The sequence below is a fragment of the Perca fluviatilis genome, chromosome 14 (assembly GCF_010015445.1).
Source record: "Perca fluviatilis chromosome 14, GENO_Pfluv_1.0, whole genome shotgun sequence".
Lineage (NCBI taxonomy): Eukaryota > Metazoa > Chordata > Actinopteri > Perciformes > Percidae > Perca > Perca fluviatilis.
Window position 1 is genome coordinate 5,244,114 of NC_053125.1, and position 525,000 is coordinate 5,769,113.

Sequence of the window (525,000 nt, forward strand, 5' to 3'; positions counted from 1 at the left end):
GATAAGGAAAGGGTCAAGAGGAAATGAGAATTGAGTCAAGGTTGGTTTACAGATAAATCTTCAACAAGGAAAACAGTGAAACAATTTGAAACAAATGTATGATACCAATGAAAACAGATGAGAGAGGCTTTGTTCAGAGTTTTTACCGAATGGAATGTGACAGATTCACAACAGCCTGTGTTGTTTGACATTCAATGTGGAAGTCAGTCTCTCCATTACATTTCTTAATTCCATAAACATCTCTTCTTTTCTCAAGATATTTTTTTATTCCTTTTTGAAAAACAATCAAAACATCTTCATAGTTGGGATAGTTAAATTAGTTAATTAACTCAAAACTTTTTTTTTTAAATCAATGCTTCCGCCAATTTTACTGTCCTCACCTTGGCCAAAGCTGTAACTGAGGCCTGTGTTAGAGGTACCATAGTCTGGATCAACAGAGGTACATTTCCAGGATAATTGACTGGAATCTCCCTTTATTGCATTTTCAAAAAAATAGAATAAATCTTTCAAAAATCTGAAAGTGTGTTTTAAAGAATCTTTAGGCTCTCTGGGATAATGCAGTCCTGATTTGATCAGTCCAAGTTTTGATCTGGACCTGTCCCTATGTGGTCTTGATGTGAAAATGATTGAAAGAATCAGTGAAATGTCCCTTTATTGCATTTTCACAAATAGAATAATGCTTTCACGAATCTCAAAGTGGCTTTCAGACAGCTTTAATGCTTAACCTTAAATGTCTAACGCTATTATTGTGTAGTTGTGTCTTACCTTATATGTGAGCTTCCCCTGTTGATATCGCTGTGTCTCTTCTTCTGTGGTCAAAAATGACCTGAGTACAGATGCTGCTTCTCCTTGAAGGAGAGAGAGAGAGAGAGAGAGAGAGAGAGTAACAGGGAAAGTTAATATCTTACTACTTGTCTACATTGTGAGCAGCTATCTAAACAGAGGTATCAGGATGTGAAGAACATCTTGGTCCAAACGGGGACCAACGACCTGACAGTAAGCTTCAGAGACTTACCAACAGCACTGTGACTCTGTCATCTCTTCTACCAAGCAGTGGTGGAATGTAAATAGGTATATTAACTCCAGTACTGTACTTATGTACAAATTTTGAGGTACTTGTACTTTACTTGAGTCTTTTCTTTTCATGCCACTTTCTACTTCTACTCCGCTACATTTCAGAGAGAAATATTGTACTTTTTACTCAACTTCATTCATCTGACAGCTTTAGTTACTAGTTACTTTACAAATTAAGATTTTTGCACACAAAACACATGTAGTTTATAAAATACGATGTTTTATTATAAATTAAACTACCCAACAATATAATAATAATAATAATAATAATAATAATAATAATAATAATGCATTTTATTTATAGGCGCCTTTCTAAACACTCAAGATCACCTTAAAAAATCTGCAATAACACACTCAATACATTAAACAAGCAATCAGAGAAACAAGCAATAAAAATAACATAATACTATTAATAAAAGAATTAAAGAGAGATAGCCTGTCTGAAAAGATGAGTTTTTAGGTGAGATTTGAAAGTGGTTATGGACATGGAGTGTTGAATGTAGTGGGGCAGAGAATTCCAGAGGTGACTGAAAGCTCTAAACCCCATGGTAACCAAACGAGCAGGTGGGAGGATGAGCTGGATGGAGGAAGATGACCTGAGAGAACGGGTAGGTGTCTTAATATGGAGAAGCTCGGTGAGATACTGAGGGGCAAGATTGTTGATAGCTTTAAATGTAAGGAGGAGGATCTTGTAAATGATGCGGTATTTCATGGGGAGCCAATGAAGTTGCTGCAGGACAGGTGTTATGTGACTGATGGAGGGGGTTCTGGTAATGATGCGGGCAGCAGAGTTTTGGACTAGTTGTAGTTTATGGATGGATTTGTCAGGTAAACCATAGAGGAGAGAGTTGCAATAATCTAGTCGGGAGGTGACCAGGGTGTGAACCAGAATTTCAGCACTGTTGGGGGAGAGAGATGGGCGCAGGCGAGAGATGTTACGTAAATGGAAATATGCTGACCGAGTGATGTTATTGATGTGGGACTGGAATGACAGAGTGCTATCTAGGATGACACCCAGACTCTTAACCAGGGGGGAGGGGGACACAGATGAATTGTCGATGGAGATAGAGAAGTCATTTATTTTTGAGAGGATTGATTTGGTGCCAATAAGGAGGAGTTCAGTTTTGTCACTGTTGAGCTTGAGAAAGTTTAGGGAGAACCAGGATCTGATTTCCTGAAGACAATTTGATAGAGAGGTGGGAGGGAGGGATGTGGTAGGTTTAGTGGATAGGTAGAGCTGGGTGTCATCTGCATAGCAATGGAACTGAATGTTATGTTTACGGAAAATATGACCAAGAGGGAGAAGGTAGATAATGAACAGAAGGGGTCCAAGGATAGAACCTTGGGGAATACCAGAGGAGAGGGGGGAAGAGTGGGATCTGAAAGTTTTGAGTTGGACAAACTGAGTACGGCCAGAAAGATATGATTTAAACCAGTGCAGGGGTGTATCAGATAATCCAATGGAGGCTAGTCGGTCAATGAGGATGGTGTGGGAAATTGTGTCAAAAGCCGCACTTAGGTCCAGAAGGATGAGGATTGTTAGGAATCCAGAGTCCGCAGCCGTGAGGAGGTCATTGGTTATTTTAACAAGAGCTGTTTCGGTGCTATGTAGGGGACGGAAACCTGATTGGAACTGTTCATAGAGATTATTTTGGGAGATGTGTTCATGAATCCGAGAGGCAACTGTTTTTTCAAGGATTTTTGAAAGGAAGGGGAGGTTGGAAATTGGGCGGAGATTGTTGAAGTTTCTTGAGAATGGGGGTTATTGCAGCTGATTTGAGGGATGACGGAACAATACCAGTGATAAGAGAGGAATGGATAATTGCAGTTATAAAAGGGGTCAGGGAGTGAATGCAAGCTTTAACCAGTGTAGTCGGGAGAGGATCAAGTTGGCAGGTTGATGGTTTAGATTTGTAAATAAGGTTGGTTATTTCAGCAACAGAGGGAAGGGTAAAGTCAGAAAAAGGATAACAAGAAGATATTTGAAAATCAGAGGACTTTTTGAGGGTTGAGATCTCGGGGGCTAACTGTTCATGAATATGGTCAATTTTAGTATTAAAAAATGTCATAATGGAATTACAGGAGTCAGTGGAGTAAAAATGAGGTGGAAGAGAATCAGGTGGGCATAGTGTTTTATGTACCAATGAGAAAAGTGCTTGTGAGTTGCCAGAACCTGATCTGATTAAATCTGTATAATAGTTGGACTTTGCAGTGGAAAGAGAATCTTTATAGGAAAGTAAATGGGTATAAAACATTTGTTTGTGGATGGTGAGACCAGTCTTTCTATAGAGGCGTTCCAGTTGGCGACCTCTGGCTTTCAGTTGCCGATGTTCAGAAGTAAACCAGGGTGCTGACTGGGAGAAGGAAACGGTCCGTGTTTTTAATGAGGCCAGGGTATCGAGGAGATGGTGTAGGCCACAATCGTAATGACTGAGCAGTTCATCAGGGGTGGATGTGAAGTCGATGTTGGGAAGATTGGCAATACCAGAGTCCAGAGCTGCTGGGTCAATAGACTTAATGTTGCGGAAAGAGATTGTACGTGACAGTTTTGTTTTGAACAGTGTCACCTTAGCATTAAATGAGATAAGTTTATGGTCAGAGATGTGAAGGTTAAATGCAGTACAGCTAAAAGGAGTGACACCAGAGCAGCAAAGTAGATCCAGGGTATGAATGGGTAGGGAAATTAATAAACTGCTGCAAATCAAAACTATCAAGGCATGATATAAAGTAAGTGACCAGTGACTGCTGTGAAAGGGCAGCTGACAACAAGGGAAAGTCTTTGTGACAGCATGGAAAGACAGCTGGCATGAGGGAATAGACCTCAACGGGGCTGCCATGGGCTAGCTAACCCGTGGCGGCGGGATCCAGCACGGAGGTGTATGGGTCCCACCCACAAATTGCTACGAAAAGTCATAAGAAGAAAATACCCCTTGAGCCAGCGAGATGGCTCGTCGGCAGACAACCCGGTAACGAACACAGGAATGGAACAGACTACGAGATTGATGATCAGCCTACCTGAGGCTCCGACCAGCTACAGCAGGACGTAAGCTCCAGAACTGCATGTGTGGCTGGACAAAGGTTACTTCTACCCTAGGCCTGAAAATACATCAGGGCAAGAAAGGATGCCTAAAGAAGGGGCAACAGGGAAGTCGCATCGACAGCTACTTTCTGAGAAGCAGGTCGAAGTCAGTTGACAGAAGTTCAGCAGCAGGACACACACCACAGTCTGCAGGACATCGACACCCCTGCCCCAGAGGAGGAAGAACAAGGCACAGGGAAGCAACCCGAATCCGCAAACCACGAAAGCAGAGAAGAAGATCCAGGGGCGGAAGCGCCCTGGTGTCAGGCGGCCAAAGGCCTGCGACAAAACGCTGTGGAAGGAGGTCAACACTGATCTCTGCAACATACTCGGAAGGGATCAGAGGCACAACCATGAAGAAGTTGGAAAGAATGGGCGATCTTATCTATGCCTATGGGTGTCGGACAGTCTGAGTGGTCGAAAAAAGCTACTCCGTCAATCCCCAAAAAATCGAGAAGGCAGACAGAAATAGATCGCCTAGTCAAGGAGAGGAGACAGCTGAAGAAGCAATGGAGGAAGGCCTCAGAGGAAGAGAAGGGTGGCATAAACCTGCTGCAGGAAGAGATTCAGAGCAGGCTTGTAACACTGAGGAGAGCTGAAAACCTTCTGAGGAAGCACAGAAGGAAGGAGCAAACAAGATCACGCTTTTATAAAGATCCTTTTATGTGAAGAGTCTCTTCGCAAAGGAGAAGAGTGGAAGTCTATTGGTATCTAAGGCTGACCTGGAAGAACATCTAAAAAATTCCTGCACAGATGATAGACACCAGGAAGAAGTTACGCTCCCCTCCTGACATGCCACCAGCCAATCCACCAGAGCACAAACTGGATATCAGTCTACCCAGATGGAGTGAGTTAGAACAAATCTTGCGTAGAGCAAGGGCCGCATCATCTCCAGGTCCTAACGGAGTTCCATACAGGCTCTACAAAAACGCACCTGATGTCCTGCGATTCCTCTGGAGACTGATGAGAGTCGTGTGGCAAAAGAAGGAAATACCAACGTCCTGGCGGAGAGCCGGAGGGATTCTTATCCCGCGGAAAAGGGCTCATCAGTGATTGGGCAGTTCCGCCAGATCAGCCTTCTAAACGTCGAGGGGAAAAATCTTCTTCAGTGGTGGTCGCTCACAGATTGGCAGAATACCTGCGAAAGAAACAACCTGATTGACACGTCAATTCAGAAAGCAGGCGTCTCAGGCTTTTCTGGTTGTGTAGAACACGCTAGTGTCATCTGGCATCAGATCCAGGTCGCCAAAAAGGAGGGAACAGATCTTCACGTGGTATTCCTGGATCTCGCGCAACGCGCTTTTGGTTCAGTACCTCACACCCTCCTGTGGACAGCCTTTGACTACTTCAGAGTTCCAGCAGCTCTCACAACCCTTGTTAAAGCCTATTTTGAGGATGTCCAACTCTGCGTGACAACAGCAGAGTACACGACAGCATGGCAACACCTGGAGGTGGGAATCATGGCCGCGGCTGTACCATCTCTCCGTTGGCCTTTACCATGGCCATGGAGGTCATTATCCGGCCTCGCGATGGACGGGTTGCGGACAGCAAATAAGACCTGGGCTGAGGCTGCCACCGCTCAGAGCCTACATGGACGACCTCACAACTTTAACCACGACCAAGGTTTGCACTGTACGGCTACTAAGAAAGCTACAGGAAAACATTGAACGGGCCCGCATGAAGATCAAGCCGAGCAAGTCCAGAAGCATCTCCATTGTCAAGGGTAAACTGTCAGAGCACCGCTTCCATATTGGCGAGGAAACCCATTCCAACGGTCTCCCGAGAAGCCTGTGAAGAGCCTAGGTTGGTGGTATGATGCCTCCCTTAAAGACAAAGAGCAAGTAGAGCAGCTCAGGAGGGAAGTAACCAGCGGCCTGGAGAACATCGACAGAACCCTGCTTCCTGGCAAGCTGAAGCTCTGGTGCATGCAGTATGGACTACTCCCACGTCTCCTGTGGCGCGCTAACCCTCTGCGAAGTCCCGCTCTCAAAGGTGGAAAAGCTGGAGAGACTGGTTAGTTCATATGTAAGGAAGTGGCTTGGCCTTCCCAGGTGCCTCAGCAGCATTGGGCTCTATGGCAAAGGGATGTTACATCTCCCCATTTCCAGCCTGGCAGCAGGAGTTACAAGTGCGCCCAAAGTCAGACTGGAGATGATGCTACTGGATTCGAGTGATCCATTTGTAGCCCAAGCTGCTCCCATCCTGGCTACTGGGAGGAAATGGACTCCATTGGCTGCAACTGAGCAGGCAAAAGCAGCACTCAGACACAAGGACATCGTGGGCGAGTGCAGGGGGGAGGAGTGGTTTTGGCCTGGGTGCCAGTACACCAGTGTGGCATAAGGGCTTCTTCCATTTCAAAGACGCAAGCTTGTGGTCCAGGAGGTACGTCGGGAGGAGGAAGCAAGAAGGTGTGCTCAAGCTGTGCGCACAGGTAAAGCAAAGGGCAGTGGATGGCATGGAAAGGAGTGGAAAAGAGGAAGATCTCCTGGAGTGAATTGTGGGAGATGGAGGCATTCAGGGCAAGCTTTACCATCAGGGCTGTCTACAATGTCCTGCCTTCTCCTGCAAACCTAAGCCAGTGGTATGCCGAAGACCCCACATGCCCTTTATGTCCAAGTCTAGCAACACTGAAGCACATCTTAGTGGGATGTAAGACCAGTCTCACCCAAGGTCGTTACACCTGGCGGCACAACCAGGTGTTAAAGTGTCTTGCAGCAGTGCTGGAAAGCCGACGGACAGGTGTGAATGCCCTTCCTCCCCGTCATCTCAGTGGCAGCCAACACCATTTGTCCGGGAGGGTGAGAGTAAAGGCAGCCTCACTAACGTAAGACCAGACACTGGGAGGCTGAGCAGAGCACGCGACTGGAAGCTGCTGGCAGACCTGGATAAGAAACTCTGCTTCCCAGCTGAGATTGCAGTATACGCAACCTGCGAAGAACTTGTTCTGTGGTCAGCCTCGTTGAAGCTTGTCTACATCATCGAGCTCACCGTGCCCTGGGAGGGTGCAATGGAGGAGGCCTATGAACGGAAAAGGCTGAGGGTAGCAGAACTTGCAGCCGGTGCGCAACAACAGGGCTGGAATGCGAAGGTACACCCAGTGGAAGTAGGTTGCAGAGGGTCGTAGCCACCTCGACATCTAGGCTGCTCAGGGAGATGGGAGTGCGAGGGAAGGCCCATCGACAGGCAATCAAAGACCTCTCCAAGGCTGCTGAAAAGGGGAGCCAGTGGCTGTGGATGAAAAGAAAGGACTCCGCCTGGGCTTTCAAGTGAGTTGATGGCATCTAGGGAGTGAACCTGGGACGCTGGGACTCACTGCTGAACCCTCTGGAGGTGTCGTGGGCCTATCAGCAAAACACCTAAAAGGAGGAGGGCGCCCACTTGACAACCCAAAGGGTGCCATCACTCAATTGAGCATCCCACGGAGTCTCATCGGTGCCTGGCAATTAATAATTTAGGGATATTAACATCTAGTCCTACACAACAGACCTTTTGTAAGGTAGTTATTGCCTTTATGAATATTAATGTTAAAGTCACCAAGGAGAATAACATTAGGGGAGAGGGGAGAAATAAGTGTAAGAAAAGCAGAAAATTCATTGATTCATTGGGCTTTGGTGGACGGTACATGGTGGCTACAATGATAGGGGATGGACCATTTAGTTTAATGACAAGGCACTCAAATGACTGGTAGAGTGGCACAGAGACAGGCGAGACTTTCCAGCTCTCGCGATAGATTATCGCGAGACCTCCTCCGCGACCTGTAGCGCGGGGTTGACAGCTGTAAACAAACCCTGGGGGAGTTGCTTCGTTCAACTGAGAAAAGTCATTTGGTTGCTGCCAAGTCTCTGTCAGACTAAAGAAGTCATACTTGCGGTCATTTATGAGGTCCTGGAGGATAAGTCCTTTGCCTGAAAGTGAGCGGATGTTGTATAATCCAAAGTGGAGATCACTAAGGTTGTTCTTGTGGGAGACAGAGCTAGCGTTAGCCGACCTGGGTAGACTGGTTGTTTGCGTTGACGTAGCAACCAATCAAACGGACGTGCCGACGTGTAAGGTGAGCGTATTGTGTCACTTCCGGTGTTCCCGTGTTACAAACGCTAGTGTGCTGCTCCGGCAAAAACTTACTGAACTCTGCTTCACTGTTTAAATTAGCGGCTATTTGCCTGGATTGCATTTGAATTACAATTGTTTTACTCAAGCACTTATACTTAGCCTCACTTACAGTGACTGACTCGCTGAATTTACAATTGTTAAAACACTGTTAGCTACTTTAGCTTAGCCATTAGCAATGGCTAATTCCTCTCCCTCTCCTGCTCTTTCTTGCTCTGTGTGTCAAATGTTTAGCTATTCCTCAGCCTCCTTTAGTGATAACGATACATGTAATAAATGTAGTATATTCGCTGTTTTGGAGGCAAGGCTTAGTGAATTTGAGTCACGGCTCCGCACCATGGAATCAGAATCGCATGCTTCCGTAGCTAGCCAGCACCATGTAGTTAATGCGGGCCAACATACTGTAGCTTCTGTAGCTTCTGCTAGCTGTCCCCCGGCAGACCACGAGCAGCCGGGCGAAGTGGGTGACTGTCCGAGGGAAGCGTAAGCGCGATCTAGACCAGGGAGTGCACATGATGACGGTCGCTCTAAACCGGAGCGTCTTCGCCTCTCTAACAGTTTCTCCCTACTCAGTGATACACCCGCTGAGAAGCCAGTTCTGGTTATTGGGAGCTCTATACTGCGATATGTGAAGCCAGCGGCCCCGGCGGCTACAGTAGGCCTACCTACGGTAATATGTGTCCCCCGGGCTGGAGCGGGCGATATAGAAACCCATCTAAAGCTGCTGGCTAAAAAGAACCGTAAATACAGTAAGATCATACTTCACGTAGGTGGTAATGGTCGTAAATCGGAGATCACTAAAATGAACGTTGAGTCACTTTGTGCATACGCAAAGACAATGTCGGACTCAGTAGTTTCTCTGGACCCCTGCCAGACCTGACCAATGATGAAATGTACAGCCGTACGTCATCCTTCCACCGCTGGTTGTCGGGTGGTGCCCAGCTACTGATGTGGGCTATGTGAATAACTGGAGGCGTGCTCTGGGGAAAGCCTGGTCTGATTGAGAGAGAGCGGCATTCATCCCACCTGGTACGGTGCCGCTCTCATATCAAAAAATCTGAACGAGTTTATCAGACATAAACCATGACAACCCAAGTTTGATATTAGTAATCGGAGGTGCAGTGCAATGCCCCTCTGTGCTTCCGTTGGAGCAGTCGCCCACTCATAGTCTAATAAACACGGTGTCTGTCCCCGGCTCAGATCGGTTAAATCAAAGGGGTAAACAAAAGATGCGCTATACTTAACAACCTAATTGGAATTAAAACGACTGCAATAGAACAAAATAGGAAAATTAGATGTGGATTATTAAATATTAGATCTCTGTCTTCTAAAGCAGTATTAGTAACGAGTTGATATCAGATAATAACATTGATTTATTTTGTCTTACTGAAACCTGGCTGGGCCATGAAGACTATGTTAGTCTAAATAAAGCCACTCCTCCCAGCCATATTAATACTCAAATTCCTAGAGGCTCAGGCCGAGGAGGGGGAGCGGGCCATCTTTGATGCAAGCCTGTTAATTACTCCTAAACCTAAATTACATTATAATTCCTTTGAAAGTCTTGTTCTTAATCTTCAACATCCAAAATGGAAAACATTACAGCCAATTATATTTGTTGTTATTTACAGGGCTCCAGGTCCGTATTCTGAATTTTTATCTGAATTCTCAGAGTTTTTATCATGTTTAGTCCTTAAATCAGACCAAGTACTTCTTGTAGGTGATTTTAATATCCATGTGGACGTTGACAATGACTGCCTTAGTACTGCTTTCAACTCATTACTGGATTCAATCGGTTTCAGTCAGAGTGTGCACAAGGCGACGCACTGTTTTAACCACACCCTCGACCTTGTGCTGGCATATGGTATTGAAATTGAGGATTTAATAATATTTTCGCAGATTTCGGTATTATCAGATCATTCTTTAATCACTTTCGAATTCTTACTACCTGATTATATTAAATTAGATAAAAGCTCCTACTAGGCCTGTCACGATAACAAATTTTGCTTGACGATAAATTGTCCCAGAAATTATTGTGCGATAAACGATAATATTGTCATCGAGAGACCATTTGCATCTAATATAATGATAATGGCATAATAATACAGGTACACCTTTTCAAAGATCAATACACTTTTATTTCTAAATAATATTTAACACTGGAACTGGAAGACATTTTAAATATCCAGAACATGTCTTTGATCTCCTTTAGTATGTCGTCTTTCACGCTGATGTACAGTTGTGGAATTGCCGTTTGTGACACAAGTTCTCAGACTACAGACTCTGTACTACATTTTACAATTATTTAACTCTAAATATTAAATTTAAATAATATATAATTAATAAATTAAATCTATCGGTATGGCTATCTGCCACATGGCGGTAAATGTACCAAAATAGTTCTGTTTTTCAGTCTTCATTTTGGGGGTAAGCGCACGGCTTCTGCTCCTCTTCAGGTCGGAGCTTCGTGGGGGGGCGGGACACACACACACACACACACACACACACACACACACACACACACACAGGTGCAACTCTGACATACTTTCCACACCTGTGTCCGCGGACAGCTGTAGGCTTGTACCGTTAATGTTCTGTGCATTGTCGGAAACATGCAGCCACTTTCCTGAAACCGCTATGACTGACCAGCGGCGTGTATGTCCGAGGCCCGTCTCCACAGTCTCCACCTGCAGGTTGTCAGCTGTGTGGTTTGGATTGAAAGGGAGAAACGACGCCAAATAACACGGTGGATATCGCTCATATAGGCCTACTTCTTTTGACGGGCGCCTTTAACTGCAAAGTGCTGCGGAAACCCTGCTCCAACTCTCAACTAGCGTTTGTCTGTCTCTGTCTCTCTGTCCGCAGTCCCGCCACAAAGACCATGCGACTGACAAGAGGGTTCACTCCTCGTTACGCTTAAGGAACCGAGTGGTCCTCCAGTCTCTTTGGTAGAGAGAGACGAGGAAAACAAACAAGCATGCAAATGGAAATTATCGCGCCGGAAAAATTATCGAGCTCATTTTTTTTATCGTACGATAACTCGATTTATTGACTATCGCGACAGGCCTAGCTCCTACACCAGATGCCTATCTGACAGTGCTATAGCTAAATTTAAAGAAGATATTCCAACAGCATTCGACTCTATGTCATGCCTTAACATAACAGAGGACCTGCATGTTAACCTCAGTCCCTCTCAAATTGATGCATTTGTAGACGGTAGCCTCACATGCCTACGGACGACCTTTAGACTCTGTTGCTCCCCTGAAAAGAAGATTTTGAAGCAAAGGAAACTAGCACCTTGGTATAACTCCCAAACTCGCAAAATAAAAAAATTGCGCCAAAACTTGAACGTAAATGGCGTTCCACCAAACTGGAAGAATCTCGTTTGGATTGGCAAGACAGTCTGAAAACCTATAGGAAGGCCCTCAGAAATACTAGATCAGACTATTACTCATCATTAATAGAAGAAAACAAGAACAACCCAAGGTTTCTTTTCAGCACTGTAGCCAGGCTGACAGAGAGTCACAGCTCTACTGAGCCATCTATTCCTCTAGCTCTGAGTAGTGATGACTTCATGAGCTTCTTTAACGATAAAATTATAACAATTAGAGATAAAATCCATCACCTTTTGTGCTCAACGGTTCACCTTTCAATGCAGGACTCCTAGAAAGAACGACTAGTCTCGACATATACTTAGACTGCTTTTATCCTATAGACCTTCAACAATTAATGTTAAAGATATCCTCAGCTAAGCCATCTATCTGTCTCTTAGACCCCATCCCAACGAGACTACTAAAAGAAGCATTAACTGTGGTTAACACCTCATTACTAGATATGATCAATATGTCTCTATTAACAGGTTATGTACCACAGTCATTTAAAGTAGCTGTGATAAAACCTCTTCTGAAAAAAACCACCCTCGATCCTGAGGTCTTAGCAAACTATAGACCTATATCTAACCTTCCCTTTCTATCCAAGATCCTTGAGAAGGTGGTTGCTAATCAGTTATGTGATTTTCTACATAGCAATAGTTTATTTGATGACTTTCAATCAGGATTTAGAAAGCATCATAGCACAGAGACGGCACTGGTAAAAATTACTAACGACCTTTTAACTGCTGCAGACAAAGGTCTTGTCTCCATTCTTGTTTTACTAGATCTTAGTGCTGCATTTTGACACTATTGACCATTCAATCGTGTTACAGAGATTGGAAAACGTGGTTGGCATTAAAGGAATTGCTCTGAGTTGGTTTTAGGTCCTATTTCTCTGATCGATCTCAATTTGTGAATGTTAATGATAAATCCTCCAAGTACGCGCTAAAGTTAGCCATGGGGTTCCTCAAGGCTCAGTGCTTGGACCAATTCTATTCTCCTTTATATATGCTTCCTCTAGGCAATATTATTAGAAAACACTCAATTAACTTTCACTGTTATGCGGATGACACCCAATTATACTTGTCAATCAAACCAGACGAAACCAGTCAGCTAGCTAAATTTCAAGCGTGCATTAAGGATATAAAATCCTTGATGACCTATAATTTTCTGATGTTAAACCCTAACAAAACTGAAGTTATTGTACTGGGACCTGAACACCTCAGAACTTCATTATCTAAAGATATAGCTACTCTGGATGGTATTGCCCTGGCCTCCAGCACCACTGTTAGAAATTTAGGAGTTATCTTTGATCGGGATATATCCTTTAATGCCAATCTAAAACAAACCTCAAGAACAGCCTTTTTTCATCTTCGTAACATTGCCAAAATTAGGAATATCCTGTCTCAAAACGACGCCGAAAAACTAGTCCATGCATTTGTTACTTCCAGGCTGGACTATTGTAATTCCCTACTGTCAGGTTGCTCAAATAAGTCTCTTAAGACTCTCCAGCTGATCCAGAATGCTGCACGCGTGTTCTCACAAGAACTAAGAAAAGAGATCATATTTCTCCTGTATTACCTTCTCTGCATTGCCTTCCTGTTGAATCCAGGATTGAGTTTAAAGTCCTTCTCTTGACCTACAAAGCTCTAAATGGTCTAGCACCATCATATCTAGAAGAGCTCCTAATACCCTATTGTCCTACTAGAGCACTGCGCTCCCAGAATGCAGAGTTACTGGTGGTACCTAGAGTCTCTAAAAGTAGAATGGGAGCTAGAGCCTTCAGTTATCAGGCTCCTGTCCTATGGAACCAGCTCCCGATCTGGGTTCGGGGGCAGAAACTGTCACCTCATTCAAGAATTTTACATTGTATACATTTGATCCGGTAAGTTTTGGTTTCACACTGCAGTTTTGCAAGTGCACTAAAGATCTATACGTGACAAAACTACGCCCTGCCCGTCATCACATAGCGGAGCTCGTCTCCAGATAATTATAATTGATTGGTTTGTTGACGGGCTTCCCCGTCCTCGTCGTATCCTCTCTCTGGGTCCGAGTTTAGGCTATTCAACTGACCGCTGCTCTCCCCTACTGCCGCGGCTCTTTTTGTTTTGTTGTGATGTAGAGAAGCAAGACACGGGAACTTTCTTTCTGGAGCATTTATTCAGGGGAGGTTTCACACCGTTAATTTTGGTTCGGATCAAAACAAAAAGTCACAGCAGTCCACACGAGCATCGCCGACCTGCTGATCCACATTCTGGCTCACACAGCGAGGCCAGGTAGAAAGGCAGAAAAACCAAGTGTAGCTGGTATGAACGCAGCAATCGGTGACGGCCAGGGCGTCAGACAGGTGAGCAGCTATAAGCAGGTGAGCAGCTACAAGCAGAGCTTAACTGATAGTATAACGTGATATCAGTACCAGTATATCAGCAGGGCAATAAACAGTTAAAAGTTCAGTAAAAGACGAAGATAAAAAGCCCAATAAAAATCGGAGAGCTGCTGGAGAGCAGCCGGAGAGCAGCGGCAGCAAGTCGCGCCAGCGTTCACTTCCAGCGTTCCAGCTGCTATCAAATATAACAGCCTACAAGTTCAACTGAAATAAGAAACTGTTTGATTCCAGCTGCTATCGAATATAACAGCCTACAAGTTCAACTGAAATAAGAAACTGTTTGAATCATTTCCAGTTTCTAAAATGTGAGGATTTTTCTGCATTGAGTATTTTTACTTTTAATATTTTATGTACATGTTCCTGATGATACTTACATACTTTAACTCAGGTAACATTTTCAATGCAGGACTTTTACTTAAGTAAAGGATCTGAATACTTCTTCCACCAGTGCTACCAAGCACTGACCCATGTCAGCACCCAATCAATGCTGAGATTACAAAGAAATAAACATAACTGCAGAAAGTCCAGTTGTCCACAGAGACATCCTTCAGCAGCACCACATCCATCTCAGTGAGAGAGCCGTGGAGCCTCAGGGACACAGCCCTAGGCTGAGGTACATCCACACCTGAGCACAGAAACAACTCCCCCCAACCAGGAAGCTCTCTCCACCCACGCGGACGTCACCCTGCCCAGCAGCCAAAACAACCACAACACCAGCACCACCAAATGAACCAAGCTATCCAGCTGCCACAGCCCCAGTGTTGGAAGAAGTATTCAGATTATTTACTTAAGTAAAAGTAAAATTGATTACCACATTTTATTTAAAGGTCCTATGACATGCTGCTTTTTAGATGCTTCTATATAGGCCTTAGTGGTCCCATAATACTGTATCTGAAGTCTCTTTTATATAGGCCTTAGTGGTCCCATAATACTGTATCTGAAGTCTCTTTACCAAAATTCAGCCTTGGTGCAGAATTACAGCCACTAGCCAGTCCCACAATGAGCTTTCCTTAGGATGTGCCATTTCTGTGGCTGTAGCTATTGAGGAGGAGAGGGGGGCAAGGTGGAGGGTGGGGGTGTGGCCTTGACCAACTTTTGGATATCATAATATCGTAATATGGCATAACTGTTGTCTTTTCCTGGTTTTAAAGGCTGCATTACAGTAAAGTGATGTAATTTTCTGAACTTACCAGACTGTTGTAACTGTTCTATTATTTGCCTTTACCCACTTAGTCATCATATTCACATTACCAATGACTATTTATCAAAAATCGCATTGTGTAAATATTTTGTGAAAGCACCAATAGTCAATTCAATTCAATTTATTTATAGTATGAAATCACAACAACAGTTATCTCGAGACACTTTACAGATAGAGTAGGTCTAGACCACACTCTATAATTTCCAAAGCCCCAACAATTACAGTAATTCCCTCAAGAGCAAGCATTAGCAGTGGCTGTGGCGAGGAAAAACTCCCTTTTAGGAAGAAACCTCGGCAGACCCAGACTCTTGGTAGGCGGTGTCTGACGGGGCCGGTTGGGGGTGTGATGAACAGTGGCAAATAATAGTCACATTAAAGATAATGGAACAGTGACTTCGAAGGTAGTCGTTGTAGTTCACGTCATAGCAGGGCACATCGTGGCATACTGAGTAGTGCAGTCTCCTATACCGGATCCTGACTTCTCTGTGTGTATGAACATCGCAGCAGGGCGTTGCGGGATGTAACGTGGCGCTGCAGAGCACGGGTGGATGCAGTGGACGCAGCAGGACGTGGCTGGGCATTGTAGGGAATCGCAGAGCATAGCTCTGCAAAGAAGACACTCCGGGGAGTAAACTCCCCACAGCTAGGTTAGTAACAAGCAGTTCTGGGACAGGATGCATACAAAAGGAAACAAGTGAAAACAGAGATGAGAGAGCAGCTCAGTGTGTCATAGGAAGGAAGGAACTTCCCCGGTAGTCTAGAATTATAATAGCATAACTAAAAGAGGCAGGTTAGCTTAGAGAGAGGTGCCGGATCGGGCTTGAACTCTCCCCTGCCGGATCGGGCTGTACTGGCCTGCCTCCCTCTACTCTCACTATATTATTGATTATATGATAAATAAATCTGATGACTACGAAGAGAAGCAGGTGGGCCGGGTTAGGCGGACGCTGCAACTCCTCACTCCCTAACTATAAGCTTTATCAAAGAGGAGGGTTTTCAGTTTACTCTTAAATGTGTTGACGGTGTCTGCCCCTCGAACCCAGACTGGGAGCTGGTTCCATAGGAAAGGAGCCTGGTAGCTGAAGGCTCTGGCCCCCAGTCTACTTTTAGTTTTAGACTCTAGGAACCACAAGTAACTCTGCATTCTGGGAGCGCAGTGCTCTAGTGGGACAATAAGGTACTAGGAGCTGTTTTAGATAGGATGGTGCTTGACCATTTAGGGCTTTGTAGGTCAGGAGAAGGACTTTAAAGTCAATCCTGAATTTTACAAGAAGCCAATGCAGAGAAGCTAATACGGAGGAAATAATTATCTCTTTTCTTAGTTCTTGTCAGAACACGTGCTGCAGCATTCTGGATCAGCTGAAGAGTCTTAAGTGACTTATTTGAGCAACCTGACAGTAGGGAATTACAATAGTCCAGCCTGGAAGTAACGAATGCATGGACTAGTTTTTCAGCATCGTTTTGAGACAGGATATTCCAAATTTTGGCAATGTTACGAAGATGAAAAAAGGCTGTTCTTGAGCTTTGTTTTAGATGGGAGTTAAAGGATATATCCTGATCAAAAATAACTCCTAGATTTCTGACAGTAGTGCTGGAGGCCAGGACAATACCATCCAGAGTAGCTATATCTTTAGATAATGAAGTTCGGAGGTGTTAGGGCCCAGCACAATAACTTCAGTTTTGTTAGAGTTTAACATCAGAAAATTGTAGGTCATCCAGGATTTTATATCTTTAATGCATGCTTGAAGTTTAGCTAACTGACTGGTTTCGTCTGGTTTGATTGACAAGTATAACTGGGTGTCATCCGCATAACAGTGATAGTTAATTGAATGTTTCCTAATAATATTACCAAGAGGAAGCATATATAACGAGAATAGAATTGGTCCAAGCACTGAGCCTTGTGGAACGCCATGGCTAACTTTAGCGTACTTGGAGGATTTATCATTAACATTAACAAATTGACATCGATCAGAGAAATAGGACTTAAACCAGCTTAGTGCAATTCCTTTAATGCCGACTAAGTGTTCCAATCTCTGTAACAGGATTGTATGGTCAATAGTGTCAAATGCAGCACTAAGATCTAGTAAAAGGAGTATGGAGACAAGTCCTCTGTCTGCAGCAGTTAGAACGTCGTTAGTAATTTTCACCAGTGCCGTCTCTGTGCTATGATGCTTTCTAAATCCTGATTGAAAGTCTTCAAATAAACTGTTGCTATGGAGAAAATCACATAACTGATTAGCAACTACCTTTTCAAGGATCTTGGAGAGAAAGGGAAGGTTAGATATAGGTCTATAGTTTGCTAGGACCTCAGGATCGAGGGTGGGTTTTTTCAGAAGAGGTTTTATCACAGCTACTTTAAATGACTGCGGTACATAACTTGTTAATAGAGACATATTGATCATATCTAGTAGTGAAGTGTTAACCACGGGTAACGCTTCTTTGAGTAGCCTCGTTGGGATGGGGTCTAAGAGACAGGTAGATGGCTTAGCTGAAGATACCTTTAACATTAATTGTTGAAGGTCTATAGGATAAAAGCAATCTAAGTATATGTCAGGTCTAGTCGTTCTTTCTAGGAGTCCTGCATTGAAAGGTGAACCGTTGAGCACAAAAGGTGATGGATTTTATCTCTAATTGTTATAATTTTATCGTTAAAGAAGCTCATGAAGTCATCACTACTCAGAGCTAGAGGAATAGATGGCTCAGTAGAGCTGTGACTCTCTGTCAGCCTGGCTACAGTGCTGAAAAGAAACCTTGGGTTGTTCTTGTTTTCTTCTATTAATGATGAGTAATAGTCTGATCTAGTATTTCTGAGGGCCTTCCTATAGGTTTTCAGACTGTCTTGCCAATCCAAACGAGATTCTTCCAGTTTGGTGGAACGCCATTTAAGTTCAAGTTTTCGCGAGATTTGCTTTAATTTACGAGTTTGGGAGTTATAGCAAGTTTCCTTTGCTTCATCGTCTTCTTTTTGATGGGAGCAACAGAGTCTAAAGTAGTCCGTAGGCAGGCCGTAGCACCAGCTACACAATTGTCAATTTGAGAGGGACTAAAGTTTACATAAAGGTCCTCTGTTGTATTAAAGCACGGTAATGAGTTTAGTCCTGTTGGAATATCTTCCTTAAATTTAGCTATAGCACTGTCAGATAGGCATCTAGTGTAGAAGCTTTTATCTAATTTCGTATAATCAGGTATTAAGAATTCAAAAGTTATTAAGAAGTGGTCTGATAATAAAGGATTTTGCGGGAATACTAATACATCTTCAATTTTGATGCCATATGCCAGCACAAGGTCGAGGGTGTGGTTAAAACAGTGCATGGCATCATGAACACTCTGACTGAAACCAATTGAATCTAGTAGTGAGTTGAAAGCAGTACTAATGCTATCATTGTCAACGTCCACATGGATCATCTACAATAAGTACTTTGTCTGATTTTAGGACTACATATGATAAAAACTCTGAGAATTCCGATAAAAATTCAGAATATGGACCTGGTGCTCAGTAGACAACAACAAATATAATTGGCTGTACTGATTTCCATGTTAGATGTTGAAGATTAAGAACAAGGCTTTCAAAAGAGTTATTTAGTTTAGGTTTAGGATTAATTAACAGGATGGAATCAAATATGGCTGCAACTCCCCCTCCTCGGCCTGAGCCTCTAGGAATTTGGGTATTAATATGACTGGGAGGAGTGGCTTCATTTAGACTAACCTATTCTTCATGGCACAGCCAGGTTTCAGTAAGACAGAATAGATCAATTCGTTTACTAGTACTGCTTTAGAAGATAGAGATCTGATATTTAATAGTCCACATCTAATTTTCCTATCCTGTTCTATCATTGCAGTGGTAGTTTTAATTCCAATTAGGTTGTTAAGTATTGCCCCTCTCTTGGATACCTTTGATCTAACTGATCTGAGTCGAGGAACAGACACCGTCTCATTTTTTGGGACAGGCTGTGGCTGACGTGAACTGGATGCTAAATTGACTATGTTTGCAGTCAACTTCTTATTACTTATGGGATTCGCCACTTTGTATGGTCTATTGTTGATTATAACTGGAATAGTACTAGTCGTACATGTTAACCTGCAGAAAACATTTTCAGATTCATCCACTTGTATAGTGCTATCAGGATCAATACCTGGGGGGCATGAATCTGTGATATTTTCAACAGAATGTCAATACTTGCCTTTCAGTATGGTCGTTATGTTGTCAGATAGCAGCCTGGCTCTGTGTCGGTTTGGGTGGAGACCATCATGCCTCAGCAGGCTGTGCATTTCCCAGAACAAGTTGAAGTTGTCGACATAGGGAATGCTCAGGGAAGTGCAGAGTGGTTCCAGCCAGGTGTGGAGCCAGAACAGTCTGGACCATCTCTCAGCACCCTTCCTGTAGGTAGGTAGGTAGAGGCCCAGAGATGACGATCCGTTTTCCTGTGCCCATCATGGTGGTGATGAGAGTGGTGAAGTCTCTCCGGAGTGCTGTTGATCGTCCCTCTCTGATGTCGTTTGTGCCCACATGCACGATGATGTTGTCGACCTTAGCGTGGCGGGCGAGGATGCTTGGAAGTTTGTGCACGAGGGAAGCACTAGACCTTGGAGGGACCGCTAGGTGAAGGGGGACCATGGAGCTTCCGATGACCAGCGTGGAAGTTGATGAGTCCGAGGGGGGAGAGGATTGAGGGCGCGTCGACTGTGTGGATGGACCAGGATGAGCTGCATGGGGACGTGGCAGAGAAGGGAAGTTCTCATCGTTCATCAGAATGGTGTAGCGATTCTCTAGTCGTAGGGGTTGGGCTGGGCCTGAGCGTTGTCCTGACCGCCTGCTCTGGTGCTTGCTTATACGCCATGGCTCAGGCTGGTGTGGAGTGGAGCTGGTCAGGAGAGCTGGCTGGGTTCTCGGCAGAAGCCGAGGAGAGACAACAGGAACAGAGATTGTATTAGTGCATGGTGGGGTGAGAGTAGTGCAGGGCACAGTGGAATCAAGACATCCGACATTAGTGTGTGAGGGGAACTTCCAATGATAATGGTGTCGAAGAACTGTTAACTTGCCTTGATCTGGTGGAGAGTCGATATTCTGGCTTCAAGTTCCACTGTCTTCTGGCTGAACAGGAGGCACGAGTCACAGCCAGGTGAACAGCTGAGGGGGGGCATCGTGTGGCTCGCTAGTTTAGCTAGTAGCAACGTTGACGGAGGCCCTCTCCTAAAACCGATCCCTCTTCACAAGTCGAAATACAATGCAGGTACTCCTGCTTGTGTTAGCAAGCTGTGGATAGTCCGTTACTGCTGCCAAAATATAGAATATAATTCCAAGGAGGCAAAAATCCTGAGGGATCCGCTTTACTTCCCGCTAGCAGGCAGGCTAACTAGCCGTTAGCACAACAAATAGCTAGACGTTAGCTAACGGAGCGGAGGAAAGTTTTACAAACAACGGAGAAAGTGAGGCCAGACAGGTCCGGTTAAAATACAGCTATTACAGATATTGTAGTCAACACTACAATATCGTTGCGGTATCGATATCGAGGTATTTGGTCAAAAATATTGTGATATTTGATTTTCTCCATATTGCCCAGCCCTATTTTGGTCAAATTACCTCATTCATTTCACAAACTGTATATTTTTTCATTTTTCAGCTATGCAATTCTTCTATTTCCATTCATAGTATCTTGAATAAAATTTAATGGAATTGTGATTTGACAAAAAATCTACGTATTCATGTTCAGTGAGCGCAGCCACATTGTGTCCTTCACTCTGGGTCTTGCCGTTGAGAAAGGCAGATTCAAACATGTAGTGTGAGTTAACACAGTGTAAAACGTTAAAAGAAAAAGCAGTGTCTACCCAGTTTATGACTTTAAAATCGGGCATGGTTTCAAGGTGGTCCATCAGGGTGAATGATGATGTCTTGTATTTATTTCCTTCCTGATAAGTTTTGCAAAGCTGATTTTTCTGAATATTTTAAATCCTGTAAAGTGAAACCATTGAGCCTACATATTGAGGTAAAAAAAAAAACTAGAAAGAATATGTCGTATACTCTTGGAAAGTTGATTGTTTTTCATGTTGGCATGAACAACACGTCCATCTCTTATTATTGGCAGGTCTATGCTGCACTCTGCTGGACAACACTTAAACATAATAATAATGTGGCATGTTACAATGCCAACACATTCATTCGGTTATTAAAGACAGAAAGTTAAACAATTATATATATATGTCAGAGGTCGCACACCTCTAGAGCAACTAGGGGTTAAGTGCCTTGCTCATGAACACCTTGGTTGAAATATCACAGTGAGACTCGAACCTGGGTCTCCCACACCAAAGGCATGTGTCATATCCACCACGCCATCACCAGCCCTTTTAATGTTTGTTTTTCATTTAATATGACAGTACATGCATAGCTGAAAAGAAAAAAATATGTAACAATGTATTTGTATTTCACTTTGATTTGGTTTGATTTGGCATTTTAAATCTTCTGTGGAGTTATTTCACTTTAATGTTCCATATGTAACAGACCTACGGGATATTAAGAGTCCCCAGTCCACCAAACCTGTATGCAGTGGAAAAAGTACTTACAACTTCGACTTAAGTCAAAAATTTGAAAAATTGAGTAAATAAAGTTTCCTGTTTATTTTGTGTATTCACTCCCTGTTGGTTCCCATGTTATCTGTTTCATGATTATGTGCTACCCGTGTTCTTTCTGTGTTCTGTTTGGGTTTTTCTAGTTCCATCTTTGTGTATGGTTTAATGCTTCAGTTTCCTGTTTTACTTTGTAGTGCCTGTTGTTTTCCTGTGTCATGTCTTGTTTTACTTCCTGCCTTGTGTGTTTTCCTGCCTCTGTGATTGTCTGCCCCGCCCTGATGTGTTCCACCTGTTCCTCAGCCCTCATGCCACCTGTCTCTCTTTACTCCCTCGTTACCTTGTGTATTTAGTCTGTGTGCTTCCTTGGCCAAATGGCCATTCTCTGTCTTACATTTCCAACAATTTGGATCTTCATCCAAGTCTAAACAATTAACACAATCGACCCATTGTGTCACGCAGATAGAATTATTTTTTAAGAGGGAATGACATGGACTCGCCTTATACGCAGACACTGAGCGTTTGTTGAATATTTTTAAATTTGTCTGTAAAGGAGGCATAGGTGTGACATGATGGGGGAGTGTCAGCGAGTAAACTGTTGCAAATAAGTCACAGATTTCTATTTTTGGTAATGACATCAAAGAAAAACAGATTGTTCTGCTTTTCGACAATCTGTTGTATGGAAAATTTATTTATTTGTATTGTGTTTACAAGAACTGTAATCATTCTTTACAGGGTCATATGAAACTTAACATCCACACAATTTTCATTTTTGGGATTTCATCCCATAAGATACATTTCACATCATTCAACTATGAAATGAAATGTATATGTTATATACAACCACAGGCTTATTTCTAATCATTACAACAGCTAAAAATCACATTGACCCTTCATTTACCACATATAATATAGATAATTATGTTCACACTTTAAAAGTTACATTGTGTTAACTAGAAGCCCTTGCTTGGTATTTACTTTTAATGATCCTTGGTATGGCCATAACGATGATTTTAAAATATAACTGAAACATAACTGCACAGGAATCATGCTATTTTAAAATTACATTATTGCATTGTTCACATGTATAATTCACATAATCAGAGTTTCCATGTTATAGAACAGATGATAGTGATGGTTAGTCATTGAATTCATGTGACAATCAAAGGTTTTCATTAAACCTGATCTCCAGAAAATTATTATAAATATATAATTTTAACTAAATTATTGTAATGGTTATTATTAAATTTATCATACCAATGAAGTGTGGTGAAATACAAAAAAAAATATTATTCAAAAAGTCATCCTTTCTATTAGTTACATAAAATATGCCAAATGATTTTAAAATGTATTATTTATATTATGTAATTACTGAAAGGATGAAGAAAAAAAACACGGAAGCCTGAGGACATCTGGAAGACTTTCGGGCTTTCTTTTTAGCTTAGAAGCTCAGGCCAGACAGTGTTGAAGAATAAGGAGCACATAATTTAGCCTCTAATGGTACGTTGACATTTGCAAGTAGGCTTTTGAAAGGTGCCATATTATGCTCATTTTCAGGTTCATACTTGTAAATGCTTTAATGTTCAAACAACACATTATTTTTCTCATACTGTCCGTCTGTATACTTGTGTGTATATACAGTTTCTGAATACAGGCTGTATGCATTTCTCTGTGGATTGAGTGTTTTGATACTTCATTTTTTAAAAAGACACTGAAATTCCACCTTTAACAATCTGGGACCTTTTAGGCTGCTCTAGCAGCCTAAAAGTCAGCTTGGCAGCTTCAGCTGTAAACTGTTAGCTGTGCAATTTTCTCCGCTTCATGTCTGTTGAGTAGCTCATTTAAGAGAAATTAGTAAGAGTTGTGTATTTGTGAATTCTTGTGTAGGGTCACATCTGCTCTGTGCTGGTAAGCGCCACCGTCAGCCAATGATAGGACAGTCACATTTCTTCTTTTTGTTGATACAGTTTAAAGTGGAATGATTTGATTGGCACAGAATGTTTTTGGAGACAGAGGAACTACACCATTCTGACGACTTGAAATGTAATTCACAAAAAAAATCTGTATGCTGTAGCAGAAAAACCTGCAATTTAATTTCAGTTGGGCAGCGTTGGCAGGTCCTGTTTACAATCCTATCTGATGTGGTGGTCACGACATTTAAATGCAGGGTTTTAGAGAATGTGCTGGTGAGCAGGTCCAAGGCTTCTATGTGTGTTTATGAAGAAATTGTGATAATTGTGTCTATCAGTGTAACTGTTTGAGTTCTTCTTGATTTTGAATCCAGAGTTCTTAAGAGTGCACAGGATTCCAGCGTTTCATAATAAACACTTATAAGATTTTGGACACTTTTTTGGCAATAGGTTGTGAGTATGGACATTATATTTTAAAGTGCACTTAGTTAGAATGTGGTAAAGTGAGGTTGTTGAGTGGGTTCTAGAGTTTTGGACGGAGGGATCCGACCACCGGCTTGTCTGAGCACAACTCTTTCCACCAGGAAGGCCGTTCCAGCACCTGGCTGCCCTGCATCACTGTCGACCACAGGTTCTTGTAAAGCTACATGAGGGAGAAACAAGGAGAAGATGTGCTCATTGTTAAAGAAAGTGTTTGTTTACCTTTTTTGGTACCTATTTTTATTAAGGGAAGAAAGTGGAACTACAATTTCAGGAGGGCAACCCCAGACCCATGTAGCAAGGTTTAAGAACTATGACAGATTACAAACCCACTTCCTCCTTCTTGTCAAGTGCTGATGCTATAGAAAGTGAGCTAAACACATTGTATGCTGATCGGCAGCCAACAAGCAAAAACGGCTGAAGCAGAGGTTGATGGATGGGTGGGTGCACCTCAAACACCCATATCCTTTTCTAAGCATGACATCAGGAGGGCATTCAAGCATGTGAACACCAAGAAAGCAGCAGGACCTGACAATAACAGTTGGCAAGTCTTCAGACTGCGTGCTGACCAACTAGCACTAGTGTTCACAATTCTATTCAACCTGGCTTAGTCTGTCATGCCCACGTGCTTTAATAAGTCCACCATCATTCCTGTGCCCAAGAAAACAAGACCAGACTGCCTGAATGACGACCGCCCAGTGACGATCACCGTTAGTCATTGAATGCTTTGAACAACTGGTCAATGATCACATCTGCTCCTTACAACCCAGCACAGTGGAACCATTACAGTGTGCCTACCATCACGTTTGATCAACGGAAGACAGCATAACACACATCCTCCCCAGACTGAACAATATGTATTGTACCATTTTCCTAAAAAAATAATCAAAAAGTTACCATCACAAATGATCTAATCTTATAAAAAGAGGTACCTCCTCACCTGTCAACAGCGCCCTAAATGTGTTGGTACCATAAATATAGAACAATTCAATTTTTCTATATCTATGGTTGGTACGACATGACAATTCTTTCATTATTTATGGCCATACATCAAAATACTGAGGTATAAATAAGCTTTAAGTGCGTGTATGTCTTTACCTGTCCATCAGCATTGCCAATAGGTGAGTTGAGAATGAAATCAGTAGGTGCCAAAACATCCACCAATGCTACTGCATCATCCTTCAGCTGGAGGAGACACACAGACAGAGCAAGTCAGGTTGAGCTTAATGTCAGTTGGGGGGGCAGCATCATGACTTCATCATTCAGCTTATATACCATGGCTGCAGGGTGTCCATTAAGTAAGGGTTAATGCCTGACGTGATGTTAATTATCAAGAATTATTGGACAATGGCGAGGTCAGAACTGGCCGACGTGCCGCGAAGTCCATTAAGGGACACCTCCAAGGGCATTAACCCGCTTATACCATCACTTGTCAAATTACATTTTTGTAAACCATTAATTTATATTTTAATACATCTAATATTAATTTACTATACAGTCCTATTTACTGGAGCAGTAAACATTTTCATTGCATTAAAAACCTTAAAGGATAGGAGTGATTTTTCATACCCTTAGGTGTTACCAGGGAAACAGAGTTATTGTTTGAAAAAACTTAGATTTGGATTGCAAAATGCGTGAAAATATAAGTTTATGGTCTTAAAAATCGAGGTGTCCATCATCAGGTAATAAGGTACTTAACCCTTACGTATGGAATAGATGGAATGTTTCTGTACCTGGGAGCAGAGAGTGAGAATGGCCATCTGGACCAAGTCTGTGGGCTTCCTTCCACTCAAGTAATTACCTGTGCAGTAACAAAACTGTGTTACAAATATCTATACAATGGAATGCGTTATCTAGATTGATACATGTAGTATATAGAGTACAGTACACACCCTGGTAGAGTGTGGCCATGTGGTTGCTGAGGCTCCACAGCCCATACAGGGCACACAGCTTGCTTAGTACAGGTCTGAGACCAGCTGGTGTGTCCGTATCAGTAGTCAGCTCATGAAACCTCTGGAGGCAGTTGTGTTCTATGTAGGCCATGGCCAGGGAGCGACAGTAGTAGACCTAAACACACACGCAAGAACATTAATAGTATAGTTTATAGTTTATTTCTACTATAAACTCAGATGAACAACTATTATCACAGTTCAATGCTAACCATGTGTATTTAATGAGTAAGTGGCAAAAAATTACCAAAAGGAGGAACGAATGTGTAAAAATATGCTTAGTGAAATTCTCAGCAGCTTCCGACCACTCAACGTAAAAAAAGGCAGTCCGACAATTAAAATAATTAATTAAATCCATGAAGTCACACAATCTCTATATCTCCTGACAATTTTGTTTTAATAACTGAGAACAAGAGTTTTATTTATTTAACTTGAGCTATGGTATCCATAAAGGCTTGGTGCAGTGGTGTGTGTGTGTGTGTGTGTGTGTGTGTGTGTGTGTGTGTGTGTGTGTATGTGTGTGTGTGTGTGTCTTACCTGGCTGTTGTTACGGGCCTCAAACTCCTCCTTTCCCGAGGCCATCTCCTGCTCCAGCCTCTTCTGGCTCTCTTCCAGCAGGAAACACACCAGCCACTTATAGGCTGCCAGTGGCACTGATATGATGAACAAGGAGTACACTCACTATGTTAAACTGAGAAACAACTCTAGAATTGCAATCAGTAGAATTATTGTATCTGTGATATTTAGATATCTGGTTAAATGTATATTTAGACACCATGTTGCATTCAGGAAATAATCCCTTCTTTAGTTCTAGGAGTACCTGCAGAGTCCATACACTCCTCCATTGTTCTTGCTGTGAACCTGCTTTCCAGGATCTTGTGGGAATCATCCAGGAAATCCACAGTGTGAAGAGGAGACTCAATGCGCACACCATCTGAAACCGCACAACACAGCAGCTGAAACTTTAGAGATCAATCCTGCATTCAAAATTTGCGTCGCCATCTTTGTTTTTGAAACCTGACGTGACGATTATTGGGCAAGAGGGGTAGCGCTAGCTTGGTTTACAGAACATTTTTAGGCGACCTAAATGTTCCAAATAACTTTATTTAAGATGTTTTTTAGGGCTTTTTCCTTTCTTTAGAACAGCTGAAGAGAGACAGGAAATTGGGGAGAGAGGGGGGATGACACGCAGTAAAGGGCCCTGGGTCAGCGGCAGTAGTGGAATGTAACAAAGTACAAATACTTCTACTGTACTTAAGTACATTTTTCACGTATCTGTACTTTACTTAAGTACAGTCAATAGTGCATACTTTTGACTTTTACTTTGTTACATTTTGCAGCAATTATCTATACTTTCTACTCCACTACATTTCTACAATGTTCCGTTTCATTTTCTGATCAGTTTTTCCCCCTGCCAAAACGTCTTCCTGACCGTCACATGGTTTCAGTCCGCGGGGAAGCCTTCAGCAGCAGCCGTCCAGTTCCCGGTACCGCTCGCGATATTACGAATCCCACTATGGCCACGCCAAGACCCGCCCTTCAACAGTATTTATTGGCCAGGCGCGTACCGCTCCCGGTACTACCGCTGCTCCTGTTACTACTGCTGCTGCTCCCGATACTCTGCTTAGTCATATGTGAAGCATCCGTTCACATAGGGTTAATATACAACCCATATATTTACCTTTTTCATTACTTTTACAGTCAATCGTTAAAGATAACTATCAACTTATGTGAAAAAAATATCACGACTGGCTAATTGGTGATGAATGCAGGTGGATATGCCTTAACTGTTGTGGTACACGGCCCAAAAAAGGCCTTAACATTGGCAGGCGCATCAGCACTAGCAACTGCAGAACATCATGTTAATCATCGATGAGTGATATGATTGCCAATCGGCACAACTCTAACTTTTAAGTTAGCCTTTTGAAGGAATATTGGTAGCAGCTACAGCATTACATCTTGCCAGTGCATGCTGTATCTGACATTAAAGTCTTGTAATAATCCCTCAGTGCATAGAGGACTGACCTCGGTGTTTAGCATGGAGACAGCTGAGCAGATAGTTGCTGGTCTGTTGCAGCAAGACGTTGTTGTCTCCTTCATATGTGCAGTTTGGGTCATTGTCATTACGCAGATCACCCAGCCGGTTCACTGAGAAAGAGGGAGAAGGTAGTTAGGTGTGTGTATGTGTGTGTGTGTGGCTCGAAGGTGTTTTTTGCCCCCAACTGCTCCTTCCAGGCAGCGCTGTGACCGCTGCCTTCAAGGCACCTAACCTTAACCTTAACCTTACAGCCTCCTCCCCCCTTTTTTTTATATGACCGAACCCGTTTTTTTAAGGAGTTATTTAAAGTGTTTTATTCACACTCATCCTGGGCGCTGCGTTTTAACCCAAACCTAACCATAACCAGTGCCTCCCAACGGCTGCCTGGAAAGCACCGTTGGGTGCAAAAAACACCAATAAGTGTGTGTGTGTGTGTGTGTGTGTGTGTGTGTGTGTGTGTGTGTGTGGGAGAGAGACTTACTGGCCAGGTATCCATGTCCACCGCAGGCCTCCCTACACTCCTGAATCCCTCTCTGAGCAATCCATGAGCCCAGTGGTTTACTGGAGCAGCCTATAGCATGGATCTCCCTGCCCATCTCTGCCTGCAATACACACATGGCAGACATGTTAGACTAAAGTTTATACAGAGTTATGCTAACTCTGGATATAGACACACTCGTGCACCTCATCTTAACTCACTTGTCTGTCACGCTGCTGCCAGGGTACGGGATCAGACGCCATTGCTGAAACAATATAAAAAATATCCAAAGAATTTACGGAAAACATTTAAACTCCCATTAATAAGGATATGTACATAAATAACATAACATAAAGCAATAAGTGTTGTCATAGCGTTAGATACTGATTACTCTGTAATTTGATTAGGTACGTCTGCTTTTAAATCCACTCCCTCCCTCCATCCTGACCTGTAACTGGTACTCCAACACAGGAATCTCCTCTGTGTTTTTGGGTCCAAACTGTCTCCTGGTGGCTGAGAAGCGGATGGCAATAGTCAGAGCAAGCTTCAGGTTTATCGTAGCCATCCTTGTGAAGGACACTCTGCCCACTGACAGGGCACCCAGAGACTCCCCGAAACGCTTGTTGGGGTCCTGAAGGAGAGAACATCACAATACAGAGACATGAGAAACAACAGAATGACAAAGAGAAAAATAATATATATACAGTATTTCTTTTTTTTCATATTTTCTCAACCCGAGCTCATGGAACATGAAGCAAAAGCCAGTCAGCAGAGCGAGTCTGATCAGGTCTCTCTTAGTAACAGAGAAGTGCTGTAAAGTAATATGGTAGTTTTCCAATAAGAGCCTTATAGATAAAGATATATCAGTGAGTCTCTCTTGGAGAGAAGACCACCCAACACTTTTATATAAAATACAATGATGTGTACCAAAGACATGACTGGTTATGAATCTCAAGGCAGAGATTTAAAAGTTGAAGAGGATGCATGTCTATTAATCACATCATCCTAGTCCAAAACTGATATGAAAACTGCTTTAACGACCCTTTTCCTACAAAACATTAGACAGATGCTTTTATTTCTGTAGAAATAGCCAACTTTTTGCCTGTATCGGCACACAAGATCATCAATGTGAAATTTGAATGAGCTTTTCATCAATCCAGATGCCGAGATATTTATATTTTGTGACTCTCTCAATCGTATATCCGTTCACAGTGGAAATATTAAGGTTAGTATAATCTTCACTTTTGGCTCTGGTAAATAGCATAAACTTTGTTTTATGCTATTTAGTCTTAAGTCTTAGGTCTTTAGAATATTAAAGGAATGCTTTTTTTTGCAATTGCAGAATCAGCAACATTATATAGTGCTGTGTTATCTGCGTACAGATGGGCATGCCAGTTTAACAAAGATGAAATTATACAGGGTGCGAACTACGGGGGAGCTAGGGGGAGCTCGGCTCCCCTTAATAAGACATGGGCTCCCCTGAAAACGTGATTTGTGAAATTTTGGGGGGTCTCTAAAAATATTGACAATGTGTCATTTTGACGTGCAATTTCAATTTTGTGTAATGTGATCATCGTGAATTATAATGTGTAAAACTGCAAAAATATAATTCATGCGTGATGGTGATTTAAACCCAATTCACTTCAATAAAGAAAACTATACATGTTATTCTTGTTATGAGCATCAATAACAGTACACACAAAAAAGTGGGCTCCCCCGAAGGCCACGGTATAGTTCGAACACTGAAATTATATCCTTGATATAGATGGTGAAAAGAACTCGACCTAAGATTGAACCCTGTGCAAAAACCTTTTGTTAAAAACTCAGAATTATAGCTACCCAATTTAACAGATTGTTGCCTCTTTCATAGGTAGTTCTTCAGCTAATTACAAGCATTATTATCAAAGCCAATATTAGGTAACCTCTGTAAGAGCAGGTCTGTGTCAAGAGCTTTGGAAAGATCAACAAATAGTGGGGCACAGGGCATTTTTTAAATCTAAAGCTGATACAATGTTATTCACGACCGAAGTAACAGGAGTTGTAGTACTGTGCCCGGCTCTATAGCCGAACTGAAATGGACTTAAAATGGAAGCTCTAGACAGAAACACCTTCAATTGATCATTTACCAGACATTCCAGGACCTTTGACAGACAAGGCAGTTTGGATATTGGTCTATTTGTTAAAATTGTTTTTATCAGCTCCCTTATGTAAGGGTACAACATGAGCCATTTTCCAAATACTGGGAACTACACCAGAGGAAATTGAAATGATTGAAAATATGAGTTATTTGCTCTGAGATAATATGGGCTGTGGACCTATGAAAAAAGGGATCCAAATTGTCCTCTCCAGTACATTTTCTGGGATCGATGGTTAGGACAGCCTTTTTAACGATATTTGAGGAAACCGAATCAAGGGTTAATGTTTGCTTGCGAGGAACAGTGAATACATTGTCATCCGTTAGAAAGCGATCTAATCCCCCATTCTAAAAAAGTTGAGTAGCAGCTACAAAATGTTTACTGAAGGCTAAAGTAATCTCTTTAAGGTCAGACAATAGACAGTCATTGACCTTGATCTGGGCAGGAATTGAGAAGTTGTTATTTTTATTAGAATTTAGAGCCCTCCAAAAATATGCAGGGTTTGAATATGAGCTAGAGACTAATGGTGTTTTTCCTTTACATGGTACGACCTCATTACGAGCAAGATTCCAGAACAGCTCATCTGAGCTTTCATTTTCTCAAAGGCAAAGCAGGATACCCAGTGCTCGGTTTACACCTATCACCATTTCAAGCTAAATGGGGACCATAGGCAGGCTGGAGGACCTCATATTAATGTTAAAAAACCTCATAAAGTGAAATTTTCATGCCATGGGACCTTTAAGGAATGCAGAAATCCTCCAGAACAGCTAAGGAATTCAACAATGAGTCCTAATGTTTGACCTATACGGCAACAAAGTTTCTATGGGGCAAGTTCAACTTAAGTCCATGCACATTTCATTTCCTATACATTAACAATAAAGGTCCCAGTTATTTTGTTATCTAAAAGCTTTTATTATGAAACAGAAAAATCAAGAGGTTAGGGTCTTCATCAGCAGTAACTTAACACAACTTTCAGCTGAAAATAATCATGGGAGTAAAATAAAGGAGATATCTGAAAGTACAAAGAGGGATCAGGCCAGAAACTAAACTTCACACCACAAAGATTCAGTTAGAAGCTCCAATAGTCCTAAGAGCTGAAGAGAACACACAGAGACCTTTAAAAACATCCTTTTCTCTGGTCTCCTGCACAGACATGCTTGTTTGAGTGGGAGCAAAGGGCGTTGATAAAATTTAAAATACCTTTTGTTGGTTTTGTGTCTTCTCTGCAAGGCAGAGCTGGCTGCTTTGCTCGACCAAAGACCATTTATTCAGTAAGAAACACCACTTTGTAACGCTGCTGTTGCTTTTGCATTGAATTGAAACCTTTAACAATGAATTTCAAACATTTGTAACACCTCTCTTTCCAGAAACACTGTCCCTGGAACTGAATAATACAAAGTCTTCATTCTAAAAAGAAAGTATTTTTGGAAGATACTCAATTGATTTTACTAATTGTAGGTCTTACTGCTGAAACCTCATATCAGAATACAGGCACTGAAAAAAGCTGGCCTACCTGCTGTGGGAAACCACCTTGATAAAAGTGCTGAGACTAAGCCAAAACAGTAAAGCCATGGCCGTAAAACCAAAACAATGAGCTGAGAGAGGCTAAAAAGCTGAGTTGGTAATAATTAGCTGTAGGTTTATCACAATGAGCGACACCTTACACATTACTCATGATAATTTCATCAATCGTTAAGAAAAATATGAAGTAGTGCAGTTTTAATTTAACTTGAATTGGTGCTTGGGATGCTTATTGAGCGCTTTCCACAAGTGGAAACTTACTAACCTTGAATGGTGTAACATAGCGGCCATCAGGAGTAACATCTCCCGTCTTATTCAGTAGATTCTCCCGAGGGATCCTCACATTATGAAACAAAGCAAACCTGAAGAGAGAGAGACAGAAAAATTATCTTTGGTTACACAGATGCTGGCAACGTGCGTAAGAAATAGAGCAGGACAAACATTAAAATTATAGTGGTGTGGTGTGGCTGTTTCAACTTTTAGCAGCAAAATAATAAATAATTAAATCAAAGATTAAGAATGATTTATCAACTGCTCAATTGCCTGACAAAACCCAAATTCCACACACATTCCAGTAGGAATCACATTTTTGTTGGGATTTTTAGCATATTAAATAATGAATTATTTCATTCAAGTAGCTTGAAGCAACAAATATTTTAATTGGATACATTAATTACCCACCATGCATGGGACAGCCCAGTTCTTTTGCTTTGTGTTCGTAAATGTGTCCAATTGACACCGCCCAGAATGCTGTATGAAAAGGACGGTCGTTTGAAGCTTATATTCAGTTGTCTATTTGATGGACTATTGCCTCTGGTCAGTCTAGGTACCTGGGGCAGCTCGGTTTACTTGTTAACATGTAACTGTTGCAAATAAATCTGCATGGAGTGAACTTCAGCAATCTCTAGTGTTTTCATGGAGTCCTCGTCTGACAATTTCTTCTGTACTGTGGGGCTCACACAGTCAGCAAGTAAAGAACTTTACTTCAAATTACATATTTAGGCCCTAGTAGTTTAATTAACTAAGTAAAGAGTGAAATGGCAACCAACAAAAGCAAGCCTCTTATCACCTTATCGTAGTTGAGAGTTTTTTGTGTCCCTATGAACCTGAGGGCTGTGATGGCTGGGTCTCCCATGGCAAAGCGGTCTCAGGCGAGGGGCCAGACTAAGAGTGGTTCAAAAAGCCTCATGAGTCATTGAGTAAGAGGAGGAGTTACGCTGCCCGGAGGAAGCCCGGGGCCCCCCGTCTGGAGCCAGGCCCAGATGGAGGGCTCATCAGCATGCGCCTGGTGGTCGGAATTGCCATGGAGGACGGAAGAAGCACAGCCCGAAGAAGCTAAGTGGCAACTCCCTCTCCATCACAAGGGCCCACCACCTGTGCAGGCTACCAATGGGTTCAAAGGGTAAGAGGCAAAGCAGTGGGTGTGGGAGAAGTTCGGAGAAGACATGGAGAAGGACTTTGGCTCTGCACCAAGGTGCTTCTGGAAAACCTTTCGCCACCTCAGGATGGGAAAATGGGGAAATATCCAAGCTGTGTACAGTAAAGATGGGACGCTGTTGACCTCAACTGAGGAGGTAACTGGGCGGTGGAATGAGAACTTTGAGGAACTCCTGAATCCAAATAACTCACCCTCTATGATAGAGGCAGAGCTGGAGGATGATGGGGGATCATCAATTTCCCTGATGGAAGTCACTGAGGTATTCAAACAACTCCACAGTGGCAGAGCCCTGGGGATTGATGAGATCTGTCCAGAAATGCTGAAAGCTCTGGGTGTGGAGGAGCTGTTCAAAAAGGGGGACCAGAGAGTGTGTGCCAATTACAGGGGTATCACACTTCTCAGCGTCCTTGGTATAGTCTACTCTAAGGTGCTGGAAAGGAGGGTTTGGCGGATAGTCAAACGAGGATCAGCACCACCTTACATTCCACCACAATATTCTAGGTCTCGAGCATGTTACACAATTTCTGTATTGGCTTATATTTTCTATATTAGTGGTTTATTTTTAAATGTTTTATCCACTTACAGAGCCTTGGGCTTTTCACTGCCACTGTAACAAGCCGGAAAACAATGTCTCCCTCTGCTGTCACCTACCCGTTATCCAGTCCGTTGAGCCCCAGCTTCTTGCCAATGTCTCCAACCAGCACACCAGGCAACGCTAGCAGCGTCTTAGGGTCTCTCAACTGCGGTACAATGGTTACAGAGTATTTTTTGACAAATTTAAAAGCATCCTTATTAAAATGTGTATTTGAGGATAAATAGTTTGACTCTAGTCTACACCGTATAACTTTATAGCTTTTCCATTTTCATGCTCTTTTCAGGCATTTTCAGATTTTTACCTTGATGAGTATTGTTCTTTGTTCTTTGGGGTTAAACTCTTAACCTTTACTCAAGGAAAACGGTTTAAACTCTTCTCATGCCGACCATTTCCACACTTCATGCATCTTTTAAAAAAACCTTTCACACAATGTCACATTTTAGACAATTGGAATTACTGGTTTTGAAGAGCTTTTCAACCATTTCAACTCCATTGCTTCCACTTCAAATTAAATTTCAACTACTTTACCCACTTACACATCAGCTTACATTTCAACTGCATTCATTTCTTACTCTTCATCTAACATTCAAACTGCTTTCATCCTGACTTCCGGTTGGCGACATGATGGAGAAGTCACACTTTTCCACGCTTCTAATGTGTTCACTTTAACATTTTCAATAGTTCAGCCAAAGTTCTATAACCAGCCATAAGCATTTTTCCAATGCCGAAAAGATGTCCAGCCAAGCGAAGAAAGAGGAGCACAGTCGTGGCCATGCTAACGGCTATACTAACAGAGCACAAGACATCACTCAAAATTAAACACAGCGCTGAGGGACAAGCTGAAGTACAGGGATATTCCGATCCACATTTTTTGACTATAGTCCTGAGATAGTTGAGCAACGCTCTGCGTACAGAGACCTCATGAAGGAGCTCTAAAACCTGGGCTGCAAAGCCTACCTCCACTATCCGGCCAAGCTGTTCATCATGACCAAGGAAGGAAAAAGGCAACGGCTCATATCTTCCAAGGAAGCTTAGGATTTCATCACATCTTACCGTCGACACATTGACATTACTCTCCAAAATTAAAGGGAAACTTCACCGATTTAGCATTAAGCTTTGTATCAGTAGAAACCTGGTAGTATTTTTGAATGACCGTGCTTCCCTCCCTCATGTCCCCCTGAGAGGGGAGATCTCTGTATTGTGGGTCTGGAAAAAAAGCCTCAGATGAAGCAAAATGACGATTTTTGCGTCATCTGAGGCTTTTTTGCCCAGATGCAAAAGACTACAGCCTGTATTAGGAGCCACTTCCGCATAGCCCATAGGGGGTTGGACTGTCGTTTTTTTCCGGAGATTGCCGAGGAAAAAACGAGTGTCAGCCATCTTGAATCCTTGCTTAGCTTCTCAGCAGGAGCAGAAACTGTTCATCCCGACGGAAATTTTAGAACAACAATTATGTGCATTCAAACTACCACACACGTGTACCACCGGGATACACTGGTACAGATCGGAGAATATGCAGGACACTTTATTACAGAGGCAATACTCGACACACTACGCAAGCTTTGCCTGCATGGAGACCAGCGGTGGTGCTCGATTCCTCTGGCCGGTAAACGGACCTCATCAGCGGGGAGCGTTGAACGAGTGTGCCGGTGGAAAGCTAACGCTAGCCGACCACCTGTTCACCAATCCTGATTGCAATTGTCCGCTCATTATTATTATTATTAAACAAACTGGACTACATCCAACTTCAACGAAACTCCCAACGTGAGTTCAGAGACTGCTGTGCTGTGTTTTTGTTGTTGTGGAAATATTGCTGTGGACAATCCAGCCTGCTGCTCTGTCACCGGGTAAGACTACTAGTGGAGGTGGGCTGTGTTACCCCGGACTGCCTGTTGCAGAAATGGGGTGATTTGTATCCAACTAACTGCTAACTGCTGGTGGAGTTTATGACTGTAAAATGCCGACAATTCTAGCTACATCCCACGCAAATGTACGGCTGTGTTTATACTCGATGTTTATACCACAGCCCACCAAGAGCTAATGCTAGTAGCTATGTGTTAGCCTTCTTTTATGACTTGGTTGAATTCTAATGTAGAATGCGGTCTGTTATTTCTTGTTATACCATGGTCTGGGTGAATACTCTATTCTGATTGGCTGCAGGGTGTCCATTAAAAAGTGATGTAGGACACCTACTAAAGGAGTTCGGTGAAACTGACTGTTTACTGTTCTATATGAATGCGCTACATTAAATCAAAAAGGAAATGTGGATTTATTATTTCCAACTCGTCCTCTGAACACCACAGGATGGCGCTAAAACACACAGGCTGCAAGAAGTAAGTTCTACTGGCCCTCTGGACTGACTCAGTTTCACAGCGAATAACGTTATCTCACATCCCGTTCACTGTTCAGCTCGCTGCTTCAGGCTGCGCCGCTGCAGCCGACGGTAACGTTACACATCGCGGATCAAATTCTTCGTAAAAGTCGGTATATTGTTATTGTTATGGCTGGATAGCTAGCTTGTCTTGTTGTTCAACATACTGTCAAATTATTTTTTTTTGTTGCCCCCTTTACAAAATTTTTATTGACTTAGGATCTTGCTAGCATAGCGTCAGCTTTCTGGCTAGCAGCTAAACTGAAGGGTTCTATCAGCTGAGCGGACTATATAAATATTTCCGGTTGCTAAGGGAGGCAAGTCGTATCTAAGGTTCTTCCTAATTCCTGGTGGAGAGAACAACGTTTGCATTGCATAAGAACCTGATGGATGGGAATGATTGTTCCAGGTATTAGTCAAACCGTCAGGCGTAACCAGGGAAACAGAGTTATTGTTTGGATAAACTTTAGATTTCGATTGTAAAACTAATTAAAATATGAACTAATGTTTTAAAAATGTGTTTTTTGGCAAGTGACCATGGTATAAGCGGGTTAATGCCCTTCGAGGTGTCCATTGTCAGGTATTAATGGACTTCGGCGGAGGCTGCGTGTCGGACGGTTCACGCCTCGCCGTCGTCCATTATTACCTGACAATGGACACCTCGTCGGGCATTAACCCTTACATAACAGACCGCTGCTAAGGATAACACACCGTTGCCATGCATAGCAGAGCGTTGCCATGGACACAGTTCTGTTCACTCTGGAGCTATCAATCAATCCGCTGAAAGAAGTCCGGATAATGCATCAGCTGTGGCAAAAAAGTATATGTTTTAAATGTGTAACACCACTTGAGCCACAGTGAAACGTTTTTTCGTGTATATTGTTGAAATGACAGTAAAACACACTTGTTGAGTTGATCGCCTCACTGTCTGTCTGTAAAGGGTAGGCGTGGCTTGGGAGTAGACGCTAAAGCAGCGAAGCAAGTGCATTCTGGGATTTGGTGTCTTTCATCCACATGAGCCAAAAACATATTTTCTGGCTTTTCTCGGCCTAGAAGCCACCAATTTCTAAAAAAATTTCACATTTCTACTACATAAGTGACCCAAATTAAATATATATATTCATCTTTCCAACGGTGAAATATTCCTTTAAATTCAGCGACTATCACAGTTTTGTAATATCAGATAATGCCGCGGCCTCCCTCAACCTCTACTTACAAACAAACTAATCCCCTTAAACAGTGGAGGTTCAACTCCACATTACAAGCAGAGGATTACTACAAGCAGAACCATCGCAACCCTGACCGACACCCTCCAAGCTTTAGTCCTCAAACAAAAGAAATGTATCTTCATATTATATAACTTTCTTTATGGTCAGCCACTGTGAAAACCTCTCACTACCGTGAAACCTCTCACCTTAATAAAAACTGCATTAGAGGGCCATCTGAACATGAAATTAACAGACCAATAATGAGACTAACATTTACAGTATACTGTATGTTCTGGTCTTGTCCTAAATTAGTGGCCTTTGAAAGAGTGCTTTTGACACAATAAGCAGAGCCTACGGCCTGACTATTCCTCCCAGTTCATTATCAGTCATTTTTGCCCTAAGTGTGTGTGTGTGTGTGTGTGTGTGTGTGTGTGTGTGTGTGTGTGTGTGTGTGTGTGTGTGTGTGTGTGTGTGTGTGTGTTATTACTGACATTATGGTTTGTGGTTGGAGAGACATGAGGGGCACTGACAATGATGTCTTATATGTCACTGCCAGTTACCACTGTAACCTATTTCATAATACTGTATTGTGAACCTGCTTTCATCCTTATTTTTACTACTTTAATTTCTTTCAGTGATTACACTTCAACAACATACAGTTTTACAGTTTTACGAACTTTAAGTTAAACTTTTGCTAAGCTTTTCTTTTCCTTTTTATGTTTTTTGGTTAAATTATTATGTATGTCTGAAAAAGCTTATGGGGGGTTGTTTGGCTTGAGGTCAAGGTGCAAATCAGCCTAGGGCGAACTTACTCAGAACCATCACTTCAAGGCTGTTTGACTCCCTGTGGTCTGTCCATGGAGAATAACACAGATGTTCGTAGAGGCGAATCTGTTCTTCCCAGCCGACCGTGTTGAACTGAAAGCGCAGTGGGCGCATAGTTACAAAAATTCAGAGGTGCACGACCATGCGCCGCGATCGCTTGCGGGGCTTTCGCGCTGGAAATGACATCCGTGGGGACGTCATTACCTACCATACACCTAGCTTTACACTCCCTTAGTTTCATTGCTTTGAGTCATTCACTTTAACAGCTCAACTGCTTTAATAACACTCCAAACTAAATCAAAAAAATTTAGTTTTTTTATATTTACAGGTAATACTGTGTTTTCTGAGATGCAGCTGTGTGAGATCACATCAGATAACATTTCCTAATAATGGGTTGAAAGTCAGAGTCTTACCGCCACAACGAAGGAGTGCAGGCCGTGGCACACCTGGTCAGGCGTGTAGAGCTGAGCGAACACCACAGCGTGGGTCGCAGTCTTACCCATGTTCCCCACCCAGAACTTGGCGGCCTCAATGTCCGGAGAGTTGATCACAAACTCCTACAGAGTAGAAAGGTAAACGTAGAAATTAGTCCAAATTCCCCTAACATATTCCTGTGAAATCCTGTGTGTGTGGAGCCTTCAGCCCACCGCTGTGGTCCTGCTCGTAACCCACTGCTACTTCTATTATTGATTGTTCTACTATCTTTAATGTTACTATAATGCCACTGGTCATCGTCCCATGCTATTATACCCACACAAAAAAAATTGAAATGACCAGTAAACAGCAACATTTTCCAGGAAATATTTTATCAGATAAGTTGAAGACCAAAATGTTAATAAAGTAAGCACAAGTGAACCAGTGTGTGCAGGATTTTTCGATTCTTTCCTGTCAATAACACTGTCTAATGCTGTGTGTGCAAACTTTGTGTTCTGACCTGGGTGGAGGGGTCATATGTTGCTGTGGTCCTCAGGGCTCTGGTGTTGCTGCCGTGGCTCAGCTCAGTCAGTCCAAAGCATCCAAAGGTCTACAAACAGATGAATGCAAATGCAAATTCAGGGTTCATGGCGATGGAGATGTACATGCATATCACAATTGAGTAAGAAATATACAAATATTTGTCATATATATACAAACAAATATATGACCAACTGTGTATGCCTCATATTTTGGAATTTGGGGGAAAATAACTAAATATTGTGAATATAAGAATCCAAAGAGAGCTGTTTGGCTCACTGTGAACATCAGTCAGCACCTGTATCTTATAAATCTATAGGTGCAACATGGTGGACATCATTGTTGAACCTCCCCGCAATGCATTGTCCTGTTAGACGGCCACAAATAAAGCAATGACACAACTTTAAGGTGAAGTTATTGGCAGCCTAAAGTGTTGAACTCTTACTGTCATGTCTTCAGTGTTTTCAACATGTTTGCTGTGTCTCCCTGATCCTGAGTTGGCAATAGCCTCTCCAAATGTCTGAAAAACAAGATGTTTTTAGCATCTGTTACTGGGATGAGACAATGAATGAAAGGGAAAAAAGTCAAGCAATGCTAGCGGCCATTTGGGGCTGTAATACTGATGACACAACAATAAATAAAAGTATTAGACGGATAAAGAAATGGAGAGACAACTATCCATAAAGTTAAGAGTCTCCAGTTGCTAGCAGCTCTGTGACGCTGTACTTTAAGTGGTGCTTTGAGCTAAATGCTAACATGGTGATGTTTAGTAAGCAATTTCTCCATGTTCAGAATCGTAGTATTCAGTTTGGTGTGTTGCTAGACTTGCAAATTTGCTGAATGTCATTAGTTTTGAACAGATTTACATTTTTAGAATGATAGTGGCACTAGATGAAAAGATATAAATCACATCATGTGGGAACCATGAATGTCTGTAGCAAATGTAATAGCAATATTTCAATCATGTCGTTGCAATATTTCCATCTTGAAACAAAGTGATCTACACTGCCATCCGTAGAGCTACGCTGCTAGCATAGCTAAAAGCTACTGTAACAGTGACATGGGTTATTTTAAAAATGACCAGTTTCGTTATTTAGGTTGGAGGGTTAGTTGCATGTTGAAGAATAGTATTAGGTCAAGTACAGGCACTGGAAAGTTACATAGTCAATGTGGAAGGTCAACACTGTGAGATTATCAATGAAGGAAGTAAATATAATGCATGTCATTGCTGCCTCTAAGTACATCACATTATAGTATGTATTTCCTTCAACCTTTTTGAAATTTGATACTCATATTCAATTATGTTTAATTTTGCACACCTCTTACACCAATTCACACTTACCTGTTTGTTAAGAATGTACTTGCCCACCAAGGCACAGTCATACATCATCAGGCAACCATTGAGAGTCACAGCCTTCCAGGGGTTAGCCATTACCTCTTCTTTTGTCAGGAAGTTGTAGCGGATGAGCTGCTTTAACCTGTGATTTTTTTTATCTGAAGTTTTATTTTCTTTATGTACTGTACATATATAGATAAGGATATGAAACAGAATATTACTGGTGGAAAATAACTTTCTGTTATGTTGATACCTGAAGAAGGTCAGCTCTCTCATTTTCTCGAGAGGGACGTCTTCACCGGGCCGACGTGCAAACAGAGGGTCATTCTCAAGTGCCTTGAACACTTGTAGCTGTAGCACAGAGAAGAACACAAAATGTTCAAGATATGAAGAGAAACATGCTTTGTCCAAGGTCAAGAATGAATTCTGAACCCCAGATTTTAAGGCCGACATGGACGAAATCTTGAATATATGGAATTAAAGTCTGAATATATGGAATAAAAGTCTGAATATATGGAATGAAATAAATGTTTTGTTGAAAGTATAGTTTTGCCATGGCTAACAGCAATACTATTCAGCTGCCTAAATATACAATGTTTGCAATTGGACAATATTACATAGTGCGTAACTATCACACTTTCAGAGTACACAGTCATTTGACAAGATTTTGTGTGCAATCTTTGTTTAAAACATTAAACAACTTTTACTGATAAATACATAGAGTGCAGGCATTCTATGATCTATATATTATATTAATGTCAATTAAGTACCCATACATGCTACAACTGTATGTAGTATTGCAATTGAATTAAAATATATAATGTGTATGAATGTGAAATTTTGCACAAATGACACATGTGTTTGAGAGACACTCCCATTGATAAATGGTTGTCAATTGTCCCACACCTGGGGACACAGAATGGGAGGAGCAGTTGTGTTTATTGTTGAAAATACTCTTTATGAAGGTCCAGAGGGACCGAAACATTAGTTTTCTAATAGACCCAAAGTATACTATACTTAAACACTAATTATCAATGATAAAGAATTCCCAACTTTATGTTCGGAGACTTTTATTTTGAAATACAGCGGGATTATTTCCGCCTCATTCGCTCACTGTGCAGGGCCAGCTATGGGGCGTGCATAGTTTTGATGCAGTTTTCTGGTTGAACAACATGTTTCCTCGCAACGGTGTGAAACATTGTGAAACAGTGCGCAACGTGCTTTGAGTTATGTTTTCTATCATTTGGTGGGTGTGTCTCTCATTTATTGGCTATGTCACAGGTGATACCCAATTAGCAGAGACGTGTCTGTAAACCCGTGGTAATAAACAGGCAGAGCGCTTGCACACTTGTTCAACACACTCGTTTGTTTTAAAAATGTGTTGCTACGTTTTGTCAGGGCTGAAAGTGGCCCCCAGTTTCCACTCATTCTGTTTTTCTGTGCAGAAATTCCTGATGGTAAGTAATAATTCTATGTAGCACAATAACGAGATTCTCTGTATTTCATGATGTTACCCTCACAAAGTAGATTTTCTTCTGACTGCAGACACATTTGTTGTTGGCCACAGCACTGGAGATGGCCTCAGCCACGGACTTCAGCACCTGGTTGTGTCGCCAGCGGTAATGGCCCTCTCCCAGGGCTGTTGGGCAGCTGCTAAGAATGTGCTCCAGTGTACCCCTTCTGGGGCAAAGAGGACGCGTTGGAAACTCACTTTGGGTAGCACGTCGTAGACAGCTTGGACCATGAACTTGAAGCGCTATGGTTCTGCCTGCCAGATGTCATTCCAGGTCAGCTTCCTCTCCAGCACTCCTTTCCAACTTGTCCACGCTCCTGCTGCCACAGGCTTACCATCGTGCTGGTCCTCACCTCCTCAATACCTGCCTGCACCTCCTCCAGGACTAGATGATGTTTGTCTTTTCCATGGGCCTTGTCATATCGTAGCTGTGAGATGGCTCCCAACCCAGCACGCACGGTTGCCACTGTTCCAATCAGAGCTTTGTGTCTCAGCCAAGATCCAGCTCCAGACCATCTTGAGCTTTCCACTTCTTGTCTGTCCGCACCATGATGCCCGCTGATGCCACTCTGGAGTCACTGGAGTCGCGATAGACTAGTGCCTCTCTTGTGCGTGACACCCTGAACTCCTCCACCAGGCCGCTAATGGGGAGCTGGAGTTTGTTGCTCCTGCCATACAGCGCTGCGCTGATGAGACTAAATGGCAGACCCAGCCATCTCCGGAGGTAGCAGCTGATCGTCCTTGCCTGGGTCTCTACTGTATACATAGTCACCTCATACACCACAAGAGGCCAGAGGATACAGGGCAGGATGCCATGCTGTTACAGCCAAGCCTTGAACCTGCCAGACAGGCCAGACTTGTCTACTGTGGACAACCACGCTTCAAGCTTCTGAGCTTCTGAGCTTCGAGATTTCAGTTTGGATTGACACTGCGTCCCTGAGGCTACAGTCCAAGACATTGCCTAGTCTGGTGACTGGTTTCTCAGCAATAAATGGTATTGCAGTGCCATCCACAAAGAAGAGGAACTTGTCCACCACCTTCCATCTCTTCATGACCATGGACCTCGATTTAGTCGGTTTGCAAATCATTCTAGCCCAGGAGATTAGCTTCACCAGGCCCTGAAGGATCCATCTACCGCCAGGCACTGATGTAGTGGTGACTAGGCCGGTTACCGGTTTTAAGGTATACCACGGTATGAAAAAGTCACGGTTTCAAAACCACTGAAATATTTCATAATACCGTTCCTGCGGCATGAGCTGTTATTTATGAGTCATTGCGGACAGAAAGTGCCGGTCAGAAATCCCTCTGCATGCCAGTGTGCAGCATAGAGATCCCCCTCCTGTTGTTGGTGAGCGTGTCACAGTTGTCAGGTTGCATCTCAGCATGGTAAGAAAATATTGTATAGGGACAGTAGAAGTGGATAGGTTATTCAGATTGATTAAGGTAGCGGTCTCAGTGTGCAAGGTGGTTTTGTGCATTCTCTTAACAGTGTGGAAGGCAGGCAAGGCAAGGCAGCTTTATTTGTATAGCACATTTCAGCAACAGGGCAATTCAAAGTGCTTTACATAAAACATTAAAGAGCAGTTAGAAAACAACTAAAAACAATTAAAAGACAAGAATAAGATTGATAGTGCAGTATAAGAATACAAGTTACAGTGCAGTATAAGAAATTAAAGTTAATAAAATAGGTTATTTAAAGAAAAGCAACATCAAAAAGATAGGTCTTTAGCTTAGACTTAAAAGAACTGAGGGTTGCAGCGGACCTGCAGTTTTCTGGGAGTTTGTTCCAGATATGTGGAGCATAAAAACTGAACGCTGCTTGCTCCTGTTTAGTTCTGACTCTGGGGATAACAAGTAGACCTGTCCCAGACGACCTGAGAGGTCTGGGTGGCTCATAGTGTAGTAACAGATCAGAAATGTATTTTGGCCCTAAACCGTTTAGTGATTTGTAAACCATTAAAAGGATTTTGAAATCATTTCTTTGAGGCACTGGAAGCCATTGTAGAGACTTCAGAACTGGAGTGATGTGATCCACTCTCCTGGTTTTAGTGAGGACTCGGGCAGCAGCGTTCTGAATAAGCTGCAGCTGTCTGATTGGTTTTTTAGGGAGACCTGTAAAGACACCGTTACAGTAGTCAATTCATTGGAAGTGGAAGTCTCATTGCTTTTACGTAAATAAAGTTCTGAAAAAATCTACTATGTACTCCTAGCTCTCGATGTAGACATACCTGTCAAGTATCCCGTTTTGGCCGGGAAAGTCTTGTATTTTACCCTTCTTTCCCGCCGTCCTCCTGTATTAGTATTTTCCCGTAAATCTATTTTAACCTGCGTTATTAAAAAATATTAATACCCCGGGCCCGTGCGGAGAAAAAAAAAAAAAAAAAACATTCCCAATCTGAGCTCTGTCACTAGCCTCGCGATAACTGCCACGTGCAGTAGCCTACTACAGATACTGTAGATGGCAGTTGTTGCGAGGTTAGTGTGTGAGGTCAGATGATGAGTGACAACGCGGGGGAAAAAAGAAGAAAAAAAACAGAGACGGATGATGGACGCTACGACAGAGACGGTGCGCTGCCAAAACGTATGAAGGCTTTACTATGCATAGCAATGCAAGTTGAGAAAGGGTGTTTAGCATGGTACGAAAGATTGTTACAGAGAATAGGATGACGTTAGACAACAGAACTGTTTGCGCTCTACTCTCATGTAAAATCAACCACTCTGGCCCAGCCCACTAATACACTCCTTCCAAAACAGTCTTAAAGAATGCAAAGTCTGCAACAAATTTGTACAATAACTCACTAAAGAAAAGTTATGTGAAATTAAAAGAAAAACTGTAAAAGAAAAGCAATATGAAATGAAAAGAATGTGTGGAATGAAAATAAAATGTAAATGTAAAGACAAGCAATGTTATAAATTGTAAATGTTTTCAGCATTCTGCATCAAGTGGTGATTTTAGCTTTCTTTTACACCTGTCTTAAAATGTAAGGGATACTGGAGCTTGGTTGGGGTGGTGGGACTGCTCGAGGTGGGCACCGGAAAATTTCCCTTATTTTCAAATCCAAAACTTGACAGGTATGGATGTAGATGCTGTGATGGTTGACAGTGTTTCCTCTAGAATTGTTTTCAGCAGCGGGGGTGGGGGTGTTGAACGTCAAAAAGTAACGTTACCTGAAACCAGCGTGTAGATTCTTTTCAGCATCTCACATCACACTTTCAGTCACTATGACCACTACTACTACGGTCAGAAACATTGATTGTGCCAAAATATGAACAATAACGTTGCTGTCAATGGGCTTAGCTGCTAATATTAGCTACCGACAGTTACCTTAAAATTAATTTAATTTAATTTACCTCCAGGATTTCTGTATATACCCTGTGTACAGAGAGAGCATGTGTATGTGTATACACAAAGTAAACCCACACACACACTCTCTCTCTCTCTCTCTACATATGTGTATGTGTGCATATACATTGAGAAAAATGTAATCGTAGAATTATTTATATTATTCATAGGTCATCCATGAAGGCTTTGATGGGGGGGGCTGTTGTTTAAATTTGATACAAAGTAAAGCTCATTACGTCCTAATAATAAACTAATTACAACATAATTTAGGTGTATGGTGTCTAATTAGGGTATAACTGTTTATTTCCTCACTGGTTTAGACCACATTATTTCCAAATTGGTCTAATTTGATACAAAGTATGTCTTATTAGGGCCCGAGCGCCGACAGCGGCGAAGGCCCTATTGAAACTGAAGGAATTATTAGGGCCCGAGCGCCGACAGTGGCGAAGGCCCTATTGAAACTGAAGGAATTATTATTATTCTTTCTTTCTTTCTTTCTTTCTTTCTTTCTTTCTTTCTTTCTTTCTTTCTTTCTTCTATTATTTTCCCGTCAAATGAATTGGCTTTTTGAGGGGCTTAATATATTCAAAAACTCACCAAATTTGGCAGTCGCATCAAGTCTGGTGAAAATTTACGTATTTTAAGGGTTTCGGGAATGGGCGCGCAAAATGGCTTCCGCTACAGAAAGTTAAGAAAATTGAGCCCCTGCAGTGCGTTTAACGTAGACTCACAAAACTTGGTACACATATGTAACATGTCAAGATGTACAAAAAACGTCATTACAGCCATACCCTAAACCCAACAGGAAGTCCGCCATTTTGATCTCAAAGTTCGAAATTGCGATTTTGGCCCAAACTTTTCGTCATAGGGCGTGGCCGTGGCGGGGCGGCCATTTTGTGCGTTTCGCCGCCGAAACAGGAAGTGGGTGTAACTCGAGTGTACGTTGTCCGATTACCTCAAAACTTTTCAGGATTCATAAGAGTCCAACCCTGAGGACAAATAACGGCCGATATTTACTTAAAGTCATAGCGCCCCCTAGTGGCAACAGGAAGTAGGCCTAAAAGTCAAGGTGCTATACTTTAACGAACTCCTCCTAGAGATTTCATCCGATGGACTTCAAACTTGGTCTGGACCATCCCAACACCTTAACGATGAAAAGTTATTAAAAGAAAAACTTTTCGTCAGACGGTGTGGGCGTGGCGTGGCGGCCATTTTGAGTGTTTAGCGATGAAGAAAGAAGTTGTTGTAACTTGAGTGTACGTTGTCGTATCTGCCCAAAATTTCTCAAGATTGACAAGGGTCCAGGCCTGAGGACACCTACAGGCCAAAATTGACTTTTGGTCATAGCGTCCCCCGCTGGCAACATGAAATGCGCCTTATATGACAAACATCATCCGATTTGCATGAAACTTAGAATGTGTGGTCTACGTGTGATACTGAACCGGCCCCTATAATATGGCCACGCCCACTTACTCAGGCCACGCCCCCTTTCATAACATTTGAACCGTTTAAGGTAGAGTCTTGTGTGAGGTGTCATTGAACTCAGCAGAGAGTTCCTTCTTTATTGGTGATGGTTTGGCCCGCCCCCTATGCATAAGCCACGCCCCCTTTCATAACATTTGAACCGTTTAAGGTATACCCTTGTGTGAGGTATCATTGAACTCAGCAGAGACTTCCTTCTTCATTGGTGATGGTTTGATCCGCCCCCTATGCATTAGCCACGCCCCTTTTCACAGCTAATGAACCGTATGACGTAAAGTCTTGTGTGAGGTATCGTTGAACTCGGCGGGGAGTTCCCTTTTCATTGGTGACAATTTGCGGCGTCTGAATGCCGCGCAAATGCACGGTCGCAAGGAGCGGAGTCCGCCGGTAACCCCGACGCGCACCGAGGCGCGAGGGCCCGTCCATCGCTGTCCATTACATCTGTAATTAATGTACTGTAAAATAAAGTGAGACCAAATAAACTACGATGTTCAACTGTAACTGGAAAATGAGTGATTCTTTTTTTTTTTTTTTTTTTAAATCAAACTATTTGTTTTTAAGGATGGCAGGAGCACCTTGATTACAGCGCATATCACATCCAGCCTTGGGATCTTTGCTGCATGTCATAACCCCCTCTCTCTCTCCCCCCATTTTCAGTCTGCCTCTGGAAAAATGCCACAAAAACAAAAAACAAGTGACACTTTGAAAAGAAATATCTAAATACAGAGAGCATTTGATGCTGGCAGCTACCTTAAATGCAATGATTTCCTCTCCGTCTAAGAAGCAGAGCATGTCCTTCCAGTTGAAAGAGGCTTTGTTCCTGTAGATATCCAGCGGGCCACTGGGAAAGTCAGCCACTTTATCAGCCATCTTGTGTTCAGACTGAAGGAGTTCACCGAGCAGGGAAATAAGGCACTTTGCTCTTTCTGAGTAAAGAAGAAACAAGGGAGGAACATAAATGAAACCAGTGGTGAAAGAAGTATTGAGATAATTTAGTTAAATGTTCCATATCATCCTTATTTTCAGGTTCATACTTGTATTTTAGGTTTCTACTAGAACATTTATACATGCTTTAATGTTCAAAAAACACATTATTTTTCTCATACGGTCTGTCTGAATTTTCCTGTTGTGACATCACAACCGTACAGAAGTCCTTAAAGGAATACGCCACCGTTTGTTGAAATAGGGCTTATCACGGTCTACCCTGGCTGTAGATAGGTGGGCCAACGCATTTTTTGTCTCAGTGCAAGTAATTACGTAGTTTTTTTTACTTTTGTTGGCTCACTTTTACTCACAACATGCTAACCAGCAACATAGGATTCCATTCACTATGCTAAGCTAACTAGCGGTGGCGCTGCCGGTGTTGCACCAGACCAAAACCATGCATGCACAAAAAATGCGTTGGCCCACCTATCTACAGCTAGGGGAGACCGTGATAAGCCCTATTTCAACAAACAGTGGCGTATCCCTTTAAGGCTCGTTTAAAGGCAACTTTTCTGAATACAGGCTGTTATATTTCTTTGGGGATTTTGATACTTTCACAGAATTTTTATAGCACCATTATCTACTTTTTAACCGAAAAAGACATGGAAATCTCACTTTGTAGAATACGGGACCTTTAAGTAAAAGGAAAAGTACTATACTGAAAAGTATAGAATGTGGTCTAGACCTACTCTATCTGTAAAGTGTGCTGAGAAAACTTTTGATTCTATAAAAAATTAAATTGAATTGAATGTGCCCATGTTTTGATTATTATAGCAGAGATGATAAAACTATCCAGCAGAGTTAACTGAAGATCTAGTTATCTATCTAAACAATAGTGTGTAAAAATAACATTCTCATCTGACACAGCCTTTTTTTTCAATCGCAGCAAACAGAGCAGAGTTCAAGGTTCCATCCGGACCTCTGTGTACCTGCAGGTACAGAGCGGTCTCTTATACTGGAAGATGGCCATGAAGATTTTACATTTTTGGTAAATCATTAAAGCTGTTTGAAACCCACTTTGATTTGATTTGATTTATTGGGATCTCCATTAGCTGGGGCCATAGCCACAGCTATTCTTCCTTGAGTCCACCCAAAATGTGTGCAGCTATACATTGCTGTGCATAATTACATAAAAAAAAAACACCAAACAAAACAACATTCTATACATCATGGAAAGAAAAACAACCAAAATAATGACAAGACATTACACCATTCAACACAACACAGGACCTAGTTTAAATTATTCACAGAATGTAGATATGAGAATATGACATTAATCACTGATAGTCAGACCAAACAAAAGCACACATAAAACCCTTAATGAGACTGGCAAATTTAACAATTTGCAGAGAACTGCTCTGCTAGGATATGTTCTTCAAGTAATATTACTTTAAGATTTGTGAAAGTTGATTCTCTTTAAACACAGTTTCATATTGGTGACATTGTGAAAATGCAAAACAGCAGTGCTGCAGATTTACTGTGTTATATGGTCCATATCCTATCTTCTACTGGCTTGACCTCTGTGATTTGATTCTGAAAGCAGTTACAAGATCTCGGAGAACAAAGCGACCCAAAACACGGTTCAGTTCACAATGTTCTAAAGGTTCAGAGAGACTCAAGAATCTATACATTTTCTAACAATTCACTCCATTTACTTACCACTAGATAAGAAAAGGGTCAAGAGGAAATGAGAATTGAGTCAAGGTTGGTTTACAGATAAATCTTCAACAAGGAAAACAGTGAAACAATTTGATACAAATGTTTGATACCAATGAAAACGATGAGAGAGGCTTTGTTCAGAGTTTTTACCGAATGGAATGTGACCGACAAACACAGTTTTACATTCAATGTGGAAGTCAGTCTCTCCTTTACATTTCTTAATTCCATGAACATCTCTTCTTTCTCACAAAAAAATTAGAAAAGATATTTTTGTATTCCTTTTTGAAAAATATCTTCATAGTTGGGTTAGTTGATTGGTTAATTAACTCAAACAAAAATTGTTTAAAAAAAATAAAATCAATGCTTCTGCCAATTTTACTGTCCTCACCTTGGCCAACGCCGTAACTGAGGCCTGTGTTAGAGGTACCATAGTCTGGATCAACAGAGGTACATTTCCAGGATAACTGACTGGAATCTCCCTTTATTGCATTTAAAAATAAGAGAATAAAGTTTTCACAAATCTCAAAGTGGCTTTTAGAACGCTTTAATGCTTAACCTAAAATGTCGCTATTATTGTGTAGTTGTGTCTTACCTTATATGTGAGCTTCCCCTGTTGATATCGCTGTCTCTCTTCTTCTGTGGTCAAAAATGACCTGAGTACAGATGCTGCTTCTCCTTTAAGGAGAGAGAGAGAGAGAAAGAGAGAGAGAGAGAGAGAGAGAGAGAGTGTGTAACAGGAAAAGTTAATATCTTACAACTTGTCTACATTGAGCAGCTACAACAACATCTTGGTCAGAGACTTACCAACAGCACTGGGGTGTGACTCTGTCATCTCTTTTCTTCTACAAGGATTCTCTTCTCTTTTAAAAAACGTGTTAAATTAAAATTTTTTTTTTTTCCCAAGTACTATACTTAAGTACAAATGTTGAGGTACTTGTACTTTACTTGGACTTTCACCCAGGAGACCGGGGTTCGCGTCCCGTGTTTGGCGATTTTCAGCATGTGTTTTTTTTTGTTAGGACGTTTGCGTTATTATGTTTATTGGTGGCGTTTTTGCGACTTTGTAGTGTTTTTTTGTTAAGCCTTCCCCAATGTTTCTTCCCTAAACCCAACCGTTTATTAGTGTGTTTTTGTGACTTTCTTGTGTTACTAAAGCCTTTCCCTGCATTATTTTTCTAAACCCAACCATATCTATGTTTTTGTGTGTGATGCTGTTCTCGCGATAACACACAACGTGGTGACGCGAGCTGCGTGCATATAAAACGCACCGGTCCCCATTACTTCAATTGGAGCGCTCCGCGTATGTTATGCACGTAGAATTTCACTTTCGCGTACACATTGCACGTATTTCACAGGTAGAAACCCGTGTTATTTGTACGCCTTCGAGTGAGACCGGGTTGGGATTTCTCTACATTTATGTACATTTTCCTGATGATACTTACATACTTTAACTCTTTTCAATGCAGGACTTTTACTTAAGTAATGCATCTGAATATAGGCTTTATTGTGTGTATTACAAAGAAATATACACAATTGCAGAAAGTCCATGTCCACAGAGACATCTGTCAACAGCACCACATCCACCTCAGTGAGAGAGCCGTGGAGCCTCAGGGACAAAGCCCTAGGCTGAGGTACATCCACACCTGCAGAGCCGGTCCGAGGCATAAGCGAACTAAGCGGCTGCTTGGGGCCCCCTGGGGGCCAACCGAGTGTTGTTTTTCTCTCTTAACATTCGCCGACGGTCCCATCTGGGCTCCCTTAGTTCCGAAAGGGGCCCAGCCCTCCCCCCGCGCGTTTGCCATAGTGATACACAAACAACATGGCAGCGACAGCGGCTAACATTAGTTATTTTCTTAACTACTCGTTTCATTACTTACTTAACCGTAATATCCGCCAAAATGACTCAACACATCTACTAGCTAAAAGCCACTGATACGACCGAGCTGTGACAGAGGTCTGTAGCGGCTTACAACAACTAGCAATCGCCACTCTGTAGCACGGAGCTCCTCTTCGACGTTTGTTTTTACCGCTAGTTACTACAAAGGAGCTTGCTACAGGTATGCTACACTCATGAGACCATGGCATGTTAATGTACATTACTCAGCAACAGGTGAAAATAGGGGCAAGGTTGCGCGACTAAAGTTAAAATGAATTGAACTTTTACTGAGGAACAGAAGTGAATTACTTGTATGTGTGAAAACAGCTTTATCTCACGCATCCGTTTAGTGGTTGTTGAATATATAACTATTACTATAATAATAATACTATAATTATTATATAATTTGTTTTCACACATTTTTTCACTCTTTCACAGAGGGCGCCCCTCCAATACAATGATAGGGAAAACACACAATATTTACATAAAATTGGCATGAATAATCATAATGGTATGTGTGTGTGTGTGTGAGATCTTGTCATTTGTCATCTGCAGATTAATTTTAAGTGTGTGTGTGTGGGAGGGGGGATCGATTTAAATCATGAATCAGATTCTTTGTGAAAAAATCAGGGATTTTTTTGAGGCCATATCGCCCAGCCCTACTTCCTACTAAGTATGTCAGTATTGTTTGGCCCTGAAGCCCAAGTAGTTGCATGAAGTCACTACCTTAATAAATCAAAAAGCAAAAGACTATGAATCTGAACAAATTTAGGTATTGCCCTTCTCCAGCTGACCATCCCCAAAATGCACCAGAATACAGGAAATCACATCTATCACATTCTAAATTTTCTGGGGGAGCACCCCTAGACCCCCCCTCGCCGTTTGCATCCACTTTTGTACAAATAGAATAGTGGGGGAGGGTCCTTATGCATCTGTGCCCCGGGGGGACAGTAGTTAATAAACCGTCACTGTATTAATACATAACCTCACTGTATTCATTTATAATGTAACATTATAGCGTGACATTTGTGTCAATAATCGTCAAGCACAGGTGACTCCGCGTGGTGGGAGGGGGGGCCCCCAAATCAAATTCTGCTTAGGGCCCCCAAAAGGCTCGGGCCGGCGCTGCACACCTGAGTGCAGAAACAACTCCCCCCCCAACCAGGAAGCTCTCTCCACCCACGCAGACGTCACCCTGCCCAGCAGCTTTACCATCAGCAGCCAAAACAACCACAACACCAGAACCACCAAACAAACCAAGCTATCCACCTGCCACAGCCCCCAGTGGTTGAAGTATTTAGATTGGTTGGACAGGCTCAGCTCTGTCCAAACTAAACTGCAACAACTCTGCCTACACGTCCTACATTTATCCTGATGTCAGCAGTGTCCCTGCAAAGCTCTCTGAGGCCATAATTCCCTCGTAATTTATGCCAACATTCATGAACGGGTTTGTATGACTGCCGGATGGTCACGTGACAGTTAAGTTTAGCAGTCTTTACAGTTCCATTCAGCCCAGAAAAGGTTACTGTGGGCTGGGTACAGAGCACCGTAAAGTGCTGGGGTCTCATTTATAAACGTGGGATTAATTGCGTGGGAAGTGGCATACGCACATTTTCAGCCCCGTTTTGTGTGTACGCCACTTCCCACGCAAAGGTTGTGATTTATAAAAAACAAACTTGACGGGAGAATGCGCGGTCCTCCATGCAAACTCTGACCCATGCGTATGCACATTTTGGAGACAATGAGAATTGGCGACGCAGATAGACGTGCTGACGTTTACGGTAAGCGTATTGTCTCACTTCTGGTGTTCCCGTGTTACGGATGCTAGTTAGTGGTGGGCAGATCGAGGCTTCGTGAAACAATGAAACAGTTGAAGCAAATGTGCCATATTGTGTCGAGGCTTCGAAACAATCCGACACCCGTCTCAACGATGACACCTAGTGGTCACTTGCAGGTGTTGATCTGAAACAACCTTGACAACGAGCCATTCAAAAAAATATGTGAAGCTTGTAGGCTCCTCACTGTGCATAGTTATTTTGTTCATGAAAAATGAATGAATAAAAGAAATCAAGCCACAATGTCTCACTTTTTTATAGATTTTTATTCCAAAATATAAATTTCTCTGCTGTGGAAGGACTTAGCCTACTTTTTTTTTTTTTTTACAGATAATGTCTCCAGCCTTTGAAAAAAATCCTCACACAAGGGATACTTGTTGCTGGAATGCAAAGATATTTTTTAGCAAGGACATACAAATGAGGAAAGATTACTGCTCTGTCTTTCCAGTAAGTAAGGGGATCATGAGTTCTGGGCAAAAACGCATAGTTGAGGTATTTTTTCTCTTCCACTGTGGCATCAGCTGTAGCATTGTTTATCATCTTGGTTTCACGGATACAATCATCAAAACGTTCCCATAAACTGTCCTGTGTTTCTATTGGTGTTGATGTTGATTATGATGGGCCTGATGTTGACATTTGTGGCTCTGAATTAAAATTAAAATGGAGCTTCCATTTTTATCTATCTATCTATCTATCTATCTATCTATGTAGCTATATATGTAGGCCCTATCTATCTATTAATGTGTCACTGTATGTAGGTTATACTCTGTCTGTCAGTCAATGTGTAAATTTAAATGTAAGCCTAAATATAACTAAACAAATCGCACTATAAATGTCACTATATGACCAAAAATCCGCTATCTCAAAATCAAACTCCTCTCACAAAAACCCAAGAGATTGTGTGGTCTGTTCCAGACCCTGTCAATCAAACTCTGATTCGGCGGACCATGCCACCTGTCGAAATACTTGTGAAACACTCCGAAGCTTCATTTAGCCGTAGTCACGTGACATGGGTGTTTTGAATCATGCTTCGGATCGTGTTTCGAAACATTTGCGCTTCGGGATCTCAACAAAGCTTCGGAACGTCAGTTTCGCGTCAGCCATCCCTAATGCTAGTTTTCTGCTTCAGCAAAAACGTACTCAACTCTGCTTTATTGTTTAATTTAGCGGCTATTTGCCTGGTTTGCATTTAAACTACACCAGTTATACTCAAGCACTTATAGTTCTCTTCTCTTACAGCGACTTCCTCGCTGATCTCACAATTGTTAAAACGCTGTTAGCTACTTTAGCTTAGCCATTCCTAAGGCTAGGCTAATTCCTCCCCCTCTCCTGCTCTCTCTTGCTCTGTGTGTCAAATGTTTAGCTATTCCTCTACCTCCTTTAGTGATAATGATATATGTAATAAATGTAGTTTATTCGCCGCTTTGGAGGCGAGGCTTAGTGAGTTTGAGGCACAGCTCCGCACCAAGGAATCAAAATCGTATGCTTTCGTAGCTAACCAGCGCCCTGTAGCCGGTGCGGGCCAACGTAGTGTAGCTTCTGTTAGCAGTCCCCCGGCAGACCCCGAGCAGCCGGGTGACTGTCCGAAAGAAGCATAGCGCTAGCTCTAAACCAGGGAGTGCACATGACGGCGGTCGCTCTAAACCACAGCATCTTTGCCTTTCTTTTTGTTTCTCCTTACTCAGCGATACACCTGCTGAGAATCCAGCTCTGGTTATTGGGAGCTTTATATTGCGAAACGTGAGGTTGGCGGCTCCAAGAAAAGTGGCTGCGGTCTGGGGCCAGAGCGGGTGATATAGAATCCCATCTAAAGCTGCTGGCTAAAAATAAAAATAACCGTAAATACAGTAAGATCATACTTCATGTAGGTGGTAATGATACCCGATTATGCAAATCGGAGATCACTAAAATGAATGTTAAGTCACTTTGTTCATATGCAAAGACAATGTCGGACTCAGTAGTTTTCTCTGGACCCCTGCCAAACCTGATCAGCGATTACACGTACAGCCGCATGTCATCATCCACTGCTGGTTGTCGGGGTGGTGCCCAACTAATAATGTGTGCTACATAGATAACGGGGGGTGTTCTGGGGAAAGCCTGGTCTGATTAGGAGAGACGGTATTCATCCGACTTTGGACGGAGCCGCTCTCATATAAAAAAATCTGACCGAGTCTATTTTCGGTTATAAACCATGACAACCCAAGTTTGATATTAGTAATCAGAGGTGCAGTGCTTCCGTTGGAGCAGTCGCCCACTCACAGTCTAATAAACACGGTGTCTGTCCCCCGACTCAGATCGGTTAAATCAAAGGTAAACAAAAGATGCGCTATACTTAACAACCTAATTGGAATTAAAACGACTGCAACGATAGAACAGAATAGGAAAATAGATGTGGACTATTAAATACTAGATCTCTGTCTTCTAAAGCAGTATTGGTAAACGACTTGATATCAGATAGTAAAATGTATTTATTTTGTCTTACTGAAACCTGGCTGGGCCATGAAGAATATGTTAGTCTAAATGAAGCCACACCTTCCAGTCATATTAATACTCAAATTCCTAGAGGCTTAGGCCGAGGAGGGGGAGTTGCAGCCATCTTTGATTCAAGCCTGTTAATTAATCCTAAACCTAAACTAAATTATAACTCCTTTGAAAGCCTTGTTCTTAATCTTCAACATCCAAAATGGAAAACATTACAGCCAATTATATTCGTTGTTATTTACAGGGCTCCAGGTCCGTATTCTGAATTTCTATCTGAATTCTCTGAGTTTTTATCATGTGTAGTCCTAAAATCAGACAAAGTACTTATTATAGGTGATTTTAATATCCATGTGGACGTTGACAACGACAGCCTTAGTACTGCTTTCGACTCACTACTAGATTCAATTGGTTTCAGTCAGAGTGTGCATAAGGCCACTGTTTTAACCACACCCACGAGCTTGTGCTGGCATATGGCATCGAAATTGAAGATTTAAGATTTTTCCGCAGAATCCTTTATTGTCAGACCATTTCTTAATAACTTTAGAATTTTTACTACCCAACTAACGAAATTACATTACATGCTGTCACATCTGACAGTGCTATAGCAAAATTTAAAGAAGATATTACAACAGCATTTGACTCTATGTCCTGCCTTAATATAACAGAGGACCTTTATGTTAACTTTAGTCCCTCCCAAATTGATAATTTTGTAGACGGTGCTACGACCTGCCTACGGACGACTTTAGACTCTGTTGCTCCCCTCAAAAAGAAGACGATTAAAGCAAAGGAAATTAGCACCTTGGTATAACTCCCAAACTCGCAAATTAAAACAAATCTCGCGAAAACTTGAAAGTAAATGGCATTCCACCAAAGTGGAAGAATCTCGTTTGGATTGGCAAGAAAGTCTCCAAACCTATAGGAAGGCCCTAAGAAAGGCCAGATCAGACTATTACTCATCATTAATAGAATAAAATAAGAACAACCCAAGGTTTCTTTTCAGCACTGTAGCCAGGCTGACAGAGAGTCACAGCTCTACTGAGCCATCTATTCCTCTAGCTCTGAGTAGTGATGACATATACTTAGAGTGCTTTTACCCTATAAACCTTCAACAGCTACTGTTAAAGGTCTCTTCAGTTAAGCCATCTACCTGTCTTTTGACCCCATCCCAACAATGCTACTTAAAGAAGCGCTACCCGTGGTTAACACTTCATTATTAGATATGATCAATATGTCTTTATTAACAGGTTATGTACCGCAGTCATTTAAAAGACGGAAGATGGCGGCTGGGGGCATGCACAGTTTGGCAGGAGCTGTGCGCTCTCTTCTAAAACCTCCAGACTATCTAATGCAGCCATCCGAACGCCTTTTACAAAGTTGGATAATAATTTTGTATATTGTGACACTATTAATTGTGTCTGTCAAGCCTTGTTGTCTGCATGAGAACCAAAACTGTGTGTACACACAAACCGACAAGAGCTATCACCTTTTATACTCCAAATTCCTCAATAATGTTCCTCCTAAAACTTCATCTAAGGCGTGTGCGAGATCTCAATCAAACAATATTAATGTGATTTCTACTCAATTGGTGATTGTACTACTTCTAGCTGGAGACATCAAAGTTAATCCGGTGTTTCGGTTTAACGAGAGGCCATGTTAACTGGCGACCATCAGCCAAATGCGTCTGTTGTTGTCGTAGTGACCATATGTCAATGGTAGTGACGACAGCTGTTGAAAACGGGAAGATAATACGTAGCTGTCCGCGTGAATGCCTTTTAATTAAGTTGTCATTAAAATGTTAAAACAACGACGTTTACGTTACCTCTCTGACTTGTCTTTGGAGTGTGTCTGAGGAAACTTGTCAGTCACGGTTTGAATGTGGCTTGCTGTTAAGGAAAACAGCGTTGCTCTTCCTGTTAATGTCTATGATACGTTTTATTGAATAAACAAGATCTGAAGACTAATAGGTCTAAGTAACACATGTCACGCATGGATGTATTAAGAGAACGATGTCACGTAGAAAACTATGTAGCCCTTTTAAAAGTAGAAAATAAATTAATAAACAACTTGGATTCGAACTCGTAGCCTACCATTGTGGGGGAAAAAAAGAAACAACTCAGCAGTCTAACACACTACGCCACCACAACGCATCATTAACTGATGGACAATGGCATGATATGAACTCACACGTCACACAGCGTCACTTAAAATTAGGAGGTAGCCAGATCAAGTTGTGACCATAACCACACTGCATGCAAATAACTAAGCTGCTCTTACTCAGAATTGTCTTTGTTTTGTTTGATTCCCACGAAATGCACGTCTTGTATATTTGTCCACGGTAAACACATTGAAATAAACTTGAAACTCATTGTTGAGTGATTCTCTGAGATGGGTGCCTTTTGGGTGATACCTTTTTTTTTTTTATACCTTAAATAGTTATATTTCTGATCATTTCATGTGATAGTGGATTAGTCAAACCTTTAAGAAAATACATTTTCCCACCTCAGGCATGAAATTCTAATCGATATTGAGTGTTTTTTCTTACTGAAAGTTGTTTTGGAGTTCAACCCCGTCACAGACCACTTGGACGCTGTTTAAATATGATTTAAAAAGATTTTCAAGTAAATTCTTGTAGAAGCTTTTCAATGAGATGTCCCTTGTTTGATATTATTTATTACATGTAGAATTTTATTTTTAAATACTCACCATTTGAATACCAAATCAGGTCATGAAAACTGTATCTAACATTGGTCTTCATATCTTATCACAAAATATGCATTAACATTAGGATTTAATCAGGCTTTCATATTTTTTCCGACTGTCCTGTAAATTCTGCACACAGCAAAACAAACATTGACCTAATTTGTCTTCTTATCACGCAAATATTAATAAAAACTATCAAATAACAGGGTTGAACTCAGCATAACAGGGTTGAAAATGATAACAGGGTTGAAGTGATGATCATTATTTCAATATAGTATGGATTTCTTACCTGTAAAATTAATGATATCACATTCAATAAAACTTTATTTTATTAAAGTTGGCAAAAACAAACAAACATTTTAGTAAGTATTTAACATTAAATCAAAAGCATTATGCATTAATTCATCACAAACATCAATCGATCTTTCCATTTGGTCCAAAAAATCCCTTATAAAAACAACATAGGCTATGGAAAACTATCTTGCTGGGATCTTATTTTGATTAAAACTTGTTTTTAGTGCTTAACATTGAACTTTGAAAACAGGACTGTAAGATGTCCATTAATTCATTCTTTATTCAGAAAGCCTGGCCCAAACATCTTTTTGAATTTGTGCCGTGTTGTCACTGGCTTAGGAGGTGGGATGAGTTCAAGCACATCATCAAAAACATACCAAAGCACATCCTCACGAGCAGGCCAAAAGAACCTGTTTGGCCCGACACGGTGCATGCATTTTACTTGCACATGCGTTTCATCCATCGCAAGTATTATTCCTGGGAACAAATCTTTATCATACGTGAGCACACACCACTGCCCTAGCACCACTGGGTCTTCCCAATGGATTCGTGTCTGCCTCTGTGACATAGCATCTGGCACCTTCTTAACAAAGGCAAGGCAAGGCAAGGCAGCTTTATTTGTATAGCACATTTCAGCAACAGGGCAATTCAAAGTGCTTTACATAAAACATTAAAGAGCAGTTAGAAAACAATTTAAAACAATTTTAAAACATTAATAAACAAATTAAAACAAGAATAAAATTGATAGTGCAGTATAAGAATAAAAGTTACAGTGCAGTATAAGAAATTAAAGTTAATAAAATAGATTATTTAAAGAAAAGCAACATCAAAAAGATAGTTCTTTAGCTTAGATTTAAAAGAACTGAGAGTTTCAGCGGACCTGCAGGTTTCTGGGAGTTTGTTCCAGATATGTGGAGCATAAAAACTGAACGCTGCTTCCCCCTGTTTAGTTCTGACTCTGGGGACAACAAGTACACCTGTCCCAGACGACCTGAGAGGTCTGGGTGGGTCATAGTGTAGTAGCAGATCAGAAATGTATTTTGGCCCTAAACCGTTTAGTGATTTATAAACCAGTAAAAGTATTTTGAAATCAATTCTTTGAGGCACTGGAAGCCAGTGTAAAGACTTCAGTACTGGAGTGATGTGATCCACTTTCCTGGTTTTAGTGAGGACTCGAGCAGCAGCGTTCTGAATCAGCTGCAGCTGTCTGATTGATTTTTTAGGGAGACCTGTAAAAACACCGTTACAGTAGTCAAGTCTACTGAAGATAAAAGCATGGACAAGTTTTTCCAGATCTTGCTGAGACATAAGTCCTCTAACCCTTGATATATTTTTAAGGTGATAATATGCTGATTTTTTAATTATGTTAATGTGGCTGTTAAAATTTAGGTCTGAGTCCATGACTACACCAAGATTTCTGGCTTTGTCTGTTGTTTTTAACATTGTCCGTTTGAAGCTGAGCGCTGACTTTTATTCGTTCCTCTTTTGCTCCCAAAAACAACCACCTCGGTTTTTCTTCATTTAATTTAAGAAAGTTCTGGCACATCCAATCATTAATTTGTTCAATGCACATATTTAATTGTTGTATTGGGCTATAGTTCCCTGGGATAAGGTTATGTAAATTTGTGTGTCATCTGCATAACTATGGTAAGTTATTTTGTTGTTTTCCATAATCTGAGCCAGTGGAAGCATGTAGATGTTGAACAGAAGAGGCCCCAGAACTGAGCCTTGGGGAACTCCCGCGACGTCATGTTTGTATGCTCAGATGTATAATTACCTATAGACACAAAGTAGTCCCTATTCTTTAAATAGGATTCAAACCACTTTAGTACTGAGCCAGAAAGACCAACCCAGTTTTCCAATCCGGTCAAGCAATATCTCATGGTCTACTGTATCAAATGCAGCACTAAGATCAAGTAATACTAAGACTGAAATTTTGCCACTATCTGTGTTTAAGTGGATGTCATTAAAGACTTTAACAAGAGCCGTCCCAGTGCTGTGGTGTGGTCGAAAACCTGACTGGAAGGCATCAAAACTGTTGTTTAGCAATAAGAAAAGATTGAGTTGTTGAAAAAACACTTTTTCTAGGATTTTACTTAAAAATGGAAGGTTTGATATTGGCCTATAGTTGCTCATTAGTGTCGTGTCTATATTGTTCTTTTTAGTAGTGGCTTGATGACTGCAGTTTTCAGGGCGCTATGGAAAGATACCTGAGAGCAGAGATGTGTTTACAATCTGTAGAAGATCAGAAGCCAAACAATTCAAAACATTTTTGAAAACACCCGTTGGTAGAATATCAAGGCAACAGGAGGAGGTTTTCAGATGTTGTATAATGTCCTCCAGGTTTTTAAGGTTGATCGTATGAAATTGTGTCATGTTGGAATTTGTTTTGCGTGCATACTGTGACAACACATATCCTGTACTTGATATGGAGGCACTGACTGTTTGTCTAATTTTCTGAATTTTGTCTGTGAAGAAGGAGGCAAAGTCGTTGCAAGCCTTGGTAGACAACAGTTCAGATGCTACCGGTACTGGAGGGTTTGTTAATCTATCAACAGTAGCAAACAAAGCACGTGAATTACAAAGCTGAAATGATTTGTGTTCCAACACTCGCATTGTAACTGCTTCTGGGTCGAGCACATACAGCTGACATCACAAGACAGTATCTCTCCTGGAGCAAGAGTTACCACCTGATGTATCCGCATGGTTGATGGGACTGCTGGTAGGTTTGATGGCATCCTCTCAAGTGCCTGCTCAACAGTATCACCATTGACAAAGAACTACTTGATCGATGTTTTGGTCTTCAAAAGGGCCTCGAAGAGCTCATGTGCATCTTGGATGTCCCGGCCATGGCTTATTAGCATGTCAGCAATCCTCTTCAAGGCTGCTCCAACACCATCTGGTGCTCCTTTGCCATGGCTGGCCTAAAAAAAATTCCATGTCCCTGCCTTAATGCCTCTTTTCTCCAGCTCAGTGCTAAAAAGGAAAAAATTGCCCTTCTGCTTGTACTGGGTACAAGGCCCATCACTAAAAAAGTGTATCACAGAAACCTCTGGGTGTGTTGCCTGCACATAATCCAATACAGGGTTAAGATGCTCCCAAATAGCTGCTGGGCTTTTGTGCTTTGATGGAGATATTGTGCTGAAGCAGGTCGGTTCTTGGCTACCGCCTACACAAAGAATCCCTGTATGTAGTGTCGCCTGTTGATGAGATGATCCAAAGTGCACTGCTTGGATTTCAGAACTGTACTTGCAGGTGAAGTTCTCCGAAAAATCTATGTGAATTAGACATTCATCAGCGGCCATGCTGTTTCTCACGGTAGTAGGCACACTGTTGCCTAATATTGAATGAATGCTTCTTGAACTTGCTCAGGTGTGTGTGGAACTGCTCAGCAAGTTGCTCTTGGGTTCCCTCAACAATTTGTTTGACAGATATCTTTACTTTTGGCCCCTCCTGATCATCCATTTTTGCCTTCTCTTCTGTCCCCCACTGAGTATAACACTGACACTTTTTTACACTGTCGTACATACTGGAGAGGGGAACTGTTTTATCTTTACAGTTCTCACACTCCCCATACACGCACTCCTTGCGAGTGGTATCACAGGACACAGTTTTAGTAAGTCTCTCAAGATCTGAGGTCTCGATCAACTTCAGCTGATTAAGCTTTTCTGCTAGAAAGCTTAAATTTTCATGCGGTTTGCACCGACATGTCTCACGATCAGACAAAGAGGGGTGCACAACCCAAAAGGGACGTAGGCGGCAAAATGAAGAGTATGAGATCCTCACATTATTCTCTGCTAGAAATTTTCTGTGGAGGTTTCTCATTGTGTCTACAAGAAACCTTTTTGCATCTTTACTTTGTTTCTAGTAATGGTTTGTTTTCTTCCTGTAGTTATCCTACTGACATCATCTCTGTTAAAGAAGCTCTTTATGTTCTTCTGAATAGATGTATCTGCAAACCTGTTGACAGTCTTTCTGGTAAAACTGGTCAGGCTTTTGCTCTTTAAAAGGTTTCTGTGTTTCTTTGAAAACCCCAACGCCTGTTCTGACCATCTCTGCAGCCTATACTTTTTGACAATCTTTCCCACAGTAACCTTGGCTAAGATTTGCTTATCTCTTTCATTTCTGGCATTCTGGTAATTTCTCTTGATGTCAGAAATGAGTGCTTCATGAAGTAGTAATGTTTTTCTGATTCTGCTGTTCACAGGACAGTTCTTCACCAGTTCACGGACTTTGGATCTTGGAGATTCATTTTGTTTTGTTGATCGCTGGAGCCTCTTTTTGTACTTTTCTTTAAGTTTCCTCTCCTTTGTGAGTGCATGTTGGAGTTGTGCTATCTCTTTGTGCAGTTTGTATCTTGCTCTTCGGGATTGTTTCTTTCCCTCCAAATGTTGCCTGAAACAAAAAAATATATTTATTATAAATAAATAATAAATAAATAAATAATAATAATAATAATAATAATAATAATTATTATTATTATTATTATTATTATTATTATTATTATTATTATTATTATTATTAAATTAAATTATTAAAATAAATAATTACCAAAACTGCAGACAAACCACTATATACACTTACAGATACAGTATACACTTACTCTCTCTAACACACACTAACTTACACTTAACTTCATCTAATCTAAATTAACTCCTTACAACTGACCTCGAGGACCCAGATCTAGGTTGCTCTGCATTTTGATTATCCGGATTTTGTGGAGGGGTGTCGTGTTGCTATTCCTCAAAGCTTCCCTCTTCTTCTGTCTTTTTTTTAGCATCCCTCCACATCTTTCGCTTATGTCGTTTAGCTCTGTCACCTAGAGTGCTTATTTTTTTCTTTTTCCCTGCCTCTGTGTCCCTTTTCCACCTTTCACGCTCACTCCTGAGATATGTTTCCCTTCTCTCTGCGTCTGCATCCCTTCTTGCTCTGTACTGTCTTTGCCTCTCTGCGGCTGTTTTTGCCATTGGGATGTCTGAAAATATTGAACATAAAATACCATAATCGATTATTTCTGACAGTTCACATCACAATACAACAAGTCTACAATTGAGTAATCTACTAAGAAGTGTCAAACATTCAACCCTGTCACAACGTTTCAACCCTGTTATAATAAAAAATGTGACGGGGTTGAAGTTTTTGGCTAAAAGTAGCTAAAACAGTTAGCTTAGCTAAGACAGTAGCTCCACATGGCATTTAGGACATCATAAAATTTTTATGTTTTGCAAAACTATTATTTAATTCTTCTTAAACCGTTGTTTACTATTATTTAGTACGGAGCCCCCCTGGTCCCACTTTGTCAAAAAAATTAATTATAACTATCTTGTGGCCACGAGATAGTATATTGAGGCCTCAAGATACTATCTTGTGTGTTTTATTTTGTATTATGAATGGCTGAGACACAAGGAGGAAAGAGGAGCGGATAGAGAGCGAAAAAGAAACGTATATAGATAGGATTGGAGATGAAAAGTTTAACTGACACGTAACCGCGATCAGCTTCGTGGGAAATTAAGAATCAATCCACTACCAACTGCAAAGTTTAATTTTAAATGAATGTAGCCTACTGGCAGCCTGGCACACGTGGGTGCTCAGTATTTTCCGTGGGTGCTCGAGCTCCAGAGCACCCATGGTATCGGCGCCTATGCTCCTGATGAGATCTGCCTCAGGTGCACTAGGAGGAGTCTTCCGTTCTGTGCCAGGCAAACCAAAACACCACACTATATACAAAATAAAACACCCGAAACACCACACTATATAAAACATAAGAAAACTGTGGCTGCCTGGCTCCACTTTGTGACATATATACATGTAAAAAGTATAAATATAGGCTATAAAATATGAAGAAGAATTATCTTGAGGCAGCTGTCCTCCGGCTCCGGCTCCGCTGTCCTGCCCGTCTATCTGTGCTCTGTCCTCCTCTTTCCTCCTTGTGTCTCAGCCATTCATTATCAAAATGCGCTCCCGGTATATTCCGGTGTGTTGGAGCGCGTTCCGTGTTCCTCCAGCATCTCTCCTGATCATAGGCGCCGATTTATGTTTTCCTCCGTGGGTGCGCACAGGCGCACGCCCTTCAAAAAAACAAATTTGTCAAAAATCGTTTGCATTTCAGAACCGTAGAAAATGGACAGTGGCTGACACGAACACACACGCCTATTAACTCGGTAATAAAGCCGTAAAGTAGGATTTCAACTCAGGACAGTGCCACTTCTCACAAATATAGATAGGATTGGAGATGAAAAGTTTAACTGACACGTAATCGCGATCAGCTTCGTGGGAAATTAAGAATCAATCCACTAAGCACCAACTGCAAAGTTTAATTTTAAATGAATGTAGCCTACTGGCAGTCTGGCACACGTGGGTGCTCAGTATTTTCCGTGGGTGCTCGAGCTCCTATGCTCCTGATGAGATCTGCCTCAGGTGCACTAGGAGGAGTCTTCCGTTCTGTGCCAGGCAAACCAAAACACCACACTATATACAAAATAAAACACCCGAAACACCACACTATATAAAACATAAGAAAACTGTGGCTGCCTGGCTCCACTTTGTGACATATATACATGTAAAAAGTATAAATATAGGCTATAAATATAGGCTATATAGGCCACAAGAATTATCTTGTGGCCACAAGATAGTTATCTTGAGGCCTCAAGATAGTTATCTTGAGGCCTCAAGATAACTATCTTGTAAGTATCTTGAGGCCTCAAGATAGTATCCTGAGGCCTCAAGATAACTATCTCGTGGCCTCAAGATAGTTATAATTAATTTTTTTGACAAAGTGGGACCAGGGGGGCTCCGTAATTTAGTCATACAACAGAGTTGAAATATTGAGCCTGACAATCTTAATCTGACAGTGAAAAACATGAAATATAGGTAAGAAAAGATACTGACACTTGCCTTTCTTTGCAGCATGTTCTTCAAGAGACTTGTGTGATGTCACTTCCTGGATGTGATGCCACAGGAATTGATCCATTATTTTTATAGAGGGGTAAATAGTATGGCGTGACGGGGTTGAAAACAAACTGGAGGACGTGTATAAATATTGCAATTTCATATATAATTAATGCATTTTTATATATATATGTATATTTTAGTTAAAGTAGACCAACATATGATTGTATTAGCAGCAACATTTTGGTATTAATTGCACTTTTTATCTGTTTGATATTCAATGAAAATGTAATGATGGTTAGTGAGGACATGCAAACATGCTTGTTGTCTACTACTTAGGCAACCCATTATCTTTAAATTAAAATTTAAAAAAAGCAATTGTGTTGCATTATAATGCAAAGGCACCTGGTTCTATTAATTGACAGCATTAAAATGCATTTTGTGATTTCCTTCAATGGAAAATCTTTGAAGTAAGTTTGGGGGACTTGAAGGGCACCCAATTCAGAGAATCACCCGGTTAATCACCAGACTCTTCGAATAAAACATAGGAATCCAGTCTTTAAACGGCACAGAACTAACAAAATATTTCGCACATTAAATCAGGCAAGGGTAGTTTGGGATCCGTTGTCAAAAGTAAACGGATTATTTGGCGGACACTTAAATAGACGTAGTATGAAACCAAAACATGAACAATTGGAACATTTGCTGTGCAGTTCCAATATTGACTTTCTAGGACTTTCAGAGACGTGGTTAACCCATTCCTCCCCTGAGGCTGTTGTAAATATGCCTGGGTATAATGTATTTAGAAGGGACAGAGATAATGTGAGGGGTGGGGGAGTGATAATGTATGTTAGAAACACTCTAAAGTGCACAATGATTAAATGGCCAAGTGAAATTGTGTTGGAATGTGTAGGTGTTGACATATCACTTTCTGCAACAATGTCTTTTGTTATAGTGTGTATATATAGAAAGCCCACTGCAAAAAAATGATTTTTATGAACAACTTAAACTTCTTCTTAATCATTGGGATAAAACCAAGGAAATTATTTTAATGGGTGATTTTAATATTAACTGGAATGTAAAGAGGGAACAAACAACTCTTAAACAAATTACTGACTATTTTAATTTAACACAAATGATAAAAACACCAACCAGAATAACAAACCGCTCCCAAACTTTAATAGATTTGTTATTTACAAACCATGCTGAAAGGATTGGTAGAACATACAATCTTATTACAGGGCTTTCTGATCATAATATTGTATTTGTTTCCCGAAAATTAAGTAAAAAGCGATTTAATTCATCTACATTTAATAACCATTACAATTTTATTCCAAAACATCTACATCAAAATCTTGATATTAATGAAGTAAATTGGTCTGAATTGATATTGAAACCAATTCTCAGATACTTCACGCTAAAATTATAGATGTTATGGAACCTTTTATAAAAAGAGGAAAAGGTAAAAAAAGGGGAAATCATTTAACCTGGCTGAATAATCACTGCAAAATACTTATGAAAGAAAGAGACATCTTACTCAAAGTGTTTTTAAAATCTGGTTTTACCATTGATAGGCAAAGATTCACTTCCATGAGAAATAAAACAACTCAAACCTTACGTAAAGCCAAGGGAAATCTTTTCTTGGATGTTATTACAAGTGCAAATGGAAATGGCAAACTAATATGGCAAAATATTATTAAACTAATTGGAAAGCAAAATAAAATGGATAATGATAGATTGGAAATAAAAGTTAACAACAAGCTGATAAATAATCCAAAAGAATTAGCAACTGAATTTAATAATTTCTTTATTAATTCTGTCAATGAAATAACACAAATGTTTAGTCCCTCAGAGATAGCCTGTAAGCCTATTAATCATAGACAGCCAGTTTTCAGGTTAGAGCAAATAACTGATCTGGAAGTGGCTAACATTATCAAGTCTATAAAACCCTCAAAGGCCAAAGATGCGTATGGCCTTGATACACATTTTTTTAAATTACACAAAGATGTGCTGGTATGCCCGATAACACATCTGATAAATTTATCAATTAAAATGGCAGTTGTTCCATCAGGATGGAAGGTGGCTATAGTCTCACCAATTTTTCGGGATACAAAACAAACATCTCAAATTATCGCCCCATCAGCATCCTCCCTGTTGTATCTAAGGTTGCAGAAAAGTGGATCACCAAGCTGCTGAATAAACACCTCAACAATGGCCATCCTCCTCTGCATCCCATGCAATTTGGATTTCGCCAGTACCACTCCACAGAGACGGCAAACTGTGTCTTCATAGAAACAGTGAAATCCTTGCTTGATAAAACCACCTGTTTTGGTGCAGTATTTTTGGAATTAAAGAAGGCGTTTGATACAGTAGATCATCGAGCCCTTCTGTCTAAACTGACTCACTTCAACTTTGCAGAAAATGCACTAGTTTGGTTTCAATCTTACTTGTCCAACAGAAGACAATCTGTGAGTGTTGGTGGCACTAACTCGTCTTACCTTGAATGTTCAGCAGGGGTCCCACAAGGCTCTATTTTGGGACCCGTATTGTTCTCTGTGTATATAAATGATTTGCCAAATATTTGTCAAACAGTCCACTTCCAAATGTATGCCGATGATGCGGTTATTTTTACACCGGCTAAAAGCACACAGGAAGCATCATCCATCCTTACATCAGCACTGGAGAATATACAGCATTGGCTGCTTGAATCCTGCCTGTTATTGAACAAAAAGAAAACTGTTGCTATGATTTTCAAAAAAAAACAACATAAAACTGGAGCGGTCCAATGTGTTCCTGGGGGGAATGGAACTTGACATTGTTGAGGAGTTCAAGTACCTCGGCGTCACACTGGACCCAACACTTTCATTTAAAAAACACATTGAATTTACAGTGAATAGAATTAAATTCAATTTACAAAACTTTAAACAAATCAGATCATCAATGACAATTACTTCTGCTAAAATGTTCATACATTCAATGATATTTTCACATATAGATTACTGCATCACAACCTGGTCACTCGCTGGAAATACAATTTTAAAACCCATAGAAATGTTATTCAAACAATCTATAAAAATACTTGATCAAAAACCTCTGTCATACCTTCAGTGTAATATTTTGGGAAAATACAATATGCTAAATTTTGAAAATTGTATTCATTTTAAAAACAGTTGTTTAATTTATAAAATTTTTCATGGACTTTCTCCACCTTCGCTTTCTACATACATTAAACCAAGGTCTGACAGAGGTTATTGTACCAGAGCATCATTTAGAGGAGATATAGAGATCCCGCACAGAAAAACTACCTTTGGAAAAACTGTTCTGTCTATTAGAGGAGGTCATTTCTGGAACAGCATCCCAACGAACATTAGAGAATGTCCAACTTATTGTATATTTAAAAAGCACTTTAAACTATTTCTTAAAAGTTCCCAGTTATGTCATCATTTTTACTAATTTTAGTGATGTAATGTAATCTGAATGTCTGAATGTGTGCTAATGTTTGATATTGTCAGAATCAGAATCAGAATCAGAAAAGCTTTATTGCCAAGTATGTTTACACACACGAGGGATGTGTCTTGGTATCGTAAGTGCAAATCACATTAAAAACATTAAAGCAACATGCACAAACACACCGAGTCGCCATATGCGGCGCCATCTTAACTCTCCTAACTCTCGCAACAGATACAGCATGACATTGGGGGAGGAAAAAAAAAAAAAAAGAAAAAAAAAAAAAAAAAAAGAACTCTCAGACTATCCTCATAAAGATAAGAACAGTGTGGGAACAGGAAAAAACACCTCAGCACATAAGCACACAAGCAATACATTTGCACTGCTGCACACCACATAACAGTACATTTGCACTGCTGCACATAACACAACATAACAATATAACATGACCGCACGTAGGGGTGGGATGATGGGTGCATCGGGATAGGGGTCATGGAGTAGAGGTAGTCCAGGACAGGCAAACAGACATCTGGTCCTGCAGCCAAACAAAGCGCTGGCCCCAGACCTGCCCGCCTGACTGGGGGAAGAAGCGGTGAAGGCCCTGGATAGGGGGCTGGGGTGTGGTTGCAAATCTGTATGTATGTCAAAGTTCGTGTATGTGTAGGCCTGTTAAATCTATATATATATATATATATATATATATATATATATATATATATATATATATATATATATATTTGTATATTGTCATATTCTTTTGTTTTGCATTATCTTGTATGTTGTTGATTTCCTGCCTCGGGACTACAGGTGAAAATTAGCATTTATGCTATAACCTGGCTCATTTACAGTCTGTACAGAAATGTTACATTGTTCATTAATGTGCACTGTCCCGAATAAATAAATAAATAAATAAATAAGTAGCTGTGATAACTTTCACCTTGTATATGCTTCCCCTAGGCAATATTATTAGGAAACTTTCATTGTTATGCGGATGACACCCAACTATACCTATCAATTAAGCCAGACGAAACCAGTCCGTTAACTAAAGTCAAAGCATGCATCAAAGATATAAAAGCATCGATGACCTACAATTTTCTGATGTTAAACTCAGACAAAACTAAGTGATTGTGCTGGGCCCTAAACCCCTCCAAAACTCCTTATCCAAAGCTATAGTTACTCTGGATGGTATTGCCCTGACCTCCAGCACTACTGTCAGAAATCTTCGAGTTATTTTTGATCAGGATATATCCTTTAACGCCCACTTAAAACAAACTTCAAGAACAGCCTTTTTTCACCTTCGTAACATTGCCAAAATTAGGAACATCCTATCTCAAAACGATGCTGAAAAACTAGTCCATGCAGTGTGTCAAAGGAAACAGTTCCAGACTGGACTATTGTAATTCCTTACTATCAGGATGCACAAATAAAACCCTTAAGACTCTCCAGCTGATCCAGAATGCTGCAGTGCATGTTCTGACAAGAACAAAGAAAAGAGATCATATTTCCTGGTATTAGCTTCTCTGCATTGGTTTCCTGTAAAATCCAGGATTGAATTTAAAATCCTTCTCCTGACCTACAAAGCTCTAAATGGTCAAGCACCATCATATCTAGAAGAGCTCTTAGTACCTTATTGCCCTACTAGAGCACTGTGCTCCCAGAATGCAGAGGTACTTGTGGTTCCTAGAATCTCTAAAAGTAGAATGGGAGCCAGAGCCTTTAACTATCAGGCTCCTCTCCTGTGGAACCAGCTCCCAGTCTGGGTACGGGGGGCAGACACCGTCACCACATTTAAGAGTAAACTAAAACTCTCCTCTTCGATAAAGCTTATAGTTAGGGAGTGAGGAGTTGCAGCGTTCGCCTAGACTGGCGGGGGAGGATGTATAGTTGCAGAAACAGCACCCCTTCTCTTCTCTGCTTCTCTTCATAGTCGTTAGACTCATCTACCATATAATCAATGATATAATCAAAGTAGAGGGAGACAGGCCAGTACAGCCCGATCCGGTTGGGCAGAGTTCTAGCCCGACCAGGCTCCTCTCTTTAACCTGTCTCTCTTAATTATGCTGTTATAGTTTTAGACTGCCGGGGGACTTCCTTTGACACACTGAGCTTCTCTCTCCTCTCTCTTTCCATCTGTGTGTTTCCATGTTCCAGAAATGCTCGTTACTAACCTAGCTCTGGGGATCTTATTCCCCGGAGTCCATATGTATTCTTTTCCCAGCATGTTTCCTTGGATTAGGGTGGCCCCTTAATCATGGTTGCAGCCTGTTGCCATGGTCCTGCTGCACGCTCTGCTATGCCGTTACACCTGCTATGCTCTGCAGTGCCCTGTTACATCCTGCTGCGTCCAACTACACCCTGCTACATCCTGCTACGCCCTGTAGTGCTCTGCTACGTCTAGTGGTGCCCTGCTATACCCTGCTACGTCCTGTGACACCCTGCTATACCCTGCTACGTCCTGTGACACCCTGCTATACCCTGCTACGCCCTGTGACACATATAAATACTGCAGTGACCCCCGTGCGTAATGCTGCATGATGGCACTGCTGGCACTGCAGGAGGACTATGGCAATGGAAGAATCAGGAGAGAAAGAGACTTCAGGGACCATGACGATGACTGGCTAATATGCCAATTTAGATTCCCTAAAGCTGAGCTCTTGGATCTATGTACTGAATTGGGGTCCAGTAGAGAGGGCAACGCGCCGGAACTGTGCCATCCCTGTGCCATCCCTGGTGAAATACAGGTCCTGGCACTCTGGAGGCAACCGGCTGTTTCCAGAGGGAAATGGCAGACAGACAAAGTGTTTTTTTATTTATAAATATTATTTTTATTTATAAATATTATATGTAATCTTCAACATCTTGAATAAACTTGATTGGAATTGTGATTTGACAAAAAACAACAGTTTCAAGCTGGTCCGTCAGGGTGAATGATGAGGTCTTGTATTTATTTCCTTCCTGATAAATGTTTTGCAAAGTTGATTTTTCTGAATATTTTAAATCCTGTATTGTTAACATCATGTTTACAATATGGATCCGGGGTCTAGAGTGAAACCATTGAGCCTACATATTGAGGTAAAAAAACTAAAAACCTAGAAAGAATATGCCGTATACTCTTGGACAGTTGATTGTGTTTCATTTTGGCATGAACATTTGGCATGTCCATCTCAAAAATCAGACTTTCACCTCTTCATGAAAAGTGCATGCCTTGCATTTATTATTGGCAGGTCTATGCTGCGCTCTGCTGGACAACACTTAAACATAATAATAATGTGGCATGTTACAATGCCAACACATTCATTCAGTTATTAAAGACAGAAAGTTAAACAATTGCCTTTTAACATATGTTTATCATTTAATATGACAGTACATGCATAGCTGAAAAGAATACAAATATGTAACTATGTATTTGTATTGCACTTTGATTTGGTTTAATTTGGCATTTGAAATCTTAGGTGGAGTTATTTCACTTTAATGTTCCATATGTAACAGACCTACGGGATATTAAGGGTCCGAACCTGTATGCAGTGGAAAAAGTACTTACAACTTTTACTTAAAGTCAAAAATGTGAAAAATTGAGTAAATAAAGTTTCCTGTTTATTTTGTGTATTCATTCCCTGTTGGTTCCCATGTCATCTGTTTCATGATTATGTGCTACCCGTGTTCTTTCTGTGTTCTGTTTGGGTTTTTCTAGTTCCATCTTTGTGTATGGTTTAATGCTTCAGTTTCCTGTTTTACTTTGTAGTGCCTGTTGTTTTCCTGTGTCATGTCTTGTTTTACTTCCTGCCTTGTGTGTTTTCCTGCCTCTGTGATTGTCTGCCCCGCCCTGATGTGTTCCACCTGTTCCTCAGCCCTCATGTCACCTGTCCCTCTTTACTCCCTCGTTACCTTGTGTATTTAGTCTGTGTGCTTCCTTGGCCAAATGGCCATTCTCTGTCTTACATTTCCAACAATTTGGATCTTCATCCAAGTCTAAACAATTAACACAATCGACCCATGCAGATAGAATTTTTTTAAGAGGGAATGACATGGACCCCTCACCTTATACGCAGATACTGAGCGTGTGTTGAATGTTTTTGAATTTGTCTGTAAAGGAGGCATAGGTGTGACATGATGGGGGAGTTTCAGCCAGTAAACTGTTGCAAATAAGTCACAGATTTCTATTTTTGGTAATGATATCCAAGAAAAAAAGATTGTTTCCGCTTTTCAACAATCTGTATGGAAAGTTTATTTATTTGTATTGTGTTTACAGGGTCATATGAAACTTGTCATCCACACAATTTTCACATTCATTAGAATATTACATCCCATAAGATACATTTCACATCATTCAACTATGAAATACAATAAATCTAGTTGTCTACTCTAATTATGAGGTTGCTTGTTGAGACAATCATGTGTGATTTTGCCTAAAAAAGGGTTAAGTGAGATTTGAGTTTCGTAAATGTTTTTCCACAACTTCAAATCTTACACCTTCTCTAAAACTTGAATATTATATATAAAAATATATGTTATATACAACTACAGGCTTATTTCTAATAATTACAATAGCTAAAAATCATATTGACCCTTCATTTACCACATATAATAAAGATAATTATGTTAAAACTTTAAAGTTACATTGTGTTACCTAGAAGCCCTTTGTTGGTATTTACTTTTAATGATCCTTGGTATGGCCATAACGATTTTAAAATATAACTGAAACATAACTGCACTGGAATCATGCTATCTTAAAATTACATTATTGCATTGTTCACATGTATAATTCACATAATCAGAGTTTCCATGTTATAGAACAGATGACAGTGATGGTCTGTCATTGAATTCATGTGACACTCAAAGGTTTTCATTAAACCTGATCTTCAGCAAATTATTATACATATATAATTTTAACTAAAATTTTAATGGTTATTATTACATTTGTCATACCAATGAAGTGTGGTGAAATACAAAAAAACTATTATTTAAAGGCAAACTGAAATTCAAAAAGTCATTCTTTCTATTAGTGACATAAAATATGCCAAATGATTTTAAAATGTAATTATTAATATTATATATATATTAATAAAATAACACGGAAGCCTGAGGACATCTGGAAGACTTTCGGTCTTTCTTTTTAGCTTACAAGCTCAGGCCAGACAGTGTTGAAGAATAAGGAGCACATCATTTAGCCTCTAATGGTACAATGTTGACATTTGCAAGTAGGTTTTTGAAAGGTCCCATATTATGCTCATTTTCAGGTTCATACTTGTAAAATGCTTTAATGTTCAAACAACACATTATTTTTCTCATACGGTCCGTCTGTATACTTGTATATACAGTTTCTGAATTGTGCATTTCTCTGTGGATTGAGTGTTTTGATACTTCAACAGTATTTATATAGCACCTTCAACTGCTTTATAATTTAAAAAAAGACACTGAAATTCCACCTATTACAATCTGAGACCTTTTAGGCTGCTCTACCAGCTTCAGCTGTAAACTGTTAGCTGTGCAATTTTCTCCGCTTCATGTCTGTTGAGTAGCTCATTTAAAGATGCAGTAGGTAAGTCTTATAAAACTAACTTTCTGTCACATTTGCTGAAACTGACCCTATGTTCCAATAGAACTACATGAATTATGTAATATAAAAAAAATCCAGCTCCTCTGGCACCACCTATAGCCTGTACTGCGATTGGCAAAATTCCACCGCTCCCGGTTGATTTTCTCCAATCAGGGCCACAGGGGGTGTCTATCTGCCTGTCAAACACTGCTCAGGCACGTACACGCATATATAGCGTTCTCCCCTCCCCCGCACACAAGCTGCAGAAAAGTTTCCCAAAACTCCGGTGGTGAAGTGGCTTTTCAGAGGTGGCGTGAGCTCCGGGATTTTAAAGATCTGAAGAACGATGCAGATGTAGCCACATTTCTTCTCGACAGGTAACATAATTACCATGAATGATTTATTTTTCACTTGGTTATTAGTAGTCAAAAGTCCACAAAGCTACGTTGGTGAGGATGATAGTAACGTTAGCACAGTGGTCGGTCTGATATGATGCTAAAATGGCTAACGCTAGCCTGCTAGTTAGCATCGTTTTACTGTTTGTGAGTAAAGTTAACGTTGTGTTAGTGTTATTGAAAATGTTGTCTGTCTGACATGCCGGCATTTCTGTCAAACTCCTTTGTGTGGGAGGGGCTTAGGAGACGGTTTGGGCTGCAGCAGAAAGGGGGGAGGGACTGAGAAGTTGTCGATGTTCAAATTTGTTAGCAAAGTCCTGGCTCTTCACAATCTTACCTACAGCAGCTTTAAGAGAAATTAGTAAGAGTTGTGTATTAGTGAGTTCCTGTGTTGGGTCACATCTGCTCTGTGCCGGTAAGCACCACTGTCAGCCAATGACAGGACAGTCTCATTTCTTCTTTTTGTTGATACAGTTTAAAGTGGAATGATTTGATTGGCCCAGAATGTCTTTGTTTTTGGAGACAGAAGATTTACACCATTCTGAGGACTTGACACGTAATTCACAAAAAAGATCAGTATGCTGTAGCAGAAAAATCTGCAATTTCATTTCAGCTGGGCAGCGTTGGCAGGTCCTGTTTACAATCCTATCTGATGTGGTGGCCACGACATTTAAATGCAGGGTTTTAGAGAATGTGCTGGTGAGCAGGTCCAAGGCTTCTATGTGTGTTTATGAAGGGATTGTGATAATTGTATCTATCAGTGTAACTGTTTTGAGGTCTTTTTGATTTTGAATCAAGAGTTCTTTAGCTCATCCAGAGTTCTTAAGAGTGCACAGGACTCCAGCGTTTCATAATAAACACTTATAAGATTTTGGACACTTTTTTGGCAATAGGTTGTGTGTATGGACATTATATTCTAAATTGCACTTAGTTAGAATGTGGTAAAGTGAGGTTGTTGAGTGGGTTCTAGAGTTTTGGACGGAGGGATCCGACCACCGGCTTGTCTGAGCAGAACTCTTTCCACCAGGAAGGCCGTTCCAGCACCTGGCTGCCCTGCATCACTGTCGACCACAGGTTCTTGTAAAGCTACATGAGGGAGAAACAAGGAGAAGATGTGCTCATTGTTAAAGAAAGTTTTTCCTTTTTTTTGTACCTATTTCAGGAGGGCAACCCCAGACCCATGTGGTAAGTCTGATGCTATAATTCAATTCAATTCAATTTTATTTATAGTATCAAATCATAACATAAGTTATCTCGAGACACTTTACAGATAGAGTAGGTCTAGACCACACTCTATAATTTACAAAGCCCCTATAGCAAGTGAGCTAAACACATTGTATGCTGATCGGCAGCCAACGAGCAATAACAGCTGAAGCAGAGGTTGATGGATGGGTGGGTGCACCTCAAACACCCATATCCTTTTCTAAGCATGAGGTCAGGTGGGCATTCAAGCATGTGAACACCAAGAAAGCAGCAGGACCTGACAATAACAGTTGGTGAGTCTTCAGATTGCCTGCTGACCAACTAGCACCGGTGTTCACAATAATATTCAACCTGTCACTGGCTGAATCTGTCATACCCACGTGCTTTAATAAGTCCACCATCATTCCTGTGCCCAAGAAAACAAGACCAGACTGCCTGAATGACAACCGCCCAGTGATGATCACCTGTAGTCATTGAATGCTTTGAACAGTTGGTAAATGATCACATCTGCTCCTTACTACTCAGCACAGTGGACCCATTACAGTTTGCCTACCGTCACATTTGATCAACGGAAGACAGCATAGCACACATCCTCCCCACTACCCTATCTCAATTCGAAAAGACAGAACAGCGTATAACACAATTTTCCCTGCAGGACCGTCACAAAGCTCAAGGACTTGGGATTAAACACCTCACTATGCATTTGGATCCTTGACATCCTGACAGGCAGACCCCAGGTGGTGATGGTGGGCGGACGCACCTCTTCCACCCTTAATTCTTAACACCGGAACACCCCTGGGCTGTGTTTTTGGTCCCCTATTGTACTCCCAGTACACACACAACTGTGTAGTCCCTTTCAACTCGAACACCATATCATCAAGTTTGCTGACGACACAGCTGTGGTGGGCCCGATCATAAACAACAATGAAAAGGCCTACTTGAAAGAAATAGAGGACCTGACCCGCTGGTGTCAGGGAAACAACCGACCAACCAATCAACCTACAACCTACGGAAACAGCACCGAACAGACCGGCCCTGCAGAGAGTGGTTTGATCGGCTAAACTCACAATAGGGGTTGCCCTACACTGCCTGAAGGATATTTACACCAGGCTAGACAAATCCTTAACAAAACCCCACTTTTTCCTTTCTGTTGAGGTTGTATATAAGGTTACATCAGGCCAGCACTGAGAGGCTCAGGAGGAAGAAAAAATATGTTCTCAGAAAGTGCAGAGAGGGTCATTGTCAACTACTGTTGTTGTTAATTTATGCCCCCCCGCCCTTCCTTTCTTGACTACCTGTCAGGGGACCTGTGACAAAAAAGGCCATGATTAAAACTTAAGCTTCCAGCTCAAGTCAGATTTAGACTGAACAATATGTATTGTACCTTTTTCCTCAAAAAAGAAAATCAGAAGTTACCCTCACATACTATCTAATCTTATAAAAAGAGGCAACCCCTCACCTGTCAATTTATGGCCATACATCAAAATACTGAGGTATAAATAGGTTTTATGTGTATGTATGTCTTTACCTGTCCATCAGCATTGCCAATAGGTGAGTTGAGAATGAAATCAGTAGGTGCCAAAACATCCACCAATGCTACTGCATCATCCTTCAGCTGGAGGAGACACACAGACAGAGCAGGTCAGGTTGAGCTTAATGTCAGTTGGGGGGGCAGCATCATGACTTCATCATTCAGCTTAATGAAGACAGTCACGAGGTAAGGGACAAGGAAGGGACCTCATAACAATAAACACTATCCAACATTATACCATGGCTGCAGGGTGTCCATTAAGTAAGGGTTAATGCCTGACGAGATGTTCATTATCAGGAATTATTCGATGATGGCGAGGTCAGAACCGGCCGACGCGCCGTGGAGTCCATTAAGGGACACCTCCAAGAGCATTAACCCGCTTATATCATGGTCACTTGCCAAATTAAATTTATAAACCATTTATATTTTAATACATTTAATATTAATTTATGATATAGGACACCTACAATTCAGTCCCATTTACTGGAGCAGTGAATGTTTTCATTGCATAAAAAACCTTAAGGGATAGGAATGATTTTTCAAACCCTTAGGTGTTACCAGGGAAACAGAGTTATTGTTTGAAAAAACTTGGTCTTAAAAATCAAGGTGTCCATTAACAGGTAATAAGGTAATTAACCCTTACGTATGGAATGTTTCTGTACCTGGGAGCAGAGAGTGAGAATGGCCATCTGGACCAAGTCTGTGGGCTTCCTTCCACTCAAGTAATTACCTGTGCAGTAATAAAACTGTGTTACAAATATCTATACAATGGAATGCGTTATCTAGATTGATGCATGTAGTATATAGAGTACAGTACACACCCTGGTAGAGTGTGGCCATGTGGTTGCTGAGGCTCCACAGCCCATACAGGGCACACAGCTTGCTGAGTACAGGTCTGAGACCAGCTGGTGTGTCCGTATCAGTAGTCAGCTCATGAAACCTCTGGAGACAGTTGTGTTCTATGTAGGCCATGGCCAGGGAGCGACAGTAGTAGACCTAAACACACACACACACACACACACACACACACACACACACACACACACACACACATTAATAGTATAGTTTTTATTTCTGCTATAAACTAAGATGAACAACTATTATCACAGTTCAATTCTAACCTTGTGAATATCATAGGAAAAAATGTACCAAAAATATGCTTAGTAAAATTCTCAGCAGCTTCAGACACCTAAATATTGATGTCAAGGGGAAAGGATTGAGTGGTGCCCGGAAACAGGCAGTCAGTTTTATTTTTAGCTTGAGGTATGGGCATAGCTGAGCGTATCCATAAAGGCTCTGTGCAGTGGTGTGTCTGTGTGTCTCTGTTTGTGTGTATGTCTTACCTGGCTGTTGTTACGGGCCTCGAACTCCTCCTTTCCCGAGGCCATCTCCTGCTCCAGCCTCTTCTGGCTCTCTTCCAGCAGGAAACACACCAGCCACTTATAGGCTGCCAGTGGCACTGATATGATGAACAAGGAGTACACTCACTATGTTAAACTGAGAAACAACTCTAGAAATGCAATCAGTAGAATTTTTGTATGTGTGATATTTAGATAACTGGTTAAATGTATATTTAGACACCATGTTGAGTTCAGGGAATAATCCCTTCTGAGTTCTAGGAGTACCTGCAGAGTCCATACACTCCTCCATCATTCTTGCTGTGAACCTGCTTTCTAGGATCTTGTGGGAATCATCCAGGAAATCCACAGTGTGAAGAGGAGACTCAATGCGCACACCATCTGAAACCGCACAACACAGCAGCTGAAACTTTAGAGATCAGAGTTCCTGCGCTCTGTCGTACATGATCTAATACATACTGACTTATACACAATATTGACAGAGAATTAAAGAAGGTGAGGTAATACATCAAGTGAGAAGTAGGGTCATTTTCCCATAGCCTTCTATAGAAATGGACTTTTTTATGCAACCATTTGAGTTGCCCCCTGCTGGAAATTAGATATAATGCAGGTTTGAGGCACTTTGCTTCACTATTCAGACCCTTCTGAGTCATTCTTTTTACAGTCTATGGCCAAAGTTCACCCCAATTATGTAAAGGATTATCACGATTGGCTAGATGGTGATTGGTGAAGAATGCTAGTGACTGCGCCTTAACTGTTGGTTTACATGGTCCGAAAATTGCCTTAACATTGGCAGGCGATCAGCACTAGCAACTGCAGAAGAACATCATGTCAGTCACCGATAAGCGATACAATTGACAATCGGCACAACCCTTGTGGAGAACTCAACTTTCAAGTTAGCCTTTTGAAGGAATATTGGTAGCAGCTACAGCGTTACATCTCGCCACTGCATGCTGTATCTGACATTAAAGGCTTGTAATAATCCCTCAGTGCATAGAGGACTGACCTCGGTGTTTAGCATGGAGCCAGCTGAGCAGGTAGTTGCCGGTCTGTTGCAGCAAGACGTTGTTGTCTCCTTCATATGTGCAGTTTGGGTCATTGTCATTACGCAGATCACCCAGCCGGTTCACTGAGAAAGAGAAAAGGTAGTTAGGTGTGTGTGTGTGTGTGTGTGTGTGTGTGTGTGTGTGTGTGTGTGTGTGTGTGTGTGTGTGTGTGTGTGTGTGTGTGTGTGTGTGTGTGTGTGGGAGAGAGACTTACTGGCCAGGTATCCATGTCCACCGCAGGCCTCCCTACACTCCTGAATCCCTCTCTGAGCAATCCATGAGCCCAGTGGTTTACTGGAGCAGCCTATAGCATGGATCTCCCTGCCCATCTCTGCCTGCAATACACACAGGCATATTAGACTATAGTTTATACAGCATACTCACTCTGGATATAGCCACACACATGCACATCATCTTAACTCACTTGTCTGTCACTCTTCTCCCTCATCATCTGTCCAATCTGGAACTCAACAAAGTTCATGAAGATGGATTTGGAGAAGTGTTCAAGAGCATACGCTGCTGCCAGGTACGGAATCAGACGCCATTGCTGAAACAAACAAACAAATTTCCAAGGAATTTGTGTAAAAATGTGCACCCCCATTATTAAAGGATATGTACGCAAATAGCATAAAGCATTACGTGTTGTTGTGGCTTTAGATACCTCCTTTTACTTTGATAAGTTACTTTATACTATGCTTAGGTAAATCTGCTTTCAAATCCACTCCCTCCCTCCATCCTGACCTGTAACTGGTACTCCAAAACAGGAATCTCCTCTGTGTTTTTGGGTCCAAACTGTCTCCTGGTGGCTGAGAAGCGGATGGTGATAGTCAGAGCAAGCTTCAGGTTGACCAAAGCCATCCTGGTGATGGACACCCTGCCACCTGACAGGGCACCCAGAGACTCCCCGAAACGCTTGTTGGGGTCCTGAAGGAGAGGAACGTAACAATGGAGAAACATAAGAAACATTACAATTCATGAGCAAAAGAAAAAAAAAATTATTCCCCACTCGCCCCATACTAGGGCGGTCTGGTTCCTTTCTTCAAGCTTGGGTCCTCTACCAGAGGACTGGGAGCCTGGGGGTTCTACACCATATCTTAGCCGTTGCTAGGACTGTGCTCTTATGAACAGAGAACCCAGATGTTGTTCCTGGAATTTGCCGGAGCCACTGTCCCAGTTCAGGGGTTACAGCCCGAGTTCTCCCATTACCACTGGAGCCACTGTTCTCCAGCTCCTCTCTAAGCCCTTGGTATATTTTCAAAGCTTCTCGTGTTCCTTCTTCTTAATTATTGTGTCGTCGCTTGGGATTGCTACATCTATCACAACCCACTCAACTGCCTTGTTCTGCTGTTCGTCCACCACAACAATGCCATCATATCCATCACCATTTTATCAGTCTGGATCTGGACGTCCCACAGGATCTTAGCTCTTTCACTCTCTGCCACCTTTGGATTGGACCATGATTGTCCTTCCAGACTGTTCGGGCGGACAGGGACTGCACCACGAGTGGTAAGCGTCAAGGGAGGGGGGCCTTGTTATTTTTGTTAACAACAGATGGTGTAATCCTGGTCACATCACAATCAAGGAACGTGTGTGCTGCCCAGACATTGAACTGAGCTGAGCTGTAGGACTCAGGCCATATTATTTGCCCAGGGAGATTGCTCATGTAATTGTTGCGGCAGTTTACATCCCACCCTCGGCAAACCCGATGTTGGCATGTGACGTCACTCATAGTGACATCGGAAAACTGCAAACGAAACACCCCAGTGTTGAGTGACTGCTCCACTGACCAGTAGCTGGTGTTCAGCTCATCAATTCTTTTCTGGGCCTCCTTCATGTATTGAGCCATGTGCCTACTCATCTACTCATCAGGAGCTTCCGTGTTGTGAAGTGCACAAAAATATTGAGTAGTGCAGCTGTAATTTAACTTCCATTGGTTGCTTGCCTATTGAGCGCTTTCCACCAGTGGAAATCTAACTAACCTTAAATGGTGTAACGTAGCGGCCATCAGGAGTAACATCTCCCGTCTTATTCAGCAGATTCTCCCGAGGGATCCTCACATTATGAAACAAAGCAAACCTGAAGGGAGAGAGACAGAGAAATGATCTTTGGTTACACAGAACACTGGCAACGTGTGCCTGACGCAAAAACAAGACGTACATTGAAATTATAGTAATGCCGTGTGTCTGTTTCAACTTTACTAATTTATTAAGTCGTATCGGTCACCTACCCGTTATCCAGTCCATTCTGCCCCAGCTTCTTGCCCATGTCTCCAACCAGCACACCAGGCAGAGCTAGCAGGGTCTTGGGATCTCTCAACTGCAGTACAATGGTTAGTTATTTAATTTTGACAAATTTTAAAACCATCCCTGTTAAAATGTGTATTTGTGGATGATCAGTTTGACTTTACACAGTATAACTTTAAAGCTTTTCTATTTTCATGATGTTTTAATGAATTTTCAGATTGTTGTACCTTGTCGTTTACTCAAAGAAAACTCTTAAAAATCTTCCCACTCCCACCATTTCCACACTTCATGCATAAATAAAAATTAATAAGCGTCCTCTCTCACACAATGTCACACTTTAGACAATTGGAACTACTGGTAAATGCTTTACTTTTCCTCATTTGTATTTTTCACATTTTGAACGGAGGGCATATATTCACATACATTTTAGTTTTTTGGTTGGATTATGTGCTCTGTGATGTGATTGTTAAACATCAATTACATTTCAGTTCATACTTTACTAAACAAGACTTCAACCGCTTTCAGTCATTCACTTCACTTTACAGCTCAACTTCTTTCATAATGTACACTCCAGACAATGTAATCCTTTTTGGTTTTGGATATTTTTTCAGTACCGAATTACTGTACATTGCATGTTTCAGTGTCACACTGCACTTCCAGAGATGGAACAAGTTGAAAACTTGGGTAATAATGAGTTTTCTGAGATGCAGCTGTGTGACATAACAGATCAGATAGCGTTTCCTGATAATGTAACCAGCTGTAACTGGGTCAGGGGTTAAAGGTCAGAGTCTTACCGCCACAACGAAGGAGTGCAGGCCGTGGCACACCTGGTCAGGCGTGTAGAGCTGAGCGAACACCACAGCGTGGGTCGCAGTCTTACCCATGTTCCCCACCCAGAACTTGGCGGCCTCAAAGTCCGGAGAGTTGATCACAAACTCCTACAGAGTAGAAAGGTAAACATAGTAATGGTTACAAATTCCCACAACATTACCCTGTAAAATCTTAGAAGGTAGACGGACCAGTAAACCAGCAACATTTTACCAGGAAATATTTTACCAGATGAAGGTTTGAGATCAGAAACCTTAATAAAGTGACCAGTGTCTGGTGTGCAAGAACCTTCTAGTAATTTATATAACAAAAAAAATTAAGAATGCCATTTCACTAAGTGATGGTCTAAAGCAGTGGTTCCTAACCTGGGGACCAGGCCCCTGCACAGGGTCAAAGGATAATATGTTATGGCCCTGGGCCATATGACTACCGGTTTTGGCTTGTGTCTGTCTCTTTCAGTTGGTGCCTGATTGACTGGCTCCTCCCACGTCGTGGGGGGGATTGGCCTCACCTGCTGGGAGTCTATAAAGCTGGGTGATTCCATAAGGTCTGGTCTAGTGATGGGCATTCCGGCTCTTTTTCGTGAGCCGGCTCGTTTGACTCAGCTCACTGAAAAGAGCCGGCTCTTTTGGCTCACAAACGGCTCTTTAAAAAAATGAATGTTTTGACTATGATAGGTGTGAAAAACAATTCTATTTAAATTATTAAATGAAATCATACTATAAATCATACATAAACATTTGCATTTAAATTACAACTTTTTAATGTATAGAAACAACATTCAAAACAAAAGAACCCATATTAAAGAAAAATAAATAACTGAAAGGATTAAACTGGTCCCTCTTTTTCTCTCTGTTTTGTTTTCAGAGCTGTTTTTCCTCTCCTCTGTCTTCTCCTCAGAGTTTGACAGTGTGTGTGTGTGTGTGTGTGTGTGTGTGTGTGTGTGTGTGTGTGTGTGTGTGTGTGTGTGTGTGTGTGTGTGTGTGTGATGGCTCCGGCCCCTCCCTCATGCCCTTGCCGCGTATAATTGGTTGACACCTTGTGTATGATTGACAGGAACAGAATGTGAGGCTGATCAGACAGTCGAAACTAATGTGTGCCTATATAATTATTTTTTTGTTCTTTGAATTAGTCAATTATTTTAAATAAAATAAAATTCACTCATTATTTCATTATTACATAATGATTTAATTTCTATAGGCTATATTTTTAAAAATAGAGTCGGCTCTTTGGATATGCGAGCCAGCTCCCGTCGTTCACCTACAAGAGCCGGCTCTTAGAGCCGCCTCATTCGCGAACGACCCATCACTAGTCTGGTCTCACTCTCCCTCCAGGCAGACCGGTGCCATGCTGGCACCCAACTTGGGTTGTTTTTAGGGATGCACCTAATATTCGGCCACCGAAAATTTTCGGCCGAAAATGGCCCAAAAGGGCATTTTCGGTTTTCGGCCGAAATTCTTTTATCACCGAAACAATACGGCCGAAATGTTGTGATGACGTAAACAGAAAACGCGACCTGCACGTGTGTCAGTACCCGATCCGTTCCACCTGCAAAGCATCTCCTAAGCAAAGAGGTTGAGACGGACCACGGAGTGAAAACAATGAAAAGTGCTCTTAGAGTCTGTCAGCACACGTTTCAGTGAGATCTGTTCGGATCCTCTGCACTTCATCGCGACTGTACTTGATCCGCGTTATAAAGACCATTACTTGGATGCGGAAATAAAGCAGGGCGCACGAGAAATGATCCAGGCCGCGATGGATGCGGAGAACCTGCGTGGAGACGGAGACGGAGCAGCGCCCAGCGCAGGAGATCAGAGCGCAGAAAAAGACTTGTCTCGCTGCACCAGATGAGGGGCATGCACCCTCGTTGTCTGATATGTTCAGTGAAATCCTGCAAGAAAGTGCCTCAATTAATAATAATAATAATAATAATAATAATAATAATACTGTAGGCTACTGTATACTGTGACTATCAGATTGTAGCCATATTTCTGCTAGATATTTTTTTAATTAAACTTTAATATTAATTTATACAATTGCAAAGCCTTGATTTTAGTAAAGTTAGTACACAGTCATAGCCATAAATGCAATGGTACTAATAATTGGCTTAATTTCTTTCGGTGTTTCGGTTTCGGTTTTCGGTCTTGGTTTCCTCTTTTTTCGGCTTTCGGTTTCGGCCAAGAATTTTCATTTCGGTGCATCACTAGTTGTTTTGTTTGGTTTTATTGTGTTTAACTGAGCCCTTGTTTGCGTTTAAGGTTAGGTGAGCGGTTACCCTTCCATAGCATCCAACACCCACATTACACTACTGATTACTTTAGTTTAGTTGTCTTTAATAAACTTACAGTGCTAAACATAAGTGAATACACCCATGCTAAAGTTGACTAAAAAGAGGAATAAAAATATAATCTTTTGGAAATTGATCTTAATGCCTTAATTTAAAAAAATGAGGAAAAATCCAATCTTTAAGGACACCAATTTTCTTTGTGAATGAATGTATCGTAAATAAATAAATGTTCTTCCTTAAAATACAGGGGGCATAAGTAAGTACGTATGTTAAATTCCCATAGAGGCAGGCAGACTTTTATTGTTAAAGGCCAGTTATTTCATGGATCCAGGATACTATGCATCCTGATACAGTTCCCTTGGCCTTTGGAATTAAAATAGCCCACATCATCACATACCCTTCACCATACCTAGAGATTGGCATGGTTTTATTTCAGTTAGCCTAATAGCTGGTTTGATTTGCATTGAGAGATGATCTTATGGAAAGTACCCCATTAATAACTTAGCTTCTTCCCCGGAGTCCTTGTGTATTCTCGCCTTGCAGATTTACCTGGATTGTGGTGGCACCTGGATTGTGGCTGCACCTGCTGCTGTGGTCCCGCTCGACGCCCTGCTACTTTTATTATTATTTTTGCTTTTATCACAGTTCTATCTTTTCTCTCTCCCTTGCTGCCCACATAGAGCCAGTTTCTGTTAGAAGTTTCTGTCCATTAAAATGATTTTCCTCCCCGCAGCCAGACTGGAGAAATCGCTCTAAGGGGAATTCTCATATTTTATCTGTACACTGAGATAACTTCATGATGATTTGCCCCCATAAATAAAATTGACTTGAAAACTGAATGGAGTGTTGTGTGGTGCATGTTCTGACCTGGGTGGAGGGGTCATATGTTGCTGTGGTCCTCAGGGCTCTGGTGTTGCTGCCGTGGCTCAGCTCAGTCAGTCCAAAGCATCCAAACGTCTACAAACAGACACAAATTCAGAGTGATGGAGATTAATATGAATTTCACACCTGAATAACATTAGATGTGGAAGCAAAAATCTAAATTTACAAATATATGACCAACTGTGTCCTTAAAATGTTAGGTGATTGAGGGTGGGGGGTGGGAGAGGGTTGTTGTTCTTGTTCAGTTGTAGTTGTCTGTTCTGTATGTTTAAGAAAATAATAAAAGGTTGATCTTAAAAATTTTAGATTGGAGTTTTGGGGAAAATAACAATATAAGAATCCAAAGAAAACTGTATGGCTCACTGTGAACATCATTCAGCTCCTGCAGTTTATAAATCCATAGGGGCAGGATGGTGTAAAACGTTGTAGACGGCCATTAATAAAGCACCGATGCACCTAAAAGGTGGAGTTATTGGCAGTGTAAAGCAGTTTTTAACACTTACCGTCATGTCTTCAGTGTTTTCAACGTATTTGCTGTGTCTCGCTGATCCGGAGTTGGCAATTGTTGGTCCAAACAGCTAAAACACAAGATGTTTTTAGCATCTTTTACTGAAATGAGACAATTACTAAAAGGGAAAAAGTTAAGCAATGCTAGCGGCTATGTGGACATGACATGATATACCAATAAAGTGTGGGACAGATAAAAAATGGAGAGACAACTTAACTATCCATAGACTTCAGAGTCTGCAGTTGATAGCAGCTCTTTGACGCTGTACTTTAAGTGGTGCTTTGAGCTAAATGCTAACATGCTGATGTTTAGTAAGCAATTTCACCATGTTATTCCAAATGACAAGTTTCGTTATTTAGGTTGGAGGGCTAGTTGCATATTGGAGAATAGTAATGGGTCAAGTACAGGCCCTGGAAAGTCAACACTGTGAGATTATCAATGAAGTAAATATAATGCATGCCATTGCTGCCTCTAAGTACATCACATTATAGTTTGTATTTCTTTCATCCAATGCAAACTCACCCCTTTGTTGAGAAAGTACTTGGCCCCCAAGGCCCAGTCGTACATGCCCAGGCAATCACTGAGCGTTATAGACTTCCAGGGGTTAGCCATCACCTCTTCTTTTGTCAGGAAGTCATAGCAGAAGAGCTGCTTTGCCCTGAGAATTTTATCTGAAGCTTTATTCTCTATGTACATTATATAGATAAGGATATGATATATGACAGAGGACATTATTGTTGTGTTGATACCTGAGGAAGGTCAACTCTCTCATTTTCTCGAGAGGGACGTCTTCGCCGGGCCGACGTGCAAACAGAGGGTCATTCTCAAGTGCCTTGAACACTTGTTGCTGTAGCACAGTGATAAGAGAAAATGAAGAGGATACGTACAGTAGAGGAACATTTAGATGACATGGGGTACCAAACATGTTCTCTTATTACTAAAAAATAACGTAAAGGTGCTTGTAGGAAACAGCAGTTGAGAAAACAATCCCAAATAGTCGTTTCTCAGCTGCTGAGTCCAAGGTCAAGAATGAACACTGAACCCCAGATTTAAAGCCGACATGAAGAGAGTTGAAGTGCTCAGAAAAAACTACATTCACTGATAATTTGAAGCAGATGATTTGATAGGATGAAAAGTTCAGAAATGCCTACTAGATGGACCTTGATGTAAGATTGTTTTCTCAACTTGTCAGTGAGTACTAGGTGTTAGGGCTATCGGGGTATATAGGGTATCGTTCAAACATTTGTAATACCGATACTGATTCCAAAATAATACTTTTTTCGATACCAATTTTATAAAACAAAAAGACATTTTTACACATTACGGCACACACTCGTGTAACGTGTAACAAGTTTTTCCTTCGTCTCTACGACGTGTAACTTTATACAGACAATCAGCAGCATTATTACATCTCGGTAGAAACGTGCTGCATGCTTACTGGCTCACTGACGCTGATGAGATTTATTTATTTATTTTATATACTTGATACTTTTAGAGCCAATTCAGTCAGTGCCTAAAAAGTAGTGAATACAGTAACCAGCCCTATTAGGTGACCTCTTCCTTCATAACCATGAACACATGCTGCAGTTTATTAATCCCACATACACTGTCCTGTTGACACAAATACGGACTCAAGCAACAAATGTGGATTTATCGGCCGCTAAAAATAGTCCCGAAGAAATTGACTTTTTTTATCCTGTTGAGTAGTGTATGTTTAAAAAACACTACGGTGTCCTACTGTTGTAGGAATATTAGTGAAGAAAAAAAAAAAGAACCTTCTGTTTTTAAAAAAGGCAAGAGCACTTGGTTACAACGCATGCCACATAACTGCTAAGTCACAGGTCGATTCCAGCCTTGGGGATCTTTTTTGCATGTCATACCCCTCCTTTCTCCCCGTTCCCAATCTGGCAAATAACCACACAAAACAGTGACACTCATGTTTAACTATTTAACTTGAAAAATTGCAGATTTTGTACCTACAGAGAGCATTTGATGCTGACAGCTACCTTGAATGCAATGATTTCCTCTCCGTCTAAGAAGCAGAGCATGTCCTTCCAGTTGAAAGAGGCTTTGTTCCTGTAGATATCCAGCGGGCCACTGGGAAAGTCAGCCACTTTATCAGCCATCGTCTTGTGTTCAGATTAAAGGGGTTCACCGAGCAGGGAAATAAGGCACTTTGCTCTTTCTGAGTAAAGAACAAACAAGGCAGGAACATAAATGAAAGCATTGGGTTTGGGCCAATCACCGACAAGATGGTTGGGGGAGGGGGTGGGGGTTAATGCGTCTTTTTCACTGAAATTAAGGCTGCTGCTCTAAAAGCATCCCCTCCCCCAACCATCTTGTCTGTGATTGGCTGGTTTGTTGTATTTTGGTGCACAGCCTGTGCCTCTAGTGTTTGTTTGACGTTTACCTGTGTTGTCTCCTGAGACCGGGCTTCTTCACAGTGGATTCAGGGGGCAGGAAGCTAGCGGATCGAGGAGAGATGCCTACGATTTGAGACATAAATGAAATTGCGCTGAAACCATGCAGGAACTCATAGTGCACCTTTAAGTCAGACTCAGTGGTGAGTGAAACCAAAGCAGAGGGACAGAGACAGAGCTGTAGCCGAGCCAAAGTAGACCACTTTTTAATTAATTAACTTTATCGGTTATCAGGCAAATAAAACACGAGAGATAAACTGTCTGTAAACTGCCAAAAAAATTGCTCCTACTTCGTGTACCAGTACAGCACAAGTTTACTGCGCAGCAATTTGTTTCTGATAATTGTATTTACTGTAATTTTGTTTGACAATGTGTGGTTATTGCACTACAAATTTGTAGATGTTGACATAACTACACAATTGTCTCTGTGGGAGGTCTCTCTGTCAACATCAAGTTTTAAGACCTTCATTAATTTAGTTGATACTGAGTCAAATTATTACACAGGAATTATGGGGCATGTTATGTTCTAGTAAAGGCAATGGAGATAACTTCAGTTTTATGTGTCGCCACGTTTAGAGATATTGGACCAGATTTGATACAACTCTGCAGCAGTTAACTAGTTATGCATCTAAACTAGAGATGCACCGATAGACCGGCCGGTGACTGGAATTGGCCGGTTTTCACGTGCTCGGCCATGACCGGCGACCGGCAGGTCAGTCTGACATATGCCGATTTCATGCCGGTCAACGCTACAATTAACTTACAACATAAGTTGTACGAGTTACAGTTCTGAAAGACGCATGCACACACGGACGTGACAGCACGGTCTCTTTTTCCTCAACTTTTCCACCGCGCGAACCCGCTCGCTCCGCGCTATTCTCGCACGTGTAGGAAACCTCGTGAATTAACCTGCAACATGTCAGCTGTTTGGAAATTCTTCGGCGTGTGTGCAGAAGATAACAAGTTTGCAATATGCAACACCTGCAAGGAGAAAGTGGAATGACAACACCAAAATCAATTTTTTTTTAGTGTGATATTGGATGTGAAAAGAAGGAAATGGTTCTAACATTGCACTTTAGATGTGTGTGAATTATCCACACCAGGAGTAATTTATATAGTTTTATTTTATAGTGATCCATTATCTGTTCAAAACATTTTCTATGTACTGTGCAAAACGTTCTATTAAAGAAAAGATAGAAAATAAATATATGTGTGTTCTGTAAAGTGGTTAGCAAAAATGAACTCGGTATCTCTAAAATCGGTATCGGCTGGCCTAACTCAAAGAAAATCGGAAATCTGAATCGGCCTAGAAAGTTGTTATCGGTGCATCTCTAATCTAAACTGATAGTGTGCACACTTTATTATAATCAAAGCAACCCTTGCAGTTCAGCTGCTATCAATACAGAGCAGAGTTCAAGGTTTCACCTCTGTTTACCTGCAGCACGTACAGTAAGTTAACGTTACACAGCAGACTGTTCCAATGGAAGACAGTGATGAAGGGACTGCTAAAGCCTGCCGTGTCCACTGTCACACACCGTGTTGTTTAAGGCTTAAATATGAAAAAGAAGAAGTTAGTGTTCAACCTCTCCAGTCCCAAGTCTTGTCTTTCCTCTGTTTACTTTACCGTTACACAACGTGTTGATAACGTGTTTTAAATGCAGTACACGCCCTAAGGTTAGCATAAAAAAGAACTTAACGTCTTATTAACAGAACGTCATTTACCCTGAGTTGTGTAGTTATGTGTCTTACCTTATGGCTCTGTGTCTACTACCCTGTAATATCGCTGTATCTATTTAGCTTCTCAATGACCTGTGTACAGCTGGCTGTGGCTCGAGCACTGTTTAGTTCCGACTAGCAACAAAACCATTTCCTGTCGGTAGCCTTCAAAGTAAGAGCACCATCTCCAAACGATTGAATGCAAAACTTCTGAATTAAACTCTAGTCTAGAGCAGTGGTTCACAAACATTTTGCAATAGTGTACCCCATTTGAATTGTGTGTTTAAGCCAAGTACCCCCTGACCAGCGATAGATTTACCAAACAACAGCCATGTAACTGAAAAACATTTACATGCTAATGAAAAAAGGCAACAAAAACTTTAAAAAAGTCAGTAAGGAAGTAGGGCAAGAATAGGTGGAAAATAGTATCCAAAACTTAGAAAACGTCGTAAAAAGCGACAGACTTGTAAAAAAAAAAAAACACAGTAGAAAGAAGGAAGACAAACTTGTGTGCGATTGATGTGGGGTGTGTTTGTGTATTTGATAAGTGTTGTATTTTGCAGTTTTTGGGCTTTTTTTTTTTGCACTTTTCAAATGGAAATCAGAAAAACGCACAAACATATCTGTAGAAAAAAATTCATATAAAATCCATTTTTGAGTCTTTTGGATTTTTTCTGTAGTAAGCTGAGACATATGGCTATGACCTTATGTTGTCTGTATATATAGATGTGTTTACAGCAGTTTATTTTAATAATTTTACAGATGTATGACTTGGATGGAAATAAAAAAAACTCCATTCTAGCCTCTGTAACTCAGTATGTCAGTAAGGCCTAGAATCACCCTGACACTTACAACAAAAATTTAAGAGTGTTTCCTTTCCAATGCTATGAGGCACACTCCAGAGTGTCAAAGTATATGGGAGCTCTACCACTTTTAATTTGGGTATGACGTTTAGACCAAAAAGCATGGAATTTCAAGCGTTTCTAAAGAGGTTTTAATTGTCAGAACATCGTACATAAACTGTTAAAAAAGGTGCCTGCTTTTATTCTGAAGGTCGGAAGTGAATAAGTTGCTTCTCCGCCAGCAGCATCCACGACTATCACATTTCCGGTCCAGTTTCTTCATATCAAAGAATTTCTAATAAGGGAAGAAGTTCCACTCCCTCGTTACTTCCGGGTTCTGAACTGGTTGCAGTTCCACCGGAGTTATAAGAGATTGACAGATTGTGTTTTCCAGTTTAATCTTTCTTCTCTAATCAAATCAGAACCACCAACTGATTTCAAAAGCAGTTATCAGTTCCTATAGCCTTTATCCAATTACATAAAATATATTTTATAAAAAAATATGAGATGTTAACTGACCCATTCTCAGTTTTTTGTAACAAAGTTGTGAAAAAGTGTTACACATTGTAGAAAAAAAGCCTTAACACTGTTTAAACAGACTTTCAAAAATCCTTTGTGACAACTGAGAAAGTGTATTGTGTTTTTTCATTTGGACATGAACACATCTCCATCTCAGAAGACAAAAATAATCTCCCTTTTACATCTTTATGAAAACTAATAGCATTGCTTTGCATTTTCTATTGGCAGTTATATGTTGCCCTCTGCTGGACAATAGACTTAATCTTATAAAAATAATAATAACGTAGCATTGAAAATTCATGTCACAATGACAAACAATTCATTAGTTCGATAATTGAAGACAAAAGTTGACACAAAAACAATTGTATTTAACATATGTTTTTTTTATGACAGTAAAAGCAAGACAATTTATATAACAATGTATTTTTATTTCACATTAAGACTTTGTTTGATATTACTCTCAAATAGTGTGTTTACATGGTCAATATGCATGGGTAAGAAGTCACGTGATTGGTATAAACCGGTAAAGTCACACGACAGAGCATGTTAAGCCGAGGAAATCTGACATTAACAGTCAAACACAAAATAAGGACAGCGTAGAAATAAACAAATCAGAAAAATATCTACAAATAATCTTTCAACATCTTAATCTTTAGGCCAAGCAGCCTCTCCCATCATTCATCAGGGTAAATACAAACTCCCCCAAACTGAAGACCACCGGCAGCACTCTCTACACACCTGAGCACAAACCACCAGACTGTATTGTGACTTAGGTTATGAATCATTTGAACTCTGCCAGCAGTTGAAAATAACTGTTGTGGACACCATTTTAGGCAGCAGTAGCGGTAGACCAGCAAACTCCTGTGTTCTGTGAAATGACTGTTTTTGTCAAAGGAGTCTGGTGGCTTTGAAGAGAGTGATAGAACAAACTGCTTCCGTTCCCTGTCAGAAAGGGCTGTCGACAGCACGGTTAAGCTGTGAAAAATGTAAACCGCTGTTGATTTTTATGGTCCATTTCTTTAGGTTGCTAACATACTTTTTGATGGTCCACAGCAGAACATGTCTTTTGTTCTTTTCAAAGTCACCAAACTCCTTTGACAAAAACGTAATTTGACTTTGCAGAACACGGGAGTTGGTATCGCTGCCTCGATCGACTTGGTTAGTTTGTGTTATAGTACGTTTTTATGATCCTAATGTGGCCCATTGCTTAGAATGTGGTACATTGCTTAGAATCAATCTGCTTCTCTAAAATTGGCCAGTGCTGTGAGCCATCTAAGTTACTGTACTGTATTATACTGTACTGTACTCTACTGTACTGTATTATACTGTACTCTACTGTACTGTACTCAAGTAACGTCATCATACAAGAACCTACGTCAGGTCAAGTGGGTAAAAGTTTTTAGAAGGCCTAGGTAAAACAGCATTTTGACGCTAAAACATACTTTTTTCGACCCAAATGTTTGGATTTGAATACATAACAAACACCACTGGGAAGATACAGAACAATATAAAAACCTGAAGAAAAAACTATATTATTATTTCAGATAACGTACATTAAATATTTGGATTATGATTATATTATATATTATAGGTGCATTGATGTGCAAGCAATAATTGTTCTGTAATGCTGCAACTGGGTCATTCTAACTACTCCATGAAAATACATCATCATTTATTATATTTTCTACACATGTTTTATGTTGGATTGGGTATTATGTACAAATTATTTTCAGTTATTTTCAATGTTTACTTTGGAAAGAATTTACAAACCTATCATTGCTCCATGGCCCTGCTATAAAAACATGACAGTGTACTTTTTACTGGCTTGTTTCTTGAAGGCACTAGATCCGTGACATTGTTTGATAGGTTATGGCAATATAATATAGTTGTTGCTCATCAGAATCAATCTCCCTTCATGAATTGTCCTGCTCAAACCCCTCATCCAACAGGTAGAAAGAGGAGAGTGAAATTGTCTGCCAGGTATCAAAAATGTATCATTCTTAGGAATGAGAGGAGTATTGGGATGTTCAGTGACAATTTCACCATGGTTGTCTTTGGGATGGTCATCTTCATTTTTATTGGGATTGCCACTGCCATTAGGATTACCACCATCTGCATTTGTGTTGGGAATATTGGCGTTGGTGACAGTCCTGCCATCTGGGTTTTGTCCCTGCATCTCGTGTCTATGAATAGTCGTAAGATGTCTTCTACAGAGTTGTTCTGCTCTTTCTTTTGCTATTCTTCTTAGACCTCATCTTATAACCCATCTGTAGTAGGGAGGGTAACACAGGTTGTATTGAGACACAGAGCTCCTTTTCCACATACTCATTCTAATACCCCAGGCTTTTAAAACATCAATAATGATCCAAAGCAAAAGAATTCCAGAGATTACACCGAAACCAATGACCTAGAAAAGAAACAAAGGAGAATAGGTCTCTGTGAGATTGTTTTGTAAAAGCATATTGTATAACAAAATGGAAATCATAAAGTAAAGTACCTTATAGTGCTTTAACATCATCTTCTCAAGTACATTATTGTAAATGTTAATTTTCCACTTATGCTTCTAAAGACATAATATGCATTTATAAGACTGTAGAATTGGGCCCTTTAAGACATGCTTCACCTTTTCATAATGTTAATGATGGAACCGGTCTTGCTTTCAGGGAATATCAAATAGTTTTGATATTATTTAAATGATAATGTTTTAGACTATTTATTTAGTCTAAAACATTGTACTGCTCTGGCTGAAGCTGGCCGAAAAACAGTGTTTTATCATGTTTTAACCCCCACGGATTCCATTTGATGAAGTCCCGATAACAACATTGTACTCTCAAAACTAAAAGGATTTTGTGGCATTTTTTTTGCCAGATCTCTTGCTTCAGTTGAAATCCTCTGTATGTACCGGTTCTCTTCTCTTTTTGCTAACGCTATTATTGTGTAGTTGTGTCTTACCTTATATGTGAGCTTCCCCTGTTGATCTCGCTGTCTCTCTCAGATTTTTGCACACAAAGCATGTAGTTTATAAAATACAATGTTTTATTATGAATTAAACTACCCAACAATATAACAGCCTACAAGTTCAGCATAGTAGTTTCTGTCACCCCCATGAGGAATTCTAAGTAATGACAAAAACACTGTCGGAGCATCCACATGATACAAGCCTTCTGTGACCGTGCACCACTCCCCTATACTGTATATTGTTGGCTAGTTTAATTTATAATAAAACATTGTATTTTATAAACTACATGTGTTTTGTGTGCAAAACTCTTAATTTGTAAAGTAACTAGTAACTAAAGCAGTCAGATGAATGTAGTGGAGTAAAAAGTACAATATTTCTCTCTGAAATGTAGCGGAGTAGAAGTAGAAAGTGGCATGAAAAGAAAAGTACCGGTAGAAGTACCTCAAATTTGTACTTAAGTACAAGACTTGAGTAAATGTACCTAGTTACATTTCACCACTGACAGCCCCCCCACCCACAGAGAGAGCTATCTACCCAATGCATTCTCATGAATGGGTTCATATAATATAGTACAAAAACTTATGCACAACAATTTGCATGATATCTTACGAAATTACGTCAACCGCCGTCTATAGAATAAAAGATAGGTTATCGGCCCATTTGAGTCCTCTCCATTCCCAGTTCCCCCGTAGAAGACCAATAGGCATAGCTATGAGAATATATTCAGAGATGAAAAGATGAATCTTCCCATGCATATTTAAAGTGATGGTTCGGAGTAATTCACCCTAGGGTCCTTTGCACCATGACCTCGAGCCAAACACCCCCCAGAAGCTTTTTCACCTGGGTTTAACATTGGGCGAGTTAGCGTAGAGTAGCGTTAGCCGCTGAATAGCTTAGCGCGGGGCTAATGGACCCACGTTTGTATCTCTTAAATGACCCCACTAATAATGCCCGAAATGATACCAAAGGTCTACACTAGTGTATATATAGGTTATGCACTCATAAAACGATGGATTGGAAAGTTTGTAAGTACACCAGAAGTTTATGTAAATAACACTTGCCTGCTGGCTTCTGCTCTCTGCTGTTGTTGTTGCTGCTGTGAGACGAGTGCTTAGGGACATCTACAAATTACAACATCGAAAGAGATGCAACAAAAATATTTTTTAATTTAACTTATTTTTTAAAGTAAGTGCTGTAATATAACTAGCAGGAGACAAGTAATAATTGAGGTAAGTTTGGAGACATTACCTTATTTAATCATTAAATTAATAAATATTTTTGTTGTATCTCTTTTCAGTGTAGTAATTTATAGACGGCCCTAAGCACTCATCTAACTGCAGGTAGCAGCAGCAGCAACAGCAACAACAGCAACAGAGAGCAGAAGAGAGCAGGCAAGTGTTCATAAACTTCTGGTGTACTTACAAACTTTCCAATCCATCGTTTTATGAGTGCATAACCTATTTGTACAAGTGTAGACCTTTGGTATCATTTCGGGCATTATTAGTGGGGTCATTTAAGAGATACAAACGTGGGTCCATTAGCCCCGCGCTAAGCTACTCAGCGGCTAACGCTACTCTACGCTAACTCGCCCAGTGTTAGACCCAGGTGAAAAAAGCTTCTGTATACTACTGTATAAAGCTCTGTATACTCTGTATACAGCTACTCTGTATACGGTGCTTACAGTAATAAATACGTGGAATACATACAAATAACAGTGCATTACTTTTCACAGCCTGCTCATGCATATAACTGTTGGTGGTGGTGTTGTTTTCATCGTCGTCGGTGAGCGATCACAGAAGGCTTGTATCATGTGGATGCGCCGACAGTGTTGATGTCATTACTTTGAATTCCTCATGGGGGAGAATAGAAACTACACACTATAGCTTTAAATGTAAAATGTATTCAGATCATTTAGGTTACCTCATTTATGTTGTTCCTTGCTGGACACATTCTGTACATGTTGGTCACACTACCTCATTCATTTTAAAAAACTGTATATTTTTTCATTTTTCAGCTGTGCAATCCTTCTATTTCCGTTCATAGTATAACTGCACATCTTGAATAAACTTTAATGGAATTGTGATTTGACAAAAATCAAAAATCAAAGTATTCATGTTCAGTGTGCACAGCCACATGGTGTCCTTCACTGTGGGTCTTGCCGTTCAGAAATGCAGATTCAAACATGTAGTGTGAGTTAACACAGTGTAAAACATTAAAAGAAAACGTGCAGTGTCTACCCAGTTTATGACTTTAGAATCGGGCATGGTTTCAAGGTGGTCTGTCAGGGTGAATGATGATGTCTTGTATTTATTTCCTTCCTGATAAGTTTTGCAAAGCTGATTTTTCTGAATATTTTAAATCCTGTATTGTTAACATCATGTTTACAATATGGATCCGGGGTCTAGAGTGAAACCATTGAGCCTACATATTGAGGTAAAAAAAAAAAAACTAGAAAGAATATGCCGTATACTCTTGGACAGTTGATTGTTTTTCATGTTGGCATGAAGAACACATGTCCATCTCAAAAGACAAAAATCACCCTTTCACCTCTTCATGAAAAGTGCATGCCTTGCATTTATTATTGGCAGGTCTATGCTGCACTCTGCTGGACAACACTTAAACATAATAATAATGTGGCATGTCACAACTACCAATGACCACAATTCAATCAGTTATTAAAGAAAGTTAAACCATTACATGTCATTTAGCTGACGCTTTTATCCAAAGCGACTTACAATTCCTATATATGTCAGAGGTTGCACACCTCTAGAGTAACTAGGGGTTAAGTGTCTTGTTCAGGGACACCTTGGTTGATGTATCGCAGTTGGACTTAAACCTGGGTCTCTCACACCAAAGATGTGTCATATCCACTGGGCCATCACCACCCCTTTCAACATATGTTTTTCATTTAATATGACAGTACATGCATAGCTAAAAGAAAAAAAATATGTAACAATGTATTTGTATTTCACTTTGATTTGGTTTGATTTGGCATTTGAAACCTTCTGTGGAGTTATTTCACTTTAAAGTTCCATATGTAACAGACCTACGGGATATTAAGAGTCTCCAGTCCACCAAACCTGTATGCAGTGGAAAAAGTACATACAACTTTTATTTAAGTCAAAAATTTGAAACATTTAGTAAATAAAGTTTCCTGTTTATTTTGTGTATTAATTCCCTGTTTGCTCCCATGTTATCTGTGTTACCCGTGTTCTTTCTGTGTTCTGTTTGGGGTTTTCTAGTTCCATCTTTGTGTATGGTTTAATGCTTCAGTTTCCTGTTTTACTTTGTAGTGCCTGTTTTCCTGTGTCATGTCTTGTTTTACTTCCTGCCTTGTGTGTTTTCCTGCCTCTGTGATTGTCTGCCCCACCCTGATGTGTTCCACCTGTTCCTCAGCCCTCATGTCACTTGTCCCTCTTTACTCCCTCGTTACCTTGTGTGTTTAGTCTGTGTGCTTCCTTGGCCAAATGGCCATTCTCTGTCTTACATTTCCAACAGTTTGGATCTTCATCCAAGTCTAAACAATTAACACAATCGACCCATTGTGTCATGCAGATAGAATTTTTTTTTAAGAGGGAATGACATCGACATTATACGCCTTATACGCAGACACTGACCGTTTGTTGAATATTTTTTAATTTGTCTGTAAAGGAGGCATAGGTGTGACATGATGGGGGAGTGTCAGCCAGTAAACTGTTGCAAATAAGTCACAGATTTCTATTTTTGGTAAAGATATCAAAGAACAACAGATTGTTCTGCTTTTCGACAATCTGTTGTATGGAAAATTTATTTAATTTGTATTGTGTTTACAAGGACTGTAATCATGCTTTACAAGGTCATATGAAACTTTACATCCACACAATTTTCATTTTAGGGATTTCATCCCATAAGATACATTTCACATCATTCAACTATGAAATACAATAAATCTAAACAATCAGATCTAGATGTCTACTCTAATTATGAGGTTGTTTGTTGAGACAATTATATAGGCTCCAGTAAGTGTCAGTAAGATTGTTGCATGTCAAATGTGTTCAGAAAATAAACACAGAAAGCCTGTGGTTGTATACAACTATTTGTAAACCTGTAAAAAAAGGCTGTATGGAAACAAAATTAAGAATGTGTAAATAACGTGTGCACAAACTACATGAACGGTGAAATATTGCAGCCAATACAACAGAGAAATGCTTTTGAATACGCAATCATAGCAGCCATCAGTCTGAAACTCTGAACCGTAAGTGTAACACTTAAGTCGCATATAACCACACTCACAGGTACTGTATCATGTGTGATTTTGCCTAATAAAGGGTTAAGTGAGATTTGAGTTTTGTAAATATTTTTCTACAACTTCAAATCTTACACCTTCTCTAAAACTTGAATATTATATATAAAAAGTGTATATGTTATACACAACCACAGGCTTATTTCTAATCATTACAACAGCTAAAAATCATATTGACCCTTCATTTACCACATATAATAAAGATAATTATGTTCACACTTTAAAAGTTACATTGTGTTAACTAGAAGCCCTTGCTTGGTATTTACTTTTAATGATCCTTGGTATGGCCATAACGATGATTTTAAAATATAACTGAAACATAACTGCACTGGAATCATGCTATTTTAAAATTACATTATTGCATTGTTCACATGTATAATTCACATAATCAGAGTTTCCATGTTATAGAACAGATGACAGTGATGGTCTGTCATTGAATTCATGTGAGACTCAAAGGTTTTCATTAAACCTGCTCTCCAGCAAATTATTATAAATATATAATTTTAACAAAATTATTGTAATGGTTATTATTAAATTTATCATACCAATGAAATACATTTGTGGTGAAATACAAAAAAAAATATTATTTAAAGGCAAACTGAAATTCAAAAAGTCATCCTTTCTATTAGTGACATAAAATATGCCAAATGATTTTAAAATGTATTATTAATATTATGTAATTACTGAAAGGACGAAGAAAATAACACGGAAGCCTGAGGACATCTGGAAGACTTTCGGTCTTTCTTTTTAGCTTAGAAGCTCAGGCCAGACAGTGTTGAAGAATAAGGAGCACATAATTTAGCCTCTAATGGTACAATGTTGACATTTGCAAGTAGGTTTTTGAAAGGTCCCATATTATGCTAACTTTCAGGTTCAAACTTGTAAATGCTTTAATGTTCAAACAACACATTATTTTTCTCATACTGTCCGTCTGTATACTTGTGTGTATATACAGTTTCTGAATACAGGCTGTATGCATTTCTCTGTGGATTGAGTGTTTTGATACTTCATTTTAAAAAAAGACACTGAAATTCCACCTATTACAATCTGGGACCTTTTAGGCTGCTCTACCAGCTTCAGCTGTAAACTGTTAGCTGTGCAATTTTCTCCGCTTCATGTCTGTTGAGTAGCTCATTTAAGTAATTAGTAATTAGTAAGAGTTGTGTATTAGTGAATTCTTGTGTTGTGTCACATCTGCTCTGTGCCGGTAAGCGCCCCCGTCAGCCAATGATAGGTCACATTTCTTCTTTTTGTTGATACAGTTTAAAGTTGAATGATTTGATTGGCACAGAATGTTTTTGGAGACAGAGGAACTACACCATTCTGATGACTTGAAATGTAATTCACAAAAAAATCTGTATGCTGTAGCAGAAAAACCTGCAATTTAATTTCAGTTGGGCAGCGTTGGCAGGTCCTGTTTACAATCCTATCTGATGTGGTGGTCACGACATTTAAATTTTTAGAGAATGGTTTTAGAGAATGTGCTGGTGAGCAGGTCCAAGGCTTCTATGTGTGTTTATGAAGGGATTGTGATAATTGTGTCTATCAGTGTAACTGTTTTGAGGTCTTTTTGATTTTGAATCAAGAGTTCTTCAGTTCATCCAGAGTTCTTAAGAGTGCACAGGACTCCAGCGTTTCATAATAAACACTTATAAGATTTTGGACACTTTTTTTGGCAATAGGTTGTGAGTATGGACATTACATTTTAAATTGCACTTAGTTAGAATGTGGTAAAGTGAGGTTGTTGAGTGGGTTCTAGAGTTTTGGACGGAGGGATCCGACCACCGGCTTGTCTGAGCAGAACTCTTTCCACCAGGAAGGCCGTTCCAGCACCTGGCTGCCCTGCATCACTGTCGACCACAGGTTCTTGTAAAGCTACATGAGGGAGAAACAAGGAGAAGATGTGCTCATTGTTAAAGAAAGTTTTTCCTATTTTTGTTACCTATTTTTATTAAGGGAAGAAAGTGGATACAATTTCAGGAGGGCAACCCCAGACCCATGTGGCAAGGTCTAAGAACTATGACAGATTACAAACCCACCTCCTCCTTCTTGTCAAGTGCTGATGCTACAGAAAGTGAGCTAAACCCATTGTATGCTGATTGGCAGCCAACAAGCAAAAACGGCTGAAGCAGAGGTTGATGGATGGGTTGGAGCACCTCAAACACCCATATCCTTTTCTAAGCATGAGGTCAGGTGGGCATTCAAGCATGTGAACACCAAGAAAGCAGCAGGACCTGACAATAACAGTTGGTGAGTCTTCAGACTGCGTGCTGACCAACTAGCACTGGTGTTCACAATTCTATTCAACTTGGCTTAGTCTGTCATGCCCACGTGCTTTAATAAGTCCACCATCATTCCTGTGTCCAAGAAAACAAGACCAGACTGCCTGAATGACAACCGCCCAGTGACGATCACCGTTAGTCACTGAATGCTTTGAACAACTGGTCAATGATCACATCTGCTCCTTACTACTCAGCACAGTGGACCCATTACAGTTTGCCTACCATCACGTTTGATCAACGGAAGACAGCATAACACACATCCTTCCCACTACCCTATCTCAATTTGAAAAGAAATGAAGCTATGTGATTGATGTTCATTGACTACAGATCAGCGTATAACAATTTTTCCGTCACAAAGCTCAAGGACCTGGGATTAAACACCTCACTATGCATTTGGATCCTAGACTTCCAGACAGGCAGACCCCAGGTGGTGAGGGTGGGTCGGACGCACCTCTTCCACCCTTAATTCTTAACACCGCAGCACCCCAGGGCTGTGTTTTTGGTCCTCTGCTGTACTCCCAGTACACAACTGTGTAGTCCCTTCAACTCCAACACCATATCATCAAGTTAGCTGACGACACAGCTGTGGTGGGCCTGATCATAAACAACAATGAAAAGGCCTACTTGAAAGAAGTAGAGGACCTGACCCGCTGGTGTCAGGGCAACAACCAACCAACCAACCAACCTACAACCTAGTTGTAGGTTGGTTGCCCTACACTGCCTAAAGGATATTTTCACCAGGCTAGACAAATCATTAACAAAACCCCACTTTTTCTTTCTGTTGAGGGTGTAGACTGAACAATGTGTATTATACCATTTTCCTAAAAAAATAATCAAAACGTTACCCTCACAAATGATCTAATCTTATAAAAAGAGGTATCCCCTCACCTGTCAACAGCGCCCTAAATGTGTTGGTACCATAAATATAGAACAATTCAATTGTTCTATATCAATGGTTGGTACGACATGACAATTCTTTCATTATTTATGGCCATACATCAAAATACTGAGGTATAAATAAGCTTTAAGTGCGTGTATGTCTTTACCTGTCCATCAGCGTTGCCAATAGGTGAGTTGAGAATGAAATCAGTAGGTGCCAAAACATCCACCAATGCTACTGCATCATCCTTCAGCTGGAGGAGACACACAGACAGAGCAAGTCAGGTTGAGCTTAATGTCAGTTGGGGGGGCAGCATCATGACTTCATCATTCAGCTTATATACCATGGCTGCAGGGTGTCCATTAAGTAAGGGTTAATGCCTGACGTGATGTTAATTATCAAGAATTATTGGACGATGGCGAGGTCAGAACTGGCCGACGGGCCGCGAAGTCCATTAAGGGACACCTCCAAGGGCATTAACCCGCTTATACCATCACTTGCCAAATTACATTTTTGTAAACCATTAATTTATATTTTAATACATCTAATATTAATTTATGATATAGGACACCTATTATTCAGTCCTATTTACTGGAGCAGTGAACATTTTCATTGCATAACAACCTTAAGGGATAGGAATGATTTTTCAAACCCTTAGGTGTTACCAGGGAAACAGAGTTATTGCTTGAAAAAAACTTAGATTTGGATTGCAAAATGCGTGAAAATATAAATTTATGGTCTTAAAAATCGAGGTGTCCATCATCAGGTAATAAGGTAATTAACCCTTACGTATGGAATAGATGGAATGTTTCTGTACCTGGGAGCAGAGAGTGAGAATGGCCATCTGGACCAAGTCTGTGGGCTTCCTTCCACTCAAGTAATTACCTGTGCAGTAATAAAACTGTGTTACAAATATCTATACAATGGAATGCGTTATCTAGATTGATGCATGTAGTATATAGAGTACAGTACACACCCTGGTAGAGTGTGGCCATGTGGTTGCTGAGGCTCCACAGCCCATACAGGGCACACAGATTGCTGAGTACAGGTCTGAGACCAGCTGGTGTGTCCGTATCAGTAGTCAGCTCATGAAACCTCTGGAGGCAGTTGTGTTCTATGTAGGCCATGGCCAGGGAGCGACAGTAGTAGACCTAAACACACACGCAAGAACATTAATAGTATAGTGTTTATTTCTACTATAAACTCAGATGAACAACTATTATCACAGTTCAATGCTAACCATGTGTATTTAATGTGTAAGTGGCAAAAATTTACCAAAAGGAGGGACGAATGTGTAAAAATATGCTTAGTGAAATTCTCAGCAGCTTCCGACACCTCAACGTAAAAAAAGGCAGTCCGACAATTAAAATAATTAATTACATCCATTAAGTCACACAATGTTTGAATTGTAAATCACTATTGTTATTGTACTAGTTCTCCTGACAATTTTGTTTTAATAACTGAGAACAAAAGTTTTATTTTTTAACTTGACCATAAAGGCTTGGTGCAGTGGTGTGTGTGTGTGTGTGTGTGTGTGTCTTACCTGGCTGTTGTTACGGGCCTCAAACTCCTCCTTTCCCGAGGCCATCTCCTGCTCCAGCCTCTTCTGGCTCTCTTCCAGCAGGAAACACACCAGCCACTTATAGGCTGCCAGTGGCACTGATATGATGAACAAGGAGTACACTCACTATGTTAAACTGAGAAACAACTCTAGAAATGCAATCAGTAGAATTTTTGTATCTGTGATATTTAGATAACTGGTTAAATGTATATTTAGACACCATGTTGAGTTCAGGGAATAATCCCTTCTTTAGTTCTAGGAGTACCTGCAGAGTCCATACACTCCTCCATTGTTCTTGCTGTGAACCTGCTTTCCAGGATCTTGTGGGAATCATCCAGGAAATCCACAGTGTGAAGAGGAGACTCAATGCGCACACCATCTGAAACCGCACAACACAGCAGCTGAAACTTTAGAGATCAATCCTGCATTCAAAATTTGCGTCGCCATCTTTGTTTTTGAAACCTGACGTGACTATTATTGGGCAAGAGGGGTAGCGCTAGCTTGGTTTACAGAACATTTTTAGGCGACCTAAATGTTCCAAATAACTTTATTTAAGATGTTTTTTAGGGCTTTTTCCTTTATTTAGAAAAGCTGAAGAGAGACAGGAATAGGAGATAGAGGGGGATGACACGCAGTAAAGGGCCCTGGGTCAGCGGCAGTAGTGGAATGTAACAAAGTACAAATACTTCTACTGTACTTAAGTACATTTTTCACGTATCTGTACTTTACTTAAGTAAAATCAATAGTGCATACTTTTGACTTTTATTTTGTTACATTTTGCAGCAATTATCTATACTTTCTACTCCACTACATTTCTACAACATTCCGTTACATTTTCTGATCAGTTTTTCCCCCTGCCAAAATGTCTTCCTGACCGTCACACGTTTGCAGTCCGCGGGGAAGCCTTCAGCAGCAGCCGTCCAGTTCCCGGTACCGCTCGCGATATTACGAATCCCACTATGGCCACGCCAAGACCCGCCCTTCAACAGTATTTATCCCGATACTCTTCTTGGTCATATATGAAGCATCCGTTCACATAGGGTTAATATACAACCCGTATATTTACCTTTTTCATTACTTTTACAGTCAATCGTTAAAGATAACTATCAATTTATGTGAAAAATTATCACGATTGGCTAATTGGTGATGAATGCAGGTGGATATGCCTTAACTGTTGTGGTATACGGCCCAAAAAAGGCCTTAACATTGGCAGGCGCGTTGCCAATTGGCACAACCCTTGTGCAGAACTCTAACTTTTAAGTTAGCCCTTTTGAAGGAATATTGGTAGCAGCTACAGCACTACCTCTCGCCACTGCATTCTGTATCTGACATTAAAGTCTTGTAATAATCCCTCAGTGCATAGAGGACTGACCGCGGTGTTTAGCATGGAGCCAGCTGAGCAGGTAGTTGCTGGTCTGTTGCAGCAAGACGTTGTTGTCTCCTTCATATGTGCAGTTTGGGTCATTGTCATTACGCAGATCACCCAGCCGGTTCACTGAGAAAGAGGGAGAAGGTAGTTAGGTGTGTGTGTGTGTGTGTGTGTGTGTGTGTGTGTGTGTGTGTGTGTGTGCGCGTGTGTCTCGAAGGTGTTTTTTGCCCCCAACTGCTCCTTCCAGGCAGCGCTGTGACCGCTGCCTTCAAGGCACCTAACCTTAACCTTAACCTTAACCCTAACCCTAACCCTAACCATAACCAGTGCCTCCGTTGGGGTCAAAAAAACACTGATAAACGTGTGTGTGTGGGAGAGAGACTTACTGGCCAGGTATCCATGTCCACCGCAGGCCTCCCTACACTCCTGAATCCCTCTGAGCAATCCATGAGCCCAGTGGTTTACTGGAGCAGCCTATAGCATGGATCTCCCTGCCCATCTCTGCCTGCAATACACACATGGCAGACATGTTAGACTAAAGTTTATACAGAGTTATGCTAACTCTGGATATAGACACACTCGTGCACCTCATCTTAACTCACTTGTCTGTCACTCTTCTCCTTCATCATCTGTCCAATCTGGAACTCAAAAAGGTTCATGAAGATGGATTTGGAGAAGTGTTCAAGAGCATACGCTGCTGCCAGGTACGGGATCAGACGCCATTGCTGAAACAATATAAAAAATATCCAAGGAATTTGCGGAAAACATTTAAACTCCCATTAATAAGGATATGTACATAAATAACATAACATAAAGCAATAAGTGTTGTCATGGCGTTAGATACAGATTACTCTGTAATTTGATTAGGTACGTCTGCTTTTAAATCCACTCCCTCCATCCTGACCTGTAACTGGTACTCCAACACAGGAATCTCCTCTGTGTTTTTGGGTCCAAACTGTCTTCTGGTGGCTGAGAAGCGGATAGCGATAGTCAGAGCAAGCTTCAGGTTTATCGTAGCCATCCTTGTGAAGGACAATCTGCCCCCTGACAGGGCACCCAGAGACTCCCCGAAACGCTTGTTGGGGTCCTGAAGGAGAGAACATCACAATACAGAGACATGAGAAACAACAGAATGACAAAGAGAAAAATACTATATACAGTGGGTACGGAAAGTATTCAGACCCCTTTAAATTTTTCACTCTTTGTTTCATTGCAGCCATTTGCTAAAATCAAAAATTTGTTTTATTTTATTTCTCCAATGAAGGAGTAGAACCATCTCAAGGAGGATCAGAAGAAATGGACAGCATGTGAGTTAAATATGAGTGTCACAGCAAAGGGTCTGAATACTTATGACCATGTGATATTTCAGTTTTTCTTTTTTAACAAATTTGCAAAAAATTCTACATTTCTGTTTTTTTCTGTCAAGATGGGGTGCTGAGTGTACATCATGAGAAATAAAATGAACTTTTTTGATTTTAGCAAATGGCTGCAATGAAACAGAGTGAAAATTTTAAAGGGGTCTGAATACACACATATATATATATATATATATATATATATATATATATATATATATATAATATTTTCAAACCAAGCTCATGGAACATGAAGCAAAAGCCAGTCAGCAGAGCGAGTCTGAACAGGTCCCTCTTAGTAACAGAGGTGCTGTAAGGTAATATGGTATTTTTAATAAGAGCCTTATAGATAAAGATATATCAGTGAGTCTCTCTTGGAGAGAAGACCACCCAACACTTTTATATAAAATACAGTGATGTGTACCATAGACATGACTGGTTATGAATCTCAAGGCAGAGATTTAAAAGTTGAAGAGGATGCATGTCTATTAATCACATCATCCTAGTCCAAAACTGATATGAAAACTGCTTTAACGACCCTTTTCCTACAAAACATTAGACAGATGCTTTTATTTCTGTAGAAGATCATCAATGTGAAATTTGAATGAGCTTTTCATCAGTCCAGATGCCGAGATATTTATATTCTGTGACTCTCTCAATCATAAATCCGTTCACAGTGGAAAGGTTAGTATAATCTTTAGTTTTGGCTCTCGTAAATAGCATACACTTTGTTTTATGCTATTTAGTCTTAAGTCTTAGGTCTTTAGAATATTAAAGGAACACTTTTTTTTTTCGGTTGCAGAATCAGCAACATTATATAGCGCTGTGTTATCTGCGTACAGATGGGCATGCCAGTTTACCAAAGATGAAATAATATCCTTGATATAGATGGTGAAAAGAACTGGACCTAAGATTGAACCCTGTGGAAAACCTTTTGTTAAAACCTCAGAATTATAGCTACCCAATTTAACAGATTGTTGCCTCTTTGATAGGTAGTTCTTCAGCTAATTACAAGCATTATTATCAAAGCCAATATTAGGTAACCTCTGTATGAGCAGGCAATGATCTGTGTCAAGAGCTTTGGAAAGATCAACAAATAGTGGGGCACAGGGCATTTTTTAAATCTAAAGCTGATACAATGTTATTCACGACCGAAGTAACAGGAGTTGTAGTACTGTGCCCGGCTCTATAGCCGAACTGAAATGAACTTAAAATGGAAGCTCTAGACAGAAACACCTTCAATTGATCATTTACCAGACATTCCAGGACCTTTGACAGACAAGGCAGTTTGGATATTGGTCTATATTTGTTAAAATTGTTTTTATCAGCTCCCTTATGTAGGGGTACAACATGAGCCATTTTCCAAATACTGGGAACTACACCAGAGGAAATTGAAATGACTGAAAATATGAGTTATTTGCTCTGAGATAATATGGGCTGTGGACCTATGAAAAAAGGGATCCAAACTGTCCTCTCCAGTACATTTTCTGGGATCGATGGTTAGGACAGCCTTTTTAACTATACTTGAGGAAACCGAATCAAGGGTTAATGTTTGCTTGCGAGGAACAGTGAATACATTGTCATCCGTTAGAAAGCGATCTAATCCCCCATTCTAAAAAAGTTGAGTAGCAACTACAAAATGTTTACTGAAGGCTAAAGTAATCTCTTTAAGGTCAGACAATAGACAGTCATTGACCTTGATCTCAGAAATTGTTATTTTTATTAGAATTTAGAGCCCTCCAAAAATATGCAGGGTTTGAATATGAGCTAGAGACTAATGGTGTTTTTGCCTTTTTTTGGTACCCGCCAACGGGTACTTTTTTTAGTATCACCTCCGTTGAGGTTCCTAGCGAGCTGAGGCGATACCAAAAGGTGATGTGAAAACCTGCAGACTACTGATTGGTCGGAGAGAATCGTCACTAATCACTGCGTTATGATTGCTAGATACAGACGGGGGTGTAGTGAACAAACCCGCCGTTTTTAAATAGTTTAGCCAGAGGCGTTTTGTTTTTTTTTGCTGCCTCCAGCCTCTTTTGAAACAAAATTTGTCTTCTGGCTGTGGCAACAACAACACACCTTCGACGTTCTATGTGTTTGTCGCGTTAGGTCACAGTTCTGTTGCTTGAGATGTTCAGTTAGCCCGTCATCACTTGGAGCTATCTTCCTGATGTACTCCTGGTTCTTTGTTTGTTCATCCTGGATAGTGGCTTTGATGCTTACTAGTCCTCAGCCACCCTTATAATGGGAATCAGTGAGTCATGTTATGCTTACTCCCGGTATATTTGATGCCATCCATATATATAGTAGGTGGCTGAAGGTTACTCAACTTCAGAACCTGTATCCAAAGTCGCTGTTAGTGAGATCTGACTGACCTATGCACGACAGCAGTGGGGATAGAGCATCTCCTAGTTATATGCTGCACTTGATGTCAACTTGTGTGAATGGCTTCACGTTGGCCTCTAGAGTTGTCAGCCCATTGAGTTCTTGATGAAAGTTCTTAGTGTATGGTTGATGTTATCCAGTTCCAAGCATTCCAGTATGAGTGTGACATCAAGTCGTAGGCTTTCTTGTAGTCGATCCAGGCAGTGCACAGGTTAGTGTGTCTGTTGTTACAGTCTCGAATGACTGCTCAGTCAACCAGTAGCTGGTGTTTGGCTCCCCAATTCCTTTCTGGGCCTTGCTCATGTATTGAGCCATGTGCCTACTCATCTTAGTTGCATGATGCCTGGAAGGAGCTTCCAATTTGTGCAGAGGCAGGTTATTGGCCGGTAGTTGGAAGGAATTGCCCCCTTCTGGGCCTGCCTTGGATTAACCACTCTGGGTGGGTCTCATCTCTCAGCAGAGAGCCTTCCAGCTCTTCATGTGAGACTCACTCTTAAATGTCTGCCAATGTGATGGTTACTGGGTGTGGTTCTTGAAGGTTGCTGTGGTCTGCTCTTAGCTCCTCCTACTCCCTCCCCTCTTTTCCCAGTATTGTTTATTGATTTTATTTGTACTGTATTTCTTCAGGTGGGTAGCCATAGCTATGAGTCTTTGTATAGCAGTATCCAGTGCCACTGGTCTGAACAATTTGATGTAATTATGGCCTATGACTATGGAGTTGAAAGCTGTTCACATCTTGTAGCCAAGCATCTCTAGGATCACTGTTGCTGAAGTGTACATATATCAGCTTGTTGGTCTCAGTGATGGTCGCAGTAGGGAACTCTTAGTAGTAACATCTTCTAGTAGACTTTCAGGGGGTATTTTGTCACTTAGCTGTGGTAAACGACCATAGGGGCTCCAGCTTACGATTATGTACCAGTTTATGATTATCGCTTGTTTTAAGCCTATTGTTGGGATTTGGTACCCAATCTGGGATTATAGGGTTAGGGTTGTCATTATCCGACCTGTCGTTCTGGCTCCAACTTGCTGTGCATCTTTGTTGTTCCATTGGTCCCACATCCTCTTTATGAAACCTCTTTTCATAAAGTCACTTGTGTTGTAGGATTCCAGTAGTTCCATATTCTCTGCTGAAGTCCATTAATGTCTTGTGTCAGTGAACCATTTCTCATCAGGTTGTCAGGTTGAGAGTTTCCTTAACACCTGACGCGGACCTTGTTGACCTATGATCGCTAGTAACTTCGCGGGGAGTGAAAATAACAGTGTTTAACTGCAGCACAAGAGCAAGAAGGAAACAAGATGAATGACGTTAGTTTATTTACCGGAAGCAATACAATCATTTTTAAATCAATACTTTGTGACAAATTATTGATTAATCTAGTAAGTAGGTGTGTATTATGCCATGGTCCTTATAGCAAATACAACAGTGACAGACTGATGCAGGACCCCTCTGCGATGCCCTACATTAGCATGTCGGGATTGTATTCGCTATATTGATCGGCTTGCCTAACATTATCACTTACATAATATTACTGTACACACACTGCAGAGCAAGGGGTTCACAATGGAACACACAAATCCTATAAGATTTTGGTCTTATAGGACCTGTGAAAATAGAAAACACGTCCAGAAAGTCTAATTTATCCATTATTTTCTTAAGGAATGCCGAAATCCTCCAGAACAGCTAAGGAATTCAACAATGAGTCCTAATGTTTGACCTATACGGCAACAAAGTTTCTATGGGGCAAGTTCAACTTAAGTCCATGCACATTTCATTTCCTATACATTAACAATAAAGGTCCCAGTTATTTTGTTATCTAAAAGCTTTTATTGTGAAACAGAAAAATCAAGAGGTTAGGGTCTTCATCAGCAGTAACTTAACACAACTTTCAGCTGAAAATAATCATGGGAGTAAAATAAAGGAGATATCTGAAAGTACAAAGAGGGATCAGGCCAGAAACTAAACTTCACACCACAAAGATTCAGTTAGAAGCTCCAATAGTCTTAACAGCTGAAGAGAACACACAGAGACCTTTAAAAACATCCTTTTCTCTGGTCTCCTGCACAGACATGCTTGTTTGAGTGGGAGCAAAGGGCGTTGATAAAATTTAAAATACCTTTTGTTGGTTTTGTGTCTTCTCTGCAAGGCAGAGCTAGTTGCTTTGCTCGACCAAAGACCATTTAAAACCAAAACAATGAGCTGAAAGAGGCTAAAAAGCTGAGTTGGTAATAATTTGCTGTAGGTTTATCACTATGAGTGACACCTTACTCATACTCATGATAATTTCATCAATCGTCAAGAAAAATATGAAGTAGTGCAGCTTTAATTTAACTTGAATTGGTGCTTGGGATGCTTATTGAGCGCTTTCCACAAGTGGAAACTTACTAACCTTGAATGGTGTAACATAGCGGCCATCAGGAGTAACATCTCCCGTCTTATTCAGTAGATTCTCCCGAGGGATCCTCACATTATGAAACAAAGCAAACCTGAAGAGAGAGAGACAGAAAAATGATCTTTGGTTACACAGATGCTGGCAACGTGCGTAAGAAATAGAGCATGACAAACATTAAAATTATAGTGGTGTGGTGTGGCTGTTTCAACTTTTAGCAGCAAAATAATAAATAATTAAATCGAAGATTAAAGGTCCAATATGTAATATTTGTACTGTAATAAATCCAAAAATGACACCAATGCCTCATCAGATATTAAGGAAACATGTTAAGCTGAAATACTATCTTTTCTGACAACAATGCTAATGTCAGTATTTTTTCTTTTTGAAATTTACATTCCGTGACGGAATTTCTGTTTATGTTTTGATCTGTGTGTTGTTATCAACGGCCCAGTTTGACAGGCAGGCCGGGTTGCCAGATATACCTGTAAAAACGTAAACCCAGCGTGCTACAGCTATAACGGTAGTACAGCCATGAAAGCAGCAAACAAACGAACAGGATAAATGGAGATAGATTCTACCCGACCTAAAAAACAGTTGGCGTGACCAGAGACGTAACAACCCCCTGGTAAATATTGGAGATGTATTTGAAGACGGAGACAGCTTAGATCCCAAAAGGATGCGGAATTGGCTTATTTCCTCCTGAACAGGTAAGCATAGCTTCAGGCTAATTTATCACAGCCACTAAGGACGGGCATTTTAGGTCATTTCAACATTTGTGTACTCACATTGAATTATATAGCTAGCGATAGTACCCGAGTTGGTTACTCGCAAAAACAATTGAGACATAGCCAGTAAAGTGATCCCGCTGGTCCTGGCTACGCCGCCATGCTAACCCTGCTAACGTTACCGGAGGACCAGGCAAGCGGACCATGGCTGTTTACAACGTGTAGTTCCAACCCGGTCTCACGGCAGTTCGTGTAAATATCAACGTTATTCGTAATCTATTGATATGTGTTCACGGAGACGTTTTTCTCGTTTTTTACGTGTAAATATCACGTTATTTTCTCGGGGAAAGGACGCCGGGAGGCGGCCGAAAAGGAAGCTCCGTAAGCCGGGAGGCGCCCGCGAGGCGGCCCACTGGGGACGCACTGGATGAGGCAGCCGGGAGGCAGCCGATTCGTGTTGTCCGCCATGTAAAAAGCGACAAAAACGTCTCCGTGAACACGTATCAATAGATTAAAATAACGTCACATTTACACGAACTGCCATGAGACCGGGCTGTTCAGTCGGCATGGTGGTGGTATTTTTAGCAGTTCCTATTGTAATTCTAAGCCGAGGAAGTGTGCCTGACTGGCGTGTGTGTGGTAAGGGCGGTGAGGCTGTTGTGTTTTTAGCGGTTCATACTCGTAATTTTAAGCCGAAAAGTGTGTCTGTCAGTTGGTTACAGAGCTCCGCGCGACAGGCTGCTTTTATGACTGTCAATATAGCCAGCATCTAACGTTAGCTACTCCGCTGTGCTGTGAGTAATGTTTGGCGTACGGACTGACGCATCTACCGTTAGCTACTCCGCTGTGCTGTGGAGTAATGTCTGGCTATAATGAAAAGCGTCTGCCTTGTAGTAAATGTATGCACGGTCTCAGCCTGGCAACCCCGTGAACTTCGAGTCTGGGCAGGAGGGTGCGGGGGAAACGACTCTCCAGTATTTTCAATTGGTAGTAACTATTTTAACCGCTAGCTGCCAGTATTACATACAATATTACATATTGCACCTTTAAGAATGATTTATAAGGCCTGACAAAACCCAAATTCCACACACATTCCGGTAGGAATCACATTTTTGTTGGGATTTTTAGCATAATAAATAATGAATTATTCCATTCAAGTACCTTGAAGCAACACATTTTTTAATTGGATACATTAATTGCCCACCATGCATGGGACAGCCCAGTTCTTTTGCTTTGTGTTCGTAAATGTGTACAATTGACACCGCCCAAAATGCTGTAGGTAACTGGGCGGTGGAATGAGAACTTTGAGGAACTCCTGAATCCAGCTAACTCACCCTCTATGATAGAGGCAGAGCTGGAGGATGATGGGGGATCGTCAATTCCCCTGAAGTCATTGAGGTATTCAAACAACTCCACAGTGGCAGAGCCCTGGGGATTTATGAGATCTGTCCAGAAATGTTGAAAGCTCTGGGTGTGGAAGAGCTGTTCAAAAAGGGGGACCAGAGATTGTGTGCCAATTACAGGGGTATCACACTTCTCAGCGTCCTTGGTATAGTCTACTCTAAGGTGCTGGAAAGGAGGGTTTGGCGGATAGTCAAACGAGGATCAGCACCACCTTACATTCCACCACAATATTCTAGGTCTCGAGCATGTTACACAATTTCTGTATTGGCTTATATTTTCTATATTAGTGGTACATTTTTAAATGTTTTATCCACTTACAGAGCCTTGGGCTTTTCACTGCCACTGTAACAAGCCAGAAAACAATGTTTCCCTCTGCTGTCACCTACCCGTTATCCAGTCCGTTGAGCCCCAGCTTCTTGCCAATGTCTCCAACCAGCACACCAGGCAACGCTAGCAGCGTCTTAGGGTCTCTCAACTGCGGTACAATGGTTACAGAGTATTGTTTGACAAATTTAAAAGCCTCTTTATTAAAAGGTGTATTTGTGGATAAAAAGTTTGACTCTAGTCTACACCGTATAACTTTATAGCTTTTCCATTTTCATGCTCTTTTCAGGCATTTTCAGATTTTTACCTTGATGAGTATTGTTCTTTGTTCTTTGGGGTTCAACTCTTAACCTTTACTCAAGGAAAACGGTTTAAACTCTTCTCATGCCAACCATTTCCACACTTCATGCATCTTTTAAAAAAAACTCCTTTCACACAATGTCACATTTTAGACAATTGGAATTACTGGTTTTGAATTTCCCCTTTTAAAAAAAGAGAAGCGCTTTTCAACCATTTCAACTCCATTGCTTCCACTTCAAATGAAATTTCAACTACTTTACCCACTTACACATCAGCTTACATTTCAACTGCATTCATTTCTTACTCTTCATCTAACATTCAAACTGCTTTCATCCTGACTTCCGGTTGGCGACATGATGGAGAAGTCACACTTTTCCACGCTTCTAATGTTCACTTTAACATTTTCAATAGTTCAGCCAAAGTTCTATAACCAGCCATAAGCATTTTTCCAATGCCGAAAAGATTTCCAGCAAAGCGAAGAAAGAGGAGCACAGTCGTGGCCATGCTAACGGCTATACTAACAGAGCACAAGACATCACTCAAAATTAAACCGCGCTGAGGGAAGCGAAGCGGTACAGGGATATTCCGATCCACATTTTTTGACTATAGTCCTGAGATAGTTGAGCAACGCTCTGCGTACCGAGACCTCATGAAGGAGCTCTAAAACCTGGGCTGCAAAGCCTACCTCCACTATCCGGCCAAGCTGTTCATCATGACCAAGGAAGGAAAAAGGCGACGGCTCATATCTTCCAAGGAAGCTTAGGATTTCATCACATCTTACCGTCGACACATTGACATATTACTCTCCGAAATTAAATTCAGCGACTATCACAGTTTCGTAATATCAGATAATGCCGCGGCCTCCCTCAACCTCTACTTACAAACAAACTAACCCCCTTAAACAGTGGAGGTTCAACTCCACATTACAAGCAGAGGATTACTACAAGCAGAACCATCGCAACCCTGACCGACACCCTCCAAGCTTTAGTCCTCAAACAAAAGAAATGTTGTGGTGGCAAATTTTATTTTAACCATTTGTTTAATGATATTAACCATTGGTTTGATTGTTTTATAACGCCACAAGATTTAGCTTCTTCATGTGTAGATTCAAAAGGCTCCAAGTGAAATAGTTGGCAACCGTGAACTATAGCCCAGTAGAGTTATTTAGTTCTACTAGCCTGAACCTTCTCACATTGTTGTCTTTTGCTTAGATAGAAGTGGAGAAGGCCGATGACTGTTTACAACAGTGAGAACTACGTAGCTTTCTGTCTCCTGAGATAAACAGTTGTTTAGGCTAATGTTAGGAACAGAGAGCAAAGGGAAGGTGAGACAATGGGGTGACTGTAATGATGTCCTCTTCTTGATTATGGCCATGCTAAAAGATAAACTTAGAGGGGTGGCTTAATGGACTTTCTTCACTATATGATGTTTTGATGTCTAGACTTTAGGTTAGAAAGACATTTTCAGTTGTGCTGCGTGTACCTTTGAAACTGTGTTTTCTCCATTTGCAAATGTAAATAAATACTCAAAGACCAAACTTTGGTTTAATTCTCAAACAGTCGTTATTCGTTTTGATTTTATCATGAATATCACTAACTTTGCTGCTTCAAGGAAAACTTCCACCACAATGTATCTTCATATTATATAACTTTCTTTATGGTCAGCCACTGTGAAAACCTCTCACTACCGTGAAACCTCTCACCTTAATAAAAACTGCATTAGAGGGCCATCTGAACATGAAATTAACAGACCAATAATGAGACTAACATTTACAGTATACTGTATGTTCTGGTCTTGTCCTAAATTAGTGGCCTTTGAAAGAGTGCTTTTGACACAATAAGCAGAGCCTATGGCCTGACTATTCCTCCCAGTTCATTATCAGTCATTTTTGCGTGTGTGTGTGTGTGTGTGTGTGTGTGTGTGTGTGTGTGTGTGTGTGTGTGTGTGTGTGTTATTACCGACATTATGGTTTGTGGTTGGAGAGAGCAGGGGCACTGACAATTATGTCTTATTTATCACTGCCAGTTACCACGTAACCTATGTCATAATACTGTATTGTGAACATTCTTTCATCCTGTTATTTTTACTACTTTAATTTCTTTCAGTGATTACACTTCAACAACATACAGTTCTACAGTTTTCCGAACTTTAAGTTAAACTTTTGCTAAGCTTTTCTTTTCCTTTTTATGTTTTTTGGTTAAATTATTATAATGTATGTCTGAAAAAAGCTTATGGGGGGTTGTTTGGCTCGAGGTCAAGTTGCAAAGCAGCCTAGGGCGAACTTACTCAGAACCATCACTTCAAGGCTGTTTGACTCCCTGTGGTCTGTCCATGTTGAATAACACAGAAGTTCGTAGAAGCGAATCTGTTCTTCCCAGCCGACCGTGTTGAACTGAAAGCGCAGCGCGCGCAGTGGGCGCATAGTTACAAAAATTCAGAGGTGCACGACCATGCGCCGCGACGGCTTGCGGGGCCTTCGCGCTGGAAATGACATCCGTGGGGACGTCATTACCTACCATACACCTAGCTTTACACTCCCTTAGTTTCTCCCGCAGTTCGTGCCTGTTACATCAAAATTACATTTTATTTCATACTTTAATAAATAACTTTACATGCTTTGAGTCATTCACTTTAACAGCTCAACTGCTTTAATAACACTCCAAACTAAATAAAAAAATAAATAAAAACTAAACTAAACTATTTTATATATACAGGTAATACTGTATTTTCTGAGATGCAGCTGTGTGACATCACATCAGATAACATTTCCTAATAATGGGTTGAAAGTCAGAGTCTTACCGCCACAACGAAGGAGTGCAGGCCGTGGCACACCTGGTCAGGCGTGTAGAGCTGAGCGAACACCACAGCGTGGGTCGCAGTCTTACCCATGTTCCCCACCCAGAACTTGGCGGCCTCAATGTCCGGAGAGTTGATCACAAACTCCTACAGAGTAGAAAGGTAAACATAGAAATTAGTCCAAATTCCCCTAACATATTCCTGTGAAATCCTGTGTGTGTGGAGCTTTCAGCCTGCCGCTGTGGTCCTGCTTGTAACCCACTGCTACTTCTATTATTGATTGCAAAAATGACTTAATTTAAATGACCAGTAAACGGCAACATTTTTCCATGAAATATTTTATCAGATGAGTTGAAGACCAAAATGTTAATAAAGTAAACACAAGTGAACCAGTGTGTGCAGGATTTTTCGGTTCTTTCCTGTCAATAACACTGTCTAATGCTGTGTGTGCAAACTTTGTAGTAATGAATTAAACTAATTAATGAAGTAAACAAAATCAAAATTGAATGGAGTGTTGTGTCTGCCGTGGCTCAGCTCAGTCAGTCCAAAGCATCCAAACGTCTACAAACAGATGAATGCAAATGCAAATTCAGGGTTCATGGCGATGGAGATGTATATGTATATCACAATTGAGTAAGATTAGATGTTGAAGCAAAAATCAAATTTACAAATACCTCATATTTTGGAATTTGGGGGAAAATAACTAAATATTGTGAATATAAGAATCCAAAGAGAGCTGTTTGGCTCACTGTGAACATCATTCAGCACCTGCATCTTATAAATCTATAGGTGCAACATGGTGGACATCATTGTTGAATCTCCATGCATTGTCCCATTAGATGGCCATTAATAAAGCAATGACACAACTTTAAGGTGAAGTTATTGGCAGCGTAAAGCTGTGTTGAACTCTTACTGTCATGTCTTCAGTGTTTTCAACATGTTTGCTGTGTCTCCCTGATCCTGAGTTGGCAATAGTCTCTCCAAATGTCTGAAAAACAAGATGTTTTTAGCATATGTTACTGGGATGAGACAATGAATGAAAGGGAAAAAAGTCAAGCAATGCTAGCGGCCATTTAGGGCTGTAATACTGATGACACACCAATAAATAAAAGTACTGGACGGATAAAGAAATGGAGAGACAACTATCGATAAAGTTAAGAGTCTCCAGTTGCTAGCAGCTCTGTGACGCTGTACTTTAAGTGGTGCTTTGAGCTAAATGCTAACATGGTGATGTTTAGTAAGCAATTTCTCCATGTTCAGAATCGTAGTATTCAGTTTGGTGTGTTGCTAGACTTGCAAATTGCACAAAACAAAAAGTTTAGCTGAGGCTGAATGTCATTAGTTTTGAACGGATTGAAATTTTTAGAATGATAGTGGCACTAGATGAAAAGATATAAATCACATCATGTGGAAACCATGAATGTCTGTAGCAAATGTAATGGCAATATATCAACAGTCGTTGCGATATTTCTATCTTGAAACAAAGTGGGTAACCAACTGATCTACATTGCCATCCGTAGAGCTACGCTGCTAGCATAGCTAAAAGCTACTGTAACAGTGACATGGGTGATTTTAAAAATGACCAGTTTCGTAATTTAGGTTGGAGGGTTAGTTGCATGTTGAAGAATAGTATTAGGTCAAGTACAGGCCCTGGAAAGTTACTGTATTTAATCAATGTGGAAGTCAACAATACTACGTTTACATGCAGCCAATAACCCGTTCAAACCGGAATATTAGCAATAACCCGGTTCCGCGCGGCCATGTAAACACCGGCAAAAATCCGAATATGCTCATATTCCGGTTTTAAAAACCCGAATATGCTACCTGGGTTACCCTTTTCTAACCCGAAATTTTGGTCATGTAAACGCGTATCGGCATATCTCCATCAAAAGGAACATTGATTTGTGTTCTGCGCATGTTCTATCTCGCAAAGGAATCTTGGTCTTTTGAGTAGAGGAACTTCTTGTATGTGCCAGAAAACATAGTTAAAATAATAATTATATACTATAATAATATAGTTATATATATATATGTCAATGCCAAAAACCTGCGCGCAGTATACCAGAAGTAAACAAGAAGTAGAGGTAAACATGGCGAGACGCAGCACAGCACCACACTTTTTGGAGCGAGGAGGAAACCAATTTCTTCATTAGTGTGGTGAAAACCATGAATATAATGTCTTTTGTTGACGGCAGAAAGTACCGAGATAGTGAGATTTATAAGAAGGTGACCAAAAAGTTATTACGTCTTAAGGTTGTCCGTAGGCTCGACCGTTCACGTCCGGGATATTGCCATTTGATTACAAATTCCATGTATACAGGAGTAACTCTCTCTGCTCACGCATGTAAACGGGTTATTCGAATGTTTCAGAAACCCGAATAGTGACCTTAACCCGATCATACCCGAAAATTGACAGCTTGTAAACGTAGTCACTGTGAGATTATCAATGAAGGAAGTAAATATAATGCATGTCATTGCTGCCTCTAAGTACATCACATTATAGTATGTATTTCCTTAAACCTTTTTGAAATTTTTATACACCCATTATATTTCATTTTGCACAACTCTTACACCAATTCACACTCACCTGTTTGTTAAGAATGTACTTGCCCCCCAAGGCACAGTCATACATCATCAGGCAACCATTGAGAGTCACAGCCTTCCAGGGGTTAGCCATCACCTCTTCTTTTGTCAGGAAGTTGTAGCGGAAGAGCTGCTTTAACCTGTGATTTTTTTGTTTGAAGCTTTATTTTCTCTATGTACTGTACATTATATAGATAAGGATATGGCACAGAATATTACTGGTGGAAAATAACTTTCTGTTATGTTGATACCTGAGGAAGGTCAGCTCTCTCATTTTCTCGAGAGGGACGTCTTCACCGGGCCGACGTGCAAACAGAGGGTCATTCTCAAGTGCCTTGAACACTTGTAGCTGTAGCACAGAGAAGAACACAAAATGTTCAAGATATGAAGAGAAACATGCTTTGTCCAAGGTCAAGAATGAACTCTGAACCCCAGATTTTAAGGCCGACATGGACGAAAACTTGAATATATGGAATTAAAGTCTGAATATATGGAATAAAAGTCTGAATATATGGAATGAAATAAATGTTTTGTTGAAAGTATAGTTTTGCCAAGGCTAACAGCAATACTATTCAGCTGCCTAAATATACAATGTTTGCAATTGGACAATATTACATAGTGCGTAACTATCACACTTTCAGAGTACACAGTCATTTGACAAGATTTTGTGTGCAATCTTTGTTTAAAACATTAAACAACTTTTACTGATAAATACATAGAGTGCAGCAGGCATTCTATGATCTATATATTATATTAATGTCAATTAAGTACCCATACATGCTACAACTGTATGTAGTATTGCAATTGAATTAAAATATGTAATGTGTATGAATGTGAAATTTTGCACATATGACACGTGTGTTTGAGAGACACTCCCATTGATAAATGGTTGTCAATCGTCCCACACCTGGGGACACAGAATGGGAGGAGCAGTTGTGTTTATTGTTGAAAATACTCTTTATGAAGGTCCAGACGGACCGAAATATTAGTTTTCTAATAGACCCAAATTATACTATACTTAAACACTAATTATTAATAATGAAGAATTCACAACTTTATGTTCGGAGACTTTTATTTTGAAATACAGCGGGATTACTTCCGCCTCATTCGCTCACTGTGCAGGGCCAGCTATGGGGCGTGCATAGTTTTGATGCAGTTTTCTGGTTGAACAACATGTTTCCTCGCAACGGTGTGAAACATTGTGAAACGGTGCGCAACGTGCTTTGAGTTATGTTTTCTATCATTTGGTGGGTGTGTCTCTCATTTATTGGCTATGTCACAGGTGATACCCAATCAGCAGAGACGTGTCTGTAAACCCGTGGTAATAAACAGGCAGAACGCTTGCACACGCGACAGGGTGTTCAACACACTCGTTTCAGTTTTAAAAATGTGTTGCTACGTTTTGTCAGGGCTGAAAGTGGCCCCCAGTTTCCACTCATTCTGTTTTTCTGTGCAGAAATTGCTGATGGTAAGTAATAATTCTATGTAGCACAATAACTAGATTCTCTGTATTTCATGATGTTGCAATGTTTAGTCAATGATTTACACCGCGGTTATACTGAATAAAGACTTATTTTAGCAATAAGACTGTTCAAAAACTAGCCCTGCTGGGTAACGTTACTAAGGTAACGTTAAGGTTACTTGGCTAATTTAGCTATCTTGCTCTGTAATCTTTATTTTTGCTGTGAAAGTTTCATCCAATCGTTAAATGCTTTTATTAATGCTATAATGCTGTACAACTCATAGATATTCATGTAAGGTTAGGCCTATTTGCAGGGGTGTAGTGCGGCGAGCAACACATTCTCACTCCCATCGCGTAAAATACACCTTTGGCGTTGTTATTGGCGCTAACAGTCTATTGACGCAGTTCGGTTAAGGAAAAGCTCGTGGGTGGGCTCATAAAAGGTATGTTTCCGTGACACGTGGGACAAGCACGGGACAGTTGGTTTTAGGAAAAGTGACATGCGGGACACGAACCCTGGTCTCCGAGTGTTGTTTGACCCATCCACCACCCCAGCCAGCCTCACTATGTGGAATTTCGGGCTTTCATACTTCTCCCTAATGTTGTCGCTCTTAATACTACGTCATCTTCCAGCGCTGAGTAGCTGCTGCTCTGCCCGATGCGTTCTACACACACGCTGAAGGGTGCGTTGTGCGTCGTATCTGGCGCTGACAGCCACTGCCCAAGCGTCCGTATTTTATGAGTTCGGAGTGAGAACGTTTTGCTGCGGGAGCGCACCAGAATGACGTTCCGGTACTTTTTTCCCCCTCAAAACCCTGCAAAACCTTACCTAGGCGACTTGACGGAAGTCTGCTTATACGGAAAGGTATACGTTTCCATGGCAACTGTACACATAAAACCCATAAAACTGGCTGCAGCTCTGACCATACAGCTACGTTAATTTGAATGGGAATGGCCTTTCTATCCATTTTATTTGTTATCTTTATCGTTCCTTTTGATCTAACTAGAGGCTTTCTCTGCAGCTTCTGTGGTGGACTTGATGGCTCTCCTCTTCGCAGCTCCTGTGATGCCGAGAAGGGTGTAGGCTTTGCACAAGGAGTGGGCAGCAAAGCCTCTACATTTCACCTCTATGGGTTCACAACGAGCTTTCCATCCACTCCTCCAGCACCGCTCCACCAGCTCCTGATACTTGAGCCACTCATTGACCTCTTTCATGCATTCCTCCCAGGTGACTCAAGTAAGAGGACCTGCCTGGAAGAAACAGATGTTAGCACCATGTCTGGCCTCAAGGAAGTAGGTGTCGCATAGTCTGGGAACTTGAGCTGCCCGCCCAAGTCAATTTGCAGCTCCTAGTCCGATGCCTATGTGAGCAGTTCGGCTGATGGTGTAGGCTGTGGTCGTGGCTTCTCTACAGCCCTCACAAAGTAGATTTTCTTCTGACTGCAGACACATTTGTTGTTGGCCACAGCACTGGAGATGGCCTCAGCCACGGACTTCAGCACCTGGTTGTGTCGCCAGCGGTAACGGCCCTCTCCCAGGGCTGTTGGGCAGCTGCTAAGAATGTGCTCCAGTGTACCCCTTCTGGGGCAAAGAGGACGCGTTGGAAACTCACTCTGGGTAGCACGTCGTAGACAGCTTGGACCATGAACTTGACGCGCTATGGTTCTGCCTGCCAGATGTCATTCCAGGTCCGCTTCCTCTCCAGCACTCCTTTCCAACTTGTCCACGCTCCTGATGCCACAGGCTTACCATCGTGCTGGTCCTCACCTCCTCAATACCTGCCTGCACCTCCTCCAGGACTAGATGATGTCTGTCTTTTCCATGGGCCTTGTCATATCGTAGCTGTGAGATGGCTCCCAACCCAGCACGCACGGTTGCCACTGTTCCAATCAGAGCTTTGTGTCTCAGCCAAGATCCAGCTCCAGCCCATCTTGAGATTTCCACTTCTTGTCTGTCCGCACCACGATGCCCGCTGATGCCACTCTGGAGTCACTGGAGTCGCGATAGACTAGTGCCTCTCTTGTGCGTGACACCCTGAACTCCGCTAATGGGGAGCTGGAGTTTGTTGCTCCTGCCATACAGCGCTGCGCTGATGAGACTACATGGCAGACCCAGCCATCTCCGGAGGTAGCAGCTGATCGTCCTTTCCTGGGTCTCTACTGTAGACATAAGGCTCGTTCGAGATGAGCCAGATCTGCACAGAATCGATCACCAGCGTTCGCCGCCCAATGCATGCCGGTTAGATTTGTGTCCGACTTGATCCCGACTTGCTCTGACGTCATGCACACGTGGGCAACGATAATCTCACGAGACCAAGGCGGCCGCAGTTCTGAGACGCAGGTAGCGCAGTTGCTTTTCACCAACTGCAAGAGCCAGGCGGACCCAGTGCGGCCTCTCAGCTGATCGAACAGCTGATTGGTTCAGAATCGACTCCACATGATGACGTTTTATATAAATTTTTTATTGATTTTGATCGGAGGGATTTTAACTGCTATTTGTCTGATTTAAAGGCTTATTCTGTACAGAACACATGTTGTGTGGCTGATAGTTATGTTTAGAAGTCAGAGAGACTAAATCTGTTCAGATTACAGATCATCTACAGTGTGTTGTTAATTAAAATCAGCAACAGATCGTATGTAGAGAATTTTGACAGCTACTCTGTCATAATAAAATCAACTGGAGACTGTGTAGGAGCAGATATATGGGTCTGATAACATTTTATTAAATCGGAATCGGACCACAGTGTTTCTGTCACTTCCTGTTCAGCCCCTGGCTGCTGCCGCCTGCTCTCGTCTACTTTACAGGCGAGGCGCAGTTCATCTCGAACGAGCCTATTGTCACCTCGTACACCAGAAGAAGCCAGAGGATACAGGGCAGGATGCCATGCTGTTACAGCCAAGCCGTGAACCTGCCAGACAGGCCAGACTTGTCTACTGTGGACAACCACGCTTTGAGCTTCTGAGCTTCTGAGCTTCGAGATTTCGGTTTGGATTGACACTGCGTCCCTGAGGCTACAGTCAAAGACATTTCCTAGGCTGGTGACTGGTTTCTCAGCAATAAATGGTATTGCAGTGCCATCCACAAAGAAGAGGAACTTGTCCACCACCTTCCATCTCTTCATGACCATGGACCTCGATTTAGTCGGTTTGAAGATCATTCTAGCCCAGGAGATTAGCATCACCAGGCCCTGAAGGATCCATCTACCGCCAGGCACTGATGTAGTGGTGACTAGGCCGGTTACTAGTTTTAAGGTATACCAAGGTATGAAAAAGTCACGGTTTCAAAACCACTAAAATATTCCATACCGTTCCTGTGGTATGAGCTGTTATTTATGAGTCATTGCGGACAGAAAGTGCTGGTCAGAAATCCCTCTGCATGCCAGTGTGCAGCATAGAGTATCACGGCCCCTCCCCCTCCTGTTGTTGGTGAGAGTGTCTGTGCATGATCGCTGCAGAAGATGAAACCCCTGATCTCTTCCCGCACGTCTAAAAAGACTGAAATGTGACTGTGTGAATTTTTCGGGTACTAAAAATGAACAGACGCCCCCAAACAAATTCAAGGTAATGTAACGCTGTCTTTGAATGTTTGCAGTCAGCTATGAGAGTTAATGTAGCACGTCTAACAATAGTTCAATAATTACTTCAGACTGCTACCAAGGCAGATAACATGGCTAACGTCAGCTATTTTCCTTCCCAACATAACTTCACTAAGCAGACAAGTACACATTTTCTGCTAAGTTAGTAGCCTACTTTTACTGTAGTGTTAAAATAAAGTAAGTAAGTAAGTAAACTTTATTTATATAGCACCTATCACAGATAAAATCACAAAGTGCTTTACATGCAGCAAGTTTAACAATTTAAAAAACATCATACAAAACATAAAAACTGATAGCTCAGTCAACTGAAAGCTTGTCTGAATAGTATTGTCTTCAGCTGTTTTTTAAAAGAAACAATAGAATCAGCCACACGCAGCGACAATTTGGGAGCAACTGCCTGAAAGGAGCGGTCTCCCCGAGTTTTTAGGCAGGTTTTAGGGACCATCAGGAGATTTTGACCTGAGGAACGAAGAGTGCGGAAAGAAGTGTAAGGGGTCAACATGTCTGCGATATATTGAGGTGTCTGTCCATGTAGTGCTCTAAAAGTTAAAACTAAAATTGTATAATCAATTCTGTATTTTACTGGAAGCCAGTGGAGAGTAAATAAAATCGGAGTAATGTGTGCCCTTCTGTTTGTTCCTGTTAAAATCCTGGCTGCTGCATTTTGCACCAATTGGAGACGGCTCAGAGAAAATTTGTTAAAACAAGTAAAAAGGGAATTACAATAATCTAACCGTGAAGAAATAAAAGCATGAATGATCATCTCCATGGTAACTTTGGGCAGTATTGTTCTCAATTTAGAGATATTTCTCAAATGATAAAAACAGTTTCTGACCAACCGTCTAGAATGACCATCCAGAGACATTGATTGGTCGAACAAAACACCAAGGTTTCTTAGGCTCAACTGGATGGAGGAGTCCAAGAAACAGAGGTGTTGTTTAATTTGGGGTAGTTTTTGATCTGGAGCAATGCTCAAAGTTTCAGTCTTTTTTGTATTCAGTTGTAAATAATTGTTATATAACCAAGTCTTAATGCATGACAGACATTCCAATAAATCAGTTAATCTACCAAACTCAGATTCTTTGAATGAGCAGTACAACTGAATGTCATCAGCATAAAAGTGATAAGACACAAATTACAGATTATTTCACCAAGAGGGCTAATATACAATAAAAACAAAAGAGGACCTAAAACCGAACCCTGAGGAACTCCGTATGACAGAGGGGTCATTTCTGACAAAATGTTGTTAACAGACACACAAAATGAGCTGGTATCACGTCTGTTTTTTAAGTCTTCCACCATTGTGTAGGCTACATCTTGTTTTGCGACTATCTGTGTTGTACCAGGGTGTCCGCGGGGTTTTAAAAAGTATTAAAAGGTAGTAAATCAAATTAGTAAAATGAAGTCCATTAAAAGGTATTAAAAGGTATTAATCGTCATTTTACGAGGTATTCATTTTTTGAATAATTCTTTTGCAAAAATTTAAGTTGATCTTGTAAAGTTTGTGTGATATTATATCCTATCCCGCATCGGGTGATAGCCTATTTTAGCCTGACAATCCAGACCCACATCAAGGTGTTGGGTCTGGGTTCACACTATTGGCAGGGCTCAATCCAAGGGGCAGGATAAACGGTTGTCTTTCAAATTCCCTCTGCACACTACAACCAAGCAGAACAACGAAGAAGATAGCGGAGCTAGTTAATAGATTAAACTTTTGCCATATCCGGTCGGCAAAACTCCGAACACATCTTCCTTTTTTAAGAATGACTTCAGTGCCATTCTTTCTTTTCTCAAAGAAAAGATTAACTCCAAGTCTTCCAGAGTTGCGGCCAAAGCCGATTCCAAAGACCGCTGTTAGCCAGCAGCAGCTCTGCTTTGTTTAAAAGTTGTTTGTATCCCACAAACATGAACAGAGATCCTGAGTGGTGCATTACACAGATGAAGAGTATAGTGCAAACATTCCTCCAGGGCAAGCAGTTGACAGGTGGCATCTCAGCATGGTAAGAAAATATTGTATAGGGACAGTAGAAGTGGATAGGTTATTCAGATTGAGTAAGGTAGCGGTCTCGGTGTGCAAGGTGGTTTTGTGCATTCTCTTAACAGTGTGGAAGTGTCATTGCTTTTACGTAAATAATTTATTTGAACAAGTTCTGAAAAAATATACTATGTACTCCTAGCTCTTGATGTAGATGCTGTGATGGTTGACAGTGTTTCCTGTAGAATTGTTTTCAGCAGTGGGGGTGTTGAACGTCAAAAAGTAACGTTACCTGAAACCAGCGTGTAGATTCTTTTTAGCATCTCACATCACACTTTCAGTCACTATGACCACCACTACTACGGTCAGAAACATTGATTGTGCCAAAATATGAACAATAACGTCGCTGTCAATGGGCTTAGCTGCTAATGTTAGCCGACAGTTACCTTAAAACCATCCAGCAAATAGACGGTGCCATTACATGAAACCGGTGATTTAACGTCACCGCTCATTTTACACACGGTTTAACAACAAAACAAAACGCTGAGTGAATATTACTAGCTACGTTTTTCATGTTGTTGGGGAAGAAAAAGCAATTCAATTGAAGCACTTACCATGAGATCACAAGTTCACTTAGTTCCAAATGGTTATAATGGCATCACAAGTTCAAATGGTGAATGCTTGTCTGTATGTATGTCTGTTTTCTTGTATTTCACTTGCCTCATGGAATATTTTCCATGTGTACTCATTTGGGTGTCTGTATATACAGAAAAAGGTTCACTTAGTTTTAAGTGGTTATAATAATTTAACCGTGAAGAAATAAAATTCATAAGTGACTGGTTGTTTCTTTGAACTGCTTTAATTTACCATTTATTCTATCTATTAAAATTTTATTCAATAGGTGGAATAAAAGCAATCTGTTCTGTTGACTTTCCCTATCTGAATTGTTCTATTGGCCAAGTCAAACTCTGTTTAATGGTTAGAAACATGTTGCCGTATAAACCTGTAACTCAATGGCGTGTTGGTTTTAAAAAATATTGAGAAGGTTTAAAAATTGTATTAAAAGGTATTGAATTTACCTCCAGGATTTCGGTATATACCCTGTGTACAGAGAGAGCATGTGTATGTGTGTGCACAAAGTAAACACACACACACTCTCTACATATGTGCATATGTGTGCATTTACATTGAGAAAAATGTAATCATAGAATTATTTATATTATTCATAGGTCATCCATGAAGGCTTTGATGGGGGGGCTGTTGTTTAAATTTGATACAAAGTAAAGCTCATTACATCCTAATAATAAACTAATTACAACATAATTTAGGTGTATGGTGTCTAATTAGGGTATAACTGTTTATTTCCTCAGTGGTTTAGACCACATTATTTCCAAATTGGTCTAATTTGATACAAAGTATGTCTTATTAAATCTGTAATTAATGTACTGTAAAATAAAGTGAGACCAAATAAACTACGATGTTCAACTGTAACTGGAAAATGAGTGATTCTTTTTTTTTTTTTTTAATCAAACATGTATTTGTTTTTAAGGATGGCAGGAGCACCTTGATTACAGCGCATGTCACATCCAGCCTTGGGATCTTTGCTGCATGTCATAACCCCCTCTCTCTCTCCCCCCATTTTCAGTCTGCCTCTGGAAAAATGCCACAAAAACAAAAAACAAGTGACACTTAAAAAAAATATAATTAAATTATAAATTAAATTATATTATATAATTAAACTATAAAATATCTAACTACAGAGAGCATTTGATGCTGACAGCTACCTTAAATGCAATGATTTCCTCTCTGTCTAAGAAGCAGAGCAAGTCCTTCCAGTTGAAAGAGGCTTTTTTCCTGTAGATATCCAGCGGGCCACTGGGAAAGTCAGCCACTTTATCAGCCATCTTCTTGTGTTCAGACTGAAGGGGTTCACCGAGCAGGGAAATAAGGCACTTTGCTCTTTCTGAGTAAAGAAGAAACAAGGGAGGAACATAAATGAAACCAGTGGTGAAAGAAGTATTGAGATAATTTAGTTAAATGTTCCATATCATCCTTATTTTCAGGTTCATACTTGTATTTTAGGTTTCTACTAGAACATTTATACATGCTTTAATGTTCAAAAAACACATTATTTTTCTCATACGGTCTGTCTGAATTTTCCTGTTGTGACATCACAACCGTACAGAAGTCCTTAAAGGAATACGCCACTGTTTGTTGAAATAGGGCTTATCACGGTCTACCCTGGCTGTAGATAGGTGGGCTAACGCATTTTTTGTCTCCGTGCAAGTAATTACGTAGTTTTTTACTTTTGTTGGCTCACTTTTACTCACAACATGCTAACTGGCAACATAGGATTCCATTCACTATGCTAAGCTAACTAGCGGTGGCACTGCCGGTGTTGCACCAGACCAAAACCATGCATCCACAAAAAATGCGTTGGCCCACCTATCTACAGCTAGGGGAGACCGTGATAAGCCCTATTTCAACAAACAGTGGCGTATCCCTTTAAGGCTCGTTTAAAGGCAACTTCTCTGAATACAGGTTGCATTTCTTTGGGGATTTTGATACTTTCACAGAATTTTTATAGCACCTCTACCTACTTTATAACCGAAAAAGACATGGAAATCTCACTTTGTAGAATTATGGGACCTTTAAGTAAAAGGAAAAGTACTATAGTGAAAAGTATAGAATGTGGTTTAGATCTACTCTATCTGTAAAGTGTGCTGAGAAAACTTTTGATACTATAAAAAAATTAAATTGAATTGAATGTGCCCATGTTTTGAGATATTAGAGCAGAGATGATAAAACTCTCCAGCAGAGTTAACTGAAGATCTAGTTATCTATCTAAACAATAGTGTGCACTAAAGCACCCTTTTTTTTCAGTCGAAGCAATCTTCGTAGCTGCTATCAATAGAGCAGAGTTCAAGGTTTCATCCAGACCTCTCTGTACCTGCAGGTACAGAGCGGTCTGTTACACTGGAAGATGGCCCGATGAAGATTTGACAATTTTGGTAAATCATTAAAGCTGTTTCAAACCCACTTTGATTTCATTTCATTTATTGGGATTTCCATTAGCTGGGGCCATAGCCACAGCTATTCTTCCTGGAGTCCACCCAAAACTTGTGCAGCTATAAATTGCTGTGCATAATTACATTAAAAACAACCACCAAACAAAACAACATTCAATACATAATGGAAAGAAAAACAACCAAAATAATGACAAGACATAACACCATTCAACTCAAACAACACAGGACCTAGTTTAAATTATTCACAGAATGTAGATATGAGATTAGGAAATTAATCACTGATTGTCAGACCAAACAAAAGCATGCATAAAACCCTTAATGAGACTGGCAGATTTAACAATTTGCAGAGAACTGCTCAGATACGATATGTTCTTCAAGTAATATTACTTTAAGATTTGTGAAAGTTTATTCTATTTGTTAAAATGCAACAACAAAAAAGGACGCAGGACTACATTATCCCAGAGAGGCTAAAGATTCTCTTTAAACACAGTTTCATATTGGTGGCACCTCTATTATAGTTGTGAAAATGCAAAACAGCAGTGCTGCAGATTTACTGTGTTATATGGTCCATATCCTATCTTCTACTGGCTTGACCTCTGTGATTTGATTCTGAAAGCAGTTACAAGATCTCGGAGAACAAAGCGACCCAAAGCAGGGTTCAGTTCACAATGTTCTAAAGGTTCAGAGAGACTCAAGAATCTATACATTTTCTAACAATTCGCTCCATTCACTTACTCACTAGATAAGAAAAGGGCCTAGAGGAAAGGAGCATTGGTTCATGGTTGGTTTACAGATAAATCTTCAACAAGGAAAACAGTGAAACTATTTGATACAAATGTTTGATACCAATGAAAACAGATGAGAGAGGTTTTGTTCAGAGTTTTTACCGAATGGAATGTGACAGATTCACAACAGCCTGTGTTGTTTGACATTCAATGTGGAAGTCAGTCTCTCCATTACATTTCTTAATTCCACTCTTTCTCACAAAAAAAATTAGAAAAGATATTTTTGTATTCCTTTTTAAAAATATCTTCATAGTTGGGTTAGTTAATTCTTAAAAAAAAATAAAATCAATACTTCCGCCAATTTTACTGTCCTAACCTTGGCCAACGCCGTAACTGTGGCCTGTGTTAGAGGTACCATAGTCTGGATCAACAGAGGTACATTTCCAGGATAATTGACTGGAATCTCCCTTTATTGCATTTTAAAAAAAATAGAATAAAGTCTTCACAAATCTCAAAGTGGCTTTTAGAACGCTTTAATGTTTAACCTAAAATGTCGCTATTATTGTGTAGTTGTATCTTACCTTATATGTGAGCTTCCCCTGTTGCTGTCTCTCTTCTTCTGTGGTCAAAAATGACCTGAGTACAGATGTTGCTTCTCCTCGAAGGAGAGAGAGAGAGAGAGAGAGAGAGAGAGAGAGAGAGAGAGAGAGAGAGAGAGAGAGAGAGTGTAACAGGAAAAAATGAACTGCGCCTCGCCTGTAAAGTAGACGAGAGTAGACGAGAGTAGCCGGGGGCCAATTGCACCTGACTGCAGTACGCAGATCGGGGTTGGGCCAAATGTGGGCGGAGCTAAACGTTTGACTCCGTGGGCACGCCATCTGGTGGCGGACATCAGGCAGCACATTCTCAAACGTCAATGCAACACCTTTATAATATAATATATTGTAAAAAGGAAAAAAGAACGAGGTTGGGTTTAGGAAAAGAAGAACAGGGAAAGCAAACATGACTCCCAATGAGCCCTGGTCTCTGGGGAACGCCAGACAACAACTGACGGTTGTTAAGGCAGAGGCGGAGTGGCAATCGGGAAAGTCTGGACGGACTAACCTGCCGCCTGCCAGACGGACTAACCTGCCGGCTGCCTTCCCGCGAACGGACGCTGGCTGCCCGCGGACGGACGCTGGCTGCCTGCCCGCGACCGGACGCTGGCTGCTTGCCCGCGGACCGAACACTGGCTGCCGGCTGCCGCCCCGCGGCGGAGCGCTGGCTGCCCGCGAACGGGCGCTTTCTGCCAGCTGCCTGCCCGCGGGACGCGCTGGTTGCCGGCTGGCTGCCCGCGGAGGGACGCTGCCTGCCCGCGGACGGACGCTGGCTGCGGCTGGCTGCCCGCGCAACGGACACTGGCTGCCCGCGGACGGACACGCCTGCGCCGGCGGTCGGTTACAAAATTTCCGGTAGATGTTTTGGTTCCACCCGCCGTTGCGGGAATAAGGATAACGGGGAAAGCAAACGTAATTCGCGGGAAACGAGCCCATGTCTCTGGGGGAGGCCAACAACGGACGGTTGGGTTAAGAAAAACAACAACGGGAAAAGCAAACTTCACACGTGGGAAAAGATCTGCGTTTTCCCCTCAGACCAATTGCCAGAGTGATAGAGAAATGGCTCTGCCAATTGCTATTTGGCAAGTGGGCGGAGTCAAACGTTTAGCTCCACCCACATTGAGCCACTCCTCGATCGGCTTACGGTAGGGTTCCACACAGCGAAACACCTCGCGAATTTCGGCCAGCGAAAGTTTGCCTCGGGGGGCGTGGTCGCGAAAACAACACGCAAGACCGCAACATTTTTTTAGTCAGAAGACAGGGAGGTAAAAATGCACAGCAGCAAACCATCGGTAAAATGTTAGCTCATAAATGCTCTGGTAACCTGGCTATGTAGCCTAGCTGACTTGCTATGCTTACAATGAAATGCAATGTCCGAACATGCCAGCGGGTGACCTGTCGGCTGGCTGAATCATTTTGAGTGTTTAAACTATCTCCAGTGGTCTATTTGGTGGTGTGTGTTCGCCCTGTTTAAGTTCGTGTGACATATAAACAACAATCTGTGTTGCTACAAGCGTCAATGTTTGCCAATAAAACATGTAATCAAACAAATGCACAAGTAGCCTAGCTAGCTAGCTACCTGGCTAGGCTACAATGAAATCCAATGTCCGAACATGCTAGCGATTAGCTGAAAAGTTCGAGTATTTAAACTAACATATACAGTGATCTATTTAGTGGTGTATCTGTGCCCTAATTAAGTTTGTGTGTCATATAAAACACAATTTGTGTTGATAGAGGTACCGATGTTCGTGTAGAAACATTTTAATCACATCAAAATTTTCATGATACTCGCGCTGATGACCTCCGCCATCTTGGTCAGACCTTTTTGTAACTCGGCGGCTTCCTAAACACAAACACGCGGACCTGATTGGTTCTCGAGTGGTCCTCATTTGAATAAAGTTAAACTTTCGTCAACTTTATTTCGCTCCCCTCAGTGATTCGCTCTCATCTCGCTCAATCAGGGCGAATTTCGTCTCCATTCAACCTCAATGAGAGCAAAGCGAAATTTCGCTGTGTGGAAACCTACCGTTACTCGCGGGGGGCGGTGACAAAAGTCCGCTCTCAAGCAAGCCCCCAGGAGGAGCGCTATGTCTAAAAGCCACCATGGGCTTAGCGGATAACGGTGGTACTGCACCCCATGGCCCAGAAAGACTTTTCACATAGACAATGCATGGCGAAAGAAACGTCAATATTTCAGCGGGTATTTGTTTCGGAGTATATCAACCTACCAGCCCGAACACTGAAAGGCTCCTTGTTTAAAACGTTACGTTAACATTTTTAACATTCACTAGAAGCGAATACAGAATTATTAAATTTGAAATGATAAAGCGTATACGGGAGCGGCAGACCAGATATAGATATAGTATATAGATATATACTGTATGTCCTGTTGTCTGTAATAAAGTTAAACGTTATGTATGGTGGCACTCATTTTCACCTCCTGGTGATAATAATAAAAGCATTTAATTTCCTTTCATATCGAAATATGAGATAGACGGTACAACATCAACAATGATAGAAGGGTTTATTAAGAAATAGCAAAACGGGTAAGGTTACATATAAGTAGCAAATGTTTATATATTACATACAGTTAGTTCACAGCTATGTGAAAGTGTGTAATATTTTATATACCAGAAAGCTTATCACAAAACAAATTACATTTTTGCACAATTACAATTGTAAAGTATTGTTTTTAATCATCTTTGGATCAAATAAAGAGTCAGACAAGTAATATGAACTCTGGACAGGACAAGGACATCGCTGTCTGAGAGAGAGAAGTCATCTAGCAGATAATGGACTGTGCCATGCCAGCAGCTGAAACTGGAAAACATGTTGCAAAAGACTCATAAATTCACCATTATAACCGGATTTATTCTACAATTGCAGGGTAGTTAGCATGAGATTGGTTGAACAGGTAACATATTTAAAATAAAAAAGGCCTGTATTAGTTTAAAGCCCACTCACCACGTCAAGGTGCAGGCCTCGAGTGGGGACACGAGACAAATCACTTACAGTACATACTCAGACAAGACAATACATATATACATAGAACAATACTAAATACATGAGAAATCATTAATTAATTAATTAATTTAATAGTTAATGAACTATCAGTAATGTACAATAACTAATATTATCATGCATGAGTTAATGCAAAAAACAATATATTAATAAATGCAACAACTAAGGTGTTATTAATTCATTCTGAGTTAGCGTTTTATAGATAATTCTGTAGTTAAAGGGACAGGCCAAAATACTGACCAGTCAAAGCAGTGCTTGAATTTCAAATGTTAACAACTTTTTATGACTTTTTCATGTATGGCCCTTCAAATAAAGTGGTCCTAACACTGAAATAGATACTATTTGTTCTTGTACATTCCTGATAGTTCATGTAGTAGCACATTCATTATTCTTGTTCTTATTTAGGCATTAAGTCATACATTAATTTATCCGTCCTTACCATGAAAATTTGCTGAACGTATGAGGAAGTTATTTAAAGGTATAGTGGAGGATTTTCCCGAATTTTAGAAAAGATCTGCCCTCTCCACATTTTGAAAAAATGCACATGCGCAACACTCTACCTGCTCCCGAGACGTAACGCCTATTAAACGTGTGCACGAGAGGGCACTGTTTACAAGTTGCTGTCGGCATGGCTCATACAAGCCTACTTTCAGGAAGAAGATTTGCACTTTTTCACAAATTGAGATGTTTACCGTGTCTGTGCGGTGCGTGACTTGTGCCAGGGCTAGCATCGCTAATCATAGCTTACATCAACTTTCACTAGCAGTGATTTTAAATGGATTTCTCCAAATAGCACGCCAAACTTTACCTGTCGAGTAGAAACTTGGCGCTTGAAGCCACGCCAGCGTATGAAACATTCTCCCAAAACACTCCAGTCTTGTTTCTTTCTTCAGAGGCCTTTCTCTTCTTGTCATACCTTTCCGTGACACTGTAGCTCACCACACATATACACCTGAAAGTATTCATGCGGCGAAAACTACCCTAGGAACGCGCGCACGACGACGGCCCTACGTAAACATAGGCCAGAATGATTGACAACTAGGAGGACCAATAGTCTTGATGATCCAACCCGGAAAAGAAAATCCTCCACAATACCTTTAACTTAGTTAAAACACGTAAACTGTGTAACCCTAACCCTAAGTGTAAACAATGTGGGAATATATTCAATATTTAAACAGAAACAACAGTTACAAAATTATTTTTTGTACGTTTTTTATTTGATGTTTTTTAAGTGAAAAAGGCTATCTTTTGAACAACAACATATAGTTCGAAGCAATAGAAAGCACATACCAAACTATTAACTATATACACTTCCAGTGAGTTAGCGTAAAATTGAAACAAGAATATGTAATCAGATGAAATTTTTCTGATGCGTTGTACATGTTCATTGTAGACTTGTGTAAGCGTTGCATCCCCAAGCAGTATGTTGAACACTACATGCACCAACTATAACTGTATGAGGAACTTAGTTAAAACATGTAAACTGAGTGCAAACAATGTGGGAATATATTCAATATCTAAACAGAAACAACAGTTACAAAATTATTTTTTGTACGTTTTTTATTTTATGTTTTTTTAAGTGAAAAAGGCTATCTTTTGAACAACAACATATAGTTCATAGCAATAGAAAGCACAGACCAAACTATTAACTATATACACTTCCAGTGAGTTAGCGCAAATTTGAAACAAGAATTTGTAATCAGATACAATTTTTTCGATCCGTTGTACATGTTCATTACAGACTTGTGCCGCGTGCGCGTACTCCAAGCAGTGTGTTGAACACTACATGCACCAATTATAACTGTCAGCCACTGCATTTAGAAAGAAACCACAAAACTGACACTGACAAGAAGAAAGCTTGGGATGTTGCAGTTCACATTCCCACACAGACATACAGTCTGTCCACTGTTGAGAACCATGTGTTGGGTTGCTAAAACAATACAGTTAGAGATAGGACAAGATAGGGGAAATCAGGTATTGCACAAGACAGAAAGTACAGCTTGAGCACAATAAAATTAAAATTGGAATAAATACATTAGAGTGAAACTACAGTATACAGAAGGTTGTATATTACATGACACAGTTATATAAAAACACAGAAGAAGAAAGCTGTTCATTTAAGCAACCCTTAGCAGGATGTAGCAGCATGTAACTACTGATGATGAAAATGGACCAACTTGGTGTATTTATGCCTGACAATGTCTTTTGTCATTTTCTCAGTTTCACCGTCTGGCTAAGTGGTGCATCCTTACTTTACAGTATATAGAGGATGCCATTTTCACCAGTAGAAGTGAAGAACATCTTGGTCCATACGGGGACCAACGACCTGACAGCAAGATACAGAGACTTACCAACAGCACTGGGGTGTGACTCTGTCATCTCTTCTACCAAGCAGTGGTGGAATGTAAATAGGTATATTTACCCAAGTACTATACTTAAGTACAAATGTTGAGGTACTTGTACTTTACTTGAGTCTTTTCTTTTCATGCCACTTTCTACTTCTACTCCGCTACATTTCAGAGAGAAATATTGTACTTTTTACTCCACTACATTCATCTGACAGCTTTAGTTACTAGTTACCTTACAAATTAAGATTTTTGCACACAAAACACAAGCATTTTATAAAATACGATGTTTAATTATAAATTAAACTACCCAACAATATAACAGCCTACAAGTCCAGCTGAAATAAGAAACTGGATCCTTTCCAGTTTCTAAAATGTGAGGATGTCTACATTTATATACATTTTCCTGATGATACTTACATACTTTAAATCAGGTAACATTTTCAATGCAGGACTATGTAAGAAGTAATGGATCTGAATATAGGCTTTATTGCGTGTATTACAAAGAAATATACACAACTGCAGAAAGTCCATGTCCACAGAGACATCTGTCAACAGCACCACATCCACCTCAGTGAGAGAGCCGTGGAGCCTCAGGGACAAAGCCCTAGGCTGAGGTACATCCACACCTGAGTGCAGAAACAACTCCCCCCAAACAGGAAGCTCTCTCCACCCACGCAGACATCACCCTGCCCAGCAGCTTTACCATCAGCAGCCAAAACAACCACAACACCAGAACCACCAAACAAACCAAGCTATCCACCTGCCACAGCCCCCAGTGGTTGAAGTATTTAGATTGGTTGGACAGGCTCAGCTCTGTCCAAACTAAACTGCAACAACTCTGCGTACACGTCCTACATTTGTCCTGATGTCAACAGTGTCCCTGCAAAGCTCTCTGAGGCCCTAATTCCCTCGTAACTTATGCCAACATTCATGAACGGGTTTGTATGACTGCCGGATGGTCACGTGACAGTTAAGTTTAGCGGTCTTTACAGTTCCATTCAGCCCAGAAAAGGTTACTGTGGGCTGGGTACAGAGCACCGTAAGGTGCTGGGGTCTCATTTATAAACGTGGGATTAATTGCGTGGGAAGTGGCATACGCACATTTTCAGCCCCGTTTTGTGTGTACGCCACTTCCCACGCAAAGGTTGTGATTTATAAAAAACAAACTTGACGGGAGAATGCGCGGTCCTCCATGCAAACTCTGACCCATGCGTATGCACATTTTGGAGACAATGAGAATTGGCGACGCAGATAGACGTGCTGACGTTTACGGTAAGCGTATTGTCTCACTTCCGGTGTTCCTATGTTACGGACGCTAGTTTGCTGCTCCAGCAAAAACGTACTCAACTCTGCTTTATTGTTTAATTTAGCGGCTATTTGCCTGGTTTGCATTTAAACTACACCAGTTATACTCAAGCACTTATACCGTATTTTCCGCACTATAAGGCGCATCTTCAATGAACGGCCTATTTTAGAACTGTTTTCATATATAGGGCGCACCGGATTATAAGGCGCATAGAATAGAAGATACTGCAGTCAAACGTTTGACTGGGGTTGCGTTATGCATCCACTAGATGGAGCTGTGCTAAAGGGAATGTCAACAAAACAGTCGGATAAAGTCAAACTTTATTAAGCGTTCTGACAACTCCGTTCACTCCCTCCTTATAGCATTTAAATCTAATGGCGTTTTTCCATTACATGGTACCTGCTTGACTCGCCTCAACTCGACTCTACTCGCCTCGACGCGCTGTGCGTCCGTTTTCCATTGCAGATTTTAGTACAGCCTCAGCGTGGCTGGTCGTCATAGTGACTGCCGTGGGCGTGGCTTAGTAGCGTTGCTTTCCCCGACTCATTTCCTGGTTCTCCGTCTCCGTAAACAACATGATATCAAAGATATAGTTAACGTTTACTGCTCCAGATTTCCCACCGTGGTCAGAAAGAACAGAGGAGACACTTTGTTTCTCTCACATATATATGACTCTAGAGTCGCTACTCGCTGCGGAGATAATCACCGTCACTCTCTCACTTCTCCCTCGCTCACCAGCTCCCCAACAACACATCACACATGCACACACCCCAGCGCACAAGTATAAACATCAGGCCACTTGTATGCTACGGAGAAAGCTCTGCGTGGAGCCTCCGGCAGCAAAAAAACACCGCTGGCTAAACTATTTAAAAATGCCGTCTCTCGCTAGCAATGCAGTGATCAGTGACGATTCTTTCCAACCAGTCAGCAGCCTGCAGGTTTTCACGTCACCTTTTCAGCTCGCCTCAGCTCGCTTGGAACCTCGACTGAGGTGGTACTAAAAAAAGTATCTGTTAGCAGGTACCAGGTACTTTTTTCGTAATGGAAAACCAAAAAAGGCGAGTAGAGTCGAGGCGAGTCGAGCAGGTACCATGTAATGGAAAAACGCCATAGGTGGTCCGAGAAAATGTCGATCGTCTCAACGTGGTCCCTGACATGTTGTCATCGGCTTGTCCGCTTCCATTGGCCATATCAGAGGCAAACCTGAACGGATTGGCTAATATGAGCTACCAATCGAAAGCTTAGAAGCTAGGGCATACGATGACGCCCACATCGATCATGTAGCAAGCTGGGCAGAGAAGCTAGCGGCGATGACAAGTGCGGAAATGGAAAACTTTCGCGTGTTTCGCGTTTTTCCGTTGTGATTCGGCCAGAAACTTCAACATTGTGAGGCGAACAGATCGTTTTGGAATATAAAGCTTGGATATTACATTTCCTTGGACTCTTGTGGATTTATGAAAATCAAGTTTTGGGCAAAATACCACTTTGTTGCTGAAAGGACAACGAAAACAGGTATGGATGCACTCTTGACACCTGCGCAGATTACGGCTGAATTGGTTTATTTTATGTTACTTTGTAACAGTTGTGTAACTGCTATAAATCATCTTATGCTTTGTATGTGGGCTTAAACTAAGCTTTCAATTGGTGTGTCGCATGGCTGTATATTTTGAAGATGTAATGCTTTAAAGTTATAAAAACGCAAATGAGTGGAAGTTTTATCGAGGTTACAGCGACGCAGTGTCCCGTCAACGGGACAGTGATCCTTGAGAGGTTGATCCATATATAAGGCGCTCCGGATTATAAGTTGTTTTTGAGAAAATTAAAGGCTTTTAAGTGCACCTTATAGTGCGGAAAATACGGTAGTTCCCTTCTCTTACAGCGACTTCCTCGCTGATCTCACAATTGTTAAAACGCTGTTAGCTACTTTAGCTTAGCCATTCCTAAGGCTAGGCTAATTCCTCCCCCTCTCCTGCTCTCTCTTGCACTGTGTGTCAAATGTTTAGCTATTCCTCTGCCTCCTTTAGTGATAATGATATATGTAATAAATGTAGTTTCTAAATGGAGCTCTATATTGCGAAACGTGAGGTTGGCGGCTCCAAGAAAAGTGGCTGCGGTCGTGTGCCCCCCTGGGGCCAGAGCGGGCGATATAGAATCCCATCTAAAGCTGCTGGCTAAAAATAACCGTAAATACAGTAAGATCATACTTCACGTAGGTGGTAATGATACCCGATTACGCAAATCGGAGATCACTAAAATTAATGTTAAGTCACTTTGTGCATATGCAAAGACTGACCGAGTCTATTTTCGGTTGTAAACCATGACAACCCAAGTTTGATATTAGTAATCAGAGGTGCAGTGCTACGCGCTCGTCTGTGCTTCCATTAGAGAAGTCGCCCACTCTTAAATCAAAGGTAAACAAAAGAGGGGCTATCCTTAACAACTTAATTGGAATTAAAACAACCACTGCAATGATAGAACAGAATAGGAAGATTAGATGTGGATTATTAAATATTAGATCTCTGTCTTCTAAAGCAGTAAGTAAACGATTTGATATCAGATAATCAAATTGATCTATTCTGTCTTACCGAAACATTGCTGTGCCATGAAGAATATGTTAGTTTAAATGAAGCCACTCCTCCCAGTCATATTAATACTCAAATTCCTAGGAGGCTCAGGCCAAGGAGGGGGAGTTGCAGCCATATTTGATTCAAGCCTGTTAATTAATCCTAAAACCTAAACTAAATTATAACTCGTTTGAAAGCCTTGTTCTTAATCTTCAACATCCAAAATGGAAAACAGTACAGCCAATTATATTTGTTGTTGTTTACCGAGCTCCAGGTCCGTATTCTGAATTTTTATCTGAATTCTCAGAGTTTTTATCATGTGTAGTCCTAAAATCGGACAAAGTACTTGTTGTAGGTGTTTTAATATCCATGTGGACATTGACAACGACAGCCTTAGTATTGCTTTCAACTCAACAAATTAATTATTAACTTGAAAATAAATGGCGTTCCACCAAACTGGAAGAATCTCATTTAGATTGGCAAGACAGTTTGAAAACCTATAGGAAGGCCCTCAGAAATGCCAGATCAGACTATTTCTCATCATTAATAGAAGAAAATAAGAACAACCCAAGGTTTCTTTTGTAGCCAGGCTGACAGATAGTCACAGCTCTACTGAGCCATCTATTCCTATAGCTATAGAGTAGTGACGACTTCATGAGCTTCTTTAATGATAAAAATTATAACAATTAGAGATAAAATTCATCACCTTTTGCCCTAAACTTCTAATGGTTCACCTTTAAACGTAGGACTGCTAGAAAGAACGGCAAGACCTGACATATACTTAGAGTGCTTTTACCCTATAACCTTCAACAACTACTGTTAAAGGTCTCTTCAGTTATGCCCTCTACCTTTCTTTTAGATCCCATCCCAACGATGCTACTTAAAGAAGCACTACCTGTGGTTAACACCTCATTACTAGATATGATCAATATGTCTTTATTAACAGGTTATGTACCGCAGTCATTTAAAGTAGCTGTGATAACTTTCACCTTGTATATGCTTCCCCTAGGCAATATTATTAGGAAACATTCAATTAACTTTCATTGTTATGCAGATGACACCCAACTATACCTATCAATTAAGCCAGACGAAACCAGTCAGTTAACTAAAGTCCAAGCATGCATCAAAGATATAAAAGCATGGATGACCTACAATTTTCTGATGTTAAACTCAAGACAAAACTAAGTGAATGTGCTGGGCCCTAAACCCCTCCGAAACTCCTTATCCAAAGATATAGTTACTCTGGATGGTATTGCCCTGACCTCCAGCACTACTGTCAGAAATCTTTGAGTTATTTTTGATCAGGATATATCCTTTAACGCCCACTTAAAACAAACCTCAAGAACAGCCTTTTTTCACCTTCGTAACATTGCCAAAATTAGGAACATCCTATCTCAAAACGATGCTGAAAAACTAGTCCATGCATTCGTTACTTCCAGGCTGGACTATTGTAATTCCTTACTATTGTAAGGAATATCTAAATGACGTGTTCTTCGATTTCTGAGGACGAAGGAGAGGCTGGGGTCGAATTGAAAGTTAAGCAAAAGGTTTAATAAAACAACACGGTGAAAACGACAGTCAAAAAAAAATCATACATAAAACATGAAACATAAAACACTGCCAGCAGCAGACTGCAAAACACGCTCCCCCTGTCGGGTCACAGTTAGCAGCCATGCGACATGACAAAACAATACACTGTAAACAGCGGACTTCAACATGCTTCCCCTGTCTGAATTTCAGGTCACAGACTATGGTTGTTTATCATGGTAGTGTTGATTCTACAGAAATATGCATTTCCTTTGTTCTAACCCAGTCTGGCCCAACAGGGGGTGGCTCCCCCAAAACAGATACAATAGATCTCCATGTGTGGAGACAAGGAGCTTTCTTCTGTATGCTAAATGACTGATATGACCTCTTCTGATTCTCTAAAAGCTAGAGAAGGTGTGAGCCAGACAAATGCTGATTAGTGTAGTTACTTGATTAGATTTACCTGCAAGCTGCATATAACCAAAAGTACATTGTTTTCAAAACATAAGCATGATTTTAACTTTTTTAAACCTAACAGTCCACCCCATCACACCTTAAAAAAGGTGTGAATATCACTATAAATGTAATTGAAAACAGTCATTTACATAAACATAAAAATATGACAAAAATGTATACATTAGCAAAGTTGTAAGAACTAAATCATAATTTATAAAAGAAATTCATGTCCTTCTCTGACCTCATCATCTGACTCCTCATCTTGTCAAGAAGGTTATTTCTCTTAACAAAATATGTTTAGTTGGTTTTACTTACAGAGATTAGTGACTAGCATTCCATTTGAAACAAAAAGCAGATACACTTGATTAAATCAGAAGCTAAAAGTTGTTGACCAGGTAAAAATAATGGAAGGGAAAACATCTTAGAAATCAAAACCAAATTCTACTTTCCACACTGCACTTCAAATTCTGCACAAGTAATAACTAGTCTCAAATCTGTAATGCAATCAGAGGGGTTGAAATCTATTCAATGGCAAATCTGGGGAAATGGTGTAAGCTATGTGAAAGCACAGACAGCAGCTGACAGCAATGTCCATTGTTGCAAAAGCTGCAGTATGGGGAATCTGAAGTCCAGATTTTTGAAAGTTTCATGTTCAATTTTGTCCAATATGGAAAGTCTCTGGGGACAAAATCTCAGATTGCTGCTGGTCCATTCTCATGCACACAGCACCAGGCGGTAACATCACCAAAAACCTTAGCAGGCTATGGCGCACTCTTGACGTCACATTTGCGCGCCTAGCTTGGCTGAACATTCTGGCCCTTTAACAGTTGACTGGAAGGTGACAGATCAGAGGGGAGCCCAGGGTCTCATTTACCGCTGGCCCAATTCTCCTCACTCCCCTTGTTGGCGTTGGTGTCCTTCTTGCTGTGCTAGTGATGTGAGTTACATCGCATGAAGACGTAATGAAGCAGAATCACCCGCAGAAAAAACTTGAGTCTCTCAGAGACCTTTAGTGCAGCCACCTGATCCATAAAGGTAACTATCTTTACTTTGAAAAGAAGTATTTCTTCATGTCACAGAAACGTTTCTACCTCCTTTTCAGAAACAGGACAGCTCCTGTTTCTGAAACATCAAGATTTGGGTGCACTGGGTGTGCTGCCTGTAGGGAAAAAGCCATCCTCAGCTTTTCCGGTGCTTCAGCAGGGACTCCAGTCTCCTTGCTTTGTCAGGAAGCCACCGCAGGAAGTCAGCAGCAGTGATGCTCCCTGCTCTCCGTCAGTGTCTGGTCAGACGAACTGGGTTCCTGTAGGCACTCTGCTGGGCTGTTGTTGGAATGTGAACCTGGATCCTTGTGATGCGTCTCCTACTGCAGCGCTGATGCCCAACCGCACCTTGTATGATTCACTCCACCTGGACCTGGACCCCTTGAACAGATGACGTCATCAGGCTGAATGACTTTATCAGCAGGAATCTGGAGGCTGCTTTCACCTGTGAATAAAATGGCTGTGATATGCCGAGACACTGTCTTGCGAAAAGTCATATTATTGTTTTCATTGTTGGACAATGTCTAGGTGTGAAAACAAGGAAGAAGAAAAAATGTGATAGATTTTCCTTGATTTGTCCATTAATTTCTCATGGAGGAGAAATTTCTTTTGTCATCTGTGTTTTCCAAAGTCCTTAAGACAATGGGCAAAAAGCTTCAGTCTATAACACAATAAATGATCCCAAAAAGTCATGAGTCCATTGTAAACATACAGTATATACAGATCATCAAAAACAAAAACATATTCAAATAAAAACACCACAATTGTCTTTCTCAATGGGGGAAATGGGCTGCGTGATTCATCTTTTACTATTACTTCAAACATTTTTTACAAACTTGGTCAGCAGATTGCTATTTTTTGAGCAAATCAATTTCTATATAAGTCACGTGTCATTCTTTGTGCCCCATTCAACACTGAAAAGAAGATTTGCATAGCACTTCTGTGTGGCCAGCACAGAAAAGCTTTGAAAATTCTCTGAATCTCCCCTATTTTTATTTATTTTTTAACAAAATATTTACAACTAGGGAATAAAAATAATAAAAAATCAAACAAAACATGTAAATCAGTAGAAAAGCTACTGTCTTGACTCTATCAACCCTGTGATTTCTCAGAGACATCATCAGAAACATGAAACCAAATAAAAACCCAACAAAACAAAAAATAGTGGAAGATTAACTACAGTAAGATCAGAATGTTTAAAAATGTAATGAATTTATCTCCATGTGCCTGTTATTTATCATTTTAAGTGAAAAAAAAAACAATTTTGAGTCAAGATGCACAAAAATGCCAAATGCATCTACCAAATTATCCATTGAAAACTCCCTAAGAATCTTAAATTCTTTTTGTTACAATTGTAGCTAATGTTAAATTGCTTAAAGCACCTCAATTTAGTTCTCCATACTGCTAAACTTATCTCCACCCCCCATTGGACTTTCTTCACAGGTAGGGTGGGGAAGTTGCATCGGTGAAAGTGTAAATTCAAACAAAGGCACCTTTTGTCTTTGTTTTGTGTGACTTAAAAGATTGTGTGAAAAACTTCTAACAGCTGCTGTTTTGACTTGCAATGGGCTTCATCAATCACGCAGATACAATCCTACTTACTGCAAAAACCAAAAATAAAATACAAAAATAACAGATGAAAAACAAAATGCACTTATTTTCAAAAAATAAATGCAATTATCTCAACTACCTGTAACATTGAGCAACAAACATTAATTCACAAAGACTGAGTAAATTTACATGCAATCTGTCTGCTTGTGTTAAAATTTGGTGTGAAAACCCCCATTTTCTCCTAGACAGTCCTTCATTATCACAGGAGACAATGAAAGTTTGTTGGAAGAATAATTGAAACGTAATGTATTTGGACAGAAAAAATTGATTTAAAGTTTAAACAAGACTAAAACTGTAAGGTATTCTCCATTTCTGTCCCTATAGAACAACACTAAACATGAACAAAAAAATGTAATCAAACAAAACCAAGCATTTTAAATATTCAACGTTTTAGCAGGCATCTTTTCCCCCTCAAAACAGAGGGACTGAATGTTCAAAGCCGACACATTTTCATACATTCACTGAGAAACTCCATTCAAACTTTAAAATGTTCCACGTCTTTCATACCTTCAGGGTCGGCGCCCAACTCTTCAAAGACATTCATACAGATTGATCCATTTTCTCACTGCTCCACCCTTTTCCACAAAAATAAAACCAGCCATCCAGTTAGCCTTTCAATCATAAAGCATTCACAATGCAATCTCTTCAGAAATTTCATTTCTCTAGTTTACTGTATTTTTCCATAGTCTGACCCCTAGCTGGTTTTAGTAGACGCTCTGTTGTAATGATTTACCAACCAGATGGAGTCGCTGTTCGTTATACCACTCAGGAAATGGAATTTCCAATGCAAAACATCCACAACCAATCCACGACCATACTGCGTCTGTAACCTCAACACGTCCACAAACCCCACCGCTGAGCTGCACGCTCTCAATTTAAACGAACCAATCTTATTTACAAAAATTAGTTAGTTACTGTCACAACTAACACAGGAGTCACTTTCCGCAAACTCGTCATATTTACACTAGTTTATCACAAAACACAACTGCGCGAGTCGCTGCCGCGGACTCAAATCCCAACACCACAATTCTATTTCAAAAATATTTACAGTAGGCCTCTGTACAATTTCCCAAGTGTTTTCACACAATTCGACTATACCTATTTAATTGATTTTCCTATTTCCATGCTATGGTCACGAGAAAAAACTGAAATATCTTCCCATGGCGCTTTACGCCTGTCGTCACTCAACGTCAGCTTTACCAGGTCCTATACTCCACAGCTGTTAAGCTGGCTTTAAAAAAGTCTTAATGTTTTCTTCCGTGCCTTCACAGAAACTAATTTTCTGTCGCCGCCCTCGCAGTCTTTTTAAATAAAATTTATCAGAGTCTAACTCGGCCAGCTGTTACGGACCTGTACTTATTCTTTTCAAAGTCTAATACTCCAGCCGACTTCACAGACATTTTAATATTTTTTTCAGGGGCTCCACCCCAGCCGACTGTACGGACATCTATAGGCTATGCACACGGTACCAACACTTTCAAAGGCTTCACCTTGGCCGACTTACTCTACGGACTTATTGTGTGTGCATTAGCCTAATAATACCATGGATTTCACAGGCCATTTAAGCTTCCCATCACCACATAAATCACACACAAATACAATTACTTTTGACTTATCACTTTCAACATAGTTCTCAATTGGGCATTACTTTTATCAATTACTTTTACAGATTTTAATAGACTTACCAGTTGATGCTGCTGAATTTTCACATCTAAAACGTTTCCTATATAAGCTCTGCAGTGTTTTGATAAAAACAGGTTTTCTGCTCACCTCTCAGTTGTCTGGGCCCATGTGAAAATTCAGCAAGTCACCATGATCCAGTCTTTCAATACGCCTTTTTCCTTTTGTCCTCCAAAAATCCACGTCGGGCTCACCAATTGTAAGGAATATCTAAATAACGTGTTCTTCGATTTCTGAGGACGAAGGAGAGGCTGGGGTCGAATTGAAAGTTAAGCAAAAGGTTTAATAAAACAACACGGTGAAAACGACAGTCAAAACAAAATCAAACATAAAACATGAAACATAAAACACTGCCAGCAGCAGACTGCAAAACACGCTCCCCCTGTCGGGTCACAGTTAGCAGCCATGCGACATGACAAAACAATACACTGTAAACAGCGGACTTCAACATGCTTCCCCTGTCGGGGTCACAGATTGAAGCCCCGAATCTTTCTCCTGCTCCCACATTTATTCCTGTCTCTCAGGATAAGGACACACCTCTGAATTTCAGGTCACAGACTATGGTTGTTTATCATGGTAGTGTTGATTCTACAGAAATATGCATTTCCTTTGTTCTAACCCAGTCTGGCCCAACAGGGGGTGGCTCCCCCAAAACAGATACAATAGATCTCCATGTGTGGAGACAAGGAGCTTTCTTCTGTATGCTAAATGACTGATATGACCTCTAGAAGCTAGAGAAGGTGTGAGCCAGACAAATGCTGATTAGTGTAGTTACTTGATTAGATTTACCTGCAAGCTGCATATAACCAAAAGTACATTGTTTTCAAAACATAAGCATGATTTTAACTTTTTTAAACCTAACACTATCAGGACGCACAAATAAAACCCTTAAGACTCTCCAGCTGATCCAGAATGCTGCAGCACGTGTTCTGACAAGAACTAAGAAAAGAGATCATATTTCTCCTGTATTAGCTTCTCTGCATTGGCTTCCTGTAAAATCCAGGATTGAATTTAAAATCCTCCTCCTGACTTACAAAGCTCTAAATGGTCAAGCACCATCATATCTAGAAGAGCTCTTAGTACCTTATTGCCCTACTAGAGCACTGTGCTCCCAGAATGCAGAGGTACTTGTGGTTCCTAGAATCTCTAAAAGTAGAATGGGAGCCAGAGCCTTTAACTATCAAGCTCCTCTCCTGTGGAACCAGCTCCCAGTCTGGGTCCGGGGGGCAGACACCGTCACCACATTTAAGAGTAAACTAAAACTCTCCTCTTCGATAAAGCTTATAGTTAGGGAGTGAGGAGTTGCCAGTCTAGGCGAGTTGCGTTCGCCTAGACTGGCAGGGGAGGATGTATAGTTGCAGAAACGGCACCCCTTCTCTTCTCTGCTTCTCTTCATAGTCGTTAGACTCATCTACCATATAATCAATGATATAATCAAAGTAGAGGGAGACAGGCCAGTACAGCCCGATCCGGTTGGGCAGAGTTCTAGCCCGACCAGGCTCCTCTCTTTAACCTGTCTCTCTTAATTATGCTGTTATAGTTTTAGACTGCCGGGGGACTTCCTTTGACACACTGAGCTTCTCTCTCCTCTCTCTTTCCATCTGTGTGTTTCCATGTTCCAGAAATGCTCGTTACTAACCTAGCTCTGGGGATCTTATTCCCCAGAGTCCATATGTATTCTTTTCCTAGCATGTTTCCTTGGATTAGGGTGGCCCCTAAATCATGGTTGCAGCCTGTTGCCATGGTCCTGCTGCGCGCTCTGCTATGCCGTTACACCTGCTACGCTCTGCAGTGCTCTGCTACGTCCTGTGACACCCTGCTATACCCTGCTACGTCCTGTGACACCCTGCTATACCCTGCTACGCCCTGTGACACATATAAATACTGCAGTGACCCCCGTGCGTAATGCTGCATGATGGCACTGCTGGCACTGCAGGAGGACTATGGCAATGGAAGAATCAGGAGAGAAAGAGACTTCAGGGACCATGACGATGACTGGCTAATATGCCAATTTAGATTCCCTAAAGCTGAGCTCTTGGATCTATGTACTGAATTGGGGTCCAGTAGGTAGGGCAATGTGCTGGAACTGTGCCATCCCTGTGCCATCCCTGGTGAAATACAGGTCCTCGGCACTCTGGAGGCAACCGGCTGGTTCCAGAGGGAAATGGCAGACAGACAAAGTGTTTTTTTATTTATAAATATTATTTTTATTTATAAATATTATATATAATCTTCAATATCTTGAATAAACTTGATTGGAATTGTGATTTGAAAAAAAAAAACAGTTTCAAGCTGGTCCGTCAGAGTGAATGATGATGTCTTGTATTTATTTCCTTCCTGATAAAGCAGATGTTTCTGAATATTTTAAATCCTGTATTGTTAACATCATGTTTACAATATGGATCCGGGGTCTAGAGTGAAACCATTGAGCCTACATATTGAGGTAAAAAAACTAAAAAACTAGAAAGAATATGCCGTATACTCTTGGACAGTTGATTGTGTTTCATTTTGGCATGAACAACACATGTCCATCTCAAAAGACAAAAATCTGACTTTCACCTCTTCATGAAAAGTGCATGCCTTGCATTTATTATTGGCAGGTCTATGCTGCACTCTGCTGGACAACACTTAAACATAATAATAATAAGGTAGCATGTTACAATGCCAACACATTCATTCAGTTATTAAAGACAGAAAGTTAAACAATTGCCTTTTAACATATGTTTATCATTTAATATGACAGTACATGCATAGCTGAAAAGAATAAAAATATGTAACAATGTATTTGTATTTCCCTTTTGATTTGGTTTAATTTGGCATTTGAAATCTTCTGTGGAGTTATTTCACTTTAATGTTCCATATTATGTGCTACCAGTGTTCTTTCTGTGTTCCGTTTGGGGTTTTCTAGTTCTATCTTTATGTATCGTTTAATGCTTCAGTTTCCTGTTTTACTTTGTGTTGTTTTCCTGTGTCATGTATTGTTTTACTTCCTGCCTTGTGTGTTTTCCTGCCTCTGTGATTGTCTGCCCCGCCCTGATGTGTTCCACCTGTTCCTCATTCCTAATGCCACCTGTCCCTCTTTTCTCCCTCGTTACCTTGTGTATTTAGTCTGTGTGCTTCCTTGGCCAAATGGCCATTCTCTGTCTTACATTTCCAACAGTTTGGATCTTCATCCAAGTCTAAACAATTAACACAATCGACCCATTGTGTCATGCAGATAGAATTTTTTTAAGAGGGAATGACATGGACCCCTCACCTTATACGCAGATACTGAGCGTTTGTTGAATATTTTTGAATTTGTCTGTAAAGGAGGCATAGGTGTGACATGATGGGGGAGTGTCAGCCAGTAAACTGTTGCAAATAAGTCACAGATTTCTATTTTTGGTAATGATATCCAAGAAAAAAAGGTTGTTTCCGCTTTTCAACAATCTGTATGGAAAATGTATTTATTTGTATTGTGTTTACAAGGACAGTGATCATTCTTTACAGGGTCATATGAAACTTGACATCCACACAATTTTCACATTCATTAGAATATTACATCCCATAAGATACATTTCACATCATTCAACTATGAAATACAATAAATCTAAAAGAATAACATCTAGATGTCTACTCTAATTATGAGGTTGCTTGTTGAGACAATCATCATGTGTGATTTTTGCCTAATAAAGGGTTAAGTGAGATTTGAGTTTCGTAAATGTTTTTCTACGACTTCAAATCTTACACCTTCTCTAAAACTTGAATATTACATATATAAATATATATGTTATATACAACCAAAGGCTTATTTTTAATCATTACACAAGCTCAAAATCATATTGACCCTTCATTTATCACATATAATAATTATGTTAACACTTTAAAAGTTACATTGTGTTACCTAGAAGTGTATTCTAAAATGTATTATTAATATTATGTAATTACTGAAATGACGAAGAAAATAACACGGAAGCCTAAGGAAATCTGGAAGACTTTCGGCGCATATGCCCAGTTGTTAGTAGTAGTAGTAGTAGTAGTAGTAGTAGTAGTAGTAGTACATTGATGAATAGGTTGCCATCTTGAAACAGTATTCCTTTTTCTTAATACATGTATGCTGCTAAGTTTAGCTTACAAGCTCAGGCCAGACAGTGTTGAAGAATAAGGAGCACATCATTTAGCCTCTAATGGTACAATGTTGACATTTGCAAGTAGGCTTTTGAAAGGTGCCATATTATGCTCATTTTCAGGTTCATACTTGGAAATGCTTTAATGTTCAAACAACACATTATTTTTCTCATACTATCCGTCTGTATACTTGTATATACAGTTTCTGAATACAGGCTGTGTGCATTTCTCTGTGGATTGAGTGTTTTGATACTGACAGTATTTATATAGCACCTTCAACTGCTTTATAATAAAAATAAAAAAGACACTGAAATTCCACCTATTACAATCTGGGACCTTTTAGGCTGCTCTACCAGCTTCAGCTGTAAACGGTTAGCTGTGAAATTTTCTCTGCTTCATGTCTGTTGAGTAGCTCATTTAAGAGAAATTAGCAAGAGTTGTGTATTAGTGAGTTCTTGTGTTGGGTCAAATCTGCTCTGTGCCGGTAAGCGCCACTGTCAGCCAATGACAGGACAGTCACATTTCTTCTTTTTGTTGATACAGTTTAAAGTGGAATGATTTGAGTGGCACAGAATGTCTCTGTTTTTGGAGACAGAGGAACTACACCATTCTGAGGACGTGAAATGTAATTCACAAAAAAAAAGCTTTGGCAGGTCCTGTTTACAATCCTATCTGATGTGGTGGCCACGACATTTAAATGCAGGGTTTTAGAGAATGTGCTGGTGAGCAGGTCCAAGGCTTCTATGTGTGTTTATGAAGGGATTGTGATAATTGTGTCTATCAGTGTAACTGTTTTGAGGTCTTTTTGATTTTGAATCAAGAGTTCTTTAGCTCATCCAGAGTTCTTAAGAGTGCACAGGACTCCAGCGTTTCATAATAAACACTTATAAGATTTTGGACACTTTTTTGGCAATAGGTTGTGTGTATGGACATTACATTTTAGATTGCACTTAGTTAGAATGTGGTAAAGTGAGGTTGTTGAGTGGGTTCTAGAGTTTTGGACAGAGGGATCCGACCACCGGCTTGTCTGAGCACAACTCTTTCCACCAGGAAGGCCGTTCCAGCACCTGGCTGCCCTGCATCACTGTCGACCACAGGTTCTTGTAAAGCTACATGAGGGAGAAACAAGGAGAAGATGTGCTCATTGTTAAAGAAAGTTTTTCCTTTTTATGGTACCTATTTTTATTAAGGGAAGAAAGTGGAACTACAATTTCAGGAGAGCAACTCCAGACCCATGTGGCAAGGTCTAAGAACTATGACAGATTACAAACCCACCTCCTCCTTCTTGTCAAGTGCTGATGCTATAGAAAGTGAGCTAAACACATTGTATGCTGATCGGCAGCCAACAAGCAAAAACGTCTGAAGCAGAGGTTGATGGATGGGTGGGTGCACCTCAAACACCCATATCCTTTTCTAAGCATGACGTCAGGAGGGCATTCAAGCATGTGAACACCAAGAAAGCAGCAGGACCTGACAATAACAGTTGGTGAGTCTTCAGATTGCGTGCTGACCAACTAGCACCGGTGTTCACAATAATATTCAACCTGTCACTGGCTGAATCTGTCATACCCACGTGCTTTAATAAGTCCACCATCATTCCTGTGCCCAAGAAAACAAGACCAGACTGCCTGAATGACAACCGCCCAGTGACGATCACCTGTAGTCATTGAATGCTTTGAACAGCTGGTAAATGATCACATCTGCTCTTTACTAGCACCGTGGACCCATTACAGTTTGCCTACCGTCACATTTGATCAACGGAAGACAGCACAGCACACATCCTCCCCACTACCCTATCTCAATTTGAAAAGAAATGAAGAAGAAATTAATGTGATTGATGTTCATTGACTACAGATCAGCGTATAACACAATTTTTCCCTGCAGGACCGTAAACAAAGCTCAAGGACCTGGGATTAAACACCTCACTAGGGCTGGGCGATATGGAGAAAATCAAATATCACGATATTCTTGACCAAATACCTCGATATCGATATTGCGACGATATTGTAGGATTGACAATTGGTGCTTTAACAAAATATTATTTACACAATGACATTTTTGATAAATAATCATCAGAAATGTCGATTAAATGACAAAGTGTGTAAAGGCAAATAATAGAACAGCTAGAACAGTCTGTCGAGTTCAGAAAATTACATCACTTTACTCTAATGCAGCCTTCAAAACCAGGAAAAGACAACACTTAATATATTACGATTTTACGATATCCAAAATCTAAGACGATATCTAGTCTCATATCACGATATCGATATAATATCGATATATTGCCCAGCTCTACACCTCACTATGCATTTTGATCCTTGACTTTCTGACAGGCAGACTCCAGGTGGTGATTGTGGGCGGACGCACCTCTTCCACCCTTAATTCTTAACACCGGAGCACCCCAGGGCTGTATTTTTGGTCCCCTGCTGTACTCCCAGTACACACACAACTGTGTAGTCCCTTTCAACTCCAACACCATATCATCAAGTTTGCTGACGACACAGCTGTGGTGGGCCTGATCATAAACAACAATGAAAAGGCCTACTTGAAAGAAGTAGAGGACCTGACCCGCTGGTGACATGGCAACAACCGACCAACCAATCAACCTACAACCTACGGAAACAGCACCAAACAGACTGGCCCTGCAGAGAGTGGTTTGATCGGCTAAACTCACAACAGGGATTGCCCTACACTGCCTAAAGGATATTTACACCAGGCTAGACAAATCCTTAACAAAACCCCACTTTTTCCTTTCTGTTGAGGTTGTAGACTGAACAATGTGTATTGTACTATTTTCCTCAAAAAATAATCAAAAGTTACACTCACATATTAATCTTATAACTAAATGTGTTGGTACGACATGACAATTCTTTCATTATTTATGGGCATACATCAACATACTGAGGTATAAATAAGCTTTAAGTGCGTGTATGTCTTTACCTGTCCATCAGCATTGCCAATAGGTGAGTTGAGAATGAAATCAGTAGGTGCCAAAACATCCACCAATGCTACTGCATCATCCTTCAGCTGGAGGAGACACACAGACAGAGCAGGTCAGGTTGAGCTTAAAGTCAGTTGGGGGGCAGCATCATGACTTCATCATTCAGCTTAATGAAGACAGTATGGACAGAAACAAGGAAGGGACCTCATAACAATAAACACTATCCAATATTATACCATGGCTGCAGGGTGTCCATTAAGTAAGGGTTAAGGCCTGACGAGATGTTCATTATCAGGAATTAATGGACGATGGCGAGGTCAGAACCGGCCGACGCGCCGCAAAGTCCATTACGGGACACCTCCAAGAGCATTAACCCGCTTATATCATGGTCACTTGCCAAATTACATTTTTTTTTAAACCATTAATTTATATTTTAATACATTTAATATTCATTTAATATATTTTAATACAAGTGATATAGGACACCTACTATTCAGTCCTATTTACTGGAGCAGTGATCGTTATCATTGCATAAAAACCTTAAGGGATGAGAATGATTTTTCAAACCCTTAAATTACCAGGGAGTTATTGTTTGAAAAAACTTAAGATTTGGATTGCAAAATGCGTAAAATATAAATTTACGGTCTTAAAAATCGAGGTGTCCATTATCAGGTAATAAGGTAATTAACCCTTACGCATGGAATAGATGGAATGTTTCTGTACCTGGGAGCAGAGAGTGAGAATGGCCATCTGGACCAAGTCTGTGGGCTTCCTTCCACTCCAGTAATTACCTGTGCAGTAATACAACTGTGTTACAAATAGCAATACAATGGAATGTGTTATCTAGATTGATGCATATAGTATATAGAGTACAGTACACACCCTGGTAGAGTGTGGCCATGTGGTTGCTGAGGCTCCACAGCCCATACAGGGCACACAGCTTGCTGAGTACAGGTCTGAGACCAGCTGGTGTGTCCGTATCAGTAGTCAGCTCATGAAACCTCTGGAGACAGTTGTGTTCTATGTAGGCCATGGCCAGGGAGCGACAGTAGTAGACCTAAACACACACACACACATACACATTAATAGTATAGTTTTTTTTTCTGCTATAAACTTCATCACTACTCATTACTATAACTCCTGCCAATTTTTTTAATAACTCAGAACAAGAGTTTTATTTTTAGCTTGAGGTATGGGCATAGCTGAGCGTATCCATAAAGGCTCTGTGTGTGTGTGTGTGTGTGTGTGTGTGTGTGTGTGTGTGTGTGTGTCTTACCTGGCTGTTGTTACGGGCCTCAAACTCCTCCTTTCCCGAGGCCATCTCCTGCTCCAGCCTCTTCTGGCTCTCTTCCAGCAGGAAACACACCAGCCACTTATAGGCTGCCAGTGGCACTGATATGATGAACAAGGAGTACACTCACTATGTTAAACTGAGAAACAACTCTAGAAATGCAATCAGTAGAATTATTGTATCTGTGATATTTAGATATCTGGTTAAAGGTATATTTAGACACCATGTTGACTTCAGGAAATAATCCCTCATTTAGTTCTAGGAGTACCTGCAGAGTCCATACACTCCTCCATTGTTCTTGCTGTGAACCTGCTTTCCAGGATCTTGTGGGAATCATCCAGGAAATCCACAGTGTGAAGAGGAGACTCAATGCGCACACCATCTGAAACCGCACAACACAGCAGCTGAAACGTTAGAGATCAGAGTTCCTGTGCTCTGCCGTACATGATCTAATTGACACAATATTGACTGAGAAATAAAGAAGACTTGAAACTAGCGATTGAGACCATAAACTCAATATTAAAATGATTACTTAGGTAATAAATCAAGTGAGAAGTAGGGTCATTTTCCCATAGCCTTCTATAGAAATGGACTTTTTTGTTAAGTTGCCCCCTGCTGGAAATTAGATAGAATGCAGGTTTGAGGCACTTCTGCATTGGCTTCAATTTCCAGACCCTTCTGAGCTTTGTCCATTATTTTTACAGTCTATGGCCAAAGTTCACCCCAATTATGTAAAGGATTATCACAATTGGCTAGATGGTGATTGGTGAAGAATGCTAGTAACTGGGCCTTAACTGTTGGTTTACACGGTCCGAAAATTGCCATAACATTGGCAGGCGATCAGCACTAGCAACTGCAGAAGAACATCATGTCAGTCACCGATAAGCGATACAATTGACAATCGGCACAACCCTTGTGGAGAACTCAACTTTCAAGTTAGCCTTTTGAAGGAATATTGGTAGCAGCTACAGCGTTACATCTCGCCACTGCATGCTGTATCTGACATTAAAGGCTTGTAATAATCCCTCAGTGCATAGAGGACTGACCGCGGTGTTTAGCATGGAGCCAGCTGAGCAGATAGTTGCCGGTCTGTTGCAGCAAAGCCGTTGTTGTCTCCTTCATATGTGCAGTTTGGGTCATTGTCATTATGCAGATCACCCCGCCGGTTCACGAGAAAGAGAGAGAAGGTGTTTAGGGTGTGTGTGTGTGTGTGTGTGTGTGTGTGTGTGTGTGTGTGTGTGTGTGTGTGTGGGAGAGAGACTTACTGGCCAGGTATCCATGTCCACCGCAGGCCTCCCTACACTCCTGAATCCCTCTCTGAGCAATCCATGAGCCCAGTGGTTTACTGGAGCAGCCTATAGCATGGATCTCCCTGCCCATCTCTGCCTGCAATACACACAGGCATATTAGACTATAGTTTATACAGCATACTCACTCTGGATATAGACACACACATGCACATCATCTTAACTCACTTGTCTGTCACTCTTCTCCCTCATCATCTGTCCAATCTGGAACTCAACAAAGTTCATGAAGATGGATTTGGAGAAGTGTTCAAGAGCATACGCTGCTGCCAGGTACGGAATCAGACGCCATTGCTGAAACAAACACATTTCCAAGGAATTTGTGTAAAAATGTGCACCCCCATTATTAAAGGATATGTACACAAATAGCATAAAGCATTAAGTGTTGTTGTGGCTTTAGATACCTCCTGTTACTTTGATAAGGTAGTCTGTGATATGATTAGGTAAATCTGCTTTTAAATCCACTCCCTCCCTCCATCCTGACCTGTAACTGGTACTCCAAAACAGGAATCTCCTCTGTGTTTTTGGGTCCAAACTGTCTCCTGGTGGCTGAGAAGCGGATGGCGATAGTCAGAGCAAGCTTCAGGTTGACCAAAGCCATCTTGGTGATGGACACCCTGCCACCTGACAGGGCACCCAGAGACTCCCCGAAACGCTTGTTGGGGTCCTGAAGGAGAAGAACGTAACAATGGAGAAACATAAGAAATCTCTCACAGCGCCATCGCAAAACTGCAAACGAAACACCCCAGTGTTGAGTGACTGCTCCACTGACCAGTAGCTGGTGTTCAGCCCATCAATTCTTTTCTGGGCCTCCTTCATGTATTAAGCCATGTGCCTACTCATCTACTCATCAGGAGCTTCCGTGTTGTGAAGTGCACAACAATATTGAGTAGTGCAGCTGTAATTTAACTTTCATTGGTTCCTTGTAATGCCTATTGAGCGCTTTCCACCAGTGGAAATCTAACTAACCTTAAATGGTGTAACGTAGCGGCCATCAGGAGTAACATCTCCCGTCTTATTCAGCAGATTCTCCCGAGGGATCCTCACATTATGAAACAAAGCAAACCTGAAGAGAGAGAGACAGAGAAATGATCTTTGGTTTAGTTTAGTTGAAATTATAGTAATGCCGTGTGTCTGTTTTTTTTACTAATTTATTAAGTCGTATCGGTCACCTACCCGTTATCCAGTCCATTCTGCCCCAGCTTCTTGCCCATGTCTCCAACCAGTACACCAGGCAGAGCTAGCAGGGTCTTGGGATCTCTCAGCTGCAGCACAATGGTTAGTGATTACAGTACAGGGATGCAAACACATGTATGGTCAAAAAAGAGGGTGGGGGGTTGGAGGGAGGGATAAAATATATTAAAAAAAGAAAAGAAAAAAAACAAGAGGTAATCGAAGCCTCCCGCCCCCCGGCAAGTATCCAGATACTTACATTGCCACCAACCCCTGCCATCTCCGGCCAACCCCTATAGGCACATAGAGTAAAATGAAAATTCAGAAAATCAAAATACACCGCCACTAATTTTGAATATTCAATTTCATTTTTTATTCCGAAACATAAACTCTTATTGAGCTATCTAGCACTTCTTCTTGCTTTGCTCCACAATATGAATACAGATTCATTATCACTTATTTTGTTGGCAACCGTTGTTGTATAATAACAAAATTACACTTGAGGAGGCCTACACTTCAGTGATGCGCCTTTCGGACTTGGAAATTAAACCCTCTCATGTAATATAGCTAAACAAACATCAACGTTAAATGCTGATGCAGTTTTAAATGTTTTATGATTACAGAAAGGAGGTTAACCAATACTTTATATTAATCCTAATTTGGTTGTCAAATTTTAAATCCATAACTGCATAATGACACAAACCTTTAACAATAAATTTGGTGACTGCCTGTTGTCAAAGGAGAACTAACTGAAGTGCAAAGGAATGTAACTGAATTGCCTTGTTGCTGAAAGGTGCTGTAGAAGTAAAGTAGCCTTGCCTTACAACCTCAGCCTGTCAGTCAGTCATAAGGGCACAGAAACCACTGTGTACGTCAACAGCACTGCGACCGCTTTTGTCTCGCCATTAATATGATATCACAGTGAAAGGTGTCTGTGTGAAATTTTGAAAAACTGTAACCACACTTGAAACCACTTTATCGGTATTGCCGTGACTCACTCTGACTTAATTTACTCCGTCCGCACCTCTGCGCGCGTGCGCTTTTTTGCACTTGGCATACATTTTTAATGTTACGCTGGTTCTTTTTTTGACTGTTGACTGCTAATAAAGCATTAATTAAAAAACATGTAAAGTCATCACAGGTTTCATCAAATAAACAACAAACGTTAACATCAGGGAAACAACATTAAAATCCACAAATGTGCCAACTATAGGCTATGTATGGCTATCGTTAATTTAAGAGTTTAAACGGCGTTCAATTAATTGCATCATGCTGACTAACTTAACCGTGACTTCATTTAGAAAATACACAATTTCGTATTCTGAACTTAAAATTCTTCTATTTGATAAAGCTTATAGTTAGGGAGTGAGGAGTTGCAGTGTCCACCTAACTGGCCCACCTGCTTCTCTTCATAATTGTTAGATTAATAATATTTAACAAAGTAGAGGGAAGCAGACACACTGAGCTGCTCTCTCCTCTCCCTCTCTATTACCATTTGTGTGTATCCCGTCCCAGAAATGCTTGTTATTAATCCTAGCTTCTGGGGAGTTTACTCCCCGGAGTCCTTATGTTTTTTCCCCCAGCGTATTTCCTTGGAGGACGTTGGCACCAAGATCCTGGTTCCAGCTGTCGCCGTGGTCCTGCTGCACTCCCTGCTGAGCTCAGCAGTGCCCTGCAATGTCATGCTGCGTCCTGCTGAACCCTGCTGCTTCCTGCTACGTCCATCCATGCTCTGCTGGGCCACGCTACATCCTGTAACGCCCTGCAGCGCCCTGATATGACATGAACTACTACGACTACCATTTGAAGTCGCTGTTCCGTTATTAATGTGACTATTATCGCCACTGTTCATCACACCCCCAACCGGCACCGTCAGACACCTCCTACCAAGAGCCTGGGTCTGTCTGAGGTTTCTTCCCAAGAGGGAGTTTTTCCTCGCCACTGTCGCACTGGTCGCACTGCTTGCTCTTGAGGGACTTATTGTAATTGTTGGGGCTTTGTGTGGTCTAGACCTACTCTATCTGTAAAGTGTCTCGAGATAACTCGTGTTATGATTTGAGACTATAAATAAAATAAAATTGAATTGAACATCTGAATTTACTGTTGGACACGCATGAGACGGGAGGTATGAGACAGGAGGTCTCCAGGCTGCAGCCATACACTCTGAACATGAACTCTGGTCTCAGGGAGAAATTTGTTGCAGTGGCAGATACCATCGACAGTAAAAGATACACAGTAAGAAGAACACTAGTGGTTCACGCTTGCGTGCATACTGCTGTTTTGGCACGCAGTGTTCAGATTTCCTATTTACTTGTTTGGTGGAGGCAATCCAGAATTACTGTTGGTGAAATTATAATCAGCAATTTTCAGATTGTTGTACCTTGTTGTTTACTCAAAAACTCAAAACAATCTTCCCACTCCCACCATTCCCACACTTCATGCATAACCAAACTTCATGCAGTACCAAATTACATTGTATGTTTCAGTGTCACACTGCACCTCCAGAGATGGAACAACATTCAGAGTTGAAAACTTGGGTAATAATGAGTTTTCTGAGATGCAGCTGTGTGACATCACATCAGATAACATTTCCTGATAATGTAACCAGCTGTAACTGGGTCAGGGGTTAAAGGTCAGAGTCTTACCGCCACAACGAAGGAGTGCAGGCCGTGGCACACCTGGTCAGGCGTGTAGAGCTGAGCGAACACCACAGCGTGGGTCGCAGTCTTACCCATGTTCCCCACCCAGAACTTGGCGGCCTCAAAGTCCGGAGAGTTGATCACAAACTCCTACAGAGTAGAAAGGTAAACATAGTAATGGTTACAAATTCCCACAACGTTACCCTGTAAAATCTTAGAAGGTAGACGGACCAGTAAACCAGCAACATTTTACCAGGAAATATTTTACCAGATGAAGGTTTGAGGGCAGAAACATTAATAAAGTGAGCACCAGTGTCTGGTGTGCAAGAACCTTCTAGTAATTTACAGTGCCTTGCGAAAGTATTTCGCCCCTTTGAACGTTTTGACCTTTTGCCACATTTCAGGCCTCAAACATAAAGATATAAAACTGTAATTTTTTGTGAAGAATCAACAACAAGTGGGTCCCAATTATGAAGTGGAACGAAATTCATTGGCTATTTCAAACTTTTTTAACAAATAAAAAACTGAAAAAGTGGGCGGCAAAATTATTAAGCCCCTTTACTTTCAGTGCAGCAAACTCTCTCCAAAAGTTCAGTGAGGATCTCTGAATGATCCAATGTTGACCTAAATGACTAATGATGATAAATAGAATCCAGCTGTGTAATCAAGTCTCCGTATAAATGCACCTGCTCTGTGATAGTCTCAGAGGTCCGTGTAAAGCGCAGAGAGCATCATGAAGAACAAGGAACACACCAGGCAGGTCCGAGATACTGTTGTGGAGAAGTTTAAAGCCGGATGTGGATACAAAAAGATTTCCCAAGCTTTAAACATCCCAAGGAGCACTTTGCAAGCGATAATATTGAAATGGAAGGAGTATCAGACCACTACAAATCTACGAAGACCCGGCCGTCCCTCTAAACTTTCAGCTCATACAATGAGAAGACTGATCAGAGATGCAGCCAAGAGGCCCATGATCACTCTGGATGAACTGCAGAGATCTACAGCTGAGGTGGGAGACTCTGTCCATAGGACAACAATCAGTCGTATACTGCACAAATCTGGCCTTTATGGAAGAGTGGCAAGAAGAAAGCCATTTCTTAAAGATATCCATAAAAGTGTCGTTTAAAGTTTGCCAAAAGTCACCTGGGAGACACACCAAACATGTGGAAGAAGGTGCTGTGGTCAGATGAAACCAAAATCGAACTTTTTGGCAACAATGCAAAACGTTATGTTCGGTAAAAGCAACACAGCTCATCACCCTGAACACACCATCCCCACTGTCAAACATGGTGGTGGCAGCATCATGGTTTGGGCCTGCTTTTCTTCAGCAGGGACAGGGAAGATGGTTAAAATTGATGGGAAGATGGATGGAGCCAAATAAAGGACCATTCTGGAAGAAAACCTGATGGAGTCTCCAAAAGACCTGAGACTGGGACGGAGATTTGTCTTCCAACAAGACAATGATCCAAAACATAAAGCAAAATCTACAATGGAATGGTTCACAAATAAACATATCCAGGTGTTAGAATGGCCAAGTCAAAGTCCAGACCTGAATCAATCGAGAATCTGTGGAAAGAACTGAAAACTGCTGTTCACAAACGCTCTCCATCCAACCTCACTGCGCTCGAGCTGTTTTGCAAGGAGGAATGGGCAAAAATGTCAGTCTCTCGATGTGCAAAACTGATAGAGACATACCCCAAGCGACTTACAGCTGTAATGTGCGCAGAAAGGTGGCGCTACAAAGTATTAACTTAAGGGGGCTGAATAATTTTGCACGCCCAATATTTCAGTTTTTTATTTGTTTAAAAGGTTTGAAATATCCAATAAATTTCGTTCCACTTCATGATTGTGTCCCACTTGTTGTTGATTCTTCACAAAAAATTACAGTTTTATATCTTTATGTTTGAGGCCTGAAATGTGGCAAAAGGTCGAAAAGTTCAAGGGGCCAAATACTTCGCAAGGCACTGTATATAACAAAAAAAATTTAAGGGAAACTTCACCGATTAGCATTAAGCTTTGTATCAGTAGAAACCTGGTAGTATTTTTGAATGACCGTGCTTCCCTCCCTCATGTCCCCATGATAGGGGAGATCTCTGTATTGTGGGTCTGGAAAAAGCCTCAGATGAAGCAAAATGACGATTTTTGCGTCATCTGAGGCTTTTCCGAGGCAAAAAGACTACAGCCTGTATTAGGAGCCACTTCCGCATTGCCCATAGGGGGTTGGACTGTCGTTTTTTTTCCGGAGATTGCCGGGAAAAAACAAGTCAGTCATCTTGAATCCTTGCTTGCTTCTCAGCAGGAGCAGAAACTGTTCATCCCGACGGAAATTTTAGAACAACAATAATGTGCATTCAAACTACCGCCGCGATGTACCACCGGGATACATTGGTACACATCGGAGAATATGCAGACCACTTTATTACAGACGCAATACACGACACACCGGCAAACGCTTTGCCTGCATGGAGACCAGCGGTGGTGCTCGATACCTCTGGCCGGTGCGACGGACCTCATCAGTGGGGAGCGTTGAACGAGTGTGCCGGTGGAAAGCTAACGCCAAGCCGACCACCTGTTCACCAATCCTGCTTGCAAGTGTTCGCTCATTATTATTATTAAACAAACTGGACTACATCCAACTTCAACGAAACTCCCCAACGTGAGTTCAGAGACTGCTGTGCTGTGTTTTTGTTGTTGTGGAAATATTGCTGTGGACAATCCAGTCTGCTGCTCTGTCACCGGGTAAGACTACTAGTGGAGGTGGGCTGTGTTACCCGACGGCCTGTTGCAGAAATGGGGTGATTTGTATCCAACTAACTGCTAACTGCTGGTGGAGTTTATGACTGTAAAATGCCAACAATTCTAGCTACATCCCCGCCAATGTATGCGCTATGTTTATACTCGATGTTTATACCACAGCCCACCAAGAGCTAATGCTAGTAGCTATGTGTTAGCCTTCTTTTATGACTTGGTTGAATTCTAATGTAGAATGCGGTCTGTTATTTCTTGTTATACCATGGTCTGGGTGAATACTCTATTCTGATTGGCTGCAGGGTGTCCATTAAAAAGTGATGTAGGACACCTACTAAAGGAGTTCGGGGAAACTGACTGTTTACTGTTCTATATGAATCGCGTACATTAAATCAAAAGAAAAAAATGTGGATTTATTATTTCCAACTCGTCCTCTGAACACCACAGGATGGCGCTAAAACACACAGGCTGCAAGAAGTAAGTTCTACTGGCCCTCTGGACTGACTCAGTTTCACAGCGAATAACGTTATCTCACATCCCGTTCACTGTTCAGCTCGCTGCTTCAGCGCTACGTTACACATCGCGGATCAAATTCTTCGTTAAAGTCGTTATATTGTTTTGGCGACAATGACATGGCTGGATAGCTAGCTTGTCTTGTTGTTCAACACACTGTCAAATTATTTTTACTGATTGCCAACTGTACACAATGTTATTGACTTAGGATCTTGCTAGCATAGCGTCAGCTTTCTGGCTCGCAGCTAAACTGAAGGGTTCTATCAGCTGAGCGGACTATATAAATATCTCCAGTTGCTAAGGGAGGCAAGTCGTATCTAAGGTTCTTCCTAATTCCTGGTGGAGAGATCGTTTGCATTGCATAAGAACCTGATGGATGGGAATGATTGTTCCAGGCGTAACCAGGGAAACGGAGTTATTGTTTGGATAAACTTTAGATTTCCATTGTAAAACTAATTAAAATATGAACTAATGTTTTAAAAAATTTTGTTATTCGGCAAGTGACCATGGTAAAAGCGGGTTAATGCCCTTCGAGGTGTCCATTGTCAGGTATTAATGGACTTCGGCGGAGGCAACCGTCCGACACGCAGCGGAGGACAGTTCACGCCTCGCCGTCGTCCATTAATACCTGACAATGGACACCTCGTCGGGCATTAACCCTAACATAACAGACCGCTGCTAAGGATAACACACCGTTGCCATGCAAAAGCAGAGCGTTGCCATGGACGCAGTTTTGTTCACTCTGGAGGACAGCTATCAATCAATCCGCTGAAAGAAGTCCGGATGATGTATCAGCTGTGGCAACAACAAAAAAGCTTGTTTTAAATGTGTAACACCACTTGAGTCACGTTGAAACGTTTTTTCGTGTATATTGTTGAAATGACAATAAAACACACTTGTTGAGTTGATAGTCTCACTGTCTGTCTGTAAAGGGTAGGCATGGCTTGGGAGTGGCCTCATACAGCAGCAAAGCAAGTGCATTCTGGGATTTGGTGTCTTTCATCCATATCAGCCAAAAACACATTTTCTGGCTTATCTCAGCCTAGAAGGCCCCAATTTCAATTTTACTTTTCACATTAGTGACCCAATTTAAAAGATATATTCAGCTTTCCAGCGGTGAAATTTCCCTTTAAGAATGCCATTTCACTAAGTGATGGTCTAAAGCAGTGGTTCCTAACCTGGGGACCAGGCCCCTGCACAGGGTCAAAGGATAATATGTTATGGCCCTGGGCCATATGACTACCTGTTTTGGCTTGTGTCTGTCTCTTTCAGTTGGTGCCTGATTGACTGGCTCCTCCCATGTCGTGGGGGGATTGGCCTCACCTGCTGGGAGTCTATAAAGCTGGGTGATTCCATAAGGTCTGGTCTCACTCTCCCTCCAGGCAGACTGGTGCCATGCTGGCATCCAACTTGGGTTGTTTTGTTTGGTTTTATTGTGTTTAACTGAGCCCTTGTTTGTGTTTAAGGTTAGGTGAGCGGTTACCCTTCCATAGCATCCAACACCCACATTACACTACTGATTACTTTAGTTTAGTTGTCTTTAATAAACTTACAGTGCTAAGCATAAGTGAATACACCCATGCTAAAGTTGACTAAAAAGAGGAATAAAAAAATCATCTTTTGGAAATTGATCTTAATGCCTTAATTAAAAAAATGAGGAAAAATCCATTATAAAATCCTTAAGGACACCAATTTTCTTTGTGAATAAATAATGTATCATAAATAAATAAATGTTCTTCCTTAAAATACAGGGGGCATAAGTAAGTACGTATGTTAAATTCCCATAGAGGCAGGCAGATTTTTATTTTTAAAGGCCAGTTATTTCATGGATCCAGGATACTATGCATCCTGATACAGTTCCCTTGGCCTTTGGAATTAAAATAGCCCACATCATCACATACCCTTCACCATACCTAGAGATTGGCATGGTTTTTATTTAGTTAGCCTAATAGCTGGTTTGATTTGCATTGAGAGATGATCTTATGGAAAGTACCCCATTAATAACTTAGCTTCTTCCCCGGAGTCCTTGTGTATTCTCGTCTTGCAGATTTACCTGGATTGTGGCTGCACCTGCTGCTGTGGTCCCACTCGACGCCCTGCCACTTTTATTATTATTGTTGCTTTTATCACAGTTCTATATTTTCTCTCTCCCTTGCTGCCCACATAGAGCCAGTTTCTGCTCGAAGTTTCTGCCCATTAAAATGTTTATCCTCCCCGCAGCCAGACTGGAGAAATCGCTCTTAGGGGTATTCTCATATTTTATCTGTACACTGAGATAACTTCGGTGATGATACGCGGCCATAAATAAAATTGACTTGAGTGTTGTGTGGTGCATGTTCTGACCTGGGTGGAGGGGTCATATGTTGCTGTGGTCCTCAGGGCTCTGGTGTTGCTACCGTGGCTCAGCTCAGTCATTCCAAAGCATCCAAACGTCTACAAACAGACACAAATTCAGAGTTCACAGTGATGGAGATTAATATGAATTTCACACCTGAATAACATTAGACGTGGAAGCAAAAATCTAAATTTACAAATATATGACCAACTGTGTCCTTAAAATGTTAGGTGATTGAGGGTTTTGGGGAAAATAACAGCATATAAGAATCCAAAGAAAACTGTATGGCTCACTGTGAACATCATTCAGCTCCTGCAATTTATAAATCCATAGGGGCAGGATGGTGTAAACGTTGTAGACGGCCATTAATAAAGCACCGATGCACCTAAAAGGTGGAGTTATTGGCAGCGTAAAGCAGTTTTGAACACTTACCGTCATGTCTTCAGTGTTTTCAACGTATTTGCTGTGTCTCACACAAGTTGTTTTTAGCATCTTTTACTGAGATGAGACAATTATTAAAAGGGAAAAAGGTTAAGCAGAACAAATGTGAAATTTCTGAAGTGAGCTGCCAGAGCTGCTAAGAAGCTGACAGTTGTTCCGCCACTAGCAACAAAACCATTTCCTGTCGGTAGCCTTCAAAGTAAGAGCACCATCTCCAAACGTTATTTGAAGGCAAAACTTCGAATTAGACTCTAGTCTAGAGTAACAATTGGTGGATGTTATAAAATGTGTATGATTTCAATAAGTGCTACTATTTAATAGGCATTAACATCAAATAAGAAACCCTAACCATTGACTAATCCTAGTGCTTTCCAAACAGCGCTGCCTGGAAGATGACGTTGGGGGTTGAAAACACCAAACACCAATATTAGCCCCACCTTTTATCCCCAAAGGGGGTATATTATTATGCAGTGATAAATAAAATGTAGGTTAACACTGAATGAGTATTCTTGTGTTTATTGTTATGTGTATCGCTAGTCTTTTGTTTTGTGAACAAAACCTTTGGAGGGATGGTGGTAACTACCACTTAATATATTTGGTACCCCTAAAATCGCATGTGGCCCCAGCCTGGCCCCTCTATTTGAAATGGTCTAGAACCGCCACTGCAAAAAACATAAATATGTCAGTATACTGTTTAAACATAATACTTTTTTTTTCATAATACATTTCGCCTCCTCCTCCCTGTACGACTTTCACCCCCCAGTTACATCTTAACTGGCATGGGAAAACTAGAAAGTTTTAGGGTGACCTTGTACCCTTATCTGCTCAGACAAACATTGCTCACATTATGTTCCAGACTGGACACCTCAGCAGTTTAAGCAGAAACTGAGATAAACTGTCTTTCAATAATGTGAGAGAATTAAAGTAGAAATAAAACATAAAAATATAAGGAATTATGCTTAAATGTAATTTTTCCCATTACAATCTGCTACTACATTATGACCCACCCAGACCTCTCAGGTCGTCTGGGACAAGTCTACTTGTTGTCCCCAGAGTCAGAACTAAACAGGGGGAAGCAGCATTCAGTTTTTATGCTCCACATATTTGGAACAAACTCCCAGAAACCTGTAGGTCCGCTGCAACTCTCAGTTCTTTTAAATCTAAGCTAAAAAAATAATTTATTTTATTAACTTTAATTTCTTATACTGCACTGTAACTTTTATTCTTATACTGCACTATCAATTTTATTCTTGTCTTTTAATGTTTTTAATTTGTTTATTAATGTTTTTAAATTGTTTTAAATTGTTTTCTAACTGCTCTTTAATGTTTCATGTAAAGCACTTTGAATTGCCCTGTTGCTGAAATGTGCTCTACAAATAAAGCTGCCTTGCCTAGCCTAGCCTAAACAGACTTTCAAAAAAAAGAAAGTGTATTGTGTTTTTCATTTGGACATGAACAAATCAGAAGACAAAAATAATCTCCCTTTTACATCTTTATGAAAACTAATAGCATTGCTTTGCATTTTATATTTGGCAGTTCTATGCTGCCCTCTGCTGGACAATACACTTAATCTTATGAAAATAATGATAATAATAACGTAGCATTGAAAATTCATGTCACAATGACAAACAATTCATTAGTTCGATAATTGAAGACAAAAGTTAAACAATTGTCTTTAACATATGTTTGTTTTATGACAGTAAAAGCAAGACAATTTATATACCAATGTATTTTCATTTCACATTAAGACTTTGTTTGCTATTACTCTCAAATAGTGTGTTTACATGGTCAATATGCATGGGTAAGAAGTCACGTGATTGGTATAAACCGGTAAAGTCACACGACAGAGCATGTTAAGCCGAGGAAATCCCACATTATAAGTGAAACACAAAATAAGGACAACATAGAAATAAACAAATCAGAAAAATATATCCCTGGTCGGCCAAGGAAAACAACAGTAGTTGATGACAGAAATATTGTGAAAACCCCAAAAACATCAGTAAGTGACATAACCAACGACCTCCACAGTGCAGGGGTGAAGGTATCCCAATCCACTGTTCAAAGAAGACTTAGAGAGCAGAAATATAGAGGCCATACCACAAGATGCAAACCACTCATCAGCAGTAAGAATCAGAAGGCCAGATTGGAATTTGCAAAGAAGTACAGAGATGAGCCGCAAAAGTTCTGGAACACATTCTTATGGACTGATGAGACCAAGATTAATCTCTACCAAAGTGATGGAAAGGCCAATGTGTGGAGAAAGAAAGGGAACTGCTTATGATCCGAAGCATACAAGCTCATCTGTGAAGCATAGTGGAGGTAATGTCATGGCTTGGGCGTGCATGGCTGCTTCTGGAACAGGCTCATTCATATTTATTGATGATGTAAATGATGATGGTAGCAGCAGAATGAATTCAGAAGTGTACAGAAACATTTTGTCTGCCAATTTACAGAGAAATTAATTTAAACTTATCGGGAGGAAGTTTATCATGCAGCAGGACAATGACCCAAAGCACACTGCCAACAAAAGAAAGGACTTCATCAGGGGGAAAAAAGTGGAAGGTTTTAGACTGGCCAAGTCAATCACCTGAACTAAACCCAATAGAGCATGCATTTCACCTCCTGAAGAGGAGACTGAAGGGAGAAACCCCCCCGAAACCAAAAAGAACTGAAAGAAGCTGAAGTAAAAGCCTGGAATAGCATCACAAATGAAGAATGCAACAGTTTGGTGATGTCAATGGGTCGCAGGCTTGAGGCAGTTATTACAAGCAAGGGTTATGCCACCAAATATTAAATGTTATATACTTTAAGATTCCATCCATCCATCTTCGCCCGCTTATCCGTTATCGAGTCGCGGGGGGAGCAGCTCCAGCAGGGGACCCCAAACTTCCCTTTCCCGAGCCACATTAACCAGCTCTGACTGGGGGATCCCGAGGCGTTCCCAGGCCAGGTTGGATCCTTCCACCTAGTCCTGGGTCTTCCCCGAGGCCTCCTCCCAGCTGGACGTGCCTGGAACACCTCCCTAGGGAGGCGCCCAGGGGGCATCCTTACCAGATGCCCGAACCACCTCAACTGGCTCCTTTCGATGCGAAGGAGCAGTGGCTCTACTCCGAGCTCCTCACGGATGACTGAGCTTCTCACCCAATCTCTAAGGGAGACGCCAGCCACCCCCCTGAGGAAACCCATTTCGGCCGCTTGTACCCTGGATCTCATTCTTTCGGTCATGACCCAGCCTTCATGACCATAGGTGAGGGTAGGAACGAAAACTGACCGGTAGATTGAGAGCTTTGCCTTCTGGCTCAGCTCTCTTTTCGTCACAACGGTGCGATAAATTGAATGTAATACCGCACCTGCTGCGCCGATTCTCCGACCAATCTCCCGCTCCATTGTCCCCTCAATCGCGAACAAGACCCCAAGGTATTCGAACTCCTTCACTTGGGGTAAGGACTCATTCCCTACCTGAAGTAGTCACTCCATCGGTTTCCTGCTGAGAACCACGGCCTCAGATTTAGAGGCTGCGAACCGATCCAGTGAGTGCTGAAGGTCACAGGCCAATGATGCCATCAGGACCACATCATTTGCAAAGAGCAGCGATGAGATCCCCAGCCCACCGAACTGCAACCCCTCCAACCCCGACTATGCCTTGATATCCTGTCCATAAATATTACAAACAGGATTGGTGACAAAGCGCAGCTCTGGCGGAGGCCAACCCTCACTTGAAACGAGTCCAACTTACTGCCGAGAACCCGGACACAGCTCTCACTTTGGCCGTACAGAGATTTGATGGCCCTGAGAAGAGACCCCCTCACCCCATACTCCCGCAGTACCTCCCACAGTATCTCCCGGGGGACCAGGTCATACGCCTTCTCCAAATCCACGAAACACACGTAGACCGGATGGGCATACTCCCAGGCTCCCTCCAGGATCCTTGAAAGAGTGAAGATTTGGTCCGTTGTTCCACGACCAGGACGGAATACACCTCTTCAATCTGAGGTTTGATTTTCGGCCAAACCCTCCTTTCCAGCACCTTGGAGTAAACTTTACCAGGGAGGCTGAGAAGTGTGATGCCCCTGTAATTGGCACACACCCTCTGGTCCACCTTTTTGAAAAGGGGAACCACCACCCCGGCCTGCCACTCCTTTGGCACTGTCCCAGACTTCCACGCAATGTTGAAGAGGCGTGTCAACCAAGACAGCCCCTCCATATCCAGAGCCTTGAGCATTTCTGGACGGATCTCATCAATCCCAGGGGCTTTGGGAAATTGACAACGATCCCCCATCCTCCAGCTCTGCCTCTAACATAGAGGGCGTATTAGTCGGATTCAGGAGTTCCTCAAAGTGCTCCTTCCACCACCGTATTGCCTCCTCAGTTGAGGGCAACAGTGTCCCATCCTTACTGTACACAGCTTGGATGGTTCCCCGCTTCCCCCTCCTGAGGTGGCAAACGGTTTTCCAGAAGCACCTTGGTGCCAACCGAAAGTCCTTCTCCATGTCTTCTCCAAACTTCTCCCGCACCCGTTGCTTTGCCTCTTTCACGGCAGAGGCTGCAGCCCTTCGGGCCCTTCGGTACCCTGCAACTGCCTCCGGAGTCCTCTGGGATAACATATCCCGGATAGACAACTTCTTCAGTCGGACGGCTTCCCTGACCACCGGTGGCCACCACGGTGTTCGTGGGTTACCGCCCCTTGAGGCACCTAAGACCCTAAGACCGCAGCTCCTCACCGCAGCTTCAGCAATGGAAACTTTGAACATTGTCCACTCGGGTTCAATGCCCCCACCCTCCACAGGGATGCACGAAAAGCTCCGCCGGAGGTGTGAGTTGAAAGTCTGTCGGACAAACAACCCGCAGGCGTAGGGAGGCGACCCTCTTGTCCACCGGGGTAAACTCCAACATAGCGGCGCTCAGCCGGGGGCTTGTGAGTATCCCCACACCCGCCCGGCGCCTAACACCCTGGGCAACTCCGGAGAAGAAAAGAGTCCAACCCCTGTCCAGGAGTATGGTTCCAGAACCGAGACTGTGCGTAGAGGTAAGCCCCACCAGATCTAACCGGTAGCGCTCCACCTCCCGCACCAGTTCCGGCTCCTTCCCCCACAGAGAGGTGACATTCCACGTCCCCAGAGCCAGCGTCTGCTGCCCGGGTCTGGTCCGTCGAGGCCCCTGACCTTCACTGCCACCCGTGTAGCAGCGCACCCGACCCCAGCAGTTCCTCCCACAGGTGGTGGGCCCATGGGATGGAGAGGGAGTTGCCACGTTGCTTCTTCGGGCTGTGCCCGACTGGGCTAGGTGGTAAACCCGGCCACCAGGCTCTCGCTGACGAGCCCGCCATCTGGGCCTGGCTCCAGACGGGGGCCCCGGGCTTCCTCCGGGCAGGGTAACTCGTTGGCTCATAGGGTTTTTGAACCATTCTTTGTCTGGCCCCTCACCTGAGACCACTTTGCCTTGGGAGACCCTACCAGGAGCACACAGCTCCAGACAACACAGCCCTCAGGTTCATAGGGACACACAAACCTCTCCACCACGATAAGGTGATGGTTCCCGGAGAGGCTTTAAGATTATTTGTTCCAATACTTTTGCTCACCTAAAAATGCAGTGTTCTAATACAAACGGTGATATGTCCTAAGTTGGTTAACACATTTAGATGTAAATACCAGGAAATAAAAGCTGAAATTCTGAACTATTGTCTCATACTCATCTTTTGATCTTAAACCCAAATGACTTCAGTGAACAACAAAAAAAAAGGAATACGCCTTGCCGTTCCAATACTTTTGGAGGGAACTGTACGTCAGGTCAAGTGGGTAAAAGTTTTTAGAAGGGCTAGGTAAAAAAGCATTTTGATGCTAAAACATACTTTTTTCGACCCAAATGTTTGCATATTTATAAAAAAATATATATTTTAAGGTGCTAAGAGTAAATAAAAAGTGAAAGTACTCTAGGCAGAAAGGCCCATTTCAGATAACGTACATTAAATATTTGGATTATGATTATATTCTATATTGTAGGTGCATTGATGTGCAAGCAATAATTGTCATGTAATGCTGCAGCTGGGTCATTCGAACTACTCCATGAAAATACATCATTTATTATATTTGTTCACATGTTTTATGATGGATTGGTTATTATTTACACATTATTTTCAGTTATTTCAAAATACATCATTTATTATATTTTGTATTATTTGTCTGAATGGAGTTGAGGGAGACACTTTATAAGCCCCTTTGGGGTTTCTTGTCTTCCTTGCACATGTTGTTATGACGGATTGGTTATTATGTCCAAATTATTTTGATGTGCTAAATAAAGAAAAGAAATATATAAACTGTATATAATATAGTTGTTGCTCATCAGAATCAATCTTCCTTCATGCTGGACAATACACTTAATCTTATCAAAATAATAATAACGTAGCATTGAAAATTCATGTCACAATGAAAAACAATTCATTAGTTTGGTAATTGAAGACAAAAGTTAAACAATTGTCTTTAATGTGTTTTTTTTATTTTTTTATGACAGTACAAGCAAGATCATTTATATAACAATGCATTTTTATTTTACATTAAGACTTTGTTTTCTATTACTCTCAAATCAATATGCATGGGTAAGAAGTCACGTGATTGGGATAAACCGGTAAAGTCACACGACAGAGCATGTTAAGCCGAGGAAATCTCACATTAACAGTCAAACACAAAATAAGGACAAAATAGAAATAAACAAATCAGAAAAATATATACAAATAATCTTTCAACGTCTTAATCTTTAGGCCAAGCAGCCTATCCCATCATTCATCAGGGTAAATACAAACTCGCCCTAAACTGAAGACCACCGGCAGCACTCTCTACACACCTGAGCACAATCCACCAGACTGTATTGTGACTTAGGTTATGAGTCATTTGAACTTTGCTAGCAGTACTGTTGAGTCAACATTAGCTGTGCTAAGTCTGGAAATAACTGTTGTGGACGCCATTTTAGGCAGCAGTAGCAGTAGACCAGCAAACTCCAGTGTTCTGTGAAATGACTGTTTTTATCAAAGGAGTCTGGTGGCTTTGAAGAGAGTGATAGAACTGCTGCCGTTCCCTGTCAGAAAGGGCTGTCGACAGCACGTAAAGCTGTGAAACATTGTAACTGCTGTTGATTTTTATGGTCCATTTTTTAGGTTGCTAACATACTTTTTGATGGTCAACAGCAGTACACATATATATAGTTTGTGTTGTAGTACGTTTTTATGATCCTAATGTGGCGTCCACAGCAGTATATTGCTTAGAATCCTGTCTGCTTCTCTAAAATTGGCCAGTGCTGTCAGCCATCTAAGTTACTGTACTCTACTATACTATACTGTACTGTTCTGTACTGTACTCTACAGTACTGTACTCAAACAACGTCATCATACAGGAACCTACGTCAGGTCAAGTGGGTAAAAGTTTTTAGAAGGCCTAGGTAAAACAGCATTTTGACGATAAAACATACTTTTTTCGACCCAAATGTTTGGATTTGAATACATAAGAAACCCTACTGGGAAGATACAGAACAATATAAAAACCTGAAGAAAAAAGATATTATTATTTCAGATAACGTACATTAAATAGTTGGTATGATTATATTATATATTATAGGTGCATTTATGTGCAAGCAATAATTGTCATGTAATGCTGCAGCTGGGTCATTCTAACTACTCCATGAAAATACATCATCATTTATTATATTTTGTACACATGTTTTATGATGGATTGGTTATTATGTACACATTATTTTCAGTTATTTTCAATGTTTACTTTGGAAAGAATTTACAAACCTATCATTGCTCCATGGCCCTGCTATAAAAACATGACAGTGTACCTTTTTTACTGGCTTGTTTCTTGAAGGCACTAGATCCGTGACATTGTTTGATAGGTTATGGCAATATAATACAGTTGTTGCTCATCAGAATCAATCTCCCTTCATGAATTGTCCTGCTCAAACCCCTCATCCAACAGGTAGAAAGAGGAGAGTGAAATTGTCTGCCAGGTATCAAAAATATTATCTTGCTCATTATTTTCACTATCACGAATGAGAGGTCTATTGGGATCTCCACTGATTTCACCAGTGCTGTCATCTTTCTTTTCAGTGGGATGGCCACTGCCACCACCTGCATTTGTGTCGGGAACAGTCCTGCCATCTGGGTTTTGTCCCTGCGTCTCGTGTCTATGAATAGTCGTAATATGTCCTCTACAGAGTTGTTCTGCTCTTTCTTTTGCTATTCTTCTTAGCTCGTCTTTCAAAAGACTGCTCACCTCCTCTGACAGAAGACCTTCATAAACCCATCTGTAGTAGGGAGGGCAACACAGGTTGTATCGAGACACAGAGCTCCTTTTCCACATACTCATTCTAATATGGCAGGCTTTTATAAAATCAAAGATGATCCAAAGCAAAAGAATTCCAGAGATTACACCGAAACCAATGACCTAGAAAAGAAACAAAGGATAATAAGTCGCTGTAAGATGTTGTGTAAAAGCATATTGAATAACAACATCGAAATCATAAAGTAAAGTACTTTTATAGTGCTTTAACATTATCTTCTCAAGTACATTATTGTAAAGGTTACTTTTCCACTTATGCTTTTAAATACATAATATGCATTTATAAGACTGTAGAATTGGGCCCTTCAAGACATGCTTCACTTTTTCATAATGTTAATGATGGAACCGGTCTTGCTTTCAGGGAATATCAAATAGTTTTGATATTATTTAAATGTTAATGCTTTAGACTATTTATTTTTTACAATTACAAATTGTACTCCTCTGGCTGAAGCTGGCCGAAAAAACAGTGTTTTATCATCGGATTTCATTTGATGAAGTGAACTAAAAAATTTTTGCCAGATCTCTTGCTTCAATTGAAATCCTTTGAATGTACTGGTTCTCTTCTCTTGTTGTCTTTGTCTGACCAAGTTTCAGATACAGATAGAAGTCAGAACACACTTGAGCTTGAAATACATTTAGGTAAGACCAGGATTTTTTTTAAACAATATCACCTCATAATAATGGGACTTTATTGTTGAAATCTTTGTTTTTATATTTTACCTTTTGTAAATGTATCAACCTTGACATTGTTATGTTATACTTTTTCCTTCAGGCCTAATGGGATTAATTTTCTCTTCTAATACATATTCGCTGTTGAGATCTTAGATATTTCTTCTTACGTTTCTCTGGTGAGAGTTGTAGTACCAGTATCATTTGTCTCAGTTCGAACTGCCCAAAATGGTTTTAAAGTACATAGGTAGTTAGTTATGTAGTTAATAGTATCTGCTGACAACATTTATATTACTAAAAGGATTCTCCATTAATGAAATGTGCGATAAAACACGTTTTTGTGTTAATTACTAATTTCTGAATAATAATGCAAAAATGTTGCAGCTCCTAACATTTAGTTTATTAGATTGCTGTGTGTCACTTACACGTGATTTAATCTTATAATCAGCTTCGATGAGTGTCTCCTCGTAGGTCTGATTTGTCTTGCAAGGAATCCCGGTCTGGGAGCTATTGAGGTTTGTTTGCAGGCAGAAGTACCAATCTCCATCAAACAGAACCGTGGACCCCCAAACAGCAGTCAGAAAAAGATATTTCATCCAAAACTTCACAAAAGAGGTGCAGAAATTGTTGACAAAATAATTACAGCTGCGACAAAACATCCCCATTTGGTAGACGGACTCAATTAAGGTGACCATCGAGATGAGGATCAAAGGAGGGGCAGCCATGAACACTCCATCATTTAGATGTACACCTGGTCTGCATGAGCAACGAAAATCCATATCGAATAAGTACTGCAGAATGAAGAAGAGGGCTATGAGCAGGAAAATGCCCACAGACTTTGTAATGAGTTTGATCAATCCTTGAGGAAAATCACCAAGGTGGTGCAACATTCTGGCCGAAAAGACTGAAAAATAGTAGAAAAAATAGTTCAAATCTGATTATCTATAGGATGATTTCAATATTGAGTTCTGGTTTTCTATATGATGATGTTACAACGCAGTCTTCCTTTGCTCTCGGTAGCTATGTTTTGTCCTCTCAGCGCAAAAAGATAAAATATTTGTGTGGGAAAATTGTCTGTCCTCTTAACAGTAAAGTGAAGATGTGTCAGCCACAAGAACAAAACAGGAAATGTTAAGATTGTCTGTGGCATTTACCTTGTCTGCACAGCATGCTCATGTGTTAACCACAGCGTGCCAGCCCTTTCATAACAATGATACAACATGCTTTCACTTTTCATTACCACCGTTACTTTGATTTAATCCTGTCTGTTATTCAGAGAACACTTGCAGGTCTACCTGTTGTGAAGCATTATCATTTGTACCTGTAATCTCCTGTCTACAAGTCATTTTCAATGACTTGTAGACTTGTAGTCAAGCCGGTGACGTGAAGCTACAAATGCCTGATGACCGTAGTCCCTGAATGAAGGTGCCTCAAATCAAAGTTTGTTTTCAGCGCTCCAATTATGCGGCAAAGTGTCAACCATCACATGATTTTATTTACCATTTCCATTCCCCTTCTCTCTCCTTTCTCTAGCTAGAGCCGTGTGTATTATTTTTGTGTAAAGCTGGGAAGTAGATGTGTAGCCAAGGTATGGAGACAGATTAGTTAGTTGAGTGATAAGCTAATAAAAACTAGACTAAGAGTCTACAGCCATGCTAGCAGCTTTATACTTAAAGGTGACCTATTATATAGCATTTTCAGGTTTATACTTGTATTTTGTGTTTTGTACTATAACATATTTACATGCTTAAATGTTGAAAATTCTCATACTGCACATGGCTGCTGCTCCTGTATTCAACCTCAGTCTGAGACGCTCTGTTGGAGCTACTGTCTTTCGGTACTTTGTGCCATGAGAAGACTTGTAAACCAAATACTACACAACCGGTCATGTCTCAGCAGTAATGTGACCCGAAATTGGGGAGAAATGACCAAAAATGTCTGCCAAGATTACAGGTTTCCCTGGCCTTAGCACGCAGCTACTATAGTTAGCATTAGCACTAATAGAATATAGCAGCACTTTCTACAGTCAAAATTCGCAGATAAAGGCTTTTAAACCAAATACTACGTAACCCGAAATGTTTCAGGAGTAATGTGACCCGGAATTGGGGAGAATTTAACAACATTGGCAGCCAAGTTGACATCTTCTACTGCCTTTAGCATGTAGCTACATGGGACCACCTCAGAATCCAGCAGTTCCTGCCTGAGCAGATGTTGAAACCAGAGCGTTCAGAACCGTTGGAAATCTGAACGTTTTAGCTCACAGGGATTTCTCTACTCCTCAGATCTCTGCGGGGTAAATCCAGACAGCTAGCTAGACTATCTGTCCAATCTGCGTTTTCTGTCGCACGACTAAAACTACTTTTGACCGTACACGTTCCACCAAAACAAGTTCCTTCCTGAGGCTATTTTGCAGAGGCACCGTTATTTTGTCCGGCGCTTAGTGCAACTGTGATTGGTTTAAAGACATGCCGATAAACCAGAGGACATTTTTCTCCCATCCCGGAATGCTGTGTTGACTAGCCAGACCCTCTTCTGCAGCGCTGGGGAGGAAGGTCTGGCAATGCGAGACTACTTGTATTGAGACTAATTTCTCTACAAAAAAGAACATCCGTCATGCCCAGCTCCTGCTCCTAGTTCATGTTTTTAGTTTTCTTTCACATTCATCATCTTATATTGCTCACTTCCTGTATTGTTTTGATACTCACCGTTTGTTTCTGTTGCAGGTCGCTTTCCTTCTGGTCTCGTCTGCCTTCCCGTCTTGTGTGTTCACCTGGCCTGCACAAATGTCCTGCACCTGTGTCTAATTGTCTCCCCCTCCCCCCTCAAGTAAGCTATATATGCACTCCTTTTCCCTTTATTCAGTGCCAGTTTAATTTCTACACTCGTGTGTTGCATTCCCCGTTTCTAGTAAGTGTTTGTTCTGACCATTCTGCCTGTTTTTTGACAAAAGTTACCTTTTCGACCGGTGCCTGTTTTGACCCAGCCTCTGTATTGTGTTTTGGATAACCATTGCTTGATCTTTGTACCGCTTTTGTACGATAAACTCCCTTTTGTGACTTTAACTGCGTGTCTAAATCCTGCATTCTGAGTCCCCTTTTGTCTGACAGTCCCAGTCTGAGTAATTCTGAGTGTGATCATCTGTCCCACCTCTTTATACATGTGTACTGTACACACAATGTGTTTAGAGTTACAGCTAATATTTCTTAAAATACTTGTACGTACAAGTTTTAAGTGTGAATATATTTGTGAGAATTGCATGTTTTGTGCTGTTTTCTGTGACTTCAAATGTCGTGATATGCTTAGGAGAATATTTTCTATAAATAGATATCCCACTGCACAACAATCCAAGTGCTGTGCTACAAAAAAAATTCATATAAAACTGTAATTATAAAATCTATGTTAGGTAGCCACAGAATGAATTAAACAGTAGTGGAAAAAGGATTTAAATCCTTTATTTACAAAAAGCTATCAGTACCACAATGGAATAATACTGCATCCAAAAGTTTACGTAACACGTATGGAAGTCATATGTACTGTAGTAAAATATCAGGTCATGGGTGTTTTCACATTGTTATATTACTGTTGCATTAGGATGTATATGTTCTACTGTAAATATCTCAATTTTCTGCGTACTGCTGGTGTCAAACCCTTCAAAGAATAGTTCAACATTTTGAGAGAAACTTGCCTATTTTTAAGTTTTGGTCAGAGCCAGGCTAGCTGTTCCCACCAGCCCCAGTCTTTATGCTTAGCTAGGCTAAACAAATCCTGACTTCACCCTTTACTTAAAAAATAGTTAAACATTTTGGAAAATACAGTTATTTACATTTGTTCAGCGAGTAAGACCGTTTGATATCAATCTCATATGTTTTAAGTACAGAGCTGGAGTCAAGACGTGGTTAGCCTAGCTTAGCATAAAGACTGGAAGGAGCAGGAAAAAGCTAGCCTGGCTCTGGCGAAAGTTAAAAAAGTGATGACTAACACGTGCCTCGTTGGTTTAATATGCACGAAAACAGAAATGATAAAAATACAATTAGCAGTTTTGGGGAAGTGCAGTAACTGTGTGCAGCTCCCCAACGTGTTGTCAGTGAGCCAGGTTTGGTACCACTGTGGCTGTACAGACACATTTCGAGACACTGCACATAAGTAGCCAACTGGGCGGATGAATAAACTGTTCTTTATCAAGGAATAGTTCCAGCATGCAACTCAAGCCCTAAAACCGCAATTGTGGTTTTTAGATTTCTGTTTCCATACACGTTTTTACTAGCTAGCTTGTTAATCAGTGCGCTTTTAGAGGTGTTTGTAGTCCAGGCTATGACTGTTTCCCCCTGCCTCCAGTCTTTATGCTAAGCTAGGCTAACCACGGCATGTCCCCAGCTCTGTACTGTACACAAAGACATGAGATTGATATCCATCTTCTCGTGTTCCCCTGGGGAAAAAATAGCAAATAGGTGTATTTCTCTAAGAGTGTGAACTATTTCTTTGAAGCACAGACATGATACTGATACATTGTCAGCTAAGTCTCGGATAGAAAGAAATAAGAGTGTTTCCAAACATTTTTGAAACATTCCTATGAAAGGAGGAAAATGACATGAAAGAAAACACAGACTCATCACTTGTCTTTACTGAAAATACAACAAATGAGGAAGGTTTGATCATGTTCCCCCTTTTCCGGGGGTCCAAGGCATTATCAATCAAGCCATGATAAAGCAATCACTACAAATCAAGCACAGAGAAAGATTTAATGTACAGAGATAAAGATTTGCATCACTGAGTGCATATTAAAATAAAATCTTTAAAGCCTACATATTTCTATCATCACACTGGCTAGTTTAAACTCTAGCAGTGCATCTTATTTATATTTTGCATGTAACAACGTTAGTCTTTAATTAAAGTAACTAGTTACTACAGATGTCAGGTTAATGTAGTGGAATAAAAAGGACAATATTTCCCTCTGAAATGTAAAAGTATAAGATCTCACAAAATGGAATTACTCACATAAAGTACTTAAAAACTAGTATACTAAATGTACTTAGTTACGTTTTTACTTTTTTTTTTTTATCTCTTGGCTTAACTAACCCAAACCCGCATTACTCCCTCAGAACACAGCCATTTCAAACTCTCATTGTGTTATTCTTTTAGTTGTTAAAATATAGTCTTATTTTCAATGCCACTGTATACTGATGACCAACTGCTCTACATGTCATTTGTCAAATGGTTCAGCTTTGGAGAAATATTGTCAAACCGACAGAGAAAGGCTTATCTCACATGACACTATATGATTGTTTCTGGACATCAAGATGTGCGACAAGAACATGTGTTTTTCACTGAAGTCGATGCTACTTTACAGGAGATGGGAGCTTATCTACAGTATAATTGCCAAAGACAACTAAAGTGCATGCTGCTTTACCCACTAACTTAATGGCTTGCACAGTAAGTCATAAACATACATTAATATTACACTTAACCCTATACTACTTATAGGGTTTGCAGCACAATGTGTTAGCATTTTATTCAGTTGTATACAAAGTATACAATGATCACATTTTTTTAAACAAAGTGCTATAAGAAAGAAAACCTTCAATCTTTCAATTCAGTGTCACATTCAACCACTGATATCACCTTTGACTTTTGTTTGCGTGCTATGGGGCTACAAAAAAAGAAACATTTAACCCACAGATAACATTTCTACTAAAAGCGAATAAAAACTCTAGAAATGTGCTGCTTTTTTTTCATATATTTTGGTAAGCTAATTGACAAACATGGAAGTTCAGCAGTCATGAAATTTGGCACTTCTTTGAGCTTCCCTCAAGCACACATTGCATCCACATCCAGTGAAGAAATATTATGCATAAAATCCAGTGTATCTACTGAACATGTATATTTGTGCGGTATATTTTCTATATATAGAAGTAAGCATAGGCATCCAGCACTCTGGAAACAAACACATCTGAGACTTCATGGCTGAAGATACTTTCCCTGATTAGTGGGATTTTGGGGCGATACTGGGCTCTATAACCAATCTTTAAAAGTTTTGCAATCCTTTTTATCTAACGTTATTTTCCTCCATCATCAAATACATCCTCTGTGTTAGCATCCCTGTCTTGTACACGATGGTGATGTAAGCTAATGCTAGTTGTATGGTAGCATAAACCCATGAAAATGGTATTTTATTAGACATGGTGCCCAGTTTTATGAGTTGTTACTAATAACTTTGTTAATGGTTGATACATCATTTATAAATGCTTTATAAAGCAGTAATAAACTATTTGTACAAAGAACTTTTGGATTATCGGGTTGTGAAAAAAACATTAGAGACTGTCCTCCAATTAAAAATGGCAGCATCAATTGTTTGTTCAAATGCCTAAATACAACATTTATCCGGTGAGAAAGTCTATTGACCGTGTGAATTATGAAATGTCTATGAGAGCAATGACAGTGGTAGCTATAATGTTAGTGGCCGCTGTTTGTTTCACATTTCTTACCAATACTAAATGTTTGTTTCTTTAAAATCAAAATTCTCTTGACGAAGGTCCCCTAACCTTGACAAAAAGTAGTTCCAAACCACAATATTTTCCTACTAACCAAGTGTTTTTTGTGCCTAGACTTAACCAAACCTTAACCCCAGTGGAGGAAGATAGGAAATGTCATAGATCTCGGCAGATCTAAGCAGAGAAGAGCGCCACCACATATTAAAACACATGAATGTACCCAAAATATGTACACGTCTAAAAGAAACAACAACCAAAGCCCAGAGAAGTGTCTTCCAGCCCTCATTTTCTAATAAAGCCATCAAATCTATTCAAGTTGCCATTAATTTGAGTTCAATACGCAGCCCCAGAAGATCTGAGTGCTGAAGAGCTATTTCAAAATACAAAATTTATTATGCTTGAAGATGATACACTGTACACCATGCAATCTTGAAACCCAAATGTTGCCCTTATTACTGGCCTACAAAGCATGAATAAATTATTGAATCATAAAACATTAAAGAGATTATAGAGCTATTAATGTGGAAACCCTTTAAAAAGAATTACTTTAAAAACTAAATATTAAAAAGGGTTAATGCAATACCTCTCTTGGCCTGTGTTTATCTGTCATGCAAAACCAAAAAAATGCCCTTGTTTACAGTTTTTACTGATCTCTATTAAAAAAGGATTTAATAACAAGCATCCCTTGTGTGAAAGTGGTACTGAAAGGGATAATCCAAGAACTCTGTTGGGCAATGTGTTATACAGTCATACAAAATCACACTGCAGTTATGCCAATACTGTAGTAAACTCTTAAGCCTTGGGTTAAATTACCTCATCTTTTTCTTCTACGTCGAATGTACGTAGAAGTGTTTTTGATCATATTTAAAAAGGCGATCGCAGAAATTCATCAAACCACATCTGTTAGATTGATCTCAATCTGCAGAACTCAGTGGCAGAAACTAGTTTTAATACGTGAAGCGATGTTAAAGACCTCAGAAGTCTGTAGGATACTCTTCACCTTTTGGATATGGGGTTAGAGGGAATTATGTAAGCATTTACTGTTTGGACTTGTAGATGTAATGTACGATTTGGATCATTAACAAGGCAAAGAAACACAGACGCAAAATCTACAGCTTCAGCCAGAATCATTTGCATGCCAATGCCAAATTGTTTAAAATGTCAAAATGCTCTCGATAAGCCATAATAAAAGCATTCAAAAGATTTTCAAATGTCTGAGTCAATTTCATGGAAGTGTTTTAAAAGGAGAAAAAGAATTTGATCAACATTGGAGCTTTGCAACTTTCTTTTTGTGTATTTTGTGTGCATGTGGTAGCCAAACAGTTTGATATAACAAATCAAAAATGACAAAAATAAAACTCAAAATGGCAGCACAAATTGATAAAAATTGACCAGGCCAATTTATTGAGGTTGCCATGACCCTAGCAACTCGAAAGGTAAAAAGAAGTTTGTTGGTACAAATTTTTTTTCAAGGATTACAAGTCAAAATATTGAGTTTACAACTTTAAGCCTTCAGTATTCTTTAAAGAAAGTATTTTTCTAAGTGTCTAGAAGCGCCTTTCTGATGGTGGGATCATGAGGGATGTGAAAAGTTATTTTTTAAGATTCGTCACATCCGGACCACAAAGACGCGCAAAAGACAGAATTATTACGACGGCAGGCATTATGGCCCCGTCTTTAAGTGTGGCCATTCGTAACATGTATAAACACTTATCTCCTACTTCCTTTGAAGCATACTGAGGCCTTGAGATGGATGAAGGTTCTACAAGGGATTATTGATTTGTAGATAGGAAAGAAACAATTTACCAGATTAGAGAACAACCAGCAGATCTCCTAATGTCTTTTGCCTGAAGCAGCTGATAATATCAGAACTAAAGAAGGCAGAGAATGCTGAAATGGTGCTAAACTTAAAGTGGCAGCAGGGCGAATTGAGTGAACATTGAAAATAGAAAGATTTATTCACTTAAAAGTGAGGTGATCAGTGATGGGTTGACAAGTTCTTAAAGATAAATTCACAACTGGCCACTGTTTGTTTCCTCTGAATGAGGCTATCATAAGCTCTTTTTTTGCCATTCAAGTGTTACCATTACTGTAAGTCTTCCTTCTGGCATCTCACAAGCTCAGTGGCTTTCCAGCACAACGTACAGTATTTACATGTATTACATATTATTATGACAAGACAACAAAAATAAGTTAATACGTATATTTATCATAAGGTTATGTGAAACTTAACAGAGGTTGTATTTGATTGTGAGGAAACTATGGAGCTAATTGTACAGAGTGTTTTTCAAAGAAGGGTGTGGAGAAGGGCTGCATATACATTTCTTCATTACCGGATAAAGGCTTTCAAAAATCATTATCTTTTATCTTCCTAGACATCTTCACACAGAAGGCAGTAGAGCACATGGGTGGTTAAGATGATTGTTGTTTTTAGTTATTTTCTTGAAATCCCAGGAAAACTATCAAAATGAACAAGCTTTGTTTTTTCGTGATAACATAATTAACAAAACTTACCAAACTGACTTCTCATGATCATTTAGACAAAATTGGCTAAAATTCATGTGTGGCAATTCAACTATTAATGTTACATTACATGTCATTTAGCTGACGCTTTAATCCATAGCGACTTCTAATGAAGTGAGAGGGAGGGGAACTTGTTTTTAGTGGCGGAGCACCTGGAGAAAACCTAATGCAGGCATGGGGAGAACATGCAAACTCCACACAGAAAGGCCCAGGACGACCAGTGTTCGAACCCGGTACCTTTGTGCTGTGAGGCCACAGTGCTAACCATTGGGCCACCATGCTGCAATTGCACTTCCAAGTCCAATGAAGTCATGGTATTATACTGGAAAACCGGTGGTTCGCTAACTCTGAGTTGGGAGTGATAAGCTGCCAACAAGAAACCAAGTATCTTGGGGTCTTGTTTACAAGTGAGGGTAAGATGGATTTACCAAACTGTTGTGTTGAAGAGGGACCTGAGCCTGAAAGCCGAGCATTGGATTTACTGGTCGATTTACATTCCAGCCTTCACCTTCTGTCATGGTGGTCTTTGGTCACTTGGGTTTAGAGAGTATTACTGCCCTAAGTCAAGGAATGGAACACGAGATCTCAAATAAATTGGTGCTGCATCAACTGTAATGTGGACACTGTATCGGACTGTCATTGTTGAGGCAAAGCTCTTGATTTAGCAGTTGATTTATGAGTCTCAACCCTCAATGATCAGCAATGACCGAAAGAATGAGATTGTCGCAGTAAGTTTCCTTCACAGGGTGTCTGTTCTTACTCTTAAAGAAGGGGTGATAAACTTGGATCTGGAAGAAACTCGGAGTAGAGCCACTGCTCCTTCATGTCAAAAGGAGCCAGTTGAGGTGGTTCATGCCTCATGAACACCTTTTCTTTAAAGTTTATCCGGACATGTCCATCTAGGAGGAGACTCCAGGGCAGACAAAGAACATGCTGATGGGAAAACATATGCCATCAAGCTGCGGAATGTCTTGGGATACCTGGGGACTAGCTGGGGGATGAGGCTAACGAGAAGTATGTATGTAAGTATGTACCTTGCTTAGCCTGCTGCAACTGCGACCAGGATGGATAGATGGGAATGATCTATGATCAGCTCGCGCAAGTTCACTATACTATAAACCAACTGTTTCCTACCAATGGAAAACTATCTCTACTACTAGTAATACTATAAGGAATAGGGTAGGATGGAATGTTTAATGAATGTAGTATACTTATCAAGGCCACACTATTTTCGAATACCACAACTTTGACCAGCCCCAGTGGACTGTAAGCCGCTACCTACTGGCAGACTTTGGAAGGTGGACCTCCCCTCAATGAGCTCCAACCCAAATTGGAAATAATTTTTGGGAACTCCAGAAAATAAACCGTTAAAAGCAGAATATCAGCTGACGCTGATCATAAAATGGTTTATTATCTAATCTAGTTTTAAACCTTCATTCACACATGTCAGCTTATATTGTGGAGCCCAAGATTAAAGTTGTACTTAGTCAAATTGCCACACCAAAACTGGGGCCATGTCTTAGTCCAGTATTGGGCGAGGAATAGGGCTCAGTTCCTTGTTTTAGACCCAGGGTCCCCTAGTAAACCCTGGATTGAGTGAACTAATAACTAATTGTTTCATCTGCTAGTGTCAAATGTTTGTGGCAGTCCTAGATTGTATATGATTATCAGGTCTGAATCCGAATCATGAGAACACAGTTTGGGTTATGTTATGACAAGATCACAATAATGATTCTGTGATCACAATAAAACAGAGATTTGTTAGAATAGTTTAAAAAAAGTATTCTGTGATCACGAAAAAAACTAATATAAAATAATTAGACCCATGGCCCTCTAATCTTCCATATCTTAACTTCAACCCTGGCAGCAAATGATAGGGCATCAGTTTAGATGAGTAGTGACTTTCTTTGGTTACAAACAATAGGGTAAAAAGATAGTTGTCCTCCTATTTTGTTATGCTCCCTGGAATATGTTGAAAATGATGGCCACGCTAAAAGGTCCATCCTACAATGTAAATAATTAAAACAAAAAAAGGAAGGTCTGTTTCATTTAGTTCCCTTTTGTAAAACGTTTTAAGGATTTGACTCATCATTTATCTTTCTTCGGAAAAGAGGCCCAGTCATCCTCACACCTAGAAAATTGCATACCAGAAGAAGAAAGGGTTCAAAGTCAAGATAAAAGATGGTCAAGGCAACAGAGAGGTAAAAATAGTTCTATACAAAACTGACATGTTTTTCCATCAAGATATTTCTGTCTGGCTCAGACTAATGGTCCTGTGTTACACCCTCTATATGGGCTTTAAAGGGAGATTTAGAGAGTGTAACAAGTGTGCTATGGATGCTTATATGATGTCATGGCCACAGGGGCAAGTAATCACTAGAGAAAACTTTAAAAATGTTTAAAAAAACAAAAACATTTTTAGGCGTGCTCTGGTGCCTCTAGAAGAGGTTAAATATGTTGGTGATAATGGACTACATGTAGATGGAGGCCAAAGAATGTGAAGTAGAGTATGTCATTTCCTCCACCAAGTTCATTATTTTCTATATGGCACAGATAGGTATTGTGCTTATACCATGGCCACTTAGATGTTCTACAACAATTGTAAACCACCTTGGTAGTGCTGACCCAATTATCCCCTGTCTATTAAAATTGGGTCTGACTGCTCTCGGAACCCCTTTGAGCTTGGGTCTCTTTAGAAAAAACATAAACTTTGGGATGTTCTTTTTTAATTTTTTGTAAATGTTGTGATATCTCATTGGATAAGTAAAATATTGAGCCTACTGGTGGCATTATGAAAAGTCAAGGAATATTCCAGAGTCATTAGGATTCATCCTCTGTCTAATGACAATCCATCCAGTAGTTGTCAAGATATTTAAGTCTGGACAAAAGTGGTGGACCAACCTACAGTACCAACCGTCATCCCTGTAGCCATGTAGTTAGCATGTTAATGGACATGTGTCTGAAATTAGTACTGTCCTTGGCCATGGTATAATCCACAATATTCTGTACAGTAAACTAGAGATTAGTTTGCTCTAACATAGCCAAAGCTGGTCTTGTGTAGTTACAGGGAACACTGTATTTCAAAAGGCGTTTGCCAGCTAATATTAGTGATGGTTAAAACAAATAAGTATATTACTGTTAATTCTAACACAGTTATTTTCATTCTACTCCTTCTCCCTGCTTCATCTGAAGCCAGTAGTAAACTGCACAGTAGTCTGTTAAACATTTTCAAGCATTAGCATTTTGTTTGGCATTATGCTAGCAATCTACAAAAGTAAGCCCAGATTTCACGTACAGCTTCAGAAGTTAATAATTTCTGTTAAAATCTTATTGCAGCATTTAAGTGAAAATATTAAATTAGTAACATGTATATACAGTAAAAGATTTGAAACAATAAAAAGACAAAAGCTAAGACATAAGCTTGACGAAGGATAAATTGTCAGCCATTTTGTGACTGACATTCATTTCGATGACAGGCTTTGTTTGTTGTTTCTGCAGAGATTTGTTGACGATGTCCCTAAGGTAATACTAGTTAGTAGATGCACCCATAACCTTAGAGCGATGGGATCTGTAAATTACCCATATTTGATTCTGAACTATTCCTTTTCAGTCTAACGTAGACACAACCTGTCTGTGTAGTTTTAATAAAGTGCCTTCAGAGTTGTGCAGATTTAGTAACCCAACTCAGCTTGTGTATATATTTAGAAGGTTCATATTTACAGAAATAACAGAGATGAAAGGTTTGAGATTCCCTAAGGGTACTTAGGCAACATTTTCTTCAAAGAATAGCATTTGCATGTTGACTGTTTTTAGGTTTTAGGTTACATCAATGCTACCGGTGTGAGAAAGCCTTCCCAATCTCATCACTCTTATTACACATTTTCATGTCATACGACATACAGAGGGTGGATATAATACGAAAAAACTATGCAATCATTATAATAAAATTTGAGATAAGCTAAGAAGCTGATTTATTAAACTCTATATGTCCCTTTTAAGGCTGTAGTTTGTAGTGTTGTGGCATTGGACTGCATTGGGTTAGGATTAGCCTATGGTTAGGGTTAACCCTAACTCTATCCCTAACACTGATGTTTTGGACCAAAAATGCACCAACGTTTGCAAAAATGTGCACCGTTGACCAATTGTAAACCATCTTGAAAATGCAGCCAATTATCCTCTGGCTATTCAAATGGGGTCCGACTGCTCTTGGAACCCCTTTTTCCAATTGGGTCTATTTAAAACAAATTTACTTTGGGTTTGCTTATGTTTTCCAAACGTTTTGACCCATGAAGACCTCTACTAAGGGGTGTTTATGTTATTTAGTCCCCACTCTCTATGTACATTGTGGGAATGAAATATTAAGTACCTCAAAACTACCGCCTTAAAAATGGTACTAATGACTGTAAAGTAGTATCAACACCTCTGACCCCAACTGAATATTAATCGTTAAGATAGCTGATTACATGATGTTTTCATGGTTTTATGTCCACTCCCTGTATTTGTTTGTGTATTGTTAAATCTAACTTACTGCACTCTTAGAAGTTGTTGTTGTTTTGTAGAAACTACATTTAGTTTGCTTGGTTTCTATCTCCTCAGTACAGAGGGTTGTGTTTTTCTGTTAAGTGTAATTGAGTTGTCCATTCCTTGTTGTCTAGACCCTTGTCTTCATTCTGGCTCCTTCGTCTTCTACTCTTTTCCCATCCACCGTCTGTAACTAGACGACGTCTGACTCCACCACGCATTGCTCGGTGTACTCCTTCACCAGCTCCACGCTCAATGTGTTGCGGCAGAATTCGGCCATGGCCTTCCAGAGTGGCGGGTCCAGGAACATCTGGCACATCACGTGACCCTTCAGGGTAGCAGTGTGGCGGTGCAGGTGGCACAAGAACTGCTGCCGAGCCAGGTCCAGGTCTTTACCGAACATGTCAATGTTCAGGTAATACCTGGTTAAATAAAAAGGTGTACCAGTAAGAAAACAATGTCTTATTTTGAAAATGATAACTTGTGCTTTTAAATGTTATGAGTATCTTATAGGTGCTATGTGCAGTATCTAATAAATGTACAACTCTGGCACCCCTAATGATACTATCAAAACGTTGTATCTCCATATTTTGTCATTTTCATTTTTTTTTCATATATCACTGCTATTGGACACCCTTTATGCCTGTCTGTGGGTTTTACAAATATGTAAACAGTGGTGAGGCAATTTCATCTGACTTCATCTGAGGTTAAAAGCTTAATCAAATGTTTTCAAATTTTTCAAATCGTTTTTTCATTTCCTGAAAAACAAGGTTTTGGACATGTAAGGTTTTCACCCGTCAGCGACAAAAATATGCTTTGGTAAACAGCAGTTCATGTTACTACATTATTGTACGCTTTCTTATGGACAGTAATTGTCCCTGACTTAACCAGCATTATGAATTTGGAATAAACAAAGAAAGGACAGTTACCAGTCATCTCCAATGGGCACCCTAAAAGGGAAGGTACAGAGGCTGGCCATAGCAGGGTTGGACACATCATCCACCATCCAGTCAATGTCCTTCTTCAGTAGAATGGCCATGTTACTGGGCAAAAGCTTGAATGGCTGCCAGTCTTGAATGATGGTGCCATTAGGAAGGAGCCCCTGCAGCAGGTCAGTGGTCAGATACAGCCGGTGGACAGCTGTGTGGTCAAGACGCACCGGAGGAGGGTTTGAAGAGGAGGTGGACAAAGTGGATTGGATGTCTCCATCCAGACCGAGCTCAGACAGACGAAACTTAAGGTCTTCAGCTCTGAAGCGCACCAGCAAAATACCCTGTGGAGAACAAAGTCAATGTATGAGCTGGCGAAGAACTACAACAGAAAACACCCTGAGGCCAGGCTTATTGCCTGAAGCATGTTGGTCATTAACAACAGCCATTAACCATTTTGTTGCTGGTACCTGCTTGGTTATGAGGCGATACTTTTGGAAATCCTTGGGTCCAAGCTGATCGTCACGGGTCAAGCGCGTTACTTTGACCTCAGGGTACTTGGATTTGACCAGCTCGCAGCAAAAGCGCAGCAGAACTCCAGCCACGCCCTTGCCCCTTTCCTGAGGGGCGACACGTAGACCTTCCACCAGCATAGTCTCCCCATCGTCAATCACACACACTGACTCCAGAGCAATCTGACAAGTATCACAGAGGAAGAAGGAAGACAAAATGAAATTACAAACGATCAAATGATGATTGAAAAGATGTCCTTTTTAAGAACTGTATATCATTCCTGTAGCTGGGGCAGAGCAGCATGACCTGTTTCAGAGATTTGGGAAACAAGGACATATTAATTAGAGCATGGAGCGTGAGCCATTGTCTGCTGTTTATCCATGTCTGAGTTGCGGTGGCAGCAGGCTAAGCAACGAGCCAGCAGAACCACATCATCTTCAAAAAAGTACATGATGTGTTTCTGCTAGAGTGATAAGGCTGAGACCCTTAGTGTGCACTGGGACGTTCTAACATTCATCTTTAGTCATGAACTTTGGATGATGACCGAAAGAATGGGGCCATGGATTCAAGCAGCCAAAATTATCTTTCTTATTAGGGGGGCTGGGAGAGTTTTAATTGTTCTTCCTTGTTAGCTGGTATTGGCCATGTTTCATGCTGTGAAGAAGACATTAACAGCAGAAACAGCTCATCAGTCCTGTGAGTAAAATAGATTTAGCCGTTTCCATGGAGATTTTCTAATGCCATACTTCAAAATGCACTTGAGGAATATGTGAATGGAAAAGTTTTGCAGTCATGACTGTAACAAATTACAATTTGATAATTCAGTACAGGGTGGGAAATCAACTTTTTTGCCCACCAGCCAAAGTGGCTGGTGAATGCCCAATTTTACCAGCCACTTTTTCCAGAATTCAAATTTATAAAAGAAAATGCACTAGCATATTTTGAATTGCTTCAATAAATTATTTTTTATTATTAATACATATTTTATTAATAGAATTTATTTATTATATTATATATCTAATTTGAACATATGTGTCAGTGGCTTGTTAATCTTTACATTGTTAGTTAATTTCCTATCCTGGCCTGGGACTCACATTCATAGGTTTGATAAAGGACTTATTGGACTTTAACTTATCATTGATCTTACAATAATGAGAGTAGCTGGCCTCAATTTAGGTCATCCTGTACTCTCATCTCCGGTTTTTCCTGCATCCACCGTGTGTCTGTGTGTCTGTCTGTGTGTGTGTGTGTGTGTGTGTGTGTGTGTGTGTGTCAGTGTTGCCAAGTCCGCTTATTATAAGCGACTTTGGGCTTGTTTTTCTGTAAAGTCGTTTACAAATATTGGTAGTCGTGGGTCGCGGGTTTTTTTGGGCTTGTTTCTAAAGTGTAGTTGTTCATTTGGGCTTGTTCCCAGCTCCATAATAAGTTGTCAAGCAGATATTTTCTATATGTTATTTAAACGTAGGAGTTTGTCTTACCTGTTCCCTCTGTCCCTCCACTTTCCCCATACACACAGGAAACAGCAGTTTTTTCCCACCCACATCCTGCTTCTAATTGCCTCTGACCCAGATGGCAACGAGTACTAGCCAATCAGAGGCAAAGCAGGGCAATCTGTGTTTTTCTGTTTAGTAAAACGTCAGTGAGTGATGAGAAAGATAATGGTGGTGTTATTCTTCATATATATGAGGCTAAAGTGTTAAGAGTCTTAAGAAAAATGTTTTAGCCCAAGCCTCATCCTCACCTGTTCAAATGGTTTTGACTGGAATGGTTTTTAAACCAGTTAATTTATTTAAGTCTTTTCTAAATCCCTCATTTGTTTACCAGAGCAGGAGCCCCTTTATTGCTACACACTAAGATTATAAAAAAAATTCTCCTGTTTCTGGGTTATAGTTATTTAAAAATGGGATCTTCTGCAGTCCCTGCAATAATAAATAAAGAATTTGTGAATTCAGGATGATATTTATTTGTGTGCGCAAATTTTAATTATCAGAGGTTTACTATGTATATAATGTACTTGGTACATCAGTCTATATTTGATATCCCATCAGTTTTGATGTTAAATAATGTTAAAAGGTGGTTTAACGCCCTCTTGTGGTCATGTCCTGAACTGGCACAGTTTACCAATCTGTCCACATGGATGTAAATTGACAATCTGTACCCACAGTTAAATCCGTCCCCACGGATTGTAAATTATTTTTCCTTCCCGAACCTAGGGGGCCCGTAGAAAAAGTCGCTTGTTTTGGGCTTGGTTGCTTGTGTGTGTGTGTGTGTGTGTGTGTGTCGTCAGTCGCGGGGTAGAACTGAGCAGCAGAGAGCCGACAGGATTAAAGCGGCAGCAGCTTTCAGCGACTTAAACATCGTTACGGTCTACATTGATGTTAAAATCTATAAAGGTTGGCAGGACGGTCTGAAATGTTTTGCACGGTCTTTCGCTGTACGTTTTGTCAATTCGCCACTTAACACCAGGGATATGTCGCCACATTATTAAACAGATAATTTTCCTTTCGTCTGTACCTCAGCTCAGCTACATGGTGTCATGGACTAGCGCTGAAAACTACTCGACTATGCGTGGTCAAAGCCCCGGCTGTGAACGGTTTAATTTCCTATAAGTTCTTCACAATAAAAGTCCTCCGTTATTTTGGTATTTGAATGTTTTTATTATGAAGCAGCAAAATACGGAAATGTTGGGGATTCATTGGCAGTAACGTAACGCGACTCCTATAAGCATTGTGCATTGTTACTTGTTGTGTAACAATGTTTGATGTTTTGAATGTTTTACAATCCACCCGCCACTGTGGCTGGTATACAAGGCAAAGTCACCCGCCACTTTGAAAAAATACCCGCCATTGGCGGGTGGCGGGTGCTAATTTCCCACCCTGATTCAGTAATTCAAAATAGTCTCATTTAAATGGTGTGTGTTCTTCTTAGCCACAGATTTGCCTACAATTAGTAGTTTTGTTTAGAGTTGGAGGGTGTGTGAACCGTGCTGCCGAGGTCTGGAGTTCTGGAGCGCTGTGTGCAGAAGCTAAGCTACCTGCTGGATGGTCAGTAAATTTGGAGTTGCTTAAAAGCACCTTTGACAGAGCTGGGCTGAGTAACGAAAAAATAAAATAACTTATCCAAAGAGACAAATCTCACATTGTTATTCTTAATCCTGCCTATTCTTACACCCATAACTTTAAAATGTTTTCTTACTATTCATTGAACTTACCACTTTCCCCTGTTTGCGGGCCAATATGACTGTGCGGTTGGTCTCCTGCAGCCAGTTGGTGTACCTAGTGGGCAGGTAGTCAAGGCCTCCATAGATGTCCTGGCTCATAGCCATGATCTCATCGAAGTCCTCTTCAGTGGCTACCGAGAACTGAAGGCCTGCCTGGGACAGCGCCTCAGGCAGCTGGAGCATAGTCAGGCTGGTATCGATCTTCATCTTGAAATAACTGATGAGATACAAAGTGGAGGAGAGATTATTTTATTTATTTTCTTAAATTAGGATTTAGGAGATCTTATGAGCTCCTAACCTAGGAGCTCCTGGCAGGTGGCAAATTGTGGATGGTGCAGAAATTCAAGAATGCACATCTTTAAAATCAAAGAAACAACAGGCTTTTACAAAGATGTCTGCTTGGATAACAGCTGCTTGTGACTAATGATGTAAATCACTCCGACAACAAAAAACATAGCATCTGCCACTTAAAGTGATAACATGGAAAAAATAATCAAATTAGTGACCCTGTGCACAAAAGAAAAGACATCAATATCACAGGCATAGGCCCAATCACAATTGGATGCATAATCCTTTATGTGTTCATACTGTATGGCTCACACAGTGTTTATGAAACATACTGTAATCAGCCCGTGAAAGCAGAGCAGTAGCAGTGGTAAAGCATAGCCAGACAACATACATTTAGAAAATAGGCCTTATTTTATCAAATCTTCGTCAAGTCATAAAGCATTGCCAATTGTAATATCACCTTCTTAGGTTTCGGTTAAAGATTTGTATTTGTCATCATTTACTTGGGACTGTAAAAGAAAGAGAAGTGAAATAGATGAGACCAAAACACTGCAGGTGACAAAACATTACCATAAAGACAACTACTGACTACCACATTCTGAATCAACCCCAAAGAACTGACCAAAGGGAAGCCAAACACAGATGACTGCAGAATAAAGACATGTGCAGGGGAGCGTGGATGAATGGACCAGAGGGACAAAACAAATGTAAGATGGAGGGAAACAAAAACACAAATGAGACAGGCCAAAGAGACAAAAACAGCCAGAAGGATGGGCCAAAACAGATAAATGACAACAGACACAGGAAGTGGAAGACTGGCACCTATCTTGATCCCTATGTCGTTTCCAATAAATCCTGTAAATCCATACCCTCAACCCCCTAATCCGTACACTAATACCCTCTGATACCCACTCCACATTACAAACACGGGTATTTGTCCAGAACTTGGCTAAAGAATTCACAGTAGCAAATAAACAAGATAAAATGGAAAAAAAACTGGGAACGGATTTGTTTCATTAAACAGTTATGCCCCAAAAGCTCACAATACCGTTACGTCATCCAGATTAGATACATGCGTGTACATAAGATACTACTTGTTTGTCATTGGAGTGGGTGCACAAAATTCTGCAAGTGTTCTGGCCAAGTGCTGTCGGCGCTAACCAAATCAAACTAATATTGCTAATATTGCCGGGAAAACAAAGCAGTGAGGAAAACAAAAACAAGATGCTTGCTCTTATGAAGATTTTTGCATTTAATGAAGTTGAGATACAATGCATTAACACGTGATGCAGTAAACGATCATCAACTCAAACACAAACACAAGCTTGTGCAAAAAGAAAACATTCAACATAGCATAAGAAGCCATACAAAAGAGAAGTGATACAATATGATAAGATACAAGAAAACATAATAACATACAATAACATATAGGTAGGGCTGGGTATGACATCTACTGAGCAAATGTTCTGAGTAAAACAAATTTGCGTTAATGTAATTGAGCACCTAATCCTAATCCTGTCCATCTGGGACACCACGTTTTAACCCAAATCTAACCCTAACCCTAGCATGGAACATCCATTTCTTCTTTCAGTCTTTTCACCTGCCAATTATGCATTTCACTGGGAGGGAATAACGCGTGGAAGATTCACATTATCCCACTTCAATTCTGCCCCCCAGTGTGCAGGTGCCCCAAACAAACAGTAGGAGGTGCACTGCCATGGACATCTGTGAACACCAGCAAATTGCGTTCATTGGAATTCAAGACCAAGCTGGAGCTACCGTTACCACAACTGGAACCACAGTTCTTTGGACGGGAACTTGACCCCTGTGCCACCCATGCACGTAAACGGCAATGTTTTGATATTGGCTGAAACACTGAGGTTGTGTTTTGCCACTGCTGACAGACAATTTCAAATGATACCCAGCCCTAGCTATGAGAGATGCCATTACATAAAATGAGCAGGAGACTGCAAATTGTACTGGAAGCCCAACACAGAGTTTAGTAAGCTAGCTCAAAGACAGGTACTGGCTAGCCTAGAAACTAAACAAATGTGCAAGCTCATGTTTAATTTAAACTGGCAGATACATCTGGCCCCGTCACATTTAGACAGATTCCAAGACCAGGTCCTGGGCTGACAAATAACAACTGTTTATCTCACATGGGGCAGGTTTAAGGAAATCTATTTTCCCATGCATTTGTGTGACTTACGTGAACAAAAATCTTTAAAATTGGTCCAGTTTTGAGTGAGAACGCTGTAACCGTCTTGTTCTGAAATTTCGCACGGTTAATTTCCGGTAGACAGAGGTGCGGGAGAGAGGAGCGGCGGAAAGGGTTTGTTGTTTTGGAGTACAGAAAGTGTTGCTTTGTGTTCAATTTTGTTTCAATTGCGCATTTCTGAATTATGCCAACAAAATGTCACCTACACTTCGCAAGGCTTTGAAAGACGTTACCTTTAGATATAGGCAGGCTGAAGTTGAGGCTAGTTGTGCTAGCATACAGCTACAAACTCAAAACTTAAGACTTAATGAATACTGGCAGTTAAGAAGGAGAAGAAATCCTATACCAAAGCACCTTTTCCTAAATAAAAATGCTGTTCCAAGAGTGGAGAGCTGCAGACAGAACGGTGGTGAGCTAATGCTATTAGCTAAAGTTACTGTCTTGACCTAGCATCAATAAGTTACACACAAGCATGGCAGGATAACGTCAACTTCACCATCTTTCCATGATGTAGTCAGACATTTATAATAACAACGCGAGCCGGTCAGTGGCAAAAACAGCACTTTTAGTGGACGTTCATTGCAGCGCAGTTCACGGCTACTGGTTACAGCATTCTTGCTCAATAATGGATCAACTTCAAAGATTTTAGTTCACTTACACACATATGGGAAAATAGGGTCCAGGTTAGAAGAATAAAAAAACAAAATTCCCCTTTAAGATGATGACTGACTGACAAATGTAGTTACCAGGTGTAACCGGGCATACGGCGTCCAGCTTAATGCACCAGGCTCACAAAACTAAAATCCAACTGTCAAACTAGGCGGTGCTGATTAAATATGAATCAAGATGGAAGGCCTATAACTGAGGCTTCTAAGACTGCTAAATACAAGCTTCAAGTGCTACTCGCCAGACTAAAGCGACACCACAGACACAGATGCCACTGGCACCAACTATCAGACAACTGAGCTATAACCTGCCTGTAAGGCCGAGCACACCAATCTGGAGCTTTCAATTCAATACAATTGTTAGTGATTGCTAGAACAGGACTGTATTTAAACTTCCCTGTAGCGGATTCTGGTTTCCAACTTTGCCCCAGGTGTGTCTGTTAAAACACGGACAGGGAATCCTTCTTTTGATGCTTTATTAAGATCAAATAACAGTACAAACATGGCCGTGGGTAGCTTTGGTATGGTTGTGTGTGTGTGTGTGTGTGTGTGTGTGTGTGTGTGTGTGTGTGTGTGTGTGTTGGTGTGTGTGTGTGGCTAGTTCTCAAGGACACACACACACGATTTCAACTGGCTAGTTATCCTCCGGACAGCGGCGGTCTCTTTTTTTCTTTGTGGCGCACGCGCGTGTCCGCGCCATTCTCCGACATGCACTCTAACAATCACTGCTGATAGACGGCCTTTTGTACATCTACTATTGAATGCCTATTGCTCTAGAAGGTCAGTAATTCAGACCTCTGTATGTCAATACCAGAGCCATCACACGCATACCACTCACCATAGAACACGTCCATGGCCAACCCCTCATCCAATTTGTCATGCTACTCCCAACCAGACACGGATACAGGACACCAGGCGCACACTGTGGAAACAAATTCCGCCCTTGGAAACAATAAAGCCTTTCTTTCTCTCTATATGTGCATCTATGAAGCATCAAGGAAAGTAAAGAACAACCCTTATTTTCCTAAGGGACCATCAAGTGTGGCATATACCGAGGCAGATCGCTATCCCCGCTGCTTTACCGCATTAGCTTCAACTTTCCCAGTTGCTTATTTCGAGTAGCGATTACGAATACAGGTTCAAGAATGGGACTACTTTTAGCCTCCTCTTCTGCATGGACCACATCTGCCCAATTGTGGACGCATGGTTGCAAAGAGAGAGGATTACTGGGACTGAATGGGTTGCACTAACAGATGGCCACACAGACACACAGGGCAGCTTTATACTTAAGGATTTCACAATCACAATGGGGCCCTGAAGCAAGGCAGGCATAGGGGAAGAGTAGGACTGTACTGAAGTGCCACATCAACAGAAAGAACTAGTTCCAAGCAATCAACATATAAGACATTCCAGTCTTATATGTGTAGTAAGGTGGCCAATGTGTGACAACTGCAAACACCAAGTCCTGAAAGCTTCTAACAAAGCAAAAAGGCAGGATTCCAACTGAAGTCCAACACCCAGAGACTGCGCAACTCAAGGAAAGTGAAGGGCCAGGGCTACGTGAATATCAAGGCCAGTTTCCTGAGAACTACCTGAGAACATCTATATGGTGCCTTCCAGAATGCAGCAGTTAGGGGCTCTGAAAGGGCAAGGGAAACAGTGAGTTTAGAGTGTCCTATTGGCATATAGATGACGATAAAGGAGAAGGCTGGACTCAAGAATAGTACCACATCACTAAATATGAAAGCACAAGTGCAGGCACTTAACACCAGCTCACCAGAAACAGAGTCCAGCAGTCAGATAGGGTCAAAGGTGCAGCATACAGTGGCATGGCCAAGATGAAAAAAATCATCACGTAGAGAAAGAATCATGTTGAGTACGTTCGTGCAATGTAGCACTGAAATGTCAAGAGGGGAACTTAGTGACGGGTCATGAGAGAGGATATGTTACAAGCCTTGAGTAAAATCCTACTCATATAATGATAGCAATTTTGTCCAAAAAAGTGACCAAATGATGAAAGGTTTTGAAAATAAAATTTATTTCAAGATCTAGCGTCCTTAACATTTTTAAAACACAGGCTTTACCTCCCAATTTGTGAATACATGAGACACATCTACAGATCATGCTGGTAAGATGAAAAAACAATATTGGTAACAATACTAGCCGTGGCTGCTAAATGCTCCAGGAGCGCCATTAGGGTGCTGCTGCGATGCTGATAACACTCCAAAACAGAACAGGCAGTTCCACAGCGTCAGCAGTGAGCAAGTCTAACACACCGGACACGTTTCAGTTGCATTTCTCTGCCATCTGTCTCACACGCATGAAACAAAATGCATACACTTTGATTCAATACAATTGTCTACATCTGCCACAGAAGTGCATGCAATTGTTTTAGCAAGCGTTGATAGCAACATAGAATAAAATGGAAAGACAATTTAATATTTTGAGTGATCGGGTGCAGACAGGGGTGTAGCGGTCAGACTTTACGTGGATACTGGTAAGTTCAGAGATGCTCAGTGCTTCATCTGTACTTGGTATTCCTGGATAAACCTTCTGTTTATGGAAAACAGGCTCCTCTACAAGGAATGCTGCTTTAGCCGTGTCCAAAACCCTACCCAACATAGGGAATCATCTCTGTATAACGAATGGATGATCATTCTTTACAACACAAGCTAAAACAGAAATGCTAGACATGTTCCAATAATCTATCAATGGGCCATGTGAGCTGTAAGGGCATTTGTAGTGAAAACACTGTCTGGTCACAGCAGACACACACGTACACACTGTGGACACTGGTATTTTTCCATCATGCTTTGATGCTTTGACATGAGGTGTCAGGCTTGGCTGGGTAGTCTGGTCCTGCCAATGAGAGCAATGCTGTTTTGTTTTTGTGTTTCTCTCCCGCTCTCTCTCTCTCTCTCTCTCTCTCTCTCTCTCTCTCTCTCTCTCTCTTTCACACACTCATTGATTCACTCTTCTCCTATTCACTCTCTCATGCTCTTACTTCCTCCCTCTCTTTCGGCTGGCAGTGTACTCCAAACAAAATGGAATTTGGCACATTTGCAAAAGACTGTTGAACTGCCATCAAATACGCCACTGCGGGCAATTGCCAGGATGCTCACTGCAGATTGGGGTCCGGTTATTTAATGATGGCCATGCCAGACGGGGGGAGCTTTGGAACGGTGGTGTGAAAAGACACAATGGAAACGAGAAATCGGTTATCCAAAGGAAGCACACAAAGAAGCGCATTCCGTCACATGAGTTAGTTGGTGAATTGACCAACATACCCATACACTTGGCGCAAAATAGTACCAACAATGACCACAAAGAATAGCTAAGAATCTACCAATAGTTATTAGGATTGGGTATCGCCACTGATTTCCTGAATCGATTCGATTCCGATTCACAAGGTCCTGATTCCATTTTCAATGAATTCATTATCAATTGAATTAGGGATATTTCAGTTACTATATCAATTTTGCTTGGATATGAAAGAGATTCTCTGAGAACAAATGCTATAAATCATGCAAAGAACCCTGGTGCATTATTAAAAATGTATGTTAATGTTATCATAAAGAATTGACCCCTAAGCATTTACATAGAGACAGAAAAAATTGTACAAGTGCTTTCTTCAGTGCAGACTGTACCTAAGGCCATACATTTGTGAAAATGGCCATGGCAGTTTTTCCCGTATTAACATTTCACCTAACTTTGGAGCGCTATTTAGCGTGACATGGGTTCCTTAGATTGTCTAGTTTCATGTGCTACCACTATCTTCAGTCTAGCTTTAAGATGGAGCCCCTTAAAAAATCAATCTCAGGATTTTATGAATCCATCGGATCATTCAAATGAAGATCGATTAGCATTGTAAAATGGATTTTTTTTAAACCCAGCCCTTATAGTTTTTCTTCAATCTATAATGGAGTTTCAGCAATGCCCAAAAAGGTGGCATTATAGGAATTATATAGGCCTACTGTAAGTCAAAAGAGATTGTTCATCTGATGGTTTATCATAAAGAGCCAAACTTAGCACGCAAAGAGAGGCCGATTACACACTGGAGATCAAAGTCAAATGTGGCACGCATTCCTCACGAACAGGCCATTTTTAGTCTCTGTTAACACACCAGATTTCATTTATTTGGAGTACGCTGCCAGCTCTCCTCTTTGTCTTCCCCCACTTTCACACAGAAAAGATACTGAAAAGAACAGAGGTCTCTTGCACCTGAATAATACAAAACTCAAAGGAACACACCATGTCTTCAGTAGATTATCCTGTTGGTGTGATGAGAACATGGACACCAAAATCATTCATGTCTCCTGGGTAGATCCTTGGCTCCAGTGCTTCATGCCAGTAGGCTCCTTGCCGACGCAAACACATACGCAAACCACTCTGTTGCGCGATAGCAGGCTCCATGTCATTTTTCCCACGCAGCCCCGCCTATACATGAAACAAACCATTGACACACAGGCACCAGAAAATGATTAGTTGGTGAATCTGTCAATCATCACTCTTGAATAACACCGGTGGCCACGAAAATTGCGACTACGCTATATTGATATTCAACTACACTTGGCTGGTTGTTTTATTAGTTATTTTTGTTTTTTATTACATCCAACACAATCTCAGTCCCAGCGCGTCAAAAACAGACGCTTGGTCAGATGCCTTCGGCGTTAGTTACTGACACAAAAATACTCCTTTATCCTCTCAGTCAGACGCAGGGGGCTTTCAACGAATTCCAATGTTATCCCATCCACGGCGATATTTGGCGCTCTGGGTACCCCTTTGGCGTCATTTTACAACGCGCTTCGTCGGGACCTCCTGGCGCCACTTTCGATGCTCTGGGTCGGGACCGCTTTGACGGCATTTTTCACCATGCATGGTAAAACAACTTAGTTAGGGTTAGGGTTAAAGATTGTACGTTTAAGTGACACGCAGGACAAGAACGGGACACAAAATCCAGTCTCCTGGGTGAAAGTTCTGCGATGTTTGACCCATCCACCACCCCAACCTGCCTCCTTACGAGGACTTTGGGTCTTTCATACTACTGCTATGCCTGTTGCATCCCATACAGACGCTAAAGGGGTGATTTTTGCGTCGGTATCTGATGCTGGAAGCCACTGACCAAACGAGTTGGGAGTGAGAACGGGTTGATTCATCATGTATAGTATTTGCTTTAATAACATATAATCACAACCACTATTGAAATGTCTTGACATTTGATCTTTTATAATGTATTTTGCTCTGGTTATAAACTGAGGTAATAACATGGTGCCAGTAGCGGGCACACAGCGGGCCCACAGCTAATTGTTACAGTATTAAAAGGTCCCATAGCATGAACATTTCACTTTATGAGGTTTTTTAACATTAATATGAGTTCCCCCAGCCTGCCTATGGTCCCCCAGTAGCTAGAAATGGCAATAGGTGTAAACCAAGCCCTGGGTATCCTGCTCTGCCTTTGAGAAAATGAGAGAAAATGGGCCAATCTGGAATCTTCCCTTTATGATGTCATAAGGGGAAAGGTTACCTCCCCTTTCTCTGCTTTGCCCGCCGCCCACAGCTGCCCAGAGAATTTGGCCCGCCCATGAGGAAATAGAGCTACAACCGTGGCTGCAAGGTGGTCAAGGCCATACCCCCACCCTCCACCTTGCCCCCCCCCCCCCTCTCTCCTCCTCAATAGCTACAGACACAGAAATGGCACATCCTAAGGAAAGCTCATTGTGGGACTGGCTCTAGTGGCTGTAATTCTGCACCAAGGCTGAATTTCGGAAAGAGACTTCAGATACAGTATTAGGGGACCACTAAGGCCTATATAAAAGAGACTTCAGATACAGTATTAGGGGACCACTAAGGTCTATATAAAAGAAACTTCAGATACAGTATGAGGGGACCACTAAGGCCTATATAAAAGAGACTTCAGATACAGTATTAGGGGACCACTAAGGTCTATATAAAAGAGACTTCAGATACAGTATTAGGGGTCCAACAAGGTCTATATAAAAGAGACTTCAGATACAGTATGAGGGGACCACTAAGGCCTATATAAAAGAGACTTTAGATACAGTATGAGGGGACCACTAAGGTCTATATAAAAGAGACTTCAGATACAGTATTAGGGGGACCACTAAGGTCTATATAAAAGAGACTTCAGATACAGTATTAGGGGACCACTAAGGTCTATATAAAAGAGACTTCAGATACAGTATTAGGGGTCCACTAAGGTCTATATAAAAGAGACTTCAGATACAGTATGAGGGGACCACTAAGGCCTATATAAAAGAGACTTCAGATACTGTATTAGGGGACCACTGAGGCCCATATAAAAGAGACTTCAGATACAGTATTAGGGGACCACTAAGGTCTATATAAAAGAGACTTCAGATACAGTATTAGGGGACCACTAAGGTCTATATAAAAGAGACTTCAGATACAGTATTAGGGGACCACTAAGGTCTATATAAAAGAGACTTCAGATACAGTATTAGGGGACCACTGAGGCCCATATAAAAGAGACTTCAGATACAGTATTAGGGGACCACTGAGGTCTATATAAAAGAGACTTCAGATACAGTAATAGGGGACCACTAAGGCCTATATAAAAGAGACTTCAGATACAGTATTAGGGGACCACTAAGGTCTATATAAAAGAGACTTCAGATACAGTATTAGGGGACCACTGAGGCCTATATAAAAGAGACTTCAGATACAGTATTAGGGGACCACTGAGGCCCATATAAAAGAGACTTCAGATACAGTATTAGGGGACCACTAAGGCCTATATAAAAGAGACTTCAGATACAGTATTAGGGGACCACTAAGGCCTATATAAAAGAGACTTCAGATACAGTATTAGGGGACCACTGAGGCCTATATAAAAGCATCCAAAAAGCAGCATGTCATTGGACCTTTATACCTAAAAAGCATTGTTGCAGCAAAAACACACTAGGAGTAAGACACAAAACGTCATCTGGTGAAACAGTGGTGAAATGTAACTAAGTAAATTTTCGAAAGTACTTAAGTACAATTTTGAGGTACTTATTCTTTACTGTGGGATTTCCATTCCACTTTCTACTTCTATTCCACTATATTTCAGAGGGAAATTTGAAGGTTAAAATAGGGCCCTAGGACTTTTACATGTAACAGAGAATTTATACACGGTAGTATTACTACTTTTACTTAAGCAAAAGATCTGAGTACTTCTTCCATCACTGAGTAGTAGCACGTGTCAATCTGTAAAAAACACAATATTTAGTGGTTTTGGAGTATTTTATGTATATTTAATAATATAATCTGCATGATTCCTACTTGTTTTTTTTAATTAAAATAATTGACACTATAAAAAGATTGACACAGTCACTACACCAAGGGACTGATGGTTTCTAACATCTGTGTCCATTAAGGCATGCTGCTGTTATGTTAACGTGTGACTGAAAAAAACAAAAAAAACATGTGGCTCAAGATCTGCTTTCTAAAATGACCTTGTGGAATGATGTTTAGTGAAATATTAATCCATTATGTCAATATGGATGACTCCATAGCCGGACATTATAAGGGCAGAGGTCATGGTTAATGGCAACTTTTAGATTTATTAGTATTGAAAGAGTCTCTCCCTGTCCCAGACGTAACCCCTATTGTAAATACATTTTTACAAAAGGGAAGCTTATTTAATTTTAATAAAATAGCATGAGACTCAACGGTCTAAATCAATTGCTTAATTAGATGTTATTAAATGTTTTATCAAAATTTGTGACTCACAACAGTGCCCGCATTGAAATTGACAGTCCTATGATTTGTCATATACAATAAGGGGATTATATCTGTATTACAAGATGTAGATTAGTTTTAGGTCCCCAATCAGTGATAAGTCTAAAATTGTATGTAATTATTTAGCTGTACATGACAAGACCCATGCATACACGTGTCTTTCACAGAATTATACGCTTGTAAATGTCTGAACTAGGGATCACAAATAGTATTTGAATAATAATTTAGCTTCTTCCCCCCTTCATTTTCCCTTCTGGGGTTACATCCGAACTTTTGCGAGCATTTTTAAGAAACCCAGTGTTGATGCAACAATATGCAGTCAATATAAATCCATTTATATCCCGTTGGAAATGACCATAGCGTACTATCTAAAAACCAATACCTTCCATAGTGAGAGAGGCATGCCAACCAATACTCATTCTGCAGCAGGCTTTTTAATAGGTCATAGTGGTGCTGAAATGAAGTCTAATTATAAACTGATCTTATTAGTACTGTGTTTACATCAAGGTTATTAAGTTTAGTTTTTACATATTTTTAGTTTTAGTTGTAGATTTTGTTAGGGCCAGGTATAATGTCTCAGAAGTACATAGCGACATATACATAAAAAGGTCATGGTTGGAGAATGGCCTTAACATCTCCTGGAATGAAACTCATGCTGCCTCCTTTTGAGATATTCTAGCTAAAAAACTAAAACTGAAATTAATTTATGTTCATTTTTTTTTATCTTGCTTTAATTAGTTTAACCTGGCAATATCATTTTAGTTAAGTTCAGTTTTAGTTTTCATTTAGTTCAATTTTAAGGCTTGATTCATCCATAAAATGAATAATCTTTCACCTTTATTCCTACCCTCAAATTTGTCTTACCACTGACTTAGAAATATGCTTACATTTAAAGGATCAGTGTGTAGGATTTATGATATCTTTCCTCAGAAATGGAATATAATTATTATTACTTGTACTATGAACTATGAGGCATGCTATTGTATCCTCGTATCATCTCTGGCGTACACCATTTCAGACGCCCCTGCCTTCTCCAAGCTGGGGACCTATGGGTCCGACATAGGAAGTGGGCCCGAGTCTGGAGCTCTGCAGCTAGACCCTTCTCCCAAATCCTACACACAGGTACTTTAAAGTCAACATATGCAGAATCTTTTTACTTTGGCGCCAATTGGTAGTACACTCTAGCTGCTACCCACTACCCCCTGCATCAAGCCTGCCAACTCCACCACCACCTTCCATCCCGACCCCAACCCACCCACACACACACACACACACACACACACACACACACGCACACACAAACAAACTAACACACTAACACACAAACATAAAAAAAATCTACATGTAGTAACTTTTAAGAGAGCTCAAATAGTCGCTGGAGTTGGTTAGTAGTCCTTTCTTGGATTAGACAAAAATGATACTATCCGATATGCGTGGGTCATAATGGACGGCAACCAATTCCACATCGGACGCCTCACGAGAAGCTGACAGGAAGACGACCATGTCCAAATATTTTATCTTCTCTCTTCTAGTTTGACAATGTTTACGATGTAAACGATGTCGCCATGGTAGTTGACATTTCGGATCTCAGAAGTCCGTCTTTGGTTCTTGCAGGATCATCAGCACATTATGCAGGCAGAGAAAGACTGCATAACAATATAATGGAATATAATGCAGTAAGGGGGCTTTTACATCAGGGACCTGGGCCAGTATCCGAGTACACATGACTCCAACGTCCAGTTCGTTTGATTAGTGTGAACACTGCGTACCGTACCCGGGCACGTTTGTTCAAGTCCAAGTCCACTTGAAAAAGTAGTCTTGAGTACAGTTTGTGTGGTTCGCATCAGGTGTGAGAACCAACTGTACCAAAACACAGACGTGGACTACTTTTTAACGTGGCTACGAGGAGTTTTTAACCGGTTATGAAACTGTCTCAATTTGATACTATGTCAGACCCAGATCCGGCTTCACTGCCATTTTCGACCTGCAGTCGGGGCTTTGACGGGTGGCTGAGAGCTCCGTGCCCGACAGCAGCAGCTCCTCCTCTGGCCAGGAGCAGAGGATCACCACGTGGGGACGCCGGTCCCCAGGGCAGCAGGGTCACCGGGAGTGTCCGGTACAGCCTGACTCTGGACGGTAAAACTCCAAAAAGAGCCCATTATCGCTAGCTTCACAGCGGAGCGTTCAGGTCCAGTCAAAAGAAGGCAGCTTAGCTAGCTTAACAGAGGATGTGTGAAATGTAGCGTCTGTGGATGAGAGGGGAGTTGATTGCTGGAAGTCAAAGACGTTTTAGCGCTGGGGATTTTCCTTTGGCTCTGGCTAAAACCCTCTTTGGGGGGTGCCAAAAAGGGAAAGATGGCCGCAGTAAGGGGGAAGAAGTGAGCATACAACAATTATTTTCTCAACGGACCCCCTAGGGTCATCGGGGGAGAAAAGCCGCAGTTATACAAAATTTGTCCCTTTGATGGTTGGGTTATGGAAGGCAAACATGCGTATCACAACTTCCAAGCGAGAACGAGAAACCATGGGTAAACCGCAATAGATATCACAGCATCAACGCACAAGTGGTGTTCGACGCAGAACATCAAATGTGGTGGTTGCTCGATGACCTGAATTCAAGCACTTTGGAACTTTCAGGTCCTTAGTGAAAGCGGCTTCAGTCACAATAGCCCTCCAAGCTTATTATTTCTATTTTCTCTGCACAGTGCTGTTTAATCCATCCTGGTATTTTGTTTATTCATTTAATTTAATTGAGTATTGCTGACAATTGGTCAACAGTGCAAATACACTAGTCAAAGTTGACCAAAGTTGAACTCGAGGTGAAAAAATTGCGCACACTTCATCCCCACCAGTTCACTCCATTGGAACCCATTGGAATGAACTCATTTTGATGCAGAATTTAGCATTTTGCTGGTGTGACCAGGTCTAAAAGCAGCTGTGTAAGAGGAGGCCAATTGTGTCATCCCAAGGATACTGCCAAGGACAACAGCCTCATACACCACTCCCAGGGGCCCGATTATTAACTGTGGGCCCATAAATTTATCAAGAGCAGATTACAATGTAACGCTCATAATTTTGTGGCCTTGCATACTTTTATGTATTGTTTTTTTTCAGATCACACAAAGTGCTGTGAAGAGGGGCATCACATGTTCTATGTCCTCCATGAAGACAACAAGATGCGACAAGATAATAATTACTAACTGTGAAGCGTATAATACATGCACATCCCCACACTGCCCAGGCGATGATAGCAATGTTTGGTCGAAATCTTTCCAAAATGATTGATTTGAACTGATTGAACAGAATAACAAATAAAATAGCCCAAAAAACATTTAGTGTTTAAATTTTTTTTAATTTTTAAGAGCATTGTATTGCTCGTTTATGTACAATGTTTGAATTCTCATTCACAGTTCTTCTGCTCGTAATGCAATGTTCCCTGGGTCCATTCTTCTGTGCCTTTGGCTGGTAACGGACCTACCAGGGGCCCAGGATATGGAGAAGGGGTGTTTTTCCTAGAAATAAAGACAGGAGATAGATAGAGAAGATATAAATGTTGACATTTGTGTGTAATTAACTGTATGAAGAAAAGAAAAAACACTATTTATTCTCGGTGCCCTTACCTTGGCAAGAACTCTAGAGTCCGTCAACCAGCACCAGAGGAAGCATTACTCCACTATTTGAAGCATTACTTTCTCCAAGCATTCACTGAACCACTTCAGGAAATGTGCTCAATGGTTTAAGACCTCCACCTGTGCAATGAATAATGCGTTATCTGAGGCACTATGCATAATTCAACGGGGTCATATAAGCTTACAATTTGCTGCAGTAGCTTTCTTGTAAGCTGCGACCCCCCCCCGATGAGCTTTTGACAAGACGTTATACCACTTTTTTAGCATTCCTCTGAGTCACAAACCACAGCAGTAAAGCTAGCAATACTTGCAATTTCTTTCAATTTTTTTTCCTCTTCCTGTTTTCTATCATAAAAAAAAAAAAAAAACATCACATTTATGTGACTTGACCAAGACAATTCTACATCTAAGGTTGCCAGCTGGACTGTGACAGGGCCCAAGCTGACCCGTGGATGATCCCTGCTGGGTCCCTGCTCTACACTTGGTTGGTTTATGACCCCCCCCACACACAAACACACACTCGATGTAGTGAATTCAGTGCCGCTTCGTAACACCCCTAAAGCATCGTGTGTGGAAACCAGTTTCAATGCTTTATCTATCCACCAGGAGGAGCAGTGATTGTGGGAGCTTTACTGCCATCAGACTGTGGTAGTGTATTCCAGCTTCAGGACGGGGGGGAGAGAGAGAGAGAGAGAGAGAGAGAGAGAGAGAGAGAGAGAGAGTTTCCTTATTGAGTGCACACCTTTTCACTTCTCTTCAGGTGATCAGCTTGAATAGGAGGGAGAGAGGTGAAAATGTGTGAATCAGTTGGCTATTGAGACGCAAACAGATGCTGTGATTACGTATGCAAAGTCTTTTGTTCGCCGTGGTGTCAAGTGTCGCAAATGATACTTTGGAGCTCCCTAAAGCCCCACTCCTGCCAGTGTTACTTCCTGCTTTTTTTGGGGGTTAACGTTCTTTCTCGGACAGAAAATGGGGGGTGTGGTTAATGGTCTGACGTATTCCATCACCATGGCAACCGGTATGGTTTTTTTTCCCGCCCCAGTTTAGATGAAACCAACTAGCTACAGTAGCTTGGAAAACAGCGATATGGCACTCAATTTGATGATTTTTTTTTTATCACATTTTTAATGAATATTAATTACAGTTTGAGACCACAAATGGGCCAAGAATTAGCACCACACACCCAATCTCTCTCCCTAATTGGCTCTCTTCTTTACTGTCTCCAACTGTCTGCCTGCTGCTGCTGCTGCTGCTGCACCAAGGAGCCGCTGTTAAAATTGGCCAAAAATGACATATTTCCTTCTAAAAAAAACATTATATTCAAATATCTATTCTTGTGCATTATGTCCATAAGAGGGCAAACCAATATAACGGGAGACACCGCATAACTTTGTGTATAGGTATATTTATTTTAACATAAACATGTTTTTTAAACGATCTATATACCTACATAACGAAATAAACAGATGAAATAATGTGCTATATACTATATTCGAACACCGTTCGTAATTTGGTAATGAACAACGATTGTCGGCGTCAGCCCTTACCGACAGATGTTCCCGAATTTAGCCATCTCTCCAGTAAAACTACGTTTCGACACAAGTTCTTAGTTTTTTTTAAAGACATTTTCATTGCTGTCTTTGCGGTGTCTTCTTTTCCAGCCTTGTTTTTTTGTTTACTTCCGGTAGTACCAGCCGCATGATAGAACGTCATCAACACGCTAGTCTGTATCCACACATCTTCATTAATCAGAGGTGTGTTTTGGGCGTAACATGCAATCAACCAATCAGAGATCATCTCCCATTCCCTTTAAAAGCCAGGCGCGTTTGGACCTTGGAGCGTCGCTATTATGATGGAGGATTTGCTGAGCAGGAAGGTGACATTTTCAGGAGAAGAAACTGATCTGCTCGTGCGTGAAGTGAAAGCATGCAAGCAGATCATATCATAACACTATTTCACACTGTAATATTTGTATTTGTAATCTTCTGCATGTGTGTGTCCTGCTGTGCGTCCCTGTGTGTGTAACAAGCATAGTGCGCGCGCTGTGCATGAGCCTAGGAGCATTTTACTAATGCGCTGTTAAAATAACAATGAAATGCTGCGTTATTGACTTTAGACCAGGTTTTTGTTGGTCAATGGTGCGATCACTTCCCGCTCCCTCAAGATAGCAATACACCCAGAATGCACCTGAACACACCTCCCTGTAAGAGCAGCACGCCCATGGGCGCAGGTGCATTTGCTATTTAAACGACGCGGGTGCTGGACGGTCTTAAAATAGCAAAGACACCTGCGTCGGGCTTTGCGCCGCGCTGCGCCGGGTGCAAGGTAGGGCCCAAGATGTGTTCGGCCTGCCAGATTGGGGTGCTGCATTTACAGACCTAACACATTATGACTGGCTGTATGTCGGAAAATGTGTTTGCAGCGATAGCATTGTGCTTTCCTATGCTGTGACAATTCAGCGCCAGGCTTCTTTCAATGTGATCAACTGTAATTTATATTTCCATCCAAACAAAATTGAAATTCCAATTCATGGCTCTCGTAAATATGACTTAATATCGCATCATTTTACTTTCTTATTCCTGACTCAAATGGGCTTCCATTAAATTCCCCAATGAGAACACTCAAAAAACAACCAGTGCAGAAAGCACATCCTTTAGCAGTTGTCTATTTGGGTTCTGCTGTCTGCAGAGCCGTGTGCAGAGTCAAACTCAGGACGTCACACGGACAACTGTGTGTGTGTGTGTGTGTGTGTGTGTGTGTGTGTGGGTGTGGGTGTGTGTGAGAGAGAGAGGACGAGAAACGTGACACCAAAGACACTGAGCTGAAATGGAAACACTGCGCTGCAACACATGTCTTTTAATTGAATTAAAGCCATTCATTTTTAAGTCGTTTGCATTATTAAAGAAAACAACAATCAAAAAAAGAATATCCCAAACCCAAAATTAAAAACCAAATACCTACCCAGTATGGGAACATTCCAGCCCTACTTATTTTGATGCAAAGATTTGTACATTAGCAGGAATGCAGCACAACATGGAAATGAAAGCTGTGCTCTGCTTATTTTAATGTGATAATACAAAGATTTTTTTTTTTTGCCCTAAAATCAATGAATAATCGTGGGCAAATAATCGTGATCTCAATATTATCTAAAAATGATCGTATCATTTTGGCCATAGTCATGCTGCCCTATAGCCGAGGGATCACTGAGGGAAATCAGATTTTTTTTTCACATAAGTCTCTACATGTACTTCGGCAGTCAGCAATCACATGTTTCACTTAGCTCCCACCATATGTTTGAATAGTTTATAGTTCAATTTACACTGTCTCTGACATACTTGCAAAAGTCTAAACTGCAGGCAATGTGACACCCTCGGGCAGCCCTGCTGTCATGCTGTCAGAAGCGGGGGTTAAAGGGAACAGATGACGGGGGGGAGGGCGGGAGGGGGGCATGCCTGATCAAGTCTGTTGGGAAGTACTGTACAACAATTTACGAACTGACTTATATCGCTGACTGAAAAGTTAAATAGGGTAAATAAATGTATTGTTACCATTAAAACACATTTCAACTTGTCATGTGACACCCCGCCGCGTGTTATTGTGAAAAGGGTGCGGTCGAAACTCAACTCTCAAAACTCATGTATTCTTACCATTAAGACACATGTCAACCCTCGAAACCCATGTATTCTTACCATTAAGACACATGTCAACCCTCGAAACCCATGTATTCTTACCATTAAGACACATGTCACTTGTCATGTGACAATCCGCCCCATGTTATTGTGAGAAGGGTGCGGACGAAACTCTTGTGTATGGGTAGTTGGCCCAGCAAAAAAAAAATAAAAAATGTGACATGGGCTGAGAAACAGAAAACAGAAAGTAGAAATACATATGTTTGGCATAGGCACACAGTTAGCAGCTTTCACTGCATGTTTGGGGCAATTACTGGATTTTGCATCCAGTGTTCAATACATTTAGAGTGGAAACCAACTGGCTTACTATTTCACCATGTGTGGCTAGAGCCGACCCAATGCACATGCTAACTAAGCACCTGCTTAGGGCCCCCATGGCTACCAGAGAAGTACCCCCAAGAGAGCGTGAAATGTCCTCACAAGAGCCAGTCAGCCCAGGCGCTCACTACGCAAGTTGCGTAAGCCATCGCAAGGGCCCCGCATCCCCCAAGTGTTTCCAACTTCAAAGAGCGTGAAGCGAAACTGTCCGGTCACATAAAGAGGAGAAACACTCACATTTTTTTTCATCCTGCTGTTATATGACCTGGGTCTTCATCAGGCACAAGTGCTCAGTAAAACTACTAAAAATAGGGCTGGGCATCGCCAATGATTTCCCAAATCGATTCCGATTCGATTAGCTTAGGGAATTTTCAGTTACAATACCAATTTTGCTTGGATAAAAAAAAAAAGAGACTCTCAGAGAACTTACGTATGCCTTAAATTGTACAAGCAAGAAGCAACACTCAAATATATTTTATAACGCACCAGGTTAATGTAAACATTAAGAAATGACCCCCTTTTGGGGAAAAGGGGGGGTCCATTCACCACAACCATGATGAAAATGTATATATTAAAGATGAATTTCGGTATTTAATTAATGGATTTCAGCTCAAACAAAGATTTTAATTGGAGAATCGATTTTATTTTGAACCCAGCCCTATCTAAAAAATAATGCAAGCACATGAGTGGCCATGTAAATGCATCTGCGTACTATGTGTTGTTCATACGGGGGCTCTTGTTTACATGACGTTTCAGAAATCTGGATTCCGATGCAAGACACGTGCATGTCAACGCAGTGAGCGCTGGTGGCCCTAACTGCTCCTGCTGTAAAATGAATGGGAGTCATGTGGAAGAGAGGATGCATGTGGGGGGATGGGTGAGGATTACGTGTGTGTCATTACACCAACAGACAGCTGCGGGTGTAATAAATATGATGAAACGGTGGAAGGGAGGGATGTAGGGACAGCAGAAATGAGGGCTTTGTGTTTTCTGTTTTTGTGTCCACTCTGTCCAATTCCAGGGAGGGAGAGTGACCAAGGCAATGCATCACTGCGCACGCATGCATGCACACACAAACACACACACAAACACACACACACACTCTGACTCACTAAGCCCTATTTGACTTTGCAGTAGTTCATTACGAGTCAGGCCTATCTGCAAACATTAAAACTGCTCAGGCAGACAACATTCTCCTACAACAGCCTCCTCACGGCCTTTCACCCAATCTTTGCCTCCTTCTATTTTTGCCAGCAACCCTCCTCATGTTCTAACTTCCTGCTAGCCTCATTCATACTTTCATCCCTCCCGAGTCTCCTCTTCTTAACCCCCCCACCCCTCCTACACACACACCCCCACCCCCACCCCCGCCCTTGACTACCTACCGCCCCCCTCCTCCTGCTTCTCTCCTCCTCTCCTAAATCTATCCCTCCCTTCACTTGTCCTCTTCCCCCGGCCTCCCCTCTGCACTGCAGCACCTATACGGTCATTAATCTCCAAGGTCCCTGTAGTGCGACACACTGTGTGTGTGTGTGTGTGTGTGTGTGTGTGTGTGTGTGTGTGTGTGTGTGTGTGTGTGTGTGTGTGTGTGTGTGCGCAACACAATGTCAAACTTAACACTCCCTGAAAAGTCACGTGTACTATTAAAGGCAGATTTATACTTGGCACATTTGTCTTCGCAACGGTCTGCATGACGTAAATCATTGTTAGCCGCTGAAATTCCAGACAATAAAGAAAGATTTGTAGTATTTTCCAAGTTGCCATCCAGGGGCCCATTTCAACAAATTTGCAATATGAGACTAACCCTAACCCTAACCCTGTTTCACTGATTAAAAAGCCATACTTTTGACCCATGCATGAGCATGTGAAAGCCTTGGCGGACTCGCAAATGTATCCACAATTTACAATGGACTTTACCTTTGAGCACCAAAATCTTATCAGTTAATCCTGGAGCCCAAGTAGACGGTTGTACCAAATTTGAAGATATTACCTCCAAGCAGTCCTGAGATACAGCGTTCATGAGAATGGGACAGACGTAAGGTCACAGTAACCTTGACGTTTGACCTCTAAAGTCTAATAAAGGAATCCTTGAGTTCGAGGGGATGTTTGTTTTATAGGGGGTCCTATAAGAATAGGTTTATAAGAATAGGGCAAAAAGATGGACGGACGGACCAACCCAAAAACATAATGTCTCGGCCACAAAAACAAAACAAAAAACAGGCATCCCGAAAAAGGTTCAGTACACAGTTAATCAGTCGGAGGTAAACCCGACAAGGAGAAGGCTAGCAGAGAACCAGGAACACTTAAAACTTGGAAAATTGATGTGACGCTTGACAAAGTGTACATAGACGAAGTGGCACTGAGAGAGGTTGAACACACAAACTAAATACACTAGGGAGGGAAGGGACTGGTAAAACTTATCAGGGCAGGAGAGACAATCACAGAGGCGGGAAACACACAAAGGCAGGAAGTAAGTGAATGAATGAATGACAGGGTGGGCAAAGGAGACCAGGATGCGGGCATTGGGAGACCTTGTTTCGGGCGCACACAGGACAGGCATCTGTTTCATTTAGTTTGCTCTGATGCCCCCAATGAGGGAATAATTAGAATTTTTGAAACACAATGTTAAATGGCGTGGGCTATGGCAATTCTAGTGTTAATGACCAAGGCAGTCTGCCATTCTCCAGGGTGACAGGAGAGAAGACAGGTGTGAGGCCCAATGGATTACCTGAAAATGATGAGAGGCAACAACAGGTTCAGTGGACAGCCTAGATGTACTCCAAGTTTCTATGATCAGTCCAAACCAAGAAAGGGTGCTCCGCTCCCTCCAGCCGTTGGCACCACTCCTCCAAAGCCACTTCAAAAGCCAGCTGCTCCTGGCTCCCCACATCGTAATTCCTCTCGGCAGGAGAGAGTTTCTAGGACAGGATGGCGCAGGGGCGGAGCTTGTTTTCCACCAGAAACTGCTGTGAAGTCACTTCTCTAATGCGCATGTTCGAATCATCTACCTCCACAATCAATGTGGATCTTGGACAATGAAGATGGGTGCTGAGGTCAAGCTTTTCTTCAACCTCTGGAAAGAATGATCAGCCTGGGGAGCTCACTGAAACTTGACATGGGAGGAGGGCATGCAACAGTACTTAAGTTAGCAAGACCCAGACTAGAACTAGAACTAGCTTGGGACAAGTAGGCGTGGGCCACTCAGCAATAGCATTAACCTTAGCGAGATCTATCTTGAATGTTGTTCTCAGAGACAATAAGCCCCAGGAATGTGAAACTGGAGGCATGGAATTTGCATTTCTCATCTTTGACGAAGAGCTGGTTGTCCAGGACGTGCTGCAGGACTGGCGAAGACACGTCTTTTCCTCAGGAAAGAAAAAGAGGATATCATCCAGGTAGACGAAGACTAAACCAGTTCAGCATGTCTTGGAGAATGCCATTTACCAGAGCCTGAAACACAGCTGAGGCATTTTGTAAGGCCAAAAGGCATCACAAGATACTACACTACAAACGTCCATCCAGAGCGTTGGCCTCCAATGGCTTGGGCAGGGGAACCAGGCCGAGTCCAAGTCTCTTGGCTTACCTCCTTTCAATAAAACTTGAATCAGCCCTAGAGTCTATTAACATCAGGTGGCAGAGAGTCTAGGAAGGGGTGACGAGTTGAGCCTGGGTGCGAGGTAGAGAGGGAAAAGCTCTTCACTGGCGAGCCTTGTCTTTTACTGGTCAAGCAGACATGAAGTAGCCCAGTTGGGAAGCATCTGCCCTCCCGTGGACAGCGCTGTCGCTCCACTGGAATGAGCCTGGTTCTACTCAACTGCATGGGCTCCTCCAGAACAGTAGAGGGCACTAATGAGTCAGCCCTAAAGGTGAGACGAGGAGGAGAGCACCAAGAAGAAGAGCATGTGCCAGTGAGCTGCTTCCTCTGGATGGGCGGAGTACCAACAGCCCTGGACCTCTCGCTCTTGTTTTCCAGGAGGCTGTTTCATTTTAATGGCTAGAGTGATGAAAGACTCCAGGCCAGGAGGAAGTTCTAGACGGACCAACTGGTCCTTGATGGGGTTGGCTAGCCCATAGCGGAAAGCGTCGAACAGGGAAGGCGAGTTCCAGCTGCCAAGGTACCGAACGCGATGGCGTAGTCAGAGAGACTCAACACTTAACCTGGTTTAGACCCACGAGCTGCCTCTGGGCCGGGGATGTGTGGTCAAAGATTGTATGAGCGTGTCCGTGAAGTGATCCAGCAACTAGCAGACAGGAGAATTCTTGGCCCACTTAGCCTTAGCCAAGGCTTAAGCTTTGCCAGTGAGATAGGTGATGATGTAAACTACCTTGGAACAGTCTGTCTGGAACGAGCAGCCCGCAGCTCGAAGTGCAAACCACACCGGACCAAGAAGGCTTAGAGTGGGAGGTTGTCGGCAGGAGCAGGCGCTGGAGCTGAAGGAGAGGTGATGAGAGTCTCTAGGCAGGCCATGAGCTGCTAGAGTTGGTCCCTCAGGAGGCAAAGGAAGCTTTTGGTCAGCTCTTTCACCCTAATGCAAACTGAGGTGAGTTGCCCGTCATGAGGGTAAATCTGTCTCTCTTGAGCTCGGAGTGCAGCAAGCGAAGAATCAGAGTATGCAAATTGGCCAGTTCTTACCGTTACGACTAGTGACACCACAGGCAAACTTGCCCTCAAAGTATTGGTGTGACACGGTTTCTTTTTTATTTAATATATTTATAGCGCAAATTTTGCATCTATTAAATGTTTTTGGTTTTAATTTTGGTTCACACCCCTTAAATAGAGCAAGGACAATGTGTGATTTCCAGCTCATCATCTTGGTTTAAATTAGAAAAGAGATGTTTAAATCTTGTCTATTGTGCAGTGGACGGAATCTTTTTCCATCCAGATGGTTAGAAGAGTGTTTTCAGATAAGCTGATGCTAAGCCCCGGGGCTTCGTGGTAACACAGAAACAACCTTAGTCAATTGGCTAAAAACGTGTTTTTGTGTGTTATCATGCAATAATGTCTTTGCAAACCAGGGGATTGAGTCTAACGAGTTAAAAATCTGCTGCCTTAAGACATCAAAAGTGTGTTTTTAACTTCTTCATGTGTTCAAAACTGGAAAGCTGTGGGGAAGCATAATTATAGCTCTGTTTTGCAGCATTCTGCTTTCTGTAATGCTTCTTTCTCCGTTCAGCTAATCAAATTGATACGTCTGGTACTATCATGGTTAATAGATTAAAACATAGATTGTAAAAGGACATGCTTAGTCGCTCAGTTGGGATTTGTAATATTCATCACCTAAGTGCAAAATGTAAAAACTATATATCCGAAGTTTATCAGCAGACCATTTGCAGCAAGACATCACAGCTAAGCAATACCAAGCACACCAAGGTAGGTAGTAATCCACCGGGAGCGGGATTAAAAAAAAAAAAGTCGAGCGCAGAGCTCTAGTAGGTAGCGGAAACCAGAGCAGACACAGGGGCCATGTACATGACCACATATGACAACAGGAGCATGGAAGTATCAGTCAGATTTACACGACAACATGAAATTCAACACGCTTTTAACACTTTGAACACCAGACTTTGCATCTTGCATGACAACACATAACTAACTAAACCCTGTGTGGAATGTACAGAATCATGTTCCCATTCTCTGTACGCACAGACGTCCACTGCTGGTTATCCTGCCCCTGTTTGCACAGAGAGACTGGACTGTGTGAGTAAATGTGTTGACAAAAGTAGAAAGAATAGGATGTCCATGTTGTGCTTTCCTATGTTTTCTCTCCCTTCCATGATTAATACAATAATGCCTCCACGCTTTCAATTCCAAATACCAAACTGTCAAAAGACATCAGCTCACATTCTCTCTCTCTCTCTCTCTCTCTCTCTCTCTCTCTCTCTCTCTCTCTCTCTCTCTCTCTCTCTCTCTCTCTCTCTCCCCTCCAGCAGCTGTAGGAGCTTGCATGGCAAGAAGTATTTCATTCGTGAGTCACCTTGCAAAAGACAGAGAAATAACAGTGATAGTAAGATTATGATGATGATGATGATGATGATGATAGGGGAGGATGGCTGCCACTTAGAAAAACAATACACCTGTCCCACCACTATTTAAAGCTGCACTAATCAATAGTTTTATACTAACAATGGATCAAATGACTGTGTGATGTGAAAGGAGTCGCTCGTAGTGACGAATCCACAGAGAATTGCCATCAACACTGCAGTTCTTGTCGGCTCTACGGAGCTTTTTAGCCTCTTTTAGCTAATTGTTTTGGTTTTACGGCTGACAAACTGCATAGCAGGCGGCTAGTTCTTTTTTTCTTTGTTTTACAACTTTATGTATTGATTTTCGCATCTGGAAAAAAAAAAAAAGTTACAGTCTGTGAATCAATAGCTATTGTAGTTGTCAGTTCAGAACCAATGAGCAAGCAGCTATTATTTATTTTAGCAAAAACGTTAGCAATTAGCTGGCGAACATAGTGGGAGCATTTGGCAGCTAAAGAGTGGAGACAAAACCTAAACTAAAAGGGGAGTAAATATTGGACGATTTTTCTAGTTTTTACTCTAGTCAAGCTAACTGGCAACAGCCTCACATGTGAACAAACCAGCATGCACAGATGAATGAGCAGCTAAATTGGTTAACGGGCAAGTTGCCCCAGAAGTACATCCCTACATGCAGTTATCTACGATAAGCAACTCAGGTGGTTAATTTAGCTTTAGAATACATTTTAGAATTTAGCTTTATATTCTTAAGACAGACAAATGACTAATGCTCTGTGTGACAAATGTCTAACATATTTTCCCATATGAATTTCGTTAGTTGAAAATATGTCAGATGCAGTTTCAGCTTATTTACAAGTGGCCTAATAATCAATGATTGCTGCCAGTGCACCTACAGACACCATGCCTCCCAACATAGCGTTACAACCTAAATGCCAACTAAAACGAGCATTCATGCAACAAAAGGCTTCCAATAGTACCTGTGCATTAATGTCACATCATGTCATAGACATGTCAAGTATGCTTGACATTCATTGTGACCAATGAGAATTATCTATAAGCAAACTTGGTCCTTTCCCTCCATTTTGTGCACTCTCATGAAGTGTGGCGTTTGGCATTGGTGTTCGGGATGAAGGGGTAGTGGTTATGTAGAGTCCAGATGGTCGGCCAAATGGAGCATTTCCACATGCATAGTCAAATCAAGTGAGAGAAGAATGTTCCCAGAATGCATTGCAGCTGTGACTGAGGAATGGCTAAAATGTGAAATTATGCCTACCATACACTAGAAGACTCTGAAAAGACTTGGAAAAGACTAAAGTCTAACACCATCTCACATCTAAAGACAATCTGTCATAATGTCACCAAGCTTTAAGTCACAGACTAGGAGATTTAGCAAAGACTGGGGATCTTGCAGGGTCACAATTTGTAAGACTACTATTTAACTTCACTACTAGGGCTGGGTTAAAATAATCGATTCTCCCATTAAAATCAATCTTTGTTTGTTTCTTGCTTGTACAATTTACAGCATAAGTTCTCTTAGAACTCTGATATCCAAGCAAAATTGGTATTGTAACCTAATTGATATGGAATCAAACCAGAAATGTAATCGAATCGGTGATTCAAAATCGACTCGATTTAGGCAATCATTGGCGATAGCCAGCTCTATACATTACCAAGGTTAAAACTTATAATTTCAATCATGTTTAATTTTGCTGAAATGTCCAGAAGGGAAAAAGACTGAGTTTTATGAACACCTTACACCAAACGATTGAGACAATGGGAACTCTGGAAATTTGTCTTCGACAGTGGAATCGTTTGGAAAGTCTTTTGGTGTAAGGTTGGCATTAGATGGGATATCTCATGCACATGCAGTGGATTACTGTATTTTACAAATTCTTCATGATTAGAACCTGACAGCAGCTGTCTGTTATGTAAATAGAAGATAGCGTGGATGCAATGGACTGCAGCTCTTCAAAGCTCTGATACTGTACATAGAGTAGTTTCTGTTCTCCACTACTGTAACTGGCATCTACCCCCTGGCCCTTGTAGCTTCATTCCAAAGGGCCATTAGCCAATGAGGGATAGTGTTACAGGAGAAGTAATGGTATAAGGCTCATGTCTGTTAGTTTCACGCAAGTCTTATATATCTACTTACATTCTTAATACAAGGTAAAGCTGAACAGGCGTCTAGATTCTCCTTTTGCATAAACATTTGTGAGTCTAATCCTGTTGAGTGGATACAAGATAGCAAGTTTAAATGCTAAATTTAGCATGTCAGCATGCTTACTGTTTGCATTCTTGCAAACTGTACCCATTAACATTATGCTCAGTTTTACATGTGAAATTTGAGCATGTTGATATAGCCTACTAAAAGTACAAACTATTAGTAAAATTAAATAAATTAGTTAATCAATTTGAAATTATTCAATTGTATAGTACATACATTACACAGGGGCGGAACAAGACGTTGGGCTCAGCCCAAACCAGGGGGGAAAAGGGGGGTTAGGTTTAGTTGACCGCAGTTATTTGCATTATTTTTCAAGCCATTTGATAATAGAATGCCGACAATTCTTAGTAGTAGAATCTAATTGTTCTCCAACTGTCTTCGTCATTTTGAAACCAGAACACAAATGTTTTTTGAGGATGACTCATTTTCACTTTCACTTCATTTGTAGCCTAAAAAAGGGGCAAAAATTGTCTGATGTTACTACTTAAAAGTTACATGATATAGGTAGGGTAGGAATTTGGCGGAAACAGCATGACTAATCCTGAAACCTATTTTTAGTAGAGTTTACAGAATGAATATTTCCCCAGTAATAGAACTTTTGCTCCGTTGATTTGCCTGCCCAGTCAGAGAGAGTGAAGCAAAATGACACAAGGTCGAAGTTATTTTAAAACCCTACAAGATTGCGAGCTTTCCAGAAAACATTCGGGGCTGGAGCACCAGAAGCCCCCAGAAGCCCCAACTCGCTCCGCCCCTGCATGTCTACATGTTAAAAGTGACTTTTTTTACATAAGGTAACATAACCCTTTATTGACGCATGATTGATTACATGCAAATGTTAGCATTCTTACATGCTATCGTGTTGGTCCGAATTTAAGACTTTTTTTCCTTCTAGGAAATAAATCTGAAAAGTGCGGTCATCCAGAACACGACAGGCATTCTGTTATTTTAGGTCCAAACCCGACCCGAGCCCGACACAGTTAATGTTAAGTAAAGCACCGACTTTGTGTTAAGCTGTACAATGTTCAGCTCAGGACGCACAAACTTATTTCTGTCCATGTGTCCGTCAAGGGACGCTGCTGAAGCTGTGTGACAGACACTATATTTGCACTCAAAAGAACTTGAACAGCCTAATTGGCATTAGAAATAGGCCTACCAATAGACTACAGTTTACTTTTCCTTGGTATGTCAGTGTTTCCAGTGTTGTGTGTGCGTCACTACTGCAGTTTATTTTGTGTATGAATGTCAGGTGTGTGTGTGTGTGTGTGTGTGTGTGTGTGTGTGTGTGTGTGTGTGTGTGTGTGTGTGTGTGTGTGTGTGTGTGTGTGTGTGTGTGTTATGTGTTTCCTTCCTCCTTGCCCCCTCCCTTGACCTATGACCTAGGAGTAACCTGATGTTTCCTAGGTATTTCCACTTGCTTCATGTTACCACAACATGGGTTTTCTGGGAATCCCACCCACGTGATTGCTAGTATTGCTTTGAATGTGCCATTTATAACAATAAATGAATAAATAGTCCTCAGCTGCGCTATATTAGTATGTCAGGCAGAGTTAGCCACATGGGGGTAAAAATGCTGTCATTTACATTTAGCTATCTTGAAAGATGGACTTTAGTTGACATGAGGTTTCTGGGTTTGTGTGTTTTAGCAAAAATAGAAGAGTAACAGTAGAAACCAAAGCACCACACAAGGGGGACAAACAGCAGATTCTTTTTCCCCTGGCAGGTTAATCCCGCTATGAATGGATTATAAACAGTGTTCATTTTCTTATATAAGTTGAAAACTGGTGACCCATATGACATGGGACAGGATATAGTAGAAATGAAGCATGAAAAACACCAAAATAAGTTGTTTGTTCAAGCAGCAATTACGACATATATTTATGTTTATAGTGACGTCGCCCTCTAGTAAACGTAGTAGTTATGGTTCGAGCAAAGCAGGAAGTAAGGTGATGGAGTATAAGAGCACCAAATTTCCGTGTTAGGAGGCAGCTTTTTGGATAGGCCAAACAAACACAGGACCTTAACCCAGGAGACTGGGGTTTGAGTCCCGTTTCAGTTTTTTTTTAACATGATCACGAACGCTCCGTTCAACCTCGCATGCGTAACTGGATGTGAAGTAACATCTGATTTGAACCCAAACGACGATCTTTTTCAAAACTTAACTAATAACTAAGTAGTTTTGCTGCTAAACATAAAGTCAATTTTATGTGCCTAAATGTAACCAAACTGCGACCGTTTCACAACGTTAACGACGTCATTCAACCTTTACATTTAAAATATGGCTGCACAATGTTTTTTTTCTTCTCGTCATCGCGATATCAACTGGCGATATAAACACACCGCGAAAGACACTCTGAGATTTTTTGTGTTAGTTGAAAAGAAAATATCAGTAAGAAAAACTGCACTTCATAATGGAACGGTTATTCTTTTGTTTGTGGTGCCGTTTTATATTCAATTCAGTGTCTAATTTGTTCAGTAAAAGAATGGAGTACACTTTAACATCTGTTTATTTATCGCAAGTAACATCGTTATCGGGATATTTAATTTATTTTCCTTCGTCGTGTAGCCCTAATTGAAAACCGCGACCGTTACGTTCTCTGGTTTGGATATGAGGAGGGAAAACGCTCCTGTGGGTCGTTTGAGAGGGTAGGAACAAACGACTCATTGCTGTATGGTTTGGAGGACTTTAATATGCCCCAAATCTAGCTATTTTTAAAACTAAGTTAAAACTGTTCTCCTTTCCAGAGCTTTTATTGGTACTTTCATTTATTTCATATCTTTGGTTTTACCTAAAACTGTGTCAGTACATTCATTTATCTCATTGTATACTTCGGTTTATAGTTGTAGCTGTAAAGCACTTTGAATGACCTCTGTGTAAGAAAGGTGCTACATAACATAACGTTGCGATGCCATCATCTGCTGTACGCAGGCCACGAGGTGTGGTATGGCAACACTGTCTGGAATTTCCGGTCCTGCTTGCGTTACAGATCTAACAATAGAGAGGTTTTATCTAAGAATTACCTCCTTAGTGTCGAGTATCAAAAAATGCCTCGTCATTCGATACCCAATTTCAATACCTAAGGGTAAATCTCATCAGCGTCAGTGAGCCAATCAGCACGCAGCACACTTCTAACAAGATCTAATTATGTTTGTGATTGGTTGTCTGACATTACACGTCGCTAGCCTGGTCCTACCAGACTCTGGTCCATTTCATTAGTCCAGAGAGTCTGGCCACTCTCCATTGACAAGTGTTAACTCCCTTGAAGGCGGGTACTCTGTTGAAGTTTAAAACTATTGGATCTGCCATAACCAATCGCTAACGTTTGCTCGTGACGCTAACGTTTGCTCGTGACGTAGGTCATGCGCATGTGCAACAAGAGGGGAGACCGACGACAACTATCGGCTTATATTTAGCATTAGCATCGCTAGCGTTAGCCTTAAGCAAGTCCCTCACCGCTAACGGAGCGAGCTGGAAAAATCTAACTTTTCCCGAACCCCGTGGGGAGGAGGGCCACAACATCACGGCCACCAACACAACTCAGCAAATATTGCCACGACGGACCGAATGGCTTCGCTCGCATCTTTCTCCGCCGCCATTACGGAACTACAACTCAAACTAGCGCACAACCTCAACGTCAGCCACTCCCTCTGTTCACTGATTGGACCGCCAAATATTTGTCCGGAGAAAACCCGCAAATAAACCGCAAACCCAGACGGAGTACTGAAGGAAAATGAAAATTCAGCGGAGGTACGTAGGAGGGCGGAGCCAGGCTTACACGTCGCAGAGGCACGCCGGAAAAACTCTCATGTAGTAGGAGCTGAAATATAAATAAAATGATTTTTGCCATAATGCGTGTTATAATGGTTTTTATAAAATTGGTATTAAAAAAACATATCGTTTACGAACCGGTATGCGCAGATGCAGAAGACCCAGAAGCGTTGACCAATCAGAGCGGACCGGGCTTTTTTGGGGTGGCTTAAAGACACAGGCACCAAAACCGAGCGTTTCAAACAGAAGGTGAACACAGATATATTCAGTAAGACAGTATGAGAAGGATGTGTTTTCTGAACATTAAAGCATGTAAACTAGTAGAAACCCAAAATACACGTATTAACAGCCCATACATGGAATAACATACCCACAATTAAGGAACATCAAGTCTACCTAATCCTTCTCCTAATCCATAAAACACTGGTTATTAAAATGATAAGAATTGAGAGAAAAAATAGCAACTCAAATCCTCTTCAACTGTGTTTAACAGCAACTTACAAAAACAACAGCTGAAAAGCAGAGCATAGACTCGAATAGGAGAACTTATCTCAGTTTTACCATCCATAGTCGGACTCTCTCTGTGATTTTAACGGTAGTATTCAAATATTAACATATATATATATATATATATTTATTTATTTTTAGGCAGTTTTGTTGATCGGGGTTTCATTTACTCAAGCATAATCAACAATTTCGTTCATGAACTTGTCAGAAATAACAGGCAAATGCATACAGATTTCTGTCAAATAAGGTAACACAGACTCTTTGCCTTTACTTACTGTCGTACTGGCCCATTCTGAGTCAGGAAAAACCTTGGCTGCTTCATAATAAAAGCATTCAAAAGACTTTTCTTGTGAAGAATTTATAGGAAATGAAACCATTTCACAGCCGCTGCTTGACCACACATTTCACTGTCAACTCCAGACAGCGCTGTGTAGCTCTGGCAATGCCAGGCTAATAATTAACAGAAGGAGACGACATAATAGCAGGAAGTTTTGTAGTAATGTCAGACTGACTGACTGAAGTGATGTGCATTCTTCTTAGAAAACAACTAGTTTTTAGAAATGTCTCGTGATATATTGTCTCTAGAAGTGTATTATTCAACTTTGGTTATTGTTAAAGAAGGAACAGAAAATTGCAATACTCAATACTTCTAGAATTGCAATAAATGAAAATCACAAGGAACAAATTGAATCGGCACCCATGTATCCTGAAAGAATCGAATCGGGACAAAAGCATATCGTCCCAGCGCTACACTCTAAGAAATGTCTGTGTATTAACAGTTGTATGACAGTATAGTTTAACAGAAATTGTCCATAGAATGTGATTCAGTTGTATTTCTGTTTACTTGCATTTCGAGCAAAAATAAAAATAATTTATAATTTCAATTATAAAGAACAGATTTCTTTTCAGAAGTTTACTAACTGAGCAGCTTTGTATGGGATCATTTGAAATAACAGAAAATGTTCTTAATTTGTACCGTAGCTACGCACAAAATGTCTGTTTTTAATTACGGGACAAAGTCCGGGCTAATGAGCTGCCAGAACTTTTTCTGTTATTCTGCGGATTTATTTCTTAGAGTGTAGTGCTTATCGCTGTCCACTTGTGATCCGATCCCTCAGGACGGATGTTAGTGCCAGGTATAGAATGGGGTCTGAGATGTTCTGGATCAGGATAAGCCCGACTGCACCCAGCCCTGCCACTGAATGAGCACTTTCTGTTATTCTGTCGTCATTTTCAGATCATGTTCTTCAATGACGTCTTGGTGATACGGAGAAAATCAAATATAAAGATATTTCTGACCAAATACCTCGATGTCCACATTGCGGCGATATTGTAGGGTTGACTGTTTTTCACAAAATACTTACACAGTAAGATTTGTGATAAAAAAATCATCAGTAATGTGGATATAATGACTAAGTGGGTAAAGGCAAATAATATAAATGTGAGAACAGTCTGATAAGTTCAGGAAAGGACATCACTTGAAAAACCTTTAAAAGTATCCATATCACGATATGGATTTATATTGATATATTGCCCAGCCCTATATTCAATACAAACCACAGTACAGTCCCAATAGACACCCATCTCACACTGCCAAAACAAATATCAAATATATGTACGCAAGTATGATCATATCAGATCATTTAGCAACACTGATGAAGGCTTGTCCTCCAAACTATCGTTCGTATCAGTCAGTCAATCAGACAAAACAGGAGACAGGGAGGGACTGCAGCTATTTGTTCTTCACAGTTTGCATGTAATGGCATTCACCTGGGCGATTTTGACATCATGTGAAAATCCTGCTCCGGCGCTCAGAGCAAGACTTATCAGTGCTTATCATTACATTATATCAGAAACCCGAGATATTTCTCATTATTTCTACAGGACTTCTAAGTGCTGATCTCACTAGTTGGGAATTTCCACCCATTGGTTAAATAATAACAGTGTTAAAGAGATTAAAAGAATAGGTCAAGGCAGCTGAAAACACTGAGTACTGTAACAAAGAAGCTATGGCTGCTTATAACAAAGCAATGCACCTGGCAAGGAAGGATTACTTTTCCAAGATTAGATTACTGGAAACTCTTGAACATTGTTCTCCACTATTAGCCCAGCTACTTAACACTGGCCCGACCCATCTGCAGTTTTTGTAATCAAGTTGTGAAGAACTTGAATTGTTGCATTACTTCATTTAGAGACAGTAAATTGGTGCTGATATGACCTCAGCAAATCCTGTGAAAAGGATGTAACCATGGGGAAATAGAGTTCAGGGGCCGCCCACATTTTGAACAGCTCTGGTGATTTTCCCCTGTTCAATATTTCCATCGACATTACATTAAATGCTTTTTATATATATATAAAGAGGGTTAAGTTTGATTCGGCTCAAAGAACATTTTGAAAACGGCGAAAAAGGCAAAGGTATAAGCAGTGTTGGGCAAGTTACATCCTATACATTATAGATTACCAGTTACTGTCATTTGAGAGTAATTAGTTATATTACAGTATTACTGCAGGGTTTCTCCTGGCTCAGTATGGGGCTTTTAGGCGGGGGGGGGGGCCCGTAAACATGACTGGTCCGCGTTTAGGGAAAAGTCAAAGAGTCTGTGTTACCTTATTTGACAGAAATCTATCTGCATTTGCCTTTTATTTCTGACAATTTGATAAACAAAATGTTCATTATTAACAAAACTGGTTAAACAAATAATTGAAAATTTTAAAATTTAGATAAATCACTGAGAGAGTCTGGTACAGTCTGACTCTAGAACAAATAAAACTGAGATTAGTTCTGCTTGTTCTCTTAATCACATTTGAATTGCTATTTTTATTCTCAATTCTGGTCATTTTGGCACTGGTGATATTCCTTTGGGGCTGGCTAACCGGAAGCAAAACAAGTAGCCTTGGCCATCTAACGTTGCTAACGGGAAGCAAAACAAGTGGCCTTGGCCATCTAACGTTGCTAACCGGAAGCAAAACAAGTTGCCCTGGCCATCTAACAGAAACAAATCAAGTTGCCTTCGCCATCTGCTGTTGCTAACCAAGAATTTGGTTCAATGGAGCAAGAAACCCGGTCTAGACTGTAATGCCTGACACACTATAGGCCAACAGATATCCAACCTTCCATTCATTAGTAAGATACTTGTTTCAGTGCCAGTAAACTCCTTTCCAAAAGAAAATAATATCCTGGAGGAATTTTAATCAGGCTTTACAAACAAACCACAGCACTGAAACAGCTCTTACTAAATTAATCAGCGACCTCAGAATAAATGTTGAGATTATGTTTAGGACTGATCTGATCTGATCTGTGTCGGGACAACTTCGGGTTGTGCCCCGACACAGATTGGACCCAAAAGGAGGTTACACCCGAGGAAAGATGTTCTGAGGTAGCTGAAAAATGCTTTTTCAGTGAAATGCAGACACGTGGTGAGTCTGTGTCCGTCTGGAAAAGTACTGGTACAGTTGTGTTTATGTTAGGTCAGTCAGTTACCGCATTTAAACGCAAATTCTGGGACTGTATTTTGTTGGCTGTATTGCTAGGCTACTGAGGCACACAGAGCGGAACAGACAAATCTCCACACACATGTTCAGATCTCTGTCACGGCAGAAGTGTAGCAAAAAGTGACTATAGAAAGACAGCCATTTGGGAGGCCTGCTGAGTGGGGGGGGAGGTGGGGGAGTTAAAGAAACACAAGAGGAGCGTGAAAAACAAAGATGCGATTTATGTGTATTTAAACTTTGGCCCTTCTGGCCTTAAAAAGGTTTTATTCTCCAACAGATTTGTTGTCAAGATGATTCCTAAAAAAAAAAAAAAAATCATCTCTTAACACGTGATGATGTTTTGAATATGCTGACAGTTTTGAACAATACAGGAGAATAATAATTGCCTTTACACAAATAAAGAAATTTGCACCGTAAATTGATGCAGACAAATTTACCAGAAAGCACGAAATGAAGCGAAATGAGCACTCAAAAAAGCCCTCTAATATTAAAACAATTACGTAATGATGCACAAACGGATTGAGATACAGTACAGTTTCACACGCTCCACACACATTTGCAAATAGTTTTGCTACAATGATGGCCCCATACCGACGCCATCTCACTCACTCCCTCTTACTCTCCTTGTAGCTCTCCCTTGTTACTTGAAATAATCATCCTGGGCATTTTTTTTTTAGCATCTTCAGCGTAGAGGATTGGGATGGGGTTTTTTGTTGCAACTTGTGTAATACAGTATCTGCTGCCTTTGCATTTGACACACAGCTCCGCTCACCCAAGCAGCTTCTGTGGCACGGGAGTCTTCGGTGATGTTGTTTGTTGTGACGTCTGACCAATCAGGTTCATACACAGTAGAGGAAATTATTTTCACCGGATATTATGACTGGAGGGATTTAAATATGTCTTATATATGACTTTAAACGAAAAACAACAGGAATTACAGGATTAATTATAGAAGTATTAGTATTAGTGCACTCGAGGCGAAATGCTTCCTGAGTTTTGGTCTTAAAAATTCAAATCTGTGCTGCTGATGGCGCAAATTTGGCCACTGATTTAATATAATTAGAACATTTTGTCCTTTTAAGATTATTTTTGGGGGCTTTTCCACCTTAAATGGACAGGACAGCTAGATGAGAAAGGGGAGAGAGAGAGGGGCATAGAGACATGCAGGAAATCGTCACAGGTCGGACTCGATCCCTAGACCTCTGCGTCGAGGCATAAACCTCTATGTATGTGTGCGCCTGCTCTACCCACTGAGCCAACCCGGCCACATTTTGACTTTATTTTTATTATCATTATATTTCAGTGGGTTTCACATTCCATCTTGTGTCGTGCATTCTATGTAGTCTCTGTTCATCCTATTTGATCTTGTTTTGCTGTCAGGTGTGTGTTTTTTCTCCATTAATGCTATTCCTGTTTTTTTTAGTTTACATTGATTATGGTATCTAATGCCTGTTTTTATTTTTACATTGATTCCCTGATTTATGCACGTTATGCCGTGTAATCTCCTTTTTGTAAAGCACTGTGTGCTGCATTTTTGTATTGAATAGGGCTACACAGTTGAAGTTTTTTGTATAAACCAAAACCAGCATAACCTCATAAAAGAAGCTTTTTCAATGGCTTTTTGCATTGCAGCCTACTGGTGTTAGCCAATTGTTTTTTCATGCATTTGCTTTTTGACGTACAGTATGTCATGCATGTTCTCATTTTTCATCCAAGTTGTAGCCTAATGCAGGAGCAGCTCAGCGGATAGGAAGGATGAATGGGACCAAATTGAATATGACAATATAATGACCGTAATGCCTTGTTAGAAGACACGGTGGCAGCCACGGGAGCAAACTGCCTCTTACAGTAAACATAGTGATGCTATAGACCTAATAATTGTTCACGGTTTACGCTACATAATCAGCAGTGGTGTGTGTCGTCGCTGATAACCCAGCACACACGATATGAAAAGAGCCTAAAAATAATCCCACAAGGTCACTATGCTGTCATCACTGAGAAGCCTAGGCTACAACACGGTTTTTTTTGCAAAAATTATGTAACACAATTGGAGATTAACATCAAACAATAGCATTAAAACCCGATACGTCACAATGTACCCAACGGGCCTACTGAGCACCACGGAACACCGCACGCGCTCCATAGCCCATATAGAGATGCTGTATGCTGGTAATTTTCCTTCACGCGACCTATAGGACGGCACCGAGCCATCCGTTATCTAACCGGCAGCACTGCTTTCCGCACCCCCCCCCAGCCGTCTGCTCTGCGGGTCTTACCGCGGGTGATGGCCGGCCGAGGTGTCCTTGGTGTCGGTGGTCGGAGGAGACGGGATGGCAAGACGAGACGACGGTATCACGGATGATGCACGAGCTGCACAGTTCCGGTGATGAATGAAAGACAGGGAACCCGGCTAGCTCGGTGATACACTGAAGACTCGACACGACCCACAAGCCCCTCCCCTCCCAGTTCCCTACGTCAAGCCCCCGTACTGGACTCACTGGAGCGGCTCAGCATGACCGCAGCCCTCCCCTCTCCGCTATCTGTGTGTGTGTGTGTGTGTGTGTGTGTGTGTGTGTGTGTGTGTGTGTGTGTGTGTGTGTGTGTGTGTGTGTGTGTGTGTGTGTGTGTGTGTGTGTGTGTGTGTGCGCGTGTGTGTGTGTGTGTGTGTGTGTGTGTGTGTGTGTCAGTATCAAAAGGAACGTGCAGAGACTTCCAAGGAGCACAAGCAGTTGGGTAGCACACCTCATTTCTCCCCTTTTTTCCGGTACCTTTGCGTTCAAGTGTTTAATTTAAGTGGATAATAATGGCATCAGAAATACAACAAAAAAGAATTAAAGGATAAAACACTGCTATAAATAACATCCCGTATGAATTTAAACCATACCGAAATGGCAGGGGCATAGCACAAAATTCTGGGCCCCGAAAAAAGTCATTCTTAATGGGCCCCTCCCCGCATCCACAGCGATTCATTCTAGCATCTTTTTGGGGCCCTTCCTCACATGAGGGCCCTGGGTACTCAGTCCCATTTCCACCCCTACTCCGACACCCCTGCGAAATGGCCCTCGTTCCACCTGAATTACAAACCAGTATTTATTTGCTGAGTTTTGAGCACCTCCGAAGCAGTAGATTCTGATGTTCATGAGGTTAAAAGATGTGGAATTCAGGATGTTGTTCTCAAATGATTTGTTAGCTAGATTTGACAGAGAGCAATTTGTCTAAGCTTCGTCACGCAGTGCCACAAGGATCTATTCTTGGCACACTGCTTTGTTTGTTTTTTCCATATCAATGGCTTGCCTGGCTAAAGAACGTTTTTCTAAGGTTCTTTCAGTAGCGGCGAGATCGAAAAGTGGCTGATGGTGTGCCGCCGTACCGCCAGTGGCACACCATCAACCACTTTTCGATCTCGTTATTCGCTGATGATACAAATCTTCTAGCTTCACGTGAGGATTTTCTATGTACATAACCCGTCCATGCAGAATGGAGTTTCTCTTCCCTCAGTAGTTAAAATACAAAGGATAAGAACTCAGCTAATTGTAAAGCGAGGTGAAAAAACAGATCTATATTCGATAGAAAAGATGAAAAGAGATGGAATCATGTACAAACAACTTGAGACTTTTTAAATTAAATATATTGAATGGTTACGAGAAGGACTCAAGGTGACTCAAGGTGATTGTATTGTGTACTGACTGTTTTGTATTTAGGGTTGTAGGCTGTACACTGTCTACATGGACACTGGTAGATGATAGCTGGAGCTATAGTGTGTAGTTTCTGTCGCCCCCATGAGGAATTCTACGCAGTTGCTAGTAGCCAAGGAGGACACGGAGGATAAAAAAAACAAAAACATGATGGGCTCTTCAATCATTTCTCTTTTTTATTGCACTATTTGCACATAACGCTGTACATTTCATATTTTATATATTATTACTGTATATTTGTTTTTATTATATATGTTTAAAGTATTGATAATATATGTTTTTTATTGTTTGTATACCTGGAGTGGTAATGAAAATAATTTCCCCCTGGGATTATTAAAGTATTTCTGATTCTGAAAAGGTAATTATTTTTGCTTGAGTTTCTGCGCACAAAAGTCACCGGATGCCACAATCTTCTGAACATTATTACTGAGACACACAGAGAGAGTTGTGTGGAGCTGATTGTCTTAATTAGCTTTGTTGCAACTCTTTTGGCAATGGCTCGAATGTAACAAACATTTATATATCAAAAAGTTACACACTAAAGCTTTAATCGATCGAACAACATTTAGTTATAACACTGTTTTAGGATTGCGTCTGAAGGCAGATGTCATGTTTCCAATTAGGAAGTGAGGGATAACAAAGAAACAGCAGCTTACTGTATGTTCATACTTTTCTGGCAAAAAAAATAAATACAGTTATGACAGCAGCTATAAAATCATCTAAAAAAGATAAACAAGACAGCGATGTACAGTACTTCCCTCTCCAATCCCACTGAGCTTTGACTAACAGAGCTCAGGGCGCCCACCAGTGGAACCTTGTGTGAGGTAATGTATTGACAGGGAGATATGTCCCCATCGATGCAATCAATGCCTCTGCACAGGACCAAACTGCTGATAGGACCACAGTCAACATTGATTTAAAAAAGTAATATAGTTCATTTGTGCTCTCCCAATTGCCATCTGGCTCTGACCTCCTGGGTCATAAGCAGTATTTTCAAAACTCACTGACACGATGCCCTCTTTATTTCTGTATGTGCCCTTTATTTTCTATGCTTTGTTGCATATTATTTATTGTGGACGTTATAGTATGACCGAATTGAACCAGAGTTAGCCTATATGGAATGTGTCTTATTGTCTGGTGTCTTACATTTTCAAAGTTTTTTATATCAGAACATTTGGGTTTCTTTCAACCGAATTGCCCAAAAGTAGTTTGAGTTGCCCAAGGAAGGTTCCATGAAACGCTCTTCACAAGTAAAATTAAGGATCAGTTTACTACTTTCAGTGAATTTTTGGTGTTTTATTTAATTTTATAGAATTATTCTGAGTTCACTTTGACATTCTGTGATTATCCATCAACATACGTTCCTTTGATCTTAAATATTAGTCAAAATTATTCATACTTTCTGCTTTTTTAACTCAAAAGTTAGATATAATTTCATATTAGCTACATGAGGAGTATTGACCATAAATTCCAAAAATGTCAAACTAGTGGTAATAAATTGTTAGTGCATGCTGGTGGAAGTGGGGGAAAAGCGCCGAAAATATCAAACAATGCTACAAAACCGATGAAAAAAACAAAAAACGTGGAAGAGACAAAAACGCGGCAAAATTAGTGACAAAAGTGTCAAAAAAAGAAAAAAAAAATTTTACCCGGAAGGACAGCACAAGAGTTAACCTGTAGGCCACAGGACACCCCATTTTCCAACTTCTTACATGTGCATCAATATCTGACATTATTATATTTATAGAGATATTTTTCAAAAGATCTCCAAAGGGAACGAAAGAGTGCCGCCTTTCAAATTAAAAACAATACTGTCTGTTATTACAACGTTCTCTCTGGCTTCTAGTGTCACAACTTCTACCAAATCTGAAGCTGCCATTGTGTACGAACACTTAACATACAACGAATGAATGAATGAATGAATAATAGAATGATTGAATCAAGATACCACAAATTCATCCAGATGCAGCATGCGTTTACCCTTTTCAAACAATACACAGAGCAGCTTTCACCAAAAAAAAAATGCTCATTGTCAGCAACACAATTCACAAATCACTGACAAAAATGTTTTATACGGAAGAAATCTGAGTAAATTCCATCTTGCCTTTTGAGACAAAGTTAACTTAAGCGCGTCAAACTCGAACAATCAGTCCGATTGTTGGTCATCTGTACGCCAGCGTATTTCAGGGTTTTGTTCATTTCATGGAAAATTGACATTCCTAAATCATCATAGAATGTACGGTACGAAAGAAAATGGGATTCACGCTCCACTTCTCCCAAGTCACACAGCTCAGTTTTTGAATGATATATTTCTTTTGATTTTTAAGATCCCAACTGAGCAACTAAAGATGTTTCTCTTCATGTGATCCATGGTCTAAATTTTTGTTTAACATGCAGTCCTTGATTTTGGCTTTGGCAAGAAGATATTTGCAAACTTTCTCAACAATTCATTGGTATCTATCCTAATAAAGTCGTTGTTAAGCACGGTGCACTCTGTTTAGTCTTTGCAATCAAAATGTCTCATCTGCCAAAAACACAGACTGGACTTGAGAATGAAATGTATTAAATACATAAGCTGCATAGTTCACTTGGCAACTTTGGAGTCACTTACAAGAGTGTAAAAGGACCGCCGCTATTCATCTGTGCTCTGTTGTCCTCTACTGTTACAAGTGAGAACTGCAGTTGGGAGTGTAAAAGCATCACATCTCTGCTGATGTTGCTATACTAGTATGTTATTGCCCTGAAATAAAGTCAGTTCTGCCGTTTTTGTCGCTTGAAACACCTTTTGACTGCCACCAGTAGCGTATCTACACCCCTATAACCAACTTATTACCACTAGTTTTACACTTATTTTTGGTATGGTCAGTAAACCTTATTTATATGAAATAATATGACATTTTGTGTTAAAAAAAAGCAGGAATTGTGAATTATTTCATCAGAGATCAGAGGGTGTCTATGGATAATCACGGACTGTCAGTTTAATCAGTACAATGCTATAAAAATTGAATAAAACACCCAAAAGTCAATGAAAGTACCGAGCTGATCCTAAGAGCGTTTTAAGGTGTCATCCATCCGTCTTTTTTGTTGTGCAATTGTGTAGAAAGAAACCCAAAATTTCTGTTGTAGACTCTTTGAAAACAGGTCAAATTGGACCCGTTTTTGTGCATGGACATAGTTGGGGAAACAGTGTCCAAGCCAAAAAAATAAATTCAAGCCCACAGGACAATACCAATGTACAGTAGGGAGCACTGTCAATGCAAAAACATAAAAAAGAAGACATTTCTTCAATTTCACAAACAAGTTATATCTGTAACTTTCTGTTTGAGTGGGACACTTTGAGTGGGACTATAGCATTAAAACTTATCGTGCATTTGAACAAACAATGCACAATATTGGAGGCTGGAGAATGGAATGGTCATAACTGTGACATGTGGTTGACAGTTCCAGAAAAAGCTAGTAGACCTTAAGTCAATATTTCATTTTTTATCAAATTACTTTTAGTGCTTCTTTTTTTTGTTTCATAAAACCTTTCTAGCCCCTAATATCTTTGGGTATACGTGCAGTTTAGTGTCCCAAATTCCCCATACAATGTCCTTAATTCATTATGAACATGCTGAACCACCTGTGCTACCCTAAACCTAACCCTAATCCTAACCCTAACCCTAACCTTAACCGGTCTCAAATAAGACCCTCATCATTTGGGACACTCAGTTTTTGGAAAATAATTTGGGACACTAAACTGCACGTAGCCTATACCTATCTTTGTTGTTAAAAAACATCAACTGAATTATTTACTGTCATTAATTCCAACTGTCTATTTCTTGATTGTTTTAAATTAAATATATATAGAATCTACATGCAACACTGACAAAATTGTTGCTTTAAAACTGATCCATAACATGGATGCATTAGGTTATTCCATAAATAGGAATATGGCAACCCATTTGAAAACTACCTTTCCCTACACTCTTTGCAAGTTCCCAATTTGACAACCAGCCAATCCCCGCCATGACAGTCCGGCACGTGACGTAGGGTAAGTTCCTGCTGTGGCTTAAGGGAAACATATCGACATTCAGCCACGGGAGAATCGCACTTTGCGGGTAAGTTAAGACATTTGGCCACAATGAGGCCACCTGAGTCCATATTATGTGTTCTTCGGAAGGGTTTGCCGGAGGTTTCTGCGCACTGTGGGTCAGAAATAGCCTGAATTTCGGATGGAACAGGCTGTCGCACCGTCCAAGGGCCTTCGCTATTTCCTGGTGCTGGTCTCCACAGCTGTGTCTATTGGAATGGCCAAGTTGGAAAAGTTCAGTTTAGGGGTTTTGGTGGAGCTTTGTTCTTCTCCACTCCGCTTTGTAACTGTTCTGTGTGCTCAAATGTAGCCAAGAGCGCTACTCGGTTCTGACGCCGACTGTATACTTGATAGTGAAAAAGACTGAAAGCCACCCTTTGGCTGTGTATTCATAGCTCGGAGCTGGGTAACAACACACCGCAAACTGCCCCTTCGCTGTCAGGGTTAGTTAGTCCGCGGATAATGCTAGCTAACGGTACTACCCTTAATGACACTGTAGGCTACCACACGTATTTTAACTGCGTTTAATACAAACACAAATGTACTGAACTTCAACTCCTCGCTCGTTACTTCGCGACATTATCATTTAATCTCGTTGTGCTCATAAATGCAACCAAGTGTTTGCAGATATAGTCCGTGGTGTCGAAGTAAAAGTGTTTTCTGCATTGTTGTGAGATTTACATCGCCATTAGTCGCCCAGGTGCTGATGTACAGGTCACCAGGTGAGAAGCAGCTCCATCCAGCTGGTTGTGGGATTAACAGCCTTGTTATTGAATGGGAGGGAAAAAATATATATATATATATATATATATATATATATATATATATATATATATATATATATATATATATATTAGTGAACTGTCATTGCTCTTGGAGGTGTTTACTGTTTGAAGCCTGTCAGTGTGGGCATGTGCAGACTCAGCTGCTGGCTCGGCTTACTGCACCAGATCAATGCATCAGCATGGCTAATATTGACAGCAATGGCGTAGGTTTTGTTTAAACATTAGAGGGGGGTCACATTATAACTGTGGGGTGTGGGGGGTCCTCCCCTAGAAAATTATGAGCATCAAACACTTAATTCCCTGTGTTGTGGTATACTTTTATGCACCAATTTGTACCCTTTCTGCATCAATTTATGCTTAATAATTAGGTTAGTTAGATCCAGTTGTCATTACATAATATTCCATTTAGTTAGCTAATGCTTTTATGCAAAAGGGACTTTTAAGTTCATTCAAAGTTGTGGATACAACCCAAAAGAATCACCCAAGTACATAAACTTCATCAAATATACTGAACCGCTTAAGTGCTGCATTTAGAAACAACAGGAGATAGAGAAGTTATATATATATATAAAAAAGGTGTAGTCTGAACATATGAGTTTGTAGTCTGCAGCCAAAGATTTATAGTTTATGCTGTCCTAATGTCAGTAGTCATGCTTTTGTTGAGCAGTAGCTGGGCCTTCTTTATAGTGAGGGAATAGTAGGGCTGCATGAAAAGACAAAAGTATCTAATTGGGATTATTTTGATAAATTTTTGCCAGGATCTGTACCAAACAAAGATTTGTTCTTTAGTCTGTAGGATAAGATTTGGAGGCTGGGAAGTCTTTTCAGCACCACAATACTTAATTTAGAATAGTTTGACATATTTTGCCTTTAACAATTATTGCACCCCTCCTGCGATGGCATGTTTTGGTTAAAAGTATGCCCATTAAATTGAATTGTAAATGTACATTCAGCAGCGCACGCTTCCATCACATCTACAGCTAATTTGGCAGCATCCACGGTTAGCAACAGTCTGACTAATGCATGAGTTGAAAAAGTGGTGGCCATCTGGGCAAACTGACACAGAGCCATCTTTAAAAAGGTAGTACTGTGTGTTTTTTTTTTTTTTTTTTTTTTTTTAAACCTGCACCCTATTTTCCTGTGTTTTTTGTGTCTAAGTGACTGATGAGAACAACAATCTTTGACATTGGTCCAGTATTAAGCGAGATTGCTGCAGTCAGCGAAACAAGCTACAGTGTAAGTTAGTAGGGCAAAGTTCTGTCCAGCTTGTATTTACCTTCACAAAAGTGCTCGTTTTGCCACTGACAGGTTCAGATTATTATTTTAAGTGTCTGACAACATTATGGAAAGGATTTCTAAGGAGGTCGACCTTTCTGTTAAGTAGTAAGATCCTTTTTTTTAAACATAAAAACATCTGTGAAATCGCATTCGCTAAACCCACCAGACTCCGCGTAAATAAACAATAATTTTAGCATCATAAAATACACTTCAGTCAAAGTCGACAAAAACTAAATAAAACTATGAAAAGCCGTTTTGGGTCGTCTTTCCACTTTTCCAACCATCACAACTCTAGTTTTGGTTGAAATAAACACATAGTTTACTGATTTACATGTGAGAATATGTTGGCTCTATACACGCTGAAAGTATTGTTTTTTTAAATGGAGTCTGGTGGGTTTAGCACTAGCGACCTCAGAGCTGTTTCTGGTTAATGAGAGAGGTCTTAAAGAGGTTTTAAAAAGGTCTATCTCTGTAGGGATCCTTTCCATAATGTTGTCACTTGACAGTTAGAATAATAATCTGAGCCTGTCAGTGGCAATAACAGCACTTTTGGTGGATCAAACTGACGCGCAACATTTGCCCCATAGGGTTACATTACAGCCTGGTCTGTGGCTGCCAGCTGCAGCGGTCACTCTTAATACTGGGCCATTTTCAAAGATTGTTATTCCCATCAGTCACTTACACACAGAAACATAGGAAAATAGGGTCCAGGTTGAAAACAACGGTAGTCCCCCTTAACAAGCTTGGATAGTAAAGATGAGGCTTAGAGGCAAGCCATGGAGAGCATCTTAAGGCCTGAGAGGAAAATCATTTTTTGGAGAGAAGTTTTGAGTTTTTCAATTCTATTGGAAGGGTTTACAAATTAAGCCTGCATATGACATGCTAAATGCAGCCCGAGTAAATAACGCTCTTTACATTTATTCCCGTTACTTCAATCCCATGGAAAGTTTCCACCTTGAATGTTCTCTGAATTTTGCAACCCCAATAGATGTTAGCCAGACAGGTGTTTCTGCAGCTACCTGTGCTCTCCACAGAGCAGCTGTTCATTCAGAAACGGGATACACTGAAATACTGTTCACTGTCTGGTTCACTGGTTTAGCCCGAGAGAAGTGGGACAACATAAAATATACCTTTTTTTTTTTTTTTTTTTTTTAGCATACCTCTAGAGAAAGATGGCAGACAGCCAACATTAATTCTGCACTCATCCCTACAACAATGCAATTAACTTAAACTTATGTCAACGCTAACGTGATAATAAAAACACATGTCTACATGTGCTTGTGGTTTGTTCCAGATATTCTCTGGCCCCCATCCTTCTTTTTCTTCCAATAACCACCAATGGTGGCTCCTAAAAACGCCAGAGAAACAGTAATGATCTCATTCGTCCATTCATCTGTCTCTCTCATTGTTTTGTTTTTAGCTGACATCAATTTAATTGCAATTTACATATTGAATTAACATAATTACGGTGGCCAATCAGGTAACTGGCGATCAGACTGGTTGGTGTGTTTTTGAGGCGGTGTGAGAGTCCCAAACAGGAAACAGGAAACAGCACTGCTTCTATCGCTGCCACAAGAGAGTTTTAAAACCCCGGACACAAAGCACTGAACTGCCCGGGAGTTTGTGGAACAGCTGACTGTTTCCTGCACCAACAAAGCTCAGTCCGACCGTCTCTGCCTTCGAGTGCGGTTAGTAATGTTGAGATCTATAAAGGATCTACAAACGATCTGACGGAAAACAGTAATTGTGAAATGAAAAGTCTACTTGTGCTACATCGGGGGGGGGGGGGATTTAAAGTGCTCATATTATGCTTTTTGGCTTTTTCCCTTTATTGTGTCATATATCTTTTTTTGTGCACGTTATAGGTTTACAAAGTGAAAAAGCCCAAAGTCCACCCCAAAGGGACTTAACATCTCCAACAGAAAACACTGTTCACCAACTGCTCCAAACAGCTCTGTTGTAGTCCAGCCTTTACTTCAGAGACCAACGTGGTCACCTTGTTTAACACACGTTATAATGCTCACATAGCTGCTAGCATGGCACGCCCTCATACTCTGCTTCTGATTGGCTAGTAGTCCTTACCTAGCTACTGTCAGGGAACGCCCTCATACTCTGCTTCTGACTGGCTAGTAGTCCTTACCTAGGTACTGAGCATGTGCGACTCCCAACAAAGATGGAACAGAAGTGTGGTGCCTCACTCTGTAGCTAAAACAGAGAGCTCAACACACAGGATGAAAAGAGGAGCTGCAGCACAACAACAAAAATATGGTGTTTTCTGAAAATTAAACCAAGTAAACCTATTCTGGTACAACCTCTAAATACAGTTATGAACCTGAAGATGAGAATAATATGAGCACTTTAAGAACACAACAGGAAGTCACACAAATGAGCCATTTAAGTGACCCTCCCACCGCAGCACAACCCTGCCGTGATCATGATTGATCATGATTTTGTCAGGTCTGAATTTGATTGGTTTGAATATTCACTGTTAATTAGTACCGAAGCTTCAAGGCCCCAAAAAAATGGTATTCGTGACAGCGAGATTTTTATTTTTATTGTTTGGTTTTATTGAAGCACGCCCTAGCATTGTTTTGACGGAAGACCAGAATATAATTTTTTACTTGTGGTCCTTAACAGTTTTTTAGTACAGACACATTTAGCTTGTCACCAAAAAAGGTTCAGTATTGCGGTTCGACACGCGGCCCTGAAATAACCTTAGATATACGAAGCTGTGCTACGGTGGTTTGTTTCTTTTTCCACGAAACGTCAGTTTAACGCGACTATAATTAGCTCCCAGGTTTGTAACTCTTCAAACTGCACCCTGCTGCCGCAGGCTTTCACAGAATGAGGAAGCATTTGTTTCTCAAGTTTCATGTGCTTGTTTTATTGTGAGTATTGATGCATGTGTCTGCTCTCACAGCAACACAAGACCAGATTATTTGACGTTAAGAATGATGGGTTACACTTTACTTGAAGGTGTCTACATAAGAGTGACATGACACTGTCGTGACACATGAACCCTAACCCTAACTGTAACTTGTCATGACACTTACCAAGAAGCGTTATGTCCTCAACGTTTATGACTTGTTTATAATGTTTATGACATGTTCATGACAGTGTCATGTCACTCTTATGTAGATACCTTTTGAGTAAAGTGTAACCGAATGATGTTTAAGCGTGCACTCAGTTCATCGGGCCTCTCTCATCATTTCTTCTGTCCACCAAAGCTCAATATCCGCCCTCTGTCTATTGGTGAAACCTTACACTGCCTCCAACCACAAACCGCTGTGTCAGCCACAAAAACTAAGTCATAATATAAGACTGGCTATAAACCAACGCCCCCTTGTCTAACTATGTGATATCAACAGTGGCGGCATGTTCATATGGCATTTACTTAAGCACAAATTTGAGGGACTTGTACTTTTATTTGAGTCCTTTCTTCTCGTGGCACTTTCTCCCTCTACTCCGCTACATCTCAGAGAGAAATATTGTACTTTTTACTCCACTACATTCGTCTGACAGCTTTAGTTACTTTAAACATTCAGACTTTGCCCACAAGACACATGTACTTTATAAAAGACAATGTTTTATTATAAATTGAACTACCCAACAATATACTTTTTGTTTGATGTGATGGTTTCCAGTTTTCTAAAATGTGACGATATTTCTGCATTGAGTACTTTTTCTTTACAGTTTCACTTCCTTCTGACTTTCTCTTTGACCGTACTCCATATAATTCCCTCTCTCTGAGTCACCAAAAAAATGCATATTCTCAGTTTCCCTCCCTCCCTCGTCCCTCCCTCCCTCGTCCCTACCCTCCTAAAGCTCTCGTGATCAGACTGGTTCAGACAGGTATCACTGGATCTCTAAGCAGACCAGGAATAAACTCACTTTAGCATTTGAATTGAATGAAAGAATGAATTAACTTGTTTTTAAACCGTTTTTTAAATCTTGAAACTTTATTTTGATAGACCACATTTGTTAAACCTTATAAAAATGTGTTTTAGCATTTTCGAAGTATTGCGTTCTGTCTGTTCATCGGACTGAAATAATTGAAGTTGTCTCGGTTGAATAAAGGCTGTTTCCGACAGGATGCGTTCGTATAGTATGACTGACTGCACACCCCACCTTACAGATCAGCCTATGAAAGCAGTCTCCTGCCCTCTGGGTGTTAGGTTCTTCTAAAGGCCCTGACACACCAACCCGATTATCGGCCGTCAGACAGTCTGGCGAGGTCGGTGACTCAAGTCTGTTCGGTGTGTTCCGTGCCGTCGTCCGTCGGAGGAGCCGTCGGCCTTCATTTTGATCGACCTGACTTGCTGGTTCGGAGGGCGGGCAGTCGGACTCAATGACCAATCTGATTGGTGGAGTGCTAAACCGGAAATGGCGAGCGGGATGAGTGACGGACGCCTCTCAACATCTGACGTAAATCTTTTGAACTGACTGCTGTCGATCTGAAATGAAGACCGATTCCGCAACTGCACGGCCTATTTCTCGCTTAAAATGTTTTCAGAAACCCGTTTCGGTGAACTATTTTCGTAAAATACGAGATCGTATTTCGAACAAGCCGCCATTACTGTCGGCTGGAGAAGCCAGACCCACGTGAGACATTCGTCATTTCCGGTTTTTATTTTTGGGGCGACAACACAGATTAGCGCCGCCTGCTGTTATGGAGACGTATTACGTCTCGCGCACGGGCAGAATGTACGCTCATGTCAGCGTCGCTTTGGCGTGTTCCGAGGCACTTTTTGGACCTCGGGGGGGGCGACTTATCAGTCCGACCGCCTTTTCTGCCGACGGTCGGCTTTCGGGTTGGCGTGTCAGGGCCTTTAGGTTGGGCTTACGATTTCATATTTCTACAAGAAAAAGCAGGGAGGAGAGTGTCTAATGAAAAGATGCTGTTGAGTTGCGTTAATGGAAACGTTGGATCTGGTGCTTTTGGAACTTGATCCATACTAGGGACTAATGGGGTTTTACCAATGCATAGTGGGGGAGACTGACGCGCTGGGCACGGCCGTGAACAACCGTGGACAGTCGAGCCGTGTTTATACAGTTTGAGTAAGCCTGTAACGATTATTACATAATTGTCTAATCCCAATCAGTGTTTCTCATACATAGGTTCTTCTTGGGCACACCGCCCAGGTAGATTGCGACCCGTCCAGGTAGATAACATCCCAATAAAACTTTTTCCCCAATCAACAATGTCTTTTTTTACAGCGCACACATACCAGTGGCCTCCAGCCCCTCCCCCTCGTGAAATCGTGCTCCCTGTGCATGACAGCGTCAACGCTTCACTTCAGGCTCAGAGGCTATCGTTAGTAGTAACTTGCTGCTGCTGGTCGTGCCGTGGGATTAACTGTATTACAGTTAAAAACAATTAACGCTAACGGAGCTAATCGTTGCTAACGGAGCCTTCAGTTCTCCCTTCCCCCTGCCAGTTCACGTGAAATGACATCACATAGTATGCGAGGGTGACCGGGGGGACCCGAAGCTCAACGCCAGGCCAATGCAAAAACGTCAAATAAACTGAACGGGTCTCGGGGACCAGAAGGACAACACAAGGGTTATGGTTAAGTTACATATAATGGCTTATTTGGGCTCCGGGTAATCAGGTATTTCATCTGCTGAACCTTGACAAACCAACCAGATTTAATTGACAAAGCACATCATGGCTACATCTGTATCATCTTTCAGTCTATGTTTTAATATGTAAATAGTTATTTATTCTGAAAGTATCTGTTAATGTTATGTAGCCTAGTCGTCGTTTTCAATGACTAGGTTTATGAACTAGTCATACCTCAGTCAAACCTTCGTTTTACTAGTTTTTACTGAACCCAGCAATCCCGCACCGCACCGCCACTTCCTGCACCACCCACCACATCCTGCACCACCCACCACCACAAGTAAATTCTTAACCTGTGAGAAACCCTGGCAATTATTTAACAACATAAATACCATTTCTTTGTTTAACCGGAATGAATTGCTAACATTAGTCCTAAGGGGTATAACTGTTGATGGTAATAGTCAGTTTGATGTTCATTTAAGAAAAAGATTAGAGATGCACCGATTGGCCGATTTCTCAGGTGATCGGCCATGACCGGTGATCAGTCAGTCTGACATATGCCGATTTCATGCCGGTCAAATGCACTCGGGCGCCGCATGATTAACATCGCGCAACATCAGCATCACACGTGCACACGCAGGGTTTCCGCTAAATGCATGTAGCAGTGGCGCACTGCCGCTCAATCAGCTGTTTATGAAATGTCATAAAGTCGTAATTATACACGGCTCTGCAGAGCCGTCTGCTCTACTGATCTCAGGCGAACGTTTTTTTTATATTTTTTTTTATTTTTTTCATTCATTTAAAGGGGTGATAGAATGATTATATAGGGTATTTCACACTGTTCCTTATGATCTCCTAATGGGGTATGTAACATTAGTTGGGCTGAAAATGGCCTGGTTGATATTTGATTGGCCCTTATGCATCCCTGTGTTTTGGCCCTATTTGTAACAAGAGCTTTTCTTCCAAATATGGTATGGTCATGAATATTTAGATGAGCTGCGTGCTGCTTGGTTGAGCCTTAGCCCCGTACACACACGTAGAGATGTGCGCTGATTGGTTGAGCGAATCGCCATACACACGCATTAGAGGTCGCGTGCTGATTGGTTGAGCTAATCCCCAATACACACACAAGAAACGGGACAGAATCTCATATTCCAGACACTGCAAGGTTTCCTTACCAAATTCACTTCTGAGACTTTTTTATGCGAGAAATCAACTATAAAAAAGCTCAAATATGGGCCGTTTTACGAAAATGGATGGCTAATTGCAAATTTGGTAAAACTGTGTCGGAGTTCAGCTGCCTGTGTTGCTGCCTCGCCGCCCGGCCTGCTGTGAGCTCGATTGAGCTCCGGCACGGCTGCTGCAGCCCACAGCACCTCATACCCGCGCAAAGTCACCGTTTGGGCTAATGGACTAGCTACCAAACGCCGCTGCTCTGACAGAGCTCCAGGACCTGCATCTCCTCTCTTCCTGCTAGCTAAATGGCCCGTGTGTGAGAGTGCGGTCAGCGAGCTTGTTACACCAGCAATCTCTTACCACATGTTACACACATGTCACGCCACTTAGCTATACAATATATACCTAAATGTTTTATAAAGCTAACAACGGTGTCCGATTTCAAGTTAATGAATTTTTGTTAATTTCAGAGGAATTCTAAGAGGAGGCTAGCTAGCTCTCATTGATAGAGCTCCATCCAGCCGCAGGCTCTATCAATGAGACTCACGGACAAGCGGCGTTTATTTCCCCAATCGTTTGTTTAAATAACTCAACACATTATAATTACACACATTATAAGATTAACTGAAACCTGTGGTAAGAGAATGCTGGCGTAACAAGCTCGCTGACCGCGCTTTCACTCACATACACCGGGCATTTAGCTAGCGGGAAGAGGGGAGTTAGAGGCCGGAGCCCTGTCAGAGCGGCGCGCGGTTCGTAGTCAATTAGCCCAAAACAGTGACTTTGCGCGGCGGGTATGGGTGCCGTGGCCTGCCAGTCGTAAGCGGAGCATCAAGCGCACAAGCGGGCGGTCTGTGGAGGAAGGCAGGCCGGGTGGCGAGGCAGCAACACAGGCAGCACCAGCCTCTGAAGTCCGACACACAGTCGGACAAAATTTGCAATTAGACATACATTTTCGTAAAACGGCCCATATTTGACCTCTACATAGTTGATTTCTCGCATAAAAAAGTCTCAGAAGTGAATTTAATGGTAAAATAGCATATGAACAATGTATACAATTTCTGAGATCAGCCCTAGATTCAGAAGACTAACTGATCTCAGGTCAGTTGTGTAGCCTATGTAAATGTTGGGGCGTGACAAACACAGACTAGAGCCAAATGAGGAGGAGCCGCAATAGTTGACGTCAACTATGAGGCTTGTTGAGATTCGCCCGTTTTCAGAGGCAGTTTCAAATAGTGAGATTTGCAGAGAAAAGAGATGTCAATGGGATTTAGAGGTTCTATGCATGTCCTAGTTACCCACTAAACTATCATTATTCAACTATGACAAGGTAAAATCAGTTTTGCATTCTATCACCCCTTTAAAAACAAATGCAACAACAGCATTTAACATGAATGAAAAGGAGCAGAAAGAAGTAAAACTTATGTCTGCCTCTTATCAACACAAAATCATTTACAGTTCCAGGTCATTTGAGCTGCCCCATGCAGCCGTCTCTTTTTCTAAGACATCAAAAACACAAAATACATCAATAAAGTTGATCTGCTACTCCGCAGTATTATATTTCTGCAACATTGATAATTTAACACACTTCTTAAACACATAGATGGACTGAAGTTTTAATTCTACAATCAAGACACAAACTGACTCCTTTGATTGTGACACATTTTTCCTTTACAACCGATTGGAACCTGGGTTTTGTAAAAATCTCAGTACCTTTTAGTTCATATCTACTTTTCCTCTTAGAGAGACTCTATTTTGCAAATTGTTTGGTAAACTTTCCAGATGGGCTTTGTACATGGATTTTAGAAGGTTATACTCTACTAATTCATTAACTTTCAGTGTTTTTAGTTGTATGAATAAAGGATTAGTTGGATCTCTATATCCACTTCCACTGGTAACTCTAATCGCTCTTTTCTGTAAAAGTAAAATTGGATTAATGTATGTTTTGCAGGCACTTCCCCACACTTCAATGCAATAGGTCAGATATGGAACAATCAATGAATTGTACAACAAAAACCATGCATTCTTATTTAGAGAATCTTTAACTTTATGCAGCAGTTCAGCCTCTCTCTCTCTCTCTCTCTCTCTCTCTCTCTCTCTCTCCCCTGAGGCCGAACAACGGGAACATGACAACCGCACTCACGCGGGTCCCGTGAAATATGACCGCTATAGTTTATCGGGAAATAGCTGTTGGGCACCCTGACTTTGATAAATTCACTGTTTATCAGACCCCAGATGAGACAAGAAGCTAACGTTAGTGAACGCTGTGGTCCCTCGGCCTCTGATGTCCTGCTGCAGGAGACGCTGTATTCTTCCGACAAGCTGTATTATAATTATTATAATTGTTTAAAATGCTTTCCAGGTTAGTGGGGGTGCATACCGCTCAAAACCAACATTAAAAACGTAGTAATCTTCCCTCCATTTAGTTTTGTTGCTAAACTGTGTGTAAAATTATTGTTAAATCCTCCGTTTCAGGTAACTGTACTCTAGGGTACCGTCTATTTGCTGGATTGTGCCGAGGTAACCGTCGGTAGCTAACGTTAGAAGATAAGCCCGTTGACAGCAACGGTAGGCCAGTCCCTCCAGAAAAACACGATTATGCGATCGCATAATTCAATGCATAATCAGCCAAAGTCCGCATATTTATGCGGGGGGCGCATTTTTTCAAATACGCCGCACTTTCAGTGCATTAATTGCTGATTTCCGCGCAAAATATGCGGGGCTTGCGTGATTTCATAATCCCTGCATTTTCGTTGCAAAAAAGTCACATATCTTAGCACAAAGTTGAAAAATGTTGCGTTTGCTTCACACAAGAGCAGCCATTTTCCCCTGTTGCCATGGGAACGTTTTCGTGAACATCATCGAAAAGCAGGGTGTTGGGGGAATCCCTTTTTTTGCCCCTCTTTTTCATCAAACCGCAATTTTTGCAAGTTCCCATAATTTCATTGCCTAAATATCCCACATATTCAATCGAATTTTGTAAGAAAATGTGCCGCATAATCAAGGATTTTTGCCCGCAACAATCACAAAAAAACTGCATTTTTCTGGAAGGACTAGTAGGCTATTGTTCATATTTATGCACAGTGACAAATAAAGCAAACTCCCTTAAAAAAACCACTCCCCTTTTTTTTTTTTATTTTTTTTTTTTTTCCCTAATTTTTTTTTTTTTTTCCCTTTTTTCCCTTCTTCCTCCTCCCCCAAAAAAAAAAAAAAAAAAAAAAAAAAAAAAAAATTTTAAAAAAACTCTGGTGATATCTTTATACTATATTTATTTTGTTATTTACATATTTTATTGCCATCTTCCATTGTTTTCATATAGAAGTTTAGTTTGCTAAATATATCACATTTTTTTAGTTGGATATATATATGAGGGAGGGAGAGAGAGAGGGAGAGAGAGGGAGGGGGCAGGTCAAACTCAATGAGAAATCTGAATCGGCCTAGAAAGTTGTAATCGCTGCATCTCTAGAAAAAATACAATGTTTTATGATAATAAAGAGATGTGGTTTACTTCATATCCTGAGTACTTGTGTTATTACATTATCTGGGTCACATGACCAGATAATGATATAACCAAAATATGTCTCCTGGGATAAATTCAAGACTTGGTTTTGTTTGAAAAACTCATAAATAAATATTTTTACATTTGACAGAAAGACAATTACACTGTTAATCGCAATTATTTCTGTGACAATTCATTGTACAGCAACATATGGAAGTGCCAGTGTTTTTTTTTTGTTTTGTTTTTTCACTGCACAACACAGCAAGGTAAAGTAGTTTACCCTGATGACGTGGTTGAGGTGTGCTACTCAAAAAACCACAGTAAGGGGCGCCCGGATAGCTCAGTTGGTGGAGCTCTCCCCTTTCATGTCTTCAGCTGTCCTGTCAATAAAGGCCTAAAAAAAAACTTTTAAACTTTTAAAAAACGACAGTAAAAGCCTGTCGCATGCAGCTCTTCAGATCACTGTGGCAGTTTGTACAAGTCCTCCCTGCCCTATTTAAAACTGACCCACTGTCCAAATAGCACAGAATATGTCCATATCGGGTTGGTTGGCCCTGTTTTTTTTATTTTTTATTGGAAGACACAAATGAAGCTCTGCTAACTTGGTGAGTCCAGCACAGAGTTAAGCCGCCGAGGATCCGGCTAAGGGGAGGACACCAGCACGCATATGGCTAACCCCCGCTGTGAGACAAGTCGTGGAAACACGTCATCGTGGCTTGGCATAGCACGGGGCAGACGGCTTAAGCACCCTGACCCTTAAAAACCATGTAATACTCAGAATATCCCGGCCTCTGTTGCTTCTGACTCTTGTTGGACCTCACACTTAATGAAATTTGCTAAATTGCTGGAGTTCCTCAATATAAGCAGTGTGGCAAACTCGGATGGTCGAAATTGTCATATCACCCAACCCTAGGGGTGGAGGGGAAGATCCACACAGCATAGGATCGCGATATTTTCCATGGCAATACTGTATTGATTCATAGACGTCGAGTACCGATCTATTATTATATACAGTATCTGTTGGTCAGTTTGTCTGCTTGACAATCCCACCGTGCGGCAAAAAAATTGAAGTGAGATGAACAAACGGAGAAATGTATCTTTTTAGATAAAACAGAGGTTGATAAAGTTTCCTTTCGGGGACATCATTTGAAATTGGGGAAAGATTTGAAGTTGGAAAAAACGTAAAAATATATCGCAGAATATTGCAATATGTTTAAAATCGCAATAATATTGCATTGTGATGATATCGTATTGTGAGGCCTCTGGTGATTCCCACCTCTACCCAGCCCTGCTTTCTTCTATCTGTGATAATATTAAAAGCAAAGTTGGTCCATTGCTTTGTACATGGCGATCTGTGCTCTTTATTACTGGTCACTTTACTGTGAATTTAAGCTTGACCAGTGTATCAGAATGGTCAATATTAGCTTATTATCATATCAGTATCAGCGTATATGTTGGCCTGCATACTGGTTTGCGGTCTTTACAGTTTGTCCAGCAGAGAACACTGACAACGTTTCATGCTCACTACATGTTTTGGCCACAGATGCTCGAGGGCGTTTGTTCTACATCCCTTTATGTTCAAACTGTGGGAGTGGGAATGAGACTACGTTACGTTCAGCTCTTATAAATCTGTCGGAAAGAATGCATATGAATATTTCTGTCTTTGTGAATGTACACAGTTTTATGCATCTGGCCCCTGGAGTGGGTTAGCCATAGCACATTAATAGCCCCTTTTACATGTGAGCCATTCTCAATATACAAATACAAGAAATGTAAAGTCAGCCAGCTAATCTGCTTCTCTCACTTTATGACATAGGTCCCTGGTTCCCATCAAGAAGGTTTTCCTGAGGAATTCTTTTTAGAGGTGTTGCTATGACAGCAGTTGAGTGACAGCTGAGCCCCAGCGTTACCGTCCCCCAGTACACTCAACACCTGTTACTCCCCTTACCTTTACCAACTGTTGTGTGTACATTTGGAGGCTGTAATTCAATATCAGAAAAGGGCTAGGTAGTTAATTATTGACAGCACGTATGCTAGTAATGGCATGAGTGGGCTCATTGGCGCTCAAAGCGTTCTTCAACCTGAGTCAACTTGGTGATGCTGATCACTCTTGTAAAAAAATATGTCTTGCACACCTTCACTGATGTTTCTGGAATCATCCGCTCCATGGCTCCTCACTTGGAGCACAGTGGACCTGCTTGGCCCAATGTGTGCTGCTTTGATGGCCTTGGAAGCACACTGTACACAAAATCAGAATTAGCTGCAGTTAAATGCACTTTTGTACATGGATATAAAGACCACCTCAGATTTTGACTCTTCAACAATGATGCCTTATGCCTGACCTCCCTTAAAGATATTAAAATGTTAAGTTTAACCGTTTATTTATTTTTTTTAATACAAATGTGCGTACAAATGATTTACTTGAGAGCACAAATGAGTAACTTCAGAGCATGAATTATTCATCTGTGAGTGGAATTTTCCCTTCTCTCTAAGTCACCCCATAACTTCACCTGGGCCGACAGGAAATGTGTAATCCTACATTGGCAACTGGCAGTTCACTGACAGTATCCACGCCAGCAGTATTACTGACAAGTTATGTCACATCTGACCTGGAGTAGTCTGGCCCTCCAAAATATCCTGGTGTCTGTCATCTTTCTGCTGACGAATCTGTACTTGCTGGGTGCGTTCCGATCGCCTGGTACTTCCCTGGTCACGGGGTGTTCAGCCATGTTAAGTAAGATTCTTAACCGTAGGGAGCAAACGTGCTCGGTTCAAAGGGAAGGTGTCGCGAAGAACTGAGCAACGTTTTCATCACTTCGCCAGAAGTTAGAAAAAGCATGATTGCCCATCAGTCATTGCACCTCTGTGAAATTACACTGTACATCTTGTAAATTAATCAAACACATTTATTCACAAGTTAAATACATTTCAACTAGGGTTGCACGGTTTGATTAAAAAGTCATATTGCGATTTACAATACGGCGATATAATGGTCTACTTGCTTGATTATCAAGGAAAATGCACAAAATACATTTTGAAGTGTGCGTTTCTCAAGTTGAACATACGAAGTTAAACGACCATAAAAAGAAATGCATAAACAAAATGTGCAATACTTTTTTTCAAATAAATTATTTTACAAAATGTAATAAGCTGTAAATCCGAGGTAGTGATATCTACACGTTGGTGACGTTGCAGGGTGTTCCAAATGTAGGAATTTTGTGGAGGAAAGTTCCCTTTTTAACGGACGTTCCCTAAACAAGGAGCAGGGAGTAGGGAGCACTGTTGGTGTACACTGTGGAGCGGAACGCAGCTATAGTCTGGTATCATGCTGACAGAAAAAGGAGAGACCCGCTTTGATGCCACTAACGGTCCATGTCTCTCTTCCCCAGCCTGTGGAAGCCCCCCTCCCTGAGCGATGGCCTCACCAGTCTCAGTCTACAACTCCAACGCCCTGGACACCCACATCTCCAGTGTGAGTGGACTCGTGCGTGTCTGTTTGCTATGTCTGGTGCATCTGCAACGGGGCAGTGCACCTGCGCCAGCTAGGTAGTAGGGGGGTGTAAATCACACGTTTTATCACGGTACAATATTATATCAATTCTTTGGACAGCAAAACAATATTTACTGATACAACAAAGTCTGCCACGATACGATTTAAATTAATTTTCAGGGGCCTGCGACTGAGACGAGATGATGCATAAGCCCATTTGACATAATCAAGTTTTATATATATATATATATATATATATATATATATATATATATATATATATATATATATATATATATATATATATATATATATATATATATATATATATATATATACACACACACACACACAAAAAACAACAAAAATATGGTTTGACAACGTCATAACCAAGCTCTTCCAGACATTTAAATTAAAAACAAACAACCCCGGATGCCAGGTCAGCTCACCGGGTGGAGCGGGCGCCCATGTGTGGAGGTTAACTCCTCGACGCAGCGGCCGTAGGTTCGACTCCGGCTCGTGGCCCTTTGCTGCGTGTCGTTCCCCTTCTCTCTCCCCTTTTCAGGTCCAGGCTGTCCTTTCCAAATGAAGGCCTAAAATGCCCAAAAAATAATCTTAAATAAAAAAATAAACCTTTTATAATGAAAAGAATAAATGTATAGTGGGAATTTCAAAATAAAGTCGCATCTCAAAGATGACAATATGTATTGCTATTTTTTTATTGTATTTGATTTTGTATCTATATTATTGGATCGTTGAGGATTGAATTGATATATCGATCCAGATCGATGTATCGCGATTCATTGCACACCTACTGGTTAATGTTGTTATGATTAGGGCTGGGCGATATGGCTGAAAACTGTATCACGATATAAGTGTTTCATATCGGTCGATATCGATAATTATTGATATTTTTTATGACCTATTTAAAATAAGGACCAGGAGAAAAATATATTAAATTTAAACATTTTTATTTTAAACTTAACCTTCCTCTGATTATAATCCCCTCAGTTATAAAAGCAGAAATGTCAACACAATCATGGAAATCACTCAAATAATTAAAATGTAAACATAAGTCTAAAATCACAGTGAAGAAAGAATAAGTAAGAACTGCTTAATAAGGTGTAATAAAATGGTGCAAAGTGTTAAATATAAACATAGAGAAACCTGAAACCTGAGAAGAACTGTTTTCTGCAGGTTTAGTGCTAGGTTGGTAACCTGGCTTCTGGACAGCGCTCAGCCACGTCTGCCTCCGTTATTTCTTTGTTTGTAGCGTTTAGTAACGCGCTGATGCAGAGTACCTCTCCATGGCGGTCTGCTGCTGTGTTGCGTGTAGCAGCTGCAGATGTTGTTGGACGTTGCTGGCGAATGCGGCTGTGCTCCAAAGTGTGAGCGGCTAAGGTGGTAAAACAAGTTTTGCGGTAGTGTTGGTGGGGACGACGGTCAGACTTATAAAATCCCCAAAACTGCCATACTGACTTTTCCTGTTTTATCAACAATTTCCCTGCGCTCGCTGCGAACTCACTTTCCACTTATCGCTCCACGCACGGTTCTTTTATTGTAGAATCCAACACGAGACAGCGATGTGGCGACAACCAAACATGATACTGTTACACATTGGCGTTGGTTTAGTGTCACTCCCTACGTTGCTAGGTTACCAGAGAGTGAGTGCCTTTGTTCATGCAACCAAACTTGCTTCGCAACTTCTGGTTTCTTCCGAAGAAGAAAAACAAGTTATCGAACGTTTTATCGAACGCATTTTCTATTGATATTGATTACGTGTCTATCGCGATACATATCGTTATCGTTTTATCGCCCAGCCCTAGTTATGATCAACGTTTGTCAATGTGTAAAAGGCCCTTACGGACATATTCCAGTGTATATTTACCGTCTATATTGTAAATGGGCCTCTAAAAAAGGCCCATTGTAGTGAGTGACCAATAAGACGAATAAGTCTCTGAGCAGTGTTTACCTTTCTAATGTCCGCTAGCATACAGGCTAACTATAGCTAGCTTTGTGTGTAATGTATCAAAAACCCACCCATCTCAGAGGAGCGAAGCTCAATATTTCATTCAATACAATTATGGTACAAAAGGAGCACTAACGCCACAGCTCTTATGTTGACAACGTGGACGCAGATATAGGAAACTCTGAAGGCAGTCGTAATATTTACCTAGCAGGCTAGGCTAATGCTGTTGCGCTAACGTTAGCAAACGTTGGCGTAGCGTTAGCTAGCTGTCTAAACTTGTGAAAAGCCGAACAACATCCCCGTCCAAGCTGTGTTTCACTTTCCCTCCAATGTTATAATGAAGATAATAAAGACACCTGGACTCGGTCGAGACCAAAAGCCGTAGCTATGATGACTGTGGCAAGATCACAAGCATTTAGGTACATGGAGTGCTAGCAAATACTAACGCTAGTATAAGGCTAACTTCAAACTTCATTCATTTCTAAAGCAGTGTTAGAACTTTTTTGACAGCATGGTACACATTAACGATGGTATTACTATATTTGTCCTATGTAATTTGTTATCATATTGAAGAGAGAAATTGACATTTACCTCACACAGTAATGAACAGCTCCCATACTTTTCGCCTTTTTGCTTCACGGGGGGACTTGTGAAATCTTTTGCCGCTTACCTGTCTGTCATTGCAGCCAAATGCGCAACAGTTGGGCATTTTTTCAGTGATTTATGTCCGGATTGCAGAAAAATGCAGAGCTTATGCAGGACATATTTCATCCACAATGTCTCAAACCAAATGTATGTGACACAGTTTTACATCACAAAAAGAATGAATGAAAAATGACTGCGATGGATTAGTCCCACTTTGAAACTGACAAAAAAACTGGACTCGGCCATTAAATGAATGGACCTTTTTCACAACAGACATTTTTGACTTGTCATAGTAGGAAAAGCACAGCTGAAATTGATAACCTTAATGATGGCTCAGTTCCATCAAGTGTCCCAGTAAGCTATTTCAGTGAGTCAGCATGGATAATACCAGGACCTCTCCTAAGTGGAATGCAGCCGTCAGTAATGGTTTTGAATACACCTGTGCTTTTACTACTATGACATGTCAACATGTCTGCCATGAAAAAGGTCTATTAGTTTATTTATATTGTAGATAAAGTGGTCGGTCAGAGGGTTTCCCCAATTTTCATTAACCAGCTGGATGGAAAAGTTTCCAGCTCACTGTTGTTTGTAACAAGGTGGTTTTCTGGTCAAGTCATTTCTATTAAGAGTTAAAAAAAATGTGGGCGCCTGGGCAGCTCACCTGGTAGAGCGCGCGCCCATATAAAGAGGCTTAGTCCTCAATGTCGCGGCCGCAGGTTCAACTCCAACCTGCGGCCCTTTGCTGCATGTCATTCAGCAAATGACTGGGCTTTCAATAAAGTGTTTATTCGTTCCTTTTTAATAACAAGGACCACAAAGGAAATACGTTTTTAGATTTATTGTGTTTTTATCATTGACGGTTTATCATCGACTTTATGGTGTGCGAAGGATACATTTTTAAATTCTTTTTTTTATTTTTATTTTTTTTTAAGATAGTTTTTTGGGCATTTTAGGCCTTTTATTTCCGACACGACAGGTATACTTGAAAAAGCTGTATACACAATAAATCTAAAAACGTATTTCCTTTGTGGTTCTTGTTATTAAAATGGAGGGAATAAACATTTTATTGAAAGCCCAGTGCACACTGAATGGAACTGTACAGAAGAAGAATAGACTCATGAAAATGCCAATAGTATGGCTCTGAAAGGGAAAAAAAATAAGTTGGTAAACTAAAATTCCAAATAAGGATAAATGGCAGCAGTGTGGAATGCAGTTGCTAAGCTCTTTAAATCCTCCGTGTCCCAGCTTATCTGTTCCACATCTTAAAAAGGAAAGGTGCCGTGTTTATGGTGTCTCGTCTCACTGGCCACCATACTGGCCACACTAAAACTGGCAAAAGCAAACTTTCTCTTTCTCTCCCTTTTCCCCTTTTGTGATTATTTCACTGAAAATCAAAAAGCACTAAATTATGCGTGAAATTGTCACTATTTTATACAGCCTTACCTACCAGGTCTTTTTAAATAGATAATTTATTTGTATTGCACATTTAAAAAACAATAGTTTACAAAGTGCTTAAAGGAGAACTCCGGCCAATTTTTTTACGTTAATCTTGATCGCTATAAATATGCAAGTACAGTCGATAGAAAAGAAAACGAGCCGAATCGGTGCTAGTAACACGGAGCTGCTGCAGCTACAGGTAGAGCTCCCACTTAGCTAAAACGGCAGTTGTGGGGCAGGATCTAAAGAGTGCCTTTGTGCCTCTTAACGGACACAAAATACAATTCAAATGTCTGTGTAACATGAACAGGGCCCTTACGTGACAACAAGATGCGTTTTCAACTCCGACGTCCTGCTGGTAGCTAGCTCGCCCTACCAGCTGCTGTCTGGCAGTCAGTGTATTCAGCCAGGCGTGGGGGGGTAATCAACACGCAGCGGTTCAGTGTGTAGTTGGAGCTCATCCATTTTGTGTGTGACCGATCTGGCGTTGGGGAGTAGGAGGCTTGGCATTGGTGAACTGTGTGGTAGTTCCCTTAGCCGGGCTAGCAGGCCCACCTGGCATCCTTGCTTCTCCCTGCCTTCGTCGCCTCCCGCTCCCGACAACAATACCATTTTTTCCTTCTATCGACTGTACTATCATATTTATAGCGATCAAGATTAACGTAAAAATTGGCCGGAGTTCTCCTTTAAGATAAGATAGACTTTATTAATCCCACACTGGGGGAAATTCCCTTGTTATAGCAGCTCAAAAAAAAAATTAACACACATCAGAATAAGATGAATACACATTAAATAGACATAGGAAAAATATACAAAAGAATTATAGGACATAGAAAAAATAGAATAAGAGTTATACTAATACTAGTGACATGGACACTATAAACACCCTTATTAGGTCAAAAATACTGTATGTATACAGATGAGTAGTGTGCAGATGAAGAGAAATGGCATATTGCACAGTAGGAGGTGACACAGAGTAATAAGTAAATTTGCATAGTGCAGAATTTCCTTTTTGGAAAGTGGAAAATACAGCGCATACAAATCAGTGCACGTACACATCGAATCAACACACATACCCATAAATACGCAACGTCGTAATAGTGAAAAGGGAAGGATAGGACAGGTCTAAAGGACAGAAAAAAAAGAAAATAACCAAAAATGACAATGAAAAAGATGATAAAAAGACGGCATCACATAAACGCAAGTCTATTAAAGAGTGATAGAAAGAAGTGATTTAAAAAAAAAAGTCTAATAGGTGATTTATTCTACAATTAGTTTTTCATGTCTGGTTTTGTTTTTCAGACCTCCAGAGAGTCCCTGAAGATGGAGTTGTTAGCGGATGTGTCTCTGCTGCCAGGGGAGGAAAGAATCATCGGTGAGTACATGTAGCTCAGTCAGTCCCACTCTTCTGTCGGGGACTTCTTGTGTAGCTGGGAGAACAGCGCTCCTGTACATCAGGATCTAGCGTCTGAATCCGTCTGAGGGCCCAGAAGTTCAACTTCAGATTTATTTGTGTCCCCGAAGGGCGACTGGGTATGCAGCAGGTATAAACGCATAAAAGACACACATGAGATATACACACAGTCACAAGTGGGGTGGGGGGGGTACTAGAAAAAAGGCCTGAACAACCGTTAGTTGTGTTCCAATACTGAGTACTGAGCAAGGTGCATGGGTAGCAGCGTCAAAGTAGCCTACACACATAAGCGAATGAGCAACCACGTGTGCCAGACTGCCCGTAGGCTACATTCATTTAAAATTAAACATTGCAATTGGTGCTAAGTGGAGCGTCTGTCATAATGTGATTGGTTATGTCGCTGTCAGTCCCCTGCTCCATATCCTATCCACCAATCACAGCGTCTCTTCACAGAAAACTCCTCCACCTCCCCCTCCCACAGTGCGTGCATGTGCATTAGGTAATCAGAGTGAGAATTAAATGGACAGATTTGTTATTAAAAAAGCAAACCTAATGATGCAAGTGCATCAACTACAACTACCACCAGTGCAGAGAGTTCTTAATTTCCCACGAAGCTGATCGCGGTTGATACCCCAGAATCGGTTACCGTGCGCTGGACACAGAGCACCGCGAGCGGCCGGTCGTGGTGCTCCGTCAGGTCAGCGGTAGTTGGTGGTCAGTTAAACTTCTCATCTCCGGTCCTATCTGTATCTGTGAGGAGTGGCGCTGTCCCGAGTTGAAAGATAACCGACTTTACGGCTCTTATCGAGTTAATAGTGTGTTTGTATCGGCCGCTGTCCGTTTCCCAAGGTTCTGAAACGCAAACATTTTTTGACAACTTTTTTTTAAAGGGCATGCGCCCGTGAGCACCCACGGAGGAAAACCTAAATCGGCGCCTATGCCTACACAGGGTAGGAAAAATGTATATCAGCCTTACAAAGATGAGACAATATAATCAACAACATCATCGGTATCCATTACATTACCAACCTCTTTTAGTCTACGTGTCTCATGTCCTCAACACATATTCAACAGACTAGAATATATAAAAAGAACTGCTATCACACCTGGGACTGTTGTTTGTGCGTGCTACCGGTTTGTCTGTCTGCTAGCACTGTATGTACTTTCATCTACCCTTATCCCTTCCGCAACTTGTTATCTTAAATCTATTTATTTTATCCTGGCGTGACTGTTATGGCATCACTGCTGCTCAACTGCTTTTCGTTGTCTGTAAAGCAATGACACAAAGCGATCCTTAGACTCACACCACATACTCCAGTCCAGCTGTATACCAGCAGAACTCGTGTTTTGTAGCTCCTTAGAGACATAAATAAAGCTTATTTTATGATTGCGTTCTGAAGCACAAATAAATAACCATCCGACACTTCTCAGATTATTTTGTGCAGAGTGATTTCTCCTCCTCTGCATATTTATTGCAGCAGCTGGAAAAGGAAGTAGGTGACTCTGGTATTGATTTTTGACTATTTCAAGACGAGGGGAGAACATTTGTCTTTGTTTTATTTCATTAATGGTAAAGTTGGTCTTTGCTTTAACCCGCAATTCAGATTTGAAGTCGACTCTAGTCGACCCTGATCAAACCCACCTCGCTGCCTGGGTCGCAAAGCCGAGCAGATGGAGGAGGGTTACCCCATTGAGACCGGGGTAAGCAAGCATCCGGAAAGCGTACCTCCTATGGAGAGATTCTGGGTCTAACAAGCCATCACCTTCCGCTAGCGTTCCATTGTTGTTACGGATCTGAAAGGTGGCCAAAACTACTGTAAGACGTCATGAAATGCTGATGCATTTGAGACGTTTGGCTGCAAAAAATGTTTTTATTGTTATGGAAAAATGTGTCTCTGAGGATCTCTCTCTGGACAGTGTGGGTGTCCAGAGAGAGATCTGGACTGTCCCCAGTTATCAGTTATTCATCAGTTATTTATGACTCAGCCAGTCAACATTCTCTGATCCTGACCGATGTACCCCAACAGTGATTCCATCAGTTGACGTGTGATTTTAGATGCCAGTTACTGAGTGGGTCTGTCCTTATTAAACACTCAGAGGAGATGGTATTTATAGCCTCCCTTTGCTGCACGGCTCTCTTCTCTTTTTCTGCTTCCTCTTCTCTGCCTGTGTCCTGATTTCTTCCCTATCCAGTACTCACTGCTTACCAACATATCATGGTGAAGTAGAAGAGTACCAATGTGAAAAAAGGAACCTATTCTCTCATGGCTGATCTTACAGAAGGCGCGTGAAACATATCCGTGAACCGTGTTCCTATTCATCTCTTTTCAGATAAAGAAACCATGTACATCTGTCCATTCAATGGAGCTGTGAAAGGCAAAGTGTTGATCACCAACTACAGACTGTACTTCAAGAGCTCAGATGCTGTAAGTCCCATTACACTTGTTAAATGTTTGCTGTAACATTGGATTTCCCATTTTTTTTATTCCCCTTTTTATTATGATATTTACAGTTTTTTTTCATCTATCTAATAAAGAGAGACGTATATATATACGCGTGTGTGTCCGTCTTTGGAGGGAACCTGCACTCAACACACAGCGGGGGGGGGGGGGACCCCGCCTTTGACTCCAGTACAGTTTTTCCTGCTTCCAACGTTACATGATTGCTGGATACACCAAACTAACTTGTCTTCACTTTCCCGGAGCACAAACGGATAGCTGAAAGGAACATTGCGACTGTTGTGTGGAATAAGGTTGGGTTGGGGGGCGGGGGGTGCTACGTGTCTATTATTTCGCTAACCGTCAACTCAATAAAAAGCCATTTGCCAACACTAAATATCAAACTAAAGCCAGACACTATCTAGTAATAAGTTGCTGTGAGCTGTAGCCTACATTCACTTCTAAACAGAGTGGGTTAGCCGTAGTGGTAATTAATAAGGGAAATATGGAACAGAGTGGATGTGCTGTCAGCTGCTGATCCTACTGTGTGCATTTAGGCAGATGCTATCCCCGCTACCTCGTAGCATTTTAACAGTAGGGAAACTGATAGACTGGGGGGATCAGACTTTGACAACGCCGGTGTGGGTGACACAGCGCTATGTTAAAAACAGCTGTGCGTGTGAGACGAAAGCCATCAACTGTTCTACCATCAGTGAGGTTAAATAACCCATCTCTCTGTGAGCTGCTTGTGCTGCATTACTGCTTTGGTTTTCGGTCTGTTATTACAGACTTAAGCCCCATTTCGGACACGATTAACCGACGGGAATTAGCAGGATGGAACTCAGTCGATGATACTCCTCAGTCTTACTCATCGTTCTGGCGGGCGTTTTGACCCCGCAACAAGTACACGATGTTGTCCCAAAACCAAAGAAGCCTGTTGGGGTGGGGTTGGGGGTTGCGAGAGTTGGGAGGGGAGACGTGAGGCAAAGATACGGCGTTGAAGTGATTTGAAGTCAAGAATCACACTCTGAGTTATAACTCCAAGTCAAATCTGAGCGCATGGATAGGAAACACCTTTTGACATCATTTAGTGTGACTTGCACTTCCCGAGCACGTCGTTTTTAGATGTCCATCACGAATAATCGTCCAGACACTGGCTAGCAAATCCTAGCAAAAAGACGCTTCTGACAGGTTTTCATCCTACAGTGTCACACAGCATTTTTCATTAATTTCATGCCATGGTCCAGTAGTGCACGGTGGCTTCATCGGAGCCTTTTTCTCTGAAAACAGCTGCCTGCTGCTCTTGGAAAAAGGCTGATAAGAGCGGTGAGACTGAACCAAAACCACTACAAAGCTCTCCCTCCCTCCCCTCCCTTTTCTCAGCCTCTCTCTCTCCCTCTCTCTCTACCTACATACTGTACATGAAAAACTAGTGTTGCTGTGAACGTGTGAAGACAAAGTCAGTAACAAATGAAATGCATCATTAAAATAACATTTTATTTAGCTGTCATTAATTGCAGGCAAATACATTCACACATATCACACTTCAGAGACGGAGCCAGTCGGGCAAAAATAGCCCTGCCGCGTACAGATAGCGGGGCAGGGAAAAAAAGCCCAGGTCTCACACACACACACACACACACACACACACACACACACACACACACACACACACACACACACACACACACACACACACACACAGGGTTTTGTCAGATTCCCAGCGCACTTGGATTGGAAGCGAGATCGCAAACTGGTTGCTTTCAATTCAGGAGCAGAGTCACTTGTACAGAATAACAATGATTAATCACGTGCAGACATGCCACTGCACCACAAATATCTCCTTTAGATGCCCAGTAAGGAGCAGATTTAATTTTTTGGAACAATTAAGTTCCTTAATGCCTGCAGGAAAAAAAAAAAAAAATCAATCGATTGTCTCTTCAAACATCGATCGACGACGCCATTCGGGCTGCTGCATGGCAATTAAATTAGTTAGTACGAGTTAAACATAGTGGCACTCGGGTGGAAAGCTTTTTTTTTTTTAAGCTGTTGGAATAATGAAGCTGTGGATGTCATGTCTCTGGGTCTATCTAAGGTCACAAGTGGAGTGATGTAGAAGTTGTATACGTTGTGTCCTTCATACATATGCAGAGGGACTGAACTAAAGAGCATTTCTTTTGAATATTCTAATAGTATTTTATACTGATAGTAGAGAGTACTTTATTGGTCAATGTAGTTGTTGGCATGTGTGCTCGTTTGCGTGTGTCATATTTGTATTTGGTGTGTAAGCGAGTGTAACAGCGTGCCGACCCTCTGCTTGCTGTAGGATGTGGCGGTGACGCTGGACGTTCCTCTGGGTGCCATCAGCCGGGTGGAGAAGATGGGCGGGGCGTCGAGCAGAGGAGAAAACTCCTACGGCTTGGATATCACATGCAAGGTGTGTGTGTCTGTGTGTGTGTGTGTGTGTGTGTGTGTGTCTTTGTGTGTGTGTGTCTTTGTGTGTGTGTCTGTCTGTGTCTCTGTGTGTGTCTCTGTCTCTGTTTGTGTCTGTGTGTGTGTGTCTCTGTCTGTGTCTGTCTCTGTGTCTCTGTCCTTGTCTCTGTGTCTGTGTGTATCTCTCTCTGTGTGTCTGTGTGTGTCTGTGTCTCCATCTCTGTCTCTGTGTCTGTGTCTGTGTGTGTCTGTGTGGACACCAGGTGCCCTGTGGAGTTTTCAGAACAAAAGTTTTAGTTCAATTTACATTCAGCGTTGCTCACCCAAACTCAGTGTTTGTGTATCCCTGAGGATTGTGTATAACAAAACATGGAGACACACACACGGAGCGCCCACCGATCCATCGTGCTACTAGAGGTCAAATAGTCCACAGAGTGCCTCTAGGTAATGACAGCTAGCAGTAGCGGCTGCTCAGCCAGGCATTACCGGGGGGGTGGCGGGGGAATATCTGACTACTGTAGCAATGAGTTATTTTTAACAACTGACAGTGTTCTAGCAGTGCCATGCTGAATCTGTGGAATGCACCTTTTAAGATTAGTGAGTTTTCATCGGCTTATAAAGTCATCCCAAAATCATGCCAATCAATCAATGCTCACAGCAATCACCCATATGTTTTTAAGGACATGCTTCTGTAGTTTGGAATATTATCTTATTTGTGTGTGTGTGTGTGTGTGTGTGTGTGTGTGTGTGTGTGTGTGTGTGTGTGTGTGTGTGTGTGTGTGTGTGTGTGTGTGTGTGTGTTGATCTTCCCCTCAGGACATGAGGAACCTGAGGTTTGCCTTGAAGCAGGAAGGTCACAGCAGACGAGATATCTTCGAGCTCCTCTTCAAATACGCCTTCCCCCTCTCACACGGTCTGGTAAGGCAGCCTTTAACTTCTGCTGCCATCTACTGACTAGCAGATGGCTTCTCTTGAATCTGGGCCAGCGAGGGAATTCATTTGAAAGATGATACAGATGTAGCCTTATTTTCTCAGATGGTTTGAGCCACATTGATCGGAAAAAGCATAAGGAACACTATGTACTGTATGTAGAGACCCCTTTAAACAGAAGGCTCCTCTGCCTTTTTATCGTGAGTATCAGGCCAGTCTTGAACACTGAGTGTATGTAAAGCATCAAGCCATTTAAATCCACCCAGTATTGGCAGACATTTTTTTCTGCTAACAGGCATCCTCTATTTGTTTCAGTGCCCAGTATTCATGCAAATGCTGAAGTAGAAGTGCGGCCCCCTCGTATGCCGTGACACACAGCTACCAGCCCCCACACCGCAGCTACATCTGCTTGGTTAATATTTGTGCATGCTAAAATATGTGCGAGAGCTAGTCTTACCGGGGGCTACTGTCTTTGGTGTGGGCCAGTGGATCCTCACATTTATTCTGCCAACTACCTCCTGGCTATATTGGACAACAGCCAAGCGAGCAGCATTATAATGTTGGCACAGGCTGTTTATAGCTCCGCGAATCTAGAAGTATTGTGATTCGATAGTATTGACTATTGCGATTTTTCTTTTTCTTCTTTAACAAAAACAAAAGTTGAATAATGGACGTCTAATCATTTACTTCATTTGTAAAAAAGAACATAACATGGATTTTCTGCTTTTTCTGTTTTCGAAGACTGATACGATGTAGTTGCTGTCTGCGGTACCGTATAAACATAACACAACAATATTGATTCTAGGGAACAGACTTGATTTTAAAATTCCCACCCCTAGTACTCGTACGGTTCCTGTATGAAGCCGGTGCCCGTGCTCGCCTGATGGGAAGGGCGGGACAGAGAGGGGGGAGGGAGAGCTGCAGGAAGAGGTCTTTAAATTCTGGCTTTTTTTCTTTCTACTGACTGCAGATTTAAAATAATCTGTAGTTGCAGGCTACGTATTTAGAGCCATCCACCACACCAAACTGACAGAAAAAAGGTCGAATAAATCAAACTAATTGTCAGAACATAAACAACAGAATTGTTCCATTATCCAGGTGTAGAGCTGTAACAATAAAAAACTGTTTTTTTAAATAAAATCATGTGACCCAGATACTGTAATAACACAAATACACAGCCTATGAAGTAAACAACGCCTCTTTATCATAAAACATTTTTCTAACTGTACCCCCCCCCCCACCCCCGTCATATTTGTTGCTATGAACGTGTATAGCGTCAAGTGCCAACAACTAACAATTGTAAATAATAATAAAACAAATGCATAGTCCGACCAATAATCAGTTAGATAATTACAATTTTGCCTATCTAAACAAAATCAACAATTACCAGACCCATGCCTTAGGACCTTAGCTAATGTAAGCAATTAATTGCAGTTAAACAAAGAAACTGTGATTATGTAAAATGTAAAAAGAAAAAAAGGACAATGATGCAATCATTGTTACAGGCCTATCCAGGTAACTCCTGTTGGTCTCTTGTGGAACGTTGAGGGGATCGTGAAAAGAACCCAATTACAGTAGGGAAGGTGCTTTTTGATCCAAATTCTGCCCAGAATCTGACAAAACGATGACTCGTGGTTGGTTGAGGTCACTGTTGTTCTCTCTCAGGATCACTGTGCTGCTGCTGTAATGTCATTGTAATGGGTCTCTCTCCACTCCATCCAGCCACTGTTTGCATACGTGACTCAGGAGAAGTACGCGGAGAACGGCTGGAGCATCTACAAACCCGTAGAAGAGTTCAGACGCCAGGTAAGGAGGAAGACAAGTGCTGCATCAGGACTGTACTGTTACACTACTGTTTTCTTTATTATTGTTTTTTTTTGTGTGTTTGTTTTGTGTATGAAATGTTTTGTTCTAGTTGGACAATGTATGGGTTACACCGTCATGTTGTGGCTGCTGTACTATGTTTTTTCTTTATTCTTTATTTTGTGTAAAGTAGAGCACGTTGAGTGTGGACATTGGAAGCTGTGGAGGAAATTACTTTTGTATTGGTGTCATGTTATTCTGTGTGGTACGTGCCACTTAGTGGCATGGCACTTAAATAAAATATCTTATCGTGTCATATATATACCAATGAAATATAAAAATCAAGATAAATAAACATAAGGTGGCACTATGAACACATATAAGGTTATTGCACTAATACATACAATAAATTACTTCAAATACTCATCAGTTCTGTCATTGCTACTACTGTATGTCATTTTGTAGTGTAGGCGTGTTGTGAGAAAACAACTAGAAGTGAAACTAAAAGTAGAAAGTGTATAATCCTGCAAGAAGAGCATTCCGGTGTTTGAGTGAGTAACCGATGATGATCCTTGTCTTTTTGCAGGGCTTACCGAATAACAAGTGGCGTATCACCTTCATCAATAAGAAATACGAGCTGTGTGACACCTACCCCACCGTGTTGGCCGTACCCTTTAAAAGTAAAGAGGAGGACCTGAGCAGAGTGGCTGCCTTCAGGTCCAGAGGACGCATACCGGTGAGCACAAGACTGATCTCTGTCAAACTGAACCATGTTATGCAAGAGTTTCACATTTTTGAGTTTGACATAAAAACTCATTGTCCACTTACTAGCATTTAGATAAAGTTATGTAAGACAAAGCGTACCTCCTATGGGGAGATTCTGAGGCTAACAAGCCATCACCTTCTGCTAGCATTCCATGGACTTACATTCATTTTGGCATCGCTTTGACTGCAAATAACTTTACATCTGAAGCGTTTAAAGACTATTTGTCCATTGTTTATTTCTTAAGAAACACAACAATGTATAAAAGGCTCCATAACCTTGTACCTCACGTTATGGCTCCGATTGTGTCATAACCATGCGACTTACTGTCGCATAGTAGAGAAATTACCGTATAGTACAGGAGAAGCTCGCAGGCAGTTTCGACTTACATTCACTGTTTAATTTTAACTACTAATGTTAACTAGCATTTTAGTTAGCAATAATTAGCCTGTACCTATGTTATCTCCTTACATATACGTACGCTCTCCGTCTTTGTAATATTCTGAATGATTGAGATACAATTGTAGAATCTCTTTGATATCCAAGCTAAATTGGTTTTGCAACTGAAATATGCCAAATCGACATTGTTTCGGAAATCAAATGGTAAATGGTATCGAATTCGGGAAATCAGTGGCGATACCCGGCCGACAGCTGACAGCTAGCGAGTCTGAGTCCTCCAGCGCTGACTGCTCTTTGTGCCTCAGGTTCTCTCCTGGATCCACCGGGAGAACCAGGCCGTGATCTGTCGCTGCAGCCAGCCTCTTGTTGGCATGTCTGGGAAAAGAAACAAGGACGACGAGCGCTACCTGGAACTGATCCGGGAGGCAAACGACACCCCCAAGCTCACCATCTACGACGCTCGGCCCAGCGTCAACGCTGTGGCCAACAAGGTCAGGAGGGGGACCGGAAATTCTCTCGGGGGTTAAAGGGCTGGTTGGACGCACATTGGGGCATGTATTTGATCGTTCTGATATGGTATAGATGTTATGCCATGATGATTTCTCTTTTTAAGAAGCGAGAAATAGGGGGGGGTACAAATAATGACTAACTGCTTTATCAAAGAATTTGTCCATGATCATTTCAATTAATCATGTAGTCGTTTGTTGTGAAAGTTCACCGTCCTCTCTAGACGATAAACCCCACTGTTTTTGGTGGCCCCATATTTTCTCTAAAGCCCAGTTCAGATCAAAGATTTGTGAATCGAGTTAAAACTGTGTGCCGTTGTAATACCTGCCCGTTCACACCAATGTAGTCTTTATCCACGACATTCCAGTTCTGGGATTGCCCCGGTGCAGCCGGAAATTCCGCCGAATGTCTCTCTTTTTGGCCAGATGTCCGTCACCTTCCTCTTTCTTTGTGTTGGCGTTCTAAACTCCGGTGGATTTCTGAGGACTATGGTTAACTGCTGCTCAGATCTCTGCAGGGTAAATCCAGACAGCTAGCTAGACCATCTGTCCAATCTGAGTTTTCTGTTGCACGACTAAAACTACTTTTGAACGTACACGTTCCACCAAAACAAGTTCCTTCCAGAGGCTATTTTGCAGAGGCATCGTGGCTCTGTCCAGCGCTTAGCGCCACCCAAGATGACTGTGATTGGTTTAAAGAAATGCCAATAAACCAGAGCAGGTTTTTTTCCCATCCCAGAATGCTGTGTGGACTAGCCAGACACTCCTCCGCAGCGCTGTGGAGGAAGGTCTGGCAATGCGAGACTAACACCAATTTGACAAGACGGTGTATCATCTCCAAAGCAACTCTTTGTACTGCTTTTTTGCAGCTGGATATCATTTGTAGTGTCTTAAAATATGAATGAGGATAGAGAAAGTGAGCCGCTTGCTAGAGTTGCTTTTCATTTCATTTGACGAAACGCCAAACAGCATTTTATTTCTCCGATTCACTGCTTTGTTCTATCGCCGCTCCCTCTCTTGAGCCACTCCTCTAGCTCACCCGACCACATGCGGTGCTCACGGGCGCTCGTTGAGCCTCGGTCCAAAACTCCATTTCGACCAGCTGACGGTTTGTATCTGACCTTCTGAGCTGACTTCTCTATTGGCTGTTGAAACCGGTGATGATCCATTCGTTCTAAAACCAGTATCTGGAGACCTGACCAGCTGAGTCGCAGCGATCGCCATCAGCTGGTTTGAGTCGAGCTGAGCCGCGTCGGTTCAGACCGCTGGAACTTCCCCCTGCGACGTTCTAAAACGGTTTTGTCTCGTCGCGAATCTTTGGTCTGAACTGGGCAAACCGTGAGAGCACACTTCGTGTTACTTTAAGAATTGACTACCAAGTGTTCACTCATCATTCAGCCTGGTTTTGGATCTTAACGTCTTTGCTTTCCCCAGGCCACAGGAGGAGGCTACGAGGGTGACGAGTACCAGAACGCAGAGCTCGTCTTCCTGGACATCCAGAATATCCACGTCATGAGGGAATCCCTGAAGAAACTCAAAGACATCGTCTACCCCAATGTGGAGGAATCCCATTGGCTGTCCAGTCTGGAGTCTACACACTGGCTAGAACATGTTAAGGTGAGAAACCTTTTATTATTGTCATAGTATTGTTGTCCTCGTCATTACTCGTTTTCGGAACAAAACGGTCCAAAGCCCTGTCTAAACGGTGTCTTTGTGTGTGCAGCTGGTGTTGTCGGGAGCCATCCAAGTAGCAGACAAGGTTTCCAGTGGGAACTCTGTGGTGATTCACTGCAGCGACGGCTGGGACCGCACCGCACAGCTCAGCTCTCTGGCCATGCTGATGCTGGACAGTCACTACCGCACGCTCCGAGGATTCCAGGTCAGTCACCACGCAAACACCATACTGAAAGGAAACCGCTCATCCACACCAGAGCAGCGCCGTCATCAGGAATTGCACCTGTGCTGTGGTTTTACAGTAATTAAATGTCACTTCTTAAAGCTTCAGTGAAATTAATGGACAGAAAATGAAGATTAGAGTTGTTTCTTTTGTGTGTGGTTTCAGGTGCTGATTGAGAAGGAATGGATCAGCTTTGGCCACAAGTTTGCCTCAGTAAGTAACTCCTGTCTTTAGAAAGATCTACTTCAGAATCCATATTCAATACTGTCAGATATTTTCAAGCAGTATTCAAGTTGTTCAGTTCGATAGTTGGTTAACGTGTGTGTGTGTGTTTGTTGTGTGTGTAGAGGATAGGTCACGGTGACAAGAACCATGCAGATCAGGACCGATCCCCCATCTTTGTTCAGTTCATCGACTGCGTATGGCAGATGACCAAACAGGTACGTTTAACGCATCTGTATCCTTGGGATTTAACCTCCCAAGGCATTTCTGTGGGGCCATTATTGTTGCAAAACTATTTGCGGATGTGCGTGGAGAGTTGTGCAACCGTATCTCAATCCGTGTGTGCGTAGTCAGATTTGTAAACGTGTAAAGAAGTCTCCAAATCTGTTCCGATTTGCAAATGTTTTGACTTCTGTAAATGTGTACATAGATCTGTGCAGGCTTGGGGAAACCTCTCAACTCAGCTTCAATAGAGTAAAAATCCCTTTTAATTTTCTCCATAAGGATTTAGATTATCAGCCAAAATGTCTAAACCATGCCAGGTAGATTGACCTCGAGCTGTGAGGTTGTGAAATGAAAGTTCCAACTTTTTGCTACCCTTCCACCGTGACAGAGATCCCAACACGTGCGTGGAGATTTGTCCGTACCGCTGTAAATCAGTAGCAGTACAGCAGCAGGTTGTGGGTGCACGGACCGCGTGGACGTTTTCTTGTGCTATTTTGGTTCATGTAGGCGCCGCAGCTCAATGTGCAAAAGGGCTGAATATAAATCTATAAATTGGAGGTTGTGGTGATTCATACACTCTCGACCAATCGCATCGCTGCTCTCGTAGCTCTGAAACCGCCAACCTGGCTGCAGATTTCTCAGCATGCAGCTCCGCTGCCTTCGGATGCCTGCAGGGATCTAATGAGCTGAATGAGAAGCGTTTCATACAGTCTAAAAGCAAACTGGCAGAAGTTCTACATTTTGTCTACATTTTGAGCAGTATTTCTTGATTGCTGACGTCTTAAGACCCATTTTTCACCAAAACACCTCTCACCTGTCTGCGTCTCTCCTCCCACCCGTGCATCGAGCGCTCTGCAGGAAAAATAGCGGTCGGAGCGCTGCTTGTGCTGATAATAATTGCACTGCGACAAAAAAACATTCACTATTCGTGGTGCTGTTCAGTGCTATGACCGCGTGGAGCATCCAACGGGTATATATAAACAGCCCTTTCTGTTCGGGGGATCAATATGTGGAATTCGTTCTCTACTGAACTTAAAAAGGATCCTGACTGGGATCATTTTAAACTTTGATTTTGAAGAGGGAGCAGTCATGTAGTCGTGAATAATTATTCTCCTGTTCTAGCTCCTGTTTTATGGTGATTTATTGCATTTGTCTGTGTTTGGATTGTTTTGTCTGTGTTTTCTTGTGAGTTTTGCATTTGAATCTATTGATGAGTTTGTGTTCTCTACTGTCTTTTATGTAAGCGTTGAGTTATTGTATTAAAAAAAAAAAAAAAAAAGGGTCCATCTAGGGATGTGCATTGCAAATTAGCTTAGGCTATAAATGCTGTGGTGTATGGCATAGGTCTATGCTACATACTTGTCCCTATACAACTAAACAACATCAAACAGGACCAAACCCACCAAAGAGGTTGATGTGAGATGACTGAGGAGGAATTTGTAACTGCTGTACTCGTCTCCCCTCATCTCTCCTGCTCTTAGTTTCCTACAGCGTTTGAGTTTAACGAGCGCCTCCTGCTGACCATCCTGGATCACCTCTACAGCTGCTGCTTCGGGACCTTCCTCTACAACTGCGAGAGTATGCGAGACCAGCAAGTAAGACGTAAAACACTGCCTGCTCTGAGTTTCCCTACAACGTGCATATGCACGCAGGCTTTGATTTGATCTATTGGGCTCCATTAGGTTGGGGCCATAGCCACAGCTATTCTTCCTGGAGTCTGCTCAGAACCTGTGCATCTATACCAAGGGTGTCAAACTCAGTTTCACTAAGGGCCACACTGGGGAAAAAAGAATCCTATCAAGGGCCAGACGTGTACATTTTATTGACATGCTTTATTTAATCGAAAAAAAGTCAAACATCTTTTATTGTATCATTGCATGTCTCATATACTGTAGTCTTCTCACTTACAGCTTGGTCGACATGAAGCCCCAAAAAATTTAACTTAGCCATCAAAGAAAAAACAGGGTTTCCGGGGGTCTTAAAAGTCTAAAATTAAAAAATCTAAATGTTATGCCTTAAAAAGTCTTAAATTCACTCAAGTATTGTGTTCTAGGTCTTAAATATTATAATATAATTTTAAACAGGTCTTAATTTTCCTATGTCCATGTAACGCTACCTCTAATCCTTTTTTTCTTTTTTTTTTTCTTTTTATTCTGTGGTGTTGTAGTTTTTTCTTTCGCTAGTCCAAATATAATTTTGCTGTATTTCAACTACAAATGAGACCAACGTGCAGCTTATATTTGAGCCAGTCAGCTTTCGTGTTCTTGGTGCGAGTCTCTTTCGGATTGTACCACAGACATGAAACGGATTGTATTCTTCAGCTTTGGGGAAGTACAAGTTTAGCGATACTAAGCTTGATTAAAACTGAATTTAGGACTTGGTTAATGTTGTGATAAAGGTCTTGAATTTCATTCATCATGGTCTTGAAAAAGTCTTAAATCTGACTTGTTGAAACCTGCAGAAACCCTGAAAAAGCGACACACAAACAATGGAAAAATGCGACAACAAAATGCGACAAAAATGCTGAAAAAAGTGCCAAAAGCGTTGGCAAAAGTGACAAAAACTTCAGATAAAGCAATAAAAAAACTAGTTGGGCCAAATTGTATTATGAACCTAAATTGATATGTGGGCCGGATCAAAATCTTTGAGGGGCCGAATTTGGCCCGCGGGCCTTGAATTTGATGACATGACATGTGATCTATATATTGTAGAACATAATTACATTAAAACGATTACGATAGGAAAACACCATTCAATACATCACAGAAACAACGATAACACAAATAACGGAGACGTAACAAACTTCGGTAACCTTTTACTTGAAGGTATCTACATAAGAGTGACATGACACTGTCATGACATAGGCATGACACATGAACCCTAACCATAACTTGCCTGAATCTGCCTCCCGCGGCATACCTGGTGCTATAATCATGTTCACCTCTCTGTTGTGCAGGAGGTGAGGTTGAAAACGGTGTCTCTGTGGTCCCTGGTCAACAGTAAGATGGAGATGTATTTAAACCCCTTCTACACCCCTGAGTCGGGCAGGGTCCTCTACCCCGTCGCCAGCATGCGCCACCTAGAGCTGTGGGTAACATACTACATCCGCTGGAACCCTCGCATACGGCATCAGGTAGGACCGCCAGTCTGTCCTAACATACTGTAGACCTGAGGCCTGTACTACGAAGCAAGATTTGGCAGTAACGAGGGAACTTCAGGTTCAACCCAGGGTTTTGTGTATCGCGACGGTGCATCACTTGTTACCGGGTTACATCGCCGTGGTAACTTATGCTGAACGCCTAACCTGCTCGGGATAGGTTATGTTGGAGATCAGAGATCAACCGGTGTTAAAGCACCGCCCACTGACCAATCAATACTCGATTGATAACGGTGCTCAGAAAAGTTAAAACATTTAAAGAGCGACAACCCTGTAAACATTCCCCGATGGGTGTCTTTATGAAAGATAATGATTTTCAGCGGAGGGAATTATGTATAGGCTATTTGTCGGCTTCTTGAGCCGTGTGTCGCCAATGCCACACAGCGATTTGAATTATGTTCATCGCCTACCACTGCCAGGGTTGCAACTGGTAATATAATAGGCTAAAGCAACGGCAGTTTATGGAAAGCACAAGTGTAATTATGGTCAGATCTCAGTCCTGGCTGATGGGGAAGTGATATTGAGAAGTGTTGTGATTTACACATTTACAGTGTCTGCTTTTTTGCCAGCTTTCCTTCCTGTTTTAGGAAGCAGCGACTGTATTGCGTTTTGCCTGTTAAACCGTGTCTGTGTTCTTCATATTTATGTAGAATTATAGTTTGCTCTTCTTATGTAAAACATGCGGCTCTGGTAGATGTTTGCGATTGGTCGTGCTATGCAAACAGCGCCTCTGCTATGTGAACGCGCTGGATTGGGAAACCCTGTGTTGATTGAACTAGTTGATAACCACCGTCGTGACACGGGTTATGCGGGGGCCGCGGTTGTTGGGTTAGGTGAAGCCGGGGAACTGAAATCAATCCAGGGCATGTTGATCTGGATTCGTAGTACATGCCTCTGGCCCTCAGGGGCCCACAAGCAACCAATGTCATTGTGTATCAGTTGGTATGTAGTCATGTGATTCCACCATTTAAATGAGTCGGCAGTCAAGCAGGCATCCCAGATTATTCACAGAGCCAGTTCATTAAATGGAACTATGTGAGTCTCGACTGTAGGAAAGGTTTCAGGAGTGAAGTTGTAATATTTAGAGAAAGAGTTGTAATGCTATGGGAAGTCATTATTTTAAAAGAAAAAGTTTTGAAGTGGTGATGTGTTCAACAAAAATGTTTCCATTTTCCATCGTAGTAAACCAAATCCATGCGACTCAACAAAATACTAAAGAAATACTACATTTCGAATGCAAATACTTAAACTATGATCCGTGAAAAGTAATTTACAATTACTTTTTTCCTTACCTGTAGGTTCATATTTTTGTCTCGATATCACCCTGCTACGTAGTCGCGTTCATGAACATCCATAATTACATAGTTGCAAGATGTGATGGCAGCGGTAAAACGAATGGTTCAAAAACACTGCAATGGTGGCTCCAAACGGGAACTATTAGGAAGTGCGGATCAGGAGCAGAATATTTTGAGCAGCCCTGTTGAAGCTATAGTGTGCTAGTCGCTACTTGAGCAGCGGCGGTGAAGTCTCCACAGCGCCTGCTAGCGTCAAACGCTGCTAAACCGTAAGGAGATGTGGCCGGAGTTACCTCAAATTTGGATTCAGCTGGACTGGGACGGAGGGAGGTACAGCTTGGCCGTGACCTTTTTTCCTTTTCATGACAAATTGCCTTTTGTGTGTGTGTGTGTGTGTGTGTGTGTGTGTGTGTTTTTGTTTTTGTGTGTGTGTGTGTTGTGTGTGTGTGTGTGTGTGTGTGTGTGTGTGTGTGTGTGTGTGTGTGTGTGTGTGTGTGGCAGCAGCAGAGTCCGGTGGAGCAGCGCTACAAGGAGCTGTTGGCGCTCCGAGAAGAGTACCTGAAGAAGCTGGAGGCGCTGGAGCTGTCTGACTCCTCCCCTTCCTCCCGTTTGGCTAACACCCCCAACACCCCCACCGCCTCCACACCGCCACAGCAATACACACAACTGCAAACTCCGCTCTGAGGGCTCATGAGACACACACACACACGCACACTCTCAAATACACCTGTTGACTTGCACTTATGTCCTCTTCACTCTGATTTCTGTCAGTCTCTAACACGCGCAGGGAATTAATGAGAATTGTGCAGTTCTAACTGTTGATAACAAAGAATGCTAATCAGATTTAGATTTGATAGGGTCGTTCTAACACCATAGTGGTGACAATGGTGATTTATGCAATATGTCACAGTACAGCCTTCTACACACACACACACACACACACACACACACACACACACACACACAACACACACGCACTCGCCATACAAGGAAGCCTTAAAGACATTCAGTGGCTTTCAGTCCAAGGGCTTGAACACACAGGACACCCAGTGGATGCGTAACGGCTTTCACACAGGCATTCCTCTGTACGCCCTAATCTGATTTGACAGAAACCGCCACACAACAATATTTAGGTATACTATCTAGTATAGGTCCAGTCAGGAGAAAAATACAGACAATACGTTTTCTTGGAAACTAAAACCAGTTCAAAGTTTGGATGTCAGAACACTGCTAGGTGTCAGCCCGGCTCCTGCCTACGTCCTGCTACGCAAGCGTTGGTGTCCTGTGTGAACACGGCGAAATCGAGACAGACAGTTCTCACTTCTCCCACTTCTTCCTTCTTGCTGCACTGCTTCTGAGTGTCGCCTCATCTTCCCTTAAGGAATCGATTAGAGCTACCACGGAGCTCACGCGGCCGAGTCGGAGGCTCTGAGCTGCAGCGGTGAACGCCACCGTATGCGTCCAGCTAAGTGTATATATCAAGTGTGTCAGATTTGGATGGATTGATGCGGAATTTTTTGCGTATCACCCGAGGAGGAAACCTAGAGCCGTCTGGGTCACGTGTGTTTTGCCACCGCTTTCAGCTACGCTCCCCTAAGCAGAATTTCCCAGCTCTTCCTAAGCTACGGCGCCGAGAGCAAATGCAGTTCTCGCCAACTGGCAGAGTTCAGTTAGACGTAATCAGTAATTACCTTTTTATGAATGCAGCTTTGATAGGGTTTGAAATATATTTTGGGTGCTCAAGATATTCTAGGGACATGAAGTGGTGCTGGCCTCTGATCCCGGATCACCTCTTGTGCTTCTATGTTCTCGCTAAACACAGACCGTGGATGAAGAAACCAGCCTGGTCCATGATAGCCTTACCATGCCACGCCAAGATGATTGGAACCAGCACACCGTTTTATGGACAGTGAGCAGAAATCAACCAGTTAGCTACTACTTAGCTACTGTTAGCTATTACTTCCTCTGAAGTACACTATTTGTAATTCTGATATTCTTTCCATCCCACCACTGAAAAGTCCCATGTGAAAATGCATGTGATCTCATAGCACATGTGCCTTTTGGACAGGTGTTTTCTCCCCCTCATTGTAATTGGATATCATGTAGGTCAGTTTTTACATACAAAGGAAAGTTTTAGGCAATAAATAGTCTATTTTTCAGTTATCTAATTGGTTTACTTACTTTGGACTTGTTTACGACTACTAGCTTGGTTGTCTGATGTTTCTGCCCAATTACACTCCAGATTACAGCTTTATGTAGCAAACGGGCTGTTGATGTCTCCAAAAAACATGTAATTATAACTATAGGAATGATGGGGAAAGCTATTAAGAAATAAGGTGAAGTTATGGGAATTAATCTTGATTTTATGTGGAAGTAGCAAATAAAAATGTAAATTTCACATTGGAAATTCTATGGAAGACAATGTTTGCCAAAACAAATTTGGTCAATTGTTGAGGAATGTCAAAAATATAAAAATTATTTATATGTCAAAATGATAGGGTACTAGGTTTAAATGATGACATTAAGTCAAAGTTATAAGATTTAGTTTTTTATGTGAATAGTTTTTTTTTTTTTTTTTTTTTTTCTTTTTTAATATCAAAATGAAAGACAGTGCTATCGTTATTTTGATTCACTGTCTCAAAAGTATGGCCTAGTGTCTCCTAATTCTGACTTTAAGTTGAAATAAAATTGAAAATAAAAAATATGACTCATAATTTTGACTTAATGATTAATCATTTTACTTCTTTTTTTTTCCTTTTTCCTTTTTTTACTCAAATGGGCTTCCATTAAATTCTACAATGAGAACACATGAAAACCAACCTGTCCAGAAAGCACATCTTTAGCAGTGTGGAGCTAGTGTCTATAGAGCAGTGTGCAGAGTCAACCGTGTGTGTGTGGGTGTGTGTGTGGGTGTGTGTGTGGGTGTGGGTGTGGGTGTGGGTGTGGGTGTGGGTGTGGGTGTGCGCGTGCGCGACGGAAAATCAACTAGCCTGATATGACGATTTTGCTGCTAACTCCCAAGGGCTCCCATTTTGGTTATTTTGAAAACATTTGACCCAACGTCTGACAGAAAAATAATGGCTATGTCTATCACAAATGTATGTACTGTAATAATTCAGTCTGTCAACATGATGATAAGACTACAATGGCTCTTGAGTTTAGGTTCTCTGCCACCCTATTCGTTCTCAGTCTGGTAGTCCTCAGTCTCTGGCACTTTATCGCAACGTCGGCCACTCAATAAATATCTGGGTTTTATTACTGGAGTACTGTAAGTTGGGGATTTGAGTGGAGGGCTTTAAAATGACACCTGCCAACCCGCCAAATGCGGGTAAAAATGAACTTTGGCGGTTAACATTGTAGAGTTCCTAGCTAATTTTGGCTGGTGATGAATAAAGCAAAATAACACTGTCTGTTTCAATCGGCTGGAAGCAGAAATGTTTCTAGATTTCTCTTGTTTTCTGCCAAGAAATTTGGGCGGGTTTGCGTACTCTTTATCTGGCAACGCTGCAGTTGTACATTTCCCATGAACACTTTCTCTTTGAAATGAAGTAGTAAAGTTAGTTGGGAAAACAACAAAGAAACATTTGGCTAGTGGAAAATCTGATTGGCTGGTAACTTTGAAAATCTACTAGCAAAAAAGTTGGTTGAGTGTGATAGATTTTGCTGACGTGTTGTTTTGGCAATGCCAGCTGTGGCGCCCATTGCTGAAAACAAGAATGAAACTAATGGATAGCTTTTACCAGGAGCTTTAAGACTGCAGCATTGCTGTGCTCTGGCTCCATCCCCAAGGGAAACCGCTCTGTAGATTTTACTGAAACTAGTACAGGGTAGATACACCTGGAAGTCTGTTTGGACCACCACTGTAGATGAGGTCCACCTGACACTATATCTGTTACATTTCATGAAAAAAACCTCCTTCACAAATGAATTTTATGCTAAAATACCCCAGACGTTCTGGGCTATTGGATGTTTCTTACCTCCCTCTTTTGGAGTGTAGTTAACTCCATTTAGTCTGATTGACACAGAATGGGGCTTTCATTTTGGAACCCTTTCTACCCAAAACATTTCCTCCCGATTCTCTACAGCATCCTTGAACATTTGAGTTAAGGAGGCTTCGAAAAAGCCAGAGAGCTCAGAGTCCAATACATTACCCCGTTGTTGTTGTTTTTTCAGTAAGTTGGAGGCAACAGTGCATTGCGATGATGCATTGTACGTACAGCGTGACCATTTCAATTGTGAATGGGGTGCAATAAGTCATTTTGGGAAATGTGTCAGGTCACGTCCAGATTTGTGCCTTTTGATTCGTGTGTGAATCGCCTTCACCTTTACAGATAAACGTACTCTAGTTGTCCTGGGTCATGTTTGAGATCGACTGCTCTGTAGTTCACGCTTCCATAGGAAGAAAGCCTTGTGTCCTCTGATTTTTTATTTTTTTTTTCCGGGAGGAAGCCATGCTGTTGTTTATGGATTTGTGCCAGTTTGAAGTGGGAGGAAGTGGGCGGTCACTGCTGGCATTCCGCAAGTAACCACAGAGTGCAGAGGACAGGGCAGTTCACTAACCTTTCCCTGTGTTTAAGGAAGCCTGGGTTTTCCCCTTCAAATCCTACACTTTGTGACTCAGATCACGTAGTAGCGAGAAAAACTAAAGAAATTCTGGTCCCCGTTGGCCCACAGCCAGATAAGATTAATACCGGTTTCATCAGTGTGTTTAGTACAGAGACACAGAAGGTCCAAGGCATGTTAGCCTGGCTAGACCGTTCCAGGGCACACAGGGTTCTCGGTTGAGTTTTAGGCTCCTTTATACATTGCTACATTTTCGTAAAAAAATTTCTTTTGCTACGTTTACACCTCGCATTCCCACTGCTCTGGCGTTTCAGAGCCCCTAAACCGGAGACATTTGAAAACGCTTCTGACCCCGTTTTGGTTTTGAATCTGCGGTGTTGTGTTTCTGTCTCAACGGCCGCAAATGACGGCAACACCGACGCTTACGCCAACATTTTGCCGCCTAATTGGGTCTTATCCGTCATGACGTCTTGTTCTCTGAGACTACTACTATTACAATAGGCGAAGTATACAAGCTGCCTCCTGTTTATGTCCAGCATACGAGATTGTTGATGAGATATGCAGTTTGGGTGCGTTAGTTTGAACGGAGATTAGTTCTTCTACTGTAGCTTAAAACACTTGAGCTTTTGGCTCAAAACTCCGCTTAAAAACCAAAACTTAGCAGTGTAAATGTAGCCTCAAGAACCTCAACAGTGAGCGTGGAGAACATTCGTGTCTCGCACTCTATCAACCTTTTGCAAGAAGCAAGCATCTCGGCAAGCATCTCGGCAAGAAGTTTTGATGTCTTACAACACATAGGAGGCCTGGTCGTGAGAGAGCTTTTGAGCTTAACTCTGTTTTAAAAGATTCAATTTCCATCAAATACCACAAAAATGAGCGACCGCTTGTATTCCGGCTCGCAGTTTTGTCTCGGCCTTTGAGTTGAGCTTCATCAGACCTGCTTGTCTGATGGTCACGTTGCGTGGGGAAGGCCCCTGTGAGGGGGAGGGCTGTGTTCCATTTCTGATTCCGACATTCCCACCCACTTCAAGCTGTGATTGGTCCCACTGTGTGGAGCTGAGAGAAGAGCCAGGGCTTGAACTTGTCTCTCAGCTCTTATTTCCTTCCCTACCTTGCAGACAAATGTAATTCCGTGGATTGGCCAGCAGATTTCACCAAAGCTTTTAGTTTTTTTGCCATCACTATGGCAACTATAACAAAATCAGGGAGTGTAAAACAGCCACAGCAAACGGTTCACAATGAAGTCTTGGTGTTTCATGGTGTTTCAAGAGAGAATAGGACTTTGGCTTACCTGCAAGTACGTCAGATCTCAAACATGACTCTTTTCTATGTCTGGGTGGGTCAGAGTCGAGGTCCAAAATTAGCACCATCTACCAGCCAAATGCTGGTAAAATATACAAGTGGCTGGTAGATTTGCTTGACTCACCAGCCCCAAAAAAAAACAATGCTAATCTATAGAGCTCAACAGTGTAGTTCCGGAAGTGAAAATCCCATTCATTTTCTCCACAAGAATTTAGATTATCAACCATAATGTCTAAACCATCCGAGGTAGACTGACCATGAGCTACGTTGTCGTGTAACGAAGGTTTCTGCTCCTGTAGAAGCTAGAAGTCTGAATTAAATCAACCTCGTTTTAAGAAAAACATGGTTTATCCGCGATCTTATGGAGAAAAACGACACTACCCACAATCCTTAAGCGTAACAGCAACGCCTCTGATTGGTCCAACTCTCCGTTAAAAAAGTGGGAGGCCACTGTTGAGCTCTTTTGAGCGGCTGGTCAACATTCACTAGGCGTAGAGCTCAACAGGGACCGCCCACTTTTTGAAGGGCGTGTCCCCCATTCAATTGTTTCATTGACGTTTCAAAAAAATAGCTTATATAAAGATTTTTAAGTCTGGAACCGAACCAACCAGCTACAAGATGATTAGTGAGCATAAAACATTTGATTAGGCGCAAAAAAATCATTTTGAAAATGCCTTAGAAAGGCAAAAGGTGCAAAACCGTGTATAGAAACTATCATAGACTTGAATGGCAGAAGCTCGCTCTAGCGTTTCTATGGTAACGCGTTGGACCAATCAGAGAAACCTTTGTTTCACAACCACGTAGCTCATGGTCAGTCTACCTCGGATGGTTTAGACATGGCTGATAATCTCAATCCTTGTGGAGAAAATGAATGGGATTTTCACTTCTGGAACCACACTATCGAGCTCTATTTGGCTGGTGGGCGAAAAAGTAAATTTTGGACCCTGGTCAGACTGCAACCTGATTCCTATGTTCACCGTGAGGGGAGTTAACCCTCCTGTTGTCCTTTGGTCAAATTTGACCCGTTTTCAAAGTTTCTACATCAGAAATTTGGGTTTCTTTCAACCAAATTGCCCAAAAGTAACACAGATGGTTCCATGAAACGCTCAAAGTAAGGATCAGTTCAATACTATCATTGACTTTTGGGTGTTTTAATCGATTTTTGACTAAACTTTGACAGTCTGTGATTATCCATAAACATCCCCTGATCTTAATAATGTATACTGACAATAAAATCCAAAAATGAGTTTAAAAATAGTGGTAACAAGTTGGTGTAAGTGTATACGTGGGGGAGCAAAAAAATGTTGAAAAATGCCACAAAAACATGTAAAAAAAAAAGTGTTAATTTTGACATGGGAGGACAACACAAGGGTTAACTTCTTAGGTCGTACCAAATGGAAACTGACGTCCTCTATGAAAGGCTTGTACTGTAGGAGACTGAAAAAGGAGTGACGGCAACACAAAAAAGTGTGCGTTGGTCGGGTGGTTGTGTTTTTAGGGAAAAAACAGATGGAAAAAAATCTATTTTTTATTATTTTTTACTTTGTACAAGCACCGTGATGTAATTACCTCAATCAAAAACCTATTTTACTGTCTAAAAGTTCTATTGTTGTAAAATACAATTATTTTATGTAGTGTAAAATCTTACAGTTTTATAAAAAAAAATGAAAGTAATGTTGGTTCAGAAATTGTTGGTATAAATTGTGGATTTCTGCTCCATTGGATACATTTTTTTTTTTTTTTTTTTGAGGGCATTTCTTTTGGTTTGTACTCGCTAAACCCAGGATGAAAAGACAGAATCTTAACGTTACTGTTCACTTGTCACAAACGATGACATGCAGGGTTTCCCCCAGAAAAGTGGTTCAGCCCAGTTGGAGGCCCGTCACAGAGCATTAATGTAGAGCCCAATAGTTTCTGCGTTAACAGAATCATGGAAGGAATCGCTAAATTGAGAATTTAAAAAAATGGTAAGACCGCTAAGCTATGGCAGATTCCAACCCAACCGGTTCTTTTCCTAAACCCAACCGGTTCTTCTTTTCCTAAACCCAACCAGTTCTTCTTTTCCTAAACCCAACCAGTTCTTCTTTTCCTAAACCCAACCAGTTCTTCTTTTCCTAAACCCTACCGGTTCTTCTTTTCCTAAACCCAACCAGTTCTTTTCCTAAACCCAACCAGTTCTTCTTTTCCTAAACCCTACCGGTTCTTCTTTTCCTAAACCCTACCGGTTCTTCTTTTCCTAAACCCAACCAGTTCTTCTTTTCCTAAACCCAACCTTGTTCTTCTTTTCCTAAACCCTACCGGTTCTTCTTTTCCTAAACCCAACCAGTTCTTCTTTTCCTAAACCCAACCTTGTTCTTCTTTTCATAAACCCTACTGGTTCTTCTTTTCCTAAACCCAACTAGTTCTTCTTTTCCTAAACCCTACCGGTTCTTCTTTTCCTAAACCCTACTGGTTCTTCTTTTCCTAAACCCAACCAGTTCTTCTTTTCCTAAACCCAACCTTGTTCTTCTTTTCCTAAACCCTACCGGTTCTTCTTTTCCTAAACCCAACCAGTTCTTCTTTTCCTAAACCCAACCTTGTTCTTCTTTTCATAAACCCTACTGGTTCTTCTTTTCCTAAACCCAACTAGTTCTTCTTTTCCTAAACCCTACCGGTTCTTCTTTTCATAAACCCTACTGGTTCTTCTTTTCCTAAACCCAACCTTGTTCTTCTTTTCCTAAACCCTACCGGTTCTTCTTTTCCTAAACCCAACCAGTTCTTCTTTTCCTAAACCCAACCTTGTTCTTCTTTTCATAAACCCTACTGGTTCTTCTTTTCCTAAACCCAACTAGTTCTTCTTTTCCTAAACCCAACCAGTTCTTCTTTTCCTAAACCCAACCGGTTCTTCTTTTCCTAAACCCAACCAGTTCTTCTTTTCCTAAATCCAACCAGTTTTTCTTTTCCTAAACCCAACCAGTTCTTCTTTACCTAAACCCAACCGTAGCAATCTTCTTTTACTAAACCCAACTGGTCCACTGTATACGGCGCTCAAAATGCGTACAGATAACGTTTAAGAAAGTGGCGTGTATGTTTACTTCCGCTGTTACATGACATACATGCGGATAGCTCAAAATGCGTACAGATAACACGCCACTTGGCTTAAGAAAGCGGGCGTGTATGTTTACGGAAGTCATGATGTCGTGTTGTGAGTTTTCTGTTGCACAACTAAAACAACTTTTGAACGTACGCATGTTCCACCAAAACAAGTTCCTTCCTGAGGCTATTTTGCAGAGGCACCATGGCTCCATCCGGCGCCTTGTGATTGGTTTAAAGACATGCCAATAAACCAGAGCACGTTTTTCGCTCATCCCGGAATGCCGTGTGGACTAGCCAGACCCTCCTCCGCAGCGCTGTGGAGGAAGGTCTGGCAAAGCGAGACTAGGTAGGGGGGGCAACTTAGCCCGGTGGGCCACCAGGCTTACAATACACTAAGGGGAAACCCTGGCATCTTCCTCTCAGTTCTCTGGTGGATCTGTTTAGCTTTTTAGATTCACTCTGGCTCTGCGGCGATGAAGCTGAGAAGTACTCTGTCATTGTTCATTTCAAATGTACTCTTTCATTAATGTAGGGGGTTGTAGTTTAAGGGGTTTCCTGGCATAATATAGCCTGCTTTTTAATAAATGCACATGAAATGTGTTTCAGGATCTTTTTGTCATCAACAAGGGAAGGTGAACTCAGAATACATTTAAAATGTGTTTCGTTTAATCATGTTAGATCCTCTCCAGTTTGTTGGATGGGTCCTGTTATGTAAATATTACTGATTAAATTAATTTAAGGATTTCTGACTCTGGCTCCTTGCATTTGTTGATTATTCCATTATTTTTTTTTTTACTTTTTTTTTTATTTTTTTTTTAGATTTTTTTATTTAAAAGGGACAACGCACATTAATCAACATGAGCACAGAGTCCAACATGTAAATATGTTCGATTTAGCCATGCAGGCTAATTTTCATCTGCAGCCCCTAGTTGGTAGAGCAGGCACCCATATGTAGAGGTTTACTCCTTGAAGCAGCTGGCCCGGGTTCGACTCCGACCTGCGGCCCTTTGCTGCATGTCTCTCTCTCTCTCTCTCTCTCTCTCTCTCTCTCTCTCTCTCTCTCTCTCTCTCTCTCTCTCTCTCTCTCTCTCTTCCCTTTCTTGTCTTCAGCTGTCCTGTCAAATAAAGGCCTAACAATGAAAAGGGGGGGAAAAAAAACATTAGACAAGCTACAACAATACAATAGATGTGAAACAAGAACCCATAAGCACAGACAAGTAAAGTGACACAACCACTGTTCCAGATCATGACAGCTGGCAGGTTGATGGCATTAGAAAAATACAACACAAGTAGCACATACAGTAGATGGGTACAAGTGCATAGACGCACATTAAAACACATCAACAACACCGAAGCAACAATATATACCATAGTTTGGGAGGAGTCCCCTTATTACATTTCCTAAAACAAACCCCACCATTTTGATATATAGATGCTACATTCCTCTTTATGGAACCATATATGGTAAATATAGTTTCACATTGACTTAATACAAGGAAGTGAAATTAAGAGTGTACTGCAGCGTCACAAAAATATCCAGCTATCTAAATCCAGCTGTGTGTGTGTGTGTGTGTGTGTGTGTGTGTGTGTGTGTGTGTGTGTGTGTGTGTGTGTGGGGTCAAAAAATGTGAAAGATATAGACTAGGCCTATGTGGATGAGTAGGAATTAATGGTATGTGTGGAGGAGTGGAAGCATGGAGAGTGTATGGTTGGGGAGGTGTGTATGTAAAAGTAAGAGTATGAGCATGCATGAGTGTGGTTTATATCCTGTGCAGTAGAGGAGTACTGTTACTAGTAGGCGTTTTAGTAGGCGAAAATTACACATTATGCTGGTATATGTATTACTTCTTGATGGAAATGATAAAAAAATAATGATAAAATATAAAAAAAAAAAAAAATATATATATATATAAAATCCAGCTCTGACAAGACGAGCCAAATGACATGGTACAGCTGAACGTGCCATAACACTTCCGAACGCTTGTCGAACGCGAACGACCCCGTTTGACAATCTGTGTGTGTGTGTGTGTGTGTGTGTGTGTGTGTGTGTGTGTGTGTGTGTGTGTGTGTGTGTGTGTGTGTGTGTGTGTGTGTTGGTGTGTGTGTGTGTGTGTGTGTTGGTGTGTGTGTGCGCGCGCGCGCGTGCGTTCTTTCTCTCATCTTCGCATCCCGGGCGTGTTGTAAAAAGGCGGGGCTAGAGCTACAGTGCGAGGAAGAGATGCGGTGGTGAGAGGCAGTCCGGAGGAAGCACAAATAACCAAATGACAGGAAGCGTTCATACTCATTTTTCTTTTTACAGTGAGCCTCGAGCCCTATTGCAGAATAAAGAGGCAGGCGCGCGCGCCGAGGGCGGACATTGGAATTAAACCAACTGGTTTGATTTCATCCGCATCCTCATTATCAGAGGAAGTCGTCCGCCATCCGCCCCTACAGTAGTGACCTAGAAAGTAAACAGTTGTCTGGCAGATGGAGAAACAGGCCGGAGCTACCGGGGCGGCGGACGGAGCAGGCTCGAACAGAAAGCTCTGGGGCTCGCCGACCGGCGCACCAGCCACCGGAGAAACCCTGGACAGGTGAGTAGTAGACACTTGATGTTACAAGAATATGTCACACGTCGCCATTTAGCCAGTCTTTTTTTTTTTTTTTTTGATTTCCACAATTTCCCACGAAATATTCAACAAAATATGTCATGAGTCAAGATGGTCGTGGTTTTAAATCGGCGTAGACCGATGCATAACATTTCAAACAACTTTTAAAAATGTTTTCCTTTTCCAATAAAAAAAAAATACCCGGAGTTTGGAGTGACGGTAACGGTAACGTTATAGTAACGTTAGCTACGATGGAGTAGCTAACAGTGAGTAGGCTACAAGCGTATCTACAAATCACCATACTGTATTAAGAACAAGGAGGCGACAGCCTAACATGTTCGACATGACAGAATGGTCTACCAGTGGGTTAACAGACAGCTAATAGCTAACGTTAGCTCAATAAAACAGGCCTAGCTTATAGGGTAACGTTACAGTAGCCACCGCTAATGCACATATACACATTGACATATATAAAAGCATATATACTGTATATGGCTAATGCAGACCACAGTCACGTTTATGTACTGTAGGCGACGCTATAACGTCACAGTAACGTTAGCTAACTAGGCTTACAAATGCAGTGACAACGGTCAAAAAACTGTAAAATGTATTTCCATTTTGAATAAAATTGCCCATTAGCTCAGTTTAGTCTCCACATATATGTTTTGGTTATGACTTGATAATGACATTCGGATTTTTTTCAAGAATATGCATTAAACGAGCATAATATCAAGTGAAATATGAATGGTAAATGTATGGTCGACCCACCCACAGGTGTTTCACGTATTAGCCTGAATGCTGTACACAATGACAATATCATCTGCTAAATTTATCATTAAGTGTATGTATTTTATCATTATTAAGACCATATGTCTGTATTACCTTAATCTCTCCCTATTATGGCAACAAATCAATGTACACGACCAGTCTGTATGTTGTGTTTACTTTGGTTTGTGGAAGACTTGCACGTATTTAGTGTGTGTGTGTGTGTGTGTGTGGGGGGGGGGAGATAGGGGTCCTTCCTCAAGAACATGTTAAGGTTTTCAGCAACAAATTATTATTACTACCATAGTCTATATCCAAGACGTTCCAGTTCTGGGATTGCTCTGGTGCCGCCGGAAATTTCCGCTAGATGTCCCTCTTTTCAGCCAGATGTCTGTCACCTTCCACTCTGGGGGATTCTGAGGACTATGGTTAACTGCTCCTCAGATCTCTGCAGGGTAAATCCAGACAGCTAGCTAGACTATCTGTCCAATCTGAGTTTTCTGTTACACAACTAAAACAACCTTTGAACGTCCACATGTTCCACCAAAACAAGTTCCTTCCTGAGGTTATTTTGCAGAGGCACCGTGGCTCCGTCTGGCACCTAGCACCCCCCAAGACGATTGTGATTGGTTTAAAGAAACGCCAATTAACAGAGTACGTTTTTCTCCCATCCTGGAATGCTGTGTGGACTAGCCAGACCCTCTTCCGTGACGCTATGGAGGAAGGTCTGGCAATGCAAGACTATTATTACCATTGTTTGTTTTTTTTGGCATTTTAAGGCCTTTATTTGACAGGACAGCTTAGACATGAAAGGGGAGAGAGAGGGGGAATGGCATGCAGCAAAGGGCCGCAGGTCAGAATTGAACCCACGACCGCTGCGGCGAGGACCAAGCCTCTGTACATGGGGCGCACGCTCTACCATGTGAACTACCAAGACGCCCCCCCTCCCCCCGACCTTTGTTTAGATGTGCCAAATTGTAATTATATAAGTGATTAGTGGTCGGACTGCAGAGCTAAATCTATGCTAGTTGGTGGCATATGAAGATATACATGTTCATAGCAACAAAAACGACGAGGGGGGATACAGTTAGAAAATAATTTTAAATGATAATGAAGAGGGGTGGTTTACCTCATAGGCTGAGTCACTATATTATCTGGGTAACATGGGAGCGATAGAACCAAAAGATGTATCCTGGGATTAAAGAAGTAATAAAAACATGTTTTTATATTTGAAAGAAAGAGACAATTCTATTGTTAATCGTAACTTTTGCTGAGACAGTTAATTGCACAGCAACATTTGGAATTGTTACAGCTCCGAGTTATGTCCCAAACAGTCATTTTATTGGACAGAAGATGGAAACGAGAAGAGCTCAAATAAAGCTGGAATTATAATAACAAAACACAACATAAACCTTGATTGCTAATAAGGGCTGTGTTTAATACTATTTGTAATCACTTCTATATTGCTGTTTTTTTTTATTATCACAGTTAAGCCACAGCCAATGAAAAGCAACACTTCCTGCAGATGTTACACAATAAAAGCATACCAGAAAAGGGAGGGGATTACATTTTGTGAAACATCTGTGCAGGCGGCTCGATGGCGTTCGGAAAATTGTCAAAGTTGAAGGAATTGGGGGTAAAAAAAAAAAAAAAGTATCTTGTTATAGTTTATATTTTCTTGTCTATGTCCTTTCAGTCCAACAGGTTCTCATGTAGAGTGGTGTAAACAGCTGATCGCAGCCACCATCTCCAGTCAGATCTCAGGATCAGTCCCAGCTGATGTCGGGAACAGGGACATCAAGGTAGCTCACACACACACACACACACACACACACACACAGACACACACAGACACACACAGACACGCACGCACACACACACACTATGTTTCCAAGCCATGTTTCCATCCACATGTTGTAATGCGAATTAAGTAATATCGAATGAAAAATACCTTATGGAAACCATAAAATTCAATTGAATTTCATGATTATTGACACAAAGTTTGGGAGGAGGGGGGAAGACCAGTCTGTCCGGGGGGGTATTTGTTTGGCAGTTGAGTTCAAATATCAACAATCTTTGCGCAGAATCGCTCACTGATGCAAACGTTATTTGCCAAATAAATAATGAATTGCGATTATGTTTTAGGTGATTTTAGGGTTGCAACCTGCCATAAAACATAGGTCATTTCCGCCACGTGTTTCCGCTTTCTTTGCAGACATGGCGGGTGTCCACAAAGAAGTGGACGAACGAGGACTTTTTAAATTGATTTTACGAGCGAAAAATAACATCTAGCATCTGCAACAATGAATGGGAACACCTTAAAATAGAGATAAAGAAATGAAGATATACCATTTTGACTGCAAAACAGTGTTTTGCGTGATCGTGCACAGGTTTTTTATTGGCCTTAAAGCCGTTGGAAACACACTTTCACTGGCTTTATTGGCATAAGCGATCTCCAGAAGTGGATGGAAACGTAGCTAACAACACACACACACACACACACACACACACACACACACACACACACACACACACACACACACACACACACACACACACACAGACAGTATTTACATACATGACCTATTTCTCATTAGTGTGTTTTGTAACTGATAGGCTGGGAGAAGACCCGGTTTCATGGTAATGTATGCCCATGTGTGCTGTGTATGCCTTTGAGTGTGTGTGGCCAGAGCTTTGTGTGTTAAGTGTATGTGAATGTGATGTGTCACAACTGCTGTCGTCGTTTAGATGAGCTACTATTGAGCTGCTGTGTACAGTTTGTCTTTGGCGTTTTAAGCCCCCAACTTCGTCTTCCAGGCAGCGCTGCCTGGAAGTCGACGTTGGGGGCTTAAAACGCCATTGAGCGTTTGTCTTCTGCTTCTGCCTGCCACAAGAACACGTTTCACCGTTTCGACTCGTCCTCCGAGCAGTCGGTTGGGTTGAGAGACACAACATTGTTCAGTTTGGGTACGGACAAAATAATAGCTGCTGGACACACTGTAATGAGTTCTACGCCTCAGCATGTGTGAAAGTCTCTTCAGTGTGAGTAGTACACCAGTTGTTCCCAAACCTTTTCACACGAAGGAGCCCCAAACTGACACAAATTAGACCAGGGACCCCCATTTGATAAGATTTCCTCCCAGGGTCCCCCATCTGATAGGAGTTTTGCTTTTTAGATGTTTTATGACATCATGTTTAGTGCTGGGTACCATTCAAAACCGGTTCCTGAACGATGCTTTTTTTTTTCTTCTCGATACCAATTTTATAAAAATCCATTTGAACAAAAAGAAGTTACAACCTAACAGAAAAATATTTCTCTTTATTTTTCAGCTCCTACTGTGTCTCTGTGCGTAACCTGCGCGTCTCTACGACGTGTAACCTAAGACAGCCAATCACAAGCATTATTAGATCTTGGTAGAAGCATGCTGCGTGCTGATTGGCTCACTGACGTCGAGGAGATTTACTCCTCAGGTATTGAAACTGGGTATTGAATGACGAGGCATTTTTCGATACTCGATTCTCGGCCGTGCCTAAAAAGTATTGAATTCGGTACCCAGCCCTAATTACGTTTAAAACCCATCACCAAAATAGCCATACATTCTGTCATTCTGTTACTTATGAATGGAAATATAATGAAAGTCTTAGTGACAAAATGATAACCCCTTTTTTGCATCGGAGCCCACTCAAGGACCCCTGGGTGCCCACGGACCCCACTCTGGGAGCCACTGGACTGAACCATCGTGGTTTAGGTTAGCCACCAGAGCTGGAGGAGCCCAGCTGTTTAAAGCTACAGTGCGTAGGTTCAGTCGCCCCCATGAGAAATGTAAAGAAATGACAACAACCCCAGTCGGCGCATTACAGTCATAATAGTGTGTTCCATTTGTACTCGGAAGTCGGATGTTCCGAAGTCAGAGTCGGAAACACTATCGAAAAGAATACATTTCATCAATCGTCGCAAAAGAAACACGATGCGTACGTGAATCGATTCCCCACCCTATTGAATGTAGTTTGTGGTGTTCACACATTTGAAAGATGATCTTTTAGTATTTTCTTAGAAGTGCGCTCAGTGTGCCAGCGCTTTTCTGTTGCTTGGTTTGGAATGTGCATTCACACACATGTATTGGCTCAGCTGTTGTGCAGCTCCCCTTATTATACTGTAGCAGGTTTCTGCTGTAGCATTTGCTTTGGGCTCTTGCGTGTTTGCACCCATGTGTCACCAAAAATCGAGCGGCTACATTGCGCTATTTGACATGGTCACTTTCAAAGATAGATTTTTGCCAACAATAAGAAAGATCTATAACCTTCAGTTTGATATCAGACTGTGAATATAGTTGTTTCCATTTCATCTGAAAACTACATTTGTTTTTGTAAATGTGTGTGTGTGTGTGTGTGTAATCTCCAGGTGTCCAAGAGGCTGACTCCCAGGGTAAGAGTTGTAGACTTACCAGCTTGTCTTCTGATAAACGCCTCCTTCCTGTTATGCAGCAACATTTCGGGCCACTTGACTTTTGAAAAAAAGAAAAGATTGGATTGTGTTTTTTGTGACGTATGGGATGTATGGGTGCCCGGATAGCTCGGTTGGTAGATCGGGCGCTCATACATAGAGGTTTAATCCTCGACGCAGCGGGCCCAGGTTCCACTCCGACCTGCGGCCCTTTGCTGCATGCAATAGTATTATAGTATAGTATATAGTATTATATAGTATTATATAATTGTATGGATTATAGTTCTTGTAGAAGTTGATTACTTTGTACTGGGGACATTGTATAAGCCAACAGGAACATGTCCCAACAGCTTAGTAAAGTATATAAAAGTATTACTGTACTGGATGTGTTTTTTATAATGTGCTTTATTCCGGGTTTATGTGATGAAGGAGACCTTAATCTATAATATAATTCAAGCCATTTGTTATAATATAATAAATAGTTGACACATTTGAAAAGAAAATAGGATGTAAATCATGGGGACAGAATTGTTGTTGCATAACAGGTGTGATCCAAATGCTATACATTTCAGACATATACACGCACTCTAAGAAATATCTGTGTATTAACAGTTGTATGACTGTATATTTGAACAGAAATTGTCCAGAAAATGTGATTCACTTTTGTATTTTAGTCTTTACATTTGGAATTGCATAATTTGCGCTCAGACAACTTTTTTTCCCCGCCACGGACGTTGGTTTTGGGAAATTAAAGTCCACGTTGTTACCATTTTTCAAGTTTTTTTTTTTTCTGTTCTGGCAAATGAACTGCCAGAACTGTTTCTGTTATTTTTACAAATTTATTTCTTAGAGTGCAGCGGTTTTGATTTATGAATCAAATATGTAGAAAAAATGAAATACCACCTGATATATCAGAGTTTCACTCCACCTATGCGAAGATCATATTAAATTGTCCAGCGTTGCCACAGAGCATGTCATGAATAGGTGAAAGTCATAGTCCTGCTTAACAACAGTTTGGTGCTGTGTCTTTGATTGAGTCCGAAATGGCTTACTCTGCACTACGGGGTTACCCTGGTAACCGCTGCCAATCCCAGCTTTAGCGCCATCGCCAGATATGGCTTAAATTACTGAAAAAGGTAAGCAACTAGACCAACAGTCGCAGTTGATAAAATCAAAGATTTTTATATGTACGAATGGAAATGAAAGCGTTTTTTTGACATTACGGCGCTGCATTGGTTGCTGGCCGCTTCGAACGTTGTTGTTACTAACACATTGCATTGTGGGAGCCAATCGGCGTAGTGTCCGGTGTTTCCATACTGTAATATTTCACCAGAAATAGTATGCAATTCACATACTATTGGTTTCATACTCTCACATGCTGTTTTAGCCTACTAAATAGCATGTTACGCAACCTTTGTCTTCTTCACCAATGCAATGTGCAGGGGCTGTTTAGTGCGGAGTCGACAGGATGTGACTGTGTGTCGGAGGTGTGTGAACATGCCTGCAGATCATAACCACAGGTTCACCATCAGCACTTCCTCCATCGGTGCCACTGTACACTTCATCTCTGCCTCTCCCAGCTCAGTCTGCTTCCTCTTTTCTGTCTCTGCACCTTTCTTCATGCTTCTTCTTTGTCCTTTAGCCCTACATGCACGCTGTGAATTGGAACTCCTATAACAAAAGAGTTTGGGGGGGTTTTCTGCAGTGGGTGGATCACTTAAATCTTCCCTGTTAGACCCTGACTGCCACACTGCGTTGGTCAGTTGTCCACTTTGGTTCGGACTGAAATGTCTCGGCAACTTTTGGATGAATTGTCATGAAATGTGGTTCAGACCTAACTCTGACCTTTCCTCTAGCACCATCATCAGCTCAAACTTTCAATTTGTCCAAGACTTTGTTACTAAATACCTGAAAACTAAATGGCATTCCCATTGGCCTCAGTTGTACTTTTTGTTAAGTGCTAACTAGCAAAGCATATTAGCTAACTTTGCTAAGATGAAGAACATGGTAAACGCCAGCATCAACACAGTCCCAGTTTCTCTGTCTGTCTCCATTCATTCAGTCCCAGTGGAAATCCCTTGCCCCATGTAGCCTTAGATATTAAAATAACCTCTAATAAATGATCAGTATCAGCAGATACCCTGGGTTGAGGTAACTGCATTGGTATTATGTTGGAGATTTGAGTGAGTTCTAAAGGTAACTTGACTTTAGGTACCCTGCTCTGTGAAACAGGCCCATGGCAATGCAAGACTACATATAGATGTATATATATATATATATATTTATATATATATATATATATATATATATATCTATCTCAGTCGTAACAGCATCACTGGTGTTTTTTTCACCTTGTAAGTAACGTGTGTGTGTGTGTGTGTGTGTCATCATGGTCAAATATATTGTAGCAGTAACTACCACAGAGTGGTTTTGAGTACTTTGTCAGGTGTTTATATGTCTGTCTGACTCTCTGCCTGTCTGTCTGACTGACTTTCTGTCTGTCTGTCTGTCTGACTCTTTGTCTGTCTGCCTGACTCTCTGTCTGCGTCTTTGTCTGTCTGTCTGACTCTCTGTCTGACTCTTTGTCTGTCTGTCTGACTCTCTGTCTGACTCTCTGTCTGTCTGTCTGACTCTCTGTCTGACTCTCTGTCTGTCTGTCTGACTCTCTGTCCATCTGTCTGACTCTGTCTGTCTGTCTGACTCTCTGTCTGTCTGTCTGACTCTCTGTCTGCCTGACTGTATGACTCTCTGTCTGACTCTCTGTCTGTCTGTCTGTGGACAGAGGTTGTCAGTGCGATAGCTTCCCAGCTGTGAAAGATGCAGTCAGGAAACGTTGGAGGTGTGTAGTTGAGATCTAAATAAGGGCAGAGTTAGAAAGTTTGGTGTTACGGCGTATGGTGGGATCCCATCATATGGACTCAACACACTTTGGATATATAATTATATGAATGCAGAATATGTACAGCATTTACATTTAAACCTACAAGGAAACACCAGGCTCAACAATAACAATACCCTACAAATAGAATGATGTGTTTTTACTGTATAATGTCTCTTTTTCTCTCTCTCTCTCTCTCTCTCTTTTTCTCCGTCTCTCACTTTCTCCATGCTGGCTCTCCCCGGCAGCAAGATTCACAAGATGAAGGTCTTTGTTACCATGGAGAAAGTGATTCTGAGCATCCTTCCAATGCTTTGGCAAGTCTCTCTCTCTCTCTGTCTGTCTGTCTCTCTCTGTCTGCCTGTCTCTGTCTGTTTGTCTCTCTGTCTCTGTCTGTCTGTCCCTTCCTTTCCTCCCTCTCTGTTTGTCCCTTCCCTTCCCTTCCCTTTCTCCCTCTCTGTCTCTGTCTGTCTGTCCCTTCCTTTTCCTCCCTCTCTGTCCTGGTCTGCACGCCTCATCCTGCTGCTCTTCTCGGTGTGTCTCATCTCCCTTTGGTGCTGTTGTCCCGAGGAATGACTGCAAGTAACAAACGCAGCGTACACGTTTGGAGTTTGAAAGACACGTGTTCATCAGACAGGGAGGGTCTAATGAAAGATGCTGTTGATTTGCATTGTGGGACGTGTAGTGTTTTCCCTTAATGTGCTGGCTGGCATACATTTTATTTCATTGCTGTAGCGATATTATAGTAATATAACTCACAGCACCGCCGCTGGACACATTTTGAGTGTTGAATAGTTAACGGCCTCCTGTTAACATCTTCAGTGTTAATCCATATGTGTGAATGTCCAATTTGTTGTCTCATCACACCTGAAAGGGCATGGTTCATTTCTTTGTCTGTGACGGCAGCATGCCACTCTCATTAACAGTGTGTGTGTGTGTGTGTGTGTTGGGTTAGCTTGCAGTAGGGGTCATCTGAATACGGTTCCAGAGAGAAAACCCTTCAAGAAAAACCAGCGGAAACTTTAGTCTGCAGTGGTGATCGTGTGTCTACTTCTCAGTCCAACGTCATCAGCAACATGTTCAGTAATACTCTGATAGGTGTCAGTGGTGCATGCTGGGTGTTGTGGTCCCGCTGACTGCTCTGTGTTGTGTACAGAACCTTCCAGCGTTGAGATACGGGGCGCAGGTCACAATGTTCCAGAACCAGGTTCCTTTGCTACCAGGAGAGTCCGTCCAGACTACAGGTACAGTAACCTCACCCCTGTGTCCATATCCATCATGTGTTTTATGTAGGGGTGTCAAATTCTTTAAAAAAATGTTGATTTCGAAAATCAAAATCAAAAGCAGCGATTCCCCCAGTATGTTCTTCTCTTTCCACCCGCGCCTACTTGCGAATGTCAAAGAAAAACAACCACAGACGCAGGGTAGCTTACCCACTGGGAGCATGCAGCTAAAGACACACGGTAACATTAGCTTACCAGTAGCCTCTTTCCCAGACACCATGACCACTGCAGGAGTCGGAGATAACGAAGAAACAACAGAACTGGAAAATCCTCCCGCTTCCCTCAAGTCACCGGTGTGGCAACATTTTGCCTTCCATGTGAGTGAGTTATGGTGGCAAACAATGCGGTAGTGGTGAAGCATGTGGGCTCTGATGGGAGCCTTCAGGTGCACCACGTTAAACTAATGGTGCAGTCAATTGCACCTTGTAAACTCGGAGAACCTCAAACTGTTGTCGCAAAGGACCCTTTTGCCATCTGGTGGCTCCTGTTGTAGCATTGCCGTCACTGCCGAGGAACAATTTAAATCGGAAATTGTTTCAGATCGTGACCTTAAAATCAAAAGGCTAAATGAATCGTGGATTTGGAGACTCGTGACACCCCTAGTATAATGTAGTAGGCAATATTTCTTTTTAAAACATCACAGTGAATGTTTTACCTGCCCCATTAATCAGTACCTTTTTGTTTCTGTTTCACAATCTGTGCTTGTGTGTGTGTGTTTGCGTGCGTGTGTGTGCAGTCAAGGATGTGATGTATATCTGTCCATTCAGCGGTCTGGTCAATGGAACCCTGACCATCACAGACTACAAACTCTACTTCACCAGTGCGGAACGGGTACTTCACATCTCATTTTATTATTAACGATCACAGGACTGTTGTTCCTCAGTGCAGTACTGAGTGTGTGTGTCTTTGTAGCTGTGTGTTGTTATTCTGTGCCCAGGGTTATTATAGTAAACGAAAAACGAAAATAAGCAGTGAAAAATAATTTTAGTAAACTGAAACAAAATTAAAAAATAAATCTAAACTGAAACTATATTACCAGGTTAAAAAAAACTAATACAAATAAACACAAACCATTTTAGTTTTAATTTTTTTAATTTAATTTTTTTACAGAAACTGAGCAGAGTTGACATTCCAGGAGATGGCGCTGTGCCGTAATGACTTCACATCGGTCACTAAATTAGCACAAAGATTAAACATTAAATGGCATGGCCGTTCATATGCAATTCTCTAACCCTGTATTCTGTGTGGATGTCCAGCTACATACTTCTGAGACATTATCTGGCCCTAACAAAAAAAAAAATAAAACTGTACTGTTAAAATTAAAACTAAATATATGAAAAACTAAAACCTTTCTGAACAACTGAAACTAAACCAAAACTACTACAAACACACATCTGAAAAAACAAATTGAATTCAACCCTAACCACCTTGTTCTGTGTGTAGCGGTTGCGTACTCTCGTGCGTTGTGTGTATCAGTGAACGATGCACACTCCAACCAGCCGTTTATTACTCGGTAAGTAATACAGGATAACAGTTACAGTAGTTTGTCACAGCCAGGCCCCCTAGGAATGCTACAAATAAGAATGATAGAATAGAATACACTTTATTGTCCCAGAGGGGAAATTTGTCTTGGACATAGTGCTACAATCTGTTGCTTCACAACATAAACAACATGTAACATAAAAACATTCTCAAAAAAAAAAAAATACAATAAGATAAAATCAACATGAAAGTGAGTTCAGCAGAGCGTCCTAAGACACAAAAGAAGGACACACATGACAGCACAGACAACACAACATCCTAAGAATTAACTGTAATAATAAAAGTGCGAAGTGCAAAAAGTGCAGGTGTATTTACTGCACCCCTGCTCTGCGGGGTGCAGTAAGCTCAGCAGCTTGACAGAAGTTGGAATAAACGATAACTTTAGTCTGTTTGTTTTACATCTCGGCACAGAATCTTCTCCCTGATGGCAGAAGTTCATATTCAGGGAAGACAGGGTGTAGAGAGTCTGCAGTGATTCTTTCAGCTTGTTTTTTGACTGCTTGCTCCTACAGGCTCTATAAAAAATATCCAAACGAGATAGAAAAAGCAGTATTTAAAACGAGACAGTTAACAGTAAAAAAAAAATGTACTGGCTGATAATAAAATCATGTAAAATGTCAATTGAAATGATTACACAGTGATGGTGATGGCAAGGGAACTCATTGACTCCGCTACATGTGCACATACAGGAGTCTCCGTTCGTTCTGGATGTGAACCTGGGAGTGATCAGCAGACTGGAGACCATCAGTGTTCCCAACCAGGGAGAGAACACCAAAGGCCTGGAGCTGGTCTGCAAGGTACCGGAGAACCAACCGACCCTTTGAGCTATTAAGGTCCTTGCGCACCGAGTCCGAATTTTTTTTTTTTCGTATCTGTCTTCCCTGAAAATTCGTCACGCACAGCAACCTCGCACATTGAGTCCGATGCCTATTAAAGGTCCAGTGTGTGGTAATTTTCCCCCATCTAGCGTTGAGATCATATATCGCAATCAACTCTCTAGCGGCACTCAGTTCAAAGTACGTATTACAGCTACGTAGCCTTTTTCTGGGTAAGAAGAAGACTCCTGTTCCTGAAATTTGGATTTTGAATACGTGTGGTCCTCCATGTTTCCTTCTTCAAACTTGCCGGGGCCCGGAAGCTACGATACCCATTAGCAGCATTAGCAGCACCTGTGAGTTCATCATGTGACAGCGAAAAATGCAAAAGGCGGAGCAGTATGTCCCTTACCAGCTTACATATTTCAAGATGGAGCATGAATATGGAGCGTCTTCCCCAGTTCATGCAAGCGCAAATGTAAAATTTCAAGCCAAAAGGAATACTTGGAATTGATGGTGGTGGTAAATATTCATGATGAAGGACAAGTTGATGAATGGGCAACACAGATTTTGATAATTAACAACTAAAAATGTTACACACTGGACCTTTAAATAATCTGTTGCGAAAATGTTCTCAAAAACGATACAATATGCTATGCTGCTGTCGCTCTGCCTATCTCGCCTTTTCCCTCACTTCATCCCTCGCTTCTCTCCCTTGACAGTACCTCTCTGCCTGTCCTCTCAGCCTGCGTCTTCTTGCGTTTGACACCACGACTGCCTGAAACAGTTGCGCTGCCCTCTCTCTCTCTCTCTCTCTCTCTCTCTCTCTCTCTCTCTCTCTCTCTCTCTCTCTCTCTGTATCCATCACTACACTGTTGCTCTCCTTTTTCTGTCTTCTGTGTTCTCATATTCCCCTCTTTCATTCTCCCTCATCATCATCCTCTTGGATATTATCAAGGATACATTGCACTCTGCAAGCGTCTTCCTGTGGTGCATTTCTGGATAGGCTCATACCTTCCCCTTCTCATAACACATCAAAATGTTTGCTAGGGATGTGACAAAAAACGCAGAAAATTGAACCCGCTCCGAATTCTTTCGTGACCGACAACATTTTCAGAGGAAGTGTGTAAAGATGATTGACACAACTTGAGTTCAAATTAATTTTTTTTAAAGTTCGAAAGTTCCGGACCTTCATTTCGGGACCTTAAGTGCGATGCGTCTGCAGTGCCACTGACAATAGACTGATGCTCTGATGTCCTCCCTTCGTCAGGACATGAGGAGTCCCAGGTTTGCCTATAAGACAGAGGAGAGCCACCCGGACGTGGTGGAGCTGCTGGACAAACACGCCTTCCCCCTCTCACACAGCCTGGTCAGTGTTGCTCACATGTTTAGTTTAGAAAGAAGGTGTAGGTTGGAGCATTTGCTTATTATACCTAACCTTTTTACGTTCTATTTGATTCATATGTTGTTCTTAGGTCCCTCAGAATCTTATCAATCTTATGAAATGTATTATTATTACTTTCTGTATGTTATATACATATTACATATTAACACACACGTCTTCATTAATGTTGGCTACATATGACCTGTTTGGGACCGCAAGGCCTCCACACAATGTACAATGTATTGGTGTGACCAGAGCAGTGGTGGAAGAAGTATTCAGTTTTTTTGTTTTTTTTTACTTTATGGGTAATTACGATTTTTTTCAACCTGGACCCTATTTTCCCATGTTTTTGTGTGTAAGTGACTGATGGGAACAACAATCTTTGAAATCCAGTATTAAGCGAGACCCCTCACATCCTGGTCACAAAACAGTTCACCCTCCTTCCCTCTGGTAGGAGATCCAGGGCACTGTTCGCCAAAACCAGCCGACTTTCCCCAAGCAGTCAATCTGTTGAACACTCAGAAATAGCCCCCACCCTAACGCTGAACAAAGTCAATCATCACTGTTCTGCTCATCTACCCCATGTCTATTTCAATCTTACAATTACAATACTGTGATTAATATATTACCATTGCACCGAACTGCCTTGCACTATATTTAAATCTCAGACATTGCACTATTCCTTCCATCTCTTTAATTGTTATTGTATATGTTTTACATATACTTAACAGTATTTTTTTTAAATATATTTCTTAATGTCCTTTCTGTTTTTATTATTTATATGTTAAGTGAGTGTTGTACTTTGAGAGCAAAGATTACCGGAGTCAAATTCCTGCCTGGCCAATAAAGCTGATTCTGAGAACGGCATGGTCGCAGCCGCGCTGCAATGTAACCCATGGGGCAAATTTGCATGGTCAGTTTGGTCCATTACAAGTTCTGTTTTTTTGGCACTGAAAGGCTCAGATTATTATTCTAAGTTATTCTATGTAAAGGATCCCTACAGAGATAGACCTTTTTAAAACCTCTTTAAGACCTTTCTCATTAACCAGAAACAGCTCTGAGGTCGCTAGCGCTAAACCCACCAGACTCCATTTAAAAAAATCAATACTTTTAGCGTGTATAGATAAACATATTTTCACATGTAAATCAGTAAACTATGTGTTTATTTCAACCAAAACTAGAGTTGTGAAGATTGGAAAAGTGGATCGACGACCCAAAACGTCTTTTCATAGTTTTATTTAGTTTATGTCGACTTTGAATGCAAAAATATTTACATGGAGTCTGGTGGGTTTAGCGAACGCAAGTTCATGGATGTTTTTTATGTTTTCTTTAACAGAAAGGTCGACCTTCTTAGAATTCCTTTCCATAATGTTGTCAGACACTTAAAATATGAATCTGAGTCTGTCAGCGGCAAAACGAGCACTTTTGTGAACGTAAATACAAGCTTTGAGAACTTTGCCCTATTAACTTACATTGTAGCTTATTTCACTGACTCATACTGGACCAATAGTAAAGAATGTTGTTTCCATCAGACATAAAAACATAAGAAAATATGGTCCAGGTTGAAAAAACACCGAAGTTACCCTTTAAGTAAAAGTAGTAATACTACAGTGTAGATTCAATTCAATTCAATTCAATTTTATTTATAGTATCAAATCATAACATAAGTTATCTCGAGACACTTTACAGATAGAGTAGGTCTAGACCACACTCTATAATTTACAAAGCCCCAACAATTCCAACAGTTCCAGTAATTCCCTCAAGAGCAAGCAGTGCGACAGTGGCGAGGAAAAACTCCCTCTTGGGAAGAAACCTCGGACAGACCCAGGCTCTTGGTAGGCGGTGTCTGACGAGCCGGTTGGGGGTGTGATGAACAGTGGAGATAGTAGTCACATTAATAATGGAACAGTGACTGGATGTAGCGGGAAGCTGCAGGGTTCAGCAGGACGCAGCATGACATTGCAGGGCATCGCTGAGCTCAGCAGGGAGTGCAGCAGGACCACGGCGACAGCTGCAACCAGGATCTTGGTGCCAACGTTCTCCAAGGAAATACGCTGGGGGAAAAAACAGAAGGACTCCGGGGAGTAAACTCCCCAGAAGCTAGGATTAGTAACTTTAGTAACTTAGTAATTTCTGGGACGGGCTGCACACAAATAGTAATAGTAACAGTAATAGAAAGGGAGAGGAGAGAGCAGCTCAGTGTGTCAAAGGAAGGAAGTCCCCCGGCAGTCTAGAACTATAACAGCGTAACTATAACAGGTAACTAAGAGAGACAGGTCATAAGGAGAGGTAGCTTTTTCGGGCTTAGATATGCTCTGTAAAAGTCCTGCATTCAAAATCGTACTTAAAAAGCATGAGCATCAACATATACTATGCAGAATAATATCTATTATATCATTGGATTAGAATTATTGATGCATTAATGTGTTCATCACTTTAATGTTGCAGCTGGTAAAGATGGAGCTCATTTGAATGGCTTTATGTACTGCTGGCTAGTCCCGCCTATATTATTACATCATTTATTAGTTGTTTTATGTTTTGTATCAATATCTAAATCTGCAAAGTAACAAGTAACTTTACTTGTCAAATAAATGAAGTGGAGGGAAAAGTACAATATTTCTTACTGGGATGTAGTGAAATAGAAGTATGATGTATAAATGGTAACAGTAGTGTAAATCTGATGTATTTTAGGAGAACCTTCCATAAAGTGAACTACAGTTTGTAAACGGCATGTACAGTAAATGTGACAGTGGCTGCGTGCTAACATGCGCCCTGTGTCGCCCGCTGGCAGCCCCTGTTTGCCTTCCTGTACAAGGAGCAGTTTCCTGTGGACGGCTGGAAGGTGTACGACCCGGCAGCAGAGTACAGACGCCAGGTAACTGCACTGACACACCCATCCATCTCTAACATCACAAAGTCTGACAGACTCTGACAGGCCGGCTTACATTGCACGCTTAACATATGCGGAGCGAATGCTCCAACGCTACGCTTCCACTATAATCTATGCGGTGCGTATTAGGGATCCACCGATTATTAGTAGTTACCATTAACCGATATTTGGAACCGATATGCAGTGCATTCTTTTGACACAAAACTTTGTTTAAATGCTTTTGAGCAATCATTTAATACATTAGAAACTTTCAACCTAATCCCCAGTAACAGATAGTCAGTCAGATGGTGTTGTGGGGAGGGCATCAAGTCAGACTGGGGAGTGAAACGGAAGCAGAGGGACAGACACAGCTGTAGTCGAGCCAAAGTAGACCACTTTTTTATGAATTAACTTTATCGGTTATCAGGCAAATAAAACACTAGTGATAAAATGTAAACTGTCAAAAAACGGCCTGATAATCGGTCTATCCATAGTGCGTATGCACTTCCGAAATCTGCTCTACAATCGTAAAAATAGAAAGTTTTCTAATTAGTTTTTTTACGCGAGGTGTGTGTGGCCCTTTTACACAGAAATGGATCATAAAGTGTCTGTTTCTTTTAAAGGAAACTACCGATATACAGGAAACAACGTAATTCCTGTCAATGAACATATTGAGAGTTTCTATTTTTATTTCTTGTTTCCTGTCACCTGTGTCATTTCACAATAGCTGACAGTAGATTGACGTTTTACAGCGCCTCGCCGGGTCCAAAAACAATCCCTCGCCTGTGACTCAAACAATCTTACGCCGTGTACGCACGCGCTGCAGGTTCAGCCAGTTACGCGTGCAGTGTAGCCAAAGCGTTGGTCTGATAAAGGCTCCAATGACAAAGCCATGTAACTTTATTGATATTGATCTATTGATTATGTTGTTGCTATGATCATGATTGCATTTGGCTGTCATGGTTTCTGAGTTTAAGAGAATGTTCTACATATTTGTACTGTGTAACTTTATATATACACTTCAATAATTCCATCAGTAAATCTATATGTTAAACTCACCTCGTGCTGCTCTCACCTTCTCTTTTTTTAGCACAAATACCGTTTCATTATTATTATTTAATTACAGTTCCACTCTGCCATTTCTTTTGGTAACTGCTGTTAAGTTACTGTGAATGCAACTCAACCCTTCCTGCAAAAAGTTTCATATTCAAAGCTTACAGGTAAAGGCAGCGATTATGCCTGCTGGACCACTTTTAAAATAAAAATGTCTGTGTGGAGTTTGAGTGACGGTAGCTTAACAGTGATAGAAAGACTACGAAATGGACTAATGACTCTGCTGTTGTCAGTCTGGCTCCACAGGAAACCCTGTATAGTAATATTGTATGGAATACGATGTGTTTTACCAGGGCCTCCCTAATGAGAGCTGGACCATCAGCAAGATGAACAGCACCTATGAGCTGTGTGACACCTATCCCTCCACCCTGGTCATCCCCACCAACATTACAGAAGAAGACATCAAACGGGTGGCTGTGTTTCGAGCCAAGCACCGCATCCCGGTCAGTCTGAGAAGCACATACTGTACAGTAGGGTTGGGAACCGAACTCGGCACTTTTTGGTGTACCTGACCGGATAACGTCGGTACTGCCGAGGACCGATTCACATTAAATCAAACAGGGCCTAATCTCTGTACCTGAGCTGTGGTTGTAGCTGTATTTCTGTCCTCACTGCATGTTGACAGAGAGTGGGGCTCCGACACACACACACACACACACACACACACACACACACACACACACACACACACACACACACACACACACACACACACACACACACACACACACACACAGAACAAACTCGAGCAAACTACGTTGTCTCTGCAGTTTGTTCAAGTCACAGTGAGTCACAGCAGTTGCAAGTGTAGTTACAGTTTTTCAAAACTTCACGCAGACAGCGTTCGCTGCGATATGATATTAATGGCGAACACGGTCGCGGCGCTGTTAACGTTACACTACCTCTGAGACGAGCAGGCACAACGGTGGTTTCTGTGCCCTGGTGACTGACTGACAGGCAAGTCTAGTTTATATTTGGCACATCTCAGCAACAAGGCAATTCAAAGTGATTTACATAAAACATATACAGAGCAATTAAAAATTTTCATGACAACAAAACAGGCTAAAATAGAATAATATACAAATACAAGTTCAAGTACGAGTACGAAATGAATAATTATTTGATTTAATAGGTTGTAGGGACGGATTTGGGAGGGGAGAGGGGGGAGTTTATGTTTTGTTTATTTTGTTTTGAGTGTAAAATGTTCAAAATAAATAACAAAATGTTCTGAGTAAATAGGATAAACAGGTTTGGAATTATTTTTACAACTGGCTTTGTTTTGTAGGTCTAGACCACACTATAATTTCCCACGAGCAAGCATTTAGTGCAACAGTGGCGAGGGAAAACTTCCTTTTAGGCAGAAACCTTGGACAGACCCAGGCTCTTTGTGGACGGCATCTGTTGCTGCCGGTTTGGACACAGACACTGATACATATATACATACTGTATATAGTAGCTGTTGTTATAGCAACAAAAGCCATCTCGGCTGCTTTTTGGAACCAAAACGCTGCCAGCTTCTTCTTTTTTTTTTTTTAACTACAAAAGCGCCCTAGTCAACTTGTGTGTGTCTGTGTGTGTGTGATTGAGTCAGAATAATCTACAGTGTGTGTTCAGGATATTAAAGTGACATGTGTTCAGTCCTCCTGGTCCTGAACTGACCCTGCTCTTCCTGTAGGTCCTGTCTTGGATTCACCCAGAGTCTCAGGCAACCATCGTACGCTGCAGCCAGCCGCTAGTCGGCCCTTCAGACCGCCGCTGTAAAGAGGATGAACACTACCTCCAAATCATCATGGACGCCAACGCTCAGTCCCACAAGCTGACCATCTTCGACGCCAGGCAGAGCAGTGTAGCAGTCACCAACAAGGTGCAGCCCGCTTCCTGTTTTCTCTCCTTCTCTCCTCACCTTTGTGTCACACGTTAACTGATTTTGTTCCCTTTCTCCTTGCAATCCCTTCCGCCTCTGCTGCCTCCACCACATGCAGGCAAAGGATGGAGGGTATGAAAGTGAGAGCTTCTACCAAAACGTGGAGCTGAACTTCCTGGAAATCCCTAATATCCATGTGATGAGGGAGTCTCTGAGGAAGATGAAGGACGTGGTTTATCCCACCATAGATGAAGCCCACTGGCACTCCGCTATCGACCAAACACACTGGCTGGAGTACATACGGGTAACTCGCACAATAAAGGATAATCGTTTATTTTTTTTAGCAATATAGAAAATCTCCATGGTTGTTTTATTGTCTTAAAATGAGTAAACTATTAAAGGGTAATTTTGGTATTTTTCAACCTGGACCCTATTTTACCATGCATTGGTGTCAAAGTGATAAAAAAACAACGTAATCCTATAGACAAATGTGCACTTTCAATTGACGTCCACTAAAAGTCCTGTTTTTGCCACCCTGCATGCTCAGATTATTTTTCTAAGTTTCTGACAACATTATGGAAGGATCCCTACAGAAATAGAGCTTTTTTAAAAGAGTCAGATCGTTTTTGTTTAAGCAAAAATAGCCTGGAAATCGCCATCGCAAAACTCACCAGACTCCATGTAAATAATCAGTACTTTTAGCGTGTATAGAGCCAGCATATTTTCACATGTAAATGGGTAAATTAAGGGTTTATTTCAACCAAACCAGAGTGGTGATTGTTGGAACAGCGGAAAGACGAACCAAGAAGGCTTTTGATTTTGTTTCTGATAAAATGATAAATGGAGTCTGGTGGGTTTGGTGATGGTGATTTCAAAATGATCTTACTCTTTAACAAAAAGGTCTATGTCTGTAGGGATCCTTTCCATAATGTTGTCATCATCATCATCATCATCATATTCTTTATTCAGGACACACACAAATGGTCCATAGCACAATACAAAAACATAGCAAAATACAAACAGATACAAGATAAAACACATACAATATTTTTCAGATAATTGTCAGATAGAATCACTTAGTATATACTATATTATATATAGTATAGTATAGTAGCGCATTTGCCCATTAACTACATTGCAGCTTGTTTCACTGATGCCGACTTTAGTGGTCTCGCTTAAGGCAATTGTGCATAGTTTCTGAGTAATGAGGAATTCTAAGTAATGACAACAAAACTGTCAGAGCGTCCACATGATACAAGTCTTCTGTAATCGTGCACCGCCCCTCCTCCACACAGCTGCTAGTAGCCAAGGAGGACACGGAAAAAGATGGAGTCTTCAGAAGAGGTCATTATCTTCATTTGAGTTTCTGCGTGGGAAAGTCACCAGACGCCACGATCTTCTGAACATAGCCATACTGAGAAATACAGAGAAAGCAATGGCTTGAATGTAACAGACGTTCATTAATATCAAAAAGTTACGCACTAAAGCTTTAATACTGGATCAATTTAAAAAAATGGTTGTACCCATCAGTCACTTAGACACAAAAACATGGTAAAATAGGGTCCAGGTTGAAAAAATTACCAAAGTTACCCTTAAACTGCAAAGGGTGTATCATTAATATACTGTACTGGCAGTACACTCACATGTAAGTGTTGTGTGTAGCTGTTATTAGCAGGAGCAGCAAAGATAGCTGATAAGCTGGAGTCTGGAAAGACGTCGGTGGTGATTCACTGCAGCGATGGCTGGGACCGCACCGCTCAGCTGAGCTCTCTGGCCATGCTGATGCTGGACAGTCACTACCGCACGCTCCGAGGATTCCAGGTCAGTCACCGCATCACAATAACTACGTTGAAATGCACACAATATTCCAGTTTTTTGTGTTTATTCCGATTAAGTTGTTAATGAAAATGAACATTCCACTAATATTCCTGTTTGCATGCAGCCATGCAAACCAAATTTGAAATGAAAGTCTTTCGTAATGTTTAAAAGTAGGTGTGTTTCTCCTTCTTTTGTTTTGGCCATGCATCTCTTCTCTACCGCAGCCCTGCAAACAACTACAGCAATGCACAGACCTGACCGTAAACAGGCAAGAGGCCGTAAACTGTCACAAACTGCAGTAAAAAAAACCGATTGAGACGCAGTTTACGAATGCGCTGTATACATATGTCCAAAGAATGCTTCTAAAACCTGAATAATACCGACATATCCCACATGTCTTAATGGGAAATTGAATATGCTGTTTTCACGAGCCATATCATATTTGCAATATTATCATATTAGGAATAATAGTGGAATATAAGTGTGCATGTAAACGTACTGTGTGTCAACTATGTACTGTAGTCTTTATCTGTACAGTAGTACAGATAAAGTGACAGTAGTAGAATAATATACTGTGTGTGTGTGTGTGTGTGTGTGTGTGTGTGTGTGTGTGTGTGTGTGTGTGTGTGTGTGTGTGTGTGTGTGTGTGTGTGTGTGTGTGTGTGTGTGTGTGTGTGTGTTTGCAGGTTCTGGTGGAGAAGGAGTGGATAAGTTTTGGACACAAGTTTGCTGCTGTAAGGAACAGGGCGTTATTCCGATGATCTCATCATTACATCGTCCTTACATCATCCTTATTGACTCCTAGACTCACAGGGTGTAGTTACACATCTAAAACCAACTCTATTTTTTATGCATATTTTCCTGGTTTCAAACAAAAAAACAACACTCAAAAACATTTACCAGCCAGCAGAACATAAAAAGCATAGTGCACAGCATAACAAGAAAATAAAAAATACAAAGTAAGTATGGGTGCACCACCGAATCAGTCACGAAAAAAAAAAGATTGAATAAACAAAATAAAATGTCACCAGATGGCGCGAAAATCCAACTAGTCGGACTTACGTATTTTATGACACATCACCGGTGGTGGAAGAAGTATTCAGATGCTTTATTTAAGTAAAAGTACTAATACCACACTGTAAAAAATACTAAGTATCATCAGGGAAATGTACATAAAGTACTCAATGTAGAAACATCCTCCCATTGTAGAAAGTGTAAAGGATCTAAACAGTTGTGTGTTTAATGGTCTAATCATTTCAGCTGGACTTGTAGGCCGTTATATTGTTGGCTAGTTTACTTTGTAACAATCAGATTTTATAAACTATGTGTGTTTTGTGTGCAAAAATCTTAGTTTGTAAAGTCACTAGTAACTAAAGCTGTAACAGATGAATGTAGTGAAGTAAAAAGTACAAGATTTCCCTCTGAAATGTAGCGGAGTAGAAGTAGAAAGTGGCATGAAAAGAAAAGACTCAAGTAAAGTACAAGTAGCTCAACAATTGGACTTAAGTACATTACTTACATTCCACCAACTGCACATTACAGCCACGCGTATGTGCTTGTATTCATGTCGGATAAATATTACACACATATAAAACCTGATGTCCATAGTCCGTTCCATGTCTATTGATAGTATTGCTCTGTGTGTTGCAGCGCGTGGGTCACGGCGACGAGAACCACGCAAACTCCGAGCGCTCGCCTCTCTTCGTCCAGTTCATCGACTGCGTCTGGCAGATGACTCGACAGGTAAGTCTCCGTCCAACTACTACGAACCCAGGACATGTCCTGACAGACCGGAGTATATGTGTGACTACCATAGATTGTAAAGAAATAATGGATGAAGCTTCCGGGCCTGAAAAGCCAAGCCAATGCGAAAGTGCCATAAAGCTGTTTCTATAGAAGTGTATGGGAAAATGACCCTACTTCTTACTTAAGTTATTAACCTCAGTAATCATTTTCAAAATGAGTTCATGGTCTCAGTCGCTACTTTCAAGTCTTCTTCAATACAGCATGGATCAAGGACAGGGGCTTAGCGATGCGTCTCCATGGCCCTGTGTACATTAAAGGTGCTGTAGGTAGGATTGGCAAGATCCACAACTTAGCCAAAAGATTTGAACATCGACAACTTCTCAGTCCTCCCCCCTTTCTGCTTAAGCCCAAAACGGTCTCCTAAGCCCCTCCCCCCACAAGGGAGAATGAATGCATGTGCATGAGCAGTGATTGACACGCAGTTAGACACCCCCCCCCTGGCCTGATTGGTGCATCTGAACAGGGAGCGGTGGATTTTTGCAAATCGCACTACAGGCTGTAGGTGGAGCCAGAGGAGCCAGATTAATTTTTTTAATGACCTGCTTCATGTAGTTCTACTGGAACATAGGGTCAGTGTCAGCAAATATGACAGAAAGTTAGTTTTAGAAGTCTTACCTACTGCACCTTTAAAATAGCTGTGCACTTATTTTTTGGGCTGTTTTCTTCTTAAACGTTGGCCCTCTCACTATGTGTTTTCACTTCATTGAAGTTAATTGGAACATTCAGTTGTGTGAAAATGTCTTGTTCAGCATTCAGCCAACCAAGCTAGCTAGCTAGCTAGCTACTTAGGGCTGGACGATATGGAGAAAATCAGATATCACCCTATTCTAGACCAGATATATCGATATTGAGACGATATTGTAGGGTTGACAAATGGTGCTTTCACTAAATATTTTTTACAAGGAGATTCTAGATAAATAATCATCAGTAATGTGGTAAACAAGTTTCAAGTGAAATCATAGAGAAAAAATAAATAACTTTTTTCCAGATATATACTGACTATGTTGAGTATCATCAGTAATTTTATGATATCAAATGTACTTACGTAAAAAAAAAAAAATAACCTTTGGTTATGAACTTTATTGTGGCTTCCTTATAGTGAAGCATACTATTCAGGGTTTCCACACCTTCCTAAACATCCAATTCAAAACCTGACATCAACAAAGAGAAAAACAGAAAAAGAATTAAAATAAAACATTATGAAAAAATTATCTTTCACTTCAACGTATGAAAACATTTCTTGCAAGTAACAAGAAAGATGTTCAGGGGGAATGTAGTGGAGTAAAAGTGAAAGTTTGCGTAAATATAAATACCGACGTTAAGTACAGATACGTGACCATTCTACTTAAGGACACTAACATGACATCACTGCTGCTACGCCCATTATTGTTACAGTCCGTGGTGGTTACTCATTGTCATGAAGCAGCACACATAAAATACACACTGATATGCTCAGCCAATGAGAATGAGCCTGTTCATGTGCACGGGGGCTCAATGGCAGACATTTAGAAGCCTTCCACTCGTTGCTCCTCATCACTTCTGTTTCCTTCTGACTGCAGTTCCCAGCAGCCTTTGAGTTCAACGAGCTGTTTCTGATCACAGTGCTGGACCACCTCTACAGCTGTCTGTTTGGTACATTCCTGTATAACAGTGAGCAGGAGAGGGCGGCCAAGGTACGTGCCATCCTTCTGTTAACAGGGGGGGGGGGCAAAGGCTAATTTATGGTTGTGCGGAGGCTCCACAGGGCCGGCATGCGTGTGTGTGTGTGTGTGTGTGTGTGTGTGTGTGTGTGTGTGTGTGTGTGCGTGTGTTAAAGCGAGTGAGAGAGTGGCGGTGATTAGCTCCTGAGCGAGTAGCGACTCTAGAGTGATAGTGAGAGAAACAAAGTGTCTCCTCTGTTCTTTCTGACCACGGTGAGAAATCTGGAGCAGGAAAAGTTAACCCTCTCCTTGATTTCATGTTGTTTATGGAGAAGGAGAACCAGGAAATGAGTCGGGGGGGAAATGCAACGCTACCACGCCGCGGCCAAGAAACCACGGCAAAGAAACCACGGCAAAGAAAGAAAAGTGCCCATCAGGCTACGGTGTAGGGTACCTATCTCCACATACCTACATATGTACCCACGGCGTCCATTTAACGCAGAACCATAATTAAATCGACACGCCGCTCGGCCGTGGCTTGGTAGCGTTGCATTTCCCCCCTCCCGTCACTCTCTCACTCGCTCTACCACACGCTCGCCACGCACGCACTCATGCCGGCCCTGCTAGTCTCTTAAAGAGATCGGCGCTGACTGCAAAGCCCAAGTATAAACTTCAGGCCACTTACGTAGAATACGGCGAAAGCTCTGCGTGGAGCCTCCGCAGAAGCATAGATCAGCCTGTAAGGCATCTGTAAGAGCCATGTCCCATTAACCTCTCTGTGTCCTGTGTAGGAGGTGCAGACCCAGACCGTGTCCCTGTGGTCCTACATCAACAGGTAACATACTGACCGTTAAACTGTAATTACTCGCATTACTGTGATTGAGTAGTTTTTTGTGGACTTTTTAGAGTAGTTTTTAAGTATTATGTATGTTTTGTTTGCTACATTTTAAATCCCATCCGTTACTCTCTAACGTTGTTTTGCGCCGTTGCTCTGGCAAAGTACCCGTCAACAAACTCAAATGGAAAGCGCTGTAGGGCTTTATGCCCTCATCAAATCGCAATTCAATAAAAAAGTAACTTAGTAACGTACATTTTAGGTGAGCTACTTTGTACTCTTCCTTGAGTAGATTTTTCTACCGGTCATTTTACTTAAGTACTTCAGTAAAAGTTCATCAAAGTAATAGAACTTTTACTTAGGGATGCACCGAATATTCGGCTGAATATTTTCGGCCGAAATACTTTTATCACCGAAACAATACGGCCAAAATGTTGTGATGACGCAAACAGAAAACGCGACCTGCACGTGTGTCAGTACCCGATCCGTTCCACCTGCAAAGCGTCTCCTAGGCAACGAGGTTGAGACGGACCACGGAGTGAAAACAATGAAAAGTACGCTCTTAGAGTCTGTCAGCACACGTTTCAGTGAGATCTATTCGGATCCTCTGCACTTCATCGCGACTGTACTTGATCCGCGTTATAAAGACCATTACTTGGATGCGGAAATAAAGCATATGTTCAGTGAAATCCTGCAAGAAAGTGCCTCAAATAATAATAATAATAATAACAATAGGTAAGCTATTCTGTTCTTAGGCTACTATATACTGTATGTGACTATCAGATTGTAGCCATATTTCTGCTAGATATTTTTTTAATTAAACTTTAATATTAATTTATACAATTGCAATGCCTTGATTTTAGTAAAGTTAGTACACAGTCATAGCCATAAATGCAATGGTATTAATAATTGGCATAATTTCTGTCGGTGTTTCGGTTTTCGGTCTTGGTTTCCTCTTTTTCGGTTTTCGGTTTCGGCCAAGAATTTTCATTTCGGTGCATCACTACTTTTACTCAACTATAGGATTTTTGTACTCTTTTTCTACCTCTGAACGGTAGTACAAAGAGTCGTTGCTATGGAGATGATACGCCGTCTCAGTTTCCACTGGTGTGGTGGCGAGTCTTTGGTCTGAACTGGGCTTTAAAGGACCACGCTGACTTATTGGGACTTTGTCTTATTCACCGTGACCCCCAGAGTTAGATAAGTCCATACATACCCTTCTCATCTCCGTGGGTGTGGTAACTCTGTCAGAGGCTTAGCACAGATCCTGGAGGTAACCGGCTCCATCTAGCCTAGCTTAGCACAGATCCTGGAGGTAACCGGCTCCATCTAGCCTAGCTTAGCACAGATCCTGGAGGTAACCGGCTCCATCTAGCCTACTGCTCCCAATAAGTGACTAAATAACACCAACATGTTCCTATTTACATGTTGTGATTTGTGACACAGCCATCTTCTAACCGTATACATACTGGGAACTATATTCTCAGAAGGCAAAGCACTGCTACTTCTGCTACTTGGGCGGAGTGATATGCTTGCAGCACCTGAGAAGCCCCGTGGTGAGGAGCAGAGTGTAACAACGGTGCTTTTCAGGTGCTGCGAGCAAATCCCTCCGCCCAAGTAGCAGAAGTAGCAGTGCTTCACCTTCTGAGAATATAGTTCCCAGTATGTATACGGTTAGAAGATGGCTGTGTCTCATGTGACCTTGTTATTTGTACATGCTGTGACTATACAAATCACAACATGGAAATAGGAACATGTTGGTGTTATTTTGTCACTTATTGGGAGCAGTAGGCTAGATGGAGCCGGTTACCTCCAGCATCTGTGCTAAGCTAGGCTAGTTGGAGCCGGTTACCTCCAGCATCTGTGCTAAGCTAGGCTAGAAGTGGGTGCGTCAGACAGAGTTACCACACCCACGGAGATGAGAAGGGGATGTATGGACTTATCTAACTGTGGGGGACACGCTGAATAAGACAAAGTCCCAGTTAGTCGGCGTGGTCCTTTAAGAGTGATGGTGAGAGGAGCGCGTCTCTGACTGTTGAGTGTCCCCTAACAGCCAGCCGGAGGACTTCAGCAACCCCTTCTACGTGGACTACCAGCACCATGTTCTGTATCCGCTGGTTTCCTCCAGACACCTGGAGCTGTGGACCGCCTACTACGCCCGCTGGAACCCCCGCATGAGACCCCAGGTACACCGCCACTGATGGAGAGGGGGGGACATATAGAGCAGGAGCGCTGCTGGGTCTTTGTGGTGATCTTTTGGATCTACTTGAGGTGGACTGTGCTCATTCCGTCTCGTGTGAAGGGCTCATTGCACGGATAGAAAATGGCCTGAAATGCAAGTCTCCTTCAAAACCAGTCCATCTGGCCTACGTACAGTACAGGCCAAAAGTTTGGACACACCTTCTCATTCAATGCGTTTCCTTTTTATTTTCATGACTATTTACATTGTAGATTCTCACTGCAGGCATCAAAACTATGAATGAACACTTATGGAATTATGTACTTAACAAAAAAGTGTGAAATAACTGAAAACATGTCTTATATTTTTAATCTTACAATTCCACTAATTAACCCTGACAAAGCACACCTGTGAAGGTAAAACCATTTCAGGTGACTACCTCATGAAGCTCATTGAGAGAACACCAAGGGTTTGCAGAGTTATCAAAAAAGCAAAGGGTGGCTACTTTGAAGAATCTAAAATATAAGACATGTTTTCAGTTATTTCACACTTTTTTGTTAAGTACATAATTCCATATGTGTTCATTCATAGTTTTGATGCCTTCAGTGAGAATCTACAATGCAAATAGTCATGAAAATAAAGGAAATGCATTGAATGAGAAGGTGTGTCCAAACTTTTGGCCTGTACTGTAGGTCTTCATCAGGGACCCGACGACCGGAACATCCAGCAGCCCTCGCCTCGCAAAACTCTGTTCACAACAAACTTACGCTGAAAATGTCAAGTTTAGAAGAAAATTTGGACCGTGCAACGAGGCAGGCCTGCGTCCATTTCCTCTCTAACTGGGACGTTTTGGGACCGATTGGTGGGGATTTGCTATGGACGAAATACACACAGTAACATGAGCTATTTAAATTAGCTGGATACACATGTTCCACCAAAACAAGTTCCTTCCCGAGACTATTTAGCAGAGCCACCGTGACCTCTCCTGATATTACAGTTTTTTCTTTTAAAATTACAACTTTATTCTCAAAACACTACACTTTTTTTTTCTTTAAAATACTATAAAAATACCAAAATGTGTGTGTGTGTGTTCCAGGTGCCGGTGCACCAGACGCTGAAGGAGCTGCTGATCCTGAGGGCGGAGCTGCAGCGGAGGGTGGAGGAGCTGCAGAGAGACGCCACCTCCCACTCCCTGTCCTCCTCCTCGGAACACTCGCCCTCCCACTCCACAGGAACGCCCCTGCACGGCGCCGTCTGACACGCACGCGCACACACACACACACACACACACACACACACACACACACACACAGAAACACACAGAGAAAAACCTGCATGCAAATGCACATAAAAACACACACACACACAGTTTCATGCGTGTTTTAGCCCACTTACTACAAATACTGATGTTTACAATGTGAAGGAGGCTTTACAGAGATTCCTAATTTTATATTAACAATCCTAAATACAGTTTTAGCAAAGAAAAATCGCTGTTAAGGTAAAAAGAAAAAAAAATAATAAATTATTTAAAGAAAGTATTACAGACTAGCATGACACAGCACCTGTGCTTATTATTTATATTATTTAAAAAAAGAAATACTCCCCATTCAGAAAGACCAGCTTCCCCGGTACTGTGGGAATCCTCCCACTCCCACTGTGTTTTTGTATGAAGAACTCTCAGGGCTCAGTTGGACCTGTAGTGGTGGAATCCAACCACTGCACGCTCCCTCACACCTTCTCTTCCTCTACTCTGCCAGTGATGGGAACCATTGTTAGGAGTGTAGTTCTCCTCAAAGTCATGAGCAGAAAAAAAGAAAAAGTGGAATAACAATGCCACAAAAGGCGCCGTTATCCCTCCGCTGTAAACAGTGCCACCAGCTCCCTGCACCTCCGAACACTGCCTTAAGTCTAATTTATGCTTCTGCGTTTAATCCACGCCGTAGAGCGCAACAACTGGGATTGGTCCGCTCGCCCGTGGCTTGGTAGCGTTGCATGTCCCCCTAGTCTCGAGCCCCCGCAGAAGCATAAATCCCGCTTTACTGTGCATGTTTTTTCTTTATTTGTATAAGAAATAGTCTTTTTATAGTGGTTTCTCTTTCTTTATGTTGCCTTTCCGTACCACTTTGTCCCTTCACTGTAAATCCCTTGGATTTCTAATCAGTGTTTCTCACACATGACACACTGCATGTGTGTGTGTGTGTTGTGTGTGTGTGTGTGTGTGTGTGTGTGTGTGTGTGTGTGTGTGTGTGTGTGTGTGTGTGTGTGTGTGTGTGTGTGTAGAGAGAGCTCGTCCCAGAGGGTCCGACTGTAGGGATTCATTGACTGAAAGCGGCAAGTTCTGAGAAAGAACAGTGTTAATATAATTAGAGAACATATTAGTAAGATATGTTAGTTTTTTTATCGCATTACAGATTTCACATTATAAGACACATACATGTACAAATATTAAATATCCAAATTGAGTGAGAGACAAAAGAAGAAATTTATTAAACTTACAGATTAAGATTGTTAATAACAAATGATTATGGCTAATGGAGCCAGAAAACTTTCGGTCACTTTCTTAAAGCTTTAGTGTGTAACTATTTGATATTAATCAACGTCTGTTACATTAAAGCCATTGCTAAAGGCGTTGCTACCCAGCTAATTAAGACCATCAGGCTTGTATCATGTGGACGCCCCGACAGTGGTGTTGTCATTACTTAGAATTCCTCATGGGGGAGACAAAGTACAGGTCAATTATTTTAGCACAACTGAATACCGTTAACCGTTTTGTGGAAACCCCACATACGATCTGTACGTGTTCTCTCACGGTGAACAGGCTTTATGAGAGATTTGTCACCTGCCAATCCTGAATCCAATCACATGACCAGCACTCATTTTGCCTTTTATTTATTTATTTTTTAATATTTTTGGGGGGCATTTTTTTAGGCCTTTATTTTCACAGGACCGCTGAAGACATGAAAGGGGAGAGAGAGAGAAGGGGGGGAATGACATGCAGCAAAGGAGTCGAACCTGCGGCCGCTGCGTTGAGCAGTAAACCTCTATATATGTGCGCCTGCTCTACTAACTGAGCTAAACCAGCCACATTTTGCCTTTATTTTAAGAGTGCGCAGTCAATAACAATACCTTCATGTGGGATAAACAAATCCATCTGTGTTCCAAGAACCAACTGATCTTGATGACAGTTGGTTCGGAGAATTAAAGCCCATTTAAAGAACATCAGGTTCACCCCTCGCACCTCTGTCCTCTTTCTTTTGTCTCCTCCGTGTATTTGACATCCCTTTTATTCTAATGTGATATAACTTATAAATCACACTGTCTACCTGTGTCATGTCATCGTGAATTTTTTATGTAAATAATGTGTCTAATTATGAGACGTTAAGCCTCCTAATGAGCCATACTCACTTCTGACATTCCACTTTAAAAAAAAAATTAAAACAAAAGGAAGAATAAAAAAAAACTCCAGTGTCGTTCTTTGTCTTTTTAAACGGTTTTATTGTATCGGTTCATATTAGTAACATATTGCCAGAGTTATCATAGTGGAATAAGAGAGAAAGCAGAGTTCACTATTACACTTGCAGCGATGAAGAACTGTCCAACATTCAGTTGTCAGGAAGCTCAACAGTCGTACACACGTCAACTGTGCATACAGCACGTAGAGAAAAGCATGCATCAACGTGTGTGTGTGTGTGTGTGTCTGAGAGCAGTATGTGTGTATGTGACAGGCAGCCTTGCAAAGCCAGCCCTCAAACATCCCACCATTAGCAGCAGGGCTGTGGCTGGCTTTGCATGCGGTGACAGGCACTGAGTGTGTGATGCAGGGAGAGGACAGGCAGGAGTGGCAGCGCAGATACCGCACGGACACACTTTACAAAGCGAGCTATCGATGCAATCCAGGCTTAGTTTGTCACTTTAGGAAGCAGACTTGTGATGAATCAATTGATGTTGCTACGGTAATTCATTCTTGAGCTCAAACCCAGCCTTATACTTAAAGGAGCACTCCACTGATCTTATACGTCAACACTGCACGGGATTTTGGTGAAAATCGCCTGAAAAATGAAGCCAACGCTGAAGTGCATTCTATCTCATTTCCAGCAGGGGGAGACTCCACCGGCTCCATAAGGAAGTCTGTTTCTGGAGAAGTCTCTGAGAAAATGAGCCTACTTGTCACTTTATTACCTCAGTAAACATTTTTCATAATGAGTTTATGGCCTCAGTCGCTACTTTCAAGTCTTCTTCAACACAGCATGATGTTCCTTTTGTAAATTAGGGTCCCATTTATTTTAAAAATGGGCGATAAAGCAGGGGATGCTTTAGGGGCGTGGCTATCTCGTTTTTCGTCTCAGAACCCTCACTTAGTGTTTTCACTTCGTGAAAGTTAATTGGACCATTTTGGTCGATTAAAAAGGTCTCGTTCAGCGTTCAGTTGGACAAAAATACACTCTTAAGCAGTCGGCTGTTTTTGCCAGCTCGCGGCTTTCGGCTCCAAAAAAACTCTGATTGAGTTGAATTATGGGAAATGACTTATTGGCACTTGACCCATACTAAGTGCTACTGTGTTACTTTGGGCTGCGTTCATATTAATGCAAACCAAATTAGTTTGTTTGAATTTGAAGCTGATTTGGTGTTTTAAAGTGACAGTGCCCTAATGCCTAATGCACTGTTCTTTCGATTTTCAATATGGAGTGCTCCCAGAAGCAAGCTTTTACCGTATATGCATTATCAGAAAGTGTCATGAGTTGTGTAAATATTTGGGTAATTCCTTGATCCAGTCATTTCCATCTGTCGTCAACTCAAGACGGCTGCTTTTAGTTTTCTCTTTGCGGTGCTGTTGTAGCTTTTGAACAGTGCGTGTGTAATCACTGTATCAGTGTGCTGAATGATGATAGCCATGATTATTTTTAGCACGCCTTGTAAAACAGACCTGATACGCTCCCTAAACCAGATCTAGGGACACGGCTGCTCCTCCACCAGTCTACAGCTATCTACAGTCTGGTAAGCAGCTCCAAACAGCAGTATGTTCCACTGTCACTGTCCACACTGAGTCCTAAAGCCGTATCGACATCCACAGTGCCGAAAAACAACGGCGTCATCCACACATTGTGTTTTCTAAGTGAGCATCGTACACCTCGTTACACATTATTTGTAAGATATCGGGCGGATCTGTCCTCTTCACTCGGATCCATCGAGCCTTCAACCATCCGACCAATTCAAATTTTTAGAATCTGTTCGATTCAATCCCTTTCCTTCTCCATTAATTTAAAAAAAGACACCTTTTTCATTCAAGCCCGATACATAAAGGCAAAGCCAATCACAACGCTACATCTTTGGTGAATTTGTAGTTTTGCTACAGGCCAAAAGGTTTGTTTGTTTTTTGCTATGTGACGTTAAGACATTCGATACATTCAGTAAACGGAAAAAGGGTTGTTATTCAGTGTTTGCTCGGTGTGAGGCTCGGGCTCTGTGCAGCCGGAGCGCGACCAAACACCGGCGCCTTCCAGGTCCTTCGGGTGCTGCCGCCGCCGTTCATCCGAGGTAACCACCCAAAGGAGCTGGGAGCCCTCGGGTGTTTGCTCTCGCTCGGGCTGCAGCTACGGAGTGTTAGATGAATACTGTGGCGCGTCCCTGTGGGACTGTGTTAGGGTATAAGGCAAAGAGAGAAGCACCATTTTGAATTACAGCTGACAGGGCGTCCATGCATGTGTCGTACAAGGTGAACAGATCACTTACTCCCCCCCCCAAGAGAACGAGGGACGCAAAGGGTGCAACATGGAGGAGACCAGGGTGTGGTATCCATGTAGGACTGTGCTGCATCCTGTCAGATATGTAACACACCACGACCGCCGTTTACAGCTCTACAACACACACTGCCTCGGCAGGAAATCCTTCACGCGTTCGCCTCTGTGTAGATACGGAGCGCTCTGCCGGACACTACTCAGGTCGCCGCCGATCGCTGCTCGCGCCACGTTCACGTCCCCTGTGTGCGTCCACTAGCTTCGGTGTTTTTTAACATCTTAAGGAAGTACACTGGCTCCGTGGTTGGCAGTGTGTTTTTAAAAAGTAACAGAATTGGCTCTTTGGGTACCAAAGACCAACGCGCCGATCACCACCAGGGAGCCGTGCGCATTCCAAGAGGCATGCGTGCGTTATTATGGATCCCAATGCTTTTATTGGCAAGACACGCCCTGCGTAGCAGCTGGGTGGTTAGTTAGGAGAGCCCCATTGGTCAGGGAGTAGGACCTGAACACGTGGGCGAGAACACCTAGCCAATAGGTTCATGATTAACCGTCCAACTGTTAACTGATCGTTTGGACGCGCGAACCGCACGTGTCCACGGCAATGCACGCCACATCGTGGCTGCGCGACCAGGACGACGGTCCCTGGACTCTTCCCATGTGCCAAACCTAAACATTCATCTGTTCCCTTGTCAGTGTCTTTGCTGAATCGGCACAAGAGGGCACAGAAGTGACCGTTTTCTCCCCAAATATGTATAGATTGATGACTATTTATGACCACTCTTACAGGGCTGGGCCCCCCACATATTAATGTTTTTATGTTTTTAATGATGCCTGATATGTTTTTAACGTTTGTCTTCACGTTGTTGTTGCGTTGTCTTTATAATTGGCGCTTGTATTGCCAAGACAAATTTAGTAACCAACGGGTGAATTTGGTTAGCGAGGGTCGGCTATCGGCCAGGAAAACTCAAATCCAAATCAGCATCCCCACTGACCGATCCCAGCGTTTGAATGCTCCGCGGGGCGTGTCTTGCCAAGAAAAGTAGTGGGATCGATAATGCACGCGGCGTGCCCAGAGCACTGGCTGAAATGATAGAATTGCGGCGATTTATGCACGAGAGCGTAAAGGCCGACGCAAGAACCGCGCAAAGAGACTGAAGTCAGGATTGCGACTGGGGGAACTTGGAGGAGCAAATCAAACTAAGATGCCTTAGACCGCCCATCAAGATCAACAAACGCAGCTTTAACGGCTAGCGTTCAATAACCCTCACCACGGCTGTTTTTCGTTGTCTGATAAAAGTAAACGTTCCCAAGTTGTAAATCTTACCCATGACGTGAACGTGGCGTTATTATGTCCGCTTTTTTTCCGTCGGTCAGCAGGATTATGGAAAAACTGGCCCGATTTTCATGACGCGGTGTGGAAGGGTGTAGCATGGGCCGAGGGAGAACCCATTCAAGTTTCGGAGCAGATTCCGAATCACGGGACGGATACCAAAATGATATTTTTGTGAACACTGCGAGAAAGGGCGTGGCCTCGTCAGAGGTCTGCGCTCTCCGAGAGCCCTGCTAGTTCACTCGAACATCATTTAAGTCCACTACGTAAGGCTTCCACAAATCCCCAGCAGAGATCCTGAGCAGCGCTATAAAAACGACAGACGGACTAAATATCGGACAGGACAGATAACAGTGAAATGATTTCAGATGCAGCGCAGGTCTCATTCAGGACCGGTCGAGACCTCTTCAGGCATTAGACAAACCGTTGGCAGTACAGAACAAGGAAGCCGTAACTATCTACAAAAAGTGAAGCTAAGTTATTAGGAAAGTCGGGTACAAAGTGTAAAAAGAGCAGGCGAATAGTGTAAACTCACACACACCACACACACTAAAGAGTATATATATATATATATATGTGTATATAATATGGAGCATTAAACAAGCTCATACACAGGGCTACAGTAAAAGTACAAACACAGAACTGCTCACGCTAATATGTACAACCATCACAACTTTCCAAAAGCACTCGTTAGGACACTATTCAAGGCTCTAAAGCTAACTACTGCTGCTAACTTCATCTACGCAGCTAAAGCAGACTTCTAATTTTTTTTTTTTTTTATTATTATTTTTTTTTTAAATGCATATCATCTCGGCCAGTATCGTCTTTGTGCCAACTGATACAAACTCCCTCTCTTTGACTTCACACGTTGGACATCTTTCACTTCTACCTCATGTTTCCACTCCTGTTAAACCTTGTTCCACGGTGGCCATTTCCAAGTCTACTAAAGGCTTCTGGACACCTTTAAAAAAAAAAAAAAAAAAATTCTAACTGCGTCTGACACCCCTTTCCAGTCTGTGGAATCGGGGAGATGGCGGCTGTTCTGTTAATCCTGCAGATCAATTTACAAAATCATTTCAACATGTGTATAGAATTATAACATGTAATATCTCATCCTGTGTTGGTACACTTTAAAAGAATTTAGGCAGGCTGTTCTCATGAACGTTTTCGTACATATAGCTACAATATACTGTAATTCGTATGTATCCCATACAGCACTTTGGTCAGCTTAAGACTTTACTTACTTACTAATCTTAAACGGTCCATTTTTGGTGTCTAAACTAACTGTCGCCACCGCGTGACGCTCACTTTTGCCGGCCAAACTCAACTGTAGCGGCCCCTGAGGCGGCCGTAACCTCGCGGTGACCAGTACCTGGCCCCCCAGTAGCCTTTCCTAGGGCTAAATGTAGCTGTAAAGACCGCTAAACTTAGCTGTCATGTGACCGGTCGTCACGTGACCGGCCGGCGGTTGCCTAATTTCGTAGGAAATCATACCAATTCTTGTGCATAACCTTTTCGTACGATATCATACGAGTCCGTTGCATGAGGAGAGTATTCAGGTGGTTCAGGGTGTCCAGTGGAGTTTTTAGTGCCACGGTGTACGGGCCACATGTTTTAAAAATGTGTGTCCCTGTTTTGTTGGTACCTCGTGCGTGCTGATGACGTACTTCACATTCTTGCTAACGGTTTCATGCTATTCCACTAGCATAGCTAGCTTAAACAAAATGCATCTATCGTGTTTGTTAGGCCTCGAGGATACACACGTTGCGTTTCATAATAACAGGACAACGCCACGAGGATTCCTTGAAATGGTTATTTGTCATCGGTGTATGCTTGGGCCAATAGCGGCCTGCTCTACAGTATCAGAAATCTCGCTAGCCTCTGTGGTGACGTAATGCTAACGTGAATTTAAAAATGGCCACCGTGGGATAAAGACCAACTCGAGAGTTCTGCTCCACACACTGGCCCCTCACGGCTAACACGATAAAACATGGTACAAACAATATTAGCTTCTTAATATAGCAAATGTATCGTCAACAAAAGTCACAAGTCACACGTTTCCGCCTGGCCACGAGCCGCGGCACAGCCTGGTTTTTTTTTTTTTTTCCGGGAAACAAAGTGCTCAGGTTTTCCCTTTTTTCCAAATAGCTTCCCGCTGGAGGAAGATCCCGTTCCAAACGAACAGAGGCCAAGAAGTACACGCTGTGCATTTGTAAGCTCTAACTGCAGTGGAACTGATTTAGCTAGCATCACTTTTATGCTACAAGTATGGTGAGTCCTTGGATTCAATCTGACCCGTTCTTCTGAACTCAATTTGTCTTTTTCCTTCTTCTGACTTAACTTTTGGCCGTTTCGCATCACAATTACTTCACCATCTTCGGAAAACCAAGCCATGCTCCCGTCATTAGGCGTTGTCATTAAAAGGCTAGTTGGAAAAAAAAAAGATTCTATTTACACTATAAAAAGTCACAGGTTGTAAGTAGACAGAAATGTTTGGACGCCTTATTCCCCCCCCCCCCCACTGCAAAAAGATCCAAATCTGAATAAGGCAACTTTATACATCAAGATAGACAACATGAGGCGCAACTGACGATGTAAACAGTGGCTGCCTGCGGTAAGTCCAGTATACGAGGTGTGTCCCACTAATGGACTCTATCAGCTCACAGTGGAGCCCCTTTAAGAGCAAGACGTGTACCAAGTGGGTCAAAATGCAATTAAACATCCGGGGAAACTTCACCTAATAATGATTATAGATAGCATTATCATCATAATCACCGAGTACGTTTACATGCACACCAATAGTCCACTATTATCCCGAATACGACAATATTCCAAATTTGATGCAGGTCATGTAAACAAGCATATTTCGTTTGGATATTCCAAAAAAGGCCTTTAAACCTAATATAGTATTTTCCGATTAAGACGTGTGGGATAATGCGGTATTATTCAGGTTTTAGAGGCATTCTTTGGACATGTATACAGGGTATTCTGAATCTGCGTCTCAATCGGGGTTTTTACTGCACTTTGTGACAGTTTACGGCTTACGGTCAGGTCTGTGCGTTGCTGTGGTTGTTGGACACAAACCAAGCAGCCGACAGTTTGCAGGGCTGCAGTCGCCATGTAAACAGCTGAATATTGTCTTTTTCAGAGTAAGGGCAAACACAATATTATGTGCATGTAAACGTGCACGGATTATCCCCTCGATATGACAATATAGTAAACTGAAAATGTAATAAATTAAATAAAAAAAGTCACATGTTGTAGGAATAAGAGATTGTGAGTGAACATCATGGTTACATGGTGTAACTTGAGTTCTATGAGTACGAGCTTGAGCCTTAACATAAACTGGATGACAGTAATACACATTCTATCACCACTCTTTACGGGCGATTACATAATCAGTTGCTACAAGGCTTTGAATAGAAATCTGGGGAATCTTGTTAAATGTTCTCCAATCACTGTCTACTCGTCTGTGGTGAGCAAAGACACAACATTCCATCATTGTGCATCAACAAGTAATAATATCTACGACTTGATAATCAGTTATGTGTGAAAACTGCTGTGTTCCATTCAAAGTCAGGATATGAGATATTGCTGATCAGGGCCTGAAGTTAGCTCCTGAACTTATTAAGAATACACATTTGAGCTCAAATCCAAGGAAATGGGGGACTTGGTTCAAATGTGAAAGAAAACAGTGGCAAAAAAAATTCCCATTGGCTACCCGCACACGAGGAAGGTATATTGGCAGTTTCACCCGCCAGTGGCAAAATTCACCCGCATTTTGGCGCGCGGTCGGGTGCTAATTTCAGGCCCTGTTGCTGATTGCTGAAACACAACCTTGATTTGTCAAAAAAAATATATATGTAAAAGGAGGAGAAGCACAGGGCGCAACCTGGTTCACGTGAAGTTCAGCTGGAATTCCCTGACAAAACTCGGTTACACTTTACTTGAAGGTATCTACGCAAGAGTGACATGACACGGTCATGAACGGGTCATAAACATTATAAACAAGTCATAAACGTTTATGACATAACGCTTCTGTCATTAAATGTCATTGTTTTGTCATGACAAGTTAGAGTTAGAGTTAGGGTTAGAGTTAGGTTTGGGGTTAGGGTTCATGTGTCATGACAGTGTCATGTGTTCATGACCGTGTCATGTCACACTTATGTAGATACCGTCATGTAAAGTGCTAGCCAAAACTCAATCAATCAGGACACTAATCCGCCTTAAATCCAGTCCACTGAACAGTGACTGACTCCCTGTGAACTTGGAGAAGCTCGACACACACCCAGAGGAGTTTCTTTCTCCAATGTATAATGAGATCAACCATTTTTTTTTTTTTTGTATTTACTTTTTCAGCATTTCGACGTCCCTGTGTGTCTGGAGCTCAGCAAAATGCTACAAACTGCAGCTCCAGCTCCCAGTGGAGGAATCGCAGAGAACATGCTGAAGGCCGGATAACTGTAAAAAACATTGTTAGTGGTGTTTAAACCGTGAATAATAACTTACTATATACACATACATTTGGCAAGGTTCGATACACTGTTGGCCATGTTTACAGCATAGAATTAAAAAAAGAAAAATCTGTGTTCACATTCAGCATAGAAGGACTACAAATCCCAACCTTCACAGCACAGAGCTGCAGGATCAACTCGGACATGCTACAATAGACAGTCTATCCTGTAGGCGCTCGTGTGTGTGTGTGTGTGTGTGTGTGTGTTGTTGTTGTGTGTGTGTGTGTGTGTGTGTGTGTGTGTGTGTGTGTGTGTGTGTTGTGTGTGTGTGTGTGTGTGTGTGTGTGTGTTACACAGCATTCTCTTCAGCGGGAGGCTCAGCGTTGGGTGGCTCCAGCAGAGTCTGTTGGACTGCAGAGGCAGAATAAAAAACAGACAGGGGTTTATACACATCATCTCGATCAGCTGTTACGAATGACAAGAGACATCCGACGGCATCTTCACGGAGCACGCAGTGAGTGTTTTGACAGCGTGTTATTTAAATGTATAGTTAATACTTTCTCATTATTAAAAAAGGGAAGAAAAAAAAAAGGTCTGCTTTTTCATCTCCGCCAGCTGGAGGGGGGTGTGTCCCTGTCTGTGTTTGGCTGACAGCTGCCGGCAGGCTGCTAGAGTGACGGTGTTACACCCAGGGGTGTATGCTGCCAGAGCACAAACCGCCACTTTTTTACTCCAAGTGAGGAAATAGAACATTGAAAGTTTGCATACTCCGGATGAAACTGAATATTCTTCATATATTTCCAATCATCACTGAAGCGAATATCATGCAAGAGAGACAATACCAAACAGATTCAGTGGTCAAAGTTGTCATACTGACATTTAAGGTGTGTTGACTGATTCATGACATCAATTCATGCATTGAGTAACATGCAAGAAAAGGTCAAGAAAAATTCCACCTTAAAAGTTGCCGGCAGCTGCCGGCGGTAGCCTTTGAGCGGCACGGTGATTTAAAGATTTTTTTCTCTTGTCTATAGCTAACTGTTAACTAGTAAAGATGACAAGGCAGCAATACATCCTTTCATTTTACAGTTATAGTTGGCTAATGTGCGTAAACTTTCCACCGTAGGAACAGTGGTTACATAACCTTTGAAATGAGCTACAACTTAAGCGCACGCATGTGGTCATAGGTGCCCTCTGGTACTTAAAGTGCTCATATTATGCTCATTTTTAGGTTCATACTTGTATTTAGAGGTTACTGTATATCAGAATAGGTTTACATCGTTTAATTCTCAAAAAACACCATATTTTTGTTGTACTACACATTGCTGCAGCTCCTCTTTTCACCCTGTGTGTTGAGCTCTCTGTTTTAGCTACAGAGTGAGGCATCACACTTCTGTTCCATCTTTGTTGGGAGTCGCACATGCTCAGTACCTAGGTAAGGGCTACTAGCCAGTCAGAAACAGAGTATGAGGGCGGGCCACGCTAGCATCGATTGTTTTATATTAGGGCTTTTATAGTAATAGCCGAGACTGGAAAAGAGTCCACAATAGATGTTACAGAATTTCCCTTCCCCGATCAATAAAATAAAAGGTGTATCTAATGAGAGTGGAGTGCGGTAGAGATGTGTTTACCTTGTGGTTCTGTAGCCACCACAGCCTCAGGGTTCTCAGCCTTCACCATGTCAGTATTCAGGCTCTCTGTCACAACACAACAACATTTAGTGAGCATCGACAAATACAAGTACTGTGCTGCTGTGACCACTGCTACTACCACTACTGCTTCTAGTGTTACTAACTGCAACTGTATCTACTGCTGCTATGATTTCACTAGTAGTACTACAACTAATAATTGGGTGTTATCTACTGGGTTGTGTTGCACCAGCTTTTCATAAAGTCTAAATGAAGTCCTTCCTAAATTACTAGCTAGTTTCAAATGTGGTTTACTAAATCAGGTTGCATTAAAATTTAGTAAAGACTTTAGTAGTGTGTAAAGGAAAACATCTAAAGTGCTAGGAAACATCTAAAGTGCTGTCCAATAGTTTTTGTCTTAGTAAATTACACATATTAACACACAAATATGACGTGGAGTTCCCCAAGGCTCAATTCTGGGGCCTCTTCTGTTTAACATGTACATACTTCCACTGGCGCAGATTATGGAAAACAACAGAAATAAGATACCATAATTACAAAGATTACACACAACTTTACATAACCATATCACCAGGGGACTCTGGTCAAATATTAACACTGAGTTTTGGAACACATCAACGACTGGATGTGCCAGAAGTTACTTCAATTAAATTAAACTGAGGTAGTTGTTTGGGAGCCTGAGAGGAACAATTAAAAGTCAGCCCTCAGCTTCAATCGGCAATGTACCACAGACAAAGCCAAAAATCTTGGTGTAGTCATGGACTGATGATAATTAAGCACCATTAAGACAATTACAAAGTCAGCTTACTATCACCTTAAGAATATATCAACGGTTAAAGGACTTATGTCTTAGCAGGATTTAGAAAGGTCTTCCTAAAAAAATCAATAGGACAGTTGCTGCTGATTCAGAACGCTGCTGCTCCAGTCCTCACTGAGACCATCACTCCAGTTCTGAGGTCTTTACACTGGCTTACTGTCTGTCAAATAATTGATTTCAGAATCCTACTGTTGGTTTATAAAGCACTGAACGGTTTATTTCTGATCTGCTGCTACATTATGAACCACCCAGACCTCTCTGGTGGTCTTATTTTTAGCCAAAACTTATAGTTTTATTAAAGCAAGTAATTGTTCATTTCTTACACGGCACTGTAACTTCTCTTCTTGTATTCTATAATTCTTATTCTCTTTTAGCTTGTTTTTATTTTCTATTGTATTTAATTAATCTTTTTTATTGTTTTTAACTGCTTTCTAATGTTTTATGTAAAGCGCTTTGAATTGCCTTGTTGCTAAAATGTGCTTTCCAAATATAGCTGCGTTGCACTGCAGTTTGGTACTAAGCAGGTAGTATACAGTGGATTTATCACTTAAAACAGCTGCTACTTATGGTACGTGTCCACTAGCAGCGTCATTTCCACGCTTCTCATTCGTTGTCTATGTAAGCAGCCGGGTTTTGCATTCTGGTCGCACCACGGCGTCTTTCGAGAGACGGAGCATCGAGTTGCGCGCTCCTTTTTTGCATGAAGTTGAATCCATGCTACTTCATGCAAATCAGGGGCGGCTCGACTCTCCTCATCTCTCGAAAACTCCCGAAAGTCTTTTTAAACTGACCGTTGATCGAAACTGAAGACAGATTCAGCAGCTGCGGCTTTTCTCACATTAAATGTTTTCAGGAACACATTTCGGTGAACTATTTTCGTAAAATACGCAAATGTTTCCAAACAGCCGCCGTGTTGGTATGGTTTAAAATCCGGGAGCAGACAGCCCACGAGTAAAGCGTTCGTCCAATCAGGTGTAGTCATCGCGGTTGTAGGAAGGTGTAGCCTGTTTTCTTAGCATGTCAGAAATTGATAAGAGCTAGTTGCAAACCCATCAAGCGTCCAATGCTGGGAAGCGGGACGATCCCTTACGTCAAAAAAACGCCACAGTGGACATGTACCTTTATACCGACATAAAGGCATTCAAACAAGTCCAGTTTTAGTACTGTCGTTTTCAGCCGTACCAGCAGCAGTAGTGACAGTAGTGACGAGGTTAATGTCCTGAGGGACTGACAACTCCAATGACTGCAGTGCAAAAGCCTTACGTTGTATACTGAAGCACAGCTTCTTCTTCTGGTAGGAGATGTAGCTGGTGATTGCACCCACCAGCGCCATAGCAACCGCACTTGCGATCCCTGCAATGGTGCCCACTTCTGCCGTGGTCTCTGCAAACACACACGCACACAGATACACAGTAAAGTCTGGCAGCCGAACAGACAGACATGCATTCATAAAACGCACACACTGGGGACAAAGAAGACCCACCATTGTTATCGTCGTACTGGTTAATTTGATCGTCCCCGCTTGGACGCCCACCTGTGGAAACACAGAATAACAGCACGGTTAAATTCCTTAAGAGACCGAGTTTTACGTGGATTTCCTATAAAGGTGCACACATTACCTTTGCCTTTATCAGGCTTGTAGGTATCGTCTTTGCCGACATCCAACAGATCGTCGTCAGTAAATCCACCTGAAATAGGAGTCGGAGATAATCACCACGCTTGAATGATGGAATCACTAAATGATGAACTTAAAGAAAGCTGCTTAAAGGCAAAGGAAACTCTAAATTATGGATATGTTATTTATGGGGGTGTTAAAGCTGGGGTTATTGATCCGTCAGTGTTCAGCACAAACAATCTCTCCATTTGGTTCCTGTCGCTCTGTTGTGTTTTCACTAGGGCTGGGTTAGAATAATCGATTCTCCAATTAAGTGATCTGATCTCGATTAATAAAATCCTGAAATTGATCTTTTAATACATGCCTTTTCCCCATAGATGTATTAGCCTACCCATCACCCAACTTTTTGGGGGTCGATTCTTAATGCAAACATTAACCTGGTGCAATATAAAAAAAACAAAAAACATTTGAGGGTGGATTTTTGCCTGTAAAATTCACAACATCAGTTGAAATGTCCCTAACCTATTTGATATCGAAACCAAAATGTAATCGAATCGGGACCTTGTCAATCGAAATCTAATGGATTCGGAAAATGACTGGCCTTAGTTTGAAGTACAGGTTGTTGACACTCTAAGGCCCGTATCCATGTCCTCCATCTGGACTTCCATGATCCGTGATTCCAAATGGTAATGATGTTTTGTGTAACTTGAAATGCTTTGCTCATGTACAGTATATATGAACAAGTTTCCTGCACCTTTAAGTTGAAAGTAGCTTGCATATGATGCCAAATTTGTACTTAATATAGTCTGACTGATACTGGATTTTTGAGGCCGGTAGTGATAGATATTTCAGAGTTTAAGGGCCCTATCTTGCACTCAGCGCAATTGCCTTTGTACACCGACGCATGTATCATTCCTATTTTGCACCCGACGCACAGCAGACTTTTCCCTCCACAGACGCACGTCGGTAAATTAGGGAATGTATTTGTGCTCCCGGGGCAGTTCAGCAAAAAGAGGAGGCGTGTTCTGGCGCAAAAGTTCCCTGGTGCTATTTTGCAGTTTCAGAAAACAATTCGCCACTGACCAGGAAAAACCTGGTCTAAAGTCAGTGGCGCTAGTCTAAAGTCAGTAGCGCGTTATTCAGATGCTATTTTAGGGGCGCATGCTTGGACATAATGTAGCATGAAAAAGAAAAATATTACTGAAAATGCGCTTTAGGTGTTTGGATAGATCAGGAGACACTTTACAGTACAGTCCTCAAAAAGTCACAGCATTCGTTGTAGCTTGTTGTGTTTTACACAACATTTCCATGAATCATGGATGTGTTGATGACATAAATGAGGAAATATTAGAGGACTTAAGGAGACGTGATGTTGAACTACGGCGGGATTAGACACTCCGGTGGAATCTGGTCCTGGAGTGGCAATGCGCGATGCGCTCCTGATGGAGCGGGTGGACGGAGATGGAGTGGGGGGAGGAGGAAGGGGCACAACAGGAGGTTTATTGCACATTACGCCCAAACCACACCTAGCTACTTCAGACCAACCCATTTTAGATTTGCGTTGGGCGCAAGAGTCATTTATCCCGCTGTTATAATAGCAACAGCACCCGAGATCCGCCCACAAAGCTACTTGCGTTTCACGTTTGATACTTGCGTTTCAGATCGTTAAAATAGGGCCCAAAAAGATCTGATAACAAATAGATTTTGATTTTTTTCTTTTCTAAATAAGATGCATACTAAGACATATGCACCAGTACAGATCTATCTGTAATAAGCTATATAGAATATATGTCATATATATCAGCCGATTTTACAATCTGACTAAACATGACTATATATTGTAAGGTTGATCCCCAGCAGTCTTGTACGTCAGGGAACATTTCACTATTAAAAATAATGATGCATTTCATTCATAGAATAAAGATCACTTCAGATATCTACGCACAACAGGTTATTTGATTACAGAAATAGAGAGAAATATAAAGCATTACCTGAGAATGAAACATGGAAACTGTTTTAATGAATATATCAGAATAAACCAACTGATAAAAACTTTGAAACCATATTTTGTTCTTCAGCAGTTAAACTTAAAGAATGCAGAAACAGCATGATGGTGGGACAGCGTTACTGTATCAGCATGGAGGGAGGGGATGATGAGCAACAGATGAAGACAATGAGCTGCCTCTCTTGGAGGAGTGTTATCTAGTTCTTCTGTAGAGCTCGACAACAGAGCACTTATTCAAGCAGACTGTGGGGACAGCTGTCCCGATGGATGAGCCACAGCAACTCTGTCTTGGTTGCTTTTAATGAGCTGTACGCGCTGTGGCCTTGGAAGTTTTACAGGAATGTCCAAACGACTGAGGAGAGTTGTAGATTTACTGCTTATCCTTATTTTTCAAATACTGCAAAACTAATTCAAATTTTGGGAGACTTTTCCGCATGATTTCTGGACACTAAATAACTCGATTTGAGGATGTGTGTGTGGGAGAGTTGGGGGAGAACTTGAATGGAGACACAGGTATGAGGTCACAGTGTAGAGAGCTCAACAGAGTGGTTCCGGAAGAGAAAATCCCATTCATTTTTTGCCACAAGGATTTAGATTATCAGCCATAATGTCTAAACCATGCGAGGTAGACCTGACCATGTGCTGTGACGTTTCTGCTCCTGTAGAAGCCAGAGGTCTGTATGAAATCAACCTTGTTTCAAGAAAAACATGGTTTATTCGCGATCCTATGGAGAAATACCACACTTCCCACAATCGTAAGGGTAACAGCGACGTCTCTCTCTGAATGGTGGAGCTCGCCGTTACCATGGAAATGTTTACCGTACCCGCGAATGGCTAGAGCGAGCTGCTACCACTGAAGTCTATGATCGTTTCTGTACACAGTCTGGAACCTTTACATTTAAAAAAAAATATACATATATATATATATATATATATATATATATATATATATATATATATATATATATATATATATATATATATATATATATATATATATATATATATATATGTGTATGTATATGGGACGGGGAAAACACTTCCGGAACCAGAGCTGTTCATGAAGTGGCCGGTCACTGTTGAGCTTTAGATGAGTGGATAGGCTGCAGTATATTTATTAGGGCGATGCTTCTTTATAATCTGGTACCAAACGACCAAACAAATTAATTTAAAATGCCCCGCCTTAAATATACTGTGCGTCACTGATAATGGCTTTCTATCTATTAAAGCCGCTATGTGTGGAACCTGTATGGGATTAGAGCACCTAATCATTAAACTACTCTGATGTCATAGGTGCTGGCGTGGTAATAAGCTGTCCACCAGATTCTGAGATGTTCTACACGTAGCGGCTTTACTTCCACATGCAGTCCTTTAAAATGATGATCTTGGGAGTGATGGCAATCTAACAGCTAACAAATGCTAATCCTGCGGGAGACGCTCCCACCCACCTCCCTGCCCCTTGTTCTTATCCTTGCCACCAATGTCATTGTTGGGGTCCAAGGCGTCAGCCAGGTCAAAGTCATCAGCAGCTGTAGAGTCAGAAGTTCCGGGGTCAATGTTTTTGCAAAATAAAAAGCAAATGCAGGAGTTAAAAAAAAAACATAACAGTATAGCATATAAACTGAGAGGGTAATAACAACTCAAATTCAAAAGACCATTCCAGTAATGTATGCTGTCACGTGTGAGCAAGCTAACGCTTGATATAAGGTGTCGGTTACCTCCTTAATAATTCAACGAACATTTATAGCACAACTCCCACACCATGTTCAAACTGAGCTACGCCTAGCAACAGGCTGCTCGTACTTAAAGGGTAACTGTTGTAACCTGGTCCCTATTTTCCCGTGCATTGGTGTCTAATTGACTAATGTGAACAAAAATCTTTGAAATTAGTCCAGTACTACGCAAGAACGCTGTAACCGGCAGCTGCAATTCGACCTATGGGGCAAATGTGCATCGTCAATTTCCGTCCGTTCCATCTTCCGTTTTTTTGCCGCTGACAGGCTCAGATTATTATTCTAAGTGTCTGACAATATTATGGGAAGGATCCCTACAGATATAGACCTTTTTGTTAAAGAGTAAGATCCTTTTTGTATGACCAGAAACTGCAAATTGCCAAACCCACCAGACTCCATGTAAATAATCAGGACTTTTGGCGTGTATAGAGCCAGCATATTTCCACATGTAAATGGGTGAATTAAAGGTTTATTTAAACCAAACCAGAGTGGTGACTGAATAAGCAACTGCTTTATTGATTAGAACAGTGGAAAGACGAACAGCGATGGTTTTTATTTAGTTTCTGTCCACTTTGAATGAAGTGTTTTACGATGATAAAATTACTGCTTATTTAAATGGAGTCTGGTGAGTTTGGTAATTTGGGCTGTTTCTTGTTAAACAAAAAGGATCTTACTCCTTAACAAAAAGGTCTATCTATGTAGGGATCTTTTCCATAATGTTGTCAGACACTTACATAATAATAATAGCTCTTTTAGTGGATGCAAACTAAAGGTGCGCAATTGCTCGTTAACATTACATTGCCGACTGCAGCAATCTTGGATTCATTTCAAAAATGGTTACCCCTTAATAGAGCTGTACGTGTTGCATACTGTACATGTATTCAATTTATTTTATTCATATTGTTCCATAATGTGCATTCCCACTGCTTCTGCTTTGTCATTTTTCCAGCCACTGTTAAGCTACTGCCAATGAAACTCTGCACTTCCTGCACATATTTCACATTAAAAGCCTACCACGAAATGGGGGAGGTATTCCATTTGAGGAGGCTTTTTAATGTTAAATATCTGTGCAGCGACAGTAGCTTAACACCTGATTTAAAAACAAATATAGAAATGGAAAAAATGGAAATTCATGACTAAAATGAATTAGAGAGTGAGAGCAGTTCTCATATAAAAAGGAGGAGGATCCAGACTGCAGGTAAACGTGGAAGAAGGGTTGAATCTGGATTAACCGCAAATACAAACAGAAGCAGCTCAAGGTAATATAAAGCAGGGCAAATTTGAAATAAAGGCAAAGTGCTTGTAATAAAGACCTGGTGCTCTCTGCAGTTGAGGTGCTGGCCTCAGGAGGAACGCTGGCTATAAACACAGAGGAAGCTGCAGTCTCTCACCTGGCTTGGGTTTGGGCTTGACTGGGGCCTTGGTACCTGTGGGGGCTTTCGGCACAACCTTGGGTGGGACTTTGGTGGTAGTGGTGGTGGTGGTGCCAACGACATCGACTCCATCCTCCAGATTAAAATCTACACACAACATTGAATTATTAGTCTTGCATTGCCAGACCTATCTCCACAGCGTTGCGGAGTAAGGTCTGGCTACACCACAGATGCATTGTGGGATTAGGGTTGGGTACCGAAACCCAGTTCCACTATGGAACCAGTTCCTACGCGAACCGGATTAGAACGCAAATTTCGGTTCCTCATTTCGGTTCCTCATTTCGGTTCCACTTAATGTGTCGACTGAAATACTTTCCCTCTGTTGCTCCGAAACAGACGTAAAAATATCACACTTTCTCTGTAGTCTACCGTTAGCTAGCTACCGTTAAATGTAGGCTACTTTTAAAATGGCATATTTTCCCTCTGGGCTCACCAAAACGGACGTAAAGCCTTTCTTTGATGTCACTTTTCAGTTTTTCAAGAATCGGTTTAGGAATCTCAAGTACCGGTTCGACATCGGAATCGGAAAAATCCAAATGATACCCAACCCTACAGGGGAGCTGCAGTGGGAGGACTTAAAACAAAAAAATTTAAATAACTGTCGCAGGGTTTTTTCGGCAGTCCTGCTCCACTGTTCCTCAAATCATATAAAAGCATTTTGTTCAGTGGTTTCCAGTAGTTCATACCAGGAGAAATGATCCTGGTTAAGATGCTGTTGTATTACATCATAAGATATCATTATTATAGAATGAAATGATCAGTGTATGGAGTAGCTGCTGTGGTTCTTACCTCCTCCCGTTCCTCCAGCAGGCTCGGCTGGCTTTGCTGGCTTTGGTGGGGGGGTCGCTGTTGTGAGAGTGAAAGATGAATTATGAACTATATCTATATAATCATTAGGGCTGTCAACGGGGGCAAGGGGAATTCAGAAAGTGGATTTATTTTATTTTTTTCTGAATTTGTGACCATTGAGAAATTTATACTGACATTTAGGTTTTTAACGTGTAAAACCAAGAATGACCATATTTTAAATTTCAAAGAGGTGATTTGAGAACAAATAAATTCAGATCAGACATGGTCTTCAAAGTAAAATATTTCTGTTTTCAATATTTCCATATTAAGTATTAAGTTCAAAGAGGTATGTCTCCTATCCGCTTCCATTCTGCCCCCCGTCCACAGCAGGACATTGCTAAGCTTCCGTGTCGCTATTTCTGCCTGCTTCTCCAAACTGGGGGGGGGGGCGTGCCGACCGCCATCTACTGTAGCTAACAGCTAGCTCAGACAACCACACTTCAAAATATATCGGTCGGTACTTTCCGTTAAACATTTAAACGGCTGAATGGAGTTTTATTGTACTTACGTGGTCCACTGTCGTCATCGTTATCCAGAGCATCGGACAGGTCAAAGTCCTGAGACAGGACTACAGTCCAGAGAAGACACAGGGACAGACAGAGGAAGCAGACACGTTACACTGAATCTGACACATGAAACCCAAAAGGATACTCCCAAATAAGGCTGGGCAATATATCAATATTATATCGATATCGTGATATGAGACTAGATATCGTCTTTGATTTTGGATATCGTAATATCGTGATATAACATAAGTGTTGTCTTTTCCTGGTTTTAAAGGCTGCATTACAGTAAAGTGATGTACTTTTCAGAACTTACCAGACTGTTCTAGCTGTTGTATTATTTGCCTTTTCCCCACTTAGACAGTATGTCCACATTACTGATGATTATTTATCTAAAATCCAAGTGTGAAGATTTTTTGTTAAAGCCCCAATTGTCAACCCTACAATATCGCCGCAATGTCGATATCGAGGTATTTGGTCAAGAATATCGTGATATCTGATTTTCTCCATATCGCCCAGCCCTAGTCTCAAACATGTACTTTAGGTAGGGCTGGGCAATATATTGATAAGATATCGACATCGATGTATGAGGCTGGATATCGGGCCCTATTTTAACGATCGAAGCGCACGGCGTGAAGCGCCTGGCGCAGGTGCGTTCAGAGCGTGTACGAATCCACTTTTGCTAGTTTGACAGCAGAAAAAAAGGTCCGTGCGCCGGTTGCATGGTTCAAAAGGGTTGTTCTCAGTGTCTTCATTAATTCATCAGTGTGTTTTGAACGTAACATGAAATAAACCAATCAGAGTGTCGTCCCAGGTGCGTTTGGACCTTGGCGCATTGCTATTATGATGGAGGATTTGCACCATAATAATTTTATTTGTAATCTTCTGCATGTGTGTGCTGCTGTGCGTCACTGTGTGTGTAACAAGCATAGTGTGTGTAACAAGCATAGTGCGCGCGCTGTGCATAAACCTAGGCACATTTTACTAATTTGCTGTTAAAATAACAATGAAATGCTGCGCTATTGACTTTAGACCAGCTTTTTGTTGGTCAATGGCACAATCACTTCCCGCTGCCTCAAGATAGCAATACGCCCAGAATGCACCTGAACCCACCGCCCTGTAAGACCAGCAAGCCCATGGGCGCAAAGATGGGCGCAGGTACATTTGCTATTTAAACGATGTGGGCGCTGGATTGGAAATTGACAACTGCGTCGGTCTTTAAAAGGTCCGTGTTTTCTCTCATATCTGCAATGTTATAATGTTCGATTTTTGTGACCAAAACTTATAAACAATGAGGTAAACGTATTTTAGACAAATCCCCGTGAGCTAAAACGTTCAGATGTCCAACTATTCTGAACGCTCCGGTTTCAACAGTTTTTTCTACTCTCGGCTACGTGTTACGAATCTCTAAGCCGCCTTCTATGATTGGTCATCTGCTCCAGGTAGGCAGGACTGGAGTTTTTATTTTATAAGCCATTGCGGTGTTAACATTGTCCCATGTAGCTACATGCTAACGGCAGTAAAAGATCTCATCTTGGCTGCCAGTGTCGTTAAATTCTCCCCAATTCCGGGTCACATTACTGCTGAAACATGTCTGATTGGGTTCAGAAGCCTTTATCTGTGTTTCTTGATGGTAGAAAGGGCTGCTTCGTTCCATTACCATCTAACGTTAGCATACTGCTAACTTTTAAGTAGCTACATGCTAATGCGACATAGCTGTAATCTCGGCCAATGCTGGTCATTTCTCCCTAAATTCTGATTGCTTTACTGCTGGGACATGTCCGGTTGTGTAATATTTGGTTTAGAAGCCTTTGTTGGTGATTTTTCACAGTACAAAGTCCTGCTATATACTCCGTTGCAGTAGCTCCAGATCTGGAGATTCCAGGAAGCGTGCTGACCAATCAGAGCAGACTGGGCTTTGGCGGGAGGGGGCAGTATGAGAAAAATAAAGTGTTTTTTTTAACATTAAAGCATGTAGACATGTTCTAGTACAAACACAAAATGCTATATAATAGTTGCCCTTTAAACTAGCAAAGACACTTGTGTTGGGCTTTGCGCTGCAAGATAGGGCCCATCGTCTTAGATTTTGGATATCGTAATATCGTGATATGGCATAAGTGTTGTCTTTTCCTGGTTTTAAAGGCTCCATTACAGTAAAGTGATGTCATTTTCTGAACTTACCAGACTGTTCTAGCTGTTCTATTATTTGCCTTTACACACTTAGTCATTATATCCACATTATTGGTGATTGTCAAAACTCTCATTGTGTTAACATTTTGTGAAAGCACCAATGGTCAACGCTACAATATCACCAAACCAATGTATTTGGGTAAAAAAATATCGTGATATTTGATTTTTTTTCCATATCGCCCCAGCTCGAACTTTAGGAATGTGGAAACTGCTCTCTTTGATTTAATTTTTTTTTAAATTATTTGTAGAGGTGCGACCATTTCAGTGATCAGTGTCCCAGGCCCTGCGGGTGTTACTGAGTCACACAGAGACAAAACCCCCCCCTGCCCTGGTGCCAAACTGGGCCCATGGGGCACTAATCCGCTAGTGTTGTCTGTATTTCAGAACAGAGATCATTTACCAGACAGGAAACAAAAGCAGAGACAAACAAACACGTGGTGTGTGTGTGTGTGTGTGTGTGTGTGTGTGTGTGTGTGTGTGTGTGTGTGTGTGTGTGTGTGTGTGTGTGTGTGTGTGTGTCACAATATCCAGGTTTCAACATGCAGCCGCAGTAAAGGACTTTAACATATACAGTACCATATCCTTGCGAAGACCCACAAATATACTATTGATATACATTAGACAAAAAATGTAAAGATAATTGTAAGCAGTGTTAATGAAGAAAGACGAGATTAAACGGCAAATCTACAAGAATATAAAGTATACAGTATACACTCCAGCAGCTAATTGTGATGTATGCTGTCATTGTTCCTTCACTCTGCTCTATCCTTCTATATCTATTTTTGGAATCTGGTCTTTTTTTCTTGTTCTGCTGTCACACCTCATTGCCCTGGGAATCAATTCTGATTTTATGGCGTCGTCTTGGGCTTTGGAGAACAAAACCCAAACATTTTTCACCATTTTCTGACATTTTTTTTTATTGACCAAATAACTAAGCGATGAATCGACTAGGAAAAAAATAGTTAGTTGCAGCCCTATCCGATTCTCGGCCAGATCAAATCTTCACCTAACCCGACTAACTCTAATATTAACATTAAGATTAAGATTTATTTTTAAAGGATACTTAAACTACCTGGCATATGCATGTTCAATATTATGCCTAAACCCAACCCACCGGCTTGGGGAGCCAAAATGAATTCACATAATTTACATCTCATTTGCATAATTAGCTTCATAGCGTTGCATTTACTAGCCGAACACACTGATTGGGGGAATCATTTTCTGACTGCAGCTTTTCTGTCGGTCCATTTAATAGTGGGTTATGAATATCATGCAGCCCTTTGGAAGAAACAATCCAAATAAGATGCAATCAAATGTCAGCGAGCTCCCTCTGCCTTGCACCTGGCGGTCTGGGTGCTGATCATGTAAGGTGGAGGGGGAGAGAATTTGGGGCGTGAGGACACGTGCTATAATACAGAATGAAATAATTTTGCACTTAAATTATTCACCTTTGAGTGGCTAACTTCCCATACTAATCAGCACTGAGAGTGACCTCATTGTCAGCATGGCATGTGCAGCTGCAAACCAGACAGGCAGACAGCTCGGGATACTGTGGGTGGTGCCACATCACTTTGATCATAATAACTAACATTATATTTTATTGATATAAGCCTACAGATATGTTATTATATTATTAGCTAAAATAACATGGACATGCTGTGACAAATTCTATATAATCGTGTACTAATGTGTAATTACTGAATCTATCACAGCTGGGTAACATCAGCATCAGTAGCCTGATATCTGAAGCTAATGGAGCCACAAAAACCGAATAAAGCTACAATGTTAAAGTATATTACGCGTGTATGTATAATAAAAGATTTTTTTTTTTTTTGTGAGTGGACATGTAGGCTAATGACTGGCTTTCTGCTCTCTGTCTCTTTAACGTCTGCTCCCAGGCCGGTAGACCGTTACTCGGCCTTGAATCCGAGTGCGGCAGCGGCACAAAAGGCGAACATGTGGATTTGCTGAGGTGTTTTCGGAACAAAGCCTTACCTTCCAGCGGCAGCAGCAGCGCCAGCAGCAGACAGAGCGACCACAGGGAGCGGTTAGCCATGACTCCGGTCTCCACACACACGAACAGCCGGTACAAAGTGGTAATACAGCGGTTAAATAACGGGCCTGTTAACGTTCCGTTTGTCTGTCCTGCAGTTCAGCGCCGTCTCACAGAAAAACCGCATACAAGGCGTTCACTATGGCACCCAGTGACACTCCCACACTGGGCCACTTCCTGCCACACCTTTCAAAATAAAATCCTCTACTCAATAAGGAGGCGATGGAGCGCTATAGAACGGAGGACATAACCCACTTGGATAAACTTCTGAAGAGATGGACCCCTGTCTTACTAAAACTGTTTTGAAAGAAGAGAGCGATCCCCCCTACTCCCCCTTCCCCTTTTTTATTTTTATTTTATTTTATTTTATTTTATTTTATTTTATTTTATTTTATTTTTTTTTATTTTTATTTTTATTTTTATTTTTATTTTTATTTTTTTTTTTTTGGTTCGGTCAGATACTTCATTATCTTACCATGTATGTCTGTGCTGACTGTCTACGATAAATTAAAAAATGACTTGGTAACTTGGTTTTGCCAACAGTAAAAGTGAAGAATGTCAGCAACACTAAAATGATCCTTAACTATTTTAATTGTACACAATAAATATGAAGTTTCAATCACGTCCTGCAATTAAATAGTGCTATCTCCTCAACTCGGACATGTTTAACACGTAAAAACACTCTTTGCTTTGAATATAAATGAGTCCCAGTTCCCTCATATTAGCACTCTGGTCACAGAGGAAACCCTCACAGCTTTTCTAAAAAAAGGAAGGTTGTTTACCGTTGTTGTTAAGGTAGGCCTATTTCCAAAATCCTCAAATATTCTTCCAGCCATCTGGGTGAAAAAATTAATAACTATAGAATTTATTTTAGAGAAAATGATGGTTACCTCTGTGACCCAATTTTATCCTAAAACTTGAGAGGCACAAACTGGAGTAAGTGTGTGTGTGATATGTTTTTTTCCACAAAAAAAAGTTAAATTACCTCTTTTTTCTTTTTCTTTTTAAGATTCATTAAGCAAAAGCATCTACTTCTCTCTCTGAAATCTATTGATATGCAAATGCATCATAATATGTGAGTACTGGAGGCTTTAGGTTTCTACATCACATTTGTACAAATTGAATAGGCTACTGGACCCCGATTGGCTTCCAAAATAGTTGTGATGTCACAAAATCTGTTTGGTACGTCCAGGTTTTAAACTCAGACCTAAGGTGAGCACAGAGAAATGCCCCCCCCCCCCCTTCAGCAGATGTATTGTGAAAACAAAGTCTCCGTAGGCCTATATATCATTCTGCACAGCGAAGCTTAAACATCACAGTGAAAGAAAAACCCATATTTGACTGGAGGGGGACTTTAAATGAAACTGTTGGGATTAATGCTGAGTTCCAGACACAATTTTTAGCCCGTAAGTTAACGACTTCAAGTCACGACTCACGACTTGGTAGCGTTCCAGGCAAAGTCACGACAAACCCTTCTAGCTAGCATTAGCGTTAGCCATAGATATATGGCGACTACCTACCGTTGACGTTAGCTAGCGCTAGCTGATACTAGCGATTTCTAGTCGGCAACATATTTTGGGCTTCATTTTATAAACTTAACCTGTAGTAGTTACACAATCGTATGTGTATTGTTTTGATTACAACATGCGGAATTACTTTACGTTGCCTATTTATGTCTATTTATTTATATTTCTCGTACTGTTTATCACCGGCATCTGTACAGCATCAACAGGGGTCGCCATTGTTGTTTATGTGTGTGTGACGTCAAAAACTGTAACTGGGAGTACAACGAGAGTAGTAATGCTGCGTTCCAGACATAGTTTTTAGCCCGTAAGTTACTACTTCAAGTCACGACTCACGACTTGGTAGCGTTCCAGGCAAAGTTACCACAAACCCTTCTAGCTAGCGTTAGATAGTGGCTACCTAACGTTGACATTAGCTATCTAGGTTACTTTACGTTGCCTATTTATGTCTATTTATTTCTACTTATCACTGTTAATAAACGGCGTCTGTACAGCATCAAATTGTTGTTTATGTGTGTGTGACGTCAAAAACTGTAACTGGGAGTACAACGATCTGGTACGAGTTCACGGGTAGTATGTTACAGGTTTGACTGCCGTTCCAGGGTTCTTTCACGAGTAGAAGGTTGTGAAAACACGAGTTACGGGCTGCCTGGAACGCAGCATAAATTACGGGTTTGACTGCCGTTCCCAGGGTGCGATCTACGGGGGAGCTAGGGGGAGCTCGGCTCCCCTTAATAAGACATGAAATTTTGGGGGGTCTCTAAAAATATTGACAATGTGTAATTTTGACGTGCAATTTCAGTTTTGTGTAATGTGATCATCGTGGATTATTATGTGTAAAACTGCAAAAATATCATTCATGCATGTCGGCGATTTGAACCTAATTCACTTCAAAAAAGATAACTATGCATGCTATTCTTGTTATGAGCATCAAGGCGTGGCGGCGCTGCGGTGCAAATTCAACTCATGTTTAGTACATGTTAAAAAATATAAACGTTGGAGGCCATTAATCGGCGTGCAAAATCCTTGAAATCCATTCTGCAGTAAGCATATAGCCATGGCAAAAAGAAAACAAGGCAATTTAATTAATTTTGGTTTTACTAAGAAATTGTGTAGCAATGACGTTAATAGCGCGACTAATTCACCTGTTGCAAACCTCCCACCGGGGTGACAACGCAAGAAGCTGAAGAAATAATGTCCTCTCTGGCTGAAGATGGTCCTAACCCTCTTGCTCCTCTCTCTCCCGTTAAATTGGAACAGGCAGCAGTGGAACAGCAGCTTGGGGTGCGTCGCTAAGGTCTAATTGAACGGAGGAATTATGGTAGGCTATTCTTCGGTAGCCTGAGTAACTTTAACCGTTGTTCATGTGAAATCTCAAAAACTGCCTGATGCTTTGTTTATAGACTATTTGTGGCTGGTTGTTTGCTATTTGACCTATCTACTCCTGTCGATAAAGTATGATAGGGTCAAATTTAAATCATGTAGTGCATACACTAGCTGTTATGTATCTTTGTAAGTCATTGTAAGTCGCAAGCGCACTACCCCCCCGCGTGGAAAAAAAGTGGGCTCCCCCGAAGGCCACGGTATAGTTCGAACACTGGCCGTTCCAGGGCACTTTCACGGTAGAAGGTTGTGAAAACACAGGTTACGGGTTGCCTGGAACGCAGCAGTAGTGTAGTGCACTATATATTGGCTATACTGTATATAACCTGCTCTGCTGCCAATCAGTGGTGGAAAGTAACTAGCGATATGTATTTAAAAACTGTACTCAAGATACTTTGATGTTATAACTTTACTTGACTATTTCCATTTTCTGCTACTTTATACTTCTACTCCATTTCAGAGGGAAATTGTAGCCTACAATATTTTTTTACTCAAGGCTACTACACATTTGTTTTGCAGCTATAAGCCGCTTTCCGACCAAGTAGTTACAGGAACGTAGTTATGGGAACAGTCCACTTCTAAACAGTTCTACTAACTACTCTCCCCCAAAACTGGATTTGCCATTTGCATTCGCACTGGCCAAGTGGCCATAGGAACTGGTAGGAGGGGTAAGGGAGTGACGCAAGCACGGCAACGGTCTTTATTATAGCATCGCGCAACAGGCAAACGAAACGACGGGTAAGTTTAACTAGCATTAACAATTAGCTGGCCTGGTTGAATGCGTGAGGTTTGTCTTATGAGTTAGCATACGTAGGCCAGTTGCAACAGACAGCGAAGAATATGTACCGTTTGTGTTTCAGATGTTGATAAGTCACTATGGGTTCCTATGTGGAAAAGGGAAAAGGGAAAGACCCTGCCCTGAAGAAGGAGCTGAAAGAGTTACAGGAACTGCGGTCAGAGGAATTTAATAATCCCCAGTCCAGTCGGAACACGAGAAAAAAAAAAGGGTTCTAGGAACGTTATGTTCTAGGAACTGCAAAAATCCCTCCGGTCGGAAAGGGGCTGTAGTTACTATGTCATTTAAAAATCAGATATTAGAGAAAAGGTTTTTTTATGAATAGAGATTTATGTAACATAACTTTGTTTTTCTTCTTCCCGCTCCCATTATTCATCCCACGACCCCTCAGATTCATGTTTTGACCCTTTGGAGGGGCCCAACCCCTATGTTGGGAACCATCACGTCTCAGTCTATAGCTCCAACTTGAACAGCTGATGACTTATGCTCATAGCACTTTTTTTGTATTTTTTTGCTTTTACTTTGAATACTTTAACTTGAATTTTAAGGAGTAGTTTTCCTAAATGTAGGCTACTTTAGCCACCGCTGTTTACTGTTAGCTAATGCTAGTAGAGTGCATGCATTGGGATTGCAGGTGTATCAAAGTGCCTTGAGTGATTGTCGTGCCCATCATATTACATGTAGGCGTGGTTTTTGTCCCTAAACTGCGGAAACAGACTTATTCCAAAAAGCTGGCAGCAGCAGCAGCAGTAGCAGCAGCAGCACACAGCCTGGACCAGCACTGACAACAGAGCAGCGTAGGCTACATTAGACGTACTAGTGTCCACACAGCACTGAGGAGATGGGGGACAAAACGGGTACCAGGTAAGAGAATCATCCAGTTGGCTAATGTGTGCTGTCACGGGATGGAAATAGAAGACGTAGGCTATACGTTCCGTTAACTCGCGAGGCGAAAAAAGGGAACCTTCCAAACGGACAAATGAAACCTCTGCTGTTTATCGCCGAAATAGCCTATGTGCGAAAGACACTACGAAATTCGAACCACATTCACACGACTCTTTTGCTTCGCCACGGATTTTGGACGACTGGAAGTTGATTTTTTTTTTTTTTCCTTTTAAATATATCAATATTCCAACGACACAGACCATAAAAGTAATGCCGAATTGAAGAGTGGATGCTCACTGAAGTTTACATTCTTGTCCTGTCCTGTATGCAGCTGTTGCGTTTGACTACAAACAAGGCCGCGTCAAATTGCCTTAAAATGTATACATTTTGGAAAGGAGTCTGGCGTAACTTCCTTATATGAGAAAACGAGGCGTATTGGGGGGGTGTTGAACACTAGCAGTAGGGCATGTAGCCGCAGTTGTTGCCTCTCAATAAGCTGATGTCGTTTTTACTTTTACGTGGATGATTATTCAAGTCACATAGGCCTATAGGTACAGTAGGCTATCAAATAGAAAGAAGTCCAACTTTGTTTAACCCGACAGGTGTTTGGCAGGCACCACTTTTATTTACATTTATTTATTGGTTTTTTCAAGGTGCAATTTAACTGACCATCTCGTTGCATAGCGTTACATTGTAACTCTCAGAATTGGCTGATAAAGTAGCTTCTCTTCTACAGTGTTGCATTTTTCAGTGTTGCAACAGTTGAAGTCGGCGTCGGCAAACGTGCGGTCTGTAGACTATTTGTAAGGCAGACCGACTTATTTCTGTGTCTTGTCTGAATTTTTCAATGCAAAGGTCTCAATATAAAAACGATGATTACACGAGAGACAGACAGTGGAGATAAAGGAGAATTTGACAGATATGGTGAAGGTGTCTTCCTATATAGGCTATAGCAGCCCACCACTAGGAGTCGCCAAAGACACAAATAGGCTACTCAAATCACAGGGGCTTTAAAGTGCTCCTATTATGCTTTTGGGCGTTTTCCTTTACCTTTTTATTGTGTTATATATCTTTTGGTGCATGTTATAGGTTTACAAAGTGAAAAAGCCCAAAGTCCTCCCCAAAGGGACTTACCATCTCCAACAGAAACCACTGTTCACAAACTGCTCCAAACAGCTCTGTTGTAGTCCAGCCTTTACTTCAGAGACAAACGTGGTCACTTTGTAACACGTTATAATGCTCGCCTAGCTGCTAGCGTGGCACGCCCTCATGCTCTGCTTCTGACTGGCTAGTAGTCCTTACCTAGCTACTGTCAGGGAACGCCCTCATACTCTGCTCCTGACTGGCTAGTAGTCCTTACCTAGCTACTGTCAGGGAACGCCCTCATACTCTGCTTCTGACTGGCTAGTAGTCCTTACCTAGCTACTGTCAGGGAACGCCCTCATACTCTGCTTCTTATCTAGCTACTGCTCATGTGCGACTCCCAACAAAGATAGGAACAGAAGTTGAGATGTCTCACTCTGTAGCTAAAACAGAAAACTCAACACACAGGGTGAAAAGATGAGCAACAAAAATATGGTGTTTTAAAAAAAAAAAATTAAACCATGTAAACCTATTCTGGCATAACCTCTAAATACAATTATGAACCTGAAGATGAGCATAATATGAGGACTTTAAAGCAGGCGTGTTAAACTCAGTTTCACTAAGGGCCACACTGTAAAATGAGAATCGCATCAAGGGCCAGAGATGTATAGTTTATTGAAATGCTTTTATTTAATCGAAAAATTCAAATATTTTTGACCTCATTATAAAGCCTTCTCACTTACAGTTTGCGGGGTTTTTCCTTCACCCAAGAAGTTACCAAAATGATAACAATTGAAAATAGAAATAGCAATTCAAATCCTCTCTAAATGTGTTGAAGAGGAATTTACCAAACAACCGTAAAACAAGCAGAACATAAACTTGAATATGAGCGCTAATCTCAGTTTTATTCTCCAGAGTCAGGCTCCATCAGGCTCTCCTGGTGATTTATCTAAATATTATTAGGCCTATCTGTTTAACCACTTTTGTCAATTTGGGTTTTATTTACTTGTTGGTCAATGGCCAATTGCAACTTCCCGCTGCCTCAAGACAGCAATACGCCAAGAATGCACCTGAACACACCTCCCTGTGAGACCAGCATGCCCATGGGCGCACAGATGGACGCAAACGTGCCGGGTGCAAGATATGGGCCAAAAAATGAAAATGATTAATCGTTCAGCCCTAGTCCTAATCCTTATCCTGATCCCAGTCCTTTTAATATCTCTTATACCGAGTCGGACCCAATGCTCATTTACTTAAATGTTGATTAAATATGTATCAGAAATATTGAAATAACCGCTGTAGCATACACAAATTTGACACACCTTATATTTCACAAGCTACTTGGCCTACATTAAAAGACAATAATAATGAATTTAATAACAATATAATAGAAAATGGCCTTTTTGTTTTCACAAAAAGAGGGAGTTTTGTACTGAAAGACATACTTTGGAAGCTATAAACTTGATTTGTTTAACCCAGACCGCTTCAGATAAACATTTCACTGACTCTGGAATACATTTTTTGCACAAAATGACGCCTGACTATTGTGTTAGGTTGATTTTAAAGCAGATTTGAAAAAGGAAATGACAAGCCTACCCTTTAATGTGAATCACGTGCTAACCTTGAATAGTCACTTTAACCCTTGCGTTGTCTTCCTGTCGACCATGCAACTTGTCCTCTCAGGTGAAAATTTAAAATTAACCCTTTTTATTTATTTTTTTACGCTTACAAAAAAAAAAAAAAAAACCCTTTTTCTTGCGCTTTTTCCACTCCCACCCGATTCACCACTAACACCAACTCATTACTACTAGTTTTACACTTATTTTTGGAATTCATAATCAAAAAACCTACTTTAAAGGAAATTAAACCTAATTTTTAAAAAAAAAAAAGCTGAAATTGTGAATTACTTGTCACGATTTAGTGGATAATTACAGACTGTCCAAAGCTTAGTCAGGATACTGTTTTGAAACCATTTTCCAAGAGGGTTGTATGGAACCATCTGTGTTATTTATGGGCAATTTGCTTTAAAGATATCCAAATTTCTGACATGGAAACCTTGAAAATGGGTCAAATTTGACCCTTGGATGACAGGAGGGTTAAATTACATGGAATTAGTTTTTGGTTAGTTTTGATAGCTTTAGCACAGAGCGTTGATAATAGCTTATTTGTGTGGAGGTTTGTGCTGAATGATGACCCATTGTGTTTAAAACAGGGAAGGGTTTGATTTAGATTCTTTCTCGTGTTGTGGAAAAATTGCGACATTTTGGAGGCCTGGCTGTTGGATCATGTCCAAATCTTTCAAATCTCTTAACATTTGGTTATTTGGTTTTCATTTTAATTCCACTTGTGGCTAGAACAGCCAGGTTATAGCAGTTAGTTTTGTGAAACTAAGAGTGTGTGAGAGTGTGAACAAGAGAGTGAGAGTGTGAACAACATTTAAATGACATTGAGGGTTACTTTGGCAGGGACATATCCTGTCCTCAGTGCTGACCTCAGTAGTTTTATTATTAAAACATCATGTTTTTGGGCCTTTTTAGGATAAAGGTCGACAGGAAGGGGTTCACACGTCCTGTGTTAAGGAAGTAATGGAAGTTCTTTTTTTGTTGATAATCAGGACGTGCATTTTGTTCTTTGTCCCTGTTTTCTTTCCTCAGAATGTTAAAGGCAGCACATTCCTGGAAAGGCACATGATAATGTTCTTAAAAGTGCAGCAGTGTGCAAAAACTTAAAACTGACATGGCCTCAATGGTCTTGACAACAGCTCTGCTTGTAGGCCAGAAACTAACTTCTTCTACAACAGTGTAAACGATCGGGACATGGTTTTCTTTTTCTGCTACTGTGGTCGGACTGAGCGGCAGATTAGTCTCAACACTTCCTACGAAATACTTTTTCTTGGCATACACGCCACTGGCGCACGGTATTAACTGTATACACTTCACCCTCTTCCTGTTTAGCTTCAGTACGGACACTCTGCTCTTTTCTCTTTGCTTTTGACCCGCTCTGACTGGAGAAGATTTCTCAACTCCGCAACAACCGGCTGCGTGTTAGCTGAATGGAAAACAACTTCTGAATCCACCCAAACTCTGGAAAGCAGAACAAAACAAGTGATTTGACTTAACTGTGTCTTGCTGGATTAATGTTAATGCAAAATACTAAATATAAGATTAAAACGGTACCCTGTAACCCCTAATGTTCTTGTTTTTTAATAATCTTTCAAGTCTAAATGTCTCAAAATGTAATATATTTATTAGGGGTGGTACGGTTCATGAAAAAACACCCGAACCGCTCGGTTCGCTAGTCTCGGTCCGGAGCATGTGTGTACCGCACGGTTCGTCAGTACACTGTTAATGTGCACTAATCTCTTACTGCCGTAGTGTCCACTTTCGACACCTATGTTAAAACACTAACTGGGAATGACGAGCGGGATGGGCTTGACAAACGCAACCCATGGCAGCTGATTGGACGATTGCGTCACATGGGTCTGGCTGGTCCCAAATTTCAAAACAGACTGTCATGGCGGCTCGTTCAGAATACGATCTCATATTTTACTAAAATAGTTCACCGAAACGTGTTTCTGAAAACATTTTAAGCGAGAAATAAGCCATGCAGTTGCTGAATCTGTCTTCATTTCAGATCGACAAAGGTCAGTTTAAAAGATTTTCGTCAGATTTTGAGAGACACCGAGCCGACCGCTCCTCAAGTGGAGTGGGGTGCCGCTGCAGGTCACGTCACGTCACCTGCAGAAATGTCAAGTGGGAGAGAGGCTGCCCAGAGCTGGAGGATGCGCGCCGTCGTTTATAGTCTGGTGTGTGGGAACATTTTGGATTTCACGTTACCTATGATGAAATATAACAATATAGAACTGCCACTGTGTGCACGTTTTGTGCAACATGCATTCAATATGCTAATTTTAGCTATATGCTGAAGTATATTCTGGAGTGTTAAAGAAAAAATAAGAACCGTACTGAGCCGAAAACCGTGACCCTAAAACCGTGATACGAACCGAACCGTGGGTTTTGTGAACCGTACCACCCCTAATATTTATGTATGCACATAGAACCAAGGCAATTTCCTTGTAAGTGGTACTTACTTGGCAATAAATCCTTTTCATTCTTTACACACTTGTCTGTGTACTTAAAACATACCCAAATTGGGGACTCACCATTGGTCTGAAGGCTGATTATTCCGAAACCTGAATAGTTCCATGAACGGAAACACATAGTCCGACAGCCTGTTGTCCTGAAAACCAAAAAGCCCACTGCTCCGAAAGCCTGTTGCTCCTAAAATACACACAAGTTGGAGGTTAGTGACTATTAGTTAGTTAGTTAGTGACTTACGATTTTCCAAACACCTTGCTTAATTTAACAGATAATGCATAAATCATATCATATGACTTTGTATGACTCCTAAAAGACTTTTCAGCTGATATTTAACTTCAGCTCTTCTGTGAACTAAGTTATAATAACGGGCCATCCAACTATTAGGTCTTTGGAATAATGGTCTGTTTGACCAATGGCATGGCAACATAGCTGCAAATATTAATCGATTTACGTGTCAACTATTACATTAATTACCAGCTATATTGATAATCCAATAATCTGTTTGTTTAAGTTCTGAAGATCTGATTCCGGCTTCTTATATCTGAGTATTTTCTAGTTTCTTCACTCCTCTGTGATAGTAAACGGAATATATTTTTGAGTTGTGGACAAAACAAGACATTTGAGGACGTCCTCTTGGGCTTTGGGAAACACTGATCGACATTATTCACCATTTTCTGTCATTTTATAGAGCAAACAATAATCGACAATGACGCTAATCGTTAGTGCCACATGGCACCCAGAAGTTTACCTAAGATGAGTTCCTCAGGGCTCGATTCTCGGGCCTCCTCTGTTGCTCCCACAAAGCCTTATATTTTGCAAAACAACACCAACACTTACCCCAATTATGCTGATTACACTCAAATGTTTATCTTTTAGTGTTATTTCTTTTTTACATGTTCAAAATAAAGCATTCATTCATTCAAATGTACGTACAGCTTTTATTTAAATTTTTCTTTTCTAAATTATTATTTTGTGACGCAAAGCCTGCAAGCTGGCTTACTCTTCTCAACACTCTTTTGATCATGGCGGGGTATTCACTGTATGCCACACTGTTTACCTGTAAGCTATGCTGCTCATATAGCATGGGGGCAGCTGTGGCTCAGGTGGTAGAGCGGTCGTCTGCCAATCAGAAGGTCGCTCTTCGATCCCTGGCCCTGCAGTCCCATGTCCAACTGTCCTTCAACTCTGAATTTCTCCCGATGCTGCGCCATGTGTGTATCCGATGAGCAGGTGGCACCTTGTACAGCAGGCACGGCCACCAGTGTGTGTGTGTGTGTGTGTGAATGTGTGTGAATGGTTCCTGTACTATGTTAAAGCGCTTTGAGTAGTCGTTAAGACTAGAAAAGCGCGATATACTGTAAATACAGCTATTTACATTTGGAAAGACCCACCGCTATCCCGCTGCCACCTGTAAGCTCTGAGTGTACATTCTCCTGGGCAGTTATTATCATCACGAGGGTCAGAGCCTAGATGCCAAATATTAATGCTGTCTATATTCTACATTCACATAATCCATTTCATGGGAGCTTGTCATTTTACTTTTATTTCTATTCCTTCCCATTGTCTTTTTAAATGTAGTTTGTAACGATTTATGTAAAGCATGTTGAGTTGCCTTTTACAGATTGATGATATCTAACACTGTAAGTGAATCAGAGGGTGGAGATTTCCTTAAAGTGAGTTTGGAATAGTTCCTCAAGTGTGTTTCTCTAAAAACATGTTCTCCGTTTAATGCCATTGTTCTTTGTCAAGTGCTTTTGGAGTTTTTCATTGTGATGATTGATGTCTCGGGATCGGGAATGTTCCATGCTGTGTACTGTAATCTAATCAGGCCCACATGGTCCTAGACAGGCCTCTGCTCTGTTCTGCTGCACATCCAGAGACTGTTGAGAGTAAATGCCATCCAGGATCCGTTTTGAGACATGGTGTAAGACACATTTAGTTGTAGTTTACAACCTTCCTGTCCTACAGTTCATTGTACTGCCAGCCTTCACTGCTGCTTTCTAACTGCTCGCTTTGTGTGTTTACATGAAGGACAGGAAATGGTTACACTGTGCTGTGAGTGTGTATTGGAGTGTAATGAGATCCACAGTTTCTACACTCGCAGCTTGTTGTTGTCCTTATAGACCCTCTGACTAACCAGGCCTTATTGTTTCCCTTGTTTACTGTGAAACGCAGGCAATGCTACATGGACAGATATTGTCCGTGTAGTGGTCATGTCATGTTAGTGATCTGTTTGTAGCTTTTAGCAAATCTAGCGTGGTGGCAATGTTCGCAGTATTGGCCAGAGTGTGCGGTCTGTTCATGGTTTTTGGTTAGAAATGGGGAGGTTTGGGGGCATCCTTGGGGCTTGGAGGTTAGGACCATAGACTGTATGTAAAGACGAATGCGTCTCCACCATGGATGTATTTTATTAACTGGATACTGGATCCCAAAATGGCCCGTCAATAATGACGTTTCAACTTGTTTTTATGGCATCAAATAAATAATAAAAACCAAACATCATTTAAGAACTACCTAAAATGACAGACTTATCGCTGGGAAAAATGTATTTGACGTGTACTTCTGATCTATGAGCACTATGGTTAACTGCTCCTCAGATCTCTGCAGGGTAAATCCAGACAGCTAGCTAGACTATTTGTCCAATCTGAGTTTTCTGTTGCACGACTAAAACAACTTTTGAACGTACAAATGTTCCACCAAAACAAGTTCCTTCCCGTGGCTATTTTGCCGAGGCACCGGGGCTCCGTCCAGAGCTTAGCGCCGCCCAAGACGATTGTGATTGGTTTAAAGAAATGCCAATAAACCAGTGCATGTTTTTCTCCCATCCCAGAAATTCTGTGTGGACTAGCCAGACCATCCTCCGCAGCGCTGTGGAGGATGGTCTGGCAATGCGAGACTACTTTTAGTCTATGCATCTAGGCAGCAGTTGCTCGAATATAATGTTGCGGGACATTTCAAACTGAGCTGCATTGAATTTGTGTAGTTCAGAACTGTAGAGAACTAGAGTTCAGCCCAGGTTGCTAATATGCTAGCATTAATAAATGAACTGTGAGTTGCATACACACACTGTTAATAAGATATGCTCTCTCCCTCTTTCAACAGAGTCTTTAAGAAGTCCAGCCCCAACTGCAAGGTAGGATATGCAATAGGTTTGTGTCTCAATGTTTCTTCCTCTCTGGAACATCTCCTCTCGTGGGTTATCCTAATCCCTCAGTTTCCTTTCTGTCTGTCTCTTTCTTCCGCAGGTCACAGTTTACCTAGGGAAGCGAGACTTTGTTGATCACTTAGACCACGTGGATCCAGTCGGTGAGTCCAAATGTGTATATACACACACACACACACACACACACACACACACACACACACACACACACACACACACACACACACACACACACACACACACACACAGAGAGAGTTAGATCAGACTTGAGCTCACAAGACTATCATTCTCATCCAGGACCATCATCATCACCACCCTCCGTATGTAAGAGTCCAATTCCCAAACACGTATACTTAATGGTGCATTTAGAGTCACTTTGAAATTTAGAATAACTAACACATTCTCACTCCCGACTCAAGTCAAATACTGACGCTTGGTCAGGACCCCTTGGCATTAACGTGCTGGGTAAAACCACTTAGTTAGGGTTGGGAAAAGATTGTGGGCTGGGTTAAAAGATGCACGTTTTAAAGCTATAGTGCGCTGCTATTTTAGATTATGAACGTCCGTTACATTCAAGCCATTGCCAACAAAGCTAATTAAGCCCGTCAGCTCCACAAAACTCTCTCTGTATTTCTCGGTGTGGCTATGTTTACGAAATGGTGTCGTCCGGCGACTTGCGCGCGCGGAAACCCTTCACCGCCGAGAAAGGACAACGGCAGCGCTCAGCTTCGGAGACGAAGACGACATCGAAACTACAAGATAATGACCTCTTCTGAAGAGTCCATCATGTTTTGTTTAATCCTCCGTGTCCTCCTTGGCCACTAGCAAATTCGCGGAGGAGGAGTGGGGGTGGTGATGCGAGATCGCCGCAGGCTTGCGTCATGTGGACGCTCCGACAGTTTTGTTGTCATTACATAGAATTCCTCATGGGGGGCGAACAGAAACTACGCACTGTACCTTTAAGTGGAGACCTTACAGGAAAATACATAATTTTTCAATTTTGAGGTTTTGGGCTATTTGAGACTAGTGGGGAAAAAACATCCAACATACACATTTAGGTGTTTATTTTACTGTGTGTGTGTGCGTGTGTGCGTGTGTGTGTTCTAGATGGAGTGCTCCTCGTAGAACCAGAGTATCTGAAAGATCGAAAAGGTAAGAAAGCTCGAAGAGGGATGACGGAGGGACTTGACAGAGGGACTTGAATGACCGGTCCACTGACCACCCCTTTAATCACTCGTCCTCCATCCGTCCTCCAGTGTTTGCGACTCTGACCTGTGCGTTTCGTTACGGCCGGGAGGACCTGGATGTCCTGGGCCTTTCCTTCCGGAAGGATCTGTACGTCAGCACGGTCCAGGTCTTCCCTCCTGCGCAGGAGAAAAAGACGCCTCTGAGCCGGCTGCAGGAGAGGCTGCTGAAGAAGCTGGGTCAGCATGCCTACCCCTTCCACTTCACTGTAAGCCTTCTAAACGCAACAGGTGTGATCTCGCGTTGTGTTATGGAGAGACTAGGGCGTCGTTTCCACTGGGGACACCCCCTTCGCTTTCAAATTGTGAAAATTTTTGACTCTATCAAATGATTCTCTCAACTTTTGGCGATCGGCCCCTATTATAAACAAAAAAGGACGTAAGAAATATTTTTCTTATACATAGTTTAGTACTATTCTTTCTGGCAGACTTTATCATTGTGATCAACTTAAAGTGTTCATATTATGCTCATTTTCAAGTTCATAATTGTATTTAGCGGTTGTACCAGAATAGGTTTATATGGTTTAATTTTCAAAAAACACCATGTTTTTGTTGTACTGCACATTGCTGCAGCTCCTCTTTTCACCTTGTGTGTTGAGCTCTCTGTAGCTAAAACAGAGTGAGGCATCTCACTTTGTTGGGAGTCACACATGCTCAGTAGCTAAGTAAGGACTACTAGCCAGTCAGAAGCAGAGTATGAGGGCGTGCCCTGACAGTACCTAGGTAAGGACTACTAGCCAGTCAGAAGCAGAGTATGAGGGCGTGCCCTGACAGTACCTAGGTAAGGACTACTAGCCAGTCAGGAGCAGAGTATGAGGGCGTGCCCTGACAGTAGCTAGGTAAGGACTACTAGCCAGTCAGAAGCAGAGTATGAGGGCGTGCCACGCTAGCAGCTAGGCGAGCATTATAACGTGTTCCAAAGTGACCACGTTTGTCTCTGAAGTAAAGGCTGGACTACAATAGAGCTGTTTGGAGCAGTTGGTGAACAGTGTTTTCTGTTGGAGATGGTAAGTCCCTTTGGGGGGGACTTTGGGCTTTTTCACTTTGTAAACCTATAACGTGCACAAAAAAGATATATAACACAATAAAGGAAAGGGGAAAAGCCAAAAAGCATAATATGAGCACTTTAATTATTGACCTATCATCATAGTCCCTGAATGTATGTAAAAATGCAGGAAATTGGATTCAAATAGACAGAAGAATTTTGGCCGAGGACCCCCAGACCCCCTGTTTTGTGTGCTCCCCTTTTTATACTTTGACAGTATTTATATAGCACCTCGGTCTGCTTTATAATCAAAAAAGACATGGAAATCTCACTTTTTACAATACAGGACTTCTGGCATAAGATAAGGTAAGTGTATTGTTTAGCTTTACAGTGTTCCATATTACTGTACACCTAGAGCTGCCATTTAGATTTCACTTTGTTTGACGCGTGGCAGATCCCCCAGAACCTGCCTTGCTCAGTAACCCTCCAGCCAGGCGCAGAGGACACCGGGAAGGCGTGTGGTGTGGACTATGAGCTTCGAGCGTTCTGTGCTAAGACTGCGGAGGAGAAGATCCACCAAAGGTTTAACACATTCAGACACCAGCTACCTAACTATCACTCCTAGAGACTACACTGAAAAAAAGTTTCTTCTTTGCCATGACATTCTTTGAAACCAGCCAATAGCCAATATTGTGCACCAGTTTGGAATGGGTTTCCACAGGGTCTTAAAGGATAATAACCCTATTTTCCTATGTGTTTTTTGTGTAAGTGACTGATAGGAACAACAATCTTTGAAATTGGTCCAGTATTAAACATAAATGCGGTAACCGGCAGCTACAGACCAGGCTGCAATGCTATGAGGCAAATGTCAATTTGGTTTTACCGCTGACAGGCTCAGATTATTATTCTAAGTGTCTGACAAGATTATGGAAAGGATCCCTACAGAGACATTTTTAAAACCTCCTTTCTCATTAACCAGAAACCGCTCTGAGGGGGCTAGCGCTAGCGCTAAACCCACCAAACTCCATTTAAAAAAGCAATACATTAAGCGTGTATAGAGCCATCATATTCTCACATGTAAATCAGTAAACTGTGTGTATTTCAACCAAAACTAGAGTTGTGATGGTTGGGAAAAGTGGAAAGACGACCCAAAATGGCTTTTCATAGTTTTTATTTTGTTTGTGTCGACTTTGAATGAAGTGTATTTAATGGTGCTAAAATGACATGATATTGCATGGAGTCTGGTTGCTTTATCGAACGCAATTTTGCGGCTGTTTAAAAAAAAAGATTTTTTTAAAAGGATCTTACTCTTTAACAGAAAGGTTGACCTCCTTAGAAATCCTTTCCATAATGTTGTCAGACACTTAGAATATTAATCTGAGCCTGTCAGTGGAAAAACAAGCACTTTTGTGAAGGTAAATACAAGCTGGACAGTTGCCCTATTAACTTAATTGGGGTTTGTTTCGCCGCTGACAACTGCAGCGATCTCGCTTAATACTGGACCAAATGCTCCTGCAGTGCTTTAGAATGTTGTTTTTTAATTCCGTGGTGTTGTAGTTTTTTCTTTTGTCCAAATATAATTTGCTGTATTACGACTACAAATGAGACCAACATGCAACTTATATTTCAGCCAATCAGCTTTTGTGTTATTGGAGTGTCTTTCGGATTGTACCACAGACATGAAACGGATTGTATTCTTCAGCTATGAGGAAGTGCAAGTTTAGCGATGCTTGGCTTGAAAAAAAAAACTCAATTTAGGGTCTGGTTAAAGCCAGTTGCTGACAGCGTATTTATTACGTATTTTGCTTCTTATGCAAGAAATCGGTTAAACTGGAAACGTTAGGTGTACAGGAGCTGGAGTCTCATTCAAAAAGTGAGAAACTCCAGCAAACGACAGCAGCAGCCAGTTCTGCCAAGTATGTGGCGGCTCCAGCCCGGGCCCCAGCACTACCTCCACACTGCCTAGGCCAGACCCACAACAGCTCTGCAACTTTAAAAATTTTTTTTGAATGATGTCATAAAGGTCTTAAATTTCATTCATAATGGTCTTAAAAAGTCTTAAATTTGACTTGGTGAAACCTGCAGAAACCCTGTCCGTGTACGGCAGTCCCTTTTACTAATACCTATGTTGTTGGTGTGTGGTGTGTCATTTCCATAAACATACATGTATATGAACCTGCTGTGTATGTAGGAACTCTGTGCAACTGGTGATCCGGAAGGTTCAGTACGCTCCCGAGAAGCCAGGTCCACAGCCGATGGTGGAGACCAGTCGCAGCTTCCTGATGTCCGATAGAGCTCTACACCTAGAGGTCTCGCTGGATAAGGAGGTAACACACTCACACGCACGTTTATTTGCTATTTGATGACTGGGATACACACACACACACACACACACACACACACACACTGCTAAGTCTCTGCCTCTTTCCAGCTGTACTACCATGGCGAGCCCATCAGTGTCAACGTCCACGTCACCAACAACTCCACCAAGAGTGTGAAGAGGGTGAAGATATCAGGTAACTCCGCCTGCCCTTACACACTCGCACCCTTGTTTCAATTATTATCACTTTATCAACAACTGATCGGTGTTGTGACCAAGTAACCAAGTCCGCAGCCTGTGGAGGTACGTCTGGTAATGCGAGACCACCCTAACACTTGCATTCAGCAGTCCACTTTGTTCCTGCTTGCGTGGAATTTTTAAATCCAAAAGTGATTACTCGTGGCACAGACGCAGCAATTGTGGTGATCTGGTCCGACTAATGAGGCTTCATCAGGGATATTAGATGTTACGTGTTGCCATAGAAAGGTTTGACTGACAGCCAATCGTCCAATCATGACCATCACATACCGGGGAGTTTTTTGAGTCGTCCAATCATGATTCAAAGTTTGCACTGCTGCCTACTTAGATAGTTGGACAGAAACGTGACGACATTAATTTATATTATTTAATATTTAACAGCTAACATTCAAACGTATATACACGCAAGTCATCCGAGTCATCATGCCTCCAGTCAAGTCAAGCCTCGAGTCATGAAAAGTCATCAAAAAGGTGACTCGCGTCCAACTCACGAAGTCTCAAGTCCACATCTCTGCTTGAGACGACAATGGATTGTTGTTGGAAGCAACAGTTAAAGTCAGGTATTGCATCTTGCATCTACTGTAATCTGGATAAGGGCTAAAGGATTCTCCTCTCTGCCCCTCAGTTCGTCAGTATGCTGACATCTGTCTGTTTTCCACGGCTCAGTACAAGTGTCCAGTTGCCCAGGTTGAAGCAGAGTGAGTTATTTACTATACTGTTATCCTCCTTTTTTTATCCATGCTTCATTCCATTCTTTATTTCCTTGAATCCAATCCAGAAGTATGGGTATTTTTTAAATTTATTTTTTAAATATGGTAATACTATATTGCCCGATATATAACATAAACACATAACATAAACAAAATCTTTCTTTAGAATTGTTACGAATCACCTTGTCGGTGCTCTCTGGTGAACAAACTATGGTAAGGTGAGGAGTTCTTGTTCCTTAACGGCCGACATATACACAGATACTGATACATATCTGCAAGAAGCTTCTATCTATCTATCTATCTATCTATCTATCTATCTATCTATCTATCTATCTATCTATCTATCTATCTATCTATCTATCTATCTATCTATCTATCTATCCCCTATGAGTATGTTGGAACTTCTCAACATTAACAAAGGGGTTCCACAGGGATCCATTTTAGGTCCTGTTCCCTTTACAATCCCTATTAATAACTACAAGCACGTTAATAATTGTCAACTGCATTAGTATGCAGATGAGACTATTTTTGTACACGAAAGCAGACATAATTGACCACTGAAATAAAAGCTACCAACCTATCCTACCAACCTCCTGCTGGTGCTTCTTGCTGTCTTTTGCACTTAAGAATAAACTTCCTTGCGCAATGTCTGTCTGTTTTTATTGCAAGTATGCAGTATATAGCAACAGACATAACAAATGGATCACTGTTTAACCTTTGCCATTATGCTCCTCCCTCCCTGACCTTTACCCCCACCCCAAAACCCCAGTGATCAGGTTTCTCCCAGCTCCACCTCCTGCCAGGTCTACACTCTGACCCCTATGCTGGGAACAAACAGGGAAAAGAGAGGACTGGCCCTGGATGGGAAGCTAAAGCATGAAGACACCAACCTGGCCTCCAGCACCATGTACACACACACACATACATATATTTATACAAACACAAGGGTTTACTTTTTATGCACAGAAGCACCAAAACACTCAAACTGTGCATGTGTCCTATGTGTTGCAGAGTAAAAGAAGGGACCAACAAGGAGACGATGGGGATCCTGGTTTCCTACAGAGTCAAAGTCAAACTGGTGGTGTCTCGTGGAGGGTAGGCGAACACACTCGAGCTCTTCACAGCAATGGCTTCTGATAATGAACAAAGGATTTGCTGTTTTTCTATTCTATTTTCTAATAAAAAGAATAGATCTCAGATATGGTTAAACGTTGACCGACAACCCCGTTAACATTCCCTGATGGGTATATTTATATTACATATCGGCTATTTCTCAGCTTCTTGAGCCGTGTGTAATGTGCACAGCGGTTTGAATTATGTTTTTTTTATATTTTTTATTTGCTCTCACGATCGCTTCCACTGCCAGGGTTGCAACTGAAATAATAGGCTAAAGCAATGGCAGTTTATGGAAAGCACCAGTGTAATTATGGTCAGATGTTGTGCCTGACTGACGGGGATAAGTGATATTGATAAGCGTTGTGATGTAGGCTAGCCTACGCATCTACAGCGTCAGCTATTTATTTATTTTTGCCAGCTGTCCTCCTGTTTTAGGAAGCAGCGACTGTATTGCGTTTTGCCTGTGTTCTTCATATTTATGTAGAATTATAATTTGCTCTTCTTATGTAAAATATGTGGCTATTGGTTATGTTGTGCAAACATCGCCTCTTTTATGTGAACGCTAGATTGGGAAACCCTGATGGTTGATTGAACTAGTTGTTAACCACCGTTACATATGTCAGTGGTCGTGACACAGCTTGCGGGACCGCGGTGGTTAGGTTAGGTGAAGCCGGGTAATAAATAATAAATCCAGGACATGTTGATCTGGCCTCTGCCGACGGTTGATTCTGACATTGTCATTTTCTTTTTGCTGCGGCTGTAAAGCTAACCTGTCTCGCCGATGAGATTGAGTATGGTCACGTGACGAGACTGCACAACTATGTTTGATTGGTGAAACACAGCCACGTGGTAGAGCCTTTAGCAGAAATCTCTCTCTCTGTCAAAATAAGGGCCGTTACAGAGTCAACGCATCGGTACGCATACGCGTCCGCAAGGCTACGCATCGCTACGCTTCGGCCGCCATTATGCGTCGATGCGTAGCCAAATATGTCGTCCCAGTTTTTGATACGCGACGCGCAGGTGCGCACAATACTATGCGTTGTCGGTGGGGGCGACACTGCACGTATTGTAGTAGTGCCCTATATTTAAAGATAGGATACTATATTGTACATTATCCAAATATATTCAATCAACTTAGCGGAGCAAATTCATCAAACATAGGACTACTGAGTCACATTTTTCGGTATGTATCAACGTTCTGTGTGTGTGTGTGTCTATGCTGTGTGCCCTTCTCAAGAGGCTGAAATAGCGTACAGCAGGAGAGAGAGACACTATTGTATTTATATATTTTTAAAACCTGCTAAACCATGTTTACGCAACCTTTTATTCATGTATTGGTCAGTGCTACCCAATCGTAGTACACTGTACTGGTGGGGAAACACGCCAGCATCTGATAAAAAGAAGTCAGCCAGCCAGCTGCTCCCTGACGAGAGCCACTCTCCGGGAGGGTCTGGCTCTGCCGACCGAACACCGTGGAGCACTCTGCTGCCCCCTGTTGCGTGGGCGGTGTATTGCATTTCACGCATCGTCCGTGACGCTTGCGTCTACTTGCGTCCACTGTTTAGACTATGAAAGGGAGCGCGTTGCTCGCGTTGACTCTGTAACGGCCCTAAAACATTAAAATGAGGCATACGCGGGGGGGATAATACAATGACGCGTAGAATACCAAAGAGGTAAAAAGAAAAGTAATGAGCTCGTTGTAGCCTAATGTAGCGGAGTAGGAGTACAGTTTCTTCTTCACAAATCTACTCAAGTAAAAGTAAAAAGTATAGCGATTTTAAAACTACTCCTAGAAGTATAATTTTTTCAAAAACTTACTCAAGTAAATGTAACGGAGTAAATGTAACTCGTTACTACCCACCTCTGCTATTCGCACACAATGAGGCATATTTTCATTTCGTTTTGATTGAACTGTATTTCTGAGGAACTGTAGGTCTACAAAATTAATTTTACTAGAACTTCTTCATAGGGAAACCAAAACCCAAAGTAGGCTATATAGTATGGAACCATTCATAATAAAACTAATTGCATATTTGCCTCAGTGGCAAAGTTGGCAGCCTTGCAGTGTGCATTTGATTTTTCTTGGCTTTTGGAAAAATAACTCCAAGGCTCGGTTACACTAGAACGGCCAGGACGAACCGTTTTTGAAATTTATGTGTAATAACTTTGCTTAATAAAAAAAAAATACAATCCTGCTGGTACCTGACTTTTCCCATTTAAAAAAATAAATAAATAAATAAAAAAAAAAATAAAAAAAAATAAATAAATAAAAATGTATATAGCCTACTGTACATTACACAAAAGGCAAAGAAAATACAATCACTTTGACCTATTTTGGCCATACACTGTCATATTGACCGCTCGGATTTTCGCGGTTTTGTTTTTAATCTTTTGCGTGGTTGAAGATGCATCTTGGTTGCTTAGTAATAATCATAGCCTCTGTCAGAGAAACGTAACTAGCGGTCTCGAGTAACAAGTGTGGGCAATGCATCACGATCGAAGGCAAAGCCAGAGTCGGTAACGTAGGCTACGGCGTGGATGACCAAATCTGTTAGGTTAGGTTATAAATGTTCAAATAACATACTTTTAATTGTTATTTGGCTATGAATTATGTTGAATGAATTTCCCCCAATATGTTTCATGAATGTATGAAATAATTTAGCCTACTAGGCCTATGCCATGATATGATATCGAGGGCGTTGTATTGTATATACAGCCACGTGCAATTTAGCTAGCAGGTGAAGGTGAAACTAAAAATGTGCGAGAACTATAGACTAATACAGGCTTACATGAACTGACAATATAAGTTATACGACTTACAGTTGTCAAGAATGCACACATGCCATCTCAACCGGTCCTCCGGACAGCCTGTCTCTTTTTTCTTTCTCCCTTTTCTCCTATATACAGTGCCTTGCGAAAGTATTCGGCCCCCTTGAACTTTTCGACCATTTGCCACATTTCAGGCTTCAAACATAAAGATATAAAACTGTAATTTTTTGTGAAGAATCAACAACAAGTGGGACACAATCATGAAGTTGAATGAAATTTATTGGATATTTCAAACCTTTTTAACAAATCAAAAAACTGAAAAATTGGGTGTGCAAAATTATTCAGCCCCCTTAAGTTAATACTTTGCAGCGCCACCTTTTGCTGCGATTACAGCTGTAAGTCGCTTGGGGTATGTCTCTATCAGTTTTGCACATCGAGAGACTGACATTTTTGCCCATTCCTCCTTGCAAAACAGCTCGAGCTCAGTGAGGTTGGATGGAGAGCGTTTGTGAACAGCAGTTTTCAGTTCTTTCCACAGATTCTCGATTGGATCTTACGCTGGACTTTGACTTGGCCATTCTAACACCTGGATATGTTTATTTGTGAACCATTCCATTGTAGATTTTGCTTTAGGTTTTGGATCATTGTCTTGTTGGAAGACAAATCTCCGTCCCAGTCTCAGGTCTTTTGCAGACTCCATCAGGTTTTCTTCCAGAATGGTCCTGTATTTGGCTCCATCCATCTTCCCATCAATTTTAACCATCTTCCCTGTCCCTGCTGAAGAAAAGCAGGCCCAAACCATGATGCTGCCACCACCATGTTTGACAGTGGGGATGGTGTGTTCAGGGTGATGAGCTGTGTTGCTTTTACGCCAAACATAACGTTTTGCATTGTTGCCAAAAAGTTCGATTTTGGTTTCATCTGACCAGAGCACCTTCTTCCACGTGTTTGGTGTGTCTCCCAGGTGGCTTGTGGCAAACTTTAAACGATACTTTTTATGGATATCTTTAAGAAATGGCTTTCTTCTTGCCACTCTTCCATAAAGGCCAGATTTGTGCAGTATACGACTGATTGTTGTCCTATGGACAGAGTCTCCCGCCTCAGCTGTAGATCTCTGCAGTTCATCCAGAGTGATCATGGGCCTCTTGGCTGCATCTCTGATCAGTCTTCTCATTGTATGAGCTGAAAGTTTAGAGGGACGGCCGGGTCTTCGTAGATTTGTAGTGGTCTGATACTCCTTCCATTTCAATATTATCGCTTGCACAGTGCTCCTTGGGATGTTTAAAACTTGGGAAATCTTTTTGTATCCAAATCCGGCTTTAAACTTCTCCACAACAGTATCTCGGACCTGCCTGGTGTGTTCCTTGTTCTTCATGATGCTCTCTGCGCTTTAAACGGACCTCTGAGACTATCACAGAGCAGGTGCATTTATACGGAGACTTGATTACACACAGCTGGATTCTATTTATCATCATTAGTCATTTAGGTCAACATTGGATTATTCAGAGATCCTCACTGAACTTCTGGAGAGAGTTTGCTGCACTGAAAGTAAAGGGGCTGAATAATTTTGCCGCCCAATTTTTCAGTTTTTATTTCTTAAAAAGTTTGAAATATCCAATAAATTTCGTTCCACTTCATTATTGTGTCCCACTTGTTGTTGATTCGTCACAAAAATTACAGTTTTATATCTTTATGTTTGAAGCCTGAAATGTGGCAAAAGGTCGAAAAGTTCATAGGGGCGAATACTATCTAAGGCACTGTATATATATATATATATATATATATATATACCGCCGCTTGCCAATCAACATAGAGGAAACCCTGCTGTTTTATACATGCAGTATGTCATAGTGAAAGTGGCTTCATGTGTATGGACCTGATTAACACTTATGTTAGCCATAGTTTGACATAGATATGTAGTTAGTCACTTGTTTGCAAATTGCGAAAAGCAAAACAAATATGATGATCCATCATTGTTGTTACTATACTTAGCCATGTGTGACATCACTGCGTGATTGGACCTGCTATTTTTTTGCAGGTGAAAGGCAAGCTTTAAAGAAAATACTGTGAAAGATCCATTGTTTTTCAATAATATTTTTTTTTTGTTTTTTTTTTTTTTTTTTTTTTTTTTTGGGATTTGTAGCAATTGTGTGATGTTTGCTTCGTCCTGATGCATCCCAAACCTTTAGACCAGCCCAGCTCCCAGCCACAGACAGGTAGCGTGTGCACGCACACACACCTACAACAGATATTTTAAAAAGTTGAGTTGCACATTAAACTGGGCCTGCAATAATATGTAGGGTGGCCTAAAGCCATGCAATTCTAAGGTAATACAATAGTAATTATTGACGTATTTATATATGTATACATGCTGTTTTAATGTTAAACATACATGTAGCACAGTGACTCCTTAAGCTTAACTGTATCTGTGGATGGCTACCTTACATACAGGCCAGTAGCCTGTCATCACATTTTCAATGAAAAAGAAATCCCAAATAGGCCCATTTATCTTTGCTAATAATATGTTGGACTTGAGTTTATGTATATTTTCAGACATATTTAAACTTCTGGAAAAATATTTGGTTTCACTTTACTTGAAGGTATCTACATAAGAGTGACAGGACACTGTCATGAACGTGTCATAAACATGAGAGATAGTATCTCGTGGCCTCAAGATAGTATCTCGTGGCCTCAAGATAGTATCTCGTGGCCAGAAGATAGTATCTCGTGGCCAGAAGATAGTATCTCGTGGCCAGAAGATAGTATCTCGTGGCCAGAAGATAGTATCTCGTGGCCAGAAGATAGTATCTCGAGGCCAGAAGATAGTATCTCGTGGCCAGAAGATAGTATCTCGTGGCCAGAAGATAGTATCTCGAGGCCTCAAGATACTATCTTGAGGCCAGAAGATGCACTATCTTGAGGCCTCAAGATAGTGTAGAGATGAAGTGTAGTGCAATACTTCACATTCTGTGCAATATTCTCTGTTTTAATATTCAGTGTGCAATATAGTTTGCTGCAGTTCTGCTTCTATTTATTTACTATTACTGTTCATCACAATTCTGTTAATACAGTAATGTAAATCTTGTAGGCTGCATATCCATAGTCCTTTCTAATTCTTCATATTTTATAGCCTATATTTATACTTTTTACATGTATATATGTCACAAAGTGAAGCCAGGCAGCCAGAGTTTTCTTATTTTGTATATAGTGTGGTGTTTTGGTTTGCCTGGCACAGAACTGAAGACTCCTCCCAGTGCACCTGAGGCAGATCTCATCAGGAGAGATGCTGGAGGAACACGGAACACACTCCACATTTTGATAATGAATGGCTGAGACACAAGGAGGAAAGAGGAGCGGATAGAGAGCAAAAAAGAAACATTGGGGACGGAGCACAGATAGACGGGCAGGACAGCGGAGCTGGAGCTGGAGGACAGCTGTGGATGTTTGGAGGATCGGCGCGTTGGCGTTGTGCGAGTGCGATTTGGGCCAAAATAGAAAATCTGATTTCAACCAGTCTATAGAGAAAGGGACTACAGTCTTTACCCTTTTCTGTTTGAGGGAGGGGGGAAGAGGGCCAGCAGCACGCGACGTCCACTCTGCTTTTCCCGTTCGGGCCACAACGCCGCCACCGATCCAAACATCCACAGCTGTCCTCCGGCTCCAGCTCCGCTTGTCCCCGTCTCATCTGTGCTCCGTCCCCAACGTTTCTTTTTCGCTCTCTATCCGCTCCTCTTTCCTCCTTGTGTCTCAGCCATTCATAATACAAAATAAAACACCCGAAACACCACACTATACACAACCTAAGAAAACTCTGGCTGCCTGGCTCCACTTTGTGACATATATACATGTAAAAAGTATAAATATAGGCTATAAAATATGAAGAATTATCTCGTGGCCACGAGATAGTTATAATTAATTTTTTTTGACAAATTGGGACCAGGGGGGCTCCGTATAAACGTTTATGACATAACACTTCTTTTAGTTAAGTGTCATTCAGTTTTTGTAATGACAAGTTATGGTTAGGGTTCATGTGTTCATGACCGTGTCATGTCACTTTTATGTAGATACCTTCAAGTGTTACAGAATATTTAGTTTTTTCCTTTTTTAAATGATTAAAGAATAACTTTCCCCCCCGGGGAGTAACTCCGAGGACCCCCTAAGGGTCCCGGGCCACCTGTTGAAGATTATCTGGATTAGAGTGTAATTGAATGATTTCATGTGTTCTTGTTTTTAGTTGCTCCAGAGGCTGATGCTACCGTGGATACAAACCTCATAGAGTTTGAGATGAAGTAAGTTTTTTTTCTTTTCTTTTTTTAACCTGGACCTTATTTTCCTTGTTTTTAATAAGTTCTGTCCAGCTTGTAATATACGCTCACAAAGTGTCTCGAGTATTTACGCCATTAGGTTCAGATTATTATTTTAAGTGTCTGACAACATTATGGAAAGGATTTCTAAGGAGATCGACCTTTCTGTTAAAGAGGTTTTAAAAAGGTCTATCTCTGTAGGGATCCTTTCCATAATGTTGTCACTTGACAGTTAGAATAATAATCTGAGCCTGTCAGTGGCAATAACAGCACTTTTGGTGGATCAAACTCAAGATGCCCATTTGCTTCATAGGGTTACATTGCAGCCTGGTCTGTGGCTGCCGGTTACAGCATTCACGCTTAATACTGGACTAATTTCAAAGATTGTTGTTTATCAGTCACTTACACACAAAAACATAGGAAAATAGGGTCCAGGTTGAAACAAATGGAAGTTACCCTTTAAGTCATGAAGGCAGGGAAGAAGACTGCATGCTAGCAAATATTAATGTAGACATTGCACACGAAAAAAAGTCTTTGCAAATGTTTTTAATGAGGAAGGAAATGCATTTAACATGTTGGTCTTATCTGTCCTCTCCGCATGTTGACAGAGAGCAGGGCTACACACACACACACACACACACACACACACACACACACACACACACACACACACACACACACACACACACACAGCTGTGGTGCAAATGGAGCGAAACCACCGGTCGCTTTGGCAGTTTGTTAAAGTCACACCAATGCCAGTTAAGCGGTTGCAAGTATGGTTACGCTTTTCCAAACTCAACGCAGACACCGTTCACTGCAATATAATATTAATGGCGAGCCGAAAGCGATCGCGGTGCTGTTTACGTTTCACTTCCTCTGGGCCATGCAAAGTACCGAACAAAGGTACCGTTGGGTACCGGAACCAAATTCCAGGTACCGGTATCGGTACCGGGAAAAAATGTGAGCGGGACCCAACCCTAAGTAATATATGTATGTTTTATCCAGATAGATGATGACATTCCTTCTCTTTATAGTACTTCCTCTCCTGGTGATGACTTTGTGTTTGAAGACTTTGCTCGCCTGGGGCTAACGGGGATAACGTTTGACAAGGATGAGGGCGACCCCTTCTGCTAACTCCTCCTACCCCCCCGTCCTCATTCGCCAGCAGGGTCGGCTGCCTGAGTGGGAGGTTACGGGACGCCGCAACCCCAGGAACCCACGGAGAAGAACTTCTAAAGGCAGCCTCCTGAGTCTTACCACATGCTTTAATTGTACCATTTATTCTGTATGGGCTGCTAGATGTCTCTTGTTAAAAGAGCAGTCAAGAAACCAATAGTGTGCAGGGTTTCCCCCAGAAAAGTTGTTTTAGCCTGGTGGCAAGGTTTTTTTTTACTTTACAAGGGCCCGGCTGGGGGCCAGTAACAGACTGATGGCAGCATTAATGTAGAGCCCAATAGTTTCTGTGATAACTAAGAAGAACTAAGACAGATTCCAGAGGGCCCTACATTAAATCAGTGCTAAAAGCTAACTGGAGATGTCAAAATATGACTACCTCGAAGTTTCCTACCGTTTGAAAAAATAAAAAGTTAAAATACATAAAATTATTCCCAGTGGCTTAGGCGTGGTGGGGGGCAACTTAGACGTGGTGGGCCACCAGGCTTGCAATACACTGGGGGAAACCCTGGTACGTTCCATTTACCTCTGAAGTCAGAGCTGGGAATAATGTCGCCCGCGAACTAGTCTATATCCAAGACGTTCCACTTCTGGGATTGCTCAAACGCTGCCGGAAATTCCGCAGGATGTCTTTTTCAGCCGGATGTCCGTTACCTTCCTCTTCCTTTGTGTTGGCGTTCTAAACTTTCACTAATCACTTTTATGAGCTTCAGTACCCAATGGAAAATATCGCACCCTGGGTATCAGTTCCGGTATCAAAACATGTTTGGACGATACCCAGCCCTACTGTTGATGCACAGATTTTGAGCTCGGGGTACAGCGAGGTTGTCCAATTTCCCAACTCGAGTTTCCCAGTTCGGGGGGGGGGGGCGGCGTGTTTCCAACTTTGACCTCGGAAAAATTCCGACCTCAGAGTACAAATAGAACGCACTATAAGTCCCACTGGTTGTATGTTTGTGTAAAAACAGGAGGAGATGGTCAGTGACTCAGGCAACTGTAGTGCACATTTAGCAGGAGTTTTAACGAAGCGAGGCTACAGTTTTCCAGATGTTCGTGCAGAAGTGCTGCTGCTGCTTGACTGTTTTATCATTCTGCTGATTGTCAGTATTGTACATGCTGCTGTGATTCAGGTTTATAGAATTCTAAGCTTTTAAACAAAGGAATACGAGTGGTGTTTTTATATTGAGGATGGGTCAACTGTTGTCTATAATGAAACCAATGAAATGCATTTTTATATCTGGAGCACAACTAGCTAGCGGGTAGGGTTACATAAACCAATATTATTTAATAGGTTTCTTTTGTATTTTGTGGAACTCATATCATTGGAACGGACTGTCCAGAAAGTCCCTTTCACACACGCTCTGCAACCGTGAACTTATCTAAACATTACACGGAGGAGCTGTATGTGAGAGCGCAAATGTCTGAATCTGTTGGACCGGACATTAAAGGGTCTTTACCCTGCCAGCTCCCAAGTACACAGTCCGTGTAATTTTAAGGAATCGATTGAGCCCATGTGTGAACAGAGCAGGTCATTGTCCTGAGAATTCACAGTGAGCGCGTTACGATTGGGCATCGTTTGGATTTGAACAATTCTGATTCCAATTGCGATTCTTCCTTACGATTCCGGTTCTTATCGATTCTCGATTCTCTGAGGGGTCGAGTTGAAACGGGCCGCATGCCTATTTTCACAAATAAGAGGAACGTTTTATTTTGATTCAATGATGGTTTGCAGTTTTACCGGGCTTTTTCATCGTAAAATAAAGCCAGACTAGAGCGCCGCTTACTGTGCTCCATGGCTGCAACACAACAAGCGCCTGGCAGCTTCGGAAACCAAAAGTTGCGCATGTTAAATTGGGAAGCGATGATCGGATTTGAAATACGATTCCAATAAAGAAACGATTGTACTGGAATCGTAATTTTTGATTACGATTCCAAGTAGGAATTGGTTCTCGATGCCCAATCCTGGGGCGCGTCGATGGCGTTTTTATCATGCGGCTGGTGCAAAACCGGAAGCAAACATCCAAGGGTAAACGCGAAGGGTCATTAACACGAATTCGTCATGGACGTGTTCTAAGAACTAGATACAGCGTTCGAGGCTGAGCCCCGTTCATTCCTATGAGAGTTGCTAAGTTGCGCATGAAGCCATCATGGAGCCCAAAATGACCTTGATGATCAGCGCTGCTTCCTCGCTGTGCGGCCCATAGAGCAGGCGCACTAGAGACCTACTACTTCCGGCCGCTTGTGGTGTACCGCTCTAATTTCAACACATTCTCACTCCCATCACGTCAAATACGCACGCTTGGTCAGGTGCCTTTGGCGTTTTGTTATTGACGCTAAAAGTCTCCTTTTTAGCGGGCGGGGGGGTCTGGGTGTCCTCCACCAGGGAAGTTTTGACTACATTTCCTGTATTCGGATACACTTTTATGCACCAATTTACGGTGGAAATCCCTTTATTTAGCCTATGTGAAGAAGAAAAACGCAGATGACAATTCAAAATATATCAAAAATATAATGGAAAGTATGTTGTTGCGTGTCTTTTGGCATTTTTAAGTGGTTATATGGAAATCCTGGAGCTTTCTTAGTGGGTATACTGCGTATACCTGCGTATCACGTAGACTACACCACTGAACACTGGCCTGGATTACGCCAACGAAAATGTCCCGTTCGGAGAGAAACGGCAAGACTTGTTGTTAATGACCAAATTAGGAACTGGCTACGTGGCCGCAGTGTAATCCGCCCGAGTCAGGTCCTGCCTCCCGGCGCCACCCCTCGGCTAAACCAAACCAGGAAGTGAGACCGCGTCGTGCTACGTGTGTGAAAGGGGATTCCATACGAGAAAACTGCTTAGCTTTGGCCTACTGGTGTGAGATCAACAGCGGTGGAATCTACCTAAGTACATTAAGTACTGTCCTTAAGTACAACATTGACATACTTGAGTATTGTCATTTTACGCTACTTTATACTTTTACTCCACTTCATGCCAGAGGGGAAAAAATAGGATACTTTTTACCCCAATACATTTATTTGACACTTTATTAGTTACTTTTTACTTTGTAAAAACATATATATGATGCAGTACTATACTGCTAATCTACCCAGTAGTATACACAGTATTTAAAATTGGCTCTGCATTGACAACACAAAAAGAAACACTGAATATATTCTATAATGACATTACACTTTTAAAAGGTGCCAGTTTGTAAAAAGAGTACTTTTACTTTGGAAACTTAAGTAACTTTTTGAATTCAGGACTTTTACTAGCAGTGGAGTATTTTAAGACTGTGGTATTTCGACTTTTAGTTCAGAAAAGGATCAGAGTAACATTGTGAAGTGTCCGTGCTCTCTGGTGGACAAAGTGTGTAATGGAGACACCCCCATAGTGATGAATCTATGTTCATCTGCCGTGCCATCATTTTGGCTGTAATCTCCTGTAATCGTTCTGTAGTATTGAATTCTGTGTCTCAGTCTGTGTTTGCCAGTGGTTTTTTTTTTTTCTATCTATGAAGATGCATGATTTCATAAAGGTCATAAACTCTTTTCTTTTTGTCCATGGAGATGTAAATGTGAGCTATGCAAGTGTAAGATACCCCAGCTTATTATCATCATAATCAAACCTCAGATTTATAAAGCAGGTCAATTGAAGACTTGACAACTTAAAACATATTGCAAGATATTATTGGATTGATGTTATTTTACTTAATAAAATGTACAAATAATCTGTCAAGTGGTGGGGTGATGTGATCTTTTGAATTGACGTAAAACATGACAAAAGCTTTCGGGATAACAGAGTCCGGTGAATCGCAGACAGCCGCGCGTTACATCATTGAACAAAATGTTGTCGAGAAGGTAAACAAGTCCAGGTTTAAGACGCGTCGCAGGACAAGCGGAATGACATTTTGAACGTTAATGAGGACAGTTTTGCGTACGTCACTGGAGGTTCTGAAGACAAAAGAGACTTTGTCCACTGCGCCAGTGTCAGGATTCTTTGCACTCAGCCCTGATTTTGGGACTGTCTGGATGGACATCTTGGTCACTTTGATCCTCTGTGTTCTGACTTTAATGGAGAAGACCTTTCTTGATCAGAGTAAATCACTTTTTTTTTTCTTTGTTCGTAAGAGTCCCCTAAATAGTCTGTGTCGGCCTTTTAAGATTGTCACCATCCAGTGAGCTGCTGAGTCACTGAAATGGCCATCCAGGAACACGCTACACGTTATGGACAGCCCAGAGTTTACTTTTCACTGGGCTGAAATCGAGATATTTGTGCTCAGAACTTAAGAGTTTGTCCCTTACGCTCTAAATCATTGGCTTTCATCATTCAGCATTTTTGTCACGGATAGTCAGGGCGACGCGGAATCTGTGGCCGCGGAATCCCCCGCAGATTTAAAAAAAAAAAAATAAATAACTTAGAATATTAACATCTTAATCTCCATCCCAAGCAGAAAAAGTCTGCTAAATTCACAACAAGAAAGCGACTGAGTTTAGGAAACGTGAGACGCGGGTTGGGTTTAGGAAAAGAACCGGTTGGGTTTAGGAAAAGAAGAAAGTGACTGTTGAGTTTAGGAAAAGAAGAAAGTGACTGTTGAGTTTAGGAAACGTGACATGCGGGACCCGATCCCCGGTCTCCTGGGTGAAAGTCCTGTGTTTTACCCATCCATCCATCCACCCACCCCCCCCGATGCGGATTTTCACCCTTTCATACTATTCGGCGTCAATTCACACACAATCGCAAGGTAAGTCAACTGAGGCCAAACGGCGTAGATAAACACGGTAAAAAGTGAGTACGCGTCTCTGTACGCGAGTCATACATACGCCACTTCATGAGATCAGTCTGTAAATTCGGCAGATATTCATTCCGCGTCGGCGCTGAAATCGAAAAGAGAGGAAACAAATCTGCACAGTCTGTCTGGGTCTGCTGTTAATATTCCACACAGCCGAGGCTCTAATGAAAACCGTAGCTTTTTGCTTTTCCTCCGTCGACGTGGCTGCGAGATCACAGCTCCGGAGAGAATCTAGAGCCCTAACGAGGGCTGATTACGCTGAAACATTTGGTGTCCCTTTTCTTCGTATGGTAGGTGTACCGGAGGGACCTTAACGAGGTCTACGTGTGGCCGGTTATTCACGTGAATTGGAAAAATCACCTCTAAAACAACCAAATAGTAGGGGTGTAACGATACGCTGATCTGGATCGATATATCGATTCAATCCTCAACGATCCAATATTACCGATTCAAAGGGAAAATGAGCCTTTTATTTTGAAATTCCCACTTTATATTTATTCTTTTTATTAAGAGTGGTTTGTTTTTAATTTAAATGTCTGGAAGAGCTTATTAATGAAACTGTGAAATCAAATTTGAGCTGTTATATGAAAATATTTTTATATATATATATATATATATATATATATATATATATATATATATATAAATAAAATAAAAGTAACGATTGTGTTAAATGGGTTTATGCATCGTCTCGTAACGGTCGCAGGCCCCTGAATTGAAATCGCATCGTTCCTTTGCGATATCAGCAAATATCTTATCGTTGTCTTAAGAATCGATATAATATCCTATTGTGTGGTTTACACCCCTACCAAATATACCCCGCAACATACACTAGTTTAGAAAAAAAAAAGGGTTGTCATATACAAGAGTTGTTCTTTGTGTTTATGTGATACTTCAGTATTTGTAATAACAATAAAAAAAAAAAAAAAAAAGGATCTATGAAAACATTTGAAAGCTGGCGGCAGATATAACTGTACAGAAAAATACTTTGCAGATCTACAACGTGAGACGGTTGCGTTGGAGGTTGCACACTGTCTAACTTGCAAGAAACATATAAAGTTTAGTCAACGTTTCGGTGCTAGACCAGCATTTTATCTGAAGATGGTCTAGTACCGAAACGTTGCCTACCCTCTGAGGTATAAGGGCATTTTTACATTTCTTATTGAATTCTCCTTTTTTTTTTTTTTTGGTGTGTTCATATAACCTGATCACAATGGGTTATATATCAAAATGTTCAGAACAAACTCCCCTTTCTGTATAGTGATGTCCACATTTGTTCCAGAGCAGTGTATAACCCTTGTGTTGTCTTCTGGTCTTTTTCTAAATATCAGAAATCTGGGTTTCTTTGTTACTACCTAATTGTAAATACCCAAAAATAGCACGGATGACTCCATACAACGCGCAACGCAAGTACGACAAAAGATCGTCTCTCTACACTCATTGAATTTTGGGCGTTTTGTTCAATTTTTTTTGCATTTGAATAAAAAAAAAGAAATCTAAATGCTTCGAAACACTATCCCTCTGACTGACCGTTGACATATACCCTTCTGGGATTATCCTCCCTTTATTATTAGTCTGAATAATTCCTAATTTCTGCTTTTTTTACCTCCAGGAACAGGTATAATGTCCTATAAATAATATTGACAATGAATTCCAAAAATGAGTGTTAAACTAGTAATAACTTGATGTTAGTGGTGCTCATACATGGCAGTAAAAAGAAGTGTAAACCGGGGAGGGGCCAAAAACATCAGAAAAAGTGACAAATTTCAGTTTTGACCCGGGATGGGTCAAAAGGGATAAAGAGATCATTTGGCCCTGACACAGTCGCTCGCATAAGAAATAGGTGACGCCGAAACGATCGCTGCAGCCCGGTGTGGCCGGACAGATTGGATAACATGGGCGCCAAAACGAAAACGCGCACGCTGTTATTTCTCAAATCTCTTGGGAAAACATACCTACACTCAATTGTTTTGGTGCGTGGAAATAAGTTCACAAAAGTCTTGGGTTCACAAAAGTAGCGTAATATATGAACAAAATAGTGAATAAATGATTTAAACAACGTTTTGTAATATCCCTTTTTGAGTAGGAGTGTTGTCAAACATCGCGGTGACTCGCCGGTGCGTCTTTTTTTTCCTCAGAGGGTTAAACTTGATTTGTTTTCTTGCAAGTTAGACCGCGTGCGGGAGTTTCTTTGCAGTGGTGGATCCAGTGGTGAAATGCCGCTGTGAGCCCTTCTCAGCTCTCATGGCTGCTGCTGCTGCTGCTGCTGCTGCTGCTCCAGCATGACTTCGCAGGTCCGTCCCAGTTCTCCCAGTTTGACTTTGGCGTACTCGGCTCGGTTCAGTGCCATCTGACAGTCCTTCCTGGCTGAGTAAGTGGAGCCTTCGTGAGGTTGACCAGTAGCTACCTGGGGGAGGAAGGAAGACAGGAGAAGTTACGGCTCGGTTCTGTTCTGATGCACTTCAATCAATCCATTGCGTTTGTCACGTGAAATCGTACGAGGTACAATTCCGGTTAAATGTTTTCCCCATCAGGTCCTTCGACGTGTTTGGGTCATCGTGAAGCTGTATACGTGAACGGTACAATCTTTATAATCTTTCTTTTTAATAACCTGTCTGTACACTTCCAAAGTTCTCAATGCTTCGGTTTACATGTAGGGACCCTCATTATGCTACAGTGGAAGTGTGGTGCTATTTTGAGCCTTGGTAGTGGTGTAGAAATAGCGATTTCTTTTTACTTTACCAGTGCCCCCGACGACTAGCTTTATAAGCTAATTAGCGGTTTGCGCTAAAACTGGTCACATTCGAGTGGCATGAAATCCCAGAGAATGGTCGACTCGGTACACGAGTTAAGGGTCCTAGGTTCATTTTGCGCCAGATTTGTCCTCTACAACAATACTGAGCTTACTGTCTATGGGAACCTCACTATGAGATTAGATTGTTTTCAGTAGTACAGGGCCGTTTTCCTTTCAATCATCAATTCTTCGATTCTTTTTTCTCATACTGTCTGCCTGAATATACAGTATTCTCCCTCGGTCTGAAACGCTCCGTTTTAGCACCTGTCTCTTTAATTCCCCCTTCCGAAAAAGCCCAGTCTGCTCTGATTGGTCAGTGTGTCTGAGTCTTCAGCATCTGCACTCTCTGCATCCGGGGAATGACTGTAACGGCACTGCAGTCTCTCTCTCTCTCTCTCTCTCTCTCTCTCTCTCTCTCTCTCTCTCTCTCTCTCTCTCTCTCTCTCTCTTTCCAGAATAGGAAAAGATGTTTATATGTCATTCTGACACGAATACATATTAATAAATGACATTTTGAGGTTTGAAAGTCTCTAGGTTTTGACATAAATGCACATATAAATGTAATTTTAAAAAAAATTATCGATTTTTCAAATATTGCACCTGTAAATAAAGAACAAAATATTTTATAACCTAGTTTGCTGTCAATACTGCCGATGTTGTCTTTGCTGTAATCAAATCAGTATATATTTATGTTTAACATGAAGTACACTACTGCTTGAGTGCCGTAAATATCCACATAAATATTGACAAAATAAAAGTTGAAGGACACGCTATTATTTCATTTTATCAATGGGAAACATACATGTGTACAGACATAGAAAACGCCACGCAACTGACACGCAACAGAAATGCCACGCTCACACCACGCAGACAGCGTGCAGGAGTCCTAATACTACTACTGTGTGTTTGACCTGGGTGAGGTAGCGGATCTGGCCGCTCAGTTCGTTCTCCACCCGGTTGACGGAGGCCTGGAACTGGACCAGCTGTCTGTCCAGGAGGCTGGCGTTGTGTTTGTCTTTGGAGAGTTCAAGAACTATATTACCTGCAGGTGAAGCACACAACAACAACAACATATCAGCTGTATGAGCAGACATGTTAACAATGCCCAAAACATGTCAGGGTTTTTTCCTGAATTTTCAGGAAAAAACCTGCATGACTGCACACAGTGGTGGAATGTAATTAAGTACATTTACTCAAGTGCTGTACTTAAGTACACATTTGAGGTACTTGTACTTTACTTCTCTCATGCCACTTTCTCCTTCTACTCTGCTACATCTCAAAGAGAAATATTGTACTTTTTACACCACTACATTCATCTGACAGCTTTAGTTACTTTACAAATTAGGACTTTTCCCACACAAAACACATGTAGTTTATAAAATACGATGTTTACTTATAAATTAAACTACCCAACAATATATAGATCTACAAGTCCAGCTGAAATTATTAGATTTAGTTGAATGACAGAATGGGAGCGTTTTTCTGCATTGAGTAGCCTACTTTTACTTTTAGTACCATTTCCCTGATGATACTATACTTTAACTCAAGTAACATTTTCATTGCAGGACTTTGACTTGTAACAGAGTATTTTTTTTACAGGGTATACGTGCAGTTTAGTGTCCCAAATTCCCCATACAATGTCCTTGATTCATTATGAACCTGCTGAACCACTTGTGCTACCCTAACCTTAACCTGTCTCAAATAAGAGCCTCATCGTTTGGGACACTCAGTTTTTGGAAAATAATTTGGGACACTAAACTGCACCTATGCCTTTTTACAGTGTGGTATTAGTTCCACAGTAGATCCACCGCGGGTGAAATCATGGGTCCTCACCGGCACACTGCATGACCGTCGCTATCTCCTTCTCCACATCCTCCAGAGCTCGGAGCCGCTCGTTCGCCATGAGTGGCCAGGAATTCACCGCCCACAACCAGCAGCTCTCCGAAAAACAACTCCTGCGGTTAGTCCACACGCAGTGTAGTGCAGACAACTCGGCTCTGTGCAGACGGGAGGAAACCTAAAGCCCGAAGCATCAAAGCGTGGTGGCGCTGGACGGCTGAAGAAGGAAGAAGCTGCAACAGCAACAAAGAAGCGGCGTTGCTTTAATCGACGTCACTGAGTCGCGCACTTGTGACGTTCGCTTGGCAGAGAGGCGAGAACATGGCTACATCGGCTTGGCTGCGTGGCCCTTCTGCTACGCGCTTAACAGAGGGTTTGGTGTCGGTTCTGAAAGAACAGCGTACAGAGTACTTGCCCGCTCTGTTGGCTCACTACAGAGAACATGGCGTGTTTCAGACACAGGTAGAGCCCGGCCCGGAGAAGCACTATATAGGCTTGGAAAGCTAGTTACCTGTTAGCCTGCTGTGGCCGTGCCGCTGCATCTGCTACACGCTTTGTTGTTTACTGTGTCCAGAGACAGTAACGTTAGCTTCCGAGGTGTCTCGTGCTTGTTCCATAGACAGTATATATATTATTATTATATATATTTAATATTGTTATAAATACGGGCCTCCACTGTTGGCTAACACCTGTGTTTAAATCTCCGCAGGGCGCGAGCACCGTCGGGGGTCTCGTGGGCTTCAGCAATGCCAAACTGGGCTCGAGCAAGACCAGGTGAGAAATGTATTTATAAAGAACATTATCAATAACAAAAGCAGGCAAACAATAGTCCAGCAGTAGTCACATTCAGTATGACTAGCTAAACTATAGATTTTTAAAAAAAGTGACTACAAAATGTGTTTCTTATCACCTGTCATAATATTTCAGTCTTCACTTAACTTATGAATGGTGACGTTATGTCGTATAATTTTTTTTCTTGCGCATTTTGTTATTATATTTGTTATTCTCAGTTTTGCCAATTTCTACTAAAGTTATCTTGTGTAAAAATGGCGAAAGTGCATAATTTAAACCATGTTAGGAATTTCAATTATTTTGACTGATATTGCGATATGATTCACGATATTGGAAGGAATTATCATTTTTGTATCATTATTCTCATTTTCATTGAAAAGACAACATTTTTTGCAAGGATCTGTACCAAACAAAGATTTTCTTTTTCTTTAGTAATATTACAGTAGTTTTAAGTTCGTAGCCAGAAAAAAATATAACAATAAACAAAGTGATAATAATGTACATGCTGAAATAGAATTGAAAGTTTCACGAGGGTAAATTTGATAATTTCTCCCATCTTCCTTAATGCTGATCAGATGACAAAGAGAACACAACATACTTATAATAACAATTATTAATAATTCATTCATTGTGTAGGTTTGAGGGGCTCTGCCTGCTCTCCATGCTGGTTAAGGACAGCTCCAGTGATCTGTTCCAGCAACACTGCGTTTCCTGGCTGCGCTCCCTGCAGCAGGTCATACAGGTATGATGCATACACATACGTGCCCACGCTAACACAAAGCTGCCTGTCTGCCTCTTCTATGAAACCTGAATTATGAAAACGTCCACGGCGTTGAGCCGCATTCACATTGTCCGCTTGGGGGGAATGTGGCTATCAAACGTGTGTAAATCAATACTTTTGGTCATAATATAATAGCAGGAGGGGCAATTTTAGTAAGCTGTTCTAAAACTGGAAAGTGGCAGTGGTCTTACCGGGCAGGGGGCCGTGAATGTGCTCGTGTAGATCATGGATGTGTAATAAAACCTTGTACATTCGAGCCACTTCATAAACCAGTCACGTGGTACGGACGGGCAGCGAGGCTTCGGATGTCATCAATCACGTCATTTGTCTAAAACGGTACGCGCTTCATGGAAAACACGCTTCGAAGCCTCGGCACAGAACGTAACCAAACTAGTTAAAGAACACATCAGGACGTCACACAATTGGGTAGGGCTGGGCAATATATCAATGTTATATCGATATCAATATAGGAGGCTAGATATCTTATTACATTTTTAAATGCTGCATTACAGTAAAGTGATGTCATTTTCCGAAGACACCAGACTGTTGTAACTGTTCAATTATTTGCCTTTACCCACATAGTTATTATATCCACATAACTGATGATTATTTATCAAAAATCTCATTGTGTGCATATTTTCTGAAAGCACCAATTGTCAACCCTAGAATATCGCCACAATATCGATATTGAGGTATTTGGGATATTTGATTTACTCCATATTGTGTTAGTGACACTTCCACCACCACACAACCCTGCGGCAAATCGCTGGATCCCCGGAGGCTGATGTGAACACAGCCTAACGCCCACTTTTCTGATCCCCCCCCCCGCCGTTCCTTCCTGTAGTCTCAGGCTCCGGTTCAGACCATCCAGCTGGCGGTGAACATCCTGAAGGACTTGCTGCAGTACTCGTCCCAGCTCGCAGAGCTGGCCAGGGAGGTCGGACTCAACTCCATCCTGGGCATCCTCACATCTCTGCTGGGCCTCAAGACAGAGGTGAGGCGACACGACAGGACCATTACAGAACATTGCAAATTGACATTTAATATACAAGAATTCTAGCCTGGAAATCCAGACTCAAATCCGAAAGATTAAGGGTCTGGCATTGAGTAATGAAAATGGCCCAACTCGAGGGGCGGCACCAAGCATGCATTTTAAAATCTCACTGCACGCAACTGGATAACGCTACGACCAATCACAACAATACACGGGGTGACGTTTCCAGAGCCCCATACGCTTAGCTACCAGCGGAGCTAACTGGTAGATTAAACTGTCGTCATCTGTTTAGCTCGCCTTTGGCCCGCCTATATCAGATACACCGATGTGATTGGTGCAGCTCGGCTACCAGGGCATAGATAATGAGCATCATTACTGAATGCCAGAGTGACTCGCTGAGCAGATTCAAATTGTGCTCTCGTGAGAACTCTGGATTTCCAGGGTACAAGCATTCACCTTTTAGACACAGCTGATCATCTATGCAATACATTTTGGCCACAATTTACATGGTCCAGCCATATACCAGGTCTTGTTATTTGTATAAAAACAATAAAAAATTAAATGACACCACTTGGGATGCCAAAGTCAGACATTTAGGCAATTTACGGTTTTCTATGGGGTTTCAGACAAATCAGACAAATGAAGCAATTTGAAGATGTCCCCTTGGACATGGAAGTCTTTACCCTCTTCTGATATTTAACTGACTAAACAATCAATAGATTAGTTAAACCAGTAGTCAAGATATTAAGGGAAGAAGGACCAGTTGTTGCAGCTCCAGTATATGTATTATTTTCTCTCACAACTTTATTGCAAAGAAAAATACATTCAAATATACAACATGTCAGACACATACTCAAAACAATGCCCCAGAGAAACAGTAATCTGATTTTAAATAAATAAAAATTGTGTTAATAACAACTATTTAGAAGGAGATGATTAAACCATATGAAATTACAATGAAACTAAATTAATATACATTATTCTTCAAAAAGTTCACCGTACAATACAACAGTTTGTTACTTTTTTGTGTCTAAGTTTGTGTATATATGTATGTGTACATACAGTGTATATGTGTGTGTGTGTGTGTATATATATATATATATATATATATATATATATATATATATATATATATATATATATATGTATATATATATATATATATGTGTATGTATATATATATATATATATATATGTATATATATATATGTTATTATATGTGTATATATATATATATGTATATATAGTATATTATATATATATATATATATATATGTGTTATATATATATATATTATATATGTATATTAATGTATTATTATTTATATATAGTATGTATATGTAGTATATATATATATATTATGTATGTATTAATATTGTATATGTGTGTATATATATATATATATATGATATATATATATGGTATGTAATGGATATTATTATTATTATATATATATATATGTATTATTATGATATATGTATATATTGTATATATATATATATTGTATATGTATTATATATGTATATGTATGTAATTATATATATAATGATGTGTGTATATGTGTTGTATATAGGTGTGATATATATGTATGTATATATGTATGTATATATGTTAGTGTATATATATGTGTGTGGTGGTATATGATATTATATGTATGTATGTGTATATGTATATATATACAATACACATCATACATACATACATACATACATACATACTTTGAATTCACATAAAAAAGCAGTGAAATTGGGGGTAACATTTGTTGCATTCATGTAAGTAAAATTTGCCAGATAATGAATTCCCATGTTGGAAATAAAACGATATTAAGCAGCTTTGTTGCTCCTGTGATGTCAGTGTGAGCTGGCAGCCATGGAGGGGATGACGGCCTGTATGACCTACTACCCCAGAGCCTGTGGATCCCTCAGGGTAAGACACATGGACACAGGAAACAATTCACCGTGTAGAAACTTTGAGGGAGAAAAAAAACCCTAAGCCGTTTTTTTTTTTTCTTCTTCTTCTTTCAGGACAAACTGGGAGCCTATTTCCTCTCCAAAATGGACAGTACAAACAAGAAAACACAAGAGGTTTGTGGTGGTCAAAGTCTATCAGTGTCTTGATGAAGATGTATGCAATTGTTATTTTCCGTCTCTTTTTCTCAGGCACAAAATAGTATTTACTGGAATTGTAACAAAGAATGTGTGAATTGTCTATGAATGTACATAAAAGTATACCTTGTGTTTTGTTTTCACACTGGACCAGATTTCTATTGAGAATAGTGAACATCAAACGCCAAGGTGTTTTTTCTTTCTTTTTTTTTTTTTTTTCCTTCTGCAGGCTTTTTTTTCTAATGTCTTTCCATCTAACTATTCCTGGTTGTCATTCTGTCAGATGGCCTGTCTGTGTTATGGTCACCTGCCCTGTCTGGGGGGCCTGTTGGATCGAGGAGTGGGTGCTGGCAGAGCTGAGGGCTGGACCAATCAGATTCACTGCCTACTGGCCTCAGCCAATGGCCTGCTGGCTCAGATCTACCAGGGTTCAGAATCAGGTACACTTTTCTGTCAGCGATGGTTGAATGCTTCCTTCGAGCCACGGTTCAACTTGTCTTTGAGAACTGGGTTCAGGGATGATCTAATTCTCTCTCTATATACTGTATATTTATAGAGTGAGACAAGACTTGGAGAGTCAATTAGGGCTGTAAAGATTTATCCATTAATCAGTTAGTTGTCAGCTATTAAATTATTGGCCAACTATTTTGATAATTGATGATTCGGTTCGAGTCAAAATTCTCTGATTCCAGCTTCCTAAATGTGAAATATATTTTTTGTTTTATTCACTCCTCTGTAGGGCTGAGTACCAAATTTGATACTTTTTAGGCACCGACCGCATTGCCTCTGAAGTATCGAGTATCGAAAAATGCCTCACACAGTATTGTGTAATGTTGTAATTTATTTTATTTTATAAAATTGGTATCGAAAAAAGTATTGTTTAAGAACCAGTAGAGCTCCAGGACACGCCTACATTGGTGGTTTAAACTTAAACCTTCTACGTGTTTCACAGAATTAGTTTTTTTATTCCTCTCTTAAAGCGGTCTGTTGCTTAAGCACTGTGAAACCGTATTTAGCCTTCTCTGCCAAGATGCTGCTGTACCACTGCTGCCTACAGTGTTACCAAATGGGATCTAGCTCTTTAAAGTAGACTGACACTCAGTGGCACTGATTTTGACATGTGTTGTTTTGTTAAAAATAGAAAAAATAAAAAGCTTTTGCTGTTTGCCGGGACAGATGGAGCGGTGCAATATGAAGGTTCGGGGGTGGAGCTGGCCTTTCCTCATCTCGACCAATCTGATCCCTTGCTGCTGTTGCAGCTCCAGCACAGATACACAGCTGTCTGCCTGGCACTCAAACACACACTCAGGTACAACACACACACACCTACCTTTTAAAGAAAACTCTACCTTTTTAAAGTGTCCGCTCACCCAAATCATGCACATTATTTTTCCGGCTACAGGTTAGTTTGGTGTTTATTTATACTGGCTCTTATCTCTGTCCCTTAGGGTGGATCCTGCCTCAGCTGTCCGTCTTCCTGTCAGACCAATACTCAACCTGGTGTGCAGAGTCCTCGCTGTCAGCTCCAAGAGCATAGTGAGCGCACACACACACACACACACACACACACACACACACACACACACACACACACACACACACACACACACACACACTTGGGTTTTTTTCAATACAGGTGCTAAATTGATACTTTGAGAATGGTGCCTGAACCGAGAAGAGCAATAAACGACAGTTGGCATCATTAAAGAACGGCTTGTTTATTGCTAAAGCCATGTAGTCAAATGTAAATAATTAATTTAAAATATTAATAATTTCTAACAACGTATTTCCCCAGTCAATTGCTGTTAAACAACAAAAAGAAGAAAACCACTAGATGGCAGATGGGAGCTTTCCAACAACAATGCACCATGAAGTCTTGTCGGTCGGTGTTGTTTGGCCATGGTGTCTCAGGGTGCAGCTAGTCTCCTCTGTGTCTTTAGCTGCAGACGGTTGGACGTCCCGCTGTTGGAATCCTTCCCAGTGAAATACAGCCACACTTTACACCGTCTAGCTTTCAGCATTTTAACCGTATCGAAGCTAGCTACCAGCTAACGTTAGCTGCTGTCAAGTGTAATTTTAACTAGTGTCACATGCAGTGATGCTTCTGTTGCGTGTGTTTTGGAGCACCAGAGGCCAGCACAGGCACCGAAATGAGGGACCCATATCTGGGTTGCATATTGACACTCGGCACTTGGTTTTGGTACACACACACACACACACACACACACACACTCTCTGAGTATTTCAGCATAGGGTCTGGGGAGGCAAGGCCCTCTGATGTGTTAATATACACTGTAGCACCGAATGCAAAACTGAACTTAAACCACCACCTGACATTTTTGAAAACACATGCTAATAAACACTATTGATCCTAAGCCATGTTTTTAGTTAACTGTGTGTGTGTGTGTCTCTGTCTGTCTGTCTGTCTCAGAATTTAACAGGCGATGGAAGTGTGAGGTTGCTGGTCTTGCCCGTCATACACACCCACACACTGGAGGTCTTATCGGCTCTTATCACAGCGTGAGTACTGACGTGCATACACACACTATTTGTTTTTGATTTCATACACTTGTATATCACATGCAGTAGTTTAATAATTCTGAAGATACCAGATACTAAATAAGATAACTGTTAATTGTGTGTGTTGCAGTGTACGTAGCGGTATGGTTCAGTACGCTGCTGTGCTACAGAGGCTGTTTTCTCAAACCCTTTCTGCGTGGGCACCTCCACCTGAAGCCAGTCTGGGACAGCAGAGAGCCTACAGGTAACTTGCTGTGGGTGATAGGAGCTGGTTTCTTTAAGGGGCTGAGGCATGGAAGAAGGCTCAAGTTCTTCCAGTTTATTAGTATTGAGCAAAATGGCCTAGCTCATATTAGAAACCACCATGGAATTAGAAGGAGGGGGTTTATTTGGCAGCGGCGCTGCGGATCGTGTGGTAATGTCAGATTTTGACTCTGGCAGCCGAAGCGTTAGTCTTGTGTGTCTCTGCTTCATCCCACAGCTCAGTGCGGGTATCGGTGTACAGAACCTTAGAGCTGTGGATCCAGGTGGCCGGAGCCTCTGCAAGCATCCTCCAGGGAAGCCCTGGCCACTCAGAACTCCTGTTTAGTCACCTGCTTGGTGACATCACACCAGGGGCGGAGTCTGTCAAGGTTAGTTCCATGTAGTTAGTTTGCATGTATTCTACATTAAAAAAATGCAAATGTTTTATAGATTTGAACCTAGCAGGCCTCTTGACTAACTTTTTTTTCACCATCCTCCCAGAATCGTCCCAAAATGAATGTGTACCGTCTAAAATTTAACTTGTTTTCCTACATTATCATTAGTTAGAATAATTGAAAGTGACCTTCAGCATGAATAAAACATCATACAAATGATTTTTTACAGAAGCGAATTACTCCAATTCTCAACACTTGTTCCGTGATTCCATCAGGAAACCACACTTTCAGGCTGTTTTTGTAAACATGAAAAAAAGCCCTTGTGCAGTTCTATTATCTGAGCAAATACAAGTAATTATCGGATCTGGACTCTGTAACGGCAGATATTCAATAATTAAAAAATCGTATCGGGTTCAAAGAAGCTGATTGTAGGCGCCCGGATAGCTCAGTTGGTAGAACAGGCGGCCACATATAGGGTATAGATATAGTCTACTCCTTGACGCAGTGGTCCCGGGTTTGACTCCGACCTGCGGCCCTTTGCTGCATGTCATTCCTCTCTCTCTCCTTTCATGTCTTCAGCTGTCCTGTCAAATAAAGGCCTAAAAATGGCTAAAAAAATAATCTTATAAAAAAAAAAAGAAGCTGGTCGGTACATCAGTAATTTCCATCACCGTTCATTGTAAGTTAGCAGGGCTTTTTCTCAAATATCATCCCAAAATAAATTTTCATCCTCCCCAATCCTTTTTTTTTTTTTTTTTCTGCACTGGGATGACGGGCCGTCCTTAAGTTCGAGTCCTGCTAAGCAGAACCAGTAGTTTGCAGGAGCAGCCATATAATGTTTCACGTGTCAGTGCAGCAGCGTGGAAGTGTTGTCTTCAGCTCCCCCTCTGTCCCCCTGTGTTCCTGTCCTCCAGCTCCGGGTGGGTCTGTCAGCAGATGCGGTTCCTGGAGGGAAGCCGGGCCCGCGGAGGACAAAACAGTTGGTCATAGTAGACACAGTCGGGCCATCACTTCAGAGAAAAGGAGACCTTCTGGCCAACCAGGATACTTGTCTTTCAGCCCTCAGGGGTGAGATGCTGCCTCAGTTTGATTACATCCTATAATAGTAGTGTGACCTTTTTTATTGGTCTGCTTGTCTTGTGCAAATCTGGTGCAATCACGCTGATTTTCTTTTCCGCACAGCACTGAGGCAGATCATACTGGCCAGCGGCACCCTGCTGAAAGATGATATACACAAGGTAAACGTCAACGCCGTCACGTAACGCCTCGCTCTATTGCAGAGTGGACGTCAAATTCAGTCTGTGATTATTTTTTAAATTTTTTTTTTTGTTGTCTTGATTTTCCTCACAGCGTCTCCATGACGTGGTGCTGCCGCTGTGTGTGCGTCTGCAGCAGCAACAGTCCAGCAGCAGCATTTCCTGTGAGTCTGCAGGGGGCGTCAGTGGGCAGTACAGCAGCGCCCTCGCCCGACAGGAGCTGTACAGGTACTACCTTCATTCGCACAAAGATAGATTTACAAGTGCAGTGTTTTTGGTTACTACTTTTTAATGTAAAGCAGTTTGTGTGTCAAAGAGTTAATTATAACCGTTTTTTATTTGTCAATTTATTAAATACTCTGATGTTAATCTGCTGACTGTGATCATTTGGATCGAGCGACCAGTCAACAACATTCCACCGTTTGGTTCCAAAAACCAAACGTTACTTCTCCAAAGTCCAGTTCAGAACAAAGATTCGCAACAAGGCGAAACCTCGCAGTGATCTGAACCGGCCTGTCTCGGCTCAAATCAAAGCAGCTGATGGCGTCGCTGCGACTCATGTGGTCGAGTCTCAGAGGCTGGTTTTAGAACGTAAGGGACGTCACCTGTTTCAACAGCCAATAGAGAAGTCAGCTACTAACGCTAGAAATAAAATAAATGATCCATAATCCTTTTTATTTCTTTGTTACAAACTGTCAACTGGTCGAAATGGCCGATTTCGAGACGAAAAACCTTGTTTTTGCCAATTCATCGCTAGAAATGCAACTGTAGCAAGCATCTCACTATCATTACATTACATGTCATTTAGCTGACGCTTTTATCCAAAGCGACTTACATTTGATATATGTCAGAGGTAACACGCCTCTGGAGCAACTAGGGGTTAAGTGTCTTGCTCAGGGGCACGTGAGTTGATGTCTCACCGTGGGAATTGAACCTAGATCTTCTACACCAAAGGCATGTGTCCTATCCACTGCGCCATCACCAGCCTATCACTAATGTTATCCATATTTATACGCAACAAATGATATATCCAGCTACAAAAAGAATGGAAGTTGGAACAGAGAGTCACAGAGAGTCGTTGCTATGGAGATACCGTCTGGTCGCATTGGTGTGAACCGGCAGGTTTTAGAACGCTGCAGACCGACTCGTTGCAAGTAGTTGCAAGTTTTCGAATCTTTGGTCTGAACTGGGCTTAATAAGCTCACTGCAGACAAAAGGCCAGAATTCAACCTTTGCCTTCACATTCATTTATTTTACTGCACACCTGTCTGCCAAAGCTCCTGGTTTAGATCATGTTTGACCTGACTTGTATGTTGTAGCAAAGATGAGAAAAAAAAATGTTCTTGGCCGCAGTGTGGATGGACTGATAGCAGTGTTTTGGATTTTCAGGTTATTGCTGGCTCTGGTCCTGGTCCCTTCCCCCTGTTGGCCTCCCCCTCTGACCTGCGCCGTGTCCATCCTCAGCAACGGACGCAACGACCACAACCTCAAGGTGCAGTATCTGCTCTGAGGGAGGGGAGACACTGCTCAGTGGTACAGGCGTGTTAGCCGGTTTTAGGAAGAGATCAGCGAGTTTCAGTTTTTTTTTGTTTTTTTTAATACCTGCAAACGCGCCTCCTTTTGGTGACAAGCGTCGTTTTTGGTTGTGTATGCAGTTCAATTATATTTATAGTATCAAATCATAAAAAGAGTTATCTCAGGACACTTTACAGATAGAGTAGGTCTAGACCACACACTATCATTTACAAAGACCCAACAATTCCAGTTATTCCCCCGAGAGCAAGCATTTAGTGCATTCAGTGGCGAGGAAAAACTCCCTTTTAGGCAGAAACCCCAGACAGACCCAGACTCTTGGTGGGCGGTGTCTGACAGTGCCGGTTGGGGGTGTGATGAACAATGGCAATTATAGTAACAATAAAGATAATGGAACTATGACTAGAAATAGTAGTTGTAGTAGTTAATGGCGTAGCAAGGCACTGCAGGATGTAGCAGGGCACTGTAGGGTGTAGAATGGCATAGCAGGGCGCGGAGCAGGACCACGGCGACAGCTGCTACCATGATTTAGGGGCCACCCTAATCCAAGGAAAACAAAAAAAAACATAAGTGCTCCGGGGAATAAGCTCCCCGGAGCTAGGTTAGTAACAAGAATTTCTGGGACATGAATGCACACAGGTGGAAAGAGAGAGGAGAGAGGAGCTCAGTGTGTCAACAGCATAATTAAGAGCTGGTGCAAGACAAACCTGAGCCAGTTCAACCACATTATTCACGTGAATCGTGTAGATCCGAAGAGATTAAAGCTATAGTGTGTAGTTTCTGTCTCCCCCAGGAGGAATTCTAAGAAACGACAACAACACTGTTGTTGCATCCACATGATACAAGCCTTCCGTGATCAGGCACCACCCACCCCCCTCCTCCACAAAGTTATTAGTAGCCAAGGAGGACACGGAGGAGTAAAAAAACATGACTGACTCTTCAGAAGAGGTCATTATTAGGGATCAACCGATACTGGGTTTTCCAGGCTGTTACTGATTATTAGTAGTTAACCGATAACTTAAAACACAGATCACACAGATGTTTGTAGAGGCGAACCTGTTCTTCCCATCCGACCGTGTTGAACTGAAAGCGCAATGCTTCTGATGGCTAGTCCAGGCCTGGAACAGTGGGCACAAAAAAAACCCAGAGAGACACAGGAAACGGGGAGAGAAAGGGCTAAAACTATAACTGACTGTCGCACTGAAACTGAAGTTGAGTTCAGATGCCCCGCACAGCACTCATTTAAAAAGACAATACGTCCCTTTCATAGCTGGTTCGCCTCTTACTCCCATTATTTCAAACAAAAGTTTGACATGCATACCATAGACCATATGATACATATATACATTGCATCACTATGAGATATCTATCTATCTATCTATCTATCTATCTATCTATCTATCTATCTATCTATCTATCTATCTATATATCTATCTATCTATCCCAAGCAGCATCACTGATCTGTGTTAACAGTATATTCTGTGGTCTAGCACAGCTAAAAACACAGAATCCATCAGCACGTTAGCGTGTCGTTCACTACCGAGCATTTTTAAATGTAATTCTTCACTTCACCTGTTCAACTGACTTTAGCAGTTCAGATAACACACTCGGCTGTCCTGCTGTTATTACAGACATGTGAACTAACCACACAGCCTCATTTATGGACCCACAGCGGCACAAACACTGGAATGGATATTTGGCATTATTTTTAGCATTACATGCGAAGTTAAATTACATTTAGCAGTCAGTCATTTCAGTTTTTAATGACTCTGCGTGCTCTCTCCCCTCTCAGGTCTCTACATTCTGTACTGAAGCTCTGACCATCTGTAACTCCCTCCTTCACCCCCGCCTTCCCTCCATCGCCCTCCCCTTACCACCCCTCACTCTGAAACCAACCCCCGCCGCTCCAGTCCTCCCGTCCTCCCAGGGAACTACCCCCGGACTCACTTTGCCGACGCTCCTGGGAGGCCCTGCCCCCGGTCCTCCCTTCGCCACCCGCCACACCCTCGGGCTGGGTCCCTCTTCCCTGCTGGGCTCCCTGGAGAACCACCTCTCCCTGGTCCCAGGGCTGTCGGGCCAGGCCCCCGGCGACATGATCCTGTCCCCGCACGGGCATCACCAGCCGGAGCCCGCCGGGCTGGGCCCCCCGGAGGGGCAGAGGCCCGTGTTTGTCCGATACGACCGCGAGGAGGCAGACGACGTGGAGATCTCGCTGGCCAGCGACTCGGACGACAGCGTGGTCATTGTCCCCCCAGGTATGCTCAACATGGACAGCCAGCAAGACGAGACGGCAGCGGCGGCAGCCAACTCTCACAACATGGCCTCCGCTGCACCGGGCACGCTGCCGGGAGGGGAGTCTGTCGCCATGGTCCCCACCACCACCGCGACAGGAACCACGATTGACAGGCTCTCGCTCGCCAACGACCTCGCAACCTCGTCCCCTCTGCTCACCACCTCCACCGCGCCCATCAACTCCTTCCCTCCCCCCGGCTCCTCTGTGGTCTCCCTGGTTCCGCCCCTCAACTCCAGCACGCTCGCCGCCCCGCCCAGTGCTCTCGGTGACTCGTTGCCGGGCCGTCCCCAGCTCCAGCAGATGCTGATGCAGGCGTCCACGCCGAGCCAGCCCGGCGCCATGGCTCTCCCGCTCCAGATGCACCAGCTGCAGAATCAGCTGAGCCAGCAAGGACGCCACCTCCACCCGCACCAGCCGCCGGCGCAGTCCGCCAGCAACGAGGACTCGGGCGTCATCAACATCAACAGCACGGACGAGGAGGAGGAAGAGGAGGACGACATGGAGGACGACGAAGAGCTGGACGAGGAGGAGGAGGGCATGGACGAGGACGACGAGGAGGAGGACGTGAGCGACTTTGCCGACGAGGAAGAGCTGTACGACGGGGAGGAGTACGGCGAGTATGACGAAGAGGAAGGGGAAGAGCTGGAGGAAGAGGAGGAGGAAGAGGAGGAGGACGGGGACATCCCTCCGCTGGAGGGAGCGGAGGACAAGGCCGGAGAGGCGGTGACCGCCGGGGTGAATGTGCTCCGGGCGGCGGTGGATGACGCAGGGATGGCCGGCTTCAGCGTGGAGGGAGAGGCGGAGGGAGGCATCGAGGAGATCCAGAACAGCCGCTCGCTCTTCGGGGACGACAGGATTAAGGTGCAGAAGGTGTGTAGTAGAAACTTACCGCGGAAGAAATTCTCCTCGTTCTCTTAAAAAGTAAAGAGTCGCTGGCGTGATGAACCAGAGGCTTTTAGAACGTGTGCGCGGGAGAAGACCCGGAGTGTTCTCCCCCGTGTCTTGAGAGTAACCGTTCTTATGTACAATCCGGTGTCTTCAAGTCCCCAAAAGGGTCTTGACACATGTCGTCATGACAGAGATGGATTGAGTCATGCATTTTACAACCTACATTTCCTGAGCTCTTTTCCTGAAAATCACAAGTTGGAAATTCTTTATTAGGAATAACCCTTTTGAGATGTAGCGTCTCGTTGTCGAGGGGGTCCTTAGCGACATAAATATACAGCACAATCACAATTGTAAACAAAACGGCCACAAAGAAAGATTTATTTTAAATCAGGATCAGTCAATCATGTTCAAGTTCGAGGCAGAGCAAGAATTACATTGGATATACGTAATAATATTAGAAGGGGTTAGCATGTTGTTTTAGAGGTGTTATGGACAGCTACAGTTGGTTCTGTAAATAACAAGACGGGGCATTTTTAAAGGAGTGGAGAGATGAAATGGGTTGAATGTTTACGGCGAGGTTATTCCAATCCGAGGGGGCTTTAAACATAAAGGCTTTCTTAGCTGTAGAGGTAGATACCGCAGGAACAGGAAAACAAACCTGTCTGTAGAGTAGTTCAAGTCATAGTTAGAGGAAAAATATACCATGACCTGTTTTAGATAAATAGGGTAATTGAAATGTATACGTTTATCCAACTCTATTTACTTCAAATTTTGACATATGACATACAACAGAGGCCATGGCGAACGAAACATTGTCAAAACAGCAGGGCTCTAGAGTGCGACCAAAATTTGTAAGGGTGCGACTAAGATTTTTCCTAGGTTGCACCGGTGCACCTAACGTCCTCGCATCCACTGCCTCTCCAGGAACAAAGCGATGTCATTTATATCAATATGTTTAATGTTGCGTTGCATGACCCACTCCTTCTGTAAAGCCGTGCCTGTGTTTGGATCTCTCCTCCGCGCAGCCCCGCCCCCTTTCACTCACACACGGGTCTGCTCACCTGCAACATCGGAAAGCGGCTCATGGAGAGACACAGCGCCGCCGGTCCAAACTGCTGACATTTGTCTACAGTTTTAATTGTTATTAACACAGCTGTATATTGTTAAGTATGAGAGGGAAACCTGTATTGGTACCAGTGTTTCCGCTGGTAACTCTCTGTTATTGCGACCGCCACGGCGAAAAACACAGAAGAAGTTATTGAATGGAACTAACTTCAGTTCGTTGAGTAATAGCGTGTAAGACGGAGCCTGCTGGACCTGGGCGAGAGATCTGACCCATGGCCACATTGTCATAGTTCATACAAATGCAGCGCTGCCAGGGACGATACAGACATTTCATACACAAGACGTGTCTAACGCCGCTGACCCGCATTCGACCCGTGCTGGACCCGTTCATAATGAGTCAGCTGTCACTCTGTGTAGCTTCAGTCCAACGCAGTCCCCCTCTCTCCCTATATGAGCTACTGGGCAATCCAGGTCTGTTATTGAAAACAAGTGAAGGCGCTTTCTCAGAGATATATATATTTTTAAATATATCCCAGGCTATTTATTTCAGATAATTTATATACAGTGTTGCAGCTCTATATTTTCAAATTGGGAAGGAAACCCTGTCTTTGCATTTTATTTTAATCACATCTGTTTTAATAAAAGAGCTTGTGAAAAGTGGCTTTGACTTAAAACTGAACATTTAGCCCACTTTGTAAAAAAAAAATATATATATATATATATATTTATTTATTGTGTATCGCCATTCAGCCGAAAAATACAGAGATATGATTTTTAGTCCTGGACTAGTGGAAGATCTGATAATAATCAGTGTGGAGGGGCCCAGCTTGGAGGATTTTGATGCTAGGGAGTGTGGCAAGCTGGTTTAGCCAAGGCCAAAGGGGAAGAAGGCCAAATTACAGGTGTTGGCCATCTGAGGGCTATTTGACAGCAAGGGGGACCCGCTATAAGACTTTGAGTACAGTATAATTGTGCTTCAGATATAATATAATAATTCTTGTTTTAAATAATTGACATAAAATATATATATATATATATATATATATATATTTTATATATATGAAGTGTGATTAAAATTGTGGCATTAAAGGCGACGCGAGGAAAGATTTGGGTGCGCACCTAAATTTTGTGCTGGTGCACCTAAATAAAAAAAGTTAGGCACACCAGTGCGACCAAGGCAAAAAGTTAGTCTGGAGCCCTGAACAGTATGTCAACAGTATGAAAACATGCGAGACTTTTGTCTCTCGGTTGAATGTTAATGCGTACCGTACACTTCATCAAGCTAAAAAACATGAACTAATCTTAGTCTACATGTTCCTTTCCCACAGGTGGAGAGCATCGGCGTCCTAGAGGAGACGCGGGAGGGGGAGGAGGATGAAAGCGAAAGGATGGACGACCCCACCATGCCACAGATCCTGTGCGTCACCGGAGGAGCGCTGGAGGAGAGGGAGGAGACGGAGGAGGACGCAGCGGGAGGAGGGGGAGAGGGAGAGGGAGAGGGGTCGTGGGAGCAAGGAGCCAATGAGATTGAGCTGACTGCCGCATCAGAAGAGTGTACAGCCAATCCGAGTCAACAGGTTTGTGCCGCAGCTGTTCCATCTCGCCTTTTAAAGCATACTTCCATGTCTAAAGACTTGAGGCGCTGTAAGAAGAGCTTGTTCCATCATTTCTGACAATGAATAAAATATAGGCACTCGGCACACCTCTGACTATAAACGGACTCAAAATCAATAATTTCTACCGTATCAGTTTGAAGAATTGCCTAAATTAAGCTCCACACAATAGTAACATGTGTACCTTGAAATAGCTACATTTGTAAAAACATGAGGTGCTGTAAACATGGAAGCAAACTTCAGACAGCAGTTATTTCCATATATACGCACACACACACACACACACACACACACACACACACACACACACACAGTATTAATGTAAAATTGTAATCTGGGATAGCTGAAATTTTGTTCGGGCCAGTAGATTCTTAAAGGTGCTGTAGGTAGGATTGTGAAGATCCAGGATTTAGCCAAAGAATTTGAACATCCACAACTTCTCAGTCCCTCCCCCCCGTTCTGCTAAAGCCAAAACAGTCTCCTAAGCCCCCTAGGTGGTGCCAGAGGAGCCGAATAAAAAAACTAAATAAAAAAAAAGTGCTGCTTTATGTAGTTCTACTGGAACATAGGGTCAGTTTCAGCAAATATGTCAGAAAGTTAGTTTTATAAGTCTTACCTACTGCACCTTTAAACCAACTTGCCCGACCGGACCGCTGACAAGAAACATCATTGTTGGACCCCCGCAGTTCATGTGAAAGCAAATTAGCTAAAAAGTGCTGAAAGGAACAGAACTTTAATATGACATGTAAGGAGGACAGAAGTTCAACTAATGACGTGAAGTCTGAGCTGTGAAAGCTGTGAAAGTGTAAGCGCTGAAATAAGCTTAAGAGTTCTAAAAGGAGTTGAAAAGAGTTATCAGAAGAGCTATCAAAACTCTAGTAGGAGCTAAAGTGCACTGAAAGGAGTTGAGGTGTGAGTTTTGTTTTTAGTTGAAGATTCACTTAGTAAGTAGGTAGATCTGTTACAAGTAGTTTGACAGGTAAGAATAGAAAAGGGAATGACAGTGAGGGAGAGGGAAAGAATGAAAGAAAACGGAACAAAGGCTGGTACGGTGTGGGGGAAGAGGGGAAACAATGGAGGCTGGTGATAGATAAAAGGGGCAGAAGCCTATCAGAATAATCACGGACACCGGCTCCGATGTCTGTATTTGCAGTGATGGAGGTGGTTTGCTCTCTGAGACGCAGAGAATTGTGACTATGGTGCATCCTAGAATAAGTCTGAGTGTTATGTTATTTAGAACACTCCAGACATGTAAGCTTTCTTTATATAACAGGATGCTGAGTGTTTCCTATCCCCTCCTTTGTTATCTGTGGTGTTGTTGTAGTTCCAGTTCCACTAATGGTAGATACATCGAGCTGCTGTTGTTGCAGTGTTGTGACAAGGAAACTTGAGCTCTCCACCTAAAGCTGACTCTTCAATTCATCAGGAACCCGGAGCTGAACCTGCACAGGAAGCCGGTGTGAGTGACATCCAGCCATCCAGTCAGCAGGAGGAGCAGCTAGCAGCTGTTCAGGACGGAGACCCCCCAGCAGCAGCAGACCCCGAAACCTCCACAGGCCCGAGAGAGCACGAGGAGACGGACGCTGAGCAGAGAGCGGAGACGAAAGCCGAGCAGCAGGAGACGGAAGGAGTGGAAGGGGGGGCGAGTGATGGAGAGGAGGGGAAAGGAGTGAAGAGGAAGAGAGAGGAGCCACAGGAAGAGGCGGGCCGAAGCACTGAGAAGAAAAAGGTAAAAATTCATGGCCGATTTTTGGATTTATGCCGACCTTAACAGCAAACGACTTTTCAAGCAATTCCACTGTTTTCCAATATGGGAATGAAATCCTGAGAGTCTCGCTAGAGTCGGGGCGCTCTCCCGTCGTCTCCATCCCCCCCCCCACATCATCACATACCCTTCACCATACCTAGAGATGTCATGGTTTTATTTCAGTTAGCCTAATAGCTGGTTTGATTTGCATCGGGAGATGATTTTATGGAAAGTACCCCATGCCAATCTCTAGGTTTTTAATTAAGGCATTAAGATCAATTTCCAAAAGATGATTTTATTTTATTATTATTTTTAATTCCTCTTTTTAGTCAGTCCCAGAAAGTTGAAAAATGTTGCGTTTACTTCACACAAGAGCAGCCATTTCCCCCTGTTGCCATGGGAACGTTATGAAGTGACGTAATTAGGCGACGTGAACATCATCGAAAAGCAGGGTGTTGAGGGAATCACTTTTTTTTCTCTTTTTCATCAAACCACAGTTTTTGCAAGTTCCCGCAATTTCATCACATAAAACTGCATAAATATCCCGCATATTCCATCGCATTTTTTAAGAAAACGTGCCGCATAATCTAATAAAAACTCCGCATTTTTCTGGAAGGATGTTTTAGTCAACTTTACCATGGGCGTATTCACTTATGCTTAGCACTGTACATGCAGGAATACCCCGGTTCCTGAAGCAGTTCTCTACCTCTGTTAACTGGGTTAGAAGAACTGATTTTAACCCGGGTAAGGTGTTAACATGGCGTTAAAGAAATCGGGGTATTGCCTTAACCCGAATGTAATCGTTTTTTTTTAAACTGCATGTAAACGCACTGAGTGTCAGAAACATCTCTAATGATCCCAGAGCAGGACTCAGCAGTTGTCTCTCTCTCCCTGTCTGTCTGTCTGTCTGTCTGTGTCCCTCAGCTGGACGATGAAGCCATGGCCTCCATGTTGGCTGATTTTGTGGCCTGTCCGCCCGATGATGAAGACGGCGCCTCTGGATCCAACCGCTCCTAAAATATTTGTCTACCTGAACCGATGTGATTTAAAGTTAACCATGGATGCAGCAGATACTGAATCATTAGTGACATTTCCCAGATTAAGTTACCTCAGACAACAACTCCCTTATCATGACACCTTCCAGTCATTCTTCAGTGTTCAGATCAACCGGTAGAATGGGGCTTCCAGTTTTCTTTCTTAACAATGTTGCCAACTTCAAGCTTCATATTTACTGTCCCATCATTCAGCTTGTTTATGACGAAAAGTCATTTTACATCAGCTAAAACTAAAACTAACAGCTGCCGAGCAGGGAGGTGAAATCTATTCTTCAGAATGCTAGCCTTTGTTCTTATACAGTGTCCTACAGTTAGTGTACGGAAGAGCTTTCTTGGATTTATATGTATCTTTTTATGCTCTTTTGTTTTGTCATCACTCTCATATGCTTTGTTATAAAAAAAGTAAGAAAAAATAAAACGAGTTACATACACTACTTTTTACCGCTCAGATTATTAATCACAACAATAGTTCAGTTTTTTTTCTTTCCACGTTCACAGGTGCAGAGGCATCTAAGGGGGAGGATTATGTGTTTGGGTTGTCCGTCCGTCTGTCCCATTCTTGTGACCGCGATATCTCTGGAACGCCTTGAAGGAATGTCTTATCATTTGGCAGAAATGTCTACTGGGACTCAAAGATGAGCGGAGTCGATTTTTGTGGTCAAGATCATCGGGTCATCACACTTTTTGGGCCATAACTCCGGAATTCCTATGCTAATTATTACAAGATTTTACAAAGAATGTCTTAATAGTTTAAAACCTACCCATTAGGCTCCATTTAGGCTGTGGTGGTGGCAAACACAGGGGATGTTGGGGGACCACAGCGGCCTGCAGCAAAAAGTTGTAACAAAGAAACTTTTAAGCCCAGTTCAGGAAAAAAGATTTACGACAAGACAAGTTGAAACTAGTTTGCAACGCGCCGGTCTGCAACATTCTGAAAGCTGCCAGTTTAGACCAATGCGACAGTGACCTGATGGTGTATCATCTCCATAGCAACAACTCTCTGGATTTCCGGATGTCTGTGTAGCTGGATATACCATTTGTTCTAAATATGAATGTGGATAACGTTAGTGATGGTGAGATACGGTTGTATTTCTATTATTTGGCTAAAACTGCATTTTATTTCTCTGATTTACTGCTTTGTTCTAACCATGGTTCTAACTCTCTCTCTCTTCATTCACCCTCTAGCTTGCTCGACCAAGCACCATGCTTAGTTTTGTACTAACAGGAAATGATACGATATGTGCACCCATTGACGTCAGCCAAACTGCCACTTTGGAATGCCACTGACCTTAAACATATCGGTCTCTCTCACAAACCTCTTCGGTTTATTTAAATTTCATGTGGCTGTGAGCAGCCTCTTCATTTCCGTTTTGCATTAGTGAGGCGTCAGCAGTACTAAAAAATCCCCTTCTCTTTCCCCTGAAACGACAACCATCTCATTGTTTTTCTTCATGAATGTGAATTGAATGTCTCCTTATCTCCAGGCAACAGGCCTCTGTAGTTCATTGTGCATTAGCAAGATAAGATAAGAATAAGATAAGAAGAATGACCGATAAGAAAAGAGAGATCGTAATAATGAGACTGTTTACACATACAAAGAAAAGGAAACCTTAAGATAACAAATTAAGTTGTGATTATGAGATAACAAAGTGTCTGGAGCTCTTTCACTAATCCAAATTCCCCTATCCACCACAACCTTCTCTCCCCTGTCTGCCTTCTCTCTTTCTTCATCAGCTCTCCCCTAGTCTCACATTGCCAGACCTATCTCCACAGCACTGTGAAGGAAGGTCTGGCAACAGGAGCGTACACTCCTGGATAGGAGGGGAAAAAAAACCGCTCAGGGTTGTTGGCATTTCTTTAAACCAATCCCAATCGTCTTGGGTGGCGGATCCCGGACTGCTAAATAGTCTCTGGAAGGGACTTGTTTTGGTCGAACAGTTGCACCCCGCAAAAGAAGCCACATACAATATAAGAAGTTAACGCACAATACTGTAACGTGAGATATTTAAATTAGCCGGATACATGGTTAAACGTCATTAGCTCTTGCCAGTTTATCGCCGTGTGCGTTTTTGTCCAGAGCAAATCCCCGCCAATCGGTCCCAAAACGTCCAAGCACAAAGGCGGCCAAGCACAAATGGAACATTGAATAGAGCCAAATAGTGATTCAGAGTATCCAGACCTCAGTTGGACAGCTGAGACAACACAAGGGTGGCTTTGGGAAAAGTCTCTCAATGTGCTTAAGGAACACATCCAGGGCATGAATCTTGAACTGTATTGAAAATCTGTAGAAACCTAAATATCGCAGCTGGATGAGATCTGAAAAGAAAGAGAGAGGAGGGAGCTGCTGTTAAATTCCAGATACCGGGAAAGATTTAAGCGGTGTATTTCTATAGATAGGTCCATAGAATTTTTTTGGACTGAGGTGGCCAAAGTGAGACCCTGACTTATGCAGGGGTGGCATGAACCAATTTTGATTGGCTTCATTTTACGATACAGATCTATTTGAATATGCCTGGATCTGCCCAAATGCTAAGGACATCCATACTAAAAACATATTATCTTAAACATATTATCTTTAACATATTATCTAGGTATTCTTTGGAGACTGATGGGAGAAAAAAAATACTTGATTGTAAATTAATCGTAGCATATGGGGGAAGACGCCTGGCTATGTTGGATTCGGATCACTTGCAGTCAATGGTCCATGTCATGCTTTGTCTAATCTGTGATGGCAGCATCGAACGTGTTGAGTACGTTGTGTATTGGCATGTAAGTGTTATAGTGTAGTGTTAAAGTGTTCTATATAACATGTCTCATCTTCACAGTTCTGCCAAGCTTTTCCAAATACCTGGACACCAATGATCCTCTGGTTGCCATTCTATTGTAATTCTACGCAATTCACGCCCTTTTTGATACAGTTGAACATTCTTTTGTTTATGTAAATAGACTGTAAACACAGGTTTGTAATCAGAGGGCTCTTTTCCACACTTGCTTTCTCACCTATGGTGTCCCCCAGGGATTAGTTTTGGGTACAGTCTTGATCTCGATTCACAATATATGCTGCCACTGGAGTAGACCTCTCATGGACTGGATAATAATGTGTGCCTCTATGCTGATGATATACAGTAGAGCTCTTTTACCCCCTAAAGCCTGGCATACACTGCTAATGTAGCCCCAATCTGCTCCCGTCTTTCAGATATTAAGAGCCCGATGGCACAGGACGTTTAACAATTAAACCAATTCAAATCTGACATACCTTTGTTCTGGCACTCAAACTTCTAGTTCCATTAGTAGTCATCTGTCTGATGGTTTAACTAAGCTTCCTCCAGTTGAGGAACTTATCTGAACATCTACAGAAAAAGACGTGCAAGATTTTATCTCCTTATTTAGACTAAAGCAATATTCTTCAATCCAGGTCTCAGCCGAAAGTCAATCCCCAATAACTTATTCAAATCACTACCTCCAGGCTTTTAACAAATGCTATGAAAAGAGAGTACGTCATTCCCATTTCTGTCTCCCCTCACTGGCAGAATCCATCAAAAAAGAATCCCCTATATGAACCTAACCAAACTCTAATGCATTTTTGGTTTGTTTTACACACAGAAGAGGAAGCAACCAGTACATAGTAATTTGTATGTTCATACTTTCACACTGTCAACAGAATGTTCATGAAATTCCCACAGACATGTACATCCTGAACAGTCTTTAGGGTTACAACACAGCTGTGTGTCAGGGCTGGTTACATCATCATTATCTGGAGGATAAGGTGATGTTACATAACCCTTACATAACTTCTCATTTTATCAAATGTTCACACTGTTGAGAAAAATGGGAAGTTCTTTTGAAGATAAGAGATATTTAGTTCAGTATTTCCACCTGCAATCAAAAAAAGTTGAAATGAAAAATGAAATAACTTCATTTATTTTAAACAGACCATAGCAACTTTGGTAAACAATTTGTATTATGAAAATAAGGAACATTTTGAACACTGAACACTGAACAAAAACTTTAGCAAAAGGCAACAGTTCACAAAGGCTTTAAAACTAAAAAGCATCTTTTACGCTATAAAATTGAAAATACAAAATACATAGAATAATAGAAAATAAAACTAAATAAACAGCGCAGTTTTTAAATAAGTTCCACCTTGGCTGTATTTAAACCAGTGTTCGAATTATCTTTTTGTCTTTAAGGGGGTCTCTCTATCTCATAAAAAAAAGTTGGCACACCCCGCACATAGCCTAACAAGGCTATACAATTAAATAACCTAGGCGTGAGTGGCGCTTTTGCGCAGTATATGCGCACAGCAGAGATGTTCACAAGTCATTTTTTGGAAGTCCAAGTCGAGTCTCAAGTCTTTGAGCTCGAGTCCAAGTCCAGTCTCAAGTCTCTGGCCATCTGATCTGTCCCATAAATCTTGAATTAAAAGCATGTCCAGACAGTACAGTATTAAAATCAGCTGTGGGATAACTTTATGGGGTCTACTTAACACATCCCTCTAGCTCACGGACCTGGTGAAATATTAATATAAGTCTGTCACATCATATGGATACAACTATAAAGATACAATGTGCCTGTTCCCAGCATTAGCACAACACTTTGCGATGGTTTGCTTGTTACCTGTGATGATATATGCTAAATATAACGTATCTTTCACTCAAAAACATGTCTAATGTCGAAGTGGGAATCAAGAGAGTAGTGGCAGCGCCACACCAGTTAGGCTACAGAACAACTTGCATCTCAGTGTCAGTCCAAATTACGCACGATAAGCAGTTTGAACTCACTGATGTAATGCCAGTTATTTTCTAAGTGTTAGTAGGCTCAGAGGTTAGTGAGGCCAGCGTCTCCACGGCAGGGGACACTGCCCACGGATCCGCTGCGCCACGCATGGATGAAATAATGAAATGGTAAGCAGAACTACAGTAACAGAAATATGTGCAGAATTAAGACCCAGTGTTTGGTGGACCGGTGCAGCTTGTACACTTAATAGCCTACAAGTCATTCACGGGATCAATTACGCATCACATGAGTTTGCCCCCCCGACACAGCGTTTGTTCCTTGGGAGATGGATCCGTGCGTCCCGCCTCCTGTGCGCCATGGATGTCTGAGGCTCAGCAACTACTAACTATGAAGATACAATCTGCCAGTTCCCAGCATTAGCACAGCACTTTGCGATGGTTAGCTTGTTACATATGACGATATATGCTAAATGTAACGTTTCTTTTACATTAGTGTGTGACTGACCTATTTAGGTGCGTTTTGAGATGCCTGATGAAGTCCGACGTTGTTGATTCGGCATCATTTATCTTGGTGCCACATTCCTTGTATGTAGCTGTTGGCTTACTGCCACTGTTTACAAAGTTATTGAAAACAAAACGAATGACAAAAGGCACAACTCTGGGAGGACTTGGTATTTTCTGATTCTAAATCTGCAACTATTTTTTGTTTTTTGGTGGTAAAACCGAAACTTGTCAGGGCCGAATGAATTAGGCGCAGGTGACCTTTTTTTCGGTGGCATAACTGACAGTGATATTTATATGTATTGGTATTTACCTCAAAAGCACATTAAGCTAAAAGCAAGGTCACTTCTTCAGACTTGCGAGTGCTGTGAAATCGATATGCGGTTTGCTCACGTAGCCTGGTGGTGTGGTGGTGAAGCATGGTGGTGAAGTGCAGTGCAGTCATGCTGCGTTCATGAGCGTAGGGTAGGCTCAGGTCTACATCCGTAGTAGCCTATATTTTAATTTAACGTCTTTAATGGTAAGAGATCGCACAGGGATGGATGATAAGCGTTGATTAAGATTAAATTACAATGCCACATATGGCAGACACCTTCAGATATGAGAGACCCCCTCAGATTTTTTACTTTGGTGCTTTCATGGGAGCCAGTCCTCACTCTATGGGAGCTCAGCTCCCTCTGGCTCCCACGTAATTCGAACACTGATTTAAACAAACCTTTATCATCCTGGTTTAATGGCACATCTGAGTGATGCCTTTTGAATGTGCGTCAGCTGAGCAAAGGCAACACACCCATAGGCCAATCTTCCAGTTTTTAAATTTTTTTTTGTCCTCGAAATAGCTTGACCGGATTGCACGCCAATTAGCGTGTTGTGCTAACCCAGTGGTTCCCAAACTGGAGGGCCCGGAGTTAGAACAGGCTAGATATAAATAACTGATGCATGATTCTGCTGCACTGCTAGCAAGGTCATGACAAGTTCGGAAAGGACTGCCAGGTAAACGTAAAGCAGACAAGGAAGCTACACCAAATTTACAACTAACACAAAAATATTTGACCTTTTAAAAGGGGGGCCCTGCAGAAAAAAGTTTGGGAACCACTGCACTAACCTCAGCACATGTTGCAAATGGCGTACAGCTAAAAGTGTCCAGGCAGGCGGAACTCACGCTTGTGAACTTTGGTTCCACATTACATGTATCTGTACTAATATTACTACTACAATGGCTACATCTCAGGGACCTTACTTGATAGCTTCTCGGCTGAACTGGAAGTGGGGTTAGCCCTATGTTCCCACAGCCCAATGGTCCCACAGCCCTATGTTCCTACAGCCCAATGGTCCCACAGTCCTATGTTCCTACAGCCCAATGGTCCCACAGCCCTATGTTCCTACAGCCCTATGTTCCCACAGCCCAATGTTCCTACAGCCCTATGTTCCTACAGCCCTATGTTCCCACAGCCCAATGGTCCTACAGCCCTATGTTCCTACAGCCCTATGTTCCCACAGCCCAATGGTCCTACAGCCCTATGTTCCCAAAGCCCTATGTTCCCACAGCCCAATGGTCCTACAGCCCTATGTTCCTACAGCCCTATGTTCCCACAGCCCAATGGTCCTACAGCCCTATGTTCCCAAAGCCCTATGTTCCTACAGCCCTATGTTCCCACAGCCTAATGGTCCCACAGCCCAATGGTCCTACAGCCCTATGTTCCCACAGCCCTATGTTCCCACAGCCTAATGGTCCCACAGCCCAATGGTCCTACAGCCCTATGTTCCCACAGCCCAATGGTCCTACAGCCCTATGTTCCCAAAGCCCTATGTTCCTACAGCCCTATGTTCCCACAGCCCAATGGTCCTACAGCCCTATGTTCCCACAGCCCTATGTTCCTACAGCCCTATGTTCCCACAGCCTAATGGTCCCACAGCCCAATGGTCCTACAGCCCTATGTTCCCACAGCCCTATGTTCCTACAGCCCTATGTTCCCACAGCCCTATGTTCCCACATTTCTAAGATTTTTCAAAATTAGGTGTTGTGTTCCTACATTCCCCTTCAATTTAAGCCCTATCCTCCCACAACAGTTTTTAGGGTTAGGGGGATAAAATCTGATACAAATTTATGAAAAATTAAATAGGAGCTATAGGCGAGGATACACGAGAGCTGCCTTCCCGGTAGCCGTGCAGCTGAAGGAGTTGCTAACTCCACCCAAACAGCGGGCGAATTCTTGGGACGCTTCAGAGGAAAGGACTCCTCATCCCTCTACAACACATTTTCTCGTTGCCTCTCTCCACCCATGATTCCCACGAGGAAGGGAGGCAAGTGGAGGACACGAGGAGGCAATTTAAGCAACATGAGATGCAGCAACTGTGTATTCTGCGTGCACCGAACCGTTGACCAGCATGCTGTGACAGTTCGGTACCAATATTCAAACTGTTACAACCCTACAAAATAGTGGAATGTTTCTGTTAGGAGCCATTATATAGCTTTGCTTTTCGTTTTGTTTATATATCCCATTGGTGACCATGCTTATGCAATTTTGTATTTGATCACTGGGTGGAGCATTGTCACCGGCAAGCATAAAGGTGTGTGGCAAAGGGGAAAGCATACAGCTTTTCACTGTTTTAGTGGCTTGTCAGTGGTGTAGTCTTATTAGTGTTTAGTTGGAAAGCAGAGTGAAACCTACCTGAAATGATGGACAAACTCAAATATACCTGTGCTACGTGGTGAGTATGCACTGACGTGAAATAAATGGGTCAACGCACTGAAAGATATTTAAAGTATGGACATTGATATATTGGCAGCCCAAGCCATTTCCCCCTTTGTCTCACCGCATTGGCCCACTGTAGGTCTGGTTAAAAGACTGTACAGTTTCTTTCACTTTTACCATTTAAAACTTCAGCCAGAAATCTGCCAAATCACTTAAAATTGGTGTACTACTTCACTTCACTTTATGTTTATCTTTGAAAACAGTTGGTATGCTGTGTGTAACGTGAGTGCTATCTCACAGCCCTATCTGTGCAGCCCAGGTATTGACCCAACTTCCTTTTGCAACTTTCTCTCCCTCCCTGCAAGGTTAGATCGCACAAAGGACTGACTGAGAGCAGCAGAGGAGGGAGAGTCAGTCAGTGGAGCTGTGAAGTCAAAGAGAGTGGGAGTGAGTGTGTTAGAGAAACAAACTGCTCGAAAGATTCAACCAGAGAATCAGAGGAGGATTTCTTGCATTTAGAAATGCCGTGCTAACCAGATAACTGTTGAACTTACAGATCTGTGAGGAGAAAAAGAGAGAGAAAGAGAAGAAATAGGATACAGGGAAAAGGGGGGAAAAAAAGAAAAGTGCCAGAATAGCCTACAAACGGAGCCAGAGGAAACCTAGAGAAAAAGAAGAGGACCCTCCTCTTCTTTGGAATCTGATACTCAGCTGTGAACACATTTCTGCATTAAGGTGAGTGTTTTTTCGCTTGTTACTTGGGTTCTAACACCCCACAAAGGCTACATTTTGTTTCCATGTTTTTCAAAAAATGCTCTTTACTCTTAAGTGTGAAAGATACGTCAATTGTTTTTAAAGCCTAATATTCCTGGCAGCTGCTGTCCTGTCAGCCATGTAGAAGTATCCATGATGTTATTGTTAAGATGCTGATGAAAGCGATTGCACTGAAGTAACTCAGCAATGTTACTAGACTAGTCTCGGTGAGTTTACAGGAACATCTGGAACCTGTGGATGTGTGTGCTCTCACCATCTGCACTTGGCTGAAACTGCTATGAAAACAAGTTTCATCACATTCATGCGTTTGGTAACCCCACTGGGTTGGCTCAATGCAGGAGCAGCCTGTATTATTGCTTGGATCCCCAAAGGTAAATATATGATGGTGTTGGCGGACCTGTTGCAAGCTCAAAAAGCAACTCACAGCAATAACAAAACAGCATGCGCAGACTTGCTAACATTATATTTACTGACTGCCTATTTTATTCAGAGAATGCGGACAAACACCTGTTAACCAATGGGCCATCTAGAGCCCCTCCTTTTGAAAACAACAGGTTGAAGAAATCTTTTATATATCGGTCTATGCTGTTGCTACACCCGGACTGGTGTGGCATGTCATGGTGTAAACTGACAATAAAGTTGCTCAAGGCTCTTTCTGAAATCACTCCCTCTTTACTTTACAGTGCACTTTAGTGAAGGTCTTCCATCTATTTTATTTTTTTAAGATAATTTTTTTGGGGAGCTTTTAGGCCTTTATTGACAGGGCAGCTGAAGACATGAAAGGGGAGGGAGGGAGAGAGGGAGGGGGGAATGACATGCAGCAAAGGCCCGCAGGTCGGAGTTGGGCCTGCTACGTCGAGGAGTAAACCTCTATATATGGGCTCTACCAACTGAGCTATCCGGGCGCCCCCGCCATCTGTTTAAGTGTCTGCATTCTAAATACAGTTGAAACCAGATATTTACATACACTTAAAAAAAAAAAAAAAACCCATTTATTTCTTTACTGTCATACATTAAATCAGAGTAAACTTTTTCTGTTTTAGATCAATACATATTAACATATTTTTTGCATTTGTTAAATGTCAGAATCGAGCGAGGGAGAATTTTTATGTATTTTTTTTGTCACTTTCATCAAAGTCAGAAGTATACATACACTTCCTTAGTATTTGGTAGAATTGCCCCGAAACTGTTTCACTGGGCCAAACGTTTTGGGTATCCTTCCACAAGCTTTCTACAATAGTTTGCTGGAATTTTGGCCCACTCCTCTTGACAGAACTGGTGTAACTGGGTCAGGTTTGTAGGCCTTCTTGCTCGCTTCGCCTTTTCAGTGCCGCCCACAAATGTTCTGTGGGATTGAGATCAGGGCTTTGTGATGGCCACTCCAATACCTTGACTTTGTTGTCCTTAAGCCACTTTGTAACTAATTTGGAGGTATGCTTGGGGTCATTGTCCATTTGGAAGACCCATTTGCACCCAAGCTTTAACTTCCTGGCTGATGTCTTCAGATGTTGCTTCAATATATCCACAAAATTTTCTTTTCTCGTGATGCAATCTATTTTGTGAAGTGCACCAGTCCCTTCTGCAGCAAAGCAGCCCCACAACATTATACTACCACCCCCATACTTCACAGTTGGGATGGTGTTCTGAGGCTTCAAAGCTTCGCCCTTTTTCCTCCAAATATACCGTTTAACATTATGGCTGAACAGTTCAATTTTTGTTTCGTCAGACCACAGGACATGTCTCCAGAAATTAAGATTTTTGTCCCCATGTGCAGTTGCAAACTGTAGTCTGGCTTTTTTATGGTGGTTTTGAAGTAATGGCTTTCTTCTCCCAGAGTAACCTTTTAGCTCATGGTGGTACAGGTCTTGTTTTACTGTGGATAATGACACTGTCTTACCAGTTTCAGCTAGCATCTTCACAAGGTCTTTTGCTGTTGTCCTGGGATTGATTCGCACATTTTGCACCAAAAAACGTTCATCTCTGGGACTCAGAATCCGTCTCCTTCCTGAGCGGTATGATGGTTGTACATTCCCATGTTTTTTATACTTGCGTATTATTGTCTGAACAGATGAACGTGGGACCTTCAGGCATCTGGAAATTGCACCAAAGGATGAGCCACACTTGTGGAGGTCCACAATTCTTTTCCTGATGTCTTGGTTGATTTCTCTTGATTTTCCCATGATGTCAAAGAAAGAGGCTCTGTGTTTGAGGTGTTCCTTTATATGTATCCACAGTTCTGTCAAGAGGAGTGGGCCAAAATTCCAGCAAACTATTGTAGTAGAAAGCTTGTGGAAGGATACCCAAAACGTTTGGGTCTGTGAAACAAGTTTCGGCAATACTAAATTACTAAATATAAAGTTTAAAAAATACATAAAAATTCTCCCTCGCTCAATTCTGAACAACAACAAATGCAAAAAATATGTTAATATGTATTGATCTAAAACAGAAAAAGTTTACTCTGATTTAATGTATGACAGTAAAGAAATAAAAGTTTTTGTGGGTTTTTTTTAAGTGTATGTAAATATCTGGTTTCAACTGTATGAAAGCTATGCTGCAATCAGTTCCCTGAAGAAATACACAATGTACCAAAAAGTAAGTAGGGCCAGGCGATATGGAGAAAATCCAATTTCCCGATATTTTTTACCATAAACTGTACAATCAATGTTGATATTGCAGTGAAATAATAGGGTTGACTATTGGTGCTTTCACAAAATATTCACACAATGAGATGTTTGATAAATAAGTAGTGATTACTAAGTGGGTAAAGGCAAATGAGTAGAACAGCAAGTCAGTCTGGGAAGTTCAGAAAATGACATCACTTTACCGTATCGCAGCCTTTAAAACCAAAAGACAACACTTGTGTCATATTACAATATTATGATATCCAAAATGTAAGACAATATCTAGTCTCATATATCGATGTCAATATAATACCGATGTATTGCCCAGCCCTAATTAGAAAAGGAGTAGCAGTGTAGCCTTGATGACGGGGGAGGGTGTGTAGCCGTAGGCACATCTACCCCTCCCTATCTCTGCTCTTCATCAACTTCTGTTGCAGCTACTGGGTCAAAGGTATCGACATGCTCTGGCTTGTTCTGTCTTAGACCTCCATTCAACTGCCAAGTTGTCTGCGACCCAGGGACATCTCTGTGATTTATTTCTCTGTACCAAAGTCTGTCTTGCAAAGTACTTGAAACCGATACTAATAAATTCTCTACTCCCAAAAAGGATCTTATGACTAGTCACCTTTTAGAATATTAGTTGAATAAAAGTCATAAAGTATCGTATATTTCATGTACTTAAGTTTCAAAAGTAATTTTCAGATATTAAATGCATTCATATAAGAAGTAAAAGCAAAAAAGTTGGTTATAAACTTTATTGTGGCTTCCTTATATTAATAAAGCATACTATTCAGGGTTTCCACTCATTCTTAAACATCAAATTCAAAGTCTTTCCCAGGACTTTCCAGGCACAATTCCCTCAAGTTAAAGTCCCAAACACCGCATATTTTGAGAGCTGACATCAACAAAGAGAAAAGCAGAAACAGAATTTTCATTTTCGTGTGAGGAAGGATCTTTCACTTCAACATACGCAAACATTTCTGTGTGGGTAAGGTTATCTTTATCAGCCCTCGTCTGTTAGACTGGCGGCAGCGCCTGCATCAGGTACTTCCATTATTACAGTATGCTTCCTCTTCCTCTTCTTTAGTTTTGGCCTATGGTTTTGGCAATTTACAACAAACAAACATGACGTCACCAACAGTTGAATGGAGCGTACACTAACTTGCAATCTAGGAGCAATACTTTTTTGCAGTGTCACAAATGTCTGCTGATTTTATTTTGTACTAACGAGTAAGGGAGATGCTTAGTGGATATGTAGTGGAGTAAAAGTACAGTAACGAAATATTTGTACGTTGTACACAATTCAGTAGCTCACAGAATTGGTTCACTTGGTTTTGGAAATATAATTCATTGCATGTTTGACAGGGAAATTATTAGCCAATGGTGTGGCCCTGTCTTGCAGAAGGGCCTTGTGTCGAAATCTTCTTTTTTTTTTTTTTATATTGTGCTCATATACAATTGCATAATGCAATGCAGTATTTCATAGTCATAGCAACTACATGAAGGCACAGACTAATAAGTGGTGCCACAAAAACAATGAAAATTAAAGCTGCGAGCAGCGATGACGGGCCCTCGCTTCTTGCCCCGGGGGGTACTGGCAAATGCAACATCACATGTAGACCACACATTCTAAGTTTCATGTAAATTGGAATAACTTTTGCCAAGATAGAACCGTTCATGTTTCAACACCCACCTACAGGAAATTGTTCCTCCATAACTTGCGCATTGTGTTAGCTATCAAAATTCTTTTGATAACTTTTAGTCACGAGGGTCCACCGAGTCTATATCAAAGTTTTCGTGCAGATTGGACTCACGGCCCAGGAGGAGTTAGACAAAGTATGTTTCCCATATATTGCAATGTGAATAATTAATAAAAAAAATTCTAACAGTGCCATCTAATGGCCGATTCACTCTAAATTTGGCATGGATGCTCAAGCCCTTATGCGGAACAACTGTGTCATATTTGGTGGCAATCGGAATAAGTCTTGGTAAGATACGCAACTTCCTGTTTCGACAGCCCCCTACAGGAAGTTGGTCCTCTGTAACTTGCGCATTGCGTTAGCTATCAAAATTATTTTGATATGTTATTGTCATGAGGGTCCACCGAGTCTAAGTGCACATTTTTGTGCAGATGGGACTCACGCTCTTGGAGGAGTTAAAAAAAGGAGGTTTCGCTCAAAGCAAATTAGCTAATTAATAAAAAGAAATTAAAACAGCGCCATCTAAAGGCCAATTGACGACATATTTGGCAAACAGCCTCATTGGCACATGAGGAACAACTTAAGTTTTGTGTCCATTGGAATAGCCGTTGGTAAGATATAACCATTCCTGTTTCCACTCCCACCTACAGGAAGTTGGTCCTCCATAACTTGTGCATTGTTTCAGCTATCAATATTCTTTTGATAACTTTTTGTCACGAGGGTCCTCCTAGTGTATATGCAAGTTTTCGTGCCGATCAGACTCACGTCCCAGGAGTAGTTAGACAAAGTAGGCTTCCCATATGTCAATATTTTGATGATTAAATAAAAAAAAAATAAAACAGCGACATCTAATGGCCGATTGCAGCCAACTTTGGCACAGTTGCTAAACCGGCCAGGAGGAACATCCTTGTCAAGTTTCGGGGCAATCGGAATAATTGTTGTCAAGATAACGCAACTTCCTGTTTAGACAGTAAGTTGCTATAACTTGCGCATTTTTTCAACTATCAAAATTCTCTGGATAACTTTTCGTTATGAGGGTCAACAGATACTTCCTGCAAAGATTCAAGAAGATTGAAGTCACGGCCTAGGACGAGTTCGAAAGAATGTAAAACACCTGAAAAATGCATAACTAAAAATGGCCGCCTTCTGGTTGGGCGGAGCTAATGAATGTAAATGGGAAATATGTCTGCAATGATTAGAGCAATATGGGTATTAAATCTGGTGAAGATCGGAGCAACTAGGTCCAAGTTAAGGCCTTCTACTCATTAGGGGGCGCTATGGAGCCCGCTTACAGGAATGGGCCAAATTGTTGTACAGTCCTCGAAAACCCCCAGGTGTTTATATGGGCAATTTCTTTGTGAGTTTTCGTATATATTGAGGCCGTCAAAAATGTGCCCAAGGGCAAAAACCAATTAGGGTCACATAGGCCACGCCCACTTTGACCAGTCCGTACCTTACTATAGGGGTGGCCTCATGAGTGGCCCTAGGTGGTACCCATCAAATTTTGTAAAAATCGGATGAGCAGTTCACGAGGTATAAACTTTATGTACTTGTAGTGCCCCCTAGTGGCCAATGTTCGTAAAATGTGTGGGGCACCTCCAGAGGGTCATGGCAAACAAGAATCTTAAGTTTTGCGTTAATAGCAATTATTTTGGTTGAGATATGGCAAAGTTGGTGTTTTCATACTTAGCTACACACATTTGTTTGTACGTAATGTGTGCAATTTTTATCCTATAAAGATTCTTTGGATAACTTTTTGTCAGGTCCGTCTAGAGATGCTACCTGCCAAGTTTCATGCAGATCGGTCGCACGGTCTAGGAGGAGTTCGGAAAAGTAGGTTTTCAATAAATCGCCATTTTTCACGCATAAAAGTCTAGGCGGAAATGGGCGTGGCCTATATCAGGAGATTCAGCTGGATCCAGGGAATGCGAAGATATATGGTTTTTGAATGTGCGATGTACGGCTTGGGAGTTATAGGGCCAAACGCGGGTTTTTCTGCAATAGCGCCACCTAGTGGTGCATATGAGTAATTATTTTGAATCTTTGCAATTTTCACCAGTTGTGACATGTTTGCAAATTGTTGTGAGTTTCCGTGCATGCTAACCCCCTCAAAAATGCGACGATGGACTCGGAAAAATAATCTGACGAAAAACAATAGGTTCCTTCGCACTTTCAGTGCAAGGCACCGTTGGGGCCTTGCACTTTCGTGCTCGGGCCCTAATTAAAGCTGCAAGCAGCGATGACGGGCCCTCGCTTCTTGCCCCGGGGGGTACTGGCAAATGCAACATCACATGTAGACCACACATTCTAAGTTTCATGTAAATCGGCATAACTTTTGCCAAGATAGAACCGTGCATGTTTCGACACCCACCTACAGGAAGTTGTTCCTCCATAACTTGTGCATTGTTGCAGCTATCAAAATTCTTTTGATAACTTTTACTCAAGAGGGTCCACCGTGTCTATATCCAAGTTTTCGTGCAGATTGGACTCACGGCCTAGGAGGAGTTAGACAAAGTATGTTTCCCATATATCGCAATGTGAATAATTAATTAAAGAAATTCTAACAGCGCCATCTAATGGCCGATTCACTCTAAATTTGGCATGGATGCTCAAGCCCCTATGCGGAACAACTGCGTCATTTTGGGAGGCAATCGGAATAAGTCTTGGTGAGATACGCAACTTCCTGTTTCGACAGCCACCTTCAGGAAGTTGGTCCTCTGTAACTTGCGCATTGTGTTAGCTATCAAAATTCTTTTGATAACATTTTGTCAGGAGGGTCCACAGAGTCTACGCATACATTTTTGTGCAGATGGTACTCACGCTCTATGAGGAGTTAAAAAAAGTAGGTTTCGCATAAAGCAAATTTGCTAATTAATTAAAAAAATGACAACAGCGCCATTTAAAGGCCGATTGACACCATATTTGGCACACAACCTCACTGGCATATGAGGAACAACTGTCTTAAGTTTTATGTCCATCGGAATAGCCGTGCGCAAGATACAACCGTTCCTGTTTCGACATCCACCTACAGGAAGTTGGTCCTCTGTAACTTGCGCATTGTGTTAGCTATCAATATTCTTTTGATAACTTTTTCTCATGAGGGTCCTCTGAGTCTATATGCAAGTTTTCGTGCCGATCGGACTCCCGCCCCAGGAGTAGTTAGACAGAGTATGTTTCCCATATATCAATATTTTGCTGACTAATTTAAAAAAATCAAAACAGCGCAATCTAATGGCAGATTGCCACCAGGTTTGGCACAGATGCTAAACTGGCCATGAGGAACAACCTTGTCAAGTTTCGCGGCAATCCGAATAATTGTTGCCACGATAAGGCAACTTCCTGTTTAGACAGGAAGTTCATATAACTTGCGCGTTATTTCAACTATCAAAATTCTCTGGATAACTTTTCGTCATGAGTGTCAACAGATACTACCTGCAAAGATTCAAGAAGTTTGAAATCACGGCCTAGGACGAGTTCGAAAGAATGTAAAACGCCTGAAATATGCATAATTTAAAATGGCTGCCTTCCGGTTGGGCGGAGCTAATGAAGGTAAATGGGAAATATGTCTGCAATGATTAGAGCAATATGTGTATTAAGTCTGGTGACGATCGGAGCAACTATGTCCAAGTTAAGGCCTTCCACGCATTAGGGGGCGCTATGGAGCCCGCTTACAGGTATGGCCCAAATCGCTGTACAGTCTCGCAAAGCTCCCAGGTCTTTATGTGGGGGCAAATTTTTGTGAGTTTTCGTATATAATGAGGCCGTCATAAATGTGCCCAGGTGCTAAAACCAATTAGGGGGCGCTATAAAGCAACCGTACCACTCCCAAGCCTAAATGTGAATTCAGATGAAAGAGTTTAATATTCTGCACATGGCTGCAAAAGTTTGAGATTTTTCGTGCATCCTAAAGTCCTCAAACAAGTGTTCGTAAAATGAAGATTTTTTCACGAAAACCAAGATTTCGGAAATATTTGAATTTTGTAATTTTTTCGAAAAATAGCACCATAGACTTCAAGATGAGATCTATGTTCCCTCAAAAGTTGGTGTATTAACTTATTACTTTTGTCTAATTTAAGGCGCACGTTAGGGGGCGCTATGGAGCCCCCTGGCAACGCCCAAGCCCAATCACTACAGAACTTTGCAATTTTCACCAGTTGTGACGTGTGCAAATTTTTGTGAGTTTTCGTGCATACTAACGCCCTCAAAAATGCAACAAAGGACTCGGAAAAATAATAATAATCTGACGAAAAACAATAGGTTCCTTCGCACTTTCAGTGCAAGGCACCGTTGGGGCCTTGCACTTTCGTGCTCGTGCCCTAATAAAATGATATTTTCCGTATATTGTACTTGATGGAAAACAAGAGTCCCAGCATGTTTGCCGGTGTACAATTCATGTTTAAATGTTAAACCACAAGTGTAGTGTCCGTTTGACCACGTTCCAAGATCCAAGCTCCAGTCTGCAATGGAGTATCTTTGTTTTGACTCGTGTTCCATTGAATTAAACCAAACTGTCTTGCGCACTCAGAAGTCCAGAAGGTAAGGAAAACGTCGGATGAGGATTTTTTTTTTTTTTATTAAGATTTTAATCAGGTCCCTCACGGATTTGATGTTCTGTTAATGCTATCACAAATCCCAGTATGCCTAACAGCCATATATCAATGTCCTTTTTGTATCTGCAGGCAACCAGCTGTATTTACACTGTGGGCTATTACAGTGTATATATACACACGCGCACACACACACACACACACACACACACACACACACACACACACACACATACACACACACACACTGCGCCTGGAAGCTGCAAACACACTGCCCAAACAGCACGCAGTGCATGCTCAGTCCCGGGTTTAAGGCTCCAGTTTGATTGGAAATGTTGAATAATAGACAAAGGAGTTGGTCTGAGCCTAAAACCTGTAAATGTGTTACAGAGACAAGTCAAAATTAATTTTTGTCAATACTAAAAATATATCCACCATCGGTATTAATATCTTCGTACTCAGGGCTTAGAGAAGAATGAGAATATCAAAGTGAATACAAAGGTAACAGCAACATTTATCCATTCAAGCCTAATTTATAAAAAAGATATTTAACTTTGTGAATAATACCTAACTGCAACATTCTCATGACAAAAGCTACTGTTTGTGCTACAGTAATGTTATTATCGTGCATAGAGCTCTCATGATGCCAACTGCAGCTCTGAGTCACGTCCTGCAACTGTTCTGTGTGTTGCAGACCCCTTATCTTTTGCATCATTTGCTCTTTTGCATCAGTGTGGTTGTAAACATTTGCTTACTTTGAAAATGATATTCAAATTATTACTAGGGAAAGACACTCATATCAGCACGTCAGTGCGCCCACACACAATATGTGACAGCTACAGATGATTACATTTTGAGGAACACCTTGATTCCTAAGACCTTCGCAAATTCTTATGAAATCTTCTAATTTGTAAACATAAGTTAATGAGTGCAACATTTACTGTAGAAATATGTGGGCTTCCTCAGAGATATCACCATGATCATCTTCTCTAACTACTAATGCTGCGCTGTTGACATGTTGATCTCGGTGAAGCCAGAGAGTCAGTTGATAACCAGCTCTGTAGGATTAAGGGGGTTAGGTGTAGGTAAAGCCATTTATCCAGAACTTATCCACTTCATGCTTGGCGGGGTGTGTTGTTGGGTACCCAGTGACGCGGTATTGCCGTTTTTTGGTGCAGTTTCAACACGCAAAATGACAAAAATGCGTCCAACGGAAAAGTGCTTCTAATTAACTCAATAGGCTATGGCGTCGCTGTGTCCATTTCTTTCACTGTCTATGGGTTGACAGCTTCAGCCCATCTGTAGTAGCCTTCAAGCACCCACATGTTGTCAGTTGAACTATTGGTTATAAACATGCTGTTATGTGTTTATGTCTTTAGATGGAAGTCTACACTGTAACAGTAGCAACTGGAACATCAGAGTATTCAGGCACTAACAACTACATCTACGTGACCCTGGTGGGGGAGAAAGGAGAGAGTGAACGCACCCTGCTGGACAACCCTGGACTTGACTTCTGTCGAGGAGCAGTAAGTGTGAATAATAAGCTAAAAAAATAAACTGATGTGTGTTCAAATTAAAGAACATAGACTACTTTAAATTAGATTTTCTTTGGAGCAAAATTACGTGGTATCAGATTGGTGCATAAACTCAAGAACTTGAGTACTACTGATACCAGCATTTTAGTTGGTATCGGAGGCTTTTCGGAGGCTTTTCCGATACCGATATCGGTACATCTCTTTAAATAGTGATCACAGGTATGATTTAATATTTTTCTGCTTCTCCATCCCTCCATCTCCGTCAGGTGGATCAGTACAAGGTGACCAGTCCTTCACATTTAGGCTCCCTTCTACTGGTCAGACTGCAGAAACAGAGGTACTGGTTGGAAGATAACTGGTTCTGTCGCTACGTCACAGTGGAGCCTCCAGGCGGCGACAAAGTGCTGACTTTCCCTTGTTACCGCTGGCTCATAGGAGACGTCAAGGTGGAGATAAGAGAGGGAACAGGTAGGAAAGATTAGAAGCGTTCAGAATCCACCCCTAATGGTCAGCTGTAATGGTACCGTTGAGCAAGGCAACCAAATCCAAAAGGATCCTGTGGAGCTGGTCGGTGCCAGACTAGTTATCCAGGGCAGTAGCTCTTACATTGCAGGGTGCCATTCAAATTTCTTTTGACAGCCAAGCATCAAAAGCAGCAAATCCTGCTGTGTGGACTGATCATTCATTCAGCTGTTTTATAATCCTTTGTCCAACTGAACCTGCTATGAACCAGCCTGTGCTGAGATGGATAAAGTAGTGTAGACTCAGAGGAACAGTGCACAGTTAGTATGCATTTTAGCGTGAAATTATTATTTGGAACAAAGGCGGGACAAAGTTTTGGAATGTCCATCGCAGCTACAGCGTGGGTAAGGTTAGGGAAAGATGGTGCTAATGGCCAATAAACTGTGGGGACGGTATGGCTAATGCTAGGCTACTTAAACACCCCACCCCCCCCCGACCTCAACACCCTTACTTCCCTTTCACCATAAAGGCACATCTGCCAAAAAAGTTTCTAAGCCTTCAGGTTTTTGCAGGGTTTTTTATATCACTTGCTTCGGCTCAAGAGAAGTTCTTCAAATATAAAGTCCATGGATACAAAAATTCAGAATAGAAAGAGTCATAATCGCCCTTGTTTGCAGTTTGAGGTGCCCTCGCAGCATTTTACAGATGTCTCTTTTACAATAGAGGCCTACGAGGAAAATCCTTTTGGGCCGCAGGGGGATTTTTTTTTTAGCAATATCGCGCGTAGCAACTGGACAAAAATTGTCTGCAAGGCTGAGCACAATTCCTGGGGGCCTGATAATTAATATAATACATCCATTCCATGCATAACCCCAGCCAAAACTTGAAGTAGTACCAAGTAAGTTTTTCCTCACAAAAAGTGAAATTGGAAAAATGGAAGATGCCCTTGTCGTGGAGGGACGGAGGGGGAGGGGGGACAGGACAGTGATCCTAAGCCCCTGTAAAACTGAAATGTTGCTAAAGGTGCACTTTCCTGTCTCCCTTCTCTCTTCCTGCCTGTGTAGCGAAGACACTGAGGGACGACTCCTTACCTCTGCTGCTGGCACACAGGAAGACAGAGCTGCAGGAGAGACAGACCACTTACAGGTCCGAAACACATAACAACACAAAGATACAGCTTCACTCTCCAGACAGGATGTGTTGAAGAGTTGTATGTATTAATATTTGTATCTTGCTGTGTGTTTCTGTCATTCAGATGGGTGACGTGGGCTCCAGGGATCCCCAGATGTATCGACGCTAAAACAGAAGCAGATTTACCCCAAGATGCCCGCTTTGACAATGAGAAGAGGAGCGACTTTGAACATTCATTACACTATGCGTAGGTGGTATACACACACACACACACACACACACACACACACACGTTTGTTTTTTAATACTTGTGAGGACCCCGCACCGACAATTCATTCGCTACACACCAAGCCGACCGTTGGCTGTCAGTCCTAGTTGTGCTGACGGCGACCGTCGGCCTTTTTCGGCTTGAAAACAAGAGTGAGGAAAGGCAGAAACACACACAAGGCTCCTTTCATTTTTCATCTCATCTGATCTATCCAATACACACGAGAGCTGTCAAAAATTATGTTCGAATGTTCCTTTTAAAAAAACACACAGGTTCAAATGATTGGAATAACTATTTTTGCACATCATGTCCACAAGATGACAAACGTCCAACAAGATATACATAAGTACTTGTGTATTTATTCCAACAATAACATGTCTTTTTAAAGATCTCTTCATACCCACACATTACAAAATAAACGTTAATAAACTAATATCCCATACCAACATATTTAATATAAAGACCGTAATAGACCTCTCTCTCTGCACCCTCTGCACTGCTAAACAATTACCACCTATCAATAGCAAGCAAGCCAGCTTTGAATTAGTTAAATGGCAAATTTTCAGTAACCAGTGTATGATGAAGGCATGTTAGGTAGATGAAATTAGCAAGCTAACGTTAGCTAACGAGCCAGCAGCGGGCCATTCGGTCGCTCCGCTCCAACTGTAGGGAGACTTCTTTGCTGAGAGAACAGATGACAGCCCGGGAGAGGGACAGTCCGGTTAACCATCTCCCAGTGTCTGCTGTCTTCCTGGCGGGGAGTGAAGCAGAGGGACCGTAGGCTCTGTTCGGTTCTGCCTCTGCTCGAGCAAACGATTGTGGGTATCATAGCAACGTTATCTGGTTTCCACTGTTGAATGACGAATAGATTATCGCAGCCTGCAGGTATGGAGAGTTACTTTCTCTCACACAGGCGCAGAACGTATGTGGCACTTGGCCGTTGGCTGTAGTGTCGGCGGTGTGTTCCAGTGCTAATTTTTGGCCTAGACAAGGGCGACGAGGGCTGATGAGAGGCAACGCCACAGTCTGACGTCGTCGCCACTAGTCCTTGGCTGTCGGCTTGGTGTGTCAGGGCCTTAAAGCAACACTAAAGCACTTTTCCGCTTCGGTCCCCCTACAGGTTGGAAGCGGAATTGTCCGCTGTCGTAATGATCGGGTAGCGGATCTGTAGTTCGAATGAGACATAATGAGACATTACAACAGTGGTAATAACGCATCACAACGTGGATGTCATCCACAAGCGACAGCAGTCGGCGTGAAAGAGGAAGCCGGCAGCTGCCTTCACTCTCCTACTCATCGGCTCTATAGCCTAGTTTCTATTATATTAATATAGTGTTTTTAAAAAACCAAAGATACATTTTTACATGTAGTAAGCATTTAGCCTCTCGCTAATTTATCACGACTAGACCAACCGGCTAAACCAACGCTAGCTCCATGGCTGCCCCTACACCTGGCAAGTCACCACTCCCCCACAAAATTTCCTCATTTTTAAAGAACGCAAAGAAAGAAATTGCTGACCTCAAGGAAGATGTTCGTCGACTTTCCGAGGACTTAAAGACCAAAGATGCTTTGTTTACCGCCTGCTTGGATGTGGCTCATAATCAGTCGCTCCGGATCTCATCTCTCTCGGCGGCCTTCCAGGATACTGCGCTATGGGACCCAGCCGCCTGCCAACGTCTGTCTTCTTGCTCGACACGGTCATCAAGCCACCCTGGACTGAAGTGGTTTGCGGCCAAAAGAGAGCCTCGAGTAGGGCTCCATCGCCTCCTGCCCTCAGCCTCTCCAACTGTTTCAGTGCCCTGTCGGAGTCGGAAGTAGTAGCGGCCGATGTGGTTTGCCGGGCTCGCCCCGCTTCAAAGCCGACTGACCAGCCGTCGTCACAGAAGAGGACCGCTGCTACGCGGCTAAAGCTTGTGAGGGAAGCAGTAGCCAGACGATCCGGTGGCCTACACTGCCTGGATCGGCCAAATGACAACGTTCCTCAAAAACAATCTCCCCAACCGAACGGTAAGCAATCTTCCTCTTCTTTTCCTTGTCCATCTGTAACCGACACTGACTGTTTTGCTCCTGTCACCGGCCATCCACACCCCCCCCACTCCTCGTACGCTTTTCCCCCCAAACCACAGTAATTGGTGACTCCATCGCCAGAGACCTTCTTTAATGATAAAATTATAACAATTAGAGATAAAATTCATCACCTTTTGCCCACAGCCTCTTACTGCTCACCATTGGGCGCAGGAAGGCTGGAGAGAACGATAAGACCTGATACATACTTAAGCTGCTTTTATCTATAGACCTTCAACAATTAATGTTAAAGGTCTCTTAAAGGCCAACTACCTGTCTCTTAGACCCCATTCCAACGAGGCTACTTAAAGAAGCACTACACGTGGTTAACACCACAATACTAGACACGATCAATATGTCTTTATTAACAGGTCATGTACCGCAGTCATTTAAAATAGCTGTGATAAAACCTATTCTGAAAAAAACCACCCTCGATCCTGAAGTCTAACTATAGACCTATATCTAACCTTGCCTTTATCTCCAAAATCGTTGAGAAGGTAGTCGCTAATCAATTGTGTGACTTTCTACATAGGAATAGTCTATTTGAAGACTTTCAGTCAGGATTTAGAATGTATCATAGCACAGAGACGGCACTGGTGAAAATTACTAACGACCTTCTAAATGCTGCTGACAAAGGACTTGTCTCCATACTTGTTTTATTAGATCTTAGTGCTGCATTTGACACTATTGACCATACAATCCTGTTACAGAGACTGGAACATTTAGTTGGCATTAAAGGAATCGCACTAAGTTGGTTTAAGTCCTATTTCTCTGAGCGATCCCAATTTGTTAACATTAACGATAAACCCTCCAAGTATGCTAAAGTTAGCCATGGCGTTCCTCAAGTCTCAGTGCTTGGACCAATTCTATTCTCCTTATATATGCTTCCTCTAGGCAATATTATTAGGAAACACTCAATTAACTTTCACTGTTACGCAGACGACACCCAATTATATCTGTCAATTAAGCCAGATGAAAGTGGTCAGTTAGCTAAACTTCAAGCGTGCATTAAAGATATAAAATCCTGGGTGACCTACAATTTCCTGATGTTAAACTCAAACAAAACACAAAGTTATTGTGCTGGGACCCAAGCACCTCCGAACGTCACTTCATTATCTAAAGATATAGTTACTCTGGATGGTATTGCCCTGGCCTCCACCACTGCTGTCAGAAATCTAGGAGTTATTTTTGATCAGTCAAGCACCATCATACCTAGAAGAGCTCTTAGTACCTTACTGTCCCACTAGAGCACTGCGCTCCCAAAATTCAGAGCTACTTGTGGTTCCTAGAGTCTCTAAAAGTAGACTGGGGGCCAGAGCCTTCAGCTATCAGGCTCCGCTCCTGTGGAACCAGCTCCCAATTTGGGTTTGAGGGGCAGACACCGTCACCACATTTAAGACTAAACTGAAAACCCTCCTCTTTAATAAAGCTTATAGTTAGGGAGTGAGGAGTTGCAGCATCCGCCTAACCAGGCCCACCTGCTTCTCTTCATAGTCGTCAAGTTAGGGAATGAGGAGTTGCAGCGTCCGCCTAACCCGGCCCACCTGCTTCTCTTTATAGTCATCAGATTTATTTATCATATAATCAATAATATAGTGAGAGTAGAGGGAGGCAGGCCAGTACAGCCCGATCCGGCAGGGGAGAGTTAAAGCCCGATCCGGCACCTCTCTCTAACTCTAACCTGCCTCTCTTAGTTATGTTATTATAATTCTAGACTGCCAGGCAAGTTCCTTCCTTCCTATGACACACTGAGCTTCTCTCTCATCTCTGTTTTCATTTGTTTCCTCTTGTGTGCATCCTTGTCCCAGAAATGCTTGTTACTAACCTAGCTCTGGGGAGTTTACTCCCCGGAGTCCTTATGTTTCTTCTTCGCAGAGCTATGCTCTGCAATTCCCTGCAATGTCCTGCTACGTCCACTGCATCCACCCATGCTCTGCGGTGCCACGTTACATCCCGCAACGCCCTGCTGTGCCCTGCTACGACATGAACGACTACCATTGTAGTCACTGTTCCATTATCTTTATCTTTATTATGACTGCCACTGTTCATCACACCCCCAACCGGCCCCATCAGACACCGCCTATCAAGAGTCTGGGTCTGCCGAGGTTTCTTCCTAAAAGGGAGTTTTTCCTCTCGCAATAGCCACTGCTAATGCTTGCTCTTGAGGAAATTACTGTAATTGTTGGGGCTTTGTAAATTATAGAGTGTGGTCTAGACCTACTCTATCTGTAAAGTGTCTCGAGATAACTCTTGTTATGATTTGATACTACAAATAAAATTGAATTGAATTGAATTAATAGACAATTCCGCTTCCAACCTGTAGGGGGACCGAAGCGGAAAAGTGCTTTAGTGTTGCTTTAAGGTTTACCATCACTTTAAACCTTCAAACTATGTTTTATGTACAGAGGGCAATGTCCTCAAAATGCAGGAATGTCCTCACTACGAGGGTTTAAAACTTAAATTGGTCCTCATAGAGATTGTTGGTCCCAAGATGAGAGTTGAGCTTCTACAATGTGCAGTCTATCCCAACAAAGTATACATGCCCTCTCTCTTCTCATCAGCTTGCTAGAGTTGTCTCTGAAGAAGATGGCCATCAGGTTTGGGAAGTCCTGGAGTGACCTGGACGATTTCAAACGGATCTTCTGGAAGCTGCGAAGCCCCATAGCTGGTGTGTAAATACACACTATATACTCCTCCCAAAACCTGATGGGGAAAATGACTAAAAACTAATGGCTGGGCAGTTTCCTTTTAGACACTACATTTCTAATACATGAGAAATGCAACATGTTTGATATACACTAATACATAGTCCTTTAATGTACACATTAATTATATGGAAGATATAGAATGCCTACATTGTAATTTGTGCGAGACAAGAGATGTAGTTCACTGAGCGGTTTCACACAAAACTAAGTGCTACTACGACAAACCTGGGACAAACTGTGACTTTCTTCACTTGCAAAATTATCTTTTAAATTGATGGACTTCATATGTGTAATTCATGGCTCAATTCAAATGGGATCAAAACATGTATTCATCTCTCCCCATTCACTACCATCCATATTTTTTCGAAATGAGGTCCCATGGGGTCCACCGGAAGGGGAGGGACTTCACTTTTCTATACACATTTACTCACCAGATTTATTCACTCACTCAGCATGTGTGTGCGTTTGACTCAGAGTACTGTATGGAGCACTGGAAAGAGGACTCCTTCTTTGGCTACCAGTGTATGAATGGCTCTAACCCAAGGATGATCAAGAGGTGCAAGAAGCTGCCAGAGAACTTCCCTGTGGTAGCAGACATGGTGCAGAGCTCCATGGCTCCCAGGACCAACCTGGACAAAGAACTTAAGGTGGACAAATGGTCTACATCGGTCTCTATCATCTATACAGGGTTTAATGTGACACCATAAAGTTAACAACTGCAGAATTGTGTCACTTACTGTAGGCTATGTCTTGAACCTGGTCATTCATTTAATTCTGCTTATTTCCTGTCCAGGCAGGGAATATCTACCTGTTAGACTACGCCATGTTGGATGGGGTTCCCACCAACACAATTAGGGGTCAACCTCAGTACATCGCTGCTCCACTCTGTCTCCTGTACCAACATCCAGATAACGGACTCATACCTATTGCTATACAGGTATATCATTAACACCCATTAAGCAAATAGACCTGCACTGAAATAATGAATGACCTCAACATGCCACTGATATGCATGCACACAATCACACAGACCCACATTATATTCAATTAAACTTTAGTACCTGTAAATTATGCGATGAAGTCCTTGGGGGAAATGGTTTTGGGATTTTTTTTCAGAAGGATTAAAACTTTAGTGGCTAACTTTTTGATATTAATGAACATCTGTTACATTCAAGCCATTGCCAAATGAGTTGCTACAAAGCTAATTAAGACAGACATTAAGATCAGCTCCACAAAACTCTCTGAGTATGAAATATGAAAGTCTAAGAATATTGGGCCTCATTCACCAATATCTTCCTAAGTTTTCTCTTAAATATGTTCTTAAGAAGGTTCCTAAGAAAAGTCTATGTCGGATTCATGACGTGTTCTTAAACAGCAGAATTGTTCGTACCTGTGTTCTTACGGTAGGGTTCCACACAGCGAAACACCTCGCGAATTTCGGCCAGCGAAAGTTTTCCTCGGGGGGCGTGGTCGCGAAAACAACACGCAAGACCGCAACATTTTTTTAAATGTCCCGGGCTGTCAGAAGACAGGGCGGTAAAAATGCACAGCAGCAAACCATCTGTAAAATGTTAGCTCATAAATGCTCTGGTAACCTGGCTATGTAGCCTAGCTGCCTTGCTATGCTTACAATGAAATGCAATGTCCGAACATGCTAGCGGGTGACCTGTCGGCTAGCTGAATCATTTTGAGTGTTTAAACTATCTCCAGTGGTCTATTTGGTGGTGTGTGTTCGCCCTGTTTGCGCTCGTGGTGACATATAAACAACAATCCGTGTTGCTACAAGCGTCAATGTTTGCCAATAAAACATGTAATCAAACAAATGCACAAGTAGCCTAGCTAGCTAGCTGCCTGGCTAGGCTACAATGAAATCCACTGTCCGAACATGCTAGCGATTAGCCTGTCGGCTAGCTGAAAAGTTCGAGTGTTTAAACTAACATATACAGTGATCTATTTAGTGGTGTATGTGCCCTAATTAAGTTTGTGTGTCATATAAAACACAATTCGTGTTGATAGAAGTACCGATGTTCGTGTAGAAACCTTTTAATCACATCAAAATTTTCATGATACTGCGCTGATGACCTCCGCCATCTTGGTCAGACTTTTTTTGTAATTCCCTTCCAAATACAAACATGCGGACCTGATTGGTTCTCGAGTGGTCCTCATTTGAATAAAGTTAAACTTTCGTCAACTTTATTTCGCTCCCCTCGGCGATTCGCTCTCATCTCGCTCAATCAGGGCGAATTTCATCTCCATTCAACCTCAATGAGAGCAAAGCGAAATTTCGCTGTGTGGAACCCTACCGTTAGGATTGATGAATCCCACGTCTTCGTAACTGAAAGCGCGTGTCAGTTGTTACTAATTAGCATAAGAAAACGCCCCGCAAATTCCCATATAAGGACATGACACTTCCTGTGCACCTCCTGGGAGATTCAGAGATTGTCGGAGCCGCGGTGGAGGAAGTACTGAATCTCAGTACGTAAATAAAAGTACAAATAACCAGAGACATATTTACTTTAGTAAAATGATAAGGTGTCCACTACCACAAACAAGGCCTGGCTTTTAAAAAAAGTTCCTATCCTAACCAGCATAAAACAGAAATGTGTTGTTAGAATGGGAATGCGGTTGGTTTTATTCATGGATGTATTTTATTTTCTTTAACCATGCAAGTAATCAAATAAAGTGTGTCAAGCAGCGCAAATGGGGAGATGTGAAGAGGTCCAGCCAAATAAATAAGATATGAACGCGTCTTACGCAGCCTGGCGGAGGAGTAAACGACGCTGTGGAGAGAAATAGATATAGCAACTTTGATTTAAAAACGGGAATAATAAAAACAAACGTTTTCATTTTCACTTTTACCGGGGGCTGTATTACCGAGGGTCAGCGGCGCTGCGCCCGGGCTCTGGAGCACCGGAGCCGGCTTGGATCGGCGGTGCCCCATATATACAGTATCTACGGCAACCAAACTTTACTGGTGAGACAAACGTGTGACGGTCAGGAAGACGTTTTGGCAGGGGGGAAACTGATCAGAAAATGTAACAGAACATTGTAGAAATGTAGTGGAGTAGAAAGTATAGATAATTGCTGCAAAATGTAACAAAGTAAAAGTCAAAAGTAGGCTATGCACTATTGAGTCTACTTAAGTAAAGTACAGATACGTGAAAATTTTACTTAAGTACAGTTAGGACGAATTAGTACTTTGTTACATTCTACCACTGCATTTTGGCCCTATAAATAGCGATCAATTACCAAATAACGCAAGATTTAATCCGTTTAATTGCTGATGTAAATTGCAGTGTTAGTGTTTTTTTTGCATACTATGATATTTTTTTCAACAAATGATCAGAAATACATTACAGTACAATACTATCATTGTAAACGACTGTAGAATTAAATAAAATGCAGTAAGCAATCATTTGGAGCAAATTGTCATCACTCAAATGTGCGTAAGAGTGCTTTTCAGTGTTCGTACATTTTTTTCTTAGCTAAGAACAAATCCAAGTTAAGAAAACATTAGTGAATGCCAGAATCTTCGTAAAAAGTTCGTAAGAAGGGTTTAACAACACATTTCTTCGTAAGAACGGTTGGTGAATGAGGCCTATTGAATGAAAACCCTAAAAGGATTAGTGAATGTATCCTGAGAATACTGAAAATATGTGAATGTTGAATGAAAACCTGAAACTACTGAATGAAAACCTGAGAAATATTCAATGTAAATCTGAAAGAAACATAAAACTGAGAATACTGAATTTAAACCTGAGAAATATTTTATAAAATCAGAGAATACCGAATGTTACTTTCCAAAAATATTCTGAAAATACTGGAGGTAAACCTGTGAACAAGAAAAGAAAATCTGATAACATTTTGTACAAATCTGAGAATACTGATTGCTATTTTCAAAAAAATAAAAATATGAAAATGCAAACCTCAAGTAAACCTGATAAATCAAATGAACAAAAAGATAAATCTGAGAACATTTAAAAAGAATAATATTCACTTACAACACAGGAATATTGAATGTAAACTTGAAATAACGAATATGAAAATCTGTGCAAATTCAATGAAAATCTGCAAAATACTGAATGTAAACTTGACAACATTGTATGTAAATGTCTCACCATAGTGAATGGATAATTATTATTATTATATATAATTAAATTATTTATGAACATCAAAAAAAGGCTGTATAGCATTTTAAAATCCTATGTTGCGGGTACTACACTAATATAATAACCATGTCAACATGTCAACTTCAGTTTGCTTTAAATTGCAGAGGTCCAGTGATTATTTTTTTTTAAAGCACTTTTTTTTAACACTTGTACAATTTAAGAAAACTGTTAAAGGTTTGTTTTTGTCTGTGCAACGTTATCCCTATGGGATGTCATTGTAAACAACCCATGTAACTCCTAATATTATTTCACCTTTCGTATTTATTCTTTTGATTTGATATTGTGTAATTCTAGTTATGGCTTTTTTTCTTTCTTTCTTTTCTTTTCAGTATTTTAGTTTCTTTCTATTTTAATTGGATTATGCATTGCCCAGATTAAGCCCCTCTCATTTTTTGCATCTCTCCATCAAATCTTATATTGATTTTGTGTATATTAATCTGTAGTCTTTGTATATATGTAAACCAATAAACTTAACAGTACAGCGGAAACAAACCTGGTGACTAAAATCTGAACTTCATATGGTCTGGGAGGTCCTAGATAGGTAAGGTTCAGGTTTCCTTTCATGCAGTGGAACAGGACTGCCTGTAATAGTTTCTGCTCCTTGTCCTCAGCTAGAGCAGACTCCAGGCCTGGACACGCCCATATTCCTGCCCAGAGACCCGCCCCTGGCCTGGCTGTTGGCGAAGATGTGGGTGCGTCACGCTGAGTTCCAGGTGTTCCAGCTGCTGTCTCACCTGCTCAGGACTCACCTGGTGGTGGAGGTGTTTTGTGTAGCTACTCTGAGACAGCTGCCCGCTGTGCACCCTATATATAAGGTGAGCCATATTATTCAGAGCTGTAGTTTTCTCTTAGAAGATTTAAGCCATGTCTGTGACCTGTTTCTGTCTCAGCAACAAACCATGGAGATCTGGCAACACAGATAAGGTAACATTTGCTAATGCCTTAACAAAACAAATCTTATTTCATAATGCTACATGTGGCTTTTAGCTGTGTAAATACCTAATGTTAGCAAAAGAAAATGTTAAAGAGCCCCTATTATACTCCTTTTCTGCATCATGATGGTACTCCTGGGGTCTACTAGAATAGGTTTACATGCTTTGATGTTCAAAAAACATTTTATGTTTCTCATACTGCCCATTGCTGCAGCTCCTCTGTCTGAAACGCTCTGTCTGAGCTCCTGGCCCCTCTTCCTGAAAAGCCCAGTCTGCTCTGATTGGTCAGCTGGCCCACTATGTTGCGATTGGCCAACCAAATTCAAACAAGCCGCTGGGCGCGCTGTGCTTGCTCAGGCAGCACCAATGGGCAGCACATATGAAAAACTGGGCTGGCTTTCTCAATCTGTGACATCACTAATTGAGGAATTTCACACAGGAATGTGGGCGAGGTGTTCCAGCCAGTTGAGGAAAAGTGCTGTGAAATGTGTTTTTTGTACTTTATACATATACTACATACACAATAGACAATATTACACACTAGAAGATGGGAAACATCAAAAAAAGCATAATAGGAGCTCTTTAATAAATTAGGCAAATATATCTTTTCATCCATCCACACAACGTTCACTACACTTTAAAACCAGGCTGCGCCCAGAAAGACCAACCGTTACTCCAAAATCATTAATTCCAATTCCCTCTGCAATTAAGTTGCCGAATGCAAAGTAACTGCCTTGAATGTATTTTGCACAAACCTCATATTGGTTATGTTTAAAACCGGTCGATTGCAATTTCTTACGTATGTGCAATACACTCGATTTTTTATTATTATTTTAACTCTTCTCTCTTTATCGTACTTTATCGTCATTATTCAGTTCTTATTTCAAATATTTTTCTTGCTGTATACTTTTTGATCTGACACTTTCCCATAAGCCTTTTTATTGTGCTCCCTCTGTCACTGATGACTGGCAGTATGAATTTGTGTGTATATGTTTCGATGGACTGTAGATACTGAATTGCCCTATGGGGATGAATAAATCTGTATCTGTATCGCACTTAGGAGACAGGAAGTGTTTACCTTTTCATACCATTCGGGCTTTTTTAGACATAGAGAATCTTTGACATAATATATCCCTTTACCTGCAAGCTTTTCATTTGAAACATTTTCAGGAAGGGAGTTCCATTGATGGTAGCTTATCAAAAATCTAAAAAAAATCTATCAAAGGACAGGCCACTGTAAATAACAATATTTGTGTTAACCCTATCACTGTTATTGCTGAGGAATTGTACATTACACTGAATTTACCGTGTGAACTATTGGAGTATAGGTAAATCCACCCCTCTGTAAGGACTTTCCAGACCTTTTTATTAGTAACAGCTCAGTTATTCGTGCTAATATTTGAGACTTTGGTAACACAGTTACTGTATGTTGCACCCTGAGCAGTTTTTTGTGTTTCCCTGCTGCAGCTAATGGCTCCTCATCTGCGCTACACTCTAGAGATCAACTGTCGGGGGCGCACTCAGCTCATCTCCCCTAACGGCATCTTCAAAAGGGTGTGTCACTCACAAACAGTACTTTTGGCATTTAGAAGTTAGTGGATGTGGGCTTGAAACATTTTTCCCAGAGACTGTTAATGTCACTGGGCTCTCCACCTCATCACAGCCACATTATCGATCTTTAGAAAAAACACGTGCTGTGTTAAAGGTCCAGTGTGTCCAACGTTTTTAGTTGTTCATTATCAAAATCTGTGTTGCCCGTTCACAAAATGTGTCATTTTTCATGAATATTTACCACCACCATCATTTCCAAGTATTCCCATTGGCTTGAAATTTTACATTTGCATGAACTGGGGCAGACCATTGACATATATAAAATGGACCAATAGACCCCGTTGCTCTGGACGGAGACCAGTGAAGGCTATTAGAAGCACTTTTCTGGTGATGGCCAGCTTTACTGAGCAGCCTCCAACTGACAGAGACAAAGTAAATGTGACGTGAGCAACGTGTCTGAAAGTTGGAAGTCTTCTAGTAGCTGTGCCAAGAGAAATCTCAATCATTCCCAATCTTACAGAGACGGAGAGCGTAGGTATATGTAAGGAGATAACATAAGCACAGGCTAATTATTGCTAACTAACATGCTAGTTAACATTAGTAATTAAACCTAAACAGCTAACGTAAGTCGAAACTGCCTGCGAGCTTCTCCTGTACTATACGGTAATTCCTCTACCGTGCGACAGTAAGTCACTTAGTTATGACACAATCGTTAGCCTATTTTTAAATACAAAACTGTTCTGGTGTTTCTTTAGAAATAAACAACGGACAAATAGAGTCTTTAAACGCTTCAGATGTAAAGTTATTCGCAGTCAAGTGACGTAAAAAAAAAATGGTGGTCAGCGGAATGCTAACAGGAGGTGATGGCCAGGTAGCAACAAAATGGCGCCATAGATGGCTCGAGTTCTGAAGCGAAGCTTACCCCCTTGGGGCAGATGCTCCATATTAATGCGCCATCTTGAAATACGTTAGCCGGTAAGGGACATACAGAACATACTGCTCCGCCTTTCACGTTTTCACTGTCTCATGATAAACTCACAGGTGCTGCTAACGCTGCTAATGGGTATCGTAGCTTCCGGGCCCCGGCAAGTTTGAAGAAGGAAATATGGAGGACCACACGTATTCAAAATCCAAATTTCAGGAACAGGAGTCTTCTTCTTCGCCCAGCTGTAATACGTACTTTGAACTGCGTGGTGCGAGAGAATTGATTGCGATATATGATCTCAGCACTAGATGGGAGAAATTCCCACACATTGGACCTTTTAAACAATGTGATGACTGTTACATACCTGTCAAGTTTTGGATTTGAAAATAAGGGACATTTTTCCGGTGCCCACCGCAAGCAGTCCCACCACCCCAACCAAGCTCCAGTATCCCTTACATTTTAAGACAGGTGTACAAGAAAGCTAAAATCACCACTTGATGCAGAATGCTGAAAACATTTACAATTTATAACATTGCTTGTCTTTACATTTTATTTTCATTCCACACATTCTTTTCATTTCATATTGCTTTTCTTTTACAGTTTTTCTTTTCATTTCACATAAATTTTCTTTACTCTTTTAGTGAGTTATTGTATAAATTTGTTGCAGACTTTGCATTCTTTAAGACTGTTTTGGAAGGAGTGTATTTGTGGGCTGGGCCAGAGTGGTTGATTTTACATGAGAGTAGAGCGCAAACAGTTCTGTTGTCTAACGTCATCCTATTCTCTGTAACAATCTTTCGTACCATGCTAAACACCCTTTCTCAACTTGCATTGCTATGCATAGTAAAGCCTTCATACGTTTTGGCAGCGCACCGTCTCTGTCGTAGCGTCCATCATCCGTCTCTCATCATCTGACCTCACACACTAAACTCGCGACAACTGCCACCTACAGTACCTGTAGTAGGCTACTGCAGGTGGCAGTTATCGCGAGGCTAGTGACAGAGCTCAGATTGGGAATGTTTTTTTTTTTTTTACTCCGCTCGGACCCGGGGTATTATTTTTTAATAACGCAGGTTAAAATACGGGAGATTTACGGGAAAATACTAATACGGGACGACGGCGGGAAAGAAGGGCTAAAATACGGGACTTTCCCGGCCAAAACGGGATACTTGACAGGTATGCTGTTATTGTGCCGGTGCTGATCGTGGCGGTCGCGTCCGTGTGTAGGTTGTGTCCACAGGTGGTGATGGCCTGTTGATTCTGTCTCAGAGGGAGTACAAGGAGCTGACCTACCGCTCCCTCCAGCCCCGCAATGACTTCACTGACAGAGGAGTTTCCGAGCTAAGGAACTACTTCTACAGAGAACACAGTCTGATGATATGGGAGGCCATACTCAGGTAGCCTACATCCTACAACACAAGCTGTGTTCGAAACCGTTCTCTCATTCACTATTCCCTATATAATGTTTATTAAATAGTGAACTATATAGGGAACGAACAAACAAGATTTCGGACAGTCACTGAAAACATCGTTGTGTCAGTAGATGTGCCGGTTATTTGCATGACGGAGGCGTGTGCGCCCAGCGTCATGTAAACAAACTGAAACATAAATACTTTTAATACGTCCCTGAAACATACGGAGTGCTACGGAGAATAGTAAAAGGCTGTATGTATATGTTGCATGTTACATTTCCACTGTTAAGAAACGAAAGCCCGCTCCATTTTTTCTTTTCAGTTTTCACTGTGACTTCTGCTTCTTCTTCTCCGGGAAAACACAGCAGCGTTGCATTGTGGTATACGGGAGTTAAATGTAGGGTACATCCAGCGGTGTAGTCTACGTGATACGCAGGTATACACAGTGTACCCACTAAGAAACCTCCAGGATTTCCATATACCCACTTTAAAATGCCCAATGACACGCATCAACATACTTTCTATTATATTTTTGATATATTTTGAATTGTCCTCTGTGTTTTTCTTCTTTACATAGGCTAAATGAAGGTACTTCCACCGTAAATAGGTGCACAAAAGTGTATCCGAATACAGGAAATGAAGTCAGGAAATGCTCAAAACTACCCTGGGGGAGGATCAATTATAGTAAAAGTAAAGAACTATGACCAATAATAAGATTTATTAATCCCGCACTGGGGAAATTCCTGTGCTACAGCAGCTCAAAAGAAAAAAATGTACACACATCAGAATAACACAAATACACATTAAATGGACATAGGCAAAATAATATACATTAAGTATAAGAAATAGAAAAAATAGAATTAGTTACAATAATAATAGTAATAAATCAAACATATTTACACAATAAACATCCTTCTATAAACAGACAGTATATGAACACAGATGGGAACTCCCAGTCTCATGTAGGTAGGTGTTGCCCATGATTGATGCCAGCCTGGCTAACAATAATAATAATAGTAGCAGTGCGAGCGTTTTTTATTCCAGAGCTTGTAAATGGTTTAAAGAAATGCCAATAAACCAGAGCACGTTTTTCTCCCTTCCCGGAATGCTGTGTGGACTAGCCAGACCCTCCTCCGCGGCGCCGTGGAGGAGGGTCTGGCAATGCGAGACTACTGTAACTGTGCCTCCTCCTTCAGTTTTGTCTCAGGTATGGTCAGCCTGTTCTACCAGTCAGACCAGGATGTGCAGGAAGACCTGGAGCTCCAAGCCTGGATCAGAGACATATCACAGGAAGGCTTCACAGAGCTCCCCAACTTTGGTCAGTTATCAATATTTATCTTAATACTTTAACATTAAAAAACTCTTTTCCAACTGGGAATCTTCAAGACAAGACAAATCTTAGGCATTCATTTTAAGACCACTAAGCAGCTGTGTTATGTAAGAAAATGGATTGGGACTCTTAACTAGGGCTGCAACTAACGATTATTATCATAGTCGATTCATCCGTGGATTATTTTCTTGATGAAATGATTAGTTGTTTGGTCTATAAAATGTCAGAAAATGGTGAAAAAGTTGGATCAAAGCCCAAGATGACGTCCTTAAATGTCTCGTTTTTGTCCACAACTCAAATATATTCACTTTACTGTCACAGAAGAGTAAAGAAACTAGAAAATATTCACATTTAAGAAGCTGGAATCAGAGAACTTTAACTTTTTTTTTTTTTCTACAAAATGACTCAAACAGATTAATCCTCAAAATAGCGCAGCTCTATTCTTAACAACTGTATGCAAAAGTGACGTCTCAGTATGTACCATAACTATGTCACATTTCATCCAACCATTGTGAAGCGCTGTCAGAAAGTGTTATTTGTGCACGTGAATGTTGATGGTGGATGTATGTTCAGGTCTGTCCAGTACGCTCAGCACCAGAGAGGAGCTCTCCACCCTGCTGTCAGTGTCCATCTTCACCAGCACAGCCCAGCACGCTGCCACTAACAACGGACAGGTGCTGAGCACTCACACACCTATTCAGGGGCGGTTCTAACTGTGGCAAATATTTTCATACATTTTTAACCCCACCTTCATCCCCAAAGAGAAGAGGGGATATTATTTGTGTGCAGTGATAGATAAAATGTAGGTTAACACTGAATGAGTATACTTGTGTTTGTTGTTAGGTGTGTATTGTTAAGTCTATTGTAGAACCAAACATATGGAGGGTCGGAGGTATGTGACACGTAACGCTTAATATATTTGGCACCCCTAAAATCGCATCTGGCCCCAGCCTGGCCCCTCCATTTGAAATGGTCTAGACCCGCCAAAGATGCGTTGAGCTCTGAGATGTACGGAAGAGGATTAGGGCCACATTGGTCCATATCCACGACCTTCCACTTCTGGGATTGCTCCGGTGCCAATGTGTACATTTTTTGTGAAAGCACCAACAGTCAACCCTACAATATCGCCGCCGCAATATCGATATTGAGGCATTTGGTCAAAGATATCGCCCAGCTCTACGCCACATGTGAAAAATGTTTTTGAGATCTACTCTAAATTAACTACTCAAAACTCCACAAAAACATTTCCCGTTGGCCCCAATCCTCTTCCATAAAAGTGTGATTGTGATTTTAAAGTTTAAAGTCAGCATTCAGAAAGCTGAGAAAAAAAGTCAGAATTGTGACTTTAAACGTAGAACTCCGATACATTTTCCACATTGGCCCTACTCCTCTTCCGTAGAGATGCCCTGGCGAAGTTGGTAAAAGAATATTCAGCCTTTTTTGAAATCCCACATCCTACACACAGGGACGTTAACCGATTCTCTCTCTGTCGGTGTTTGATTTTCAGTTTGACTGGTGTGCCTGGGTCCCCAACACCCCCTGCACCATGAGACGCCCCCCACCAACAGACAAGGATGCTGTTACCATGGAGATGATCATGGCCACCCTTCCTGATGTGAGCCAGTCCTGTGTGCAGATGGCTATCACATGGCATCTGGGGCGAGCTCAACCAGATGCAGTGAGTGAGAATCTCTTTGTGGTTTACAGGGTGTTATTAACAATGCTCCATTCTGATTGGACAAATGGCAAACTACCACAGCAGATGGCATTTCAATGATCCCATATATAGTTGGTCTGTGGAGCTGATCGGACACGCTACACCACCCACCTTAGTTCCTCTCTCTTCAGTAACTTCCTGTTTTCTCCTGCCTAGATTCCTTTGGGCAAATACACAGAGGAGCACTTCACTGAGGGGCGGGCCCAGGAGCTGATTGACAGGTTCAGAGGGGAGCTGAAGGAGATTGAGGGCCACATCATGAGTCAGAATGAAGGACTGGAGCTTCAGTACCTTTACCTCCTGCCCAGCCGCGTAGAAAACAGCATCACTATATAGAATGACTAACGGACTAACTTCTTCTTTAGTTTTGGCGCTTGGCGACAAATGGGCATTACGTCACCAACTGGAATGGAGCGTGCATTAACTTGCAACCTAGGAGCAGTGATTCGCCAAACCTGCTCTTTTGCAGTCCTAAAATTTCTTCTGATTTGTATTTTGTAGTAATGAGTAACGGAGATGCTTACAGTAGGTGAAATGTATCGGAGTAAAAGTACATAAACATTTTATTTTGGAAAAGTAGTGGAGTAAATGTGAAAGTTTCCAGCAATATAAATAACGAAGTGAAGAATGAATGTATGAGAATATTCTACTTAAGTACAGTAACAGTACAGTGTGTGTTTTCCATGACATTACAACAGCCACTCACTGATGAAGTCCATGAGCTGAAAGCTGAGTTAAGCTCATTTTGTCAAGCTTCACTTTTTGCCGGTACACTCTCTTGTCATGTTTGTTATTTAAAGCCAATATTTCCATGTATAAGTATCCACCACTTTATTATGGAACTTACGTCATGGTAATTGAAGCAACAGATGTTGACAATGTGTTGAAAAGCTGGAAGATCCAGCTTCACTGTGAGGAAGCTGCACTTTTGCACGTTTTAAAAATGTAGGGACAAAAGCAAGCTCTGCAGAAGTGAAAAATCCACGCTTGTGTCAAATAAACAATCTAACCAAGCGTAACTCCACATATCTTTAATGTTTGAAATGAATGCTGGACTACAACCTTGGACATTTGAATAAAGACAACCATTCAAAACATACAGACAAAAGTCCACTGAAACTAAAGAACTAGATCTAATGACACTAACATTCCAAACACTGATACTGGCAATAACCAAAAAATACATTCTATTGTACAGTACAGTATAGATTTTAAAAAAACAAACAATTTTAACAAGAATAATCACTGAGACTCTGGAGAACAACAGCTATTAGCGTTTCAGTGGGTAGTTTTTACCACCACAATCAAATCATTGCATCACTTCAGAGGTAGAATTAATCTCATCTTGAATACATGAAGGTGCAAAACGTCGATCTGCTCCCAACACAGCGGCCAGTCTCTCTCCCCCCCCCACCCCCACTGTAGTTTATGATTAGGAATTTTAAACCCTGAGACAGAAGTCAGTGATTAGAGAAGAGCTGCGAGCTCCCGAACGCGGCCTCCTGCTGCCAGAGTGCTTCTGGGAGCTCCTCCATCCAGCGGGTGGCACTAGTGCACCAGGTACTCCTACAGAACAACAGGATTAAAATAATGATCACGGTTACACTACTTTCACACATGCTCCATTCCTCATTGCAGTGTTTTCCCCTAGCTTTGTGGAAGACTTAGGTGTCTTTCAGGCATCCTTACTCAAGAAAATTTTATATTTTTCAATTAAAAAGAGAAGAAAAATGCTAGTTCCCCCATACATTTTGTGTCTCTTTGTGGGATTTTGTCTCTTTGTGTTGTCTTGTCGTGTCTCTTTTTGGTCATGTATTTCCCCTTTGGAATAGTTTTGGGTCTCTGTGGTCATGTGGCGTCTCTTTGTAGTCCGTTTGTGTCCCTTTGGGGTAGTTTTGCATCTCTCTTTTTCCACATTATTTTGGAACGTTATCACCATTATCGGTGTCAAAAAAAGATGGAAAAGCTAGAGCAGATATTAAACAACTGACACCCAAAAAAGTTTAAAGACAAAACTCGCTAAAGAAGTCCAACTACAGTCATTGGATATAAGATTTGGCGTAGGCGCTGCACCTAAACTTTATAATGGCGGGGGAAAACCATGTCATTTCTGATCACGCTGTATTTGATTCGTCTCAGTGTTCAATGTTAAGGTTTTTTTTTTTTCCCCACTTTGGTCGTGCATGTGAAAAAGAATTCAGAATATAAGTAAGGTAACACTCTGTTCTGCTTTATATTTATTTGCCCGAACGTGGCGTTTTACTTGCCCCGGGCCTTCAAGGCAACCCTTATTGTTGAACTCTGTGTCTGATAAACCTTCAAACTCATGGATCTCTTATTAAAAACAACTTTTCCCCCGGGTCGTATTTTAATGTCTCAACGCTACCTAAAATTCCACATCTGTCTGTTGCAAGTCCAATCATCCACTTATAGGGGCTATCACTGCAGAAGAACTTAGCTCAGATGTATCTGCATGAAGAGATACCCCTAGAGCTATGTTGTAGTTTGGGTGAATCTGGGTGTCGATGTTGGGGGCTTAAAACACCATCGAGCGTGAATCTGACCCTTGCTACAAAAAGGTCAATAACATTAAACTCAAAAAAAAAAGCCACACAAAAAATGGAATTCACCTTCCGCTTGTTGAGCTTCATCTGGCAGCAGGAGAAGAATCCAAACAGGATGTAGAAAGCAGCTGCGATGAAGCAGTTGTATCCCACCTGGTTGTACAGGGCGTAGATCCTCTGAGGAGGGTTGATACTGAAGAGGAGCACAACAACATTAAAGCCAAGGCCAAACTGACACAAGGGCGGGACTCCTGAAAAGTCCCAATCACAAATCCGCCTGCTACATCAGCACAGCACAGTTAGGCCGGCTTCACACTGCCTGCGTGGCGGGAGCGTGGCTTTTCTGTTGCGTGGCGGCTGCGTGGCGTCTTCTATGTCTTTGCACACCAGAAACGTGTCTGATGCGGCGCTGCTGCTAGCCTTGTCTGGACACATGGATGTTTCCCATTGATTTACGGCCCTCAAGCAGTAGTATACTTCATGTTAAACATATACACACACATACACACACACACACACATATATATATATATATATATATACACACACACTGATTTGATTACAGCAAAGACAACGTCGGCAGTATTGACGGCAAACTAGGCTACAGAATATTTCCTTCTGTATTGACAGGTGCAATATTTGAAATCGATAATTATAATTTTTTTAAATTACATTTATATCTGCATTTATGTCAAAACCTAGAGACTTTCAAACAACATGTCATTTATTAATATGTATTTGTGTAAAAATGACATATAAACATCTTTTCCTATTCTGTTTTGCCTGGAAACGCTTCCAACACGCTTGCGTGTCGCGTGAAAAATAGGCGTCGGTCCTATTTCTAGCATGCACGCGTTTTCGGCGCAGCTCGAGCCGCGCCTGATGCTACGTTTACACGAGGCCGGCTATTTTCATAAATCGGACATGTCAACCTCTCCAATTTCAAAAATAACATCGTTATATATATTCTGCGATATATTGCAATTTATTACTTTTTTATAAGTTTTTCTCAATTTCAAATGATGTCCCCAAAAGGACAATTTTGTCAACATGCGTTTTATCTAAAAAGACACATTTCTGTTCGTTTATCTCACTTCAATTTTATTGCTGCAAAATCAGATCGTCAGGCAGACAGACTGACCAACACATATATAATAATAGATCGATACTTGGCGTCTGTGTATCGATACAGTATTGCCACGAAAAATATCACGATACTATGCTGTATCGATTTTTCCCCCCGCCCCTAATATATATATATATATATATATATATATATATATATATATATATATATATATATATATATATATATATATATATATATATATATATATATATATATATATATGCCAGCAATGCCGTCAAGAGCATGCCAAACCTGTAGGTGGCAGTGTAACGAGAAGCTCAAGCCCACGTTAGCCAATCAGAATCCTGAAAATAGCAACGAGTCACGTCCTCTCTCTCTCTCTCGGCCGCCTAAACCTCCGTTTGTCTCAGTTTACGTGCAAACGTGCAAACAAAGTTTTCCAAAATCTCCACTCTGACCGGAGTTTTTAGAAAGACTCGTTTTCAGAGGCGAATTCTCCGTTTGCGTGTAAACGAAGGGCACAAACGAAGGGAAATGTCTCATTTTTTCAAAATAACCATGCACGTGTAAACAGGGCCTGAGACGTGCGTGTCACGCAGGCAGTGAGCAAGCTCTACGGTGCAGATCCACTTGACCGTGCGGCGCTTCTGTCGAGACGCGCCCCGCTCTATTCCTATGGGTGAAGTCGAGCGACTTCAACGCGCCTGCAAAGCATTCCGGGAAGGCGGCGCTGCATTGGAAAAAACGATGCACGTCAAAAAGCTGGCCGATGCCCAGTTTTATGCAAATGAATCCGTTGAACGTGACGCGACTATCCAGTAGAAGTAGACGAAAATTCAAGACAGCCAAAATCACCATAAACCTGGGGGTTTTATTTTGAAATTCAAATTTGAAAATATCTGGCTGCACTGTGGCCTTCCTGTGTGCCTGGCTTGACACATTTACTCGGGATAATAATCTTTCAGCATAATATAACTCAAGTGGTCTGAGAGGAAACTATAAACTTCTGCTCCTCTCTTGTTTTCAGGCTGTAGAAATTCAAGCCCGTGACAGGAGACAGGAGCCAGTCACAGGTCATTTTAGAGAGAGAGAGAGAGAGAGAGAGAGAGAGAGAGAGAGAGAGAGAGAGAGAGAGTTTCTATTGGCAGTTTAATGTCCAGGGAGCGGACATTTGCTGAGAAAACAGCAGGAGAGAGCTGCTCTGCTGGGTTTAGCTTTCAGCCTAGCAATACAGGCTCGCTTGCTGTGTTTCCATTTCCTCTCACCCAGCCTCCAGCGTCTGCTCGTCCCGTGTGGCAGCAGCCTGCTACAGGGACCAGAGGCCGAAGCCGCGGCACCGCCTACTGCTGCAATCCTAACGGATGTGGCCTGATGGGAGGGGGCGGGACAGAGAGGGCAGCGGGAGAACTGCAGGAAGGTCTCACTGTTCTTAGTCTCGCTTTGACAGACCCTCCTCCAAAGCGCGCTGAAAATAAAAAAAAATTTTGCAAAACATTTTTTATAACTATTCTTTTGCACCAAATCGGTATTTTTTATTTTTACCAATGATTGACCTAGATATTTTCTGTTTACACGGTACCGCTGACGCCAACTACATCATATCCATTTCCAGCTAAACAGAGCGAAAGCAGAACAAGCAGAAACTCCACGTTATGTTCTTTTTTTCCAAATGAAATAAATGTCTGACTGACTGACTGACTGACATGTGATGTGCATTCTTCTTAGAAAACAATCAGTTTTTAGAAATGTCTCCTGATCTATTGTCTATAGAAGTGTATTATTTTGCTTTTGTTAAAGAAGGAAAAGAAAATTGCAATACTACCGAATTGCAATCTAGAAGCAATAAATGAAAATTGCAGTACAAATGGAATCGGCAGCCATGTATAGTGAAAGAATCGGGACAAAAGCACATGGTCCCGGCCGTAGCGGGTGTCCAGCCTCAGTGCAGCTGTATGGGCAGAGATGTGGAGAGAGGTGTGGTAGTAAAAGCCTTACTCTTGGTGGATGTCTTGATCTGTAAAAGGCACGTCTTCAATCAGCACTGCTGAATGTGTGGTGAAGAAAATCCCCAGCATGGCCTGAGAAAGAGGAGGGACACTTGTTACTGATGGTCCCACGGTCAACACGCCAGGGTTGATGGGTTTTGTTAAGTCTCACTCGATATGATTTAAATATATATTAGTTTTATATTTCATTACATCCAATTCATTTGACCAAACTGCTTTTTGCAAAGGGCAACATGTATCAACAACATACAGGTATTTAGGTAGGATGGGTTTCTTTTGGGGCTTTGCATCCGGAATGTACAAGATTTTAAAGTGCTCATATTATGCTCATTTTCAGGTTCATAATTGTGTTTAGATGTTGTACCAGAATAGGTTTACGTAGTTTAATTTTCAGAAAACACCATGTTTTTGTTGTACTGCACATTGCTGCAGCTCCTCTTTTCACCCTGTGTGTTGAGCTCTCTGTTTTAGCTACAGAGTGAGGCATCTCACTTCTGTTCCATCTTTGATGGGAGTCGCACATGTTCAGTACCTAGGTAAGGACTACTAGCCAGTCAGAAGCAGAGTATGAGGGCGTGCCCTGACAGTAGCTAGGTAAGGACTACTAGCCAGTCAGAAGCAGAGTATGAGGGCGTGCCCTGACAGTAGCTAGGTAAGGACTACTAGCCAGTCAGAAGCAGAGTATGAGGGCGTGCCCTGACAGTACCTAGGTAAGGACTACTAGCCAGTCAGAAGCAGAGTATGAGGGCGTGCCCTGACAGTAGCTAGGTAAGGACTACTAGCCAGTCAGAAGCAGAGTATGAGGGCGTGCCCTGACAGTAAGGACTACTAGCCAGTCAGAAGCAGAGTATGAGGGCGTGCCCTGACAGTACCTAGGTAAGGACTACTAGCCAGTCAGAAGCAGAGTATGAGGGCGTGCCCTGACAGTACATGTCACCATCTGCACAGGACCAGTATTATATGGAATTCATGAGTTATTTGTAATGGAACGAATTACATTCTCCATGAGACTCCAAGTTAGTAAATTACAAAAAAAATCTGAGAGAAGTGGACTACATATTCCTCTGAAATGCCCTTCCTTTGTTTAAATTTGGGTTAACTTAAAAAAAAAAAATTAATTTATTTGATTTCAATTCTCTATCCAAATAGATTCTATTCTACAGGCCTAATATGATATAGCCTATACACTTTAAGTGGAGAAACACCCAGTGTTTTGTTGGTGCTCTACTATTTTACGGTTTAAAAAAAAATATCACCCTGTAAAGGTTTTAATAAAAGAAATGTTATAAAAACTGCTACTATATGGGATTCTCAATAAAAGAAATAACAACATAGGCCTACAGACAGAGGATTATTGTAGTGGATACAGTGATTTTGGATAAATAATCCAAAATGGGGTCCTTTTTTAAACATAATTATGATAAATAAAAACTAAGCTAAACTAAAACAAGCAACCAACGGAACCTGCCTTCTTTGGATTCGGTTTAAGGACTGACTCAGTCGGACTGAGTCATGTTTTAGTTTGATCATAGTCTCTCGAAAATGAAGGTATGGTTAGCGAGAATAAAAAAAATAAAAGATAAAAAGTAAATCAAAGAATAACACTCACCAGCATTATAACCCCCCACGTGCTCAACACAATCCCACACGCGGCAAGTTTTGGTCCACAAATCAACCCACGCATTGTAACACTCGGTTCTGGTTCTGTTAACTAACAAAAGTTGACCTGCTGCTCAAACTTCTGTCACTTGTTCGGTCAGGTGACTGTGACCGAACACCGGAAGTTTCCGGGTTTATGGTTTTAATTCTTTTATAGATTGATATACATATACACATTAAACATTTAGTAATGAACATACGGATACAAACCATAGGTATGGGCTTTATACTATTTACTGCAGACCAACAGAAACAGGTGCATACAAAAACAAAAAAAAAGAAGACGTAATTTGATCTAACTGCTAGCTAACTGCCAGCGGTGGTGCGGCGTTCAGGTACTGTCGATATTACTAAAAATCTTCAGCCCACACAGACAACAAAAAAGAAAATGTTACATTTCTTTCTTTCTGTAGTTGCCTTTTTGATTGGTATTAGTTTTTTTTAAACACATTGTTGGTATGTGTTTAAGTTGTAGGTAAAGTTAAAAAAAAAAAGTTTATATAAAACTGAAATGGTGGGTAGCTGGGTGGGTTGTCAGGGAAACAAAATGGTGCATTCAGGCTGGTTCTCGTTATGTTGTAAACATAGCCCACATATATTTCTCTGTTTATTACCAGGATGTTTCCCTTGAATAGTAGACAAAGCCAGTGCTGCAAGTTCCATGTAGTCTACGCAACATGCAATGACTCACTTACACAACATGCAAAAAAATGCAAATATACCCCCATAACTGTTATTTATCTATTTCTACCGTAGTAAGTTCAATTTTATTTATTCATGGTAAGTAGTCAGGGGCGTAGCACAACATTCTGGGCCCTGTAGAAAGGCATTCTCTATGGGTCCCTCCCCGCATCCACAGCTATGATTCTAGCATATATTTGGGCCCTGGGTACTCAGTCCTATTTCCACCCCCAGGCCAACATTACATCCCTGTTAGTAGTGTACAATATGTCCAAGAGTTTTATTCTGGCTTCCATTGGCCTGCTCCACACACTGGCTTTTTATTGATCGACCGAACATGATGTGTATATTCTACCAGTAGGCTGACTGATGGTAATTTGAATGCAAACTCCTGGTAGGCCTAAATAGGTATTGGGAAAAAAAAGAATATAACAAACTAAAATGACAACACATAGCCTCAGATTTGCATTGCACGCATATGGGATTGGAATTTGAATAGCTGCTCTAATTTCTGCGAACCATCAGATGTCACTGTGCTGCGTGCTGAAATTTCGGGGGCATGAACGCCCCTAAATGTTCAATATTTTTACGGCACAAACCAAAAGAAAGTCCCAAAGCCTTAAAAAAAAAGAACATATAACTAGGTTACACACAGACACATCTGAAATATCATTTATTTCTACTCAATGCAAGTTCCCTGCAGTTTGTATATTTAATGTTGTATTCCATTTCGCAGTGTTCCTCTTTTCAAATATAACGTTACAATGCAAGTTCCCTGCAGTTTGTATATTTAATGTTGTATTCCATGTCGCAGTGTTCCTCTTTTCAAATATAACGTTACATGTAGGCTATAAATGTTAGCCTACTGTCTGTAGTTTTGTGTCATTGTTTTTAATATATATACATATTTATTTATTTATTTTTTAAAGAAACTCCAAAGCCTCATAAAGCTTCCCCCGCCCACTTGTATTCTACCGTGGACGTACTGGGCCGCTATAATATGTATTACTGAATATGGAGATTACGAGGAGACTTCGAAGGCGGCACTAGCCTTGTCATTGTGTTCAGTGGGTGACTTGACCCATTTGTCTCCAGTGGTAACGTCAATGTAACTCACCACAGATATAACTTTATTAGCTAGCATTGTGCGGCTGCCTGTACAAATGTTGGACTTTTTCAGGCACCAACACTAAAAGCGTTGGAAGAACAGATTTCTAGCTGCTCTGCTAGCTAGCTAGCTAGCTACATCAGGAGGAGCACCAAATGCACGACGCTGGTAGCAAATGCTAACCTAGCTAGACACTGTTAGCATCTTAGCAGCTGTTCCGTCCACTTGAAGGCATCATTGAGTCCTACGATAGTCTAACGTTACATACGGTCTATTATACCACAGATATCAGCAAAATGACCTCAGCTTCCACTAAAGTAAGTCATTTTACACACGAACCGTACGTTAACATTTAGTTTGCCGCCCTAGTTAGCCCAGTGAATAGTGTCCTATTAACGTGAACTAACGTTAATTGTTATTTATACAAACGCACGAGCCCCAGGAGGCTGTTTCCCGCTGCTGCTCGCGGGAGCAAGGAAGAATATCAGTCAATGTGAGGTCACTTCACTGTTGAGAGAAGAGTTCAGGAAAGTAAGATGACGTTACTTTGACCAGTTCTTTGGGATCCCACTGAGCAACTTTGACTTGTTCTAATTGGTCATGTCTTAATCTGATCAGTTTAAAAGTCTGTGCAGTCATAATTTACATAACGCTTCTTTATACACTGCCTGTATCATGCCCCTCCGTGCCAGTGAAGAGAAATGCTCCAGTATACAATAATATGCACAATACACAATATAATGCTTCCAGCTTTGTGTCAACAGTTAGTGTGGTTTGGTCCTTTTACTTTTTCAACATGACAGGGACTCTGTGCACAAAGCCAGCTCCATTAACACCACCTCACCCCCATCCAACGCCCTATTGGATTCATGATTCATGGGTGCCGATTCGATTTTCATTGTCTTTCGATAGTATTCAGTATAAAGAAGAACACAACATGGATTTTCTGCTTTTGGTCAGGAAACAACGGTGGCCCAGACGGCTCAAAGAAATGCAAACACTACAACACGAATGCGAAACATTCGTGTTGCAAAAGCTACAATTTGAATTTGCTTTGCACCGCAATAAATGAAAATTGCAATACAAATCACATGGGCACCCATGTATCGTGAAAGAATCGAATCGGGACAAAACGCATCCCTTTAATGCCCATAGTGTCCGTATCAAAAATGGTCAACTGTCACATATGGCTGGCTGGATTGTTCAGTTGTCTACATACTTTTGGTCATGTAGTGAATCTCTCGCGCTGCATGTTGCATTGAACATGTGATTGTGCCCACTCCCTGTTGTATGATACATACTCCATGGAACTACATTTCCAGTTTCCCTTACTATTTGAGTCTTGCACTCCTCTGCAAACTGTCTGTGTGAGAGTGAAACTGGCACCAGGGCCAGGTACTGTTTCAGAGTCCAGTTTTAATGCCCTGTGTGTGTGTGTGTGTGTGTGTGTGTGTGTGTGTGTGTGTGTGTGTGTGTGTGTGTGTGTGTGTGTGTGTGTGTTCTACAGGTTGGGGAGATCTTCTCTGCAGCTGGAGCTGCCTTCACCAAACTAGGAGAGCTCACCATGCAGCTTCACCCAGTGGCAGACTCCAGTCCTGCAGGGTAACACTCACACTCATACATATTAATGGGGAATGAGCAGTTCGCAGGTGTGGTGATGTTCCATACACACCTTTTTTTTCGTGTCAGATTTCATATATAAAGAACCATGACCTTAACCCATGTGGATGCTCCTGTTCAGGGCTGCACAATATATGCTTTTATATTTTTTTATCGTCATCACGATATCAACTGGCGCAATAATATGGCTGCGACACATCGCGAAAGACACTGAGATTTTTTTTTGTTAGTTGAAAGAAAATATCGGTAGAAAACTGCACTTTATAATGTAACTGTCATTCTTATTAATACTAATAATAATATACAATAAAATTACAATGTTTTCACTCTGTTGTTATTACACAAAGGCCTGAATTACACACACATGCTCAGTACCTATACATACACTATAATGGAGAGAAATGGAAAGGCGCTCAGAGCAGTTGGGGGTTCTGTTCCTTGCTCAAGAGCACCTTGCCAGTGCCCAGGAGGTGAACTGGCACCTCTCCAGCTACCATCCGCCACCATACTTTGGTCCGTATGGGGACTTGAACCTGCAACCCTCCGGTTCCCAACCCATCTCCCTACTGACTGAGCTCCCAACGATCACAAAAACGCTTATTTTGCACCTTAAGTTTTGCAAGTAAACTCTTATTTTTTGTCTTGTGTTCTGAATGAGAACAAAATGGGAAAAGCATTAAGGGAAGGGTTAGGTTGATTTGTCGAACTGTTTCCCTGTTGTTATTTTCTGGGGCTTTTCTGCCTTTAATTTTTGACAGGACAGCTAGGTGAGAAAGGGGGAGAGAGCGGGGGGAAGACATGCAGGAAATCGTCACAGGTCTGATTCGAACCCTGGACCAGGCATAAACCTCTCAGTATATGTGCGCCTGCTCTACCCACTGAGCCAACCCGGCCACACTTAAGTAACATTTTCAATGCAAGACTTTTACTTGTAACAGAGTATTTTTTCCTTTCAGTTGTTTTAAATTCAACAAGCAATTTGTTGCATTTCAGCCCGAATACTGAAAGCAGCAGAGGGGAGTACGCTTAAATATCTGTTTATCTATCGCAAGTAATATCGTTACCGCAATGTATATTCAACAACGTTCTTATCGCATGTGTTGATCATATTGTGCAGCCCTACTCCTGTTCCCCTGGCGTAAACCCTAAAGTCCATTTCCCTCCCATCCTCCCTCCCTCCCAGCGGTCAGACCAAGAGCACGGTGAAGAGGAAGCTGTATGAAGACGGAGCTACGCCCGCCGCCTCCGACGGCCCTAAAAAGGTCATCAAGAAAACCGTTGCCACCGTTGCCGTGGCCACGCAGGGCACTCCCGGCGCCATCGCCGTGCCTACAGCTCGGGGCGGCGTGGCGTCAGGACTGCAGGGCCCCGCCTCCACCCTGAAGAAACAGAAGACTGCAGGTGAGTCGTACTCATCTCCACAACATCGCAGTATTCCAGTCCCTTCTTCATCAAACCTGATAATTAAACCGTAGAATCTTTCCTTCACTCCCACACTCATTTAATATCTTTATTGTCAATGACAGTATGGTTCAATAGGGCTGGGTACCGAATTCAATACTTTTCAGGCACCGACCGAATTGCCTCTAAAGTAGTCTATAGCGACGACGTATTATTACCGGGATTGCTCCGTTGCCGCTGGAAATTCCGCCGGATGTCCCTCCTGTGGATTTGTGAGGACTATGGTTAACTGCTCCTCAGATCTCTGCAGGGTAAATCCAGACAGCTAGCTAGACTATCTGTCCAACCTGAGTTTTCTGTTGAACGACTAAAACAACCTTTGAACGTCCACATGTTCCACCAAAACAAGTTCCTTCCAGAGGCTATTTTGCAGAGTCACCGTGGCTCCGTCCGGCACTTTGCGCCGCCCAAGACGATTGTGATTGGTTTAAAGAAATGCCAATAAACCAGAGCATGTTTTTCTCCCACCCCAGAATGCTGTGTGGACTGGCCAGACCCTCCTCCGCAGCTCTGTGGGGGAAGGTCTGGCAATGCGAGACTGCCTCTAAAGTATCGAAAAATGCCTCGTCATTCAAAACCCAAATTCAATACCTAAGGAAGGAGTCAATCTCATCCGCATCAGTGAGCCAATAAGCATGCAGCACGTTTCTACCAAGATCTAATAATGCTGCTGATTGGCTGTCTGATGTTACCGTAGGGACACGCAGGAAAAACTCTACGTCACACACAGAGACGTGGCTCATGTAGTAGGCTCATGCCGTAATGTTGTAAGTATCGTTTCGGTATCGAAGTCAGGGACAGGGTCTTGGTACCGGTACCGAATGTTTTTGAGCGATACCCAGCCCTATGGTTCAACATGTTTAACTGCTAGTTTGCGCTCTGGCTTTTTGGTTTGTAAAGTGTCAGATACTATGGAAGTTAATTCACTTCATTAATCTGTGAAAATAATTTTTTTTAGTAGTATCAGACATATTCTATCTACAATTAATCTTTGGAAATGACTGTTTCATGGACCTTTTTTTTCTTCTTCTTTTTTGCAGTACCCAAATCCAATTGAATACATTTTTGGTAGTTTGTCTTAACTGTTTGTTTCTTTTTAAATGTTAAACCTTGCGCGTTCTTGCTTAAATAACCTACAATGTATCTCGTCAGAATATTAACTTAATACTGCATAGAAGCTCATGGTATGAAGGTATGAATCTACAATCATCCATCATAACAGGTTTTTTTTTTTTAAGCCTAAACTCTATCTAGTATATATTATCTAAATTCTCTTTTTCTGTAATCATTGTGTGTGTGTGTTTTTTGTGTGTGTGTGTGTGTGTGTGTGTGTGTGTGTGTGTGTGTGTGTGTGTGTGTGTGTGTGTGTGTGTGTGTAGACGTGACCCTCAGTGCTCTCAATGACTCAGATGTCAACAGTGATCTGGTGGACATGGAGGGACTGGGACAAGGATCCAACTCCAAAAAACTCAACAACTTTGATCAAGGTGAAGTTCCTGAACAGCTGACACACACACAGGGGTTCATTTAGGAGGGATATTGAGTAGGTTGGGCGATATGGACCAAAAATATCTATGTATTTTTCGTAGGGATTCGATCGATTTACGTATGTACGTATGAATTTTCTTTTGCAACAATTTTTAAAATTGATTCTTTTCCTCTAGAATCTCTAGTTTTTATTTGTTTTTCTACCAATGATTGACCTACATATTTTCTGTACCGACGACGGCGACTACATCATATCCGTTTCCAGACAGTTTTTTTTTATTTTAATTAAACTATATATCAGTGAGTTGAGCTGTAACAGTTCCAAATGTTGCTGTATAACTAATTGTCTCAGAAAGAATTGCGATTAACAATATAATTGTCTCTTTCTGTCAAATTCTTTTTTTTTAAATGCATTTATTAATATAAATAATATTATTATTACTTAAAGTTTTGAATGAATTCCAGGACAAGTCTTTTGTTATATATCTCTGTTACGTGACACAGATAATGTAATAACAAATACACATGGTTGTCTTAAAACACTTTTTTTTGTCTTAAATGAACATGAAATTAACAATAGAAAATGTATCCTCACCCATAAAAAACAAAGATTTAATCCTTAAAAAAAGAGAGATTCATTTAAATTAGGAGTACAAAAAATAGCCATCGCTATTGGCAAAAGTATGTGGTAAAATAGTCAACATTACTTCTGTACTTAACGTATTTTCTAACTGTATCCCCAAACAAATGCTATAGGGACAAGTCCCTACAACTAACAAAAAGCATAGCTTTAGCTCAACAGTCCCACCAAGAATCCCTTAATTAAATCCAATTTGGCATGTCTAAACAAAATCAACAATTACCATCAACAGTCATACCCCCTTAGGACCATAGCTAATGTTAGCATTTAATTGTGGTTAGACAAAGAAACCACCATTACGTGCAAATACTGCGATTAGACTTAATTATGCAGGGTTTTTCCCGACCATTATAAGACTTAGGTGCAGCACCCGAGCCGTTTTGGGCAGCACCTAAGCCGAATGAATGTAAAATGAATGAGCATCAAAACAAACTAAATCAGACTCAGAAATACTGAGATCTAATGATTGTAGGCGGTCCCCAGTGGCCTTCTCTAGCAAGTTTTGTCTTTAAGCTTTTTTGAGTGTTACTTATTTATTATCTGCTCTAGCTTTCCCAACGTTTTTAGACACAGATATGGCGATAATAATGGTCCAACATGATGTCAAATTGCATTTTTTTTATTTTATTGAAAATCATCCCATTTTCTTCTTTACCCCTAAACCCCTTCGCCAAACATGTGCGCCCAAGTCTTCCACCAACCCAGGTTCTATAATAATTGTTGCAGGCCTATCTGTGAGCTGTTGAGAGCCACAGATATGGGGAAGGGTCAGGAAGTCAGAAGGCGTTGATCGACAGGTGAACACATGAGTAGTTTGGATCTTTTCCGTGGAATTTGTTGACAATAAGACAAACTTCTTAATTTAACCAAGCTATTTCATGTCTCTACAGATAACCTGAACCTGGACTCGAGCCTCATCATGAATCCCAGTGATCTGCCTCTGCTCTCCCGTTGACACCTTTGGACGCTCCAAAGCTCCCGTGGACTTGAAGTGACGGACGGAAGCTATAAAAGCCGCACCCGAGTAGTGACAGACTGGACTTATCCTATGAGCCAGAAGACGGTGGCCACCCACGTCAGAGGAAATCTAGTAGTATCGAATGTTGTGTCACGCAGGACTTCTGTTGGGAGAGTTGTTGGCACTATCGGCAACGGGTTTGGATCATTTAAAAAAAATACTGCATTCATTGTTATTTTAGACCATTTCCACTCCTCCTCATCAACTCACGCTTTGAAGGAACTGACTTTATGCAGCAAGGAAGCTGTCTGAACATGAATACTTCCTGTGTTGCTAAAGAAAAGCCACGAGCACGATGCAGCAGAGAAACCTCGGCTGTGTCGCCAAGCCCCCCCCATCCACATGCACGTATTGCTAAAGGACAGGCATTGGAAAGCATATATGTGTTTGAACAATGTAAACAGTAATATTTGATTGTGTTTCATGTTCAATTCAGTCTTGCTACATGTTGCTAATGGTTGTATTAGCAAGTGCTAACACAAGTCTCTTGGGTAGGCAGTTTTTTTTGTTGGCGTCGTTGGGCAAAAACTCCTTCATAACCTTTCAGCATATTGTAATTCAAGTGATTTGAGGCTACATTGACATTGCTACATTTCGGTTTAAAAATGAATATCTTTTGCTACGTTTCCCCGTCTCATTTCCCACTGGTCTGGCGTTTCCGAGACCCTAAACCGGAGACATTTGGAAACACTTCTGACCCCGTTTTGGTTTGGAATCTACGGCGTTGTGTTTCCGTCTCAACGGAGGCAACCCCAACGCCAACGTTTCACCGCCTGATTGGGGCTTATCCATCACGACGTCTTGTTCTCTGAAACTAAGCTACTAACGTTACCATGGCAACTGCAAGCAATTAGCGGTGTATACATGCTGCCTCCTGTTTACGCTCAGTATTTGAGAATGTTGATGAGATATTTTGGTTTGGGCGTGTTAGTTTAAACGGAGATTAGTTCTTCTACTGAGCTAAAAGCACTCGGAGGTACCGAGATCACTTTTGGCTCAAAACTCTGCTTGAAAACCAAAACGTAGCAATGTAAATGTAGCCTGAAAGAAAACTAGACTTCTGCACCTCCTCTCGGCTCTGTTTTCAGGCTTTAGAACATCTAGCCCGTGATGGCAGACTTTGGCCAATCATAGAGAGAGAGAGAGAGAGAGAGAGAGAGAGAGAGAGAGAGAGAGAGAATTCTTATTGGCTGTTCCACACATGCATGTGCACAGGCCTGATTTAACGGTGAAAAATGCTGCAGAAAAAGGTTGCTATTCCAACATTGGCAACAACTGCCTACGCTGCAAAGCAACCCTAAAAAAGGAAGACAAACTCTTAAAGAGAATCTGACAATAAACGCAATAAAACGCGTGTCACTGTTGCGAAGCTTTTTGGAGGTGGAGTGATTGGGTCCAGTATATTTTCAATGTGTTGTATGAATTGTCCAATTCTGAGATATCAGAAGCTATTTGAGTTTGAGTCATTTTCAGCTATATGAGAAAGATTAGAAGAAAAACAAAATAACACCCTTACTAGATGTCTTCTCAGCTTTCAGTCACATCCCAACGTCTTCATCAGCAGAGGAAGTTTGCCCAGAGATTTTTTTTCTTCTGTCTGTGCTCATATGAAAGGAATGCCAAATATTGCTTTTTTTTTTAAAATAGTTTTGGAAAATAGGCTTTTTCTTCTTTCTCAGAGTCTAATAAGAAGATCAATGCCAATCTCATTTCTGTGCTTGGATGTGCAAAGGCAGTTAGCCTAGCTTAGCATAAAGACTGGGGGAATCCGCTAGCCTGGGTCTGTCCAGCATCCATAAATACACCTACCAACACCTGTAACGCTCACTGGTTAACATGTCGTTTGTTCCTCTTCTCTGCTTCTCTGCCATGTCTTAAAATGTTAAGAACTGTTTACTGTACTTGAAGAATAACCATGTATGCACCCAATAACTATAATGTTTATAAATGCTTTTTGGAAATACAGGTTTCATATGATTTCAATCCATCTTGCTGTAAAATGTACAGATCGCTCTGGTTCTTATCCTACATTTCCATAGCAACAGCAATAATACCAAAACCCATAGCAGCCATGCACTGTATTCACAATTGATTATTGAAGTTGAAATGACATAAGTGATGTTTGTTTCTCTTGTCAACGTTGCCTACAGTTGGCTGATTTTGTCGTAGAATTTTTACAAGAAAATGCTTGTAAATGCTGGAAAGCCAAATTGCTAAAGCTAAACTGGATTGCTGGCATACTTGCGTAAGAAGAAGGTGAAGTAGTGAGCATAGATGGAAATATGGGAAGGGTTTTAATTAGGATGAATTTCTTGGAAATGTTGAATAATACCAATAATCTATCAAACAAATATTGGAATATTTTAAGTTTTCTTTTAAAAAGCTGTCGCTACACTGAATTGCCGGTTAAAATGTATGAGAAAGTGAAGTTGTAGCGAAATGTGGAAATAGTTGTAATTAATAAGAATGTCTTAAAAAAGCTGTAAAGCAATGTTGTGTGAAAGTTTTTGTAAAAGCTGAAATGATTTGCCGGCTACATGTTCTCTCATAGTAAAAATATCAGTATAGTACAGTATGTTTATAAAAGTCATAGTATAGTATGTTGAATAAAAAAATATAAAGAAATAGCTCTGACAATCAGCACCGGTTCCCCTCAAGGTTCCTGCGGCAGCTCAAGTTGTTTATATGTATGCACCAAACCAAAGCATAGTAAGTGCTACCTGGTAATACATGTTTTCTGATTATGATTCTCTTGAAAAAGTGATAAAAAAGTCATAGTATAATATGTCGAAAAAAGGCGAAAGAAGTCATAGTATAGTATGTCAGAGTGATAAAGTCATAGAATAGTATATTGAAAGAAATAGATAAAAAAGTCACAGTATAGTACATCAAAAAAAGTCACAGTAAGCATAGTATAGTATGTCGAAAAAAGTGATGAAAAAGCCATATCATAGTATGTAGAAAAAAAGTGATAAAAAGCCATAATGTAGTACGATGAAAAAAGGCGTTAAAAGCCATAGTATAGTATTTTTGTAAAAGTGATAAAAACCCATAATATAGTATGTTGAAAAGATGATAAAAAAGTCACAGTATAGTATGTCAAAAAGTGATGAAAAGCCATAGTATAGTATGTCGAAAAAATGATAAAAAAAGCCATAGTATAGTATGTCGAAAAAATGATAAAAAAAAGTCATAAAATAGTTAAAAGCTAGAAAGCTAAAAAAAGCCATAGTTATATATTGAAAAAAGTGATGCAAAACCATAGTATAGTATGTCGAAATAAATGATAAAAAAGCCATAGAATAGTATGTCGAAAAAAGTGATAAAAAAGCCATAGTATAGTATGTCGAAAAAAGTGATAAAAAGTCATAGTATAGTATGTCAAAATAAATTATAAAAAAAGCCATAGTATAGTATGTCGAAAAATGGATAAAAAAAAGTCTTTGTATAGTATGTTGAAAAAATGATAAAAAAGTCATAGCATAGTATGTCGAAAAAATGATAAAAAGCCATAGTATAGTATGTCGAAAAAAGTGATAAAAAGTCATAGTATAGTATGTTGAAAAAAAGTGATAAAAAGCCATAGTATAGTATGTCGAAAAAAATGATAAAAAAGTCATAGTATAGTATGTCGAAAAAGTGACAAAAAAGTTATGATATAGGATGTCGAAATAAATGATAAAAAGCCATAGTATAGTATGTCGAAAAAAAGTCATAGTATAGTATGTCGAAAAAAGGGATAAAAAAGTCATAGTATAGTATGTCGACAAAAGTGATAAAAAAGCCATAGTATAGTATGTCGAAAAAAGTCATAGAATAGTATGTCGAAAAAAGTGATAAAAAGCCATAGTATAGTATGTCGAAATAAATGATAAAAAGCCATAGTATAGTATGTCGAAAAAGTGATAAAAAAGCCATAGTATAGTATGTTGAAACAAATCATAACAAAGCTATTGAATAGTATGTCGAAAAAAGTTGCAAAAAAGCCATAGTATAGTATGTTGAAACAAATCTTAACAAAGCCATTGAATAGTATGTCCAAAAAAGTGATGAAAAGCCATAGTATAGTATGTCCAAAAATGATAAAAAGCCATAGTATAGTATGTCGAAAAATTGATAAAAAAGTCATAGTATAGTATGTCGAAAAAGTGACAAAAAAGTTATGATATAGTATGTCGAAATAAATGATAAAAAGCCATAGTATAGTATGTCGAAAAAAGGGATAAAAAAGTCATAGTATAGTATGTCGAAAAAAGGGATAAAAAAGCCATAGTATAGTATGTCGAAATAAATGATAAAAAGCCATAGTATAGTATGTCGAAATAAATAATAAAAAGCCATAGTATAGTATGTCGAAAAAAGGATAAAAAAAGCCATAGTATAGTATGTCGAAATAAATGATAAAAAGCCATAGTATATTATGTCGACAAAAGGGATAAAAAAGCCATAGTATAGTATGTCGAAAAAAGTCATAGTATAGTATGTCGAAAAAAGTGATAAAAAGCCATAGTATAGTATGTCGAAATAAATGATAAAAAGCCATAGTATAGTATGTCGAAAAAAGTCATAGTATAGTATGTCGAAAAAGTGATAAAAAGTCATAGTATAGTATGTCGAAAAAAGTGATAAAAAGCCATAGTATAGTATGTCAAAATAAATGATAAAAAGTCATAGTATAGTATGTCGAAAAAGTGACAAAAAAGTTATGATATAGGATGCCGAAATAAATGATAAAAAGCCATAGTATAGTATGTCGAAAAAAGGGATAAAAAAGCCATAGTATAGTATGTCGAAAAAAGGGAAAAAAAAGCCATAGTATAGTATGTCGAAAAAGTGATGAAAAAGCCATAGTATAGTATGTCGAAATAAATGATAAAAAGCCATAGTATATTATGTCGAAAAAAAAGATAAAAAAGCCATATTATAGTATGTCGACAAAAGTGATAAAAAAGCCATAGTATAGTATGTTGAAAAAAGTCATAGTATAGTATGTCGAAAAAAGGGATAAAAAAGCCATAGTATAGTATGTCGAAATAAATGATAAAAAGCCATAGTATAGTATGTCGAAAAAAGTGATAAAAAGCCATAGTATAGTATGTTGAAAAAAGTGATAAAAAGCCATAGTATAGTATGTCAAAATAAATGATAAAAAGTCATAGTATAGTATGTCGAAAAAGTGACAAAAAAGTTATGATATAGGATGTCGAAATAAATGATAAAAAGCCATAGTATAGTATGTCGATAAAAAGTCATAGTATAGTATGTCGAAAAAAGGGATAAAAAAGTCATAGTATAGTATGTCGACAAAAGTGATAAAAAAGCCATAGTATAGTATGTCGAAAAAAGTCATAGAATAGTATGTCGAAAAAAGTGATAAAAAGCCATAGTATAGTATGTCGAAATAAATGATAAAAAGCCATAGTATAGTATGTCGAAAAAGTGATAAAAAAGCCATAGTATAGTATGTTGAAACAAATCATAACAAAGCTATTGAATAGTATGTCGAAAAAAGTTGCAAAAAAGCCATAGTATAGTATGTTGAAACAAATCTTAACAAAGCCATTGAATAGTATGTCCAAAAAAGTGATGAAAAGCCATAGTATAGTATGTCCAAAAATTGATAAAAAGCCATAGTATAGTATGTCCAAAAATTGATAAAAAGCCATAGTATAGTATGTCGAAAAAGTGACAAAAAAGTTATGATATAGGATGCCGAAATAAATGATAAAAAGCCATAGTATAGTATGTCGAAAAAAGGGATAAAAAAGTCATAGTATAGTATGTCGAAAAAAGGGATAAAAAGCCATAGTATAGTATGTCGAAATAAATGATAAAAAGCCATAGTATATTATGTCGAATAAATAATAAAAAGCCATAGTATAGTATGTCGAAAAAAGGGATAAAAAAGCCATAGTATAGTATGTCGAATAAATGATAAAAAGCCATAGTATATTATGTCGAAAAAAGTGATAAAAAAGCCATAGTATAGTATGTCGAAAAAAGTCATAGTATAGTATGTCGAAAAAAGGGATAAAAAAGTCATAGTATAGTATGTCGAAAAAAGGGATAAAAAAGCCATAGTATAGTATGTCGAAATAAATGATAAAAAGCCATAGTATAGTATGTCGAAATAAATAATAAAAAGCCATAGTATAGTATGTCGAAAAGTGATGAAAAAGCCATAGTATAGTATGTCGAAATAAATTATAAAAAGCCATAGTATAGTATGTCGAAAATAAATAAAAAGCCATAGTATAGTATGTCGAAATAAATGATAAAAAGCCATAGTATATTATGTCGACAAAAGTGATAAAAAAGCCATAGTATAGTATGTCGAAAAAAGTCATAGTATAGTATGTCGAAAAAAGTGATAAAAAGTCATAGTATAGTATGTCGAAAAAAATGATAAAAAGCCATAGTATAGTATGTCGAAAAAAGTGATAAAAAGCCATAGTATAGTATGTTGAAACAAATCATAACAAAGCTATTGAATAGTATGTCAAAATAAGTTGCAAAAAAGCCATAGTATAGTATGTTGAAACAAATCTTAACAAAGCCATTGAATAGTATGTCCAAAAAAGTGATGAAAAGCCATAGTATAGTATGTCCAAAAATTGATAAAAAGCCATAGTATAGTATGTCGAAAAAAGTGACAAAAAAGCCATAGTATAGTATGTCGAAATAAATGAAAAAAAGCCATAGCATAGTATGTCCAAAAAAGTAATAAAAAGCCATAGTATAGTATGTCGAAAAAGTGACAAAAAAGTCATAGTATATTATGTCGAAATAAATGATAAAAGTCATAGTATAGTATGTCGAAAAAAGTCACAGTACAGTATGTTGAAAAATGTGATAAAAAGCCATAGCATAGTAAGTCGAAAAAAATTATAAAAAAGCCATAATATAGTATGCCGAAAAAAGTGATGCAAAAGCCATAGTATAGTATGTCGAAATAAATGATGAAAGCCATAGTATAGTATGTCGAAAAAAAATCATAGTATAGTATGTCGAAAAAGTGACAAAAAAGTCATAGTATAGTATGTTGAAACAAATCATAACAAAGCCATTGAATAGTATGTCCAAAAAAGTGACAAAAAAGCCATAGTATAGTATGTTGAAAAAAATAATAAAAAAGCCATAGTATAGTATGTCGAAAAAATGCTATAGTACAGTATGTTGAAAAACATGATAAAAAATGCCATAGTACAGTGTGTCGAAAAAAATGATAAAAAAAAGCCATAGTATGGTATGTCGAAAAAGTGATGAAAAAGCCCTAGGTTATAAAAGGTTATAAAAAGCCATAGTATATTATGTCCAAAAAAGTGATAAAAAAGCCATAGTATAGTATGTCGAAAGAAATGATAAGAAAGTCATAGTATAGTATGTCGAAAAAGTGAAAAAAAAGCCATAGTAAAGTATTATGAAAAAGATGATAAAAAGTCATAGTATAGTATGTCGAAAAGGTGATAAAAGCTCATAGTATAGTATGTCCATAAAAGTGATAAAAAGCCATAGTATAGTATGTCGAAACAAAGTCATAGTATAGTATGTTGAAACAAATCATAACAAAGCCATAGTATATTATGTCGAAAAAAGTGAAAAAAAGCCATAGTATAGTATGTCGAAAAAAGTGATAAAGAGTCATAGTATAGTATGTCCAAAAAAAGGGATAAAAAAGCCATAGAATATTATGTAAAGATATAGTGATAAAGATATAGTATGTCGAAAACGTCATAGTATAGTATGTCGAAAAAAGTGATAAAAAGCCATAGTATAGTATGTCGAAAAAAGTGATAAAGAGTCATAGTATAGTATGTCCAAAAAAGTGATAAAGAGTCATAGTATAGTATGTCGAAAAAAAGGGATAAAAAAGCCATAGAATATTATGCTGAAACAAATCATGACAAAGCCATTGAATAGTATGTCGAAAAAAATGATAAAAAAGCCATATAATAGTATGTCGACAAAAAGCCATAGTAAAGTATGTCCAAAAAAGTGATAAAAAGCCATAGTATAGTATGTCCAAAAAAGTGAAAATAAGCCATAGTATAGTATGTCCAAAAAAGTGATAAAAAGCCATAGTATAGTATGTCAAAAAAAGTCATAGTATAGTATGTCGAAAAAAGGGATAAAAAAGTCATAGTATAGTATGTCGAAAAAAGGGATAAAAAAGCCATAGTATAGTATGTCGAAATAAATGATAAAAAGCCATAGTATATTATGTCGCAATAAATGATAAAAAGCCATAGTATATTATGTCGACAAAAGTGATAAAAAAGCCATAGTATAGTATGTCGAAAAAAGTCATAGAATAGTATGTCGAAAAAAGTGATAAAAAGCCATAGTATAGTATGTCGAAATAAATGATAAAAAAGCCATAGTATGTATAACGAAAAAGGATAAAAAAAAGTCATAGTATAGTATGTCGAAAAAAGGGATAAAAAAGCCATAGTATAGTATGTCAAAAAAGTGATAAAAAAGCCATAGTATAGTATGTCGAAATAAATGATAAAAAGCCATAGTATATTATGTCGAAAAAAAAGATAAAAAAGCCATATTATAGTATGTCGACAAAAGTGATAAAAAGCCATAGTATAGTATGTTAAAAAAAGTCATAGTATAGTATGTCGAAAAAAGTGATAAAAAAGCCATAGTATAGTATGTCGAATAAATGATAAAAAAAGCCATAGTATAGTATGTCGAAAAAGTGATAAAAAAAGAAAAGGCATAAAAAGCTATAGTAATAAATACAAAAGAGGTATAAGGACAAAGAGGATGTCGGAATGATAAACAGGCATAATTATGGTATGTCGAAAAAGAGTGATAAAACCATGGTATGGTATGTCAAAATAAAATGATAAAAGAATCATAATTATGGTATGTCCGGAAGAGTGACAAAAGTTATGATATGGGATGCGAGAATAAAATGATAAAAGCCATGAGTATGGTATGTCGAAAAAGGGATAAAAACCATGGTATGAGGTATGTCGGAAAAAAGTGATAAAAGCCATGAGTATGGTATGTGGCGAAATAAATGATAAAAACCGTAGTACTTATGTCGAAGATCAAAAACCATATTATAATTATGTCGACAAAGTGATAAAAATATGGTATAAGGTATGTTGAAAAAAGAGTCCGTAAGGTATGGTGAAAAGGGATAAAAACCATGAAAAGGTATGGTATGTCGGGGAGAAATAAAATGATAAAACCATGGTACATGGTGTCGAAAAGTGATAAAAACCATGGTATGGTATGTTGAAAAAAGTGATAAAACCATAATTTATGTCAAAATAAAGTGATAAAAGTCATGGTATGAGTATCGAGAAAAGTGACAAAAGTTATGATGGGATGTGAAATAAATGATAAAAATACATGAGTATAATTATGTCGATTAAAGGATCTTAAGGTATAATTATCGAGAGGATAAAAGTCATGAGTATGAGTATGTCGATAAAGTGATAAAAAAACCATGAAAGGTATGAGTATGTGAAAAGAGATCATAGAATGGTATGTCGAGAGTGATAAAGCCATGTGAGTATGGTATCGCCGAGAATAAAATGATAAAAACCATGAATTATGGTATGTCGAAAGAATGATAAAAAGCCATGAGTATAGTATGTTGAAACAAAATCCTTAACAAAATATTGAATGAGTATCGAAAAGGATTGCAAAAACCATAGGTATGGTATGTTGAAACAAATCTTAAACGAAACTGCCGTCAGTATCATTAACGAAAACCACAGCATTAGCACGTCCAAAAAAAGCAATAAAAGCCATATGGCGACAAAAAAAGTCATAGTATATTATGCGTCTAAATAAACGGATAAAAAGTCATAGTGAGCATGTCTAAAAAGTCGGCTGAAAGTACAGTATGTTGAAAAAACGGATAAAAATTGCTTAAAGTATCTAAAAAAATTATAAAAGCCATAATATAGTGTCGGGGTAAAGTGATTTCATAGTATAGTATTTTCGTCGAAATAAAATGACGTTAAGTATAGGTATGCGTCTAAAACCGTAGGCATAAAAATCGAAAAGTGACAAAAAGTCATAGTATTAGTATGTTGAAACGAAATCATAACAGTCACTGAATAGTATAACCAAAAAAAGTGACAAAAAAAAAAGCCATAGTATAGTATGTTGAAAAAAAATAATAAAAAAGCGCTCATAGTATTAGTATGTCGTAAAATCGCTATAGTAACAGTATGTTGAAAAACATGATAAAAAAAATGCCATAATAGCAATCGGTAAAAACGATAAAAAGCCATAGTATTGGTATTCTAAAAAGCGAATGAAAAAGCCCGGTTATAAAAGGTTATAAAAAGCCATAGTATATTATGTCCAAAAGCGACAAAAAAGCCATAGTATATGGTATGTCGAAGAAATGATAAGAAAGTCATAGTATTAGTACGTCGAAAAAGTGAAAAAGCCATAGTAAAGCATTATGAAAAAGATGATAAAAGTCATAGTATGGTATAAATCGGTGCTGCGGATAAAAAGCCCATGCATAGTGGCGTCCATAAAAGTGATAAAAAGCCATTATAGCATAGTATGTCTAAAAACAAAGTCATAGTATGTTGAACAACTCATAACAGCCATAGCATATTAAGGTCGGTATGAAAAAAAAAAAGCCAGTATAGTATTCGAAAAGTGATAAAGAGTCATAGTGAAGGTCAGCGGATAAAGAGTCATAGTATTAGCATGGTCCAAAAGGACAAAAGCCATAGCAGAATATTATGTAAAGATATAGGATAAAGGATGAGTATGTCGAAAACGTACTGGCATAGTATCGAAAGTGATAAAAGCCAGTGAGCAGTACGCCCAAAAAGGATAAAGAGTCATAGCATAGCATGTCCAAAAAAGCGGGATAAAGATCAAGTAGTATAGTATTGCCCAAAAAAGGGATAAAATTTACAGAACATTATGCTGAAACAAACCGTGATTAAAAGCTAATTGAATAAAATGCCCAAAAACGATAAAAAGTTTACAAGCGTATTTAGTATAATCGAATAAAAGCCATAGTAAAGCATGTCCAAAAGTGATAAAAGCTCATAGTATGTCCAAAAGCGGAAAATAAGCCATAGTATTAGTATGTCCAAAAGTATAAAAAGCCATAGTATTAGTATGTCAAAAAAAAGTCATAGTATAGCATAGTCGTAAAGGATAAAAGTCATAAGGTCGAAAAAAAAGGGATAAAAAAGCCATAGATAGTATGTCTAAATAAATCGATAAAAAGCCATAGCATAGCATACAAGCGTCTAAACAAATGATAAAAAAAGCCATAGTATTAATATACCAATAAAAGTGATAAAAAGCCATAGCATAGTATGTCGTGAAAAAGTCATAGAATAACAGTATCTAAAAGATAAAAAAGCCATAGTATAGTATGTCAAATAAATGATAAAAAAGCCATAGTATAGTATCGAGAAAAGGGATAAAAAAAGTCATAGTAATAGTATGTCAAAAGGGATAAAAAAAGCCATGAAGGTCAAAAAGTGATGAAAATACAGGAAGGCATGCCCAAATAAACGATAAAAAGCCATAGTATAATATGTCAAAAAAGATGGCTAAAAAGCATGTCTATTAAAAGGATAAACATAAAAAGGAAAGAAACAGAAAGAGGAAAAGTGGATAAAGAGAGAGGAAAATGGAATATAAATAGAGAAGGAAATGAAAAGATAAATAAGAAAAGTGGAGGAAAGAAAGAGAGGAAATGGAGGAAGAGAGGAGGTGGATAAATGGAATAATGATAAAAGGAAATGAGGAAGGAGGAATGGAGGAAGAGGAGGAATGAAAAGAATAATGGAAGGGAGGGAATGGAGAAAGAAATAACAGGAAATAGCATAGTAATACTGGAAACCAAACTTAACAGCCACGAACAGTATGTCCAAAAGTGGGATGAAAAAGCCATGGTATGTCCAACTGATAAAAGCCAGCATGGTCCCGTAAACTGATGCGCCCAGCGATAGCACGTGGTGCCGACAAAAAGCCATGATATAGATCGAACAGATAAAAAGCCATAGTGCATATCTGCTGATTAAAAAGTCATAGCATAACGTAAAAGCGACAGCGCTGGTATCCGGTGTGACAAAAGCTGGCGATATGGATCAACAACGATAAAGCCTGGCGCACAGTATCCCAGTGCTGGATTGCCCACAGCATAGTACGCTGCCCAGCGGATGCGCCCATGCTTATTAGCATTGCCCAAACAAAACGGATAAAAAGCCATAGCATACCATATCTAAAAAAAAAGATGCGCCCACATTAGTACGTCCACAAAAGCAGATAAAAAGCCCATAGCATGGCATGTTGAAAAAAAGCCCACAGCATAGTACGTCTGCTGGCGCCCCATAGCATAGTACTGGCCCCAACAAACGACAACGCCCACGCATGCACACCCGGCGTGGATAAGCCGCATAGCTGCCGGAAAGCGACAAAAAGCCCACAGCATAGTACGGTCAAAACAAACGATGCGCCCGCTAGCTAGCAAGGACAAAAAAAAGTTACGGGATACAGGATGCCCGAATCAAATCGGTGTGCCCCACAGCATAGTCATGGCATAGCCAAGGCCGGGATAAAAAGCCTGGCTAGCACACCCCAGCTGGACAAAAGCCACAGGCATAGCATTCCAACAATCGCAAGCCACAAGGTCGAACAAACGACAGCCATGACACTGAGCCCCACAAAGTGATAAAAGCCCACAGACCAATCAAACCCACAAGGACACAAGGACCACAACGACAGACACAAGGAGGCACCAAGGAGGAATGCCATGGAGAGGACATGGACACAACGGAGGACTGACACTGAAAAAAGACAGGCATAATGACACAGGAGGAAGGAGAGGAACAAAAAGGAAGGAATGGATAAAAGGAGAAATGATGGAAGGAGATAAATGGAAGAAACAAATAGAATGGAGGAGGAAATGGAATAAATGATAAACAAACAGAGGAGGAAGAGAGAGGAAGAAGGAAATGGAATAAATAGTGGCGAATAAAGGGGATAAAAAAGCTTGCTAGTATAGTTATAGGTCTAAAAAGTGGATAGTATAGTATGTCGAAAAAAGTGATAAAAAGCCATAGTATAGTATGTCGAAATAAATGATAAAAAGCCATAATATAGTATGTCGAAATAAATGATAAAAAGCCATAGTATAGTATGTCGAAAAAAATGATAAAAAAAGCCTTACATTATAGTATGTCGAATAAAAGTGATAAAAAAAAGTTAGTATAGTATGTCGAAAAAAGTCATAGAATAGTATGTCGAAAAAAGTGATAAAAAAGCCATAGTATAGTATGTCGAAATAAATGATAAAAAGCCATAGTATAGTATGTCGAAAAAGTGTTAAAAAGCCATAGTATAGTATGTTGAAACAAATCATAACAAAGCTATTGAATAGTATGTCGAAAAAAGTTGCAAAAAAGCCATAGTATAGTATGTTGAAACAAATCTTAACAAAGCCATTGAATAGTATGTCCAAAAAAGTGATGAAAAGCCATAGTATAGTATGTCCAAAAATTGATAAAAAGCCATAGTATAGTATGTCCAAAAATTGATAAAAAGCCATAGTATAGTATGTCGAAAAAAAGTGACAAAAAAGCCATAGTATAGTATGTCGAAATAAATGATAAAAAGCCATAGCATAGTATGTCCAAAAAAGTAATAAAAAGCCATAGTATAGTATGTCGAAATAAATGATAAAAGTCATAGTATAGTATGTCGAAAAAAGTCACAGTACAGTATGTTGAAAAAGGTGATAAAAAGCCATAGTATAGTATGTCAAAATAAATGATGAAAGCCATAGTATAGTATGTCGAAAAAATGCCATAGTACAGTATGTTGAAAAAAAATGATAAAAAATGCCATAGTACAGTATGTCGAAAAAATGCCATAGTACAGTATGTTGAAAAAAATGATAAAAAAAGCCATGTCGAAAAAAAGTCATAGTATAGTATGTCGAAAAAGTGACAAAAAAGTCATAGTATAGTATGTTGAAACAAATCATAACAAAGCCATTGAATAGTATGTCCAAAAAAGTGATAAAAAGCCATAGTATAGTATGTCGAAAAACGTGATAAAAAGTCATAGTACAGTATGTCCAAAAAAGTGACAAAAAAGCCATAGTATATAGTATGTTGAAAAAAATAATAAAAAAGCCATAGTATAGTATGTCGAAAAAATGCCATAGTACAGTATGTTGAAAAACATGATAAAAAATGCCATAGTACAGTATGTCGAAAAAAATGATAAAAAAAAGCCATAGTATGGTATGTCGAAAAAGTGATGAAAAAGCCCTAAGTTATAAAAGGTTATAAAAAGCCATAGTATATTATGTCCAAAAAAGTGATAAAAAAGCCATAGTATAGTATGTCGAAAAACGTGATAAAAAGTCATAGTACAGTATGTCCAAAAAAGTGACAAAAAAGCCATAGTATAGTATGTTGAAAAAAATGATTAAAAAAAGCCATAGTACAGTATGTCGAAAAAATGCCATAGTAAAGTATGTTGAAAAAAATGATAAAAAAAGCCATAGTATGGTATATCGAAAAAGTGATGAAAAAGCCATAGGTTATAAAAGGTTATAAAAAGCCATAGTATATTATGTCCAAAAAAGTGATAAAAAAGCCATAGTATAGTATGGCGAAAGAAATGATAAGAAAGTCATAGTATAGTATGTCGAAAAAGTGAAAAAAAAGCCATAGCAAAGTATTATGAAAAAAATGATAAAAAGTCATAGTATAGTATGTCGAAAAGGTGATAAAAGCTCATAGTATAGTATGTCCAAAAAAGTGATAAAAAGGCATATTATAGTATGTCGAAAACGTCATAGTATAGTATGTCGAAAAAAGTGATAAAAAGCCATAGTATAGTATGTCGAAAAAGTGACTAAAAAGTCCTAGTATAGGATGTTGAAACAAATCATAACAAAGAGATTGAAGAGTATGTCGAAAAAAGTGATAAAAAGCCATAGTATATTATGTCGAAAAAAGTGATGCAAAAGTCATAGTATAGTATGTCGAAAAAATAAGGTTTCAAGGGTTTCACGGTCTCAATCTAAAATTTTAGTGCATGATGTTTTCATAAGCATTAAAGTGCAGTGCCACCATAAATACATTTTACAACAGACAATAAAATCCTAAAATGCAGAAACCTGAGTACATATATATATATGTTCTCAGGTTTATATACACACAATATACATATATATATATATATTAATAAAAACAGCGCAATATGATGCAGAAGGCATCTTGAGCGGCAGCAGCAGACATATCTAACAGTGCAGAACACAACTTAAGCAGCAAAGTGTAATTGTCCGTGTGTGCAGGGAAGACCTGCCACTTGGAGCAGTTCATTTGTCAGACAGCATCTGGGTAGAAGCCACTCCTCAGCCTGGTGGATCTTTCCCAGATGCTGCCTGAGGGGACAAGGTGGAGTCTGTCAAGATGCAGGCTGCCTTGTCCTGTTGTAGATCTTTGAGGTAGGTGTTAAGCTGCCGCTGATGGTCTTCTGTGCAGCCTTGACCACCCTCTGCAGTTTCTCATAAAAGATGTAAAGGACAGGTCTTGCGGAAATGTAGAATTATCTCTTTAGTTTTCCTGATGTTGATGATGAGATTGTTCTCCTTACACCACATAATAAAAAAGCCATAGTATAGAATGTCGAAAAAAGTGCTAAAAAGTTATAGTATAGTATGTTGTAAAAAGTCATAGTATAGTAGATAAAAAAAAATGATAAAAAAGTCATAGTATAGTATGTCGAAAACAGTGAAAAAAGCCATAGTATAGAATGTCAAGAAAAGTGATAAAAAAGTCATAGTAGATCCAAAAAAAGATAAAAAAGAAGTGATAAAAAAGCCATATTATAGCATGTTGAAAAAAGTCATAGTCGTATGTCTTTTGACATACTATTCTATGATTGTTATTGCTTTTTGACATACTATACTATGACTTTCGACTTTTCGACATTACTTATTTATCATTCTTTTCATATACTATACTGTGACTTTTTTCGACACGCCGTCAACATTGTCACATACTATGCTATGACTTTTTTTTTTTTTCGGCCTGCTATACTATGACTTTTTTCATGACTTTTTTCAACATACTCTACTACTTTAACTTACTTTTTCTTGATTGTTTTCATCATACTGTACCATGAATTTTTTTATAACTTTTTTCAACATACTATGTTATGACTGTTTTCAACACACTTCATTTGGTAAGTAGGCACTGCAGTCTTTAACCCTTTGTTCAAGCCCCAGTCTGGGCTGTGGAGATTGCATTTTCTTCCAGGCTTTCTTTGAAAAAAGTCATAGTATAGTAAAACCATGACTTTTTTCGACATACTATACTTTTACTTTTTACGACATACTATACAATGACTTATTTATCACTCTTTTGACATACTATACTATGACTTTTTTCAACATATTATACTATGATTTTTTATCACTTTTTTGACATACTATACTATGACTTTTTATCACTCTTCTATCACAAAAAGTCATAGTTTAGTATGTTGATAAAAAGTGATAAAAAGTCATTGTATAGTATGTCAGAAAAAGTCATAGTATAGTATTTTAAAAAGTGATAAAAAAAGTAATTTGTCAAAAAGAGTGAAAGTATAGTATGTCAAAAGGGTGACAAGACATTCATGAAATAGTATTTCAAAAAAAAGTCATAGCATAGTAAATAGAAAAAAAGTAATAAAAAGTATAAGTTTAGTATGTTGAAAAAAGTCATTGTATTACTATACTATCACTTTTTTTAAAGTCTGGAAGAACATGCAAACTCCACAGCCCAGATTGGGGATTGAACCAAGGGTCAGAGTCTGCAGTTCCTTTTTGCCCCACAGTGCCAAATGAAGAGTGTTGAAACCATAAAAGTCATAACATAGTACGTCGAAAAAGTCGTAACAAATATGCACAATCTGATGAAAACAATCATAAAAAAAGTATGACGAAACAAGTCGTGAAATAGTATGTCGCCTGAGTTAGAGTACTATGGGTGCCTGGTTACCTCACCTGGTAGAGCAGGCGCACCTATATAGAGGTTTACTCCTCGATGCAGCGGCCGTGGGTTCGACTCTGACCTGCTGCCCTTTGTTGCATGTCAAGGGGGCTCTCTCTCCCCTTTCATGTCTGAGCTGTCCTGTAGAAATAAAATGTAACTTTAAAAAGTCATAGTATTGTATGTCGAAAAAAAGTCTAAGTAAAGTATGTCAAAAAAAGTCATAATATAGTATGACGAAAATAGTAATAAAAAAATCATAATTCCTTGGTCATACTATATGGTCATACTATAGTATGACCAATATATATTACTATTCATAGTATAGTAAAAGTGATAAAAAGTCACAGTTAGCATATCGAGAAAAGTTATGATGAAAAAAGTCAAGTATAGTAATAAAAAAGAAAAGAAAAAAGGAGCACACCTGGTAGTGCGTACGCTCGATTAACAGAGGCTCAGCCCTTGCCGCAGTGGCCGCTGGTTCAATTCCGACCTGCTGTATGTCATTGCCCCTCTCATAGTATACTATGTCGAAAAAAGTTGTACTTATATTATGTGTGATTAAAAGTGATAAAAAAGTCTTAGTATAGTATGTCGATAACAGTCATAGTGTAGTATGTTCAAAAACGTAATAAAAAAAAGACAGTAAAGTATGTTGAAAAAAAGTTGTAGTAAAATTAAATAATATAATATAATAATATAATATAATAAAGTCTGGAAGAACATGCAAAACCTCCACACAAAAAGTCTAAGTCCTGCAATACACACCCATAATAAACCTAGAAAAAGCATGAAGGAAGCACTAAACTTAAACAGTGATAACACAAAAACTGTAAAAGACCTCAAAAAGTGGAATCATTTCTTATTGCTGAAGGTATTTGTGAATAGTTTAAAGTTTGAATGACGTCTGTAGGTGAAAGCATGTCGGAGGAGTAACGTTTCGAAGTGGAAGAAGCCTGAAGAGGGTTTGTCGATTGCTCCACTGACTTTCAATGTTGAAAGAAAAAAAGCTTAATATTTTATAAGTATAAATGGTAGAAAAAAGTTGAATACAAGCTGTATCAGCATTCACACAGGCCATTAGATGGTAAAGCTTTTAAGCACACATTGATTTTCTTTTTTTTTGTAACAAAATTAAAAAGCCAAGCATAAAAGAGCTGCTGTGAATTTAGTAAAATTATACATTATTTAGGTATCGGCGTGTTAAATGAGAATTTTGAAACTATTCATATTTGTCACCCGGCCCTGTCTGTATTCATACACAGGAACATGACTTTGACCTGCTTAGTGATCCATCTTGTACATAAAATGCTGGTTGGAAAATGACATGTCATCGTCTAAAATATGTACGCCTCGGAAAAAGGTCAGCAAAAGTGAAGAGTATAGGTAAATAGTTTTAATTCATACAAAAAAAATGCAGCGCACGGATCCACGTTGAAGTGGACCGCTGTATTTTAATAGAGGCTCTTTAGTGGGGAGTGTCTGTCATACATCTATCTACATGTGATTTAATGAAACAGATTTGTAGAGATGTTCATGTTTGCCTCCACTTTCTAATCAGACTACTTTCTATCACTGGATATGAAAACCACGACACAATCATATTATTTTAAAAGACATCTCCTTGGTCCAGTCACTTTTTTGTGTGTGTGTGTGTCTGATTTTCAGTCCGATTTAATCGGAATTGTCTGTTTTCTTTGCATGTCAGCAAACCGTTTTAGAGGCTTCCTTTCTACAAAGTTAGGGAAAATAACCCTTAAGTGAAATCCTAAGGGAAAGTGGATTTGGCAGCTGGTCGCTGCTGGCTCTGTGTCACTCATCTTTATTAGTTTGGTATGAAGAAGTGTATAAAACATGAAAGAAGAAGACATTTTGTTTCTTAAAAATTGGGCTTTTATTAAAAGTCAGCGTAACAGTCAATAGCCAAACATATCTCTGTCAGTCCTTACAGACCAATATTTGATTAAAATAAAAAAAATAAAAATCAATGTGTTCTCATTGGTTACAAGAAAAGTATAAAAAGGTACAAAAACCGTTCCTAAGTGAAGATGGTGATGAAGAGGAGTGTGTGTCTGACGGCAGCAGCACACATCATACTGGCAACACAGAGAAGAACTACCAGTAATGATGTGCTGCTACAGCCTAACACACTGATACAAGTTATGACAAATTCATTTAAACTTTTTTTTTTTTTTTACAATATCATGTTGTTGATGACCATAAATGATTTATATATTTGTAACTGACAAACATCTAAAATAATCTTATGACCAAAAATATACAAAGTGCACCATCACTTTTGTTTGGGCTGCACAGTTTTTCAGCATTTCATCTGGATTATTCATCAGCCAGTGTTTATTTAACAGGCTGTTTGTGTGGAAATGTGTGAAGAGATGAAGTAGAAGTGTAACTTTGGGTGATGATGACTGAAGGGAACGTTTACAGAGACGCCACTCACGGTGACGGCGTGGTCGTCTTTGACATATCCACCTGCTGAAAGAAACCACAAATAAAAACAACACTTGCTCAGTGAGTGCAGAGACTTGGCGCCGGTGTGGTTTGGTTTAGTTATATTCAGGACAATTCTATTACCACGTAGAAAAGATAAACTCCTCGGATAAATAAATCAGCATCAGAAAATCTGAATACTCTACGACCTGTCTGCTCTATTTAATAAAGGGGCCATGAGCCAATCAGAGCAGAGTATAGATGACACTGTGTAAGCATATTTGGTAATGCATCATTTATATGAAGATGAGGTTCAGGCCAGGAGAGGTATTGTGATATATATTTTTTAACATATAGAATATTACAGTATTTTCATTATGTTTCTGCAGCAGTTATTAGTCTGTGCTTCCATTTAGCAGGCATGACAATTTAATACTGCATTACATTACTTACAATTCACAACTTTTCGAATGCAAAAGAATGCAATTCACAACTTTTATTCTGAATGCCAGATACATGTTGCAATTTCCCCCCTGAGCCATGCTTGCAGTTTATTAATAATCCATGCACACACACATTCCCACACCGACTTCTTTTCTACCACACGAGCCCTGGCAGGCTCCGTTGTAATTCACAAGAAACAGGAACAGAAAGATGCACTTCTTGTACTACAAATTGTTATTTTAATAAACTTGACCTTGGTTTATGGAGGGGGGGGGACACAGTTATTTAATAAGAAGGTCTCCCTGCTGTTAGCCATTATGTAACGTACAGTAGGAGCTTTAACATTTTATTCCAGTCACTAATTACACCACTCAAACCCCTGACACAAATCCTTTGCTTTTACACTCAACGGCTTATTAGTGAGCTGAAAAAAGAGGTCTTATTTTGTTTGTCATTTTTACTTTATGATATTGACAGCGCTGTACAAAAATGCCCCACCCTACAAAGTCATTCAGTCAATTATCTCATTCAATCTACCTCATTCTCCTTTAGTTTTAAAATCGGCCAATCAGTTGCAATTTGGTGTTGTTTCCAACACAAATTCACTCTTTCAAAATTTTTCACAAATCATGTTTAATTCCCTTGATACGGGTGTGGCCATTTGCCTTATTCTGTTTTGTTTTCCCTAAAACTAAGGGTTAGGGATACTGTCATTTATGGACAGTTCCTATAGAAGTGGGAACAGGTGAGCAGACCTTGTTAGGACAGTGTTTGTCACAGTGTGGTGGATAAAGGATCACAGGTTGGCTAACACACACCAAAACGGAAACACACTCTCTGGATTTGTTAAAAAAAAATCAGTTATCAGTATATAATTACTTTCTCACATGTTTTTTCTACAATTGCCTTTTTTTTTTTTTTTTTAAATAATCCTTATGGTCATACAGACTTTGGATGAAACTCTGCTGCTGTGCCATACACAGGCCTGCACTGAACTCATGTGCCAGTGGACAGTGATGCAGATGAAGCTGCTCACACACACACACACACACACACACACACACACACACACACACACACACACACACACACACACACACACACACACACACACACACACACACACACACACACACACACAGGAAAGAGGACATGTATCACCTCTGATCTTTTCGAATGGTAACAGGAGTCAGTGCAGTCAGACGTGGGAGCTGTTCGCTGTCCGCCGTGTTGGTGGGAATCCCGGAGCTCGCGGTGGCAGCACATCATGACTTGGAGTGATTCAGCTCATATCTGCAAAACATGATGTGCTGCTAGAGCGCACCCTGGATACGGAGACCAGGAGTCCATCACACTGACTGGCTCGCACTGCACACACTCGGGGGGTGGGGGACACACACACCAGTTTAGATAGACCTTATTGATCCCAAATTGGGAAATTTCAGTGCTACAGCAGCAAATATAAGACACACAGCCCCAGACAGAATATACAAGAAAAAATAAATAGGATGGAATACAAGAACAACTACTCTAAAAAATATACACAGGAATGAATGTACAAACGTATACACAAGTGGCGAATAAAACTGTACAACCTACCTTATAAATAATAATAATAAATGTAGTATTTATAAAGATGTAAGTAACACCCAACAACACCCAAAGACACAACAGGGAAATTCATGTCATGTTTTTTTTTTGTTCATTTAGGTACCTATTAATTCATCTGTTTAATTTTCGTAAAACATGCCTTAATATCCTAATTAACATGTATAAGACATGCATAATAGCTGCACATGGATTAAAACAGAGATCTCTTTCAGCAGCCCACTTCAGCCAAATGTGTTACAATCCAAACGAAAATTACTATTAATACTAATTATTCTGAAGATCAACATGTACACAGTGGGGTGTGAATGTTCTGTATCATTTGGAAGGGAAATCTAACACAAACAAAATGGTTGAAGAGGACAAAATGGAGGAAGAGGAAGAAAAAAAAGAAGGAAGGACTAGAAGTGAAGAGTACATGAGACACACTGCTTATCTGCTTCAAGAATCACTGCAGAAAAATGGATTCAAATCTGCATTCATGTTCAGAACTATAAGAAAACTGGATTTGTACATTTGTGGAATAACATGTTGTATATATATTTGCGCTTTTTCTTTAGTGTAGAAAACCCTTTTTGGTGGACATGAACCTGCTCATGTATTTTTCCAGACCCATTTCACATATTAAAAAAGAATCCTGTTATGCTACTTTTGTTAAGATACTCTTATTTAGACAGGAGACAGACGGCAAACAAGACAAATTAAGTACCACAGAAAGTTCTACAAATGAAATATAATTGTGCCTGTGATAAACCAGAGGACAGTGAAGCAGACACCAGAACACCAGAATGAAATAGTAGAAACAGAAAGTCTCTCCATCTTTGCTTCAAACACTGATACCTATCTACACATGGAAGTTTTTCTTATCTTATCGCCACACTGCAACAATACATCTTAACATCTCATCTAAATCGTTTTAAACACGTTCTTAAAAAAAAGCTACAATTGATTAGATTGACGGAGCCGCTTATAAGAAGGTTCTAGTCAAGTGGCATGTCTCTTCATACTTGTGCCTCTATCTGATTTCAAGATACAATAACCCCAAATTAAAGAAAGAATAAAAAAGTGGACCAGATGGAGTTTTGGAAAGGATCCAGAGGGAAGGCGATCAGCTGAGCAGCATCTTACCTGCAGAGGCTCACTGATACACTGTTAGTGGGAGCATTACAAAGGACTGTTTATTGGTCCAGTTTAGAGGCGCAGCATCCCTACACACAGCCTGTTCCTTCACTTCACGGGTTTTCCATCCTGAATCTGCAGCTCAGTCTATCATGTGTCATAAGTGGTGCTGGAGAAGAAGAAAACAAGTGCTAGGGTTTTATTTAAGAACATGCAAAAAAAAAAAAAAAAAAAAAAAAAAAGACAGTAACTTATTTCCACACTGCCAATACAGAAAGCCACAGCTGCAGCTAACTGTTATTATTTTATACAGCCATCGCCTGATTACTGATTAACCAATTGCTCTATAAAATGTCAAGAATTCAATCTTTAAATTGCTTATTTATTTTAAAGTTATTCGATTAGCATGATATAAAACAGAGAAAAAGCAGCACAACCTCACACTGGGTTTGGACCAAAATAAAATGATCTAAATGAACAAAAGGTACAGGGAACCCCCCCCCCCCCTCGTCATATGATGGGAATGTACAAGTGCTGTTTGTTGTGAAGCAAAGTGATTCCATCACCTGAGCAGCCATCTTTATGCCACATAACCAACCAGCCCCGAGCCATGACAGCAGACTGAACAACTTAAACAAGGTTCTGATAGGAGACTCAGTGACTAGATGAACACATTAACATCGTCATCAAAGCCAAACGTGTTCAGTTCTGGTACACAGGTGTAAACACACTGTCTTTAAAATGTAATTTTATATGGCAATATTGATAAATATTGTGTTCTAGTATTTTCTTTTTTTTCTTCTGGAAAATCAATTGAGGAATTGTTAATGACTAAAATACCCAGAGGACTGAGTCTGTTATTGGCCAATCTAGTGAATGAAATACTAGAGAAATCAAGTCACTTCATTACAATAATTACAATGTATTATAAAAATCCAGGACTATCGTAGATCTGGCCTCACAAATGAGATTTTAAAGGGATAGACACCATTGCATTAACACATTGGTGTGATCGATTTATATATTTGTATGGATGACAAATTTATGTCTCAGGACATCACTATTACAAGCTACAGACAAGGCTACGACAAAACTACAAACACTTACTGATAAAAAGTCAGGTGTTAGAAAATAGTTTAAAATGCTCTTCATGATTTTCAGAGTCTATGAGTATATGTCTTCAAAATGTATGTTTTGGCCAACAGTACAAACCCAAAGATATGTTTGACATTTTTGCTTGATAAATGATTTCAATGAATAAGTGATCAAAATTGTTAACGATATATATAATCTATTGTTTTGACAATCCGTTCATGAATTCATCATTTCAACAGTGAACTACAATGTAAATGGCATATAAGTGCAAACTTTTAGTTGTGCTGCATTGGGCTACAACTAACACTTTTTTAAATTATTTTTTATTGTCAATTAATCTGCAGATTTCTTTTTGTCTCTAAAATGTCAGAAAATAATGAAGAATGCACACTCAAGTTCCCAAAGTCCAGAGTGAGTGATGTTTTTTAAAAATTTGCTTCAGATGAATTTTCTGTCAATCGACTAATCATTTAATTGACCATTGTTTCTACACAAAAATGTATGAAATACGTTAGATACTGAAACTGCAAGCCAAAGGTTGTGCTGTCACTTTGTAACTGTAAAGCTGAAAGAAAGTTTGAGTGCAGGATACAGGAGGGAATCAAGGCCTGTAAGCACCACACCCGACTGTGTACTTAAGATTTTGACTTTCAGAAAAGTTGGATTTAAGTGGTAAAAATGATCATGTACATCAAACGATCTGCCACTAATTAAATATTAGAAATTCAAATACACTTTTAAAAAAAATCTAATGCGTAATTTAGAAGGTGGGGCAACATTTAAGACAAATATGCACATGATGAAGTGGAAAAAGCAGAAGTGTAACTGGTGCTGAGGCTTCAGGACTGCTCACGTCAAGCCCTTTCAAGCCATACGAGCACACAGTCCATCAGAAAGAGCTCGGCTGATGGAAGCTGATTGGATTTGAAACAAGAGGTCATGTCAGCAGGGAGAGCAGCGACAGACACGCATTAGATTCAGACCCAAACTTCCAGCCTCATTCAAAGAAGAAAAAAAAACAACAACATGAAACAGCGAGAGAGAGAGGTAGACAGAGAAGGGGGGTGAGGGACTGAGAGAAGGGGAAAAAAAAAACAAGCACAACTAAAATTGTAGTGAAGGGAAAGGAAGGAGAAAGAAGCAACGCAGAGCTGAGAAAAGCTCCCCTCTGTGGCCTGCTGCTCTCTCCTTTCACAGCCACAGAGGCCATTTTAAATGCTTCAGAGAAAAAAGAGATGAACTTACCGTCTGCTGCTGAGATCACAAACCAAATGATGGAAGGACTAACTAGCCCTGACTACTGCCTTACTAACAACACTGGTAGTTGCATGAACACAAGTCCCTGTCTCTCCTCTGGATGCTCTTACCAAAAAGGCCAGGGACACGAACCAGGCACAAACTAGTCCTCAGTTATAACTAGTCCTCAAAAAAATAATAAAAAATAATAATTAAAAAATACACACACACACACACACACATGCTCAAACACAGACATACACGTGCTACATTAAGGCTACAGGATGACAAAGATATTGAAATAAAAATGAAACCAGGAAAAACGGCAGGCCTAAAAAACGTCACTACAACACACACACACACACACACACACACACACACACAAACACACATGCTCCATACAAACACATATCAATGGGAATATACCCAGTCTACTATAGTGACAGGGAGAGAGCAGAAAAAAGGCCTGTTGGGGGTTTCTGGTTGCTCCTGCTTCTGTTCCTAGTAAGGGGGGGGGGGGTGTCAGGAGGGGGGGTTGGGTGGGTGGGTGGGGGGTTTTCTGGTCCCAGTCCCAAAAATTGGGGCCCCAAAACCTGAGTGTCCCCCCCTCATCCTTCCTTCCTGGCCCTCCTAGCTATGTGAGTGTGTGTGTCCCAGTCCTCCTCAGTGCTGCCTGCTGCCTCGCTGGAGCCCCAGCTACGCACACTGACACACTGAGGAGGCTCAGTAGGCATAAAAACCTACAGGGCTGCAGCCTTTTTCCCTGGCCATCACTTTCTACAATACAAATTGACATTTTAGGGGGCGCCGAAAAATCTGAAAAAAAATCTGGTCGCCCATGCGGGTGTGTAGGAGACAGGTGTGAAAGGAGGGGTCTGACGGAGCTACCGTTTGCGAGTAAAAAATTAATTTGTGGGAGGTGAGGGGGCTGCTGCGCTGCCGAGCCGAGCGCCGAGCCAAGCTGCGCAGCTGTCAGACGGAAAGAAAAAGACTGAGGAGACAGGGTGGGAGGAGAGGGAGGGAAATAAAATGAAGAAAGTGTGGCTCTGAGAGGAAGCTCTCTACGCTCGGTTTAAAGCAGCCTGCTTTCATGGGTAAAGTTGCAAAAATGAAAAACCACAACGCAACGACACGAGGGAAGTGAGTGCAACAGGCCGACTTTCGCACACCGAGACACAGAATAGAAAGGGCCACACGGAGACACAGGTGGACTGGCAATAATGCAGCAATATGCTGTTAATTGCACTGACGACCCTCAGACTGCTGAAAGTGCTGCTCTCAAACTACACTGTTTTACCAGGAGGACACAGAGGCCCTGCCCACCCCCTTTCTGTTACGTGTGCACGCACACACACACACACACACACACACACACACACACACACACACACACACACACACACACACACACACACACACACGCACGCGCGCACACACACACACACACACACACACACACACACACACACACACACACACACACACACACACACACACACAAATCGTAGTGCACATAAAAAAAGGCTCTGGTCTAAGTGGGTGAGTTCTTACTTAAAAAAAAAAAAAGAAAATCCTCAGCCATACACAAAATTGACTGAATTCTCCAGCATTACTCAGTTTAACACTAGTTATCATAGCGGAGGCCCCTAACTACAGAGCATTCTGATTTTACCCTGAATTCATTCACTAGAAATCATCTCACTTACACAGTGAATAATAATGACCACCCGGCTCCGGGCTAACACCATCCCATCATTCCAGGGTGATAACAATGCAAAGCATGGCATTAAAACTGTCGAGTTCTACACATGGTTTCTTTACATGTCTGTTTGGAACCGCCCGAACTTTGACGGTAGATTTGCAATCGACTAATCTTAAAGTGCCACCTAAAAGTTCTAAATGAATGGTCCGATTCTCAGCTAATTCATCTTTTAAATCAAATAATTCCTGATTTGATTCTGCAGTTTTATTGAGGTAAAGTTCTTGTGTGTCTGTATGTGTTTAGATCACATTAAGGACTGATGAAGTGAAATTGAAGGCCCATTTTGTCAAGTAAAAAAGAAAGACGGTTTCAGTAGAAAAACAGGTGTTTACTCAACAAAGTAAGTCATGAGGTCATATCATTTGGGATATCTGTATCAAAAAGCAGGCATTGACAGTGATATCATGATCAATGATCAAAGAATTTCAATTTCAATACCAAGCTTTGGTTTTGTGCAGCATCGACGTTTAATCTGCCCATTTTTTTTTTATTTTAAAAACGTATTTGCTGCTTTATTTTCACTGTAAACTGAATATCTTTGGCTTTTTGACAGTCAGACAAAACAAGCAACCTGAAAACATCACCTTGGGTTATGGGAAACTGGGATGGGATTTTTTTCACATTTTATAGACCACATTAATTTTCTCTATTTTCTTTTTATTTAATTGATAATAAAAAATATCAGTGGTTTCTGCCCTAAACTGCTCAATAGATGTCTTCCTTTTAAATAATAAAAAAAAGAGAGGTACATTTATACTATAATGTAATTTTATGTTTAGTTAACATCCTAACATGTGGGTAAACCGATGGCACATTTAAGTTGATCAATATATCTTAATGTAATGTAAAAAAGGCAAATTCATATTATGGATTGTTTCTGTGAAACTAGAGTCCTAGACTATCTGGATGCTAAATTTCCCTCTCAACTCTCTATAGTCTCATATTTAGGGCAGACAGATCTTCTGAATCTAGTAAAAGAATTACAAGAATCCTCTCAATCAGTCCTTTTGTTTTTAATTCATTTATAGTTATACTCTGTATCACCTCTTCGAATTTGATGTATGCAGCACTGAAATAAATAGGCAGTTAGTCAGTTGACAGGAAATAGACAGATGCTAATTTTGAAAATGTCCAGATTGCAGTTTGGGGATTTTGGGATTGTGATGGGGATTGTCAGATAAATTAAGCTATTTGAAGAGTTCCCTTTTTGGCTACTGTAACTTGTGATGGGCAATACTTTCTGCCTTTTTGTTGATGAAATCTATTAAATAGTAGTAATACAGATAATTAACATATGCAGCCCTTAAAGACATTTCACTTTACTTTTATGCGAGCACCTGTCAACTGCATTTATCTCAGAGTAAGTGCACATTCTCAGATATACAGTACCTTATAATAAGACAGGTTCAGTGGATTACTTGACTTACTTCTCATTAGATAATTCACAAAAAAAGGGTTAAACAATAAAGCCTAAACTCATATTTTAAATTATTGCAAGACAGACAGAATAAATTATATGATTATCTACACCCAACTCAAATGTGTGGCTGAAATGGTTGTATTTGTAGAGTTTATCCAATAGTACATCTGCATATTAGATGCTAACAATCAGTCTTGGCTTAATTATTGCTGCGCAGTGGGAGGGAGCTGGAGAAATATGTGGACTGCTTAATGCATTCGAACATCAGAGTCCCAGGCACATATTACTCAGCAGAAATACTATTTCTCCTATTTAATGCATATGAAAAGATTTTGGCAGTCTTCTGCATTGTATCCATGGTTAGGCTTGTCATTATTGTACATTATGGCATGGGTTAAGTCGTGATAGTGAAGTTAAACTATGCTATTACTCTTTTATATGTTGCTGGAAAATTCCACGCCATCTCTTTATGAGGCTCACAACATTTTTGTAACGTTATTGACTCAGTGTGGGTCTTTTAAAAACTAATTTATGAAAGAGGATGTTTCAGCTAGTTAGTAGAACACTTGTAAACTGTAGTGCCAAATTTACATTTAACGTTATTATATGGTAATGAATAATAACAAAGACGCTTAGTGTGGGTTATTAGATACATTGTCAGCAGGACCCAAGTCATGAACTTATATTTGGTTAACTGCACCTGTAACTGGGGAACCACGACAGTGCGCTAACACTGTAAACGTTAATGGCAGGTTGACAGACACGGAGAGCCTTCGGTAAACTGCTGAGTCAGGGTTCCTACTAAAGTTTAACCGACGAGTCCGGTTTTTTCTTCTAAATCTTAACTGAAATAAAATAGTTTTGCCTCAGAGTTCAGTGTGAAGCAGACGTAGCTGTTTCGTTTAAATGCGGTTAAAGTGTAATTTAGCGTATTTAAAAGCGCATTTAGTCGGAGTGAACGGCCGGAGTGGGCTGGGGTCTTTAGGGAGGGGGCTGTGACTGGGGGAGTGTCCGCTTCCTCAACTTACTCAGTTATCTCCTAAAACTATTTTGTACAGAAATATAAAACAATTCCTCTCATATCAATGTTAGCCCATATATTCAAACTCGGCTTCGAATTTTCTTTTTTTTTAAACCGACCAGCCTCAATGTAGAAACGGATAAAGACTCAGCTGTCCGACAAAAGACCAACGTAAAGCTTTGTTTGTAATGCGCCACAGCCTTTGTTTTAAACAGCAGTTCATTATAGCCTGCTAAGCAGGAGGTTACACAACGGCTTTGCTGTACAGCACCAAATTAACTCAGAAGCAGTTCGCTAGAACTAGGCTATAAGAAGCCACACATGTATATTACCTAACCATACATACTAGCAAAAGATAAGAAACTGAATATCCAACCTAAAATAAAAAAAAATAATATACAAAATATTGAATTACTGAATTGCTTACCTTCCGAATAAAAAACCGTCCAAACTGTCCAAAAGCGAAATGGTGTTAAGATATTCCTCGCCTTACAGTAATTATGATAAAGAGAAAATAAGTAATGTGTAAATGTATTTGAAGCCGGACTCTCATTCTGTGTCAGTGGAGGATTTGAAAGTGGCGCCAACCGCTCTGCTCCTCAGCTCCCCACACAACCGTCACACACACACAAAAAATAAATAGAAATTCAAACGCGCGCGCAGCAATATTTCACGCGTAGCAAAATGTGCCTATCGAACAGCACAATCGATCCCTGTCGTTACTTTTTAATAATATCGCTCCTGTGATTTTTATTTATTTTTTATGTTAAATTAAAATAACCGTCACAGGCTTTTCTAGGCCGCGGTGCAGCACGGGAGATTGTGCAAGGCGGTTGTGTTTTGAATTTCTAACCGGTCTGGGAAGAGGAGGGCAGTGTCTCCCCCTTGTGTGTGTGTGTGTGTGTTTGTTACTGCCAGTGTGTGCTTAGTTACATTTGAAGATTACATTTTAAGGATATAGAATGTATCTAACCTCTCCTTTGTAAGTGGTAACCAAAGATTGCAGGGCCCAATTGCAGCCAATATTTCAGAAACACAGATACCATGAGACTTTTTATAAAATTTTTGACTATGCAGCAGTTGCAGCTGTTGTTTTATTTGATCCTCATAAAGTGCCTAATGTCCTATTTTTCACACAGCCTAGGCTACATGTAACAAAGTAAAAAAGAAACCGATAAGGATGTGAAGAAAGAAGGCATCTAGGTTGACGTTTACAATGTAACAATGTAAATGTTCTTCTAAATGTGACCCCTCAACATGATGATAGCAGGCCCACATGTAGTGCTCTTATTTGTTGCAAAATATTTCCAAACCTGATTTCTGTTAAAAATTTAAATTGACACATAGTAACAGGTTTCTGAATCTGCCACATTGGCCAAAATACTTGGAACATGACCTTTGCACTGTCCTCAAATAATAATGATATGCACAATCAGATTGACACATCTGAGCAGACAGAATAACAGGAAAACTCAGGTTAACACTTCATTTCGAACCCAATGAATTACAGATACATGCATAATGCATTACACTGCATGCATAATTTATTATAATAGTTGCCCTGAACCTTCATTACGCATTATAATATAACAGTCATTATAAGTGGTGGATGGTGCATGACACATAGATGTAAAAACAATACAACAATATCATATATCATAAATGACTGAACTAAATGACTGAACCATACTCTAAACATAAACAATGATAGTGCCTGGTAAATGTAATGCAAGTCTAGTCTCTTGCTGTATTTTAAAGCAACACTATGTAACTTTTCCCGCTTCGGCCCCCCTACAGATTGGAAACAGAATTGTCCATCACATTACATCGTCCAGTTCATTCGAACTACAGATCCGCTACCCGATCTGGCAAGCTTGCATAATGTAATGTGATGGACAATTCGTCTTCCAACCTGTAGGGGGACCGAAGCGGGAAAAGTTACCTAGTGTTGCTTTTATATCTTGTATTGGGACCATAGACTGTATAATATTAATGGACAACGCATCCGTTTCAGCAGAGTGCTGCAAATGCGGAAGTGCCTTAAACCTGCATTCTATCTGAATTCCAGCAGGGGGAGACACGTGCAGTTGCAAAAAGAGGTCGGTTTCTGTAGAAGTCTATGAGAAAGTGACCCACTTCTCACTTGATTTATTACCTCAGTAAACATTTTCATAATGAGTTTATGGTCTCAATCGCTAGTTTTAAGTCTTCTGCAACACAGAATGATGTTCATTTTTTGAATTATGGTCTCATTGATTTTAAAATCGGCGATAAAGCAGGGCGTGTTTTAGGGCGTGGCTATGATGTGATTGCCAGTGAAAGTGTGTAACGTAACGTAGAGTGTAAGGGCACCTCCCTCACTCCTCCCTCTCGTCTAAAATCGTCACAATACTACACTATACAATGTACTTTATACCAGTGATTCCTAACCAGGGGAAGTTGTACCCCAGGGGGGTACTTCTTCTAGTGCCAAGGGGTACTTGAATGTTGTGGAGCAGCTCAACTACTGTGAACAAATAGAAATGATGATTTGATTAAAGGAATATACTGTATCAGCAGTAACTCCTTGACACAGTAATTTTAAACAGGTAGCTAAAAGTAATGAATACAAACATTGTAGAAATGAATAGCTAAGTATTGCATAAGTGGCTGAAATGGTTAGCTATACAGTATTGACTAAACAGTCCAAATAATACTATACCAGAGAATTCTTGTGTATTTTACATGAAGCTGACTATAATCGTGTACTTTAAGTGCATGAAGCAGAGAATATAAAGTACAGTATGTGCAAACAGTCCAAATAGTTATGAAAAAAGCAATGAATAAATGGTAGAAATAAATAGCTAAAAGTATTGCATAAGCAGCTGAAATAGTTAGCTAAAACTACTGACTAAACAGTTAATATAGTTAGCTAAAAGTATTGCATTAGCAGCTGAAATAGTTAGCTAAAACTACTGACTAAACAGCTGAAATAGTTAGCTTAAACTACTGACTAAACAGCTGAAATAGTTAGCTTAAAGTATTGCATTTGCAGCTAAAATAGTTAGCTTAAACTACTGACTAAATTAAAATAGTTAGCAAGTAATGGATACACAGTTGAAAAATTCAGTTTTACTCCCAAGTAGTAGTATTGCTGACAAAATCAACCCAAATACTGACAGTTCAGATGTATGAAAAAAAATAACAATATCCACTTTTATAAACATGAATAGTGTTATACATTTGGAACACATTGGGAATTGATGAAGGGGTAGGCCTACGTGAGTTGATCTGACAGGGCTGTGGTGGTACCTCAGACCAAAAAGGGTGGGAACCACTGTTCTATACTACAGTATAGAACTACCATCTATTACCAATTTCTTGTTAATAATTCAGCTAACTGTAAATACGCCTGCACTTTCATAGGTTGGGGCTTAAGGACACGTTGCTCAGTCAAGCGTTTCTAATACATTTTAAAGCAGGATTTGTAAACCCGTAAAATCTAAATCCTGAGGGATTCTCTGGTTGTCTGTGGACAAGTATGTAATTAACATAATACAGCCCATTAGAAAGTATCTTGACATTGTTTCTTTTCTAGTTTAGTAGTAGTTTGCTTCTTTGGCACCATGTAAAATGTATGCCTACCTTATGCACATTATGCAATCTGCCCCAGTAACATTTTTGGATATGAACCACCAGATGGTGCCAAGAAAACATTCAGAATTAATCAATGATCTAAATAGTTCCAGTAAGAGAATAATGATCTTGAGCAGTTTTAGTGCAGCATATACATGCATAGTACGCATTCCTGTAGCTGGTTGTGTGTGTGCAGAGAACAAGCTAGAAAGTTCTTGAGGGGCATTTCATATTAACTTTGGGTCCCGAAACTCTCCTATAAGCATTATAAATTCAATGTTTGGTTTGAGGTGTCAGTTCAAAAGTGGTTCAGTGGCTACATTTGTATCATCTTCTTTTCAGTTGTGATTGAAAATGGATTCAGACCTCTGCCTTGTACTTCCCATGTTCATGTAGGTTTCCTCTGGGAACTCAGATGTTCCTCAGACATCCAGATGAAGTAGTTTGGAGACTTGGTGTTTGCTGCAATCCTTTCATCTAGAGCCACCAACAGGTAACATTTCCATTTGTCCAACACTTCAGTTTAAGTCAAAGCAAGATTTATTTAAGTGCATTGTCACACTAAAATGTATCATATTTCCTAAACAACAATATTATAATAAGTACTTACACTGTAAGATGCATTCATAGTTCATTAAAAGAAAAATAAGAGCATGTAGAATAAGAGAGTGATACAGTAATAACAACAAAAATGTTAACAGTGTTAATGATACATTTGTTAAAACAATGATACCAATGTTAGAACAACAGTTAAAGCTACAGTGCGTAGTTTCTGTCTCCCCCATGAGGAATTCTATGTAATGACATCAAAACTGTCGGCACATACACCTGATACATCCAATTCCTTGATCGCGGACCACCCCCACCCCTCCTCCACACAGTTGCTAGTAGCCAAGGAGGACACGGAGGAATAAACAAACATGACGGACTCTTCAGAAGAGGTCATTATCTTTGCTGGATTTTCTGCGCGCGAAAGTCGCCGGACGACACAATCTTCTGAACATAGTCATACTGACAAATCCAGAGAGAGCTGTGTGGAGCTGATAGTCTTATTTAGCTTTGTAGCAACTCATTTGGCAATGGCTCGAATGTAACGGATGTTCATTAATATAAATAAGTTATGCCTTAAAGGTTTAAGCAGGATGAGGGTTACAAACATGTCATGAACCAGCCAAATAGAATGCTGTGGGCTATACATTTTTGGGGGGTTTTGAGCATAGACAGTATAAAATATGAACATCTCTGTGACGTCACACATTCTGAAGAGTCAACATGAAGCTCAAAGTTGATGGCTCCTGGTGGCTCCGTCCGTGAACTTTGCAGTGCCTGGCATCGGCTAATTAAAAAAATGGGCAAAGAGGTGGAGTGCGGATGGAGCTGAGGCGACCGGATGAAGCTACTCAATCTATACTTGCCTCCTGTGACGGCACACCCTTAATTATGCAGAACTTTAATCCTTAAACTTTTACAGTTGTCATGAAGAGGGAACTTAGCTAAAGTGTTTGTGGATTGACTCCATTTTGGAGCCAGCCTCAAGTGGCCACTCAATGAACTGCAGTTTTTGGCTCTTCCATATTGGATTTATTGTCCAGCACTGGAGGTTGCAGCTTGGTTTTGAGTCTGGCCTTAAAGGGAAACTTCATCCACCGCGTCATCCGACAAATTTCGGCAGACCTCCGCTGCACCGCGGGGAACTCCTGGAGCCACAGAGGGAAGCCAAACATCATCCCACGCTAAGATGACACATTGCTGGTTTAAAATCATATCCCTTTAAAGTGCTCATATTATGCTTTTTGGCTTTTCCCCTTTACTTTATTGTGTTATATATCTTTTTTGTGCATGTTATAGGTTTACAAAGTGAAAAAGCCCAAAGTCCACCCCAAAGGGACTTACCATCTCCAACAGAAAACAATGTTCACAAACTGCTCCAAACAGCTCTGTTGTAGTCCAGCCTTTACTTCAGAGACAAACGTGCGTCACTTTGTAACACATGTTATAATGCTCGCCTAGCTGCTAGCGTGGCACGCTCTCATACTCTGCTTCTGACTGGCTAGTAGTCCTTACCTAGGTACTGTCAGGGCACGCCCTCATACTCTGCTTCTGACTGGCTAGTAGTCCTTACCTAGATACTGTCAGGGCATGCCCTCATACTCTGCTTCTGACTGGCTAGTAGTCCTTACCTAGGTACTGTCAGGGCACGCTCTCATACTCTGCTTCTGACTGGCTAGTAGTCCTTACCTGGGTACTGCGCACATGCGACTCCCAACAAAGATGGGATAGAAGTGAGATGCCTCACTCTGTAGCTAAAACGGAGCGCTCAACACACAGGGTTAAACGAGGAGCTGCAGCAATGTGTAGTACAACAACAATAGTGTTTTTTTTTTTAAATTAAACGATATAAACCTATTCTAATATAACTTCTAAATACAATTATGAACCTGAAAATGAGCATTATATGAGCACTTTAAAGATTTCTAAGGAAGGAGCTTTAGTAAGGTTACGACTGTGGAATAGGCTCTCAAATGGGATAACTTTTCATGCATTCTGAAAAGCCATACAGACAACAAAGAGTATGGAGTGGTTTATACGGTGTAATGAGTTCTGAGAGGCATCAAGGCGCTTGCCAGGGTGAGTATTTTGGCGTTTGCTCTGACACTGTCAGTGGTGCTATATCATGGTTGCCATGATGAGATCAAATGTTCCGGTTAGGGTTTGGATTCTAGCAGCAGTGTTGTGGCTTTTGACAGATGACTGGGAAAGGCTAGACAAGAGAAAATTACTAAAAAACAGCTTGCAAGAAATGAATGCATACATTATAATTAAATTATCTGATCAATAAAGAAAGAAAGATGGATTCTGGCTATGTTGCAGAGGTGGTCAAAAACTTGACAGTAGCTAAGGGTTCAAACAAAGTGTGGTCTAACAGGCAAAAGTGTTTGACATTTTTTCGAACGGCCACATTTGAAGATGGGGTAAAAAGCCTGTTATCGTAGAGAGGGGCAAGATATGATGAATGGTTCAATGGAGATAACAGAGCACACTTTCAGGCAGTGTCCCTTTGAAGGAATTCATGGTGTTGCACTCGTTTGTAGACACAAAAAGTAACCACACACCTGGCCAATCACTGTGTAAGTTGGTGTGAATGTATGATTGTCGCTTAAAATTTACAAGAATTGTTGTGAGATGCTTTTACATACGGTATCAATATCATATTAGTGGGGTGTCATATTGCTATGAATAACCCCATTTTATAGCATTTTATTTTGCCATCTCAGAGGTTCTCCAAATAAAGGGGAGGGTATTTATTTTCAAGGCGACAGTAACTGCACCAGCACACTGTCAACAGAGTATTCACAAAACACTTACATGTGGAATGTCACACCACAAATACAATGTAGCTTGCTCAACACTTTAACAGCAATTGGCAAGTCTGCAAAGACGGAAAAGTATGCAAGGTTGTTTTTTTCATCCTTCACAGAACTACTTCAGGCATTTGTTGTGTACGTATACAACAGAGTGCAACACCACGAATGCTTTCATGGAGAGAAGTCTGAAAGTGTGCGCCGATATTCCCATTTGACTGATCATTGTTCCTTGTTCCTCTCTATGACTTTTCTAGTGCAGCCATTCGGAGAAGGTAGAAACACTTTTATCTTTAGACGTGTTTGAATGGCACATCGTACGAACAACTTCTTCTTTCAAACATTGCCGGGCTTTGAAAAGAAATCAGTGATCCCTAAGTAGCCCGTTTACTCTGAAACACATTTTAAATATACACCCTGTAAAACCAAATTACAGATAATCACCATAATGAGGTGTCACATTTGCATTCATGTTTACCCCCCAGGATAACTTGTACAAGTATGACTTAGGCACATACAATTAGAAATTAAAGGCATATAAGGTTTCTTTTCTGGGTCTTCTTTAATCATTGCTTTTGCTACAGTGCTCATTCTATATATTATATATATATTTTTCCAGTAAAAGTCAACCTACAGTGCATCTAAAATTCTTTCTTTCATTCCTCATGAAAACATTCATTCAACTATATATCTGATTTTTGCTCTGTTCATGTATGACGGACTGTTGTGAAATGCTTTAGTCTCCTTATTGTCATTTCTGTCTCCCAGCCCTCTCTCCTCTGCATCCTCTCCTTTTCCCATCATCCTCAGTGGCAATAGAAGCCCACCATGTTGTTGGGTGGTGGTGCTTACCGCCTGGCAGCAGTGAGCTCCCCCCTTGTCTTTAGTCAAGAAGTAAAGGAGGGCGTTGAGCCATGCGTTGAACGACGCCAAAGGCCTCGTGATCTTATAGCACATGGAGACCATGGTCATAGTGTGACAGGGGACTCCCTTGGTCACTTTCAGCAGGAGGAAGATGGTTCTAGTAACATGAAAGGGGAAGAAACACAGCACAAAGAGAAGGGTGATGGTGATGATGGTCTTGATAGATTTACGTCTGCGATTGGCATAAGGCGAATGGGCACCAAGGAAAATGGATATCCCTTCATCTCTTTCCAGTGTCCTCGACAGTCCATTGCTTCCTCTTGCAACTATTCCGGGGCTATTTCTCTCTCTTCTCTCTGTTCCTCCATGTCGTCCCTCTCCTCGACCTCTGGATGAGGGCTGAGAATGCAGAGTCCTAAATATGGTCAGAACAACGTGAGAGTAACACCAAGCAATTATGGAAAAAGGCACAAAAAAGCCCAGCAAATGGAGTATGATGCCATAGGGTATATAATTTGGAAATTCCTTATCTATGGCATCGTCCCAACAGTTCTGGTACTCCGTGATGACCCCTCCCGTGTTACCATAGCTGGCATTACCATTTATTGATGATACCTCATGGATTGGGTTGTCAATGCTGCTTGCATTGCCGCCAAGCCCTCCCAATCTTGTTACATGACCAGTCTGAGCAAACCGGAAGATAGGGCAGGTCAAAGCAAACACTACAATCCAAACCAGGACACAAGTGCTCTTGACAGCCTTCTTGGTCTCAAGTGTGATGACTTTCATTGGGTGGCAGATACCGAGGTACCTGTGGACAGAGATGCAGGTGAGGAAGAAGATGGAGCAGTAGAGGTTAAAGTAGAAGAGAAAACGGACCAGGCGGCACATGAAGTCCCCAAAGACCCAGCGGTCATGCATAATGTAACTAGCCACAAGGAATGGCAGTGACAGGCCATACATAAAGTCTGTAGAGGCTAGGTTCACCATGTAGATCAGTGAAGCATTCCAGCGTTTGGTCTGGCGGAAGGAACGGTAGAGGATGATGGCGTTCAGGGAGATGCTGAAGAGGAACGTGAAAGAGTAACAGATGGGGAGGAAGATGTACTTGTAGGACTCGTCTATGCTGCAAGATGGAGGTGGAGTGGTGGTGGTGGGGGAGCTAAGTAAGTCATGGAGTACTGAGACACTGATGTTGGGAGGAACTCCACCTGTGGATGACATTGTGATGGATGAAGGGATTTTCATGTGATGGAGAAGTTCAACAAGGCTGTGGCTTGTACATTTGGGGTTCTGTCAAGCTTCTTCTCTGTCATCCTTATACTCTATCGTTTAATGTTAGTTTTGCATGATCCTGTACAGTAGATTCTCAGATGATGTCACATGGTCAGATCCATGAGCGGGTGTTCACCTAGAGATAAAGAGATAAAATAGTCATTTCTCTGTACTTATTTAGGATATCACTTCAACTGATAGACTATGTCTCAGCTCAACAGTACAATCAGCAGTATTTTACTGTTTCTTTGCACAAAATAACCATATCAGTGGTTGCTTTTCATTGGTTTTGATGATTCAGCTTACACCTGGTTCAAATTGTCGAGTTAAGTTTTTACCGATGTGAAACCATCTATAAATAAAGTCTATAAATGATTGATTTATGCTGATGATACCATTGTGTATGCCATCGGGTCTAATACAAACCAACCAGGCCTTCTCCAGGTTACAGTCTGCTTATGATGACCCCCAGACCTCTAATTTAACCCTCCTGTTATCCTCAAATTTACTAACATCTGTTATCCTTGGGGTCAATTTGACCCCAGGATTTTAAACCTCCAAAAAAATGTTGGTAATTAAAAACTTTTACCAAATGTTTATGTTGATAGCCTAAACTGGCAACTAGAAAATGTTGACAGTACCCCCCCCCCAACACACACACACACACACACACACACACATCCAGAATACCTATTACGTGACTATTGAAACATATGAAAATCACTACAAAATCTCCTTGATTCAACTTAAATTGAAAAGAAATGCACATATGAAGCAATATGAAGCAAAAAAAATGATGTCAAGCACTTTTTTAGGGATGTTAAACATTGAATGGGGTCAAATTGACCCCAAGGATAACAGGAGGGTTAAACCTTGCTGTAACCTACATAGGTTTTAGAGTGGATTGTAATGATCACCTATTAGCTTTAAAGATTCCTCATACCAATTCTGAACCGGGAAAGGCTGGTTTCTGATGTTACGCAAATTACTTTCAAATGAACAGCAAAAAAATTTGTAATTGTAATTTGTTCTTAGGTCTCTCATGTAAAAGAGATCTCAATGACATTGACCAGTACTTTGGTTCGTGACCATCAGCTTTGGCTGTGCTTTGCATACAGTGCTATGTAGCTAACGTTGTTACGAATGCTTAACATGCTAAACTAAGATAGCGGACGTGGTACATATTACTACATAAACATCAGCATGTCAACACTGTAAGTATGCCAGAATGCTGATGTTAGCATTTAGCTCAGAGTATAACCTCTGTCCTCTTGAAGAAACATTTTGTTTTCTTGGCTCACATTAAAGGGCAGGAATGGAAAGAAGTAGTGCCTCCCACTCCCCCCCCCCTCACCTTTGAGTGTTTACTAGAGCCTTTGCACAATCTGTTTGACCTCCTGTTGTATGCTGCTGATTCGTAGTGCTTGTTTGCCTTCCTGTGTACAAGGGTATGCTGCTGATTCAGTCCCTTCTCACCCCATTAACTCAGCAATAAGTAACCACACTTCCCCTAGGTGTATCCATGCACCCTTCTGTACATTGGTCTTGCTCTCACTCCATTGGTACTATGACTCATCGGTGCTTTCTTCGCAATCCTAAACATTTTTTTTATGTCCCATATAGATGGGCTACAGCATTATCAAAGTCAACACAAGTAGACAGGATTCAGTCAGGCGATGCTTTAGCTCTCAGTTGAAAGCCTCACTGTCAGCTGTAGTCCTGCGTATTAGGCCGGTGCAACCGTGTGTTTGTGTAATGTTAAGTGAGCCATCCGCAGGTTATACCACCACCTCACTTCAGAGTTCAACTAAATAAGGGTAATAGGTCAGCCAGTAACGTGACATATTAACAGTACGACTCAAATAAGATGTAAAAGGTCTACGGTCTGTAACCTAAACGTGATCTTACAACCTTTTGTTTGTTTTAAGTTGAATGATTCGGACTTGAAAAACAAGAATACAGCATGACATTTTAGACCTGCTTTTTGGCGTGTAACTGTTAATGCTAAACGAAACAACCTCCTTTTAATGTAGTAAACCTTTCAGACAACCATTTGCATCAGGAAGTGTTCCCCTTTTAACTACAAATGCGGACTATTTTTGAAGGCATGATACAAACTTAGTTTTTTTGGATGTTTAGCAGACGCTTCAAAAAGTTGCTCAAGTTGCGTAACTCGTTGCAGTGAACATCAAGTCTGCTTCAGTATCAGTGTTACATTATCATATGCAGTGGTGGAAGAAGTATTCAGATTCTTTACTTACATAAAAGTATACCACATTGTAAAAAATACTCTATAAAGTAAAATAAATAAAAGTCCTGCATTGAAAATGTTACTTAAGTAAAAGTATGTCTAATCATTTCAGCTGTACTTGTAGGCCGTTATATTGTTGGATAGTTTAATTTATAATAAAACATCGTATTTTATAAACTGCATGTGTTTTGTGTGCAGAAATCTTAATGTGTAAAGTAACTAAACTGTAACAGATGAATGTAGTGGAGTAAAAAGTATAATATGTAGCGGAGTAGAAGTAGAAAGTGGCACTAAAAGTAAAGACTCAAGTAAACTACAAGTACTTTAAATGTGGACTTAAGTACAGTACTTGAATAAATGTACTTACTTACATTACACCAGGGATCATATGATAATGAAGTCAAAATGGAGATTGAAAAGTTGCACTGCATTACCTCATAATGACAATGTTACTTTGACAAACTTGAATGTGCACTTGATGTTCACTGTGAGGGATTACGTACCTCAAGCAACGTTTCAAGAGTCTGCTAATAGATTTTTGCACTGTAGAAAAATGAATGGAAGCCAATAGATGAAAAAATCTATTGGCTACCATTCATTTTTGCAAAAGCATGTTTTAGCCCATTTACTAATAACAAATTAACAAATAACGCATCCATTACATTACAGCTAACCATTTAGCAAACAACGGTGCACTGTTTTAGACATGTAAATACATATTTTTCCTAACATTCCAGGCCTCCATTGGCTACCATTCTTTTTTTATACATTGGGAAAATGTGTTCGGAGAGTGCAGCAATAAGACTAGGCTCTGCTGTGAGAGCACAGATTTTCCTTACAGCATGAATGTGTGAATTTGACAAATAGCGAACTTAAATAGACTGATAGCAGTCAGGTTCAACGGATATACATTGCTGGGATAAAGCCTGACATCTGGCACCGGCTATCGAAGTTCAGTGATAGGACGGTTGTGATTGGTTTAAAAAAAAAAAAAATACAAACAAGCCAAAGTGCTTGTCTCCCTATCCCAGAATAGATAAGTGGTGTAGCCAGACCATATTGCAGCACTGACACAGCGCTGTGGAGATAGGACAGGCTATCAGAGACTAGGCTGAAAGACACTGCTTTAGGTTTTTGTCTGGCTTGAATAAAAGTCTTTTGAATACAATTATGCATCACTATGCCGTAACAATTGTTCCTTTCGCCATGCCGCTCTGCTGTCACAGTGATATTTTCCCCAGTGTGAGGCCTTTGTGATGCACATACTCCCATTAGATTAGAAACCTGGTTACATTTGTAAGCTTGCAGGAGATATCTATGAAACTGGGTTTCAATACATGAGATGTTGTAGATATGATAGAACCTTATTGTTAAAATCAAGTCTTAAATTCAGGTTTGAGACATTTCTGTGATTTCTAGGGTCGGACATTTGTAAAAACAAACAAACCTTTTTAAAAGGACATACAGACACGTTTTTTTTTATTAACAAAATGTCACAATTACTGGTTAGCTAAAGCTCCTATCACTGGGTGTGCACATTATTCTTCTCTGGACTGCATGGAGGCCAAAGCAAAAGAGCTTGTTTTTTCCAGGAGCAGCTAATAGTTTCTGAGAAAACCCACTCCAGCCTAATGTATCATCTGCCTCTGAATTCATATTCAATCTCATTAAGAAATGTTCCAGGGAAGGTTTTTAAATGTAATTACAGTTAGTTACTAATCTTGAACTGATGTTTAAAAAAACCCCCGGTTTTACCGCTTTAGAAACACTCTGGAGCCAAAATATCCCCTGTAAAGTCTTGAGAGACGCATTAGGAGTTTTAGTGTTTGTGTATCAAACTCATAAATACCTGCATCACTGCAATCTGCTGTCAGACAAAGAGCTTACCTGTGCCAGCGATGACTTTTACTCCATATGGCTCCCGTTCTGTCGCCCATCGGAATAATCACGAGAAACTACAAAATCATCCGAAAGTCTTTCGCTTGCTATCTCGGCAGCTTCAAAATACACCTTATTTCCTGGATACTTAAGAAGCTCAGGAGACATCAGGAGACATCAGCAGGAATCAGCGTCACAGCAGTTTGGGGGGATCAGTGAACTTGACAGTTGGACCGCCTCAGCTTTTACCTTTTTCTGCTGCTTCTCTGAACAGTCCGAGCAGTTTCTATGGCAATGCAGTCCCTCCCTCTGTCCCTCACTGTGTGTCATCCAATTCTTCTTCCCCACTTCACCTGTGTGTGTGTGTGTGTGTGTGTGTGTGCATGTGCGTGTGTCCGACTCCCTCTCTTCTCACCTGTTGAGCTGAGCTGGATGTTTTGCAACTGCGCCTGATCTCCCTGAGAACACACAGACAGATGAATGGATCCCATCAATACGTGTGCATTTATGTACATCTGAGGCACTTTATTCAGCCCCTGTACACAGTGATCCTATTTATAGCCTTGTTTGGTTTTGGTGCCCAATAGCGACCCCAAATTGCCAACTTTCCTCCCAATTAAACATAATCTACACCGTAGCCCAAGTTAGCGAAACATAACCTAAACTCTTCCCCTAAAATCTATATTCGGTTCTAATTAAATTCCTTTTAACGGCACTCATTTTTTTAAATGCGCGATAAACATGCGTTTTGTGATTTGACCCTCGGTCCGCTCCGTAGTTTTGGAAATCAGGAAGTGATGCACTGTTGCCAACTTGAACTAAAAATGCAAAATGCAAAAAAATAAAAGAATCTTATAAAAGCAAATTAGCGATTTAGTGACTTATTCAGACTATCAGGGAAATAGTGAAATATAATCAAATGTTTTTCTATTGTAATCCATTCCCCTACATGCAGTCCATTAAGAAGTACTATAGATCAAGTAAAGTACATTCATAACAGATAGTGTGCGATTAATCGCGAGTTAACTATGGACAATCATGCAATTAAATATCTTAATTGATTGACAGCCCTAATATATATATATATATATATATATATATATATAAAAAAAAATACTATAAGAAATATAAGAACAATTTAGCTACTCGCAGAGGCGGCAGTATGAATAAATGTGTAAAATGTGTCAGCCAATCCTAAAAATTCTTAACTGAGAAGCAAATTTGACTAATTTAACAACAACTACAATTACCCAGCAACACAAACACACACACTTAGCTTCTTCCCCAAAGTCCTTGTGCTTTCTCATCTTGCAGATTTCCTTGGATTGTGGCGACACCTGGATTGTGGCTGCAGCTGCTGCCATGGTCCTGCTCGACGGCCACTGCTACAACTACTACAACTACTACTACAACTACTACTACTATTGTAGAGGCTAAGCCCAAGCTTTAAGCCCCTGAGGTGCTGTACCACGGTTTGGCTCTAAAGCATGGCAAAAAAGACAAGGTTTATTATTAGTTTAATAAATTGATGTTGCTATTCTGGTATCTGGTCCTTTGCTATAAATAATGTCTTGTAAGCCCGTTTGGGCTGGGCATACGTTTTTTTTATGCATGACACAATAATAAAATAATTTCATTTATTCATATCTACTGCTATAATTATTGAGTCATATTTCTCTGCCCACCAAGAGCCAGCTTCTGTCCGAGGTTTCTGCCTGTTAAAAGTTTGTCCTCGCCGTTGCTCTTGAGGGGAATTGTTGGGTCTGTAAATTAGTGTGGTCTAGACCTACTCTAATAATAAAGTGTCTATACTAAAGTCTATACTATAATAAAGAGTTACAGGCAGGTAACACAGCACATAAACCTGCTCAGAGTAAAGACGCTGCTCACACGTTCTTCTCCGAAACTGACTGGACTGATACTTTATTCATTTCAAGGCACATCAATGTTATCAAATGGAAACAAAATGGTCGACCCAGCACCAAAATTCAAAACACAGTACTGGAGCGTGCAATCGATCAAGTTGACAGTTTTTTTCAATACACAGATTAATACAAGACAACAGCCAATACAATAGTCTGTACAGAAAACAAGGAGTTTAACAGGATCTCGTTTCATGTTTAAAATTTTTGAACTTTACTTACGTAACATACTTCATTTATGTGCGTAACTTAAGCTATAGGTAACAAACATACCCAAACCAACGCTCTTTTCCTACGTAGTTTTGTTACATTTCACAACGTTAACCACGTGCTGTGACCGGTTCACAACGTGCACCTGTCGCTGGCACGAGGACGCGTTGAAACCAAGCGGAAAACCTCCGGTGAAGAAAAATGACACCAATGTGGAAGTGCCAAAAAAACTGCAGTTCACAGAGTGGCCACTTGAGGCTGGCTCCAAAAGGGAGTCATAGTGCATTCCTTTTACCTCGGAAGTCGGATCTGGGAATGACGTCATACCCGAGTTGACCGCGTTCCATTAAACAAGTCAAATGCTAGAGCGGATTAGCCTGGTCCTACCAGACTCTGGTCCATTTCATTAGTCCAGAGAGTCTGGCCACTCTCCATTGACAAGTGTTAACTTCCTTGAAGGCGGGTACTCTGTTGAAGTTTAAAACTATTGGATCTGCCCAGAGCCACTCTGGATCTACCATAACCAATCGCTAACGTTTGGTCGTGATGTCGGCTTAGCATCGCTAGCGTTCACCTTAGCCAACTCCTTCACCACTAACGGAGCGAGCTGGAAAATCTAACTTTTCCTGAACCACGTGGGCCACAACATCACGGCCACCAACACAACTCAGCAAAGATTGTTCTTGCTCGGGCTTTAACTTCTGGATATTCGGTAGCGTTGCCACAACAGACCGAATGGCTTCGCTCGCATCTTTCTCCGCCGCCATTACGGAACTACAACTCAAACTAGCGCACGACCTCAACGTCATCGTTCTCAGCCACTCCCTCTGTTCGCTGATTGGACCGGTAAAGATTTGGCCGGAGAAAACCCGTTAATATACCGCAAACCCAGATGGAGAACTGAAGGAAAATTTAAAGTTGGTTCCCCTAGACATGGCAATGTGATTAGGTTTGGGCATGAGGAGGGGGAGATTGGTTAGGGTAAGAATACCAGGGTAAGCCAATCAGAGGCAGACGGATCACAAGTCGCGTCCTTTGACGTCGACACGTTTAGAGAAGCCGATCTAGCATCAAATAGGAATCTCTTCAGAAACCTACGAGGGACGGAACAGAGACACATATTTTATATACAGTTTATGGTTGAAACAAATCGCAAAATAAGTTTCCCTCGAAATGTTATTCAGTTTTATTCAATTGAATTTGTTTTAGGAGACAGGATTGAATTAGCTGTACTATAAAGATTCACATGGTAAATACAACCTAATTCAATTGTTCAATTAGCTTCTACCCTGCCATTTTTTTTGTGAATTCAGTGTTAAGCTACCGTGAATTAAACTCAACACTTCCCGATGTTTTACACCAACAGCGTACCAGCAATGAGAAAACTTACATATGCGCAGAACGTATTGAGTTTTAATGATGGTAGTTTAACAGCCAACAAAAAAAACGGCAGTTACTTCATAACAGCAGAGTGAGGAGGATAACATGACAGTTGTTCTAAAGGAGTTAGTGCTGTGCGAATGTACATCATACCGAATTTATGAAGCCAACAGGTAAACATTTTTTGTATAGTATTTGTTGAAAGGAAAAATATCAAAAACGTGTGCCAAGACTTACACAAAATTAACTGATTTGAATATAAAGATTAAAACATCTTCCCAAAAAGTGTTTAATTTGTTGTACGTAAAATCCCATTTAGTTCTGTACAACTCCGCCTAAAAACCCTACACAAAGATAACATAACGACACAAAGTAGAAAACAGACAGATCGGCAGAATTAGCAGCAGTGGTGGAAGAAGTATTCAGATTCAGATCCTATATGTGAAAACACGGTTACAAGTCAAAGTCCTGCGTTGAAAATGTTGTATCATCAGGAAAATGTACTGAAAGTATTAGAAGTAAAAAGTACTCAATGCAGAAGCATCCTCCCATTTTAGAAACTGGAAACAATCCAAACAGGTGTGTGTTTAATGGTCTTGCCTTAAAACCCTCAAATGAGATAAGTACCAGTGTTTGTCTCTCAGTCCACTGATTTGATTGGTCTGGTCCCTTTTTATCCGGCTTTAGCATTAACTGGAAGCAGGGGGAAAACTGCTCGTCTATTTCTGTCTGAAGTACAAACATGCATCGCTGAGTAGAGATATTTACACACCAAGTCTGGGTGACGCTAAGGCCTGGATGCAGCGACGGAGCCCTTGCAAAAATAGTTAGCGGAGATAGCAGAAAGGGGAGGAGAATTCCCTCGCAAATAGGCGGCCAACGGTAGGCTTTTACCAACAGTCTACAACTGGTGGGTCAGACAGTCTTGTAGTGAATGATCTAATGGTACCTTTCCATATACACGCTTGTTTACACGGCAGGGATCACTCCACTTCCCAGCACTGCACGCTAGTGAGCTTGCCTCTAGCAGTTATACATACGTTTCTCTTCACTGACCACTGACAGGCACAGAAACACGCTCCACCCACCTATAGCTGGGATGGCTGCACCTCATTGGACGAATGCTTCACCGTTGGGCTGTCTGCTCCCAGATTTCAAAACGGACTATAATGGCGGCTCGTTTGGAATATCATCTCTTCTTTTTTTTCTGAAAATAGTTCACCGAAATGTGTTACCGACACGTTTTTATGCCAGAAATAGGCCATGCAGTTGCTGAATCTGTCTTGGTTTCAGAACGACAAGGGCCAGTTTAAAAGATTTTTTTCGGGAGTTTTTGAGAGGCGGCGAGCCGAACTGCCCGCTCCTCATTTGCATAAAGTTGGCTGGATTTAACTTTATGCAAATGAGGAGCCTGCGACTCGATGCCCCGCTTCTCCAAAGTCCCCGCGACGCTCCCAGAATGCATTGAACGGCTGCTCCAATTGAAATGAATGGAAAGCGGGGAAAGGACGCCGACAATGGACACGCACTGTACGTCTTCAGCACAACAACTGCAACAACAAATAACCTGATGGTTAAAGAGCCCCTTTTATGCTTGTTTTCAGCGTCATATTTGTACTCTTGGGGTCTACTAGAATAGGTTTACATGCTTTGATGTTAAACAAACATGTTTCTCACACTGCCCATTGCTGCAGCTCCGCTGTCTGAGCTCCTGGCCCCTCATCCTGAAAAACCCAGTCTGCTCTGATTGGTCAGCTGGCCCACTCTGCTCTGACTGGTCAACCAAATTCAAACAAGCCGCTGGGCGCAATCAGTGACATCACTAATTGAAGAATTTTAAACAGGAATGTGGGCGAGGTGCTTTCAGGCAGTTGAGAACAATTACTGTCTGTGGGAGAGAAAGCTCCATTTGGAGTGCAATGGGTTTATACATCAATTATATACTGAACACAAAAAACTATAAGACACTAAAAGAAGTGAAAATCCAAAAAAAGCATAATAGGGGCTCTTTAAATGTGAGTGACGGTAACAGGAAAAAGCCATTGAGAGGCTCTGTAAACAAACAAAAACATGATGATCCAAACTCAAACTCACCATCCTCTCATCCCCTCATCCAGTTTGGCTGAGAGATTCCATTTCTGACCAGATACACAAAAACTAAATGAAATGTACATTTTTCATGTGCAAAATTTATTCAAATATTTTTTTTTTCCTTTTTTTTGCATTGGAGTTTTGGACCCAGTGTGTAATGGCTTTTAGGATGGTGTGTTAAGGTGGGAACTCAACACTGTAAGGACAAGTCTTCCAGTCTTGCTGCTAAGCTGGGTTTAACATGACCCAGACCTTAAACTGCTGTGGACACGCTGGAGATCAAACTGGTACTCATCCTCTCCTCTGACTCAGAGTAAGAAGAGAAACAAGCATATTTCCCCCCAAAAATGGCAGCGTGCAAGGTTTCCACCAGAAAAGTTGTTGATGGCAAGTGTCTTTGGCCGGGGGCCAGTCACAGACTGAAGGCAGCATTAATGTAGAGCCCAATAGTTTCTGTGATAACAGAATCATGGACAGAATCGCGGAATTGAGAATTTCAAAAAGCTGTAAGATAGATACCACAGGGCCCTGCATTGGGTCAGTGCTAAAAGCTACGGTGCGTAGTTTTTGTCTCCCCCTGAGGAATTCTACGTAATGACGAAACTCGGTCGGTGCGTCCGCATGACACAAGCCTTCCGTGATCGCGCCCCCACCCCTCCTTGGTAGTAGCCAAGGAGGACACGGAGGATGAAAAAAAAACACGACAGACTCTTCAGAAGAGGTCATTATTGAGTTTCTGCGCGTGAAAGTCACCGGACGACACATTCTTCTGAACATAGTCATACTGAGAAATCCAGAGAGAGTTGTGTGGAGCTGATAGTCTTAATTAGCTTTGTAGCAACTCTTTTGGCAATGGCTTGAATGTAACGGACGTTCATAATATCAAGATTACGGCAACCCACTGCAACTAGTTTAAAAAAATTCTTTAAAATACCTTACAAAATGATCCCCAGTGGTTTAGGCCTGGTGGTGGTGGACCACCAGGCCTGCAATACAATGGGAGAAACCCTGGCGTGTTCCTATAAGGCCAACATCCACTGCCTGGATGTTGTGTCCAACTCAGTTTCAGTTGTTGCCCTTTTTTTTTTTGCCCCAGTTTTACACCCCTGCTGGTGGACACTATCCTTTAGTGAGACAACATTTCCCTTATCCCTTATAAATACACAACACAGACAATAACACTGAAAAATACTATGCAAATGAATGTCATGGTCCTTTTCAGGGAGGGACAGTCTTCACAGTGATTGGCTGGTCAGCCCCGACAGCAGGAGGGACTGACTGAGATGTTTGTGGAGGCCACTGTGGCACCGTCTGACTCACGACAATGTTCACAGACTTGACACGTGTTCAAGTGTTGTGTGGGACAGAGCCACAGGCTCGACGGCTGAACCTCAGGCTCACAGCGATGTCAGGTCTTGAACCTCCAGCAGCATGGCGTCCTGCTCCGTCCTCAGCTGGTCTCGCACCTGCAGGCGGCCCACCAGGTCGGAGCTCAGGTCTGACAGGGACAGAGGGAGAAAGAAAAAAAACATCAAGAGGTTCAAAATAAGGTTTTTTAATTAATAGCAGCACTTTTTTTAGAGGCGTTTGGTGCACCCGAGAGTTAAAAAAATTCAAAGTCACTTTCTTTTTGCAGTTAAGAATATTGCAGCTGGATGGAGTGTACTCGCTCTGTGTGTGTGTGTGTATGTGTGTGTGTGTGTGTGTGTGTGTGTACATACCTTGGATGGTCTGGCTGAGAGACGTGCAGAGAGCATTCAGGTCCTTAATGCAGAAGTTTTGTAAATCACTGCGCTCCACGTGCCGTCTCTGGACTACAGGATCGCTACGAGCTGCAGCCTGAGAGGAGAGAGGATGCAAGGAGAGGAGAGAGAAGGAGAGGATTAGAGGAGCAGAGAGGAGGTGAGAGAATGAGGAAGAGGATGAAAGGACAGGCGAGAGGAGGAGGATAGGATGCATGGAGAGGAGAGTGAGAGCATAAAAGGAGAGGAGGATAGAAGACAAAAAGAGAGGAGAGAGGAGGTGAGAGAGGAGAGGAAGAGAAGAGAGGACGAAAGGATGGAAAGAGAGGAGAAGGAGAGGATAAATGAGAGGAGGAGGGTGGAGGACCAGAAAAGATGAGGAGAAGAGGAGGAGAGGACGAAAGGATGCAAAGAGCGGAGAGAGGAGGAAGATAAAGGACAAAAAAAAGAGGAGAGGAGGTAAGAGAAGAGAGCAGGAAAGGATGAAAGGAGAGGATGAAGAAGGAGGAATGGATAGGAGAGAGAATGAGGAAAGGATGAAAGGAGAGGATGAAGAAGGAGGAATGGATAGGAGAGAGAATGAGGAAAGGATGAAAGGAGAGAAGAGAGAATGAGGAAATGATGAAAGGAAAGGGGAGGGAAGGAGGAAAGGAAAGGGAAGGAGGAAAGGATGAAAGGAGAGGATAGAGGAGCTGTGATGAACTGTGTTTCGGAGTGGAAGAGATGAGCAGGATGAGGAGTGGATCTCTCACCAGTGCTTTGTGGTCTGTTCTCAGCCGGTCTCGGAGGTTCCTCAGAGTGTTCCGAAAGCCTCTGGATTTGGGTTTCTCCGGCTTGGCAGCAGGCGGAGGGTTCTTATGGACCTGAACGCTCCCCCTCTTTATCAGCAGGGATGGACAACGGGGCGGGAGGAACACGGACAGGATATACGTACAGGAGATAAAAAGAGAGTGGCGGTGATTAGCTTCGGAGTGAGTAGCGACTCTAGAGTCATAGTAGAAGAGAAACCGAGTGTCTCCTCTGTTCTTTCTGACCACGGTGGGAAATCTGGAGCAGGAAAAGTTAACCTTGATTTCATGTTGTTTATGGAGAAGGAGAACCAGGAAATGAGTGGGGGGAAATGCGATGCTATCAAACCACGGACCAATCACAGCCAGGATTCTATTTCATAGTACACATAAGAACCGCTGGCTGAAGCAGTTTGCTGCGCCACAAAATATTCTTATATTTAATGTGCATGAGAGTGTGCTCCTAGTGTCCTAGGTGTTTTGTGAGAGAGAGAGAGAGAGAGAGAGAGAGAGAGAGAGAGAGAGAGAGAGAGAGAGAGGCGCTCAGAGTAGACAGCTGTTGGCAAGCCTGTATGGAGATATGAATAACCTGATTTCTCTGTGTGCCATGTAAACATCAAATCCTGAATATGATCAAAAGCGGGATAAGCCTCATAACCGCAATATTAACGCAGTGTTTCCCCTACAATTTTTTTTTTGGGGGGGGGGCTGCTAGTGGTCACACAGTGAAGTGTTAAGACACCTTCATTAATAGTTGTGTGACGTGTAAATCAATGTTAATTTATTCAGCATAGGGTTGTGGCCGACATCACGATGGAGAGCCACCATCGTGATGCCACGCCCCCCACCCTGTCAAACACGCTAATCCTAGTCGCGGGCGCTGGACGGGAAATTGACAAGCGCGTCGGAAGTTGTAAAAAAACTGCCCCTACCAGCAGGGCACCATTTACAAAGGGCATTTAAATGTATGTCTAATCGTTTCTATGTTAACTGTTAGCCCATGGTAGTAGAAAAAAAATATTGATGTAAAGAGATATGACCCCCCCACCCCCCGACGACGATATCATCGTCCATCGCCATGTTTTTCAACTGCCAATTTAGGAGACATCGCCCAACCCTAATTCAGCATAATTTTTTACTTTTGAGAGGTGCACGTCAGGCTACGGCGTAGGGTCCGTATTTCCACGTACCTACATACGTACCCATGGCGTGGATTTAACGCAGAAGCATAAATTGGCCTTTACCCATGTGCTGCTGCTTTCCTTCTGGCTGATCTCTCCCTGCTTCTCGTCCTCCTCCTCCTCTTCACTTTCACTGTCGTTGATGAAGCAGAGCTGAAGATTCATCTGGGTCTGCAGGCTGGAGGACACACAACAGACGCTCTTTATTCACATGTCACCTTCCTCTCATTAAAACACAATTTCAGAAGGTACAATGATCATATGCAGGCCGTGTGAAAAGGGGAACCCCAAATAAGCTACTAAAAGCTTTTCGGAGGGGGCCCGATAACAATAAACATACAACAGAGAATATACAGACACTAAAAACTCAATAGTATAGACACAACACAGACAAATACCACAAAATACAGACACTAAAAAACTAAATAAAAAAGCTAAAAACAACTTGTCACAACAGACTTAAAAGGGGACATATGCTGAAAGCTCCGGTTTCAACAGTTTTTTCTACTCTCGGCTACGTGTTAAGCAACTCTAAGCCGGCCTTCTATGATTGGTCATTAACATGGTGTTAACATTGTCCCATGTAGCTACATGCTAACAGCAGTAAAAGATATCATCTTGGCTGCCAGTGTCGTTAAATTCTCCCCAATTCCGGGTCGCATTACTGCCGAAACATTTTCTGTTTATTTGGTTTGAAAGCCTTTACTATAGTAGCGACATGCTAATATCAGTAAACAATGTCACCAGGGGCTGCCAATGTTGTTAAATTCTCCCCAATATTGGGTCGCATTACTGCTGAACCATGTCCGATTGGGTAGTGTTTGGTTGATCTGTGATTTTTGACGGTAGAAAGTGCTGCTCCGTTCCACTACATCCTAACGTTAGCATACTGCTAACTTTTAAGTAGCTACATGCTAACGTGACATAGCTGTAGTCTCAGCCAATGCTGGTCATTTCTGCCTAAATTCCGATTATTTTACTGCTGGGACATGTTCGGCTGTGTAATATCTGGTTTAGAAGCCTTTATTGGTGATCTTTCACGGTACAAAGTCCGGTATACGTGCAGTTTAGTGTCCCAAATTCCCCATACAATTAGGGCTGTAGCGATACACTAATCTCACGATACGATACACGATATTCAGCTCACGATACGATATATATATATCACGATATTCAGCCAACGATATGATTCGATATATTTCGATACACTTACATCATTTTCTGAAAGATTTAAAGGGGACAGAGTGATTTTGGTGACATCTTGTGAGTGTTCCATTTACTTGGATTTAATTAATTGAACTGAAAACATCAATTACACAACATATGTCTCTGACTGGACAGAGAGTTTACAGCAGGGATCATAAACTACATTTTTTTCAGAATTTTTCTAAGCACTCTGGCAGCCGGACTTTCAAATAAAGAAAATAAAATGAATTTATACCTTATACGCCTATTCTTGTTCGAAATTTTCACTTTCTTACTGAATGTATTAGTGTGAGCAAACTCCTAAAAAACATGGAAACTCCATAATGATAACTGGCTCTTTAACTAGAAAAAGATCTCAGACTAGGAGGCAGGTCACTGAGGAGTGATGGTTAAAGGTGGAAAAATTATGGTAGTATGCAGCATCCTGATAGGTGGAAAATGCTAGCAGAAAGAAAGGCTGTTGTCAGGTAAACATGTCACTGTTAAAGAGGCTGAAGCGAAAAGTTGACGTGGAAAAGACAAAAGCCCAGCTTTAATGATGAATGGATTGATAAGCAGGCTATGCACTCGTCATGTATGCCTCATTTGCAATGAAACGATGTTGCAAAATAATACAACCAGCATCATCATCATCATTCGAACATAACAATCGCGTCATTCACGTGCATATTAAGTAGCTCCAGATTGTCCGCTCTAGCGGAGAGTTTGGTTTGTTCAGCCAGCAGTGAGGTTTACAAGGATTGGTCCAAATTTCCAGATTCCTGGCAACCTAAGATAAACATTTGGACTACAAACCGACTGCTTTTGTTTTAGCTTGTTTGTAAAAATTTGCTATTTGCAGAGTAGAGCTGTGTTTGCGTAAAACAGCGCAGTGGACTGAGCAGATTGAAATATCGCTTTCTACATGTTTATGCTGGTCTACACAGGTGAGTGCATTGATAAGTATTGACTTTCTACTCACGAAGGTTTAATTGTAGCCTATTTATAGAAAAAAGACCAGCGTGAGTTCATCTGCCCCAGCGGCCGTTGGTAACTCTGTATCGTTCCCAGTCAGGTGCTGCGTGTTTTAACCTTTAATGCACACACATCTCGGCTCAGCTGTGTGTGTGTTTTAACGCACACACATCTCGGCTCAGCAGTGTGTGTGGAGCTCAGGCATCGCTGTACAGAATCCCGGCATGTGAATAGAGATGTAAATACAGGGGGCTGGGTTTTTGCTCTAAATGCTTGAAATGATAAATAACAGAACGCATTTTTTCCTCTTTACATTTGGTGAATTCATGATTATTCTACGGGCCAGACTAAAAGCTTTGCAGTTGAAGTTGGCTGCTCTACAGCGACACTAGCAGCTGGCTGACCAAATCGCTCTTCCTGCAACGTGAACGGGGGTAAACAAGGGGGATTTGAATGGGACTTATGTATCGATACTTCCGGCTTAAAAATCGATACTTTCTTGGGGGGAAAAATATCGATTTATATCGCAGAATCGATAAAATTGCTCAGCCTTACATACAATGTCCTTAATTAACTATGAACCTGCTAAGCCACCTGTGCTACCTTAACCCTAGTCTGTCTCAAATAAGACCTTCATCATTTGGGACACTCAGTTTTTGGAAAATAATTTGGGACACTAAACTGCACGTAAGCCACAAAGTCCTGCTATATACTCGGTTGCAGTAGCTCCAGCTGATACTAGTGAAACACGGAGCGGAGGCAGGAAGCACGCTAGCCAATCAGAGCAGACTGGGCTTTGTCGGGAGGGGGGGCTTAAAGAGACAGGCGCTCCTACAGAGCGTCTCATAGAGAGGGTGAATACAGGTGCAGCAGTCACGGGCAGTATGAGAAAAATAAAGTGTTTTTTAACATAAACAAAACTTAAACATGTTCTTGTACAATCACAAAATGCAAGTAGAATCCTGAAAATGCTATATAATAGTTGCCCTTTAACACAGACAAATACCGCGAAATACAGACGATAACAGTACAAACATAACACTTAAAGAATATTCATCAATCATATGTTACAAGCAATTTTCCCTTCAGACTTTTCTTGAAGATGGAAACATAATGTGACAATTTCAAGTTTTCATCAAGCTCGTTCCAGATCTGCGCTCCCCTACAAACTACACTCAGGCTTGTGCACTTCAGCCTACGTGTAAAATAAAAGACAAGCTTTAAAGCTTCCAAAGGTAGCAACAACAGTGACATCTGGTGGCTTGGAAAACTTATAGCAGCCCTTCAGGACTGGAGCTGAAGAAACAACGCCTCTGTTTAAGTCTCATCATTTGGCAAATATCCAAATGTCACTTTCAGGCTAACTATATATCTATAAGTTAAGCTAACACTCATAACGTCGAACGTAACGTTGGCTTAGTGTCAGGATCCCACAGTCTTCCCATCCTCTCTGCTGATTCCTCGCGTCTGTATCTGCTTCTGTCTTCATAAAAAGCTCCGTTTTTAGGGTCGGCAGCTTTTTAAAAACCCAAGTCATGGGTTATTTACCCTGTTGGTAGTGAATATCCCCACACAGCAGCTTTTAAACATTTTTCTGTTGTTTGCTAGCAGACGAAATCGACGAGGAGGCACCTTCGCGCACTACATGTCAATGGAGAGCAGAGAGATCTTTTCCCCTCCGGTGGGGGCGGGACTTAAATGTGCTCTGTCTCTATGGAGGGAGTCTAGGCTGATAAGGGAATGTTGTGTTACTGTTGTCTCCTTTTGAAGACCAGCAGAAACAGGGTAGAGGGGCCTCACACACATCTTAGCCTATTTCCCAGAGAGACAGAGACGGAGACTGAACTAGTAGACCAACAAGATTTGGTGGAGCATCTGTGTTTGTGGTGCCTATGTTACGGTGCCATCAATATCTCTGCATAACCAAACTTGACAGGCTCAGTGGGAGATACATGCCTCTTGGAAAGAGAGAGAGAGAGAGACTAGAATTTGGGGCAGCACTGCACAATAACACACTGTGGCTTAACTGTACTGTGTCATCCAAATTCTCCTCGCTCCCGATTTCATTAAATACACAAGTCTCCCATCACGAAACCTTCTTCATGTATCCACAGTCAAGCTGCTCCCGAGTTTTCCATAAAAGAGGGGGTTGAGGTAGGGCTGGGCGATATGGAGAAAATCAGATATCAAGATATTCTTGACCACCTACCTCGATGTCGATATTGCGGCGATATTCTAGGGTTGACAATTGGGGCTTTAACAAAAGATCTTCACACTTAGATTTTAGATAAATAATCATCAGTAATGTGGACATAATTTCTAAGTGGGGAAAAGGCAAATACAACAGCTAGAACAGTCTGGTAAGTTCAGAAAAGTACATAACTTTACTGTAATGCAGCTTTTAAAACCAGGAAAAGACAGCACTTATGTCATATCACGATATTACGATATCCAAAATCTATGACGATATCTAGTCTCACGATATCGATATAATATCGAGATATTGCCCAGCCCTAGGTTGAGGGTTTAGTAGTCTGGCATTAAAGGTCTGGCTAGTCTACACAGCATTCTGGGATGGAGACAAACGTGCTCTGGTTTATTGGCATTTCTTTAAACCAATCACAATCGTCTTGGGCGGCGCTAAGCTCCGGACGGAGAAACGGTGACTCTGATTCATAGCCTCTGGAAGGAACTTGTTTTGGTGGAACATGTGTACGCTCAAAAGTTGTTTTAGTCGTGCGACAGAAAACTCAGATTGGACAGATTGGCCCTCTGCCCCTCCCCTCCCCCGAGGGCAGCGCATGCATACCGCATACACAAACAACATGGCAGAAACAGCCGGCGAAAAAGAGCAGCTCCTTCCAAAGAAATGCTCTTCGACTTCAGTCGTGTGGAGTTGGTTTGGATTTACGGCATCTGATGAGGAACAGACAACACCTCGATGCAAACTATGTCTTAAGGCTGTTGTTGTTGCTGGTAGCAGTACGACAAATCTGTTTCAGCATTTAAAGCGAAGACATGCGGCTGAGTGGGAGAAGTGTTGCCTTCTTCGAAAAGAAAACCGCTCTAGTGGCGTTAGCGCTAGCACCTCTTTTGCAAAGCAAACAACTCTTCAACAAAGCTTTTCAAACAGTGTACCGTATGAGAAGAGCGAGGCAAGGTGGAAAGCCATAACGGAGGCAATTACCCTCCACATAGCTACGGATATGCTGCCAGTTTACTCTGTTGAGAAGAGAGGGTTTAACAACATGCTGAAAGTTTTGGACGCTCGATATACAGTACCTAGCCGCAAGTATTTCTCTGACGTTGCTCTTCCTCAGCTGTATAACAACACTCGGCAAAAGATAATAAGCGAGTTGAAGGGAATTGACTTTTACGCTGCCACTACTGACCTATGGTCGAGCCGAACCATGCAGCCTTACATGTGTCTTACGGTTCATTATGTCAGCGAGAGTTGGGACATGCGAAGCGTCTGTCTCCAAATGTCATATTTCCCCCAGGACCATACGGGCCAAACTACTGCACTAGAGTTAAAGGAAGCTCTGAACTCCTGGGGCCTTTCAGAGGAGCGCCTTACCCGTATGACGACAGACAGTGGCTCCAATGTAATCAGAGCTATGAAGGACAATAATTGGCCAAACCTCAAGTGCTTTGGACATCGACTGCACAATGCTGTTGGTAAGTTTGTGTGAAAATAAATTAGAAAGGTGTGTGTGATATAACAAAAAAGTTTAGTACTAGTTTTATAACCTAAATTACACTTTGAATTAAATTAGATTTTTTTTTTCTTTGTCAGTTAAGTTTATATTTTTTTCAACTAAACATTGTTATATGTATTTCCCCTGACTATTTTAAAAGGTAGAGTAGTTTTTTTTTGTTGGTCAAAACTATTACTAGGACTACACTGATTTATCTATTACTATTTAAGACTATGGTATGAATATGGCGTTACAATAAATATGGGAAAAATACATTTCTAAAGTAAAGATAAAAATACTTTGTACCTAAGCTGTGTGTGTAGGGCATGTGCTCAAAAAAATTTACACTTACTGAAACTAAATATTGTTGTTGTTTTTTTCTTTTCTTTCTTTATTACAGTGAATGGTGTGAAAGATGTACGGATTGACCGTGCCATTGGAGTGTGTAAAAAGGCAGTTTCTGCCTTTTCATATAGTTGGAAAAAAAGGACGGGACATGGCAGAGGTTCAGGCAGAGCTGGGTCTTCCTCCTCATCAACTGGTAACCGAGTCACTGACAAGATGGGGTTCGCGGCAAAAAACTGATTGATAGATTTCTTGAACAAGAGAGAGCCATCGTCTGTGTTCTGGGTGCTGACAAGAAAACCCGCCATCTTGTTCCTACGTGGCAAGATCTGGAGGTTTTAGATGCCACAAATAAAGCTATCAAACCACTTCAGGACTTTACTGACGCGCTGTCCGGAGAATCTTATGTCAGCGTTTCATACATTAAACCTGTGCTGCATCTGTTTAAAACAAGTCTCCTTCAGCGAGAGGAGAAAGATGTAGATCTCACCGCTACAATAAAAAGAATACCTTGAACAGAAATACAGTGACCCTGAGAATGACGAGCTCCTGGACATGGCTTCACTAATGGATCCACGGTTCCGTAGCAACTACATTACCCCAGACAAGTTGGACATTATTAAGAAAAGAGCTGTCACTGAGCTTTCTGCCCTCTGCTCTGAGGAAGAAGGTCCTGCTGTACAAATGTGCCAAGAAGAAGAGAGCCCACCCAAGAAGAAAACTTTAGCTGCCTTCTTTAAGAAAGCAGCACCTGCATCACTGTCCCACCAGTCAGTAAAGGACAAAGTCGAAGCAGAGCTCACCTCCTACCAATTGGATCCTGAGGTGGATCCTGACACTGACCCAATTGAGTGGTGGAAGCAGCATCAGCCCAACTTCACAAGACTCAGTCGTCTGGCAAGAAAATACCTGGCCATTCCAGCAACTAGTGCCCCATCGGAGAGGGTCTTTAGTGTGGGTGGGGGTATTGTCACCCGTCACCGAGCTTGCCTCAAGCCTGCTGTTGTTGATAGGCTCATTTTCCTTGCAAAGAATGTTTAAAATGCAATTACATTTTTTATGGCGAATGGTGTTACTGTTTACATGTTCAATTCAACTAAGAGTTACCTCAGGATTTTTTGTTGTTTTATTAGCTCAATCTAAATACAGTATAAATAATTTGGATGTTTAACAATCTTTGTTGCACACTGCACAGTGACTTTTCACTTAAGAGAAAAGGTTTGCCTTTGCAATTTTGTTTATGTTGATGCACTTTAATTAAATACAATAAATATATATTTTTAAAATATATTTACAGTTCGCAGTTATTTTGTTTTAAATGGAAGGGGGGGAAAAATCGAATTGAATCGTAAATCGAGTTTTTTATAAACAAATCGCAGATTTTTTTTAGGGAAGAAAATCGCCCAGCTCTACTAGCTAGCTGTCTGGATTTACCCTGCAGAGATCTGAGGAGCAGTTAACCATTGATATTTTTTCGAAAGATATGTCCCATGTACCGGAAGTAGAAGAGTGTGACTTTGGCCACTTGCTCGTGACCTCCTACGTCTGAATGCATCAACTGGAACACTCTGAAGCGTATACTGCCCCCGTCAGTTCCGGAAGAAGCGCAGCACCGATGCTGCCAACACTGGCATCATCGCTAACGGTGCATCAACAAAAAAACAAAACAAAAAAAATCATTTTAGAACCGGAAGGTGTCGCAAGGATTGGTTCTCTAGACATCCCTAGTCTTATATGATTCAAAGGGAGTTAGGAGGAGACGGTGTTAACATGTAATCATATGGATCATAGTATAGTTTTAAGGTACATTTTCTATCGATCTATATCATCTTCTAGTGTTGTAAATAGTTAAAATTATTTTTATTTATTTTTTAAAACAAAAAGTTCATTAACCTTCGTTTGACTAGTTTGTTATTGAACTCAGTCCTGGCCCGCCGCGCCGTCACATCCTGCTCCACCCACCACCACAAGTAAATTCTCAACCTGTGGGAAACCCTGCCTACAGTACATGGCAAACTCAACATTGCACTGATTGATTAGCACACACACACACACACACACACACACACACACACACACACACACACACACACACACACACACACACACACACACACACACACACACACACACACACACACACACACACACACACACACACACACACACACACACACACACACACACACACACCTTTTTATATTGTGGGGTTTTATGTAAACTGCAGCTTGTAGGGGCTGAAAGCAACCTAAAACAGCGATCTATCAGCAGACTGTTAGCCCTGTGGTTCTGGACTTTGATTTCTTGGGATTCTTCCTCTATTACACCAACACAACCTCTACAGTCAGATTTGGGCTTGTTGGGCCAGGAGATGATGCACACCAAATCCAGACGACATCCCACACATGACACCATGCTCGTGAGTAATAGGTCATGAGTGTTATGAGGTAGGTGTGTCTGTGTGTGTGTCTTTGTGTTTCTGTGTCTGCATGTCTGTGTGTGTGTCTGTCTGTGTGTGTGTGTGCCTGTCTGTCTCTCTTTCTGTGCGTGTGTGTGTGTGCGTACCGGGAGGTGAGTGCCAGAACGTGGCTGTTGCAGGCGTCGTCCCCGTCCTCGCGGCTCTCGGCTCTCCTCCCTCTGTCCTCGGCCCAGCTCGCTGGAGCTCTGCCTCGCTCCAGAGAAACTCCGCTCTGAAAACCCAGCGGGTGTTAGAAGGGCAGCAGACTATTAAATCAATCTCAACCTATTTTGATAACCGATTAATCGGTTTAAGAGTTGCTGTTTTTAATGAAAAAAGTCAGAATGCTCTGATTCCAGCTTCTTAAATGTCAATATTTTTTAGTTTCTTCTCTCCTCTGTGACAGTAAGCTGAATCTTTTTGAGTTGTTGACTAAACGAAGACATTTGAGGACGTCTTCTTGGGCTTTGGGAAACACTGATCGACGTTTGTCACCATTTTATTAGAGCAAACAACTAATCCATTAATAAGAGAAAATAATCGACAGGATAATGTACAAAGAAAATAATCGTTAGTTGCAGCCAAAAAGAAATATACATAGTTTTCCTTTCTTTCATTTTCTTTTTTCATTGGTGTGATTTCTATTTGCTTCTGGGATTTCTCTAGAATGCCTGTACTATGGCCGGTTGACTGTGGTTAGCGAAGGTCAGTGTAGCTTTGAGAGACAGTGGGTCATGTTGTAACCAATAACAAACTGGGCCAGGATAAGGGTTTGACCCATGTCACTGTGTCGTGTAAACAACTTCAGTTCCTTTAAAAGCCGGGAGACCGGTGTCAAAGACACACCTGCTGCTGGATGTCCTGTTATTGACTCTGATCAATTTAGGGCGGCATCAATGATTATTTTCATTGGTTATTAATCTGTCGATTACATTCTCTGTCACAGAAAATATTCACATTTAAGAAGCTGGAATTTTAACTTTTTTCATATAAAAATGACTCAAACCGATTATCAAAGTAGTTGGCAATTCATTTAGTAGTTGAAAACTAATCAATTCATCTTTGCAGCTCTTGATCAATTATTTCTGTGATTTTGTATAATAACTAGAGATGCACTGATTGACCGGCCAGTGACCGGAATCGGCCGATTTTCACGTGCTCGGCCATGACCGGTGACCGGCCGGTCAGTCTGACTTATGCCGATTTTATGCCGGTCAAATGCACTCGGGCGCCGCATGATTAACATCGCGCAAGATCAGCGCACTGCCGCTCAATCAGCTGTTCATGAAATGTTATAAAGTCATAATTATGCACTGCTCTGCAGAGCAGTCTGCTCTGATCTCAGCCGCTCTCTCTCTCTCCCCTCTGAGGCTCAATAAGTGGAACATGAAAACCGCGGGTCCCGTGAAATATGACAGCTACAGTTTATTGGAAAATAGCGTTGGGCACACTGACTTTGATGAATTTTTGCTGTTGATCAGACCCCAGATGAGACAAGAAGCTAACGTTAGCAAACGCTGCGGTGACTGTCCCTCTGACGCTGCAAGAGACGCTGTGTTAAAAAAAAAAGAGACTGTATTCCTCCGACCCGCTGTATTAACGTTACTGTTTAAAACGCTTTCCAGGTTAGTGGGGGTGCATATACCGCTCCACACCAACATTAAAAACGTAGTAATCTTCCCCCAGCGTTTAGTTTGTTGCTAAACTGTGTGTAAAATGAGTGGTGACGTTTATGTTTTCAGGTAACGTTACTGTTGATGTTCAAACAGGCCTGCGTGTGTTTTGAGAAATATCTTTATACTACAAGACTATATTTATTATATTAAGTTGGTTATTGGATGTGAAAAGAAGGAAATGGTTCTAACATTGCTCTTTAGATGTGTGCGAATTTCCCACACCAGGAGTAATTTATATAGTTATATTTTATAGTGATCCATTATCTGTTCAAAAAATTTTCTATGCAAAATGTAAAATGTTCTATTTAAGAAAACATAGAAAATAAATATTTGGGTGTGCTGTAAAGTGGTTCGAAATGGCTTTAGCGCCATCACCAGATAAGGCTTAAATTACTGAAAAAGGTAAGCAACTAGACCAACAAAAATCACAGATTTGTATACGTAAGAATGTAAATTAAAGCATTTTTGACATTACAGCGCTGCCTTGGTTGCTGTCCTCTTTGAACGTTACTACCGCATTGCATTGTGGGATACTTAAGCCGCCGTAGTGTCCAGTGGTTGCATACTGTAATATTTCACCAAAGATTGTATGCAATTCACGTACTATTAGTTTCATACTAAGATTTCGGACATACTAAACAATAGAGGTGCACGATTCAGAAAATGTCACGATTCAATATCGATTTTTAGGCTCACGATTCGATTCAAAATCAATTTATTTTTTAAAAATATGAATCGATTTTTGGAATTCTATGAATCGGTAGAGCTTGAATCGCGATTCTACACAAGCTCACATACCGTTTTAGCTAGTAGTTAGTGTGGAATTTCGGACGCAACCTTTGACTTTTCCCTGCCAGTGTTCCATTACTGACAATAAAAGTCTTTGGTTGTTAAGCAGAGTTTAGCGAGCCAAAATCGAACTCCGTGCCCACAAGTGTTTTTTATCTCCAGTAGAAGAACTAATCTCCGTTTAAACTAACACTAAGTGTTCCCCGGACTAAACACCACTGACCTTTGCCCTCTTCTCCTTATTCTCCTCTTCCTGCTTCTCCAGCTCGGCGATGCGCAGGCTCAGCGCCTCCCAGTGCATGATGGGAAGGCCCAGACTGTCCTCGCCGTAGCCCTCCTGCCAGATCAGCGCCGCGCCCTCCGAGTCTTCTTCATCCTCCTCCTCCTCCTCCTCGTCAATGTCAGCCTCTTCATCACTCCTCCTGTCATCTTCTGCCTCGTTACTCTCCTTCTCCTCCCGCTGTCGCTCCTTCTCTCCCTCCATCTTCTACAGGGCTGGAACAAGCATTCAGATCCTTTACTTATGTACTGATACCACACTGTAAAACATACTCTGTTACAAGTCGAAGCCCTGCACTGAAAATGTTACTTAAGTAACAGTATGATCAGGAAAATGAACTTAAAGTATTAAAAGTACTCAATGTAGAAAAATCTTTGTAGAAAGTGTAAAGGATCCAACCAGTTGTGTGTCTAATCATCTCATCTGGACTTGTATGATGTTATACTGTTGGTTAGTTTACTTTAGAATAAAACATCAGATTTTATAAACTACATGTGTTTTGTGTGCAAACACCTTAATTAGTAAAGTAACTAGTAACTAAAGCTGTAACAGATGAATGTAGTGGAGTAAAAAGTACAATATTTCTCTCTGGAATGTCACGGAGCAGAAGTACAAAGCGCCATGAAAAGAAAAGACTCAACTAAAGTACCTCAACATCTGTACTTAAGTACAGTACTTGAGTAAATGTACTTAGTTACTTTTTAGGTACTGACCCAAATGTGTCCATAGTAGGGCTGCACAATATAGTGATTTTTGCTTTGTTTGTTTTTTTAAATCGTCATTGCGATGTCAACTTGTGCAATAAACACATTGCCAAAGACTGAATATGCGATATTGCACTCTGGGATTTTTATTTCTTTTAAGTCAGTTGAAAAAGAGTACTTTAAAATGTAACTGTCACTTTATTTTTATTGTGGTTCCTTTTCTGTTCAACGTTTTCAATAAAAGAACGTTGAAAAGAATTACCTTTCATTTGTTTAAATTCAGCAAGCAATTTGTTGTACTTAGTATGGGCCTACTGAAAGCAACAGAAAGGCAGAGCCGAGTACACTTTAATACCCGTTTATTTATAGCAAGTAATGTAGTTATCGCGATATTCAACATTATTGCATGTTTTCCTCATATCATGCAGCCCCAGTTAGTAATCAAGAATATTGAAAATTCCAGGTACAGAAATTTGAAGATTTATAGTGTTTGATCATAAAGTTCCTGATTTAAAGTTATTATTACTCATTAAATGAGTTACATACACTTTAACTTTGATATTTCTGAGTTTTGTACTGATCCATATTGTATTGCACTAGAAGCTACTGTATTAACAACGATAATTGATATATTCCAACTATATAATTTGTTCCCCCCCTAATGTTAAAACAAACGTTTTTGCTAGATAGGTGGAGTTCTCAACCCCCCCACCCCCCCAATGTTGAAACCAAAGTTACGCCCTTGCCTAAACATAAGTTAAATGAATAGCCTACACAAACTGTCAAATTGTTAGAAAAGAGAAACTTCCTTGCTGACGTTACTTGGACTCATGCCCTCAGTAACGTTAGCTTTATTTATTTTTTTTACCCTGACACAACGGCCCTGCCTAAATTCAAAAGGTTGAGACTAGCAGCGTGTGTTTGATAGATGTAGCTAGACCTGAGAACAGCGTGTACGTAGCTTACCACACAAAACGGTTATTAGTTGTTAAAAAATAAAATAAAAATAAAAGTAACTCACCACTTTCTCTCAAATAAAAACACAGCTCTGCTGCTCTCGTTGTCGGAGAAGTAGTTGAGAGTTTTGCCACATAACAGCTAGTTAGCTCCGCTCCTTCCTCAACTCCTCCTAGTTATCTTCCCCCGTACCTTCCCTTCCTTTACATCAGGAGTTTCACTCCCTCTGCCTTGGCTTCAACCAGCCAAAAAAGAAGCGAAAAACGATGTCCACCTCCAGAGCCCTTCGGGTCTCATTCGTGTCAGTCTGCACTTACTTACACGGTGTCTTGGCGGCTCTTGTTTTGTTTTTTTGTTTTTGGGGGGCTATTATTATGCCAAATATCCACTCTTTCTTGGTCCTAACGAACAAACAATGGACACACAAACTTCAGGAATTTAACTCACAGGAAAAAGTTGGCAATGGGAAATTCAACTCTGGTACTTCCTGTCACTGCCTACAAAATAAATGCCTTCTTGATAGTTAGCTAACGCAGCTAGCTGACCCCCAGCTGTCCCTTTTTGATAATATGATATTTAGGTCCGTGCGACCTAGCTAGCTGTTTGCTAGCTAGCTGTACTGTTAGCCTACCTAGGCTACTTCTTGTCGAATCTCGTGTAATTTTTTCTCTCACACAACAAGCTGAGCTGTGGGTCAGAGTGACAGAAAAACAGACTTGTTTTCTTTTTTAACCGGGGGGGATAACGAAAGAGTCTTCATCCAACTTCCTACCCCAGTTACACCGTATTGTAGCAAATGCAACACAGCATGTAGCATGTAGCATGGGCTACTGTAACAATGTAACAAAGTTAAATTGAATGTAGCATGTCGGATGACTGACCCTAACTGCCAGGCTCCCATCACATATTCATTGTTTTTGACTTTATATTGGTGGGAAAATGCTATTTGTTTCCTATTTAATACATTATCTGGTTCATGTGATATATTAGGCTAATACAACTACTCCAATTAAGACAAATAGGCATATGTGTTAGCCTATTATTGAATTCCCACACATGTGTAGCCTATTCAGTTTATATTATAGCCAGTGAAATGTTATTTATTATGGTGGATTTTATAAACCATGGAAAGTATTAGACTTCTAATCAAAGTAATATTTGGTAAACTTATTGGACAAATAATAAAAATAAAAAAAACTCGGAGTGTGCTTCCGGTAGGACCGGATCTGAGCCGTGTTAGCTTGACGCAGTCAGGAGAGAGAGGAGGTGGAGGTGTCTTCTTTCACTCGTTTCTGCTCTTCTGTCCAGATTCAAATGTGTGGATTAAACGGTCGCTGGGCTGATCTACAGGGAGGAATGGCACTAGGGTTGCACGATTTTGACAAAATGTGATATTGCGATATCGATTATGAATATTGCGATATCGATATTAATTTCGATATTTTTTAAACATAATGTAAAATTACAAAACTCACGGGAAAACGCATCAAAATAGATTCATAATAAATAAAACAAGTTTTCTTACAACGCAAGGTTTATTTATCATATTGGACTGGTCCAACATGAATAAATAAATAAATAAGGACCATGTCTACAGAACAGGACATGTTCTACTGGTTGGACAGTATTAAAATAAATAAATAAAGATCACGTCTAAAGAACAGGACAGATTAGAAACACACAAAAAATATTGCATACTTATCGACACTTTCGATATAGTATTGCGCGTGATATCGCGATAATGATATTGAGTCGATATATCATGCAACCCTATGGCTACGTTCAGACTGCAGGCAAAAGTGGCCCAAATCCGATTTTTTTTTGGGGGGGTCAAGTGACCAGGTCTTCTTCAGAAGTAGTGTGAACACTCAAATCTAGCACAGATCTGATTTTTTCAAAGGAGTCAAACGCTCGTGCAGGTCAGAGGGTCGCCCCGTGGGGCAATGAAAGTGAGGGCCGGCGCGCGGCTGCTGAGGTGGGATCCCGGTCCCTCGGGAGTCGGGCACACCACCGGCCCATCCCGCCCGCACCGTCGGGGAGGTGGAGCGTGAGCGCGTGCGAGGGCGAAGCCAGAGGAAACTCTGGTGGAGGTCCGTAGCGGTCCTGACGTGCAAATCGGTCGTCCGGTCACGGAAAGGTCATCTGAACAGCCAAACAAAAAAATCAGATCTGAGCAAAAAAAAATCAGAATTAGGCATTAAGACTTGTGGTGTGATCGTAGACACACAGACGACTCAGGGTCTCTCCACGTAAAACCTAGATCAGAGTTTGAATACTGTGACATTCAGACATTTTATAACACATTTTATATGTCTAGGACAAATACCAGAGATGTAAATTGAGCAAATTACGAAATCGAAGGGTGTTTCTTTTCCAACAGGTTCTTGCACGCAGGTGTGCAGGTGGCACACACTGCATGCGCACAATACGCCCTCCATACGTCATCAAACCTGCCGCCTGCCACCTCTTTTGTTGTGTGGAATTTAAGTCACTTCTTAAACCCCTTACTTTATTAAATAATAAAAAAGAAGCAACACATTTATAGGCTGTTATATTTGATATTTGTTATATTTGATGAGCTTCCTTAACACCATATCGGTACCATATTGATCCTCTATTCCTGTCGTGAACTGAATTTACACATTTCATAGTGTGATTAGTTGTGTATCCTGTTATAATTTGCTATTCTTACAATTTGATTTGTTTTCATCCCTCATTTGCTATACTTTTCTACATTTATTTCTACATTTATGTAGGCCTATTTACTATCTAATTAGGAATCAGAATTTTGTGGGTATTTTAGTTTTTTTGTTTAAATAGATCCTTTATGTGTGTGTATGTTGTGTGATATGTTTGTTTGTTTTTACTCTCGGAAATTGTATTGTGTATCATATGTAGCCCTTCTGGCTTTTATTGAAATTTTTGATGAATAAAATGTTTAAAAAAAAGTATATATATATATATATATGTGTGTGTGTGTCCATGTGGTTGTATATAGTCTATAGTAACATTACAAAATTGTAAGCCTACATAAAATATAGCCAATACTCTATATACTCTAACCCTAATACCGCATTTATATAGCAGACAATGTGACACGCAGGCAGATCTGTTGATTGGGATTCTACACACTTGATCTCAGACTGGTTGGATAAGCATTAGACTCCACAGGTGAGATGAATGCATGTGCAGGGTTCCATGGTTGCTATGTTTGGTCTCCAGGTGCATCAATTCTGTGAGGCTGTCATTTAAACAAAAACCATATCTCCACATGGTCAAGAAAAAGTGTTTCTCTCAAGTTCAACTCGACATTTCCTCTCCTACTGAGAACTTCTTCCATCCTGACAAGAGCTAAAGCCTCACAGAGACCGACCAAAGCCACACACCAGACCTCCAGCATGGAACATGTGAGATTTGAACCCTTTAAAAGGCTGCAGTGTTTTCTATGTATTTTACCGTCGAGACAAAGTTCACTGACACTGCTAACAGGCTCTGAACAGACCCTTACACCTGTAGAGCTGAGCCATATGGGAATATAAAACATCATTTATCATGTATAGGCCTAATATATAGCCTATATAGAATATTATGGAATACAATATATCATTATGATGATTTGAAGATAAGCTGAAATGGTTATTTACTTAGTTCCTCTAAAATGGCTAAAGGGGATTTAAATTTTTCTCATCTGATGAATAATTTAGTCAGTTTTTCGCCATTAGTTGCAGGTTAAATCCAAATATTCTGTCATTACACAAGATAGCCCATAGCTATAGGCTACTTTTAAGCACATATTGGGAAAATAAATGCAACAAATTCAAGACAAATGCGTCGGTCTGTTCTCCTCTGTACGTCTTTAGAAGTTAAAAGAAAAAGATTTTTGATATGACAAATAAATATGATAATTAAACAAAGGCTAAAGTTGACTGGAGAACTCATAAGAACGGAGATAAAAGAGGTTTTTCACTCAGGCTGTGATATATAAACTGACACATTTTGTTGATTTTATATGCGCGTCATTTTTTGGTTGTCCAAGTGGACACTTGACTTCTAATGTAGCCCAGAAGGGTTGTATTTTGGTAAAACCTCCAATAAGATAATGAAATGAGCTTTATTGGCGAGAGCGTAGCCTATTTCATAGACGGACACCTGGCTGATCGTATTCAAAACTAAAACTATACGTTTAAACTTCAAATTCAGGCTGAATTGATTTTAAATTGATTTTGACTGAATATGTTTTTTTCAAATAGGCTAATGTCTGTGAGCCAAAATGCACGTGCAGGGTTCCATGGTTGCTATGTTTGGTCTCCAGGTGCATCATTTATGTGAGGTCGTCATTTAAACAAAAACAATATCTCACACACGGTCAAGAAAAAGTGTTCCTCTTAAGTTCCTCTGGACATTTCCTTCCACATTTCCTCTCCTACTGAGAACTTCTTCCATCCTGACAAGAGCTAAAGCCTCACAGAGACCGACCAAAGCCACAAACCAGACCTCCAGCATGGAACATGTGAGATTTGAACCCTTTAAAAGGCTGCAGTGTTTTCTATGTATTTTACCGTCGAGACAAAGTTCACTGACACTGCTAACAGGCTCTGAACAGACCCTTACACCTGTAGAGCTGAGCCATATGGGAATATAAAACATCATTTATCACGTTTAGGCCTAATATATAGAGCATGGTTTTATGTCGGTTAGCCTAATAGCTGGTTTGATTTGCATTGAGAGATGATTTTATGGAAAGTACCCCATGCCAGTCTCTAGGTATAGTGAAGGGTATGTGATGATGTGGGGCTATTTTAATTCCAAAGGCCAAGGGAACTTTATCAGGATGCATAGTATCCTGGATCCATGAAATAACTGGCCTTTAAAAATAAAAGTCTGCCTGCCTCTATGGGAATTTAACATAGGGGTGTACTCACTTTTGTGAGATACTGTATGTAAACTCACACATTTTGTTGATTTTATATGAGTGTCATTTTTTGGTTGTCCAAGTGGACACTTGACTTCTAATGTAGCCCAGAAGGGTTGTATTTTGGTAAAACCTCCAATAAGATAATGAAATGAGCTTTATTGGCGAGAGCGTAGCCTATTTCATAGACGGACACCTGGCTGATCGTATTCAAAACTAAAACTATACGTTTAAACTTCAAATTCAGGCTGAATTGATTTTAAATTGATTTTGACTGAATATGTTTTTTTAAAATAGGCTAATGTCTGTGAGCCAAAATGCACGTGCAGGGTTCCATGGTTGCTATGTTTGGTCTCCAGGTGCATCATTTATGTGAGGTCGTCATTTAAACAAAAACAAAATCTCACACCCGGTCAAGAAAAAGTGTTCCTCTCAAGTTCCTCTGGACATTTCCTTCCACATTTCCTCTCCTACTGAGAACTTCTTCCATCCTGACAAGAGCTTAAGCCTCACAGAGACCGACCAAAGCCACAAACCAGACCTCCAGCATGGAACATGTGAGATTTGAACCCTTTAAAAGGCTGCAGTGTTTTCTATGTATTTTACCGTCGAGACAAAGTTCACTGACACTGCTAACAGACTCTGAACAGACCCTTACACCTGTAGAGCTGAGCCATATGGGAATATAAAACATCATTTATCACGCGTTTAGGCCTAATATATAGAGCATGGTTTTGTGCGGTTAGCCTAATTGCTGGTTTGATTTGCATTGAAAGATGATTTTATGGAAAATACCCCATGCCAGTCTCTAGGTATAGTGAAGGGTATGTGATGATATGGGGCTATTTTAATTCCAAAGGCCAAGGGAACTTTATCAGGATGCATAGTATCCTGGATCCATGAAATAACTGGCCTTTAAAAATAAAAATCTGCCTGCCTCTATGGGAATTTAACATAGGGGTGTACTCACTTTTGTTGCCAGCGGTTTAGACATTAATGGCTGTGTGTTGAGTTATTTTGAGGGGACAGCACATTTACACTGTTATACAAGCTGGACACTTAATACTTTACATTGTCGCAAAGTTTAATTTCTTCAGTGTTGTCCCATTAAAAGATAAAATGAAATATTTACTAAAATGTGAGGGGTGTACTCACTTTTGTGAGATACTGTATGTAAACTCACACATTTTGTTGATTTTATATGCGTGTCATTTTTTGGTTGTCCAAGTGGACACTTGACTTCTAATGTAGCCCAGAAGGGTTGTATTTTGGTAAAACATTCAATAAGATAATGAAATCAGTTTATTGGCGAGAGCGTAGCATATTTCATAGACGGACACCTGGCTGATCGTATTCAAAACTAAAACTATACGTTTAAACTTCAAATTCAGGCTGAATTGATTTTAAATAGATTTTGACTGAATATGGTTTTTTCAAATAGGCTAATGTCTGTGAGCCAAAATGCACGTGCAGGGTTCCATGGTTGCTATGTTTGGTCTCCAGGTGCATCATTTATGTGAGGTCGTCATTTAAACAAAAACAAAATCTCACACCCGGTCAAGAAAAAGTGTTCCTCTCAAGTTCCTCTGGACATTTCCTTCCACATTTCCTCTCCTACTGAGAACTTCTTCCATCCTGACAAGAGCTTAAGCCTCACAGAGACCGACCAAAGCCACAAACCAGACCTCCAGCATGGAACATGTGAGATTTGAACCCTTTAAAAGGCTGCAGTGTTTTCTATGTATTTTACCGTCGAGACAAAGTTCACTGACACTGCTAACAGACTCTGAACAGACCCTTACACCTGTAGAGCTGAGCCATATGGGAATATAAAACATCATTTATCACGTATAGGCCTAATATATAGAGCATGGTTTTATGTCGGTTAGCCTAATAGCTGGTTTGATTTGCATTGAAAGATGATTTTATGGAAAATACCCCATGCCAGTCTCTAGGTATAGTGAAGGGTATGTGATGATATGGGGCTATTTTAATTCCAAAGGCCAAGGGAACTTTATCAGGATGCATAGTATCCTGGATCCATGAAATAACTGGCCTTTAAAAATAAAAATCTGCCTGCCTCTATGGGAATTTAACATAGGGGTGTACTCACTTTTGTTGCCAGCGGTTTAGACATTAATGGATGTGTGTTGAGTTATTTTGAGGGGACAGCACATTTACACTGTTATACAAGCTGGACACTTAATACTTTACATTGTCGCAAAGTTTAATTTCTTCAGTGTTGTCCCATTAAAAGATAAAATGAAATATTTACTAAAATGTGAGGGGTGTACTCACTTTTGTGAGATACTGTATGTAAACTCACACATTTTGTTGATTTTATATGCGTGTCATTTTTTGGTTGTCCAAGTGGACACTTGACTTCTAATGTAGCCCAGAAGGGTTGTATTTTGGTAAAACATTCAATAAGATAATGAAATCAGTTTATTGGCGAGAGCGTAGCATATTTCATAGACGGACACCTGGCTGATCGTATTCAAAACTAAAACTATACGTTTAAACTTCAAATTCAGGCTGAATTGATTTTAAATAGATTTTGACTGAATATGGTTTTTTCAAATAGGCTAATGTCTGTGAGCCAAAATACACGTGCAGGGTTCCATGGTTGCTATGTTTGGTCTCCAGGTGCATCATTTATGTTATTGTCATTTAAACAAAAACAAAATCTCACACCCGGTCAAGAAAAAGTCTTTCTCTCAAGTTCCTCTGGACATTTACTTCCACATTTCCTCTCCTACTGAGAACTTCTTCCATTCTGACAAGAGCTAAAGCCTCACAGAGACCGACCAAAGCCACAAACCAGACCTCCAGCATGGAACATGTGAGATTTGAACCCTTTAAAAGGCTGCAGTGTTTTCTATGTATTTTACCGTCGAGACAAAGTTCACTGACACTGCTAACAGGCTCTGAACAGACCCTTATAGAGCTGAGCCATATGGGAATATAAAACATAATTTATCACGTTTAGGCCTAATATATAGAGCAGCAGTTTTCGTCGGATTAGGGTGGCACCTAAATCATGGTTGCAGCTGTCGCCGTGGTCCTGCTCCGCGCCCTACTATGCCCTGCTACACCCTGTTACACTCTGTTACACCCTGCTACGCTCTGCAGTGCCCTGCTAAACCCTGCTATGTCCTGCTATGTCCTGCTACGTCCTGCTACGTCCTGATACACCCTGTAATGCCCTGTAGTGCCCTGCTACACCATGAACTACTACAACTACTATTTCTAGTCATAGTTCCATTATCTTAATTGTGACAATTATTGCCACTGTTCATCACACCCCCAACCGGCACCGTCAGACACCGCCTACCAAGAGCCTGGGTCTGTCCCAGGTTTCTTCCTGAGAGGGAGTTTTTCCTCGCCACTGTCGCACTGAATGCTTGCTCTTGGGGGAATTACTGGAATTGTTGGGTCTCTTTAAACTACAGAGTGTGGTCTAGACCTACTCTATCTGTAAAGTGTCCTGAGATAACTCTTGTTATGATTTGATACTATAAATAAAATTGAATTGAATTGAATATATAGACTATATAGAAAATTATGGAATACAATATATTATTATGATGATTTCAAGATAAGCTGAAATGGTTACTTACTTAGTTCCTCTAAAATGGCTAAAGGGGATTAAAATTTTTCTCATCTGATGAATAATTTAGTCAGTTTTTCGCCATTAGTTGAAGGTTAAATCCAAATATTCTGTCATTACACAACATAGCCCGTAGCTATAGGCTACTTTTAAGCAAATATCGTGAAAATAAATGCAACAAATTCAAGACAACTCCGTCGGTCTGTTCTCAACAAAATAAGTTTAAAAAAGTGAGAAGAAAATATATATATATAGGTCTAGGTCTATCGCTGTAGGGATCCTGTCCATAATGTAGTCAGACACTTAGAATAATAATCTGAGCCTGTCAGCGGCAAAACGAGCACTTCCAGTGGACGGAAACTGAAGGTGCACAATGACATTGCAGCTTGTTTCACCGCTGCCGACTGCAGAAGTCTCGTTTAATACTGGACCAATTTCCAAAATGTTTGTTCCCATCAGTCACCTTGATACAAAAACATAGAAACATAAGGTCCAGGTTGAAAAAAAAAACTAAGTTAATCTGACCTCCAGGAGTTGAAACTGGGCCATTGTTAGGTGCTTGTGAAAAGAAAAGTCAGTTTTAAGGGAAAGTTTCAGTTTCTTTTTTTTTTACTTTATTCAATGCCAGATTTTGCAAGACCCTGACTCCACAAAAAGGAGAATCTCTGCACGCCAGGCCGAGGGAGTGAGGAAGCCTGCAGCCCAGTGTCCGTGCTGCAAGGACAGCCAGGTGAGACATTTGTTTCTCTGATTTTGGACAAAAAAAACCTGTTTTAGTCCCAAGTTGTTCACAATGTAATCCTCAAGAACTACAGATTTAGACAGTTTTCAAAATGGCAAACGCATAGCAGAGTATATGGACAGGGACACAGTGCAGGCCTTCTGTACAGGACTGCTTCACTGCTTATTGGCATTACATTTCATAACTGCTTTGGGAGCATGCCTGCCCTATGTTCCTACATTTCTAAGACTTTATTTTTCACTGAAAATTAGGCCCTATGTTCCCACAGCACTATTTTCCCACACTAACACTAACCCTAACCCTAACATAGGGCTGTGGGAACATAGGGCCTAATTTTAAGAAAAATCTTACAAATGTGGGACCATAGGGCTGTGGGAACATAGGGCTGACCCCACTTTTTTAGGCTACATCTACAATACTACATTTTGATTTGAAAACCAATAGCTTACGCCTCGCGTCCACACTACTCCAGTGTTTCAGAGACCCTAAAACAGAGACATTCCGAAACACTGCTGCCCCCGTTTTGGTTCAAAAACTCCAGATTTGCTCTGTAGTCTGGACGGACACAAACGGAGACATTTTGGAAACGATGACGCATGTCAGTCAGTCTTATCGGTTAGGTAGCTGACGTACCTTTCGGCAACAGTTCCACCTCACCATTGTTGTTCTTTCTCCAAAGTATATTCAGCTTACTGTAAGCATCCATGGTTTTCAGCCGCAGAGTAACGCCAGACAAGGGGGGGGGGGGTTAAATGTATTTTTAAGACATTATTTTAAACTACAGTTACAGTGGGGCGGCTCGGTTGGAAACGTAGGTGTATTCATGTTTTCAAATCTCCAGTTAGCTTTTAGCACTGACTTTATGTAGGGCCCTCTGGCTTTTTTAAATTCTTTTTTTTTATAATTTCGCGATTCCGTCCATTATTATGTATTGCTGAAACTATCTATATTAATGCTGCCGTCAGTCTGGGACTGGCCTCAGGCGGGCCCTCGTCGAACAAAGACACTTGCCACCGGGCCTAACAACTTTTCTGGGGGAAACCCTGTATATAGTATTCCATTTGCACAAGTACATTTACAAAATGTACACGTTTGTAATATAATGTAATTCACAATATTTCTGATTCTGTAAATAATGTTGGTAATGTTAGTCATGTTTTTTTATTATCTACCGTGTATATGCACTGTTTGTTGGAAAGCAATGACCTACATTTGGTTACATATGTGCCTGCACATTGTTTCAATAAAATACAATTGACTTGGCTCTCCCCAGGTGCCACATTCGAAGCGAAAGCGCCCGCACTCTGCTGCCCGTGGCGACCGTCCCCAGAAGCGGAAGCGGACCTCCGTGGCCCGCCCTCCCAAACCCTCTGCTGAGAATCCAGCGTCGGAGGTGTCGAACTGGGGTCCTTCTCCCCAGCCTTCCACCCCAGCTGTTGACATCGCAGGGTTATTGGGTTTGGTCCCGAAGCTTGAGGCCACCATCTCGCCATCTGACCTGCCGGTGGCGTCAACCGTGGCCCCCAGCCTCCAGCCCTCTGCTGTTCTGCCGCACCACGACGAGCCTCTAAAGATACACAACCGCTCTGTGGAAGAGTACCAGCAGATCTACCATGAGGTTGTAGATGACATGCTGAGGTATGTTTGGGTCAAAAAGCAGGACTCTTTCAAATCTACCACTCGTGTTTCATAAACGCACATTTCAACCTCTCCGTTTTCAAAAATAACATCGTGCACAGCTGTCAGTTTTCAGAAAAGTGTCCGTTTACACGTGTAAACGAAGGGCACAAACAAAGGGAAATGTCTCCTTTTTTCAAAAAAACCATGTACGTGTAAACGGGGTATCAATGTCTCCATAGCAGGGTTTTCCCTCGCCATTATGGACCTTTTTCACAGCAGACATTTTGACTTGTCATAGTAGGAAAAGCACAGCTGAAATTGATAACCTGATAACTGATGGCTCAATTCCATCAAGTGTCCCAGTAAGCTATTACAGTGAGTCAGCATACACAATACCAGGGCCTCTCCTAAGTGGAATGCAGCCATCAGTAATGGTTTAATACCAGGACCTCTCCTAAGTGGAATGCAGCCATCAGTAATGGTTTAATACCAGGGCCTCTCCTAAGTGGAATGCAGCCATCAGTAATGGTTTAATACCAGGACCTCTCCTAAGTGGAATGCAGCCATCATTAATGGTTTTGAATACACCTGTGCTTTTCCTACCATGACATGCCAACATGTCTGCAGTGAAAAAGGTCTATAAAGTTTTTAGGTGCAGCACCCGAGCCGTTTTGGGCAGCACCTAATGAATGACTAACTTAAAGACTTTTCTCACATCTAATGGCTGTAGTTGCAGGGTTTCCCCCAGAATTTTTTTGATTTGTGATAACAGAATCATGGACGGAACCGGGAAATTGAGAATTTTAAGCTATAAGACAGATTCCAGATGGCCCTAAAAGCTAACTGGAGATGTCAAAATATGACTACATCTACGTATCCCGTGTCTAGCTGCCCCACTGTAGCTGTA

General features: G+C 41.1%; 16 protein-coding genes and 3 pseudogenes across 30 annotated transcripts in view; 7 read left to right on the forward strand and 12 right to left on the reverse strand.

Moving 5' to 3' along the window:
* LOC120573313 (peroxisomal acyl-coenzyme A oxidase 3-like) overlaps positions 1-844 on the reverse strand; it is a 31,820-nt gene extending 30,976 nt beyond the window's left edge. Inside the window, exon 1 of the mRNA XM_039822974.1 lies at positions 766-844. The gene's annotated coding sequence lies outside the window, so the exon portion shown is untranslated. The remainder of the gene's footprint in view (positions 1-765) is intronic.
* A 21,605-nt stretch (positions 845-22,449) lies between these two features.
* LOC120573312 lies at positions 22,450-50,671 on the reverse strand (annotated as a pseudogene).
* A 23,050-nt stretch (positions 50,672-73,721) lies between these two features.
* On the reverse strand, positions 73,722-131,894 carry LOC120573317 (annotated as a pseudogene).
* On the reverse strand, positions 75,684-91,604 carry LOC120573316 (peroxisomal acyl-coenzyme A oxidase 3-like). 4 transcript variants are annotated; one of them, XM_039822979.1, is made up of 21 exons: positions 91,503-91,598; positions 91,202-91,302; positions 89,744-89,819; positions 89,340-89,518; positions 88,083-88,180; positions 87,856-87,991; positions 87,329-87,403; positions 86,811-86,900; positions 83,623-83,766; positions 82,813-82,901; positions 82,565-82,661; positions 81,327-81,509; positions 81,010-81,132; positions 80,800-80,920; positions 80,546-80,668; positions 79,807-79,920; positions 79,525-79,640; positions 79,003-79,177; positions 78,844-78,911; positions 78,179-78,265; positions 75,684-76,533 (listed from the first exon to the last, which is right to left on the reverse strand). In XM_039822979.1, exons 4-21 carry the CDS (start codon positions 89,457-89,459, stop codon positions 76,414-76,416), a joined length of 2,079 nt encoding a protein of 692 aa, XP_039678913.1. In that variant the 5' UTR covers positions 89,460-89,518; positions 89,744-89,819; positions 91,202-91,302; positions 91,503-91,598; the 3' UTR covers positions 75,684-76,413. The 4 variants fall into 4 exon arrangements, with proteins under 4 accessions (XP_039678913.1, XP_039678912.1, XP_039678914.1 ...); XM_039822978.1 differs by having other exon boundaries at positions 91,189-91,302; XM_039822980.1 differs by having other exon boundaries at positions 91,179-91,302.
* A 19,805-nt stretch (positions 131,895-151,699) lies between the features above and the next one.
* Positions 151,700-166,903, reverse strand: LOC120573535 (annotated as a pseudogene).
* Positions 166,904-174,359: 7,456 nt separating this feature from the next.
* On the reverse strand, positions 174,360-178,989 carry LOC120572332. Of its 2 annotated transcripts, XM_039821607.1 has the most exons (3): positions 178,554-178,989; positions 176,274-176,639; positions 174,360-175,284 (listed from the first exon to the last, which is right to left on the reverse strand). In XM_039821607.1, exons 2-3 carry the CDS (start codon positions 176,625-176,627, stop codon positions 174,781-174,783), a joined length of 858 nt encoding a protein of 285 aa, XP_039677541.1. In that variant the 5' UTR covers positions 176,628-176,639; positions 178,554-178,989; the 3' UTR covers positions 174,360-174,780. The 2 variants fall into 2 exon arrangements, with proteins under 2 accessions (XP_039677541.1, XP_039677540.1); XM_039821606.1 differs by lacking the exon at positions 178,554-178,989 and having other exon boundaries at positions 176,274-177,512.
* Positions 178,990-180,447: 1,458 nt separating this feature from the next.
* On the reverse strand, positions 180,448-231,042 carry nat16 (N-acetyltransferase 16). 2 transcript variants are annotated; one of them, XM_039821608.1, is made up of 6 exons: positions 230,861-231,042; positions 201,465-201,650; positions 194,034-194,259; positions 190,780-191,004; positions 190,310-190,653; positions 180,448-189,802 (listed from the first exon to the last, which is right to left on the reverse strand). In XM_039821608.1, exons 2-6 carry the CDS (start codon positions 201,518-201,520, stop codon positions 189,574-189,576), a joined length of 1,080 nt encoding a protein of 359 aa, XP_039677542.1. In that variant the 5' UTR covers positions 201,521-201,650; positions 230,861-231,042; the 3' UTR covers positions 180,448-189,573. The 2 variants fall into 2 exon arrangements, with proteins under 2 accessions (XP_039677542.1, XP_039677543.1); XM_039821609.1 differs by lacking the exon at positions 201,465-201,650.
* A 5,223-nt stretch (positions 231,043-236,265) lies between these two features.
* Positions 236,266-276,248, forward strand: mtm1 (myotubularin 1). 3 transcript variants are annotated; one of them, XM_039823365.1, is made up of 16 exons: positions 236,266-236,379; positions 252,042-252,124; positions 257,496-257,568; positions 259,939-260,033; positions 262,372-262,482; positions 263,295-263,396; positions 265,131-265,214; positions 265,798-265,947; positions 266,679-266,864; positions 268,314-268,496; positions 268,603-268,758; positions 268,942-268,989; positions 269,124-269,216; positions 270,705-270,818; positions 272,180-272,356; positions 274,177-276,248. In XM_039823365.1, exons 2-16 carry the CDS (start codon positions 252,068-252,070, stop codon positions 274,357-274,359), a joined length of 1,812 nt encoding a protein of 603 aa, XP_039679299.1. In that variant the 5' UTR covers positions 236,266-236,379; positions 252,042-252,067; the 3' UTR covers positions 274,360-276,248. The 3 variants fall into 3 exon arrangements, with proteins under 3 accessions (XP_039679299.1, XP_039679300.1, XP_039679301.1); XM_039823366.1 differs by having other exon boundaries at positions 274,180-276,248; XM_039823367.1 differs by lacking the exon at positions 252,042-252,124 and having other exon boundaries at positions 236,282-236,379.
* Positions 276,249-284,789: 8,541 nt separating this feature from the next.
* Positions 284,790-314,575, forward strand: mtmr1a (myotubularin related protein 1a). 7 transcript variants are annotated; one of them, XM_039823368.1, is made up of 20 exons: positions 284,790-285,188; positions 287,665-287,770; positions 288,585-288,608; positions 290,371-290,394; positions 293,539-293,607; positions 294,447-294,534; positions 295,310-295,404; positions 296,805-296,912; positions 298,201-298,299; positions 301,106-301,189; positions 302,590-302,739; positions 303,972-304,160; positions 304,279-304,464; positions 305,823-305,981; positions 306,665-306,712; positions 307,629-307,721; positions 309,344-309,457; positions 310,216-310,259; positions 312,313-312,445; positions 313,535-314,575. In XM_039823368.1, exons 1-20 carry the CDS (start codon positions 285,082-285,084, stop codon positions 313,694-313,696), a joined length of 2,082 nt encoding a protein of 693 aa, XP_039679302.1. In that variant the 5' UTR covers positions 284,790-285,081; the 3' UTR covers positions 313,697-314,575. The 7 variants fall into 7 exon arrangements, with proteins under 7 accessions (XP_039679302.1, XP_039679307.1, XP_039679303.1 ...); XM_039823373.1 differs by lacking the exon at positions 293,539-293,607; XM_039823369.1 differs by lacking the exon at positions 290,371-290,394.
* A 1,337-nt stretch (positions 314,576-315,912) lies between these two features.
* Positions 315,913-338,882, reverse strand: cd99l2 (CD99 molecule-like 2). Its single transcript, XM_039823376.1, has 10 exons — positions 338,750-338,882; positions 334,570-334,629; positions 334,002-334,058; positions 333,171-333,299; positions 331,495-331,575; positions 328,046-328,114; positions 327,910-327,960; positions 327,690-327,809; positions 325,592-325,657; positions 315,913-324,371 (listed from the first exon to the last, which is right to left on the reverse strand). The coding sequence occupies exons 1-10, from the start codon at positions 338,808-338,810 to the stop codon at positions 324,310-324,312; spliced, it is 756 nt and encodes a 251-aa protein (XP_039679310.1). The 5' UTR covers positions 338,811-338,882; the 3' UTR covers positions 315,913-324,309.
* A 4,236-nt stretch (positions 338,883-343,118) lies between these two features.
* arrb2b (arrestin, beta 2b) lies at positions 343,119-358,400 on the forward strand. Its single transcript, XM_039823378.1, has 11 exons — positions 343,119-343,373; positions 351,680-351,710; positions 351,823-351,883; positions 352,848-352,892; positions 352,997-353,193; positions 354,424-354,551; positions 356,161-356,296; positions 356,401-356,485; positions 357,173-357,245; positions 358,027-358,164; positions 358,269-358,400. Exons 1-11 carry the CDS (start codon positions 343,351-343,353, stop codon positions 358,354-358,356), a joined length of 1,005 nt encoding a protein of 334 aa, XP_039679312.1. The 5' UTR covers positions 343,119-343,350; the 3' UTR covers positions 358,357-358,400.
* Positions 358,401-372,563: 14,163 nt separating this feature from the next.
* med11 (mediator complex subunit 11) lies at positions 372,564-376,152 on the reverse strand. The gene is made up of 3 exons (XM_039823379.1): positions 376,025-376,152; positions 375,103-375,233; positions 372,564-373,804 (listed from the first exon to the last, which is right to left on the reverse strand). Exons 1-3 carry the CDS (start codon positions 376,092-376,094, stop codon positions 373,640-373,642), a joined length of 366 nt encoding a protein of 121 aa, XP_039679313.1. The 5' UTR covers positions 376,095-376,152; the 3' UTR covers positions 372,564-373,639.
* Positions 376,153-376,326: 174 nt separating this feature from the next.
* Positions 376,327-395,744, forward strand: pelp1 (proline, glutamate and leucine rich protein 1). Its single transcript, XM_039823377.1, has 20 exons — positions 376,327-376,492; positions 376,740-376,804; positions 377,459-377,564; positions 378,448-378,597; positions 380,452-380,523; positions 380,622-380,681; positions 380,986-381,142; positions 381,879-382,011; positions 382,151-382,238; positions 383,134-383,222; positions 383,353-383,466; positions 383,704-383,854; positions 384,775-384,928; positions 385,043-385,098; positions 385,211-385,344; positions 386,506-386,608; positions 388,442-389,812; positions 392,224-392,472; positions 393,935-394,237; positions 395,180-395,744. Exons 1-20 carry the CDS (start codon positions 376,352-376,354, stop codon positions 395,270-395,272), a joined length of 3,789 nt encoding a protein of 1,262 aa, XP_039679311.1. The 5' UTR covers positions 376,327-376,351; the 3' UTR covers positions 395,273-395,744.
* A 7,876-nt stretch (positions 395,745-403,620) lies between these two features.
* alox12 (arachidonate 12-lipoxygenase) lies at positions 403,621-435,443 on the forward strand. The gene is made up of 15 exons (XM_039823380.1): positions 403,621-403,978; positions 414,265-414,411; positions 414,687-414,888; positions 415,947-416,028; positions 416,138-416,260; positions 420,907-421,013; positions 421,525-421,697; positions 421,844-421,987; positions 425,831-426,034; positions 427,619-427,705; positions 429,855-430,024; positions 431,236-431,357; positions 431,943-432,043; positions 432,877-433,047; positions 433,243-435,443. The coding sequence occupies exons 2-15, from the start codon at positions 414,265-414,267 to the stop codon at positions 433,420-433,422; spliced, it is 2,013 nt and encodes a 670-aa protein (XP_039679314.1). The 5' UTR covers positions 403,621-403,978; the 3' UTR covers positions 433,423-435,443.
* rnaseka (ribonuclease, RNase K a) lies at positions 434,103-440,548 on the reverse strand. Of its 2 annotated transcripts, none has more exons than XM_039823383.1 (4): positions 440,356-440,532; positions 438,736-438,818; positions 435,717-435,843; positions 434,103-434,652 (listed from the first exon to the last, which is right to left on the reverse strand). In XM_039823383.1, the coding sequence occupies exons 1-4, from the start codon at positions 440,428-440,430 to the stop codon at positions 434,635-434,637; spliced, it is 303 nt and encodes a 100-aa protein (XP_039679317.1). In that variant the 5' UTR covers positions 440,431-440,532; the 3' UTR covers positions 434,103-434,634. The 2 variants fall into 2 exon arrangements, with proteins under 2 accessions (XP_039679317.1, XP_039679316.1); XM_039823382.1 differs by lacking the exon at positions 434,103-434,652 and adding an exon at positions 438,006-438,205 and having other exon boundaries at positions 435,713-435,843; positions 440,356-440,548.
* A 1,556-nt stretch (positions 440,549-442,104) lies between these two features.
* On the forward strand, positions 442,105-450,386 carry zgc:92664 (uncharacterized protein LOC436695 homolog). Its single transcript, XM_039823384.1, has 5 exons — positions 442,105-442,511; positions 443,702-443,796; positions 444,998-445,215; positions 446,655-446,762; positions 448,294-450,386. Exons 1-5 carry the CDS (start codon positions 442,491-442,493, stop codon positions 448,356-448,358), a joined length of 507 nt encoding a protein of 168 aa, XP_039679318.1. The 5' UTR covers positions 442,105-442,490; the 3' UTR covers positions 448,359-450,386.
* A 33,136-nt stretch (positions 450,387-483,522) lies between these two features.
* On the reverse strand, positions 483,523-491,069 carry si:dkey-6n21.13 (P2Y purinoceptor 3). Its single transcript, XM_039823385.1, has 2 exons — positions 490,838-491,069; positions 483,523-486,835 (listed from the first exon to the last, which is right to left on the reverse strand). The coding sequence occupies exon 2, from the start codon at positions 486,670-486,672 to the stop codon at positions 485,236-485,238; it is 1,437 nt and encodes a 478-aa protein (XP_039679319.1). The 5' UTR covers positions 486,673-486,835; positions 490,838-491,069; the 3' UTR covers positions 483,523-485,235.
* Positions 491,070-497,207: 6,138 nt separating this feature from the next.
* Positions 497,208-513,707, reverse strand: si:dkey-6n21.12 (cyclic nucleotide-gated cation channel beta-1). Its single transcript, XM_039823386.1, has 7 exons — positions 513,274-513,707; positions 511,492-511,763; positions 508,911-509,035; positions 500,206-500,320; positions 498,926-499,051; positions 498,153-498,270; positions 497,208-497,929 (listed from the first exon to the last, which is right to left on the reverse strand). Exons 2-7 carry the CDS (start codon positions 511,750-511,752, stop codon positions 497,829-497,831), a joined length of 846 nt encoding a protein of 281 aa, XP_039679320.1. The 5' UTR covers positions 511,753-511,763; positions 513,274-513,707; the 3' UTR covers positions 497,208-497,828.
* Positions 513,708-520,954: 7,247 nt separating this feature from the next.
* LOC120573536 overlaps positions 520,955-525,000 on the forward strand; it is a 4,829-nt gene continuing 783 nt past the window's right edge. The window contains exons 1-3 of the mRNA XM_039823325.1: positions 520,955-520,963; positions 522,360-522,461; positions 523,747-524,111. Of these exons, the coding sequence (XP_039679259.1) occupies positions 520,955-520,963; positions 522,360-522,461; positions 523,747-524,111 (476 nt within the window). The remainder of the gene's footprint in view (positions 520,964-522,359; positions 522,462-523,746; positions 524,112-525,000) is intronic.

Coding starts and splice junctions, on each gene's coding strand:
- LOC120573316 (XM_039822981.1), bottom strand. CDS start 89,459: ATGGCTGATAAAGTGGCTGACTTTCCCAGTGGCCCGCTGGATATCTAC. Junction 88,181..89,339: donor AGGAAATCATTGCATTCAAG/GTAGCTGTCAGC, acceptor ACTGTGCTACAG/CAACAAGTGTTCAAGGCACT. Junction 79,921..80,545: donor GCTCCATGCTAAACACCGAG/GTCAGTCCTCTA, acceptor GTGCGGTTTCAG/ATGGTGTGCGCATTGAGTCT.
- LOC120572332 (XM_039821606.1), bottom strand. CDS start 176,738: ATGTTGCACCACCTTGGTGATTTTCCTCAAGGATTGATCAAACTCATT. Junction 175,285..176,273: donor ATTATAAGATTAAATCACGT/GTAAGTGACACA, acceptor TTTCTTTTCTAG/GTCATTGGTTTCGGTGTAAT.
- nat16 (XM_039821608.1), bottom strand. CDS start 201,520: ATGATTTTGGTGTCCATGTTCTCATCACACCAACAGGATAATCTACTG. Junction 194,260..201,464: donor GATAATCTACTGAAGACATG/GTGTGTTCCTTT, acceptor GTATCTCATCAG/TTATTTCAAGATGAAGATCG. Junction 191,005..194,033: donor CCCGCAAACAGGGGAAAGTG/GTAAGTTCAATG, acceptor GATACTTGTCAG/ATTGCTCTGGAGTCAGTGTG.
- mtm1 (XM_039823365.1), top strand. CDS start 252,068: ATGGCCTCACCAGTCTCAGTCTACAACTCCAACGCCCTGGACACCCAC. Junction 268,759..268,941: donor GCACGCTCCGAGGATTCCAG/GTCAGTCACCAC, acceptor GTGTGGTTTCAG/GTGCTGATTGAGAAGGAATG. Junction 270,819..272,179: donor AGAGTATGCGAGACCAGCAA/GTAAGACGTAAA, acceptor TCTGTTGTGCAG/GAGGTGAGGTTGAAAACGGT.
- mtmr1a (XM_039823368.1), top strand. CDS start 285,082: ATGGAGAAACAGGCCGGAGCTACCGGGGCGGCGGACGGAGCAGGCTCG. Junction 288,609..290,370: donor GGAGAAGACCCGGTTTCATG/GTAATGTATGCC, acceptor TGTAATCTCCAG/GTGTCCAAGAGGCTGACTCC. Junction 306,713..307,628: donor TTGGACACAAGTTTGCTGCT/GTAAGGAACAGG, acceptor TGTGTGTTGCAG/CGCGTGGGTCACGGCGACGA.
- cd99l2 (XM_039823376.1), bottom strand. CDS start 338,810: ATGGCTAACCGCTCCCTGTGGTCGCTCTGTCTGCTGCTGGCGCTGCTG. Junction 334,630..338,749: donor GCTGCTGCTGCCGCTGGAAG/GTAAGGCTTTGT, acceptor TCTGGACTGTAG/TCCTGTCTCAGGACTTTGAC. Junction 333,300..334,001: donor TGCTGGAGGAACGGGAGGAG/GTAAGAACCACA, acceptor TGTTGTGTGTAG/ATTTTAATCTGGAGGATGGA.
- arrb2b (XM_039823378.1), top strand. CDS start 343,351: ATGGGGGACAAAACGGGTACCAG. Junction 352,893..352,996: donor GTATCTGAAAGATCGAAAAG/GTAAGAAAGCTC, acceptor TCCGTCCTCCAG/TGTTTGCGACTCTGACCTGT. Junction 354,552..356,160: donor GAGGAGAAGATCCACCAAAG/GTTTAACACATT, acceptor CTGTGTATGTAG/GAACTCTGTGCAACTGGTGA.
- med11 (XM_039823379.1), bottom strand. CDS start 376,094: ATGGCGAACGAGCGGCTCCGAGCTCTGGAGGATGTGGAGAAGGAGATA. Junction 375,234..376,024: donor GACGGTCATGCAGTGTGCCG/GTGAGGACCCAT, acceptor CTTCACCTGCAG/GTAATATAGTTCTTGAACTC. Junction 373,805..375,102: donor AGATCCGCTACCTCACCCAG/GTCAAACACACA, acceptor TTCCTCCCCCAG/GTAGCTACTGGTCAACCTCA.
- pelp1 (XM_039823377.1), top strand. CDS start 376,352: ATGGCTACATCGGCTTGGCTGCGTGGCCCTTCTGCTACGCGCTTAACA. Junction 378,598..380,451: donor TGCTGGGCCTCAAGACAGAG/GTGAGGCGACAC, acceptor CTGTGATGTCAG/TGTGAGCTGGCAGCCATGGA. Junction 382,012..382,150: donor GCACTCAAACACACACTCAG/GTACAACACACA, acceptor TCTGTCCCTTAG/GGTGGATCCTGCCTCAGCTG.
- alox12 (XM_039823380.1), top strand. CDS start 414,265: ATGGAAGTCTACACTGTAACAGTAGCAACTGGAACATCAGAGTATTCA. Junction 416,261..420,906: donor GAACATTCATTACACTATGC/GTAGGTGGTATA, acceptor TCTTCTCATCAG/CTTGCTAGAGTTGTCTCTGA. Junction 431,358..431,942: donor CACAGAGCTCCCCAACTTTG/GTCAGTTATCAA, acceptor ATGTATGTTCAG/GTCTGTCCAGTACGCTCAGC.
- rnaseka (XM_039823382.1), bottom strand. CDS start 440,430: ATGCGTGGGTTGATTTGTGGACCAAAACTTGCCGCGTGTGGGATTGTG. Junction 438,819..440,355: donor CGTGGGGGGTTATAATGCTG/GTGAGTGTTATT, acceptor CCTCTTTCTCAG/GCCATGCTGGGGATTTTCTT. Junction 435,844..438,005: donor GAGCAGACGCTGGAGGCTGG/GTGAGAGGAAAT, acceptor GCTCCTCTTCAG/TATCAACCCTCCTCAGAGGA.
- zgc:92664 (XM_039823384.1), top strand. CDS start 442,491: ATGACCTCAGCTTCCACTAAA. Junction 445,216..446,654: donor GAAGAAACAGAAGACTGCAG/GTGAGTCGTACT, acceptor GTGTGTGTGTAG/ACGTGACCCTCAGTGCTCTC. Junction 446,763..448,293: donor ACTCAACAACTTTGATCAAG/GTGAAGTTCCTG, acceptor ATGTCTCTACAG/ATAACCTGAACCTGGACTCG.
- si:dkey-6n21.13 (XM_039823385.1), bottom strand. CDS start 486,672: ATGAAAATCCCTTCATCCATCACAATGTCATCCACAGGTGGAGTTCCT.
- si:dkey-6n21.12 (XM_039823386.1), bottom strand. CDS start 511,752: ATGGAGGGAGAGAAGGAGCGACAGCGGGAGGAGAAGGAGAGTAACGAG. Junction 509,036..511,491: donor ATAAGGAGAAGAGGGCAAAG/GTCAGTGGTGTT, acceptor CTGGGTTTTCAG/AGCGGAGTTTCTCTGGAGCG. Junction 497,930..498,152: donor TCTCAGCCAGACCATCCAAG/GTATGTACACAC, acceptor TGTCCCTGTCAG/ACCTGAGCTCCGACCTGGTG.